Genomic DNA, 458,916 nt, shown 5'->3' on the forward strand with positions numbered 1-458,916 from the left:
AGCCCTTTAGTCATCATTAGGGGTCATTTTCTCAAAAGCCACAGATGACTTATACAACACGTTTTTTTCAGATGTGCAACTACTCAAGACGACCCACACAACAACAACAACACATATACAAACAAAATACACGTATTTAACTGAAAATGTTCCTACCTAAAGCAACAGAGGACAAGGAAGACATCAGCAGCATCATCAGCTGGTGAAGGAGAAGCTAGACTGTCGACAACATCACCTGAAGGTCCCATGTTTGATCTATACAGGAGGAGGTGCAACCTTTAAAAAATGTCCTGGAGAAACAGTCCTGGATCATTCTGTGACTGCCTGAAGGAGGTCAAGGGGGAATACAAGTGCAGTAATTACAAAGAAAAATGAAAACCAGCATTTTTACCAACAATTATGTTTAATAAACCAACTTACCAAACTGTAATTTCAGTCACAGAAAGACAGTTTGTTTCTGGTTCCTTAGATTCTGTGCATCCTCTCCATATTCCCTTTCCTTTCCTGTGTGTGTTTAAGAGGAGAGCATGGCCCTCTAGTGGTGAAGTGAGTCATCACTCCTGATGAAAGGTTCACTCGGATTTATTTCCTTACGTCTGTCCATCACAGAAACTGAAGTAACTATTTAGAAATATGTCTTGTATAAAGGTTTATGAAATGAATGTCACTTTTTTACAGTGTTTCACAACTACTGTTCAAATCAAGAACAAAGACACCACTTCAAATGTGACGTATTTACAGAAGCCTGGGGAGGGCCGATCACAATCTGAACCATAGAATAGAGCAACCTGTCCTCACAAGGGTTGTTTATCCCAGGACAAAAACAAAGGTTTTCTTGTAAAACACTGAGCAAATAAACCCGTCTGCTTCATAGAGTTAGGAAGAAAATCACGGACCCCTCTCCCCTCATTTTCCTCTGACATAAATCCTTCAGTCAATGCAAGCGTCTTTGAAGTACTACAAACAGTTTGCCTTTGGGCCTGATATAAACATTAAACGTCATGTCCTTCCATCTCTGTTGTGTTCTCTGGAGACAGCTTGTGTTTAGAACTTCCCCAAAGAGAGACAGACGACCACGGAAAACACAAATAAATACCATTTCTGCAGCACAACACACCCCAATGTTCCCCAGACGCAAACAATGACTCTCGTATCTTTGTGTTTGTTGCACGGCACGGCAGGTTCATATCACAAACTTTGAAATACTTCAATTGACAGCCCTCAAGAACAATTGTTCTCTATAATACACCTGAAATATTCTAAGGGAAATATAGACCATTTTTAGACAAACTCTGCTTACAGAGGATATAAGAAGATGTTTCATAAGGTCGTAAAGTTATTCATTGCCTCGAGTGACGTCTCTGGAGTCAGCAAATGATGGAGATGAGAACTACAACTTTGTCACAAACAAAAAAAAACTGTTGATGTGGAAGTGCCCTCGACACCTCCGTAGACTGATCCTGATCTTTGCCTCAGGCAGCAGGGAGGTGAGGCTAAGTTAACCCTCACTACAACCACATATTGAACCCTTGACCCCGCTGTCACGTTAGCTTCAAGGTGATTTGTGGGTAATGTAGGTGCCAGGATACAAGGAAGAAGAATGCATACAAATACAATGAAAAGATATCTACAATGCTACATCAGCTCTATCATAATGACTTAGTTTACAGTCACCCCTTTAATATTGGACAGACAGACAGACAGACAGACAGACAGACAGACAGACAGACAGACAGACAGACAGACAGACAGACAGACAGACAGACAGACAGACAGACAGACAGACAGACAGACAGACAGACACTAATAACTAACAAACTCTAAGAACGAGTTCCACTCTCAAAAGCTTGCATAGTGTAGGAGTTAAAACCCATTTGTTGTAAATTAATATCTATAATAAAAAAAAAATGTCTGCAACATTTTTAAAACATTGTTGACAAAAGTATAGACCATATACAGAGGAATTTCTGGTAAAACCAGAGTGATCCGGTGCAGTTTTTACGTGGGAAACGGGAGTAAATCATTCAAGTGTGTGATCGGAGTGAAACCAGCTGTTTGTAGTTGAGATATTTTATTTAGAAACGGAGGTCAGAGAAGTCTGTGTGAATGTTTGTTTCTGTCAGGATTGGAGCGCTGACTGATTATCTCTGATCTCCATGGAGTCAGTTGTGGATTTCTCCATGGTGGCATTTTGTCAAAGAACAAAACATGGATTGTAATCACAGTTACTGCCCACAAGATGTCAGCAGTGGAGAACACTTTGCACAAAGACTGATTTAAGAAAGACACAGAGAGGATCATTAATAACAATCTAATACCAGAGATTAAATGTAAATATATAGAAATAAATCAAAGTAAAGCTGAGGACACTGACACGCAACTTCTCCTCTCTGCTGACCCATTATGATTAGCCCTGCTTCAGATGATTACGTGGTATTTCTTAGAGGTGCCCTTTGGTGTTCTTACACTGAGTATCTGATAGTCCTACTCTTGGCAGAGATTCTGGTCTTAGACTGCTGAGGCAGGCAGACAACAGGATGTAAAAGTCATCCCAAAGACCTCGCATCATGCACTGCACAGGGCACAGACTGTGATGTGGCAGAATTATTCAAGGATCTCAAAGCATGTTGTGTGTGTTGACAAAATGGCACATCTGTCAACAGATTTGTTCACCATAAATGTAAAACATATAGTTTTATTTAAACAGATATCTGTAACTAAAAAGGACATTTAATATAATTAGCTTCATGAATAATTCTTCCAGAGGGAAGAAATAGCACTTAAATATGTATATACTGTATATGAAAAACAGTCTTCAGACTTCTACAGACTTCAAAGACATTGTGTGTGTGCGTGTGTGTGTGTGTGTGCGTGTGTGTGTGTGTGTGTGTGCGTGTGTGTGTGTGTGTGTGTGTGTGTGTGCCCACAGAATGTGAGCAGTGTGTCTCAGAGACTCCTGCTTAAAGATCTGAATAAAGACTACAGACATTGAAACCTCAGTGAGCGACAGGAGGAACGAGGACTCTGCTGCTTGTTCCAGCTTTAGAGATGGAAATAAATATTTTAATAATTAAAAACAAACTTTTGTTTCCATTTCTTGAGTGATATTTTAACGCAATGACATTGATCCCAACAATGCAGACGTTCTGATGTGTTATGTCCGTAGGCCAGCACATCACTCATGCAGCAGGTTGGAGAAAAGCAAGATCACATTTTTTTTGACCAAGTATTTTTATTTTTCAGTGTAGTTTTCTTTTACACAGTAATTTTTTCTCAGTCTTTCCCATCTTTGCTATGCAGTATTCAGTTTGTAGATAATGACAGTTGTGTCTGCTACTGATGCCTCAGTATCAGATAGGGTCCTTGCTTGGACTGAGCTAAATAAAGAAACAGTGTATTTCTTGTACGTTTTACGGTGCATGCTTTAGTTTGTATTAAACACTTGACACTAGGCGACAGGTGTTTGATTGATTCATAATTTTTAAGTCAAGATAGTGATATGACTTTTGAAATACATGAGGTAATTTTATGCAAGCCTTTAAACATGAAGTATCTTGTCCACTGTTGCAAACATTCGACCTGATTTAGCGCACTCTTCATGAACTCCTAATCTTATAGATAATCGGTCAATATTGGTTTTAGCTAACAACTTTATGATCAACTTTTTATGTCTACAACTTGTCTACACTGTGAAAGTACCTTAGTGAAACCTTTATTAGGCCAGGGCAGGAAAGAGAGAGACACACATGCAGGAGACCTTTAAAAGGATTTTATGTTCTCAGCAGCAATGATTTTAAATGATGCACCTACAGTTTCCTTAACTCTTTCTTCTAAATCTGTATTTAAATAATTCAGAGACAAAATGCAGAAAGAGTTATCATGGTATCTTCGTGAGTTGCCTTTGTTTCTTTTTAAGTGCATCAACATGTACGCTAATCATGCCACAGATACCCTGTTAATGAAACTGAAATTTAAAATCCCAACACTCAAGTGGAAGTTCCTCCAGTAACTCAGAGCTATGTGGTGACCCACACACCGCATGGTCTGGAACGTGGTCTGAGTATGGACATGAGCCTGGAGTGCCAGATTGCTAGTCTGACTGAAAGACTAGCAAAACTACCTGCTCCTACAACTCACCTACACAGGTGTTTTAAATCAAGTTGCTTGATTAGCCCTTTACTCAGGACTGATAATTGATTTTATTCATAATGTCCTATTAGTTTTGCTGCACTTTGCTTCAGACATTTCATTTAATCAGCCAGAGTTATTAAAAGTGTCTGTGAAGGAGGGAGGACCTTTTTCATGATAGAAAAAAAAGTGTTAACAAATATAATGTCTGAACAACCGTTAGCTGCTTTGATTTCAAAGAATTAGTAACACCTGCTATTTTCTACTCCTGCAGTGAGAGAGTACTGCGTAGACATGGACGAACAAACATCACAGCCAACGAACAGTGCTACTAAAGCTTAACAGGGTTGAGCTAATAAAGCTTCACTCCTACACACTGTGTGGGGAAGAGAACAACTGCGGTACCCACAGCATACAATAACAGCTACAGTTACTCCATGGAGAGTAAGGGAAGAGTTTATTCATTTGTTCATTTGTTGTTATAATGGCAAACAAACATGTAATGAAGAAGTCCTATAAGAGGATACTTAACCAATCACTGACCGGATGCATTTTAATCTACAACATCCTGCTTTCATAAATTAGAGGATTAACCAGAGGAGATGTCACATGACTTGCTTGTTGAGTCACAGTCCTCACATAAGGCCGAGATGTCTTCATTTAAGATGTGAAATGTTTCCATACATACTAATTTAGTTGTTTTACAAAACCTAATATTCTGAAGTCTTAAACAGACTTAAAAGTCTCTCTGATATAGGAGAAGTTTTTTTTTTTTGTTTGTTTGTTTTAATTCTTTCATATTTTACTAGTTTGCAAGTTTAATGGAAGATATCAAACGTCTTCATCTTGTCAGGAAACCTACTCTAGGATCTGAAAGGGCCACTGGGAAATAAATCTCATAACCCGCCTAATCACGGCCATGATTCATCCATAAGAGACATATGTTAACATCTGATTAGCAGCACACTGGGCTCGTGAAACCACAGAGGCAATAAACTGGCCCTAATTTATGTCCTCCTTTTGTTTACGTGTGTAATTGTTTGGCGTTTTAATAACAGCTGCTATTGACCGGCCAGTGGAAGATCTACGACAGTGACGCAAGTTGTTTGTGACGCACGAAATGGGCGGAGTTTCCTGCTTAAACGCTGAGAAAAATATTCCTCATCTCATTTGGGTTACTTTCAGATAGGCCTACGAAAACATATACTATGATATTAAAGACAAACACAGGCTAAAGGCCTACGATGTTTTAATCTAAGAGTGAAATCGTTTCTCAGGGTCTATCTAGACCAACAAAAGATATATTTAAATACTGTTCTAAACTACTGGGCTTGTCTACTGTTTGGCTTATTTCAAGTAAATCAAAAGCAGAAATACGTGAGCTCGTTTGATCATTTAAGTGTACATTTTACATAAATTAAAGGTGAGGAATTTACATTTAAGTGATGTCTTGATAAGCTTGACACTTTTTACAGTGTTCTGCTCCTCTTCCTCCTCCTCCTCTGTAAAGACAGAGGGGCAGGTCTTGTAGTTGTGGGCTCTATTACTGCCTTGGCAGGTGATGCTGTATCTCACACGGGGCTTGAAGAGCCTCCTTACTTATCTGGTTATAATTATACAGCGCTGATCTGGTTTCAGCACCGCGGCTCGCTAACAGCTCCAGAGCCCGGCGGAGATTTGTTCAGCCCCCTCCCCGCCCGGTGCGTCTCACACAGCGGGTAACCAGGGCGCAGCCTTTCCGCGGACACTTTCAGCACCAGCGGCGGCGCGGAGCGGAGCTGTCCACGCATTCAGCACTTTGCTTCTCCCTGGTGGAGGTTGAGACAGACCACAGAGAAGCAAGAAAAGCCAGGATAAAAGGCCAGCTTCCTCCTGGACAAACTAAGACGCCGTATTTCAGGATGGCGTCAAAACAAGTTGGCCTCTTCGTCCTTTTCCAGCTTCTGGCGCTGAGTGTAGTGAGCCAGATATCTGCCTTCCCCACACCTCCAACAGCCTCCGCGGATGGTGAGTGGACCGTTTCTTCTGTTACCATGCAATTAAAAAAAGTGAAAGTCTTGTTTCTGGGCAATTTTGAAAATGTACAAATTCAAACTGTTCGCACATGAAATCAGAAAACAACAGCCGAGATTTTAAACATGCGTCTCAATTATTGATGCAAAAATACTACAAGGCTATAAACTCGAAATGAATCCTCAAAAATGTAAACTATCCTATAAACCTTGCTGTTGATTTACTGTTAATGTGGCCAACACACGTTGTAGGCTACAGCTTGTGCAATTCTTGTATGGACAGTAAAAAGATATCACCAGGATTTTATAGCGATTTATGTGTCTGTCAATTGTGATGTTTGGTATAGTGTTAAGAGCCCAAGTGTAACCCTCGCTACAAGCCTGTGGATAAAGAAAACAGAAGAAAAGTAGATCCCCTAAAGTTGGGCTCCGGCTCCGTGGTGTCCTGCATGGATTTTAAACGACGCCTCGTCTCATGCCATGTCCGCCTGTGGTCTATTTTCGAAGCGGTTTAATCTTTTGTTTGATAATCCGATTAAGCTCTGCCTCTGCTGTGGTTAGCTGGGAGGGCAGTGACGGTCACAGACGTCTGCAAGCTGTACATGAATTTAAACGACAAGAAAATAAACAAGTCTGTTAATCAACGTTTTTTTTTTTCTAAATTGAAACTTTCTCATTCAAGAAATGTGTATATCTACTGTAGGTGATATTCAGGCACATATCTTTCAAACTACTAAATCTGGGTCTGCCTTTGAGTAATAAAGTCTGCTTTGAGCCAACAATTAAATGCCTTTGTTTCTGCTGCAGATAAACCTGTCTACAATAGACAGTTGACAGAAGAAAGACCTGTTCAAGAGCAGGTAAGTCGCTTTTTTCCTGTCCCATAGCCAATTTCATCATCCAATATCCGGCTAAATGGGCTTTATGGCTGATTGTCAAACAGCCTCAGTAGTAGCCCAGCAAACATTATTAATCAGAGCCTATATCCTGAGGGGAAATTATTTGTTTAATGTTCTTCTTTCTGCACAGATTGCTGAGGCGGATAGCGTAAAGGCTGCAGTACAGTCAGCTGGTAAGAGGAAACCTATCTACCAATCAATTAACTCTATTTCCGCCTGCTGAGTGCATCTATGTTGCAGCACTTACAGTAAAACAAGCTCATTTTGTACCAAGAAAGGAAATACTTTTTAAACCACAATAAATGATAAGAGTTCTTCTTCTCTTTTTGATTTTTTATGTTTTGTTTTCATTCAGAGAGCAAGCGTCCTTCTTCTACCAAGGACTCCGAGTCCCAGCAGGACCTTGATGATTTAACCGTGCTGAAGTCACTAGCTGATGAGCAGAAATCAAAAGAGTCCACTGAGGTGCCAATCAAGAAGGACACCCAGTATGTTCCAGATGAATCTGACTCGACCAAGAGCCGACGTCTGGCTGAGGACTACGACTCCACCAAAAACGGGATGGACTACGGCAAGTACCAGGGTACGCACACCTGTCACCCCCTTGTTCCATCAGGCCCAGTCCAGGTGTTATTTGGGAAGTAAGCTGCTGTAGCCACAGTGTTTGGGCTGAGTCCCTCTGCTTGTGTAGCCTTTAACCCTTTCGACAAGAGCAGGCCTCATGAGGTGTGCTTCTGTTGGCTGCTGGCAGGCCATCGGGCAGACATTTTAAGAAAGAGTAAGGAGAGAGAACACGTGTCTTTGATGGGGATCAGCAGAGACAGAAAGAGTCAAAGACAGGCCACATGCACGCAAGAGAAAAAGATTATCCCCTCCCTGCAAGGATACTGCTCCTGCTTCTTCTTTTCACAGGGGAACTTCTGATATTCATGACTCAGATTTTTCTCATACACTGACCACCACTATGTCATAGCTGTCTCTTACTGTGTACAATGAAAGAGACCAAATATCAGATTCATGTGGCTCCAGGAACATGAAAAAAACATGTCAGTGTCAATAGTAGTCCTCTCACTGTTTCTTTGCTTGGGCCCAAATTACAGTGTTAAAGCAGCAGCATGTTATCAAAGCAGTACAAATGAATACAAAGTAGATCAACACAAGTCTAAAGATAGACTGTCATCCAACAGAGACAAATTATAGTCATCAATGATAAAAAAAAAAACCCTAAACCCTTTCCAATCATTTCCTGAATAATTCATGCAAATGCCGTCCTTCAGTCCATTTTGATTCCATATTTGTAACTTCATTCAAAACCCAATCAATTGTTCATATCTACACAGATTTTTTTCTCAGAGTATAGAGTTCATCAGATCAGCACGTATTTCACTGTATATGCATGTAATTTGATCTCCCATCCTGTCATCAGCATAAAGCACAGCAGTCTCTGAGGTGAGGTGACTCAGACACAAAGCGCTGAGTGCAACACATCGATTCACTCAGTCAGCCTGGCAATGACAAGGAGCTCGTCTGGTTACACTACATCTAAAATTGGCAAGCGCAGTCCCTGTTTCTCTTTACATTCTCCCAGAGTGGGACTAAAATAGGCCCAGTGTTTGAAGGTTTTTTAAAGTACATCAGTGATGATTCAACTAACCAATACCATGGCAAGAGGATTCTGGCTCTATTTATTTTTATTGTGCGTGGACATCGGGAAGCAGCAGGAGCTGTTATGTAAGATAAAAGCTGTAACTATTGCTCATTTCTCACCAAATAATGCTGATAGGACATGCAAGTCTTTTTTTAAAATCATGGATCCTTGTCCCATCTAATGACAAATGTAATGTTTTAGCTTTGTCATGGTACAAAGAAGCTGAAGAGATTAAAAAAGTAAAAAGAATAAAAAGAGGTTTTATGAAAAATTCTGACCTTTTCTGGTGAATAGAAATGAGGGAAAGTAGAAAATATCCAAGTATAGTGTGACCGTGTGCAGGAAGGGCATCATCATTTAGCAATTCCATTCATTCAGGATTTAAGACAGAAACACCTACATAAAGCGCAAAAGCATGACAAGACAGTTACACATGTTAGAAAATAATGTGTCTTCCGCTTTTAGATGACCCAGAAAGCTTTCGTCAGGTGGATGGCACTCCGCTGACAGCAGAGGACATTGTCCAGAAGATAGCAAACAAAATCTACGAGGAGGACGACAGAGGGGTGTTCGACAGAATCGTCTCTAAACTGCTCAAACTGGGACTGGTAGGTTTTCAGTTTGTACTCTCACATGCTGTTCGATTCCACACGGCCTGCTGCTTGACATTTTCTCAACAGGAACTATCCCCCCCCCCTCCCCTCCCCTCATGGTGAGAAGGACATGTGTGAATTGAGCTTTGTTTCGTGATTTAAGTATTGAATTGCTTTTTTTTGCTCTCAATAAGTAATTTGTAGCAAAGAAATTGCTCCTGGAAGAGTTGATTTCTCTATGACCATATTTCATATGGTCAGCAGTCAGCGTGTGTTGTTTCCCTCTGGCACATCTTACAGCACATGTTTTACTCTTGCACAACTGTTCTCAGTCTGTGTCTTTCACTTTGTCTCTGCAGATCACAGACAGTCAGGCAGAAACTCTTGAGTACCAGGTGGCCGAGGCTCTGCAGGATCTTATCACCAAAAACGCCAAGAACAATGAGATTGAGGACGTAGAGAGCAACGACCAAGAAACTAGGGGGGAGCAGGATGACCAGGGTTCAGACACAAACTTGGTAAAACCAACATTGAAGTAGCAATAGTGATAAAATGATGAGAATATAATAATATGCAATAGTATTAAAGTCTTATCCTACTTTTGATTGTATCCTATGATGATTACATGTAACACATCCCTGTATGCATGATCCTCAGAGTATCCAGGTGTCTGATCATCTCTGTGGTGTTCAGTCTTTATTATTATTATTATTAAATTATTTTATAGGCATTTTGGAGATTAATACTTTAAGCCTGAGCAGATTCATTGAACTACATAACTTTTCCTTGAAGCCTATCCAGTTGATGCCTGCTCAAATCACAGTGGATAATGCTACTGCATAACAACAAATCATGTTACATGCCTAAACATCCTGAATTCCTTTTCTAACAATTTCTTATATAGAATTGCTGAAGGTTATTTTTTTATTGTCCCACAAAACAAATCAGACTTGGGACTAACGAATCAAAATTGCACAACACAGACGTTCTTGTGAGAATTAAAACATTTTTTTTTTTCCAGGACACATGGGAGCCACCCAGGCGGCGCTACAACAACGACAATGAGGAGGAAGAGGAAGAGAAGGATGATGTGGTTGAGGACGAGGTGGACAGAGATGCAGAGGAAGAGGAGGCTGACACGGGAGACAACACGTGGGACAAAGATACTGATGAGGGCAACGAGGTGAGACCTGAAGATGGACTCCAGGACCTGCAGTACTTCCCCAATTTCTACCGTCTGCTCAGGAGCCTTGACTCAGGTAAATATACACACACACACACACACACACAACCCTGAACATGTGCAGATCATCACTACACAGCATCCTACAGCTAAAGATAGAAAGTTCTTCAGATCGAGAGCAGCACTCTGTTGTTGTCATGCTGATATTGTTCTCAAGGATGAGTCAATGCTTATTGTGTCATCATTTCTTTCCATTGCAGTTCTTGGAATATTAAATCACACACAAAAACACACAGACATGACTAATTATTTATAATCCAATCATCGACCTCCTACAGTCAAACACCATGGGGTAACATTTACACCATGGTAACCAATTACTGCTCAGGAAGCATTGATGCTAGACGCTGGTTTTGAAAATATCCTCTATTGGTTTGCCCTTGCAGAACAAGACACTCAGGAGAGAGAGACATTGATCACCATCATGAAGACGCTGATTGACTTTGTGAAGATGATGGTGAAGTACGGCACCATAACGCCTGAGGAGGGCGTGTCTTATCTAGGTGAGACGCAACACAATAAGAGCATTGTTTATCATAGTCTGGTACATTTAGTGTAGAGACAGGAGGCAGAGAATCATTTAAAGGTGGCTCAGTACTTGCAAACCTTTGCAAGGGGTTTTACTGATTTAATGCATTTCAGTAGAGCTGATTGCTTTGATTTATTGATTTCACCATGATGAAAAGCACTTTATGTGTGCCCTATATGTGGCTTGGATCTGAATGAAAGGTTTATAAATTAGATTTGGATCCAGGCCTTTGCTTTGCTAGCGCACACTCATTTATCTGTGTCTTTGTTTTGGTTAAATGTTTTTTTTCTTGTGTTCAATGTGTGTCCAGCCAAAGTAATGTCCCACATGAGACTGTGCAGTGAAGTGTTAAGCTTGCATGGACAGATTAGTGTCAGGAACACCCTATATAACCAGGCCGGGCTTTTATGGCCGGCCATCATGTCAGCAGCCAGTGGAAAGGTCATCCACCTGTAAAGGACAGCTGTCATCTCTGTTTGTTTCTCTCACCCTCTCTCTCTGTTAAAATGGTCATGAGTCCAGACAAAATAAAATAGAGATGACCTGCTCTTTATGAAGTTTTGCTTTAAATTGCTTGTTATAGTTAATCAGACGTATGGAAGTAATTTAAACATTCATAAGATAGATAGATAGATAGATAGATACTTTATTGATCCCGAGGGAAATTCAAGGCATCCAGTAGCAGTATACAGACAGGCAGGACACAAGACATTAGTTACAATACACACCCGCTGTCCCCCCTCCCCTCTGTATACAAATCCCCCAAACAGATTTAGCAGCCCCTATGTGACTAAGAATAAACATAATTATATGTTAAACCTGTGCAGTTAGCATTAGCAGTTAGACTTAAAACTAATATAGCATAATGTACATAATGTTCATAAAACAATGAACTGCAGTTACTCATACATATGAAAGATTTTAACAGCAATTTTTTAACGCTTTTGCAATCCAATACTAGTCATAAAACAAATCATGAATGTAATGTGTAGCCAATCAGGTTTGGTTTATAGTGTGCATGTCTCACTTTAAGAGCCATGATCAAGTAATATATTGAGAGCTAGCTTTGTAGATTTAATCATTACTTCTTCAAATTACCCCCTTACAGCAGCCTGGTCATTGTTGTCTCTGAACAGCAGAGTGGAGGCCACTGCTGACGTTAAACACCAGAACAAATCAGGCGTGTAACATTGCATGACCTATGAGTTTCCTAGACAACCAACCCAGCTTCATTCGTGGTATAGGTTGTCAGGAGATAAGTAGATGGAATCCCATATCACCTAGCAACATGTTAAAGGCCCTCTTCTCCACTTCTACCCCCAACTGGCTGCGAGGCTCTGATGAGTCACTCCAGGTATACTACCGTACACACAGCTGTCAATCAACAGCGCTCTGCCTGAGGATGATACAGGCACAGGGAGAAAGAGTGAGAGATAAGAAGGAAGGCAGTGGGGGTGGAAGAAAAGTGATGTGTTTGTGTGGGCAGAGAAAGAAGATGAAATAATGGTCCTCCGTTGGCCTCAAGTGGGAGAAGGCAGAATGAAAACACAGGAAGCAAAAGGACTAGGAGATGTTCTGATAATAAGAAAGTAAAAAGGGAGGGGGCGAGGAAAAGGCTGCTTGGTGCTCAGTTGATGGTTGGCCAAGGTGTTACTCTTTTTCCAGGTGTAATCCAGCTTTCACCCCTCAAAACAGCCTCAAAATCTAGATCCCATTCTGAAAAACAACCAGGTTGTTGGAAAATGGCCAAAATTACACATTCAGAAAGTGTTACAATCTACAATATTGACCCAGCTGGAGAGCTACTTCAGAGGAAGTTAAGTCCCATTATTTATCATTTATTAGCAGTAGCCTGCATTAATTCATCAACAGATTAAACGATATTCACACAGCTGAAATGTTCCTCTCATGTTGTGTTCTTGGTGGAAAGCTAAAACTCTATTATATTATTAAGCTAATGTTGAGAAATAGGAGATAATTTATTCTATATTGTAGATCAGTCAGACAGTCTTGTAGATCTTATAGACATAGAACGAAATATAACAAACACTGTCATTGCACAACATCTTAATTGATCATTGATTGATTGATTGATACCTATAAAAACAGACTATTTACAGGAAGGGTAAAGCTTATTGGTTATATTGTATCCATACTGTTCAGAGGCGATAGTTAGGACAAAGAATTAAAATTTATACTAGGAAAGGTGTACATTTCTAGCTAACGGTGATGTCAATTAGTTGGAACTAAATTAGCTAGCAGTCCTAACTTAGCTTGCAGCAATGTAAGGAATGTTAGAAGTCGGCTAGATACCAGGTTAGCTTTTGATATTTAGCTGTCTGAACGTAATGGGGGATAAAAAAAATGTTTGGATTTATATTGAAATATGGCTCACCATCCTTTTATCAATGATATGTCTAATTTTCAAATGCTGATCAAGTACTGAGTTTAAAGGCATCTGTCTGGAATAAAGAACTAAATGTTCTTCAGGCATTTTTCTTCCCATCCTGAACATAAAGGCAGAGGAAAATAGACCTGCTCTGTGAATACGTGTAAATGTGAATAATTCAATTATAAGTAGCCTAAATGAAAGTGTTACATAATGTGTTTTGTAAACCTCCTCCTTAGTCTCCCATGTCTTTATAAATGGATGATGAAAGATGAAATAATTAAACACAGATTTAACTAAGTGTATCTTCTTTTTAGGTTTTCCTGACACATATGCCTACTATACATTACTATACTATATTACTACTGTACATTAAAAAAACAGTTATACTGAGCTACATTACATTGTTTAATAAACCATGTGCACATGTTTAAACAGGGTTTTAATAGGGGACCCAGATGTTATTATGGTACTGGAACCTGATATAGAGGATGATATTTCATCTGATCTCTGGGGTTTGTGTATCTGCTGAACATCTGTTCCCCCTTCCCTTTAAACCTAATGTTTACCACTTGTTAATCAACAGAGGATCAGTTGTCACTTAACATCACTTTCATGAGCCATATGATCTGTTTGTGTCACTCTCTGGCTGATCGGGGGTGGCTTTTCATTCTCTAATCTTCTGAAGGCAAAAACCGCTCTGTAATTTATGTGGTAACAAGCCCTGATAAGGATACAGGACTGTGTCTACTGAATTATGGAAATATTATTTCCACTCAAAAGGCTGAATCATCTCTCTCAAAATTCGGTCTTCTGCTTTAAAAGTAATTAATTGAAATCATTGAATATATTTTGTTTATCACTTCAGTCATAGCTTTGGACCTCCTTTTTAATGATCAGATAAAAGCCCTTTTTAAATGGTAATCAAGCTGTGAGTCACCCAGAGACAGCGTGGGATTTTGAAAAGGTTAAGAGGTTTTCGTTAATTGTCTTTAGAGTGAACTGATGACTTGATTTTGAATTAACCCAAAGTGAATGTTTGCTCTGTTTCCTCTGTAGAGAACCTAGATGCGATGATAGCCATGCAGACCAAAAACAAGCTCGGCAAGTCCCTCGGGCTTCCTGACGTCCCTGGACCCAACGGTAATCAGTCCCAAAAGTTATCTACCAAACATTTTTTCCAAAAACAAATCATTTATTCAACAGAGTCAGAATTATTGAACAGTAGTATAAAATATTTATGTTTGACTTTGTTGAGATTAATGGGCTTCACTTTAAACATGTTCACAGTTAAATGTTTTTACAAAAAGTGTTTGATCATGTGTCAGCCTTTAGGATTGACTCACTTAACAAAAAAATGCTAGATTTATTTGCTGGACTATATTCTGGGTAGGAGCAGTATACAGGCAACAGCGGGGGTTTTAAGAAACACACTGCTCCTAGCCAAGATGCTATTTTGAACACAGCCCTCTATGAAACAGTATATACAGCCCCTCAGATTTCCTTATGTGCGAAAAGGGTTTATGTAATGTTTTCTAAACTTCGGTTTTTGCAACAATTTGTGATGCTTCATCTGGCGTCTGTTTGCTGTAGGGAAAATCTTGGATGAGGAAGACAATACCAAGGCTGAGGCTGCCAAGATGCAGAAGGAGTATGAGAACCTCAAAGACTCTACCAAGGAGGAGCAGCCATCATCTGAGACCAGTCAGTCCACAACACAATGATGATCTGAGGAAACATGAATAGCTTTTTGTGATATTTGATAAATTACTTACCAATCCCATTTATTCCAAGTTGACTGTTTTGACCCTTCAGAATAACAGTGCCTTGTAGACTTAATAATTCTTTTTTTTTCCTACTTTGTTTTGTTCCTGTTTTGTTTGCCTTTTTACATGGTTTTAATGCTTTGTTTTGTATCCAAATTTCAAATAAACTCCAAATTCTCATATATAGCAAATCCGTACCACATTAATTCAATGAAGAAAAACATCTTCCTGCTCTTTGTCAGCGAACGCTCAGGTTCAAACATTGTGTTTTGACTCAACAGGGCTGACATGAAAGAGACAGTATGTTAAGTCTCTGTCTGAACTAGGCCAGTCCAATAAAACTGACAGGAAGGCACGTCACAGCTGCCATTACTCCCTGTTCCTGTCCATATGCATCAGCCTAATCCACACACACACACACACACACACACACACACACACACACACACACACACACAAACAGATAATGACAGAGGGAAAAAAAAGAAATGTAGAGCTGGATTACCGACAGAACATTAGTTACAGCTAGAAATTTAAAAATAGGATGATCAACACTGACTGAAATATGTATGTCAGTTAACAAATATCCCTCTGTTTCATTTGTGTGAACAACAGGATCTTGCATTCAATCATTAATTCGAAGTCAATCTGCGGTTAGGCACTGAACATACAGCACATTTCTCCACATTAATTTCGTCTCTTTTAACCAGAAATAATCTGTTGAGTTTTCTTATGCTTCTAGTTTAACATGGAAGTAAAATTCAGGCAGTTTCTCATTGCTACTGACATTTACAAGATTAATAAAAAAATGCCTGTTTTAAACGAAATGCACTTGTGTAAATAATTGATAAGTATAAGACACTGCTGTCTGACTCTAATGTGGAAAGTAGTCTTTTCAAAGTTTTAGTGTTACAGAGAAATCGAAGGGGCATTATATTTTTTTATGCTTTCTAACACATCAAAGAGGACAATTTCCACATCCTTTTCTCTTCTCCTTTAGATCAACCTGGCAAGTCGGAAACATATCTGGAGGCCATCAGGAAGAACATTGAGTGGCTGAAGAAGCACGACAAAGAAGAAGGCAAAGATGGTGAGACACACTTCAACCAGTCACTCTAAACTGTTCTCTTTTCTCGACTCTTTGTGCGTTTTAAGCGCCAGAACAAGAAAAACATCCTCATTTGCAAGCCCTCCTCTCCTCATTAAAGTGTCCACGGTCACGGCCGGTTCTGAGAAGATGCACCGAAGAACACAAAACTTGAAGCCTCTTTTGTCCGCTCTGATTTGCATTTAAAATGAGTGTGGGATACTGGGAAAGATGCTTCACTCCAGATCTCATAAATATGGATGATTCTTCATGAGTCTGTCCTAATTACTAATGATGCAGCTTCCTTGTTCCTACCTAGACAAGGATCTGTTTATTCATCCCCTCCTACCTGTCATACCTGTTCTTTAGCATTTATGGTCCTGTAGCATCATTAGCAAGAACAGTGCATCATGTTCATCGCCCATGTGTGCCTTAGTGTGCCTTGCACTTAATGTAACTGTCAGACTTCGTAAAGAAGTAGCATGTGACCCAGAAACTGCAGAGCTGTTCAAACTGTATCAGTTTGACACACAACAGGAGAACCCTGCTGTCGGGCTCTCCACAAAGGCAAATCAATGCCCAGTGGTGCTTCATTAAGCAGCAGAGGATAAAATGTTAATGAGTTCTATTCAGGCCATCCGTCCACTGGCGTTCAATCTCTGCAGGACATCTAGGACAAAAAAGGAACACAAGTAGCAGCTCTGTGATATATATTATATTTACTGTTTATGTTCAGTGGCCTGATCTAATGGGAGTCAATAAATAGGACATTAGGCCTCAAGGGAGTCTAAAAAATGGTAACAAATGATAAGTTGGACCCAGATTTTGAAGTTTAAACACAGAGAAAAAGACGGCAAAAAGAAATGAGGCTGACACTGAGCTTATAGAGCAGCAGAGTTTAGAGCAGCAGGGAAGTTTTGTGCAGTACTCATCTCTGACCTGGCTCTATATAGAACACTTCATTAGCATTCTAGTGTGCGTGGAGTGGTTGTCTGGGGCAACAGAGACCTCTGTGCCTGCCGGTCAGAAGAGACGGACAGATAATGGTGTCAGGATAAAGAAACTCATTCTGAGGGTCATAATTTGCTCCCCAAATCAACCCATTTTCCTGAAGTGGTGCTATCAAAATGATATCCCATTGGGATCCACTTTTCTAGCACTCATAGTACTACAAATATTGCTAATGCTATTATCATTAATGTTCCTCTCTCCGAGGAAAAGTACAGCTGCGAGGGAACAAAGGCCCTTTCAACAACTACAAAAAAAAAAAGCAGTGTCATAGAAACAGAGCAGGAGACGCACCATTTATTGTGTTTGCTCTACTAGAAGCACCCATTAGGACAATCTTTGTGTGTGTGCAATTGTGTGTGTGTATGTGTTTACGCCTACACATCACACAGATTAGCCAGAAGAGCAGATGGGCTTTGAGGCGACATCCTGGTTATGCCTGCTGGCTCCTTACAGCCAAGGCTGAGAAAACTGGTGCCGGCTCTAATCACACTCTGTTAATCCCTCTCACACGTCGTGTGTGTCAGAAACTGTAATTTTTTAACGATACGATACCTTGTTTACGACACAAATGTTGTCCGAGAAGAATAGTGATATTTGCGTGTCCTTCTGTTGACTCTTTCGGCTCGGTCAGTCATAGCAGGGAGAAATGATGCAGCAGATGTTTGCTCTGCTGTTTCCTGAAACTCATTTGTTACTATGACGGATAAATCTGTTCATCTTTAAATATAGCTCCATCCTGCAGTGGCCTTCTGGTGTTTTATTTAATGACAATGACCGGTGTACAGCAAGGTGAACTCAAATGGTGCTCCAAAGAAGTGAATGTGTTTATCAAGCACCTTCAGTAACAACATGAATGCTGGTTTGTTGTTGAACATGACTACTGCAACTAGAAAACATTTGAATGATTTGTGTTGTGTTTGTGTTGTGATCTTTGGCCTTTTTATTCCATTCTGGTATCTTCTTAACCCCCAACATGCTAACTCTGACCTTAATCTGCCTCGATGATGAACTACCGCTGCAGATTAAGGCTTGTTTGGGTGAGCTGTTAGAAGAAGAGCACAGCACTTCCGGAGTTTAATGTCTGATCTATCCAACAGCAAAGAGCACCACAGCTCAATGACTTTCCACTTTACCATTGTTTTCATTTGTGTCTCCCTTTCCAGATTATGATCTGTCCAAGCTGAAGGACTTCATGGACCAGCAGGTTGACTCGTACATCGAGAAAGGCATCATCGCTAAAGACGAAGGCGACACCATTAAGAGGATCTACAGCAGCCTGTAACACCATTGTCTGCCCTGAACACAGGACTGAATCTGATTTTAAGAACTCCAACCAAACCCTGATTACATAACAGTTATTTCCTATGGCATGGTAAAAGTATATACTGTGTATTCAAATCTACCTGCTAAGGGGAACTCATCCACCCACTCAGACTTTCCCAAAATGTATCAAGAGAAGTTATTAAATCAAACTCAAAATAAAACAATAGAATGATTCTACAGCTACCTAACTGATAGTATATGCACGCCAGGTTTGCAGTGTGGTAATACATAACACATCCTTATTAAGAGTAAATCAAACTATTTTGTTAACCAAATTAACACTTAAATGCTACCATTGACTCCTATGGGAAATTAGTGTTATGAGTATGATGCTGTAGCTTCTGTTTCCATTTCATTCTGTGCTACAAAACACATATATCAACATGTACTCATTCTGTGTTACCTCTCTTAGCCTATTATATTTCCTTTTCCCCCAGTATATGTGTAAGATCTTTATGTATTTCTCGCTTTTTATTTTACCAAAAAATATATTTGTCTTGTTCCATGTCGTTGCCCTGCAAACTCCTGTAATCAGTTCTGCTGTAATTCTTCTGAGGGCCCGCTAGGGGGCAGTGTCTGTACCAGCCACACTGCATGTCTCTGTGAGTTCATTTCCATCTCTGTAGAGCCAGAAGATAAGTATTTTTAAATGTAAATATTTGTGATTTTTTCCTAAAGTTAAAAAGCAATTAAAACATTGCCTTTTCTTTATCCGTGTACTTAACTCTGATCATGAAAAAAAAAACACACACACACACACACGAGTTCATTAAAAAAACACCTCTTATTGGTTTAAATACACATTTATTCTCAGAAATAAAACAATAGAATTTTAAAGCACAATATAACAGCTGTTACATACAGTTTCCCGCACACATAAATAATGCATTCACACTTCAAAAAATACAGCACTCCCTTCTGATCGCAAAGGAACAAAAAAAGCTTCAATGAGGCAAACAGGACATGTCCAAAGGCTGGAGTCAAACACCCCCCCCACCCCCCTCCCCTCAGATTGGGGTGAGCTCATACAGGGTAAACACTGATGAAGGCCTGTATGCACTTTCCGATGATATTATTGTAATAGGGGATTTAGAACATCAGAAGCAGTTAGCGAGTCTAACAAGCTAATCCTCCTGGAGTTGCTTAGCGCTTTATGCTCGTGTGTGTGCGTGTGCGTATGTGTGTATATGTGTGTGTAAACGTGCAGCAGGTGGGTTCTGTACAGCAGCTTCAGTAGCAAGAGAGAGGGTCGCGTGCTTGAAAGCTATTTATACGAGATGTTCTCCTCGCACTGCTCAGCCATCCACTACAGCTGTACAAAACAATAACAATCATATACGCAGAAGAGTTTCACATCAATAAATAAAAGGCAAACATGACACTTGCTCAAAGAGGGTTTGGTAAAAGCAAAAAGGTCAAGACAAAATAAAACCAATAAGATTGTGGCTGTGTGTGTGTGTGTGTGTGTGTGTGTGTGTGTGTTTGTGAGCATGTATGAGTGTCAGAGACAGAGCTAAAGGTGAACAGACAGGTCCTTCATATTTCCTGGTATGATGTCGTGGGGGCCGTGTAGTCATCCTCGTTGCTCCTGCGGACGTAAAGAGAGAGAACAGCTTTTATTTATGGGTCGATTTCCCACAGAGGAAAGAGACAAACCCACTCTTTAATGTCTTAGTCTTTCTTCATCTGCTTAACCAGTATTCTGAAAGCACCGTGTGTGTGAATAATGAATGAGTTTAACCAAGCAGCCGTATTGTTCTCGGTCACAGCTGAAGGCTCATCGGAGCCAAAGGGCGAGCGGCACACACCGACGTCTTCAGCTCAATCATGAAGGTAACGACGTGCAGTGAACAAACACTGTCATAAAACTTCTTTGAGGAGAAATCTCTCTCTCTCTTTAGAGTCTTTCTCTACTTTATACGGTGCTTTTACTACTCACAAGGTTGGGCTGCCAAAGAGAACAACAGGGTAAAGAAATGCGTGAGAATCAAAATCAACTGAGGCTGAAAAGGAGAGTTTAAGAGATCAAGGCTCAAAAAAAAGAAAACCTGATGGATGACAGCATCAAACCTTTCACAAATAAGAATTGAGAATCAGATGCTGAGTGCCGTTTCCTTTTCAGGACGAGGAAGCTAACCATCAGTCCAACTGATTCTCATTTCACTTATTTCTTGAAGCAATCTTGTCGAGAATAAGTCTGTATCATCCTCCTCATTTTTGTTCTTCTAACCTCCTTCATACAAACAAAACGTGTTTCCATCAGTCCTTAGAAAACAGAACATTAATATAAAACACAAAGCTGCAGACTTCTGTTTTCGTGTCAAGACACAACTAGACAAGAATGCATTCCTAAATACAGTGAGGGCGCCCCCACAAGACAAACTTCTGCTCAAACAATGTTTCTATGAGTTGTTTTTTATTTGTCTATACAGGGTCACACCTGGCGTCTTTCTATTGACACACTATATATGCACATATTTCCCAGATAAACACAGATTTAACTCTAACTTGATCCACTTTACTTTTTACTCATTAATAGTGTCCTGCATTCACTTTATCAAATCTAAGTTGTTCCACCATATTATCCATATCCTTTCTTTTACTGACTTTCATGCTTTATGCAGGACTCCTATTTCTAAAAGTGCTTTACAGATAAAGTTCTTGAATTCTTGAAAAGTCGGAGTTTGTGTCATGGAGGGATATCATGACGTGTACAGATGCAGGCCCTACAAAGGGACATGTATGGATCTATTAATGATTGTCCACAGAGAAGATGAAGATTACTGTGGTTGGTTTCATTTCCAGCAGGCGTGCGGTCTGTGTTGACTCTGGGACTATGTGGAAACAACGACATGAGGCTGTGTTTGCTTACACGGGCTGTGGCTCCACATGTCCGTCTTTGCCACGGCTGGAGTCAGAGACTGAGCTTTAACACTGAGCTTAGATTGACCTCAGCTGATAGGCAAACATGTAGAGAGAAAGAGCTGATTGGTGGATTTATTTATTTTTCTTCAACTTTTTTGAATCACGTTGTCAGAGCAGCCGTTAGCAATCAGATATGAAAGGAACAACTGATGCTGGCTGTGCAGCTGCCAAACTGTTTAGGTAATAATAACCTGAAGCACACAGGAAGGAAATCAAACTAAACATCTGCTCAATGAGGGCCTGGGTCCATTATGAAAACATGACACTATGAGCGAAACACACAGAGAGAGAGCCTGAAATGGGAAAAAAGAAAGACGCTCGTACTGTGTGTGTGTGTGTGTGTGTGTGTGTGTGTGTGTGTGTGTGTGTGTGTGTGTGTGTGTGTGTGTGTGTGTGTGTGTGTGTGTGTGTGTGTGTGTGTGTGTGTGTGTGTGTGTGTGTGTGTGTGTGTGTGTGTGTGTGTGTGTGTGTGTGTGTGTGTGTGTGTGTGTGTGTGTGTGTGTGTGTGTGTGTGTGTGTGTGTGTGTGTGTGTGTGTGTGTGTGTGTGTGTGTGTGTGTGGAACAAACCGCTACAGTCTGTGACTCAGTCCTACACTGATTCTACGACCAACAAATGGGGTTATTCCAGGCGTCCAGCAGAAGTGAGAGCGTTTCTGTTCGAACACGCCGGGTCTGAAGCCTGATTCAGCTGGCCAAATACCTGACTGTTGCATAACATGGCATCTGACTTGTAGGGCAGAACCCTGATTGCTATCTACGATTCTGTGTGCGAGAAAGTGTTCACTTCAGCCTCTCTTCCTGCTGACAGCCAACGACTGAGCTCAGGCCAAAGACGATCTTTAGTCCCTTTGTAGACACAACATTAAGACCTGACCCTGCAGATGAAGAGATGTTCGATACCTTTTTTTCCTTCCTTTTTACAATAATAACTAGATTTTAGTTTCTGGCCAATAAAGTGTAAAAGAGATTTCAAAAAGTGCACGTCATTGGTGGAACAACAATGATTGATCACATTAAACTATGTTTGGCAAACCTGACACTCTGCCAGCTCCAACCTGTTGTAGTCTGTTATCATTTTGGGGGGTAACTGTTCTATAATTGGGTTTATAGACGCTTGTTTCGGTGCGTCTTCTTCCTAAAACATATAAAGACATATCCTGTTTGATAACCCCTATAAACCTATAAAGATGCTACAAACCAGCATCAAACTCAAGCTCAGTATTTTTGATCCCCTACTGGCCTAAACCAAACCAAGAGTTTGAGGTTACATCCATGGTTTTGATGCAGCAAGAAAAGTAATTACTTGTAATGTTGCGTAAAAGGGAAATCAAACACCTGCACACACAGAGAAAGAGGCAGTTTGATGCGGGTCATTAAACGCCTCACCTTACTTCCTCTTCTTTCAGCCTGCGCGCTGCCTGCTTTGACTGTTTAATTTGCAAGTCCAGTCTGTGTAAGAAGTCTTTGGCTGACAGCTCCTCTGGCTGGGGTGGTTTGGAGTCCTCGGGGGGCGGGGAAGGGGTCGGCGAGGGTCCCTCGATGTCCTGCGTCACAACACAGGGCGACTCGGCCTCCTGGCATGCCGCTTCAGCGTCGCCATCAGGAGACTCCAGAGACAGTCCATTAAATATGTAGCGCTTCTCCGACACCACGGGGATGTTGAGGCTGTTCTTCAGAAAAATGCAGTCATTGCTGAACAGCTTATTGGCTCTCTTGACTTGTTCCATCTGGAGTTTCAAAGGGACAGAGGAAAATAAAGTGAGTCAAACAAGCATCACGTACAACAAACTAACTTCCTCCCATGTTTTTATCTTCACACTGGAGTTGAGAACTGAGGTTCAACTTATCTTTTAAAACCTTCAACAAGACATGCATCAGCCTTTAGATAAATCTATGGGGTTTCTTTTGTTCTCAGTAATCACTGGACAATCATGTTATTGTTCTATATTTAATGCTAAATATACATTCTTACCTGGAGAGAAAAAAAATGAATGAAAGATTAAGTGGAGTGAGAAGTTAAGATAGTTAGCAGCTGTTTGAGAATGTTAAATAACAGTGATGGTCTAAAGGGTTTATTGTTCTTTTAAAATTATCATGTATTGTTTATATTTCAGAAGACAGATCAATGAATTAAAGTTTCATAAGATGCAGTTCTGACTCTGTCTTGCTGCAGCAGGATCAGTGGATGACTCACAACTAGCTCTATGCAACATATAAATCAAAGGACAGAGAGTGAAGCTGTGTTAAAGTGTGAAGCTTCGATCATCTCTATTTATTTACCTCCACAGAGTATCCCACTGTGGATTCACCTGTTGGGGTCACACGTGTCTGCTGCTGCTGCTTATTGATCAGGCAATAATGCAGGATCAGTTCGAGCAGCCTTCTGAGCATGTAAGAGCGCATCGAAACTTACTTCAGTGAAACAATTCAAACTTGGACTATCTGTGTTCAAATTCAGGTTTTTGCAGCCGATCGTCTCAGGGTTAATCTCATGAATATACTGCACTTCCTGTGGGCTATACTAATGGTTTACCACACTTGATTTTGCACAAGTTGTGAACATGAAAGTCAAACCAAGAAGTGAAATCTATTTTCCTCTCCTTTATATGAAGTGAAACTTTTTATATACATCGAAAGTTCTACGTGTTGGATGAAAGCCTCTTTCACAAATAAGCCTTTAAGATTTTCTACGCTGATGAAACAACTATATATATATATAACTCTGGGTGCTCAAAGTTTAAAGACATTTCATGGTTAGAGTTTATTTGAGTAATTGAGTTGACTTTCAGGTGAAAGATGGGGACAGATCAGTGTCCATATGATGGAGAAAAAGAGTTGTGATAATGATATCTGTCAGTGAGGACAGATTAAATGCATTCACTCTGATTAAAATTAAATCTGTTCTAGTGGACATGGTGAACATCTGGGGATAATCTAACATTGCACTTTTGTGTAGCAACCTTACCGTAACACCGTATTTGAGAGCAATCCCTTGCAGGGTATCACTGTCTGTAACCCGATGCTCTATGTATTTCTCCCCCAGAGAGGCCGTGACGCTCGCTGTGCTCCCGTAGGATCGGATCTTTGTCCGGGCCAGGCTCTGGGATAGTTCGCTTTCAGACTCGGAACCGGACCTGGACCGAGGGAAGATAGGCTGGCCCAGTCGTCCTCCTCCATCCCGCATCGGCAGGACGGGCGAAAACTCCGCCATCTTCTCTTGAATAAATAAAGAGCCCGGCCTGCCTCTGTTCGCTCTCCAGCTCCAGGTGAATTACTGTAATGAAGCGAATCGTTCAATTAAGCGGCAGGGAGCTTCCACTCCCCGGTCATTTTCAGCATGACGACCCCGGGGAGAAGAGACATGTTTAAGGGGACCACCACCTCACGGCTCGCTTTGTCATACATACATCCGTTACGTTGACGTAAAATACGTCCAGAACGTGTTACGCCCAGAAGAAGGAACAACTAATAATGGGATTTCCGGTTGCACTTTCAAAATAATTAATGATACCATAAATGAAAACTATATCGTTCAATTTCTGTATTTTAAATTCATTACCATACAATACGGTAAAGTTAAAGTTTCATTTAAATTGTATCACCCCCCCCCCCCCCCCCCCCCCAACACACACACACACACACTTTTCTTATAATTTATCTTACAGCTTACTTTAAGTGGAAAGCTTTGCTTAAAAAGCACTTGGAACACATTTCCCTCAGTTGTATTTCGAAGTTAAAAAGAAGCCATAAAGTTTCTGTATATTCACCTTTGTGAAGTGATCTAATTACCTCCGGTTTGATACGTCATCTTAATTATTTAAATTAAGTCCATGTCTTTTTAAGTGCACCACTTCACAGTATGCTAACCCCCACTTTTACCTAACCTTGTAGAGGAGAGAGAAATAGAGTTAAAAAGGGTTTTATTGTTTCAATAGCCTACATTACCCATGCAGCTAGTATGCATATTTGACTAAAATCAGTTGACTGTACAAAGAAAGCTCCACTCTCTGACCTTTAACTAATACAAAGATGACCTTGGAGTTTCAGGACAGTTATGCTGGTTATTCTGTTGCCCTGAAAACACTTGCCCTTACTGTATTTATGAATGCATTCTAATAGTCACTCATAACCTATCATCAGATCTGAGCTACAGCTTGTACCCTCATTAGTTGACTCACTTTTCTTGTGTAACACAAAAGAAAGAAGGAGTTGATGGATCAAACCTGTCGCCAGACCTTAGTCTTGGGGGGGCATATGAAATGCATGGGAGGGCACAATTATTATCAGCCAGTACGCATATTTTAATAATCCTATACTTTATTCGTGTAGCATGCAATAATCACGTTAAACACAACCAACAGAAATATGACCCGGTACACTAATAAATGATTCTGTAGTCATGTACATTTAACTTAATATATCTGATAAAATGTATTTAATATGAGTGTGTCATTGAATTTTTGGCAATTATTTAAGTAACTTTCAACCAAAAATGTTTAAGATAGTATCTGATTATTTTGGTTGCATTAAATATAATCTTTATGTTTATGCAATTCTAAATTAAGAGATTATTTTAATGAATCCAATTCAATAGAATTAGCCAGTTTTTAGTTGATGAGTGCTTGTTATTTTGCGCCTTTTTTCTGCTTTTGAATTCAGCAGCTATCGTCTGGTCACAAGACATAAAGAAAGTGCAAATAATTTAACTCAACAATTTCATTTGGTTGACAAAGGAGAGTTTTTTTTATACTGTAATGTTGATGACAACTTGCGGGTGTATGCTGCGCGTAATATTTACAGTCTATGATGCTACATTTAAAAACAAAATTAGCAAGCAAAGTAATCCAGAGAGAGACACTGTTGAGGTAAACTATGCATGTTATGTTAATGTAGGCTATAGTATGATGGTATTGCACAACGATATCAGAAAGATATCACGAGTATTTGCACTAAGAAAACAATAAGCTTTATTTGAAAGTTGCATTGAAAGGAATTGCTGTGAATCTACGGCCAATTTTTAACACTAAAATACTGTTTTGATCTAAAACAGTTAAGAACTGTAGTTAGCAATGCATTGTGATGCTCATCCTGAAGCAAACTGTCAAAGGCCATAAACATTATACTGATGTTTTAAATTACAGGACACTACAGTATTTCTTTTTTGTTTTTTTTAAAAAGAGGGTGTTGCCTTGAGAACTTGGAGCACGATCACTAGTGTGGTATGTTAGGTTGGTTTTTTGTTTCTAAAAATATGCTACTGCTTATTTTTCTAAGTTTTCTTTGTTAAAATACCCAAAGCCATCAACTCCTGAATGGAGACTCTTTGGAGGATCATTTGAATTGCAGTTTTCAGAGAAGGAAACACAATATGGAGGACATGTGCTACACACCAACGGGACCAGCTTTATCAACATGCATCGGATTTTAAAACTACAAATTAGACTCTTATTGATATCTTATTTCATTGATATTGCCGAGGATGTTTGTTACAGACAGATTAAGTAATTTATGAGTGAGGCTTAGATTTACATTGTGTAAAAATATTACTTCTGGGCAGTTTTAGTTGTATATAGATTAAAAAGAATACAGCCAAATGGTGAGAGGACTGACTGACTGACTGACTGACTGACTATCTATCTATCTATCTATCTATCTATCTATCTATCTATCTATCTATCTATCTATCTATCTATCTATCTATCTATCTATCTATCTATCTAGGCGTGATGCGGGGTCAGAAGAGTAATAATAATACCTTTTATTTATAATGCCCTTTTCATCAACAGATCTCAAAGTGCTACAGTACAGGTTAAAAACAAAGAACGAAATTAGTGTAAATTCCCATCAAACACAATCACACCATTGTTTCTTTATATTGTTGATGTTTACTGAGAAATAATTCAACATCAATGCAACATAATTTGCATTTATGATAACATAATTAGTTTAAAAAAAGAAAAGAAAAATCTGTGCCTCAAGTGGGGGGGCAAAAGCATTTATGTGGGCGGGCCCGGCCCCCTATGGCCCGCAGATAACGACGGGTGTGTAAGGGATCCTTTAGCATCAGGTGGAAAAATTTAGCAGGTCTGTGCAACTAGTAAGCACTGCATGTGACATCTGGAGCCAGACTCACTTTGGATGGCAACTGTGAGTGGAAACTGGTCGACAGTCTCATGACCAACCATGTGGTAAAAAAAATGTGTTTTTAATCATCACCACATGGCAAAAGCTATTAAAAATACATGGAGGATTTTTTCCAGACTGTGATATCAGTGTCATAAAGTCAAAAGAGGATATGACTGTTTATACGCCAAACAGTTTCCATTACTCTATTGACATAGGCTGCATAAATTAAAATAAGTAAGATAGAAAAGGAGGTGATTAAATTCTATCCAGAGCTTATTAAAAGGAATTCATTTCAATTCCCTATAAAATGTGTGTATCAAGGTTGGTCATTAAATCTTAAAATCTGTTGACCCATAATAAAGGATATTGAATGTGTTAAGAACATTCTGGCTGCCATGTTCAAGAAATGGTTGCTAAAAAATGTTTTTGGTTGTTTTTGTTTTTTTTCAATATTGTCTAATGTGTTGCTGGCTGTTTTATGCCTGTAATTAAGATTTTATATGTTTGGTTATATCAATACTAACATTGTGAAAGTCAGTTTACCAGATCACTTATGATTTCAGCTGACATGAGTGATCCCTCTGACAACAACAAAAATAAATGTCTCTTCATCTCCCAGACAATTAAATCCCTTTTCCATGGGCTTTGTTCTTTTAATGATAAAATATCTACCTGCATGCTTTTAAAGGTCGGTTAATAAAGTAAAGTTAAATGAGAGCCAATATGCTACCTGGGATACTGCTCTCATAATGTTTCGGAAAAGAAACCATGTAACTTATTCACATTTATAAAAAAAAAAGAAGCACAATGGTAAAAATAGTCTTAACATACCAAGTGTTGATATGTAAGTTTACAGGAACAGCAGGTGCTGCTTTGATATGCACAAATTGGACCACGATAGTAAACATAACTCATTGTAGAACAAATGGAGGAAGAACTCAGAATCATCAGTGTCTGTTGATTATAAATAAAGCTGAAGTGTCCTACTGGGCATTTAATAAAGGAGATCAGGTCATATATGAGTACAAACAGGGACCAGGAGGCGGGAGCTCCATTTATTCATCATACAGGATGTTCTCTATGTGAGATGACACTTTTTAGATTGCACTGCATATCCGTTCATTATTCATGTTGTATTCGGTGTCCAATGTTTGTGGGAACATCTGCTTATGTGACACTAAGAGAAACCAGAAAACACCAGCAGGCGAAAATGATCTAATATTCAGCTGAAAATGTTGTTACAATTATGATTAGGATAATTATTATCATCTACAGTGAGCCTTTAAGATCAAACCAAACAGAAGACTGTATTTGCATATTAACCTCCTGCAGGAATCAGTAATGTCCTTTGATTGACCCTGACGTCCTTAATATGTCATTATCCCCCCACCCCCACCCCCCATAAATAAAAAAAAATAAAAAAAAGAAACAAAGAGAGAGGAAGTAGAATCAGCCACCTGCTGATCAAAGTGTCCCATCTCAACGATGCAATTTTGCAATCCATGCAATATCACCATGGTTATCAGCTTAAGTAGGCATATATCTGATTTATCCTTTTGGACTTCAGATTTTATGGCGTTGTGTTGATTGAAGGTCAGGTAAATCAAACCTGTTGGAGGTACTTATAAACAGGTGAAGCATTCTGGTCCAGTTTCAGTTCAAAAGTTTACACTTAAATAGCACTTAAGTGACCTGTTTCAGTCACCTTCTAAATTAAATGTATTTTAAATCATTGATCTAATAGAAGTCGTAAGAAGGGTGTTTGTCATAGAAAACATGATCTGTCTCTTGCTCCCTTACAACAATGCCGAACAGTCAGTAGTTTGTTTCTGACCCCTAGTGGACATTCGTTGGTGTTGCACTGCAGCTGTATGTTGCATGTTCAACCACCAGATGGCGCCACTTAATCACCATTTGCTTGTGCTACTTTCAGAAACAAACGTTTTGAAGCTTTTTGAAGAGCACTGCAGGTCTGGTTTGATTGAGTGAGTTAAAAACAAACTGTTAGATTGTATTTCTAAAAAATCTACCAAAAGCATAATCAAACATGATGAACATGATGACATGATGAACCATTATGGACTCAATAATAGTCTAGTTCCATGAATAAGAAGCAACATTATGCTAGATTCTGTTAATGAAAGTTATAGACATGTTATCAGGTCTTACATTTAAAATAATAATCCAGCACACAGTCAATCCAACCGATCCTTCAGCACTACTAATGATTTTGTTCCACAACAAACAGGCATTGTACTTGTGGTTTTACTTGGCAGAATGTGTCTGATATTATGGGTTTACTATTTTTAACACAATAGAGAGGGAATTATTCCTGCTCTGACTGCTTTGTAACAGAGGACGCTGTTATTCTCGTTAAAGCTTTGGACAGGATGTATAATTCTTTTCTTTCATTTAGGCTTTCATGCCTGAAAATAAATCAGAATTCCTTCAGTCATAATTTAAAGGAAGCCGCACTATCTCCATTTTCATACAGAGAGGGATGTGTCTGCTTTTCCTTAAAACAGGACTAAGGATAAACCAAGCCAAACCATCACAACCTGTTGGTTCAAGCTCAGAGGGATCCGATCAAACATGCACTCACTGATGTTCCTGACTGATTCTCACTTTATTATTTTCAGTAAGGGCCATTGCATCATTAAGTCAGGTATGGAAAAGTGTTTGGAGGATACTGTTATTGCTCATTTGGACTGCCATGGCCTCAGTATTGAGAAACATGTTGAAGAAAACGATCACATTTCAAACGTCTGGAAATTGCTTTTTCTTTTCTTCTTTACAAAATATAAATCTGTGAATTAAGTTTGTAACTTGCATGCATCTGAAACACACACTCCAGAAATAGTCCTCTATTCAGTGAGTGACGACTCACACCTTTAGCTTGGCTGTTTTTGAATACAGTACATTCTTTTCCATTCTTTCCTCTAACCTCATAATCTGTGAGCCTTTGTTTACCAAGCACATGAGGTCATCATGGAGAGGGACTACTGAAGCTTTGTTCAGAGCTGGCAGGACTGCCGTGCTTACACTGATGGAAAATAAACTGAGATTACCAGGTGAACATACCTGTTCCAGAACAAAAGCCCTGTGTTATAGCCTGGAGAAGAAGCGAGGGCAGAGGGGCCACGCTTGACAGGTAAAAAAAATACACTGTGACTAAATGTGATCTCAGATAAACATGTCAGCAGGATGAGTAGTTGAAATGTCACACATCTGCTGTCTTTTTTTGCATCACTGCAGATCAGTCGAGGGCAAATTGAGTCTGGTTCTGGAGTCGGTCCAGTCCAGTGATGTTTAATCCTTGACAGCATCATGGATTTGGCTGCAGCTAATCCAACCCTCTGACCATCAGCTGAATTAATATCACAGCTAATCTGAGGCTGATGCCCCCCCCAGTTGATCAGGGGGTGGGACAAAAAGATAAAAATGTATGGTCACCCTGACTCATGAAATAAAATCATTGAACCAATGATGTGAAATATCTATATGTTACTAAAGATAAATAAACCACTCTGAACAGATTTGGGCTTGTATCAGCTTTAAGAGCTAATAAAAACTAGATTACATCATAGACACACTCCCTAATGTAAAACCCACCGCCCTCCCAAGCCTCCCTCCACACCCACAAAGAGCATACGTACACACACACACACACACAGACACACACACATACACACACACACACACACACACACGCACACACACACAAACACACACACACACACACACACACACACACACGCGCACACACACACACACACACACACAAAATAGTGTTCTATGTAAAGAAAAATATCATGACAATGAGGAATGGATCCCATAAACAAGTATCAATCAAAATGAATGCATTCACAATTGGTTTTCCAGGATCCAATCTTTTCACTTCACAGGAAAATGCTGCTGAATTTGTGCAGATTTTCACATCTGTGGGGAGCCTGTTCCAGTCCTTTATAAGCCCTGTGATGCCTCCTTAAACAATTAACACACATGCTGCTGTTCTTGCTGTTCTTGTTCTCTATACCAGTGGAGTGGAAACACTTGAGTCATTCACACACACACACACACACCCAAACACAGAGAGAGTGAGTGAGAGAGAGAGAGAGAGAGGGAGAGAGAGAGAGAGCAGAGTTCATTGCCAACAGTGCAGAGTTTTCTCTGACAGCAACTCACCACAGCTCTCTGCACACAGGAAACTCTCAGGGAGCTGTGGAGTCATATGCATTACATCATCTCTCAGGCATGAGCAAACAATCTGAAAAACTGGATCTGATTAAAGGGTGAATACGTAGGCCAGGCTGCACCACCTAGAGCACCTATCAAACTATAAGGCCTGTCCCTCAGTTATGACAAACTCGACCACAACTAACTTTATTTCTGGACACACTAGGCAGTTGTTTTGTTAGTCATGGTAACAGCGTAGCTCAGGCTTCTGTCAGTCTGACTGCCAGTTGGTTGGAAACGATCTCAAATCATTGTACATTTCTTAATACCTTCTTTATTTTCTGAAGAACTTCTCAGATGCTGAAGTTGGGGATTTTTTAGTGACAATATTTTTTTGTGTTAGCTTATTTTCAGGAGATTCCCACCAAAAACAAAAGTGGCTAAAATTAAACAGACAATAAAAGTTAAGACAAGTTTAATACAACTGAAAACCCAAATGGATTGTCTAAAATGTTTAAATGAATGAATTTAAAGGCATACCTTTTAACTATAACAAGTGTATTTTTTAAATGTAATGTTACCTTAAAGTTAAGAGTAAAATTAGGACATTTAAAAACTCTGCTTTCAAGAATCTCATTTCTAAAGGTAAGAAAATAAATAAGCACTTTAATCATGAATATGACATTTTCATAACTTTTGTCTTCAGACTGAAATTCAGAAAATAAACAGCACTTTATTTTATTTTCCTTAAGGCTTTGTGAATCCGGCCCGATTCATACAAACGAATGCCTGATTGTAGTTGTGCTGGTGTACTGTTTGAACTTGACCATTAAAAGGTTGCAGTTATGTACAAGTGATTCTTATGTAACTAACCTTGTGCACCATGTCATTAATATGATCACTTTCTTAGATCTGAGGCAATCATGACTATTTAGACAGTCTATTATGTTAGCATGTTTCATATTTATCTTCAAAATGGCTGATGAAGAGGGCTCGACAGCACAATCAGTCATTTAAAAACGAATAGATTTAAATAAAAAATGTTAAACAACAATGGTCAACAAGTCAGGATTTGTAAAAACATTTATTGTTGAGGATGTCTTATATTCAGCAGTGTTTTACCAGTTTGTGGGTTCATAAAATCACATAGTTCTCATTTTGAGTATACACCTGGGGTTTGATTTAAGATAAAAACACATCTCAGCAATGAGTTGTGTAAATTAATGTGAGAGTACAAATAAAAGTGTCTACTTTTAATTTGAGATGGCATTATACAATTAATAAACATACTGTAATATAGATCACAGAATATTTTAACAAGCTCAAGCAAAGAAGCAGTTTTCCACCAACAATGCATGGTAATGTAAAAAAAAAAAAAAAAAAAAAAAAGGTCCTAGAGGAAATACAAACAGACAAGACAAACTCAGATTTCAAACCCAAAGTAGAGAACCGAGCTGGACGATTAAGTCCAGGAATGTGAGGCTGCAGGGCGATTTTAATTAGGACACAAACACGATGTTGTTCACAAGTGCATCTCATTACATATAGTCCACAAGTAACACCTGAAATAGTCCGGTCATACTAAAGTCAAGCAGGTTAGTGTACCAAAGGAGGATGATTTAGAGGCACACGCATCATGTCATGTTTTACATAATGTATGACTTGCAATACCGAGAGCCACGTGAAAGTGTGCAATGTGAGCAAAATTTAGGATCTGTAAAAGACTTTTCATCGATGCGTTGTTGTTCATAGAAACATTTCACAAGTACTCGCAACCTGAGAAGTTCCACACAAAATGTTAGCCAGCTCGCATCTTAATTAACTTCATTTGTTGAAGGAAACAATATTGACCTGATGTGTTGCCTGAAATACCTTGAGTATTGTTTCTAACTCGATGACAGTTTTATGAGTAAGTGACTGTAGATGACAAAGCAAAAACCTGAACCAGTAGCCAATGTCAATACAGATACTCTAAGCACTGCATGTGTTAGTCTTTGGCATGGTTTTAGCATCAGAGACACCCAGTGTGCTGAGCAGACAGTTACAGCATCATTTATGAGAGCAGGCTGAAGCCTCTCTCCAGTCCAGACTGGGGTTAATATCCTGTTCATTTTACAGTCTGAGCTCACTTCTACAACAAACCTTCTCATCATTTCCTGTTCAGGGATACAAGTGATCAGACTAGCCAACATTTGAATTCAAAGCACATGAAAATAAGATTTTTAGCAAGAATAAAACAGTGAAGTGATATAAAATATTACACATTGATACTTACAGTATTTATATAAGGGCGTGAGCCAGCATCTGCTTTCAGGCTGACTGCAGCTTGAGGTCAGCACACATTGAACCATTACACACACCAGCCTGAGACAGTTGAGCTGGTTTTACAAGGCAACTCCAACGAATGACACCTGCAGAGCAGCATGCAGATGGACCAGCCAGGAGTGATCCGAACCATGAGTCAGACGTTACTCCGAGGTGACTTATGTCTTATGATCACTTTAGACGCAGCTATGACCATCTGGAGGTTATTTAACAGACGAGTCTGGCTTTGATTCGTGTCACCTGATTCTGGGTTTCATCAGAAGCTTTAGGCCGTAACAGCAAACTATCATGGTGGAAATACTGGTGTTTTACAAAGCTCTTACTGTTGTCTCTGTTACGTGGTCATGTTTATAGCATAGTACAAAAGGAGAAAAAAAAGGAAGTTAAAAAGTCTGGACAGATCATTTAAGGGAACAGCTGAAATGAAATGACTAAAAGCTAAACAGATTTACACCTTCAATAACAACAACAAAATAATAATAAACATATGTATAAACATGTGAACGGGAGAGGGCAATTCCAGTTATTTCCCTTCTTCTCAGATGTATGTTCTGGTTGAGCACGCCTTGCCCCACAGTTTGGCACAAGACTTAAGTTTCCACACAGTGAGATGAGACCAGGGCACTGGCTGAAATTACTCCACACGACGGTGAGATGAAACGACAGGATTGGCTGAGAGACGGGCCGGGGAACGTCCCTACAGGTCTCCTTCCACTCGCTTCTTGCGGACTAGAGAGAGAGAAAGTGAAAAGACAACAATCAATAACAAATCTTTTTTTAAACACCAAGGAATTGATTGATTGAAAGAAAAAAAAAACTGTGGGACTGTCCATGCCTTCAATCTACACAGGCCCGTTAGTTTATCATGAAACACAATGTCACATCATCATGAGCCAAGCAGTCAGAGTTAACAGGTTTCAACAGCATGTGTCAGCGTGTAAAAAACAACAACACAAGTGAGATTTCAGTACTCTCACACCGTGTCAACCTCCACACTGTTAATGCAGTGAACGCTCCATTCAAACACTGATGCACTGACAAACTCAAAAGCACACCCATGCATCACACCTGTACTACCCCGACTGTGACAGGACGACGAGCTACAAGAGAGGAGACCACGTCACTCTTACAAAGCCAGAGAAACCAGCAGGAGTCATCCACCTGAAATTCTTGTATATATGTGTGTGTGTGTGTGTGTGTGTGTTTTAAGTGTGCGTGTGTGTGTGTTTGTGTGTGTCATACTAAGGTCATTGTTCTTGGTGATGGCTGCAGCTGCTCTGGAGCGAGGTCCTTGCTGGTTGAAGTGGTAGCCAAACTTCACTATGCTATTGTTCTCTTCCAACATTTTAGCTATCTCCATCTCTACGGTGGTACCCAGCTGCTGCCTCTGAAACACAAACACATTTGAAGAGGTCAAAACGCGAACATCAGTCACATCAGGAACACCAACTTAAAAAAATAAGAGACATGTTTGAACCTCTTTTCCTGTGCTGGAACTTCTCAGCTGGTGATTGTCTGTCATTGAAGAAGTGGTTTGTGTGTCACACTTCTTACAACTTTAGGCTGAGTGAATCCATTTTACTTAGAGTGCGAAGACTTTCTCAGTAAGTCCCCTTAAATCATCTACAGTGACCATGAATGATTACAGCAAAAGAGCTGTTTAGCTGCACCCCTGAATATACATGATTTTAAGTCCTGACATAAATCACACAGCTGAGTTCTATCAGAACAAGAATCCCCTTTAGTTATTGATTATAAAATGATTAAAATTAAGATTAAAAACAAATTAAAATAACCTCAATGATTCTTTTTGTGTGCTGCGTTAAACAGGTTTGTCTCTGCTGGGGTTTTAACGTGCATGTATGCTAACCCTAGGTAATACTATGAACATGCAAACTCAGTGCATGAGAGCGATGTGCAGTCACACCAGCACTTAAAGTTACACGCTCGAGGGCAAACATGCAGTTTACATCAGAACCTCATAATCTTCTGCAATACTCCTGCACTTGAACACTTAAGGTCGCTTCATCCTGGTCTGTATTCAACCAAATCACACAACCACATAACACCACAGTAGATGTTTTTGTTTGGTTAGTATTTGTTGTTTTGATATTTCCTTGTTATTCTGGCTGAATGTTTTTTGTATACGTTGTACCACCAACCTGCTTCAGTCTGGTGAATTTACATGTTTATGTTTGTCATTGTGTACTGTCCCTATTTTAAATAAATACACAAGTACTACGAGTGCTTTTTGAACGACCCTCAAGTGGCCGTTCAAGGAACTGCAGAATTTGGCACGTTTGCCTTTTTAGCCCCCGATGTTGCCTCATAGCGTGTGTGCATGCATATAAGTGTGTGCGACAAAGCATCTGTTACCTGGTTGTCTATCTTGATCTCTGTGAGAGTGTCATTGTCTCGCAGCGCATCAACCAAAGCCTGCACACCGGCCCCAGTGATGAAGTTGGACTCAAGGTTCAAACTTTGCAACGTCTTGTTCTCCCTCAGCATGTCGCCGAACGCCTGGAGAGTGCAAAAGGAAGGAGGAGGAAAATAAAACAAGACCTTAAATACGGGGTTGTTCAGTGTGAACAAAGCTGTTAAACATCCCACAAGCCACCATCTTACCACAGCAATCGGGTCATTACTCCGTGTTGCTGCCAGGCTGAACTTCTTGACTTGCGCGTTCTTCTCCATGGCTTTGGCAAAGTCCTTCAGCGTTGGAATTGGAATGTTCTGAAAAACAAATGCACACTGCTACTTGTCCTGAAACACAACAATACACATAGACACACAACACACACACAGCTTGTGCTTCTGTGTACCTTGATATTGTTGAGGTTGACCTCTGTTAAGGAGCTGTCATTGCTTTTTATCCTTTGCAGAGTGTCTTCTACATTAGTGGGATTTGGAGGTTCGTCAAACACTGGGTTCATCTTCTCCCCTTTGATCACATCTAGATCAGAAACACAGTCACAGGTCAACAAGTAGATCCTTTCCGGCGCTCTGACTTAAGGGGTTAATCCTGTGATTGTACTTACTGTTGTAACCCGCTTTGCTCCCAGTCCCGTCATATGTCTGAGTACTGGTGACCAGTGTGTGAACACCCAGGATCGCTGCAAAACAAGAGCAAAACACTCAGTTATGGTTGAGAGAAGAGCTTGTCTACGCTTATGTGCTAAAAAAAAATAAAAATGCTCCAGTATCAGTAATTGAATAAAAGGTAATCAAGTCTAGAGGCTGTAGCAATAAAGTTCTTCTGTTCAGTGAGCCCTGTCCTTCCCTCATCACACAGCAAACGACGGCGCCTCGGACTGAAAGGGGCTTGTGTTTTATGGTCGCACCCCAGACCGAGCTCGGGCAAGCTCAAAGACAACTACAACACTGTGTGGAGCACATACAAAGCAACCTTCACACAGAGCTTTGAAGCCTTTTTTTAGAAATGTTTTAAAAAGGGATTTGTTCATTCTTACCTGCTAAATCGCACAGTTCTGTATCTGTGGCACTGGACAGGGCTTCCTCCAATTCTGGATCCAGCTTTGTGACTTCTTCCTGACGCGTTTCTATCGGCTTCTGCTTGGGAACAAACGCTTTACCTTTAAGGAGACAGAAGAAAAAGTCCATGAGGGAAAAAGAGAGAGACTTTCACAAATGAAGGTTTGACTCTTAAAAAGCGGCAGGCAATAAATTACTTTAACGTGAAAACAGGTACATACAGGCCCGGAGAAGGTTTTATTGGATGTTACGTAACTCCCCCATTTAGATAAAAAAAAAGTCCAACTGTTGATGAATGTGTGTTGTTATTCACATTCAGCCATTCCTCGACTCTTGCCTTGTGCCACAGTCATAAGACAACTGCCTTACACAAGTGCTGCTCTGTAAGCAGACGGACACACTCCCTGATATATACAGATCCCACAGTATAATTAATATGCAAATGAATAAACACAAACACCAATCAGTACTGTAACGACTACACACGCGGACTTTTGTTTCCTGAAAACCAACAGATACTCGACAAGAGGGCCTTGAAACTGTGAACACTGTTCCTTCCTCCTGAGCTTTAAACTCTTTGTTTCTGCATGATGTCACAGTGTGTGTTTCCTGGTTTGTTTACTTAACAAGATTAGATGTTTAAGTCTTTCTTGCAGCACAGATCAAGTCGTGGATTATGAGTTTCATGTTGCCGTTCCCTTCTTTTTGACTGTAATTATATCCACTGTGACTGACTGTTGTTGAAATCTAAAGTTGAATTGATTTTTTTTGACAAGTGACGTCTGAACAGCGGAAATGTTTGAACACGTCTATGCATCCTGCTCTTCTACACGACATTCCTCAGCGAGCAGTGCAGATCAGCTGAACTCAGTCCAGCCATGAGTGTGGTCAACTACAAATTACCATGGCAACCCATCTGACCCAAGGAAGTCACTGAACAATGAGTGGAGTCTAATCGAAAGCGCACTGCTGGAGCATTACAAACACTCCCAGAAGACGGAGAGACCCTGCAGAGGGTGCCCCTCACTGTCTCTCTGTAGGCTTGTCTCTCTCAACAAAGACAAACCAAGAACAGACCCTCCCCCTCTGTCCCTCCTTCTGAGTCCCTAATGCCAATCAAATGATTCAAAGTGGTCTGGGGGCTCTGGCACTTCCTGAAAGCTAGTAAACAGTAAATACAGTCATCAGGCAGCATCCTGTGCCAGTCCCTCTGGAGCGTCGGCCCCACAGTCCGCTCGTCTGTTTGATCCAGAAATCAGGGACTGAATCAAAAACTGCTGACAGAATACAAGAGATTCAGTAGTCCAGTGTGTGCCCGGCACAACAGAGGAAACTTTTTTTTTACACACCAGTTTATTTAGTGAGATGTCTGTTATTGCCCTGTCACCTATTACTGATGTTTAAACTTATCGGTGGGTTTGTTCTGCACTCGCTACTCCGGCCTTCAAAAGACTCAACAGCCAAAATAACAAACACATGTCACGATACACTCACACTACAAGTTCCTCCCTTACAGCACAAATGTCACTTTCTTAGTGTTCTACAACCCTCACCATGAGAACAAAATGGACTCATATCAAACTTACCATAAAGTGACAACATTTGGCTAGATAAAAGGCTGCACTGTGTTCCTCTGACATTATGTTTGCTGTTGAACACACACACACACACACACACATGACCACATTATTTATCAGCGGGGGGCGAGTAGCACAAGGGGAATTGAGTCAACCACATTCCACAGAACTACCACAGCGCTTTGAATTTTCCATTTTGTCACACACACACATAAACACACACAATCATTTCCAACAGGCCAAGTCGGGGTCAGGGGAAAGATGTCAGCTCCATATTTCCTCTCCAGTAAGAGTCGAGCGTGCAGATCTCCAGAGATCCAAACAAAAGAAATTCCACTAAACAAGAATTACTCCGAGATTACTTCCTCTTCTCGTTTTTTGTGCGAGGGTTTTTCCTGTTGAGCTGCATCTTCTTCTTGAAATTTGTTTGAATAGAACCGGTTTCTCTCAATAAGAGCAGGTTGTTGTCATCTGGATCGGCACATGCTCTTTATTTCACAGCGTGTGAGAAACATCATCACAGATATCTGCTGTGCTGTAAGAGAGTCCCCCGACCATTTCAGTCCCCTTAGTGGAAACAACCTCCTGTCATGTCCCTCGCTGTTTTACCCATGATGCATCCCACATGCAATGCCTTTTTACTCTTAAGATGACAGACGCCGCTGTCTGCTTCAAGTCTGATCGTGTACACGTGCATCACTGACAAGACCTATAAAATATGAAGAGTTTTACTTACGATGAAACTCAACGGCTTCACTCTCATTCTGATTCATCCGTGCTTTCGTCACCTTGATATTTCTCAATGACACGTCAGTGAATGAGACGAGGAATCACTTCTATTCCAATAAGCTGATACTCTGATTTACATTGCTTTGACAGTCAAAGCCATAAAAGGATAAGAAATGTCAAAAACAGATGACAGTGGGTCACTTGAAGAGAGCTCAGAGGGGCACAAAAAGAATCACATTTTGGGGGTTTTAAGTAAGTGCTCGTGGAGTCACTCTTAAATGGTTGATGTGCTGTGATCCAAAACGGTTTGAAGAACCAAAATCTACAAACTAACATCTGTCAAGAACACACACCTCAGACATTTATATCCCAGACTCCTCTCCCCTGGTACAAACACACCTCCCCCTCACTGCTCTATGTTGCATAAGAGCTGACATGCATTAATAATACCCTGCAAGACAGAAAGCTGTAACTACTGCTGTGTGTATGTGTGTGCGTGTGTGTGTGTGTGTGTGTGTGTGTGTGTGTGCGCGTGTGTGTGTGTGTGTGTGTGTGTGTGTGTGTGTGTGTGTGTGTGTGCGCGTGTGCACTGGCGATGCAGACACAAACGGGCCTCAGTTCATCAGCCCTTGAGAGATACATGCCTACCATGTTAAAGCACTGCACTGCTGAGATAATGGATGGTGAAACAGCGTACGACTTCACTGCATCTCGAATGGAATCATTTCATTGACAAGTAAGTCTGAACTCAACCGAAGAGAACAGAAGGAACCTCACACCAATCAGAACTCGATGAAACACTTCATAATCTGATCTGTTACTCGATGTTTGTCGAGCTCTCTGCACGTTCACATCCATCATGAATCAGAGCTATACAAAGACGGATGAATTCACTGCGACCCCTCCACTTCTTCTGTTTGATTCTCAGTGGTGAAATGTTTGTAAATATTGATGCCTCCTACTTCAGTGCACAAACCTTTTCTCTCTCCGGTGAAGGGCACGATGTCATCTCGGTCCTTGTACTCCATGGCTTCCTTCTCCAGGTATTTGAGGAGGCCCTCTCTGTTAAACGATCCTGTGGCTTTCTTTTCCGTCTGGTCTTTCTGACGCATGCCGGCTGGGAGAAGAGCGTTCTGAAGAGACAAAACACAGGAGTGGAGTTCAGCACCTTCACTGGAGCCTTACTGGGTAAATGTTATATCGTTCTTTTATCTAAAGCTGTAAACACAGTAATATGTGAAACGTCGATTCACAGAACTGCTTTAACATTTCTGATTGTCATGCTGAATAAAGAACAAGTGGAAAAGTCTGATTGATTGAAAGCTCTGCTGGCCATTCTCGCTCCACGCCCGTTTGTGATGTCAGCACATCACATCAGATTCACTCAGGAAGACGAGTCAGTTGTGAGTACATTTTTCAGTGTGTAAACCAAAGACAGACTGACTGTCTTCTCCTTATGTTGGGGGGCCCGTTAAACTTTTTGTCAGATACAAATTGCGCACACAAAGGAGAGTTTCTTCTTTGTTTCTGAAGCTCTGTGCTGTAACTGCTTTCACTTCAGGTGTCGCACTTTGTGTATAAGACAAAGGACATCAATTCAAAGTTTACTTCACAGGACGTTAACATTTATAACAGAAGTTTGACTTGATGCAAGTCAACTTTCAGCTTCTCGTAAACTGAACTCGACATAAAGATGTGAACTTCAGGGCGGGGATGAGGGTGTGAGTAAACTAGCGAGCAGACAATGAAACTAAAAGCATTTTTAGTGTCAACATGACAAACTGTACTCTTCCACTTTAATGTAATGAAATTGAGAATTTGATATTCTTCCATTGTTGCGGCCCGTCCTGTGGGTCACCATGCGCGGTTATTTGTTTCACTCGGTTTCGCTGGAATTTAAATTCAACGCCGAGGAGACTGTCAAGGGTTTCATTATACTCTAAAGCTTTTTTTCACAAATAAACACAAACACTTGGCAGCCTGCTGACAGTTACTGCAGCTCAGACTCCCTCAGTCCCTCACTTAAATTGTTTACCAAAACTATGCAGGCTGAGGACTGGGAGGTGTTGCGGAAAACTTCTCCCTTGGAATTTAGAAGTTCAAGGAGCAAAAAGTGGCATTAACTGGGAGAGGTTGTTTGAAAAAAGGGAGCCTTCTTACGGCCATAATATGCCTGATGTTTGTTGTGTTTTTTGTTATTGTTTTTCTCCCACTAAATCCCTCTGCTACAGAAACTCCCTCCCTTCCGTTTAAAAAGCCCTGGAGCTCCCCAGTCTTTGACCACTCCCTGACCTCAGGGTCCATCTCTTCAAGGGCCGTCTCCAGCTGTTTAAGCTCCTCCGCCGACAGTTTGTTGAGGATTTCATCTTCGTCAAGATCCTTGTACTTGTCCAGATCCTTCTTGAACGACAACGCCATGGTGCCGGCTGAAGCTTGCGACGCAGAACACTGGACAGCAGACCACAGCCACGGTGTTTCTTCTCAGGCTCACAGCTGCAGGTCAGGAAGAGGCTACCTGAAGACAGACGACGACAAAAAAGAAACAGGAATGGTGATGAAGCTCTCAATTCCCTGGCCTGATCTAAACTGAGCTTGACGTTGTTTATCTGATCTCTGGGAAACAATAGTCCCATCACAGCTGGGCTGGAGGAGAAGGCCTCGCGGTGACGCAACTCAAACGCACAGCTGGAACAGCTGGAACAAAGAGACCTTCTCGGGCCTGATCAAATCGACTGACTGCTCCTTCGAGGATCAATAACTCAAAAGTTTGGTTAACTAGAGAACGTTAAACTGAAACTAAAGACGCCTCTCAAACTCCTGTATTTTCACTTTTCAGAATGATCGCCTAAAAAACAAAGCAAACTGGAACAGGGGCTAGAAGTACTTGAGAAAACACTTGACATATTTGTACAAGCAGATAGCCCCCGCAGTCCAGATCAAATAAAGCTCAGATAAGTGACTGAGTTAAGGAGTGGGTGGATCCTGTCAAACTAAATGAAGAGGCTCTATGCTGCCTTTACTTCCCTCTCCCACGCCACAGTCCCAAACCTAAATGACCTCATGATTTCCAGACTCCCTGCAGGACTCCACAGATGGTTTTGGTCCTAATCACTCTCACACAATCTTAACTCTACACACATTGAAACGTTACAGCTTGGTCAGGCCACAGGCAAAATAAGCAGGAAAGACGAAACTGTGTTTGTTTGTGTAAATACCGAGGAGGCACACAAGTACTTAAGAAAGATCCCATACGTCTCACTTCGTGTCTACATGTGTCCACATTCAGGGACAGCGGGGAAAACTCCTCATCCTTCAGATCTGCATGTTAGGAGAGGACTCTTTAAAACATTTAGTGTCTGACTGATTTCTTCCGCTCAGAGAAATTCCCTTTAGAGTCTGGGTTCTCTTCATGTTCTGCTCATCGTCTTCACTGTGCAGCCACGAGCCTCAGTCCTGAACGGACTCTCCTCCTCATCGCCTCTATCATCACACCACTCCAACTCCACATCATTTATTTGTGAAGTGATTATGGGTGTCATAGAAGGGGCACTCACAGGCCCGGGTGCCAGCAGAAGAAATGTCAGCACTGATGAGTGTGATCAAACCGAGCATATGAAAATAATGACAATAACACAGGGCCACGGTCTCTACTGTAGTTCAATCAGATCCTGGAAAACAGAGACGTTCACGTGAGGTGAAGTACACACTGTCCATTCGATCACAGTGATGCAAGGAAACAATATGAAGAGGCCAGTATGAACATTTCAGAGAAGAATGATGTGAAAAAAGGAGACCGTTTCAGAGAGGTAACATTAAACGATTATCGGTGTGGCGGCCGATCCTTTCTGAAGGTTTTCACGTGGATTGTGCACCAATTTGACTATGCAAAGCTGCTCGGGAGGCTTTTACTGAACACACTGTCTTTAGAAAACAACATTTGACTCAAAGACAGGTGGGTTTATATCAGGAAATATGAGTGCTGCTGACACATGTATTGGTCTGAATGTATTAAAGGGATACTTCACCCATTTGCATGATGCTTTGTATCATTAGAAACATGGTAGTAGTGTTGAATGGTCGTGAGTCCAGCCCTCATTTTGCCCTGAGACGAGAAAAATGTGTTTTTCTTTGCCTGGAAGTTTTCTTCACGTGATGCAATATGACGCTTTTTGCATCACATGAAGAAAACTTCCAGGCAAAGAAAAACACATTTTTCTCGTCTCAGGGCAAAATGAGGGCTGGATTCATGACCATTCAACACTACTACCATGTTTTTAATGATACACAGCTTTATGTAATTGGGTGAAGTATCCCTTTAAGTAAAAACCATCTTTAAATAAGAAACATATTTTATAAAACAAAATACTAAAACTGACCTGCTGGTAAAAGCTTTAGTGAGGCAGCACAAACACCGGACTCGAATAGAAAAATCGATCTTAACTTCGACTTCATGAAATTCCACATTAATCCAAATCATATGAAAACACCTTTCCACTTTCCATCCACAACAACAATCTTTGTGCAGTGATCATGAGACAGCAGCAGGATCTGTTTCTCATGGTGTCGCTGAACAGCTTTTCTTGCTTTTTTATGGAAGACGGAGTTTAGTTTAGGGTCCCACACACACACACACACACACACACTCTAAAGTGTCATTCGGCCTGTATCCCCTGGCTGCAGCGTGCCAGCTCTTCAAAGTCGAGAAACATTTCAGAAAATTAAGACTTTGATGGGTTTTTTTTTTTTGCCCTAATCCCTCGTGTCCAGGCCCAACTCGTTTTTTAATTCCACAGCAGTCTGGAAAGATTAATCTGGCATCAAATGATGTTTGATTTATGTCTCTGTGGTCATCGTTTGGTTTAAGTTACCTGGACTAATCCCAACATGTTCACAAGGCAAAATGCTGGGATTACATTTCCAGTCTAAGATCTGGAAAAAGCAGAAACCCTGGACTGCTATAAGCATTAATCCACATGCCGGCTGTGCGCACGCGCACGCACACGCACACACACACACACACACAAATATAATGCTCTTATGGCAAGACCAGCTCAATCTAACACCCTTTAACATATTATCCTACTCTTTAAAAAACACTTTCCACTTCATTGACATGTAAGTCAACACGTTTAGAGCTACAGTGGCTGTAGACGGCGAGGCCCAGTTATTAAGCATGTGTGCAGACTGAAGAGAACTGAAGCATGCAGACGGGGATAATGGTGGGTTCAAGCCCAGGCAGAGACACCGAGAGGATCCATTAGTCCAATCTGATTGATTCCTTTCTCCCTCTCCCCTCTGCTAATCCTTCAACACAACAACATATGGCTCAGAGCCAATAATACTTCAAACCTGTCTGCACTACACTCACCTTAAGCCCTCCCACACTGACCAGTAACCTCAGGCTTATGCGTGCCACTCCGTCACATAAACATATTTACTGAGGACTGCACCAGGACGCACTAGTTGTTTTTTTTTCAAGGTCCAGATATTACAATCGACTCTTCCACTGCTACTAAAATAGATTTCAGCGAGAGCAGGAGGAATAGTAACTTGCAACTGAGACAAGAACATGAAGCACTGAGTGGTTATTATATTATTTCAGAACAACGCCCACCAACCAGACTATAGTTAGAACGACCCGGCTCTGCTGCCCATGGGAGACGAGTCTGCACTTCCTCCACCCACCCACCTACTCCCCTCCTCGTTTTTATTCTCTCCACCCTGTTCTTACTCAATTCTCCTTCATCCTTGTTGAGCGCAGCCTCCTGTGTCAGAAGTGATAGAAAACAGATGGAAGAAGACAGATATAGCAACAGAGGGTATGATCCTGCTGTTAACAGCATTACATAAGCAAAAAGAGCGGATAAAAAAAAAGAACAATACAATGTGTTTCAGTAGTGATGACAGTACAGATGTTTGACTGAGTATCAGGGCCGGAAAAACCAGGCTCGGCTTTTTCCCTTGTTCAACAGTCAATGAATCGACGTGTCAGGAAAAAGAAAAGCAATCTATATGTTGTTCATTCACTCAAAAATGTCGCTTCTGCCAACTCAACAAACCCGGTGAGGGCCAAGCAGGAAGTGGGGTGTGTTTCTCCAACAACACACATCATGCTTTGCCCCTGTTCAAGCAGCACACATCAGACACACACTCTCCATTAGGCTATAATGAGAGCAGTTTCCAAATGAGGTGCCCTGCATTTCTTGCAAAGGGCTGTGATGTGAATAAAACAGGCTTAGGAGAGGCTGACGCTTTCACACCTGTGTTACAATTACTGACAAAGCACGATTCACTCCTGTGGCCGCATTACAAGGAAGGTGAAACTTGGCACTCAAGGTCAGGTTTCACTCTCTCGGGGAAATGTATTAAGGTTACACAAACAGCACTGTTTGAGGAGCCTGTTTATCTGCATACGGTAGTGCAGTAAGTAGTATCACTGAATGTGTCAAGTCAGCACTCACCACCTGATCATCTCTCAGTGTGTGCTGCAATACCTGCTCCTGAGCTTCATGAGGGTCACCTGCCTTCAGGCTTCAAAACAGGGAGACAAGAAAAACAAACTTCCCTCTATGCAGACCTCCTCCTTAAAGACTGCGACCACACCCATCACTCACCATTGACCAAACTACCTCTTTAAAAACAGCCACATAAGCTCTCCAACAAGGACTGACCTTGCACCTATCTGAAAATGTAGTCCTCTCCCATAACCCTCCACACTGGTGTGAGTGATACTACCAAAAGTATGTCCCTAGCAAAAATAAAACTCTTATCTTTAGTCAAACACAAACGCACAACAATACAGACGGTGTCGATGCCCTGTCTGTGAAATGCATTGCTCTCTCTGAAAGGGATGGGCAGCTGAGATTGCGACACATTAAGAACCGTGAGCCGGACTGATACCACAATCATTAAAAGGATACTTAGCATGTCTATTAAACAACATATATCAATGTGTAAAGCACCGAGCATTTTAATGTTCCTCTATGGGTTACCTGGCTGACATAGTTTCTTCTCTCTCCTGTGGAAACCGCAAAGCTACTCACATCGTTAGCTAACTCGCTCTCGACTTGTTTATAATGACCACGCTAACAGTAAACATGTTCATGGTGATCATCAAGCCATAGATAAAAGGTTACCATGTAAAGTTAAAGAGAAGAGTTAGTTATAGCTGGAACAAGAGCTTTAAGTGCCATTAACTTTAGTAACACAGCTCCACTTGTAGGATGCAGTAACCACCCTGACATGTAGCAGCTAACGCGCTAACCCTGGCACTTCAGACACGTTGCTAGGCGATTTACTTCATAGTACATAACGGCTATAACTTAACGTAATTAATCTAAAACAACAGACTTATTTGTTTCCTTACCTGATACTAACGGGTCCCAACTAAAGGCGTCTCCAGATATCCCCAGTCTTCCAATGAATGCGATGTCTCTTCACTGCTTGATTTCGCTATCAGACCAAGGGCGGTAACACAGGAAGAGAGAGCGAGAGCAATATTTTTGAGTGACGTCTACCCGAACCAATGAGAAGAGTTCCTGTTATGAGTGAACCAATCGGGTTTGTTAACCCGCCCCTCTTCTCCAGAGGAACCAATCAAATGAAAGTCAGTAAAATTAAGTAATAATAAAATGTATTTTTTAAAAAGTGCTATAATAATTATATTCTGGCCACTTGTAAATCATATAAAGACCTACATTAAAATAATTATAAAACAGTGTTGTCACTGTAGAATTGTAGGTGACTTTAAGACTTGCATAAACCTTACTTTGAGTGAAATCAACATGACAACTGAGCAAACTATCAGAAGAAGAGATTGTAGATGGACCTTGAATATATATTTATGATTATAATGTGGCAAGCTATTGGCTGTAATGGAGGCAAACTAAGTCAACCAGATAGGCCTATTTATTTGTATATTTTAATCAAAAGAAATGTTTAGAAAGTAGAGATAATTCATTTTTACAAAAGGAACTCTTCACTTGTTTTCTCTTCTGTTACTATCTGCATCATTATCATGAGATTTTTCCCGATCAAAGCAACGTCAATCTATAACTCTCTGTTCGTCCTTACCTCCCTCTTTCGCACAAATACACCCAGTTAACACACCCGAAACACACACTGTGTACAATAAGAACCTTGTCTTTCTCTGCATTGTGTGGATCAAGGAGAGCTCATCTGCTTTTTACAACAGAACATTACACAATAGCAGAGATATTGAATGTCATGCACCCTCTGGTTCACAGGAAATGTGCAATGTAATAAGATGCTATTAATGTAACACAGAAACTCTTGAGACACATGAGACATAGGTGGTGAAAAACTACATTAACCTATTAATGAAATTAACTTAGAAAAAGACAACTTTATTACGACAAATCTTAATAGATACATAGGTTATATAGATATGGTATGGCTGATGGTAGACAGATCTTAAGGCTGACAGAACACTTAACAGTCACGATGCAGGTTGGATTAATGGATGGCAGCTGATTCATGAGGCTGTGCAATAAAAGATATCCTGGATGGACCATGGTATAAATAATAATAAAGACATTTTAATATAGAAATATTACTCTCTCTCTCTCTCTCTCTCTCTCTCTCTCTCTCTCTATATATATATATATATATATATATATATATATATATATATATATATATATATATATATATGCATATAGATAGATAGATAGATAGATAGATAGATAGATAGATAGATAGATAGATAGATAGATAGATAGATAGATAGATAGATAGATAGATACTTTATTGATCCCGAGGGAAATTCAAGGAGCCAATATATAGCCAAGTCAACCACCAGCCTGTGCTGACCCTCAACCATGTTGAAAAAGTAAAGACCAGCTGTAGACATTGTTCTACAGCAGCTAAAATACTCTTTTATAGACAGTAAATGTATAAGACACTGCAGCTGCTAACACAGATAGGCCTGAATCATCACATAATAGATGAAGAGCAACTGAAAATCATTCAAATGGTTGCAAAACATATCAAGAAATAAAATACACTTTTTATTCAAACCATGACATGAAAAATGATTTTCCAAAACTTGTCTGATTTGAAATCACTTTATTTATTCCACAAATTATTTGATAACCAATTTATTTAAACTAGAATTACCATTAAACAAGTAAATTATTAATATATTATTACTTGATAAAATATATCAAATAACTCTTCTGTATAATATTAAACCCTATTGATTACACATGTATAATATTAAAGCACTTCATATGAAATAGAACATACCGCTGGTTATGGTGCAGAGTTGAGTTAGACTGAGTAATCCGTTGTGTACACCGCCGCCCTGTGGACGTTCACGGTTACTACATCATTACGTCCATTTCTGACTGAACTCGGAAACAAATCTTTTTCTCAAAGGTCATTTCCTGTTGCTGTTTCTTTCCCTCTTTCTGCAGTTTAGAAGAAATGGCGGACATGGATGAATTGTTCGGGAGCGATGGAGACAGTGACAATGATCAGCGAGGTGATGTTTGGTTTTTATCTGAGTTTTTGAAAGGTTTGATTTATAATGAAATGAGCGGACTCATTAAAGTATTTATCTGATGCGCAGCAGGAGTGAGCTCGCTTTGTACAGAAGCCTGCGCGCGCGCGTGTGTGTGTGTGTGTGTATGAGTAGTCAGGATGTTTTGTTTATCCTTGTTGTTAGAAACATGTGCACGTTTGCTATTTTCTTAATGTGATAGTTTTTTTTTTCACTTAAATGAAATTTTAGTCCCTAGGTAGCAGACATCACATGGGCATGATGCTCTTCCTGTGTGTTTGGATCTGGGCTCAGCTGTCGAACTGATTGGTATACGATCATTTTGTAGCCGATCAAAAACAGTCTGTATCATTGTGTTTTCAGAGTCTGGCTCCGGATCTGGTTCAGACTCCGATCGGGAGAGACCTCGATCTGCTAGCAACGCCTCAGGCAGCGGCAGTGACAGTGAGAGGAATGATGATGATGATGAAGAAGAAGGAGGAGGAGGCCAGGAGGGAGGAAAACCCAGCATGAACAAGGTGTGTTTTAGAGAGAATATTCAGTGTAGATGGAGGGATAGGAGTGCTCTGCAGGTTTGCCTCAACAATATCCTATAAGATCCAGTGTTATGAAACGGGTTCTATAAACCCAGACGTCAGGCACCATGAAGACACCGCTGCATGATCGGATGACTTATGTTATGTTCACTTCTCTTTGCTAAGGTGACATAGTAAAGTAGAATCCGCTCTCTCTCTCTATCTAATAGGAACTGTTTGGAGATGACAGTGAGGACGAGCAGCACAGTCAACACAGCGGCAGTGACAACCAGTCTGAACGGTCGGGGAACCAATCGGATGCCAGCATGCACTCAGACCAGGCGGAGAATGACCACTCGGATGTAGAGCAGCACAGCGGCTCAGAGCGCGGCCGTCGAGATGAGGACGAGGAAGAAGGAGGCCACAGGTCTGATGGAGGAAGCCCAGCTGGCAGCGAGATGTCTGGAGCAGGGAGTCCTCGCTCCGACAGAGGGAGTCCACGCTCCGACAGAGGGAGCCCTAGCTCTGAGAGGGGCAGTCCTCGGTCTGAGAGGGGCAGTCCTCGCTCTGAGAGGGGCAGTCCTCGCTCTGAGAGGGGCAGTCCTCGCTCTGAGAGGGGCAGTCCTCGCTCTGAGAGGGACAGTCCTCGCTCTGAGAGGGGCAGTGTTCACTCAGACAGAAGGTGGGCCAAAACGCAACGATGTGATTTGTTGTTTAGGGCAAGACATTGATAGAGCGCCATTCACAGAGTTAAAAACAAAACACAGGAAAACATGTCGGCGAGCAAAAAAATAACATTAAAGCAAAGATATATTAAAGCAGCAATATGTAACTGTATGTTTTTTCAAAAGTAAAAAAAAAAAAGAAGTAATGTTTTCTAAATCTTTAGTGCCCAGCTGTTAAATCACATTTCTTCGACCTTTTTCAAAGATGTCGCTCCTTCACAGAGAATGAATGAGCTCAGGTCAGAGAGAAACAGTCGGACTGGACATGACAGAACACGAGTCTGTTTCAGCGCTTCTTTAAGGACAACAATGAACGAACAAGAGCACGGATGCTACATTAGCGTTTTTGTCAGTGACGTCTTTGTGCTGCGCTGTGGGTTCGAAAAAAAGTGACAATACAAACAAACAAGCTTGAAATCACAGTGTCACAATGCTTCAGAGCATTTGTTTGTTGGAACCAAAAATCCACCGAAGAATGACCAAAACAAAAGCGGAGGGATAATGCGTCACATTTGAGAAGCTTAAGATTGTTTTGTGTTTTTAATAAATTAATTAAACAAATAATCTGTTTTGATTTTCTACATTAGTTCTGCGTATCCTCTAATCCTTTGAGCCCCTGATATTTTTAAGCACCGATCACAAAAATGTACTTTCTGATAAAAAACAGTCATCAGAGTAATACCTAACATGACGCTCTCATTCTTCAGTGTGCACAGTGACCCCCGGACCCCTCAATCCGGGCCCAGCACCCCTCACTCTGACGCAGAGGCTTCTGGCAGGGAGAACCAGTCAGATGATGAGAAGTGGGAACGAGGGGCCAAGAGCGACCAATCTGAGGACGAGGAGGAGAAACGGCGTTACTCCGACGAAGAGAGAGAGAACTCCGACGACGAGGGGCCGAGGAACAGGAAGTCAGTCACGCCGCAGGGTCAGTATATACGGTTCGAGGGGATGAGCTCGTCGGCCCGCCTGCTCTGTTCATCCTCACACGTTAGATGTCATAAGAAGAGGAGTCGAGCCAGATGGGAACATTTGTATCTGAAACTCTGAGACTAATCTTTTCTCTACTTGAACATTCTTTTTTATGCTCTGTAAGTCACGCAGTAATGAGGTCTCTACGTTGTTTTTCATCTCCTTTCTGTTTTTTTTTTTTTTTTTTTTTTAAGGGTCGGCAAAGGGGAGCGACAGCGAAGACGATTTCCTCAGACAGAAAACCAAAGCGAAAGCTGCCTCTGACTCAGATTCCGACAGCGATATCGGATCCAAGAAGAGTAAGAAAGCGATCAGCGCTCATTTATTGTTTGGTTATACCGTGATCATCACATTGTTGGTTCTTTATTGTATCCGCTGTGCACACTGAGTTTGTCAGTTTTAGAAGCTGCTTTATCGGGCCTTCTGTGCTTTCCTGCAGCAAAGACGACGGCAGCAGACGACCTGTTCGGAGAAGCAGACGACATCTCATCTGACAGCGATGCAGAGAAGCCTCCGACCCCGGGACAGCCTCTGGTATCTGCCTGCCCTCTCGCTCTCTGTCTCTTTCCACAAATCACTAATCCTCTTTAATTACGCGGAGTCATTTTTTTTTTTTTTTTTTTTTTTTTTTTAAGGAGGGTCCCAAATCTCTTTTTCCAAGAGCTTCTCACTAAGCTTCTAGAAGCTAATCCCTTTTATCAAAGGTCATTGAATCTCTCTTAAAATTAAATAAATAATCTTGCCTTCTCTCTCTGTGTGTGTGTGTGTGTGTGTGTGTGTGTGTGTGTGTGTGTGTGTGTGTGTGTGTGTGTGTGTGTGTGTGTGTGTGTGTGTGTGTGTGTGTGTGTGTGTGTGTGTGTGTGTGTGTGTGTGTGTGTGTGTGTGTGTGTGTGTGTGTGTGTGTGTGTGTGTGTGTGTGTGTGTCCAGGATACAGAGGATGGGATGGAGGGGGAGCATGCAGAAGAGGAGCCTGCACCTGAAACCCGTATTGAAGTAGAAATCCCTAAAGTCAGCACAGACCTGGGGTCTGACCTTTATTTTGTCAAGTTGCCCAACTTTCTGTCAGTGGAGCCCAGGTATGAACACTCCCACTGTCACTTTATACAACATTTTTAAAAAAGTCTCTTTGTTGATGAGAATTTAAAATGTAGTCAATGTTTAAAGAAAAACTCAATTTCAAACAGTCCTAAAAAAAAAATGTGCTCCTTCAAATCTGAGTCTGTTGAGCGTCGAGTCAGGAGTTTGAAACCAGTGTTCCTGATGGTGCTGACTTCGCATTACAAATACAGTGGAACTGAGTTAAATTCTGCTCTGTAGGCCTTTTGATCCTCAGTACTACGAGGATGAATTTGAGGACGAAGAGATGCTGGATGAGGAGGGCCGAACGAGGCTCAAACTGAAGGTATGCGAGTGTTTTTGTTGTGAAAAGGAAACAAATCTAAACCATGAACGGCTCGAAACAGTCGCAGCTGATAAATCAGGTTTTTACGTTTCACATCGAGACGCCTCTACTGTGCTGTGATGACATGATGCCGTCATTACGCCTTCATGCCCCTTCATTGACCCCAGCACAGCATCAAGGCTCACCTCTGAGGTTTACACTGCTGGGGACATTACAGTACTGTCTTAAACAGGCTATGTAAAAGGGCTGTATGATTCTTCTCACTTCTTTCACAAGTGACTGATGTTTTTTTTCTTCCTTCTCCCCCTGCAGGTGGAGAACACAATTCGGTGGCGAGCCAAAAGAGACGAGGAGGGAAATGAAACCAGAGAGAGCAACGCGCGGATCGTCAAATGGTCTGATGGCAGGTGAGTGCGTCGGAGCACACTGGATGTCTGGTGTTCTGACACTGTGAACAGGCGGTGCTCTGTGCTTTGTGTGCTTCTGAAACGTCTCTCTCCCTCTGTCTCCTGCCTCAGCATGTCCCTCCACCTGGGGAACGAAGTGTTTGATGTTTACAAAGCTCCTCTACAGGGAGACCACAACCACCTGTTCATCCGTCAGGGCACAGGACTTCAGGGACAGGCTGTTTTCAAAACCAAACTCACCTTCAGGTAACACACTGGCATGCCCTTGTTGTGCTGCTGCTGACAGGCTGCTTTTTCAGACCAGAGTCTAGCACTCACTTGAGTTAGAAACCAGAGATTTCAGAGTTGCCAGGGATCCTCCTCCTCCTCCTCCTCCTCCTCCTCCTCCTCCTTCTTCTGGCTCTCTGACAGCCGTACATACACTAAATAAGCCCCAGGATGTCTCTCATTCCAAACAACAATAGCAGCCTTCATTCAATCTCTGTTCAGAAGGGTGCAGTGTTAGTCGCTGGATCACCGCGTGCAAGCTACCCTCGGTTTTCTCCCAGTAAGAACTGGTTAAGCCTCTTACCGCCCCCAGGTCCACCTGGATGTTCTGTCTTCTGGAACCACATGGGTCTAGTAGGAAAGGAGCCAAAGCTGCTTTAAAGCTCCGCAGGCCTCCACACTCCCAGACAGAACATTACTATTTGTCCCGATCAGGTCCAATCATCAGAGCGAAGTTTGATTAGGATTAAGACTGAAGCTGCTCAGTGTGGTTAGGTAACCTTTTTTTAATTTTTATTTATTTTATTTTTTAAAAGATGAGCTTGAGGCACCACAGATAGTAGGTGAACAGAAATATTCAAGTAGAAAGTTTCGTTTTATGACTGAGGCTGAATCTTCCAATCCAAAGAGGATGTTTTCAGGTTGTCTTCAGTACAGGATCATGAATTAAATATGAGCTCATCATTTAGAGAACGGCTCGAGCTCTCTCCTATTAAGTTTTTTTTTTTTTTTTTTTTTTTTTTTTTTTCTAACGACAAAGTGTTCATGCTGAAGCAGCAGAAGAGTTGGTATTCATGCAGGTGGAAACAGAATAAAATGCTGATTCCACTGAAACCATTGTGACACCAAAACACAGTCTCATAAGAACGTCAGACAGGGGAGAAGAACCGAGTGGGTTTGAACAAATCTGGTGCAGTCTGAAGTAAGCTTAAAGCCAAATGATCCGAGGTGTACGATGCCCTGAGGTGCTAAGGTTAGCCTAGCAGTTGTGTTTGAACTCAGCACAAGACATCGTGTGTGTCAAATGAGTTCAGCGCATTAGCATCTTCATGTTACATTTGGACACTATCCACCTTGTGATTATTTCAGTCAAAACCTGTCGCTGCTTTAAGTAAAACTCCACAATGTACTTTTGTGCTTGTGTGGGCTCAGACACTTCTGGCAGGGGGCCGTGTTGTGTTTGCCAGTTTGTGATTGAAATGGGAACGTGTGCATCGTTAATTCGGCTTTTCTTACGTTCGGCCAGAAAATAGGGTCACAAAATAAAGAATTGGATAAAGACTTCCACTTAAAACGTCTTATTGTTTGAAACAAATCAAATGAAACCCCACAGGTCACATTACTGTTATTGTGTTATTTATTTTCAGGCCACACTCCACAGACAGCGCCACCCATAGGAAGATGACCCTGTCCTTGGCTGACCGCTGCTCAAAGACGCAGAAGATTCGAATCCTCCCCATGGCTGGACGAGATCCTGAGTCGCATCGCAACGAAATGATCAAGGTAACACACACACACACACACACACACACACACTCACTCTGTCCATCTGTTCCTGTCATGTTTGTCTTTCCTGTGCCCTGCCCGAGAATGCTTTTGTTACCACGGAGACCAAAAAAGGTCGCAGAGGGCCAGTTGGTGGCAAGCATCGGGCTCAGTTACATAAAGTCCTCTCCTGACATGCTTACATAATGAGGTCACACGGGGGCCGGTCAAATGGAAATAGTGTCAGCAAGTAACGGGTGAGATGAGGGGGGCGGGGCTTGTGTATCTACTGTCAACATAAACATGTAGCGTTGATAGCGAAGTTTGTCCCTTCAATGAGGCCGACTGTATGTGATGAAGATGTGCAGCACTGAGCTTTTCTGTCTGTTTAGCGACAAACAGACTTTTGATGCCAAGTGCAGTCACATGACCGACTTTTTCCTGAAGGCCACATCACAGTCTTTACAGTCACACCTCAACTCAGCTTGATCTCTTACTTTAGGAATGACACGAGTTCATTATTAAAGGATAGGATTGGAAAAGTACACAGGACTTTTCTCCATCCATTTTGGACTGTTCTTTCCAGCAGAACCAAGACTCGTGTGGATGTTTGTTTGATTCTTAGAGAAGATGAGACAAAATAAATTCAGGTGCCAGATTGTTCCAACGTTACAGTACAAGATGATTGTCAGACAAAGGATTGAGTGGATGAGGGTTGAATTGTAGAGACTTTCGATTGGTTTCTTGACGACAGTTGATGGAGCAAAGTAGAGCTCATGCATGTGGGGCTTTCTTGAAAGGAGTTTGTCTTACGAGCCAACACACACTGACAAATAGAGAGCAGTTTAAAAAAAAAAAACATTTTTTATTGAACAAAACAGTGACCTCCGTTTGGTAGTGGAGTGGTCTCTGAAGTGGTTACAGACTCACCTGTGTGGGAGGTGTTGAGGTGGAAAGAAAAACAACAACAGTGCACCCTGTATTACCCGACACTCAGTGGGCACGCCAGCTTCCATTCATATTTGTATTGAGCTTTAGTGCAGAGCATTACAATTACTGACAGCAAAACAGCAAGAGAGACTGGAAATATTAAAAAAAAAAAAATCTGCAGATCTGCAGAGTCTTTGGACGTTTTCAAGAAGACCTGTAGAGAAAAGCCTTCATGTAATCTAACATCCTTTCTTATACCTACTTTTTTGTTTTTTGTGTGTATGGTTTCCTGTTTTTATTTGTGTACTTTTCTCTTCATTAATGTGAAGCACCTTGTACCAAAGTGTTTTAAACGTGCTATCTAAATAAAGACTGACTTACTTCCTTGTATGTTGGTGTACTTTGAGATCCACATCTGTGAGCCAGCAGGACAATCGAGGCCCACGTCCATGTTTTAACACGGAGCTCTTTGCAGCTCGTGTGAACTGATGAACCACATGGCAGCGGTTCAATTCCACTTGCAGCTCCTTTCTGTCACATCTGAAGACTTGGACACATCTTCAGTCTAACTGTAGCCTCAGAGCTGTTTAGTTCCATTAAATACAACCAGTGAGCAGCATTTAACGAAGGAAGACATGAAAGTACACACAGGCTCAAGGCTGAGAGAACAAACTGACTGTTACATATAATATTAAAAGGAATGAATAACCCATCACCCCTTACCAATACCAAACATGTAACGGGTGTGCAGTGAAAGTGTATTCAAGTATTAGCCTGAAACGCCGTGTCAAACATGTCCGCTTTATTCCTTTCGGTTTGTCCCGACAGAAAGAGGAGGAGCGTCTGCGAGCTTCTATACGCAGAGAGTCCCAGCAGAGGAGGATGAGGGAGAAGCAGCACCAGCGAGGCCTGAGCAGCAGTTACCTGGAGCCAGACCGCTACGATGACGAGGAGGATGGCGAGGAAGCGGTCAGCCTGGCAGCCATCAAGAGCAAATACAAGGGAGGAGGAGGCCTGAGAGGTGAGCATGTTAACTTATTCACCACACTCACCTTCTCTCTTTTTTTTTCTTTTCTTTCACCAGCTTTTTACTTCCTTCCAAGTCTCTGAAGCTCGAATCAACATCCTTTGTTTTGTTTTGTTTTTGTTCCTGATCCAGAGGAGCGAGCGAGGATCTACTCATCAGACAGTGATGAAGGCTCTGATGACGACAAGGCCCAGAGGCTGATGAAGGCCAAGAAGCTTGACAGTGATGAGGTGGGTGGAGTGTTAGATCTTTTTACAATCTTCATCCCCTCAAAAACAGAACTTTCTCAGATCGTCTCCAGCCTATTGTCATGACCAACAGTACATTTCATCAGGTTTCTATGTTTACTTCTTTTTATTGATGAGAAGCTTATCTGGAAAAAGCTAAGATCTTATTCGTCCAAACAGGTCAGAAGTATTTTAGGAACTAAGACCGATCCAAAAAAAAAAAGTAGTAGTCACTAACCTAGGCAGGACGGTTTGTTGTTTTTACCATTAGCTTCTCAGATCCATTTATCACGTCAGATCTGTTGATGTTTTGTATTGTTAACTGTGCAGAACCTTTCTTGGCCAGTTTCTCATAAGGACGAGTGGTGTGGCATTTTGGAACATATTTTCAGCTCTGCTTTGGGGGTATGATGGAGGAGGAGTATGAATAGTTTTTAAATGTTTTCTCTTCCCTCTTGTGGATTTGGTAAAAACGTGCCGAATTCTGTTCGAAGTTTATGGCAACACTTTGCAGAGGCGTTCATTGTCAATGTTTGCTGGCTCCTTCTTGAAGTCAGTAGTGTCATCTTTTATCCCGTCTTTTCTGTCTGCACCTTTGAAATGATTCTATTGTGCAGAAATAAGGAGCTAAAGACAATGGTTTCCAGACAGACAGGGGGCAGTGTGAGGCAGGACACAACATGGGTTAAAAAGCAAATTGCCTGTTTACCGTCATGTGAAGCAGAACAGAACAGGACAGGAAGTATGAGTCCTAAAGAACACGCACTTAGTTCTGCACAGACTGTTTCTGCAAAAATGTGTTGAAGAGCCAGAAAAAGGCTAGCAGCTGTAAAAGGGACAAACAGAAAGTACTGAAGGTACAGAATGTCTGCTGCTGTCAGCAAGGCTGCTCACATCAGAGAGTCATGTGTTGTGTTTTGTACAGGAGGGCGAGGGATCGGGCAAGAGAAAAGCAGAGGACGATGAAGAAACGACCACCAAGAAGGCAAAAAAATATGTCATCAGCGACGAAGAAGAGGAGGAGGAGGAGGTGGAGGATGAAGAAGAGGATGACGAATAATTATTATTATTATTTTTTTATCATTCCACTGTTTTATCAGTGCCCACATGGCATATAACCAGCCATATCTTGTTTTGTAGATTTTTCTTAAGACGTGTGTGTGTGTGTGTGTGTGTGTGTGTGTGTGTGTGTGTGTGTGGGGGGGGGTGAGCGTGTGTGTTATGTTTATGTTCTGTACAGCCGAGGAGAAAATAAAGAAATGTCTCCTTATGTAACTTACGCTTCCAAAGGCCATTTTTGGAAACCTCTTTTGTAACATTATGATTCATGTGCGTGAGTCAGTCTGTGTGAGATTAGCAAAAATAAAGATCAGTTCAGGTACTGAACAATATGGAGGTTGAAGGGTTAATGTTGTCACTTTGTCAGAGATTAAATTGGGTAAATAACCTAACAGAGACACCCACTGCATAACACTGAGTCTCATTACAAAACCAAGCAAAGACAATCATCTACCCACGTGCCAGTTTAGTCCATGATGCAGAAAAAAAGGTGCCCTTGAGGAAAAGGGTGGAGAGGCTAGTTTGGGGATAAATAACCAGCTGAACCCACTTGACAAGAGATGCAAAGTATTAGGAGATTTTGGAATTGAGACAAAAGAGCTGCTGGGCAGGGAGAGAAGATCCTCCTCAGCCTGCCTGCCAGCACATAGAAAAGTGAAGGTTCGGGGGCATAGCTCGTTATAAAGATATGTTAATGTCAGAATCTCCCTCAACTCTGCAAGCGTCCACCATTTGAAGTCATCGCTACAAGGATCAGATACATATGTGGAACCACAACGAGCTAACCGAATTAAAGCTGTTCATAATTTAAAAAATATAATTTTTAATCAGCTTATTTAACAAATGTGTCATCCGAAGCGTTCACGTTTCTTGCTAAACTAGTTCCAACATCCACAAAGAATTTTTTGACATCCTCACCAATATTTTTAAGCTTTCCGCTTTACAGGATTTATATATTTTTTCCTACCAAGTGGTTATATCTTCAAATAACATCATGACCTTTGTCTGATTGTCAACCTAGTTTCAGTTCCAGCATTCCTTTATCAGATAATAATGGAAAACACCATGATGTGCTTATTGAATATCTAAAAATAGAATTTGGAGGACTCTCAAAAAGCATTTCAATGCGCTTCGGTGTGTCAGTTCTCTGGCTGTTGAAAAGCAAGCAAGGTTGGGTGAGGTATTGTGATGTGATCCCAAATGAGCCACAGAGTCACAGAGGTATGTGGAGAACAACAGTCGTGGTTACTGATTCAAGTTCATCAGTCACAATGACGCACACTGTCACACTCATGCAGACACACACACGGGCGCATTAAACCAGGTTCCCAGAGATAAATCGCCTTCAAATGTGAGCTAGCGCCCAGTCTGCTCCAGACTGAACTGGCTGCAGCCACCCAGGGTACAAATCTGGTAAAACAGCAGCAAAGTGATAAAGTAAGAGTTACATAAATTGGCTGCATTCTGCCTCTTGGCAACGGCCTCTCTAAGCCACTCAAACACACACACACACACACACTTCATAACCAGATTCTACCTCTCCTTCACACACACTCCTCTGATGTGACTAATGTCAGTACAGGGAGAAATATCAAAGACGTCTTGAACATATTTCACAGGACACATCACTCTGTATCAGTTTTTAATGTTGAAGTGACATGATGTGTTTCGGAGTGTTTGGAATCAGTTCTCTTATAATTCATAATAAAAAAGCTCAGTTTAAATTAGATGGTAAAAAAAAAACCCTCTCCATAGCTGAAAGGGAGTAGTACCAAGCAGCATAAGCTTGTCTATCATTGATTCATCATTGAACAGGCCAGTGTGAGTGACACTTGTGAATGCAGTGTGACACATGCAGCAGTGAGTGGAAACTACCTTCTTCAGTATAGCGCATGCTAAGCTATGTATAGTCCACACAATATGAATATTTAATACTGCTTAATGCAAACGTTGTGTCTTGGTTGCCTTGGGTGGAAAGGTACTGTCGGTAGTGGTGTGCTGCGTTATCTCAGACTGCAGTGGGTTATGTAAACCCCATTCCAGCCAGTGAGGAGGGGGTGAGAGAGAGCAGGAGAGGGGAAGGCACTGCTACACACTCAGCACTGACTTAAATGGGATGAGACAGAGGGGAGGGCTGCAGCATTTCAACCTCTTTTCTCTCCTTCTCCCCCTCCTCCCTCTTCATCTTGTCTTTCTCTTTGTATCACATCAGTTGTTTCTCACAGATTTACCCCGTCTCCTCTCCGTCCAGCCTCAGCCTGGACTCTGTTACATCACATTCTCTCTACAGAAATCACAGACAGCAGCAAAGCACAGCAGAGACTGTTTTTTATTCCTATAGAGAGAGCCTGCAGGCGCACACAATGAAACAGTTGAGGGTAACTTGGTCACCGTGATGCCAGTTGGGTCCGACGGGAGCCGTGGGTTAGGTCAGCGTTAAGCCAGGTGCTTTATGGAGGTGTGTTTACATGATTTTCTCACAGTCCTCTTTGTTTGCCTGCACTGATTCCCTAGGTGTCTCGACAGTGTGTTCTTGTATCTAGTTGCAGCACATTGTATCGGTTACATGTTTTGGTTTTATACTCACTTTATTTCTGTATTTTTACGACCCATGGCTAAAACACTGGTTTGATTTAAGGATACACTGATAACATTGATTTATTGTCAAAGATTAATGCCGGAGTGGTTCGGAACAAAACCTTGTGAATTTTTTTTTTGTCCTTTACTGTTTTTATGGAAGATATTTGCCTCATTTTGTACCTTTTTTTTTTGTCTTTTTTGTCTTTCTAAATTCTGTAATATGTATACAATGTGAATGTAAGCATTTGATTCACATAGATTCCCTCCAAAGAAAAAAAGGAACTTAAAATTAAAGGTTTAGACTGCAGACCATCAGTCCAGAGCAATGTGATTAAAACATTACATCATTAGTATGTAAGTATGTATTTGTAAGTAAGTGTTATTGCCAAGTAATTGTTGGTAATTAGATTTTTTGCAATAAAAAAATAAAATAAAATTACGCCAAATTCAGATATGTCAAATAGCTGTGATTGTTTTTTTTTTACATTTTTTTGTGTTATACCAACTTATTTAGAGATGTAGTAAAAATATTTTTGTACAATTTTTTTTTTTCACTGCTGTGAATCTTTATTGATACGTTTCAAAGGCTTTACTCTCTGCCTCATTTGTCCCTTTCTCTCACTTAATTGAATTCTGTTCCTTTTCTAAACTGCCTCAACTAGTCTGTGTACTGTATTTCATCGCCCGGTGCCCTTTACCCCGTCTCAGTGTGTCCCACCCCCCTGCTGCTGCTTACATAAGAGGCTAATAAATAAAATAGAAACACAATACTCCAGTCTCACCGCAGGATCCTCAAACACTCACACATGACACTGGCCCAGAAACTTGCAGCGAGATCACAGAGCGAAGGGTCTTAGCACCAACATTTTCCCTTACGCACAAGCAGGTGTGCATTATTCACACACACACACACACACACACACACACACACACACACACACACACACACACACACACACACACACACACACACACATATTCAAACACTGTAACAATGGAGAATGATGTGTTCTCTTTTTTTCTTTCTTCTGACCTCCAACGATTTGGGTCAGCTTGTCCAGCTGAAACACGGGGACTTAATCTGTAAACAACGAGTTACCTTCAGCTGTGAGCGGCTCTGTGCACAGATTACACTTGAGCTTTTCCAAAAACAGACAAAAAAAGTAAGTAAGGCGACCCTCTGTGGCAAAGCTTCTCAGGAGTCAGGGCTGTTCCTCTACCTCATTAAACACTATGAAGATTTAACCCTGCAAAAGCACCATCAAAACTCTTTGAAGTAACTCTGCAATCTGTGAACTCGGATGATTTGTCACATATTCTGCATGAATAAAACATTATTTCTGTTTGCTAGTTTTTACTTTCTGTATTCAGGTTGTTTTTTTAAATCACAAGCTGGGTGTAGTAAATAGTAGGTGTAATAAAACAAAAGTCTTGTCCTCTGAGCTCCGGTGAGTACCTTTAAGCGTGTATTGATTTTGGCAAGGACAAAGTCGTACCTCTTGTCTCTGCTGAACTTGTCCTGCACATGCGTATGGAGCACTTTCTGGAAATAAAAATCTTCACTGCTTTCTTTCACGACTTCAACATGTCAGTCACTGTGAATCTTTGAAGTTTGAAATGTGAAGAAAAAAACTCACTGGTATGGCAGTGTGCTGTAATTTAGTTTGTCTGGCACCTACCTGTTGACAGTGATTACAGGCTTTAAAACCTATCATTAAGAAGTTATCACTCTGTGCCAATGTTTTTTTTTTTATTGTAGGTCACATAAAGGCATCAGTGTTGACTTTTCTTTGTCTCATAATCAACTTAAGTCACATTGTGTTACTTTACAGTCATCTTAATGTTTAGCTGCAAACATTCTACTTTTTACCACACTATGTTTTGTGACATTTTCCCTGAATGTTAAGATTATGTTTTAACTTAAAGAATATAATCAGCTTGTCATGATCAGCTTTACCTCATTAAACGTCTCCTCTCAGAGTTTTCCTCTGACCTACTGGAGCGGGGCTGACACAGATGTTTGGACCCACTAGACTTAACTTTATGTAAGGTAAGTAGAGTTATACAATAAACAACTAATAAAGGAATGCTTCTGACAGGATCACTATTTAAAAACATCATATAAAGTTATTTGTTGTAAGTAATTTTTCTGCAGACCGTTCTTTTATTTCTGACATTTGATGTAATGGCTAATGTGTTCTTCAAATTAAGAACGAGTTTAATTCAGGAATTTCCCTTTTATCGAGTCTCTTCAAGTTGTGAAATTGGTATTTCTACTTGTGTTAAGAATTTCCTCCAGCAGTTATGGGGCAGCTAAGGGTCACAGAGGAATGATGGGAAGGTTGGAGGTTTGATCTCCAGCTACTGCAGTCCACATGTCAAAATGTCACTGTACCCCAAACTGCTCCTGACAGTCATTTAAAGCAAAAGTCAGAAGGGGATAATAGCACAACATAAGTAGGCCATATGCCATTTACTTATTGCTCTGTGAGAAGATGTGCAACAACAAACGTGTCATGCCTGCATCTTATACAGCTCTGCTTGGCAGCTATCAGGTCAGGACATAAAAGACTAACTGGGTCAGCTTCATATCAGCATCCAGAACACGGGTGTTTGGCTGTGAGATGTTTACTTTCACTTTACAGTGAACAACACAGTTATGTTGGTAAATTGTTATTGACCTAGAAGATCTTCAGCGTGAGGCCTAATTAACTCTTTAACATAAACTTCTGCTCTTTTTAGCTGAGATAAAATATCTATTTCACACTCTCTCTGAGTATGTTATATATATTCTTTATCAGCTTCTTACACCTAATGATTGTGATGAATTTGACACCTGTTAACCCCTGAATCTTCTGTCACTTGTATTAAATTTCTTTTCAAACATTTGTAATTTGTTATTTTACACATGAATACAGCAGAAATCAAATATATCCTCTTTAAATCTCCCTCTGTGTCATGACTGTCTGCAATGAGTGAGAAGTGTGGTCTCTCCTGCTGTACCGTTGTCTCGACTGGTTCCGGTTCTAAGCAGTGTAGAAACCATCTTAAAAGTCGTCGTTATCAAACAAAACCAACGTCATTACCATCATGATCATGAAGGTCGTAGGTATTCTCAAAAGAGCTGCGTCTTTAGCTTTTTCTTAAAATGGCAAGTTCATAACTGTGCACTTCGAATAGATATGAACTGTGCTCCGTATAAAACAGTCATCTTAATGATAGTGTCATTATCTTGAAGCAGTTCGACTGGTCTATAAGGGCACAAAGCCATTTGACGATCACAGAATTTTAAACATGGGTACAGATGACTAACAGACTTGTCCTTTGTTAGTCATGCATTTTTTAATTGAAAAAAAAAAAGAAAAGAAAAAAAACCATTATGTAATATGACTGTGTTCACTATCCAGGTATGGTGAACAGAATGAAAACGGGTTGCATATTTCCTTACTTTCTTCTATGCTCAGTTTCACACCAGATGGATGGATGGATGTATGTCGACAGATGAAAACGGCAGCAAGAGAGAGGAGAAATTGCAGCGAACGAGAGTGGAGGATTCGGGGAGAAGGTGCTGAGGTCGGGTGTGAGCCGAGAATTCTCCCAGTCTCCCTGTGCCTGTGGTATTTCAGAGATTTGTGTGACTCAGTTATCTAACTGACCTGCCAGCACCCAGCTAGGCAAACGATCTACTCTTTTCCATCTTATTCCCCCCTGTCCTTCTTACCCTCAGTTATAGATTATCCAGAGCATAAAGAGCAGCATGATATGAGACTCAAGTGCCTCTGCATTTGCATAGACTCTGGTTGAGTGATCTTTTAGTCCAGTAGATTTTTCATTGCCTGGAAACCAGTCTCACCTGACTGCAATAAGAAACAGAATATATTTTCATGCATGTGCAGCTGAACCATACCCAACAGTGTATAGGGCTTTCATGATAGCACAGATTTTCTGATATCAAAGCAACATTGAAAAAACTTGAATAGACAGTAAACAGTTTCTCTTGATGAAGTTGCAAACAAGACGTACAAGAGTTTAATAACTTTGATTGTATCTTCATTTGGGATCTAACTGAATGCTTTGAAACTATGAAGCATAAAAAGAAAGTGGCAACTGCTTTCGTCATCACAGTCAGGATGTAAAAATGATACCTCCCACGAGGCTCTTTCATTAAAATGTCTGTTTTGATCCGTCGATGATTGATGATCTGGTCTTTGTTGTCTTTATCTTCTCCAGAGACTGCGGTTATGAAATCAGGCTGCAGTGGGCTGCAGAGCGAGAGACAGAGCTGCTTTCTGCTGAAACAGGGAAACTGCTGGAGAACAGGCCCCCGGCAGGGAAGGAGATATAGAATCTGGTTATGAATTTAAGTGTGTGTGTGTGTGTGTGTGTGTGTGTGTGTGTGTGTGTGTGTGTGTGTGTATGTGTGTTGTCTGTTAATTATTCACCCAGTCCTATCTGTTGTCTCTAGGTAACTGTGAATAAGGCAGCTTTCAGGTTATTACCTGTTTTCCCAAAATGTCCTCCGTCCTTCTCTCGCTTACAGGAGTCTCTCTTTTTCCAGCACCAATTATGCACAATCAAAGTTATTTGATTTTGATTTTTTTTTACACAAAAACACATAGAGACACACTGTACAGAGAACAAAATGTGACATTTTCCAAGTTGATTTCTGCAGAGTGTTTCTGGTCTGCGTCGAGTGCTGTCTCTACTGTAAATGTTTCACAAACTGCATTATTAGTGGCCTCAGGCTGTACGTTATGTAATTGTCCATACTGTAAGCAAAGCAGGGAAAGCAGAACACAGCAGATTCAGTCCTGTCGGGAATGTACAGCGACGTGTCTCATTTCAAATCCAAATTACCCTTCAGACCTGAGGCTCTGTGTCAGCCCTTTGGTCTTGTAATTAATCCTTAAACTCTCTTCTTTTCTTCCCTGCCCTTTCCTGTCATTTTAGTTTTTTTTAAACTTTTCTCATCAATGTTTAGCTGTTGGTCCCTTACTCCTGTCTGAGAAGGAAAATATCCTGGCAGCGAGAGCAGAGATCTCACACGTGTGGCAAATAGATGCATCCCCTTGTCCATCCGCCCCTTTTCCATGACTTCAAATCATTGTCACCATGGATACTTCCACAAATAGAGCATCAATTGAATGAGAACACCCAGTGCTTTAGGGACACACACACACACACACACACACACACACACACACACACACACAACCGAAAACCACACACACTCATATCATACCTGGAGTGAGGGGACAATGGTGTAGCCTGCTGCGTAGCCTCTTTTCGGGGGCCCCTAACATGTTTGTTCTGACCCACTTTGAAGTACTCTCACTCTGAAGTATCCAAACTGGGTCAACACTGAATTTAGAGTAAATATAAACATTGCAAACCAATGATTGGATAAGTGACATCACATTGCTCTGTCTCAGAGTATGTCGACAATTCTAAATGCAAAGAGTTCTCTTGTGTTATCACCGAAAATGCACTCAAAAGAAGCTAACAGTACATAAAATGCTTACTATTAAGTTTTGTAGCTTCCATAACAGCGGTCAGCTGACCTGCAGATGGCTGCAGGGAGTGAAACCTCTGGTAAAGTTTTAATCAGTTAAGAGGATTGATCTGTGAGGTTACATACCTCTGTGGACGGATTTGCTCTTTCAACATCATATCAGCAATCACAGCTCAGCACCTTAAGATACACACACACACACACACACACACACACACACACACACACACACACACACACACACACACACACACACACACACACACACTCACTCTGACACACACATGTTAAACACATGTTAAAGACATTTCCCTTGGGACATTATGTATACTATAAGTCTATAAGACAGGATGGAGGGAGAAACCAACTTACACTGAATGTCTGCAACCGCAATAAGAATTTGCTGTAAACAGTAACATCACATGGACATTAAGAGACATGCTTCCCTATATTTGGAAAGCCCAATTACAGGAAATATAGGAACAATCCAAACAGTATAAAACTTACAGATTTTAGTCATTGAAGGAAACCTTTCATTATTAAAAGGACCTTTACCTGCTCACAATGTAGGACATTTTTGTTGTTTATGTGGAATGATCTATACATGAAAATCCAGCTGAACCTTGTTGGGCTTTTTTATGACTTTATTGTAGAGACAGAACAGTGGACAGAGTCGGAAATCAGGGACAGAGGGAGCGAGGAACGACTAGAAGGAAAGGAGCCACAGGTCGGACTCGAATCGTTCCGTCCTATGTGAGTTCCACAGCCTCGACACATGTGACGGGTGTCCTAACCACTTAGCTTACGGCGCTCCAACATTTCATTTTATAGGTTAAATGTTTTCTTAATCTTCTGACAGCTGCAACTTTACTTTCTTAGTAAGTTGATAATTTATATACTTCAGTACAATGTTTTAGACAAGCTTCATGAAGCTTGATTAAGAGTTTTCACATCGTTCAAAGTTGACATTTCCAACAATCTTTTTGGAAAGATAGAGGTCACTACCACTTACTATATGATCCACTATAGTGAGTCTACCGTTTTGTGATGCTGTCTGAATGTATAGCGAGTGTTTTACCCTGAGTAGTGGACTCAAAGTAAAAGAAGTGTATAACCAAACGATAAATAAATGCATGCATTGCGCTGAAAGAAGAAAAAATATAATGGGTCGTGTTCAATATAAAGTCTTCTATGTTGATCACCAGATAGCAAGTTGGGTTTAGCTTATGACTAAATGATTACAGACTTAACCTGAGTCCTACAAATATTCTCAAACTGTAGATTAGTCTGTTATCCAAGTGGTCATGTAAGCATGTAAGAAGATTTCACACTAAGTATTGATATGGACTCTTTAAACACCATGTTTCTGCTCCAGCTGTCCCATTTAAAGGCTGCTCATCTTTTCATTTATTAATACAACTATTCTGAAGCTCTATATGAACTATCTTTTACGTTTACCTTTTTCAAGCAGTATTTCATGCAGCACTTTTGCCGAGCTGTTTCTGGAGTAGGCTACATATCCCTCCACAGGAAAGAGGAGCGACTGACTGACTGACAGGATTAACAAATGTCAGCAGGCTCTGTTGCATGCCGGGAGGTCTAGTCTCTCTTTTAGCGAGGAATCCCTATGGCAAGCCTAAAGGGAAAGAGAAGCACATACTGATGAGGATTCGGATTCCCCCCCCAGAGCCAGAGACTTACCTAAACTATCTAACCTAAACCCAGTGACCTCAACCCAATGGTTACCTCATTTACTACACGACCACACATGTGCTCACACCCATGTTTGTCTCTAAAACGTTCCTTTTTAATCCATCTTCTGATCGCTCTTATGTTTACTGCTTTGATTTTTTTTAAGTACTTTTTACTTATTTATCCTTCTTAAAGATGCTGATGAAGATGTGACCGTACATGTCTGCTGACTGCATGTTGTTTATAGAAGGCTGTTTAAAATAGGCAGCTCCATATAGGTGCTTGAAGTTCCTAAAATATTTCTTGTAAAATCGACTGGCCCTCCACTCATTTCATGCTTTTTTTTCTTTTCCCATCCATCTGACAATGAATCCGTTCTTCACTCAAAACGGTGTGTTAAATTACACAAATTAAATTTTACCAACGAAAACGTGTCACTGGACTTTTCTTTTTCATCGTTAGTTAATCAAATAGACCACATTCCTGTCTTCTACAAAAAAAACCTCCCAGTCCCCCACAGTCCTTCTTTCTTTCTTTCCTGTTGGACTACTTTACTGTCTGCATTTCTTTAGAGTCAACCTGTTAGTTTTCTTTATTTCTCAGAATAATAACCTTTTTTAAAGGTCTTATGGTATGTAGGCAAAAGGTTCCCAAGTACTGAATCTGCCAAGAGTGTAAAGCAGCGCTGTAGTTGACTATAGGTGCTGTTGGGGTAGGGGTAGGCAGGGGCACACACTGTAACTATGGGAGGGAGGCTCTGCTGTATCAGCACATACGCATGTACTCAGAGGAGAGAAAGAACAGTTTCACAGACTAACTCTACATTTCATGGATACCATCATGTTTGTTCTAGTTGTGTTATTGCTGATCTGGATGAAGTGAGGGGGGTTCAAAGTTAAAAGTGTGTGTGTGTGTGTGTGTGTGTGTGTGTGTTTGTGTGTTTGTGTGTTGGGGGGGCAGAAATATGTAAGGTGTTTGCAGAAGGATCTCTTTGAAAACATTTGACATTTTTTATTTTTCACTGGGCTTTGGAGATAATATTGTGCAGTTGATTGAAATGTTTGGATTTGTATGAGAACAACCTCTTCTTTCAAAAAATGAACATCCAAACCACAAGACATGCAGCCAAATCTCTAAATCCACCTACCTAAGCCTAAAAAGTTGTCTCTGGTCTCCGTGGCTTTATGTTCTGTTTATCCCGCTGCATAGTTTGGAGTGTTTCGTTAAAGAAGTCTTTCATGCACGTACACTTTCAAAGCTGTTGTTCGCTCCCTCAGATAAACAAATGTACAGTGGGGATGAAGTGCCTTGCTCAAAGGCTGCATGTTTGTAGCTGTTAACACTGTTGGTGTTTAACTCGATTTAGAGGACATTACGTAAGAAATGGACCACAGTCTTTAAAAAACAAACAAGAATGGTTCCATTGTAGATGGTTAAACTCAGAAACAGAGACAGAAAAATCTGTTAAAGAACTGCTTAGTGAAGTGAATACAGCTGAACATTCCTTAAGAATTACTTTAACTATTGTTCAATGTACTGTTGAATGACCCCAAGATGTGTCACCACGCAGGACTGCATGATCATTTTCACAAGTAGCTCTTGAAACGCTGACGCCAGTCTGCAACTTTGTATGATTTCACATTTTTTTTAAAGTTTATTCAGTCGTAAGTAAACCACTTGTCATCTTGTCAGGATACAAGATGTTCCGTCGTTGAGGCGAGATCAGAGTCATGCAACAGCTTGAAGGCAAAACCACTTGACAAATGTCAAAACAAAAAAAACAAAAAAAAAGTTTAAATATACATGAAATATTACATTTCATGCCTTGGTGCCTATTTTTCAGTCAAACACACGCTCCAGAAGTACAACGTCTTCAACAGCTGATGCTAAACGACACTGTAGAACATAGACAGTCACATGACAGTGAGACAAAAGGGTCTGACCTTTGGAAGAAGGCTTATGGAGATGAAACAACACATACTTTAAAGGGTTTACATGGCAGATCTCCAGACAACATTGTGTCTTTTTTTTCTTCTCATTTCTGAATATAAAAATAAAATAAAACATTTGTGCATGTTCACTTGTATTTTGCACCAAGAAATGAGATTATGGTCCATCTGTCCTGAACCTGTTACATAATAGAAGTGACCTCTGAAGATGAACATCTGTGGGACATAATTATAGGTTTGTCAGCATTGCTTTAAGGCCAGAGTTTGCACTTGAATTTGCCTGTATTCTGTAAGATTGTGTTTTGTGAATCTCCAAGATGATTCAGCGTAGGTCATTGTGCAGGCATGAGCAGGCAGAACAAACTGTTCAGTCTGTCATGTGTGCAGCACGTTTCACTACATGTTAGTGACATGTGGGAGTGGGAGACCTTCTGCTTGGTCAGGCACATCAACCTGAGAGGCAAAACCGATGGAGAGGGCTCAGCAGCAGATGTGGGTCCAATGCTGCACTGTTTTCCTCTGCAACCGTGTCATTAAGTTAATCTAATACACTAATTCATTCCAAAGGTTTCCACCTGGAAAGCCCTGAGCTGAGGGTCCCACAGGGGAAAGAAAACCAGCATACAGGCCGGTCTTGTTTGTCTACATTAACATAGAAGAAGAAGTAAACAGCAGCCCTCACACTTGCTTTTCTTGTTTTCTGAAAGTGCTTTCTCTGTTGGCCCTTAGGCGCTCATTTGGAAGAATTCCCATAACGCAAAGGACCCCTGTGTATCTACACGTTTATACATGTTGACACGTTGCATCGTTTCTGGTCGTATTTAAACTGAATGAAGTTGATTCAATCATAAATGTAGTCACTTTTAAATCTGAATTTATTCAATTTATTCAAGAGTATTGTTTTTTGAATTATCCTCCAGGTAAAACACTTAGCGACACAGTGTAAGCAGAGGTGCAAGCAGCAGGATATACTTGTCTCTGGTGGTTACTCACTTATTTACTTACTGTTTACTTACTTTACTCTTCTGTAGACTGTTTGCACATGTGCTATAATTATACCTGAAGTAACCTTTTTTGGACAATTTATCAGTTCTGTTCTAACTTCTCACAGCAGCAAACACTGAGCAACATCAGCATTAACTTATAGCTGCGTTTCTGCCATAGTTTGTGCCTTCTCTATCAATCATCATCAATATGCATCGATGTAAACGTGCCAGAATATGCACAAAGGCTACCGTTCATCTTCATTCTCAAGGCTGGTGACTTACACAAACACAGCGACAACTTCAGGACACTTCACAGGACGTGCTTTAGGACAGCACACACAAGAACTCACAAACAGGTTCACATAATTATTTTCTTGTCTTTGCTTCTTCCTCATTTACGTCAGTGCTTTCCAATTTCACAAGTCTGTATGCCTCAGATGCTCACTGCTCTGAAAGGTATATTTGTTCCTGCACAGTCTGTGAGAACAGTACACAAACAGAGAACTAGCTAACAAAGCCTCTGGCCCCCACTGAGAAAAAAATAGAGTCTGTCTGTGCCGGTTCACCTCCCAAATCTGAAAGCATAACAATTCAAGAAAGCATATCAAAGTCATTGCCTTTACAATTTCAGGATGCCATGAGAGTGTGCCTATTATCCTGACATGTCAACAATCTCAGAAACAAAGGGGGAAATACAGTGGAACGTTATAAGGAATACAGATCGTCCTTATGATGATACTGTGAAACTTAAAGTGTCATGTTAGGCAGCTTGCATGTGTATCTGCCTGTTTACAAAATATAATTGTGATTCTAGATGTGGAATTTCCCAGTTTTCTGTTTATGCTTCCTACACTGAACTCAGCTGCCTCTCCACATCAGACACTTGTGTTGTTCTGCAGCTCTCCTCTGCAGTTTGAAAAGGAACACAGCCTACAGAGTTCTGCTGCCCATGCATGACTAAGACCAGTTATGCAATTAAACAGAAAAAGCCATTGGTTTCTCTCTGGCCTGATGCACAAGCTCATACATCTGATTTTTACGTAATAATAAGATCTTTTTTTATCATGACAATCAATGTCAGGCCATGATTATTAACTCATTGAAATTGTATTTATGTAATGATGACTAGTAATAGCACACTAATTTTGAAGGTGGCGTAATGCCACACAGATAATTATTTTGCTTAATCAACTTTAGAACAAAATGATGAGCCAATGATTCAGGCAGGGATCCAGAATGTCATGGTAACTGTCCAAAACATACACAAAACAGTAAACGACACAAAACAAACACCTGATTTCAAGGCATTTTTCTAATCCACTAATCTCTGTAAAAATGTGTAATCGGGTCTGAATTTTGAGTATAAAATCTTTGGCTTCCTTTCGTAGTCACTTTGTTGTTCAAGTACATGAAACAATAAATTATCATTAGGTTCAGTATACAGGAACATCTGTCAGTTTAGAGAGAAAAGTGATATCAGGGGCTATCAAGGCTTCAAACATCTGTAATTATACAACAATCAATTTGTCTCTATAAACAGATATCTGCATGTGATATTAAGTAGAGTAAATTATCCTTTCTACATAAAAAAAAAAAACTTTTAAGCTAAACCAACAATCTGACTGACAAAACACACAAACAAATATTCTGAAAGTTTCTTTTCCTCTTGAGGGACGACATGGAAAAGCTTGTTTGTTTTTTTTTAAATCTGCATCATGATGCTGTTGTTTTGCAACAGCTGTTTATTTCAAGTAAGTCACAAGAAAATTGGCTTCATCCTGCAGTATTCCAGATTATGGTCTCAGCCAAGTTTACTATTTACAGTGAAACTAAGACTCACCAGAAACAGATAACAGAGAAAAGGCCGCTCCTCTGCAGGATGTAATGAACCAAAAAATGTTTACTTTGCAGGAATATGTGGAGGGGCTAATTTCGCTTTCCTTTTGATCTGCACATAGTCGCTCATAAAGTGCCTATTGATTCAGAACACAGAAAATTAAGTGTTGACTGGAAGTCATTTAACACGAACTGCAGCTAAAATATGAATGCAGATTTTAAATGCATCTCTAATCAAAAAAGTTAGACAAAATGTTGATTTAAATGCAAGGAAGAAGGGGCAAAGTATTCCTAAGCTCTCTCTTATTTATAGAAAGATTTGCGGGGTGGAATAAACAGAAGTGTAAAATATCATCCCTGGCTTGTCGCCTTGTCCTGTCTGAGGCCCTGGATTTATCTGAGCACACAAGAACATCCATTCATTGCTTGCTTTAAATAGAACACTCATACACACACACACACACACACACACACACACACACACACACACACATGCAATTTTGTTATTTAGGCATTTACGTTGTGACGTGACTTTAGATGTGTTCATTTAGACAGAAAAACAAAAGGTTTGAGGATTGGAGAGGTGAGGGCTCCTCTATCATCCACCTTTGTGTAACCACTGATGAGTGATGCAATTCCTCCATCTCCAATTCTGATGCAATTTTAAAGGGGATTTTTTTTTTCTTTTTAGAATGGCACCACCCAATTTCCGAATCTAATCCCTCCTGATAAGAGTGATGTGAGCTGCAGAGAGGTGTTAACAGATACAAAAAAAAAAGAACCGTAATCCTGATTCAACGGATTTTTTCTTCTTTCTTCGTTATGCAATTCTTCAGCGGTGCAGAGGAGCAGACACGGACTGAACTGAAGTGACCCATCCACCCAAAAAATCAGCTCCAACTGATCATCCCACACTAGAGTGTACTGTGGAGCATGATGTGCAGCTGGGAAAACACACACTCTGACACACGCTGACACACACACAGTCTCCAGATTACCCATTAAACACACACTTCTTATGGTCTCTGAGCTGTGAGCATTCCTCAGTACTGGATTTCATGTTATTGCAAAACAGACGGGAGTTCAGTGACACCTGATAGAGGAAGGATGCAGTTCAGCTGACCTGTGTGTGTTTTTCCACCTCCACTACTCCACCCTGTAAGTTGTACAGGTTAATGATTGACACTTGACCAATTGACACCAAGATGACGATAAGCTGTCACAGACCTTCTCGTCCAGGTGTTGCGACTGGAAAATCCCATTTTCAACTCAGCTCAACTTCATTTGTGTCATACATACAATATACAATTTTGCAGAACTAAAAAATACCAACAGTGTGATCAATAAAATACTCGAATATAAATTCCTACAAAATACAAATAAACACCAGAGAGTTGACCATGACTTTCTAGGCTTTAGAAATGACGTTGATGAATATGTTTGGGTTCAGTTTTACAACATATAAAAACATTGTTTACAGTGAACTACTTACTTGTTCGTTTTTACAATATCATTATTTAGGGATGAACACATTTGAATATTTCTTGCAGCATCTTGAGAAGTATAAAGGTAATATGATACATCGACCTCTGTGGTTTTTTTGTATATCCAACTTCAGCTACAAGATTCAAGCCTGTGATTGGTTGGTTAAATGATATTCTGTGATTTCTGAGTTCAACTACTTATAATAAAAAAAGTGGGGGAAACCGTTAAAGTACATCTTAAGTAAGTATCTGTCTCAAACATGCTGCTACTTCCTGATCCATCTGAAACACACCAAACACCCATAAACTCCAAATGTTTCATACAATCACGCAAGACTAGTGTTGTCTTGTCTTGGTCAGCTATAATTATGATCTACTGTAGGTCTCGTCTCAGCCTCACCCTGCCTTGGACTTGGTCTTGACTCACTGTTGATCCCTAAATGTCTTGGTCTAGCCTCGGTCTCAGAACACTCTGGTCTCAGGTATGTCTTTGTCTTGGTCAGTGTGGTCTTGATTACAACACTATTCAGGCTTTTTAATTGAATCTTGAAAAGGAAGAGTTTGCCATTTCGACATCAGGCAATGATAATGACAGTTTTGTGTGTGCATGTGTGTGTGTGTGTGTGTGTGTGTGTGTGTGTGTGTGTGTGTGTGTGTGTGTGTGGGTGTGTGTGTGTGTGTGTGTGTGTGTTTGTGGTGGGGAGCTTAAAAACAAGTAAATTACCTGTAAGATAACTCCTGAAAGAAACATGCAGTGTGGAGACATTAAAGGTCACTGAAGATAAAGCAATGTTGACTTTACAACTCGAGGATCCGCCTCAGATAAGGCCTCTGCCTTTTTCTGCAGGTAACCATTGTGATGTCAGCCCAGAACTGCTAAGCCAATCCAAGCAGAGCATTGGGAACCCCTTTTAGTCATTAATTTGTATGCAGTGGGCTGGATAGATCCCAGTGACAGCTTGGCTAGGTCAGACCAAAACTGGCCAGACAGCCTCCCCATTAGACCTTCTACTCTGCTGATAGAAGCAAAGACTGTGTGCCTGCACCCACCCCCACCCAAAGCTCCAGTGCGGCATCGATCCGCAATGACAGCCACACAGAGCCAATGCAGCATGGCCAAGGAAGCAGGGCAGTGGAGGCAGCTGCAGTGCCATTCACACACTGCTGCCAAATCAAAAAGACAGTTCTGATTCCATGCTGGCATCTTAATAGTGTTGATTGGCTGTGTAATAAGAGCCTATTATTTCTACACATCGATGTGCTGTCCACTCTGTGGTCCTCCTGAGTTAAGCTGTTTGGAAACTGAAAAGAGATGGAGGCCAACATGCTGTTCAATCTGAGTGAGGTTCAGGATCAGCTGTGAACAGACTCTGATTCATGGAGAGCAGTGCGGCTTAGTGCCTCTGACACACACTGTGAGAGAACAGGCCAATCAATCTTACATGCACGTACAGCCGATGTAACACGATATGAGATAAGCGTCTCCATGCTGCAAGCAGCTCTGAAAGTCTCTAAAAAACATGATTAGAAAGAGCATAATTGTATAAATGATTTCAAAGATGAATTTTTTTTTATTAAGCATCTAGTTTAAATCTCAAAACTGAAAGAAAAATAAGCTGAATTATCGGGAAACCTTGTTTTGTTGTTTGATTGGTCTGAGACAGAAACAGAGATGAAAGAAGCTCTGCCAACAAACAAAACATTCTCTCGTTTGTTCGGAAAGTTACAGAAGGCTATGCTATCCTTAGCACATTTTGGGTATAGCAGTTAGCCCTTGCCATTTTAGTGGGGATGCTCCTGTATGTTGATAACAATGATGGGTTTGTGATAGCACTGAAGTAAGCTCAGTCTTCATAAATAAAGAAGTTAAAAGTCTACTCACTGAAACTCAACACACGACTATTGAAATACATCATTCAAGACCTGCACTTCACTTCAACAGCCAAAAATAATCAACTATGAGAACCAGTCGGGATGTCAGTAATGATCCTCAGGACTTGGTTCATGGACAATGCTATCACTGAACGTAAACAAAGCTAATAGGGAGTTAGGTGGAGAATGCATTTCCAGTATATGGGCCACCACCAAGAGAGCTCTAAAAAGTCAGCAAGTGGAAGTGTGAGGCAAAGTCTTAGAGGAGAAATAAGACGAACGTTATGTAATTCCCAAAGGTGGGAACAAAATCATGACTTTTACTTGCATAAGAACACGTGACCGCAGGAAGATTTACATACTTTTACAAAAAGGATCAACATTTACATGCAAATGTGCTTACTGACACAGCACACATGCAGATAACTAATGAGGAAAACATCTGATACAGGATTTATAACAAGCACAAAGCAGAATGACCGAGACAAAAGCAGGAGTTATGAAATATGCTTAGACAGCAGATAATAATGACAGGATGTCCTTGATCTTATTTGAAACCCAAATATTATGAGTAATAAGTCCTTGTAGACAGTGTAAAGAAAGTGAGTAGACAGAAGTCATGGGTTATTATTACCACACATTTAGATAGCAAGTATTACACACAGATAACAGCTCACATATTGTGCTGTGAACAATCTGTCCTTGTTGTGTTATATGGTCTCTTTCAAACATTGATCAGTGATTTTCCGTTAGTGTTCAGGAGGAAATCACAGGCCGACACCAACTTTGACCCATTTTTTTTAAAAATCTTTATGGTTTTATTGCCAATTGCACAAAAACGTTCTTAAGTGTGGCATCAGACTTTTGGGATGTGTCTCAGATCAGCAATATTTTTAATGACTTAAATTTCTGTTCATATTTGTCATTTTGTCAGAAATAAATCAGGTCCCCTTATGACATTTGTGTTCAGTTCTTTACAAGAGGGCAAACTGGAGATAATGCCTGTCCTGGAGACAGATTTCATGTTATATGTGTAGGCTGTATCTAATACACTGTTGGTTCTATTTAAAGAATCAAGAGCTATAACCACAACGTAGTGTAAGATTATTGACCTCAATGTGAGCAAACAAACAGATCTAGGGCTACACCTAAATTTACTCCTGGTTACTTCCCTCTGATACGATCCAAAAATACCCCTCAGAGATCAAAGAAATGTTAACCCAGAAGCTACTTTGATAACATGTTTGTTGTCTAAAACTGTTGGTTGGTTACAGTGGAGCACCTATGGGTGAAAGGTTTATTGTGTATTAGTCCTGTTAAGAAACCTCCAGGTCCCAAAGCTTCTGATCCCGTTATATCACCAGTAAACACCCAGTTTTATCTCTGGCACATACAAACAAATTCAATCGCATCACATAAGTAGCACACACAATGTCCTTGCCAGATCTCCTAATCATTTCTCTGCAGAGTATCCTGGGGACAAACAGGTGTTTTGATTGTTTGTTTGAGGGCGAGGGGAACAGACAAAACAGGTTACATCACACATCATACACACACACACACACACACACTTACTGAAGTCACCACTTTTGTCCCTAATGCACAAGTCCTCCACAATCAATCTCGCCGAGAACCAACCTTCCAAATTGTCAGCTCAATCAGATTCAATCAGAAAACCACTGATTATATATTTTATCATGTCGACTTAAGCTGCTGAGCTGGAGTTAGCGTCACAGAGCCTAACCTTAAAAGAGCTCGAGAAGACAATGATTTTGAACTCATAACTGTTTTATTTAGTGCTTTTACAAGTTAAAATTGCCTGTTGCTTTTCGGATAGGTTCGGATCTCCCTTGACTGACATAATGTGGACCAACTCGATTGATGATCCGAACTATTAACTTCAAACGGGCAGAACTAACCTCTCACACAAATTTAAAAAAAGCATATACACACACACACACACACACACACAGTTGTGTAAACAGAGCCCATAGGTTTTAGGATGCTCCACTCACAGATGGTGAGAGGACAGGAAAGCAGAGGCAGATGGCCTCGTCCTGTCCCCGAGTCTTCTCTCCTGTCTGTTTCCTTTCCTTTTAATTTCTTGTTCCCAACGTGCAGGGAAGATTGTAAAACAGGTCAGAGATTCAGGAATTAATGTCAGTCTTTAAAATCTCCCTTTAATGCAAAAACTTTTAATTTGATCTTGAAAAATGCTTTTTTAATGACTCACTGTCAAAAAGGCCGGCTTAATATTATCTATTTAACTGCTTGTCAATGTTGAATTTAAACACAAAACTCAGTTCACGCGACACCATAATGCCTTGAATTGTTTTTCATGCATGGAGGAAGGCATGTCGATGATATTTGCAATAATATCTACTATTTATAAACATTAACACTGCAGAATATCCACAGGCATGATGACCTCAAATTAGGCCAAACACAATGCACTGGTGGTGTCACTATTGTCCATGACATAATAATTCTGCCATGTCCCACTAACTTTCTCCCCTCAGAGAAAATCAATCAAACGGCTGAATGTAATTCCATGTGCCTTGCACACAGACATCATGTCATGTACAGTAGGGGTTCCTTCCTTTGTGTACCAGCATTTGGACATCTTTGTCATAGCTGGAAGAGAAAGCAGTGTGATGGGACCACCAGTTCAATCTGATATAACAGCAGGTATGCAGAAATGTTTTCCCCTAAAATGTCATGGTAGGACCAAAGAGGTTTAGAAAATTACAATCTATACAAGTGATAGTCCAATATTATTTTTTAATTTTCTGATACAGATTTTGATAAATAAAGTATTGGCAGGCACAAAGAACCCCTGCAATTGAAGCAACCAAATAAAACTGGTGGAAATGCAGAACAGTTTTCTGGCTTTGACCAACATTGTGTCCTCTGCTTGCACAACACAGTTGTTGTTATCTATTGTCGGGCGATAATTTACCTGACACCATGAATGTTGTGGTTTATTTGTTTATAGTATCAGATTGATGCATTGACTTGTGTGCCCACAACCCTTACAGCTTTTCAGGCAGAATCAGAGGTGGACTGATGTCTGTATTGGAACCACTGACAAATGTGGAGGGGATTTCAGATAGGAATAGTCATCTGAGTATCCTCTTACTGCAAATCAAGCCACAAAAGGGTGTGTGAATGTAAACACATTTTGCCTGTTCCAAGGAGACACAACCACAGCGGGGAAAGTGTGCCGACACGTCATCCTTATAGGCCTCTATCACAACAATGTGAAATGCCTTCCTTGCTTGGTATTTGTCATGTACAGGCTGTGCGAGCAATAACACCGCTCCTGTGAGGGTCAACTGGTCGCTGATATTAACAGGACAGCAAGAAATTATACCCAGTTTTGATCCATTCTGCACATTGGCTTCAGGTCCAGTGAAACAGACCGTTATATAAGAGCTGACACTATGGAAAAGATCGCTGCCAGTAGTATATTGCTTCTGTAAGTTGTGTTACATAATGGACGCTGTGCTCATTCAGGGTAATCAGTGATTAATTAATTGAAGGGGTTTCTCCACTGGGTGCAGCATTGCCGAAGAACATGCTGTCCTTTGAGTGTTAGTATCAGATCACAAAAAGGCAAGCCCACAAAAACATCAAAGTCATCATCAATGGATTTATGAATTCAAACCTCTTTCCCTCTGGACTCAATTTTTATTTGCTATTTTTATTTGTTTTTAAATTGATACGATGAGGAATATTAGTATGCTAAATTCAGGAGGTGAGTAAACAAGAATTTTTTCAGCTAGTGGGCTAAAGTTAGCGACACATGACTTCAAAATACATATTTCAGTGACACTGATTTCAAATATAATTTCTTCTTCAGTGTTTCAACCAGCTTTTATTACTTTTCTTTTTGTAAGATAGACTCTTTAAGAAGTCTCATCCGCAGTAACATCAAACAAGCTAGCTGTAGCTCATCTTGTTGACCTTCATAACATTGTGTTAACAGATTTGTGGATTGACTTGTGTAGGCTTCTCGAGGATCTAGTAATGAATTAGAGTATTAACAGCTGAATTACAGGTTTTTGTTTTTTTAAACCGCACATTCATTTGGGTCTGCTTGTATTAATCACAAATGAGGAAAACTCTCATGGTTCAAGAAAATAAAGATCTGAATGATGGAATGAAAGTCTTATGGACAGAAAGAAATTGTCATGGAAAGCAAAATATAGGCTAACTACAACATGAAACTCACAACGTTGCCCTCATTTACCCATTCATATGTTTTGTTAATACAAGGCTTGGACAGATCCTGCATCACTCTGCAGTTTTAAATATAACATGAACACACACACACAGATCCTAATAGTCCAAATGTGCCAGTCTGTGGCGATACAAGCCACCTGCCACATGACAAGCAGGCAGACGAAGACGCTTTCCCTGCAGAAGCAGTCTGAAGGGAAATAGTGGCAGTCACCCACCATGTGATGTTGTGACTGCATCAGACAGCAGATAGGGGTTTCATGAAGACAACATGAGAAATGTGGGGCAGCATGAAAACAGGCAAACATTGTACTCCGCAGGGATCAGCTGTGACTGGTCTCTGACATTTGTAGAATCAAAAGTTCATAAACTTCCTGCTGAGTCTTACCATTTCCATGAGCGATAACACTCAGAGACCCCCATACAGAGGATCAGCTGCAAACACACAGAAGTGTTTGTTGCACATTACAATCTGTTCTGAGCAAAACGCTGATCCAAAAGAAATCACCAACAATGTGCAGTATGTGAGAAAATCTGGCTTGATTATAACTGGATGAGCATTATACTGTAAATGGATGAGCATTTTTTCATTCATTTTTTTTTTTGTTCCTTTCAAATGTTTTTGCAAGGTTTTCATCATCCAGAGTGACACGGCACATTCACAACCATATTAGACGGTGTAATCCTTTCATGTAAGCTGACAGATAAATAATCATGAATCACAGAAACTGGATTCTCAAAGGTCTTACAGAGAAATGGGAAAATGTTTTACACTGAAGGTTAATCTTTGTCTGAACCAAAACATCAACAAGAGCAGATTTAAAAATGAGGGGGAAAAAATCAGAGAAGAGTAATAAAGTAGCAGTGAAAGAGAGAGAGAGAGACAGAGAGGTGGTGGTGTTGGTAGGTCTGACACACTAAAAGGCCAAGCCATACACAGAGCAGTCTCCTCCCCTCTCTGGACTGGCCTATATTAACTGTCAATGGAGCTCCACCTCAGAGCCAGAGGCACATGGAGTAGCATAACTCTCTGAGAATACATTCACATATCCACTTATATACTGGAATGCACTGAAACCTCTACACCTGTCGGACATGCAGTGTTTGGATATAAAGTGCAACTTCTACTGAATGGAATATTAACTTTTGAACCATGTTGGGCCTGTCTTCAAAGGAGCAATTCAGTTTCGGTAAGTTGAACAAAGATTTCTTTTTTCATTAAAAAGTGTCCATCCGAGATATTTGGGGCATATTTAGCTATAGGTATACCAAGTCAAAAATAATTAAGAAAAAGTCAAAAGTCTTGGGATACAGTGAGTTAGTTGATGTATGAACCGTGTGCATAATATATCACACGATCGGGACTAATGCTTAACATACAAGACCCTGATGCGACAGTACTGAACTTAACCCCAACATTACAGTTAATACGCCACTTACATTAAGTTTAAGTGGTGCCTCTGTAATCTCAGCTAAATGACACAGCCAGACGTGGTGGACTCAGACTCGATGTCAAATATTTATCTCATGTCATGATGTAACAAGTGAGGCCGACTGTAATGACCCTTTTGGAGACACATTGTTTGCTGTAACTTGTGACTGGAATACAAATAAGAGAAGAAGACATTTCTCCTCTATAACAGCAAGAACTGAATATGACCCTTAGGTAGGGTGAGATAGGTTTCCTTTACCTTCTGACCTCCATTCATGCATGCACCCTTGCACAGCCACGGTCAAAGAGGACTAATGGGGCAAGCAATGCCTTATATACTAACATGAAACTATTAACATTATTAACACATATTAACATACTTTGATCAGAGTAAGCAGTGATTAAAGAGAGAGGACAGAGGATAGAGCTAGGTGAAAAGTTTTAAGCTAGATACAAAGTGTTATGATTTGTCTGAGAGGTGGCAATACACCCTTTGGCGGGAGGCAGGTTAGAAAGAATCTTCAACCTTAGCAGTAAACGCATTGTCTAAACTCCTATCTATCTATCTATCTATCTATCTATCTATCTATCTATCTATCTATCTATCTATCTATCTATCTATCTATCTATCTATCTATCTATCTATCTATCTATCTATCTATCTCATAACAAAAAGGATTCGGGATAGATATTAGATAACCCTAACCCTAATACTTCATTCTCAACTAAAGTAAGATATCTTCATTGCCCTCTCTGAAATACCCTACAACTCGTTCTGAGTCTGTCGCATATAGCTCAGTCCGCATGCAGTCCCTGCTGTTTCTCCATCGCAGAGCCCATCCCGGCCTGTGAGAAGCATCTGCATTCTTGGGCACATGCGTTCCCACATGGTCTGTCTGCGGATGTAGACTCCTTGTTGCGGCTGTGATGCTGCTGCCCGCCCATCCATGCACTCAGCAGCATCCACACAGAGAGAGGACCAATCGCTGCAGCCTCTGGGACACTAACCGTAGTCTGAACAGGGTCTCTGAACATAGAGATGTTCAAGTTGGGTTTTTTTTAAAATAATATCTTTTGACTTTGTTTTGCTCGGGAATTGTGAGCCTCATGGAGATCACATGTGAAGGCGGACTGCTGAAAGAGAAACATCATGCGCATCACAGTGCCAGATGGACTTGCTAAATCCTCAAGCTGCAGAGAATGTAGACTACTGTCACAGCGATTTTCTCACTGGCACGGCTAATGCATGCCATAATCCGAAAACAACGTTAATTCCTATCAAAAACAAATAGGCTGACGAAAAACAAATGGAGGAATCCAACAACTGAAAACCTGGAACTGGAAACAAAAACAACCGATAGGCTATTGTTGATGATCGATGCGAAAACAGTCCCGTGAAGACATTTTAACAATATTTTTTATAAAGCATATAAGAGGTATTTTACTCAGGTAAGAGAACAAAATATCATGTTACGTGGTAGTTTGGTTTTACTTGCCATGTTTTCCTGTTTTCTTAACTTCTTAGGCCTGTGAGCGATACAGAATGTTCTTATCTCTTTTCCCTTATCGCAGGCTGAAAAAAAAACAACACACAAAAGCAAAAAAAAATTGATGCAACCTAATAGTTTCATCCATCTCTCTTTAACCTACATGTAGTTATGATTTTACAATGATTGTAATTATTCGACTGAACTTTGTTTAAATGTGCTGCGTATTCTCATAAAGGTGGTTGTAACATTGCAGTTTACTGGAAAATTGGCAGGTGCACAGTGCTGTTATTATTGCGTCCGTTAAACTATAAGTAAATATGAAGTTGGATTTTGAATCTACCGCTGTCACGTGATCCCATAAACACATGTTTTGAATGAATCTTTGCTGCTTTCAAGTGCTGCTCGGAATAACAATAAATGTAAACAGTTTCGTATTTAAAATTATGCATTTTTTTAATTAATGTATTTTATTATACTTGTGTTCAAAATGAATCCCGACTACAATTGAAATTTGACATCAAATACATAAGCCTCCATTAATTTGCCCGTTTTATTTTAAATTATGTTAAAGACTAAATAGGCTGCGTTGTTTCAAGGATAATTGAGCATACGTTTGTCACTGTCACTGTGATGTATTTTATATATAATCAACTATTAAACCCAGTCTATCTATGATTCTGTGTATAACTTAAGCCTATAACCTGCATTAACGAACTCGATAAACATGACAGTGACTTTGATTTATAATGTCATAGTCATCTCTTTGTCAACTTTTACTTGGAGTATGAATCAAAGAGATCCCGGCTATGTTTGGGTATATCCGATACACCGTGAAGGCAGCATTGTGACGTCACACTGCCTTTCATAGCTCTGCCCAGCCTCAATGGCGATTGCAACAGATCCGCAGAGGTCGGCAGCGGAGCTCAGTCAAACCTGGTCTAGGGTTGATAAAAGCCATATCTAGACTAATGCTACGAACAAGGACTGTAAGTAAACTCTCACATGTCGATTTCTGTCTCAGTTGTTTTTCCGTATGTCTGTTTATTGTATATACTAGATGCGTTTTGCTGTTTAACCCTAGACTGCTTTGTGCTGCTGAGCGCGAGGCAAGCCGTTTCCACGTAGTCAGAAGCCTCCGCCAACAACGAGCCCTTTGTTCCCGCTATCACCGGGTTTCACCTCCACGTTTTGGGGGACATTTATAAACTCGGCACTGGACAGTGGTCAGTGTTTTGTAATATTTAACGCAGACGATATGTATGTCAAATGATGGCCATGGCATTTTAAAAATAAGATCCAAGTCGACGGAAGTCTGTCTGTCGCTATGCTACCATTCTTAGCTTATTCAGCCAGCAGCCAGTCAGACCGGGTGAAGGCCAAAAATAGGCGCTATTAACAAATTAATAGATACATGTTGTTACATCGTTAAGACATATGTTATGCGAGTGCACTCATACTAATGTAAAAGTACCTTTGGTTACACCTCTATTATACCGATACCCAGAAAACCGGACTAGCAGGCGATGAAAACGGGCGGGGGGGAAGGTTTGGTTTCCATTAGACATCACGTTTACGCTAAAGCCGACGAAGAACACGATTGTTGTTTGTTACTTTTATGAAACCTCCCCTCGTGTTTTTATCAGAACGAGGGCAAAGGTGTGACTGAATGTTTCTTGAAGGGTTGGTTATTTAAGTGTAGACCGTGTTAGGGCAGCAGGAGCTAAGCCTGTGGGGACCTGAAGAAGCTCGCTGGTTTACGGACCAAGTCCTGACATTGTCTGGTAACCAGAGAGGTGCCAGTCCAATTCCTGAGTTACCCTTGAGCAAGGCACCGACCCCTGGCAGGATTTATTAAGTATAAATTAAGCATTTATATAGATAGTCAACACGATAGGACATACATACTGCTCAAGATCTATAAACAGTATGCACTACAATTCTAACTTTTCTTGTTCTGTTTTTCTCTTGTCTTTCAGGTTATACCCAAGTAAAATGGAGGATAGTTTTGATTGCGACTGTGGCGAGCTTGAGCCACCCGATCATTGAGGGTGAATAATTACTTTGAAGACTTCAAGGCCAGACTCATTTTTAGTTTTACATAACCGGCTTATTCGACAGGAAAGTATCAGTGTAGATCAATATTTCAAACAAAAACAGTGCATTAAGGCACACTTTACACGAAGCTGCTCAGGACCAGTCATACACTGAATGTATCTGCACTGTAAGGATGCAACTACATGCTTTTATAGTGAAAAATAATCTCAGTGCTTTTTAATTGGCCTCATTCAAGTCCATTCCATTGCAGTCTGAAAACACTAGCGTAGTGTAAAACAATTAGGATTTGTGGAGGAATTAAACTTGAACATTTCCTCTCCTTTTTCAAAATGGAAAGAAAGATGGATTGTACATTTGTGCCCCACATTTGACAGTGACGGTTAGAAAGGGGGGACTGGGTAGTCATCTATACAGGGGTCAGTTAGCTCAGCCTCCGAAGCAGTAGACGAATTGTCCAATAGATTACCCTGTTGGACTAAAAACAGGCCAGAGACTGAACGTTAGCTACAGCAGAAGACTGGTGAATCAAAGGCAAAAGTAGTCGTCATGGCGGAGAAGTTTGAGTCCCTGATGAACATCCATGGCTTTGACCTGGGTTCTCGTTACATGGACTTAAAGCCTCTTGGCTATGGAGGGAACGGCCTGGTGTTCTCAGCTGTGGACACCGACTGTGACAAACGAGTAGCTGTAAAGAAAATCATCTTGACTGACCCGCAGAGTGTGAAACACGCCCTACGGGAAATCAAGATTATCAGGCGCCTCGACCATGACAACATTGTCAAGGTAAGATTCGAGGAAAGATTTTAAATGTAGTTAAGAGAGATGTTTTCATTGTTGAAAGAAATACATTTGTCTAGCGTTGAAAGTTTTTTAACCTGACATTTTTTTTCCTGTAGGTGTTTGAGACACTAGGCCCCAACGGACGCAGGCTGACAGAGGATGTGGTGTCTCTGACAGAGGTCAACTCTGTCTACATTGTGCAGGAGTACATGGAGACTGACCTGTGTCAGTTGTTGGAGAGGGGCCTTCTGTCTGAAGGCCACGCAAGGCTCTTCATGTACCAACTCCTCAGAGGCCTTAAGTATATCCACTCTGCCAATGTGCTGCACCGTGACCTCAAGCCTGCCAACCTCTTTGTAAACACAGAGGACCTGGTGCTGAAGATTGGGGACTTTGGACTGGCACGCATCATGGACCCACACTACTCCCACAAGGTAGGATCACATTTAAAGTAGTGGCTCCAGTTAAATGAGTAGTTCTGGGGAAAAAAAGGTGTATTGATTTTTGTTGAGTTTGAAATGGGTTCAGTTCTGAGAAAAGGACTTGGTGATTATTTTGCACTCTTTGTGCATATAGATAAGCTTTCTGTCGCTGTGATGTTTAGGTGATTTCTCAGTAATGTGCTGCTCCCATGGGTTGGCACAGTTTCACAGCAGGAAGTCAACAAGACGGGATGTGGTTCCTTTAGGTAACGCCTCGGTTTCCCCTGTCAGGAGAATTGAAGCTGCAGAAAGCAAGACCCTGGGAACTGTTTGTTTTCCACTTTGAGGTGTACACCGCGAGAGGTGAAATCACGTATAAAAAGATGAATTAAATCCATGCTTCCAGGTGGGGAAACATGGCAAGCATGTTGATGTAGGACGTAGTTGATCCGTGAGCTTTTTTCAGCCTTTACGATGATGTTGGATCTCGAAGCTGCAGCAGCTCAATTATACACATGCTGCATTAAAACTTGTACGGAGCTGTTTGATTTTTGTGCATGGAATTAAACTGCTGCATTGTGGTTTCTGTTCACCACTATGCTGTTCTCCGCTCTACACGTAGCATTGATACAAAGGTAAATGTTCTCTAAACAGTGGCGTTTTTCAGACTCTGTAGCTTCGGCCGCCACTTCAACATTGTTGTTTTTATGACCACTCTTGTCTCAGGAGAACCTCCTCCATTCCGCCCGTGATAAACTCCCACAGTGAGATGAACATGCAGATCAGAGGCTGTCCTCCTGATAAGAGTGCAAATGTGAGCTCGGCTCATGTGTTACTGTTTTTGCCAGCAACATGTAAACTTGGCCATTAAAAGCCAGATGTCAACACAGCAAATGTTCAATGTACACACTTTAATGCTCCCTATAAACCTGTGTTTTGTTGTTGAAGCTGTGTTACAGCAGCTGTAAAGGCTTTCATCATCTTTAGTACAGGAACAGTCTATGGTTTAGCTTGGGGAATTGTAGCCAGGTGGATGGCCTGTTCTGCCCTTGTCTTTCTGTCACCTTATAAATGGATGAGGAAATTCCAGTCCAAGGCCATATGGTGATGTGAGGCAATCTTGTTTGGGAGCTTTCCCTCCCTCCCTCACTGTAGCTGCTGCATCTTCTTAGCGCACCGAGGCAGTCAGATGCTTACACGTGTCTCAGATTAGTCATCGGACAGTCTGAGGAGGGCTCACGTGATCGGACTCCTCTGGCTAACACGGCCTCATTCATGTCCCTCGCACATCCAGGTGGACCAGGCACATCATGCGTGACTCTGAGACAGACCTGCACACACTTGTTTCTGCTTGCAACCACTCCTTTTACTACTACTACCAGTCTGTAGTGTAGTCATATTTTTTGCTAAGACTTCTACGCTCTCATATGAGTCACATCTGCGGTTGAGACAATAGTTGTTTTTCAGGAAGCAGAAGACGAGGCGTCATGTTTGCTGGGAATAAGTGAGCGTTTTACAGACAGTTCAGTCACTTGCCCTACAGCAGGGTTTTCCATGTGGATTTTTTTCCCCCCTGGTTTTATAGAAGCAGTTTTTTTCCCTCATGGGAAACATGCAGGCTTGGGGGTATTAAAAGCTGCTTGTTTGGGGTCAGCTCTTGTGTTTGACTTTTGTCTGCTGTAGTCCTGAGTTTTTGTTATAAGCACAAACGCTGTCGGCGCACTGACTTTAAAAGGCTTTTGACCCTGCTCTCCTTTTCAAACTGCTGCTGTTTCTGTCTCTGCTTTGATAACAACGGGGGGTTTAGTTGGGTCAGGGAGGACTCTGATACCTCGCCTAGCCACTTTAACATGACGCCAGCCATAGTTCCCTGATATTGTGCGCAGTGGGGTGTCATGTATCAAATGAGGCCTGTGTGAGAATGAACCAGTCTCCCTCACAGGACACGGAGGTGCCCAGTGGAGTGTGGAGGTGTAGAAAAACAGTTGGTTTCATTGGTGGTTAGACATCGGGGGCAGAATCACTGGGGCAAATCTGCTTTCACAACCACCCTCTACTTGAAGCAGACTGGGTGAGCTGGAGCAGCTGGGTGGCTGAGTGCATGTTATTTGAATAGCATCGTTTCTAAATAAAGAAGCCCCTTCTGCCAGTGGATCTCGGTCTCTGGCGTCGATTCAGGAGTGATGTTTTTAGATTTATGCATCAGTGGTGAAGTGAAAGGTTTTGACCCATCTTTTATCCTCCTGCATTCCTACTGTTTTGTGTCACTCTGGTTCTTAAAAACCTCATGATATGATTTCAGGTTTTAATGAATCCCACACAGCTTTTCCTTTAAGTCTGCTGGAGCATCCGTGTTTCTGTGCCGTCTTTCTATTGTTGTGAGAAAACCAGTCGTTTCTTTCCGTGTGAACTGCAAAGCCAACCCTCATGGCGGCGCAGAATCAAGAATGACAAGAATTCACGTGCACTCTACTAACTTCTCCCACCCAACCCTCCTCCTTTTCCCAGGCAGCTCTTTGTCTTACAGTAGGAGCCACTTTGAATCTGATCTGAACTCCGTGTTCATTTCAAGTCTGGCCTACAGCACATTTTTTTCATCTAATACTCACCCATTAGTTTTTTTATCATGTGTTGTGTTCTGTTTTTCAACTCAAAATGGGATTATGCACTATGTCAGCATTCTGTAACACTTTAAATGTTTGCCATCTGCTCACTGTGCCAACACATGTTTTTATTTTTTGACGAGAGGTTCAACATAACGGAAAATATTTAAAAAAAAAACATATGGCCTTTTTGCATTGTAATATAAGTCTTAGTTTCCCCATGTCAACACAGGAAGTTGTCAAATGTCTGGTCCTGCTCTCGTCTGTGACTCAACATAGTCTTATTTGGTGTGAAAGGTTTTAAAAAGGGAGGCACATTTCCTTAAGCGATAGTTGAACACCATAACGATTAATTATCGATTTAATCATTAATAAACTACAAAATGAACCCATTTTTCTCTGTTAGTTTTATTGGAACCATTATAGCAGTACTATAGTTACTTAAAACATGAAATACAAACAGTTTGAACTGATAACATTTCAAGACGCTCGCTCTTTTAAACAGGACTGTCCTTATTTCACACTGGTGAGAGCTAAACAATGCCAGCTGGGTGCTGCTGCTGTTTCCAGAATAACAAGGATGACCAAATGAAAATCAACCGAACATTCTGTATAAAAGTGAAAGAAAACCGTTTGAGCCTCTTCACATTTTAATACTTCTGCTTTGAGGCAAATGAACACGTCGAGCCATTTTCACCTCACTTTTCTACTTACAGCTTCTTCCTCTCGTAGGAATGACAAAAAAAAACCCATTTTGGAATGCTTAAACTCTTTACAGCCATTAATCCATTAAACATTCCTGGTTTAAAGGAATGTTTGAAGTAAGGCTCATCGGGTTCATAGAGGTCCTTTCACCCACACAAGCAGCCTGCACAACACATAAAGCACACGCATTTGACCTAATTATTTTTTCCAGCGACAAGCTTGTCTGGCTCCAGACTTCTCATGATCTCATAAAAATAACAGATGGGAGTTGTCTGTAAGTTGAATGAGTATCCAAAAGGCAGTTTCAGTTACTCCCTAAACCTAAGAAGATCCTCTTGTTGCTCCCAACACGTTGTATTTGTATTCATTACTCATCTTCAGATCCTTTCTTTTGTCAAACCAACAGTCGAAAAGTCGTGATCATCGATTTCTGAACGGACCTAAAGCAGATTATCTTTGTTTACTCAAATTTATTTCTATCAATTAATCGTTGCAGCTCGGCCATCATACATGTCATAAATCAAAAGTAACATGACTGATGGTGTTCAGCCACAGACAGTATAGTATACATAGTTCAGCCTTAATGGGGTATGCATGTCCAACGTGTCAGACTGCAGTGAAGCTCCACATAGTCTATTTACAGCTCAATGCTTTGCTTGTGAAAGGATTCACGTGTGGGTGGGTTGAGACTGAAATACTTTCAGTGCCAGCGTAGAAATCTCCCATTTAGTCATCAGTCAACATCTTCTGTGAAGAAGAAAAACCCCACCATCCACCTTTTTAATCACATCTGGTGGTCAGAGCTGCTGAATGAACTAAAGGACGGCTGACGCGCTGAGCGAGTCTTTGTGAGTCATTAAATGTCCCGCTCGTCCGATTTCGATCAGGCGATGAGTTCTTCACCTGCTGTTGCCACAGATACTGAGATGGCTCAGTATCTGTGTTGCTGCACTTGATGATGAACAGTTTGAAGTTACACTCCAGCTGTTGGCTTCAGATGAATCCTGTTCAGCTGGAATGTAAAACTTGAATCTGCTTCTTTTTAATTCAGTCCATCACATGCACTATTGTCCTTTCTCAGTGACCTTACACTCCAGCCAACATAATCTGCATATCAGCTGCAATGTTCTGCTTGGATGGTTGCATAGCATGTCCTCATGGTAACCACCGTCACTTAGCTTAGATCGGATGTGTGTTTGAGTGGGTGCTGGACGGGCTTGCACGTTATAGTCACTAGGCGAGATGACCTGCATGTGAGTTACAACCTTGTTATTCCTCCGACCTCCTTACAAGCCACCACTACAATCAGACAAACCTTGTAGCTAAAGATTGTTGTCATATCTACAGTCAACATGGTGTGCTATTTACAGGCCCATCAAAACAAAGGGCATGCAGGGCGAGGTGACAATGACATACATGGCTTACTAAAGGTGGAAAGAGGAGCCCAGCTTAGTGGATTCACCACCAACCTACTTCCACTAAATGTGAGGGAAAGAAAGGGCAGCAGGGGTGTCATTTTACCATCTCGCCCGCCCCCAGTGAACCACACAGGTCAGTGTCCTCCTGGTCCTGATAGTAGTCTGGCACTGTGTGAGAGCAGAGTGCAGATTGGTGTCACTAGTGTGTCATTGATGTGCGAGTGTGTGGCAGCGGGGGATTATCCTGCTCTCTCTCAGACTGCTGACAGGGCCTGCACGTGTCCCACCTCCCCCCCTTTCATCTCTCTTTTCTCTCTGGGGTCTTTGTCTCCTCGCTGGGCTGCGTGCGTAACCGGCACATTGCAGGGCCGTCAAGGAGAAGGCACGTGGTGGGGGGGGGTCATAGGGTTTAGCATGGACCAGCAGGCAAGGTGTGACCATTAGACTTGTGTTGAACAGCATCAGGGCACATGGAAAAAAAGTATTAACATTTTTCTCCACATCTGAGAGAAAAGCAGATTTTTAGAACCTCTTAACTGGGAACCGACCAAACATGAGGACTCAACGGCTCTTAAATAGTTTCTGTAATATTATGCTTCTTAGTCTCTTTACTGCACTCTCTTTCTTTTGGAGTTTTTCCATCATCCCATTAAATGTTCCTCCTCTCTTCTGCCACAGGGCCACCTCTCCGAAGGTCTCGTCACAAAATGGTACAGGTCTCCACGCCTGCTGCTCTCTCCCAACAACTACACCAAAGCCATCGACATGTGGGCTGCTGGCTGCATCTTCGCCGAAATGCTCACAGGGAAAACCCTCTTTGCTGGTAAATGTTGACCTTTTTCTTTTCTTTTTTGTCTGACTCACTGCTTCAACTGCTATGTAAATGAATTGAGAGTAATCTTTGAAGCAGACTGAGTCACTGTTGTGAAGTGATCCGATGAGGTGTGTGCTCATGTGTTTGTTCAGAACAGACAGGTTCTGGGTCTGTTTGCTCTCATTGCTCTCCTCTCACGTCTGTGTGAGAAGGGGTTTCACTCACTCTACTTGTTTGTTGAAACTTCCTTGAGCTGACAGCAGGGCAAATAACATCCCAGTTCTTATGATCAACTGTGCTCAGCCTCATTTAAAACAAACTAACCCAGTCATGCCGAATGTTGTGTAACTCTTCTAAGAGAAGCGCCTGACATTTGTCCTCTTCCTCCTGCCAGGAGCTCATGAACTGGAGCAGATGCAGCTGATACTGGAGTCCATTCCCGTGCTGCGAGAAGAAGACTGCCAGGAGCTCCACAGTGTCATCCCTGTCTTCATCCGCAACGACATGTCCACGCCTCACACACCACTGGCCAAGTTGCTGCCAGACGTCAGTCCCCAAGGTGAGTACCACTTGTTTATTCATGTAGAAGTTATCGAAGGACTGTGATCAAAGACCCATCCTGAGGGTCATTTTCTTTCAGTCACATGTTTCCTATCTGATAAAGTGATTGGGTATTTGTCTCTGCAGCCTTGGATTTCCTGGAGAAGATCCTGACTTTTAACCCCATGGATCGTCTGACTGCAGAGGAGGCCCTGGCCCACCCCTATATGGCTGACTACTCATTCCCCCTGGATGAGCCAATCTCTCTGCACCCCTTCCACATTGAGGATGAAGTAGATGATATCCTGCTCATGGACCAGAGCCACAGCCACACCTGGGACAGGTATACTGCTTTACTCTTCCCCTCTCAAACACCTCCAGTCTTTTGATGATATATTTATACATCATTATATTTTTCTTGTTTCACTCATTTCCTCTTGTTACTGATGTTTCAGTGACGATTGGTTTGCTTTTCTTTGACAGTAGTCATAAATGGATATGCATATTACACAACAAGACAAGGAACATGTTAATGCTTTGTTTGTTTAGTTTGAACCTGTACTGGACTTTTTGTACGTTTCCTGCTTCTGTGTGTGCACGCGCTTCAGTTTCTCTGTCGTTCTCTCTAGGTATCATGAAAGCCAGCTGTCAGAGGCTGACTGGCATTTGCACAGCACCCACGACCCAGACGAAGTACAGGTTGACCCAAGGGCTCTCTCTGATGTGACTGATGAGGAGGAGGTTCAGGTACGTTTTTGAACATCTCCATTCACCTGTCAATCTGTTTCTTCTTTAAGACTTTCCATTTCCTTTACAGAATGACTATTTTAAGAGGAATGCTTACAAGTTGTTAAAACGTTTGCAGAATGTGAAGAAGCACAGAACAAGTGTTTGTGCACTGCTTCAGCAAAGCTTGCTTTAAAATGAAAAGTTGCTAAAGATGTAGTATTCAAGGCTGAAGACTATTTACTCGTTTTACAAAATAACAGACTAACTGAAGATTTGCTTTTCATGACATAACAAAGACTCAGTGGTTGCCGTGTTCTGTTTCCAGGTGGATCCTCGTAAATATGCTGATGGAGATCGGGAGAAGTTCCTGGATGAGCCGTCCTACGACTACTCCACCATGTTCCCACTGGAGCGCTCGTGGCAGGACGACGACGATGACGACCACCACGAGAACAAATACTGTGACCTGCAGTGCAGCCACACCTGCAACTACAAGGCCGTGTCGCCCTCCTACCTGGACAACCTCATCTGGCGGGACAGCGAAGTCAACCACTACTACGAGCCCAAGCTCATCATCGACCTCTCCAACTGGAAGGAGCAGCAGAGCAAGGAGAAAGCAGACCGCAAAGCCAAGAGCAAGTGTGAGAAGAACGGGCTGGTGAAGGCCCAGATAGCACTGCAGGAGGCCGAGAAGACCCAGAGCCCGGCGGAGAAGGACAGAGAGCAGGAGAAACATCAGACAGAGAAGCCTCAGGGCCAGCAGAACCAGGGCTTTGACTTTGACTCCTTCATCGCCAGCACCATCAAGCTGAGCCTGCAGCCCGAGCCCTGCCAGGAGGCGACCCTGCTCAACGAGGTGGGCCTCCTGAATGAGCTCAACTCCTCCGTTTCTCAGCTCGAAGCCCCCCGCTCCGGCTCCATGTCCAAGTCCATAAGTCAAGAGAAGGAGGAGAAGTGCCTGGTGAACCTTGCCCAGTTAGGCGGAGCAGGACAAGGGGTGGTCGTAGGAGACGCCGTCCGGCCCTCTCAGCCCTGGGAGAACTTCGGCTCCGGGGAGAGAATCAGCGAGAGTGGCTGTTTGATCGACGAAGCATGCTGGGACATTCGTAAAGAGGACCCCTTCCAGAAGGAGAGCACTTACACCAGCTACCTGGACCGCCTGTTCAGCCGGAAGGAGGAGGTGGTTACAGAGACTGTCGCCGCTACGGAGACAGAACCCTCGGAAGACGAGAGCTTCCTCTGCAGGAACACAGAGATTGTGCTTAACATGCAGCTGGACTCTCTCGCCCTGCCCGGCTTTGACAGCGCCGACGACTTGCCTCTAAAATCCATCCAGACGTCACTCGCCGCCTGCGCTGTCAAATGTTCCCCACAAATCGCCCATAAAACATACAGCAGCATCTTCAAACATCTTAATTAAAGAAATATATATCCTCCCGTACAGTGCAAAAACTAGCTAGTTTTGTTTTTATGTTTTTCTTAAATGACATGGTATATTATTGTACTTGAATCATTTCATACCTTTTTTATAAAGTTACTTTTAATTTTTTTTCTTTCTTTTTTTTTTTTTTTAAAGAGTTGAGAGGGGTGGTTTATTATATTTAAAGAGTTTTGGTCATCACTCTGAGCCTTGATCACCAGGCCTTCATGGGTTAATGTCTACGACCTCATTGCTAACCTGGCATGTCACTCGCTCGCTTCAAGTACTGTAGACCAACAGAGAAGGAGAGATTTACCTGGAGGTAAAGAGAAGGGTTCTGATAGAAGAGATGGGGTTTGGCTGTGATATATAAGGAAGGATGGTAGAAGCAGACGTTGCTGTAGGCATTTTAAAGTGCTTTCAATCAACCTTTCCTGGTGGGATGGGATCCAAGGAAAAAAAAGGGGGGGTTGGGATTTTTATTTTTTATTTTATTTTTAAGAAAAGACAATTGTTCATGTTTTTTTTTTTCCCTGAAGAAAGCTTCCTTAACAACCCTTACATACTGTAAATCTGACACATGATGCCAGCAGCAACCATTATCGTAGGCGTTTATGTAAATGTGTTATCTACCTCAAGGTAACAGCCGCGAGAGACACTCGAAGCCGCACTAGTGCTTTACACACATGACCATCCTCATACCATGAAATGAAGTGGTCACATAGATGAAATCTGTCTCACTTTAGCATTTAACATAGTGAGGTGTTTCAGTAATCATTATTTATTTCTAGCAGATGTGCGATATTTATTTTATCAGAAATGTGTTATTTCAATGTGATTATTGAGGAGTTGGACAGACTTCAAGTTTCATTTCGGCACTATGTGGACGTGCAAGTGTTCCTTTGTTCAGCGGTAGGATGCAAATTCATCTGTTTTGTTCTGTCAGGAGTTGAGGCTTTCTGTTTTCCACCAATATTGTCCAGAAGGATATCATTTTTCTTTTCTTTTTTTATTTATAGGTGCATTCTGTCTGTAGTGGAACAACTGCTCTATTGTTTAAAGAAGCACCTACAAGTCTTAATTTTTTTTTATCTAAATGTAATGTAAAAAATGCGTGCATGGAGACAGGAGAAAGGTACATTTAAAGTCAAGTTAATGGTGAGTATAATGTACGTCAGTTTTAATTGTACGTTTTTTGTTAAATTTCTATGTACTTTTTCCAGGCAAGCATGATGAATTAGGTTACAGTGTAGCATGTAGAACACTTATGGACTTCTTTTTGTAATCATTGGTTCCCCTGTTCTACAAAATATCTCCAAATAAAATTACTGGCAAAGAATTTGGCTTTCATCTGTCCTTCTTCTTTTTACGCTTCATCTTAGTGTTGACTTAGTAATGAACGTTGTGTGTAACTGCACAGCTCACATAGTTGTTGGCGGCGGAGGAGAAGTGCTGACTACAGCTCTGCCACTTTTAATTTTTTAAGAGGCAGACTAAATTACACTGGGAGAGCTGGGACACAAGCTTTGAATCATCAGCTAAATGTAGCTCGGACTCGCACCACCACCATAAATCAGAGCAGATAACTGGGTACATAAAGTCCCTCCTGCTTATAGGAACACAAACACTGCAGAAAACGGCAGGTTTCAGTCAAGACGTTGCACATCTTCATATTTAATGCTATAACATTCAGCCTGTTCTGTAATAGTAAAGCACAGTTGGAGAGATTACGCCACCACGTTTCCCATCATGGGCAGCCTTACTCTTACCGAACACATTTCCAAACTTCTCTAACACTTTCATAATGGAGTGAAAGCAAGATGAGATGACATCAGCTCGTGTGGAAATAATGGGTTCCTGCAGGTTGTGGTGAAAGTCACCCTGACAGTCAGTCACACAAAATAATACAGTGTCATACTTGAACCACAAGAAAGAGGGAGTTGTTTTTTAGGGGGAGGATCTGGTCTTATTGATCTTAAAGTATATAGTCTCTGAGGTTCCTGTGATGTTAAACATTTGTTAAAACCCATGAGTGTGATATTTTGTTGTGAAGTTGACCTATTCCTTGACCTAAACATGTCGCCCATTGTCAGCAGATAAAGGTTTAGCTACACAGGTCATAAAAGACAAGAGCAGTAATTCAAAGCTGTAAAAATACTACACTAAAACGGTAAAAGTACGGTGTATTTAAAACGTGACAAGTGTAAAAAGCTAGATGTAGTTGAGTATAAAATAAAATGTAGGTCAACCACAACCAATAAATTCTCAATCTTTTATTGAGTTTAAAGTAAAGTAGCACAAAAGTTGCACGTGATGACCCATTTTAGCGAAACTGGTGGACAGCTTATTCTGTCACATTCTTAAAATTGCTTCATAAGATTGCCTAATGAATTGCATGTAGTACATTTATCAAAGCATTAAGTAATATGAAATGGAAATAATTGAAACAAGATTTAAGAAAATCTTAAGTTGGGTTACCAGTGGCACAGAGGCTGTGGTTCTCCAAATGGGTAGCTCCAGCTTTGAATGTGACCTGTGGCTCGTTTCCTCTCTCTCTCTCTCTCTCTCTCTCTCTCTCTCTCTCTCGCCCTCGCCCTCGCCCTCGCCCTGATTTCTGACTACATCCACTATCTTCTCTACAATAAAAGCCCAGAAATCAATCTTATTTATCTGACTCACATTAGTGTTTTTGATCGTCTATGAAACCAGCTCTTGTGTTCTGGATTTTCTTCAGTGCAAACCACTGGATGTAAAGATAACATTTATTTAAATGCTACAGATAAATGTTTGCCTGCATGCGCCAGTAATTTTCTTTTGTCTGCATTTGAAAACTAGTTCATTGCGTGCAGACAAAGAGGTATAACCTTTTGCAAGAAGGGAAAGGTTTTCGGTCCAAAGGTCGGACCTGTTTGTCTCAATAATCAGCAGCAGCTGGGCCTTTCCTTTTTTGCCTGCCACTACTTCCTGCTGGAAAAAATTAGGCCAACTACGCGTGTTTATCTGCTCTCTTGGTAACAGTGCAATCCTCATGCCACGATAATTGAACCCTGCTGGAACACTCACATAAAAGCGAAGGTGCCTGATCTGTGCCAAGTGATTGAACAGCAGGGGTGAATAGAGGCCAAAAGTAGGTCAAATTCAGGATGCCATGTTTGTCACTTCAGCAATGTGCACCTTCTCTTCTATGACTCAAATTGTTTCGGCAGCTTCTCTTTCTCTCAGCTTCACAATAAATGGTCTCAGCTCTGCTCACTTTGGCTCCCGCATCAACAGGCTCCCTCATTATCATCACCATGACTAAAACGGCTTCATCCTCCCCTTCTGCTGCTACTTCATCTGCACATTACGCTCCAATTTCACCTAATGATTGAGCATTTCTCCTCACTTTCTCCCCAGAGCTATTTCCTCCTCCTGGCTGCCACTCAACCATCACCCTCTGAGTTCTTCCCCTGGGCCTGTCAGGTGCTGTCAAGTTAAAAATAAAGTCCAGGAACTAGGGGATAAGCAGCTAAACTCAACACCCATCAGCTGATAGTAGCTTAACACAGCATCGACTAATACAAGGTCCTGAATGCTATTCTCTTTCCTGGAAGGCAGATTCAAACTCAGTGTAGGGGATTTCAACACAGAAATCCTCTCCAAAGCCTCTGCAGAGTTTCCACCCATGGAAAGTAGTGAAGTAACATGTTTATGTGTAAATGCATACCTGCCAACATGACGACGTGAGGAAAAACAGGCAGATATGGGATGAATCGGCCTGCAGCCAGAGACCCTGTCCCCATATAACCCAAAACCCTAAACAGATGTGAAAGCAGAGATTGTCCCTCCCCAGCATCTCTTCATCATAATTACCTTGGAGAAAAATAAAGAAAGTATATACGTTTTGTTAGACTAGCAACAAATCATATTTTATGCATCTATTGCATGGTGAAATGCAAAACAGGAATTCACTAGGGACCCCTACAAGTTGTTTTAAACTAAACATCATTGGGCCTATTAGGGTGCAGTTGAGACGCCAGTCTGGACATGTTTGAATTGGAACTTTCTGTGCATTACTGTTATCATTAGTTTGATGACGTGTGTATTGTATTGTAACTTTGAGCACATTTGAGGCACACCAGTTTTTATTTAACATACAGTGACAAGAGTTGGACAAACTCTAAACTCACCTCTCTTCCTTTATTGTCTGTCTTCTCTTTTAATCCTCTGCAGCTATCTGTCTGTATGTCTGAATAATAGACTGTAAGAGATTTTGTGTGATCAAATAGGTTTTCTTGTTAAAATTAATGCTGGTGATCATACAAGGAAATGTAGGCTACGATGTAATTAATTTACATTTTTCATCGTACTTCAGAGTCTAACGTTTTACCCTCACTAATATTTTAAAATAATCAGAAAAAAATGAGTCAATTTTTTCCTGACAGGATCTGAGTGCTCTGAACCTGTCGTGAAGTGTGTTGTGGGTGAGGCTAACCAGGAAGAGCAAAGAGAGAGCGAGAGAGAGAAAGAGAGAGACTGAATCTAGGGGAGTTTAGAGAAAGGCAACAGACAGATAAATTAGCTATCGGGAGTAGAGTGGGAGAAAGGGTTAAAAATAGGAAAACTGGCAGGTCTGTACATGTGATGACCTATTTGGCTGAGGTTTTGCTCTTTAGCTTAATAAATATGGAGACAAAGCAAAAGCCTCCTACTGTTATCTGCTTCGACTCGAGGCGGCTCATTATAGCCACTCAGTTTCAGAATGCGTGTCCATATTCAGACCAGAGTCGTGCACAGAGCTGCTGGTACTAAAGTTAGAACACAAGAGTGTCTTTATAAATAGAGAGTAGCTCTCTGGGAGAACTACCTCCTGACAGAGTTATACAGCATCCTGACCCCTGACCTCTGATCAATCACCTCTCATCTTCTACACAACCTGCAGGTTTAATGTGCCACTGACAAATTCTGCCTTCTTTGGAGATTCCTTGCCGTAGACCCATTTCTGAAAAGAAATGACTTTGTGGTTACATTGAGTTAAATTTCTCAGCATGCATTCAACTTAGAGTAATCTGAAGTTGTGGAAAACTTAATGAGACTATAAAAATGTAAGTAGAAACATATTACATAAAAATACATCTTAACAGGGCTTTATAACAAGTTTCGGCTCATTTTTAAAATATCAACCAAGCATTGTTTTAAATTCTCCCTCAGCCCTAGTGGAACGTTAAATAATGTAATGATTTGGAAATGATTGAAACCCCATCTTAAGTTGAAAACAGCGCAAAGACAAAAAAAACTAAATGTCTAAACTAGGAAATTTCAGTTAAGTCAAGTTAAGTTAAGCATTAAAAGAGAAAGATGCACTGTCATGATTTGGCTGATTAGGATTCAGATTGCCTTAAAAAAGGAAGTTGTGTTCTAAAAGGATGCGGCCTGTGGATTTCTCTCATTTGAACGGAAAGCAAGATCTCTAATAAATAGGTGTCATTGTTAATGTGGCCCTGTGAGTATTGTGTTGGATATATCTATATATTCTTATAGCCAGAGAAGTTCAAAGTCCATTGTGAACAGGGTTGGAAATGAACGTCTTCCCCTACCTGCCACTGTGACTGCTGGATTCAAAAATTCCACCAGTCACTCATTTTTTAACCTGACTCTTCATTTAGAGATGCTTATCCCAAAGAGAGTAAAGCGATGTGAGCTGTGCACTGTGGTTCTCAGTCTCATAGCCTATCATTGTACACGCTGACATGAGGATGGGAGGAGCCCTGTGGGCCTCATTTAGGGCTGGCTGACTGCTGATAAAGTCAGAACAGCCTAGAGACTCCCTAACCACTCTGTTACCGTACTTTTATATAACCTCCACTGTGACTGATACGTTGAGCAATTTAACCCGTTACTCAAAAAACACAAACCATATATATTTGGCAGGTGCTGATTTCCACCTCTGCTGTAGAACATGGTTTTAAAAAAGGCTATAGGCATAGGTAATTAGAAAGAGTATTTATAGGAAAGTACATTGTTTAGTGATGTTGGTGCTGAGAGCTCAAGAGCTGATGTGACAAATAAATAAGATGACTAAAATGTTTATCTGTGCCTCAAGGAAAATTAATGAAAGGCTAATTTTAACAACATCTTCATCACACGGTGTTCCTGGTGATGTAGCGGAGCTTGCTGCTTGCAGCTTTTTCTCCCTTTTATGACGCAGATATCCTCTTTAACCAGAGTCTCCATCATTACATTTGATCATTTGTACAAACTAATAGCAGCTTAACAAATCAGTGTTATTTTTAACTTCTGCAATCAAAATATCATATTGTGCAAATATATTCAAGCCCATTATGCAGCTTGCACACACACTATACATGAAGTCCTCTTAAGAATGAAGAGATTGAAAGTCAGTCATGCAATGAAATTCTTGTAGCTCCAGTTCAAAGAAAACACGAGATTTGTCTCAGCAGGAATCATCTGATGTGTGACCTTCGCACCAGATTTAAACCATGACAATTGGCCTCAAACACTACTGATTACACAACCTTGGAGAAAAATATTTTATAATACAAAACTTTTAAAAGGCTAAAATTGTGGTACTTTTAGTCATGAGTCAACTAGTGTTGAGTCAGGTTAAAGTCTTCTTCAGCTGCTGACATTTATGGATAAGAAAATGCAAAAATATTTCTTTTAGTTTTTTAGTTTTGGTCAATTTTTGAGTCGATTTTAGGATGCAGTTTGTACTGCTGCCTCAAATTTTGCCAGGACTTTCTCCATAACACACACACAAAAGAAAATCCTGCTGAAATAAAATTAATTAATTTGAATCGGTTTGTGTCAATATTGGCAAGCTGCAGACAAAGCAGTACCTCTTCTTTCATAATGTTCACTCCTGTGCATGAAATATGACTGACTTGTTCCTGTTCACACATGCACCTCGCAGTAGGGAGACTTTCACTGTTGGACAGAAGGGGGGCGGGACAGTTTGTGCCTTTTTATAAATCCTCCGTGGGATTGGATATTTTCACAGCATCAACAAACAAATGGCAAACAAGACAAGTTTAAAATAAGTAGCTTCATTAAGCACAGGAGCTTTAATAATAATAATAATAATAATGCAGCTGAATGAACATACCAAGGATCACTTTTATCACAGAGTTTGAAGAAATTGGCCCCAGGTCTGCAGATGTTTACCTGAGCTGAAAAGAAGGAGGGAAAGGAGGAGTTATCAGTCCTCCTCATTTTCCACTTAGGAGCACAGTCAAGCCTGCATACATTCCTTTCTTTTACAATAACAATGACGTGTTTTCCAAAATAAAGATGACCTTTTTCAGCAGTGTATATTTCCACTGGACACTTCCAAAAATACAGACTCTCAGTTTGAGATAAAGCTTGAGAAATACGGTTGACGCGTCTTCAACAATAAAAAAAATGCGCTGTGTATTTTCCATCCCACACATAATGTATTTTTCCACAGAGTGCCCAGGAGACACCACAGCAGCTATTATTAGAAACTCTCTTTCAGACTCTTCTTTCAGTCTGTTACTCACACTGGTGTATTTTGGATTTTTATTCATATAAAGTTGCACTAAATAACAGAACATCCTTTTACCAGAGCACAGCAGAAGAGGGGTGAATATGATTTGTTCCTAATGAAGGATGTGTGTGTGTGTGTGTGTGTGTGTGTGTGTGTGTGTGTGTGTGTGTGTGTGTTTGTTTGTATTACTAAAACCTAAGAATGCAGAGAAAGAAACAGAATCAGCACTTTTGGTTGTATTGAAATAAAATTCGATGACTCAGTGTTCTTGCTGATTCTTTGTGATAAAATTGTAGGACACCAAGGCTGCAAATAACTACTTTTGTACTTCATGCATGTAATGAATGGTAAGAGAGAGAACTCACACAGTTGATGTGCAGGAAAGATGAGCGGGAGAGAGTCAAGGAGTCACTCAGGGCATGTTTGTTATGAGTAAGAACTCAGGTGACCTTTCACAGGTTATTATCGGAGGAAATGAGGAGCGTCAGCACTGATCTTTCTCCTCAAATGGCGTCCCTAATCTTCATGAAGATGTGTCAGAAATCATCAAGTTAAAAAGTAGTGAAGTTAAGAGCAAAATGTCTCTAATCCAAAAAGTAGTGCAGTGGAAGTTTATATAACGAAGCATCAAAAAGAGAATAAACTTGTAAAGAGAAGCTGAAAGAGTTAGAGAGTACGTAAAACAAAGACACCCTCAGCCGTCATGCATCCATACATCTCCATAAGATAGCTAGTCATTTCTGGTTGGGTTTTTTTCTTGAGATTTCAACTCATTTATCTTGTACCCTCAAAGTGGCAAAAGAACAAAAATTGTAGAAATAAGTCTAACTTTGTTAATATGGTGATGGGTTTTTATTATGATGAGTTCTTCATGTGTTCTCATGATGTTTTTTTGTTTTTGTCTGTATGGTCTGTATCTGTTTAATGTGAATAGATAAAGCGTTTATTTTTTCTAATAATAAGAATTAGTTACACACAGTATATGAAAAGACAAATACATTCTCAGAAGATGACTGAAGTGGTTATTCGCAGCAAAATAACACCTACTTATATCTCACTTCAGACTCCGATCAACACTTTTGTGTTTTCTGATTCATTGTGTGGGTGACACGATCTGGCCTCTTCACAGTAAAACACATCCTGTAAAAGTGGACACTGGATTCTGTTTTCTGTGGGTACTTGAATAGGTCTTATTAGAAATTGCAGAAAGCTCAAAGAGCTAAGGAGATAAGATGTTCTTTTTATGTTGATGGATTAACATATTTTGAGCCTAAAACTGGATTTGATTTATACAACAAAGCCTCAAGAGCCCTGGAGCTAATTGTGTGCTTCCTCCGCCCCTGGCAGGATGCTGTCACGACTCACAACATCCCGGTGCTGCAGGATATAAAAAAGATCCAACGTGGGAAACACTCTAGGTAAAGACAGATTGTTAGTGTTGGTGCATCTCTAATGAATTCAGACAGCATTACAGAAACGTACAGAAAACATGACATGTCACTGTGCAAAGTGGCTTAAAAACTTTTTATTCTTATGTATAAAAAAGACACCTTCTAGCCAACATTAGATGGCACATTCTATCAAGTAATTTGTATTCAAGCTATCTTTTATATTATTTAAGACACCTGCTTTCAACCTTGTTTGCCAATATTGTCTTTGAAGTCACAGTAATTAACTTCATTTTTTGTCCTTAATATAAAATGTCTGCAAACAAACAAACACATTTGAATATCACTATTTTCTGAAGCCAAAAAAAAAACCGTCAACTGATATTTCTGTTCTCATATGGTGAACATTTAATCATATTTGTACCAGAAACACCGTATTTCAAGCACACACTTATTTACCAAGCCAGGCAGAATCTCCTGCAGTCAGCCCAGAGATGGGAAATGGTGGTTGACCTAGGGAGGAAACTCCACTTCCCAGAAGCAGTCCTGTCCACCACCCAAAGACCTGACACTATCATTTGGTCTCCAGAGGGGAAGAAGATCATCATGGTGGAGTTGACAGTGCCGTGGGAGGAGGGCTGTGAGGAAGCTGCAGAGAGGAAGAAAGCCAAATACCAGCAACTTGCCCAAGACTGCCGGGATAAGGGGTGGACAACATGGCTGTTGACAGTGGAAATTGGATGTCGAGGATTCCCAGCTCAATCTGCGTGGGATCTAATGACAAAGATTGGGCTGAGAGGCCACTTGAGGAAAGCAGCTGTTCGTAGACTGGGGGAAGCAGCAGAGAGAGCCTCCTGTTGGCTCTGGCACAAAAGAGAGGACACAAGCTGGAAGCCTGGAGGAGAGGGGCAGTGACCTGGCCAGTCACTGCTGACCCGCCAACTGGAGGGTGTTGTGGTTAAGGGTCGAAACACCCAGTGAAGGTTGGGGACCACCTGAAGACCTCTCTTCTAGGCCAAGGCTTCACCCATTGGGAATGGGTGTATGTTTGCATAGTAGATGTGTTATACAAATGAACTCCCTGGACAACCAGTGACTTCCAGGAAAGTCTGGATGGCAACCGAGGAAGGTCGGTGACGCTGGAGAGACAGCTGACCTCCAGGAAAGACTGGCGGGGTAACAGGGGCCAGCAACCCCTGTTGCAGCACTCGCAAGAGGGCACCAAGAAAGCTACAGAATCAACAAAAGAGCAATACCCCCAGAGTCTCCCGAGAGGGGGGGAGGAAGAGAGACTCACCAGGACAGATTCAACGGCAACAAATTGGACAGTGACACAGACACAGAGAAGGCTCAGGCAAACCACCTTGACTGGGGAGGCGGCAGAAGTGAAATGCAGGTGTGGAAGGATCTGCAAAGGCATAAGAGGGCTAAAAATACATCAGAGCAAGTCAGTGTGCGGACAAGGATGGAGGCAGGCACATCGCTCAGGCGAACCGTCTGGTGAGACGCAGGAGAACCCTAGGCAGGAAGCACACCATAGTCCTAGTGATCTCTCAGTGCCGGCAATACCCCAAGACCGCACAAGGACATCCTCGAAGGTCATTCCAGATAGCTCACCCCAGCCGACGAGGGAAAGAATCAAGTGGCCCAAGATGAGTGATGGAAAGGAGTGGTCCATGTTAGATGAGGACCTAGACAAGGTGCTAGGAGCAGTCCAAGCAGGATCAGTAGAAAAGAAGGTGGATTCATTGTCAGCCATCACCTATAATGTGGCAAAAGAGCGGTTTGGAACAATGCCAAGGAAAGAGAACAGCGACAGAGCAGAAAAGCAGGACAACAGAAGAGAAAGAAAGATCAAACAACTTAGGAAGGAAATCAAGACCCTGAGGAAGCAGTTCAAACTGGCAAGTGTAGGAGAAAAGGAAGGAATAAAAGAGCTGACAGCCAGCCTCCGCGAGCAGCTCATCAGAATAAGAAGAGCTGAGAGGTTCAGGCAGAGGCGGAAAAAGCAGGAAGCGGCACGAGCTCAGTTTATAAAGGACCCCTACCGCTTCACCAAATTACATCTTGGGGAGGCAAGGTCGGGAACTCTAATGAGTTCCAAAGAGGAAGTGGAGCAGTCTGTTGAGGAATCATTTGGAGACCAGTCAAGAGACGAGGCCCTAGGAGGAAATCACGGGCTTGCTAACATCGACCCACCTACTACATCCCTCAGCACAGCGTGTCCATCATGGGGAGAGGTTCAACAGGTAGTAAGGCATGCAAGATCATCTTCTGCTCCAGGTCCTAGCGGTATACCATACAAAGTATACAAGAAATGCCCTAAGCTCCTCCGAAGGCTGTGGAAGCTTATGCGGGTAATTTGGTCTAAGGGATCCATTCCAACAAGCTGGAGAAGGGCAGAAGGGTGCTTTGTGCCCAAAGAACGGGGATCCACACAGATCAGCCAGTTCCGAACTATCTCCCTACTTAGTGTGGAAGGGAAGATGTTCTTTTCAGTGCTGGCCAGGAGAATGAGCGCTTACATGACCCAGAATGGATATATTAATACCTCTATCCAGAAGGGCGGTGTCGAAGGGTTCTCAGGGTGCTTGGAGCATACAGGGGTCCTCAGCCAACTTATCCAAGAAGCAAAGGAGAAGAAAGGCAGCCTAACAGTTGTCTGGCTTGACTTTGCAAATGCATATGGGTCTATTCCACATAACTTGATCCAAGCTGCTCTGGACTACTACCACATCCCACCTGACATCCAGGGCATGATCACCAGTTACCTGAGTGACATCAAGCTGCGATTCCAGTCCGCTAAGTTCACAACAAAGTGGCAGTCAGTGGAGAAGGGGATAGTGACAGGGTGCACAATCTCTCCCATCTTGTTCATCATGGGGATGAACCTGATCATATCCGCAGCGAGCACAAGATCAAGAGGGGTGAAGACAGCTGCAGGATGTCAACAGCCAGCAATCAGGGCATTCATGGATGACCTCACTGTGATTACACCAACTCACGTGCAGGCAAGATGGGTCTTGGAAGAACTGGACCGCATGGCCACCTGGGCAAAAATGGCTTTCAAGCCCATGAAATCAAGGAGCATGGTGATCCAGAAGGGCAAAGTAACTGGAAGGTGTGAGCTACGAGTTCAAGGGGAAGTGATCCCAAACATCCAGGGGAACCCAATTAAATGCCTTGGGAAGTGGTATGATGATTCCCTGTCAGACAAAAACAGTATCTCCAACACAGGGAAACAAGTCGAAGAATGGCTTATGAAGATTGACAAGTCTGGCCTGCCTGGGAAATACAAGTGCTGGATTTACCAACATGGCCTGCTCCCAAGACTCATGTGGCATCTCACCATATATGAGGTACCCCTATCAACTGTTGAAGAAATGGAGAGGAAGTTCAACAAGCACCTTCGAAGATGGTTGGGAGTACCCCCAAGTTTTACATCGTTGGGGCTCTACATAAGATCAGGCCAGCTCCAGCTTCCAATGTCATCAGTGGTTGAGGAGTTCAAAGTCGCCAAGTGCAGACTGTCATTGACATATAGAGACTCTCAGGATCAACTCACCAGGGAAGCAGGAGTCAGGACAAGATCTGGCCGTAAGTGGGCCGCCAGCACGGCGATCAACCAGGCAGAAAGTTCGCTCAGGACCAAAGACATCATTGGTAACCCTTGCACTGGAAGACAGGGTCTAGGAACCACACACTTCCAGCAGTGGTCAAAATCAACCCCTAGGGAAAGGAGAACCTTGATCCAGGATGAAGTCCGAAACCTTGAAGAAGAAGGGAGAAGAGCAAAATCCATCGAGCTCGCAACTCAGGGAGCCTGGACAAGGTGGAACCTCCCCAAGAGAACCATCACATGGAGTGAAATGTGGCGGCTGGAGCCCTTCCGGATATCCTTTCTACTCCGAGCAGTGTACGATACCCTACCGACCCCAGTCAATTTGCACAGGTGGGGGATGAGGGAGGACCAGTTGTGTAGGTTGTGTGGTGGAAAAGGAACAATGGCACACATCCTGTCAGGGTGCAAGACAGCACTGACACAGGGGAGATACAGGTGGCGTCACGATAGGGTGCTATCAGTGCTCGCAGACATCCTGGAGCAAGAGAGGAGGAAGAAGCAACCAGCCAAAACAAGACCGCTGGTCAGGACCATCGCTTTTGTGAAAGAGGGCCACAGAACGGCTTCCCACAACCAAGCCAGGCAGAATCTCCTGCAGTCAGCCCAGAGATGGGAAATGGTGGTTGACCTAGGGAGGAAACTCCACTTCCCAGAAGCAGTCCTGTCCACCACCCAAAGACCTGACACTATCATTTGGTCTCCAGAGGGGAAGAAGATCATCATGGTGGAGTTGACAGTGCCGTGGGAGGAGGGCTGTGAGGAAGCTGCAGAGAGGAAGAAAGCCAAATACCAGCAACTTGCCCAAGACTGCCGGGATAAGGGGTGGACAACATGGCTGTTGACAGTGGAAATTGGATGTCGAGGATTCCCAGCTCAATCTGCGTGGGATCTAATGACAAAGATTGGGCTGAGAGGCCACTTGAGGAAAGCAGCTGTTCGTAGACTGGGGGAAGCAGCAGAGAGAGCCTCCTGTTGGCTCTGGCACAAAAGAGAGGACACAAGCTGGAAGCCTGGAGGAGAGGGGCAGTGACCTGGCCAGTCACTGCTGACCCGCCAACTGGAGGGTGTTGTGGTTAAGGGTCGAAACACCCAGTGAAGGTTGGGGACCACCTGAAGACCTCTCTTCTAGGCCAAGGCTTCACCCATTGGGAATGGGTGTATGTTTGCATAGTAGATGTGTTATACAAATGAATATGGTAATGCATCTTATTCCCACAGATTAAACATCATTGCAAATGCACAAGCAGGAAAATATTCTATGTTACACAAGTGTCTTAATGGAGTTGTCATACATTTTAAACCTGCAAATTATTGACTGCAGGGACTTCCTCCATTGTCATCCTGCTGTCCTTGTCACTTCGGGGAACAGAGTAGGCGGAGCTCTGACAAGAAATCTATTCAGCATTTAACTTTGTGTTAAACAATCATTGAAAAATACATGACACTTAATGAATGATCTACTTATATTCTTGCCTGCAGACTGTACGGTTTGTCATTCATGTAAAGTGAGACACATTTTGACTTAACAGCATCCAGAAGTAGCAGCATCCTGTAGTGGTCTACATTCCAGAGCAACCAAATTAGCGAGTTACTGACATTGAATTACTAATTTTGGTCCTAAAACCAGTCATTTGGTCGAGTTTAGGCTGCAAATGCTTCTTGTTTATACTTGTGGCGGACAAACAAACAAGCTAAATGTCTTTAAATCTTTATGTTTGTATTAAATACTTTGAAAGCAATGGTCACACTGCTACAAAACAATTAAGATGAGACTCAAGTGAGGTCGCACAAAAAATGCATATATGTATACGGTACAGATAAATATTTGTTTTCTTTTTTAAAACAAGCACAAAACCCTAGACACTTCTATTTTAATAACTGTGTCTCAATAGTGGCATAGGAGAATGTATACAAATGTACTTTATTTAGATTTTAACTGTTTTGCTAGATTGCTGTTGGAGTTTTACAAACACTCAACAAGTGTCATCCTTGTCCTCTCAAGGTGTAGTTAGACCACTGTGGCTGTTGTATCTGAACTAACATGTCTTGTTGATTTGGTTCAAAGGTTTTCCAAGAAGACAGATACTATTGTCCAGAAGAAGTCTCCTGCAGCCATGCTACTGAAGAAACCCTCTGACTCTGAATGGGACTTCATACAGGTCAGTCGGTTCTCTTTTATTGTTTTTGTTATCTTAATAAGCATTGCTTTTGAGTATATATTGTTTATTTCTGATTGATTATGAATATAGTTTAACAGAGAAACAGTGGAATAATGCTGCAGAGAGTAACAGTGACAAGGCCTCCGACAGTCATCTCTCCTCTCCACTCACCCAGACTGTCGCAGTTCACACAGGAGCTGAGAACTAAAACAGAGTCCTTCCTTTTTCCTGAAGTCAAACACATGACAATCTGGTTCCACGACTTTTTTAAAAGGTCTAATGAAGCTTAGCTCGCAGTGACAATGCACCTACGACACATTTTCTTACCAAAATGTTTTGATCCATATTTCTGAAGAAAATGTGTTTGTTTTGTTTGCTCAGTCAATCAATCAATTTATGAAGAAGAAGATCCTGTTCACCATACTACATAGTGCACTTCTAGGACATAAAATGTAATATTACAATAAAAAATAGCTTTCTTTATTAAGTCTGTGTGTTTAATAACTACATTTTCAGTATTGTTGCAAAAACTGTTGATATTCGCCCATATGTTCCGATATTGACAGCAACAAAGCGAGTCCATCTCTATCATCTCAGATGTTTTAATGTTTGGTAAGGGTCAGTTATTTAAACGAAATTTAAGAAATTGTATTTATTGCATACTGTACATAGTTTAAAGCAGACTCTAAGCTATGTCTGTTTACTACTCAAAACCTTTTGAGCTGGAATCTTTGGGTCACCTTACAGTTTGTTTATTTGTTGTTGTTTCAATTTGACAGTAGCAGCATTCATGTTGACATTGCTCTTACAAATAACACTAACTTTATTTCAATCATTTATAAGTTTGTATTGCCTATTTTGTATATCACATTAAAGCATATTTTAGGCAGTTGTGTGTAGTCTACAGAATCATGAAGTTGTATTCTTAGTTGCACTGATATCATAAATCTTTAAAATGCAGAATTTAGGTTTTTTTATTATCTATAGTGTATCTATTGTAAACTGTGATAAGTTGAAGTAACATAAAAGTTCTTTACAGTCACCGCGACCTCCGACCTCCCTTCCAGCCCTCCATCGTGGGTTTTTAATTGTGTAAGCAATACAAATTTAACCTGCAGGATGCTGTACTCTTCGGTGTAAATCCACTGTTCTGAATGACGTTTTTCCTTTAGCTAAACAGCTCCCTCTTCTGGAGAATGTTAAGCCTGTTTATAAATTAAACAACGTTACAGATGTTAATCCTTTATAATCTTCTGACCTCTGACCTCTAGGAATGAAAAAATCAGGATGGCAAATGAAATGAATTAAATGTGCATTTTGAGGAAATGCATGTTTGATGAAGGAACTTTTATTTATTCACTTTTCAGACCCCCCCAGGCTGTGTTCACTTCTGATGAAAAATATGTAATGTAGCCTACATTTTAAGAGTACATTTCATGCACTGCATGATTTCTAACAATGCAGACAAACAATAGCAGGGAGATTGTTGCAGTGTAAAAAAAGCTAAATGATATTCAAGTGTATTAGGAGATATAATTAGTAAAAGAGTTTGTGTCAGTTTGTGAAGAACTTTGATGTTACTATTTTCTCTAATGACAAAGCACCAGCCCAAGAAGTTTCTTACTTACTTTTTTTTTTTTTAAAGAAGCTTAATATCAAATAATTTATCTACAGAGATCTTTTTGAATCTGGCACATTTTAGAGCTCATTAACTGATAGTAAATGCAAAAATGGTTAAAAAAAAATAGTGTTCCTCCTTTCTTCTGAAAAGTCAAATCGACCCAGACCAGCTCAGACACCATGTCACCAGAGCTGTACCAAAGTACACAATGATGTGTTTATGGGTTGCCTGGTCACAGTTGTCTGGCTACAGTTGGCGTCTGATGTTTTACCTCAGCAACAGATTCTCGTGAGAGTGTGATTCACCTGAGAGCAGATCCTATAGGATGAAACATGTTTAGTCTCTGGTTATCTCCTCCTTATTTCTCCAAACCAACCAGGCCACAGGGAGGAACTTCAGGCTCACAGCAGCTTTTTTAAGCGTCTCTCTTGTGATGTTAAAGGAGTTTCAGATCAGAGGAGATGAGAGAAGCACTCGTTTCTTTGAGATGAAGGCCAAAGCTTTGTCAGTGAGAGAATGCGCCTGGTTGTCAGAGGAGTGCCACCAAGAAGAGGATCTTGAAGACTCCCAGAGGGACGGCCTGTGCTTACCAAACCTCTTCAGGTCCAAAAAAGTCAAGCCGTTCACTAGAATTCAAACTGGACCCACTTACCAGGTTTACTATACAGCTCAAGAGCTTCTTCTGGAGGTTCTGGACAAAGGAGCTGTCCAAGAGCTGATCAGGAGAGCAGCTCGGGTGAAATCAGGAGTTAAGTGCCAGAGCCGAGAGCAGAGCGTAGATCTGTCTGAGAGGGAGTATGCTGAGGCGTTAACATGGTTCTCCATAGTCCTGCAGAGTGGTCTGTCTGTAGGAGAGAACTGCAGCTTTGGATCCGAGCTCACCTTGAAACTGGACGGCTGGCAGGGTGTCCTCAAGAGGAACAGCTTCCAGATAAACCTCCTGTCCCTGACCAGACTGGAGGATGGAGACAAGTTGGAAACACTCTCTGCTTTCTGCAGCCACAAAACCAGGCGATACCAGGCCTTGTACACACCTGGTCCCAACTTGGCTGTAAAGAAATACAGGCTGTCCTACCAGGAGAGTCCTTGCACTCTCCATTTGGCACTCCTTTGTGATATAAGCTCTGGATTCATTTGTAATGTGTATCTGTACTGTCCAGAGCAGCTTCAGAAGCAGAGCAGGAAACCTGTGGTGGAGCAGGTGGTGGGCCACCTGCTGAGACCTTTCTGCAGCCACAAACACCTGATCCAGCTGGACGAATCTGCCTGGATGGAGTGCAAACTCACAGACATCTTCTCTGGCTTAGGAGTTGATCTTACATTTGTTTCAAGTGTCCAACAAACATCTGAGGACTCACTGTCTCCCCTCTTAACTCACTTGCAGGGCTGGACCGGGCCTGCTCTGTTTCCTCTGTCAGACCTGAAAGGATCAGCAGTAGATGTGTTTCTCCCAGGCCTTTGGGCAACGCTGCACATCATCTGCATTAATACATTTGTGCTCCACACACTGCAGAGGTCGGGGTCGAGCAGACCGGTCCACCTCACAGAGTTCACCAGGAATCTGGCCTCTGAGCTGGCCGCAGATAGCTGTGTCACTGTGCCTGTTCTGCTGCAGTTAAACAGCACTTCCTGTCATGAGACGAGTTCAACAAAGCACAGGTCAGTCTGATTGTTCGTAACAGCGCTTGGATTGAAAATAAAAACAGCCTTCAAGTTGTCTGAACACAAACAAAAAGAAGGCAAGAATAGAGCTTACTTTCTACCATTGAAATGATTTCATCTCTAAGATTTTTGAATCAAGGTCAACAGTGGAACAGTTGATTATAGAAGAAGAAAGAACATCTGCAGAAATGATTTTATTACAAATGCTCAGGTTTATCTCCAACAAACATTAAATGCAAGTACATTCTCTAAGCACACATGATGTAATGGAATTAAAAGACAGTGAATGTATCAGCTATAAATCTTATATCTGTAAAGATTCTAAGCAATATTAAATATTATGTACTTATAATATTATTTCTCCTAATGATGATTTAGCATTTTCTAGTTCAAATTCCATTCATCTTTTAGTTGTTCAGTTTAAAAAGTCAAAGTCAAAAACCCATCACATTTTCTCAGATCATAATGTGGCATCTTTAAAAGCATATGGTTTTCATTTACAATGATAATTACATGTTTGTGTCTACATTCAGTGATGGCAGAGTTTTAACTAAATGGTTCTGATAATGTAGTGACTGTTTCTGCTCTTTTAGGACAACCAGCAGCTGTGGTCGGGTGATGGAAAGAGAAAAACGAAGCTGCAGCTCTGCAGGGAGGCTGAGGAGGCTGAACAGACCTGGAGTGTGTGGTTTAGACAACTCGGGTAACTCCTGCTACCTGAATGCTGTGTTTCAGTGTCTGTGCTCTACCGTGCCCCTGGTAGAGCACCTTCTGAATCCAGACACCCGTAAAGAGCTGGCACGGTACAAACATCCATCTCTCTGTCTTTCAGGCTTAACTTAACTGTTTACATCGGTTCCTTTCAGCAGCTCAATCTCTGTTCGTGCAGGTCTAAGTGTCGGGTGGCTGAAGTGTTTGTCCGCCTGCTGAAGGAGATGTGGTTAGGAGGGAGCTCCAGCTGCGCCCCACTGGAGGCCAGATCTGTGCTAACCTCCATCCTCCCCCAGTTCAACAACTATTCCCAGCAGGACGCACAGGAGCTGCTGCTTTTTCTGCTCAATGCGCTCAATGAAGACTTCAAAAAGGTCTGTGCAGGAAGATCTTTCACATGTCCTGTATTTATAGCTGTACCCAAAGAAAGACCACATATCTCTCTGTGTGTGTGTGTGTGTGTGTGTGTGTGTGTGTGTGTGTGTGTGTGTGTTTTTACAAGGTTTCAAAGCAGCAGATACGTTTGACAAAACGACAGCCGAGACCAGAACAGAAGAGAAACAACGCCACAGCAGCTGGGGAGTCCACCATTGTCTCTCATCTGTTTGAGGGCCAGCTGAGTTACATGACTCTCTGTATGCACTGTGACCACCAAGCTTACAGCTCACAGACCTTCACTGTGCTCTCACTACCCATCCCTACAGGCATCAAGTGCTCCATTCAGGTACATCAGGTTACAATCTTTAGCATTAAGAGCGTCATATCGACTGTATGATTGTCACTGTATCTGTGTCATATTTTTGGTTTTGGGGGGTCTAGAATGATTTTATTCTCTCTGCATGTGGTGCAGGACTGCATGTCACTGTTCTTCGAGCAGACCGTCCTGACAGGGGGAGAGCAGATGATGTGTTCAGTGTGTGGCCTCAGGAGAGAGACAGCAGTGCTTACATGTTTGGATAAACCTCCTGAGATCCTCATGTTGCACCTGAAAAGGTAGATCCAACCTTTTTTTTTTTTTTTGGTCTGTTAAAGTAACACTTGCAATAAGAATAACTGTGCTATGGAGACTATGGCCTGCTCTTACCATCAATTTACTTCAACTTCAAATGTCATCAGATGGTGCACAGGGGTTTCCAAATTGAAACATCTTAGAAGCTTTCACACAAGATGTTATCAGTGGAAATATTTTTATTATTTGGAAGTTAAAAGAATGACTATAAATGTCGAACAAAGCCAATTTTATATTTTAATTATGGCTAATTGACACGATCAAGTACTGAGCTTAAAGCAAACATTCATTCTGACAGATCTTCATAGTTTTAAGCAGTCATGCATTCTTATACAGCGACATGAGTGTATCTATTGTGGAATATTATGTCAGCTTTGCCTGAATATACAGGAGCTGACTGAGCTGTGGATCAATAATCACTTAGCTTAGTGTGGTTTTATTTGTCCTCTGCAGGTTTGGTTGTAAAGGCAAGAATCAGGTAAAACTGAAGACTAATGTTTCGTTCTCCATGAAACTCGACCTCAACCCGTTTCTATCCAGCTCAGTGCAGAACACCTCGTTTTCTTCATATTGCCTTTATGCTGTCGTGGTGAGTGAACATGCTCTAACATTTTGTAAATGACCCGACATGAAAATTAAATATTAATTTGACTGTATTCACAGCTTCCTTCATTCTTCTAAAACGTTCTTTTCGTAGAACCACTCAGGTCACCTGAACATGGGTCACTACACGGCCGTGTGTCGCAGCTCCCTGACTCACACCTGGCACTGCTTCGACGACTCAGCAGTCCGAGAGGTTGAAGACAGCCACGTTCAAACGCCAAACGCCTACATGTTGCTCTACAGCCGCAAGCCCTTTCAAAAACCAAATATAAGCGGACTTTGAGCTCTCCACAAGGCAAGCCAAATCCAAGAGGGGACTGCGTCTCTGTTTTAAAAAAAAAATATTTGTCATTTGTTCTTATCTTCTTTATCATAAAGATACTGTAAATACTCGAGTACACTGGTTTCTAGATCGCTGTAATAAAACTTTAAGACCTGTAAGTAATATGTATGCATCACATGGTCTTTGAATATCAGAAATGAGTAACTAGGCTTTCAGTCAGCCTGTCAGTCCTTGCTGAGGGTTTATTAAGCAGTTGGTTATTATTTCCTTAATTATGATGTCCTAATACAGTTGATTTTTTTTTTATCAATGAGTCAAAAGTACATTTGATGACACATTTTTATGGTAACAAACTGTGATATGTTTCCAGCTACAACCTTGAATCCTGAAGCTGTCATGAAGAAACACACAGTAATTTGAAACAGTTTTAATAAATAGTCTTATGAGCTGTTTGAGGTTAATAGAATCGTTATATCAGAGACAAATTATTTTGAGAGCATTAAGAAAGAAAATCAACATGTACAAGTCAAAAGAAAGTGGATTATGATCTCATGCTAGGCAATCAAACTGAAGAAGAGAATCAAATCCTTCAAGCTCACATTTCAGGTCCATTCAGAAATATCAGAATGTGTTGTGCTTGCTCGTCAGTCAGCCGGTCCGTCAGTCAGGCAGTAAATGCTGACGCTAACACACTAGCGTGAGTAAATAAAGTCAATTTGTCATGTATTCAAATTCTCCCAGGTCAGTGTTAAACACAAATGCACCGAGTCATGTACGTCTGAATTTCAGCCTCCTGGAAACCCTCGCCTTCAAAACCAGCATCACCTGTACGAGCCATGAAGGATGCCACGCTTTCCCAGTTTCCTCTAAATACTTTTTCTGTTAGAGTATAGTTATGTAAAGAGTTAAGTATATTAAACAGAGAACAAATTGGATGACAGAGTTTTTAGAAGCAGGTTTTTTCTGTCACTCCTCTGGACCAAGTGAGACAGACAAGATCACAGCATCAGTATCATTTTAAAGCATTCAGAGTCGAGCATGAATGTCTCGTGACATTAAACGTCTGGTGGTCTACATAACATCACTTCATTGCATATTGTATGAGTGAACACGTGTGGCTAATATGAACAAGAAACTATCTCAATCCCTCGTCTCTTGAGAAAGAAAGCACAGAGTCAACAATCACAGTCTCTACCATCGTTAAGATCGAGTTAAACATCAGAGGGTTAAACCCAGAAATTATGTGTAGTCTTTATGAGTATGAGGATGCTATGATGGCTGCTACTTTGGAAAAAAAAAGAAAAAAAATAGTTTTGGTCACTTTATAGATAAACAGCTTGCCCTCGAGTATTTACATGTCAAATGTGCAACATCAGCATTAGTAAGTATGTACATGCCATCTTAATCTCACAGCTGGAAATCAGTCCTGTGACTGCGGATCCAGCTGTCTGCCCTCCAACACAACCATCACGGTAAAGAAGTAAAAGGAGCATCTGATTAGTCTCTAGATTATCAGTTATATGAACAGACGGCATGTTTTAACAGGTAAAGAGTCCTCTAGTAGCTGAAGCGTTGCAACTGTCTCCTGTCTGCGACACACACGGGATCTCACAGATCTCTGCAGACTCGCTCCACGCGCGCATGTTCACGCCTGGATTAAACCGCATCTGCGTCCCCCAGGTCCTGGGAGCTGTGATTTTAAAGGAAAGAAAAACAACCAGTAGGCGTGAGCCTCGCTGCTCCTGGCGTCGTCTCGTCTCTTCGTTTTCCACAGCATCATCACAGGCTCGAGTAGAACAGGATGTAGGCAGCGGACGACTTGACGGAGGAGGTGGAGATGTCAGACACCTCGTGGTCATCAAACTTGTACCAGCGCTGTTTGGGGGTGTTCTTACAGTAGGCTGTGTAATGGCCACCATCTAGACCGCCATAGTGGTTCTGGAAGGGGAAGATAAGAGCGTTTCTTATTCAGCTTTGTTAACCGACCGTCATTAGCTTTGACTGATACATGTATTACCGTTGTCATCAAAGACTTTTTTTTTTTTGCAAAAACCCAGAAAACTAAAACTAAATCAAAGGTTTTCTTGTCTTGTTGCCAAGAAGTCAAAAAACAGCTTCATGGAAGAAGTTCAGAACAGTAATTACACTTCATGTATTCTTGAGTTTATATCTTTAGTTCTTAAACTGTTTTGACACTTTGCTTGATGGAGGATGTTTTTCTTTAGAAGCTAAAGTCCTTTCACCTCGAGCAAGAACAAAACATCTCTTCACAGCACATAATCTACTTCTACTCACAGAAACTCCATAAAGTCCATATCTCTTCAGATTCGCTTTGGGTCCAATGACGTACTGGGTCAGGTCCAGACAGTCGAGAGGGAAATCTACAGTCGTCTGCAGTTTCTGTTTCCATCTCCCCTCGTATGAGAATCTGCAGAAATAATCCCATAACAGAAATGATGCAAAAATGAAAAACATTGACAATGTCAGTCCAGGTTAGACATTTCTTATTCTGCTGAGCCTTTTTATTATAGGTGTGAAAATGAGTAAATACATAAAAAAAAAAAAAAAACAACTCTTAGTCTGCATCGCATTAAAAGCTAATGTCAGGACAGACCGTTTTAAGTGCACCAGGAGAATAGGTGGGACTTTCCAGATCTCCAGCTTCTTCGTAGAATCTCTGTGGGTTTTGCAATGTCTGCAGAACACCTTGTTGTTGTCAGTCAGTTTCTCCTCCTTGGAAAACAGTCTCAGACAATCCTGATAAGAAGCAGCAAATAATATAGTTGTTTTATATTAAAAAAAAAAATATATATATATATTTTTATACAAATATATGTAGTGAGAAAAGCTCTCTTTACATTCCCTCATAACTCTTCATTAGTTGGGAGTACTGTAAGGAAAGCAGTGGACTGGTGCTGACCTGCAGGGAGCACTTGCTGGTGGAGGCCAGAGGCAGCGACAGGTACATGAAGGTCTCAAACGTCCGGGACTTGCGATGGCAGGTCAGACACTGCACAGTGGACTTGAACTGACCCTGGAACAGTGCTACAATGATGGACTCGTTCAGCAGCTTGTGTTTGCACCAGGCCAGGTCTGCTGCCGACTGATCGTCCAGATGGTCGTTTTCCTCCTCCTTGTATCGTTTCCTGTTGTCCGCCTGACATCACACATGGAAAACCAACATGACTGACTACACAGGAACAACTGGAGGTTTAGGTTGATTAAAAAAAAACCATCAACAAAAAAACCCTGCCTTCAAGGTTAAGCTAACGCTCAATAATCGATAACAGGGAATATAATGGTTGAAATGATCCTACCACTAAATGACTGAATATCTCAGTGATCCACTCTTTGAGCTTCATTAGCATGCAGTTTAGCTGATTCACTTTCATTACCATAGGCAGGAAGGTATGCAAGGCAGATTTACACTTGCTAATTAATATCTCATCAATTAGACTGACTGATTTATCAATTAGCCTGGAAGTGACAGAGAGGGCTGAGACTGTGCCAGCCCGAGGGTGACAGGTCTGAACATCACACAAAAGGGAAATAATGAGATGGAAAATGTGTCAAGAGAGTCAATAGCTTAAAAAAATGGTCTGGGTGCACTACTTCTTGTCAACCCTAGGGGGCGACAGTGTCAAAGAATCAGTTTCAGTCTGTTACAAAAGGAATCTGAGGTTTTTGTATTTTAAACTGGCTGATGAATCAAAATCAAAGAACATATATTTTTCTGTTAAATCAAACTCGTCCTTTCCTCCATTTAAGTGCACACGAGGCGAGTATAAATCAGTTGGATACAGGCAATGAGGCATGTCTTGGGTCTTCATGCACAGAGGTTCTGACAGAGCATCAGACCAGACAGATGCAGACACTCCACACTCACACTGCTGCAGGAGGACCAAGGACACACAGCTATTTACTTACTCTCTAATTTGCCATCAAAATGAAACCCGGTGACAAAAAAAAACAAAAAAACAGAAAGAAGTAAAATGACAAAAAAAAACCAACAAGTTTCTCATTGTAAACAATCAAATGTGCAACAACATATGAGTGTAGTAGATGCCTTAGTAGCCATGGGGGAAAGGAATAACTTCACTATATATACACTCAATACTTTATTCAGGATAAGGATAATTAAAAGTGTATGTTTCTTTGTTGATACCAAATCCTTTATTTAAATCCCAGGGATGATTCTGTCATGAACAGACGGAGAGAGAGAAGGTGTGCTCTCACCTTGTTAAGGTCTTCATGAAGTCCATCCATGAGGAACAGCAGCAGCTCCTGGGAGTCCTGCTGGTCATAGCCAGCAAACTGCTCATTGATCTTTCCTATCGTGATCTTGAAGTCCCGCGGGCTGATGTATTTGTACAAACCAGCCCACAGAGCCTTCATGATCACGCCAAACTCCTCCGCCACCTCCCCTTTATGGCCGAGTATGTTGTGCCTGTCACGGAAAGAGAAACAGAGGCAGATAGGAAACACCTTTCCCTCATAACAGACTCTTCACGGGAGTTCAATTCGTTTACTTCAGCCTTACCTGTTGATGTCATCCATGTAGAGATTGTTGTTGAAGTACTCAGACATGGCAGGCGAGTTGCACAGACACTGCAAGATGGAGTTCATGTAGCAGGTGTTTCCCATGTTACGAAGGCCAGTAAGTGATGGACCCATGCCTCCGAAGGTCGGATTCAGGTTGCGAATTTTGGCAGCAGAAGGCCTCACGATCTCCACTTTAGAGTAGACTTTGGCAGGAGCCGGTCTGGGAGGCAAAGGGAAAAGATAAGACCTTTTTAACATACTGATAAATTACTGTGGAGTTAGGTATAGTATAGACCAATAATTCAACATGAAACCATTTTATCTTTGGAGATTTTTATAGAAAATGTTACTCCTTGTGTACTATATGCGTTGTACGAAGGTGTCATAGAATCGGTCATATAAAATGTATCTGAAATGTCTTAGAATACTACATGCACAGCCTATTGGGTGTTTTGTTTTCCATCATTTCGTTCCCTTTATTCTGTTTCTCACACTCTGTACATGTGGGAAGAGTCATCCAGGCTCTTTCTCACTCGGAGATCTCCTTCTCAGCCTTGGGAGATGGTAAATAGTCATGTAGTCTCTTTTCTCACACTGGGGGATAGATTGTGCCCTGCCAGGTGGGCGGTGGCTCTATGTGGCGTGATGGGGAAGTGCTCTGTGTAGTGTGATGGAAATGTATACGTTGTCATGTTTGCCTTTTCTCTGGGCCTCTTCCTCTCCTCACCGTGTGAGAGAGGGGTCTTCGAACACTTATCTTGCCTTCGAATAAATGTTCATTGAGACCAGATCGATCTTGGGGTTCTTTTTTGAATAGATCTTCTCACTCTTTATTTTCACTATTTGGTAATGGGGAAAAATTCCACAACAAGATGTACAGAGAAGTCTCCTCTAGATTCAACGGTGTAGACTTAAAGGGGCCTAAAAATCCCTGGACTGATTTGGGCGGTTTGACAGGAGGGACGCAGGCGTGATGAATGTTAAAGCGTAACATAAAAACCTCTGTGGTCCTTACTTGGTCTCTCTGTTGATGGTGGGTATGACAGGAGCAACCGTCTGGGCGGCGGCCTTCTTCTGGACCTCATCTGTCAGTTCCTGGCTGATGTCAGGAGAGGAGTAAGAACGTTTCAGTTTAGACTGATCCCGGTCTTGTTCGCAGTTGGCGTCGGGCTCGGCTGGTTGCTGTTGTTTTTGTTTGACTGTCGGTGGTGTGGAGGGTGGGGTCTGGGGAACAGTAACCTCAGGGGGGTACAGGTGGACTCGGTTGGTTGGGGAATGGTAGTACCGGTACGTCCCTGTCACTATGTCGAGGAACTAGACACAGACCGGAGTGTGGAGGGAAAGAGGTGAAATAGAACATTAGGCTGGAAGTGATCATCAGGTGTAAAGACACAAGTATGAGTTTCTTCTGTTTTTTTTGATTCAAATCATCTTCACCTATTCCAAATGATGAAGCATGTCATATACAGTTACACTTACCTTCATCCAACCATCTGGAAGGCCTGGCACACTCCTACCCATCTCCTCGCTCCTCGCTCGGGTCAGAGGCTCCCTCTGAGAACGCACAACAAAAAGAACAGACAGAAAGTGAATTGAAAGGATTTTTTTGTCTGCCACGGTTCAACCACAAAGCTGTAAGACTCAAAGTATTCATCTTTATTTCTCAGCACGCAGACGAAATTGAGTTTTCACTCCAAATAGTGAAGCCTGCTACCACATGGAGGAGAAACGGAGTGTCATCAAGAGTACGATTTCAGGAGAACTAGCTGACTTTTGGAAGCAAAAGGAAACACTTTATTTGAAATAAGAACCAATTCAATGTTGGGCTCAGCGCTACAAACGGCTGCCCTCGGTTTATGTTAGTGTCAGAACAAAATACTCAGCTTTGTAGTGGCTTTGAAAACAGACCCTCACCTTGATTTCACTAACAATATGGTTGGGAGCAGGAGAGTCCAGAGACATGCTCTTTGAAGGTGTTTCAGAGTTCTGCTCTTTCCCTTTCCTCTCTTTCTCATCCCACACTCTGCTCTGTTTGTCCTCCTCTTCTTCTGCCTTCTGTCTTTCCAGTCTCTTTTTGTCCTGAGGTCCCTTCTCCTCCGCCTCTTCTTTCTTCCCCTTGTCACGTTCCTCCCTCTCCGTCCTTTCTTTCAACTCCTTCTCCCGCCTCTCTTCCTCTGACCGGCGCTCCTGGTTGCGTTTCTCCTGCTCTAGTTTCGCTTTCTCCATCCCTGCCACGGCCTCAGAGTGAATCTGACTCTGTTCTTCTTTGGACAGAGAAGAGCCGGAGCTGAAGGGGGGTTTGACAGAGCGGTCAGGGACGACTGGGCCGTTATGGGTGAGATCCTTCGTGGACCCATTCTGGCTGGGTTTTGGTTCGTCAGACACTCGGACTGAGGGTTTCTTGGTTCGGTCAAACTTAAAGAGAACAGGAAGGTTAGGGAACAATCTCTTTTTTTCTGTGTTCTGAAATTGTTAAAGCTACCGATAGGTCTACAATACCTGTGGGAAGGCCTTGGCTGTTGCAGGTGATTGGCTGGATGTGCCTGTCACAGGTCCCTTACTCAGGTCCAACCCAGAGTTTGTTTGGCCTGTTACCTTGGAATCAACAGTGTCGGGCAACCTGTCAGCAACAATGGAAGTTTTAGATGTGGGGGGTTCTGCTGGTGCGACCCCATTCACCAGCACAGGAGCAGAGGGTTCCTGAGGCTCTGGCTCTGGAACGGGCGGCGGCGTCGGAGGCTTTGGTTCCTCTAGGGATGGGTAGCTAAAGTTCACTAAATCAGAACATGAGAGAATCAATCAATCAATCAAAAAAACTCTTAGAAAAATGACAACATTTTAACTGTCAAAGAAAAACTCCAACATGCTTTTTGTCTCACTCAGAAACAGAAAAAAGTTTTACTTCAGTTTTTATTACTTGAGGCCGTTTAGAGGCTCCTACGTTCTTAAAGACTGATTTAACTACAACTAAATCTTGACTGAGAGGCCACATAATCTATTTATTGTTTTATAAGTACATGAGCTGATATGAGAGAAGTCGTCACAATAAGGTTTTATTGTCATTTATTGCTTTTTTTCCATAACTGCTTAAAGCTGAAAAAGGGTGCAAGTCAGACTCATAATACTTTATGCTTTTGTTTTTCTGATTCTGAGGATAAAAATCGGACTTCATTAAAGCCACAGTTATTGAATAGATTTCTGCACTGACACAGAGCAGTCACATGCTCGCAGTGCTTGTGATACTCACACTGAGGGAGTGTGTTGATGATCTTCTGTCTCGGGGGTTGTACTTTGGCGTTAGTTGTGTACATGGGGTAAAACAAAAGCCAGTTCTCGTAGCCTCCCTCCAGCACCAGCGGCTCACTACGCAGGATGGTGAGGCTGTCCCACTGTGGAACGAGTCAACATGGTGAGGTAAGAGACACACGGGGGCAATGACGCAAAGTCCCACCTGAGCACAGTGTTACCTTGAAGAGGGCGTCTTTGAGGCTCTGTAAGGTGGTGCCAAGTTTAAGGTCTGTCACAGAGTTGAACCAGTCCAACAGCACTATGTAATCCACGACTCCCCGCCGCCTCCAATGCTCTTTGGACACCTCTGGCAGCTTCGCCTCAATCTGATTCACAGTGATTCTGACAAGTCAAGACAAGAGGTCACTTTGAAGAGTAAACACGGTTTCTCTTTCATTATAAAAAAACACAAACAAACTACACACGAGGCGTTGGATCAACCTATCAGATAAAAAGCCTTCCATCCCCTCTCACCCTGGGCTAATGGCCTCCTCAGGCACAGAGATGCAGGTCTGAGCTGGGACCTGGATGTGAGAATCCTCAAAGTCCTTGTGGCTGCGGGCATCCATGACAATGGTTGTGATCGTCTGGTCCTTCATCATGTGGAAAAGTTTCTCAGCTGTGATCCCACCAGGTAGCCCTGCAGCTATCAGAAAAGAAAAAAACAAGTCAAACAAGAGGGGAACATTCAGGAATCAAAGTAATGCAAGGCAAAGGCAGCACATTTCTAAATTAAACAGAAGATGATTCAGAATGAACTACACAGCTCGAATAGACTTCTCCTTTCATTCATTTTATTCTACTTACCTTTTGATGTTGTTACCTTCTGTTCATTCTGCTCTCCTTTCACCTGGAGAACACAAAAACATGCCGATTATTAAACTGGTTCATATGTTAACCATATTGATTCGACATGCCGAATAACGCTTGAAAATACTTAAAACCAATGCTATTCATGTATTTGCTTTTCGGTGCTTATGTTTTTACTAGAGCGCCTCACTTTCAGCTTATGTGGGCCTGTCATTCATATCTATCAGTGTGAACGGTTTTTATGACAGATGCTGGTGTGAATCTTTTTTTTAAATGAGAACATTGAATTGAGAAAAAAGCTCTGGCTGCAGCAAATTGGCGGAGGTGGAATACTAGAGCTGATTGACAAAGACAATCATGTATAATATTCTTAAATAACATCTGGACTGATGTATCTAACCTCCTGAGATCCTATCCTAAATTAATAAACTTTGGTTTGAAACCTTTAAAATCAGCATTGTTGTAGTGGTAACAATCTCATGTCAGTCAGGCTCTAGTTTGAATCTGGCCATTTGTTGCTCGTCATCTCCCACTCTCTCACCTTCCAACATCTCCTGAATCTCTTCAGCTGTTTTCACCAATAAACCCAAATATAACTAAAATAAACTATCCAAAGTAGGGAAAATTAAAAAAAAAAAAACGGTCAATGTTTTACATTGGCTCAAACAAAAGCTGCAATCTGAGCATTGAAAGAGGACATTGTTCTCATTTCAATGAGGTGACTTCTTAATGAAGCATTAAATATTAACAGCCTTTATAGCATCAGCTCTTGGCCATTTAGTGCTGCTCAAGTATTTTATGTAAATATTTGATTTAATATTCACTTCTACTGACTGATCTAATGCAAGCCAAACCCCGCCTTACTTAACAGTCTGTGTATTATTAGACAGCTCTACCTTTTTGCTGTCTTTCTTGATGGCAGCAGATGATTTTGGAGAGCCTTGACCGCCGCCTTTCTCTGTTATTTCCTCCCTCCTTTTCTTCTCCTCTTGTCTTTCCTTCTCCTCAAGTTGTTTACGAACCTCAACTTCCTCATACCTGTTTAGGACGTAAAAAATAGAAGAGTCAAATACGATACAATAGTGTTCACATAATCATGTGCTGAAGCTTAGTTTGAATGCAAATCACATGCAAAGCTTCTAACCTGAGTTTAAGGCTTTCCGAGAGCTTCTCTGCTTCTTCAATGGCTTTCTTAAAACTGTTTGGCCCCAGCATGGTCATATAATACTCCTATGGACAATGGAAACAAAAAGATTCACCCACAAATAATAAATAAAAATTACAAATTCAAAAAGATACATTTATATATTGACTGTACCGGCTGCTGCTTGAAGTCTGGCCTCTTCTTGATGATGTCATACACCGTTAAATACTTCATGTAGAGCACATACGATCTCTCCTCATCCCGTTCCAGGCGAAACTCCTCTGCCGCCTTGAAGATTTTGCAGGCACTCTGAACATAGCTAGAGAACATGAAGTAAGAAAAACAGAGTCAGCTTTGTCAGGTAGGAATTGTCTTTTTCCAGGGATTTTAATGAATTAAGTAAGTTAAGTTTGAACCATCTCTTAAGGTTGATATCAGCAGTGGTATAACACAATTTAAGGATGGAAATAGTTATTTCTTCTTTAACTTAAAGGTGTATGTACAGCTTATTTCAATCATATGGAATTTGTCACATCTCCAGACAGCAGTAAACATGTCTCTGACCTCCTGGTACTTGTCTTGTCGGCCTTTATCTCAGCCTTTTTATTGAGCTCTCCCAGAGATGTGGACAGGTACAGGTCTTTGACCCCGGTGGACACAGCAGGCATCTTCACAGGTGTGTTCAGTCAGAGCTCACAGACACACACAGGAGGCTCCAGACATCTCTGGAAACAAGTTTGTGACAGATACAATGAGGAATAAGTAAGATAAAACACATGTTTGTCACTTTTTCGTTTCTAATAAGTAAAGGAAACAAAAGTTATCCATACTCAAAGTTAGCTGTCATGTGTAGCTTTTAAAGATGGCCAACAGGCTAAGTCTCCATTAGACATGTTATTATATAACTAGGCTGTATGTTTCATATAGCTGGTTGTTTTTTATTATTATTATTATTATTATTTTTTAGTTGGCTTCATCTGGCGCAGGAAATGTCAACACTGACGACAACAACATGCAATAGTTTTCAGGCTAACGCTGTCTGTCATTGTCGCTGACTGGATATCTAATGCTTAGCCAATGTATAATCTATTAACATCATTTAACGTAGAACAAACATTACCCAGTGGTTTGATCTGAAAACCATTTAGATTATTCTAAACGTCAACATGGCTTTGTTGCTTCCCCAGTTAGCCAGCTAAGTTAGCTCCACTAGTTAGCTTAGCTGCGCAGGTCAGGTGACAGAAACACAGGTTGACACGGCTGCAATCAGGTGAAGAATTACACCGAGAGACATCATACAGCAAGGATGTAGAAATATATAGAGCTGACAAGTGTTAGAGAAAATAAAACGAATTACCTCAATCTGATCGGAAGCTTTCACTTTACACTTCTGACAGCTGATTCCTTGTTCCGCCTTCTTCTTCTTCTTCTTCTTCGCTTTTGTTTTGTTTTCAGCTGGTGTATTTTAATGTTGCTTTACTGCCATCTTCTGGAGGTCGTTTCCTGATCGCTTTTGCTACTCACCTCAGATTAAACACCTCTAAAAACCTTCCATTTTTTATATCTTACGTTGTTATAGCTCCTTTGTATTTCCTGCATACATAAAGACAAGTTGTGTGAGATGTTTCAGATTCTTTGTATTCTTTAAACCAGTCCGGCCGCAGTATTGTTCACCATGCTGTCTTGTTGTTAACCCTGTAATGACCTTTCACTACCATGTAGTCCTGCTATTCAATAAAAATAAAAATAAAAAACTGTGTCCCCGATGGGTAAAAACATCTAAAGAAAATGTTTGGTGGATAAATAAGAGTTTGAGTCTACATTTCAAAACATAGAAAATACAATTCTGCTGGGATTAAAATAATGACAGGCTGCATGTCGTCTGCCTAACACTTACAAACACATTCATATACCACATACATACATTCACTCAAGTACAACCTGTCTGACCTGTTGGTCTTAGTGGCTCCGTTACCACGTTTTTATCTAGGTTAAAGGCCTTGCTCAAGGGCTCCTCAGCGGAGGCAGTGTGACATTTGCTCTGTTCAGTTTTGTTTAGGTTATACAAAAATTAAATGTCATAAAAGATCATGATATTAATGATTCAGTTAACATGAAATATATTAATCTATATATTTCTGAATCATAAGTTCCTTCCTGTTCCATCTTTCTTGTTCCATTCACAAACCGACTCTTCTGAGTCTGCCCTCAAATACGTGTCCAAATGGTGTCTGACTGTTGTTTTGTTTGATCAGGTCAGTGTTTTCTTTCCGATAGGCTGATGTCAGGTTGTTAAATCGTTCTATTTTAATGAAAGTAACAGAACATGATCCATCAGAAAGCACTTTGACTTTGATGTCACCAGCTTCAATTGAAAAATTATGCTTAAACATGCTTTCATCAGACCACCCAACGTAAAGGCGCACCGGGAGTACAATAGTCACAGTGTGCTCTGCTTATTTCTGTGTATAATGCCACACACACTTGTCATTACTCTAGTCACTGCCTGCTACAATGGCTTCCTGCTTACAGCGGGATCAAAAGTCTGTGCAGCAGCTTTTTCTCCGATTCAAAGAACATGTGGATCTAATCTGTAAATCAAAGGGAGATTGTGGCCGGATTTTAAGAAGACTATGGTTAAAATAAACTAAGGAAGGCACTCACACCCCATATCCTATACAAGAGTGGGAAATAGGGGAAAACGTTATTGAAGAGTATTTCTGATAAATCCTCTGCATGCAGTGTTAATACATCATACAGACTCTTTATGTAAAAATAACTGTCTACTATGAAAGTTTTTTAAAGCCCTTTTTAACAATAATGAATACACATTTCAAATGGCTTAAACATCCTCTGGTTCTTTGTATGTTTTAATGAATGAATCCACTGCCTTTTATCATAGCCCAATAACATTGGTGTGTACTTTTGCCATGTTTGGATTGTGGTTACATTTGCGTCCCACCATTAGTTTCAGACGAGAGCGAGCACTTGTCAAGTATAATGCATTGTAAACAGCACAGAGTGTGTGCAGGCAGGTGCTTCTCTAGCGTCTGTCAGTTTAAAAGCAGAGAGGACCTGTGGATACAATAGGTATACTTTCATCAGTTTAGGACTTATATCTGTTTGCTCCTACATAGTTTTTTTTATATTGTCCCCTGAACTGAAATTTGTTTCTGAGTAATCATAAACAATACAATCCTTTATATAACTCTGATTCAGATGAAAACAGGAAGGAGCTGTAATGGAAGAAGCAGCACAAAAAGAGGGCTCCATTGTTTCAGTGCATACATACAGTATAGGTTATACAATTTGATTTGTATGTTCTTGGGAAACCTGGACCTTGTTAAGAAAATTTAAATGATATGGTAAAGGTTTTTGCTTTTTTTCATATTTAGAGACAGATTAGAGGCAGCTTGTTATCTTAATTTAGACCATGTAGGGGGAAAAAGGGGGAAACGATAAGCTCCTCCAGTAAAAAGGCAACACCATTTACCTAGCACAAAGCTTACTGAGTGGCTTGTAACATTTCTGTGAAAAATTAATCCATAAATAGAACTAAGTGTACGAAGTTGCAGACTGGAGCGCTCCATGCTGAAGTTTTCTTTTTCTTTTTTTTTTATAAAAATCAGAAGTGAGCTTTGAGGTGCTATAGTTACTTGACTTTGTTATCTAGGGGATGCTGAGAAATGAATCTGTTGTTAACCAACATTGTTATCTCGGGAAATTAACCACAATCAAGGGAAACGGAGAAAATAGAATGTTTGGAAGGATGCAGGTCCTCTTCTATACCTTCTGTAAATCTGAAACATGTTTCTAATGTGATGCAAAATGTATAGAAAGTCATATATATGAGCATTTTCTCTTAAATTCAACATTAAAATTATTACGCAAACAGTTTATCTTTAAAGTAAATATGTTCAAGGTGCAAAAGGGTTGATGGCTTCATGCACAGTATTTAGTATTTCTTAATTGCATACAGTATTACAGTTGTACTTCTATTGTACCATGATATCAAAATGTCAAAAGATAAAGTTTTACCAGCTGGGTAAATATGTGGAGTCAAAAGGTAATGCACCTTAAATGTGTCATGATGAAAAGAAAAAAACCACAAAGGTCATTATAGTTTAAATGCGTCACCAGTTCAGGGCGTGCTTTCACAGAAGGGTCTATATAGTGCTGTGATCTCTACAATTGAACACACAGAGCTTCACTGCAGCCGACGTATCACACAACTAACACACTCAAAAAGGTCTCATCTCAAAACAATGCAGGCTGAGGAATACAACCGCAGAGGTAATACAGGTTCACTTTTACCATGTCGTCTCGTTGTGTTGTTATATTTCACTGCAAATAATGAGAAGTAAACAACGGACATGATATTGATTTTAAAGACCTGAGCTGTTTTCTGTCTGCTTCTGGTCAGGTAAGGAGCTGGTGGACTACATCACACAGTACCTGAGCTCCATCAGGGAGAGGAAAGTGATTCCAGATGTGAAGCCAGGATACATGAAGGACCTTCTTCCTGACGCCGCCCCAATGGAGCCGGAGGACTGGGAGAGCATCTTCAACGACATCGAGAGAGTCATAATGCCAGGGGTGAGTCTCTGCTGTCATCCATGAGCCTATCTGTCAATTGAAACTAGTGCAAATTAAATATTTTTCTCCTCTTTTATCTTCAGATGGTTCACTGGCAGAGCCCTCACATGCACGCCTACTTCCCAGGTCTGACTTCATGGCCCTCCATGCTCGGGGACATGCTGGCTGATGCCATCAACTGTATTGGATTCACCTGGGTAAGGGGACAAGCCGCACTGTTTCCTCACTACACAGGGGGTGTCCGGGATTATTTGATTGGGGCGGCTTAGCTGGGGCTCTGACTTATTCAAGCCAGTCCCTGAAAAACAATGTATGTTGATAACATTTGGCAGGGTTATACTGCTAACACGAAGAGTGTGTAGAGTCTTTATTGGGACCAGTAGAGGTCAGAAGATTACAACAATGAATTTGGCATCGTTATCACATTTCCAGATGCTAAAGGATTGCATCACCTTGCATTCACATTCTTGTACATAGTTCGTGTGTGAAGTGTGTGAAAAATGTCTTATTAGATAAAACAGACTAAAGTGACTAAATATTCTTTAGGATCACAATCTGCAGTTTTTAAATGAATCATGATACATGTTTGACACAATGCTGAAAAAAATATTGTCTGGACTAAAGCATGGTCATTCCTACCCCCATACAGAATCAATCATATTGTTTTATTCAACAGGCTTCCAGCCCAGCTTGTACAGAACTGGAGATGAATATGATGGACTGGTTATGTAAAGCTCTGGGCCTCCCCTCCTTCTTCCTGCATCACCATCCTGGCAGCAGAGGAGGAGGAATACTTCAGGTTTGACATACCTTTACCTATTTCTTTTAACCCTTTAGTTAATGTGATAACTTCTGTCTCTTCTATCAGAGCACCGTCAGTGAGAGCACACTGGTTGCTCTGCTGGCTGCAAGAAAGGACAAAATCTTGCAGATGCGTGTGGAGATCGATCAGGACGTAGACGACTCAGTCGTGAATTCAAGACTGGTGGCCTACGCCTCGGATCAGGTCAGTTTTACCAGCTTGTGCTATGATGTCTTGTAAGTCCAATTAAATAAATGAAAAAATGACGTGATTCATGACTTCTTTTGCAGGCACATTCCTCTGTTGAGAAGGCAGGTCTGATCTCTCTGGTGAAGATCAGGTTTCTTCCCACTGATGCGCAGTTGTCTCTGAGAGGAGACATTTTAAAACAAGCCATTCAGGAGGACAGGAGGAGGGGGCTGGTTCCTTTCCTGGTGGGTCATTAATACATTGTAGGGAGGGGAGTTGGTTTAAAGTTAGAAAATGGGAATAAGATTTTATCTGCTTTTATTAGCTCTTTATCATATTGTGTGCTGATTATTGTGTGTTGTTGTTTGTATTGTTTTTGTGTTAACCTGCCCATGGGTCTGTAATGTATAATTTTTACATGGTCCCAGACAAACTAAACATTAAACTGAACTAAACCAAAGGATGGGTGTGAATTAGGGAGGTAATTGGGGGATCATTTTAAAAAATCGTACCAGTGTTTTGTTTTGTTTTTATTATTATCTTTCTGCTGATTTCACACACTGTAGAGTGCTTTAAGCAGAACTTAACTCAACATGTCTCTGTAGCTTCAGACATCCAGTAACATTATTTCAATCAGGAGAGACTTAATTAAGAATGAACAATTATTTATTACAATGAAATGTGCAACAATTGTAGAATGAAATGTGCAAAGTCTTTTGGGGGCTAGACTCCGTCATGACGACTTCATGAGCTCCGAGGGGTAGTGAGGCCGACGCGGGATAGGATGCCCCCCTGTGGAGTCTAGACACTGGTGGTGGTGAAAAGGATGGAGGTTGAGAAGAGGAGTGGGTTTCAGCCGGGGCCTGGACTCTGCTGAGCTGGAAGGAGGTGACTGGGGTGGAGGAGGGTTGCGGCGTATGCCTGCAGCTACAGGATGACTGGAAGAGAGAGAGTTTTTTAAACTATTGACAGCAAGCCATTGATTGGTAGAGAAAGTTCGTGGCAGAGTCTGGTTGGTTAATTCCAGGATGATACACGCCCATGATCACCTGCTTGCCAGAGAGAGAGATACAGGTGGTAGTAGGGGGTGTGGTTTAAGAATGAATGAAGAGGTGAATGAATGAAAGAATAACACCAGTCTTCCTGTCAGAACTTACGCTGAGCTCCATTATCATTTTCAAGGTCATGTTACCACCTAGTGGTGTCAAGCAGGAAGTGTTTTACAATCTCTTATCATGGATGCATTCAAGAGAAAATAAACATTTGAGATTTGAAGGTCAGCTCTCAAATGGCAAAATCTACAAGAGAAGAAGCTACAATCTCTTTTTGTCTATCTCTTCAAGCCTATTCTTGTTTACAGTCACATTGTACCTGCAAGGATTTCAGATCATTTGTTTGTTGATAAACCTTAGATATAGTTATGTAATTGAATTTAAGTGCAGGGCTTTCACTTAAAGAATTTAATATTTAATCAATGGTATCTGAGCACTTCTATGAGTGCAAAGACCAAAATTTCACTTTTAAATTATATATTTATTTGATAGAAACAAATAGAGTTTAAAAATATCTATAATCTGGCCATTTTTAAAATGTGATCCTTTGATTTGTGATTGTGTCTCTCCTATTCAGCTCTGTGCGACCTTAGGAACCACAGGAGTGTGTGCCTTCGACAACCTATCTGAACTGGGACCAGTCTGTACGTTTTCAAATGTGCTCCCTAAACCTTCTCCTCTCACACTCCCACTGAAGTGAAACCAGTGTTGATTTACAGTAGTGGTGTTTAAATCTTTTTTGCAGGTGCTGAAGAGGGACTGTGGCTCCATGTGGACGCTGCATACGCCGGCTCAGCGTATTTGTGTCCCGAGCTACGCTGGTCTCTGGAGGGTATTGAATTCTCTCACTCGTTTGTTTTCAACCCATCCAAGTGGATGTTGGTCCATTTTGACTGCACAGCTTTCTGGTGAGTAAATACACAGTAAACAAATCTTAGTTGTATTTTGTACTATCCATACGTCAATAAATACAAAAACTGATACGAGGTTGGTTATAAGGCTATACCCTGTTTTTTTTCTCAGGGTAAAGGATAAATACAAGCTGCAACAGACGTTCAGTGTTGATCCAGTTTACCTCAGACATGATAACTCGCAGGCAGCCATCGACTTCATGGTAATAAACTGTCAGTTCTTTCACAGCTTAAAGATTGAAACATCACAGTAAATCATTAAGTGCAATCACCCTTTTTTTCCCTTCATTTTCAGCACTGGCAAATTCCCCTCAGCCGACGTTTCCGTTCCCTCAAACTCTGGTTTGTTATGCGCTCCTTTGGCCTGAAAAACCTCCAGGCTCATATCAGACATGTAAGCTGCTTTCTCACAAACACTTTATGGAATGAAACTGAACATTATTAAATGAGTTTTTAAATGTATTTTATGTGTACACGTTTCTTCTTTTATCAGGGAATTGAGATGGCCAAGCTTTTGGAGACACACGTACGGAGTGACCAAAACTTTGAGATTCCTGCAGAGAGGCACCTGGGCCTGGTGGTCTTCTGTCTGAAAGTATGAAGCACATACTTGGACTGTCTATGCATTTAAAACGTTGAGGGTAAACTAGATTTCAGTCTTTGTGGAGCAATACGCTCTGCTTATCATTGTTAAGATGTTCAAGGTTTTCAGTCACTCCTTGTCCAAAGGTGAGCATCTGAATGAGGCTAATGAGTTTATGAAGCAAACTTGAAGGTCAAAGTAATATCACGGATCATCAAAAGAGAAAAAACTTCAATGTGTGTCAATGACAAACTCTAGTCTTCTATGGAAGAAAAGAATGACAGTGTCTTATCATGTTTCTTATTGTAGGGAGGAAATGCTTTGACTCAGGAGCTTTTGAGGAGACTGACGCGAACAGGCAGCATGTACCTCATTCCTGCAGACATTCACACCAAACGCATTATAAGATTTACGGTGACATCACAGTTCACCACAGCGGATGACATCCTGAAGGACTGGAACCTGATCTCTAAGACAGCTTCAGTCCTTTTGGCTGACACTAAGTCTCTGAATAAGAGAGACCAAAGAAAACCAGGCACAGACGAGGTGACAGGAGCAGGAAAAAAACAAAACATAGACTCAGACACACTTGGTGAGGAGGCTGCTTCCCGGAAGGACGGAGCTGAGGTTGAGCTGTGGATCGACAAGGCATGGGATCGGTCGAGGAGGCCGATGCGCTCTCTTAGCTGCAACAGCGAGCCTCTGCCGTGCACTTACATCGGGCCGATGTCTAGCTACGACTTTAAATCAAGACCTAACAGCAAGGATGCAGCAGGGGCTCTCCAAACACCATTATCTGGCCCTGTGTTAAAGAACGCAGAGATGCCTTCAAATGTTCTGGGAAACAAGGTCCTGAAAAAGCTGACAAAGTTCTACAGCGTGCCCAGCTTCTGCAACCAGTGGGTGCAGAGTGGCCGGCACCCGCTGTGCTGCCCTGTGAAGGTGTCACAGACGACTCAGAAACATTTGTCCTCCTCCTGCAGGAGAATGAACTGCATGTCTTCTTCTCCTGGGCCTAAAACAGGTCCAGCTCAGACTCAAATGGAAACTGCCAACGCATCTACACTCCTTAAAGGGCCCTGAAAGCAGTACACGTTTATCATTCACAGAAAGTAATTCATCTATAAGTAACAAATAAATATTGTCTGTACCGGCACTCAGACGGTATCGTCGGTTCTTGACAAACTGAAGATAACAATCTCACTGTGGTTTGAAATGACTTTGTTCATGTACAATCATTTATTTATAAATTTAAATATTTTTTATTAAAAAGTATATCAAACAAAAATTAAATCTGTTGAAATGTTTTGTGTACAAAAATCTCTAGAGAAGGCAAAGTGTTTTGTGGAAGCTGTTGTGCTGAACGCTCAATGAGCAGGTCAAGAATAATCATCTGACATGCTGTTTCATCTAGCAAATTAAATGTATTTGAAACTGACAATCCAATAATAAACACTGAACTCATTCACAGCCTGATTTTTCCCTCTTCGATGGCGTTGAATATCTCCTGAGTCATGGGTACGTAGCCCTTATTGTCCTCCAGGAAGAACAAAGGGTCCCTTATGACAGCCGGGTCGAAGCCCTCCTCTGCCAGCTTCCTCTTCAACTGCTTAAATGTCCCAGTTAACATTATGGCGTTCTGCCGGGGAGAAGTACGATAGATATGTAATGATTGCATGACAAGTGTCATTCTTCACGGTTTTGTTAATTCAGAGGTGTATGTTGGTTCAGGGTTTTTCATTACCTGTATGCGAATGAAGCGTGGTCTGGCATAGCTGGGGAGGTAGTGGGGGAGGTAGTGTTTGATGTGCTGATATGCAGCTTGGCCCTCAAAGTCCATGTTCTCTTTCAACACCAGGGCTGCCATTCCAATTCTTCCTTCGTGTCCTTCTCAGCCACGATCAAAGGGAAAAGGAGTTTTAGTTCCTGATGATCATAGGATCATAGTTCATAGGCTTCATACATGAGCATGTGCCTCAAATAAATGTTTTAAGTTTCATGTTCTTTTCATTCTTTGTATGTGTTTCCCTTCATTTGCAGTTTTATCATGAAGCTCTAGTTAATGATTCATGGTAAGAGCTATAAAGGAGGACTTTAAAAACTCAAACATAGATTGCAGTCAGATGTAAGGCTTTTACAAAAATGTCACATTTCAGAGATTCAAATAAGATATACTCTAATAACCATTATCCTTATGCTTATGTCCTTTAAAAATAATTGTTAATCATACAACTATTACCTGGAACCTTCACACCATAGACATTAGCCTCCTCCACACAGTCAACCATGAGCAAATGATCAGCCACCTCTGTGGTCGCCACGTTTTCTCCTTTCCACCTGTAGGAAAACACAATAGAACGATGTGTGCATGTGTGTATGGGGGGGAGGGGGGGGGTTCAGCATCTTGAAAACATGTTATAAACTAAAAGAAAATTCTGTTAATAATTGACTTTGTCTTTGAGGTTTTCTTTTACCCCCGAGTACAAGGCTTATATTACTGTTGGGTAACGAGAACAGAACAGCCCCTCTCTTTGGATGGTATATACTCACTTAAAATCAACATGTTAATACAGCAAAACCTCAGAAAACCTCACTGACAGAGAGTAATTAATCCAGTTTAATCTCTTAGCTCTATTCCCCCCTTAGCTCTATTGTTTTTATTATTTTGTAAAGTGAAAAGTATAACACATTTTGCAAATGAAACAATATAATAATAAAAGTCTGAGTTTATCCATCTTGGGATCAGGGATACTATATAACCTTCCTCTAAAAAGGTAAATCATTGACACCGTTCAGGCTTTGACATTCTTATCCTGGTTTCTTAGCTCCAGTTCGTTTCATCCACAAACCTGAAAGTGTCTCCAATTCGGTCTTGAAAGAAGACAAATCCCTCGTCGTCTATCTTCAGAAGGTCTCCACTGTTAAAGTAAAGGTCTCCTTTAACAAACACGTCTCTCAGCTTCTTCTTCTCTGTCTGTTGCTGGTTCTTGGCGTAGCCACTGAAGGGTGCTCTTTCACCAATTTTTGCCACCAATAAACCGGTTTCCCCTGAGGGTGAATGCAGTGAAAACGGAATATAAGTAAGAAACAGATGAAAAGTCCTCAGAGAGCCTTAACTTTTTGTAACGGAGGTTGGACTATCTCACCTCTGGGGACTTCAATACAAAATCCTCTGGAGTCTTTGACCGGCTCTTCCTTCTCTGTGTCGTACCTAATGAGTGCGTATTTACAGCCCATCTGAGGAACAGAGTGAATATAAGACATAGCAAAAAATCTTAAAAAATAATAAGGTAATAATTAAGATAAATACTCCATCCTTATATCCATCAATATTCACATCACATCTGTTTGTATACTATTTATAGATTAACATAGTAGTGGTTCAATCCACAGGGACTTGCGTTGGGAACCGGAGGGTCACGATGTGGACCAAAATGCGGAAGTTGTTCTGGTACTCACTTTAACACAATAAGTTTCTCCCATGTCCACAGCACGGCTCACGATCGCTCATTTACTGCTCTATGTAACTTTGGCAGCAGGCTGAGGTCAGTGCCTAAAACTTTATGGCTATAGTTTACACACAAGCGTTCAGTTTTAAAAAGAAGCCAGTTAGACTGTCTGTATGTTTAGATACAAAGGCTGAGGCTAAGAGGAAGAGGACAGTGAAGGATTGGGCAAAGAAGAAAAGAATAGAGAGTGACTGAATTGAAATCAAGTTGTCTTGTTCATGTCAATCTTAAAATTAGCTTTATACCTTTGGAACCTTACAAACCTATCTCAACGGCCGTGATAAATAAGCCATTATTTTGTCTTTTGTGAAAAATGTTTAACGCCTCTTTTTTTTTCTTTTTTTGGGGGGGAGTGGAGGGGTAGATGGGAGGTACAACATTTGTTTAAGTATTTTGACCTTGACAGCCACCATAGTTAGCCTATAATTATATACCGAGACCTGATGACATTATGCACAACCAGCATTCATTCCCAGCCTCTTACCTTGTGGAGAAAATGCTCTTTGCCAATTGCTCCAATTTTGCCAACATAGTTGACAAAACCAACGTTTCCCTCCGTGGCTCCGTAGACTTCACAGATACGGATGTCCCCAAACCGCTGCAAGAATTCAGCCCAGGTGTCGCACCTTATCCCGTTCCCCATGGCCAGTCGGACTTTATGATCTCTGTCATTGTCTCTCTAGAGGAGAATAAAGAAGGTGAGGAAAAACGGAACAATTACATGTAATAGTGTGTCTTCTCGTCAGTTATATAAAACAATGTAACTGGAGGAGATATTGTCTTCAAGCCTACCTTTGGTGTGTTGCACAGGTAGCGCATAATTTCGCCGATGTACTGAACAATTGTCACGTTGTACTTCCTGCAGTCATTCCAGAAGTTGGAGGCTGAGAATTTACGTTTTAAGACAACAGTGATGCCTAGAAATAAAAAGCATAGATCTGAGCAACACATCATTGCACACTGAGCTTAATCACTGTTTTCACTTAATGCCCTTCAGGATATACAATCAGTAAAAATCAGAGTGGACAGCTGGCTGCTATTTGAGGTCATTCAAGTTTAACCTTGAGTAAACTCATCAGGTTGAAGTCTGGGTGTTAATGTTTTGTAGTTTTTTTATGACGCCACGAATCACCTTTCTCTATGGCTCCACAAAGTCCCATCAGAAAGCCAGCGCTGTGGTAAAGAGGAAGGTAAACGTAGACTATATCGTCGGAGCGAATGCCAGCCAAGGACTGAAAAAAAGATGACAGCCACAGCCTCTCGTGGTTAATCACAGCTGCCTTGGGAAGCCCTGAAAGATAGAATCAACATTAATCTCATTGTCCTCTTTCTTGCTTTCCAAAATGAAAGTTCAGAGGAGCCATGAGATTACCTGTGGTCCCTGAGGTGTAGATGTACAGCGCACGACTCCACATGTTCACGTTGGCCCTCAGCTGAGGTGACAGTGGCTGATCTGAGGCATGCTGGATTTTGTCTGAGAAGCTTTCTATGCCCTCTACATCACAGTGCTCACTGAGGATAAACACGCTAACTCCCTGCTCCTTTAAGGTGGGCAACACCTCTTCAACAGCCCCCTGCAAGTCTGAGACGGAGAGCAGAGAGACAACAAGCACCAGTGTAGGCTTTATAGAGGTCAATGCAGCTGCTATAGCTGCTAGAGACGGTTCCAAATGAATGCATTTCGAAGTAAACCTGGTCTGCAATAACACTTAGAAAACTGTCCCTCCTGCACAAATGTTCATATTTGAAATTCATCTGCAGGATCTTATTACTGTCTCACATACGAGGCTTTGGTTAGTCCACTGTCATATTGTATATTTCTCAATGCAATGCCAGACAACAACAAAAAAAGCACTTAATGTCAAATCTCATAGAAGATTTTTTTTTTTCCAGCTTACCTGCACCGGCCACCAGGACCTTGGCTTCGCAGCAGGAGAAGCAGTGCAGCAGAGATTTGGATCTGATGTTGGAGTTCAGCAGAGAAGCTGTGCATCCCAGTTTGGCCAGCGCGAGCCAGATCCACACAAACTGCGGCTCGTTCCCCAGGAACACAGCCACGGTGTCCCCCTCCTTCAGGTGCGCGTGCGTGGACAGAGCTCTGGCCACCTTGTTGCTCTCTTTGTCCGCCTGGCTGTAGGTGTAGGAGCTCTCCTCGAAAAGTATGAACTGCTTATTCGGCTGCTTCGCCACTTTGTCCAGAAAACAATCCAATAAACTGTAAAAAGGCTTCCGTGTTTTGAATTTGCTAATTTGCATGCCAATTTTGAGTAAAGTGGTGGCGTAACTCAGGTCAGTAAAAACGTAAGGGTTTCTCAAGTAAAGCAATAATGGCAAAATGGCCAAAACGGAAAATAGAATGTATGCAAACATTATGAGCAGCAGAAAGTAGGTAGTTCTGCCGATGTAAATGCCTCGAAAGGTTCAATTTTCCCAGCTAACAATATGCTGAATATAGTCCAATGCTGTTTCCGCCTCCTGAACTTTGAACGACTTTCTCCTCTGGGCGTGTAACAAAATAGCCAATAAGTGTTTCTCCATCTGCAGTATTATGCCATTAGTGGGCTACAATGTCTCAGTGTAACAAAAAAAACAACAAACGTTTTATATCCTACCCTGTCATTTGTTATCTTTCTTTTACCGTCATGTTATCAGTTTTCCTGATCTGCATTACATGCTGCCAAAACGATGATGTGTGCTTTTGTTGAACCACTCGACCAGCTGCCGTCCTTGGATCCGAAACGTGTAGAGTTTCAGTTGTACATTAACTGAAGGTAAACACAAACACAAACTTAATAACTACCAACAATCACTGAATGTAAGCCGAGGCCATACCAATTCTTGCAAAACGTGCACTTTAGTAGCCTTATTGAGTACACGTTGCAACACATGATCATCATGTACTGCAAAGGGCGTCATGTCAATAAAAACCTGCGGTCAAGCAAGCTGCAAGACAGCCAGCTGTGACTTCAGCAGGCCTCACATTGGAAGTGCTCATGTATTATGATCTTTATGATGATCCGGACTCCTGGGCGAGCAGGGGTAAAAAAAAAAGACAGAGATTTTATCTCCTTTTCTAAACAAAAGTGAGAAATGTCTAGGTCTTACCATAAAACTGACAATGAGATAGCCTACACTTGTAAAAAAAAAAAAAAAAAAAAAAAAAAAACGTGGAAAAAGAGGAGCGGCTCGATTAAAAGCAGTAACAATAAAGATATCAGACCAGTAAGTTAGTGATACAAATGAAACTCGACATATAACCTCATTCATGCCTTGAAATAAGGTTCCGAAATCTCGTCAAAGTGATAAACAGTTATTCTTTCCTCTGTTTACCTAACCGAACCCCTCGATGTCTTTTGCAGCCCACCAAGCACCCAATCATTTCGTCTGCAAGAGAAAAAAAACCTGGAGGGGAAGGGGGTCGATTATACTTTGACCACAAGGTGGCGTTGTCAGGTTGGTTCTACCTGTGAGCCACTTTCAGTCGGTATGTTTAGTAGTTAAATAAACGGAGACAATAGTTGACAAGCACTTCTACTGTATTAACTTTTTTAATTACTCACTTACTTGTCCTGGATACTGGTTTACTTTATAAATATTGATCCGTTTTCAATAGACTACACAGTAACAGTAGAAACATAATAGAAAGTCAGGGTAACTTATTCTACAGCCTCCACAGAGTATGCCCACTTCTAAATTTCCTCTAATTCACACCATTGATTGACTGACAATATTCAGTAGGATGCTCCATTTCTTTACTAGAACGTTGAAGAGATGACCCCTCTACTCTGTCTCTGATTGGCTTTTACATACTGACTATGCAAGCGTAGCTGCATGTCACAGTTTAGCAGGCCATTTATAGTCTGCTGGACAAGACGCTTAAAAACATTTGGGGGTAAATTAATAGTATACCCACTTCTTCAGGCACCACTACACATCTGGTCTTAATATCAAGAGTCCATGCTTTTCTCTAGCTTTTCATGTTTTGCCACCTGCTTGGCTAAATCTCTCCTTTTTTATGGATAATCTGTTGTGACCCTTGCATGTAAAAAGAAGACAAAACTTTTATCTTCTAGGATGTGTTGTGCTCTTGTCATGTTGGCCAGTTTTTTTTTATTCCAAGACAGGATCATTCTCAGTCAAACCACTTACTTTAATCCATGCTTTAGTAACATGATGTCGTAACTTTCAGATGTCCACATTAGTCTATTCAGTGTGTATCACATTTAGCACTCCATATCTAGACTGTATTCTGAACAGACTCTGATTGGATGGTTGTTTGTCCCCACCTTGTGGTTTTCACTCAAATGGGAAATGTAAAATATCTTGAAAAACTTTGTTAACAATGTGTATGCTCTATTCATGTAACCATGTCATTGTATACACAAAAAATAGTACTAGTTTTACAGTTAGAATCGCTTTAATTTCAAAGTAAGTCATTTATTTACATAGCCCACTGAATATTTGCACAAAAATATAAAATTTATATCTGGCCTTGTTCTACATTATTTTCAAAACTCTAAAAAACATGAAATTCCTCCAGTACTTATCATTCCTAAAGTATTTTTACTTAATGTGTCAGACATTACACACATTAAACACTGTTCATAGTTTGTTCTCAATCACAACGTATTTATATACATTTATATATCCTCGCTTTCCAGAAAATAAATGTATTTACATTGCCATTATTAAGCTCCCCTCCCCCGCGTGCTGTCTCCTACCCCAGACCTCAATTCTAATACATGCCTCTTACCCACTGACTCCTATCTACTGTTTTTAGTACAATGTGTTTGTCAACATATCAAAGCTCCTGGGAGGAACTTTCACTTTGTAGAGATTTTGGTGACCTAGATCCTCTGATGATAGTAAGAAGAAAAAAAAAGATTTGGCATTGATCTTTGAATTGCCTCATGTGAAATCTATCCTGCAGCAGCTTGTTCAGTCATTCCAAATTACTTTTTATAAATTGAGCAGTGTTCTTGCTGATGCTCTCTTTTGCTTATGTAGGTCATATCGAGGCATCTGTAATAACAACCAGCTAAAAACTGCTTAAAGTAGCTTTAATGTTTATAACTACGCACTAATTATGTGTAAGTCAATTTAAATTGCAAATGAAGCCACCCTGCACAGTTGGAGAACATAACATCCTCCTTATAGTTTGAGATTTCCTGATGTGATGGAGCTGTACACCTGAGCTGTCAGTGGTACGTAACTCTTCTCAGAGTCATTGAGGATGTAAAGAGGGTCCTGGATACGTCCTGGATCAAACCCCTCGTCCACTAGCTTCACCTTCATCTGTTTGAAGGTCCCCGTCAGCTCCACAGAATTCTGGTTTAATGAAAGTACAACTTGTTTCAGGTACAGGTACGAAACCTGATGTTTCAAAGCATGTAAATATAAAGTTGCCGTACCTGTATTCTTATGAAGCGAGGTCTTGCATATGAGGGCAGGTAGCTGATCACATGGTTATAGACTGTACTTCCATCAAACTGGACTCCCTCCTTCACAGTGACAGCTGCCATCCCGATCCGCCCCTCATGTCCTACAATGCAAAACAAAGTAATGACAAACAAACAGACAAAACACTGACGTCTCTCAGTGTTCTGAAGCCAGGATATTCTAATTATACAAACTGTGAGATAAAATATACAGAGGAAATGACATCACCGTGCACTTGGACTCCATAAACGTTGGCCTCTTTGAGACTGTCGATGATCGTCAGGATGTCGGACACCTCGGTTGTAGCTACATTCTCACCTTTCCACCTGGGCGATCAAACAAGTTAAAGCTTTATTCCAATTTAGTGCTTCTCTACCCTGAGGCTCGAGTATAATTTACAGACATGTCTGAGCAACAAACACAAGTCTGCCCAGAACTTTAAAGCTTTTTTTAAAGAAGATTACATGGATAACATTTTCTGTTGGCTATGAAAGAAAAACATTACTTGTATTTTGTAAGTATCTTTTTTTGTATTCTCTCTCTTTGTTTCGTCCTGCCACTGTAAATTTGCTAAGTGCTGTGCTCATGGTGCATTAGTGTCGGGTCTTTGTAAATAGTACAAACAAAGAGTACAGCCTAGACCCATAACATTTCTTATGAATTGGCGCTATATAAAGAAAGACTGATTGATTCCCATCCCCCTTGCTTGACATCCTCATCATGTTGTGTTGACATTCTGTACCTGAATGTGTCGCCTACACGATCCTGGAAGTAAATGAAGTTCTCGTGATCAATCCTCATCAGGTCTCCACTGTTGAAGTAAAGATCTCCTTTCTTGAGAACATTTCGAAGTCTTTTCCTCTCTGTTTGTTCTTCATTCTGGGCGTAGCCGACAAAAGGAGCGATGTCTGTGATCTTGGACACCAGCAGTCCTGTCTCGCCTTAGAAGAAGCAAAATAGACATGAATCTAACTGCCTTTGTCAATCAATCCACACACCCATCATTTGATCTTAATTGAGTTGGAAAATAACCCACAGGACAAAAAAAAACAGTGTTGTAACTTATAGTCAACAATGCAAAGTTTCTTCACCTTTGGGTGCCTCCACACAGAGGCCATTAGCATCTCGGATGGGCTCATCCAGCACTGTGTCATACTTGATTAATGTGAAAGGAAACAGCTTCTTCAGGAGAACACAAACACATTGGTGTCAGATTATATGACCAATTCATCCTTTACTATATGACTCCAACATTACTTCAATTTTTACTTCACAACATGTTTAGGGCCAAAATGATGTTTTCAGCATTTAAAGCACCGGTTGAACCCCAAGAAGTTTAAAGCCATTGGATGGGCTTTAAGTAACTTAAAAAGAAACACAGAAAATGGCAATAAATCACATTTTATGTCAACCTTACCTTGTGGAAAAAGTTGACCCTTCCAATGGCTCCAATTTTCCCAGCATAATTGACAAATCCCACATTTCCCTCAGTGGAGGCGTAAAACTCTCGCACTTCAATATTCCCAAAGCGATTGAGAAAGTCTCTCCAGATTTCCGCTCTGACACCGTTTCCAATGGCCAGTCTTACTTTATGGTCCCTGTCATTGTCTCTCTGTTTTTTCATTTAAAAAAAAACAACAAAAAACATGAAGGAAGTCAAGCATTATGTAAGTGACACAGAAATAAATCATGTCTGACCTTATTATTTGAAAATGTTAAAGGACCAGGATCTACAGCAAATGTACTTCTTTTATAGATACAGACGTGAACTTACATGTTTTATTATAATAATAATCCAGCATTTTTAATTTACTGACTCATCAGCTTTGATTCATGGTCAAGTATGGCTGATCTCTGTTTACATACTAGAATTTATAATCCAGTTAAACCCACAAAAAAAAACTAAATTGACCTAAATTGCTATTTTCGTCCGAAACACCTACAAGAAATAGCATTCTTTGTCATAAAATGTGACCCTTAAATCATACACTACTCAAAGGAGACTTGGTTACCCAGTGACTTGATATGGGCTTCCTCAGTAAAGGCCAGCATCTATTCCTAGAGGTGACCAGATACAGACAAACTGCCTCCTCTTGCTGTTGCAGGGTCACGCAGTAACACGATACTGCACTTCATGTGATGCAATACGATACTCTGAATGGCCATACATGTACGCAGGAGTGCAGTACTCCAAAATACAGCACACAAATGTTCTAGAGTTGAAATTTATTGTTGTATGTATTACGTTGATGCTCTAAAAATGTGTATTTATTGTATCAGGAATTGTAATTGAACATATTCGTAACGTTTCCTGCTGGTCAGAGTGATAGTGACGCAGAAAGCAGGAACCCGATAGTTGAAATTTAATGATTTCTATTTTGGTAAGCCAGCTGTGCTGTCCTGTAGGAATGTACAGATTTGGAAAGTAAATGTCGGCGTTTATCTGTCTCAAAGGCAGTTGGTTGCAGCCGGTTCACAGCATTCTGCAGACGGATGAAGACTTTTTTCCCCCAAAGGGAATGGATGTCAAAAAAAAAAACCCTGTGCGAGATGAGACTTTAACCTAACCCATGTGAATGAGACTTTTCCTTCATAACAATAATAATAATAAATTGTATTTGTAAGCGCTTTTACAAATTCTCAAAGACACTTTATATATGAAAATCCTAAAATATACAGTTAAAAACAGCAAAAGACAGTAGAAAACAGAAAAACAGTAGAAAAAAAAGGTTCAGGTGTCATGGAGTTAATATGTACAATACTCTTTATAGAAGAGTGCAATAATAAGACACTTTATGGGCGGCCCAATGGACAGTGGAATCTAGTGCATATGAATAGTGACTATTTTATTTGTCATTTGTCTTAACTTGTATTTCTATTTGCGGAATGTTGCTGCTGTTACATCACATCATGTAATCAATGAAGGAGATTTTAAACAGTAAATGCATTCTAATGCTGTAAAACTAGTAAATAAACATTGGGTTAAGTCACAAAACTGGAGCTAGGCTAGCCTCATCTTTGAATGATGAGGAAAGACCATAATGTGATCCCTAACAGAAAGAGAAATGGCTTTTGTAACACATCGATTGAACAACAGACTGATGTGATGAGCAGCAAACACTACTTTCTGATCAGCTAAAATCAGCTGAATAGGAATCACACTTTTATTTTATGGTGATATCCGCTTGACTTTGCCATTATCTTGAAGAAATGAAGCTTTTTTTCTCTGAAGATACTAAAATAATTAACCCACAATCTTGAGACAACAGAACAAAGGCAAACAACTGTACTAGGCCTCTGTAGAAATATTGTCATAACAGACTTGAGCTTGTATAATGCTTTTCTATTCTTCTGACAACTCATTCTGCTTTTACATTGCAGGTAGCACCTACCCATTCACATATTGATGGCAGAGGCTGCTACGTAAAGTGTTCATTAGTATTAACTAATCCCATTCACACACTTTTACACGCCGCCTACAAAGCAGCAGTTGGGATTAGATGTGTTGCCCACAACTACATATGACATAAGATATGACTTACTCGACCACCAGAGGGGAAATTCAGGCGTTACAGCAACAATACAGAAGTCAAAAACAGAATAGAATAGGTGACATAAATATATTGCACATATAAATACACATATGGCTACAGGAACAGGGGCTCTAAAACCAGACCTTTCAGTTAAGAGATAACCAATTCTACTACTGAGCCACAGCCGCCCACACTGCCTGTTGTAAAGTTATTTTAAACACTGCGTGAAAGGCTCTTAACAGTGAAACAGCTTTACCTTGGGTGTGTTGCAGAGGTAACGCATCACCTCACCGATGTACTGGACAACAGTCACACTGTGTTTCCTGCAGTCGTCCCAAAACTGAGAGGCAGAAAACTTCCTCTTCAGAATGATAGTTGACCCTTCAAAATCAGACAGAAAACAAAGAATTTATTTATATACAGTATATATATATACATATTTTTTTTAATCAGACCTATGTTTGTTTTTCAACCTGTAAACATGTTAGTTTCTACGTTCAAAATGGGCATTTTTGGCTGTGGTGTGTATGTGACTACAAGAGCTCCTGAAGCCAGCCTTAAGTGGACACTGGAACTTAGTCCACTCGTTGGCTCGTACCTTAAATCCACTGTGCGCATTCAGATTTGGAAAGACTGCGTTTTCATTTGATGCTCCTGATTCCTGGAGTGCCATCCAAGAAATTTAAAAAATGACAATTCTGCCCTCACATGCAGAATTGAAGGACCATAGTAACGGACCACTGTTCATCAATTTGTAACTGTTTTTAAATGTGTAAGTGTCGTCTTTGTTTGTTTTTATTGTTGTTGTTGTTTTTATTAGCTGGTTTCCTTTATCTCCTTTTCTATGCCGTTAACTCAACGTCACTGCAAATGAGAGAGACCTCTGTGTCTTTCGAGTTAAAATAAAGGTTCTGAATTGAATTGAAGGGACTAAATGCAGGATTTTGTACTTGCGTGGGGAATGAGGCTATATCCTCTATACATGGGCCGCGCTCACTAACCACTAGGCTGCACATGCCATCAGGTACATGTCAGTCAGTTAAACATTGTTTAACAACCAGTGCACATCAGAACTCGGATTTAGGTGGAGCACTGATTGATAATGGCACTCAGACCACTTAACCAGACATAAAATAGCGACATGAACTTTACCCTGAATAGAGAAAAGTAGCGAGAAAACAAGAGGTAATCTGGTTGTGGTTGACCCGGCTCTGTTCAGATTACTGCTTCCCAGGGACAAAAGACTCTTTCATTTAGTTTCTCAGGGGCAGGAGAATCAGAGGGAGAAGGAGGGTTGAGGGCATCACTTTTCAGTTCACAATGTTCAAGTACCAGCCTTGTATTTGGGTCATGTGTGAGAACCTCAACAGCTTATGACAATTGAACCTGAATTTGCCGCAAATTCTTGTGCAATAGCCTATTGACAATTCGCCTTTTTAACTCTTTATGACAGTGTTGTACTGATTTTGTTAAATTCAAAGGTGCAGCCAGTATAAATGTTTGTTGCAGCTTGTAAAGACAACAAAAACGGAGTCCATAGCCACAGAAGCACAAGTCCACTGTAGGACTTAGTGTACAAATGCACTGCTTTTACCAATTATTCATCAAGCTTTCACAAGCTGACTGCCAGTGTTTTGCACCTGTTTCACCAACCAAAAGCAGCTCTTTATCACAAGCCGCTCCTTAGCGGCTCGAAAGCGGGTAAAAGTCAACCCAAGGTTTACGCTTGTTTCAAAAATAGCTTTATCCACATAGCAGTTCGCTTCACTTTGATAAAATTTTGTCTTCTATTGTCATCGCCACTCATAACAGTCACCAGCTTGAATTACATCACTCACGGGGGGAAACATACATGCTCTCCACCCAGAAATCCTGAGCAAACAAATCAAAAGAAAACGTGGAAATACAGGCAGAGGACAGGGTGTCTGCAGACACGTCAAGTGTCTTGAGATCACATTTGCGAGTATGGATTACCAAAATACAAATAAAAATTGAATGACTGATTAAGCTGCAACCTGTTGCCTGACAGACTACGTTGTGAGTGACCTTGTTTGCAGTCAAAGCTCATTTGGTTACGTCATAGATGACAAGTGAACCACAGCACTTACAGTACTTTGGTGCAGGTTCAATGTTTTGTTGCAGTTTAGTGTGGAGAGGCTCAACTCTAGACTGTGTTTTTGGCTGTTAACGTATTTAGCTGTTGTTTAAGAAACTTAGCACTCTTGCACAAAGGAAAAGAGTCTGCAAGGAATCTCACACAGCTCTCACTTCTACAGTAAATCTCAATAACCTCACCTGTCTCAATTGCACCAATAAAGCCTATCATAAATCCGGCCGTGTGGTACAGAGGCAGGTTGACGTAGATGACATCATTGGCTGAAACACCATTAGAAGATAAAACAGCTAGAGCAGTCAGGAGGCGGTTCTGATTGACCACAGCTGCTTTAGGGAGACCTAAAACAAAATGAGACACCATCAGTTCACACATCTAAAATTGTGATGATGTTGTTGTTGCTTGTGGAGATGATCACATCAAAAAGTGAAAAGCAAGCAGACCAATGAAGCCACTCCCATATACCTGTGGTGCCAGAGGTGTAGATATAGACTGCAGGGCTTTTAAATGTGAGGTGAGATCTCAGGGAATGGGGGAGCAGGCCAGCTGATGCTTTGTCCACTTTATCAGAAAAGCTTTCTATCCCAGGTGTGTCGCAGTGCTCGGTCATCAGGAGGACGGTGACGTCCTGCTCCGTCAGTAAAGGAAGCACATCCTCCACTGCTTCCTTCAGCTCTGGAAAGAGGAACACAGTAACATAATAACCGCAACATATTAGTTTTACATTAACATACAGCCTTGCCAAGATATCAGCATAATCATGTCATGAAATATGTAGCTTCACTTTATAGAAGCTGCAGTTATGGAAGACAAATAACACCTCATTTCCTCAGCCTTCTTTTTGAGGTTTATTGCAAGTGTGCAGGACTGCACCCACTTCTTTATTTGGGACCGCAAACACTGTTTTCATCTCTGACTTATTGGTTAAAAGTTGTTGCAGTCACCTTATATACAGACCCCTTAACCGTAACTTGCCGTCTAAGAACTTAATCTGTGAGAAAGGGTTTCATAAAGTTAATTCAAATACAATGTAAACTCAAATTAATCACTTTTTAAAGTGTTGTTATCCTTAAATGATAACCTTAAGACTCTTGCCTTCCAAATGTAAGTGTTGAAATAAGCTAACAGGGGCCTGATTCAGGATAACATCCCCAAGACCCTTTAGTCTTCTAAATTGGCTACTGTAGGCTACTAGAATTACATGGGGGTTTCAAATTTATAAATTCCGAAGGGATCTTCTCCAATGTAGCTATTCAGCTTGAAAAAAACACTTGAAATTAAACATTTAGAAAGCAGAAACAGTGTCCATAATTGAGTTGTTTGTTTACATTAGTAAAGTCGATTTAAATAGAGACGCGCTGAAGTAAACGTCACCTGAAGGCGCAGGCCTGCCTTTACTTTAAATTGTGATCGTAAAAGTAAGCACTCAGATCATGTATACCTGCAGCTGCTATCATCACTTTTGCCTTGCAGCAGTTGAAGCAGTGCAGCAGAGACTTGGTGCGGATGTTGTGGTTGAGGAGAGCAACAGGGGAGCCTAGTTTGGCCAAAGCCAGCCAGGTAAAGATGAAGGCGGGTTCATTCCCCATAAAAAGTGCCACGGTGTCCCCAGCCTTATACCCAGACTGACACTGCAACGCGTGCGCTATCTGGTTGCTCCTTTTATCCGTAAACGCGTAAGTGAAGCGTTCCTCTCCAAACACAATAAACGGTTTGTCTGGATGCGCAGCGGTCTGCTCCAAAAAACGATCCAAAACAAGAAACAGAGGTCTCCTCCTGCGCCTCGAAACAAACCTCACCAAAATCCACATTAAATCTCTGAAATATAGAACATCTTTCCAAACATAAGGGCAAAAAGTTTTGAGTACAAACGGTATCATCACAATACTTGCTAAAATGATTGAAATGAGATACATCATGTTTCTAACTTTCAAAGCTCCACGTCTTGTGGAGGGAAAAGGAGAACAAAAAGTGCAGCCCACTCTACAAAATGGGGAATGTTGCAAACAGGGATTTTGTTCAGAGGGGCGGGGCATTTTCTCCAAAAGTCGGCTGTGTTAAGTTCATAAAACAGGCCGAATAAGTGAAGAGACCATCGACCATCGCCCATAAGCAGTGTCTCGCTCTTGCCCATTTTGTTAGAAAAGAGAAAATCAATTCAAACTATAGGTGGCACATAACTGATGAACACTAAAGAACATAAAAACTAATGGATATTTTTAAAATGCACCCACTCCTTTCTCTCACCCTGTGGGTCAGGTGAGGTCAGCTGAAACGTGTTGTTGGTGTTAATGGATATGTCCAAGACTGTCAGGGTTCAGTTTGTGCAGTGGGCGGAGCCATGAACATCTCATCCACACAGCGGAAGTTGGAAAGACAAATTGCAATAAAAAAGAAAGACAAGATAATGGCCTTTTCAGGTTAAATGATCAGTGTATACTGAATTGAAATCAGTGCATGATTGGCTTACGTGCAGATCCACCAATATAGACTTCTTCTCTTACAGCAAGAAGACGCAAAACATGTTGTTTCTTGTTAACAAAATTCTCATATAGTAAATATGTTTGCTGAAACTCCTTTCACTGTGAAATTCTCTGATAATGAATTTATGATAGTGTACTTGCTTTCATTCATGTGGACATTAGGTAGCTTACATTTTTTGTGAAATATTGTATTGTTGTATTGTATTGTATTGTATTGTATTCACGGAAGGTGTGATTTCTGTTGTTTGTCAAGTTTGTATTGCTATAGTAAAAACTTGAGTAATGTCTCCAATGTAGTGGAGTAAAAACACTACAATGAAAAAAGTGATGTAGAGGTTTAGTTTAGTTCAGCCTCCAGTTTCTGAGTGAATTTCTCCACATGTAGGACCCACAATTACTAGACCTTTCTAACCCGAGTGTGTTTGTTTTATTGTTTTTGGTGACAACAGTTTGAATTTTTTTTATTATTATTACAACTACAATTACAAAGAATTTATTACAACTGTCTCAGTCTCCTTGAAGCAGCCAATTATTCCTGCAGGTGGCACTCTTTCTTTGTCATTTCCTGACAACAAACAATTGTTTATATAAGCAAAGCCTATTACTGTGTGCTGAGAAGAGCATGTTCCACTTACAGAGGCAAAATCAGCTTCAATTTGGAGAGCTGTGGGTCCAATTCCTCCAAATGTTGTTGTCTCCAACCAAAATGAACTCTCTATTGTTTTCAAGAACCTTTCTCTTGTGTCACACATTTTATAATATTGTTTTTAGGTTATTTAAACAAGTTCAAGAACATAATAATAATAATAATAATAATAATAATAATAATTATAATAATAATAATAATAATAATAACAATAATAATAATAATAATAATAACATCATTATAAGGTACACATTTAAAACATTAACACTCATACATGTTCAATAAACTTGAGAACAAGCTAAGGATTGTCTTGTTATTTTCACTCCTGACAGAATGTGACAAAAACACAGAGCATTTCAGAAAAAGAAAAAGAAATAAAGATGGCTCTCTTTAAGTTTAATAAGTCAGAATAGTCCTTCAACTAGTTCCCTTACACACAAGGTGTGTGGAGCTGTAGGAATTAAGTGCAACACAGGCTAAGCAGGATATGACAGGAAGAACATGTTGTGCTACATATGAACATGTTTGTGTGTCAAAAACAAATTTCTCCTGAGGGAGACAATAAAAGCAACCAACTAAATGACCATACATACTGGCCCAGGTTCCTTTGTAATATAGTTGCCTTTATAAGGCTTTGATTATGTTCTGGCAATTTTTTCTAATCTGTATGGATATTAGGCTACAGGCGCAAACATTTTTATCCATGGCAAGGTATCAACCTAAATTGTACAAACTTTAAGTTCTTTTAAAGGGGTCTTAAAACGTAGCTTTTCTCTCGTGCCATCCATCCATCCATTTTCTACCGCTTATCCAGGGCAGGGTCACGGGGGCAGCAGTCTAAGCAGAATGAATGAAATTTACATTAAAAAGGGCTGCACTTAATGATCACGTCAGTTGTGACCAAAGAAAAGCATAGCATAGAAAAAAAGTAGTGTAACATGAAGAAGCTGAAAGTCTCCACCAAGATCAAGATTCTCGCCCTATTAAAACAAAGAGCCACAAGCCGTTACATTTAGATTCTGCCAAAGTGCCATGAAGACGCTCCAATGTTACTCCACTTTTATAATAGTATATTGAATCCTTTTCAGCTTTGTACATTTTGTATGTACTCAACGCTTCACTTTAGGTACAAATGCAATGGACGCTATCCATCTATCCCACTGCTTATGATGATATCCAATGGCAGAGGTCAACAGGACTTTGTTGAAAAAAATGATAACTCATCTGGCCCTCTGGTGCAATACTGGCTGCCTGAGGCCTTCTAACTGGAGGGTTAAAACTAATAACAGGGAAATTAGGGTTGGAAGGAAAAGAACCATGAATATCTTCTCCCCATGTTCTTGTATAAAAGGTTTCCTAAATTATATCGCATAATGTTCGTATTTCTTTAGATAACAAGCAATTCTCATATTCTTAGAAGGAATTTCTATCACAGGGTTCACTCACACTAGGCCTAGTTGCCCCGACCTGTACCATGCTGAAGCACAATGGTCCCTCCTCCCCAGACCCAGGCGGCTCGAGTACATACGGCATCCCCGTATGTGTAGTGTCTTTTTTTCTGCAAGTGAGGAAGTAGAGTATTTGTACTTTGTATAATAAGTTTTATATTCATATTCACTTCTTTGTAAAAACAAAGACAATGCTCAGTATTCTTTTTGACATTCAAGGTTGTTCGATTGATAAGCGACTTCAATGTGACAAGATCAGGATTGATTATACATCATGTCTAGTTGTGTTTCTGTACTGGTACGTGATCAATCATAATGTGCTGAAGCACACCTCTCCCAACTGTGGTAGGGCCAAGGAAGTGTACAGAGCACTCACACTAATCAATAAACTGGACACTAGGGGTCAAACGTGCTTGGGAAAGGTACAAATTGTGTCGTGTGAGTGCGCCCTTAGTTGTCTTATAAAATCTGTAGTGTATTTTCATACATCCATACAAACCTGCTTCCTAAGCTCTTATCGTCAGCACTTTATCTGTTGGTTTGAATCTTTATCTACAATCAAGAACCAGTAGATTATTAAAGCAGCTTCAATGGCAGGATCCATTAAATTCCTTGTCTGAACAATTTTATCAGAAGCTGAACAGCATCCTCTGTGAATATCCTTTGAACCTTATATCAGCCAGGTTTTTTTTTCCCTCAGAGGTCAATTAATGTTAAGGGTCACTGAGGTCTCTGGGTTGTGAAACTCTTGTGAGCACACTGCAGAGAAGCATGTGGTGGCACAGCTGGGACCAGGCTATCTATCTTTTTGATTACAGTATGAGCTCCATGTTCACCCTTTGCTTATCTCTCTCTCTCTCTCTCTCTCTCTCTCTCTCTAGTGTATTGGTCACTTGACAAATGCATATTGTAAATGTACACTGAAATCAGAGCAGACAAATGAGCAAATATGACAGACTGAATCATGACACCCATCAACACCCATCATGTCTTACTATACAGTATGTAAAAAACAATCTACTCATATTTTTACAATCAACGAGGTGGTGGGAAAATTAACATATTGGTCGAAAAAAAAGTTGTTTTAAGCTGTTCCTTTTTTTTCTTCACAAAAGTTCAGACAGTTCCAGAGTCACAGCTTTGCAGGAAGATGAAACATTTTCTGCACAATGGAGATAAATATTGATACATTTTCAGACGCTCTCCTTGGGAACTCAGTGGGCCACTTGATAAGAATTTGCTGGCGTAAGGGATTGTGTTTCAAAAATGCTGTGTCTCAGGTCACGTTGCCCCACAACGTTGAAGCGACCAATGGTCTTCGAGACACGTAGACCCACTGCTATAAAGGCGAGGAGTCTTCATTCATGACCAAACTGCGAGGTGGATTCTGAGCTGGCGTGTGATTTTCACTATTACTTTGGAAAATGCTGCGAGTAAGATGTCTGAGAGGAGGTAGCAGAGGGGCCGAGGCTGCCCATCTGATCGGAGCCATGGTTGGTATAATGGTGGTTTCATTTTCTTCCATTTATTTAGGAAAAGTTGTGGTTTGTATAAAAGTTTAAAAAAAAAAGAAAAAAAAGAATCACATTAGAGTCAACGTGAATAAGGGAGGGGGGGAGAAAAAAAAATCGAAATTTTATTCATCAGGCTACATCTGGGCTTTTTCCACTCTGGATCATTTTGACCAGTTTGGCTATTATTTAGGTTTGATTACATTTGATAAAAATCCAAAACTCATTAAAGAAAAAAAAAGAGTAAAATCTAATCGCCTATTCGGTCTGAAATTAAATTTGATTTTGTCAAATATTACTTGGTGAAAGAATTGATTTGCCTCTTATCGTTGAGAGAGATTTTTCTCTGTGCTACCTGAGTGACTTTGAACAGCTGTTTGGCACAGATGCGCTCCCAAACTCAGTGACACTTGAGCTGATCCTGAGCCAACAGAGTCCACATATGGACCTATCTGTGCATCTGTGCACTCTCCTTAAGAACACGTGTACTTTGGCACCAAGCTATCTGAGGTCATGTCTCTTTTATCACCTATACACAGTTTTTTGGTAATTTGATCAGCTTTTTCTATTTTTGAGCAGCCAGGCAAATCAAACATTTAAATATATCATTTGTTTTCTTATCGTACTCTTAATAAAAGAAGAATAAAGAAAAGTTAACAGAACCACATCCATTTTGGGTAAACGCTCATATTCAGTTTTGCATGTAATAAATACAGTTTTTTTTAATTTAATCTTGTTTCCTTTAAAGAATTTGCATGTTCTAGAAAGTTTCGTCCGTGTATGTTTCCCTCATAAATCACATGTAACTTTGTTGATATGTGGAGTAACTGGTTTAAAAAGTCTCATTCTTTCTTCTCAGCTTGGCCGGGGGGTGACTGGATGGGTGCAGAGGACCTTCCAGAGCACTTCCAGTGCAGCTGCTGCACATTCACAGCGTGCAATTGAAGATGAACATGTTACTGACCCTGTGCCTCAGGATTGTCCTGTTTGTGCCTACAATGAATGGGACCCTCTGGAGGAGGTGATTGTGGGTCGTGCTGAGAACGCCCATGTACCTCCCTTCACTGTGGAAGTCAAAGTAAGCTTGATGTCCTCTGAGAAAAATGAGAATCACATATTGTTTATCCAAGAAAACAGTATCTAAATTACATCATGGGACACTGGCATGAACTCCATGTTTCATATTGTAAACCTCTCCACAGGCCAACACATATGAGAGTAATTGGCCCTTCTACCAGAAGTATGGGGGCCAGTCTTTTCCTGTGGACCACTTGAAAAAAGCTGTTGCCGAGATTGAAGAAATGAGCAATATTCTGAAGCATGAGGGCATCACTGTGGTGAGGCCAGATCCCATCGACTGGTCCGTAGAGTATACAACTCCGGACTTCAAATCAACAGGTAAAAAGAAAAGCACACAAACCACAGACCAGTATTTCAATGTATTTTCATTCCTCAACTATATTCATTCTTCACTTAACCTTGTGTGTGGAATAGTTCACAACTGAAAAAACATTTTACACCTTGTTTGACGTATTTAAGTATTTCCTGTATTTTAGTTTGTTTTGTAGTGTACTAGAAGTAGAGGCTTCATTACAGATTGATATTCTGCATGCTAAATCATGATACATGTATAATATAACGTGCATTTTATTTCAACTGCAAAATGTAAAACTAGCTACAGTACATATTGCTGTTGAAATGTGCTTCCTGCACCAAAAACACCATTACAGCACCTTTTCATATTCAATGATACAATGACATAATAAAGTACCTTGAATAGGGCCTTTAGTGCACAATTCATCCGCAACTTCAGTTGAAGTAGTGACACTACTTTCGCTTGAGTAAATCAGATGAAAACACTTTCATTGCACCAAGTTGTAGTTTTGGGAAATGTTTTATGTCAGTTAATCATTATGTTATGAATGTGTTGCAGGAATGTATGCTGCCATGCCCAGAGACATTCTTATGGTAGTGGGAAATGAGATTATCGAGGCTCCTATGGCCTGGAGGTCTCGCTTCTTTGAGTACCGAGCCTACAGACCTCTGATCAAGGAATACTTCAGAAAAGGTGCTAAATGGACCACAGCTCCTAAACCCACCATGTCTGATGAACTCTATGATCAGGTAAGGCCTCATTTCAGGGTTTTCAACTTCAGCACAAAGTTTAAGCTGCTGTTTTTTGCAATAAATGAGGTAAAACACTGTTGATTACTGACACACGTTAACATACTTGTTTTATGAAGGACTACCCCATCCGTACCGTGGAAGACAGACACAAGCTGGCCGCCGAGGGGAAGTTTGTGACCACAGAACATGAGCCCTGCTTTGATGCTGCAGATTTCATCCGAGCTGGGAGGGATCTTTTTGTCCAAAGAAGTCAGGTATGAAGGCTGCTAAAGCTTTTATTCGTTATCTGAAATGAAAGGCTCCCGTTCTGCAGGCAACACAAGGTCGAATTCTTCATCCTTATCCAAAAGTATTTCAAACATCAGTCATATGCAACCAGTTTGTTCAGTAAAGCAGACACAAAAGAAAACAACTCTGTAAACATTGAGAATTTTCTGTTCTGTTTTTTACAGGTTACAAATTATATGGGAATTGAGTGGATGCGTCGTCATCTGGCACCACACTACAATATTCATGTACTCACATTCAAGGACCCCAACCCAATGCACATCGATGCCACTTTTAACATCATCGGGCCAGGACTTGTGCTGTCAAACCCTGATCGCCCATGTCACCAGGTACTGTGAGACAGCGAGGACTAGTTTTGGTTTCTCAGTGTCTTGTTGTGCCCTTAAATGTAATATATTGATTTGCCATAAAAAGTTTCTTGTTCACCCCTGATCTTTGTCCTCTGACCGCAGATCGACATGTTCAAGAAGGCCGGCTGGACTATTGTGAAACCTCCAGCACCTCTGATTCCCTCTGGTTGGTACTCAAAAAGTAACCTATCTTCTCTTGCATAATCAAATATCTTTAACTGTTACACTGTTTTTCTTTTGGTTTAGACCATCCTCTGTGGATGTCATCTAAGTGGCTGTCCATGAACGTCCTGATGCTGGATGAGAAGCGTGTCATGGTTGACGCCAATGAAAGCTCCATTCACAAAATGTTTGAGAGTCTTGGTAAATTCCTTTATATAACATTATTTAACACTATGTTCATCTGTGTATTCAATGATATTTTAGAAGCATGTGGTTTTTTTATACTGTGCCATGATTTTAAATATGTTTTTCTTTTGCAGGTATTAAGACCATTAAGGTGAACATCCGCCATGCCAACTCCCTGGGTGGTGGCTTCCATTGCTGGACAACCGATATCCGCCGCCGTGGTACCCTGCAGTCCTACTTCAACTAGCCATGCCAGAAATAGGCAGTTTTTATTGAGCTTTGAAGATTAAAGCCTCAGTCCCAAATCTTAACATAACAGTAGTTGTTGAATCGTTGTTGTCAGTTGATCGTGTACGTAGATACAGGTTAATTAAGGCTGGAGCTTTGTGATACAAAAATTAAATGTAGGAAAATTAGAAAACCCATCTTAAAAAAGCAAACACATTAAACCTTCGTGTTTTTGGAGTTTCAAGCCTAAAGTAATTGCAGAAAAGGTGGCACCAGAGTCCTTTTTCTAGATTTCTAGATCCTAAATGTTTGAATAGTTTTGACTTAACATTGCTGTGCATCAGAGTGCGTTTGCAAACAGCTTTATTCAGATATTTACGCTCATAATGAACATCACATCAATCAGTAATCTCAATATTAACTGCTTTTCTGGCCTGGCTATTGTGAAGCTGAATTGTTTATGGCTTGTTCATCTTGAAGCCAGAACATTTGAGGACAAGGTACAATATGGTATGTGAGAATCACCTAATAAAGGGCACCGGGGAGATAAACTACCTCCTCATGAAAAGTTAGAAAACACAATTCTCTCTTTTTCCAAAGTATTTTTTTACTTAAAGAAATGTATAAAAGTTGTTGCGTAGGACACTGAACAAGATTAATTTCTTATTTCTACTAGTATTTTTTTAAAGATTTTCATTGATTGAACAGACAAAGTTCTATTTACATTTTTATACTCTATATTGGATTTCCCGAAAATTTGTGTTTTTATGTATTTACTTAAAAAGTGGGTGGGCCATGTCACATTTTGTATACCTTTTTGCCTCTGCTGTTTTCTTCTATTGCAAACTGGGCCAGTTTTTATGCTACTACTTGTTCTCTCTGAACTGCTTGGCTGCTTTTTGAGTGCAAAGCAAAGACGCTGAAAGATTTGTCTTGTTGTGATGTTTTGTACTATATAACTTTATTAAATCTAATTAAAAACTTTTTTGTGTCATTTTTGTAATTGACTCTTTTTGATTATATAATTTAGATAAACTTCCTGATATCTGAGTTACATAATGGATCGCTATGCAAATTCTCACCTTCAGATCTGTGCAAGAAATATAGCATCTGTGCAAGCAGCACGTAATTTACAGAAACATTTAAGACACAAAGCAATTGAAAGTGCTTCACACAATATCAAAACCATCATGACAGAGAAAAAAAGAAATACTGAAAAAAGAAAAGATAAAAAGTAATAAAACAGACAATTAACAATCAGAGAAGATTCAATCTGAAAATATTTCTAAAAATATCTTTAGAATTAAAATAAGAAAAAAAAACAGTTGAACAGAAGCTAATATTAAAAAGGGTTGAATAAAATGTAAAGGTAACTGGGCAGAGTTAAAGTTAAATAAAAGACATCTTTTCCAGATATAAAGACCATAGAAGCTGAATGACTCTGGGGACAGAAGGCAGACCTGACCCAGAAGACCTGAACAGCCTGAATGGTTTATAGTTACTAGGAGGGTCACAGATGTTTTTTGGCCCTAGACTATTCAGTGTTTTAAATCCAGCTGCAGTATTTCTGAATCTATTCTTTAGTGCTAGTGTAAGACCTCACAAGGATCATTGATTAATGTTAAAGTGTGTTTTTTGTTTTCTAACTTTCAATTGAGTATATTTTACTCTTTTAAATTCTATAACTTAAATCAAAGAACAGGACAAGAGGATCCTTAGAAAAGTAACCTTGCAACACAGTAAGAAGCTGAGTAAGCAGCATTCTATCCTCGAGTTGGACTTTCTTGTCAGTGGAAACTTTTAATTAGGAAGAAATCATCAAGAAAATGTTGCTGATAAAATGCAATATTGCCCATTTAATATATAGTAGAAATAATATAGGTATAAGGTTGCACTGTGTAAACCTGAGCACAATTCTGATGAACAATATATAGTACAATATAGCTGAGTACAGTGGTGCAGTTTATGAACTTAATTGAACTTGATATCACACTCTTACACTCTTTGACCCTGGTACCTGTTCAGCTGTCCCCACATTTACTGCAACACCTTCATGTCTGTAAACATTAACCAAGCGATGACGTGTCAGAGAGGGTGGTATTATATCATGTATTATGTAAACTTGATGCACATTATGCAGATTATGCTGAGTCGGTTTAAAATCAGAAGGACAGGTTTCAGTTATTGAAGTGTAACATTTATTCTTCAAAGTGATTATTGATTCACTGTTTTCTTCCCGTTGGTGAGGTTGTGAACAGAAACAGGTAACAGAACAGAAAGGTTAAAGGTTCCTTTAGGTGAAATGTGTAATAAACAAAGGGGTGCAGTAAAGTGACCTAATATGCATCATAAATGACAAACGGACCAGGGAAATGAGAAAAAGGTAAAAAAAATAAATTAATAATAATAATAATAATAATAATAATAATAATAATAATAATAAATTATTATTTATTATTATTGTAAAAGTCAACTTGTAAAAAAAACAAAAAAGTTGGGTTTTCATCAGGCTAGGGCCAACAATTACAAGCAAATGGACGTGAACCTGCACCGGCTCGGGTTCGGTTGGACTTTTTGGTCCCATTCTAAGCTCTAATTGGACAATCTGGAGCAGTATTGTTTTCTAACTTGATTAGGATATTAAAAGCAATATGTGTTCAGTGGCAGACTGCTGTCACAATCGTGCTCTGGAGACAGACTTGTATCAGACATATATCTTTATAACACTCACTGTTATGGCAGGGTAAAAAAATCATACATGTATTTTTAAGCACAGGTTATGTACATTTCTTTGTATAGGTCTATTTTTGATTGCACAGGTTTAATTTTAGCCTGAATTCATGTAGATGCAAAATTGGCTGTGGGAATTTTCTGACAAAGACTGGATTTTGTGCAAAACAAATGCTCGAAATGGATTTAGAATCCTGGCCATGTTAGTGTGAAGGAACGTCTCTGTAGCCCGGACATTGAACTGTTAGCTGTTGGAATGCGCCCCTATTATCTGCCCAGGGAATTCACGTGCTCTATTGTTATTGTTGTTTACATCCCACCGTCAGTTGATGCCGAGTCTGCGAGTGATGCTATTCACGCTACAGTTTCACAGCTTCAAACTAAGCATCCAAAGGCCTTTGTAGCCATTAATGGGGACTTTAATCATGTAAAAATGGACAAACCATTACCTACCTTTGATCAATATGTTAACTGCCCAACTAGAGATAATAAAACACTGGAGCTTCTGTATGCTAACATTAAGGAAACTTACAGTATCCCCCCCAACCTGTGACTACAAGGACTGTTAGGAGGTGGTCACAGGAGGGTAAGGAGGCACTGCAGGACTGCTTCGAGTCTACAGACTGGGGTGTACTCAGTGACATCAACAGCATAATGACGACATCACAGAGTACATTCAATTCTGTGAAAACACTGCTGTACAGACCCGGACTGTACATTGATTCCCTTACAACAAAAACTGGATAAACAGTGACCCGAAAGCCCTTCTCAACAAAAAGAAACAGACCTGAGATAGAAGGTGAAGGAGGGCAAGGACTCTTACAGGAGAAAGCTGGAGGCCAAACTGCACCAGAACAACGCGAGGAATGTCTAGACAGGCATGATAAATCACCAGTTTTTAGGTGAGAGAAAGGCTACAATCAGGCTGGCCAAGTTCTTCAACCAGTTAGTTGACTGCCTTCCGCTGCCTCCCCCACCTCAAACAACACCCCGGTCCTTAACACCCCCCAGTTTCACCCTGTGCTTTCCCTCTCCACAACCCCCCCTGGTGAACTCTCTGGCCCCGCATCACTGGGGTGCACTTCCTCCCCGGAGGTGAACTGCTCCAGCTCCCATCTGACTCTAACAACTGGCCAGGTAAAGAGACAGCTGGAGAAACTGAACACTAGCAAGGCCCCAGGCCCGGACGGCATCAGCCCAAGCGTTCTGAAGACCTGCGCCAGCCAACTATCGCAGATTCTGCAACACCTCTTCAACCTGAGCCTGAGTCAGGAGAGGATACCGGTGCTGTGGAAGACATCTTGCTTGGTCCCGAAAAAGACAAGGCCACCCGACCTCAAAGACTATCGACCAGTTGCTCTTACATCTCATGTGATGAAGGTGCCGGAGAGGCTTGTCTTGACCCCCTCAGGCCACAGGTGAAACCGTGTCTTGACCCTCTACAGTTTGCCTACCAGCCACACTTGGGAGTGGACGATGCCATCACCTACCTGCTGCAGCGTGTTCACTCACATCTGGAGGGAAACGGCTGCACTGTGAGAATCACCTTCTTTGATTTCTAGAGTGCATTCAACACCATCCAGCCACAGCTGCTGGAGGAGAAGCTGCAGACTGATGTTTTCTGATGATTCTGAAGTACAGGGCGCTGGTGGATAACTTTGTGGAGTGGACAGCCACAAATCAACTGATTCTGAACGTGGACAAGACCAGAGAGATGGTGATCGACTTCAGAAGGAAGGAAAAGGACAGAGCCATCACCGCTGTGTATCCTGGGAGAGGATGTGACTGTGGTGGAGGAGTACAAGTACCTGGGTGTCAGCACTCAGGCCGTGTACAAGAAAGGGGGTTGAGCATACTCTACTTTCTGAGAAAGCTGAGATCCTTTAACGTGTGCAGCAAGATGTTGGGGTTCTTCTAGCAGTCTGTTGTAGCCAGTGCACTTTTCTCTGCTGTGGTCTGTTGGGGGTGCAGTGCTGGAGCTAGTGACATTAAGAGACTGGACAAGCTCATTAAGAAGGCCTGCTCTGTGACAGGCTGCAAGCTGAACTCTTTTGTAGTGGTGACAGAGAGGAGGACTCTGAACAAACTGATATCCATTATGGATAATCCTGATCACTCTCTGCACCACCTACTGGACAGTCAATGGAGCAGCTTCTCGAACAGACAGAAAATGTCACAGCTAATTTCTCCCATTTTTGATTCAGTGAGATGTTGAAGTCAAATCCTGGTGTATATATTATTCTTATTCTTGCTCTTATACTCTGTATATTTTTAGTGCTTTTCTACTTTGTATTCCATGTATATTGTTGTTACTACACAATTTCCCAGCTTGGGATCAATAAAGTACATCTATCTATCTAGTACCCTGAAAAACCTGAAGTTTGACCCCTCACAAGTTAATTAAGGCAGAGGTTCACATCGGGGGTTTTTTACCAACAAGATTCAGGGTACCCCGACTTTGAGCAGCTCTCAGGGATTTTCCTTGAGGAGTTTCATCTCAATCTTTTATACACGTTATATTCCTCGATTTTTGCAATATGTCCTCACTGGGTTGCTGTGAGACAGGATATTTGTATTCTGCTTCCATCTAGTGGTTAAAATGAGCAATTGTGCTGTAGTGTGTATTCAGAAATAAAAATTGAGATTTCAACAGCAAATTCAGCTGTAATCAAACAACAGATAATTCTTGAAATATACAAATTCAAAATTCAATGCAAACAAGCCCAAAAAATAGCTTGACCGTCATAGTCCTCTGCAGATGGATTGCTTGTTTGTACAGCTGCCTTATTGAGCAACACTGCAGCTGCGTTTAACAACTGTCCTCAAACAGGAAAATTGATCAGGATCATGATCAGGCCTAAATGTCTGCAGGAAAAGTGCAGTCATCACCTCAGGTTCTCTTTGCTGAAGACTGCGTTATAGTCTGAATGAAGTCCAGAGCAGTTAGGATGGATGAACAATGAGTATAAAAACCTACCCATAGATCAAAGCTTCATCTGAAGGCTGCTTGAAGATCTTGAACCAAGGTCTTGGACTTTGGATCAAGCTTTGAATTTACCATGACCTAGAGCAGGGTTGTGTTCAGAGTTTTTGGACAGGTGTTGGTGGAGTTATGCAGGGGTGTGACACAAACAGACACAACTATTAATGGCCTTCCAACTACACCAACAATATCTATATTAAAATGCCAAGATAAGCTTATATTTTGACACGAAAAGAAAATATTTGTTCAAAACAATTTAAATTTCTCAAAAACATGCATGCAATGTTTTGGTGCCGACATACTGAAAAGCAAGACGGAGTGCATTACTTTCCTATGCACCTGTCTGACACCTAGATGCGCAACGTTTTTACTTACATTTTAATTTATACAACCAAAAGAACACATTACATTGATTTGTGCAGAAAAGCACCCTTTTACAAAAAAAATAATGAACAGATGGCTTCAAAATACAGGGCAAATAGCCAATCACGGTTTAGTATTATTAGGGTGGCACCTGGGAGGCCAATCAGATTGATGGTGCGAATACACCCCTGACCTGGAGCACTGAGAACCCACTCAGACATTTACCTCTGCAGTGTCTGCAAGTAGTTTTCTTCCATAAATGTGGGGTCTTGCATGAAAGAAAAGTTCAAGTCAAAGCGGCAGAGAGCGAGCTATTAGTGTGGACAACGCTTCAGATACACAGCACATCTCCCAAAAAAAAATGGAAAGCTTTTTCTTGTGTCTTTCTGACCGGTAAACGCCCACTTCTTTCCTTTTTCTATCTCAAGCCCTCAATTTAAATAAAGGCTTTCTGTTGTGAAGATTTAACTCAGAGTCATAAAAATGTATTTGACAAAAGTATTTACAGGCCGGACAGAAATAACTATAAGACCTTTATCCCTAAATGTGTTGGAGTTCGTCTTTAATGTTATAATTAATATCCAGTTATATGAACAATAAAAATATCAAAAACTTAGCAAGGGAATCAATAAGATTTTCCAAAAACAAATTAAAGGAGGAAACAGTTGTTGTCAGTTGACTATTATTTATTTGATTTGGATTACTGGAAGATTGAATTAATGTTTGGTATGCTGGACTTTATTAGAACTATTAAGAGCAGCATTCATTCATAATGTGTCACAGCACAGAGGTTCCTTAGTGAATTGACGTCAGCGAGGTTTCATGCTCAGCCTTTAATTTAATGCTTCGAACAAGTTGTTCTTTAACTCGTCTACTGTAACAGGAATGACTGTTTTGCATTGGATCAAAGCCAAGAAGTGAGCGTTAAAAAAAAAAGAAGACGTGAGCACAACATGTGCAGACAATACATAACACAACAGCATGTTAGTGTAGTTAGAAAAAGTGTTTAGGTTTTTGTTGTGTCGGGCAGCAGTGTGAGACTCAGACTCTAAACTGATTAGAAAGCTGGATTGTGTTAAATAGTGATATGGAACAGACAAACGTACATTTACATCATTATGAGTGAATCTGAGCTCTTCAGAGGCTTGTTAAAATGTCCAGTTCAACTTATCAATCCTACAAACTGAAAAAAAAACTTCTTTAATGCTAAAAATTTAATTTTTGTCTTTAAAATATTTGCACAAATTCTGATCAACTATCTACATTCCCTTTTTTTCAATCAACAATAATTCTTATGTTGTAGTCATAGAAATGAAAACACCACTTGTTCCACCACCACCCCAGAAAAAAAGACCAACTTCATTAATGGTATGCAGATATTGGTAAAACATTTTTTTATTAAACTGTTAAAAATGTTTAAAGAGGACTGAAACAATGATAGATGACAGAAGAACAAACATGTCAACAGTGAAGACAGTAAATACATGGCCCTTATCGAATAATGCAGCCACAGTGTCAGTGACACATTATAAAGAGTTGAGCATGACCTGTCAGCAGATTCACATGTGCTGTCCCTTCTCTGTCTTTATTTATCACTTTCAGTATGTGTTGAATTAGTTTGTTTTTGTTCCATAGTGATAACACATTTGAGGCTGTGATTTATAGTGAAGTGTCATGTCCTGCCTAAAGAAACACACCCAACACACCCTCTTATGATTTGTTACCTAAAGCTGTAAAAAAAAAAGAGGAATCATTATTAATACTAACACTGACTCAATAATGATGTGGATCGGTGGATGGTTGCTAGTATATCAAAAAGCCAGTTATCACAAAGCCAATGTCTCCCTAAGGCAAGACTAGACTGGTACTGTTGGACATGTGTTAAAGGGGATTTCCACCAAGAAAAAAAACAAGTTGATGTGTCACAGAGAGTAGCCTACAGTGTTGACATTTGTTGGTGTTGAACGAAACAACAACCTCCATAATATTATTGTAAGTCTATCTCATGGGCCACAAATAATGAAGTCCAAAGAGTCCAGTTTCTAGACATTGAGTTCAAAAAACAGAGGAGGTTGAATGAAAGAGGCACTTCCCATATCACTGAAATGATACCAAAACCGTTTTACTGCGAGTTCAGTAAAGTAGTTATTTTACAGCAGCCCGAGGTATAAAAAACTCGCCACATTCATTTCTAGCCTTTTTTTCCCGTGTACTTTGTGCGAAAATCCTCAGACAGTGAGGCAGCAGCCAGCTCTCTGCGCCTCCGTCAGAGCTTTCAAAGTTCCCACGTTTGGCGGAGGACCACCCAGCGGCGCAGAGCGCGACGCCGATTAGCTGCGCCCAGCTCATTTGCATTAACGTCAGCAAAGGCTGTAGGTCAATCCTTGCGGGTGCTTTTATTGGATGTGCCGCTGTCAAGCAGTGCTGAAGAATTGGAAGGGCAAACGCCAGAAAAGGCAGAGAAAAGACAAACATAAAATAAGCATTATGTAGCTCGAGTCTCCCTTTACCTCCGCTCGCGTCAACCGTGGACGATCCTGCCGCCCCTGATATCACATCTGAAACTTGTGGACACGGAGCGGTCTTGTTTCTTTTCTTTTTTTTCTCTTCTTCTTCTTCTTCTTTTTTTTAAAGATTTTTTTTTCTCTCAGTGTGTCTCTCTCTGAAGCGATTACATTCTCCAGAGGTGGTACCTCCACAGATCACAATCTGACAGCCTCTACATCCTTTCTTTTTTGTGCCACAGAATGAGAGAAAAATCGCGGATCCTGGTAAGGCTGTAACCAATTGCACCCGGGTTTGGACCTCTGTAGCAGGCAGATCATCCTCAGCCGGGCAGCGGATGCCCCGATGGAGAATAGGCTACAAGGCATCCACCGAGATTCCCCCGCTTCCTAAATCAGTGATAAATGGAGTATTCTGTCGGACTGCATGGCATTATGTTTGACGGAGGGTGTTTGACATCGAAGCGAGTGTCCAGAATAACAGTCTGCAGTGTGAAGATTTCAGCCTGTTGATGATGAACTGCTCAGGACTGGAGCAAAGTGTCGTGAGAACCGGTTTATGGCCCGTGTCTTGAGCTGGAGTGGCCAACCGGATTGTTCAACAGGGAGAGAAAAAAAAGGCATCATTTTTGATGGCTCCGGGGTGGGGGAGGAAGAATATACATGAAACCCTGGACACAACAAATGGATAAAACTATTGCATGAAGCAGGCAGTGTGGGGGGGAAAGACTGCGTGGATCTGTGTGTGTGTGTGTGTGTGTGTGTGGGTGTGTGTGTGTGTGTGTGTGTGTTTGTGTATATGTGTGTGTGTGTGTGTGTGTGTGTGCGCGCGCACCTGTGCGTGTGTGTGCGTGTGTTTCTTTCAGGCCTACTTGATAACATTGAAGTTGTGAGGAGAAATGAGAAAATGGTGATGTGGTACGAAGAAGGCATGAAGTGGAGCCGGAGTGTGGGATAAAGCCGTCTGCAGAAGACCAACGGGATCCAAGTTTTCGAGGATAAGACAGCTGCTTTGATTAAAACATCTCCAATTAGGTTCATGTGAAAAAGCAGAGGGAGGAAATCAGCTTCCTGGTCAGGGGGGTGGGGGATAGAAAGATATATTATTCATGCCTTGTGTCAGAGAAACTGGAGGACTGGCTTTGCTGTGGCCTAGATGATACATACATACGTATTTATATATATATATGTGTGTATATATATATATATACATATTTAAAAACATGAAACCCTGAGGAGGAAGAGTGAACCTTTGAAACACTACAGAAGAGGGCGAATGACACTCTTGTAGCCTTAAAGTAAAGGACTTGCGCAAAAAAAAAAGGAAGAAGGCTGAAGTGGGCTGAAGCATGGGCTGTGCTTCAAGTATTCATATCTCTGATAGGGTGGTCTACCACAGTGGAAAAGAGTCCGAGGATTCCCACTCACCCCAGCAGACTAATACCACTCAGCATCAAGGAAATCCTGCCTCGGGACTACCCCTAAAACCCCCGAGCTGCAAGGTGAGGGAACACACACTCACACTTACATTTACAGAAACACACGAGAGAGAGAGAGTGTTTAAGTGTGTGTTACATAAAGTTTTTTTTTTTTCATAACTGGCACCACTGTACATTTCCTCAAATAAGTATTTTTAGTACAACCATCTGCACAAGACTTGATGTTTCATATCAGCATTAGAGAAAACATAAAGCAGATTCCGATGAATGCAAAACAAAAAGTAAAAAAAGTAAAACCACTTTGTCTTAAAGCACAGGCCCATCCTCTTCTCTGTAATGTTCTCTGATTACTTTCAGTTGAACTCTTCTAAAAAAAAAAACATATTAATGCTTGGCAGTGCAACTTTTGCTTTTTTAGAAATCAGAGAAACTTGGCTATGTTTCACACACTCAGTGAAAAGTCACAGGCCTTCGCACTAACCTGCAGTATTTTTCTCTTTATAGTTTTTAAGTAACAGAAATAGAAAAAACATTTGATTCACTCTTCAGTTGCTCTAAGTGTATTTTGTACTTTACAGAACAGAGATGTAAGCGTGAAGCTCTGACGTCTGTTGCCAAACACGTTTCCTATTCAGTTGACAGGCTTTGGCCTCTGCTTCACCTTTCTGCCAAGTTCTAACTGTGATTTGTCCTCTGTTATGGAGGACCTAAACTTTGTGCGTTTCTTTCGTAAAGTTAGAAAGTCATTCACAGAAACATTTAAATCTGAGTGTGACAGGCATATCTGAATGGGGAATGAATCGTCACTGAGAAAGATTGAATGACAAACTAGAAAATAGCTTGCCATCAGTGGTTACATCAGAGCAAAAAATAACAGTCCCATTTGTGTATTGGCCCACAAATAATTACACTCTCAGAGGATAAAATATGTGGCGCGCTTGCTTGAACTAAATGGGTGTTTATAATCAAGATGATGAGGATGATTCTTGGTATTATTGGCATTGGTGCGTTGTGTAATTGTTTAAATCAGCTGTTTAAAAGTGAGAAAAAAGGACCTGGCTTTTTGTGTGCATCCAAAATATTTTATTGCTTTGCAGAAATAAAGTAGTAGAGTTTTGAGCAGTGATGTATTTGTAATATATACAAGGGAAGCTCGTACTGTAGTGTTTACATGTGCATCTGCAGGCGTGTGCAAACACAAAGCCTCAGTGCAAAAAAGGAAGCATGATCCTGCATGTGAAGTTAATAATGTATCTGTGTTTTTCTTTTTTCCTGAGTATGTGTGCGTTTGTGTGACAGACTGCAGGCTATCTGAGGGGCCTCTGTCAAGCTGAATTTTGTGGCCAAATGTCAGTGCGGGATGCAGTGAGAAGTCAGTGTGACAGATGCCCCCATGTCAAGACGCCCACTGTGCCTTTGATTGAATTAGTCCCCTGATTGAGTTAGACTAATGGTATACAAATCTCCTTCAGCTGGAAATGGTTAATCCCTGCTCTGGAAGGTGTCATCTTTAATGTCCTTTGCGGTTGGCACCAGAGGTTTGATTTTTAATGTATAAAAATGAAGTTAAAAGTAAGTTATTGTGGCACTCAGAAAAATGTGCATGAGCTCTCCTCCGTGTTGCATTCAGGGGTCAGGGACGTATACTCTACCTTTGCTGCATGTTGAAGCTCTTTTAATTTAAAGATCAATAAGGACCATTTGTGTTTGTGCACAAACTGGATTCAATAAGGCTAAGGTATTTGTGGAAACTTTAATGAGATGTAAATATTTTTATTTGAAAAAGTAGAGCCTCACCAGAGTCTTCAATGGATCAAACCTGGGAGAAAAAAAGTCTTTCTTTGTTCATGGACAGAAACTTAATCTGCTACTAGTATTTTCTGAAGAACGTTTTAAAGGTATTTTTCAAACAGTAATGCCAAAACAGTCTCTGCTTCCAGCTTCTCAAACACGAGGATGTGTTGCTTTTCTTATCTTGTGTTGTTGTTAACTTTGGGTTTGTACTGTTAGTCAGACAAAATATACTATTCAAAGGCTTCATATATGACTTTGGGAAATTGTGTGATTGAAAAATTGAGTTTGCGCTATGTTTAGACCAAATGATGAGGGAAGTATTGGGAGCCCTACACATCTTGCACTCGAGTCGGTGTATCTAAGTTTTACATTTTTAATCATTAGGATTGGTGTGCATGTTTGCACCCTGGATTGTGTCATTGTGATCCTCCATGGTGCACACACACATTCACTCACATCCACTGCTGCTATTTAGCCACAGTGAAGTTCACACGTTTAGTGTATTGCCAAAGTGCCTTAAACATAATTTAGCAAACAGCTTTCTTATGTTTCCTTTACACTAAGTGAGACGGAGGCAGAGAGGGGAGGACTGTGTATGTGCAGTTGTCTGCAGTGTGAGAAACTTTTAATAGAAGTTTGGGAGTGTGATGTGGGTCTTTGTCAAGGCTGTGTTACCATCTGGGCTGCTCCGTCAATGATAAGGCTCAAGTACAAGGTCCTGTGATAGTGGACATTTAGTGTGCGTTTGTGTGAGTGTGTGTGGCCAAACAGACAGAGAGAGACCTTAGCCAAACACAACACCCTTTATCTGGCCTTGACTCTTCTAGTCTGCTTTACCCTCTACTCCAGAAAATCAAGTGGCAGTCCCCTCCTTCAATATGAACATAGAATCAGTTTTAGCATTACCCCTTGATATAAATGGAAAGTACCTACAGAGTAAAAAAAAACCTTCGAATCCATCCTCTGCATGCATTAAAATAAGTGGTGGAATCATTCAGGCGTATCTCCGACTTCCCCCATTAAAACCCTCCCATCCTTAGCAGTGACTCGGCACACGAAGTTGCTTTTCTGAACTAACGCTTCATTGTTGCTGACTCGCAGAACTTTAAAAGTCCCCCCCCGCTAAACGCCTCACGTGACGTTAAATATGATACACCAGTGACCTAAGCAGCTTCTCTCCATTTGTCCGATTTCTCTCGCTGTTTTTGTGTGTTCTCACTGGACAGCGGTGTGTGTGTGTGTGTGTGTATATATATGTGTGTATGTGTTTAGTCTAAGTCTCAAGTCATTGGGTAATTTATTCCAGAGGAGGGCAAAGGCTCGGCATGGTGATGAATTAATCCACTGTGCTTTTTCTGCTGGCTGAGAGGAGGCAGACTGATATTGGTTCTTTTTCTGTCTCTTTCTCTCTTTCACTTTCTTTCATGTGGATATCAAACTTTCTCTGCTCTTCCTCTTTGTGTTGCTCTTAAACTTCTGTTTAATCTTACTCGCATCACCATCAGTTTTAAAACATTTGACACCATCCTTCTGACTGCTTTTTTTTTTTTTAATGGTCTCAGTGACATTTATGATTTAACGTACAGTAGGAGCGGTCTCCAATAGAAATGCTAACGTTCCTCTGACTTCAATGGCCCTGCTGTTGTCTTTGTCTTGACAGCTGCTGATTGGATCGAGTGCCGGACTCTGCTTATCTGCGTCTATCAAGGATGTTGTGTATATGTACAATAGGCTTTTATAGCTCAGAGCATGGCACTAACTCCTGGCACGCTGCCTCCGTGAGTGTTTCACTCCCACAGAGCAAAGTTGTGATGCTCTACAAATCCCACATATACTGTATGCCACATAAATAGTTTTCTTTTGGTTTTATCCGTATCTCAGAGAGCTAGATGAGAAGTAATATTCTACTTTTATGCATACACTAAATGTGTAACCAGAACTAGCAGACAGTTAGCTTAGCATAAGGATGGAAGGTTTTGCTTTCAGTGCTACTTTTTTTTGTTTACCATTGTAAAACTAACCGTTCTTATATCATTCGTTTTCTCTAATACCATGACAACATGATCCATAGGTTACTTGATCTTGACAGACTAATTATTTTGCTGTGTTGCCAAGTTTAACTATTTATCACTTTATTTTTTAACACTAATTTCAGTGTGTTGATAAATAGTGTAGTCTCATTTGAAAATCTTGGAGAGAGCTGTCTCCCCGTGCCCCCCTCCTCCCCAGAGTCGATGTGCACGGGGGTTGCGATGTCACAGACACTGAAGCTTCAGTGATTAACCAGCTCTGCGTTGGTCTTGATAACTTTTGTGCTCTAACCTCTCTCGATTTTTCAAAAGCATGGTCTTGGAGCTTTTTTAAAACAGATGCAGAGGCTTTTTAGGTCAGGTAGAATCGTTTATATCTGAACCAGTTCACTTACCCGCTTCCATCACTGCATCCCCTGTTGGTTAGCTGTACTAAATGGTCTCATGTCAAAACAGCCTTGTTTGGTTGCATTAAAACAGCCTACTGTACCTTCTGTGGCCCAAACAAAAATATGAACCATTCCTGACTGTAATCCACACTAAGAAGAAGACCATGTTTTCTAAATGTCTGATGATATAGAAAGGTCCTTTTGCGCATTAATTCCATAAACCTTATATATTCCTCCCTAAATATGCTGATGCCTATGCATGTGCCGTTCCTTGAGTGCCCACTTGAGACTGCTCCAAATGACTGGAAGCTCCTTTAATACTCATGTTTGTGCCTATTTTACAGCCAAATTTTACGTTTACGGCCCAATATTAAAGCAAAAATATATGTTCATACATTTGCACGATTGGGGGAGTGGCTGATTTGACTGACTAGTGGGTGCATTGTAACTGTTGCCTTGAGACTTAGGGCCCGTCTTAACTCCATCCCTTTGCCTTTTGACAACATTTATCGAAAGTTAGGTTGTGATAGCATTTTAATAAGGCTACAATCATCATTTGGCTTCACAACGCCTTATCAGAAACAAAGGGTGACATCACTGCGTCTATGTCCCTGTTTTACACAGTCTATAGGTCTTTGTATGAACAAGTGGAACTTTTCGAATTATTAAGGTTAGTTATCTGCAGGCTAGGAAGTGGCTGAAATTGTAATAGAAGTTTCCATTTTCAAGTGTTTTGTATGGGTTACATCAACAAGAGGACACATGTTAATAAGTAAGCTTTAGGAACTGGTACACACATTTTGTTACCTTTACATAGAGCCAGGCCAGCTATATCCCCTTGTTTTAAGGCTGTGTACAAAACTAAGCGGACCAACTGCAGCTCTAACTTTAAATTAAACAAACAGACATTACAGTGCCATCAATCCTCTGAAGAAGCTCGAGACATTGATACAGAACATAGCTAAAAAAAGCCAAAGGGGTAACTATTCCTTTAAGACTGAAACATTTTGTCTGTCATAGCTTTAACATTCACTGACATCAAAAGAAACTTCATAGACTACTTGACAAGCTTTAAGGTATGACTTTGGCTGTTCATTATGTTTTATTTAAACAAAACGTCATCTGCAATGTGACAGTGTTTTCCTTCCTGTCTGGAGTGTCTGCAGGGGCAGAAGGGTGGGGTAATTATTTGTGTTGCTTTGTCATTTGTCTCCACTAGAACTTGAGCAGAAGGAGTGTAAAGGAAGTAAGATGGGGCCCATGGAGCGCCCACGGTCCAGTGATTGATGTCATGTGTTTCAACTTTATTTATATGTTTTATTTCCTGGAACTGATCTATTCAGAGCGTCAAGCAGCTCGGAAACTTGATATAATGACACCAAAGTCTCCTCCTGCTGAAACTGTGTGCGTTGATCCCGTGTAGAAATCAAATTAGGATAACATAATAAATGCCTTTGTCACCGTGAGTGTAGATACACTGAGTCTCTTAGTGTCTGAGAGCTTGCGCGCTGATGATGAGGTGTCAATAGGGTGCATGTACTTGCCCGACACAGAACCTCCTTTTGTTTTCAAAATAGTCTTTACAAATGAGGCCATATTCCATGCTTGCTCAGCTCCCCCTTCAGGTTAAGAATTTAGTATCGTCAGGTCAGCATGTGATAGTTTCATGAGATTATGGAAACGGTATTCTTCAAAAACAAGGCGCTGCAAGTGTTTACTTTGTAGCCTCCTTCTCTGTTCTCTCTCAGAAGCTCGCAGGAATGTAGATGTGAGTGGGCTCAGGTACACTGGTGGCCTTTTAAGCTCCTCCTCGGCTGTGTCTCTCCATATTTACAGGACTTTGTAAGCATTGAACAGCTGCAGGTATCCCAGTGTCATGCTACCATATTTCAAATGTGGATTATTGCTCAGTCCATTTAGACTTTTAGGGATAACTTTCCTGGAGACTGAAGTGTAATGCAATTGTAATGCAAAATTCTCGAGCATTGCAAGTAAAGTCACCTGTTAACAAAGAAATCAGTCAGTTCGTAATTTTCCAAAGGGTAGTCGGTTGTGCAGAAACGTGACTGAAACTCAAGATTCAAAACGACGACACACACAAACACAAATTGTAAATAAAATATAGAATTACAAAAAGAAGATGTGTAAAGAGAGATGGGACAGTCTCAAAACAAACAACACTTTTTTGAAGCAGTGGATCCCATTTTATTGAACATTTGTTTGTATTTGATCACAATGTATTCTTGCTTAGACTTTTGCGAGAAAAACTATCATGTGATTTAACTTGGATTTTGTACTTCGTAAGTGTTTGGCACCATGTTTTCCACTTGTCTGTAAATTTTCAGTAATTTATTTGTCTTTATTCGCTGTCTCTAACATCAAGATGTATTTATTCGGTTGATAGCATCTAACTAATGTTTTCTTTTGCATGTGAAATGCACCCTCGGATCATACAGGGATGTCATGTGCATACCCTCTTTAGGCTCATGAAAGGTCTGTGTCCCACACTTGAGGGTGTTTTTGAAAAGTACGGCATGTACAGAACACACCATCATTGTTCCTCCAGAGGAAGAGTTCACATGAGAGTCATCTCTTTGGCATAGTGTCACAGCGTGTGCTTAATCTCCCCTAGAAAGGAGCCGTATGTGGTGATTTTGGCCTGTATGACACAGCATGCTAACAATGCTAACAGTCGAGTGCTTTGGCAATTTCGATGCTACCTCACACCACTCTTCTTGTAGCCAGAATAAACCGAAGAAAGATTTGTGTTATATCCAGTTTGCTTTTAAATAGTCATCCTGGGGCATGATTTATAAAAGTAGATTTAGTAATGAATGGTCTCGTTATAAACCTGATGGGTCTTTGCTGCAAAATTTGGCAGTTTATCTGAAAATATGCTAAAATAAAAGGAGGCTCAGGAGGCTTTAACTTAACTTAGCTTCCTTCACTAAAGAAGCACAGAGAGGACCAGATACTCACAAGAGCTAAGTGAACAGGCCTGCAGCTTATTGGCTGATGTAAATGCGCAACTTACTCATTCACATGCTGAACAGCACATTAAGCCAGCCACGCTTGTCTCCTACCTCATTTTAATGGACCAACTATGACGCAAAACTCTCTGGAGTGTGTCCTGCCTTTCGCTCTTAAGATATACTGTACTCTCTCCCTTGATATATCCCTCACAGTTTATACTGGGCAATGCACAGATGGTGCTCATTGTTTCTGCGGTGTATGTGGTTGCAAGGCCGCATTTTGGTTTCAGTACAACAGTTTAGTCCAGAATTGAACTTACAAGTTGGGCTTAGTCTGATTAGTTTCCCCTCTTGAACAAAAAAAATCTGAGTTTTTGTAACCTTGATGTTATCTTCTGCAAAAAATCCAGCCACAATACATGCAAAAGAATGGTTGGGCACCCCTGGTATAAAAGCTAGTCTTACCTGCTCGTACAGCACGCTCCACTCCTTAATTGATACGGTAAATGTATTCAGTTAAAGGTTGCATTTATATAAAGGCATATTACTGTCATTACAGTGTCAGACAATTTGTCTGCCATCTTGGTTTTCTGTCTTTTTTTTTACATCAAGACTTCTGCTTTTCAGGAGTTGCAAGCTTAAAATCAGCTTATTACTCCAAATTTATTGATTTACCTTTTATTATATTTACTAAACTTAGAGGATGCTACTTGAGTCAAAGTCCTGTCTTTATTTTTTTGAGGTCGAAAGTTCCAGCACTTCAGATTTAGAATAGAAACCTCTTTGTTGGCCAAGTACAGTATGTATACACATAAATGATAAGAATAACATTTAAGAATGGCTTGTTCCCCTTCTACCATGTTCCACTGGCCTGATAAATGTATTCTGCTGTTACCATTCACATCATAGCATTCAGCCTTTACAAGTGGCGTGACAAGGGCAGTAACAAACTCAGACGTCACTTTGGAAAGCAATAACTGACTTACTGTGATGGAAACTATGAGATCACTTACCACATTAAAAATGTGAACGTCATACAAACAATTGAAACAATAAAAGACAATGAAAGACATCATTATGTTCGAGCAATGAATCAATAGTTTTGCATTCCTGTGCCTCTGTCTAAAAGCAACTATCATTTATTGTCCCTGTCACACCTGCCGAGTACATTCCTCCCACGTCATCTGTTTGAAGCATGTGTCACCGTGTTAGCCGTGGAACCAGAAGAGTCGGCAGTGGCTTTATGAAGTCTTACTGAATACTTGAGGTGACATTTTAAATACTCCCGAATTGACCTCTGAGCAAAACATGTTCAGAATGTATTTTGAAAACAGTTTTATCTTATTGCGTGTTTAAGTTTTGAATATTGCTCTGCAATTTCAGAAATGGTTTTTTAAAGAAAAAAAAATTGAAATATATATTTTAAATAACTTTTTGGGAGCTTCCTTTGCGTCTATTGTACAGTAGAAACAGGACAAGTGGATAGAGTCAAAACACAGCCTCTGTACATGTCGCACCAAGGGTTAGGGTTAGGGCCAAACACCAGGCTACCGGCTCCCCCAATCCCTTTAAATCTTGGTTTATATGTTAGGACCCTCATTAGAGCTCAGCTTTTCTTCCTGGGGTCCAAATGAACTTCTCGTCTTCAACTAGTTAAATTCTAATCATATTAGAACAAGCCAGTGCGGTAAGTTCAGGAGTAGGCTATTTCACTTGTTTTCATTATGAAACGTGGATTACACAGTGGGGTGTTTAGTTGCCCTACAATTCTGACTGAATGTTAGTGTCGGACTGGTGTAACTTATATTCTGCTGTGACTGCTTTAATTTTCCTTTTAAAATATAACACATTTTTTTCGCCTTAACGATATATATATTTAAAGACTGCAACAACATATCTGGTCTGTTTAGCAGCTTTCACGAATATGTGTGTGTTGGCATTTAGTCAACAAATCCCCATTCCTCATTCAGTGCTTGTGTGTGTGTTGTGAAATCAAGGACAGTTTATGTGCCAAGCCTGTTGCTCCAGCTTGTGTCACTCACTGATCCCTCATGTAACGGTGACATCAGTGCTCCTGTTTTAGCAGGTGAAGAGGAGGGGGAGTCCACTGGTGATTATCTAATGCCCTTACAGATCTGAAGAGCCTTGAGGAAACGCTTCTGATATTTTCAAAAACATCTTAGCTGCGGCATGGAGGTGGAGCCACGCAGGGCTGCAGATAGAGCAGGGATGGTGTGGCCGACATTGGCGTATTGCTAATTCTAATCCTCTCTTTAGGCCAAAGGGCCACAGAGGTAATTAAGATTGTACAGTTTGGTATGGCTCTGGCAGCAAATTCTCTGTCGAGTAATGATCTCTTATTGAGGCTAGACGGTTTTCTTGTGTAGCTTGTGTCCCTGTTTCCCCCTCTGCTTGTCTTGTTGTCATGTATTTGGCTGCACCGTGAGGGAGGAGTGGCTGACTGCAATGGAAAGGTTCCCGGTAAGATTACAGTACACTGTAGAGTCACTGGACTGGGCAGCGTCCCACTTAGATTTGCCAATCTCATTTAGCTTGTCCTATTGCTTTATTGGCCTCTGACCTTGCCTTGTATCAGCAAATGACAATAGACAAACAGTTAGAAAGTAGCATGACAATGTACAGCTAATGATGGCAGCAGGGAAATTAAAAATCTACGCACAGGCTTCTACGTATTCAATCATGTGTTTATGTTGAAGAAAATCTTCTGTTTTATTAAGATATCGTACGGCAAAGTGAAACAGTCCAGTGGTGGTGAAGGAGGCTGCTGGAAGCAAAGGAGGAGAAGGGGGAGGTTAAAGTACAGGGCTGCCCCAGAGCCCTGGATGGCTTAGGATTGTCCAGGTCTTACGAGGATTTCAGGGTAATCTGGATAAGGACAGAAATACCTTGAAGGTGAGCACTGGAGAAAGTGCTCGCCTTCCTCGAGGATCTTTCTACTGTCTTTAATTCATTTACACACCAGTGGTGAATATAGAGGATTTATTGTACACACTATTTTCTTTAAGCCTCAGCATCTAATTTACACACTATGTTTTACATCATGAACGACAAAGCCTGTCAAAATCGATTTATTTCTGCCGCTGTGACAAGGTTGGATGATAGTCATTTGAAGTCAGCAGCAGGGTTCATTTATTTACAGTTATATAAAGTCATACCCATTGCCAACAATTAGGTAACAAAACAGGGATTGTGGTCTTGCCCTTTCATTCTCAGTGTTTTGAATTAGGAGGTCATTGTGATATCACAAAATCATTTTCTGTCTCAGAGCAGAGGTTTGTCTTCCTTCGAAGCTGACCAGCGATAACCCAACACACCCTCTTGATCCCCATTTCGTCTATAGGAGGAACTTTTTTCCGGTCTCGGCTATCATTGCAGTAAACCTTTAATATGGCCGAGGTCCAAAAACACACAAACACACAAATTACCGCTTACCGCTAAAGGTGCCACAGAGGAGAATTAAATTAGAATCTTCTAGATTGTTACTTTAATGCTGTAAAAGAAATCCTGCTTTACAAAGTGGAGCTGTGGTAGTGACAAGAAAGTCTCCGGGAGAAGGCTATTGCATCATGGGAGATGTAGGATCCATTGTTTTCTTTTTTCTTGACAAACGAGAGGATAACTTCATGCTGTTAAGTAATTGGGAATGTATTGATTGTAGAAATGGCAACATCAGCATTTCAGCATGATTGGTGATGTATGGCTGCTGTTGTTGCTTCTTTTATTCTGGATTATGTGTTGGCCTTTTTGCATGTTATTGGACAGCTGACAAGAGGCAGAATACAGTATGTGGGGAGGAGAGTATCGAGTAGACATGACTGACTTTGGACACACTCTGGACAGTCTTCATACAGGTTAGAGTTAGAGGGGAAATAAGACACATTTGGATGAATACAGCCAAGGCAGATGAATAAAAGGACAAGGCTAATATTCAGTCATATAGCCAACAGCAGTATGTAGGCTTTTTCCCTCCATGGTTAATGAATGCATCTCCTGCTCGTCTGCTTATATCCCTGAAGGTCGGTGTGTGTGAGCGCTCTGAGCAGTCTCTTACCCTCGTCACTCGGCCTGGCTGTAGGTACAGCTCCACTGCCAGGCCTCCTGTATGCGTGTAGCATCACAAGCTGAGGAAATGTCTGTCTGTCTGTCTGTCTGTCTGTCTGTCTGTCTGTCTGTCTGTCTGTCTGTCTGTCTGTCTGTCTGTCTGTCTGTCTGTCTGTCTGTCATTTCATTCTGAGGGATATTCATGGTATATTTGTTTTTCTTAACTGAACCTTAGAAAACAGACATTGAACTAGGGGCAGAAATTAACATTGTATGTTTTTTTCTTGTGACATCTGAGGCCATGCTTACAACCACTGAGAAACAGGGACATGTCACCAAGGATGAAGTAACCTATCCTTTTTCTGCAAACTCTGTATTTTTAAACCACGTACGTCATTTGAGGGCATATGGGACTGAATTCCAGGGCAACTTCGGTCTCCTGTGAGTTCCACGGTGTCTTCCCTCTTTGTGTGTGCGCGAGCGCGCGTGCATTCCTGTATGCTTGAATTTCCGTACTATCTGGTGAGGTAGGAGAGATGTCACTGCGGACAGAATAAAGGTCAGGGCGTACTCTGGAAGCGTTGCTTGCAAAACAACGAATGTGTATATCTGCACTCTTGCGTGCGAGTTCACCATTTTTTGGAGCAGAATGTCGAGGAAGTCTGCATCACAAGCTTATGTTCAACATATTCAGAACAAGGAAAGGACTTTAAAGCTTACTGTGTCTGTCCCGTTGAATTGTGTATGATTGTGTTGTTTTCTCAGACCTGTGATTTCAGTCTCTGCTCTGTGATATGAATATAGCAAGATATAAATAATCCTGGTTTCTTGATTCTCTGAAATGGGACGAAGGCCCAATCATAATCTCCACCCTAAAGCCTACCCTCGCGGACTGAAAAGACGTCATGCGTGCAGTGCGAGGGAGTGTGAGTCAGTGAGGGCTTGAGATGGTAGAACAATGAGGACACACATTTATGACATCACACATAACTTTGTCCAAGTGGTCATCTGTTGGTCTTTGCATTAAAAGTGATGTCATGACCTTGTCCGTGTTGTCAGCGGTTGATACAATATGAAGTTGACATTTGACAAAAGAACTGCAGATTGTTGTTGTGTGTCTGTTTAGTGTGGGTGGAGCCCTCCTTTCCAACTTTACACAGCTAAAAAAGAATAAAGCAATCATTAAATATGTAGTCTTCATTTGGCTATTATTGATTTTTAAATAGTGGACTACCTACAGCTAGGGACACTCACAGAGCACATGGTACCTCAGTGGATTCATGTACTTTGTCATCAGGGATTTCAGGTCCAGTCTGATCTTTCCCTGATTTGATTTAACTGTCAAGATTTTGTTCATTTGCTTTAATATACGGCTGTATTTGCTGTTTGTGATCTGGCTACTCTTGAATGGCATGAGAATTTATATGTTGGCTTTTAACCCAGCATGAGACTCTGTTCTTGTTTTAGTGTTTTATTGTTTTTATTGTTTTAACCCTGTTAGTGTTTTACTTATGTTTTATGTTTGTGCTCATGTATGTACAGCACTTTGTCACAGCCATGGCTGTTTAAAAGCGCTTTATAAATAAAGTTGAGTTGAGTTGAGTTGAGATGTTCATTGATGAGATCATTTACTTACAAGTAAACAAGTGTAACTATTCAAACATTGATGCAGGACAGGTAAAGAAGATCAATGAAGATTATTCAAGTAATATAACAGATAACGTAGTGGTGTTCTGTCCTGCCACGTGTTTGTAGTTGAACAATCATCATAGAAGATATGAGCAGAAAATGTTGTTATGTGTAAATCTTGTGACATTGCATGTGATGCACATGAAATCAAGAAACTGCTGGGGGGGGGGGGGGGGGTTGTAAATGATTAAAGATAAATCTTGTTTTACATTTTTTTTTTTTTTTTAAATTGACATGGATATTTACAGGATTTTGTAGTTTTTGTTCCAAGGGATGTTCTTTCCTTTTGTGGTGTGTCCCACCAGACAGAAACAGCAGTGAGGCAGAGGGAGGCAGGAGATAGAAATTCAGAGAAAGTGAGGATGTTCTGGAACAAACGGTTCCACGGTGGCCTAGTTTCCTGCAGCCATGCCAGTGACTCAACTGAAGTCTTTTGCTTGGCTGACTGAGAGCTCGGTCAACATGGATAAAACATGTGGACGGTTGTGGTGATTTATTTATTTTACGAATGAACTGAAGTTACATTCACCCATCAGATCACAATTTCATTTTCATTTAGGCGGTTTTGATTTTACCCAGGAGTCATACTTCTATCTACAGTGTAAAAGCAATGCAGCGTAATTAAAGCAAATTATTACATTTTTTGATATACAGTATTGACCCATTGTCTTCATATGTTGATGTAATTCTAATGCTCAGTTAAATATTGAAATGTTTTAAAGAGAGACATGGGTGGATCATTTGCTTTGCATTGGGAAAGACGGGGATATTAATGTGAGAAAAACATTTTCACAGCAAACTTAACACGTAACCAGGTCTGGAGTGTTTCTCCACATAAGCCTCTGCTCCTACAAACACTACATCCAGCCATTTGTGCATGCAATCAAAAAATAGTTTGAGGAAGAAAAAGGGATGACATTGAAGGAAAAGGAGTGTGAGTAACTTTGGAAGTCGTATTAGTATTCTAACTTCTGAGTCTGGGTGGTAACTACCGGCAATGTGTGTGTCTGCAGTAATAGGCAGGGACGTGTCCAAAGGGGTGCCTCCCCAGAACTAAAAAAGTATTGTTCAAAACTAAGCTGGTTCTTGAATATATGTTAACCTACAGTTGGTGGCATTTTACATTTGCATTGAAAATTCAGACTCTAAATATCAGATGTGATTTATCTGTCTAATGTTTAAGGTATATTTTGTATTTAAGTTTTTTATGGTTTACTTATTCTATGAAGTATGAGGGATTATATTTAATCTAACATTTAGACTATCTCAAGTAAGTAGTTTTTTTTTAATTTTTTTTTTTTACATGAAACATAAACAGACCTTTGCTTTCAAGTAACAAGAATTAGTTGATTTGTTTAGTTGGTTGATGAGACGGTGATCTGGGCGAAGGTTTGAAAGCTTATTACCGATGGCTTCAGTGCAGATATACTGGGCAGTCAATGTGAGTGGCCACATGAAAGTGAATATTTCTCTTTGAGCTAACGCACGCACACAGCGTGAGAAGCTAGCACTACTATCTGTGTGTCTCAGCATGCTGTGAGGCTGATGTGTCACTCACTGCCCTTTAGACCAACACTTAGCTCAGGGTGTGTGTGAGAGTTGATGTCTGTCTGTGTTCCTGTCTGTCTGTCTTGTCTGTCTGTCTGTTCGTCCGTCTGTCTGGTACAAAGTGTACGTCCACACCTGTAGCTGGAGCTGCTCCTTAATCAGACCTAATGAAGAACATTGATTCCTCTCATTTTGGTTCACACTTTTAGACAACAACACATAAACAAATACAGGTAGACAAATGCACACAAGACACCCCACCACTATTTTTAAACCTTTCAATGAAGATATATGTGATAAGTTATTAGCTGTGCATACAACAGCCCACCTATAACCACATGTGGAGAAATTTTAAGAGTTATCCAGAGAGTGGGAGGGAGAGAGAACATGTAAGCCAGGGGGGATCTGGAGATTGTTAGCAAACTGGGCAGCCATGCACGTTTTCTTCAGAAGCACGAGCATGGCAGGCATCCCAAGATCCCTGCATCCTGGTCCCAGCTCTGGGGTGGAGGAAGTTGTTTACTCTTTCTATCTCTCACTGCTGACGTCGGCGCACCGAACAATGTCATCTAATTTCCTGTTTTTCACTTTAGTGGAAAGCCACTCTTCCAGTGCGTTTAGTGTAGTGTGTGTGTGTGTGTGTGTGTGTGTGTGTGTGTGTGTGTGTGTGTGTGTGTGTGTGTGTGTGTGTGTGTGTGTGTGTGTGTGTGTGTGTGTGTGTGTGTGTGTGTGTGTGTGTGTGTGTGTGTGTGTGTGTGTGTGTGTGTGTGTGTGTGTGTGTGTGTGTGTGTGTGTGTGTGTGTGTGTGTGTGTGTGTGTGTGTGTGTGTGTGTGTGTGTGTGTGTGTGTGTGTCTGAAAAGTTGGTGGGTTGGAGGAGAGCAGGAGGAGGAGGACATCTATAGGGCCGGATACATTGGGAGCAGGATATAGGGTCAGAGGCAAACTCCGCTATGTAAATACATTAGGTGTATTGCAGTAGCAGGACACTGTCCTGAATGCAGCTCAAGGGGACTGGAGACACCCAGCAGTTCTGATGTTGTCAGATCATCCTGAACAAGGAGAGAAAAGTGTGATATCCCATGACATGACACGTTTGGAAGATGTTAGTCTGAAAAGTTTAGTGGGGGATGCCATGATGACACCTTTTTATAGTCTCCACACAGATTTCTACTTGATACCAGAGTTTAATTGATAAACTGTGTGTGTCCTTGTAACGCGACGAGTATCATGCTCTTATTTCTAAGGTCACATAATGCTTGACTTCCCAACTTGTAAAAATACTCAGAACAAATGCAAACGCAAACTCAATGTCAATGTATCATTAAAATGCAAGTAATGGTTACCAGTTGATCTTTAAAAAACAACTTCAAAATTGTATTGCGAGTACAGTAATTCTACTCTATGAAAAATTAGCCTTTGAAATATTGTGCAATGTTTTAGAACATGTTGTCGAAGAAGGTGTGGCTTGAACCAAATAGCTGACATTTACACTCCCTCCTCGCTGGCTGGGTAGTTTCCACTGTCTTACTTTAAACAATATGGAAGCAAAACGCCCTGCTGAAGCATGACGTCTGAGATCATCTCAATTGTTTCCCAGACCTGTTCAAGCTTTTCAATCAAGTATCTGACTCCAGATTATCTGGTCAATGCAATCCTTTGCATTCATTTGATAATTATTTTGAATTTGAATTCAGTATTTTGTCTCAATTTTTTCCCCTTACTGTCTTTTAATTCTTTTGAAATTTCCTCTGTACAAAGTGCACGTTTCCTAATTTCGTTTTTCTGAGTCAAATTACCAAAAAAGTAATAAGGAACTGTTGAACATAATGTTTGCTAGCCTATTTGGCACAGCTGATGCTAATGTGGACAAAAAACATCCTTCATATATTCTGTTTTCCAGTTTGGGTTATCATGTCAAGAGTCCAAACACAGCCAGGGACCAGGGAGTCTTTGAGGAGTAATTCGCCAGAAAATGTATAAATGTGTTTGATGACAGGAATGATGAGTCAAGAAAAATTATGTATTGCGTTGAACTCAAACCTGTTTTAAAAATGTTGGCACCTGGTACCACTACATCTCCACTTTTTCCGGCTGCTCAACAAAGTTGTCTGAATAACAAGTTGACGGTGCAGAGAAAGACGAGAGAGGAACTAAGACCCAGAGAGATCTCAGAGTGACTGGTGCAAAAATGGCAGCATATATCAGGAGGGCGGGACTTTGGATTACGTAGACGTACGCACTCGTCGCCTCTCTGGCCTACATGCTCACTCACTTCCCCTGCTTTGTTTGCCTCTGGTTCAGTGCCAGCATGGTGATTGTGGGATGCAAATGCATGGCCGAGTGATTCATTGCAGTGTGTACACAGTTGTGTGTGCGTGTACTGTACTGGAGGAGTGTGTTGCCCAAAGATGCTGGCAGACAGGTTCAACTATGTATGTGTATGTCTGCGTGTGTGGCTGGCTGTTTGAGTTACACAACCTCAGCTACAGTTGCATTGGTTGTATCAGTGTTGGGTTGTGAGGGAAGTCTACTTGGATGAAGGCGCTACATGCTACTCTCACCTTGCCTCAGCTAGTTGCAGATTGTGGTCCAGCTCCCTATAAGTAACAACTCTTCCACAGGCCGATTCGTCATTCACCGAATACTTGGGAGATTATTTTTCCGAGGATCATGTTGAGGGTGAAAAGCTTAAATTTGGTTATACTCAATACACAATAATAGCTTTAAAAAATGTGTTATTCTAGGATGTAAGGTGTGTAATTTCGGGGGATAACAAACAAACATTCAGCTCTTACACCTCTGCTTAATGAAAACCCAACTGAAAGACAATCAAAAGTGAATATCTGAGCGGAAGCTTTATTTCAAAGTAAAACATAACTCATTAGCTGTTGTTACATAGCAGCTACTGCTTTTTTTTTTTACATAACATTACAGGTAGATATCATTCTGAGTCTGAGAATTGTTTGTTACAATTCATATGCAGTAACTACCTCTGAGTTATAGCCAAGCGGTAACCTTTGTTCTTGAAAAATGAAGCCAATGCAGAAGTGCAAAATCCTGCAGTTCATCGAGTGTCCACTTAAGGACCGGAAGTCACATACTGTCCTCACAACAGGCAAAGAAGTATGTTGTCTAAATGTAGCTTTTATATGTTTACGTTGAACTGAAATATGATCATGGATCCCTCCATTTATACAGTAGAGCTGCTTTGCTGAATTAAATGACTGAACACTCTTTAGATTATTTTTGCGCACCCAAAGTCATCCCAAGGTTGTTTATTTGAGCAGAATTAGAGTCAATTGATTCAAATCGGACAAGAGGAAAAACTAGACCTTGTTTACTCATACCCTTTCAGAAAATCATGGGTTTGTGGTATTTCTATATGTTAGACCCTATTCTATCAGAAACCCACACTAACACATGCATACTGTCTCTCCAGTGCACATGAGCGTGTCATGCGACCAGGTCCTCGTGTCTGTAAAAGATCAGATGATCACAGAGTGTGAGCTAGCTCCTATCCCAATGCCATACTCCCTGTTTTTGGAGCAGCTACAACAAACGGCCCAGTGTCATGATGACGTCAATTTGGCTACAACCGAGGGCTAATCAGCTTTTTTCCCCCCTTTGTTGTTTCATGGAGCTTTCAAAAGGCTTACAATTTAGCAAGAAGTGATTTACTGCCGCCCGGCATGCTCTGAAATTCCTCTCTGTATTCTCCCTCACATGTGTGGATTGTTTACGGAGAAGAGGAATTCTAGAGGGATGGCGGTCCGCAAGGGGCTTGGTTGCTATGGATACTAACCCCTGAGCTGGGTTCCATTTAGTAGGAAGGAAGCGAAATTATTTGCAGACAGAAAAGAGTAAGCTCATGAAGGGAAAGTGTAATGAGTTGAAATTCTGTCTCTGTGGAATTTAACTTGATTTTTTTATGATTTTCATTTTTTTTCTACTTCTTCGATGCCTGGCTGCACCTCTCCTCTCAAATCTTAATTATGTGTTTCTTTTTGTTCCTCGGCAGTCTCTCTGAGGTCGAACTGACACCAAATTATTTAATTTAATCACAGATGTAGTTTCATGAATAACTCCGACAACAAACTATGATTAAGATAGTTCCTTTTATGGCAACATAATGATGCCTACTCTTACATCGGATGCTGTCATTTCTGTATCAGGTCACCTTCATTAAATATGGAAGCTCAATTTTGGGGAAATTAATAGTTAAAAAAATAATGCTCAAATGTTTATTAACTTAGATGTTTCACTGGTTCATAGTTAAATTAAGTATTTTGTGACTAAAAGTGATTCAGTTATAATGGTATGTTATATTCTTTATATTGATTTTTTTCTGTTTACCTGTACATGGCAAGTTTAAAAGCTTAAAAGATAAAAATGTCATTGTTATAAACATTAATGATCATCATGTTAAATCATTGATCATCTCTCAAAGAAATTGCATTTTTGTCAGTTTCAATATCGGGAATCATTTCTTTAAATATTCAAGTTGAGATAAAGACGTCAAACCAGTAATCAGACTTACTTTCCTCCTTTCCGTATAAATAATTGAAAAAAAGAGGAGAATAATATACAATAAACCTTCTGGTACAGAGAAGAGACCCACATGCGAATATTGACATGGAGAATTGGAAGATGGTGGTACCAAAACAGAATCAGATATTTTTGAAATACAGCTGTTATTGTTCACATGAGTTATTTCTCTGGCTTTGAAATATTGTCATGAAGTTAAGTGTGGGTAAATGGGCTGCGGCTGTCTAATCAAAGTTGATTCTGTTTAACAATCATATTTGTCTCACTGATGCCTTTTTTTGAGGGGCATGTGGATTTTGATGTGTTTTTGATGCAGGATGTTATTTTAATTTTATTTTAACTGATTTTCTTTGCCATCATGTATCCATGTATGCATTTGCTTATCATATAAACTTGTGTAATGTTCTTTCCAGCTTTGAATGTATCTTATTGGGGAAAAGAAGACTTGACTGAAGGGATTTCACATGTAAGTAAGACACATGTCAGATGTATTTTTCTAACTCTCGTCTTCTTCTTGTCTTTCAGAACACATTAACCGAGGTGCAATTTGGACCAATGAAGTTATTTAAAGACCCACTTCAGGTATTGTAAGATAATGCTGAGCATCCAAATCATTGATGGCGATGTGCTTGAATCTGTTTCCATCATCGACTGTATACAAATGGACAGTGCTTCTCTGTCTCCTTCCATTGGATAGAATTGAAGGCAGAATAGCCTGCTGACTAATTGAGATGGGGACATTGATGCTGATTAGAAATCATCGTGAAACTGACAATTTTGTTGATTAAAACATTTTACGATTTAGATTTTTTTTAAATTTGCTTTTGATATTGTTTAAAGCTGCATATAGGAGCTTAAAACTGATGATAGATTAAGTCATTTTTTTAGTAGAGCCAGACTGATTAATAGGATGGTGAAATTAGCGTATCTAGTGACTGATATTATGTGCAGATATTGCTAGATTCACTCACCAGTCCAACAGCATTTCATTTGAGCATAATTTTATTACACTAGCAGAGTCTCCAGCAGAGTGTGCTTTGTGGATTACAACAAGCATTATCAAGCAGTGACGTACGTACATGCACCGTTACTTCCATTTGAGTGACCAGCTTGTCTTCGTTGTAATGTTTATCCTTTTCACAAGGATAATTACATTTGAGGGACAAACACAATAAATATATGTCTATATCGATCTAGCTCGAGAGATCGAACATAAATCAATGAAAGCTATTGGCCGATATATCGGTAAGATTGTTATCAGCATTGGCCCAAAAAATCCCATACCAGTCGAGCTCTGTTTTTGAGACAGATATGCTACATTTTTGACAGCTTCAGCTGCTTCCAATGAGACGATTTTTCACAGCTCCTTTCATTAGAAAGCGAGTTTTGTTGAGAATTATTAACAGTCAAATCTAATATGCGTCAGGCTGTATAAAAACTCCTGATAAATGTTTAAAATCATGCATGACTTAAAAAAGTTTACTAAGCGTTTTAATAAATATGAACGTAATCATTTGGCATAGCTGAGTGTTATTAATGTTTACACCGAGGGGCCAAATCGACAAAGTGTTTGAAAAAAGAACATCTTACTAGGTTACACAGGACAAATGTTTATTCTGCCAAACATAGCCTCACATGATGAACAAGTCAGTGAGACTAAAAGAAAAGCAAATCATCAGACGTCCTGTAATTCAGCTTTTTATTATCCGACGAGCTCCAGTGTGAGCACAGGAGGAAAATGAGGTAGAGAGATATCCCCTTCCTGTTTTTGTCACTCACAGCTGATCCTGTCATGCCCTCCTCCATTCTACTCCTCCCTCTTTTCTCGCCGTTCACAGGATCGGGCCGGGCCTTCTCTGTTTTCAACAATGATGTTTTCTAGACAGAGCAATCAGACACTGCCAAAAAATGCTGCTGCCCCTCCTGAGAAATCCCCCATCCCCTCTTGCTGTCTTTCTGCCACATTCTCTGCCTTTCCATGTGTTCCCTTGGAGCAAAAAAAAAAGTGTGTGCTCACTTGCTCACTGTTTTGACTGGGTGCTCACTGAGCCTAGCTTCACTGCTCTTTGCCGAGGCTTCTGAAAAAAAAACCCTTATCTCAGCCTATATTTCCCTGTTCCTCCACCTCGACGGGAATGTTGACTTTTCTAACAACATCCCAATGTGGAATTCTGATCTAATTCCCTGTGCGTACCAAACATAGCTGCAGGATTCAGCATTGATGTATTTATGACTTGGACACTTATTGCCGCTTGTAGGGAAAATGTTCATGAGTGGACTATGGCTTGCATTAGTAACGCCTCTCTCAGGCGTAAGTTTCTCTCTCTTTAGGCCTTTGGTACTTAAATAAAGCCACACCGAACGTCAGAATGAATCAAAAGGACAAGTGTCAACACAGCCAGCCCTCTGTCCTTTCATTGTGCAGAGAACAGAAGTTCCAGTTTTCTCTACAAAGTCAGGTCTTTGTGCCTTAACTCATTTTACAGGTGTGATGCAAAGTGAAAACTGCAGAACAAACTTTCCCTTCTTTACGTTCATTCTGCTCCATGCCAACAGTGGGAGATGACGTCTGTTTGAGAGGGTGACTCATGAATCTACTCTTAGTGCAGCGCTGCTCTTGGAGGCAGGCCTAAATCTCAGGTCCGGTATTTACGCAAGTAAGGGGTTATATGAAAGTATGCTGGCAGAGAGAGAGAGCAGGCTCTCAATGGCCGGTTTGACGATAGCAGCAGCACTTTCTGCCACAGCCTTGGCAGACGGGTGGGAGGGGCCGCAGCCACTCAAGGCCACCTCGACTAATTGTGTCATAGATCACGGCAGTGGACAATAAAATTTGTGACGCAGCCGAGTGCGAGCTGAGCCTGATCAATCAGGGCCTGTCTGTCCCCTGGAGGCCTGAGGTCACAGACAAGCCCCCACTGCAGGCTGATCAGAAGGACAGGCGCGAATGATACACTGATGCAGCAGAAACACATTTTACTGAAGCTCTCTCGTCTAATTTTTATTGTACTAATCATATCGTACAGGATGGAGACAGATAGCTTTTTTAAACTTGTGTTGAGATCAATAAGCACCATTTTATGAAAAGTTTGGTCTATTTTCTCTGATGTTAGGATCTAGTTTATTCCTTTGTTTTTCTCTCAGAAAAATTAAAGTAATATCTTACTCTGGGTAAATGAATCAATTCAAGGCTGCCAATATGTGCTCTAAAACTGGTGGTTGTTGTTTTGTTTTATTTATTTTCTGATCTTTTAATTAAACTCTTACACTTTAGCCCCAATATGTGCTCACTTTAAAGTTAAGCTTGTAAGGTCTGTACTTAGGACAACCTCTCTGATCAACCACTTTGACCTTTTTCAGCCATATTCACAACATTTTTACATAGCGCTTTTATCTGATCTGTTTATGTGTCAAAATGATCACACTTGTTATCCTACCTGTTTCCAGTGTTTACATCCAATCTTTGTATCACCTTTTAGACATCATTCCCTTTTGAAGAGTAAAGTCTATGTGTTAGCTCTGTCTGCAAAAACAACTTTTTTTGTAATATAGTAGCCTATGACCTTGCAACTAGTCACATGAAAAGAAAAATGTACCTGTTGGACATATGTACTCAGTCATCTCTCTCATTTTGCAGGTACTTTTAGTTTTTGCCAAAGAGGACAGTCAGAGTAATGGCTTCTGCTGGGCATGTGAGAAGGCCAACTTCAGGTGCAGCTTGGCACGAACACCCGAGTCGGCTCTTGAATGCTTCTTGGAGAAGCATCATGACCTCGTCATCATTGACCACAGACATTCCAGACACTTTGACGCTGAAGCACTATGCCGGTAGGACATTTCTACCATCATCATTTTTGTAGTCTTACCTTATTTTGTGTTTGACATCTTTAATGATCCAAGTGTATAGACTGGATGCTTTTTAAGACTGTAATTTGTTCAGATGGGTATTGTTTTGTTTGAGTTCATTTTCAGTTTTCAGTTAGTAGGTCAGTTTGGTTCTGTTTGCAAACTGCTTCTCAAACATAAATCAAGTTATTCTAACTCTTTGTCCAATGTGAACTGCTCCAACATTAATACATATATTTGAGCAATGTCCTCCGTATATGTTATGTTTTAAAGCTGTTCCTACTGTTCCATTAATTTGCTATCTTAAATATTTATTCTGTCATTTTAATACTATTTCAACCATTTAGCCATCACTCACTATTTTTAATGGCTTGAGTTTCATATTTTAACCTTTTATAAAGCACTTTTAAAAACTATTTTGAACCTACCCAATTATTTTTATCTCGCCATCTCAATGCTCTTTAACAATCTCAACACTTTAACCGCCAATGTTAACTTGTTCTATCCATTTAATTAATAATTTTATCCTTTTAATTTACCATTATTTAAAAAAAAAAAAAAAAAGAGTTCACTGAAGATTTTTAACAATTCCAATCTTTGGCCTTTTCCATTTGTCCACTACTAACAAAATATTTTCGTCATTTTTTCCTCTCTGTAAGGTAACTAAAAGACAACCTTGAACTAGTAGGACCGCTGTGCTAGCTTTGGAACTAGATCACACTCGCTCTCCACAGCTGATTTATTATTTAGACTGTTTATATTTAAATCAGATATAATACATTAGTTGACATATTAGTTTAGGTATCCAGAATCTCCATGTGCGGCCTTTGGGTTAAAGTGCTATGCGTTGGGTTTTACTGTTGTAGTTGTTACAAGTGAATGAAATTTGAACCGTGTTGGTAACTGTTGACTCAGGCGTATGACATAATCCAGACCAGATGATCTTGTCAGGAACAATACAATCCCTCTTTTTTTTTTCTGGCTTACTGTGCATTTGATTACAAGTTGACGATGACTTTGTGTGGAAAGTAAATGGCCAGCTAACGTTGGGCTCACTAACTTGCCTCCCCTGCTGCCCTGTGACGTGGAGTCATGTCAGTGAGAAATGAGCGGTGCCTGCCCATACCACCCTCTATCTTTAGCCTCTGCCCAAACCAAAAACACATTTACAAACATTCATTTGCCCGGCCCAGCGTGTATGTTAACCCTATTCATTTTGACCAATCCATATGTTCAGTGTACACGCACAGGCTCCAGAGGGGAACTAAAGGGCCTTTTATGACCACTGGCTGGGGAAAACCACAGGCGGATGAGTGGCCCTGTACACTGCATTCTTTCAGAGGCCTAGTCCTGCTCGCAGAGCTCCACGACTGGGCTCTGCCTGCCGGGGAGAATCGGAGCGTGAAAAACTGAAAAATAAATTGATTTGATGCCATGGGCTTTTCCACCAGCCTGCTCACTGGCTAAAAAGACTCTCTCTGTTAACATTTAGGTCAATTAGAGCGGTCAACTCTTCAGAAAACACTGTGATAGTCGCCGTTGTGAAGAGGTATGTACAACTCTCTGACCCCCCCCCCCCCCCCCCCCTCCCTGCCTTTCCACCCTTAGCCTCGCTGTATTTCCAAGAAGCTTATGATCAAGGGTGTTGTCATAATTAAAAAAGTGTGATTCAATGGAGGTCTTTGGCCTACAGCCTTTCAGATAAAGCAAACCTCTGTTGTTCTCTAAACAAGCATTTGTCATAGTGATGTTTTGGTGCTAACATGTGCTCTCTTCTTAAGGCCAGACAGAGAGGAGGCCTCTGTGATGCCCCTCATCAATGCCGGCTTTAATAGGGTGAGAGACGTGTATGAATATTTGTTGGTGTGTTCTGCTGCCTATGTTTTTGTAAATTGTTGTATTGTAAATCCGTCTTGTTTGCTCTGGTGACATGTGCACGAGTTTCCTGCGTCGCTGTTGCTTATAGCATTACCTCTGATGCAATCTTTGACATGACAATTGGATTTTGTTGTTTGTGATTGATCCATGTGGCCTTCTTTTGACCTCTGACCCTCAGAGATATGTGGAGAATGCCAATATGATGGCCTGCTATAATGAGCTGCTACAGTTGGAGCATGGAGAGGTGCGGGCGCAGTTCAAACTGAGGTAAGTTTTCAATGTTGAAGGCACATTTTAGATTAGTTACGCTTTAAAAATTATGAATGTATTATCTAAATGAATGTACTCTGATTGTTTTTTATGTAACATTTGTCCTGTTTCTGTTGTTTCCCTTCAAGGGCAGGGAATGCTATCTTCACAGCTCTAGAACAAAGCCAAGAGGCCATTGAGATCACTTCTGAAGATCAAGTCATTCAGGTGGGGTTTAAATCAACTTAAATCCACATATTTATGCTTTATTTTGAGTAGTAGTTCATGGTTCTCTACTTCTCCTTGTCCTCACTCTGCTTCTCTTTTTTCCATTTTCTCCTCTCCTATTCACTGTCTGTTTATGTCTTATGATCTAAGATCTCAGAAGTGATAGTTGCGGTTTCTATCTGAATGGCTCCTTTTGTCAGCGTTGAAGAACTTTGAAGCCTGTGAAGCAAACGTTTCTTTTTTATAAATAGGACTTATTTTGCTTGACAAGGTTTATATGTTGTGAGAGCTTTTTGTCTTATTTGTGAATGTACTGATAGTGGATTTTATAATCAGTAGAGCACCAGATTAGACCAAGCCTAAACTCTCTTTTTGCTTCTCTTTCACAGTACGTGAACCCCGCATACGAGTCTATTATGGGCTACCAACAAGGCGAGCTAATAGGGAAGGAAATAATAGAAGTGCCTAAAAGTGAGAAGAATAAGCCTGATCTCCTTGAAACAATAAACTCCTGCATTCGGAAAGGAAAGGTAATATACATTTATTCAAACACTATACAACAGTTTCAGTAGTGTTTGTTAATGATCTTACATAAATAGTTTTGACATGTAACAGTATTGCATTGCAATCCCAACACACTTGCAGTTACTGTAGATTTCCACTCCTACCTTTGTGTCTGTGCATGCATGCGTGCACATGCATCCATGTGTGCTGTAAGTATGCACCACTGGCCATCCAGCAGCTCTGTTTCATGTGCACAAGAACAGCAGTTGATGGCTGTGCTGTAATCTCACTACACAGAGAGAGAAGGTCAGTCTCAGACAGGCGAACAGCAGGAAGGCTCTTTTTAAGCTGCCACAGCAGACTGTAGGTGGGGGGACATGAAACAAGCACAGCAGACTCCAGGAGCTCTCCCTCGGCCCATTAAAGCAAGCTCACCTCCGCTGAAATACTCTGACCCCATGCATCACACCACCTTCCATCCATCAACTTTCTGGACATTTCAAATTTGTTAATGTCGCCAGTTATTAAGAATAAATACATCCTAAATATGTTGTGTATATTTGTGCATCTTTAATTTCTGGCTTTGTTTTGGTTTGTAATGTTCCAGGAGTGGCAGGGGATTTATTATGCCAAAAAAAAGAATGGAGACAGCATTCAGCAAAATGTGAAGATCACACCTGTAATTGGACAGGGAGGGTAAGTTCATTTGGGTCCTGCAGATTTACTCAATGTGAATAACATTTCTTGAAGCGTAATACATATACAGGGTAGTACATTAATTCATAATGATTATATTTCTTTAATTTGTCCTGCTTCACTTGGATTCTTTCATTCACAGAAAAACCAGACACTATGTGTCTATCAACTGGCCTTTAAATGATAATAATAAGGTAAGCTATGTGTCCAGTTTGGTGGATTAGTAATAAATGAGAGGAGCTTACCGATGTGCATGTATCAATATTCTTCTGTCATCTGTCCTTGCAGAGTGATAAATCCAGTGAGCGTGTGCAGGCAGAGTCTCAGACAGGTAAGATCCACCCTGAAATTCTCCCCACTCTATAAAACTGCCAACTGTAGGTGCAAGACATCTCTGAAGTTGAAGTTAACTTTGTGTTTGAGTAACACTACAGGTGATTTATTTTGCTTCACCCCTCAAAATACTGTGGAGTCACGCAGAGGTGACGGGTTTAGGTTCCCTCTTCTGGAAGTGTCAGTAATAGTGATGCGAGTTTTCTGTTGGGCAGTGTCACTTGTGATACGACACGTTGTTTGAGGATCTGAGGTACATTATTGTGTGTGCATTAAGAAACTAATTATTCGGTCACAATGTAAGTGCAGGTTTCAGCAGTAAAGACATTTTATAGCTGCAAGTGATTACAAACATGCAGCAACCACACAGCTGTCAGATGAACAAGGCAGGGAGCATATCTCTCCTGTTTCACTGAATAGAAGTAACATTTGAATCTTAATTTGTTGAAGCTTTGCATGTTCTTACAGCACAGTATATTTCACACTAACTTGTTCACCTGTGTCTCATCAGTGTTCTGATAAGAGGCTCTACTTTAATTGTTATGGTAAAACTGAAGGGTTGATACAAATATTTTCTATCTCTTCTCTCTGGCCTTCCAGAGTGTCTGGTGTTGTCAAAACTGGGATTTTCAAGTCCTATAATTTGTAATCAACAGCCTTTTCACTTATCTTGATCTACGCATTTGTCTGTGCATGTTCAAGTAAGGTGTTTTCTTCTCTCCAGACATCCAATCCAGTAAGCACAAAGACCGGAGGAAAGGCTCTCTGGACGTCAGGTCTACAACATCTCGGGGGAGCGATGGTGAGAGTGAAGGGAGATAGAGGATGGAAACTCTGGGCGTATCTTGTCTACTTATGAACCCTTCCCAGTTTTCTGTTGCATTAAGTGTCAACTGGCACACCCAAACACATTTATCAGAACGGACGTGAAAAAATACATGATTGAATTTGTTTTTGACTTATATTGAGATGTGTTGGGCTATTTCTTTTCTGACAGGGAGCTCACAGCGAAGGCACTCCTCAATGGCTCGCATCCACTCCATGACTATAGAAGCTCCCATCACCAAGGTGGGTTCATCTCCCTCCCTATCACTGCTCCGAGCACCCATCATATGATTAGCATTTGTACTGAAGTGTGGTATCTCATGACCAAAGACATTGGCTTTGAAACTGCTGCGAGGCTAGAGGCTAGAGGCCAGGCAAATTTCATGCCCAACACAGGAAAGCATGTTGAAGCAGAATGACCTGCTGTTTCTGTGGTTTGTGTAGTTTGCAGCCCGGATCGTCAGGAACACAGAAAGTCCCCAGGGATGGGTCATATGACACACAGCAGTTCCACTGCTGTATCATTTGACTGTGTAGTCAGTCCCTGAAGGCATCATCCTCTGCAAAATAAAACCCTGTGTGTGTGTGTGTGTGTGTGTGTGTGTGTGTGTGTGTGTGTGTGTGTGTGTGTGTGTGTGTGTGTGTGTGTGTGTGTGTGTGTGTGTGTGTGTGTGTGTGTGTGTGTGTGTGTGTGTGTGTGTGTGTGTGTGTGTGTGTGTGTGTGTGTGTGTGTGTGTGTGTTACTTGTTTTATGCTAAGCCAAATTAACTGGGTCTAATATAAGTGCTAAGATGACTTTATTTTGGCCTTTATTTTAAAATGACAGCTAAAGAGAGACAGAAGATATAGTCAGCCAAGGGACAGCAGTCAACAAAATGTCAAAAGTCAGAATTAAAGCCAGGACTTCTGTGGTTTTGACAACAGCTTCTACAGATAGTGTGATGCTGTGTCTCCCTACTAAGCAAAACCAGCATCCAAATTCAACCTCTTTTATCTGGAATTGAGTGTTTCTCAGGATGAATCCTTACATACCGTATAACAGACCAAACAAAGGTCACTTCATTTTGCAGCCTTGAAGTCCCTGAAAAATGTTCACACCTCATACAGGCAGGGCTTTAGGAGAAACAAAAAATTCATGAAGATTAACATGATCTTACTTGACTTTTCTTTACTTGGCCTTAATTTGTGTTGTCAGAACCGGCTTTGCCTTTTTTCATCCCCGAGATATGTATCTTTTGAAATAAGAAATGTCAAATTGTTGTTTGTTTTTTAAAATAAATAATAAAAAAATAAACATTGATGTTTTTTATCATTCCAAATATTCAAACAATATTGATTGCAATTGTTGTTGTTAATGATATTATTATTAGTAGCCATAATCATAACATGACTTTACGTTTTATGTCATCCAGGTAATAAACATCATCAATGCAGCGCAGGAAAGCAGTCCTATGCCTGTGGCAGAGGCCTTGGATCGGGTACTGGAGATCCTAAGGACCACTGAGCTCTACTCCCCGCAGTTAGGCACCAAGGATGAAGACCCCCATACTAATGACCTTGTGGGGGGGCTGATGACGGTAAGCAGCAGTTCCTTTAAGGAACCTGGTCCACCAAAAATTCAAAACACCCAAACAGCTTCCTTCCCCTGTAAACGAATCAACTCCCATATGATAACACACACGCAGTGTTCATGGGATTCCACAGTGATAACACTTTTGTCTATGTGAACGTCCTTGAAGTGCTCACTATGATTATGCTTTGAATAACATAAACAGAGAGAGAGAGAGGAGTACTTGTGTCGACTTCTGTGAGGATTTCTATTCATATTTGGGGGAGGGACAGAGACAGAGATTAACAGACAGAAATGGTGAAGTACAGAAGTAGAAAGAGTGCCAAGTTGGCAGTCTTGGCAACAACCCCAGAGGAAGTGTTAGATTGTCCTTTGTGCTCCTGTAGGCTGAAGAGGAAAGCCCACCCCACCCTCTCTCTCTGTCGCTCTCTCTCTCTCTCTCTGCCCCCCCCCCCCCCCCCCCCCGCGCTGCCTCCCTCTCCCTCTCTCTCTGTACAGACTCTGCACATAGTCACACTCACATGAACCTCTTCCTCTTGACTACACAGGCCTGGAAACATCCTGTTCTTTGGATCAGATGAATAAGCATGGCTTTACTTATAAATGTACTACAGATACACAGAGGCAGAGGACTGTGACACAGAGTTCTTCTGCAGAAAAATGTGCTCTGCTTGAGTGATGAAAGCTGTTGAGTCTATACAAATCAGAGGTGTAAGATCAGGTATGAATGAATATTTAAAAAAGAGGTGAGGTGTCTGATTGCATATTTTAATTCCACTACTTTGTTGTCAAAGGTGCAGCAAATTCTGACCTCAGGGAGACCCAGTGAACATTAGAATACGAATTTGATTCTTTCTAGGGAAAGACTTTAAATAACCAGTGTGTACAGAGGCAGCAGCACCATTAGACAATGCTCGGGTCAAAGATGAGCCAGTCTCCTCTTCCCTTTTATCTTGTGAAGTAAACATTTTACTCTGCGATACACACCCATCAATTATCTTACGCCCAACATGTGTGTGTGTGTATATATGTATGTATGTGTGTGTCTGTATATACAGTATATATATATATATATATGCAAAAGAAAACTGTGTGACAATATTCTTGTTTGCCAAAAATGGAGGGCTAAATGCTGTTTTTCTTTCTTTTCTTTTTTTTTTACTTTCTATAATTTCATGACAGTATGGTAGAATGGTCGAAGTACATCTGTTTATTTCACTTGTTCAAATTGATATCATTGTAGCTTCTTTCCACTTCTCAAAATACAAATTGTATTTATTATTATTTATTTTAAGATTGACTAATGGGTTCAAACTTTGCTTTTGGCTTTAAGGACATTAAACACAAGATGAAGTCCATAGTCCTGCTAACAGCTCTGTGCTGCCTAGGCTTGGAGCTAAATGCTAACATCAACATACTAGCATGCCACTTCTTAATTCTGCAATGTTAGCATGCAAACTTTAGCTTATTGGCATTAAATTAGAAATACTAATGTCACCACTATTATATGCTAACTAGAACCATTTGAACAATCTCGACATAAACAGAACATCAAAGATGAAATAAGTTGCAGTCCAGGAGGAGCCTGATCATTGTTCTCTCTCTCGTGTTTATTATTTCACCGTCAGGTCCCATTTACTATCTCAGCATGCAGAACTGACAAGTGAAAGAACTGATTGTTAATTATCTGACGTATGTACATAAATTAAGGTGGTGTCATTGTGACATAACTATTACAGTTCATGATGATATGTAAATCATTTTCTAAGCTAAATATTGGTGACATTAAATGCTCATTCTTCAGTCATATGATCTCTTGATATCATTGCAGGATTTAAGGCCACTATGAGCTCTTTATGAATGGTTTAAAGACTAAAATAAGTTGTAGTTTTAAAAATCCTTAATCTGTTTAGATGTGTCAAATCTTGTTTCTTTCCATTCTGGTTTTCTAAAATGTCCAGCTAATGGTGACTAAACCTGTATTATTTGAATTTTTTGGTTTGTTAATTGTTTTTGAAAATGTTTAAGTCTCAGCACCATGACAAGTCTTATCCAGTTTCTTTACCATAGTACAATAAAACAATCTTTGTGTGTTACCGCTCCTACAATATTAATTGGTATTGGAAAGAAATGTAATATTGGTTCTGATTCAAAAGTAAATATCTCTGTTAGACAAATACATTCCAAGTATCTTAACTATTTATATGGCAAAATCATTTTGAACCCCTTCGCAGTGTTTAAAGTGTTGTGGGTTTACCCTGAGCTGAGCTGCTTATAACCCTGTTTAAAAGGAAGAATTGGGAATTTATCAATTGTATTCATACTGCCCATTTTTTACACGTGCTGTCTGAGTCCCTGACACTTTCTGTTTTTCCATTTTTCGCAGGATGGGTTACGCAGATTGTCAGGAAATGAATACATCTTAGCAACAAAACGTAAGTTATATAAAGCAAAGAGGAGAAGAAATCATAGAGGGAAAAAAAGGTAGTACACAACATTTTAGAGGTTTTTTTACAGCTCTGTCATTGAAGGATACAGTCATTTCTGCTCTCCCTTACTTCAGCGTACAAGATGTCCATACTAAGATTTGTGTTTCCGTATCTAAATGCTTCCTTTCTCATCCCCTGCTTGGCTTACAGAGCCTCACCACATCTCCAGTCACCTGACAACTCCTCTGTCCATAAATGACATCCCCCCTCGTATCGCCCAGACCATGGAGAACGAGGACTCATGGGACTTTGACATCGTCACCTTGGAAGCTGCAACCATGAAACGGTGAGACTGCTATAGAGGGACTGTGACCAATGTTTTTGTTCATTTTTTGTTTGTATGTTGAAATGTCATGTTAAATGACCACGATGAATCCTCCCACAGGCCTCTGACCTACCTGGGCATGAAGATCTTCTCCCGCTTTGGGGTTTGTGAGTTCCTGAACTGCCCTGAGGCCACATTGCGCTCCTGGCTACAAGTGATTGAAGCTAACTACCACTCCAGTAACTCCTACCATAACTCTTCCCACGCAGCTGACGTGCTGCATGCAACAGCATATTTTCTCTGCAAGGAGAGGGTCAAGGTAAATTTATTGATGATATAATCTTATAGTTCATGACTTAGGGTGGTGGGGATGTTTGTATATTTCCTGTTAGACAGACCATTAATCAGCTGCTATTTTGATATTTTATGACGTCATTTTACAAACAAACATGCCAATAATGAAAAGGCTCTTGCTTTTGAAACATGTACCATATCCTGAATTTCTGATTGTAATCTTTGGGATTTGGGGCTTTATGTTGAATTAAGCAAGAAATGTAAAATCTTTGCATTTGCTTTGTCAGTGTGCTGGACACATGATCATCACTTTATGAGCAATGTTAAACAGCTGGACGATCACAGTCATTGCAAACTAAGAAAAGAATTTCAGATTTGAAGTAAAATGTAGCAAATGTAGTCTAAAAGAAAGAGTGAACCAACTCGGCTGTATTCATTTTTTCTCGTTGATTCTGTTTCAAACGTTCCCCACTTATTTGTTTATGGGTCCAAAATCTTATACAACATTAAAATTCTGGAGTTTCTTCCTATAAAAAGCAGTTCTGTGCTGGGGTTGAAGGTCAGATGTCTGATCCAGCGTTATCCAAGAGAGCCGTGGTTTCACCCAAGTGTGTCAGTGGCTCACTGGTTTAGGCGCTGGTTAAGCTGATTATAAAATAGTCTATTTCTGATCTCACTCCAGTGATCTTTCATTGGCTTAGCCACTGAACTGTGAAGTTACATCACCCAAGGTTAATGAATCCCTGGAACTCCACAGGTTAGCAGCTCTGTTATGTTGCAAATTAATTTAGAAATGAGCACTTATTCTGATGATCTGTGTAATGTTACATGTTGTTCTATACTCTTGCTTTTTGTACGGTTTTCTGTCCTGTGAGAGGTGATGGAAAATCTATCCAGTAAATGCTGAATGACCTCATCAACTTGATACCTAAATGTAAAAAAAAAAAAAAAAAAAAAAAAAAGAGTCTGCCTACGCTAGGACGTAGTTTTGTTGATATCCAAGTTGTAATTTTAAATGTATGCCCCTCCACGTAACTTATAAATGTGTTTCAAACATGTAAATAATAAGTCCTCTATTGTTCCTTGATCTATTTTCTTTATGTGTAGTGTTGTAAATACGGTACGCTTTATTGTGTGGTATTATAAATATTCTCAGTCTGTCTTTGTTCAATATTAGAGAAAATTGTTGGTAACAAACATCTCGGCACAAAATTGGTCTGCACAACCATCATGTACATAACATTCAGATATGAAAACAAAACAACAGCACAATCTATGAGTTTCTTTTTGTGATTGGTATGTTTTGTGTGATGTGAAATAGGCTGGAGAATGTACCACAAGGTGACATTACATAAGTTTTACACTACATTCTCTCCAGTTTCATATTTTTCATTTTATTTTCACGTTGTGTCCCCTAAACAGCAAAGTTTGGATCCCATCGACGAGGTGGCTGCCCTCATTGCAGCTACAGTGCACGATGTGGACCACCCAGGTCGCACCAACAGCTTCCTGTGCAATGCAGGAAGTGAGCTGGCCATCCTCTACAATGACACAGCTGTGTTAGAGAGCCATCATGCAGCACTCGCCTTCCAGATCTCCACGAGAGATGATAAGAGCAACATCTTCAAAAACATTGAAAGGTAGGAGAATCAGTACACAAGAAATAGACCACACCCTTAAAACAGCTACTATCTGTCCATGCCCTGTCCGCTAGCAGATCAACTAGATATCACAGGGCCATCAAATACATATCATTTTTTAACTTGCCTCTGAAGGCTAGGTGAATGTAGAAGTATGCATATAAAAAAGGCCTATCATCTTTTCATAGCTCTATAGAGACCTTGTGAAAGTGGTGTCAGCAGTTAACATTTAGCTCAATATCTTCAAAAAAGCTTAGAAGTCTGGGGAAGAAAATGTTCATTCAACATACAAAGTTACTGGCCCAAAACAGATTTGTTTGTGTAAAGTGTCGTTTTGGGCAGAAGTATTCCTTTAATTTATATTTAAAGGGGCGACTTTTCAGCCCAAGTAGAATTTGAGCAATTCCGCCAGTAACCCAGTGGTGTGATTTGTTTTTATTTTGTCTAAAAAATATGCTTTTTAGGATAAATCTATTTCATCTATCTCAATCAATTAGCATTTATATAGCACCAAATTGTATCAAATGTCATCTCAAGACATTGTGAAATGGGGCAGGTCTTGACTGTGCTCTTTATGTTATGTTATTTACTTAGAGACCCAGCATTAACACACAACACTTTACTATGCTGCTAGCAGTAAACAACTCCTACCATACATAGCTCATCTTACCTTAATTAGAGTTACTTTTTTATATTCTTTATCTGTTGTTTTCTTTTTAGCTTTGTGCACTTTAAGGTGAAGCCAATAGATGTAGTTGTACAATTGAATAATGACAATAAAAGCATTACTTTCTATTTTATTCTATTCTATCGTTTAGCAAACTAAGGGTGGCAAGGAAAGGTTGCTTCAAACAGGCAGAAACCTCAAGCAGAACCAGATTCATGGTGAACAGCCATCCACTGAGACGGTGCTGGGCTGGGAAAGTAGATTAGACTAAGCAGAAAGAAGAAGCTGGACAGAGACAAATAAACAGAGGCACAACAACAGCTGATAATATAATAATGGTGAGAGGATGTGTTATGTCAGCAGGGACAGCTAATACATTCATCTTATGTTCCTTAATCACAGAAAGTTTATGTTTTCTGTATAAAAATAATTTAAAAAAAAACGTTTGTGATACAGCCGTCACCTGAAGCATCACAGGGGATAAGATAAGCCAGCATGTGTGCCAATGAAAGCATTACTGTGTGTTGACAGCAACGGGGTAGTAATGTGATTTGAATCCTGGAGCAAAATAGCTCACATGTGCTGGTCCCCTCAGAGGGGGTCAGTGAACAAAGCATCCATTCATCTCCACTGTCACTACAGTCTGAAGGGGAAAACTGTTCACACTGGTTTTTATGCTATTTAAAACACTGCCATCCCAGTCTCTCTGTTTTCTCCTCCTCTGCTCACCCTGCATTCCCCTCTTTCACCCGTCTGATTCCTGGCATCTCTGTTATCTCTCTTTCTAGGAATGAATATCGAACTCTACGACAGGCCATCATTGACATGGTGCTCGCAACGGAGATGACCAAACACTTTGAACATGTCAACAAATTCGTCAACAGCATCAACAAGCCACTGGCGGCTCTGGAGGAGAATGGGGTGAGATTTAAAAAGATGAAGCTTTTCAAAGAAAAAGTGTACTTCCTACCTGTTTAGAAATAGTAGCTCTAATTTTAGCCCCCCTTTTTTTCTAAATAGATTAGTGTTGTGCGTCAGAGCAGGAAGGACACACAGCAGCATTCAGACACTTGATAAACATAGTGATCTCATTCTGTCACACGCTATCACAGAATCACTCCAGCAGTTTAGAGCAACAATAGTGTAAGAGCTGGAGAGAGGATGATCCCGGTTCAGAGGACTTGTGGCCTGTTGTTGCCCGGGTGCAGGTAGCTTTGTGGGGGGAGTATTTTACAACTTAGTACCATCTTTCTCATCTGAGCGTGGAATGCTCGACACATACATTTAAAAGCTGTCCTGCTTTTTAAAGGCAAGAATAATGTGAATATGTGATCTGAAACTGGTTTCCCCACAGTTATTGTCATTGTGAGTGTACAAAGATTAAACTTTGTAGTGTGTGGTGTTAATGTGATGGAGTTGAAATGGATAAAAGAACGAACTCTTAGACCTTTTTTTTAGCCACATGTATTTTCATTTAACTAACAATTGAGTAGGAGGTCCAAATCAAACAGAAGCTCATCTCATATTAACCAAAAAGAGCTTCTGTACTTCTGCTTTACATAATTATCAGTGAATGTAATCTCGGTCTGTAGTTTACTGAGCTGTCTCTTCATTTATCTTTAGCTGTCCTTATGCTTACGCTCTGCCTCCTTTTTTTCCCCTTGAAGGGAAACAGTGATGAGGAATCTGTCAAAGGCATCCTGACATCCCCAGAGAACCGCATCCTTGTCAAGAGGATGCTGATTAAGTGTGCAGACATCTCTAATCCATGCAGGCCTCTGGAGCTTTGCATAGAATGGGCAGGACGCATCTCAGAGGAGTATTTCGCACAGGTAATTAGAAAAATTACGTGGTGGTTTGTTTTGGCAGCAGCTGTACCGTGTGTTTAATGTAACTGATCTAGTGATGCGTGATGATCACTTTTGTTGCTGTCTTTGGTACAGACGGACGAGGAGAAGAGACAAGGCCTACCAGTGGTTATGCCTGTGTTTGACAGAAACACATGTAGCATCCCAAAGTCCCAGATTTCCTTCATAGACTACTTCATTACAGACATGTTTGATGCATGGGATGGTAAGCCTGCACAGCACTACACACATATACAATACTATAAATCTGAATGCTGTTAGTGTATACTAGAGTGGCATGCAGAATGTCTGATTGTAACATTTGTGAGTATTTTGTTCAAGACAGCAACTGAGTTAAAGTATCATCTTCTTTAAATTTTGGGAAACTTGGGAACCTTGGAAGTCCTTGAGGAAAAAAAGGGAAAGGTCTGCACACTGTTCAGCTCCCAATGAGAAACTTCTTTAGGCCAGCATTTCCATCCAAAGGATCTTCTTCAGACACGTGTGGCAGGAGACAAGCAGTCTTTTCTAAACCTTGGTAGTGTTTGCCAAACGTAGCTGTGCAATGACATATCAATCAATCAATAGATTTTTACTTATAAAGCGCCAATTCTCATGTTGAACATCCATCTACTGCAGCTGAATGACCCAACAGTTAACTTTAAACAGATAAGTACGCCGAGAAAAAGGAGCCTGATCACACTTATTTTCAGATTGCAGCATTGTTGGTTTTATGCCAGAGCTCTCTGTTAAATTCTGACTGTTGTCATTATTTATGCCAGCACAATACATGGAAAAAAAATTAACTTAAATATTCCTTAAGAACATGAAATGGCTGCTTGGATTTATAGATAGTCACTGTAACTTGTCCGTGTCAAAATTAAATGTGATGGTTCCACTGTCAGTGCATTCATTAGGTGTGGAGCTAAATAATGCCAATAGAAGTCATATGCAGTTATATAGATGTAATCTTCTGAAAAAGAAAATGAGCATTGGGCTGGCATTTGGAAAAGGGTCAAAGTTAAAGCGCATATCCAGAGATGAGATGTATGAGAGATGATCTGGAAATAAATGAACTGCATTCCTTTTTAAGTTGTTCAATAAAATGTGTCAATGTTCCTTTAAAAAAAACACATTACAGGACATTCACAACTGACCAAATTTGATATTAGGGTATCAGTAAATATATTTTTTGTTGTCTCTCCAGCTTTTGCAGACCTCCCGAATCTTATGCAGCACTTGGACAACAACTTCAAGTACTGGAAAGGCCTCGATGAGAGGAAGCTGCACAGCCTGCGACCACCTCCAGAGTAGGCTGCTGCAGCCCTGGTGACTCTGCAGTCAGTGATAGCCCTCTTCCTCTCTCGTGCCGGGGCATCTTTCTCCCTGCCAGCCGAAGGGCCTCCACGCCTTCACTCTCCTGCTTCTGTAGCACGCCAAGCGTCCACATGTCCGTCCATGCAGAAACCACAGAAGGACTTCCTGACAGACAGCTGCAGCTTTGACACTGCTGGCTTTACAGTCTTGTCAGATGACTGTGACTAACAGACACAGAGCATCCTTATAAACTTCACGTGCCTCTCAGGCATTCGCAGTGTAGCTGGACAAGTGACGTGACTGAGAAAGGTTCCTCACGGGCCTCCCTGCAAACTGCCGTCCCCAAAAATACCACATGGGCTCTCCTGTCTGCCTGTGAAGCTGCTGTTTGAGTAAAAAACTGCTTGTTTATGAAGGAGTGTACAAGACTGGAGGAGAGGATGAAGTGAGGTCTGGATCTTTAAGTGTCCAATCACTGTTGATCTCCATACCTGAGCTTGCAGCATGACAGGACTGCTCCCTCTTCCCCCAGAAGCCACAACATGAAAGAACACTCCACTGCTTTTTTTTGCAATATATTCATGTGTCCATCAGAAATACATCCATGCTGGCACTACAGAGTGCAAGAGAATACTTATTCTCGTGGTCAGGTAGTTGATCTTTAGTTAAGGCCACTGCTGAGATACAAAAACCTCCACTGTTTTTTGTTATTTTTTTGAGATATACCCATGTGTCCTTCAGAAACACACCCGTAGTGACACCCAGCCAACATCGGACATTTTGAAGGGGATGCTTTGTATTTGGGACAGGGAGTGGATCTTTAACTTAGGCCCCTGCCAACAGACAAAAACGTCAACACTACAGATGATTTGGTATGTTGATTTCTCCTAGATGTTCCATATTTTCGATTTAAAAAATTCAATATGTGAACTAGTTCAAGAATGAGAACACAACATTTGAGTTTCAAAAGGAGAGATAAAAGCCAAAGCTAATGAAGACAGATACTACTATAACTCTAGAAAATTCACAATTATCATTATTATTATTATTATTATTATTATTATTAATATGAAGCATTACCATATTAAACATTTTATTTTATTTTAAAGTACAGTACCAGTTTGAATGAACACTTTTGTATTGCACTGTAAACAATATTAGAAACGTCTACGTCTCAGTGATTTGTCCAGGGATGGGATGTTGCATTGTAGAATAAGCTGTTATTGTTGTTCATCAGGTGTGTGTGTGTGTGTGTGTGTGTGTGTGTGTGTGTGTGTGTGTGTGTGTGTGTGTGTGTGTGTGTGTGTGTGTGTGTGTGTGTGTGTGTGTGTGTGTGTGTGTGTGTGTGTGTGTGTGTGTGTGTGTGTGTGTGTGTGTGTGTGTGTGTGTGTGTGTGTGTGTGTGTGTGTGTGTGTGTGTGTGTGTGTGTGTGTGTGCGCAGAAGTGTGTGGGTGTGTGTATTGGGTTTGTAGGTGTGGGTGCGTGGGTGTATTCATTGTTGCAACAATCCCTTACTCTTTGGTTTAATGCTGTAAACCGCTTGACATTTGACAACAGCAGAAATATGTGAAAAACATTTTGGACTTGAAAATTTTTTCTCCCAGAAATTTTTGTATCTGGTTTATCCTACTGAAAAGACTGCCTTATTTTATACAATATTTATACAGTACATCCCACTGTGCAACTACAACGGACATCTGGAGTTTTTATTATGACATAGTCAGAAGGTTATGTTCAAGTAAATCTCAATATTTTTATAGACAATGAATTTTACACTGGATTTGCAGCAAATGAGATCAACCATTCTAGCTATCTGAATACCTGTGAATTGGATGGTCCTGCAGAACATGTATACAGAGAACTAAATGGTTAGGAAGGATGTGGATCGCAGAGTTGTCTATCACTGTCTTTAAGCAGTCTCCTAGAGGCCGGCTTGCATTGATTTTTGATCAAACATCATTCTATTTTGGCCACTTGTCCAACATCTTTATGCACAGACCCAGGGATCAGCTTTGTGTTCAAGGCTGGTTTCAGATTAGGATACTAATATATGTTAAAGATTGCTTATTAAGAATATTTTCTCATTAAACAGTATATAAATGCCTTAACATCTAGGCATATGATGGTTAATGAGGTGCATTGACCATGTTTATCTTTGTTTCTCTCTTATGACAGAATTGTACACTCAATCAGGGGATTTGTTTGTTCCTTCTGATTCACATCTTGGTCTGAAGGCACGGAAGAAAATTAGAAACTATTCAATGAAAAATAAATAATGTCAATTAAACGTTTGGAGTCTGTTTTCTGCAGTTATACAATTTCAGTCTTCTTACTTTTGTCATCTTTCTATCTTTTTTTCCCTTATATGTCCCTCTATTAGCCTACAATATACCTTATAAATGAATGGCATATTTGTCTGTCTAGCTACTAACCCCTCTTTTATCTGCATGTGTCAATTTTCTGGTCGTTTGTTTTGTCAGCAGGGTCACAGAAAAAAAGAGATGATACCAGCTGTATTTTTTCATAAAACTTGATGATTGCAATCTTTTTTTACCAAATTCAAATCCTCCTGAAGTTCCTCCTGAAAGTTTGCACATCTGAGACTTCTTGTAGCCTTGCTGTGATGCTGGCTTAAACCTCAATACCCTCGTGAAAAACATGTTGCAACTCATGTATAACACCTTGAAAATACATTGCATATATGCTATCCAATTTTAGTATTTACTGGAATAATGCCAGATCTCAAATCCTTCCCCTGTTCAAACTTTTTCTTTAGAAAGAACACAGTAAAGCATAATAGACTGTTACAGATTAGTTTCTCCATCTAAAATGATTGTATGTGACGTACCACTGTGTTTACATTATTTTCTATTATTTGGCTAAAATGTTAAACTAATAAACAGTAGCACAAGTGGAATAGAGTTGTGGAGTCAGCAAAGTGACTCACTGATGTTTGTTGAAGAGATACTTCTACATGAAGTTTGGCAGTTGTTTGTATTAAGGATTAGACTTTATCAGAGTTGTGTTTTATTTATTTTTTAGAATTTCACCTTTTATATTGTATGCAGAGAAATGTTTTTCCAAAGTTCTACAGCAAGTAATTTGTGGTTATGGAAATTGGTTAAACATTGCTATGTGAATGATGTGTCTATAGTAGGGATATAATAGGATATTTGCATAGTTTTCTCAATCTGTGTCAGTTTGTTGTTTTTCTTTTACTTCAACTTTTTCATTTCAAGGTGCAAAGCTGCTACAGGCAAGGTCCTTTAACTTCCTCCTTCTCTTCTGGCAAAGAGTCAATAATTCACACTGGTGCAAGAGGTTTTGTCAGCTAAATATAGATAGGCTGTTAAAAGTTTTTGCAAGACACTTTGAATGCCACTGGTGTTCATATGAGGACTTTGATTTGATTTATTTATTCCGAACATTTACAATAAATAAATGAAAATAAATAAGAGAAAATAAACAGTAATTACAAACAGTGGAAAGTATAATTAAGAAAAATTGGATAGTAAACTATTATAAGTTACATGTCCGCAAAGGAGTGGGAAGAAGTCTAACTTATTAATACCCACCTCCTCTCCATCTACTCGGCTATCATGTAATACAATGTGAAAATGTAGTATATAGTTTATATAAGGACAGTATCTTTCCTCTTTATTAGACCTTTTTGAGTTATGTTTGCACATTAAAAAATAGTTCAACTAGTCTTTTTTTTAAATTATTATTATTATTATTATTAACATTATCATTGGTTGGTCAGTTATGCAATTATCTCCTGCCCCCTATCTGTGCAAATACACTATATATATATATATATATATATATATATATATATATATATATATAAGCCGTTCTCTGCCTCTCTTAAGGTCGTTGTTCTGGGGATAAAACAGGTAACAGGTTATTTAACATGAACACACTTCCGCTTCCGCTCAGTCACACTTTGCGACAAATCGTCAGCAAAAGTCGACGCCAGACAGCAAGCTGATGGCTCGCGTCGTTGACTGTCTAAGATAAGAGATTGTTTGTATTTCACTGCAAATTCAAGGACTGGTGCTATGTCTTCGGGAATGACAGGACAAACACCGTAAGTTAGTTTTCTGTTCATACTTTTGAGTAGATTCTGTGTTAGCAGGTTAGCTCAACCAGCAGCTAGCACTCAAGGTTTAGGCCTACACATAATAAATGTTGTCTTTAAGGGTCTTATTTCACGCTTCAAAGTTAACTCAAGTTGACTGACTTAAGTGTGTGATACAGTATGTTTAAGTAAGTGAATAAAAACATTAAGTAGTCACACTTTCTTATAAAAGACAACGGACTTGTGTTTGCTAACTTAGCGAGCTAACAAGCCTCGCCGTGGCTATCTGAACTACAAGCTTCGAGCTAAATGTGGTAGCTTGGCACACAAGAAACAGAGGCTTTAAAACTGCAGCCACTGATCATTTCTTCTAAAACAAACGTTTATTTTTTTAGCGTTATTAAAACGATAAAAAAAAGTTTCATCTGCTGTACTAAAGGTCTCACCTGGTATTAAAAGGACTGAGCTCAGCTTTGTTCATTAAGTCCCGGCTTCATTTAACACGCCTCAGTTAACATGCTTTAACTTGTTTTTCTGATGGAATTGTCTCAGGTCTCTACTGTTAGGCCACTGCATTTTCACTAGCGTCATTTCGCTCTATCTCACTTTACAATCCCAGCACACTTTTAGCTGATGGTAGTACAATATGAGTCTGGTCAAAGATAATTTTTTTGACACTGTAACTTTGCTAAAAATGGTTTAGTTCTCTGCTTTTCTCTTTTAGATGATGGTTCAGTTCAGGGTTTTTGTAGATATTACATATAGTATGTGGTCTTTTACCTGCCATTTTGCAACATAATGGAACAAAGATGAATATATTCAAACTGCTCCTTTGTGAAAAAATAAGTAATAATAAGTTTTGTCTTTATTCCTCAGGTGCCTGTCAAGTCGATGGGATCAGCGTGCACAACCTAAACAGAGCGTAGATTTAAGTCAGCAGCAAAGTGGTGCAGATGCAGCCCACACTGTCACCTTACCGGGGGTTGCTACTAACAGCAGTGTTTCCCAGCCAGGAGAAAACCCAGCTCCTCCAGGTGGAGTTGAAATGGCTGCAGCCATGGCTGCTAAAATAAATGCCATGTTGATGGCAAAAGGGAAGCTATTGACGCCTCCACCCTTACTTGCGAAGGTAAAAATGTTAACATCTGTAAAAAATAATGTTGTACTTTTCTTGTCTGAATTGTCATGGGTGGGTTTTAAATATGTACCTTCTTATTTTACATGTCTTTTAGATTCTTCCAAGTGTGTCTTCTGCAACCATAATAGAGGAGATGGTGGTCACAGAGGTCGATATTAATGATGTACCCATCAATTGCAGGGACCTTCTTACAAAAGGAAAGACACAGGAGGAGGTAAGCAGAAAGTAGGCATGAAAGTTTTGCGCTTGAACTTGTGGAACGTGACAAAAGTCTTTAACAGCATTAAGCACACATTCTCTAAATATCCATCTAATTTCCTTATCAAATTTATTCCCAAATCCTTTTCAGATTCGACAGTTTAGTGGAGCCGTCGTCTCAACAAAAGGTCATTACATGTCTGAAAATGACAAGGGGAAAGTAGGAGGGTATGTACTAAGATTATGTCATGATGAACTTTTGTTTGGAACTTTTTGCTGACAGTTTTTTTGAAGAGTGCAGAAATTCTTTATTGTCCATGACATTTCTGATTTGCTTTCTTTTAGGCACAGACCTTTGTATTTGCATGTTCAGGGAAAATCCCAAGATCAAGTCAATAGTAAGTGTATCTTTTTTTATCCTCTTAATGTGCAGTCTTTTTTTCATCTATTCTAATTGGTAATTGTTTGACTTCTGAACATCAGGAGCTGTGCTAAGGATAAAGGAGATCATCTCAGAGGACGTGTTGAGGGCATCAGCAGCATCAGGAGGACAGCAGGTGCCTATAATACCTCCGCTCACACTCTACCCTCAGCCTCCTCGCCCCGTCATTGCACCCGTCCCACGGATGCCCAACAGTAACTCAACGCCGGGCCAGGGGCATCGGCCTGCAGCTCCTCATTCAGGGGTAGGCTGATGAGATATCTATGCAGAAACGTATCCCACCACAAATGTCTGTAGTTTACTGGGGATGTATCTCTAATATTTCTGTGACTTCAAGCAGCAACCACCTGACATTATTTTAATGCCTTTGCAATGTTAGCTGAGATCAGCTCAGATTTTTTTGTTTTGAGTATTGATCTTTTTTCTTTTTATTGTTATCGTTATAATTTAATGGGATTTAAAAACTGGAGGTAAAGAAAGTGAAGCAAATGAAGACCATGTTGCCTTCACTGATACTCGCCTCCCAAATTAAGTAGCAGAGAGAACATCCTGGCCTCCAGGGAGAAGCCTTGGATTGCTGCATCTGCTTACAAAGCTGTTCTGCCTCCAACCATAATAATCCATCTAAAAGTGCAGGGTAAACAATAAGTCACTTTTTCTCTTTACCTTTAGAGTTTTGTGCATACAAAGATTTTTGTGGGTCTGGACCAGGCACTTGCTTCATTCAATGTGAACGAAAAGGTTGAGGGTCCAGGAGGGACGTACCTGAGTCACATCCAGACAGAGACGGGCGCTCGAGTCTTCCTCAGGGGAAAAGGTTCCGGCTACATTGAACAAGCATCAAAGCGCGAGTCCTTTGAGCCTCTTTATGTTTACATCAGGTACGTTTGTTACAAATGCTTACCTTTCAGCAAACTTTTTTATGATTACATTTTTCTGTTACAGATTAACCGGTAGCTCTACAAGCCAAATGTTCTATCAAACAGACAAAAAATAAACAATAGAAGTAACCATCTCTCAAAACTTATTAAAACATTTTTTTGTTGTTTTTGAGAAAATATGAACAAATGTGTTGTACTTGATTATACTAGTGACATGGCATGTCTCATGTACTGAAGTTATCATTCTGAATACAGACAGGATCAACCTTTATGGATCTATTATCGGGACATTTTCCATTCAAGAAATCCAACCAAATTTGTTTTGATGAAGGTTCTTGTTCCTTTTTGATTAAAATGGCTAAGTTAGAGCCTGACTTCTGTCGTATAGTTATGCCTGCAGCCGCTCTCTTATTTAACTACTTTGTGTCTTACAGCCACCCAAATGCATCTGGACTGGAGGCAGCGAAGAAACTAACCGAGAGTCTGCTGGAAACTGTAAGTTCATGAACTAGTAGCAGAAAGTTTTCAAGTTTAGTTGAATGAAACGAGTGTCACTGGAGGTAAAAGAAGGTGAAACTATGAAAGCATATAGTTCTCACTGATACCCACCTCCTAGAGTGAAAGTGGTAGTGTGAACCACCTGACTTCCAGAGATAGGTTTTGAGTGCTCTGCACCTACCCACAATAAAACATGTATATATACATCATAAATGTAGGGAACCACTTAGTTTTTTTGTTATCAAGCTCCTCTAATAGTTCTGTCTTGTTCGGCAGGTGAGATCTGAGCATGCCCGCATGGTGTCGGTGTACACGGCCACAGGTTCAACACAAAGTGAGTATTCTTTTTCAGCTTGTAACCATTTTCAGGCTGACTAACTTTGTCATTATTGCCTACGCTTAATTAAAAAACTACAACAGGTGATTAATCTTCAATAATCAAAAGAACATTCCCCTTACATTCCTGTTTTCATGCAGTGATGAATACTCTAATTAACACAGACCTACCAAGTCATTGGTCAACCAAACACCGAGCTGACGCTGTATGGACATCGTCTTTGGGTTGTAGTTGGGCTGTACACTTCCAAAAGAATGCTCCCAAACTGTGTAAAACATCTGCACATATCGCGACACATTTCTAAAGATGTCACTCAATAATAGAGCCAGATTAGAGATTCTTTAGGGAGTGTGCTGTTTCATTTGTGCTCTCGTCTGCTTATCAACACTGAGAAGCTTTACCTCGTGGGTTTTGTTGAAATGTTTGCATTTATAATTCCTTGTAAACTTTCCTTCTGGGTAATGATGCAGCACTGAAAAGAATGTTAATGTGCCGTAATGCTTATTGAATCATGATTATTGGACTCAAAATAATAGAGGAATGTAAGTAAGTGTGTTATTTTTATTTACTAATATATTCATCAGTGGTTCATAAAAATTAACAGTTTGTTTAAAATCAAAAGCCTAATGGAATTATGGGATTGGCGATATGAGACATCCCCAGTGACCAAAAGTATCAGGTATCAATTTATTGCTATTGATATTGTAAATGTTCCCTCGATGAGTCTAGTCTCACAACTTGTGGTTGAAATCACAGGTTACAGTTGTCAAAACATCGTTCTCAGTTCATCTGATATCTTGTATTAACTCCACCTTCTATACTTTCATTTCAGCATACCCAGCACATGGATTTCCTCCTAATAGCAATTACTCTACCCAGGGGTCCTGGTATAACTACCCAGCAAATGGGTATGCTGGCGGCTATTCAGCGTACCCAGGAGCCGGTGGTTATTGGAGTAATGCAAATGGTCCCCCAAGTCATTCTAACATGTCGACAAACCCTCCATCTTCTCAGGCAATGGTTCAGTATCCGGTGTGTCCTAGAAAACCACATCCCTATCTGGTCCAGGTAACTACAGAAGACCAAGGTTGGATTTCATGGCTGCACGCAACGAACGTGTTGATTTAGCTTTAATAGCATTTTTGTATTATATTGTACCAAAGCCTCATCTTTTATCATGTTACCCCCAAAAAAACCTCAAATATGACGCCGCCACTTATGTTCTGTCAGTCATCTAAAACATTTACCAACGACAGCACAAATCTTCACTACTTGAAGTCCACACACACACACACACACACACACTAATCTTTATAAGACTTAACTGTTAACGTTCATCATTTATGTGAAGATCTACATATAAATGTGATCCGGAGACAGTAAGCTCGAGAAGCCCTGTGACGTGTTGTTTTATAAATCCAGTTGAGGCATTAGTGTATCTGTGTTGGTCTTACTCTACTGAAGGATCCTGGCAGCAGTGAGACAGTGGAGCCTGAAGCCTCGCTAAACGCCACGCCTGACACAGGAAGTCCCAAACGTCATTTCCAGGAGGGGTCCAAAGAAGATGAGGTCAGCTGAACTTCCACATGACTCTTTTCACTGAAGGCTCGTTCTGACCATTTTACAAGAAAGTGTTTTTGTTTTGGTCAACGTTTTACACGTTAACCCAGTGATTCATCAACAGACCGTAATTCATCTCAATGTATCATAGAACTCTTTTTTTTTTTTTTTATATCACGGGTCACATCGGATCAAGTCATTCAAAGCATGTGGAGACATAGTTATTGCTTTATAATGTGGGAATCTGACTGACAAATTTGGACATCAGAAGATATTGACCATCCGTGCCAGAGGTTCCTTGCACTAGCACATGCACTTTGTGTTTAAGTTGGGATGTGCAGCAACATTTGGCTAAAGTTGTGCAAATGGGCTCAGGTAAATTTGTCTGGGCTCCAGATGCAGATCCAGGGGTGGCCTGGGTCCCACTTGAATCTGATATGCCACCTCAAAATCCCAAATCAACTTTTGTTTGCTGTCAACCTAAAATTATGCCTTTGTAGAATAGATGAGCAAGGTTCGATGTTTGACGTTCTTGAGAGCTAGGGTCACACGAGTTCAGATATGTGAGAGAAAATATGCCACTTTGTGGTACGCTGCTGAAGAAGAAAAAATCTCATACGACTTCCTCTAATTTATGTGTGTGTTGTCTAAATTGATATTTGTTGGAGACTTAAACATTTAGAACAGTCCTAACATGTTTTGGAATGATCTGAAATCGATGGATCATATTTTGACCCTCCCCAAAAAGAATTCAATGTTAAAAATGTCTGAACGGTTGTAAATGTTTTGAACTGTTTCTTACAGCCTGCCAGCCGTCCTCCAGAGGGCCCTGCTCATCAGGAGTCTGCAGCGCCTGTCTCCAGTGCTGGAGAGACTAAAGTAGTAGAAAGGTTTGTTTGTAGAGCCCATTCAAGAGCTTTCGTTGACTGTTATCCTTCAGGATTCTTTGCAGCTTAAGATGTATGATATATTTATTTTATTCCAGGATCCTGATGCCTCCACCGCCTCCCCTCTTTGCTGTCCCTGTTCCCCGAAAAAGGACGAGAGACGCTGTGACAGACGATTCTGGCAGTCCGCCCATCAGCGCTGCGTCTACGGGTATGCACTTTCAGATAACTAAATCTTGTAAGAGGTTGAGAACTCGGACATTTGTTCTGTAGAGTTGTCAGTTATATGAAATGACAAACCCCCATGGAGCTATGGGGGAGGAGTGGAGACCTGTGTGAACCTCTCAGCTGGTAGAACCCACTAACACACTCTTCTTGTATATGTTCTTTGTCTTTCCCTTGTTTTCTCTCTCAACATGTGTCCCCGGACCTTCCTGTTATGGATGTGTGCTCTGCTGCCGTTTCATTTGATATCTTCCCTCCCCTGGCCGTGGATCAACTCAAAACCACCGCTAACATGGGGCTCCTCAATGGGTTTTTCTTCTTTCTTTTTTTCCTGTCTCTCTCTCTCTCTCTCTCACCCCCTCCCTCTCTCCTTTCTTCTACTGTTCTCTTTCTCTTGTATTTTTTTTTTTTTTTATTGTGCCCTTACAGGTGTTCGAGAAATCGTGTGCGAGAAGAAGTCTAAAGTGGAAGAAGACACATCAGGGCTAGTGCCCTACGGAGGAGATTCCTCTGATGAAGAGGAGGAAAGGACACACAGCAGTAAGACAGATAACTCATAACCCCTACCCATCCTCATCCCCACTGTCCAGGACACCCAGCCAGAGTTTCTCAAACAAGTTCTCAAACCCATTAAAAGGAAAAAATCCACCCCAAGGTTATCAGACACTGTTATAGACCTGTAAGTGTGTTACAATGTTTTACCCCCTTCACTTCTATAAATATATACTGCTGACAACTTTTCAGGAAACTGTCAGTGTACCATCAGTTTTATTATTTGAGAACACACAAACAGGAAACAATTAACCTTCGTTTGGCATTTCATTGAAACTCTCTGTAAGTACATATGTTATATCAGATGACAATCTCCAGAAGGCCGTCTTTAAGAAGAGATTTATATGGATCAGGCTAAAGTTGCAAAAAGCCTTATTTCCACATAAGCATATTGAAATTCATGCCCACATAAAACACACCCGTGTGTGTGTATATAGACAGAAAGGTAGCCTGCCAGTGAGTCATGGAGCATTTTTGTAACCATGTGACGATGTGGCTACATGTCTGTAACACTGTTAATGACAGTACTAGTGTTTCCTCCTTTTGTTGTTTTCTACACGGAAGCATTTGTTTTGTCGACACTAAAATGTGCTCATAAAAAGCCTTGAAAAGCAGATTTTTTTTTCAGTTCTAAATAACAAATAAGTAGCCAGTTTAAACAGTGTGGAATCATTCAGGGTGGATTTTTGTCTTTTAAGATGTGAACGCAGTTGTATAATAAATAGAAATGGGGTTTTTTTCTTCCTTGAAACATTTTAAATTTCCAACGCACCTTTTGCTTATCAAAAAACAAGCTCCATATTTCTTTTATAAAAATGTAAACACTTGGTCTGCTGCAGGTGCTGATGATATGAATACATATTGTAAAAGTCTGTGAAACCTTTTCTTATCTTGGAAAAATGGTGTATGCCTGTTCCCATGGAATATTGAAATAAAAAAACTGAAAACACATTGTCTTTACATCCTGAACATTGAATAAAGCTATGGAAGGTCGGCAACAGATTTTATTTTGATAAATGTTGGTGTTTACAGCATTTACTTTGTTGATTGTTGGTAAATATTTAAAGGCAGTTGCATCCCCTACAAGCCTTTAGAAGGGTTAAATGTCTGGTTTCAGATGAATACATACTCTGGAGCTTCTATGCCGTTGTGAACTGTCAGAGCTCCTGGGTTGTCCAGGCTAAAGCAGGGGTGGACATAATTTCTGAAGTGACACTGGAAGGTGTGCAGATGTTGTTCCAGAACAACATTAAAGATGGACAGAGTCCCCCTCTCGTAGTCCAGAGCCACTCCTATCCTCAGTGGGTTCACTGTAATCCTCAAGTCTGGACTCCAACCGTTGTGCAGGAATTCATATTTATGCCTAAAGATGAAAACAAAAAAAATGGTTTACTGCAAAGAAATGCCCAACATACAGCTTTCTTTTCTTATTGAGGATCATTTTTGTCAATCAGTAAAATAAATCATGCTAAACCATGAACCAGCAGCTGGATTTTCAACGCCTGAAGATGTAAAAAGATTACTGCAGGTGTATCACTGTAGATGCTCACAATGAGAGCCACACTAAAGCCTATGTGATTTGTTGCTCTGATTTGCTATGTGACAGTTCGACTCTCTTCCTTTCTTCTAAGAAGCGTTACCATAGCAACATTATAAAGTAACAGATGTACAGGCATGGGCTCTGCTGCCTTCAATGGCTTCAGCTTTGCTGAGCAGATGAAAAAAAAAAAAGATTGCTTAGGATAGGACAATTTCTGGTGGCTAAAATTAGTCTTGGCCTAGTTTCTGAGAACTGCTATAGTAGTCTGGAGAGGATCAGCATGTGTTTTTAATTTATCAAATGAAAAAACAGCTATAACTTTCTCCATGCAGTTATGTAAAAATGTGGAATTCTCCTCCAGCTTGCCCCCCCCCCCCCCCCCCAGAAAAGTAGAAAAGTTTCTTTCAAAAAAGTTGCAGTGCAGAAAACTAAGATGAATAATTCTGTCCATCGATGAGTTCCAACGTCACAAAGTAGTGAAGTATACCATTTACTAGTTTCCACAGCTCAAAATGACCCTACAATGTATTGTTTGTCAAAAACCCTCTTCATGTTATTTTTAGTCTTCCTGGACTCAAGGAATAATGGTTGTTAGTGCGGCAACAACTAATGGGGACCAAATGTAAAACCACATCGAAAAGAAATCCCTGAGACAAACATGAACTAAAATGTGATGAGAAGATTTCAACGTTTTTAAGTCACTTAGACTGATAAAGCAATCATCAAAAAAATGGCAACAAATCTAATAATTAACAAAATCTAATACTTTGAGTTCTGAATGAGACTATTTGTTAGGTTGAAACTTTGATTACATCCTCATTGTTAAGGGTCCTATTGATGCAGTCATGAGGAAAATAATCGTTAAATCAATTTTTTCTTCTGCGACACACTATGGCCAAACTCTTTTATGAAGATGTGAAAATAATAAAAGGACTTGAACGTATTGATATTACAACAAATTATTCGTCATGTTTCCGAAGTTACATTATTTACTGAGTTTGAACAGATGTGTTTTATTTAGTTTGAAATCAACAGGATGAACAACTTAGAGGAGGGAGAAAAGGTTGTTTGAATGAGGCTATCATACCCCGTTAAAACAAAGGTTCATATTAGCAGCAGTGCCACTGAGAAATACACATGCAGTTTATTACCTGGATGGCGTCAGAATGTGTCTCATACACCAGGATGTGTTTTTGGCTCCGAGGTAGGAATTCCTCTCTGTGTCCTCGTACGCAACACCGATCCTATATTCAGTCTCGTCCTCCACCTCGACTTCCCAGTAATGTCGGCCTCGTACTGGAATCAGATCCCCCAGGACCGCCACACACCTGGACACACACACACACAACATACTCTTAATTAAAATATGTACTCTCATGAAGCTCCCATCCTCTTACACAAATGAAACTGTATACATTACCTGGCAAAGGTGTTATCATCTAAAGCCATTGCACTAATTGGCAGCTCCTCATCTCCATAAAACATGGTGAAGCCATCCTCAGAGATGGACAGACAAGGATGTGCAGTGTCCTCCAGGAGATAGAAGAATGTGCCTGCATGTGAGAATACTGTATGAATGTACACAATTTTAAGACCTTTACTTCAATATATTTTTATTTTGAACTTGAACCACACCACACCGACTATTGCTTTCATGGTGTCGACCTAAACACTAGGCCATCAGCACCCCGAAAGGACAGGACTTAAATTGCAAGATTTAGTGAAGCTTCTTTGGAGAATGTTCTCACCTGTTGTGGAGACTGTAATAACTTCACTCCTGACGCTGGGCCCGCCAATGTTAACGGCTCTTACAGATATAATATAGCGCCGTCCTGACTGCAGCTGGATCAAACACTGACAGGTGGGCACAGCTACTATAGACCTGTGGGATTGAACAGATAGACTAGATAATATCACAACCTTGTAAAAAAAACAAAAAAATTAAAAAAAAGATGAATGCATCATGACAACATTTAATCTGACTCCCTTTTATTTCCAAACTGCTAACAGAGTTTAGTCTGGAATGAACTTATCGTCTCAATAACCATTAAAGTTAATGCATTTTGGGTCAAATATGTAAAAACAAATAAACAGCATGGATAAATGGTTTGACTGTTCTGTGAAGCGACCATGTAACAACAATTAAAATTGCCCCCAATGTGAGGACAGTATTCTAGCTGAGGCTCATATTGCTGCAATAGCTGAAGCTAAGAATAGATTTTGTAGGGCAGAGTGAGTCTTGATACAGCAGCTCTATCACCATAGGATTTAGAAATGCAAGGTAAGCACTAAAACAGGCTTGTGTATTTGTGTATTGAAGCAGAGGCTTTAATAAAGGGCAGGCCTGTGAGGACAAACATCATGGGGCTCTGCATCTATGAGGCCATGTAAAGCCCGTAGAGTGTTTGAGCTTTAACTGGGCGATACCAACTTCCTCTTTGTCTGAACTCTTTAAAGATATGAGAAATTCCAAGGAGAGGACAATTAGACCCCCCCCCCCCCCCCCCCCCCCCCCCCCCTACTCTGTGACACTGCTTTCTGTGTCATCAGTTCCCAGCTCGCTGAGCTCCACAGTGTAAGAGTCCACAGGGTTGGTGTTTCCCGACTCCCAGCGGACCAGAGCTGCCTCTGTACAGCTTGTGCACTCCCTCTGCTTGATCACCGGAGGCGATGGCACTAGAAAGCCACAAATAAAGGATTTAGAAGATATTGTCCACGACATCTATCTATTAAGTGCTAACAACATAAAATAAATATGACTAAAAGGGTTCACGGAACAACTTTATCCACTGTTGGAAGTTAATCATGTAGTTGGTGTGACATTTACTACCTGTCATGTACAAAGCCTTCTCGCTCGCTGGGCTGATTCCTGTGGTGTTGGTAGCCGTCACCCACAGTTCATACTGAGCATTGGGCAGCAGATCAGTCACAGTGCAGTGGGTCTCCTTCACTTTTACCTTGCTCTCTGAAAAAGAACGCACAGATTTCATTGTGGCTGTACTGATCAAAACGCAGCACTTTTTCTCTTCAATAAGTACTACTTTCAACAGTAGATGGTGTTATCATGCAGTGGAATTCTGCGCTCAGCGTTTCTGTGTAGTACCTTGTGCTGTGTAGGTGCCGTCTGCTGGTTTGTCCTCCAAAACGGGCCTGTAGTAAAGCTCGTAATACTCCACGGTATCATCGGAGAAAAGGCTCCAGCAGACACGCAGTGACGTCTGGGTGGCAGAGTTTGGCATCTGGGGGTTGATGACTGGGGCAGATGGAGCTGTTTTAAAGTGGAGAAGCTTTAGTTATTTTTTACGTGTGTTATCATGTCACAACACAAAATTTGATAGGTTTTATTTAATGAAAAGTCAGGGAAGTTTTTCTAACTGGTGCTTAATATTGACCCCTTTGTGTTTTTATTTATTATACATTTAATTTATACAAGAATCATTGACCTTTGGATCTATGTATCCATCAACAGTCAAAGTTGTAAGAACCACAGATAACCTTATTGTTGTTTGCTGGTAGATTGTGAATCCACTTGATGCATATTTGATTTAGAATGAATGAATTTGGACTGGATTTTGTTTGGCTCTCTTATTTTGCTTCCTTTATGGGTTGACATGTAATAACAATACTAGACAATGTTTCAGTTACAGACGAAAAAGATTTCGACACATGGATGCTTCAAAATATCTTCAGTTTTGCAGCATGGAAGATTTACACAGTCAGGGGGGACGACTAGATTATTATTCAGTCATTAACTCAGTATCGTACTAAATATGGAATATGGTCACTATCAGCATTGTTAGCTATAATGACTAGAAAACATGGTGACATGGTCGTGTCATAGAAAGATCCTCCTTTTTGACACCATTTGTATAATTTGAACAACAACAATAAAGAGAATAATAATTATAATGACAATAATGAAAACCTCAGAAGGAAACTCAGTCACTTTGAATGTTCCATTAATACTAACAAAATATATCCTCACACGCACATACATACACAAGAAAGCTGACAAGAAAGAATCAAATATAAATATGTAAGGAACACTTATCATTGCTCTGGTGACATATAAATAAGATGATTTTTATAAGGCAAACCTTATCTGTATACCACTCATTGGCACCATGGACAGTTTTCCATTACGACCCATGTTTCATGATTCTATTTGTCTATTTTTTGTTGGAGGAGGGTTGCACAAAATTGATAACCCTCACACTGTTTCTGTGTTTTGTACAAAAATGATCGTTGACCAATAGTTAGTGGATAAAAAGAGAGATTTGTAAATCTGACCTGGAACAACATTGATGGAATCCATCATGGTTTTGACATCTGACAGGTCAGCCAGTGGTGTGTCAAACTCCAGACGTGTGTTCAATGTGAGGTCAGTCTCTTCCTTAGCAAACTCCTCGATGCTGGAGAAACCACAAAAGTAGAATAGGTGCTGTACTAAACATACACATTTAAAATGCTTGTATTTGCATTTTTATACACCTTCTGCACAACAAGAAAAAAAAAATAGTTTTCCCTCCACAGCATTTTTCTGAAGCTTGGTTCATTTTCAAAAAGTAATTTTCTATCTTCTCATGTCCATTTTTTTAGACTATAATACGAATCAGCAGACAATAATACACAACATTATATTAAGAAATTAAATTCCTCATAACATAAAACATGGATGCAGAGAAATGCAACTTCCAAATAAATCCAGTATTAACTATTGTATATCAATAGACAAACACAATATTTTATCATTAAACAATAACGTATTTACTTGTAATGGATTGTAGTAGCATACTTTTAGATTTTGAAAACAAAACACATTGTGTGTTCTTTTAGTGCTTCAATAATTTAAACAAACAAAAGCTTCTAAATACTTCACCACTGCCTACCATGCCTACCATGTCAATATAAGTACTGGCAGCTCCTGAAAATATACAACAAACACTTGGTCACACGATTTAAACCATGTGCTGTTAATAGTTAGTCTTTCAAAATCACTAGTACAGTTTCACACCATGCCACAAACCCACTGAATGACATCAGAATTACCTTTTGATGGTGGGCAGAACTGTCTGTCAATAAATGTCAAATAAACATACACAACTATGTTAACATATTTAAAATTAATATTTTATATCCACATTCAATCTTTCTGCATCAGGACAATGACAGCAACATCATCTATTAAAATCTCCAGGTTTAAATGACTGTCTAAAGAAAACCCAAACAAGAGTGCAAGCCTCCACACCTTCAGGAAAAGCCTTTTGTCTTGAGTACGGTAGATCTCCTGGGCTGTCTCAATAAGCTCTTTGGAAGCATCCATCGCCCGGCCACAAAACAGCAGCTGTTTGTACAGGGCCTCCAGCTTCCCTTTCTTCTCCTCCTCCAAACCAGCTGCCCTCTCATCGTATCTCTGAGACAATGTCTGCAGCACATCGTTGTAGTGCTGCTCCAAGTGCTGCTCCTGACGGCCAAAATTCTCCTGTGCACACATTTGTACAATCATACAAGAAAAAACAATTGCAATGCACTAAAAAATAGTTGAGGATGACAGATGAAAGGGAGACAATGAGTATATGTGTTACTCTTGAGTTCAAGCTCTGCAGTAACAAAGAAATAAATCTTGAACTTTCTCTATCGTTTTAGTTCCATCAAAGAAAATAACAAAAGTATTCCCTCTTGCTCACAAAGATCTGCAATAATAAACCAGTGGAAACAACCTGATTTTCTTCAGTGTGTGACATTTACCTCCACAGTAAGAAAGATTTCCTCTAGGTGACCTGCAAAACTCTCCATCTCAGCAACTTTTCCCTGCAAACGATTCCTGATATTGACGATTTCACTCTGAAACATCAAAATTCATAAAAAAAAACAAAAGAAAATGAACAATGTTTTTGCCTTCAAATCAGTGGACCAATATGAAAATGTGAATATCTGGTTGTCATGAAAAGCATCTTATAAGGCCTGTTTACTATCTGTAATTATGCTTGAATTTTGACCAAAATCTGATTTAAAAAGTGATTTGAATCTAATGTAGGTTGGACAGAGACATTAAGTATAAGTAGTCGATGTAATAGTATATAAACAAAAGCTGCATTAATGTCCCCACCTCTGTTCCTTCCTCCTTAAAGACATCATCCTCATCATTTCCATCTTCTGCCCCAGTGGGAGATGGAGGGATCTCCTCACAGGCCTGAAAATGAAGGGACTCATTGGTGTCGACAGAAAACCTCTGGAAGGTGGAAACGTCTCGGGTTGTCCTCCCTCCTCTATCTGAAGTCACATTAAAGGACTCCATAGTGGTTGACTCTCTGCTCAAATCCTGGTGCTCAGCCTCTTCTGCAATCACATCCAGTGTGCCTCCTCTGATCTCAAACAGGTCCATGAGAGTGACTGCAGATGAACTAACCAGCCATAAATCTTCATACATCCAAAAAGAACACAACCAATTTACAATTCATTTCAGCCATTTACTGTGTAATATTGCCTACCAAACCATGGATAAACAACAATTTAGCTCAACATAAATGTGCATAACAATCAATGAAATTACTTATTTATGTTAAAAAGTCAACAGATGGCACATTTACCTGTATAATTCCGCAGATCTGCCTGTTCTAAACAACCATTTCAGGCCAACAGTATGGTCCGACAAGCCAACAGTGTCAGCAGTCCAACCCTAACCCAGAAAGTGTGACAAAAATAGATGGGACACAGACTGCTCAAATGTCATAGGCATGTCAAACATTCATGCAGGAAGACAGTTTTTAGTTTAATAAAACATGCAATTAAGACTAACTAGACGCTGAAAATACAAACTTGAGATGCTTGGCACAGTTCTTGCCTTGATATTAAGATGTGGAAATCCCCGAAAACATGTGATTTAAAGGTCGAAGTTGAAGACATTACGAGGCCTTCAGGGCTCCTCGTAAACGCCAAACTTATACACGCTTTTGTTAAGAAATAACAGGGATACGGAATCGAATGCGTGTTCATTGTCCTCATGATAAATATTAGAGGCTATTTCATTTTTTACAAGTGTTACTTTCGAAACATAATAAGAAACACTGACCTGTTTTTCAATAAGAGGAAGAATTTCGAGAACTTGCGTGCCCTCTCAAATAGAATTGGCGTTTTTGTATTTCTAATCGGAAAAAAAGTGCTGTAAACAAATGTTTTTTCCCCTGTTGTTTCTCCTATGTAGTTCTGTCGAGATGATTTTATCCTTACAGAAACACTTACTTAAGTTTGTGTTTAACCTCTATGTTGCATGAAGGATTGTTCCGGATCTGTGTGATGTGCCTGAAGGAAGCATACGTCATACAAATGGCGGACGTTGTAAACAGAGCAGGTATCTTTTCGTAAGGCCAAAGTGAAATATCACTTTTAAGATGAATAACGTCGAGTGTGAGCGGCTAGACAGTCTGGAGGGCTGGGTGGCAGTAAAAAGCAACATATTTGAAGAACCGGAGACATTTAAGCTCGGCTTTATCGTCCAGTGGAGTGTCATCGAGTGTAAGTTTGCTGTCACTTGTCACAACCGGACATTACAACGTCAGAAACGAAAAACCGAGGTAACAAAGGTAAGCGAGGGAACCGAGTCAGACACGCAGGTCAGCTGGGCCGGACTCTTCTCCGTGAGCGACCTCAAACATATCCATCAACATTTTACATGCGTGGCAGACACCTTAGTGGCCTGCTTCCCAGATCTGTCTGAGTTCGAAGAGGGCAACATTTGGGACTTGCTCTTCCTGACTCGGAGGTCTGGTGGTCCCGAGGACGAGGACGAGAGGGACTTTGACACGACGTGTCGAAAGCTCGAGAAATACTTCAGCACGGCCATAGACATCTGCGGGCGAACAATTGTCCTCGATACTTTGTTCACGCAGGACGAGCGGGATGTGGAGGAGTACTTTGAAAATCTCCAGGAGTTCAAGAGGAAGAGCATGCAGGAGGAGATGGCACGAGCCAAGGGTCACCTGAGACAGGTGAGGGCTCTGACAGATGTAGCCACGTGCTCACATCTGGATCATACAAAATGTATACACAATGTGTTGCCATTTTATTAGATAGCCTACATCTCCTCATCAATACTGCCTGAAGATAATACAGTTCAGTTTATTATTCAGCTGTTTCAGAGTATTGATACCTGATAACACGAGGCTTCTTTTAGCTGTGATAGTCATCCTGCAGAGGTGTCACAGAAAGATGCTTATCTGTTATATAAGGTGCAGACATGTTATTACATTGTAATGTTGATATGAGACATATCTATAATACAACATTAACATTTTGTCTTTTCTCCATATCAGTAAGGACAGACTTAAACACCTAAAACAAACAAACATAATATGAGCGTCATCACAGGGTTTCAGAGAGTATTTTTAACTTTGATGTTGCACTTAAATGACCTGCTGTACATTGAAACCAAAAGTAAGCTTTGACATCATAAATAGACTGGTCATGTTTTCCTGCAGCTGCTCCTCATGCACCCAAATCAAAAAGTGGAAGCAGTCTTAATCCGACAGAAGAAGAACATGGGTGAGGCTTTAGTACATGTTTGGAAACCTCCGTAACCTAAAACACAACCCTCCTTGAATGTTACCCTGAAGGATTAGCACCACACAGTGTTACAAGTCTGAATGTGACTCAGCAAACTTTAACACCCCCAGTGATTCAATCAAAGCTTTGATGTTGCAACACCTCTGTGATTGGCTGAAGTGTGTACAGAAATGTAACTTGACATTTGCTTGTTGTTACACAATAAATAAAGTGCCTTTAGAATATAATAAAGCTGAAAACTTCATGTTGGGAGATCAGGGAGATGAGACTCAGTAACATCTCGTCAACATCATGAGATACACTTATCTCCATTTCAAATGAGCATGGCATGAAAGAAAATACACAGAAGAGTTATTCATTATAGTATTCGTTGATAATGTTTCCCCTTTTATTCATTCAATCAGGATACATTTAAAAAGATGGACTGGGGACGACTGCAGGGTTTTTTTTATTTAACAAGAGAAAATAAATTATAGTTACAATCACAGTCGACTTCTTGCTCTTAACTGTATTGATTCGTTCTTGTATGTATCCACTGACCCAGGTGAAAACAGGTCAGTGAAGTGGTTTATCAGTTTTATAACTTCAACCCTTGTTCAGAAATAGTTGCCAACCTGCTGACTGATGATTTTTAAATCTCTCGTCTCTTTCAGAAGCTCTCTCGCTTCTGAGAGTTATATTGTTAAAGACAACTAACACAGTCTGTCATGGATTTTTTTTACAGTTTGAGGAAAAACATTTCTATAAGGTGAGATGTTGTGTAGAGTAAAGCCTGTGAGCTCATGGTGTGGTGTTTATGTCCTCCGTATTTCCAGCTGCTGCAGGGTCATGGGAACGCTGATGGGATGGTTGCGCTCCTCAGCATCTATGACGAAGAGGACGAGGTCTACCAGGACCTGGTCACTGTGGCCACCACCTTCTTCCAGTATCTGTTACAGCCTTTCAGAGACATGAGAGAGCTGGCCTGTCTCTACAAGATGGAGATCATTGTAAGTTAATCACTACAGACTTCTAACTAGCTCCATTTGATGAAGAGTACAGACTAGACCTGCTCTTGTCTTCTTCTTTTTTTAAATACCCTCATTCAACGTTGATGATGATTGGCCCCCATATGACCAAAAACAGAATTCCAATTAGTATAATGTTGTCCACTTTTTTCTTTCTGGGTTCTCTTTGCAGAAGTCTTTGGAGTTTGAGGACTTGGGCCCGAAGAGAATTTCCGCTCTGGAGAAGGAGGCGGAGGAGTGGAAAAACAAAGCCAAGGATGCAGTCGCCTCAATCCAGGACATCACTGTCACCTACTTTGCACAGACTTCAAAGGCCCTGGCTGGTATACGTTTGTGTTTTTAATTTCTCTGTTTGTGTGTGGATGCATTCATTAGTGACTATAATGTGTTATTCATCAGCACTCCCATATTAATGAAGAGATAACGAGTTCACACCAAACACACACTTTCACATGTATCTAAATGGACATTGAAGTGTCAAGAACCTCTTCATATACGTACATTAACAAACAATAATGTTCCAGATTCTGTGGGAAGAATAAATTATCAAAGCAAGCATTTAAAATAGTGCCGTGAGCAGAACAAATGAGGGAATGAAGGAGGATACTACTGCTTTCTTCCTCAACTTGATTTGATTAATATATTATTACTTGGCAGCTTTATGCATCTGATTAGCATCCCAACAATTTTTTAGAAATACACCAGCTCCACAGCCACAGTGTATATGACATGTATGTGCTCAAAGTTACAACACATGCCTTTTCTCTGACAGTTTGATCAAAGGAGCTGGTTAGGAAATGTAAAAATAAACGTGGGAAAAAATGACACCCCCAACAGTATTTTTAGTGTCTGTTGTTCTTAAAATTCTCCCTCTGATCAAAACTTTGAATTAAACCAGTATGTTCCTCTTTTTAATTTTTTTATTTATTTTTTTTACTGATTAGTTCGATGTAGAGACCTAACACACTCTTATGTGTACGCTCAGGTATGTCAAAGCAGATGGAGGAGGATAAATGTCGCTTCGGAGCTGCTGCCTGGAAGTCTGCAGCTCCCCGACTGGAGAAACTACGCTTCCTATTGGCCAAAGAAACTCTGCAGCACATGAGAACCACCGAGATGTGCCTGAACCGCAAGAAGGACGGCATCAGAGAAAGGGTGTGTGCCTTTGGTGAAAAAAGAAAACACAGCTTTTCCAGTGGTTCTGTCATTAGTCAGCACTCTTCCTAACAGTCTTTTGGACTCCCTTGTAAGCCTTGAGCTGCCATTCAGATCTCTGTTTCTTAGTGCTTAGGCCAACACTGCTTTTGTAGAGATGTGACATGGTGCCCACTTGCTCTATTTTATCTTTCACTTGATATTCCAGTCTGATCTCAATCTCTGGCTGCTATAGTCCTTTGATCTATTTATGAAGCGTCTCTAAAAACACAGAGAATTCCCTCGATACACCCCCCCAAAAAACCTGCATTCATGAATAAACGAGTGAGTCTGTGTGTGTGAACATACAAGACACATCTCAGCTGTATGCATATCTGTGAATACCGATGTCAGGATCACAGTATTTTGGAGAAAGCTGCAGCGGAGAACTTGCTTCTTTAAGGAGTCCTGCTGTGAGTCTGAGCTGTTTGGAGGACAGCAGAGAACACTTTCACCTGCATGTGGTTACATTATTCATACTATTAAGCTCTTTAAAAACCAGGTATCAGGATGCTGTGAGTATTTACATCTGTGAAATCTACAGGAGTCCCTACGCAGAAAGCTGTGTGTGTGTGTGTGTGTGTGTGTGTGTGTGTGTGTATGTATATAATGGATCAGTAAGCTCCGCAGGATCATGTGGCGGAGACTCTGTTGAGTGGAACACCGTGCCTGAAGAGAACACAGCTTGAGTCCTCTTCATTTAATGCGTCTGCATATATTTAAAGTTTTTATGGTGTGTATATTATCAAAAAAGAAAACAACAATTCACTCTGTGTCATATCCAGGCAGTGTGAGCAGTGTTTCGCTTTGACACAACTGACGGCGTTTAAGGACGTTCATAAGCTTTGAATGCGTCCGCTCCTTCTCTACTTATTATTCACTCCTGACGTTAACGTTGTGACCTTGCAGGTACCTTTTGGTTTCAGCTGATTTCATCACAACATGAAAAAACAAAAACAACAAGCAGACATAAAATCTGGAGAAATGTTCTCCATCACAGACTCTTAAATTGGTTCTAGTGTTCAGTTTGTTTGTTTTTTTCCACCAGGATAATCTGGTTTAGTTCAGATTAAGAAAAAAAAAAAAAAATCCTCGTTTTCAAGGTGTCTCCCAAAACTTGAATTCACATCAGCTGTCAAAAAGTGCCAAAAATCCAACCCAAGAGGCAAAAGACATGTAATGAAAAGAGAAAAATCATGTGGATGAGGTTTCAGTTTGACGTCTGACCTTTAAAGGGGGCAACAGCCTCACCATATGTCTGTGTGGGAAGAATAATGCACCACGCTTTGAGTCTCTGCAGGTTCAGGTAGTATATTGTGTCACAAAAATATTCACTGTTATTTAATTGTTAAAGGTTTAAATGCATGGTACATTCTTATTAGACTGTCATCTGCAAAGCCTTACAAAGGCTCTGTTTGGTTCTCTTGTGTTGCAGATGGGCATCCTGTATGGCAAAGTCAGCAGCCACAAAAACCCTGGCTCTGTGTCTGAGGGCGGCCAGCAGCAGGACACAGTGGACCAGCTGGAGCTGCAGTTCTATGAAACCCAACTAGAACTGTACGACACCAAGTTGGTGATCCTGAAGCACGAGGAGCAGCTGCTGGTGGCTCAGATAGACACTGTGCGGCGGCAGATCAAAGGTAGACGAAACAGGTGTTGAACAGTAGATGTGTACCGCACTGATTGATTAGAAATGCACAGCTTTACATGTTTGAGAAAAGACGCTCATGTCTTCTATACCTACCTACCTACCTACTATACTCCACTATGAAACACTCAAACACTATTCATTACTACATGTATAAAGCACTCTGGATTCATTTCCTTTAAAAATGGGAGAATCTTGATGTATAAAAAAAGCAAAGCTGAGAGAAAAGGTTGTCGAGTCAAGGTTGCCTCACACTGTGAAACTGTAATTGGCATCTAAAGCTATTCACACTGCCATCTGCCTGAACCACGTTTGACTCAGTGCAGTAATATAGTGAATGGCCAAACAAAAAGAGTTAGACTTGAGGTTTAAAAGAGCTTTATTAATATCGCCTTACATAGAGGGTAAAGTTGCCTTATTAGATTAAAATCTATTTCATTGATGCTCATTAATTTGACCCCATTAAAAACATGCAGTATTAGTCATTAGCTTCTTTCACTGTTTGACATACGTTCTTGTTGAAGAAAATGTGAAAACAGAGCTCCTCATGTTGTGGAAGTAAAAGAAGTGAGTGATGTCTTTTACTGTTTATTATAATTGCTTTTATTCCGATAGGACAGTTAAGAGAAACAGGTCATGTTGGGTGTGTGGACTGACGTGAACTCTGCACCATCCCCTCTTTAACAGAAACCTAAGGTGATGTGCAGATGAATTTATGCAACGATTCGTTACTCTTATAGTAGAATCAACACTTTCAGGCTGAAGAAAACCTTCCAGGTCGCACAATGTCTGTGCATTTCTTACAGGCCTTTGTTACTGGATTATGAAGAGCTGTGGTTTCTGTTTGTGTGGTCACTCAGTGTTTTGTGCGCTGGGTTTACTTTAGGGAAACATTTTGCTCATGTACATTTTCCTGTAATTGCTCCTCCTGGGACTTGAGAGATGTTTGCTTCCAAGTGGTGTGTATGTACACACTGTGTGTCTGAGCGTGTGTGTGTGTGTCTCCTCACCTTGGCTGGTTTTAAGTGTATTTTCCCAACTAAAAGACAGAGAGGAGTCTGAAAAGCAAAGGCCTCTGAGTTTTCTTCGGGCCTTTCGAGCTTGAGACAAGGTTCATGATTGTAATGAAATACCCATCATAAGAAAAACACTTTTCCAGGGCCTTTGCTCAGTTTATATGAAGCTGGTCGGCTACAACATTTCTCCTTTAAAACGTTCTGCAAAAAGTACTTCGGGTCTCTTCTGGCAAAAACTGCACTCATGGTAAAAGTACAGAGATGGATTCTAAATCAATATCCCATTCATTTTGCCTTCCCTGCTGAAATACAGAATACAACGTTGTTTTAAGAGTTGAACTAATTGTATGAGCACATTTCAAAGAGACACTGGAGGACTGCTGGTGAACGAGGGGTTTCTGTGTTTCAGAGCTGAAGGAGGAGGTGGTGTACTATGATGTGTGCGAGGATCCCGAGGAGCTGCAGAGCATTCTCCACACAAGTATTCACCCAGCAAACTCTCCTGCTGCCAGTCAGCTCAAAAAGCGGCTGCAGAACCTGGAGACCAAGAGAGGCAGCATCTGTGCCCGGCGAGCTTATCTCCGCAACAAGAAGGTGTGTGACAGTAACACGGACATGAGGAAGGGAGAGTCCTCTTTGTTTTCCTCCTGTGAAACATCAACAGCAACAATTTAATACATCAGTCATTATCCATTTTCCAAGAACAATCTTGATTTGATCGCTCTATATTTGAGGCTTCCAGCTTCATCATGTTAATATAACTAACTCATTATTTTAAATGATTTATAGATGTGAATATGATGAAGCTACTTTTTTTGCTGTAACAAATAAAAAAACAAAACAGGTAAAAGGTGGATTGATAAACAGTTCTGTTCCCTGCAGGTCTCTAATTGTTGGGTTGTTGAAGTAGATTTTACGTTTGTGTTTTATTTTTAGCTGACAGTCTTAGCACAGTTGGTGCAGTTGGCGTGTTTTCCCATTGCTGGCTGCATGCTTATTAGTCTGATTAAAAAGGATTTTATGGCGCTGAACAAAGTGTGAGAAGTCTCCTGAGAATTAGCGAATCAGCCCCAGTAATCTAAAGAGATAAAGTATCACATGCGTGAGTTTTTAACAATGCAGTAAAAACAAAACTGGAGTCTGAAAGTTTCAGTTCCCATAAACTGAGGTATTATATTTTACTGGTCTTTTGTTATCTGTGAATGCCTCAGCCTTTAATCATCCACTTATTTCTCATTATGATGTCACTTGAATGTGTTCTCTCAGTCAAATCATTTTCAAGTTTGCGTGTTTGTAGGATCAGTGCATGGAGGCCCATGAGCAGAAGCAGCTGCCCGCCAAGCAGAGCTCCATCCTCTACAGCCAACATCATCAAGTCACACTGGTATGTCAACCCCGCAACCAGACCACCCTTAAAGATCACCCCCCCCACACACACACACATACACACACCTTATTCTGGATTCTTGTCCTCTGAACGTTTCTCCCTTTGTCTGCAGAAGAGGCAGAAGAGGAAAGAGGAGGAGGAGAGGAGGAAACACTGGGTGGACCAGGAGCGAGAGAAGACTCTGAGCAGATTACGATCCTTCAGAGAGGTCAGCTCCTCGCACTCTCTCTGCTCTACGTCCTTCTGCAGCCTGTGTTTCTATACCACACACACACACATGCATCGAGTGATGTGCATCACAGTTTTGCGCTGGCTGGACGGGTGGCAGCGAGAGTAACTAGCACCGTAATGACCGACCAGCCACTGCACCATGTGAAACAATCATTAAAATGTTCTCCTGTTCCTCCTCCTTATCATCATCATCATCATCATCATCATCTGCTCATTAATTGGTCAGCTTTCACTGTTTATCAAACTGAACAAAAAACCCGGATTACTTCAGTGGCCTCCATTTTTGCAGCCGTTAACACCGCTCTGAGATTTAGTTGTCGTTCTTTAGTGCATGCAGATTAGTTCAGGAACATGATCACATACAGTATCAGATACAAGTCACATTTAAAAGGTATCAAGAAACAGCCCAACAAAAGTTCATGTATCACTATCTGAGGAAAAAAAAAGAGGTGTGTAAAATGATGTGAAAGTGAACCTCACCATTAACTGTATGATATCTATGTAGATTTAAAGGTGCAACCGGATTCAATTGACCAATAGTTTGCAGCCAGCTAATGGACACTAAGAAGTAAGGAAGTAATGTATGACCTAAACTCTGTAACTGACTGACAAACAGCAGGTTTGTTCATCGTCACAGTGGATGCTCTTTAGTAACTGTTTTATAAAGCGATCCATTTTATGGTTTGTCTCTGTTTTCTATATATATAATATGTTTTCCATTTATATTAAAATATCTCCTACACCAATAGAAGAGGAGGATTTATGTGTGTGTGTGTGTGTGTGTGTTTATTTTTTACCCATGCTCTCTGTCACATCAGTTTAATCTCAGCTCGCTGTGGGACCTTTCTGAAACAAAGGAATTAGATTAGACTGGCGTGTGGGCGTCCTCTCTCACAACATCAGACCAGATAAAGTCTTTGTTTCTAAAAGCATCCTTCTTTTTTTTTCAGAAGCGTCAGGGCCAGTTCATCCTGAAGACTCCGCAGTCCCGGATGTCTCCTACAGAAGTCTCCTGTCCCTCACAGCCGCTGTCAATCATCAGCATCGGCCCCTCTGAGGGACCCTCCTCTGTCTGCCCAGCACCCAAGAAACGCAATAAAATACCCAAAAATCAGCAGCCCAAAGACATCCCTGTCCAAATCTTCTCTGCACCGCCACCTTCCACGACAACCTGTCCTACTGCACATCCTCCTCCGCCTCCTCCTCCCCCTCCCCCACCACCACCTCCCCCTCCCCTTCCTCCACTACTGCCACCTGCAGTTTCTCCTCCTGTCCGGGCCTCACCTTCCTCTGAGGACACTCCGATGCCTCTAAGTGAAAGAGAGGACCCCCCTTTCCCAGCCAAGAACACGCTCAAACAAAACATAGGTGAGTATTAAAATACACTTGGAATAATTCAGTGTGTGATGTGTCTGTAATAACCCGACATCAAACTGTTGGAGAACATTTTGATATTTATTTATTGAAGAAAAACACTTTGGATGGAGCTGTTTGAGAGAATTTGTCTCTACTGCAGGCAAGGTCGTGTTTGTTTGTTTCAGAGAAGTGTGTGTGTGTGTGTGTGTGTGTGTGTGTGTGTGTGTGTGTGTGTGTGTGTGTGTGTGTGTGTGTGTGTGTGTGTGTGTGTGTGTGTGTGTGTGTGTGTGTGTGTGTGTGTGTGTGTGTGTGTGTGTGTGTGTGTGTGTGTGTGTGTGTGTGTGTGTGTGTGTGTGTGTGTGTGTGTGTGTGTGTGTGTGTGTGTGTGTGTGTGTGTGTGTGTGTGTGTGTGTGTGTGTGTGTGTGTGTGTGTGTGTGTGTGTGTGTGTGTGTGTGTGTGTGTGTGTGTGTGTGTGTGTGTGTGTGTGTGTGTGTGTGTGTGTGTGTGTGTGTGTGTGTGTGTGTGTGTGTGTGTGTGTGTGTGTGTGTGTGTGTGTGTGTGTGTGTGTGTGTGTGTGTGTGTGTGTGTGTGTGTGTGTGTGTGTGTGTGTGTGTGTGTGTGTGTGTGTGTGTGTGTGTGTGTGTGTGTGTGTGTGTGTGTGTGTGTGTGTGTGTGTGTGTGTGTGTGTGTGTGTGTGTGTGTGTGTGTGTGTGTGTGTGTGTGTGTGTGTGCGCGTGTGCGTACACAGTGTTCTGTCCCGAATTCCCAACTTCCCCGTGAGGCCACAGGATGCATCTTGCATCAGTTACAGGCCTGCTGATGCTCCTACTCAGCTCCAGGGAGTCAGAAACATCCAACAGAGGTTCAAAAAAAAGAAAGAAAAAAAAAAAAAGCATTTATTTTGTGAAACAGAAGTCATTGAAGAGAAAGACATTTTTAAAATGTTCTGAAATTGTGCACCAACGGAAACCTGGTAGAGAGAACTTTCTTTTGAAACATTTCAGATTTGTTATCGGCAGTGGAAATCGAAACAGTGCTGTCCTAACTGCATCATTCTGTCTCTCTTCCTTTATTGTCATGTCACCGTAGGAACGATGGATGAAGTGTTGGCGTCGTTGCAGCGCGGACAGATCCAGCTTCGAAAGGTCCCGACTCCCAGCATGGCGCCCCTTGTTGAGGATGCCAGGAGTTCTCTGATGTCTGCCATTAGACTGGGTGTCCCGCTGAAGAAGGTGAGATGTTCAACAGCGTGCTGAGGCACAAAGTTTGACTGATCAGTCAAATAAAAAAAACATGGAGCATCACTGTTTAGGTCAAGCTGATGAAGTAAGAGAGAATTTACAGACTGAATGACTCATGTTATGTTTTAGTATTGTCCTTGGATTTTTAATCATGAACAAAAGTAGAACGCATGAATCCGCCTTTTTCCTAATGCAGGAGGAGAGTTTGATTCTAAAGTCATCAGGATCAAATGTGGTCTCTCAAGAATGCAGATGGTTTTTGGAGGTGAAGAGGATTTTGTGACGATACATTCAGACCTTTTCACTGAGTTCATTATGATTTTAAAAAAGCAGAATTGATGAATATAAGACAAAAAAAAGTAGTTTTCCAGTAAAATTAGCTGAAGTCCATGCTTACACTGTGAATTACAATTACTACAAAAAACAGCCAAGTCGGAGGCTTTGACAACACCTTCCCATTATTCAAAAACAAACTAAAGCTAGTGGTAGCTTTCTATGACGATTAGTCAGCCTGCAGAATACCAGGAAAATGTCATTCATCAATCAGTCCCTTTTATAATTGTGCTTGTCATTTCTTGTTTAAAGGCAGCTTTAAAGAAACACAGAGATCCACCCAAAGATCCAAAGCTTTTGATTTTATCATTATGAGTTTGTGCTCATTCATACCTGAAACAGCACCCAGGTTTCATCAGGCCATGAAGGTCACAGGAGTGTAGTATATTAATACATGCATAGAAAAGAACCTGGACTTGTTTATCACCCGGCTCAATGTCATCACTAACGGTAACCCTGTCATAGATCAGAGCTTTTGTTATGTTGTCAGTTACATTTGTGGTGCGAGGATGAGTCAATGTGTCAACGTACCGTGAAAAAAACAAAACACTGAGCACATCTCCAGTACATGCAGCCTTTGTAAAACCTGCAGGAAAATGTGTGATGATGAGTCTTGTCGTGTTGCAGGTGGTTCCTTCACGTGCAGAAGTCCCTAACAGTGGAGGCACTGAGCTGGAACGCAGCATCAGAGCTGCCATGATGAGGATGAAGAAGGTGGCAGCCGACTCTGATGAGGAGGAGGAGGAGGACAGAAGAGACGACGACACACAGAGTGCAGACTGGGACAGCTGAGAGTGCACAAACACACACACACACACACACTTACACCAATGAAGCTGTTCTCTTAGATTACCCCTGCTGTGTTTTTTTCCCTTAGTTCTAAGCTCCAGTTTATGTCACTGCCAAATTTCATCAAAAACTTTCTCCTTTAAGAGGATGGGATTTCACCTCTTCTTGCAAAATTGCAGTTTGTTGAGGTAGTTTGATCATAATTATTTTCGCCTTTTCTTCAGAACAGCACTCACAATTTGTAATCCATCTAAAAGTGCTCAAATTAGTTTCTCTTGTGCAGTTGGTTTTGCAGAAATCCCAAACTGAGTAAATGGAGCTTTGTGCTTCAGCTTTCATTTAGAGGAAAAGCCGAGCACTCGTGCTGTAGCACAAAGTGTGTAAATGACTGTGTTTCTCCCAACTCTTCATCTGAAAGCCTTTAGTGAGCCTGTCACACAGCAGGGGAAGCCTGAGCTGCAGGCAGAGACGACTGCAGTACAACACTACACTGTCGCTAACGCTCATTGTCCTGCAATGCCGAGTCTCAACCTCAGCTGACGTCTTTTATTTCGAATGTAGTCAACTCTGAGCAAATGTATTTGTAACCTGATTTTTCTCCCCCCACAAGGGCTATAGTAGTTTCTGTAGCGTATTGCATAACAAAGGAACATTGATGTCCAGAGGTGCAGCAGTGTTAATTATTCACAGCCTACATGTCTGAAGTCTGCGTCATTGTTTGTTACAGGCTGTTTGATGCACCACTCTATCTCTGTGTTCAGTTTATATGGGAGATGTGGGAATGTGTTAGGCTTAATGTAGCAGGATTGTATAAATAGTTCCTCCCTTATGATGCCATATCAAATCAAGTCAAAATACAGAAAGCTAGTTTTGCTTCTCTTATAACCAGTACCTTCTTTTAAACCCAGAATGACTTGTTACTGTAAGCCGCTTGCTTTCTAAGCATGGTTGAAACTTCAGCACAGCTGGCTGACGTGTAGGGAACATTTGTGCACTTATTTCCTTTAAACCTGTGACACAGAGCACTGAACTTACCTGAAGCCTGACAACGAAATACTAGGATGTAATATGTACAGATGAACTATACTGTAAGGTGAACAGCATTAAAGGTTTGCAGTAAAGCATATGAATTGCTACAATGCGTCATACAGCAAAGGAAGGTAACCCGGTGTGTTGCAGATGAGCTGATGAGTATGGAGGTTCGACACACAAAGTTGTACTGCTGTGTTTTAAAACAAAATAAAATACATTTGATTGTAATCTTGGATTGTTGGTGAGTTGTCTTCAATTCTTTCGTGCTGTTCTCTGATTCTTGCAGGTTAGCTGGGCGTTAATGAAATGAGGATGTGACCCTCATGAAGGTGTCTTATCATCAACCTGTGCCGCTGGACCCCGGTGTTTGTGTATTTGTAGCCCACATGACGATGAGTCATATTGTAACGGGCGTCGCTCCCGCACATCTCTCTCCTGCAGTGAAAGATCACGCGTCCCCAGCCAGCAGTGATCCAGTTTATTCAGCTCTGTGTACTCAGCGATCAGCCGCAATCAGAGGTAGCTGTGGCAGCTCTTCAACATCACAGTGTGTGCACCACGGCCATCGCTGTGCGGCGTGCTCGTCGTTTATCAGTATCATTCAGGTGGAAGAAGGGTCATGCACATTGAAAGAGACACGCTGGGTATTTAGACAAACCCGCAGTTGAGCGTCAACATGAAATTCCGCAGCCCGTTACTATGGCAACAGGAAGTCTCGATGTTAGTGGCCTGCAGTACCATGTCTCTCTCTCTCTCTCTCTCTCTCTCTCTCTCAGACACATGTAGAGAGAGCAGCATAGTCTCTTAATGATGTTTCACCCACTCATCACCAGCCACACAATGAGCCTTACCTAGAGAAATGCTTCCATTCAAACAGATGTGAAATACTTCAAATTTTCTTAATATTAATACATTTTACACTTTCTTCATCTAGTAAGTTTATTATTTGTTCTATAAAAATACTGAAAAAAACTAAGCAGATTGGAGGCCTACAGCAAGAAACTTTTAAAGACAAAAGGCCAAAATACTTAAACAACGCGACATTTGACCAGAAGTAATGTGTGATATTCAAGGCAGCTTGTCGATAGAGAGGACAGTGTTTAAACATTAAAGTCAGCATGCTAACACTGACAGACCGTCACTTTGCTTTTGAGAGAGACTGGCTTCAACTCAGTTTATCACAAGAACATTGAATGTTTTCTGATAAATGAAGACCACTGACAATAAGTAAAATCTGTTGAAAAGGTGTCAACATAAAAAAATCTACCAACACTGCCGTCCTCAGTGTGACTTTAAAAAAAGGGACAAAATAGAGATGTAATATTTAGTTTGAAACATGTTCATACATGTAAAGAAAAGTTATTAAACTGTCTGTTCAAATTATTAATTAAAAACTGTTTAAAAATCCTGATCAATATAACACTGACAGAGAATGTCTTTACATTATCCTGTTCAAGCTGAAACAAAAAAAATATTACATTTACTATTATTCAGTTTCTAAAATAACTCAAAATGATTCAGATTATTGTCAGTTTATGTACTTAATATAAAACAGCTACTTTCCAAACGCAGTAAAGTCAATCAATTAGGCTTGACATACTGCTGCTTTTCTTATGTTTTACATTTGTTCGAATCTAATTTCTAGTAGGACTTTTCCTCATGTGTTAAAGTTAGGGGTATCTTTATCTACTGTATATATGTGTGTGTGTGTGTGTGTGTGTGTGGTCATTGATGTCATAAAGAACAGATTAACAGAATTAATTAGTAATGAAAATTATAATTAGCTGCAGCCTGTTTCCATTTACTGAGTAATTGGTCAATCCTCAGATCATTCCAGTTCTATATTGCAGCTCATTCTGGGTGTTGATTGGTTTTCAGATGTACCTCCAAACAGCTGATCTCTCTGAAGGCGATAAAGAAGGTCCAAGACTCTGTGCAGATCGAAAAGTCTCTATGGCTGAGGCAGCTGACTATTTAAAAATATTTATTAGAAGTTTGGACTGAACCGGTCATCCTGATAGTCAATCATACATACACGTTTAGAAAAAAAAATCTAAGAATTGAGTGGGATTAAGTTGCCTGGCAACATGTCTGATCCACCCCTGCAGTTATTTCTTTGGCACCGTGAGGATGTCGAACTTGTTTTTCATTCCACAAACAAGCTCATATTTGTCTTCATTTGTTCTGACCCCAGAGAAACTGATGTGTCACTGACTGTGATTAAATCCCACCTCTTTTCTTTACTGTATGTGTCTCTGTTCCGATTACAGTTATATTTAGTGCTATGTAAATCAACATCGAAAAAAAAAGACGTGCGGTGGCGGAGCTTGTGTGCTGGAGCTTCGACAGGATGCAGCTCTGGCATTCTAGGTTCATTGCAAATCCTTCATCGAGCTTCTCATCCAGGAAAAAAAAAAAAAGGCCACAAGACTTCCTCAGTGTCAGCAGATTTTTTTTGAGCTCCAACATTTAAGTTTTCTACACAAAAACCCACACTGCTGATTTGTGACGATAGGTGGGGATTAGCAAAACCTCCCCTCTCCTCTCTGAGGACCTTCTGCCAACATGTGGCCACCCACTCCATGCTTGAATGAAGACACTTACTCAGCAGTATAATTAAACTAAATTTTAACAATTGTCAGTTCTATTGTACAATATTGAACAGGAGTCACAAAAGTGCACAAGAGGCATTGGTTCAAAAGGAAGGATCATACGTTGTGTTATCAGGTTCAGGTGACTTATGAACAGAAGGGCTAAACAGAGAGAGAAGAAACGAGTCAGTTCGTAGATATCTCCATGTTAACAAGATTAAAACAGTGATGAAAAAATATACTTATAACATCATATAACCAAGAAAATATTGCCACTACCAAATGAGCCTGTGATCTTAAATGTACCATGATTAAAGATGGATTTCCCAAAAGCAGCATCACATCATTCTGCAAACACAACCCCTGAATTCTGACAGTTTGGTATTTTTTTTATATATGTATATATATTATTGTACATTTATAGAGACATAAGGGTTAAGGTCGATTAACTTGGTTTGTTCTAGAAACACTAACGGCAGAGAGGCACCAAAATAAATAAATATGTAAAACAAAAAATAAGAATCTGACAGGTCAGCAGTGAAAAAGGCCCATGCCGTCTTTTCAGTGAAGTACACTTTCACATTGTTCACCTGTTGAGCAGCACCAAGTCCCCTCAACCCAAAAATAACCACCACCATAACAAGAACCGCTGTGTAAGGAAGCGCAGAAACAACCTTGGACTCGCATCTTTCTTCTACAAATGGACAACAATACTATTGCACACAAAGTCTCTTGAACACTACACAAGGCAAAGTCAATTCCTGTCATTAGTTTTGGATGTTTTCTGATGGAAAGCTCCTGTGATGAGGGTTTTCCTTTTTAATGCAATTATAATCAAAAAAAAAGGTTTTTGCAGTTAATTACTCCTTCGGGTGTTTCCAGTGAACACCTGCATCACATGCATGAACCACATCTGTATCCTCAGGGTGGCCTCTGCTGCACCTCGATGCATGAGTGGTGTTCTCACAAAAATCAAGTTATTCTTATGGTGATGGTCATCACTTGGCCAGTTCTCCTTGCCAGGTGGGTTTAGACTCACCTGGAGGCACTTTGTGTCACGGCCGGTTGTCATGTATGTGCATATAATCTAATGAATACAAACTGTCTCCTAACACACCTGAGATAGACGGGAGGCAACAGAGAGGACAGTCAGTAGAAAGATTTTAAATTCTCTTTGGGGGCCACAAGGATTAACACCGATTATTACTCGAGCATTGTCTTTGTGTGTTATTCATTTGAGCCCTTTAAGTCCCCTCCACTACTCTAAAATCAGACTGCCCATAGAGATGGACAGAAGCTAAGAACCCACCACCAGCTTTTGAAAGCTATTCCCCGCCCGCCCCAAAGAAACAGATCAGTAAGCTCAAAGCGTGACTCTTGATAAAGTTTCAGAATGCCAGTGCACAACAAAATAGAGCCATTTATTTGGTGGAGCAGTCTGGCCTTCCTTCTGCAAGTATCTCCCTCTCCCTCTCACACGGTAGTGTTTATTAGAAGCCAAAGCTGATAGTTTCTGAGTGGGCATCACCTGGGGGGAGTGGGTGCCACATAGTTTCTGCCCTGAAGACAAACTGCAGTGAATCATTTCATACCCGACCTCTCGACCCTTTCAACTCAGTGCCACTTTTCTCAGTTATCAACGCCTAGCTTGGAGAGCCCCTGCCTAAACTCATGCAGCTCGTCAATCTTTCCATCCAGGATATCCATGAACTTCTTCAGCTCGCCCTTCATTTGGCCCTGCTTCTGTTGGCTGTCGTTGATGTCAACCTGCAGACCGCCTACCCGCCCTTCCAGCTCGCCGTTCTTCACCTCTGCAGCCTGTAGACAAACACCAGAAGGAACAACATCACACTACAGTGAATGAAGGACACACAGAGAATACTGGAATTTCTTTAGAAGAATTTCAAGCATTTGATGATGTAGTACAGGTTTACTTTTTACTCTTTTTCTTAGCAGAGATGCCCAAAAAAAGAGACAGGGCTGCTTACAGCTTCTGTCAAAAAATTGGATGAAAGCAGTTCAGCTGGCTTTTCAGCATTTCAACCAAAAATGAATCCGAAGCTTAATGTCAAGGAAAATTATGTATGAGGACGGAGCGTAAAGCGAGAGTTTCAGACTAGTAGGCAACATGAGTGCCACGTTAATGCTGATACCGTTGAAGGGAGGAGTTTAAAATAGGAGTGCTAAATGAGTGTTGCGTCTACATGGCTGTATCCTGCAGCTGACTCCTAAAACCTGATATCTGATCGCCACATGGGCTGTCGTCTTTAAATAGAGGCAAGCAATGACCCAAAACACAGAGGAAGAGTATGTGGATTCAGCTTCAGAAAGCACAGGATACATTTATATCTGAATGAATGGGGGTTGCTTTTTTTTTTTTTTTTTTCATTTATGGCCTGGTAGATAGACAGAGGTATTCAAACCTCTTTGTCTATGCCCCTCCTCAGTTTGAATAGCTGGTTAGATAAACTCCTGGGTCAGTCGGTTCAGTTCACTCCGTCATTCATCCAGCAGGCTGTTGCAGAAACAAACCAGGCAGTTCAACTTTGTGAAGCACGAGAACTTCAGGCATGCCACTGTTGGTTTTACTCTCCTCCCTGCCCCGCTTGAAAGGCAGCACATGCATGACAGCTGGGATGATAGAATCCTGCTCTGAGTCAGTCTCAACAGGCCGACATGAGCGTCACTATCAATGCAGCTCATGTCAGACTTGGCACTTTGGGGCAAAGAGTCGGTTACAGAGCCTGGCACTTCTGGTTTTACAGAGTCTGATATTTCTCAATAATGCCTGGAAGAACAGGTGCTCCTTGTTCGCGGACAGACGGCTGTGAATCTCTTTTGTGCTAGGGTTTCTGGAAACACGCCCAACCTCCTCTCACAGACGTGACCCACACAACGACAGAAATGTTATAAAACAGTCATTAAAGCTCTCAGCAGGGGTTTTCTCACTTATCAAATCTGTGCTGCTCCTAAGCTAATGACAGAGCAGCTCTTTTATTCCTCAGATGAGCAGAAGGAAACCTTTTCAAAAAGGTGATAATCCACTCCGCATTGTACCAGGGATGGACTTACAGTATATTAATAGATCCCGCAACCACAATGTGCGTGATAGGAATGTTGTGTCACCAGCCTTCAGGCACAACGCTGAAAAGGAACTCTTATTTTCTATACGTCTGTCTGAAAGTGTTGCTCCTGCCTCGCAGCATGAAGCGTTACCTCGCTGTGACAGCCATCTCATCCTCACGCGTGCTTCAAGGCTTTACAGCTCTCTGCCCTGCTTTTATACTCAACTGTGATTCACATCTGAGACAAAGGAGGGAGTTTGTGGGATTTCTGGGTACTTTGAACATACCTGCAGTTTTGCGGTGATGCACTCGCACTCTGCCATGAGCTGAGGGATTATCTCTGCCTGCTTCCTCAGATTCTCCAGCTCCTGAGAGGTATGAAAGCAAAAACAACAAAAAATAAAACAAACAGATAATCAAACACCAACAAACTATGTCAGGCTGAAAGAGATGTTCCGGTTGTTGTTTTTCTTTCCCATTACAGATTCAGATACCTGAACTTTTGTACAAAAAAAAAAAAAGTTTAATACTGAGTCACAACTCAAATCGAGAGCAAAAAAGAATATACATAACAGCTCTCTATACTGTTCAAAACTGGAGCCTCGTTTATTCTACACATCATCTGGTTGATTTTTGGACTTACAGTGTGAAACTCTGCCAAAACCCACTGCAGCTTTTCACACCTGAAAAACTTTGACTTAGATGACACTCTCTGCTAAAACCACATCGCTGTTTTATTGTTACCATGAAATTAACGTTCATAAGCTTTAATTTGCAGGTCTAAAGGGTTAGTTGGTCAATGGCAGCCGTAATAAATTCATGATTGCAGAAAAGTGCAATTTGCTACTGAGGCAACCACTGCCTTTATACAAAGAACTACGTGTAAAACAGATATCTTAGGTTTAAAACGCTGACATTCAGGATCTTTTGACAAAGAAAAAAACAAGCTTCAGAGGTGTTGGAAGGCAGGTTGTCGTGATCCTTGGACAGAGACGCTGGCTGTAGCTAAATGTCTTCTGACTTCAGTTCGGAGACATTTCCAAAATGTTAAAACCTTCTCTCATCTGTTGCAATCTCTCAGTAGTTAATATTTTTGTTATGCGTTGCTACAGACGCATTGCAAGCTCCATCAAAAAAACTAAAAAAATGACACTTAATTTGCACTGTTGCCAAGATCATAAGCAGCAGTACAAAGCAGGCAAGACAGAAAAAACAACAAGGTAAGACACCAACTACAATGAATTCTGAAGATGCAACCTTGGTTCTGTTTTTGTACATTTATTTTATCTTAACTAAAGTTTTATTTTCTCTTTGAAGCCACAAAGCTTCTGTTTTGAGCCAAACCAGGATATAGTTTCATTGCATCTAATATAGCTCGATGCGTCTCACAATAATTAGAGGAGTCTTTATAGTCACCTGCTGCTGCTTTGTTGTGCAGCTCACAGGTGGTCAGCGTTGGGGTCAACACCACAGTGAATGCTTAATAATTCATAGCAAGGTAGGTTTTAATTGGGGGATTTGAGTGTGTGTTCCTAGAAAGAGGTGAGTCACTAGGCAAAGCAGCCTATGTGGGCTTTCTGCTGCTGCATCACACTCCGCAAACAGTGACACCTCCTCCTGCAGACTCCCTGATCGGTGTCAGGATGCTTAATGTTGATGCACAGGGTGGTGGAGACGTTGACACTTCCAAAGGACCCGACTCTCTCTGACTATAATCTTTTTTAAAAAACAGCTCCAGCTCAGCTTCCTCTCTGCTGTTGTGTATGATTTACTGCTCCCAAAAGAAATATGCCCTATTAATACTCCGGCTGCCAGGTGCTAAACTAGAATATCTCACATACACAGCTTACCTCAGGGAAAAGGGTCTTTACCCATCGCAGCCAAAGACACTGCTATCAGCAACATTCACTTCAAACTGTTTATTTTACAGGGACAGTGCAGATGAATAAATATCTCTGTAAATATGCCAGAGCTAGCCAAAAGGTTAATTTTGAGTCACTGGCCCGATGTTATAAAAAGCTCCCTAAAAGAAAAAAGCAGTGGAGCAGCATTGAGCAGACGTAACAATATTTAAACAGGTATTATTAATTAAACATGTATCCAATAACAAACTTTAGACAATGTTACGTGCACACAAAAGGAAAACATGTAACACTATTATACAATAAACACATACAAATGACATGAGGCCACATAGAAAGAATTGAGTGATACCAGGAAGCTCACCACTAAAGACAACTAAAGCATGAAGGCCACATTTTAGGTCACTGCCTTTAAAAAAACCCCCAAAAAACAAGAAGGTCACAGATGTCTCCTCAGGTCTTAATGGAAAGGATCAAGAACATTTATGAAATTTATCAAAGTTGCTTGTGCATGTGTCCTGAAACTTTTTTTTCTGGATATTTTATTTTTTCCAAATGTGACAAAACGGAAAGACGTATACGACATGCACTAAAAAAACAAACCAAATAAATAATATCAAGTCTTTCGTTAAAACATATGCTATGTGTCCTGAAACATTTAAAACTTAATTTGCTTCAGTATCCAGATACATACAAAACACACAGCGATCATACAATGACTTTGATGAAGAAGAGCCTGTTTAATTTAAATGAATCCCAAATTATAATCTGTACATTGTTGTGTTACAGGAGGTCGTGTGTTCTTTTATTTTCTTGTCTTTGTTCAGTTGTTTGGTGAGCTTCAGGTCTGGTCTGTAGATTGTGTTTCCTTTGGAAAGAGTCAAGCTGATCAGCTGTGCTTTGAGTCTTAATGCTAAACTAATTTGTAGTTTCAGCCTTACATGACTGGGCAGATTTGAAAGTGCTTTCTATCTTAGCAGGGATGCTAATTATCCCATTTCACCAAAAGTCAAACGTTTACCTTCAGCAAATGTGCTTTAAATACTCTAAATATCCAGAAGGAAAACATGTCATAAATACTGACATCCAGCCTTTTGCTGTGGAAACTGAAGTATATATGAAGTACATATATTTATGCATCAGCTCTTTTTAACCTGTGGTAACTGAATCTGTGGAGTTAATCTCTTCCTCTGATTGACACACAGTTGTTTCTCCCTTTCATGTCTTTAACTGGAGGATACCGTCACTTCATTGTAGTAAAAAGGCAGAAAGACTGTCGCTGAAGTCAATCCTAATTATTTGTCTGCAGACAAAAACATCATTTAACCAGCGAGGAACAAAGGTCACAGACTGTGTGGCTGAGCGGGGCTTCTCCTCATTAGAAATAAAAGCAGCATTAGGCTGCGCTGTGCTGACAGTCAGCTAGTTTTGATTATGGACGATGGATGCAGTGGACATAAGGCGCTGCTGCTAATGGCATTTGTGCCAAAATTCCCTGCTGCTCAACCGAGTCCGTGGATGAACATTCCCTCAGTCAGACTATTTTCACAGCTGAGTTAAAATGTACCAAAACAGGACAAATACAGTCAATACCAGTACAAATAAGCCACACTTGAAAGCATCAAAAATAGGCCATTTAGACAAAAAAAAAAAAAAAAAAAAAATCACTGGTGGACAGCGTAAAGGTCTAACTTCAGCTGGGTTGGTGAAAATAGCACCTCATTTATACAAAGATCACACATAAGAGACCAGTCATCTCCTGCTGAGGTATAATCACCTCCTGAGGGAGAGGAGTGGAGTAAGGACAGGAGGTGAATAGCTGCACTCCTATATTAAGAGGTGAGAATAGAGCTGCAACTTCAGGAGATAACAGGCTCGAGTGATTCTCTTATAATGACGAAAGAATAAAAGGACACCAAGTAAACGCTCAAGGAGGTACAATATTAAACAAAGGAGTATTTTGCACAGCCCTCTTTAGACAGCTCTGCTCTCAACACTGGCTCTGTTTTATTTGTTCTGTAGACGTCTCACCTGCTCTTTGTCGTTCAGCTCAGCCTCCAGCTCCTGCACTCGCACACTCAGCTGGGCGTTTTTCTGCTTCTCCTGATCGGCCTCTGCACACTGGGCTTCCAGCTCTGCAATCTGCATGAAGACAGAAAAGAGGAGGGGGAGTGTGTTTTATGAAATAGACAATATGGAGAACAGATCTTTTGAGCACATTTACAATATTGTTATCCCGACATTCATCTGTTCACTTGCATGAGTGGGATCTTAAATATGCTGCGTCAGAAATGGGGTGTCTTCATAAAAACTCACACTAACTATTAGGAGAAAAAAAAGGAAGCTTGCAGCATGTTACAAAATGGTAAGTGTCATTGCAACACCAGGCCAGCTGTAAGAACAGCCCACATTATGAAACTAAAATGATTTGATTCATAGCAGACTGAGAGGAGCTCAGACTGTGGTGCAGGGAACATAAGCTAATAAAGTGTGCAGCTCTCTGCTCACTCAGGGAGGAGGAACTTGCATAACAACATTTAGTGAGGGATTTAATCACCCTGCCTAACAAATGTAAACCAAAAAATAAAACAAAACCAGGACAGATAATACATTCGTTTAGTTTCGTCTCTGTTGTAGGAAAGGAAACAGTGCTTTTAACGTCCACCTTTCTTAGCAGGAGAATCGATAGGTGTGTGAACATCATGCAGCCTCCCTGTGCCGGACTGTGTTACCTTTTCCCTGAGCGTGTCACTCTCTTCCTTGCAGACACTAAGTTGTTTCTTCCAGCTCTCTACATTAGCAGAGGACTCCTGCAGCGCGTCCACCAGCCGGGCGTTATTGTCTCTTAGGGTCTGCAGCTCCGTTTCCCACTTCTTGGAGTTGGCGTTGCTGTCAGACAGGAAAGACAGAGAGAATGGAAATACAGGAGGGACAATATTAATGGAAGAAAAATGTAGACAGGTTACAGTTGAAATGCCTTGGGCTTGTGCACATTGACAAGACACATAATGCTACAAAAGCCTTCCACTCATAACTATTTAATTAGCTTGGATGATCATCACGCAGCCACATAACCTTAAGACCATTAAAAAAGGGAACAAGTGGAGAAAGTCTGAGAGGTCTAATGAGCTGCAGAACTGAGCGGACCCTACGTACAGTTTTTTTAATCTTTCATACCACAGAGAGTATGTGCTTCTGTCTTATCAATAAGGTTGGAGAGGTTGTGATGTATATTTAGTATGCATCACTGTTCCCTTCCTTATGCATGGCTGGGTGAAAGTGTGCTGCGCTCCATCAAATGTGGACAGACTCGCACCGCAGCATTCTGCAGTCTTCTGCCGTTTCAGTGCTGTGACATACTTCCACAAAACTAAATCCCAAAGCCCAGTGAAGGCACGGAACAGGGTCGACAGAGATGGAAAACAATGGTGGACCCCCACTGTGTGTTACATCCAAGAACACATAGACGCACCCATGTAAGCTCGTTCCACTGCTTTAAAAGAAACATCTGTTAAAAAATAATGATAATGTTTTGAATACGAGGGGCAGAGTTCAATTCTCCACGCATTACATGTTTTTGTCATTTTTAGACATTTGCTGCACAGAAATGTCCAATTTGAATCTTCAAATAATGTAAAGGTAAACTCCCGCACATTGTCTAACTTGCAAACAAACAAATTTATTGGCAACGTTTCGGTTCTGGACCTTCATCGGGCACCTGAAGAGTTTGATGGACACATTGCTCTCCTTCGCACGCTTCTTATAAAAGGGAGGTGTGACTTTTTTTTCTATTTTGAATCTTATAATAAGGCTGAAATAATTACCTGAGTTTAGTCACCGTGAGTGGATTATCCTTGATGTAGCTGGTCAGTGAAAACCAGAGTTACTAATTAAAAGTTTTCAAATGCTATTATCACAACTCCAAAATCAGGTTAGAGCACTTTAAAAATAACTTTCATGCAGCACGTGTCACCCAACAACAGACATTTCTGCAACGCCTTTTTCTTACCCAAGTGGGTTATTGAAATCACCCAGATGTTTCATGAGGTCAATGAATGAAAAGGATCCAAAGAATAAAGATGAAATCCTTCGTTTGTATATTTATTGATTTTTAACATAAACACTTTACCGCTAACACTCGATGTGAGATAAAAGGTCAAACAAACAGAAACATGGACATGTTTTAGACAGTCCACATGATAATAAATGAATAATTAAATGAGGTTATAGAAAACTAGAAAGAACAAAAGATGTATCAAAGTTCATCAAACTGAGTATATAACTGTCTTCATTAGTCACCTATAAGTGGAAACTTCAGTTTTAATGTGTCCAGAAGTCTCCCTGTCTTGCGTGTATGAAAATCTAAATGTTGCCAGGGAAGGTCTGGGGATTCTTTGTATTTCTCATCTATCATCTGATCTTTTATCTCGCCTTGATCAGATACATTACTACTTGTTTTTGTTGCTGCCATGTTCTATTTCTGGTTCAATTAGCTGGCTGTATTCTCTTTTCATAACGCCGAAGCCCAGAGGCTATTTTATTCACATCTGGACCTACATCTGGATGCTCTTGCAATTACCCATTTATACACACAGCATCTGGATGATAAATAGCAGAGATAACTAAAGGTGGAAAAGAAAGGCATCAGTGTATTAAATGAGATTAGAGGATTTCTGCGCTCTCGGGGACATATCATGCCAGCAGCAATAAAATTAGAGTGGGGGAACAATGGAGCTGTTAGCTGCAGAGACAGTTAGAGGAGAACAGTTTTGTGAAAGCGATCATAAGGTGATGTGCCGGGAGTTAAATGATATGTGTTTTGAAGAGTGAGAGGTTATTGCTATAGGCGAGATAAAACGCACGTTTCGGATTACCACACTCCATATGAATCAGTAAAATCAACTATTCTCATGGATACTGTCACATTGCCCCATGTCTTTAGTGAAGACTAAGTCCTAGGGAGACACATTTAGAAACCGCCTGTTTAACGATAGGACAATACTGATTGCCGCAGGATAAAGAGGTCGTTAAGATTCTGTGTAGGAAATTTACTTCTGCTTTAGCATCGTGTACGCAGTGAGTGTTTATGAGAGCAGAGCAGGATCATAAAATGACCACTTACATAGAAATGTTTCTGTTTTTACATCCAAATAAACAGATCATCACGTGTGTATTTTTCCCGTTACTGTTCAATGTCACACATCATCAAAAGCTGCAGACTCATTTTGGTGTGAACTCAAACTTTGGAGATGCAGATCACATTTAAGAGGTTGTTGTTGTTTTTTTACATGTGAAATCTTACCTCAGCTCCACTGCACTCTGAAGGCGATCGTTCTCGCTCTTTAGAACAGCAGCCTCCGGAGCGACGTGAAAGATTTTCTCATCATCTGTCCCATTAATGCTCGACGCCTGGTTGGTCGAGGGCGTCTCACGTCCAGACTCCTGGTGGGGGACATAAGGACACTTGTAACTATTTCGGGGTCAGATTTTTATTCAGCTAAAGATTACCTGCAACTTTTTTTTTTTCAAGGTCTGAGGGGTAAAATCTCTAAAAGTGACTCATAAATTCTGACTGTGAAGAAAAGGCCCAGGGCCTTCTTTCAGTGCAGCACTGTAAACACCCTGGACACGTCAGCTGTGACAGCGGAGGGGGAGTGAGGGAAAACTGTTGCCAGTATTTATCATGTCATATGCCTGAGCAGCTCTGTGTGTCTCAGAGTGAGTCTGATTCCTGCCATCTGGAGTGAGAGAAGCCCAGAGCAGAGCTGGCAGCCACTGACGGCTGGATCTACCTTGAAACAACGTTGTTTACTTACTGACAGTAGAACCACCTTGAGAGCAGCTGAGTGGAGCCGAGAGACTTTTACTTTTATTGTTTTATTACTCCCTCAGACTTCCTTATCCTCTTAGTTTCTTCTGGGCCAGCCAGGCTGTAGGAGCTTGGGGTACCCTTTGACCTGTCATTCATGGTGATTAACACAGCTGCATGAAGGATTTGTTCACAGAAGAAAGTTGAAAACTAAATCACCAGAAGCTTTTTTCTAAAGTCAGAATATGACTTATTTCTCTGCGGTGTTGCTGTTGTGTGAGGAGGCCGACACTAAATGTAAAGGAAAAGAAAAGGTGTCTAATGAGTCACACATTGAGACAGCAGAGAGATAAATGTTACCTGTGAATGATTGCTCAACGTCTCCGCCTTCTCTTGAGATTTGTCCCGTGCTAGCTTTGCCGATTCTTTTACCTCTTGAAACTTCTCAGCAAACTGGAAACATGAGACAGACGAGAAAGAGCTGTGATGATAAGTGGAAACACAACGATGAAGTGCAAAAGCAAACACACTGTGGCTTATTTTTGAAAAGTTTTCTGGACACGAACGAAGAGGATTTAAGAATCAGATGGACCCTTACAGCTTTTACTGATTGCATAATTTCCCCAGCTCACATTCAGTTAATCACACGCTTTGAATTGTTACTCTTTATTTATCTCTGAAGACCGTTTTAGTCTGCTGAAATGTTTGCGCTCACCTTCGCCAGTTGCTGCTCTGAAGAGAAGCCCAGTCCAAACACAGTGTTGGCCCTGCTGTCTGCCCACTGGCCAAACTTCTGAGACGTCTTGGTGAACGTCATGTTGGGTGTGATGGTGCTGTTGATGATAACCTGTTAGCACAAGATCACTTATTATTTTCACACCCTGCAGTGGATCATACTGAGAATCTCTATCGATGTTGACACTCATCATTCGGAGTTATACTAGACTGGGAGATTTCCTTTTCTGGATTTTTGGAAGTTATTTCTGCATTTCAGGCCAGACATGCTAGAGAAAGAAGCTTTTAGCATCTGCACTCCCCTGTTGAATAGCCCTTTTGATTTAGCAAAGAACAATTGTCTATTGTAGCTCCATTCATTCCAGAGTAAATCTGTAATAGCCGGCGTCTGTCTTTCACATTGCCCACACTGAAAAGTTTGATTACAATTGGCATATTTATGACTCATTTCTTCGGATGTCAGATTCAGAATTCAGATTTATTCATGTTCAAGAGCCTTTCTACAACACAAAGGCAATATTTGACGAGTACTCAAAAAGAAACTACCTTCTGTTTCATCTCCAGAGAAACACATATGATTTATTTACAGACAAAATATTGTTGTTGGTTTTTTTTTAACTTCAGAACATGATATCTGTAGTTTATTAAGCTCTGACTTTAAAGGTGCCACATCAGAAACACTGACTGTACTTTCAATTTCATAAAGGGGCAGCAGTTCATACAAAAAGAAATAAACAGTATAACACATCAAACTACACAGGGCTGAGTGCTGACCCATTAACCTCGAAGTGGTCAAGTTACAATATACATATTTGCTACAGTACACTTTCACCTGTTGCAGCTATGCAGTAAATCAGCTGCCAGAAAAACATCTGCTGCAGCCAAAAATAACCAGTGAGCGCGGCAGTAACCACTGAAAACACATTCTAGCCTGACTGGACGACACTATCCTCTGTGTGTACTCCCTTAAGCTATGTAAGACCTACATGGTCATGGCAACGCTAACATTTTAAATTCCTATTTTCTGTGCATGTACACAAACTCATTCTTACTGGTAAGAAATAAATAAAACCGAGAAACTGCATGCAAATGAGCTCAACAATTAGGAAACAATAGAAGACAGTTTAATCACAGTGCAGCCGTCGTTTCATAGCAACATGGCTCTGAACACAGGATTCAACGACTCAAATTGGTGACAGACTCGTGTCCTTTTCTACGCCCCCACTGTCTCCTTTTCCATCTTTTCAGGGACTGAGGTGTTATAACACTTTGAACTGCATCATTACTGGGCAAAGGGACCCAAAAAGCAGAGGCTGATCTAACAGAACGAGCACATAAGCTTGCAACAAATATCTCTCTTGGACATTTGTGTCTCATTTAGAACAGTACTAATGGCTTCTAAAGAGAGTGACCACTGTGCTAAAACAGAGAAGACCTTTACGTGTGTGATTTACTGGAAGGATTATAGGAGCGCCCTCTTATTAAGGCTGCATTTTGCATCAAGTGGATCATAGGGTGAGTGGCAAATGACCAAGTTACCAAGATCTGGTTACAGCTCTTCAAGGGGCTTCTTTAAAACAAACATTTACTTATTTCCTCATCAGAGGAACCCAAGGAAAACCTGAAAAAACACTCAAGTAACTGAGTGAATATTTAACAGAGGCCGCCCTGTTAACTCTTACAGAAATATAATATAAGGTCAAACTTGAATCATCTTGGTCAGAAGCTATGCTGTTGTGACGGGGCTGTTATCTAAAGCAAAAAAGTAAAGAATTAGGAAAACCTTTATTGCTTAGAAAATTCAGAATAAAATAGTTGTTATTGAATGTTTATCATCAAATCAGGCTATCACATTTTTTCAGATTATAACTTGGTTAGTGGAAACCCAGTCAGAGCTGTCTCTAAGTAACATGCTTGGAGTTTTACCTTTTCACAGCGACCACTGACTGAACTGAGATAATTCATCTCCGTTTTGTTACAGAATTGCTTTGAAAATAACACATTTTGCTGGCTCTTGGGGACAAGGGCCTCTAAAAATGACTTTAAGTTTTATACGTTAAGTGTTCATTAGGTAATTGAAGCTACTGATTCTGTCTGTAGTGTGTAACATGATAATGAAACCACACACAGTGTCCTGCTCTAAGCACCTGAAGCTGAACTCCACTGCTGCTGAACGAGCATTTGAATGATTAATGACTGCCTTTCAAGAGGAAGGTGTACTGTTTGAATGTCTTTAATTTCAGGTTCATTGTGGACAGATATGAAGAGTTTAGATTGATGTAGAGCTGAAGTAAATTAAGTCGATAAATCAGTAAATGATTCCCTGAAAACTGTTCGGATTGATCTCATAGCCTTTATTGACAATTTGTCTTATTTTTAAATGATCGATCAACAAAGACAACATGATTAGTTGCATTTCTTTAAAAAGTCATTTCACGATACAACTGTGATATAATCTGACTACATTTAACAGTACAGTCCAATCTCGTGCATACATTTTGAACAGATCATTGCTACTAAAACATACAGACTTTCACATAAGGATCGTCTGATAACATGAATAAGTCGTGTAAGGTCCCAGCTGATGATTTGGATTAACATACAGGAGTATCAGTCGTTGTGGGCTCCAGCAGTAACTGTAAGCAAGCATGTAAGAGTGTGCATCATCTCAGTGGGTGAGTTGGTGAGAGGGGGAGCATGACTGCATGGGGGGGGCGGCGGAGTGACGCTGGCAGCTGTGTCGGTGGTGAGTCGGGCTGCGGATCAAGTGGCACAGGTGACGCAGATTGAAAGCAGGCTGGCCAATGGCTTGAGGGTCAATTTAAAACTCCGAGACGACTGGGAGGTGAAAAGATTCTTGGCTGATTATGTGTCTGCAGAGCGCACAAAATCTGCATAGTCAGCAAGTGAGATAAGAGATGTAGAACATGAGAGAGGAGTACGGGGTGAAAGAGCTGTGATCACTTATCAAGCACCAAATGCCAGGAAAATCTGTCATAGCTGGAAGAAAAAAAGACACCAACCACCAAATGGCTGAGAGCTGGCACAGTGGGGACATGTCCCTACAAGTCCCCAGCTACTATTACAATGTGCATGGTAGCACTAATTCTGCCTGAAAAGTACAGTTAGAACCAGGGACTTTGATATGAGCCACTAGTCATTCTGTCTGTTACTGTTAATGGAGAGTCCATTATGCAGTGTTGTTCAAACATTATACAGATAAAACTGACAGAGAGCTGCATCAGGCTTCATGACAAAATCACCAGCTTGAGTTTCATATACACTTCTGTCCTTGTGCATTCACTCTCTCTATTATTCACTTCTCTTTAGTCTCTGTCCTGATGTGAAAAACAGTCGCTTCATGGAAAGGGTGTAGACACACATATTGATATAAGTATTGATGAAAAAAAAAAAAAAAATCCCTTCCCAGGCACAAACAGTCACTAAAGCATGAAGGCAGAAGTAGAATAACTGGTCGGAGTTCATTATATACAATCCGTCAGACTCCTGAGGTCTTGGAAAACATTCAACCTTCACACATTATTTCCCAGGGCTCCATGAAGTTATATATGGACAAAGTGGATCATCTCAGAATAAAACGGTAATATTCCATTACAATTAGTTTTCAGAAAATATACAAAATAATCCCCCGTATTATGGTGAAATCTAGAATTAACAAAAGTTAAAGTCTGTTGAGGAAGGTTTGAGGTTCAAGTACAGTCTACAACAATAGAACTCCTTTATGAAGTTAAATCTAGTACAAGCAGTGACCACTGATCTTATGGCAGGAATTTAATTGGTATTTCAAAATTCATTCAGCTCGGAGGCAAAGTAAAGTTCAATTGAACTCCATCTGGAGGAAATAAAACAGGTGAACAATGGAAGAGTAGAGGTATCATGCAGTACGTTTTGTTAATCATAACAAGAAGTGATTCATTTGTACATTTCCTTTAAATTAATGAAGAGTGTTCCATCAGATATCAGTTCCTTTAAAGCACACCAGAGACCAAAAAAACACCCAGCACGTCCTTGTTTTTGAAGGATGTGCTATCTAAAAAATAAAGGGATAAATTGGCAGCGAATATGATAATGAACATCTTAAACTGGCAGCAGTGTTAGAACTGGAAAAGTTGCCAAAAAAAACCCTAATGGTGGTCACTTTTCCCTCTCATGAGAAAAAAAGAAAAGAAAAATCGTGATTGCTCATCAGGCAGAGGCGTGATGTGGAAGGAGAAATGTTTGAAATGTTTTGTACATCTGCCAACTGCTTTAATAACCTGATGCATTTTATCTCACTAATATAAATCCATTCACAGGTGGCACTGACGCAAGTTTGGTTTTCAAATGGAGGCGAGGGGTGAACCCAATCAGAGTTGGGTGTGAGTCACCACATCGAAAACTTAAAGTAAATGATGTTTCCTGAATTCCTGCTTAAATGTATGAAGCTCCGTGTCATGTTCGGGGGTTTATTATGCTTTTCCACGTGTGTGTTTGTTTTCCCCGTCTGTCTGCTCCTCCTGTGTTTCCCTTCCCCCCCGTAATCAGTATTGGAGTCAGGTGTGTCCACAGGTGTGCTCAATCCAATCAGCGCTGCATATAAGCCTGGTCTTCCCCTTCAGTCGGCGCCAGATTATTGTTCATGCTCCTTGGGTTTGTACTCCTTGTGTCAGCTCTCAGATCTCTAGTAGTATTTTTGGATGTTCATGTTTGTCTCCTGTGTTTTTGACCCTCTCGTGTTTTTCCTCTCGTCAGCTCCCAACTCCAGCCCTACCTGCAGCTCCCTCTCCCCGTCGTTTGTTTGTCCTAATCTGCACACGTGTTGGAATCGGGAAATTGGAACCACATTCAGAGTCACGTTACATTTATTGTTGCACTTTATTTCACCATTTGTCACTAGCTTGAATGTAATAAATTTATTGTTGATTGTTAACCAATTTTTCTCCGAGTCGTGCGCCTGGGTCCAAACCATTCTGAATCTACTTCAATACTCAAAGAGTGAACTGTTCCTCCATTATGACAATAGGTTTTAAATACAGGTTAGAAATAATGGTCTTTACTTTTACAGGTTCTGATTAGCAGCATATGTACATACGTAAATAGAATTTCAGTGTATTCAAATGTTATTCAGAAAGGCAGACCAGTCAGTCAGCATGTGTGATGCACAGAGACAACATAAACACTACATCACAGCATAAAGGAAACTCATCTTCTCAGTCAGGATTTTGGATTCAGCCTGAAGTCTCGACAATCTGCTGATGCAGCCTTTACACTGACAGGTGTCCAGAAATACACATACTTCAACCATGTCTTCTAAATATTTGTTGTCCTGCTTTATTTATGATGCGATGTAAAACGCTGTTTTCAGTAATTGATTTTTGGATGTTGGGGATTTTGCATTAGCTAGTAGCAACTTTGATGTGAAAGCCCCGACAGCTGATGTGCAGCAGTGCAAGTTTTAAGGATCCATCTAAGCTCGATCATGTTCGGGGGGAAATAATTGGTTCACCCAAACTGTCTTGGTGGAAATAGAACTTTACAGGTGTGTAGCCTCGGGGCATCCAATCATTTTAGGGAAGCAAAGTGGTGATGGTCATTCATACATTTCACTAGTTTAAGACATCTGGCACACCAGCCGGTCAATAACAAGCGTATGCAGGAATTTGAATTTCCATTTACTGAGAGACATGTCTTATGGCTCACTTGATCTGGCTGTGAAAGAAGTGGTAAGAAAAAAGAAATATATAAACATATTTCAATTTACAGGTTATTTTGGCCTATATTGAGAGTCAGGACAGTGGATAAAGACAAAAAATTGGGGCAAGAGTGAACGGGGAGTGGCATGTGGCAAAGGAGCCACAAATCGGATTTGAACCCTGCAGCTATTTTTTTCACTGGTCACTTTAGCCTGCCATTCACTGCACATTATTTTTTTCATGGTCCTGTTGAATTCACCCCATTAGTCCTCTGTATATACCCCCCCCCCCCCCCCAACTACTCTGGAATTGTATTAATATTTATGTTTATGTTACTATTTTTATTATATCTTATCTAAGACTACAGCTTCAGTGCAAAGGGCGCATGAGCTAACGACTCGGCCACCGCTGCCCCTAAAGAATACATTTTAAAAGAGACATTTCAATTATTCATAAAGAGAATCCTTCGAAGTTTGTTTAGCTTGGAAAGTGAACAAGTTACATTTGGAACAATTTGTGAAATAGAGAGAGAGCTCGTCACCGTGTTGCAGTGCCTGCTACATGGCTGTACGAGAGACAAAAGCGCTGATACGCTTCTCTACTTGGCATATCATCTTCATCGAGTTTCCCAGCCATCACAGCTCGATGAATATAAGCTGACGGTCTGTCACAGTTAGTGTGTAGAGCAGCACAGACGATTGTTCTAGACAGACCTGTCTCCCTCACAGTGACTGTGCAAACCAGGAACTATATTTAACATTTACTTGATATGACTCAACATTTTCTTGCTAAGAGTAACTTTGCTCATACCCACATAATTTGCCTTCCATGAATTAAAAAAAAGGGGGGGGGGGGATTCAAACAGATTTCCTCATAACTCACATATAGCTGCTCCCTGCAGACACTTTGTGACACATGCTTCATTGTAACTCAAGGTTACAGGAGAGAGGACAGGAGTGGAGGAGACCAGAGAGGAGGAGAGTCTCAGGGATAAAGAGGGCATACAGAAAAATATTGATGAATCCAGCCTGAAGTAATGTTGAGTTTCAGTCCCTTTTCACAAAGAAATCAGTTTGAAAAATAAAAAGATAAAATATATGAGTTGTGTTATTGCTCAATTGTGTGGCTCAATAAGTGCTGCTTGATGACATAACACATTAGAGCCTCGCCTCTCTGCTTTCTAGATGTGGGAAGAGAACTATTTTGATGCTAACGGAGCTTGACTCAACAAAGCCTTGCAGAAACAGTGAATTTTAAATTATGCTAAAGAGAGCTTATTTTGCTGAGAATGGTACTGAAATGGTTTAAATTGCACATGAAAATGTTTCCCTGATCAAAAAAACATGTCATGTTTCTTTTTTCCTTTGACACTCAGATATAAATCAACCTTCCAGATAAATCACGTCCACACACAGCTACAGTCTCAAAGTGTGGCTGGTATCTATTTGCCACTATAAAGAAGAGCTTTTTTTTTTTTTTTAGCATTATTAGAAAACGCTTGAAGTGCAAATACAGCACATTCGGAAGAAACTGTCTTGTGTTCCTGTGAGAGACACCCTTCAGCTGTTTGGTTGGTGTAACTGAGCCCAGCAGGCCATTTACCCAAACAGTGTAGTGCATGTTCAAAGAGCAGAGGCTGCAGACTTAGAAAGATCCAAACTGTCATCCTGCTCAGTGTCTGAAGTGGCTCTGCAGATAAACTGTACAATTTAAGATCCTGCAAAAGGTGATTGCCTGACAAAGTTAGCAGAGGGATACCGCTGTCATAACCCTCCTCTAGTGTTCGCACAGAGAGAAGACTCTGATCGCCATGGAAACACACAATCTATCCTTTGAATGAGCGGAGGAAGGTGGTGTGAATATGAGACACCGGCATGCTCATGTGGGGTCTGTTGTCACATGCATGATCAAATCTCAGCACCACGCGCTCATGGTGACGAATCAAATCTATTAAAAATGGTTTTTGATAACATTTTAATCTTCCAAACACATTTTTTCTCTCTGATACCCATGGTCCCTGCTGAAAAAGAAAAAAAAGCTTCAAATCTCGTCAAAAATCTGTGCCGAGGGATTTGACAATTTGAAAAGAAGAAAAGCTGATCCAGTGTGACAGCGATTTAAAAGCCCCTTAGTTCTTGAAGTATGACAACTGTCGGCTGCTTTCTGATTACAGTAAATTATAGATAATTGAGTTTAATTACAGCTTAACAAGCATGTATTTTCTGGCTGCTGTTTAAATTTGTTACAGGGGATGTGCACTGATACCCAGACTTTTATCTAAACCTGCAGATTACCTTTCTGTCCTTTGCTGAACTGTTAATGCATATTTTGTCAGCCTTTATTCAATAGCTTAAAGAGGCAGTGAGTAAAGGTCACATATAAAAGGTAATGCTTGTGATACTAAGAATAATTATGTGCATCAATTCTGACATCAAGCAGTATCTCTATACTTTTACTTTGCAGAACATATGTTCAGTGCACATAGCAGTGTAAGGGATATTTTAAATTATTCTTTTTCTTTTTTTTTCCCCGCAGTGTTTACATTTGACCTCCGTTTGTTCTGTGTTGTCTTCCCTGAAGACAAAATGTGTCCAAACGATGGACATTGCTTCCATGTTCCAGATTGAACATGTCATCACGTGGCCGTAAAAAAATTACAATTTAAAAAAAAAAAAAAATCAACATATTGTAGGTAAGAGTACGTCCGTTTGAGGTTTTAAATGTTGGTTTCGATTAATTACTACTACTGTTCGGTTCTGTGTAATGTATGATGCGGGAACACTGTTGAGGCTTTAAACAAGCGTTTGATGGGTAAACATTGTACAAGCTTGCTCTACATGTTTTTCCTATTTTCTTTTACAATACTTTAACAAGTAATGTCAGAATGAAAAATAGGCATTAAAATGACCTGTTGAATGAAAAAGCACTCACCTCAGATGTAGTAGAACACTAAACAATCTAACGGTTCAACGTTAGGTTGAAGTTGCACATGTCACATTAGAGCGCTTCATAATTCCTTTTGGTCAATTGCAGCTTCAAGTGCTCTCTCTCAGAGTCAAATGCCTCTCTTGAGAGCAGTTTAATGTTCCCCCATTATCTGGTTTTTATATGGTTACACACAGACGCACAGTGTGCACACACACATACCTTGGTTCCATCCACGCTGATGATGCGGTAGCTGTTACGTGTGCTGTCGTAAAAATAGGAGACAGTGACGGCCTGCTTGCTAGCAGGGACCCAGTTCTTCTTGGTGGTCGGGTCGATTTGGAAGACATGGGCCCTTGTGGTGTAGATCGGCTGCTCCCTGAAGAGGACAGGACAAAGGAAAGGACAGAATGAGACAAACACACTGCAGCTAGGACACACATTATGTAAACACAAATAAAACATCCACTTAGTGGAGAGCCACATTTCACACCTACAACCAAGTTGGAGCATTTTTCTGCCACATTAGATCTGGAGAGACGTGTGCTGTCCCTCCACAGATGCAGTCGTGAGAGTCACAGCACAGGCGGGCAGGTGATAATGTAACACACACCCTCAATCCTTATAGCAACCCAAGGCCATTAGCACATCAGCACTCGCTCCCCTCTCATAGGTGACAGTAATGCACATCCAGTGTATGTGAGAGACTGTGCACTTGTTTTGAGTCTATTGGAAGAGCTCCCCTGTGCATTAAATACATTTAGGACATTTATCTACTTGTGTTTTCACAGTCAAATAAGAGAGGACATGCTGCCATCTTGTAAAAAATAAAGTGTCTTTCCTCATAAAAGGTTTTAAGTCAAACTGCTTTCTTGTTTAATTTTAAGAAGACCATTTTTGTCTAAGAGACCAAATGTTTCATATTCAACCCAAACTGAACTCGTCATTATCTATATGGTTATTTTATCCAATTATACCTAAACGTAACAAACTCAGATAAGAGACAAAATTCTGTTTACTGCTCCACTCACCTAACGTGCACCGTCCCTGCAGAATGAACAAATCATGAATTACCCAAATATCAACAATGATTATGCGCCTGTTGTTTGCTTATTGCTTGAGTTCAGATTAAACCGTATAAATGAATTCCACTGTTTTTGACTGAACTTATAAACCTACTATACAGCCTGAAAGGAATTTCTAATCTCAGATTTCACAACAATAGGGTTTGTGTTATATTTGCCAAAAACAATACCGAATACTACTCTCTAAGTCTGAACCTAGCTGAGTTATATGAGCTCTTACAAGACTGTTTTTGGCACTATAGGATAAAAGACAATTGAGTTAAGAAGAAGCATGAAACTCAATGAAACCAGGACAATTACAGCCAGAAGTCAAAGTTTCCCCAACAGCCACATAATAATGACTGGTACAAGCACTGGGAGGTCAATAAAGTCGTCTTAAAGCTGTTGATGTCAACAGGAAAATATTGTTTTCAATTAAATAATACTGCAACAAAAGCAGTGCACAACCAACTATATTGAGAAAATCACAACTTTACAGGGAACCATTACTACTCCTAAGATGGGAAATAACATAATAAGTAAAAGAGAACAGTTAAATACCTTTGTCAAAAGATGACAAATATATGTTGTTTTTCTCAAAGAGCGCAAAGCATTCCACCGCTCAATAATCAATTCAATACTGCTCGTGTGATTCTGCAGAGCGTCAACGTGACGAAACGAAGTAAAACATTTAAATGACTTCAGTTGTGAAGATTCTCTTTAAGACACACATAAACACGTAACACCCTCCATGCTGTGATTATCTTCTCTCCTTGTCAATTGTACGCTCGCAAACAAACACAGAAAGCTGCAGCCTTGACCCTGAAGTCAAGAGTTGAAAGCTGTTTAAAAAATATTTTCAGAAAATACTGTTCCTTCTGTGCGTTTCTTTTTTTTTGTTTTTGTTTGAAGCCCTCTGTACATGCACACAAATACTCTTACTTTGATTCAGTGTGGATTATGCAGGTGAAAATAATTCATGTAAATAACTGGGAAAGACAATCTATTTTCTAATCATCATAGATTTATTTTTTTTTAAATCATGCTTAAAGATTGCCAAATTTCATTCACTTTTTTCACTTTACCAGATTCAACACCAAGAGCCATGTCACCTGGCCCAAGAATGTTTAACACATTTATTTAAATAGTGCGCATAGTCAATTTCAAGCATGACATGCATGAGACTTTGCAAATACACCACTCTTGATTGTGGGGAAAAACTTCCCTTAGCAGTGCTTCACAGGAAATGATTCCAGTAGGTTCAAATTATGCACCATAATGTCTCACTTCAAACGGCGAGTGCAAGTGGTTGAGATGCTCTTCTACAAAGTTCCAAGAGTGAGACATCAAATTATGTGTAGAGGCTGGATGAGAGAGGTCAGAGGGCACCTCAAGAACCTCATAATGGAGGCAGAAGGAGAATGTGGGGGAGATAAATGGAAAGCAGCTTGATGGAAGTGAAGTGAGTGTGGCTTTCAGAAACGCCAAAGTCAACAAGGAGCACACTGCTCATTGAAGCCTGCTTGGTAAAGTTGGTAAATCGCCTATCTGGTTTTGATTCTGTCTCAGTGAAACATTTATAGCATTGTTGGCCCGTTTCTACGATTTTTGGTACTTTATAACAACCACCTGATAGTCACTGGCTTCTTGAAACTTGAATTTCCCTCTGCATCAATAAAGTATCTATCTATCTATATGCCGCTAGTCAGATTAAGCTTTCTCGAGTTTGACCTCTCTCACTCTGAAAACGCTTGGGAGTTTAGAAGGCAATACTTTTTTATTAATGTATTTTATTTTTTTGTTTGTATCCATGAATAAGATTCTGGTAGTCTCAAGTCAGATTAGGAAATAATTTTATATGAACACGCAATACAATAACTAATCTGCAATGCTCATGGTCTCCCCATGGTTGAGATCATGCCACCAGGAGGGATGCTGCGCATGGCCAGGCTTTGCTGAAAATAATACGACAGCCTTGATGGTTTTATTGTACATGTGTATCAAACATGTTTAGCCATAACAAGCAAACGAATGTGTTGGGGAAAATAAACCTAAATCCAAAAAGAATGAGAGTTTGTTCTTAATGATTCCATGTTATCCAGCTAATGACTGTAGAAGCTAGTGGGGATATAAATACTAGTCTACACCAAATGCAAAAATGTATTCAACAGCTACAGGGTACAAATTGTGCAACAGTCTTTGTAATGCTTTGCTGCAACTGGCCACAGCCAGTTGTCAAGAGAACATTTAGATTTCTATGAGATCTTGATGAAATAATGTCACAGACAGAAAGGCCAGCAGGCAGCAAAAAAAAAAAAATCATGAGCTAATAAAGCTTTTACTTCCATTGGGATTATGGTTCTCACCGAAATGAAAGCCTAATAAATTCACAACCCCCATTAAGCCTAATCTCAGTCTTCATCTGCTTTGCGAACAACAAAACCCATTATACAGATCACTGTTGTTGCTTTACACTCTCACACAAACACACACGGCAACACACAAACACACACACGCTGACCTTTGCAGTGGCAGTGTCTGGAGCCAGCTCGCACTGGCAGGAAAAGAGAAGCGAAAGGCCAACGCTGAACACATGGATGCACTCACACAAACTGTCGGTGGAATCCAGTGATCTGCTTTTCCCAGATAAAAAGCATTAGGCTGATTGATTTACGGGATAAAAAAAAGAAGACAACAACATTTGGGACTTTTGGAGTGCTGAAATCTTTGTCTCACTGACTGTAGAGTGCTCTGTCCCCATCTGGTATGTTTAAATAATTTACAGGCGTGTGAGCTTCCCTGTGTGTGTCTGTGTTGGTGGGGCAGGTATGAGTTAGTCCGCTGTGTTTGTGCCTACGTACACCTACACATCCACTATAGGCCCATCCACGCACTCATGATGAAGCAAACAAGCCATGAACCAAGAATAATGAAAAACAGAGGACTGTGTCAAACTGTTCGCAAAGCTCTGTGTTATAGCTAATAAATTGATTTCCCAAACAGTTATGGCTGCACACAAAATCAGATATCCAACGTCGATTGCGGCAAGAGAGGATGCCAAATAAGCGCAATACATTTCATGTACGGTATACGGAGCTGTGATATTCTAAGTGATGCATGACTAAACCAGTCTGCCTCTTATTCTCTTAAATCCTTTTGAAAGGTTAGCCTACACATTGCCCAAGTTGGCTGAGGATGGGATAATCCTCTTTGAAAAATATAAAATACAAAAAAGGGTGAGCAACAACAGCGGAGTCGAGGAGCTGTAATCAAATTGCGTTGGAGTTTTGCAACACCTGTGGAATTCAGATTTGCTGGTTTTGTTTTTTCAGTGAGAGGGAAAACAGCCTCGGCTAGATTCCTGAGCACTGGAATCCAGTCTGGTCTCATTCCCCAAACAAAATGTCCTCATCCGTCACAGTCGCCTACTTCGTTGTCCAACTGAACCAGACACCTGTCAGTGAGATATCAATAAGTCATTTGGGATCTGAGCTCAAACTCACTTTACAGAACTAAAACAAGGTTTGTAACCTGTTGAAGAAATATCTGCAGCATGCACGTCATTTTGCTTGAACAGGAAACCACCCAACACAATTTAAGCATCACTCCACAAAGACGGATAAGTGTGTAAAAGGGTTCCAACCATGTTGCAATGCTGGAAATTAAAATATCAAGTATGAAATGGCCTGAGAACAAATTTCCTGATCATCGGTACATCCAGGTACTTCTGGGTACAGACCCACAGGCCCAGTCAAATGAACGAGCCTTTAACACCATAACAGGATCTCTTCATTACCGAGACAACATCTCCCTGAGAGGGGAATTTCATTGGGTCCTTGGCCTGTTTAGAAATATGTTCTGCCCCCTTGAACTCTCCAGAGCCAAAACAATAAACCTGAACCAACATCATAATTGAATGATGCATCATGTTATTTTCAGTGACCTGCTGAAACACAGTCTGTGCAACAGACTGTCTTTTCAACAAAGCAAACGGCTTTGGGAGCCTTTAAAGCGTGATGTTCATACTGAACAGAAGTACATTATGTAACCTGTAGGCATCAAACATAACTGTACCTCTCCAGGCTCCGTTGTGTCCAATTTAAAAAGATCAGGTTCTCTGAAATCAAACGGGCACTAAAGCAGGACATTCACAGGGCTACATCAATTATTCAGATCCAGTTCGCTCTATGTGTTGTTTTATGTTCATTTTTCCAAAATGTCTGGCCTTTAGAGTCTCAAGCTAGCCATCCTGATGCACACCACTCTTTGTCCTCGGCATAAAGGGGTTTTGGGTGTAGATCAATATGGAAATCTTCAATGAGGGGGAGCTAGATCGATCCTCTTTTCAGAATTCATTTTACTTTTGATTTTACATGCTTCACTTAATAATCAGTGAGTATTTTTACACAGTTTCTAATATCTTTATATGACTAACAGAGTATGTTGGACTTGCTGTCCTTGAACCTAAGTGCTGCGTTGTTTCACAGGATTTTAGTGACAAAAGCTGCATTAGTCACTTGTCAAATATCTACAGTGCAGAGGGGAATACAGACATTTGTCCCTCCTCACTTTCTGTGGAGACACTGACAACAATACGCTTCAATTTGCTTTTCTGCAGCACAGAGCAGCAAAAGAACATCTTCTCCCCAATCTGTCAGAGATGGAAAAAAAGAAACTCATATCTAGGTCGCAAGGTGCACGGATCCAATGACCCGGGTAGTTTAAGAATAGTAAATTAGGAGAAAACGTGTTGTAATGACCGACACAGGATTCATTCATGAATACAAGAAACTGAATTCAATTACTTGAATTCTCATTAGCCGCTTTAATCCTACAGAATGGCTCTCTGTCATTTAACCTGCGAGGAAAGCCGGAGAGCAGAGTCGCCTTATTAGTGAGAGCTATGCTTTGTCAGAGTAAAGTAGGTAGGAGTGGAAAGCTCTGCAGGATTATACCTGCAACTTCTCCTGTATGCTCACAGACACTGTACCATGTAATGAGGGAAACAAACTGAAAGATTTGTAGAAGAAAATAAGTGAATTTATCATGTTATTACCGCTACTAAGATCCTATTTCATGAAGATTTTTTTCCCTATTTGGCCATTTCAAAAAACGTCTTACACACCAGGAAGTCTTGTTTGAAAGGTGTATTTCATCCTTAACACAATATCTAAAATCCCACACAAGCAACATGGGTCACCCCCCTATCCACTTTCATTATTTGCTGCAATAAGATCATCATGTCAAAGTAAGGACTGAAAAGTTAAAAAAAAAAAAAAAGTTGTTTGAAGTGAAGTAGTCGACAGTGAACCTTTTGTTGTTTATTTAGGCTCAAATTGATTCTGTAGTTCCATTCATCACTTGAGCTATTTGATGCACTTTTTGAGGCTTACAATGAAGTGACTAAATCAATTAAATGACCGACAATTCATCATTTGGGGGGAAAAAAACACACTCATTTCATTACTTGAAATGCGAGTTGTGAATGCCTAGCCTGAAGTCAGAAATGACTTCTACCACATTATGTCGAGTTCATAGAACTTTGATTGGATCTTTCACCGACCAAAGCAACTTTGTCTTTAGTAGCCTGTGGACCCCTGAAATGTGCACTGTGTTCATAAGGGGTTATTATGAAATGTTTTCATTTTAAATCCATTCATTTGTAAAATATTTCAAAGCCCCAAAAGACAAAATAAACTCCATACCACAAGAAAGAGATGATGGATTGAACGACATTTTTCACATTTTCAGAAATATTAAAACATACACAATCTTTTAGTGCACTAGAACTTTTTTTTGTGTAAACACTGTGGGCCAAGCAATGACTACTACATAATTTCACTGTGAAATCTAAATTTCAAATTAATTGGTTCCGCTGTATATTTACCTTTGTTCAGCGTTTACATTGTTCACCATTTCTAATTTGTCTTCATCAAAGGTCACCTTCATTGATACTTTTCATGTTTTGGCATCAAATGTACACTGAACAGACCTCATGCCAGTAAAGCTCATTAAACAGGGATAGTGGAGGAACAGAATCTGATGCAACAGAGGCAACCAGCCAGATTCAAACCAGCAACCACAGCAGGTCCTCCTCCTTCACACCGAGGCAATATGACACAGGGTCCAACTTAATCTCAGCACTGGGAGAAAAGGGAAGTAAGGAAGCCTCCACAGAAGCACAGCATGGTAGCAGATGGCCTCCTAGGCCTCAACCATCTGGTGAGGAGATGTCCAATCCGCCGTCAGTCTGTCCCCTTTCATTTACCCATGATTCTTAAACAGTAAGACCTGCTTCTACTCCCCAAATCATCTCAGCAACCATTACCTCCAGCCTGCAGTCACAGACAGAGAACATAGAATCAGATTAGGCCAACAGCCTCTCTCCTGCCTGGGCCGCAAAGTCACGTCACGTCGGAGAGCCTAATCAATGAGTGTTAAGCCTTCAGCAGTCAGTCTCTGGCCAGCCAGATTATAATCCATCCCTGTGTTAGAACTGCTCCGAGCGTGGAGTATTTTAAACAGCAATATGCTGATTGTGTTACTTATGTTTGACTGATTCTTCAGAGAGGAGAGTTGTTTTTAGCAGTGTCTTTATTAAGTAATACTACTTTACTTAAAAATATAATTACATTACTATCTCCACTGTTATCCACATTTTTTAAAATTATCTAAATTCAACATCCTTCATGTCCCAGTTGGGAACATGCCCATCATGCATGCTGCACACACACAATATGCATATAAACCATGTGGAAATGATGTGATCAATGACAAGTGTCAAGGTCAGAAAGGCATTCATAGATCACATGATCAGAGATCTGTAGTAGAAAAGATCCAAGGTTGTTATTGAAGTGTGTGCATACTGCATGACTTGCACTGAATTTATAACTCCACGGAGGAATGAAGTGGGGCAAAAGGACACCCGAGGAAAAAAAAAAAGATAGATAGTCCCTGCAGTTGAAAACACTCAATCACGCAAAATCCATTTCTAACGATTTTTCATTTAGGGCAGGACATCCTGCGTCATTACAAAGTGTAATCAGGCAGCATTGTCTCACACATTTATGCACGCATGTGGATTCAACTGTGGTTAAACTTTTATTTGAGATAAACTTAAAAATAGAAATACTGAAAGGATTTCAAATGAAACTGTGGTGTTGATTGACAAAAAATATAGTCAACCACTATTTTAAAAAAAATCATTTTAAAACACTTATCCAATAAGAAGGTGAGTGTTTTTATAATGTGAAATGGTAAATGGACTTGAGCTTATATAGCCCTGAAGGGTTGGTTGTTTCACCTTGTGATGTTAACACTTTTTTTAGAATTCAAAACCTTCAGAGACAAAAACATGCATAATGTAAAGAGAGACTTTATAAAGTTTGCAGAAAAAAAGTTCTTGGTTGTCGTCCACAAACCAAAAAGTTAGGTTACAAAGGCTTTTAAATCTATCTGTGGTTGCAACCCATAATAAAATGTTGATTATTGAATCAGTCAATTAAAAAAACTGATCACAAATATACAAATCATTATGAACCCGTTTAATGTCAATATTTGCTTGTTTAATATTGCTGTTGCTTGTTTTGTCTTTTTTTCTTCTGATCATAAATAAATTCAACGTTTCAGAATTTTCAGGTTTTTGCCTTTTGGCCATGAACACGAGTCATTTGATACTTGCAATGAGAATTTTTTCCTATGTTCTGACATTTCACAGATTAAGTGACTAACCAAATCATGATTCAGTTCAAGAGCTGGAACAAATAGTCAATCTGATGAGAATTAGTCATTTGCAATTTTAGAAATAGATTATGATCATTATCTTAGAGAGACATTTACAGTATGTGTCTGTTTCAGAATTGGGCCCTAAGAACTTGTGGTGGGCATTTTTCACTATCTGATATTTTCATCAAGATCATTTAACATTTTATTTCATAAGGAAAAAAATCCTTTCCAGCCCTAATCACATCCTATAGTGTGTGTCCAGTGGGTTTGAACCTTAGAAAAAGCAGTCATTTGATACTATTAGTTGGCATTCACTGAATCCAGGCAACTGGAAAAAGAAAACATGTTGCCATGTCTCTGTCAGTAGGTGTGGCCACCTGTATTCGACTAGCTGCCTTGATACTGGTTTGATGAGCCAAGATCATGAGAAAACTATTACCTCCCCTGTGAGTTTCAAACCTGCTGAATGAGTGAGCGAAACTCTTAAGGAGTCATGACTGCTGAACTGGTTTCTTACTCATTAAAAATGAATCTCTGCTGAGGAAAATAAAGCACTATGACGTGTTAGGTATACCTACCTCATTACTAAGCATTCAATTTGTGTGATTATGCAAACCTTGACTTTTTTTTTTTTTTTTTTTTTACAAATGTCAAGGTCTCTTAAAGTTTTAAAAAAAAATCAATCAGGGATAGGTTTTGTTGTAAAAGAAAGTGAACTTCTTTCTTCGATTGAAATGTATTTTTTTTAATGATCCTAATTAAAGTCAAAAGTAATTTTAACAGGAATATAGAGAATAAAGAAACTGCAACGTATGTAGATTTCAGGAGAGGTGGTGTGATTGCATAACTATGGCATTGAGCCACAGACTCAACATTCACATCACACTATGGAGGCAAAATAAGGTTCTGTGCCCTGTAAACAACTGTGGGAGTACACACACTGTACCTCCAGTCCTGTGGATAACAAACACCCGAACAGACACAAACATACACACTCCCAAAAGTGCCATCTCTTATTAGTGGGCTGTGTTGACTCTGACACCTCCATATCATGACTCCCTCACACCATCATCCTACACACTGATAAAGGCCTATTCACATAATAACATTATACTAACAAAATAAAAAAATACTTCTCTCATCAGAAATGTAGCATTTGTTTTTATTTTTTTAATAGTCTATGAAATATCTCCAAAACATGGGCATTCCCATGCTGCCTAATAATGTGGCAATAAAAGAGTACATTGAGGGTCTTCCTGAGCTCCCAGCACCTTCAGGCAGGCATTGGGAAACAATTGCATCACTAAAGACATTAAAATCGGAATATTGTCTTGTTTGAGAGAGGACTGTTTGGAGAGATATTGCCATATTTTCACCAAACACTCGCCCACAATTTCAGACAGTGCAGGTGTCATTAGAGCCGCACTGAAGGGCAGCGCTCTCTGGATTACTTACCCCATTGCCGCGGACTTGAGGAACAACTCGTATGAATGTGAAGGCGCTATCGGCAGTCGCTTGAGTGGGAAATTATGTCTTAACGCGCAGGCAAAGTCCACAGTTTATTAGCGGTCCACGGAGTTAATTTCCTGTCCACCAGCCTCGAATAAGTCCTCTTGCTGGCTGCTGAGAGACAACTGGTATGACAGCACTTCTTCTCAAACTCGATTCACCGGGTTGTCAAGCTCAGGCTCACCAAACCCCGTTGGTTTCAGGAAGTTTTTTCTCAATGCTTGTTTGTTTTTCCTCTTTAGACACACAGGAGAATTAATCCCACGTCGGGTTAACGCCTTCCACGCTGCCTTCAAACACACGGCGCTGATAATTTAAGTTAATGTTTGCGTTTCACTGCTTGCTTGCTCAGTGGCTGCGCATAGTTTCGTCCTCCCCAGCGGGATTGTGTTTCACTGAAGGGCAGCAGCAGCGACACGGAGCGGCTCTCACCTGCTCACGCGCCTGCCAGAGCCACCCACATTATTTTCAACCTGTGGTGTACTGTCTGCGGTTTTACCTCCAAACTGTTGTCTGAAACTACACATTTAAAACGAAATCAATCATCATAACCCGCTTTATAAAAGTGAGAAAAGAAGCAGTTTGGCCCAGAAACACATTTTTACGTACTTACATGTCTCAATTGATGATGGTTTCAGTCGCTGGCACTTTCTCATTAATTAGACAAAATAACATTAAACCTAGGCCGACTTGATAAAAGTAAAGACCATTCCCACTAATTAGTTTTGTGTTTTTTTCTTTTTTCCTAACTAGTTTTTTTCCCACTTTAAATATGTTTCCAATTCTTGGGTCTGATTGTATCACGTATAATGAAATTACAAAATGAACACGTTTTGTATGTAAATGGTCGGTCGGCTGTTTCAAGCTTGCAGGTGAGCCGTCAATCACTTTCAGGTGCGCGTGCTTGCGGAACTATTAAAACTTCTAGATGTGTTCCGGGGGGGAATGTTTTCCGTGATGCACTGCGTCGTTCTGCATTTTGTTTCGTCAAGTCGCTTAGTTGCATATATTGTCGGTGTAGCTAAAGCTAAATAATTTAAGTTTGACAGAGGTATGTATGCACATAAAGTCATTCATTTTTAATTAGAATCGCAGCGTCGTATCTGCTCACGATAACAACGTCTGAATCTGTCCCGATTGATCGTTTGGACTGAATGTGTCTGATAGCTTAGCTAGCACAAGGACTAGAAACGCATCCTGTGCTGCTGTATTTACTCATTGGACCCGGGTCATGTGTTATTTTGCAGGATGGCCGAGACTATGGAGAACCAGCAGACCCTGGAGGAGATGTTTGGCCACAGATTTTCATCAGAGGACCCTGAATACCAGCAGTACGTCAGCCGGCCCGCAGACCCCCCACCCGTGGTGGAGGACTGGAGGAGTCGTGGAGGAGGCAACAGAGGCCGGGATAACAGGTGATTCATCGCACGCTCTTCCAATCTTAAATCAGGGTTCATTGATAGTCCTTACTAAAACCTCAGTCAGGAGAACATGCTAATATTTACAGGTTAAAGAGTTATTAAAGTATAGTGATGACCATGATGCATATAGTTTATTTATTTGTTAGGGACAGTGCACATTAATGGTCAGCTGCAATTACAGTTGTAAAAGATGCCAGTTTCCATGTGTTGCTCTTAACCGGTAACAGAGAAAGACATTGCAAATGAAATGCAAAGACACAAGTAACACAAGACACTAATAATAGAGGGGAAAGGTTAAAAGTGTTCACAGTCTTGGTTGTTCTTTTATTCACTGTTTGTACTTGAATGTTTAACACTGCAGAACTTCAGATGGAGGGAAAAAGGTCAGGATCTTAGCTACACAACCTTTTCTCCACCCAGGAGATGAGACGAAGCCAAATCATGACTTAAAGGACAGCACAGCATTCACTAAAAGCCACAGTGTAAAGTCTAAAGTTTATTGAAATTATTACAGAGATGGATAAGAGCTGTGAATTATTATGGTATAAATCACACAGACGTATAGCCATCATATTTAAATGTACTGGTGTGGTAGTAGAAGTGTTTTAAAATAAGGGCTAATGAGGTGCTTTTTCTGTTGTACCATGAAATTGGTTGACCTGTTAGAAATATGACTTTCTGTTTGGCTCCATAGTTTGTTGAAATTTATTGTCCAGTGTTTTACTTAATAATAATAATAGTTTTTCAATATATCCAATAAAAATGACTAAATTGGCAGTTTGATCTTAAGCATCGTGTTATAAGTTGTTATAAGTATTTGTGCTTCCAAAGAGCAATTTTTGAGTTTTATAGTTTTTACAAAAACATTAGTAGAATCACAGAGGAAAAACTATAAGATCACTTAAACATGAGTCTGAATAGATTTCACACATTTCTCTTCTCATTTAAGCTTATATTTATTAATTTAACAGATTAATCTCACAAGTATATTCAACTCAAATACAACATTAGAGTCAATAAATAAGAACAATATGACTGAAAGCAAGTCGAAACATACTAATCTCTGAAGATGCATGTTTAGGTCCTTAAATGCTTTTTAATGCTCCGAGGCTGCGTTCCATTCCCCTCTGAGCTGGGAATGAGGCCACACCTGAGTTGAGCGTGTTGGAAGTCGGAAAAGCAACGTGGACACCTCCAGGAGTACCTTTGTTTTATTAGCTTATACCAGACAATAACAAAACACTACGTGATGGTTTGTGCAGAAAAACAACGTGACAACATGTTTACTGAGAGAACTGTCACAGTACTATCGATGTGATTGATTTAATCACACAAAAAGAGGAGCGAGTGGCTGATGAACACTTGCAGCTTTAACGTACGGTTGATGCACGTAGCAGCCATGTTGGATTCTAACTCGGGCTACACTGAGTAGCTCCGACTTTTTGACTAGTAAATACGACTTCAGGAGACGCTCCAATTGACACTTGTGACTGGGAACTCTGAATTTCCCAGTTCAACTGGAACGCAGCATTAAGACATAACCAGATTGTCAGCTAAACTGAATTTGCTCAAAAGGTGCGATGGTGGAGCCGTATAATTGTGAAGAAAGGTGTAAGATGATGATGACGAGTTCAAGAGAAATCAATTTGGGGTTTTTTTTTTAGATCTGAGCTACATTTACTTATTTAAATGACATCAGTTTGATTTGAGTTTATAAAAAAACAATATTAGGCAAAAATGAATCAGCAGAGTGTCTGTTTGAGCCAAAGAACCCTTTAACAACTAACTGTATTTAGTCTATGCTAGTTTTACATGTTTCATCTCATGCATGTATTTGTTTTGTGTGTTGAAAATTGCAAACTTGATATCGATTTTCATCCAGGTATCAAGATCGACGTGGAGGCCGAGGTTGGGGAGGAGGCCGAGGTTGGCGAGGGGACCATCGTGGACAGCAACAGTGGCAAGATAGAGACCGAAGTAGAGACAGAGACCGAGACAGGCACTGGGGCCATGGAAGTGGGCACCAATCAGGCCATCCCAGCTCCAACCAGGGATACAACTCCCATTATCAGAGACCACATAATGACCGCTATTGAACTGTGCTTCTTCAGGTGTTTTTGGTATTTTTCTTATTGGCAGGATTTTAATTTGCAATAATAAATTGCAATACCATCAGTGATAATGTGCAACTGTTGATGTTTTTTCTGTTACTTTGCTGCATTGAAAGGTTTTATTGTGGGACAATATACTATACATCTTAACATAAAAACACAAAATATATGAAACTAGCCAGATATTTTCCAGAATCTGAAATGTGATGGCTTAAACTGTTGACCTACATCTACAATTTCATTTAGAAACAAGAAATAGTATTTTTTTTACTGCTCAGACCTTTGGTGATGGCAAATTACCTCATTGCATTTCTAAGAGCACATTGCATTTTCAATACTGGAACCCTCAGTTCATGTGGTGATAAAATGACGAGTCCTCACATTACATTGAGGAGATAAAAATGAGAGGTTGTTTTGAGTTCAGATAGTTCTGCTGTTTTTTCTTTAAACATTTTTTGATATCAGATTGTTTCAAATAGTGAATCTGAATTCCTGGAGAAAATCTATTTGTAATGTAATTGTATTTTTCTGTGTCACAACAAACTACAGATACTAATGAGCTGGGCAGTTCTCAATAAACATCTATTTTCTTAATACTTGTGTCTGTTCTATTGGATGATGACGCTCAAAATTCATGTTTAAATGTTTCGGCTCGCGTCATTCACGTTTTTGTTGTTTTGCAAAGATGCATCAATTTAAAATGATGAATCCTGTAACACTTACTTGGAAAACCAGGATTTAGAAAATGGCAATATAATACCCTTATTGATTGACTTATAGGACTTAAGATAGATAGAAAATCACTTTATTGTCATTGTATAAAAGAACACGCAAAAACCGTACAGGATTACTAATCTGGTCCGTTGTCCTAGATTGAAAGAGTGGAAAAGTGAATTGTCAGACAAAGTTTTTCTTCATAACAGCTCCATTTCTCCAGAGTCTCTGGAGTGGTTGGCCTACAGTGTTTGAATACATGTTTAATTGTTGGAGCAGTTTAATGGAGTAATGTATATTTTTATAACCAAACAACACCAACAGTCCTTCACTTGATACTAAAAGACATATCACCATTGGACCAACTTTTCCCCAAAAAAGTAGCAAGAAGAGAAATTATGTTTGCAAGCCAAACAAAGATACAAACTCTGTTAAATGTATAACAATTGTGGGTCCAGTTTTCTTTCCAAGAAAATGTAATTGTACTTGTTTTCCCCACGACAGGCTTTGAAATCAGGGTTTTAGGCCAAGTTTGTTTTTGGCCTTTAATGTCAGTCCAACTGATGGCACATTTAAGCACATGATCTAAACCACTGTAGTGAGTGGCAGGGAAGGCCCTTAAAAAACCAATACTTCACAATGTGAAAAGCAACTGAAGTGTAAATGGGCATCATTAATACATTATTACAACATGCATCATTGGCTATGGTATATGTAGCTCATTGCCTGAAGATGACCGGGCTTGTGTATCTCAGTTCATTCACAGCAGACCTCTAAAGTGACTTTGGACACACTGGCCGTTTCCACTGATCCAAAACAATGGTGGAAACATTCAGCATTGTTTTGTTCATTGCCTGAATGCTGCTTCTATTTATGGCCATGGAAAAGACGGGGTTAATCGCTCAATTGTACTTCAGCAGTGCAATCAGCTGTGATGGTGAAAGGGGGGAAGAGGAGAGTGTGGGGGATGTGCTGGAACTGGCACACAGTGCTGAAGGCTGTCATCACCACTGTAATCAGTTTAGATTAGAGAAACTTCACCAGAGATTGCTTCACAGAGCGGGGATGTGCTAAAGCTAAAACAGCAAATCTAAAACGGGGATTATTGGCAAAAAAAATAATGTAAATTATGTACTTGACATGGAAAAGGAATGACATTGGTTCCTAAGAATAAGCTAAACAATAAATATTATATGGTCAAATGAGAATTTTATGAAATACACATTTTGGTTTGCCAGGAGTAAGATAATAACTTGTCCTTTACCCTCCAGTCAGTGTTAATCGACAGCGAGGAGATAATAGCCCAGCTTAGCAAATACGCTGTAAACAAGGATAACCAGTTAGTCCAAAGGTAACAAAATATGCCAAACAATCACTCCAAAGCCCAATAAACTTTTTAACAGTAATTTTATTGTAAAGGGACCATGTACAATATTAAACATAAATGTTGCCATTTGATGTATTGTACCAGAGTTCGCTCAGAGCTAATTTACATCTGCAGTCTCTCACCAACATAATCTTGTCTATTTTTGGTCAGGCAACATTATCACTTTAAGTCTGTACTCTGTGAACGGCATTCTTTTATCATGTTTGTTGAAGTGCTATAAATCTTGTACAGAAATTCATGTTCCCCAGAGGATGAAAAACTATGAGGTTCACATTCCTGATTTTGTTTGCAAGTGGTTAGAAAAAAAATCTGATAGGTTTTAATGTGAGTATAGACATTCATTTGCTCTGTTATACTTAAATAAACTCAGCATTTTTTTTAGCATTGTCATTGTGAACATGTTAGCATACTGACACAGAAATGCACCAACTAAACAACTGCAGCTGCAATCTTGTAAAACACTGTATTTCTATGCCTCTCTTATTACTTTCCCCACATACAATGTGCATTTTTTGACAAGCTGAGAAGAGATTTTTGAGAAACCAATGGCGACTTACAATGTACATGTTACCAGATTTTGAGCACTTGCGTCTACAGCCCTGAGACAATTTTGGGCATAAAATTGTTTTTTTTTAAATTTATCTTAGCCTGACACATAACTTGGGTTGGATGACTTTCTGCACCTGGTCAAGCTGCTGAAAATGAGAAAAAGATGAAACTGATACAGCCTAATGTCGCAATCATTTATGAATAATATATGCAGGTATACAGTATGTACTCCTGCTTCTTGCGCCATCAAGCTCTCTTTTTCTCTTCTTAACTTCATCAGTCACCACCCTCTTCGATTTCTCCTCCTCAGTTTTGCTCTTTTTAGTCCCAGCCATTATATCAAACACCACAGAGACATTCTAACTGGCTCGTGCCGTAGAGCCATATGCAATTCTCGTGAGAGAGAAATGTGGCCCACTGACAAACTTACAGTGCTTTAAACAGGGAACAATGGCGTTCTGTGGGAGAGATGCTTTTTTATTGAAAGTTGCTGTACAATCAACTTTGAACCTATTATTTTAAGATGGAAAAGTTACATTTGTTGCTTTAATGTGACATCCCTCATGAAAACGTGTTTGTAGAATGAATTAAATTGGTACACATTTTAGATATATGATAAATACAAGAATGAGATACATGGACACCCTCAATAAATCCTCAAGAGATTGACCCAGTGTAAAGTTCACTGTTCTACTAAGACTAATCCAGCGGTCAACATGTTAATCTTCTTCTTTGGGTGACATGGAGCATAAATAATCTCTTGCTCATACACTGAAGTCATCCTGTTAACTCAGCATTAACATTTGAGATTCAAGGATAGGATCCCCCTTTATTACAGCTATATTAAAAAAAAACAAAAGTCTTCATTATTAATTTAGTTAATTATTTATTCATCTACTTGTCATTAGTGTTGTGAGTCTGGCATGAGAGGTCATGAACTTCCAGTGCTTGTTAAATTGAAACCACTATGTATTCATTTGAAATTAATATGCTGTTAATGCATAGTGAATTAAAGAGAGATGAAGAGAAGGAAAACAATGCAGAGAGCCCAAATGAGGACCAGTGAGAGTCCCCTCCGTCTGGTCTGTTGGGCTGTCAGGCTTCATGTGACCTGTTTGTAACAATGCAATGTGACAGCAACGGAGACAGTGCGCTGGGGGCCATGTCCTTGATGATGAACTCATCCGCTACAATCATCACTCTATCTCCCCCCTCAGTCTAAGTGAAAACACGCATACACACAATGTGCACCAAACAACACAAACTCCCAACAAACACAGACCCAAACTCCACATCCCCCAGCCCCTGCAGCACTCGCCGACCTACATCTGGTGTGAGAGAGTGCAGGGGCTAAGGTTGGCCCAGGCCAGCCTGCCCGCCCCTAGCAGACAGTGGGGAGTGCTTATGTAGCGTGTGACGTGTTTGAATGGAGGAGTACACTTGCTCTGCTCTTTCTGTTGAAAAAAAAAATGCCCCCAGCCTTTTAAGGTACAAATCTGTACACAAGAATACCCAGTCACATGAACACACACGTGAAGAATGTGAGCAAGCACTCATCTCTGTACTAAGCTTCAGAATAGACCATTTTAATTGGTCCTGCAGATCACTTTTGATAACATCTTTTCCCCTGTTCATCCAGCTGTGTGCTCTTTAAGTTAATGATGCAGTTGCATAGGTCATCCATGTTAAGACTGGACTCCGCTGCTGCAGAGGGAAGCTTGTTAGTCTGATTATATCTGGTGGTACCTCTGCAGGAAGACGCATTCAGGCTTTAGGTCTACTCAGTCGTGGAGGAAATACTCAGATTCTTAAAATCCTTTATTTGTCCCCGGGGACAAATTGAATCCTTAATTGAAACTGCTAATGATCACAGATACAATAACAGAACCACTTACAGTTACATATATATGTATATATAAATGTATATGTATATATAATGTCATAAATAAGCAGTCTCACTTGTGTAATAACGGCTCGCGGCTTGTGACGCTCACTTCACAGTCCTTCAAGTGTATTTGGTAACTCATTACCCGACACGCTTGCATCTTCTGAATACAGATTGCATAACTCCCACCAGCTGGACGAGTAGGGACACACATTAAGAGTTGCATTCACACACACAACCTCATCGCTGCAGGTTGATGTTGTCAAAGTGGTCTGAACAAACACAGAGAGCCTGATCTCACGTCAGAACATTTTACAACCATGATTTAAAATTGAATATGGCCAATGAGGATGTGTCATAGTAACTATATATACATTGATTTTTATTAGGTAAATGAAACAGCTATGGTTAATACCCTGGCAAATTGCAGGATCAGCTGCTCATGAATGTAGAATCAAAAGTAGGCTGACTGACTGTGCACATCCTTGGAACACTACCATTTAATTTTGGGGACGTCTACCAAAAAACGATTTTACAGATGACCCTAATGTGGTTTAAATGAATCAGACTGGAAAACAGAATTTATTATTAGAGACAGAACAGGACTGGTTGAAGCAATGAATTAGTTGGAATGTGTTTTACAAGAATAACTCAACAGATTACACATTAAAGTCTTTACCACTGCTTTTGTTGTGCCTACAGAAGGAGCATGACCAGTCTTACAGCCTACCTTGAGTCATGTCACATGAGGCATCATGACCCAAAAGTAAGTCATTGTGGGCCTTTGGCATTAAACAAAGTGTATTAAAAAATAGCGGTTTGGGGTGTTATAAAGTACTAATCTTACCAGGCCTCTGTAACATGTTCCTGATTTCTGCTCGCTCAAAAGCAACTGCTTCCAGCAAAGCACACCAAAACTCTGAGAAATACAACTTTGGTGGTCCTGTTGCATTATGGGTAATGTGAAGGGCATGTTTTGATATAGAAATAGACTTTATTAAAACAATCCTGCATGAGGGTTTTTTTTTTTCAAACACTAATTGTCCAACATAATCTAAGAGCGCTATATGTGCTGCAATTGTAAAGTGTTTTTAAAGTCATAAAGAAATTATGACTTGTAAACATTCCTAAAGAACTGACTTCAGCTAATACATTTTTAATGACTGTTTTAAGTGTGAATCTTCACATCTGAGTGATTCTTGTACTCTGAGTTGATATTTTCATAGGAACACATTCTGCTGCTCCGTCTCACCCATTAAGCCAGTCTGCCTCATTTCAAAGAAACTTTCCACATCTTTGATTCACCTCCTGTTACTCTCAAACTTTCTCACCTTTATATCACCTGGTCCTCCTTTCCCCTCTTTTCTCATTCTCTCCTTACAGTCTTCTGCTGGATTGTTTTGTAGTCATCGTCATTATGCTACTGTCTTCCTGTCATGTTGGACTTTTGACCTGCTGACCTACCACCTGCCTCGCCCTGATAGACACCTCTGTCCACTGTAATACATACATACATGCCTACAAACATATTGTACACACATCCAAATCGGCATTCACATTATCCGTCTTCTTGATTTTCCCATCAGTGGAAATTCACCAAATAAACATATCCAGTGTTTTGTATTGAGTCTTAGAGATTTTTTTTTTTTCCGAATATGTATCATTTGCATGCACGTGTATGCTGCTGATATGCTCTATATAAAAGGTATGTATTCAGATTCCTTACTATTTCTGTTCTCTGTCTGCACTGTGTAGGTTGTTCATTAATGTGCTAATTTTTATACTGTGACAGAGGTAGGCGTAATGAGCTCTGGCTGCAGCCTACATCCTTCAAGTCAATGCTCTAATCTGTTTTTGTCATTTTATGATTACATTGTGTGTTCAAGCGCTCAAGATTTCACTGCTTTCATTTGATATCGTTGTCCTAAATTCATCATTCCACTTTCTCAACCTACAACATAAAACATTTGACCATAACAGGTGGAGTTTTAACAGCCGGCAAAGGTGTTTTCATAATGCTGTTCAATCCTGATCGTTATCTGTCAAGGTGACTTTGAAGATGATGTTTGGTTAGGAAAACAGAGCAGAGTAAGCCTGACTCTTATGTCATGGGCTGTCAGAAAACAGCAGAGGCATAAAAACCTCTCCCCTGCTGTCAGTTTAAAAAGTAGAACATTCAAAAAACAAGAAAGAGCGTTATCTATCCACCCACACGCACTCAAACTGAATGTAATACAACTACAATCATCAAAAAATCACATCTCTTTTATGGGTTTGTAATCTAGTAGCTGCAAGAAATCATCCACGCTCAAGTTATAACCCATGTGCTTCATATTTGCCTCATTTGTATCAGCATCACTGGAATCTTTTCTCAATCATCCTCTGAACACAGCATAAGGACCTTTTATGAAAACGCTTTTTATGCTCTCTTTAGACCTTTAAAATTGTATTTATGTATTTTTGTGTGTGCAGAGAGCAGGGAAAGCAGAGAGCTGTAGCCTATTTGTCCTCCTGGTTTTTGAGTCTTTCAGGACTTGTGGGTGGTGAAAACCTGTCCTAAACTGATTTTCTTGGTTCTTACTTTATTTCTGTAATAAATGCTGTCTAAGTGGGCAGTCAGTCAGCGGGAGAGGCTCTCAGGTCCTGCTGACTCACCTGACAGCCTTCGCGGTTCACTGTACTCGTCAAAGCCCACTCACAGCCGTCCAAAGTGGACATTGATTGTGTGGATTATGCAATTTAAGAGCACTTCATCTCTTTTACAGTAGACAGCTTTCAGGATGATAGATTTGTAAAGACATGAAAGCTTAATTTTCTGGCAGAATAAGAACAACAAGAACTTATTTTGCATAACTGATACTTGTAAAAGGGTTAAAGAAACACTAAGCTGATTCTTTCCCCCTTCTTGTTCTTGTAGCTGCAGGCTGATTTAAGAGACTCAATACTGAGAAGCATTTCGTTCAATAAACAAATAAACTGCTTTTCAACTGAATGATTCATTAACTACTACCAAGTATTCATTCAGTACTTGTTAGTAATCTCTCAAAGTTATCTATAGTAGTGGAAAGAACATTTACTCAGGAATTGTAGTTGTAAACACACTGTGTTTGTGTAAACCTGTGTACCAAGTGTGCAAAGCTGTTACGAATAATCCCCCCCCCCCCCCCCAGAGGACAATTAAGTATTGTAATTTGCATTCGTAAATGTTTGAGATATCTGAACCAAAGCACTTCCTATTATGTCTAAACTTCTACTTCAAAGGGCAAATAATGTTTTAGTCCTCTTCTCCATGCAGCTCCTACTTAATCGCTTCCTCATTGGATTGATAAAGTTACCTCCGATTTATTTTCTGGTCAATTTTCAGATACTTTAGTGCAGAGGCAAACTAAGGACGAAAGAGTAAGTCTGACTCTAACTGACCCACTAACTTCTCTTAAGTTCTGGTATATGTTTTTTTTGAGGTAAGTCAATATTATTACCATCATTTCTCTGTTCTTTCCCAACAGCTCATGACCCCAGGTAAGATCGTTTAGTGCAAACTAAACAGTTCAAACTCCCCATCAGGGCTACATCAGTGGAAAGCCTTCTCCCACGTGGATCCATTACAACATTAAGCTTTATAATTACACGTTACAATTTTCTCCTTCACTACTGTGTAACTGTTGAGGACTGGCGCTGTTGAATTTAAGTTTACTTTACAATTTATGGTACATTTATACTTTTGTATTCCTCGAAACCGCTTATAATTATCATCTTCAGTCCAGTTACTCAGAACCCTGAAAGCTGGCAGTATGTTGTATTTGGCACCACTTAGTGGTGGTCAATGATCATTACTTCAATAATGACCCGTGCGTCAGAGGAATAAACCTTAGTTTGGTACAACAACTAACTTCCATTAAGGTAACATTATTCTTGATCTGACTTTGAAAATCTTAAAACATTCTCTTTTGTCTTTTTTTATTTACAATTGGATTAAGTGCTAAGCAAACATGAAGTCATAAATTACAACATGTACCACTGGCAGTTACATAACATATGGAGCCTTGATACAATGCAAAAAACACATTGTATTGACGATGGTCACTGAATAAAAGATAACTGTGCTCAACAAAAGACACAAATATTATACTTTTGGTAAATGCATCAGCAAAAACTGACAAAACAAATTGAAATGGCGCTGCCGACCGCAGTCACTGTTCTTTTCACTGGTGCAGAAGAAACTCCTGCACTGGTGGTCTACTGATTACACCACACAGACACACGTCAGTATTTTGATCACTTACAGCTGTGTTACAGTTTATGCCCAAACATTCTTTTCCCACCCAAGCTGCGATTTAGCACAACTCCATCTGTTTTCACATTCCTCAATATGTCTGTGCACAACTGCAAATGCGCGCGCACACACACACACAGTCAAACACACAGTCTATAATCCAAGGGTTCACGAGGCACTACGTATTACTCCAGCAGTCCAGTCTTCCCAGCAGTCTGAGGTCTCCCTGGTCCAGTGTACCTTCACGACATATATGAAGTCTAGCTGTAGTAGATGATCTCTGGTATCTGCCCATCCTCCACTGAAGTACCGTTGTTATTTCCAGGTGAGCTAAAAAAGAAGAAGGTTGTCTTGGTCCCTGTTGTTGATTCCTGGGTGACTTTCTTCAGACCTTTTGTGCCATAATGAGAGTCTGGGCCCTGAGGTGTAAATTAAAGTTCAGTGGAAAGGTCAATCTTACCGTGGTTTCAAATAGATTGGTGTTCATTCATGCACGTTCTTAAAAGCAGATAGTTCAGACCAACCTTTAAAGTGGCACATGCAGTGTAGCTGACACTGGGTAGGATCTCCACAGGCTCCTTGAACATCACTCTGAAAGTGCTGGCTGTGCCGTCGCAGCTGAAGCCTGTGTCGTTCTGACCCAGGGTGATGCGTTTGTCACTCTCTAAGATCTACAGAACAGGATAACTTATTTAATAGTTGAATAACAAGGTGCAGAGGAAAGCCTACTATATATATATCATTTAACAGAAGTCTTTGGGATTCTCTGTTCTTCTGTTTTGTGTTCTGTTTTTGTGGAATGTAACTGGAAAGATTGGCTCATCCAAAAATAATCCTCTATGTTGTCTTCAAGGTGGATATGTGACTACACAGGCTATGCTTTACATCCCCCAAACATCTTAATATTTCAGTTATACAAATAACATAATCCTTTATTCAGCTTGCAAAAGAAGCAAAGCAGGATAGCAGAAAAAAAAAAATCACACAGTGCAAAATTAAATTAGGTCAAAATATAAAAAGATATGCAACAACAACAACAAAAAAATAGTTAAAAGAGCCAATAACTTGAAGATGTAAGTCTGTATGAACACTATCATGCACACAGTCCATATAAGGATGGACATGTTATTGCACAATTGGTCCCATGAATTAATTATTGTCAATCATTTTAAGTTTCTCCATCACCATTGTTGACAGAACGTACCTGTATGTTGACCTGATAGTCAGTGGGTCCATGTATTGAACCGTACAAGCCAAAACCCACAATGGATATTCTTCTGTTAACATTGAATCTACAGAAGAAGAAACAAGATCACAAAGAGAGAAATACAAGGTTAAGACACACGTTTGAATACAATTCCAATCTTTTTTTCCCCTGATCAACAATGAACCAGTGATGTCAGTGGTCATACCTGATTCTGTCGCTGGTACCACTGTACCCCCATCGACTCTCAACCTGCTGGAATCTATTAATGCTGCACTCCTCCCCCCTGAGGCAGCAGCGGGGCCTGTCAATGTAGTCGACCCGTGGTTTGGGGTTTACTGTAAAGTGTAAAAACAGATTTACCACCTCCCGATCGAACAATATTCCAGACTGGGCAGGCCCTGTGGCACAAGAAAGAATATCAAGCTGGTTTCTGTGGTTTGAGTTGTATGGAAACATCAGGATCATGACGAATATGTTCAGTAATGGCTGAAATGGTCAGAAAAAAAAAAGGCGTAGCATTACAGCTTTAAGCCTTTTTTATGCTATGCTCACCTGCTGCAAACTCTTCAACAGTCATGAGCGGGAAGCGGATGAGCGGGAGGGCTTTGCCCAGAACCTTCTGTTTGTTCTCCGAGGTCGGGGGAAGTTGTTGTCTGTAACACTCGGCCTCTGCCCATCGTACCACCGCCCCAAACAGACGGTTCTCCCTGATGCTTAGTGTATCTCTTTGTAGCACTGCACATAAGGTGTCTACACATAAAAACAGTGGTTACATCTCGATTCATCCAAAATAAACTTCAAAATAAAATAAAAATCAGGTTAAGGACTCACATACCGAGGTCAATATCTGTAAAGCCCTCTGCATTTATTGCATCTGCAGTGCTTTTGTCTATGGTGTCCAGGCAGAGACTGGCGAGTTGAGGCTCATCGAATAACCTTGCCTTTATGAAAGTATAGAAAAAAAACATCATTAGCATGTTATAAATGTCATTTATATTATATGGAACAAAAGAAAACAGCTTCATGTTAGAATACTGCCTTTTTTATGCAACACTCAAAATACATCTGTCCATATCTTCTTATCTAACTGATTTGAGAAATCCTACATTTAACTCAATACGAATAATAAAATAAGATAGTAATGACAAAAAACTGTGGCAAAATTGTCCTTTACAAGTCAACAACTGTAAACAAATGAGTCGACGTACTGGTAGAACAATCACTGACACCGTTTATTAAAAGTAAACAGAGACCAGTGTTTCTTTTTTTGTGTTTGCTCTGTGCTGCTTTAAGCTTTTCTTTCCTTTGGAGTGATGGACTAAAAAAATAGTGTTTTGATCAGCAGGCTGCTGTACAAGCAGCAGTCTGATGATTCAGCCAGGAGAGGAACAAAAAGAAGCCGATATCAAACAAACAGCAGCATTATCCAAAAATAGAACAGAGGATGTCAGGAAAACTCAACCATCGATGCCTGGATGATAGTTTGGTGTCAACACAGTTAAAAAAAGAAAAAAAAATCCTTCCTCTTCCACTTTCTAAGCAGTCTGATAGTTTCGAGCAGATAAATAAGCACTGCAGATTTTGTATTAGATTATTTTAAATACTGCCCCAGAGAAGACGCTTACAAATCACATCAAGCAGTTATTGAAGCCGTATATTGCTGCCCTGCTTCGCAGTCTTCTTATGTAGCTGCTTTATGTCTTAAATATTGTGAATAGATTTCTCACTTTATCCTGGTTTCTAGCCAAGCAACCACTTTTACTGGTCTGAGCTGAGACTTTGAAATTCCCAAGGCGGTTAAATAGCACATCATTTTTGTTGCTAAACGCATGAAATCGAACACTTCGAAACCTCAATAAAGGAATGAATGTTTACCAAAAAAGAAAAGACAGATCTGACTCTAAATAATCAGCAAAAAAAAACCTTTCCATTTTTTGGTGAATGCGGTGCGTTAAACCAATACACCAAAATGTTGAGACACGACGTTGGTAAAAACCACAGGTGCAGTGACAGTGTGAAGTGAGTACAAACAGAAGAGGTGAGGGGTGATAACCTGAGTGAGGAGCATGAATGCGTTGTCGGCTCTGAGATGCTTGGTGAGGAACTCCACACAGTGACTCTCCAGAGCGGGGACGGCGTACTTCTTCGCCGTATACAGAGTCGTCATCACAGTCTCTGGACCGATGTGGACCTCGTCAGAATAAAGGAACCTGCACAGAGGAAAGATCAGTTTGTCATGCCAAGTGTTTTCTTTCCTCTTTGGGAGTCTTGTATATCTGCCCACTTTTATATGATGTACCCAACTGTTAAGCTCTGCGTCATATACCCAAGAGACCAGCTGCTAAAATGTTTTTATAAATAAGATTAATCAGTCATACATTACACTATAAAGATCCGGCCTCACTAACCAAGGTGTTACTATAACATTGCAAATTCCAAGATCATTCTAATCAAGCGGAGCCCTTGATCACAAAAACATCAGACCTTTTATTGTAATATATTTGAATTTATTTGACAATCTGTTCTTTTTAGACTCATTATACTGTGGTCTGATTGTGGGAATAATCCGAGGGTCTTGGGGAAAATTCTGTAAGAGCACTTTTAGATGGATGTTTCAATAGGCTTGTTTCATAAAAACAAAAAAAAACAAAAAACAAATCCTCTCAATAATTTTGAAACTGAATTCAGAGAATATTTGTCACATTAGCTCGACTTTGAAAATAAACTGATTATAAATTGCAGTTGCAGATTTTTTGTTGTTTTTAAGAATTACTAATCCATAAATCAAGTCTTTGTTTCGGGTCCATTATGCAAATGTGTAGCTGCTGCTTTTGGGCCTGGAACTGTAATGTACTAAATCTGAGTGTAGTGTGGTTAAAAATACACATTGGCCATTTCTAGTATGAAGTGCAATGCATGATTAACAGCCACATTAAATATGGACCTGGTGTTGTGGGATGTATCAATGCATTTTGATCACTTCTAGTTTCCTAGTTTCAGTCCTCCTACCTGAGCAGGGCGAGGAAGGCTGCAGGCTCCACATCAGGCAGCTCGATTTCAGTGGACGTTGTGGCCATGCCTCCGTTGAACATGGCATCAAACACAGCACTGCCCGCGGCCAGCACGAATTTATGGGCCGGTATCCTCTGGGCCTGTCTGCCCTTCCCAACGACGAACCGGACGTCGCTGAGGAGCTCGTTGTTGAAGAGGAAGGCGAAGCGCTCCTTCAGAGAGCTTTTCGTCGCCTGCCAGTTGTACATGGGCTCCCGCTGAAGGCCGAGGACGGGTGGGGAGGCGGACCGGGCAGGGCCGGAGGCTGGCACGTTGGAGAGCCCGGCTGCGGCTCCAGACTGAGCAGAGTTGGACGCTGCCTCCTGACCATTATGGTTTGACGCCAAGCCGCCGCCACCGACACTCCCGCCGCTCCCGGTCGCCATAACAACACCCCTCTCTTTTCTGTTCCGTGTACTTCAGGACCGTCACCGGCACATCAATAAGCACCGACCGCACCTTGCGTGGTTGTATTTATTTACGTGGTATCCATCGCAGTGGACGCCATCACTCTTTGATGTGTGGCTAGCTTCTTGCTAGCGCTCTAAAATGACGCATGCGCACAAACCATCCAAAACACCTTTTTTCGCCTTTAAACTTTATTGATGATTGAAAGGCTCACGGCAAAGCAATAAAAAGAACAATAAAGAGGAAATTAAGGCTAGGAATAACGACCAATCAAGAACAGTGATCATTTATTTCAAATAGGAAAAAAACGTACTAAGCGTATTTCCCTGTTGCCAATTCTATTTATATCATGATTTATTAAAAAGCAGCATAATACTATTTAGACAACTAGTGAATTGGATTGAGTTGTTCGTATTGACAGAATTGCCCTTTGTACTGGGCATTATTATGCTTATTAAAGTAAAAACAAGTCTGAAGCCTGCTGTATCTCTAGCCTGAGTGGATTGCAAGTTGTGCAATCCACCGCTAGATAGCGGCGTCGGGCCCTTCATCTGAGGAACATTACAAAATCCAAAGTCTTTTTATAGATTATATAAATTAATTTACAAACTGGGATTATTCTGATGAACAAAATAGAATATATTTGTGATATGCATATATACCTATAAATAGTCTATGAAGATTATTTCCTATGTGTGTGCGCGTGTGTGTCTGTGTGAGAGAGTGACTGACCAAAGGTATCAGATAGAGGTGAGTAGAGGAGGAGCGATCGAGGAAGACCATATAACTGAGGCAGTATGCAAGAAGCGACAGTGGTACAAGTTTTTTCCCGTTTTTACACGAGGATAGAGATACGTTGACTTTTGTCCACGTCCATTATAATATCACTTATCATTAAACATGGGAATGACCTGTGTAGGATTTCTTTACGTCCTCGCATGAACCACTCCAACCTCGTCCAGGATGAACGTGTCTGCAGGGACAGGGGTGTTTGTGCTCTCCTTGATGTCCATCCCCATCTGCTTCTTATTCAACACCCTCATTTACAACAACAGGTAACTACCACAAGTTTGTTTTTTCAGAAGTTCAGATCTATTTTCTCCGCTATGCTGAGAAGAAGTGTAGAGAAGAAAGTGGCTGTTTATTTAAGTGGAACCCACAGCATCAATACATTTTTGGTCTAACTTCTTTAAAATTCACTTGTGCTTTTTTCTTTTAATTCAAGTGCTGAGGCTCTTTTCTTCGCTGGTTGCATAACAATCCTCATCCTGGCCATTTCTGCACGTCTTATACTCAAAATGAAGGCTCCGGTAGATCCTCTTTTCTATGGTAGGCTATGATGATCATTTTTCCCTTTTCTCTTTAATTCCATTGATTCTACTGAACACTACTTGCAACATGTTTTTAGATTCTATCTGACTTTAAAATGAGAGTATCTGCATATTAAGCTTAGTATTGGTTGGTTAAATGTAAAAAAAAATGAAACATGTTTTCATTATAGGCTATATGTCTTGGTTTAACGTTTAGTAGCCTACATCACACGTTTTTGCAGTCATTTTTTTCTATAGTCTAATAAAACATTAAATGCATGAATCTATCTGTTTAGTGTATGCAGTGCATGCTTTCCTCAGTGTTGTGAATCTGATCATCGGGTTGGAGCAGGACAACATCATTGATGGATTTGTGACATTTTACCTAAAAGAGGCAAGTGCAGCTACGCTCAGATCACTGTCTCTAAGAAGTCCACAAGTTTCCTCACAATTTTGTACGGATACTTTTTCCTTATGTTTCAGGCAGATCCACACATTAATACAGCACATGGGCACATGATCTCGTTCTGGGACGGCTGTGTGCACTATTTCATGTATCTGCTCATGATTGCTGCAATAACATGGGGGTAAGAGCTGCATTATGCACCGTGCTATCTATCTATCTATCTATCTATCTATCTATCTATCTATCTATCTATCTATCTATCTATCTATCTATCTATCTATCTATCTATCTATCTATCTATCTATCTATCTATCTATCTATCTATCTATCTATCTATCTGTGTTACATGTTGTTTTTTTCTCTCACAGGGACAGTTACAGAGCCATCGGACTTTACTGGGTGGGATCTTTTCTCATGCGTGCCATCGTCTACATTCTTGGAAATGCTGTGGGTTAGTACACTAAAAATAATGGGATGCTTTTAGAAGCATTTTGTAGGATAACCAATGAAACCCCTCTACCCACAATTTTCCCATACACACACACATGTCAAACCATAAATAGAATTACACCATAATATTACAAAATGACTACTTGTGATTTTTGTGTGGAGGTTTTCTGAAAGTGAAATGTTGTCTGGCTGTGTTATATTCACAGGGAAATATGGGACTCATGTTGGTCCTCTGTTCTTCCTCCACATGCTGTATATCTCAGTGTCTGTCTGGGCTTGCTTTTCCATCTTTAGCCAGCCATCCACAAGGGATGTTCAGCTGATGGTAAGTCTGGAACAAAAATGGCAGTAGTTATAGTAAAGAATATTAAACAATATTCCCACAGTGTCTGTTGACTCTTACATATGAGGACATTTAAAAAGTGGAGAGCAGTTTATGAGGTATAAGAAAGATGAAGCAATTCACCTGATGAAATTATACTATGCAACAGGCACACACATCCTCAAAAAAGGGGAACTGCCAAGGAAGGAAAAGGGCGCCAAATGTCTAAACATAACCAAGTTCAGTCCTTGTTTTTGAAAGAAGCAGGGAATGGATTGCAAGTTCTTGACATATTGTGCTGGGTATTGGTTATTTTATCCTTTGTGTGTGTATATGGTTTAAAATATTTTAGTCCTAAACCTTGAAGACATGGTTTCTTTTCCTCTCCTTTATAGAACTATGAATATTGTCCCGTCTCTGCTTCATCTGAGTTTTGTGGATTATTGTTTTAGATAGAAGAAGAAGCAGAGATTCTTTTAAAGCTAAACCACACATGTCAGCTTATGTAATATAGAGTCGTGTTTGAACATCCTATTGTTGCTTTCTCTCAGAACGCTGAAAGAAAAAGTTTACTCCACAGACCTCTGGACTTACTGTTCATCATCTACCTTATCCCTGCTTTTGCTTTCTGTGTTTTCAGGGGCCTGGTAAGAAATACATGACATGATCAAATCCATGATGCCCACAATTTGGTAGTATAATTTCTTCATGTGCCTCTGTATTTCCCCATGTTGGTGTTTCAGATTGTTCTTGACTGTTCCAGTAATTGGTGCCAAGAGTACACACAACAATATGAACCCTACCTGAAAGATCCTTCAGCCTATCCTAAAGTGCAGGTAACTCAGCAGTATTTTAAACACCAAACTTTCAACCTTACAATGTCATAAAACATATTTCTGAAGTAGTAAAATGTAGCCACCACATTTAGATGCTGGTGAACATGCTGTACTCTGGACCATATTACATCCTGACTCTGTATGGGCTGATGGTTCCTGGTTGTGAATGGGTACCAGACCTGAATCTGGTACATTCAGGAGCATTGGCACAGGTATGTAATACAGGTTCTGCATTGCTCTTTGCTGGTTACCAAGAAGAAAAAAAAACTCAGTCTTGACAGTTAAATATTCTGTTTTAACCCACAATGCAATCACTTATCAATGAGGTTAAAGGTGAAAACACTCAGGCGTGACATGCAGTGCAAAAGCACTTTGGGAAGACTAGAAAAGTACAATACAAGCTCAAGTCCATTTACCAAACCATACCAAAACATACCATACGATACAGCAAGACAAGACACAGTCCAACACACTGAGATGAGATAACATCAACAAGTCAGCAACAAATGCCTCTCTGGTAAAATAAGCTTGTTAAAGAAGTATAAGGGCACCATAAAGCTATTGAATAACCCCTCAAGCCTCAAGATTTTTATTTCAATTGAGTTAGCCAGCTACTGTTTTTTTAAACTGTGAAATCAAGTAGCTCTCTGTATCTTCTGCCAGAAATGTAAATACCCTGCATTAGGAACATGAATGGCAATCCAAAACAAACAAGCTTTGATTTGAACAGTGCGGGCAAACTATCTAATTACATTTAATTGATGACTACTTGCTGTCAAATAAACCTGGTAACCTGGTATTTAAAAAAACATAACAATCTGATAGGCAAACCCCCAAGTTTGTTCATAAATAATGCAGATTTGTCTGTGTTGATTATGTTGTGCTGTCACCATTGGGTGTTAATGGCTAGATACAGTCTGAATCAGTGCCACATTCAATACCGATTTTCATCTTTCAAAAAAAGTAACTCAATTAACGGGTTGAAGCAGATAAATCAAAGCCGTTTGTGCTCAAACTGCATGCCAGCGCGTAACTCATCATCGGGACAGAGGCAGGAGCTGACTTCAGACTGAGAGGAATGGTGGTATTGGTGGTATTCACTTATATGTCAGCTGTTCTGCCAGGTTATAAATAGGCGAGCTGATGCTTTGACTGCCCTGATTGTTATGAGACATGTGTCTTTTTTTTCTTTGACTTCTATGTAACAGCAAGTAAAAATAGAACAATCTGTAAATTGGAAAGTGCACAAGAATAAGTTGGAACAAACATGTTCCCTTATTTTATTCTGTATTTTTACACTTACCCTGAATGAACTGTTAGATGATCATTTAATCTATTGTTATTGTGAGGACTTTGATCAACTAGTATCTCTGCCTTTCATCACAGGCCCAGTTCTCTCATATTGGTGCATCTCTTCACACTCGGACGCCGTTCTCCTACAGAGTGCCTGCTGATAGCCAGCTGGTCTTCTTGCTGGTCAATGTCCTGTATGTTCTGGTGCCTCAGGCTTTGTGCTACCGCTGCTGCACCAGGCCTGCCTTCTTCAGGCGAACACCAGACAACAAGAGTGAATAACAGAGAGTGCCATGGATGTTGAGGATGCATGACTTAAACGTTTGCAACTATGCAGTTTTGCATTTGGAGGGGATTTGCCCTAAATAAATAAAAAAATCTAGTGTCAGAGTTTGTGTAGCCTTGCATTAATTGTATATATATTTTTTTGCTTACTCTGAAAATCTTAGCATAAAAAGTAAAAAAGGAAGTTAGTACCGAAAGGCATCAATTTTACCGCAGCACACAGACATGCAGTTTTACTTTAGGACTTTATGCCACTCAACCTACTAGACCATTCTTATTTTGTTGTAAAGTTTCTTTTTAGGTTTAAAAATGTGCTTTGTTGTTGGCACATAAGCGTGGTCTGCTAGTAAAGGAAACCATTCAAATGGGTCTGTGTTCTTTGTACTTTTTGTAATTTAGAAATCAAAACAGTTTTTTAATTCATTGTACATGTTTTTATCATCATTAAATTTCACAAACTCCAATTAGTTGCAAAAAAGTTTGCAGTTTTATGAGGGCCAGGGGATATATTAGAATATTCTGCAAACTGGATCTGGATACACACACACACACACACACACACACACGCACACACACACACACACACACGTTTTTCATATATATTTGCTACGGAAAAGAAAAGACGAAGAGGAGGTAAATCAGGAAGTAGAATTCAGAACATTTTCCACCGCTCTTTGGTTGTCATTGCTTTAGTCAAGGCCAGTGCTGGTCGACACTGCAGACCAGCAGATGGCGGTAAGTCACCTTCAAGCGAGATTGTCAACCGACATTAAACCAGAAGAAGAAGTCATTTCCATCAACTTCTTCCGCTGCATGGCCCAAGCCAGCATTTACTAAAAGTATAACATTTTCTTTTCTTTTTTTTACCATTACCCTGATACAGCAAACACAGCCGACGTACAACTAAGCAGTCCGAGAACATTAGGTCTCATGTGTGAGCTGAAAGCGGATCAGAATAATGAATTACAGCTCATAAATATTCAGATGCTAACTGAAGCTATGGTCTGTTAGCTGGGATGGCAGCATCAACTCCACAGATTTCAGCTCTTGTTTTAAGGTCTGTTTCTTTTTTTAGATAACTTCCTACTCTGATTTTGACTTTGACGTGTGATTAAATGTTTCCAGGTCACTATGTTGGTCATACTTTTGAAGTTTCCTTCCATATTCAGATTTTATTGTTATAGTGTATTTGTTTTTCATTATCACGATAAGTCCATTTGGCCTGTTTTAGTGACTGGACTCCATGTTTGTTGTTTCATACATTAATAGTTTTTTGTCATTCTCTGTGCGTGATTTCCTTTGTATCAGGCAGTAATTCTGTTTAAAACATCCAACCTTTGAGCTTTTAAACACATGATCTGTAATAACATGAACAGCACATATCATTTCTTATTTAGAAGTTCAAAATGTTATTATCCTGTTACTTGAGTTTGACCAAATTGCAGCTCATGTTTCATCGAACACCCCTTTCTGTAGTCTGGATCCTTAAAAGCACATTCTCCGTAAAAGTTATTTTTTACAACTTTGATCAGTTTGTTTGAATAGTTTAATTTTCCATTTCAGCCAGAAGCAACGTAAGGCTGCTCTGAGAAAAGAAAGAAGAAGACGGAAACGCCAAGCTCTCGCTCAAGCCAGAGAGTGTGGTATGAGGACCGCTGACCTGTTTTATATAAAACTTATTTGAAACATTTATCTGCACGTTGATCAAACGCAACATTTCTCTGTTTTAGGTTTAAACAATATAGCGAGTGACGGGCCTGTGGAGGAGGAGGAGGAGGATGAAATAAAGGAGGTGGAGGATGATAATACTGCTGAGCAGGAAAGGTATTAGCTCTCCTCTCATTGGTGCTTTTAGTGATGGCAGTGATTCAACAGCACCGTAATGAAGCATTTCCATCATTCTGTGATTATGATGATTCTGTAACAGCGTCCCTGTGTCCCAGGGTGTGATTAAAAAAAAAAGTGTACGTCCAAGAGGCATGATGTGCAATCAAGCAGTAGGAGCTTTACAGTTCACTGTTTAACCCTTCTCCTTCTGGATCCGCTGGTTTACTGCGATTCCTTTTTGTGTCGTTCTTGTTGTTGTTTTTTTAAGAGTGTGTCAACATGAAGAGTGGTTGGAAAGAGAAAGAATTGCCCAGGAGGAGTTCAGGCTGAGGTGGGAGAAGGAGGAAGCTGCACGGAAAAGAAAAGAAGAAGAGGAGGTAAATCAGGAAGTAGAATTCAGAACATTTTCCACCGCTCTTTGGTTGTCATTGCTTTAGTCATAGAGGCCCATTTTCAGGTTATAAATAACTAAATCACAATAAATGTCCATATTCCTGAAGCAACATTTCATCACTATGACGGGTTTAACAAGGTGTTCCATGATCCTTCTTGCATAAATAAAACTCTTATTGACCACTTTGTCAGCTGCAAAAGACAATTTAAATTTACTCCCCGAGCATCAACCATGGAGCTGGACACACGGGTCACCTGCCATCGGTCGAGGCAGGCTGTTGCATCATCATTAGATACTTAACATGCACTCAGGAGCTGACGTGTGAGGCAAACGGAACTGTGAATATTCTCTGTTTATGTGTTTTCATTGAAACAGCGGATGATCAAAGAAGAATGGGAGGCCCAGCAGAAGAGAGAAGAAGAAGAAAAAGAGCAGAAACGGCAGGAGAGGCGAGGCAGAGAGGTGAAACGGGCCCTGGGAGGATAGAAACAAAAAGATATCCTCTTCCATTTAATCTTCAGTGTTTGAACTTTAAAGGAAAGATTCAGATAATTGTTTCTCTTACGCAGAGTGTATCTTCTGTGAAAATGTGTTTTTGCCTTGTGCGTGGTTCTTTGTACATTTCCTTGACTGAGTGGCACAAACAAACATCGAACTCCTTAACTAAGATGCAAACAAAGAAAAAAAACCCCTCAGCTGTCACAGCAAGAATGTATCTTTTACTTTGTGTCAACATAAAGTCCCTGCATTTGCTTCCTAAACATACAGACATTTTGAGATTGCCCATCCTTGTTAATGTGGTCTTAACACACGGTAACAGAGATGCTGCAGTATGTTGGCCTCTACTCATTTTCACCAGCCGTTTCTTTACACCATTTGTAGGAAGCTGTTCAGAAAATGTTGGATGAAGCGGAAAATCAGGTAAAACCTGACATGAAAATGTCAGTGTGTTCACATCTATTATTGTCTTCTCAGCCCTCTGCTGACTAAGCTGCTGGGTTTATTAAATGATGTATTCTAATGCCAAAAGCATGTAACTCAGTGAAGTGTTTATTTAAAGAACAGAGGAAAAAGAACAGTGTCTCCCTGCTATATGACTAGTAATTTTAGAGCCTAACAAAAAAGCAGCCAAGCTCATATCAGACAATATGAGCTTATTTTAAATCTTTTTTCTTGTTGTACGTTTCCTACTAGGCCAAATGAAATGTTTTTTTTTTTTTAGAAGTACAAAGATAGTTTTAGCTTCTTAAAGCACTGAACATTGGACTCTCTTTGACTTATCCGTGCACTTATGGAACTGATAGAAATTCAAACTATGCAGGACAAAAATAATGTCTTCCCTTCTGACTTCCAGTTAGAAAATAGAGGACCGTGGATGAATCCAGAGGCTCCTGTGACAGGAAACTCTGAGAACTTTGGGACAGAGAGAGACGTCGCCAACTGTCCTTTTTTCCTTAAAACTGGAGCCTGTCGATTTGGAGACAGGTACTATTAGTTTTTATGAATTCGACTTTTCACTCCAAATGTGTTAACTTGCTTATTTAAGTGGCTCTTTCTTTTTGCTTCTTTGCGTCTCTTAACGAGACCAGGTGTTCTCGGAAGCACGTTTATCCCACATCCAGCCCGACTCTGATGATCCGCAGCATGTTCATAACGTTCGGTATGGAGGAGTCCCGCCGCGATGACTACGACATCGACGCGTGGTTGGAACACAGCGAGGAGGAGCTGCAGGAGTCTTTCCTCGAGTTCTACCATGATGTCCTACCAGAGTTAAAGAGTGTCGGCAAAGTGATCCAATTCAAGGTAGGACGAGATCAGGACAGTCAGGGTGTAAAAGTGCACAACCGTTCACAACCATTACCGCCTATCAACAGTCCCAAAATGTCTCCTTTTACTGGTCAAATTATTGACGCGAAGAATATGAGACAAATCATCTTACCTTTGTTTTTAAGGTCAGCTGCAACTACGAACCACACCTGAGGGGAAACGTTTACATTCAGTTTGACACGTAAGCATCGTGCAACCACTCCATGCCTACTCCCGCATGAATCAACCGCCATGTTTACATTGGAGGTTAAAACTCTTCCTCTCGTCTCTCCGTTGTCTGTCCAGAGACGAGCAGTGTAAAGAAGCCTTCATGAAGTTCAACGGGAGGTGGTATGCAGGCCGGCAGCTTCAGTGTGAGATCTGTCCTGTTACAAGGTGGAAGAATGCCATTTGTGGTGAGTCATGTAATGATAATGATATGAAAGAAGGAAATGAAATGACTTATTATTAGATACATGAATCCAGATTGACAATTTTACTTGTTTTTATTTTTCCTCTTTAAGGATTGTTTGATCGACAGAAGTGCCCAAAAGGGAAGCACTGTAACTTCCTGCATGTATTTCGAAACCCTGGCAATGAATTCTGGGAGGCTGACCGGGACCTGCACCTGTCTCCAGACCGCACCGTCAGCGGGAGCCGCAGAGACGGGTGGCATTCAGAGCGATATGGGGAACGGTCTTGGAGGCAACGTCACAGCAGCAGAAGCCCGCCGAGGTCCGAGAGATCTCGCAGCAGGCGAGACGGCGACAGGCGGAGGAGCAGGAGCCGAGAGAGGAGTCGAGAAAGCTGGACCTCCAATCAACACAGAGAGGACCAGTGGTCGTCCAGGTCCAGGCAAAGTGAGCGGAGACATGAGAGGCATCGCAGCAGAAGCAGAGACCGATCGAGGAGTAGAGACAGGCAGAGGAACAGGAGTAGAGATAAAGACAGGGAGCACAAGAAAAGGAAAAGCATTGACGAGAGAGACATTAAAGACAGAGATACAGACACTCAGAGAAGAACTAAAGAAAGATCCAGAAGCTCGAGCACAGACGGAGTGAGAAACAAGAAAAGTAAAGAAAGAAGCCCGAAGAAACCGGATAAAAATCAGGCAACCCCTAAAGGCGATACGAACACAGGCCGGGCCCGCCACAAAAAGTCCAAAAAGAGCAAGAAGAAGAGTAAGAAGAAAAGCAAGAAGAAGAAGAATCACACGGCTGAGGAGACGAGCTCATCTGAAGAGTCCGAAAAGGAGAAAGAGTCAAAGGACGATATAACAGAGAATCTGGATGCAGCAAGACCCAGTCTGGAGATAAACTCCTCGGAGCAGATTCAGATCACAGATAACCTGGATGGAAGTCCACATGTTGACAGGGAGAATAGGTTTAGTCCTGTTAACAGTCAGGAGTCAAACACAGAAACGTAAGAGACAGCTGGAAAAGATGATTTGAACACGTCTGATAGATTTATTCTGCTTTTTTTCCCTTCTGAATATGTGAATGTCTAGAGAAACATCAAGGCATGGATAAAGTTAGTCGGCAGCCATATGTACATAGAGTATGTCATTATTTTATAAGGTGGTTGTTGCTCAGTAAAAAACGGAACAAAGACTCACTGGGTTTTGTTTTTGAATACATTTATTGTTCATACTTCTCAAATATAAGAAAAAAAAGGTTGGCATAATGTGTTGGCAGTGTTGAATACAAAAAGTGATTTCCTCTTGTTCAAAAATCAAAGATAAAGTTGTTGAAACGTGATGTCCAACCAAAACACTCTGTGGCTTCCATAATGCAGATAAAAAATAGGACTGCCATGCCATCGGGGATGAGGAATATTTACTCGTTGCCTCGTTTTCACAGCAAGTGAAAAAGTCAACAGAGATGAAAACTAACAATGGAAACCCTGATATGAGCAGTTACTCTTCTTCTGTTCCTGCTTCATAAAGAAACTCATTACAGACCTGTTTTTAAAGAGAAAGGAACGACTGCAGTGGTTATAATACTGGTATAATGTGGTCAAATAACCCCACATACATTTGTTCAGACATCGTGCAGTTCTAAATCCCTTTTTCTGCCATGTTCTCCTTCCATAGACACCATCGAGAAGGTAAAACACAGTGTTCTTTGGTCATGTTAGTCTTCAAGATTTGAGCCAAAAGTATTATAATACCTAATCTAGTCTCTTGAGACTAAGAGCTAACCTTAGATATAGCCATTACAATTTCTGTGTAAACAAAATCAGTCAACAGAATTCGGACAACACTGACAGTTTTACCAAACGAAACACTAACTACACCAACACAGCTCAACTAGTCTAAAAAAAAAAAAAAGGAAATATAAGGTCCGAGGATGAAATCACTCAACAGAAACGTCGACAAAGATGCACGACGTTCTCACTGATATGGATTATAAACTATGGTTTAACGTCAGTTGATTGGTGGGTTCGTTCTACTCGGGTGCCTGTGATTCCCACGACAGCATTCGCCCCGGGCAATGACTCGAGTGTTGGAGTGACGGAGCTGAACATCTAAACACCTGGAAAAAAAACAATCTTTTTTTTTTTTGAATGTCAATCAAAGATTATTTTTTTTTTTGACTGTTTCACAACTTGAGCCTCTTTCAAACGTAAAGATCACAGCTGAAAATGATAAGGCTACTTGATTGCTACTTTGATGGTTTTGCACTACGGTACTGCATTTGTCTTTTCCACCTACCATGGTTACAATAAAAGGTAACCCTGGGAAACAAATTGAAAACCTGTTATATTTTTGTGTTGATCTTTTAGATGAACAGAAAAGAACACTTTGCTAATCCTTTTAGAAAAGCTGTAACTATTGTGAACATTGCTTTTGGGTTGAATCTGCTGACTAGTGCTTGATTAAATCAACGCTCTACTGGGACTTTAAGGTGATGGAAATCCACCTGAGGCGCCAACGCAGCTGAAACGAAACCTCACAAGGTCCTTTCCACCAAACACGACTCTGCTCTCTGTGACACAGGATGATCTTGAAATGATATTAAGAGTTTTCATGTCTTTGCTACATTTCTCTCTGTAGGATTGAAAGTGAAGGGAGTCATGTCTGCTAATAGTACTGAATACGACAGAGAGGGAGCTTGTACGTGGGGAACACATCAAACCACAGTTGGCACCACATTCAAAGCACGTAACGGGATAGAACAGTACAGAGAAACACAGCACAAGGGAGGTGATTTTATACACAGAACACTGACACAATCAGGAGGAGACAGGATAGAGACAGGGGACATTTTCAGATGTGAATCTGGGGGAAAGAACTGCAGAGCAGCAGCAGCAGCAAGATGGTTTATGTGAGTCCAATTTCTTCCAAGACGCTCCGCGGTGCTTCAGCCTCCTGCAGATGAAGAATCACAAATCAAAACACTTTCAGTTTGTAACAGAAAGAACCCTCTCCAAACGCTCATTAAAGTGTGATTTATAAGTGCAACGTCCTTAAGGCCTTTCCAGTGACTTTAACTTTTGACAGGCCTGCTTAGTCAGCCAGGCTGCTGTAACAATACTCCTGCTTACTCTGCTAAATAACGCACTGAGCCCCCATTCTGTTTACTGCAAATGGATACAGATTCAAAGCAAATGAAAACAGCACTTGCTTTAGCACACTGAGGTATTAAACACTGCAAGTGTAACCTAACTTGTTGAAGCGCCCCATGTATGGCGAGTTCTCAAAGCGGACGTCCCGGGTTTGAATCCGACCTGAGGCTCCTTCCCCTACATTTCTATTTCTCTATCCCCTGTCCTATCTCTAATAGGATGCAAAATTAATCAGCTACAACTCTTAGAATGGTTTACATCAAAATCATTAAGATTATATATATTAGAATGTGTTTGAGGATTCCAGCTCCTGAAATAAAGAGGCTTGCTTTGTTTCTTTGTCTTGAATGAAAATAAAATCATTTGGATCTGTACTGTTGGTCGGTTGGTTTTTATCAACACCCTGTGCACCCTATGTATCTCCCCTTATGTGTGCTGATAAAGAACACATACCTCCTGCAGCAGGTCAGCTTGCTCAATAGCTTTCAGCACATTCTTCTTTGACGTCTCCTGGGCCTCTCCGCCCAGCAGAAACTCGTCCAGGATGAAGTAGGCCTTCTCAAAGTTGAAGATGATGTCCAGTTCACACACCTGTGAGACCACAACACATCGACAGCAGCAGATCAGAGCTGATCCTGACATGAGCTTCATTCTGAAAACTTTCACCCCCCCCCCCACAACACACACACGACATGATGATGACATTACAGAGACTCACACTGCCAAAATATTTGTCCAGCAGCTCCACATATCTGTGGATGATCTCCAGGGTGATCAGCTCATTGTCCTGATCCTCTACCGCACAGCAGAAATACAGACTCGCATATCTGTAACAAAGTGAGAAAAGAAAAGAGAGCTGAACAAAGTGCAGGGCATGTCAGGGCCTGTGCTCTATTAGGAGCAATTCTATGAAAGAAATAGGGGCAAGTGCTTTCATGTATCACATAGTTCAAACAGTCCTAACACAAACTCTTCCATCAAATTAAAAACGACTAAATTATTAAACAACTCCGGCAACCAAAAAGAACATTGATCATGCATAGGATTGGTTGCATGGATGTTCATTTGATTGCATTAGATTTTGAAACGTGTACCAAATGAAGTGTGTGTATTCTGTTAGTGGTACACAGAGCTTCAAGTACAGCAGCACTGTGTTGCAGCCCCAGCTGCTTTTGTTGTTTGTCTTTATTTATTAGTTTTTTGTCTGTTACACTGAACTCATCATGATGCATCTATCCTTCCCTGTCTGACTCAGCAGTCCCAATATCAAGACATAAATCAATCTGTGTTCATTTACAGTCCCTCCATTGTTTGTGGGTTGTTTTTTCTGGCTTTCATCAAAAACACACCAGAAGATGATTTTGATTGTCAGAAATATGAGTGTGAAAAAATAATCACTTTACCATTAGTGTTCTTTAACAACCCAAACAAGTTGATGTGAAGTGACAAGCCAAATAAACTATTAACTCATTTTTTGAAAATTTAACAGAGAGAATTAAAGTGCCGCTTTTTTAGACCACTGTGAACCATTTTATAGGTCTAAAAGACAACGAGGTCCACAGGCCATTATTTTCTAGATTTTAGTAATCCACAGTCTTCTTTAAAAGAGAAATGCCACATGTAACCTTATAACAACTAAACCCTCTACAGGACAACTAAAAGAGGATTTCTATTGATTAGGACCTTATAGTGAATCTGGATGTTGTATTATCATGTCAAACTTTATCGCTCAGCATGATACACTCATCATTAGATTTTGCAGAACCTTAAATTATGATTTTATTGGGAAGTGAGTTTCAACACAAGTCACAAAAAAGAGTAAGAACACAGAAGACCTCATCCAAAAAAATAGGAAAGTTTCTGACATTGTTTGAAAAAAGCAAAACGCGTCTTCAAACAGTAAGACTTGAGGCTTACTCTCTCACCTTTTGTACACGATCTTGAGGTCCCTCCACTCCAAGAAGCTGCACATCTTGGGCTTCCTGGCCAGGATTGTCTGAACCAAGTCTCTGGAGATCTTCTTCCTCTCCTTGTCAGACAGAGGCACATACCACTTCTGTAAGCGCAGCTTTCCCTGCCGGCTGAACAGCAGCATGAACTGCATCTGATGGAGCAAGTTTAGTTACAGACTGTTAAGTTAAACGCTTTAAGGGACTGATGTATGAAAATAAGGTGAAGTAAAGTACTATGAGATTACGGGACATGTAACATTTATATGATTATTGTTGTGTTTATGTGATAATAAAGTTAAAGCAAGAGCTAGGACGAGTGAGAAACGCCCTGTCAGAGAGAAACACATTCATGTCTCCAGATGACGACTCTACCTGATCAATTATCTTTACAAATAGATAATTGTTCACTTTTACTTGCAAGGGGAAACGTAATATTACTACTGTATGTTAGCTACACTTACTACATATCCTCATATTAACATCAACAACACGTTTAGTGTCATTTGCGATACTTAAGACGAGAAGTAAACATCACACGTTACCTTCGACCGGGCCGTCGATATGGCTCCTTGAACGGCTGATAACTTCAGGTAAATTGGGCAAAACACTCAAACAAAGACTGTAAATGGTCACTTTCTATTTCAGTAGGCTAGCTTCCTAGCCAGCCAGATGCTAACCTACGAGCTGCCTGGATGGTGTTTGCCTAGGAGACAACGTTACAGAAAGCGACGTTATGATTGGTCTAAAAAAAGCAGCATCAGCCACGACATTTGATTGGCTGAGAGATTCCGTTATTCGTGACGTCACCCCTGGCAGCTACTTCAACACCTTTCACAAAACTTCAGTGACCAAAAACACTGTTCGCTTTTGTTTTCATTTCGTAGCAAAGCAAATAAAAAGAAAAAAAAACAGCGAATCAAAACAACTTAAATTTTAAAACACCAATAAACAGCTTATATAGGCCTACAACCGACAGGTGAAAGTGTTGACTTCTTCTTTTGCACTGCAGGTTTGCACTGGGGTTGGGGGGGATTGCAATTTCATCTGTGCTGTATGTTTAACATGGAGCATATTTGACAATAAACAACCTTGAACCTTGAACCTTGACAGGAAATAAAAAAGCGCTACCTGAGCGTCAATCAGTCCATCTGTCTACCAAACAAGCACCAAAACGTTTAGAAAATACACTATGTGAAGTTCGTTGCATCTTAGCTAGCAACTGATTTAAGCCACCTGCATCTTCATTTGTGAAATAAATAAAGTAGAATTTAAAAGTACAATAATTGTCTCCTTGATGCAGTCTGGAAAAAAAATATAGGGGCATAAAATATTCATTAGAAGTCACTCGGACCTTGAATCCTTGCAGAGGAAAGATATAAAGGTCTTTTGGCGCACCCTGCCGTCCCATAATCAAACAACAGGACTGTAATATAAATATATTTTTCCAGATTGGACAGACACTTGCGGAAATAGATACCCATCAAGCGCATCCTGCCGCTGATAACTCATGTACTGACACCTGTAAGGCTTGCCTTTAAACATGTAGTTTGACCGGATCATCTGTCTGTGTGTTTGTTTAAAATGACGCTGTGACTGTAACGTAACATGTTTCTGTCGTCAACAGCAGCCGGATGTTTTTCGGTTAGCTCAGCTTTAGCAGGGCTGCAGCCTCTACAGGAGGTCTCAGATCTGTGCTGCAGGACTCACAGGATGGATCCCTGCATAGTAAGCTTCCTCTGCGATTTACTCGATGTATGTATTGGTAGTCATATTTAAAGAAATTAGAACACCCAAGTGTTCCGTGCTGTGTACTTGATGAGAAATAAGTTGTTGTCTTGTGTGTAAAACAGTAAGCGGTGAGGATGAGGAGCCGCAGTAACTCCGGAGTGAGGCTGGATGGATATGCCAGGCTGGTTCAAGAGACAATCCTGAGCCACCAGGTGAGTCTACAGTCCACACACAGCTGGATACAGGAGGAAATATCACATGTTATCATAAGTAATACTTTAATGTGCATGTATCTGAAATAACATGTACTTATAATGTCAGCATGGCCCATTTCAGAATCAGTGTACTATATGATTTAACTTTATTCTAAATATTGATCAGTCAGTCAGTCTTATATAGTACAATGTTGTGTGTGGTAAAGGTATGGCTAATGTTTAACAGTTTAATAATGACCAGTTTATTATATAATGAAACATCATTTTACCAAGAGTAATTTGTTTTTCCCTCACAGTCATCAATGTTTATTAACTTTGAGATTTAACTGGACAGAAGAATAATTACATTCTTCTTGTGTAAATAACATTTTTATGAATGTGGACTAATGAACTAATGAACCTGCAAAAGTGAATAACCTGAATCTGCAACTGATCACTAAACTGTTCATAACATTTTAATGTTTGTCGTAACATAAAGAAACAAGTCGAAATTTAATATCTCAAACAGCACTTGTACTAAGTATTTTTCTAGCATGTAACAAACGCAGATGTTTACTGGCCTATAGAGCTTCATGTTCAACCAGACTGAACTGAATAGAAATAAACAAGTCGTGAGCAAAGTTCATCCTCTGAAATAGGAGCATGGCAGGCAAACTGTGCCCCTTTATCTATTAGCACTTGAGTTCACATTTAGGCAAAGTCAACGGCTGTCAGAGTTTAAAGCTGTGACCCAGAGAGCTGACAGATGATAGAAAGTGTTCCAACATTCTTACAAAGCCTTTACGTGCAGTGTGCTTGGGGGGAGGGGGGAATTATGATGAATGATATTATAAATACTTTCTTAAAATAAAACCAACCTTCACTGACAGAGACCATAGATCATAATTCCCCCTCCCCCCAAGCATACTGCACGTAAAGGCTTTGTAAGAACTGCAAGAAGTTTGTAACTCATTATGACAGATTAATTTAATTATAATTGATGTCTGAAGCTGCTGCCATGGGGAGGGGGGATTTACTACACATTTGCAAAATAGCCTTTAATGACAATATTTATAGTCCCATGTATGTTTATTATTAATAATAATAATGTTGATTCTTAATATATGAATTAAATAGAATTCCTAGAAAGGGGTTAGGATAACAAGAAGACATCCAATAGGATACTTAAACAGTTAGTTTCATGTCAGATCTTCTTTTATCTGAATAACAGAAGCTAAAAAGTGAAAATCTGTTCAAGAGGTTTAACTGTTCATCAAACAACAATTGAGCCCTTACTTTACATCAAGCTGAATGTGTCTGTATTTGTTCCAGAACCCAGTGACAGGACTTCTGCCTGCCAGCACACAGAAGAAGGACGCCTGGGTGAGGGATAATGTGTACAGTATCCTGGCCGTGTGGGGGCTGGGCATGGCCTATCGCAAGAACGCAGACCGCGATGAAGACAAGGCCAAGGCCTACGAACTGGAGCAGGTGTGTTTTTCACTCAGAGAGGGTTAATGTGTACACCAGCGACTATTTGCTCTACGTGTTATTGTTGGTTCGAAATGTAGGAGCAGTTAGCTTTTGATTTTGGTCACATCACATTTTCATGAGACAACATAAGACATAAGCAGGCTGGAGTACTGTGGTCGTAACAACTTCATAAAGTTTCAATTTTGCATTTGATCAATATTTATTATATTTTAAGCCGCACAGTGTTTCATTATGTATTATCAACAATGAATTAGCAGATTATAAACATCTCCCTCAGCTGTTTTTGTTGATTGACGAATGACGATGTTGTTTTCTGGCAGAGTGTGGTGAAACTGATGCAAGGACTTCTGCAGTGTATGATGAGACAGGTGAGACACAACTGTCCTCTCATGAAGTGTTGACACGTCTGTTTTTTTTATGACATATCAACTACATAATGAGCCAGTTTTTAAAAAAAAAAACACATAGTGGTAAGTAGCGTAATTTAACAGCCTGTGTGATGCAAACTGCTTCACACGTCTCTGTTGATAGTCTGCATAGGAAAGTTAAGCTCAGGGAACGTAGTCGGTAGGTTGTAAAAACAAACATGTGATGTACATGTTGAAGTCAAAGTGATGGTTAAAGCCTGGCTGCTGTAACAGAATGTGATGTTAATTATCTTACCTTCCATCTGTGAGTAAGATTAAGACGCTACAATCCCAGCAGAGTGTTAAAATCGTGCAGTGCTCAGGGAGGATTCATCCTGTGCAGCTGTGATACATACTATCATCAGAAGCCTTAAAGAAGCGACTTATGAGACCGTGATGATGTGTTCTTATCATCTGTGCAGAAATATGACCAACAAGATCAATGTTACCATGTACACATTTCACCCTGAGAACAAGCAGAGAAGTGTTCATGTAAACAGTGTTTGAGAAGGAGGGACACTGTGTTTTGCTCAAATTATTCAAGTTAGTTAGTTTCATTTATTGTCCACGGTGTGGAAATTTGTCTTTGGTCTTATAAAAAACTATAAAGGTGAAGACGGTGCATGGTACTAAACCATCCTAGATTAACATCTGTGTTGGGACGCTTCGTGCATCATTGCCCTTCTCCTGAATATTTTTGGATTTTGTATATGCTTATATATCTTCAGGTGGACAAAGTGGAGAAGTTCAAACACACCCAGAGTACAAAGGATTGCTTGCATGCAAAATATGATACTCCCACCTGTGCCACTGTAGTTGGTGATGACCAGTGGGGTCATCTCCAGGTGGACGCCACATCCATCTACCTGCTGATGCTGGCACAGATGACAGCCTCAGGTACACGAGTGAAACAGAGTGGTGTATGCGTTCGATGAACTATAAGCTGCTTTGATCATCATTTTTATGATTTTGTGTTTTCCTAAAGTTACCCACTCCAGAGTTTGTTTTCATGTTGTTTTCCATAAGAAGATCTGTAAGGCCTGCCTTTAAACTTTTATGGTTTCAAGACAACCGTTGTAGTTAAGGATCTGACCATTTCTGGAAACCTGTATCAAAAAGAGAAGCAGTGCAACTCGCTTTGCAACATTCCCTTCTGTCAAGCGGATCCTTGAGTGTGTTATGTTATCACACAGGTCTTCGTATCATCTCTAACCTGGATGAGGTGGCTTTTATCCAGAACTTGGTCTTCTACATTGAGGCGGCCTACAAAGTAGCAGTGAGTGACACTTTATTTCATGAGTGTTTTGACTAAAGTAGAAAAAAAAAACAATCTTTAAGTTCACTGAAAAGTGGTTTCTGGACCAAATCTTCCAGCAACCACCCGAGAAAAGTACCTCTATTCTTTCATAAATAGAGAAGTAGTGAAAAAGGAAAACCCCTTTTTCCACTAAATCTCTTTTAGGAAAACAATAGAGATACAATTTTTTGGTAATGATGATTTTTTTTCACTCTTTAGGATTACGGGATGTGGGAGCGAGGTGACAAAACCAACCAAGGTATCCCTGAGCTCAATGGCAGCTCGATAGGAATTGCTAAGGTACAGAAGCCAGAGATTTTTCTTTTTATTTATGATGCACTGAGCCCTAAGTAAGTGGGGTTTAAAGCGTGTATTAGTGCATGATTGTGAGATTGTTTTGGTTACAGGCAGCGCTGGAAGCAATCGATGAGCTGGATCTTTTTGGAGCCCATGGCGGCCCGAAGTCCGTCATCCATGTTCAACCTGATGAAGTGGAACATTGTCAGGTACTGCTGGCTTTATCTCTGTCCACTTCAGCATCGTCTCCACTCTCCATTTGTCCTTTTACTGTACATGTCTGTGTGTTTCCCCCGCAGTCCATCCTGTGCTCCATGCTGCCGAGAGCTTCAACTTCAAAGGAGATTGACGCTGGTCTTCTGTCTGTTATTTCCTTTCCTGCTTTCGCTGTTGAGGATGCTGAACTGGTGGCTATTACTAAGTCAGAAATCATAAGTAAACTGCAGGTAAAGTCTAAGCATACAAATCAATCGTTGTTGATGAATCTGCAGGGAAAACCCAGACAATAAAATTGATCTTTATGCTTTTCCCTTTACAGACATGTAGCTAATCACTTTGCATAATAAAGTGTCCGCTTTTTGGTGTCATTTCAGGGTCGCTATGGCTGCTGCCGCTTCATCAGGGATGGATACCGATGTCCCAAAGAGGTGGGATTTTAATTATTCTCATTGTGGGGATTTTCACTGTGTTAAATTGCTTTTATGGATAAGATCATTTTTGTGTTCTATAATTTGAGCTTGAGAGTTCTGCTGTCATTTCTTGCCTCATTAGGACCCGTCTCGGCTTCACTACGATCCCGCTGAGCTGAAGCTGTTTGAAAACATTGAGTGTGAGTGGCCTGTGTTCTGGACCTATCTCATCCTGGATGGTGTCTTCTCTGAAGATCAAGTGCAGGTGATAAAAAACATGTTAAATATGTGGTTACTAGTGTATTCTGAGCACAGTATAATAATAATAATTTACACTTTATTAATCCCACGAGGGGAAATTCAGTTTTTACACTCTGTCTAACACACACATAGGCCGAGATACACACTCATGCACAAACAGGGTTCTAGTGACATGCATTAATGGAGGGGTCTCAGAGTGAGGGGGCTGCCCACAGCGAGCGCTCCAGAGCAGTTTTGGGGTTCAGTGCCTTGCTCAGGGGCACCTCGGCAGTGCTCAGGAAATGGACTGGCACCTCTCCAGTTACCAGACCAGTTTCCGGACTTGGTCCGTGCCGGGACTTGAACCGGCAACCCTCCGGTTCCCAACCCAAGTCCCTACAGACTGAGCTACTGCCGCCCCAGTATAGGAGTTTTGAAGAATTGTAACATGGCTGTAAAGTTGAACGTCTGTGTGCTCTTTACAGGTGCAAGAGTACCGGGAGGCTCTGGAGGGCGTTTTGATCAGAGGGAAAAACGGCATTAAACTTCTGCCTGAACTCTACTCTGTACCGCATGACAAGGTATCCCACGTCCATCTGAAAATAATGAATGCACTTTTTCTCTCCTGTCTTATTCTGGTTGTGTCTTACAATAATAATTCATGAAAGATATGAGATTAAGTGTTTCATGAAAATGAACAGGACTGGGTTATCTACTCTGCAGCTCTGATTGGAACTATAAGAAAACTATGAAAACATTTACAGGATCTTAATTGTTAGTATTATTTGTCTTCAACCATGCTAATAGCAAGTCAACCGGTTAGAATGAGTCCCAAACCTTTTTGTACAAATAATAGAAAAATTCATTGCATTCCCATCAGCCTTTGCTTCATTTACTATTTGTGCTAATGAGTGAATGTTAGAATGAGAATACACTAAGCTAAGCTCAACATTGAACTGAACTTGCCTTATCACTGTGAGCATGTTAGCATCCTGACGTTAGCTTTCAACTCCAAGCACTGCTAACAGATGTACAGCCTTATAGAGCTGTGAGCATTTTTACAGACTTTAATGCTTCTGTTTCCATTTTCCCATTTGATCTCATCTTGTTGTTTCTGAATATAAATGTCATCTTTTTGTTTTAGGCCTGTATTATTTAATTATTTTCTACATACTACTAGCAGTATAAAACCATCTGCAAGACATACAGCTCTTTAGTTTCCTGTTTGACTGACAGCAGTATTTGGGACCTCCAGACAACAAGTCTAATAACGAATGCTGATTAAATTGTGATCACGATACTTTTGTATCATGTAAAACAATAGACTGAGAACATGTTTTGCCCCTTCCAGGTGGAGGAGGAGTACAGCAATCCTCACTCAGTGGACAGAGTGGCTATGGGGCAGCTGCCACACATGTGGGGACAGTCGCTCTACATCTTGGGTTGCCTTTTAGCAGAGGTAGTCTTTGTGGGCATCATTGATGACCACCTCGTATAGGAAATGTGTAACAAAGGACAGCTATTTTCAACCTCCTAATATGTCACAAATCAGAAACAAGTAACGTTGATTTGCAAAGTGGATGCTCAGTAAATTATAGAATGGATTTTAGTTTGTGAAGGAGGGAAAAGAAACACTGCTTCCTTTGATATGTGTGCAGAAGACAATAACTAACAGACATGATCACAGATATAATATTGTTTGTATAATACCATAATATAACCTCATCTTATTCCTTGTTATTATTAACCCTCCCTGTGGCACTTTTTTCCCTTAAAGGGTTTTTTAGCCCCGGGGGAGATTGATCCTCTCAACAGGAGATTCTCTACAAACTTCAAGCCAGACGTTGTGGTACAAGGTTGGTGATCAGTTTACTTGTTTGTACGAAATTTAACCCCCACATTGAATTCCAGAAAAAATGATTTATCATTACTGCCAGGAACCCTGTTTGTTGCTCCTGGATAAGACTCCTGAGAGTCTTATAGTCCTGTAAGAGCTATTATTCTATGGATTCAACACTTCGGTGTTTGGCTGAAAAGTGTTCCCTGTACATTTTTACCACTTGTGGGGCAAACCCATCAAATCTTGCTTGAGTGTGTGACCCTTTTTTTGTCAGACTTTCATCAGCCTCAGCTTTACTTTAACTCAGATTGGACTTTTTGTTTTCGATTTAGACATCAAGAATGTAAAAGACTTCATTTCTAACATGTCTGATGGGTTATTTATCGTACAGAATTTCTTATACAAGCCTTTGTCCTTTCTCTTTGTGTGTTAGTTTGTGTTCTTGCAGAGTCAAAAGAGATCAAGGAGTTATTAAGTGATCATGGGATCAATGTTCAGACCATGTCGGAGGTTCTGCCCATCAGGGTCATGCCTGCTCGCATCCTGAGTCATGTCTACGTCAGACTGGGTAAACTGAGTCTACACACTAGTTCCTAATGTCAACAAATTGGGTTTAACCATAAGAATAACTCCTGACGTGATTGTCCAGGTAACTGCAAGAAACTGAATTTGAGTGGGAGGCCATACAGACACATCAGAGTTCTGGGAACGTCCAAATTTTACGAGATCCGAAATCGCTTCTATATGTTCATCCCACAGGTAAGACTTACTGCAAGGACCATAATCATGATGCAGCCGGCCGAAAGACTTCAATAATAATGACTCTGATTGATTATTTCTTCTTCTCTGTGCTCACTGTCCAGTTTCTGGATCAGCATCATTTCTACCTGGCTCTGGACAATCAGATGATTGTGGAAATGTTACGAACAGAGCTGGCCTATCTCTCTTCCTGCTGGAGGATGACAGGACGGCCCACACTCACTTTCCCCATCACCCGCAGCATGCTGGGTAAGGCTCTGGAGTTTCGATGGTGTAACCCTTCTGATATTCGACCTAATTTTTCATCCGAACAGTTTACACAAATCTTATTCATAATCCATGTGGACATTTTGTCTAAAGATGTTTCAGACCGTCACAGCTGTTAATGACTCTTTTTGTCTAGATGAAGACGGAGATGCCATTGATCCGTGTATTTTAGCAACCCTCAGAAAACTACAAGATGGATATTTTGCAGGAGCGAGGTCTGTTTTCTCCTCTTACATGATTCAAATACAGTGTGGAGACGCTTTCAAAACGTGATGTGATTATATGTTGTGTGAATATAACTACAGGGTGCAGATGTCAGACCTCTCCAGTTTCAAGACGACTTCTTTCCACACTCGCCTCAGCTTCCTGGATGAAGGGACTGATGACAGCCTGCTGGAGGATGAGGAGGATGATGATGATGAATATGGAGAGGAATATAGCAAATATGGGCCCTCAGGTCTTCACCAATTAATGATGTTTTTGTCCTATCCATCATATGTGATCAAGGGAATGAAACTGTGAGTAATGGAGCGTATTTTTTTCAACTGCAGAGGGCTCAAAAGATATGTTCGACCAGTACCTCACCCAGCTTCTACACAGCACCACGAGTAAGAGCCATCTACCTCCCATCCAGAGGGGGCAGCACCACGTTTTCAGTGCTGAACACACAACCAGAGACATCCTGTCTTTTATGGCCCAAGTCAAGGGCATAAACATACCCAGTGAGTTATTTTTAAACAACATGATTTAGTGTGTTTACTCTTGAGCCAGTGCTTCTTTTCATAGTTTGGGTTTGTATTAGGTTCATGTAAAGATAACGATTTGGCTGAAATGGGGTTATAACGTATATAGTCTGACACAACTCAGTTGAGAACTCAGATTTCTCAGCGTATCTGAGTTTTAAATCTGATGTTTGCAGCATCCCTACACATCCACCTGTAGCAAGGTGTTACATTAAAACTGCCAGATGTAAAATCACTCTTCTTGTTCTCTCACTCTTAACTCTGAATATTATCTGGTGCTGAGAACAACAAGTTAAAAGCCCTTTGTGTTGCTTTAACTACAAAGTATAGAAAATACGTCAGTAGGGTACAAAAAGGACAATTCAAATCATGTTGAAATATTTCAACCCATACCAAAAAGGATTTAAAGATTGTGAAAGATATTGTTATGTGATTTTGTAATACATTGTTTTAGTTTTTGTGCGTGTCGTTCAGAGTCTTCCATGTATCTACCTGTGACGCCTGTTAAGAGCAAACACCGCAGGTCTCTTAATCTACTGGAGGTTCCTCATTATCAGCACAGCTCGAATGTAAAGCAGCACAAGGTAGGTACATCAGATCCTTCCAAGCAGCAGCTTTTCTTCTGACTCCAGTATTATTCCGAAGCCCTGTTGTCTTACACAGACTTCCCTCACAAGCCCCACAGTGCTGCTGATCTTCACCTGCCTCGAGACTCCCAGGGCAACACAGACTTCTTAGCGTTGGCGAGGCAGCTGAAGGAGTGCCCGACTCTGCAGGACCAGGCTGACATACTCTACATCCTTTACATCATGAAGTACGGACACAAAGGAAACCAGAATGAGTCAACTACTCACACACAGCTGATTGTTCATTTTATGATAACCTGTCCTGTGTTTTGTTCTGTTCACCAGAGGAGCTGATTGGCTGGTGGAGTTGTCAGGTCCCGGGCAGGGCGGGGTCAGCGTACGTTCCCTGCTGGAGGAGCTGTACGTTCAAGCTGGAGCCTCCAAAGAATGGGGTCTTATTAGATACATCTCTGGAATACTACGAAAGAGAGTGGAGGTCCTCGCTGAGGTCAGTTAGAACACGGCTATTAGCTATCATAGCAGGAAAGACCGTGGCTGTATTTTAAGTTATTCATTGGTTTGGTAAGGGTGCTTCTACGTTTTCTTAGAGAGAAGAATGAAGAAAGAATCTAAAAGCATTGTTTGGCCATTAGAAGAACTTCATTATGACACAGCTATGTTAACATCCATAGACATATACAGATGTTAGACAAAAAACCTCTACTAAGCTTTGTACGTAGCTAATAGAAAAAAATACTCCACCATTATTGTTAACATGCTGATGTGCAGATTAGCTCTCTCCTTCATTAATTCATCACCCGCTTAAAAAAAAAATCAGCCTTGCAAATTTGTACGTTTCCAATTCCATGATGGCATTCCGTTTTTTTAAAAGGGTTCAGAAGAAGTGAAGTTGCAAAATGTTGAATAATATCCAACCATCCGCTGGTTAAACATAACTTATTTTCAAACACAACATGTGGATAAGGTCTTGATTCATCATTGAAAATGTATTTTACCAACACAGCAGATCGTGATATCTGCTTAGTCACTGACCTGGTCGTGACTTCTCAGAAGGTGAAGACAGAAGACATACTGAATCGATAAATTATGAGATTTCAATCATTTGAATTGTATCCTAATCGATGCTTTCCTTAGGCCTGCACAGATCTGATCTCCCATCACAAGCAGCTGACTGTAGGTCTTCCTCCTGAGCCCAGAGAAAGAGTCATCACAGTGTAAGTCATCGTCAACGAAAGATTTGGTGAAGGATTAATTGAATAATAAAATATGTCCTCCTCACTGTTTCTCCTCAGTCCTCTTCCTCCTGAAGAGTTGAACAGTCTCATCTATGAAGCCAGTGGTCAGGACATCAGTATAGCTGTACTCACTCAGGTAAATATTCTGTTTGTGGACAGCTTAAGGACATTTTTTAGACACTTATCTTACCAGCTGTGTGTGTGTTTGTAATTCAGGAAATCATGGTCTATCTCGCCATGTATGTGCGCTCCCAGCCGGCTCTGTTTGGGGACATGCTGCGGCTTAGGATCGGACTCATCATGCAAGTGATGGCCACTGAGCTGGCTCGCAGCCTGCACTGCTCAGGTAGGGAAAGCAAACAAGCTTATATACACACACAACTGTAGATAAACAAAGTATCCTGAGAATCACAAGTTAAAGATTCTGTGACTTTTGTAGGGGAGGAGGCCTCTGAGAGTTTGATGAGCCTGAGTCCTTTTGGCATGAAAAACCTACTGCATCACATCCTGAGCGGCAAAGAGTTTGGAGTGGAGAGGAGCAGTGAGTTTATTTTTTTTAAATTGTTTGTGCAGATATTCAGGCTTACAGGACAGTGTTTTTGACTCTGGTGATCATTTCACTTTTCCACCAGCAAAAGACATATTATTGGTTGTATTTTTGATGTATGAGAGAATATCGGCACAAATATACAAACATTCCCTGCAGCCTTTGTTTCTACATTGTGTATAGGTTAGCATACCTATGTTTGTATATTTTGTGTTCAGTACAAATCATTAGATGTGAGCAAACTTATGGCACTGCAACCATACGTAGGATACAAGATGTAGGGCCTTTTTATTTGAGTTATTGAGTCTGTGTTCATCAGTGCGTCCAATCCAGTCTACGGCCACCAGTCCTGCCATCTCCATCCATGAACTGGGCCACACGGGAGCAACCAAGAATGAACGCTCAGGAATACACAAGCTGAAGAGCGAAATAAAACAGGTTTGTGCTGTCTGTCTGTCTGTCTGTCTGTCTGTCTGTCTGTCTGTCTGTCTGTCTGTCTGTCTGTCTGTCTGTCTGTCTGTCTGTCTGTCTGTCTGTCTGTCTATCTGTCTGTCTGTCTGTCATAATGTATCTTTAATCAATAATAACTGTTTTCTTGCTTTGGTTGCAGATGGATGGCTCTCAGCCTCTCAGTGTGGGTTGAGTTTAATAATGTCGAGCATGTTACTATTTCTAACGTCAATCAAACCACTGACTTTTCATTAACCGGTCGCCGCCTTTTAATGTTTCATGGGCCACACTGCCCTCTACTGATGGTAGACGCTCATTGCTCATTGTTATAACTCGTCTCATGATAGGATTGAAATCATTTGTTTTGGCCGGCGATCATTCTTCTGTAAAGACTAAAACCACACTGAATCCTACAGATGAAACGTCTCCGGTAACATTATGCTCTGTGCTGCTGTAGAATCACTCTGTCGTATTGAAGAACCATTTGAACCATCAAACTGTTCTCTGTCATCCATCATTCATTCTCATTTGTAGATCTTCAGTGGCGGCCTTTCCCTGAATAGCACAGTCACCTCTCCACGCTCCACGGTAAACCATTTCACCATTCACCATTATCCTAGGTTTGTCCTCCTGGGGTTGCTGTAGCTAGAAAGGTTGGATGTGCTCAGCAGACTCACCATAACTCATTCAGATGTCATTCCTGTAATAGCTAAATAACTGCATGTGTTCAGCACAAAGCTGGTGTTTGTTTATATAATTAATGTTATAAAATCGTGTAAGATAAATCACACCGATCCATCTCATTAACACTTGTAACGTATGTAACGAAAAAAAACAGATATGGACTGTGCCAGTGCCATAGAAATCCACCGTCAGAGAAGCAGACAGACAAAGACAGGACTACAGTGAGATTTTCTTTGATTGCCGTTTGTTTGAGTGGTAATTCTTTAAAAAAAACTCAATTTTTCAAGTTTGCTCTTCAAGAGATGCATGTCTCTGCTCCTGTTTGCTGTTTGACTTATTTTTTGTGTATTTTGTAGAACTGAACTTGAGCAGAATATGTAGCCATTTTAGGCAAAAAATACAAATATGTGCTATTTAAATGAAATTGACCTGTTGATTAATTATCTGAGCAGGTTCAGTGTTATAGCTTATTTAGAAGAACAAGTGATCAAGGCATAAACTGTAACAGGCTGAAGTTAGAGTTAGCAAGTGAAATAGTTGTTTCCTTCATCTTTTGAATCATTTTTTAAAACACTAAATCACACAGAAGCACTGGCTCGGTCCTGTACGACATTTGTCTTGTTTACCAAGTGTGGCGTAGCATGCTGTTATGGTGCATGAATAATTGCATGTACTGGTTACTGAGTCTTGTTAACAATGCTCTGTTTATGTTTGCTGCCTTAAAGCAAAGTCTTAAGGGGACTTGCTTTTTTTGGGGTGGCTGTGGCTCAGTTGATACAGGTGGTCGTCTTTCTTCTGGAAACTCGGGAGTTTGATCCCCAGCTCCTGGAGTCTTTAAAAAAGAACAAGAATTAAATTAAAGGAAGATATCTGGAGTTGCTCTGAATTTACTTAGTGTCTGTTTCTTTACCACTTAGAGTATTGGAGAAGCCTTTTTAGCTCTAAAACTTTAATAATAATGTTACCTTTTTTACATTAGATTATTTTTCTGTGCATCCAATTTCCTGAGTTAGAGCTAAGTGTCATCAATTTTGGTGCTAAAGGCTTTTGAAATAAACTATTAAAGGGGCTTTTCAATAATACACATTTAATGAACAGCAAGATAAAGTTAAAAAAAGGAAAGGGGCCACTAAATTTCACTTAATTAGTTTAAACTGTATCTTTTGGATTTCCCCACCACAGCGTTGCAGCAGCCCCTCCACCCCGAGTGGGATCCTGTCCCCCGTGGGCACTGGTCCAGGTGACGGACAGCTTCACTGGGAGGACAGGCAGGGCCAGTGGCTGAGGAGACGCAGGCTGGACGGGGCCATCAACAGAGTACCAGTGGGCTTCTACCAGAAGGTCTGGACGATCCTGCAGAAGTGTCACGGCCTATCCCTTGACGGATATGTTCTTCCGTCTTCTACCACAAGAGAGGTAGCATTGTGAAGATTTGAAACTGCAGCTTGACTTCCAATTATAGTGGTGTTTTTTTTTTGTTGTTGTTTTTTTTTCTAAATTGTGTGTCTTCTCTGAAGATGACAGCAGGAGAGATCAAGTTTGCAGTGCAGGTGGAGTCAGTCCTGAACCATGTCCCTCAACCAGAGTACCGGCAGTTGCTAGTGGAGACTATTATGGTCCTCGGTCTAGTGGCTGACGTGGATGTTGAAAGCATCGGAGGGATTATTCACGTGGACCGAATCCTGCATTTGGCCAATGACTTGTTCCTCAATGACCAGGTACTACTCTGGTTACATACACACTTTAAAGGGCACTTGTTAAGCTCAGTCAGTCAGTAGGACAGGTGCTCCATGTACAGAGGCTGGAGTGTACTGACCACACGTTAAACTCCCAGCCTCTGCCCTTTAATGCATGTCTACCTCTTCACACTCCCCGTCTCTCTCAGCTGTCAAAAACAAAAAAGGGATTCACGTATGTTTGAAATGATGTCCGTGTCACCAGAGCTCACATTGTTCTACCCGTTTCTCTCTAGAAATCCCACAGTGCCAGTGATTATTTCCTTGAGAAGGATCCTGCGACGGGAATCTGCAACTTTTTCTACGATAGCGCCCCCAGTGGCAGCTATGGTACTATGACCTATCTCTCCAAGGCTGCGATCACTTATGTCCAGGACTTCCTGCCGTCTTCCAGCTGCTTGATGCAGTAAATAAATGTGTTTTCTCATGAAGGGCAAAGAGAGCGCAGCTCCTCAAAAAGATTCCTTATGGTTCATACCTCTCCAAAAAAACTCTGTAGCTTAAATATACTAATTTACAATCACAGCCAGGCAGCTGTTTAGAAACCACTACATGAGCATTTATTTTTCTTTAAAAGTCTGGTTATATTTTTACTTGAACATGCTGCTTATTGTATGTTTTCAGGTGACTCACTGACATGCATTTCATGCAACTTATTATAGCTATAAAAAGATCTCTGTGCTGTGATGTTGTGTGTGAGAATATTTGTTTAATGTCATGTGTTGGGATTCTACTAAGCCTGGATGATGTCAGAGTTAACATTTTTACCATTTACTTACTGCATGTTCATAGTACTTTTATTTTTAATATAATAACTTATTGTTCTATGAGGCTGACAGAAATATGTGGGGAAAATAATACATTTTAAAATCAATTTGTGATCTTAATTAACTTTTATTTATACACATAAATATTTATCTACAAATGTTTAATTTGTACATATGAATTAACAAACTGTTTCATCTTATAGCTCCCAGGTTGTTTGTCATTCAGAACACATACTTGTTGCCTTGTATTAACATGATCCTGGTTTTCCTTTTAATGCTAACAGCTTTTTTGGTGTATATTTTTTATGTATTTAAAAAATGAATGCAAATGAATCCATCTGTCTGTGCTTGAATGCTATCCCAAGGGTTTCCTACTGATAAGCATGCCCCTCAATATATTGAAGGTTATATTATTAATGTCAAACGAAGATAACTTATTTATGTTTTCTTTCCCTTGAGATTGAATTCAGCATCAATACTGTGACATTGGTGGTAAACATAAATGCAGTGATTATATAAACATATACCGGTAAATGCAGTGATTATATGGGCAGTGTTTGCATAATGTATGTGTTCAGAATGAAGTGATGGTATAACCAGACGTTAGTAAAGTACCACAGAGGGTTGCAGTATGTTGCAGAGGGTCTTTGCGAGTGTGTCATATGGTTAACTTGAATGTACGTGTTTATAAGAAAGAAAAGGAAGTTTAAACCAATTGTATCTTTGTGCTTTTGTTTTGAAAGCAAGACAGCGTGTAATGTTAATATATGTGAATTCAATCCTCAATGTCTGTTTCATTGAACTAACAAAATAATAGAAAACAAATAATATCTATTTTAACAGTAAATCATGCTGGTCCATGTTCTATTTTCTAAAACCTGTTATATTTTGACATGTTTGACAGTCATATTCGTTATAGAAAATATGATTTTAATACATTTTTCTCATACAATAAAATGTTTGGATGATGATCTGTTATCTCTTTGATTACTAATTTAGGCTCCTGCTCTGATTGGCCAGATCCTTACCAACAAGATCCACTTGTTCCTCTATAGGTGGGATTAAATATTGTTGGTAATTTGAGGTGGTTTCCAGCTCAGCCAGCAGTGTTCGCTGTTGTCCTGAGCAGACATTTCTTCCAGCTGTAGGGGGAGAGGCGATGGGAGTCTGGACAGGCACATTTATATCCACCTTTTTGGTTCACACACAGGTGGGAACACCCTCCGTTCTTCCGATTGCACTCATTAATGTCTAAATGAGAGAAATGAAAAGGCAGGTTTTAAAATAGTGGCCTACAATACAACATTACATAAACCATTTTACTTAGGAAAAAGGATGTGTAAAAGACGAACCTTTACTAAATTTCAGTTTGAAAATTATCACCACTAATATGTAAGGGCTAAAGACCTCAGCAACAGAATGCAAAGCCTACATTAAATTAACGCCTCCATCCCCAGAATCCACTGAGTTTAATAGTTAACTTCTACAATGGACAAGTTAAATGCTTCTTAGAGCTGCAACGTTTATGGCTTGAAGCAATTCAAATTAATGACATGTAAAAATACAGTTAGTTTCAAGTAAAAGTTACTGCCATTGTTTATTTACTAAAATACTGCATAGTGTACACCATGCATGTATAAACATGGATTGTTTATGTATGTACATGTGTGTATCTGTGTGTTTATAACCCCACTGACCCTTACAGTGTCGCCCATCTCCCTGCAGTAAATATCCTCTGGGGCAGATGCATTTGTACGAGCCTGGCATGTTGACACACTGCCAGCCACACCTGTCCTCCTCCTGGCACTCATTGATATGTGTGTGGACACAACAAGGAAGCTAAGACTTTTGACAGAACTGAAGGATTTTTCTTTATTATCACTCTTACCTTCACACTCCTCCCTAAGAACCAGTTTTGTTGTTGTTGTATTGTCAGGTGTTGCAGTTGGTTGACTCTTGTAGCCCGGTGGACAATCTGGGATGCAACTGTGTCCGTTTCTGGCTAAGATGTGTCCATATGCACAGGAGCATTGGTATGATCCAGGTGTGTTGTGGCACTGCTCCATACATGGCCCCAGCCCCTGGTTAACAGCACACTCATCTACATCTGTATAAAATCAAGCAATGAGGAAAGAAAATGATAACAGGCTTGAGTTTCAGAGTTTTCAGCTTTTGTGTTTTATTCACCCATTGTGTGTTTTATTGTAGATAGATAGATAGATAGATAGATAGATAGATAGATAGATAGATAGATAGATAGATAGATAGACAGATAGATACTTTATTGATCCCGAGGGAAATTCAAGTGTTGTATTATCACATAAAAAGTGTAATGTTTCTCAAGTGTTAGAAATACTAGACCCTGTGTATTAAGTTACAGAAGTGAAATACAATCATATTTGTTTAACTAGAACATCACAAAAATAAAATAAAATTGCCATTGAAAGACTTTTCATCCCAACCCTAATGGAGACCTCATGGTGGCATTTCATGAAAAGACAGAGGATCAGCAATCTTATGATGTTTTATTGGCTTGGAACCATGAAGGACGTGTTTACTAACTTTAAAACATCAGTCCATCAAGCAGATGTTAAGATATTTTAGTCAGATAAAAATGTAGAATGATATTACCATCCTTGCTTCTAGCAAAAGGAGCATCACATGGCTCACAGTGTTGTTAAGTGAGTATTCTCGTACCTTGGCAGAGTCTGTCTGCAGCCTGGAGGATGTATCCTACAGGACACTGACAGTAGAAACTCCCGGGAGTGTTTACACAGCCGAACACACAGCCAGTGACAGCTGCAGGAAGCAGGCACTCATCCACATCTGGAAAGACAGAGAGTGAGGTAGTAAAATACTTTGTTGATTGATGTTAATGACATAAACAGACAAAGTATGAACACACACAACACACACCTGTGCAGGAGATTTGGTCAGGAGAGGCAACATAACCGTCATCACAGCTGCACCTGAAGGAAAAAAATGTGTTGTTGCATCTCTGCTGACACTGGTGTCGCTGCTCCAAGCACTCATCAACATCTACACATGTAAACACACACACACACACACACACACACACACACACACACACACACACACACACACACACACACACACACACACACACCAAAACAATGTCATCAACCTGACAGAAACACTCAATCCATGCTGCAAAGAGATGAAAGAAAAGAGCAGCAGATGAAAGGTGGGTTGGCTCCCCTGTCGCTCTGAATCAAGCAGGAATCTGAAACCTCATTGATGTGTCTCTATGTTTGCTCTCTGTTTGGGCCTTTTAATGAGCAAACCAGAAAGCACAGGTTCTCTTCTGACGTCCGGTCCTTCAGAGACAGGAAAGAAGGATGTGCAGGGAGGACTCAGCAAGCTTGTATATCAGCTTTACCCTCTTTTAACAGAAAAAAACAAACTATTCACCTAATCTTTTCTCCATATAATGGACATTTTCTGACACATCTCTACATTTAGAAAACCAGAATCTGGGTCCAGTAAAAATGACATCGTTTTAAATAAACCAAAATAGACGCAAAACGTCTCAACAACATATCCTTCAAGTCTTCTTTATTGCAATGTAATTTTATAAACAACCTGTAATAAGTCAAACCATTACGGTACACAGATTATAATAACACAGTTAAAAATAATTTGTGTCTACACTCTGCCTCTCAAAAATGATAGGTTGTGTGTGAGCAGCCACGTGTAACCTGTGAAAATATACCTAAAGTCTTGCCATAGATTTCACAGCTCACTTCTGCTCGTCAGTGAGTCGTGAAACATCAAACACATGAAGCAGATTCCCTGTTGTGCTGTAACATGCCTCAGTGCTGCTGTGTTGCTATTAGGAAGAAAGCACGGGGTCCACAGAGGATTCAGGGGGAATGTAACACGTCTCTCGGGAAAGAAAAAAAAAAATCAGTGTGCTCACCTCGACATGTTCGCCCGTCATCCAGCAGAATGAATCCAGGTCTGCAGTGACACTCAGTTCTCGTTTGCATCTGTTTGGAGCTCTGGTTGTATAGCTGGGAGTGAGAGCACAACTGGGAACAGCCTCCATTATTAACTGAACATGGTGTCAACTCTGGAGACAAACAGCAGCAATGGATCAGTGAACATGCACAGATGTATGGAGAGTTTGCTCGAGAACTATACAGCTGAACATTTGAACTTTCCTGGTGTTTTAGCTGATTGGACAGAGGTTTGAGATTTCAGATGCTGCTTTATTAGTCAGCACAACAGCAGGTACAGAATCTCATCGAGAGGTGAGATCTTTTTTCCTATACAAAATTCTGTTTTGAACATTAAGATGATCCGCATTGCAGACAACTGAGCTGATAAGACACTCCTTGATTAAAACCAACTTACCTCTAGCATATTGTCAAAGAAGCCTAAAAAAGCTTCTGGAAGTAAAAGAAGAATGTAAGGCACAATAAAAAAAGACTCCAAGTAAGTGAGCTGTTATCTCTAACTGCCAATAACACAAGAAAATTCATCAAAATATTATCCCATTAACGTTTATGAAGCAGTAACATCACCAACCAAGACAAACAGGTGTGACTCCGCTCCACCTGCCCTGATGACAGTAGCTGTGTACGCCTCCATGAGCGAGGGTAAAACCAGGATAGCAGGCATACTGGATGTAGTGTCTGTACTCTCTGGGACCTGGATTCTCCACATTACGAAAGTAGAAGGTGCCATGAGCAGGTACAGGTGGGTAGGGGCAGACAGGTCGTCTGATCTGGTTTAGTATCAGCAGAAATGGTTTGGGAGTAGTAGTCGGCATTCGGTTGATGTTTTCAGTCCAGTTAGATCTTTGCTCAGTGGTTGTGGAGGTGTTTGATGGGAATGTCTTTATTCTGGACTGGGGTGAACTGGGGGTTGTGGAAGATTGGGTAAAAAGTGAGGGCACTGTGTCAAAATTGGAGAGTGCTGTGGAAGCAGAGGATAACATGGAGGCAGAACTATTGGAAACTAAAATAGTAGAAATAGTTGAAGTCTCTGTGAGCACTCTGTCATCTGAAGATACAGGATGGGATAAAAGAAGATACTTAAAGCTGGTTTCGGGCTGTTGGTCTTTGGTTTGTAAAGTTCCTGTTACTACTTCAAAGGGAGAAACATCATCCAGGGCGATGCTATGGTCACCAAATGTGAGGGGTTTTTCTCGGCCAGGCCCAGGAAGTGCAGATTTTGTGTGGTGATGTGCAGTTGGGGAGAACGTTACAATTGGGAGCATATTTTTTAAACGAGTATTTCTGAAAGCAGTTGTGGCTGGTGTCTGACCTGTTGAAAATGATGGTAAAGTAGATACTGACTGTTCTGTTATGGCTACTAATGATAGCTCAGATGAGACAGTCGTAGAGAGATGTGACTTGGAGGCAAACAACTGAGTTATTTTGTGTAACTTTTCTGTTTTTTCCTGGACTTTTGTTTCCTCTGAGAAATCCCACTTCACTTCAGTTCCTGGTCCTTCGACTTCATTCGTCACGGGAAGTTTAACCTCATGATGAGTCGTCTGAAATCCATCTTTGAAGTTTAAGTTCGGAAGCAGATTTTGCTCATGCACTTGGACTTCTGAATGAGCTAGTTTAACCCCCTGATTGTTGGACATGCTTGGACCAAGCTTGAGCTTTGCTTCTTTAGAGGCAGTATTAGCTCTTGTGTTGTGTTGGGATTGTTGCTGCGTCTTCAGAACAATAGCAGCCTGAAGGGTCTGGTGTTGGATGTTTGGTTTCTGAGCATGGACACCTAAAATTGAGCTCATCATGTCGTACTCTAACAAGGAGAAACAATAAAAAGATTAGGGCAAAGCAAGGCGAGTCTTTTGAAACCTGAAAAAAACCTTTAAACATGTTAAAAGATAATTCTTATTTGAGTATGCTCGAATGGCTCATCTGCTGCTGTTTGATAATAAGACATAGACATAAGGCGGCGAGAACATTGTCTAATTTAAAAAAAATACTTTGATATTTTACTCTCATTCACTTTCTTTGTAAGCGTTAAATAAGGAGATCCATGCCTTTCACATCAGTACAGAAAATATGTTGCTGCAACAAGTGGCCAGTTAGCTTAGCTCAGCACAAAGGGCTAGAAAGCAGGGGCAAGCTATAGGAAAGCAGCTTTAGGGTTGCAAATTAAATATTAATTTAGGGTTGCCTTAAATATTATTTCTAAAGCTAGCAACAGCAATAAGATCAAAAACGACAACACATATTTCTTTTTTTTTTTTTTTGGCTAAATGACAAATCACTGTTCCACCTATCCAGAACTAGCCTAGCCAGCACTAGTCAAACATGTTCCCCTTGAACTTGAGTTGTTTTAATTGTATTCTGTGACTTTTGTAACAAAGACAATTAATGCTTAAATTTCTTTTTCTTTTGCTAAGGTAAGCAGCAGCCAGCTCCACATTTAAGAGTATTGCAAAGAAAACAATGACTGTATTTTCCTAAATGTCAAACTTATGCTTGAATAGGTGAGATTTTTTCTTTTGCACCTCTGCAGACAGGCTTTGTACTATTCCAGATGTGGCCCTTGCAGTACAACATTGAAGGCCCATGTAGTCGAAAGCCTCTATCGCAGATGAACACAGCCCATGAGCGGTCCTCATTCATGCTGCTTGTTCCATGGCTGAATGGCCCCGGGTCGGAACAACCAGATCCTGAAGAAAAAGGCACAAGTTTAGGTTTGACCAGGGACTTCTGTGTTCTATCATAATTTCTTATGATGAAATCTTTCATAAAAAGTCAAATAAAAATAACATTTACAGTCACAAAAAAATTAATATAATCCTCCTAGTGCATCTATGAACAAAATGTAGTAATCCTAATAAACGTTTAACAGAACATGCTCCGTATGGAATCTCCTCACCAACACATACTGGGGTTTCCCTCGACCATTGCCCAGACACACAGCTGTTGGTTTTGTATCCATGGAGCTTGTATCCAGGGCGACAGCGGAAAATCACCAACAGTCCCCCGTATCGGAAAAACGTCTGTCCGTTCTCCAGGTGTTTAAAACCACTGCATCCTTCACCTCCACACACTGCAGGAAGTTTCTCAATGAATGTCTTCACTTAATAAGAAACTGGTAGGGACATAAACACATTGTAGTACCTGGAGTGTAGAAACAGAGAAGAGCCAACAATGGGACCAGGAGCCTCTTCTGATCCTCCATCTTAATGTGTGTCCAGAATAAGACTATGGTCTACCTAGTTGAAATCCTTTCAAGGGTTTAAAGAGAAGGAATGGGAGGGCTTAAGAGAAGTACTTGTGAAAGTGGGAAGCATACAAGAGGTTGAGGATTGAGGGGAGGAGAAACCTCATCTGGGATTTCTGTAGGGGAGACTGCTGAAAGAAAGGAAGGGGGAAGGAAAGACGGAAAGGGCGTCTAAGATGGAGTTAATGAAAAACACTTTGACAGATGGATGTGTCAGTGTCAGGAGAGAATAGTTTTGACCTGCTTAAAACAAGCTTTTAATAAAAATGAAAGCAGCATCCAAGGAGTTTTGCATTAAAACAATGAGTGAGAAGTGTTCTCGCCACCGCTCCTACTGTCTCTAACGCTCCACTTTGGCAGCCTTTTGAAGCTGTATTGTGCATTCACGTTTAAAGTTTGTTTGTGAGTGTGTGTGCGCTGCAAATTAACACCAAATCTGAACCCATCCTTTACTTGTGCAGACAGGATGCCTTGGCCTGTTTAACTGCTCTCACACTTTGGTAATTATGCGACAGGATGATGTAGTATCAGCTCACACCGTGAAACACGAGAGAAAAATACACAAAATACAACAATAAGAAATGAAGTTCTTTTATACATCCATAACTGTGAAACTACAGTTTTAAGATACAGGTAATAGAAGTGCATCACATTGGTTCTCTTGCTGTATTTGTTGAGCACTATGGTTCTCACTAGTCAACAGCTGCTGTCATATACGTCTGCACCTAAAACAGGTAGCCCCACATCCTACTTCAGGGTTTTGTTTTGTTCTTAGTGATTTCAAGATATAAACAGTGTCATTGGACTCATCTACTCTCCCTCTCTGATTGTATGCATTCACATCATATTACTGCTGTAACTATCTGTAAATCTTCAGTTACCAACCATATATCTTCCTGGGAGCTCCTGAGCTCCCTTGTCTTGAAGCTTGCTCAGGATCGTGGATGTCAATGGCTTGCTGCTCAGCCTGATGTCTATTTCATCATCGTAATATTAATGTGAATCTATAAGCTGCTCAACTTTATCTGCTATATTTAACAAAATCCGCCCAATCCATTTCATTATCATCATAGTTGCTAATGTTAATATTAGACTGATCTGTCTATTATCATACTTAGCTGTTACTGTTAATACTACTGTACTGTTGTTATAGATAATTTGTCTCTTTCTTTCTTTCTGCATCTTTCTCTATCCCACTTTCCAAGCCCAACACAGTTGTTGCAGATTCAGACCATGTTCTTTTCCCTTCATAAATACTTCTCTCTCTTCATCTTCCATTCACAGGCTGATCCTTGTCAAGTTTATGAACCACCCTGAAGGCCTCCAGGAACTCAGTAAAGTCTATACTGCCGTCCTTGTTAAAGTCAATACTCCGGGCCAGGTCATCGATGGCTCTGTCGTCGATGTCAACACCGAGGTGTGCAGTGAAGAGACGCCAGGTGTGACGAAACTCCTCAATGGAGATTAGACCTGCACGTGACAACACATACTCACTGGACTTGAAGAAATACTCTTCAAATTTCTGACTCCAAAAAATACTGATGTCAAATCTTACCTGAATGGTCTTTGTCTATAATGTTGAATATTATCTCGATGTCTGTCCTGTATCTGAAGAGAGTTTCAGCCAAGTTTGGAGTGACCTTAGAGGAGACAAGGGGAAAAGAAAGTTCAAAACATCGAACGATTGGGTGTAACAGTGAGAAGCACTTTAATCCCTAAAGTATCTCTTATTGGAGTGAAAGTGGTATTTTGATGCTGAAAACAAACAGGATGTAGCTGAGTGTGCACTCAACACTATACAAATAAAAAAGAGAAAAGAGGATGTACTTGAGTCATTAATAAAACTAGGTTGCTTTCTCTGACCTGTGGCAGAGAATTCCCTGGACCCATGTCCTCAAAGCAGGACTGGTACTCCACGCTGCCATCTGGTGTCAGACGGGCTAAGTGCGGACGCAGAGTCCTCCAGGGCAGGTCGAGTCTCAGGACAGCCTCCAACACCAGTGCCCATTCACTGATAGACACACAACCTGAGAAGAGATATGCTAACTTAGCACAGCATATATGCCACACTGGGTAAATCTAGACTTGTGGAGTGATGAGAAGAGTGTACCTTTGTTATTCTGGTCATATTGCTGGAAGCCCGACATGAGCTCAGAGCGATGGCTGAACAGTTTCTCCTTCAGAGCCCTGAGAGCAGAGCCTTCTGCAGCTCGGACCCTGGACAAACACAGGTCATTAGATTGGGCTTTCCGACTCATTCAACTGAAATGTAATCATGAATAAACAAAGTGTTGTGACAACTTAACAGTCCTAAAACTTAACATAATATTGAATTCTATAACATTTAAAATTGAGGCACAGAAACCTTATATGGCGGGTTGAGAGAGCAAAAAAAAATATCTAAACTATTGATGATCAAAAGTCATATTTGTTGGTCAATCCAAGTTTTCTAGGAGTATATATGGTCAGACAACCCAACCCTTAAACATTCAAACACACACACAAAAACACACTCACATGTACACTCCAGAGACATGCCGTACCTCTGTGTCAGGGTGAGTTTGCGCGTAGTGCGGCTGACTTGATACTGGTAAAAGCGGGGAACCAGGTCTCGACCCACTTTGATGTAAGCGCCTCGGTTACTTCCCTCCTCATAATAGTTTGATGCTGAGAATATTGTGATCACCTAGAATAGATAAACGATTACAGCCCATCTCCATTCGTTTGGACAGTGTGTAATTGATCTGTTGCCTCTCTACTACCTGTCCACCATGACAGAGCTCGTATCCCTCCTGTTTGCACTCGTGCGACCTGATGAGCAGCTGCAGTCCGTGTTGGAGCAGAAATCTCTGTGTGATGTCAGGGCCGAAGTAGCAGCCTCCTCCTCTGAATGTGTTAAGACTGCAGCCTTCTTGTGTTTTAGGGTCGCTCCACAATATATCCACTATCTGCAGGACAGTTGAAATAATATTAACATGCTCCATTTGACGCAGAAAACAGTGGCTGATTTAATTTCTTCACCACCGAATCCCCTTCTCTGACCTGTTTCCATTCTCGCTCATGCTGTGGAGGTGAAGGAGGGCCAACAGAGGACAGGGAGTCCAGGAAAGGCACCTGGAGGACACTGATGGTGTAAGGTGAGCTGGGGGAGGACGGACACTGACGAGGCGTAAGGCAGGACGGGGTCCGAGGAGAGCACAGTGATGAGGAGGAGGATGAAGAGGAGGAAGAAGAAGTGGAGGTGGTGCTGTCTTGTCGGCTGGGACCAGATCTCCTCTTCCTTAAGAAAATGCAGAGCAAAGAAAATTTCACACTGACCTTAATTTATTTTTTATTTTTTTCAAGTCTGTAAGCAGCAGTGAAATGATGTCAGACCTCTGATTTCTTGTTCTTTGGTTCTTGATGTGGCTGCAGGTGCTGCTGGGACGAGACCGGTCAGTTGGTCTTATTCCCTTCGTCTGTCTGCAGCACTGACCGATGTCCAGCTGTCCCAAACTGCGTCTGGGAAACCTCAGGGCAGATTTCACCTATAAGGAAACAAACATAAGACATTAATGTAAATCTCAAATTGACAGTTTCTTGGGCAGGTCATTGAAAGAAAATATAGTTGTGGATGTCTGTGCACTGTTTCTCTAGTCGAGTACAAAACTCTGATAGCAAAGCTCACTAGAATGTTTTTATACATCAAGTAAAACTTAACTTAAATACCCAATTGTGTAAGATCATAACGTCCTTTTGTGGTTCACATTTTAAATCTATGGGGAGTAATGGTCGAGCATCTTCCACCTGCTCAGCCTCGATGGAAATCAAGACTTTCAAAAAATCAAGATTTTTATTTGCTATGTTTTTAACCATGACAACTAAACTTGAAGATTCTTTTAAAGCCATTTCTGACCCCTAGTGTCCAAGTTCAATCACTTTAGTTCACAGAAACCAAGGCTGGAGGAGATTCGGGACGCTGGTTAGCTGTATGTTTTCACAGACCTTGTGCCTCTCTATGGTGCCGAGGAAGTCTAGATCAGTGTGGTCTGAGATCCCTCCATGAACAATCAGGATCTTTCCATCAATGACTGTCGCGATGGGGAGGAGGCTGAAAACATCCTGAAACAGCTGGAGGATTTCACGACCATGAGCCTGGAAAAAAAGAAGACAATTTTTGTAAATGAAAAGAAAGATATGTCCAATAATCCTGAGCGTGAATCTGATCTTTACAGGACACTCCTACAGCACGACTTTTATCTCAACTTTACTCTACCTTATACTTCTGCATGACTTCTTTTGTGAATCCATATCTGAAACAACAGTTTAATAATAATCAAATGGAGATAATTATATATTTACATTACCCTCATAAGTGTGGTTAACCTAAAAATACTACTGTTTCCTTTCACTTCTAAACCTCCTCCTCCCCACCTGAGGTTCATGATGTGATCTTCATGGTTCCCTCTGTTCAGGTGCATGTAATCCGGGTAAAGCAGAAGGTAAGCAAAGAGAAGCATGACCACTTCAACCGACTTTTTCCCACGGTCCACAAAGTCCCCATTAAACACGTACGGCGTCTCCACAGAGGGAAGGCCATTCTGAAACATACCATGACATCAAAGCATGATCACAAACATAAATGAGGTAGCAGTGACTGACTGTTTGGGCATGTGTGAATGCTGAGGAAAATTACTAGTGTAAAAGAAATTACCTTATAAAATATGAGGAGTAAGTCATCAAGCCGCCCATGCAGATCTCCTGAACCAACACAGAAAGCACAGAGGAAGTTTACTGGCTAAATTCCCTCTCTTTTTAACGAGCTCTAAATTTAAAATTTACAGGACAGCAAAGGGTTTAACTTCAAGCTTAAAAAAAGTGTTTTTGTTTAAGGCACAAGTATAGTCACGTCTAACGAGATGCAGATCTACTGGAGGAGGCAGCCATGAAACCAGAGTCAAGTACCTGATCATTGTGAATAAACATGACCTCCTTTGGGTAAGCTGCCATTAAGATACAGTTAACAGCAATCAGTTAACCAGTTAGGAGGACGTTCAATCTATACCGTGTCCTGATTGTGAAATGCTGCATGTACGTATATAACAAGCAAGAAATCTTGATCTCACTTTTGCTTTAAAAAAACCCAAAAAACTTTATGTCTTAGGTCACTCACCACATATAGTGATCTCATTGGTGTAGGATGTCGATAGGTGGACGATGTTTGGCATTTGTTTGAGGAGCTTTTTGGTCTCATACAGCAGCTGCAGAACATATCTGGCATGAAGAGGCTGTGTGAAAGGAAAGTGATGGAAATGAGTCCCTAAAACTAACAGTTCACGTGATACAGGAAAATAAAAATACTCATACCTGCTGCTCTTTAAAACCACTGAGGAGAGCGTTTGTGTCTGAGACGGAGAGAGGAAACGTCAGCCTGGGCCCATTGTATGACTCAGGAACAGGGATCATGTTGAAGCAGGTCTCTTTGTCCAACCAGGGGTCGACCACCGGGTCCAGCAACTGGGAGATCAAGTCTGTAGGATACAGTGAGAGGATGTGTGAACAAACTGCCCTTCTGAAGAAGACTGAAAGAAATGTAGAGGTCTTAAAACATATAACACTGTCTTCTCATGTCAAAAAGTACCCTGGTCTGATCTTGCAAATTCAGGTATTCATATTAACCAATACTTGTTTGTCTTCTTTCTGATAGATCATGTTTAGCCTGCACAAAGGCAAAACTAGGATTCAGTGTTGGATTGATTATGGATGTGGTATATCACAGTGTAGTCCAGCATATTTCAGGAATATTGCATGAAGGAACAATAGGTGAGCTGAAATTTAATATGGGGGGGTTGTTGTTTACCAAATTAAAAGGCACGTCTTTTTGTGGTTCCTTGTCCATAAACAGGTGAACACAAAAACCCATTCCCCCCTGCTCTCTGTGTGTGTCGTATTAAAAGACCACTCCAAAATGCTAATGAGACACTGATGCTGTCTAATTTATGCAAACAAACAAGGCAGGACCAGATATCTACCTTCAGGCTTATTTCTCTTTTAGTGTGTTTCCTGGTTAAACAAATACACACATGATAAGGAGAGAAAACAGGGTGCCCTGTTTGTATCACTTACTATATCAGCATATTGTAAAACTGATGAAGATGATGTTCATTAAGGACTGACCTGAGGATCAGCTCGTCAGTGGAGCATTTGGATTTTTAGATAGATGAGTGGGTCAATACAGACTTAAGCCAAAGCTGTCTGACACACGCACGCACGCACGCACGCACGCACTCACACACACACACACACACACACGCACACGCACACAAAAGCCTCCACATCTACACTAGTTGCTAAGCAACATTGTAAATGCAATGATTTTCTTTTTTTTAAATATAGACCAAATTAACTGGTTAAGACAGCTACAATAGAGTTTATTTGATGGAGGTGAAAATATACATATATAATACATAATATACTGTATTTTAATCATTTCAACCTAATGGGACACCAGCATCAAATAAGCCTTAAAATGCATTCTGAAGCTGTAAAAATACATGAAAAGATCATTTTAATCTCACAGATAAAAATTTTACACAGAGACAGCTTTTAATGACCTGTAAAGACAGAAACAAATATACCAACTTCACCTCCAAAAATTCCAAATAACAAAGTATCAGGTTTTTGAACATATAAAATACTATTTGATAACAATATTCAGTGACAAAGAAGGCTTTTGGCACATAACCTGGACCGTTTCCGTTCAGCTGAGTGAAGTTATCAAGCATGAAGCTGAAGAAGCTGGAGAGCTAAAGAAAGAGAACATTATAAAACATTATTTAGATCTGTGTTGCCTCTAAAAATGAGCACGTTTTAGGCATGCTGGTGCAGAGTCACCTGAAGCTGGTCCTGTTCTCCGGCGTATTCGATTGATTGAAAAATGTTCCAGGTGTAACGGCGTCTCATCTCCAGGCGGGCCATGTAGCGTCGGTACCATCGCTGGATCAAAACAGCAGCCTTCATCGCTGAGACAAAAATAATCAGTTGTTAGATTTTATTACATTGACAGATGTCCCATGTCTTGACACCACATACATGCAGTGCATACACTCTTTTTTTTATTTCTAGCACAGTAGGGCAGAAATTATATTATGATTAAAAAGGGATGGAACGCAGACCTTCATTAGATTGAAATTTTAGTTAATACTGCTGCATCTTTCATACATGCACACTGTAAATAAACATCAACGGGGCATGTTTAAAATGCAAAGACACACACACACACCAATGCACAGACACATCTCATACAGTATGTTACAGGCTGATGTTGAGTGATGAGCAGGGTCTTACTCAGAGTGGGATTGGGAGCCTTAACTGTATCATCTGTGAGGAGGAAAAAAAGAGGGAAAACTACATCTGAATGTGAGATACTGGTAATTCATTCAAATCAAACACACACATACATACTGTACGGAAATGATAAGACACAGGGGAGGTCATGTACAAGAGGTGGACTGAAAAAAAAAAAGTTTGTCCAAATCAAAATAAATGTAGTTTGCATTCATGTCATATGTACAAACCTCTATTTTGCATAAAGAAGTATTTGGGCTTATTGTTAAATTGACTAAAATTCAAGTATCACCAAAAACAAGTGCAAATCGTTTTTGGTTAATGTCTGATTAAACCAGCTTTCAGCTTTGTATTATATGGCCTGTAGAGCAAAACACACATTGGACACTTTGATTTGAAAGTTTAGATAGCTCTCGATGTGATTAAAAGTCTGTTTTAAGACATAACTTTGAAAGTTTACATTATGTCCTTCATCCCAAAGGCCTCAATTAAATTAATTGATGTGTTGCTCCAATTAGGCAAGGCAAGTTTATTTATAAAGCTCAACAACAAAGCAATTCAAAGTGCTTCACACAAGGCATCAAAAGCATCCTTCGTACCATTTAGTATCAAACAATTAAGGCCTATTTTCGTTCATCTTGTCTTGACCTGTCAGCTCTTTTTTTCCATAGCAGTTGCTTTTCAAACCTTTCCTCAGGGGCAACACATTCAAGTTTTCTTGCTGACAGCACGAGGAAAAGGTGTGTCAGACCCGGACAGTCTGAAGGAACAAAGATAACAGCACCTGCCATTGAAAGTGCACACGCATCTTTACCTTTTTCCACTACTTTGTCTTGTGTTTCTGTGGAAACAGAGGTGCCGCATCCCATGATGAACAGTAATGAGGCCTGAGGGTCACATCAAATCGATCCCAAGCATACAGCAGGTGGTCACATCTGGCAAGTGGCATGAGACTGCCCCAATGAGACCTGAGGAATAAAACATCACTGCATCACATGAGACATCGGCTTTCTGCGTCTGGTTTGTCAGATGTTAAAACTTCTAGATAACATTTAATCCAGTCTCACATCACAGCAGCAGCATTTACTTGAAAGAGAACTGTCATTTAATGGTCAACCTGTTTCTGGAAGTAGGTGTCAAACTGTTTTAAAACTGAACATGCATGTAATCTAAACATAAGCCTACATAAAGTCAGAATTTAGTAGTTTAGCAAAATTTGGAAAAGACTGATTGGAGATTGAGACAAACATTTTCCAAACCTTGAAATAGGCCACGGTTGGAAGGGCACAAGAATGCAACATAAAGAAGCCCTTTAAGAATAAAATTAAGCGCATAAATGGCTGCTAACGAAACTCCAACGCATTCAGGTAGCCTACCTATCAAAACTACAGGTGTGAATAATGAACAAATTAATATAGGAATATGATGATCGTCGTGCAACACCTTATTTTACCGCATCATAAAAATCCCTGCCTTTGATATCGTCTGGTGCATTAACAGAAGGCTATCAGTAAATCATCCCGATGTGTGTGTGTGTGTGTGTGTGTGTGTGTGTGTGTGTGTGTGTGTGTGTGTGTGTGTGTGTGTGTGTGTGTGTGTGTGTGTGTGTGTGTGTTTGTGTTTTGGATGGTCCCTACCTGCAGCCTGTATCCGCGCGATCCGGAAATCATGAAAGGAAAGCACAATCCCTGTGATGCACAGACACACTTGAGGCTTTAGATAAAGCGTTTAACTGCATATCCTCCAGGACGGCTGTTTAAAAAAGGTGTGAGGGTCAAACTTCACAGCAGTGCAGTGTTTCCAAAGCAGCTGAGGAAGCGGCGGGAGGAGGCAGTGGAGAGGCGGATGAACCAATAGAACAGGTGGAGAGAAACCAGTGACACCACAGAGAGGAGGAGGAGGAGGAGGAGGAGGAGGGAGAGACTGATCTGTGCATACTCAAAATACCGCCCAGATGCTTAGTTGAACAGCTTTGTAATAGCATTCAGCATGGAAGACGTCAGTTAACTTTAAGTTATTATGTACTTTAAAAGTTAACTTAATTTTATACAGGCTACATTAATTCCCTTTGGCCTAGACAAGCCCATATTGGAGAGATGGAAGTTAAGGGGCTGCAAACAGAAGATCCCAATTTTTAGATATTGGTCTATAAGAGGACTTGAGCCAGTGACTACACTGCTTCTCAACCTATCCCTCAGAATAAGCCACTGTCACCCAAAACACATCTATGGGTATGTTGAAAAGTGCTTTTTAAAATGAATGTATAATTATTAAACGTGGATTAATTGGTGCATCAACAGATATGATCTTTAGCCTATTAGGCCAACCTTTCTGGCACTTCTCAATTTTTTTTTTCTCGGGTGGTTGAAGTAACATTTAATATAGACTTAAAAGATTAAGCTTCCCGTCTACTCAGGTTTAATACACAAACATCTTTGGTTACCCTCCACGTCTAAATCCACTGGCCTGACAGCCAGTGCTAAAAAGTGACTGACCTCCCCTTCAAAGTCTTTCCAACTTTTGCTGTTCAGATAAAATACCTCATCCCCAACAGCTCTAAAAAAAACATTTTTACTGCTAAACAGTGTGTCCAACTTAAGATGTGAGGTAAAACTTGCAGAAAGAAAATAACACTGCTAAAGATATCGGTTGTTTATCACGCTCTTCAAAAAAAAGAAAGTTTGTAAGAAAGCTGAAACACTTTAAAATCTTCCATAACTGTCTGCATGTGTTGAACTTCATCCCACTGACATGGTCACTATTCACAATTAATTGATCGTACAAACAAATTGAACAGTTACAATTTAAAAGGCTCTTTAATTAAAGTTAAAATAATACAATTCTTTGCCAGTTCTTCATGCAGCAGCTCTGGTATTAATCCTCCGCTGGACAAGTGTCATAGCAGCACTGATCTCCTGCACAGTGATGACTTTCAGTCTGTTGGTTTTGGATAGTCTGGAAGCCTCCGAGCTCACCAGTCTCAGCAGGACCGGTTTGGGAAAACTGAGTCGACTAAACAGGAAATCTGGACTCCTCATACCAGCTGGATCAACCTGCAAGAGAAATGAGAAAGTGAGGAATGGAGCTTTACAGGAGCGATACTCTAAATGAGATGACATATTTAAGAACAAGACTTTATTGTTAAAAGATTAAGATTAAAACCTATATTACACAGCTTTGGTCAAACCTCTTTATGAGCTCTATAAATGATGGTGGAGTGAGCCCGAGTCCTCTTCTTTGTGTGTGATTGAGTCCTGCATGCTGCTCGGACAGGAGCCTTCATTTCAAAACTGGCTCCGTTTTGGTGTTGAATCTTGCGCTTGAACAAAAAAAATCAGTCAATTAATTTTCACTATAGCTTCTTCAGTGGCTTCCAGGAGTAGGAGCAGAACAGAAAAGATTGTGAGAGGAGTGGTTTGATGTTTAAATGAGGACAAATTAAAACAGCTTTGTTTAATTAGGCCTAATTACTGTCACCTGTTAGCAGGCTTTGAAACCCTCAGCATGTGATTTTAGACATCTTTGGTGTGTAGAGTTTGTACTTCAGACAAATGTCAAATAGAAGCAGGGACTTGACATGTGTGTGTTAAACATCACAGTGGATGGGACCCATTTTTAATCTCATGTTTAGTTTAGTTTATTAGTTTATTTGTCAGGGACAATGTACAAAATACATTAATCTTTCGAAAATATGCTTTGTACCAGATTTAGCGAATGCTAGTTTCCATCTGCTGTCCCCGGGCAGGTGCACACAGGATTAAAACATGACATTACAAATAACTGTCAGTAGCACAAAACAAATACATGCAGTAGTCATTTAAAAGCAGTAGTCATTTAAAACTAATCAGATGGTTTCTTTTCCAGAAAACCATCACAGCCTAAAAACTGTTAATTAATTAATATTTTAAGTTTTACGTTTTTTACTATGTTAATTAATATTAACACAGTAAAAAACTTTAGCAACAAAATTACATGCGTAAAATTTAAGTGCGCTGATGCTGACACAGCTGATTATTGAGAAGGTGTTTCTTTAGGTTTCTAGAGAAGTTATTAAGATCCACAGACAGCTTCAGACTATCAGGAAGTTGATTCCATTGTTGAATAGATTTAAATGAAAAGGCTGTCTGTGCAAATACAGAGGACCTCTTTGGGACGGCACAGTTTCTGCGAGTGGTGGAGCGGGATGTTCGTGTCGTTTGTTCAGAATAAAGTTTTATGAATTCTTTCATTGAGGGTGGAGCAGTATTGTTAACAATTTTGAAAACGGTTCTTAGATTTGTATATTGAATTACATTGTCAAAACTTAATACGTTATATTTATTGAGAATATTGCAGTGATGATGGCGAAGGGCTTTTCTATCAAGCACCTTTAATGCCTGATTGTAGACAGATCTGAGTTGTTTGATTGTGGTCTCATTGGCCTGAGACCAACAGGACAAACAGTAGGTGATGTGTGAAGAGATCATGGCATTGAGATACATGAAAGATGCTTCAGTAGTCAAGCTATTCCTAATGTGTCTAAAGGTGGAGATATTATATTTAATGGAGTTGCACATTCTTTTAATGTGTTTTTTAAAGCTCAGAGTTTGGTCCAAATGGACACCTAGATATTTTATCTCTGTCACAATGTTAATTTTTTGTCCATTAATATAGATGTTAGGCATATCTTTGGCTTTATTGGACTTAGTGAAATACATTCCAACTGTTTTTTTAATATTTAAGGTCAAGCAAGAAGATTTAAGCCAGTTACTTATTTTGTCCATGGCTGAGGACAATTTAGTGGCTACTTGCTCCATGTCCTTCCCATGTACAAAGATGACAGCATCATCTGCATACATAATGATGTCTATGTCTTTGCACACAGCCGGAAGATCGTTGATGTAAATGCTGAACAACAAGGGTCCCAGGATTGATCCTTGTGGGACCCCAGTTGTGCAGGGCTTCAGTGAGGACAATGCGTTATTTACCCTCACACACTGCATCCGATTTGAGAGATATGATTGTATCCATTGCAATGTCTCCATGGACAGATTATACTTAGAAAGTTTGGACAGGAGGACACAGTGGTTTACCGTGTCAAAGGCTTTTCGCAAGTCCAAAAACACAGCACCCACCGTGCCCCCTCTGTCCAAGCTGGCCTTTATGTTTTCTATCAGGTAGCAGCAGGCTGCATCAGTGGAATGGTTACGTCTAAAACCAAACTGCATTGAATGCAAAAAGTTATTGCAATTTAGGTGATCGGTTAGCTGCTCTACGATTGCTTTTTCAAGAATTTTGGATGCCACAGGCAATATACTAATAGGCCTGTAGTTGCTTGTTTCATTTTTGCTTCCAGATTTGTAAATTGGGGTTATGACTGCTGTTTTTAAGACACTGGGGAATACACTCTCATCAATAGATTTATTTACAATATGAGTTATAGCTGGTGTTAAAATCTCCCTGTGTTTTTTAATGATAGAGCTGTCAAGTCCCCAGAAATCTTTAGCTTTTGAGTTAGATAAGGACTGTATTATTTTATCTGTTTTAGAATATTCAATGTGTTTGAAACACAAAACCTCAAGAGTGTTAGCTGTTATGTATTTTATCTATTCTTCTGTACAGCACTTTGGTCAATGTTGTGGTTTTGAAGTACTTAACAAATAAAGGTGGACTGGATTGGATATATTTTAATTCAAATTTTATATTAATTGCACCATGTCAAGCTTGTAAATCTTTTTTTTTTTAGACCTGAGGAAAGTGCATGTTTTTAATCCAACTTTGTCCTCTTTTATCATATGTAGATGTTTTTAAAAACAGCTTCCGCTGTACGGATTACAACTCCTTCACACGAATTTGAGCAACTTGAGCCTTTAGGACTCTTCTGCTTAGTTGTTGATAGTTTGGAGTAAAAGGCCAACACTTGTGTTCACCTGCAGATTTATGTGTGTTCATCTTGTTCAGAAATTGTTCACGTGTCAAAATGATGCCTGGAATAAAGTTGCTGTGGGTAGCACTCTGCATTCTTTCACTGGACACCTGCAGTGGTCTTAAATTACAGGATCTCTGAGCGGCTGCTGGCCTCACTGAGGAGGGAGGTTGACCTGATGCTGGGTCATCGAGGCTTTAAAGAGCGAGTGGTGTAACCCAGTGGTCCTCATACCAAAGGATGGAGGCATAAGGTTCTGCTTTGATTTCAGGTACCCTAATTCATTTCATCATCTTGATTTAAAGTTATATTAAATGTACATCTTTTATATGCCTTGTTCTTCTAATTTGGTTTTTCTATATCTAAGTAAAATAAAATCCCACCTTTTCTTTAAACTTACTCCTGTGTCTCGACGCTTACTGCTTGGGCCCCTGCAAGAGAATCCTTCTCATCACTGTGTTACGAGAATTAAGGGCATCTAATTCTCTAACACAAAGTGGACACATAGACTATGGAAACAAAGGCTGGCTGGCAGTGTAGAGTGTGGGCTTAGCTCCAGTCCACAGTCAGCGGCAAGCACTGACCATCAGGCTCCTCACAAGTGGCTTGCACAAGCATACAGTCTCTTTCTAAAGTTTTGTTGTTTGTGTTTTGGTTGGGACATCCAAAGTGTGTGTGTGTGTGTGGAAAAAGAAAAGTCAACTCTTGTATTGTATTTTCAGACTGTTTTTCCTCTCCCTAATTGTGTCAAAACCTAGTATTAGAAACAAATATTAGTTAACCTGTTAATGTTTACTTTCCGTGTGTTAATATTATTTTCACTTTTTTTTTTATTATTGAAGTTTTTCACAAATTTCACTTCAAAATCGATGTGCAATCTTCTTTCTAAAATGTATGACACTGATCAGATTGATTTCAGAGTTAATAATTTATGAGATGGAACGTACAGTTAACCAATCAGTATCATAACATTTTTGTTGATAATTCAATACATTTATATATATATTTACACCCAGTGTAAGAATAGGGGACCTCACCCTCCCCCGCCCCCCAGGGGCGTGGCACGGGGTCAGGAGTCTACTGCAGTCAACATGTCTCCATGCTACTGAAGATACCCTCCGACTCTGAATGGGACTTCATACAGGTCAGTCTGTTCTCTTTCATTTCTTTTTCAATGAATTAATAACTAGACGACAAGCTTGCACATCTTTTTATTATTATTATAATATCATGCTCATATGCCTCTGGGATTTAACAATATCACAATCTTGAATAAGTGCAGTATAAACATTAAGACTCAAGAGTTAAAGATAGTCTGATACCTGGCCTTTTAATAGCCTATAATAGTTCAGACAATCAGCTTCCCCCCCATAAACTAGTACTATGGGCATACCCTTTTCAGTTTGTCAAACATATTTGTAGAAGGTGAAATATTTAAACTGTTGACCTTCAGGCCCACCATTCTACTACACATTCAAAAGATAGAAAGCGCTGCTGGTAGCGTAGTGGTTAGTGCGTGCGCCCCATGTATGGAGGCCGTTGTATTCCAAGTGGGCAAACCAGGTTTAAATCTGACCTGTCGTTCCCTCCTCTCCTTCCCTTACCTCCAACATTGTCCTATAAATGGCATAAAAAGCCTGAAAATAAGACCATATTTTACTAATTACTTCAACAGAGAACAGCAATGTTCTTTCTTCCAGAAAAAATGTTTAATTGTTTAGAACCCAATCTAATATCATATCTTAATACCTTCCCTACTTCCTTCCTTTTTTCATTCTTTCCTTCATTCCTCTCTTCCTTTCTTCCTTACAGCAGTGCCCTTCCTTCCAGAAATGTTTTTCTTTGTTTAGAACCCAAAATAATACCACATTGTTCATACGTTTAATTATGATGCAGAAATAATATGTATTGTTTTCCTTTACTTATATAGAAAGTGAAACACGGTGGAAATTAAGCAGATATACAAGACAAACAAAGAAATCCTCTAAAAGAAGACCTTCTGGTGGATTATATGGATCAGAAGGCCCAGCAGAGGCCATCACCACCCTCCAGCACCCTCCCTCTCTTACACATACACACATGCACACTTGCACAAGCCAAATATTTGTCACATCGCAGATTGTCCATACTGCCTTCTGTGTCTCCTGCCAGATTTGAATTCTGACCCTGTGACTGTGTAGAGATGTTGAGCAGTAAATTCAGTATGTGTTTATGTGGTCGTTGATGCTGGGGGGTGAACAGCTGTAGGAGGGGCTTTGTCAGATGAGGACGGCATTAGGTAAGGCCATTAGTGTCCTGTGGATTATTGTAATCCAGCCTCTCCATCACTGCTGCCTTGGTTGCTCATTCTGCAGTCGTTCTTGTGTGGTTTGAAGCAGGTTCGAAGATGGCTCTTATAGTGAAGCGTTTCCTGTTGGCTCTGCTTCTTCTGGGAGTGAACGGTACAGTGTCAGTCTTTATTCTCTTCTATTTATGAAAACATAAACTGTGTGATTAAATATTTAAAATTGATATCTCAAAGGATAAACTGATCAGTGACTGAAAATTGAACAAAAACAGCAGATTTCTTCAGTTATCCTTGAGATTATGATACGGGTTTTCCCTTGGTGACATGTTTGATTTGCCTTCTTACTAATGTGTCTAAATAAAGACAGACTGATGCACAGATTTTGTTTGCCACAGTGGATGAGTGTCCTTACAGTGTTTTTATCTCCTCTGTGCTTCCTCGTACGGCTGCCTGACTTGCATTTGTCTTTGTCCATCTGCCTGAACAGTTATCAGCATCCATGCCCAAGAGGTAAGAAGAGACTTAACAAATATAAGACATGATTTCACCCAAATACTGTTCAAGTGATGTAGATCCAACAGAAACATCTCATCTTGAGCTTCAATTGTCTCTATCCAGTTGAAAATGGTCAAACTGATTGATTTCCTTTGGCAAACACAATACATTTTTTTAGTGAGTCATTAAGTAGTACAGTGTCTTTGCTGGCACATTGTCTTGAGAGTGATCCAATAGATAATTCTGTTTAAATTTGCAAACAAGCTTTTTTTCAATTGACATAATTATTGGTTTGAGTGTGTCTGATTATACTATTTTGAATACATTTAATTAATGCAAATTGACTTTATATGTTTATTTAAGGCGGGAGTATCTGAGGCGTGGACCAGCAGGTCCTGCAAATGTGACTGTGAAGGAGGTGAAACCCCGACTGAGTTTTCCACCATTGGCTCCAGCTCTATGGTACGAGGAGTGGACTGCATGCCCGGTAAGATCCATTACATGCAGCCAAAACACAAACACTGTTTGTTTTCTGTGCCAGTAACCCTCCCTCTTAATAAACCCATTAATTTATGCAAAAAAGGGCTTTCACGGATTACATGAACCTATTAAATCATTCAGCTATTATAGGCGTGAACTATGATGGTCAAAATAGTTGGCTATTAAAATCTTGTCCATAGTTTAATCAACAAAGCCTTTAAGCTCTACAGTGCTGATTAAACAGATAGGAGGTGAATCTCTATATGCACATGCATGAGTGCATTATACTCCAGATTTGACGCCACAGGGTGGACATGCTCCACTGGACATCGTCGGAGAAGATGATGCAGATGGAGCTTTGAAAAGAAGCACAAACATCTCGACTGAAGCTGCACAGTCCTCTTCATGAACTGTTTCTGTTTGGTTAAAAATGAGATCTGCAGCTGGATTTCATTTGAGAGAATGAGGGAACACCGTGTTAATTTAAATGTTCTCAAAGGATCTGTCAGTTAATGTTAACTCTGGGCCTGTAGTAGGATCAAAATGGAAGGAGAAAATGCCATTATCACTAAGTCCTGAACTTGTTAGCATCAGCTAACAGATTTTTTTTAATCATATCATATCTTGTTTTCCTGTAAACAAAACTCTGGCTAAGAAACAAATAAAGATAAAACATGGAAAGCTTTTAAGACAAGACTTGGAAAAGTGTCGGCTTTAGAGATCAAAGAAGGGGCGCCTGAAGAGTTAATCATCATTGAAGATTCATTTTCAGTAAATCTACGTGTGTCAAATGAGCTGCAATCACTAGGCAACCGTTGATTGACAGGAGATGATGTTTGGCAGATGATCATTATCTCAGAACATTTTGCTCAGATTATGGAGCTCATAATAGACCGTCACAGAAACCAGTAATTACCACAACATGGACCTAGTGACGAAAACTGATGAGGGGAAACAGAAATTCTTCTCTCTTCTCAGTGTGTAACACAGATGTTTCTCCACTGACTCAATAATCTGAAGTCCTCAATTTCAGTCCTCAAACACATCAGGGAGGAACAAGTGTCTTTCACGTTGCTGTTATGTAAACACTTATCTCCTGACTCACACGCTGCTGCTGCTGCTGCTGCTGCTGCTGCTGTAGTACACATTGTAATTCAGGGATTAGATAGGATGTGACCCTCACAGGTTAGGCTTAATCCAGTAGTAAACAAAAGTACAGCAGGTTTCAGCTCTGAGCATCCACAGCTGATGTTTAATGAACTTTAAGCAGAAAAAACACACTTATGTAAAGCTATCCTATCTCCCCTATTTATACATTTATAAAATGCAAATTACATTGTCCACTCTGGTCTTGCTTTAATGTGATTTTAGTGGTATTAAAAGGGTTGTATGACAGATGAAAAAGTGTGCAACAGAGCTAAAGCTGTGGATAGGAGAACATGGCCATCTGTCTGCCTGCTGCCCTAATGGACATCACTGATCTCTCTCAGTGTGGAGAATTAAACTGCAGGCTTTTAGGAGGGGATGTGGGTCACACAGAAGGGGGCTTTAGGGAGCCAGAGGGTGTGAGCATGGAGAGAGTAGAAAGGATAGCGAGATGGAGAATTAAAAGGCTTAGCACTGATCATTTCAGTGTTTTTCTGCTAATCTGACATCTCGGTGTTTAAGCCTCCATCCGAGTGAGGACCTTGAAATCCCTGTGGCCTGGAGGTCTTTAGGTGATGAACAATAACTAATAATCACACGAGAGATTTCCATTGCAGACTCCATATCTATGATCTTTCTGCAGAGTGTCCATACCACAGGCCTCTGGGCTTTGAGGCTGGATCAGTGAGTCCGGAACAGATCACCTGCTCTAACCAGGACCAGTACACCGGCTGGTTCTCCTCCTGGCTCCCCAGCAGGGCCCGCCTCAACACTCAGGGTTTCGGGTAAGAAAAAGTCCAAAATGTTTCTATCAAGTTAGAGTCAAGGAAAAACAGAAAACCTGGATGCAGACTGAAAGAAGAATCCATTGCAAAAGGGGAAAAAAAGGCTTACAATTGTAAGTTTAGGGAATATAACAAATGACATGACTAGAAACGAAGAGACAAAGACAAATGAGTCTGTTAAGATTTGGGTAATCAGAAACAGGTGAATTGAAATCTGACTTATCACACATTTTTAATTCCAACTCTGTGGATACATGTGGCAACCTCCAGTATTGAAAAATTGTTCCTTGTCCACTTGAGGTTTTATGACTCTCAAAGCAGGGGAACTCTGTTAGATCTCATATTAAAAGCCCTTTTTCACTGCAGAAATAAACATGTTTTTGAAAAATTAATTAAACAGCAATCTACAAATGTTCATCACCTACATGACGACTACTTGTTGGCTGGCCTGCAAGCGCTGTCATTGGAAAGTCTGAAGAGTTGCAATGCATTGTGGGGCCGTTCAGTATGACAAGTGAGCTCCCATATCATACTCAAAAAAGATTGGCTATATACAGTCAACTGTTCTGCCTCAGTGAGAGAGACCCTGGTAAACAAATGTCTGGGCACGCTCCATCTGTGAAAAACAGACGAGCAGAAATGCACTCAAACAAAATGTGATCCGTCACTCATTCTGTATATTAAGGTGCTTTTGGAGAGCTTGGCATGCAAATATGCTTAAAGACATAAATATAAATACTCATCATGCATCGAGAGCTGCATGACTACATGTGCTATGAGAAATTGTTAGGAGCTGCTACACTGAGCAGAGCTTACCTCCAGAAGTTAAACTTGCCACCTGTCTACAGGTGTGCTTCAAGGTCCAAATACTTCATAAAAGAGTGTGGTTAAAGGTACAAGAGGGCAAACCTACAATCAACAACAACACAGCAAACATGGACCCTTTAATCAGAGAGAGAGAGGCAAAAATCAGCTTTTTAGGCTGGCATTAAATTCATCTTTAAGGAGGTATTATGGCAAACTTTTTTTAGATAAAATGATAGAAAAGCTGCAGAGCCTGACATGCTGCATTAAATTCACGGTGGATTCTGTGCTTGTGTTCCTCGTGCAGGTGTGCCTGGCTGTCGAAGTTCCAGGACAGCAGTCAGTGGCTGCAGATCGACCTGATGGAGGTGAAGGTGGTCTCAGGGATCCTCACTCAGGGCCGCTGTGACGCCGACGAGTGGGTCACAAAATACAGCGTTCAATACCGATCTGATGAAAAACTCAACTGGATCTATTACAAAGACCAGACTGGAAACAACCGGGTCAGTTAAACCCAGCCATAATTGTTCCGCCTTTAAAACTTTTACTGATCTTTCATTTGGGTAGTTCTAGCTTCAACACATTTTACAATTTAACCCTTGCATACATTCATTTAATTTCTTTTGTTGGGATTTGCAACATGTTTTAAGACATTGCCATTACTTAGATAAATGATCTTTAAAATATATTTTTTATGCAGAAGTGTCAGATATTTACTGGTTCCAGATAAAACAAGTGAGAACTGTTCTTCTGCCAAATCAAATCATTTAAAGATTTTCCGTTCACTATATACTTCTGATCATTGTTATGGTGTGATACAAATTGTAAAACCAAGTAGTAACTGAGGAGATAAGCATGATCTAACCACTAAAGGCACTTTGTGTATTTCTGCTGTTACTAATCAGCTCCTCCGTCTGGACTTTGACTCTTCTTTCCTCAGGTGTTCTATGGAAACTCTGACCGCTCCTCGTCTGTGCAGAACCTCCTGAGGCCGCCCATCGTGGCACGCTACATTCGCATCCTCCCACTGGGATGGCATACACGCATTGCTCTGCGTCTGGAGCTGCTGCTCTGCATGAACAAATGCATGTGAACGTCTCTTCCCAGCGTCCCAGAGGCCTCGTCCTAAAACTTAACCTCAAGCCCCAATTTTAAAGTGTGTTACCCATCTCATGTTGTTCATAGATTGTCCTGCAGAAAAACCACAACTTTAGACAAAAACGTCCTGTAAAAACATTTATAATACAAACAAAAAAAGACTTAAGATATTTGTTTGATATGCAGAAAGAGCTTTCATTCAGCCTGCTCTCTATTGTCTGTGTCGGACCAGTCTCACACTGCAGGCTTTAATTTGCTGAATTCTCAATAGATTAGTCCATTTGAAATGAAATGGCATAAATTCAAAGCAATAATTAGCTGTGAAAAGAGAGAGAGAGGGGCAGCGTTGCCATGGAGGTTATATCCTCTGGTCTGAGACAAAAACGTGTCCTCCTGTGACAGATCTGATCAATTCTGTGCGCTACACCTGAGATTTTACAGTTAAACTGTGGATTTATGCTTCTGCACCTCCCCAGATGGTTTATTCCCTTCATTTAGAAAAAAAAGGAAATGCTGGTTAATATTATTTTCAAAACTGCTGACAAAGCCCAAGAAAAGACCAAAACCATCGACGTATTTCTCCTACTAACTGCTTTGGATTGTGATCTGTATTATTGTAAAATCAATTTTTTTGTCAAATTTCTGTAAACAATTCAAAACATATCAGTGAGCCGTACCGATACACCACAAGTAAAATTGATCACCGTACCTCAAACATGGTCACTTGAGTTTATATCAAATCAGTAACACAAACATTATACTGCTGCTCCAAACATTCATACGCTCAGGGAAATAGCCCCTCACATGATTTCAGAGTAACGTTTGCTTTAAGTTGCAGCCCCCAGCTGTTCTTAACTTTTCCTTCTAAACAATGTAAGATTATATGTTTCTGTGGTTTTATTTTAGCGTGTTCAATAAAGTGTGAGACAGAATCATGTCTCCTAAAAACAGTTTGGAGATTTTTGGTCTTTTCATGAGAATTGTTGGTACCAAGAAAATCTAAAACAAAATCAAGCTTTTCTTTTTAGATCTACCCGTGGTTTCACTTGCTGTTTTGCCTTTGGTGTTTGTAAAAACTCACTATTATCTCAGGCACTAAATATCACTCTGTTTGGCTTTATAAACATTGAGTGATGCTAAACTTACGAACATGCAAATCTGGTTTTGTACTGTGGTTCCCTCTTGGCTTTTTATTTCTGTATTATTTCAATTCAGTTTCCCATGATGCTTTGAGAATACATTCCAGGGACTTTTTTTCTCTGCATGTGTGATCCTTATTGTATCCTTTTCCTTGATTAAATCGATAAATAAACCATCTCATGTTGTGTGTATGTCTGTGATATAAAACAAACGTGAGCCGTTTCAAAAATGTACAGTTGGCTTTTATTATGAGACCCAATCATTTTTAAAGTAGAATGGTCAGTATAGATACGCTCTGTAATTTCTATTTACACCCTGTAAGAAGTGGGAAACCGTTGAATGAAAAAGGAACTCATGTTTTAGGAAACACATTCATATTTGTAAAAGAAAAATTCTCTTTAGTTCTGAGTAGATGTGACTTACTGAGTGGGGTGGGGGATGAAGCCTCCGATTCCGTCTGAAGCGTTTCGGCTGAGCTAACGTAAGGCTTCAGGTCACTGGCAAGGCAAGCCTCACTGTCCCATAAATGAACCCACATCAGCAGTCGTTTACAATCATCCACAATCAGGATTTCCATAATACACAACAGGAGGGGGAGGGGGGGGGATATTGCAGGGCATGTCTTGATCTTATATGTGGATACTTAACAATAATTACTTCCTTCATCTCTTTGCTATATTTGGCTCCAATTTAACCAGCCACTAATTTGACGAGAGCACTCTGCTTTAGTCTGACTCTCTCTGAATGTTATTGCTTTCAATCAGCCAGGTAGTCAATTAGTTTTCTCTTTTCTTGTTTGTGAATGTTCATCTCACTGACAGATGAGAAACAAAACAAGATTCTTCTTTTTTTTTGTTTGTAATCCACAGTCATCTTGGATTTGCACATATTTCTTCCATTCCCTGTTTCTGCGATATACCAGCTTCTCTCCCACTTTAAAACCACAGAAGAAGAGGAAAGAATGAAGTAAAGACTGAGAGGAAAACTGCTGTGTATTCTGACCATGCCACAAATTGTGTTTTCTTCTAACTTTGCCTCGTCCACATGTCTGAAACGAATAAATGCTTTCATGAGTTACCCACTCCACTAAAGTCATCCCTGATCATGGCTCGAAATATTCTAATGAAAAAGTTGTAATTCAATTCTATTAATAAAACAAAATTCAGAATTACGAAAGGCATTTACGAATGTAAACGTTAATGACAGCTTTTTAAATGAACACAGAAAAATGTAAACATGTTATGAAAGGAGAAGTCTGGTGTTGTTTTAGAACTTTCTTGAAGATATTAAAAATCTTTCTTCGACGTTTGTCAATAAATGTAATAAAACAGGCAAGGGGCTGCGTTGATGTGAGCATATTCCAGTAAATAATGACAATATTAAGTGGTATACAACACTGAAGCACAGAGTTTTACAATACTGGAAATGTATCGAGTCAGCATTTATTTGATCTATTATCTAATCTCACGACAGTTTTTTGAGAAAAACAGAAGAACTATAGCATTTAGATCAAAAGCATTAAGTCATCTACCAGCAATATGCACTCATACACATTCATGTTGCTTTGCAGCATCTGGAGCTAAGTTGAGTGAATCTTTCTGCAGATCTATCATGAGCTGTTTTAACAAACCCACTGCCTTTGTGTCCTGGCAACGTTATCAAAATGACCTCATTCAAATGAGGAACAGGACAGAGGAGTCTTCATGATGCTTCTCTCAGACTCCTTTCTGAAGAAAATGCACATGATTTTGAGCAGCAGGATGTTGCCTTTTTAAGCAGACACTACACTAAAGGGGTCAAGTAATGCACTTGTATGGGGCTCTTTTTTAGCAGCGGTTAAACACACACGAGGTTACCTGGAAAAGTCGAAGCATCGGGTCAGTGCCGATGGTCTTTGAGATAAATGAACATTTCCTCCACTGTAACTATGTTGCTCACTTCTGACTTTTTGTTGTTTATAGAATTCAAACTTATATATGGATTTGAATATACAGACATCGCATATAAGTTTGTTCATTTCAGAGTTGCTTTTGATCTTTTCATTTGATTTATGAACATTTATAAAATGTACAAACACCAGACTTCACCTTTAAGAGCTTCACCTCAGACTGTCCTCGATGTTGAAGGAGTCAGTAAAGTCAGTCCAACCTCACCTAAAGAGGCTAAACTTGTCACCACTGATGGGCCCCGAAGTGTTGATGCACATTTCTTGCTGTTAAGGCTGTAGACAAAAGTAACATGGCAGCATGGAGCTGGAAAGCTGTTGTATCTGATAAATGATCGAAGGAACACAACATGGGGCTCCTTAAAGAGTGGGACATTAATGTTTGTAAAGCAGTGTCACTCAGTGTGTTCTGCTACCAAACCCTGGTGACAAAAATCCTGACTCGACACTGAACTTCAGAGCTGATGTCATGAAGGCGATGGGCAGATTATTTTTTTTTCTACATGTCTTGGATTTGTTTTTCTAAGTGGGCAACAGGCATCTGTAAATATTTCTTTACATTCTGATAAAATAACAAAAACAGGAAAAGGGTCAAAATAATATGACATGAAAATCTGTTCAATCGGATCAAAAAGGACATTCACCATTATTAAATATTTCTCGTGACATATTGTATTATCAACACATAAATATCTATGCATTTCTCTGTGTCGAAACTAAAGCTCTTGCAATTACACTTTTATCTCTATGTTATCTTATAATATTCCCATATAGCCTACATAATGTGTCATTTATAGCTTATATCCTTGAATTTATAACAAATAAACATTTAATAAATAATGTTGATAGAAATCTTTTTTTTTTTTTTCTGTTGTTGTTCTTATCAAATATTAGAGCATGAAAAAACATTTGAGTTTTTCGGCCACTGGTTTGACAGCAGCTGTCCAATGTTGTAGCTGTAGCGTCCTTTGACCAGAAGATGGCAGCAGAGAGGCCGTACAGGCAGTGTGTTCTTGACCGGAAAGATCAGAGTAACATTTGACTAACACAACAGTCGCACCCTCTTTCCCATCTTCGATTTCCTACACAGCACTGTTACTGCTGAGTGTGTTTGACCTGTAAAGGTTTAGTTTTTGTAGATTTCAGACACTTAAGCATCAACAGAAGAACTACGTTTCTAAACGAGGATCCAGTGAAACAGGTTTTCATGTAAACTTGCACTACAGTACCATGATGTTGGTGTTGTCTGACAGAGGCGGTTCAGGGTGGAGACACAACAGAAGTGACTGGGGGGGGTTACAGCGCAGTCTCCTTCAGGTCGTTGAGGTTTGGCATCCGAGTGCGGGAGGCTCGGGTAAAGGTGGGTCCGTTCTGCCCCGGTTTGATGCCAAGCTGTTCGGGGGTGAACTGAGCGCCCTCTGCCCGCTGCAGAGCTGACACGTGCCAGCTGGACTCGATCTGCCCAGGAAGCGGGTAGCTGGTCTTGCGGCTCTTGGCCTGCTGGGTGGAGCTACTCACCCCGGGGTGCCCCCTACTCTCAGTGTGCCCTCGACCCTCGGGGTAGACTGGTTTCGTGGAGGGCTGAGGGGGGTTGGGGAGGGGGGCTTGGAAGCGCAGGTCAGGGGGAGGAGGAGGAGGTTGTCCTTGATTCGAGGAAGAAGGGGAGAGATGGAGGAGCCGGCGGAGTGACTTCAGGGGTTGACTCTGTCAGGAAAGAAACAAATAACTCAAAATGAAAAATATCATGTTTTCATCCTTCTGTCTCATCTATCTATCTATCTATCTATCTATCTATCTATCTATCTATCTATCTATCTATCTATCTATCTATCTATCTATCTATCTATCTATCTATCTATCTATCTATCTATCTATCTATCTATCTATCTATCTATCTATCTATCTATCTATCTATCTATCTATCTATCTGTCCTTATCAAGTGAGTGATAAGAACAAAAAGAAGTGGAGACAACTGGGGCTCATTCCTATCGGACACCTATATTTTTTATTTATGAACACAACTGGTTTTGATGTTTATAATGATATTTTAGTGAGAGCAAAATAATTGGGATAGAACTTCCAGGAGGGAGAATGTCAACAGCATAATAAAGCCGACACTAATGGAAAAAAGATGATTCTCAGCATCTGGCAACAAATTCAAACCCTTCTTTGTTCTTTGTTGGAAAATTGGGGCTTTTTTTTGGTTTGTCTAGAAGAACATATTTGTTTTGCCCAAACCTAAAAGTGGATACTACTTTCCTAAATAACAAGAACTCCATATAAGTAACATCCTCCTGTCCAACTGACACCTTAATGGCTGTTTGGGAAAATGACACCATCATTTTTGTGAGAGAACGTTCTGTGATCTTTTATCACATACAACATTACGTCTCCAGTATGTCCGTACCTGAGAGTGCGAGTCCACTGGTTTGTCTGGTGGCCAGTCATTGACTCTCTCTCTCTCCCTCCCTCTGTCCCTGTCTCTCTCTCGCTCCCTTTCTCTCTCTCTCTCTCTGTCTCGTTCCCTGCTCTGTTCCCGTTCTCGGTCTCTGTCTCTGGATCTCTCGCGATTTTTCCGTCGGCTGCCGTGGTGAGAGGATGACTTTGAGCTCCTCGGCAGGGACATGTGCTCTTGTCCGTTACCAGGAACCTAACACATGAGAAAGAACATACACACATTTTATTATGAGCTGTCCAGAACCACTAGGAATATTCTGATGAGGTTCTTCATGCATACCTCTCACAGCAGCTGACAAGTCACAAAGAGATGGGGATGGTGATCAATGACTGAAAGTTTGTGTGTGACTTCAGTCTATCTGCTGATTATCTTTCTGATAATAGATGAAATGATAACATACTCTGGCCTGTCAGCATTTAGAATCAGTCGAGAAAACATGTTCAAAAAGATATATAAACAACAAAATATCACCTTTAAAGAGGCTGACACTGGGAAACTAATGATATTATAAAAGTCTACAACACAATTGGAGAACAGGCTGTTAAGTCGAAGTGCTAAGCTAGTCTAACTAGCTGTTATCTGCAGCTTCATTTTACGGAACAGAGTGGTGTCGACCTTCTCTTTAAGCCTAATGAGCTTTATCTATGTTTTTGGACTATCAAAGAGCACAATACAGAGTCATTGAGTGTCTACAGAATGAGTTTGGATACATGTGTGGGTTCATGAGCGTACAAATGCATTGAATGCATTCATGGTCCTCATGTGATACTTTCTTTGAAAAGGATGAGTCTCGACGTGTGGGCCTCACAAACAGCACACACTGCAGCATGAAATCAATGTCTTACAATGTGATGTGAATGCAGGAGGACTGCTTTTGACATTCATTATAGCGAGACAAAATGGATGCACATACAGCGTGCAGTATTAGCCGCAAAACTTATTTGAAATCCTTTCAATTTGGAATATTCTACAGTCAATCAGTCATCGAGCTCTTGAGAGGATTTCAAAAAGGAGGTCATGTGTGAGTCAACATGCAGCCGTAGTGTTCGAGGTTAGATTACTGGTGAGGCAGGGTAGGGCACGGGAGGCTGGTGTTGTACCATAGGCGAGGCCACTACAGGTAGGACTTTGACAGCTGAGTTGTGCTTTAAGCTATTCTTAGAGCTAAAGAGGGGGAAAAGGCTTTTCTTGATGCTGGGGTTCCTCCCGTCCTCCATGTCCGTCTGTGGAGCAAAAGACGCACAGCCACAACTCTCAACACAAATCTCTGACAGCAAAGTGAAAAAACAACTGCAGCCACACAAAAGTCAACAGATCAAAGAAATCAAACTGAACAAAAGACACAGAGAATATTTTGGATTATAGCATGAAGATTTTGATAATTAAATTAAAAAAGTTAGAACTCTATGTGGGCTGTAATGTTATTATTTCAGTCATCTTTGCTTTAAAGAAGTAACACAGTCCAAAGTGAAACATCACGGTGAAGGCTAAAAGGGCTACACAGAAGTGGTAAGACGATCAGATGTGTTCAAAGCAAGCTAGCTTAGCTAGCCACAAAGAAAGTGTCTCCTCACTGTTGGCGATATTCCCAAACTGCACTGGAAAATTGTAGAGTGAAAAACATGGGTGAAAATGCAGAACAGTTCAAAAGTTGAGTACAAGTTTTTGTACTCATCTTATAAATAGTGCAACAAAAGAAACGATTCAAACCGGTTCACTTAAAGGCTGTGATTTTTACCAGTGAGAAGATGTTACTTTCTTTGATTTCTGAATGGAATTCACCGTCATTCGTCTCCGGTCTAACTGATCACCATTTACTTTACAATAACTAATTTTAAAAAACAAAACAATGTAAAAAAAAAGACACAAGTGGAAAAATGAATGAGCTTACGATTTGTGTCTTCTTCTTCTTCTTTTTAATGGATCTAAAGAAGCCTTGTTTTTCCTTCTCTTTGATTGGCTCCGGAGGATTCATGACCATCGCTTCAGCAGCAGTCCTACAAGGCAAATGTGGACATGATTCATGTCTCATAATAACTTTGCTTCGCACTGAATCTGTCATATTCCAGGTTACTTCTGGGCTTAAGTGAGTGGAAGACAATAACTGATCTTGGAATAATAGATACTCAGGAAGATGATCGATATTCAAATGATTCACTCCTAATAAACTGAATACATGTATAAAAAAATTCCACAATCACAGAGAAAAAGATCTCATTTCAAATGTTTGAGACAAAGTTGAAAAGGTTTTCATTCTTTTGAACTTAAACATTATGTTATAAGCAGCACCACATCTTGGAAGCACTAAAATATCTGATGGATCGAAGTTAGTGTAACAAACCTTAAATAAGAATCCAAAAAAGCTTGGGGCACTAACTATAGTGGTTAGTGTATGCTCATCATGAACAGAGGCTTTTAGTCCCCAATTGTACGTGGTGCAGCCCAGGTTTCAAATGAGACCTGTGGCTCCTCTACCACACGTCATTCCCAACTCTCTCTCTCTTCCTGACTTCTGACTCTTTCCACCAGACACCAAAAAAAAAAAAAAACACAAATAAAATCTGAAAATGCTGTTATAGGTTACAGGTCACACTGATCTGGTTGTTAAACCATAAAGAGACAGTTATCAGATTACATAATTTACATAAGCAAAACTACATTTCTGTTGGGCAGTGGGCCCATCAGAGAATAAACCTTCATTGTAAACAGTGCAGAGGTGTAGTGCTGTTTGTATGACTGTGGGATTAGTTGTATGATACCTACTAGTTGCCCGTTTTAATTTAATGAAATGACTTGCAAGTTGGGAGGCCCTTCTACCTTTTTTAATAGTGGATGCTCCAGTTTTTAGTTCAGGTGTTTTGAGAGAAGAAAATAACTCCTCACCAGTCAAAAGCAGTCTGACGTTTGGAGTGGTTGGGCATGGCAACTGGGTCTCCAGGTACAACAGGTACGACCGGCCCTCGACCCTGCCCGACGCCATCGTGGAAAGAGGAGGAGTTATCTGGTCGGGGGGAAGGGACTGAAGACAAAACAGAGAAAATAATACATACATACAAACAAAATACATTCTTTCTATCAGCAGATCTCCTTTAGGTTCTTTGTTTGCAATTCTTCCGTTTTGTTTTTTGTTTTTTCAATTCCTCAAATCCCATACTTTGTATAAAGTAGTAGCCTAATTAAGCAGTTCTACATGCTTAAACTCAATAATCACTTCAGTAACATGGAAAAACTAGCTGTTTAAAAATGTTTACTTCCGATGTAACTCACTTCTCAAAAATCTGCATCATGTGGCACATAGAAATAAACATGCTGTCATGAAGCTATTCCTGTCCCCTACCACGGTAAAAGCTGCCAACTCTCCGTGGCATGGACTCAGTGAAGATCATCCGGTTCTCCTTGGAGGAACCGCCGTCTTCAACATGCGGGTCGTGATACATACCGACCTAAGACACACACACATACACAAAACCAAACAGAGTTCATCAGAATCTTGAGCTTTGCGATTGAGAATCTCCATTTACGTCTCTTCTTATCTTATCATTAGCTGTCACATTCTCTGCTGGCTCACGTCACAAGACATAGGGGACGATCTTAGAGCTTTTCAGTGATGTTACATTTATACCAGCGACAGCGTGCAGTGAAGCTGTTTGCCTGATAGAAACAGAGAAAGCTATGGAAACCAGCGTTCAGAAGAGCTACTGTCTGTGTTCAGTGAAGTGGTCTGGAGGGTCGGACCTCGTTTTTAGAGCGCTGCGTATGATAAGCAGCAGCGTTGTCCCTCGTAGAGTCTTTGATGGGGGCACAGGGGTGGCTCAAGTCTTTAGGGGACTGCTCACTCTGTTGGGAAGACGGACAGGTGCAGGTCAAAGCAGACTAAAAAGCAGCATGAAGCAGAGGCAATGGTAATGTAAGACAGTGACAGACCCTGCAAACTCACACCAATTCAAGATCACATACACGCACTACTAAAGTAATAGATTCCCCTTTTGACCCCCTTAGACAAAATGTAAGGCTCTAGTTAACAGACGATTGTTCCCTCCTGCTGATCACCGCTGGATAACACAGGCCTCTTGCCTCTTCCTAACTTCATGGGACTCCAGGTCAACTGTAAGAGCTAATACAGTAAAGCAGGCAGGCTGAGGAGCAATAACAGCGAGGCCACAAAGTGGTGGCAAACACTGCCTTCCAGATTAATCAGAAAGAATAAGAAAACATTTACAACATGTTGTTTTGCTATGCTGATTATTGTATTCCCATTTAAGTTATTCTGGGCTTTTTTTTTTTTACAAGTTTTAAAGACCCTGTTGTCTTTAGTTAAAAAGGCTCATCACTATATCATAATTCTTACTTCAATGTCATATGTGCATCCAGCTGCAGATTAAGAATTACCTAATAATTTACATTTCCTTATTTCGTTTAATTCAGCCCTAAAACTGAATCTTTTTTCAATAACTGTTATTAGTCTCTTTTTCCTGTTGCCTCAATGTTCTTCAAGGGTGGATGTTCGTGTGAGATAAAGGATCTACAGTTCTATTGTGTGTGTTGTAGTTATTGGAAACATTCACCCTTACATTTCCTCTTCCACTAACCCTGGTCATGTCATCTGTGCAGTCCTCTCTGGACGAGCTAACCGAGTGTCCCGTCAGGGTGGTCCGGTGCTGCAGCTGAGGAGAGAGGAGCTGCAGACTGCTGGCACGTGTTGGTATCGCCTGCCCCGGTGCAGGAAGGCCCGCCATCCCACCCTCCACCCCGTGTGGTCGGTGACGCTCCCTCCTCACGTACATAGAGTGGCGTTGAGGCCTTTGCTGGGAGGAGAAGGGTGAGGTGTAGCCCAGGCCGTAATGATAAGACTCGTGTGGAGAAGGTAGAGTGTGTGTGGAAGACATCCCGGCTCCTCCAGGGTCTAAAAGCTCCGGAGCACCGGCCTCCTCTGGAGAAGAGGAAGACAAGAAGAAAGAAAAGATCAAAGTCATCACATCTTCAAGTAATGACAACTTTCATTATGGAGAATTCAAGTATATTGAAGGATTAACTGGGTGGAAAATGTCCCAGACCAGTTTGTAAAGTCTACATCATCATCTTCTATTTTAGCCTAAAGTCTGAGTCATAGATTTTGTAAAACTATATAAGACGGCAAAACCATGAACACTTGCATTTAGAAAGAAACATGAAACAAGTACCATCTTTTTGTTTCATTGTGTATCTCTGCAGAGCGTGTGATGGTGAATAAAACTTTCCTGGGACGACGAGGGAATGGTCCACTTATTAATCTTTTGCGTGTTTTTTCTCTCTCAGACAATAAAAATAAACATAATATCTTTGTACTTTCTTCCAGGCATTGCAAAGATATCGTGTTTTTTTTCTGGAATAGGAAAGTCATAAATTCCCTGAACTTTGACAATAAACCTAAAACCAGTCAAATCTGATCGCATCACTATGTAATTCAAGTTGAATTTGGTCCAAATGTTTTGATGTATAGCATTGAAAATAATGTATTATCAAAATGTCAGACCAAGTGAAACTAAAAACATTTAGCTGGAAAAAGATGTTAGTTTGCTTTGCTGTTTCCATAAATAATGAGTGATAATTAAGTTGACATAGCAGTACAAACCTGACTCTTGACCCTACCTGGTGTTAAAGGTTTATGTCTGGATTTGTGTCTGGACGAGGAGTCCAGTGTGCTGCTCTCCATGCGGACGTTGCCGCTGCTACGTGAAGCGGGGCTGTGTCCAGATCGATCACTGTGTCGAGCAGATGGGCTGCCGGGCGGTCCGGGTGGACCTGAAGGAGCGTTGAGGTCTAAACAGCTGGCTGGAAAGAAGCGAGCACTGGGCTGCATCCCAACGTTGGTGTTGGAGTTTGGGTCATCGAGGTGGAGTCGACCATCACTGAGGTTCCCGACAGATTTAGAATCGCTCAGTGCACTGTGGCTCTTTGACAGGCTGAGATAAGACGCTGAACTCTTAGAGGACGAGGACATGGACCCGTGAGTAGAGTCGGCCATACTGTGGGTGTGTCGGCCATGTTGTTTTTCTGCTGCAGACTGCAGGGTATTGTTCTTTCCTTCCAAGAAGGTGTGGCGGCTGGCCTGCTGCTGCTGCTGCTGCTGCTGCTGCTGCTGCTGCTGAGAGCGGGAGGAGCTGGATTTGCTGTGGCTGTACTTCCCTCCGTGTCCCTGTTCTGAAAGCTTCGGGGAAGGTCCCATGCTGAAATCAAACTCTGTCTTGCCTTTGGTGTCTTTGGGACTGAGGAGGTGCGGCAGGTTGTTGTTGGCAAGGTCTTTGCTGGATGAGGCCGAACGATTGAGGGTTTGGGACAAGTACTGGCCCTTTGGGAGGAGTTGAGGGCTCAGACTGGAGGGGGTTGGCTTGTTCCCGTTGAGGAAACCCTTGTTGCTGAGGTGATGTAGGTCGCCATGGCGAGGGAGGCTGGAACATTCTTTGCTGTTGGAGCGACGGCTCGTGCTCTTGGTGTGACTCCTTGATGAGAGAGACAGATAAGTGTTGTATAAGACAACTAAGTAACCGTTGCCAAAACTTTTGGAACGAAGATCCAACTCACTCAGTTCTGATTCCGATAATTCTAAGACTGCTTGTTCCAAGAAATGTTTAAACAACGTTTTTATTATTGCAAGATGAAATGCTAATGGTTATATACATTTGCTCCAAATAACTGATGATGATAATTCCACGTTAATTGCATGTCACCAAAAATATTAATTAGAGGGTTGTTTTAAAATGTGAATGTCAAACTGCTTAAGTTGGAATCAAACAACTCAGGGTTAACTATTCCATACCAAAGAGGGTCACGAAGTCTGATATGTTCCTTTCAGAGGTACAGCATGCTCTCCACGGATGAATGATATGTTGATGTAATAAGACAGAGATCAGTCAGAGAAGATTTCCACAACTCTTTAAACAAAGGTGTCTATGACGGTTTTCACTCTATAAACCAAAATAAGTCAAAGTGTTTAAAGACATGGATTCAAATTGCGACTGGTCGTCAACCTACCCAAAGGAGCACATGTCACTTTGCTGTTCTCTCCCTACAAAACAGCAATGAAATCGACTCTACCCTACCTAAAGTGTATCATCTGGGTGTACACACCCTCCCTCACTTTGAAATCAACCTTCACAACAGCGCCCTAAGTCACTAACTAGACTCTTTTCCTCTGTTGCCCCCCGATGGTAGAACAAACTACTAAACACCATTCAATCCGCAGAGTGTCTATATACCTTTAAGAAAAAGCAAAAGACTCAGCTCTTTTATGAATACCTATGCACTTAATGATATTGATGATGATGATTTTTGGGTGGTTTTGACTCTACGGAACAGCTGTCGATGTCGTGCTTTTCCTCTGAGTTTTTTTGCACTTACTGACATCATTTCCTTCTCATTAAGCGTCTGCTTAATGAATTGTAGAAATGGAATTGTGCAGGAAGACGCTGCGACAGAAAGCTTACGTATCGGATCTAACCTTGTCGGAACTGTGTTCTCTCCGTGATGGTGCGTTTTCCTTTTGGAGGAGCGCGGCGGGTTTGGGGACGCAGGAGGAGGTCGTTCTCTCTCTGCCTGTCTCAGAGGCTGGAAGGCTGGATGGTTTAAACTCTGCTCAGTCAGGTAACGCTCTGTGGGGTTCAGCAGCAACAGGCTCTGATGGGAGCGAAAGGGGCAACATACTTACTCAAATGATTTGACAAAATGTGACAGAACTTGAATAGACCTGGATTAAAATTGTCATGTATATTCTAATTTCATGTGTGAGTACTATTTCAATTTTTCTGTGTCTTACCTTCATCAGATCCAACATCAAACCACTCAGGATACACTGGTACCTTCTCTCCAAAGTCTGAGGATGAGTAACAGAGGGAAACTAGCACACACACACACACACAGACACACACACACACACACACACACACACATACAATTACATTTGTTACTATTACAATTTAAAAACTCCAATAGATGTTCTTGTCAGTAAAAAAAATAAAATATATGCTCTTGGTTTAAATCATACAAAAGCTCACCAGCTCACACTAAACATGCACACATACACACACATATCGACACACACACACACACACACACGCACGCGCACACACACACACACACACACACACACACACACACACACACACACGTCTTCTGGGACATTTTTGTTAGCTGCTAAACTGAACACCAACCACCTATCTCATGAGTCATAGCAATCTACTCAGTCATAGTGCTGGGAACATTGCCACGAGAGAGAGCGAGAGATAGAGAGAGAGAGAGAGAGAGAGAGAGAGAGAGAGAGAGAGAGAGAGAGAGAGAGAGATAGAGGGGGAAAGAAAGAAAAAGAAGGCAGACAGAGCAAGAGGGACAGACAGAGCGAGAGCTGGAGATATAAAGGAAGGAGAGGAAACAATTTCAGGAGGAGGAGTTAGAAGAACAGGAGATGTGTGGAACACAAGCTTCTGTAAAGAAATGAAAGATAAAAGTCTCCTACCCTGATTCCATGAAAGCGAGGGTTGTTGTAGAAAAGTTTCATCTGTTCTGCAGGAAGAGGCCCCAAAACTTTCTGAATGGTGAAGAGCTAGAGAGCAAATAACGCAGAAACAATGTTGGTAGTGTGATAGTAGTCTTTACTCGACAACAGCTCTTGCTTTGTTAACAAGGTGTGTTAGAATGTCCTTGAGCATACTTGAAAAGATTGATGCTCTATATTCATCCTTTTTTTTCCTTAAATTCACTGTTGATTTTGGAGACCAAACAAGTTCACCAGTTAGGAGGTAAGATTGTCTGTTAAGCTCCTGTGTTCATGACTAGGCTTTTTCTAATCCCATATCTGAGCATAAAATCTCACTCTACGTGAGTTGTATGGAGGATTTTTTCCGCTGCGTAGATTATCAAATTCGTGGACATTTTGTGGATTTTCTGATTTGTATGAATACAATTGCTTTGACTTTTTAAGTCCACCATGTTGTCTTCTAGCTGCTGATAGACACAGCTGTGTTGTTTCAAAGCTGAGTCCAAAAGACTGTAACTGTGATTCTTGTATAACAACTTTTCTTAACACTGTTAAATGCTTAGCTATAAAAGTCTATTTTGTCCTTTTCAGAAAAAAAAAAAAAAAAAAAATCACGCTATGATCATGATCTTTATTAGGTACAGATAAATAATTAATTCAGCCATCAGAAGAGTCGAAGAAAACTCAAAGAGATTCATTTTAAAAAGGTATGAGGCATAAACGTTGCAAATCCTCACAGTGGGGAAGCTGAAATCTACAAACATCCATTTGTCACTTTTATGCGGAAAACAGCTTAAAATGGTTCATTTCTCATCGATAGCATAGCTAATTAAGTTTCTGTCAGTACATTACACACCTGATCTATTTCACTCTCTCCAGGGAACAAGGGCTGTCCGTCACTCAGCTCCCCGAGGATACACCCCACTGACCACATGTCCACGGCCTTTCCATACGGAGCCCTACCATGGTGAGAAAAAGAGACGGGGAGGTAAAACTATCATTGTGACAAAGTCAATAAGAGCTTGTGACCACTCCGTCACTTCGACAGCATGGGTGATGATGGTGTTGAAAGGGATGGAAAATGAAGCGACTCAAATGAAGAGGAGATGATTATGAGGATCAAGGTAATGGCTGTGACAGGGTGATGATGTAAGTGGCGTGAAATAAAATAAAATAAAATAAGATCATGGATGCCGTCTTTCTGTTGGAGACGCTCAACAAGATGCACCCGTTTATGGAGGAAGGGAGGAGACTGGTTAGAAATGGTGAGAGATCTGGCAGCAGAGAAGCAGAGGAGCGGTGGTGTTGGAGGGAGCGAGTATTTGAGTGGGCGGCATTCAAACGCTGTCTCAATAAATGTTCCAGGGCATTTACTAAATCAGGCTACAGCAGTGAAGCAAGATGACGTTCTGCTGTCTCCCAGCTAGAATGGACATTCAATGCAGCAAAAGGGAATCAAAAACAACATGAGCTACGACGACAACTGCGAAACAGAAATGTGATCTCAGGGTGGTTTGTGCCATAGTGCTGTAGAAGGTGAATCTGCACATATCAGGAAAGAATTTAAAGCCAAATAATATGAATTAAAACAATGGAGATGAAGAAGATGAATCATTTTTAGAAAAAATGGTTTTGTGACTCAACCATAGATTGTATTGACAGCTGAATACCATGTCTCAAGTGAAGCCAAAAGATTTAGGTCATAACCCTCCCTCCTCTAAGTTAAACGTACAGCATGCTGCCCGGGGGCTCTCAATGCAAACAAAAACAAAAGATGACGTAGAGGCTGGTGGAGAATCATGGGAGTGATTCTCGCTGCTTGTTGCAGAAGTGGCTTGATGTCATTACAGCGGCTCTTCCTGCCGATCCTTACTGCGCTGACCCTGCTTCCAAATTTGCATTATGTCAGCACCTACCAGAGAGGTATTTGGGCTTCAACTTTGTCAAATAGGAGAATGCTGTTGTCCGTTTACAGTCTACTGACATAAATAGAAAGAAAGTGTTGTCATGCTGTATGACCTTTTTATGTATATATGCATGTTCCTGTAATTTCACCAAACGCAGACAGAATAAAAATCTTGAATCTTGTATTCATATAGTCTTTGTCTGCAATGCAATACAGTTCCACAATCTGTTTAATTAATCTTAATCTCTAGGTGTTTTACTGCTGGTCTTTACACTGTGCAACTGAAAAGATAGGTCAATCAAACAATTAAGTTTTCTAGTACAATTTGAAAAGGTTTTCACAATTTGAAAAGAATCGCCAATGTACATCCAAAACTTAAAAAAAAAAAAAAACACATCACCAAAAAAGGTTTTTGTCATTAAATCAAGAACTGGACTTTTCTTCAACCATACTGTTGAAGGAGTCAAATATTTTTACAAGCCGTGGCAGTATTATAATCATGACTGGACACTTGAGTCTGTGCTGAATGTGAATGGATGAAATATGAACCAATAGAAGAACAGTTATTATCTAGCATGTTTAAGTTGGATGCTTCTGCTGCTTGTTTTTAAAGGCTAACTTGAAACCATGAGCCTAATATTGTCCTGAATAATTGTCCTGACATGTTTGTGTTTCTAATTTTAAGGGAGTGCAAACAATTAACACTATCTCAGGATAAAGATGCACTAATCTGCTGGTCAGTATTAACACCAGTTCTTCATGAGCAGCTTATGTAATGAATCTGGTATTAGCCAAGACTCCATGTTTTTTACAGCTGCATCGTTCATCCATCCTTTAGCTACGCTGGCTTATCCTTAAGGGTGTCGAAAAGGGGGTGATGGATCCAATCCCAGCTGACAGTGGGCGAGGGGAGGGTCAATGACAGGGCTGACACATAGAGGCTGCATACATGCTCACTTTCACACAGCAGAGTCATCAGAGTCACCAATTAACCCACCTGCCTCATGTCTCTAGGATGTGGGAGGAAAGCCGATGCAATCCAACATTGTAACTTTATCCTGCATACACACCTGAACCACTCTACCAGTCTGCAGGATCATTTTAGGCAAAAAAAAACACAGCATGACACTTTTCTTTCAACTACTCATATTTTGAATTTTCTTTCCAGGGGATCCAGGTGGTGCTTTAATTTTGTGTTGTTTTTTGTTGGTTCTGGGGGTTGTTTTCTGTTGTCTTCATATAACCGCATATTTTGTTTTTAGTATTTCTATGTATAGTGTGAAATCCCAAACTGTGGTATTGGACACTTTATTGAGGGTATCTGAACCAATCTTGTAATCTTCTCAGAACTGAGAAAATAAAATATGACAAAATGCTGAGGATGATTTGCAAAAGCCAACAGAATAAGTTGTGTTTCTCTCTTTTCTTGTGCCTCACTCAACAGACTCCTACACACAGACACACTTAAACACAGACTCACCCCAGCAGCAGCTCCGGCGAGCGGTACCAGCGTGTAGCCACATACTCAGTGTAGTTGGCATCTGTTCCTTCAGACAGGTTACGAGCAAAACCTGAGCCAGAGTAACATGAAAATAAATAAATCATCCAGAGCTCTGAGTGTATTTAGACATCCAGCAGTCTGTCAAAATATGCAGACAAGTCAGAGTCTTTCACATGAAGATATAAATATCCCACAAGTCAGAATAAAGTATCATCAGCCCTCAAATCGTTTGGACAGCTTCAGTAACAACATGCTCATCGTCTTATGTGACCAGGCTCTAATTGGTTCTGTCACCGCAGGCAGGCTGAGACCCCGCATTAGATAACTGGAAAACAGAGTCAATCTGAAGCATGAAAATTCACAATACACAGAACGCCTGCTACAACAGTGAATAACAAACAAATCTCACCCCAGCCAACTCAGTATGGCTGCATGAGCCATTTATGCAAAGCTAAGTTACCGTGTGATTTTGCATTTCGAAATGGAGAACACACGCCTGGGAAACTTCAAATGATTAACCTTACATTCTTACCTCGGACAGATTCAATGTGATAACAACTAACGGAGGACATTTGATTAGATTGGTCGGCTGCTTCCCAAAACCTCACTTGTTTTCTCTGATACACAAATAACAAGGAGACACATTAATGCTGGTGATTCTAATAGTTGACCAGGCCCAACAAACAAAAAAATATATAATCCAGAAATATCTGTGGAAATCAAATACGTTTTTTCCTTCTCATGATCAATCTGGATTTATAGCACTATGTCTAATAAATCACTCCGAGCTGATACGGATTATTTAACAGACTGATTTTACAAGCAACTACCTTTATTTGACAAGGCAAATGTGCAGGGACTTAAATGTAATGTAATGTAAATCTCTGATGCCAATACTGCTGCTGTGAAGAACGGGAGAAGGCTAAAGACTCACCAAAGTCACAGAGTTTGAGGACGTCCTCCGAGCTGATGAGGAGGTTCTCCGGCTTGATATCTGTAAGAGACGAAAAAGCTGTTATAGCTTTACATGTTTACATTCATCAAACAAATATGTGCATAAACAAATCACTACAAAGACCTCTATCTCTATTTGAAAAATATCCAAGTGTAGTATTGAATGTTGTTGAAGATTTAATCCCCTTCAACAACACAAACATCTTCTAAAATGGAAATGTAAGCTGCCACATTGTGTTTTGTAAGCTGCCAATGGATGCTTTGAATTTTCCTCAGGATCGATAAAGTATTGATTCTTTTGATATCGAGCAGACACAAGAACCTAGTTATAAAATATCCTTACCTCTGTGTACGATCTCATTCGTGTGACACCAGTTGATAGCTTTGATGAGCTGGTAGATGTAGCTGCGGACTTTATCAGGTGGTGCACCGTTGGGCAGTTCCTCTAAGAGCTCCAGCATGTTCTACAAACAACATCAACAATACAAGAACAGATGAATTAGGGCTGCTGAAGTTTTTTTTCCGAACACTTCTGAGATAATTATTACCCCGGGGATTCCTTTCCCGGGTCTTTTCCTTTTCTAAACCCTGACTGTGAGTGAAAGGGGACGCCGTGCTATGATGACTAGAGTACAGTATGAAAATCAGTCATGAAATAAACAGTTGGCTGGAAACCCTGGCAACACAGTGGGGAATACCATTATTCGCCAGCAGCATAGTTCATATGTTGCCATGGTGATGATTTTTTTTTATAGTTAACTGAGCAGTCTCAGCATCCTGAGTCCAGATCTATGAGACTAGAGAGGTAATGATAGAGTGAATGTGACCAAAAGCAGTGAAATAATAATGACAGTGTACCCTCTCAACATATTCAAAGACAAGGTATAGTTTTCCCCTGCGGCGAAAAGCTTCCTTAAGCTCGACGATGTTGTCCTGCTTCAGCGTCCGAAGCATCTTCAGCTCCCGAAGAGTTGTTTCTTTGACCTCCTCATTTTCTATACAGAAATGAGCAAAAATAGACATAAAGCAGCGGTTCAGCTCGTTCCTTTTTCACCCCATCCTTTCCTCCCTCCATCAGCAATTCACTCACCTTCGCTGTCTTTGAACTTCTTAATGGCCACCAGCTCATTGGTTTCCTGTGAAGACACAAGGATGAGAGGTGTGGTAAGACAAGAGATAGCTTACCGAGACAAACTAAGACCTCTGCCACTTTCTGAAATAGATTTATTGATGTAAAAATACATCCAACATAAAACAACGAAAGATCAGAAATGAAAGTATTTCTAGAAAAAAGCTTGGGGGAGATGCTTTAAATGGTATGGATATTCTTTACATAAACAAGCGCCTAAGTTACTGACAGTGCATCACAAAAGCCATGCCAGTTCTTTTATTTAAATTATTTCAAAACAAGGCACTCGCAAAGACACACAAAAAAACATCCTGAGCATAGTTAATATGCATCCTCCTTAGGTTCTTGCAGCTTGCTTGGCTGACCTTGCTGAATTTTACAAGCGGGTGTTTGCTGCCATTTCTGGGATTAATTGTAGCTTCAAACGTGCTGTGGCGGAAAGCTCTGGTTTAGGCATTACGTTTTTACCAAACTCTTAAAAAGGGATGAATTATTTATGTTTAAAAAGTTAAACATGAGTCGGTATAGGCGCCTGAATCGAAGCTTGATCGAAAGGCAACGTCTTCCTTGGACTTTGTCAAGGAAGACATTTTCAGGTCTTTAACTAAGTCCAGTTGCCTTTGGATCAAGCTATGATCTACCATGACAAGGAAGACTGAGAAACCTACACAGACGCCACCTGAATCTTTACCCCCACAGCCCGGTGTTGAAGCTGTCAAGGAGTGTCTTTGCAGAGACCCTGGTGAAGTGGAAATATCTGGTTTAAGATAACTTAAGTGTGTTTTGAACCAGTGGTTTCCAGCTGGTACAGCCTCAGGACCCACCAACAACTTCTCCATGAAAGAATTGTGACCCACATTTCTATTAACTTTTAAACCAACAGACTTATTTAATGGAAAATGTTGCATTTTTTTCTCCAGGTACACATTAGAGATACAACTGAAAGCAGCTTTGCGACCCACTCATGGCTCCTGACCCACCAGTTGAGAACCACTGGCCTGGAGGTTACTGAGGTTATATTTGGTTTTTGACAAAGGTGAGGGGAGAATGAGGGCTAAAACAAAATCACCTGTAGACACAACAGTGGTGGTAATTCACAGATTTGCACACTTTTTATGACTACAACATCTATTATGATCATTCACAAAACATGACCTCACACCTGAATTTTTCATCAATGGTGCAGTTTTATAACCACTGTTTTCATAAATGTTTTATTGGCATAAAAAAGCATACGCTGCAATGAAACATTTGTTACAAATCCAGTTTATTTGATTCGCAACAAGTTCACGGTTCTAGTTCTTAAGAAATGTAGTTAGTCTTTGAATTACACTTTTTTTTGTTGGAAATATCCCATTATCTGTTTCCCAGTACATCCAAGGGGTTCCTCATAGGCCAGTTTTAGGTCCATTACTTTATTTATCGGAAGTGCTTCCCCTGGTTCTGGTTCAGTAAACACATCCTACAGTACCACTATTATGCTGGCGAACCCTAGTTACAGGGGAACAGCCTCTCCAATATCAATTGCTGGACTTCTAGAATCTTCTTGAAACAGAAAGTACCTCTTTTGTGAGAAATGGACTGCAGATGTAAATTAGCCTAAGGCTAACTCTGGTGCAATGCATCAAATGGTTACATTTATGTTTTAATGGCAAATGGTCCCTTGAATTGAAAGTCTGTTATGTTTCATAGGAGAGAAATACATTGACACTGATTTAATGGAGGAACTCCATCGGTACATTGTGTCCATACATGCTCCAGTCAATGGAAACATGTTAATTCCATCTTAATGTTGAACCCTAGGGCTGAAGTGATGGAAGAGGATTCATGAGAGTCACAACATCCAGGCTGCTGCACTCGTGTTCCTCTGAAGGTCTTTTTGTTTAAGGAGGGTCAGACAACAGAGTCAGTTTCAGTGTCAAGAAGAGCCACGCAGTGAGCACTGGCACTTCTCTGGCTCACACAAGACAATTGTTCAACTGTTTTTATACAAAGCTGTCTGTTTGGAGATTTTCAGTTGGGAGAATAAAATCAAACAACAGAGATTTGAATCTCAAACAAACCCGTAATCTTAAAAGTAAAGTTACATTTTCCAGTGAGGGGAAGTCTATCTGAACATCAAACTGGGAGATTTGCTATGTTTACCAGGCAAAGTTAAAACACACACATACCAACACAAATACAGCACATTCAACATCTCCAGCATCAGATCTGATGCAGCATCCTGCAACATGCTGCTGATGGTCGTGCTAAGATGTGATGTCTCTGACCTCCACTGAGTTACATCTGTTTAGTCAGCACACCTAAAAATAGCCTCAAGCCTGCTAATTCTCTGCTTAGGACTTATTGTGACATTACAGAGAAGTGAACTCCAATGTTTTTTCTTTATCTACTCGACCGCCAGTCATTAATGTTTCAATATGATGTGACGTGGATGCAAAGAACAGACAACCAACACCAACACACTCATAATATGAAACATGTCTGTTCAATAAATACACTCATTATTCGTGTGCTAAATAGGACCTCAAAAGACATTTCCATTTAAAGGGCTCCATTAACTCAGTGATTTGGACAAACTCTTTTTTGATTCATTTTTCTAAGGGCTGGTTTTTAATTGAAATGTCACTCCTGTATTATGATACGACACAGTGATACAGTATATGCTCCAGAACTGGCTAGCTTGTAGGTTGAGCTATTGTCTCTCCAAAAACACAAATTCAAGATAACACATAAGCCTCCGTACACACACCCACATACGCTAACACAACACTTCCATAAAGTGGCAGAACATTGCAGAAACCCAGGCGCACAGTCGCTCGGCTAATTAAATGTTCCATCAAACACGTACTGTATTGTACAGAATACTTTATTACTAGAAAACGCACCATTTAAATACACTGCATTCCTTTGTACTACAGTCAAAGTCTCTTCTGGGTCACCTAGTTGTTTCTGAGACCAGTGCTCTGTGTCAGTGCTCTCTTCCACCATAAACAGGTCTGCTGTAGACTCCTAACAGGGTGACCCATTTACTGTCAGCATGGTCTCTATATCCAATACCTCCCTCTGCATCTCCTGCTTTCCTGCACGCACGCACGCACGCACGCACGCACGCACGCACGCACGCACGCACGCACGCACGCACGCACGCACGCACGCACGCACGCACGCACGCACGCACGCACACACACACACACACACACACACACACACACACACACACACACACACACACACACACACACACACACTTTAACACACTGCTTCTCTGTCTCTCTCTCCCTTTGCCACCCCTCTCTCTTCTGCCCTGTTTCCAGCTGAGAAAAGTAAAAATAACTGCTCTCTTGCTGCAAAGCTTAAAAGTCTTTATCGCCATGGTCTCGGTCTCTGGCTCTACATGTGAACATGACTCCCCTGCGCTTGGAAACATAGAGCATTTCATTTTATAATAACATAACTGTAAGAATGTACTAAACCTTACCACTCTTCTTTAAGTTCTCTGAATTAGACCAAAACCGATATAAGCTGAAATCCGCTCAAATTAAAAGAGATAGCCTATAGACTCAAATGTTAACAGCATAGTTTTATTCATGCTAGAATGTGTATGAATATGTATCAGTACAATTTCAGTAGCATGAGCACAAACCTAATTAGATTTATTTTTATTCCCAAGCAGCCCAATATCTCTGCTTTCATATGTCACACTGTGATTTAACAATTGTACGACTCTCCTGGCGCTTTCTTGACACAACATCAAAGTCATAATGAGAAACCAAAGGCTTCTGTGTCTTAAAAATCTCACCTCTGTAGCATGAGCATACAAATAGGCAAGTTAAGTGATCCATATTTAGAAAAAGCAAATGTGTTTTTTAAACTGATATCAACAGAAATGCTGCAGGACACCTACAATGTTGATGTGAGAATTGGCAGTCACACACCAATCAAATAACATTTTTCTATCCCCCTTTAAAAAAAAACTCAGCTTGTTTCTTTTCTCCAAAACAAAAGCCTGCACAGCAATGAAGTTCATTATGGAAACACCTGAAAACAGCACGTTACTTTTGTCAAGGTGTTTAGCAGCACTTTAAATGAGCCAATACTAAAGTCTGGGTGTCAGAATTGGAATAGAAAAAGGAGGGAATTACAAGAAAAATACCTCTAAATTAAATATATTAACTAATTCATTATTCCTTGAACTGGTGTTGAACAACTGCATTAAACTTTAACAGCTAAACACTATTAGGAGAGAAACACTTCAGCATAGCAGATAGACTTTGGAAGAGTTAACAAGTTAAATGAATGTTAAATGACAATAATTTCATATTATCGAGTTGCTGCTTTCAACACGTTGTATGTTGCAGACCGATCCCGTGTGGCTGCAGCTTTTTGTCTGTACTTCATGTTCTGTCTACCATGTTATATAGTTCGGAGCGCTCCATAATGTAAGCGTTTGCACATTTTAAATCTCACTCAATGTACATAATTCATGGCTTGTTTGAATTCTTCATGAAGCTATAGCGCCGACAAAAATTCTTGGTTATGGGACAAATGTGGAGCCTAGAAGTAAACCTCAGGATTTCTCAACTTACACACACACAAAAACAATGAGCAGGATTGTTTTTAATCTTGACCAAAGGTGAAAATATTTGTCCTCCTCTTGCTTCATGTTAATGTCAGCCACTTAAAACATTTAAATAAAATCTTTCCCTCGCTTACGCTTTCCTCTTCTTGATGACTCTGCTGTGACTGTCACTCACCCACAGCGGTCCCCCCTCTCTCACTCGACATGTGAAGTTTGGTGTTTTTTTACTACTAAATCATGACCATAGATGTGCTGACAGAAGGACTGATTCAAACTCGCCTAAAAATAAAAACAGCGTGTTGCTGTACAAGTCTGTGTTCTTCAATTTGGTCCATTTGGATACACAATCGATTTTCTGATCGTCTTCCAGCTGATCATCATCAGAACATAAATTTGTGATAAAAATAAGTGAAGAGAGTCAGTGGTGATTGTGAAAATGTGACACAGAATGTCACCTTTAATTATTACTGTGAGCTTGAGTAGCAGCGAGTGTTTCTGTGAGTAGTTTGACTCACATATATTTAACTCCTATTCAGAGCCTGTCTGAGTAAAAAGAAACTTTGTGCATCTCGACACAAAGGCCAAATATGTATTTAACCTGTCTGTGTCATCATCTAATTACAGTCATATGTTGAAAGCATGATGTTTAATGTGGCCTCAAGTTCTCTGTTGTTGGTGGAGCAGGTAGTGAAGTCCCTAAACAAAATTGACTTTGGTCTAAGAACTCAAAAACAAGAACATATAGTAAATAAAAACGATGATTTCCCCTCTCTGGTTTGGTTTAAAAAAAAACCCATCTTCAATCTAAAGTGGGGTTTATTAAATTCTCATGTAAAGTACGTCATACTAAATCCTTAAAACAATTAAACTGGAGGTGTTATTGTTGATGGGTCACTGCTTCATTCATTAAGATTAAACGTCATTTTACTAATGAGGCCTTCAACCATTTACTAATAATAGTTTCAGCAATCTGCCATTAACCCCTTTAGTCAGTTTGTTGTTCCATCCATAACAATGTGGATGGATTTAAAGATCTTTTTAGTACCGTGTGTTGTTTCTAAGCGAATCCATCCATTCGGTCAAAAATAGCTTTACTTTTTTAAATGTTTCTTTTGGAAAATGTCTTTTAAAAGCCACTCTCATTGCAAAAATATGATTTTTTTTTTGCATTTAAAGTGACCCCTCACATGTCGATTCTCTCTATAATGGTCATTTATTGGCACAAGTGACAGTCAGAAAGCTGTGAATTTTTTAATCGTGAAACAAACACAAAACCTAAAAGGGTAAAGTAATAATAATTATTTTCTTTTATTCACAATGCAGATCGGCAGGTTGAAAACATTTTTTGCTTGGTGAACACAGAGTAGAGGAAAACACATCAGCCAAACATGAGCTGGGAACCATGCAGTCACGTATGGTAGGAGCTGCTGGATGAGTCACAGCAGCAGGCCTCGCACCCATGCATACCAACAACATTAATGGCATACATTTAAATACATTTTTTTTTGTTCCCCAAGAGCAACCGTTGGAAACCAAATTATTCATCAGTCTTTCTCAGGAAACATTTTGATTAATGCATTGAATGAGATATAAATAAACCATGTGTGTCCGTACCACAAGACTTAAGTTAATGGGTTTGTAAAAAACAGGCGCTCGTAACATCAGGGACTGCAGACAATGTATCACAGATTGTGAAAGGCTCAATGTTGATGACATGTCCTCTCATTTAAAATATGCAACGATGAAGAAAGATTTAAAACTGTTGGAGGGATAACATTTCAGACAGACACTGTTTTTACGCTTCTATTGAATGTTCAGAAATATTCTGAACTTTCAATTTTAAGCTAAGAGAAATATCTGACCATCATCAGTCAGTATGTAGTTAGTTTGTCACCATGTAATCATCTCCACGACAATCTTATAAAGCACAACTAAATAACCGTAGATGTATTTTTGATTCTTCCAACTGTCAAAAAACAAAAAAAAAATTCCAGTATAATGTGTTTTTTCTTAAAAAATTAAAAAGTGATTCATTAACAATACCACAGATTAATTGACTGATCGATTTTTTGCAACTCCAGTTACATTTTCTTTATATTTAAATTGTCTACTTGTCTATTTTGAAATATTAAAAACACTGACGTAAAAAGACATGGTTCAATTGAATGGCATATAAAAACTCCTCCAATTTCAAGGACATTGCACATGATCTTATCTTCATCTCATCCTTACAAGCATGTAAGGTCATACATACGGTAATATACAAGACTTTTCATGTCTACTTATACATTCCTCCTGTCTGTCAAACAAAAAAATGAACATTTCAACGTTTGGTTATCTTTATAATTTGAGTTCAACACGACCTTAAAACTTGCCAGGGACTGCAGATGAAAATTGATAAAATGTGTCGAGAGAAATGTCAGCGTCATGGTTACAATAACAAGCAGCCTGTAAGTGTTGTCAAACAGTCGTAAGTTTAGGTTGGTGGTGATTTAAGCTCTCCCTGTGGACACAACAGAACCTTCGATGTCTCTGCTGATTTTGTCCTGTAGATGTGTGAGCTGAGAATAACTCTCACACAGCTTGATTATAACAGTCCGATGAATCACTTATTAAGATTCCTTGCCATGTAAAAAGCAAAACTACAGTTTTGGCAGTATGCAGTTAATCATGTTGTCTGACATCTTGCAGTTGTTTGTGATGTTTAAAATGACATATTGAAAAGGCCAATTGTCATGCTGGTGGTCTTGTTTGATTTTGTAGTTCAAAAAGCTGCATCTATTATATTTTCAGCCTGTTTCATAACTGTCTAAAACTCCTCACAGGAACTTTAAATAAATCACATACATTGACTTATAAAGGCAATGTGTGTATGTTTGACCTAAAGTTTTGTTTGGAAAGGTTCTCCTCCTTGAAAGTATCACATTTGTTTCAATCAATCCACCACATCCTCCTACACAATATATTTCTCCTTTCTACAGTCACACTTAAAATAACAAATCAGTTAAAGACCAAATCAAATGAAAAAGAAATTCTAATAGGACACACAACGACTTGAGACATTACTTACTTACTCACATACCATTAGGTGAGACCAATCTAAGACTTTACATCACATAATGCAAACCAGGATTCTAATACAAACAACAGAAATAAGAGGCGTCGTCTTACCTTATGCCTGCACTTAAGCACCACTCCATAAGCTCCTGCCCAGAGAAACAGAGGGAAAGACACACAAAGATCAATAATAGCGATGCTGAGACGTGTGTTAAGTTTCGACATCTTAATTATGTTTTGACCTCCTAAACCTCGAACAAACATGTTCATAGGAAACAAGAGCAGGAGGTGAGAAGAAGCAGAGGAACAGCTAATAGGTGAGGCAGAGACGTGTGTACTCTCCCACACACTCGACAAACACGTACAGTATGTCTAAACCTTTGACAACTAACACCACAAACACACATTAGCATACGCGCACAGTCCCTTTGCTCAGCACATCATGTTCTTGGTTCATCTATATCTGAGAAGTCATGACTTTAATTGACTGAAGATAAGAACTGCTCTGTAATAAAAAGGAAACACCTTGAAGACACTGTACAACATTGGCTGTACACAGTGTCGTCAAAGTGTTTCCTCTTTATTTCCTCAAAATTTCTGTTGAAGAAATAAAGCTTTAATTAGAAACACAGCCATCAGCCCTTCTGTTTAGAGCTCTTAGATCTTCTTGCACGGCTCCAAAGAATGTTGGTTTGGATTTTTTTTTTTACAATTGCTTTGACAATATCCTGAGCAGGAAATTTGATAAACAGACTTCAGAGGTGAAAAAAAAGCTGTAAACCAATCACTATGTTATCTGTGTTAATGACAGCCTGAATGTTTTTATACTGTTTGACGTATCTGGAGAGCCTGAAGCCAATTTCCAACTCTAGTGGACAAAAGATTTTTTTCTAACAACCAAGTCAAATGTTGTTGGTGGTGCTTTGAATCATCCATCATTTAAATCACCCTTCTTTTCATCTTTGACTTTCTGACATCAAGAGCTGATGAGCGCTGATGTAGATTACAGTTAGGGAGAATTATCAACAGTGCAATACACTCTGTCTTCTCACATTAGAAAAAAATCTACGATTGCATGTCAGCCCAACGCATGGAAATCAGCCACAAATGATGCAGCGGGCAGAAAGAAGTAAATGTCACGTGGTTTGATGTGTGAAAGAGCTATGTGTGTGTCCGGGCTTATCTGAAGCTTAAAAAGTTGTCCTCATTTATCTAATTTTCTAGCCAGCCATCACTGTCCCTAGTGCAAGAGTAGACCAATGTTTTATTCTTTATAATGTGAAACATACTTACAGTAAGAGGAACGAATTGTGATTAGGTCATACATACGGTAATATGCAAGACTTTTCATGTCTCCATATCTATTTAAGATATTCTAAATACACAAATAGAATCCAAAAACCCTATAAAATATTAGACATAATTATACATTCCTCCTGTCTGTCTGTCAAACAAAAAAATGAACATTTCAACGTTTGGTTATCTTTATAATTTGAGTTCAACACGACCTTAAAACTTGCCAGGGACTGCAGATGAAAATTAGCCTACATGGCTATCTGGCACATCTACATGTGTGACTTTGTTGCTCTTGCTAAATTAATGTGTGTTGTACCTTTGTCTCTGCCTACCAACGATTTATACAAATACAAAATAGGCGAGTGACTGAGACGTTAAATGAACAGTGGACTTTTGTATCACAGTAGATTATCATGACCCATCCATCCACCTCGCCCTCCCCACATTGATATTTCCAGGTTGAACTAGCTAGCTATAGAGATAGTGTGTGTGGGAGCTGTATCGTCCTAGCTGGTCCATCATTGTTTAAATGGAAAAATCACTAAGCCTCTACTTAGTTGCAAGTCAAACACAAACATAGTTTCTTTATTATATATTTAAAACAATTCAGACTCTTGAATTATGTCAGGGCTGTATATAGTAGAAATGATAATGTTTTGAAGGAAGTAGAAGGACGTGCTCATATGGGAAATCGAACATTTTACACATTTTCTCAACACATTTAAGAAGTATTAGAAAATCAAACAACCCACATTGTCTCGGGTTTCTCTTTTTAACACATCATCTTGCTTGATTTAACTTATCTTTTCCGGTTGCTGACGTTGAGCTGGTTTTTGAAAGCCTGGTTTAGTTTTAGCTCAACAACAAAGATTACAGTTCTACCAGTCTGAAAGGGTGTGGGTTTTTTGAGCTGCAGAAAAGCTGGTAATATTAGAAAAGCAAACACTCTCCTCTTCTTTTATTCGTTAATGGTTACTTAAACAGGCTTGAAAAAATAATAATAACAATAAGGAAGGTCAGCACAGTGGTGAGTATGACATGACTCTGACATGTCACTAATGAACTCAGTGCTGCGTGACAACAGGATGTTTTAAGTTAGCATATATGGGAGTGCATAGTTGAATATGAAGGCTTCTTGCTACGGTTAGAAAGGATATAGTTATGAAGCAGGCAAACGAAGGAATGAAGACCTGTTATATTATAACCAACCAGTTACGGATAAAGGCTGCTTCTCTCTGCAGCTGAGGTAAATAAAGGACACGGTCACTCCTTGAGAAAACATTGTAAACTAAAGCTGGAGTTTTTCTCTACAGACTTTACATGCTTCTTGTTCGAACGTCTCCAACCTGTAAAGCTCACTAACACTGTGTCAAAAAAGTTACAGGATATTTACCAGTTAGTGATACAATCTAACCAATGTTTAGGTTTGAGCTTTACCATGTAAATTGTAACCTCTGGCTCCATATTCCACATAAAACAACATAGTGGATATGAACACCTGATAACCAGGATCAGAAGGTTACCAATTGTATGTACACAAGTTTTCCCAAACATGATGTAACATCTGCTGTGTTAAAGCACCCACCTTCTCCCACAATGCCAAGGACTTCAAACTTATTCATCACATCACCGAGGGCGAGGGCTCCTCCTGCAGGTGAAATGAGCTGCTCTGGATTTTTAGCGAGGAGACTCCTGCTTGGACCAGCGTCTGAGGGAGTGAACTGTTGAGTCCAGGAGAAATGTGGTATTCATGTGAACACACCCCATTTTCACTTTGGCTTCTCTCTCCGTCACTCTGCAGATCTCCACCAACCTTTAAATGTCAGTCTTTTATTTGTGGATCGAGTTGTTCCAGTCGTGTCTGAATCCTCGTTATTATTACATGTCTTGAGGTTGTTTGTCTTGTACTTCTATCCAAACAAAGTCGCACCTGCAAAGACCAGAGACGAGGAAGAGAAAATGAGATGTTAGAGCATGCAGTCAAAGGGTCACTCCAAGATCCAAGTCCCCATCATTCCTTGCTTGCTGGAGGTACTCCTGGTACAGATGGTGGCTAACTAGGACATGTAGATGTAAAGGAAAGGCAGCACTTGCTTGAGGATACGTTTAAATTATGGATGACTTACGCATGACTTCCACACTCTCGTCCTTTCCTGTCTATTCCTGTCAGCCACACACTCAACCTGGAGCAAGATGCACAGGTGACAGTCCAGGGAAATGTGTATTAGCTGGCAGCACTTCAGTATTACACCATGCCTGCTTTGCAATGGTTTCACTAAGTGGTGTGACCAGCTCTTTGGTTCAGACTGAAATGTCTCATTTATAGATTAATGTTTTGTCATGACACTGTGTGCACAAATGGTGGTGGTCCCTACAGGGGGAAACCCACTCATGATACTCGAGACAAATCCTCCAATTTTTTTTCTTGGCAACTTGTATGGATGGCTGAATATGTGGTGCAGATATTTATGGTGCAAAAAGCACCTTTGACTTGTCCGATTGAATTATTCCTTATAACATATTGGACAGACTGGCATCATCTTTGGCATCAACATTCATGGTTCTGAGAATAACTCATCTCTTTCTTTGACTCTTAGTCTTGTGCAGCCACCAAATTGACTTTTATTACTCAAATACACATGACATTAACTTCATGTTTATCGAAATTATGAATTTAAAATGTTAATTTATTATTGTTATTATTGCTGATTGCATCAGCGTATTGGCAAAATGTCTGAAAACCACTGACTTCTTCATAGTTGTACTTTTAAAATTTGGTTGTCAGATCTGTCTACATCAGGATGAATTGTAATTACTCTGGTGAACTGGACTTTAATAGTGTTGGCAGCAGTGAAAAAAAAGGTTTCAAACTGAATAACTACAAATCTACAGAGTAGCCTTAGCTTAAATTCTTATTCTTCCCCTACTTTAAAATTACCCATAGACATCTTCTGCAACGACTTCAAAATGATGAAATCAATTCAATTGTGTGCTGATTTAATACATTCCCACAGCCCAGAGTCTTTAACTGGATTTAAGGAGCCCATTCTTTGCTTTTCTCACATTTTCTAAAAGCATATTTTACATGTATACACTCAAACATATTTTTGTTCTAGAAAAGAGAACAAATCATATCTCAAGGCTCTGATCTCCTCCTGTCACTCGTCCAAAAATTGACCATGAATATTAAAAGCCTCTTTTGTAATGCAAAAGCAATATGACTGAAACAATCAAAGCTTCTCACAGTATCAGTCCAACTTCATTTGTATAACACTTGATTTATTCAGCAGTGCAAAAACACTTTAATGTTGATTTGGCTCATGTGCCTGTGTGGGCGTTTTCCTATGCAGTGTACGCACAGCATAGTCCTTCCAGAGGAAGTGATAAGGTGGATATTGAGGCCATCCATGGCTAGTCATTTAAGAATATGGTGCTGCTCTGGGGAGTGATAACCTCTGTGCCATATTTTTTGTTTTGTTTTATGAGACACTTTAAGCCTGCAACTAGAATGCATTATTTTGTGCACTTAATGAAAAATGCTCTTTAAAAATGGGCACAGCACAGGGTGGGTTAATTGATAAGCTGCTGCTTGTCCTTGCAGCCATCAGGCAGACAGCTGGTAAATGGAAACAAGGTGGACACATCACCAAGAAAGTGCTGAAAATATTGACAGAGCAGAAAGAAGCATCAGTCCGCCTGTTGGTGTCTGCATGTAAAAAAACAACTCAGTGATGAGTGAGTTTAGGAGTGTGAATTTAATGGGGAGCTGCTTGCGTCCGCGTGCACGAGACTAGTATGTGTGCGTGTGTTTATGAGGTGTGTGCGTGAGAGAGAGAGAGAGAGAGAGAGAGAGAGAGAGAGAGAGAGAGAGAGAGAGAGAGAGAGAGAGAGAAGGAATAGTAATGCTGCTCTCTCTGCATCGAAACTGCGTCTCTCTCATCGCTGCGTTGCGGAGCTCAACACCATTCCTTCGCTGTCCACGCGTTTCTCAGCCTACACAGCGACCAGTGCATACATTACAACGTAGTTCACGTACTATGTTCACGACAGTGTTGCACAACAAGATCCACAAATAGCGCTAACCCGTAACATCATAATTAGGCGTATAGGCTAATTAACACATTTACATGCAGAAGATGCGCGAATAATTAATTGCAGCCGCTCTGCAATTAAAACAATGAAGAGCCTTTTACCTGCAGATGTGATGTGTCTCCTCAAGCTCAATATGTGAAGCGCAGAGCATCATGTCCATGAAGATGGTGATGTGGGAAGACGAAGAAACATCATGTGGAGCGGCAGGACGGGGGGGAGAAGCTTAGAGGCCCGTGTGTCGTGACTCGATCAGATTTCTTCCTTATTCATTCGGCCGATGGGGATACGACCGAATCCGCAGGCATAACGCCGATGACGGGGTATCAATGAACCGTCAACAGTTCTTCTGAGGCTCCGTGTTCATAGCCTCAGCATCAGCTGGTTATAGCAGCAAAATCGTCATCCCTCTGAGCGACGCTGCGCTCAGCCAATAGGAACACGGACGTCTCTGCGCGTTCCAACAGTGATTTTACATCCAGTAGGATCTGTGATTGAACTAAACTTTTTTTCATTTCAATGAAAAAGAGATAATTATTTCTTGGGAATTAAATCTGCCCGATATTAATCACCTTCCAATAATAGAACTGGCCTAAGGAGTGTCAGATGACACGTCCTGCTGTTCCTTCCCTCCTTTGGTCAATGTTGTGTCACTGATTAAAAACCTTCCTGCAGCTTGTCTCCACCTACACCTCCCTTTCATGACGGCACTAATTGAACAAATCAGGGTAAATTCAGCTACACTGGGTCTGTTTTTTTAACTGAGCAAGTGTTGTAAAATAAGTTGTACAGTATAGGCTTCAGCCACAGGTGTTACCACATGTTCTTAATTTAAACCAGATTTTCATTACAATAATCATGTTTTTGGCATGACTATCATTTTTTTATTATCATGATTATCATTTTTTTCAAGAATGTATGGAAAATATGCCTGTTTTTGGTCTGTCTGACCTACAACCAGTGAGGGTGAGGGTCATTTCTAATACCACAAATCAATACTCCATTACAAGTACTCAAGGTCTTGTAGTGGTGCAACAGGACTGGGCAAAGCAAGTTTATTTAATGCTGTTTAGACACAAGGCAATTCACAGTGATCTACAGACATAAAACAGAAATACATTCAAACAAAGCCTAAGGAAAGAATGCAACCTATTATACTTGGACTGAGGGAGCTTTGGATGGTGGATTATTTGTAGCTGGGGCTGCATTAAAAGAAAAAGCACACAAACATTATTGTCATCACTTTACCCATAACTATGGTTTCCTATGGATGATATGAGCACAAATAATTCAGTAGCCTCCAGGCTATTCGAATTGATCAGAGCAAAGATGTGCAAATAAGTATTTCATAACAACTCCAAACATTCACCATAGAATGACCAAGCAACAAAATGCACATATGAGCCGAAAGACATGGTGCTGGAGTAGCCTAGGACAGTGAATGAGAAGCAGATCTATGAATGCTGCTCTGGAAGGAGCACTTGCCAGCCCATGACAGTATAAATGCAGCTCCTGCAGACAGTGCTCTTTTTCTCCACTTTGTCAGCATCCTCAGGACCAGAATCGGCCGTCTTTGATTGACAACAACGAACTCTAGCTCAGTAATAACATAACAAAAGTAACATGACCCTTAAAGAAATAAGGGTAGACAAGTATTGTGTTTTTTTGATATCCAACACATTTGTTGAGCTCCTCAGTGACATCTGACCCACCAATCAAATCACTCAAGCAGCAGGTCAAAGGTCAGCATCACCTATACATCCCTTTATGGTAGGCTCTGCGTAGGTTATAGCTATGATTAGGCTAAGTCCCATTACAAGTAATGATTACAAGCACAGTAAAGCCTTAGTAATTACTCATGTGAAGTTTGACTGTCAGGTGTGGAGTGACTTTTTATTTTTTTTAGATTTATTTAACTCGACTTTCACTTATTAGATAGGAAACATAGTCAAACTTATTACCAAAGGCTGGAAATGCTCACCAGACATGTCATACCTGATTTTGTTATTTGAGAGATTAATTTTATAGGAGATTGATAGTGACAGTTTCAATAGTGTTTGTTCGGATTTCTTAATTTTAGGCTTCATCTCATCTCATCTCATCTCATGGGATCTTTGACTGTTTGAGACTTAACTGGTTTGTTTCGGTCATTCTGCTTAATACATGTATTCCCCTACGTTAAAAACAAACACTGCCCTACTACTCCTCTACATTACACTCTAGTGAAAGATTATTTAGCCTATTTATTTATTCATTTTGTAAGTGTTTAAAACTAATACAAAAAACTTCCAACCAAATTTGAAAAGATTAAAAAAAAACGTTGTGACTAACCCTAAATAAGTCATGAATATAGGCAACACAAAGAACACATTTACCACTACAATGTCCAAAGTATGACACAGAGTATAAATTAGCCACTAAATACTGAGATTTAAGACACATAGTTATCACACTGCATCACATCATTTAGTAGTTAAAATAGTTAAAAGAAGTATGATCAAATATTGTATACTCGTATAGTGGTATTATCAATATTCATTCTAAGAGGGACCATTCTGCATCAATTCTCTGATTATTTTTCTTTATGCCTACTTTTATTCAGTAAAACAGTTTGAATGCAGAACATAGATCACAGAGGCCAACTGGTTAAAATAGGTCTATTATTATTTTTTTGATACTTCTTTCAATGTTAATCTTTAATCGATTTTATCTCCCAAATTGTATTTTCTCGTAAATTGGCTGTTTATAGTTTCATTAAAACAATCAATTAAGCTCGTGAGTTTTATAAATGTGTTCTCTATATTATCAGCCACACAGCCTATATGTCCCTGCATTGGTCTTCACCTGCACTTATTTCTCCTGTCATTTCATCACCTCCTGCTGCAGGGACATCGTAAACTAAAACACTTTGAAATTTCGTTCCCTCTTTACATGCAGTTTATTATTCAAGCCTAATAAGTAACGTTATCTTTCTTAATGACACGACTTATTCATTATTTCCATCCTCTGTCTGTCTGTTTTTTTAACTACCAGTGGAAACATGTGAATTACAGCACTGCGTGGTGGACATGCGCGAAGCTGCAGCGAATATGGCGGCTTGCATCTGTTAGAAAGTGGACTCTCCCCTCTAAATACGCTGTTCAGAAGGTGGGTACGGCTCATGTCTCATTGTTTCTCTCATGAATGGCTTCTCTCTGTGTTTGTTTCCCGGTTTGTGGTGAAAGCCTTGCAGTTTCTTCCCCTACTGCTGGTCCCCGCAGTGGCAGACAGCGGTGTGTTTACTGTGTGCAGTGCTGTGCAGGCGGACAGCTCGTCGGTTACAGTGCAGCGACATTGAACTGTGCAGAATTCCCTTCGCTTTCTGTTTACTGGTTTCCTGCTGGAAAAAAAATGCTACTAAGAAAAGGTTGGGCGTGAGACGGCAGCCTTGTACTATCGCACGAGACTGAGAACACGTTATAAGGTTAGCAATGTTTTAGCCTGTGTAATGATCACTGTCCCGCCCACCAAATGTGACCATAAAGCAAATGAAAATGCGTCACACACTTTTCTGCAGAGTATATTGTGACCCTCGCTCATTCAGACATTAAAACTTATAATATTAATCCTATGAAAGAAGCTATGTTTACCTTATAAACTACACATGCATATAACCTTGTTTTACAGATGCAATAGTGCAACAACTTCATTTAAGCGTTGTTATCAAGAAAACTAAATAGGTCTCGATGACAAAGGTTCTCAATAAAAGTTGTGTTTGGATATGAAACCTGTAAGTGACCACCCTGGAGAGGACGCCCTGCATGCAGCGGCTCACACCCTGCAGGCTCCAGCAGTAATGTGTTCCAAACCTGTCCTCAATCCAAACTCAGATAACAACAGAGGAGGCTGTAAGGAGGGTCTTCAGTTTGGATTTGAGGGTTAAAGTCTGTAACTAAGTAAGAAAAGAAGAATATTTCCCTTCTCGTCCAATAGAAAGGTGCAACATGAAGGGGCAATGCAGTACTCTGCTTTTCTTTCAGATTTAAATGTACTGAAAGTATGGAAGATTGAGCAGACCTGTGTGACAAATCTGTAGAATAATCTGGATTCTTTTTTCTATAAATGTAGTTATTCTTTGGTTATTCACCACAAAATGGCAAGTGTCCAACTTTTAAAATGTTTTTTTCCCCTTCAGTTATTATGATTTTCATCAGTGGGAGGCTTTTGTAATTTTGAGCAAGCTTTGGAGTTGTTAGATCTCAGGGTGAGGGCTGGTGCATTATCTGATTTGTAATTTCACTTTTCTTTTACTTGAATTGATTCATATTTTTCCTTAAACATCTTTTACACTTTTCCTGAGCTGGTCCAATGATATACATCAGGGACCAGCCATGAGAAGTAACAAACCCAATGGTTTCTCGATCACTTGTTGGTTGAATAATGGCTAAATGTCAATCTGTGCCGTGATTTGGCTCTTTCTTATCCAATGTGATATTAAACTGAATATATTCAGGTTTTGATCCGACACATTTTAAGATAAGCATTCTGAACTTTTATTCATTTGTTTTTATTTTATTTCATGGATTCTTTCAAATCCTGATGATGAATGAAACAAATCTGAAGTATTTCAGGACAGAAAAAAATCTTAAAATTCCACGATGGTTATTGCCGCATTCAAAGCCCTCCTTTATTGTCCTCTGGCAAACAAACTCAGACTCTTCAACGTAACGTAATGGTGAATTATAACTGTAATGTTATTTTTGCATTTCACTTTTTATACAGGAAATTCCGTTTCAAGTGTTGAGCAATGAGCAAGCTTCACACAAAATGAGAAGAATGAACCAAAGCAAGTCCACACAAAAAGTCAGTCTTTGATTCAGTATTAACCTGGTTATGCAAATGAAGAATTGTTTAGTGTACTAATTTTTATTTCACATTGATAGATAGATAGATAGATAGATAGATAGATACTTTATTGATCCCGAGGGAAATTCAAGTGGTTAAAAAAAAAGAGCCTATATTTCATTTAATCTTTATGTAACTTTTTGTTATAACTATAATTACACTCTGTTGACTAATTTAATAAAATAATTATAATAGTACAAGTAGCAAAAAAGGGAAACAGTCCAACTGTATCAGTTAAATCATTGTTTTTAAGTCTTGCATCACTATAATAAACGTCCTTGATTAAAATATAAAAACTGTGTTTAAAAAACGCTGGGGAAACTCCTGTCAGGTAGAAAGTTACAGCCTAAGAGCAGGTCTCAGGTCATTTTTCTGATCTCTGGTCTGTTCAGGTTTGTGAACGGGTTGTAAAAGTAAGTGTTTCCTGGTCTAACAGGGTTTTTGTCTGACCATCTTGAGTGGGCCAGACAGTGCAGAGCAAACACTGAGGCAGTCTGGTTCTGAGCAAGGAGCAGAGCTGGAATCCTTTTCATGTCAGCCAGCAGACGTCCTACATCCACACGTCTTAATGGCTTTTTATGGCAGCTTGGAATCTTTATGGCTTCTTCTGACTCAATGGGATTCGCTGCAGATACAGAGGGCTGGGTGGGGGGAGTGGTGGGGGGGCAGCCACAATACAGTGCAGATGGTCAAATCTTTCAACACAAGGGAACAAGACGATGTCTGGCTTCCAGAGACATGTTAACCTTTACATTTTTGGATAAAAGGAAAAATCTTGGATCCATTCACCTCTTCATTTCGAGACGGCCCTCTGATCAGGCGGCGGGATAATGCAGAGAGTCTTAGAAACCCTGGATGCATGGGCCAGATTTTCAGCATGAACCGTGTGGTAACAGTTTTATTGTATTTATATATTAGAGTGACTCAGAGTAAATGTTTATAATGTGGCAAAACTGATAACTTTTCTATTATTTATTCTCACTCGTATTCTCACGCGACATTTTACAGAACAAGCCTCATGAATAAAACAAAGTAATTACATTTGAGTTCCTTTTACAACATCAGACTTTCCTACCCACTTTGCAGCACTGTGTGAGTCCCATATGCTCATAATGCAAGCAGACACTCTTAACTTTACATTGATAGCAAGCGTGGCAGTTTATTAAAGCTGTAAATCCCTTTAGTTTGTAACAAATTTACAAAAAAAGACTAAAAAGTGAAGTTATTTAGGATTATTTTCAGACTTTATCTTTAAAATAAAACTATTTCACTAAATAACAGGTACCAATAACTAAATAACTAATTTAGCAGGACAAGTCTATGAAATGGCAGCTGTTGAAAGCAAATATATTCTCCTCTATAAGAGTCCTCTTCATAAGACAGAAACTAAGAAAAAATACAGAACACATACAAGGCAAGATATACAACAATTTATGAATGATTCAAGGGTTACCTAAAGGTTTGAAATGTATCAATACAAACTAAAAAAAGAAAAGAAAGATTTCCAAGGAGTGCACAGTGGAGAACAACGTGACAAAAAGAAGTCCCAGTTTTTGCTCTAAGAAGATGCAGTGTGAAATGTTTGAAGCCTTCATTTAAATGAATGGAGATTTGGAGCACACCTCAGTTTGCTTCACACATGTGGAACATCAAATAAAAGTGCTTCTTCTTTGTCTTTAGCTCTGACTTTGGCATCTTTCAGTGGATATATCCTGCACTATCTAAGAGGTCTGCATCATTAATAATGACCTGAAACCACTTAGTGCTTTACAAACAGGAAAGTGTTTAAAAATCAATCCTCTTACTCATTGGACGTCAGGTTAGCGTTAGGGCACAAATGATGTTATCCCTCTTCTTAGTCTTAGTGGTTATGTGTGTCAGTTTGTCATCTTAGATTTGTTGTAATTATTCTGATCAAACAGTGATTTAAAAAGAATCCCAACTTATCATTTTTTGTTTTTGTCTTTGTTTTTTTGGTAAGTGCATTATGGATTTTTCTTTGATGGTTTTTGTCTCCTCTCCAGTGCCTGTGCAGATAAAATCCTTCCTGACTTCACCTCTTCTTCAGCAGCACGTTGAACTCTGCTTATCATGGGTCGTACGCCACACAGAGGTACATATTCATGACACTTTGTCCCTGGGTGCTGCTCTTGTACGGCTCTCTGTGCTCAGTTTGATGACATACAAGCTATCTCAGAACGGTTGTAATAGCTTGTTTTTATACGGCCATTCTCACAGTAATTACAGTGTGTGTTTCAGTAGCCACCAGATCCTGATGAGCTGTTCAATCATCTTTTGATTTCAGATCAAAAAGAGGAGAAGGAGAGACGGAGCAGCATCACAGCAGGCTCTGGACTCGACAAAGCCAACGGTTGGCAGCTCTGATCTCTGTCTTCATTGTTGATCCTTTTATTATTTGCTGGATCTAAATCTTTCAGTCAGTCGTTTTGTTTTTTGCATTAACTTTTGTAAGGGGGCTGGGACATTAATCGAAAGCAACATATTTCCTTAGTCATCAGAAGATTTTAGCAAGCCATGCAAATTGTCCCACAAATACTGATCTGATCTTTCATTCAGATTGATCATCTTATTTTTCTTAACTTCCTTAATTGTGCAGATTTAGCTACATAGAGGTGTGAACAATAATTATATTGGCATTCTCTTTTGTCTTTTTTGCATCCAAATAAATGAATTGTGTTATTTACTTACAATAAATAAGTAATACACAGTCCAATGAAATATCGAATATTAAATGAAGACACCCACACATCATGAGCAGGGCTGATCACAGCACGGTTTTACGAGAACACAATCCCTTGAATCTGCAGGGAAGTTATTGCCTGTGGTGGATAAACTTACACTCACTTCAGCAGTGAAAGTAAATTCAAGGTTTCTTATTTTTTTGCGTTATATTTTCCTCACCGTCCTATGACAATGATTGAGTAGTCAGTAGTATGTTTCTGTTTTTCTTTTTTGTTGCTAGAGCCGTTCAGTTGGGAGGACTATTTGAGAGAAACGTCCTCGACTGCAGCATCGCCTACATGCTTCAGACAGGTAACTGATCAGCATGACTCACTTTTAGACTCTTTCATTTCCCTTAAAGGTCACATGTACTTCTTTTCAACAAGTTAAATACTGCATGTCTCAGAGCTCCACTAAATTGTATGTGAAGTTTCTTGCAAAAGATCCGTTGCCTGTGCAGGCGGACAGCTGTTTTTTTAGCATGCTTATCAAGCCCTCTATTTCAGCCCTGCTCAGAACAGGCTGTTTATGATGTGCCTGTAGCTTTAATGTCAGAGGTGAGCTTAGATTGAGGATGTCCAGGGAGTGGATGTACTGTAGCGTGGTCTTTCTCGCTGCATGCTTTATTGTTTACGTTGAGAAGGTGGACTCTGAGGGCAGAACAAAGACTTAGCTGTGGGAGTGTCACCCACCTTGGGGGAGGGTTACTGCCCTTTGTGATGTCATGAAGGGAAAGTCTCCAAACAGCTTGTTTGAGCACACGTTGTCTGAAAAGCGGAGCAGGCAAAAGACAGAGATGATGGACTTTTATCATAATTGAGAGGTTTGTAGACAAACTAGGGACACACATTAGTGTTAGAATATCATGGTAAAGTGTATTTTGCACAATATGTGACCTAAGTTGTTCCCTTTAATGCCACTTGTAAATGTAAAGATGCTGAACACAGTGTCCAGCTGCTCAGAACACTTGTGCTCTTTCTGAAGTATTTCATGTAGGTGTTTCTTATTAAAAGATAAATCATATTTTATTGTACACTGTTTGTAAACATAGCTAAGACTAATCATACATGTGTCAGTCTAAGAATTATGTGGCGACAAAGTCAGATATGTTCCTTTGTGGCATTGAGCCCCATTGTTTTGTTTTGTCTCTAGGATGAAAATGAGTATTTAAAAATGTTCCGAAAAAATCCTGACTGAAAATAGTCTCAAAGAAAATTCTGTATAAATAACTCTAAGGGCATTTTAAACTTTTTTTAAACACAATAACTTTTATTACTGGTATGAATGCTTTGGGTGTTAATTTCATGAGCATTTTGTGTTTACTCCATCAATAGTTACAAATAGGCCCAGACAGACTTGAAAGGAACCAAATCATTTATCTGATCTGAGTCTGTTCAAACTGTCACAAACTGAACCTCTCATGACAATTAAACAAAACCATTTTTAATTTGGAACCATGCTGGTTGGTTAGAAGTTTATGGGCATATGGTGTATCAAGCTTTTAGAAAGTCATGGTGCTACGTGACAGTGAGTGAACGTCCCTCTCTGTCCCTCTGCAGTCCAGAGTCCCACCCTCCAACGACTTCAAAGCTGGCATGAAACTTGAGGCTCGGGACCCTCGAAACTCCAATTCTGTGTGCATTGCAACCGTGATGGGCATGATGGGTACGCGTCTACGCCTGCGTTTAGACGGCAGCGACAACACCAACGACTTCTGGAGGCTGATTGACTCGTCAGAAATCCAACCAATAGGAACCTGTGAGAGGAACGGGGACATGCTGCAGCCACCGCTTGGTGAGTGTGAGGAGGACCAAAGTTTTATGGTCAGTCTTTGCAAAGCATCACACGGCAAGAGAAGAACCTTCCTTCAACTGTAGCTGTAAGAGGAAGTCTGTTTTCTTGCCTTCCATGGACATGTCCAGCAGGAAGCAACACAGTCAAGTTGATTTAAGTGCAATAAATCCACTTAACATCCTGTTGAGACACAAAACATTTCTGTCTTACTGGGGAACCCATTAATGCCTCATAAAGCATTTATTGTATAATCAAAGTAACACTTTAGGAAAACAATAAAATGTAAATGACCCTTAATGACACTTTTACTCTTTGAAATAAAAGACTCTCTAAAGCCAAAAATCATTTTACAGGTTGTTTCCAATGAGCCAAAATAGGCCTGCTCAACTTAATAGTGCCTATTATACCCATTATAAAGTTATCATGTCGTGTATTGTAGTTTGACCTTCATTTGTGTTGTGTTCAGGTTTCAGGATGAACGCCTCCTCGTGGCCCATGTTCCTTCTGCGGACTCTGAGTGGAGCAGAGATGGCCCCCGCCTCTGCTTTTAAAAAGGTAAGGACGACTGGAAGAAGAGAAGAGCAACACTTTTTATGTTTTTGCTCACTTCATAAAATCAATGAACAAAGTTTGTAGAAGAAAATAATAATCATCTCTGTGTCTTTGAATATTATAAATACAAGCTCACGTTCAATTGAATATAACTGCAGTAATTCATTTAGACACAAGGGGGAGACATTTATCATTTTCACTAACAGACAATCTCGTACTAGTAAAAAGTTACAGGATTTATCAAAGAGACTCTTCATATAAAACATACTTTGTTACAATCAAAAAAATTATCGAAATTGTGTTTAGTCATTAGTTCTACTAGATTTCTTCTTTTCTTGTCAAGTGCCCTTAATTTTTTTTTATAACGGGGCACTTTAAGTTCTTAGGAGTGTACTTGGACATTACTCTCCTGCAGGCTGATAGGAGGGATCCCCAAGAAACTCAACAAACTGATCTGCAAATTCACTGATGTTGGGTGTGGTGGGGTTGAGCCAGACAATCTGACGGCAGTGTCAGTGAAGGAAGTTTTACTCCAAGATACATATCATCTTGGAAAACGTCACCATCGCACTCAACGACGTGCTGCTTAAACACAGGAGCACATTCAGTGCAAGACTCATTCCCCCATGATGCCCCACAAAACGCCACAGAAAGTTATTTCTGCATGGAGCCACAGACCCTACAACTTCTCCCTCTGAGGGTTGGAAACGCTGCCTGGCCTTGGACACTCTTTATTTATTATTTATCTCATATATTCATCTAAGTGTGTCTGATTCTGACCATTTGTAGGATATGCTGGTACCTGTTTAACTCTGTTTATTGTTTATTGTTTGTTGAACTCTGGTAATCCATAATATTAATGACCTGCGTGTGCATCTGTTTGTCTGTGTGTGTGTTTGTGTGTGTGCGTGTGTGTGTTCAGGAACCAGTCAGCCCACCTAAAAACTACTTCCAGCCTGGAATGAAGCTGGAGGCAGTGGACAGGAAGAACCCCTATCTGATTTGTCCAGCCACAGTGGGAGAGGTCAGAGGTCAGGAGATTTTCGTGATGTTTGACGGCTGGCGAGGCGCCTTCGACTATTGGTGCCCCTTCGACTCAAGAGACGTCTTCCCCGTGGGTTGGTGTGCTCTGACAAAACACAGCATACAGCCACCTGGAAACTTCTGTAAGTGATGCTTTTAGTATTTGTTTTTTTCCCTGCATGGTTCGAATTTCAGCTGAAGAATTTTCACTGACACCATATCTTATTATTACATTATTATTTCAGATCAACATTATGCATACACATTTACTACACTATATATTAGCGTGTTGTAACGTCACTGTTCAACATTAAAGACCTGTTTTGAGAGTGGACAGCTGTTCTCTCAGCGCCCTGAATAACATTATCATTATTTACCACTAGAGGGCAGCAGATTACAAACTCTGATGTATCAGCTTGCTTAGCTGTGATGTGGCATCTCCTGCATTGATGATTGATTTTTGATTCTTCTAATCCTCGCTGAAGACTCACAGAGGCTTGTTAAGAATTTGTGAGTTCATTTAGATCCCACTGGTATAGTTTGCATTTGAAACTTAATATTGAAATGTGCCTTTTAACTCATCTTTGCTCCAATATTCGGCTTGACAACCTGTGAAGAGTGGTCGATGAAAAACCACTCCTTTTACCTGAAGTAAAAAAAAAAGTCTAGCAATGTTACAAAATCCTTCATTCAATTTCGCCCAGAAGTCAAAGTACAAATGTTTTACAAACCAACAGTACCAGAAGACAAAGATCTTATTATGTAGCATGGCCCATTTCACACTGCTGGGCAGATTCATATGTAGGGATAGATCACCATTTACAATGGATCATTTGAACCCTTACCTTTAAAAACAATAGTTCATGTCAGATGAAATTGGAAATCAAGCCTGTACAATGGACGTAAAGCAGTGAAATGGAAGCACTGAAATAAAGTACAAGTTGCATCAAATGTAGCATAGTGCAGTTCTGAATGGCTGTTCTGTCCAAGCTCGACCAGTTCAGTACGTCTGTGGGACACTAGAGGACATGTACAGTATACTGAATAAATGAAGGAAGCCCATTCTGAGACGCTACACCTGGTCTCGCTAAAGAGCTGCATTTGGTGAAGTTATGTGAAGATTCCGTGTTTTTGTGATGGACTGATGTCACCTACTGTATCATCAACTGAAGAAGAAAAGTAGATTATCTGAGCTGCACCGTTTTAGTAAAAGGTTTTTAAATCAGTCACTTGAATAACTTTTCATTAAATGTGAGATTTAAAAATCTTACATTGATATCAAACCAGAACCATTTCAAACTTCTAAATATGTTGACCTAAAACTTAAACATGTGAATAAATAATAGTGACCCTTTTTGAGCGGACATCAGTGGCATGATAAAAAGAACAGGGGTCTAAAAAAAATCTGCAATACAAGAATTAGGAAATACATGGAAAGCAGTGTGAACTTACAAAGTTAAAGTCTTACATTGGGAAAACCAGACAAAGATTTAAAAGATGATGTTTTTAGAAACATGAATTACTGGTATTCATTATTGAAGATTAGTAAAGTGGTATGAAGACAAAGTCAGAGAGGCTGGTACATTGTTAAGAGACATTTAAGCCTCTTCTTTTTTTGCTGTAAAGGGATGAATTCATAATAAATAATTTATGTATTGTCTGTGATACAAATTCTCTTTATAATTAATTGTGAGATTTGGCAATAAACAAGATCCTCAATTCAAATGTAAAAAAACAGGATGACTATTTTAAAAAGCCTTTTTAATGCCAAACAAAAGTGCAGATTAATTTGAGCGCTCTTCATATAATATAAAAAACACAATGCCACACGCCATGTCACGTCTGACTGTTTCTTTTAACATCCCCCATCTGTGTCTGTCTGTATGCACAAATTACAGCTTAGCCTGATATTCTTTAAGTGTGCAGCAATACAGAGCTATTAATTATCCATCAGGATGTGATTATACAGTACGTACACTCAGCACTTACAGGAGAGTGTCACCATGTGATTTGCACTAATGCTGAAGCTTAATGTTCACGGTGAAGTTTCTTTGGCGGATATTCAGACATTTGCAATCCATCAAAATCGCTTTGACTAATGGCTCTGGAGTTCAGCTGTTTATTCTGAGATTTTTTGGTTTCTCAGGTTTATAAATATCAATCATTGTGCTGGTGTTACTTTACATTGGCTGTAATCCAGCAGTTTTCTCCCCTCTGCCATGTGGTTTTTTGTCCTTACCATGTATCATGTGTATTTGAATAACCAGGATCAACAGCCTTCTTGATGAATGTGAAGTGTGTGTATTTGTTTGGGTTTCCTTTCACTTTGTTGATGGATGACAGCAGTTTCATGTCGGATCATGTTTTCTGTCCTCTCCCAGTGAGGCAGTCAAGTTTACAGACTTTAACCAGTCTTTATGTTTGGATGCAAAGAAAGATGTTCAGATCTGCTTCTTCCAGGGTTTTCCATACAAGACTGAGAGGTTAAAATATATACTCTGTTATGTCTTAGAAGAATAACTGTGGATGCAGGGAGCAGTTACAAGTAATATCTCAGTATCTGTGATTCAGTTCACCAGAGGCCAGTTCCATAAGCCCCTCATTCATTGCCAGTTTAAGGCGCTCTTGTTACGCATTGCCTGCAGTGTGTAATACAGTGAGGCGGACTTACGGGGGAAAGTTGTTTCAACCCTGATCCAACATCGAGGGTATGTGGGTGAAACAGTGTCAGTGTACAACACAGATGTGTGTGTGTGTGTGTGTGTGTGTGTGTGTGTGTGCATGCCCGAGTGTGTGTGTGTGTGTGTGTGTGTGTGTGTATGTGAAGCTCCTACTTCCACAATGCCTATTGCGTCCACAATGCTGTAACACAATGTAAAATCACACAATGGGACAGCAACATTATGTGTTTAAGTATAAAAAAGTTATGTTGGATATTTGATCACGTCTGGAAAGAGAGGTGACCCCAAGCAGACGGGTAGTGGCACAAAATGAACAAAAAAAGTATATAACTATATACTAATAAAACGTCTTAAGCCTGACTCAAGACGTTGTGATTGTTGGTATTTATCACCCCTAACAGTATTTTATTCTCGTGAAATAAGTTGTAACTGTTAATTATTTCCCAGTCAGTGGGGTTTCATAAATGGCACACAGTCCGTAGGGACTTGGGTTGTGAGCAGGTTCACTGATTCAAGTCCTGATGCGGTCTAAATCTGGAAATGTGTCTAGTAGCTGGAGAGAGCACTTCCTGAGCACTGCAGGGGTGCCCTTGAGCAAGGCACTGAATTCCCCTTACCAGTTCCGGAGCGCCTCCTGGGGTCACTCTGACGTCTCTCCATCAGTGCGTGTCCATAGGATCCTGTTTGTATATGAGTATGTTTCAGCCTAAGGTTTGATCCAAAAATCTTAAATCGACATCCGTCTGAAATCTGAGCATCAGTTAGCTCTTAGCTTAGGTCTGTTTTTGCTTCTGTCCGGGTCTGTACCTGTGTGACTTTTGTTAATTGTTAGTGAGCTTAATTTGAAATTGAAAAGAAGCTGAGAGAAAAGAAATATAAACAACCAGACAGCTACTGTATGTTTGTGTGTGAGTAAGTGAATAAAAATGGGCTGGGTAGAGGTGTTAATGAGCTGAGAATTAGCTGTACATGTAAGAGTAAGAGTGAGACACACTCTAATTACAACTGTGTTAAACATGTCTAATGAGTTTCATAAAAATAGTCATTTTGCTCTTCCTTGCTTCACATAATAAGAAGCTACTGAAGATGCCAAGATATGGTGTCTAATTGTTTGTTTTTCTGTACAGTATGCTGTGATCATCACTCAAAATAGCTTTTCATATCATTTGTAGGAAATGTCTTTGTCTTTCTTTGTTGGCATTAAATTGGGTCAGAATGCAGAAAATAGTGGGCTGAATAATGCATGAAGAAAGGCGTGTGTATTTTAGCAGATACAGACAGATGCCTGTTTTTGTCTATTTCACGAAAATTACGTTTTATTTTCCCAGCATATAATTCAGAAGGTGGCACAAAAAAATGTTCGATGAGCTGGTGTTTTGGCAAAACTTATACTTGTTCAACTTTTAATAGATATTAAAATCATTAAGAAATTCAAAAAGATTTTACCCTCAGAGTCATCCAATAGAAATGCTATGTGAAAAGACCTAAAAAAAAGCTTCAGAATATCAAGATTAGTGTCTTATAATTATGTTTATATATGTTATTTGGCATTAAGAAACAAAGCTGCGTATATACTGTATGTTGGTCCTTTCAGAAGCAGATTAAGACGTCTGGGACTAAAGGGACTTTTCCATGTAGACTGACTTCTCTGCTGCACATTGTTCTTGAGTCAGGGTGAAACGACCGTGTGACTGTTTCCCGGCTGTGCTGGACCCAGCCGTCTCTCATCAGTATAATGTCTGCCTGGGTTTGGGTTACGCTGGGGGGGCAGGACCCACCTCTCGGCCCTGACAGCGTTTGGAAAGCTTACTTATGTGTTCAGGAGTTTGGCTTTTTTCAATCAGGACTCTTCAGATCCAGTTTAACCTTTTACCCTCCAAATCATCGTTCTCCCCATCCCCCCATCAGCCCCTGCATTAACCCCTCTCCCCTCCCCCCAAGGGGCTCGCTGAGAAGCAGGTGACTGATGTAGACTGTCGATATGGCCTACAGATAACATGAATAAAGGGCTCAAATCCCCCCCCCCCCCCACCTCTACGCCACACCCACCCACTCTTCCTTCCCTCAGTCTACCCCTCCCGTGCCCCTATGCAAATCTACCCCCCTCACCCCCCACCCCCTGCTGCTCATTCATTGGGAGGGAAGCTTTGCCGAGGCTTAAACCAGCGGCAGAATCAGCTACAGCAGCAGCGTGGGCTTTGTTGTGGACTACAGCCGGGAGAAAAGAGGCACGCAGAGAGCAGCTGATAGAGAGACTGAAAAAAGAGAATGACATGCACATGAGGAGGGTTTTTTACAAGAAAGTTAGGAAGAGGAAAAGCCTAGACAGAGACAGGAAACAAATCATCACCAGCTCAAAGAGCAAGAGTTCAAAGAAAGAACCAGGAAGCAACTGTACTTGTATTGTTTGAGACATCAGCACTGCTACTACTTGTACCTTTGACTCTACAACTGGGACTACTGCTACCGCTACTTCTGAGAAAGACAAAACTGCAGCAGTGAAGTTCTGCTTTATTGATTGGGATTTCCTGGTGAGTTTGAGCTCTTTACCCAGCTGTATCCTTTCACTCTTTATCCAACGCAACAGAAAACACGCCTGGCATAGATTTGTGAGATCATGTTTCAGATTTGTTATGGGGGATTGTGTGTTTTTTTTTCCTTTTAGGACAACCAGTTGCAGTGTAGCTGTAAGTTGCAAGCACTGTACAATTTGTTGTTGAAGTATTTTCCCCCTTTTTTATGAGGTGAGAGTTTACTGAAAATCTTGAAAATGTAACAAATTGCACACATACACATTTTTCTATCATTGACCCACATTTCAGGAAGGACTCATTTCTTGTAAAATGTTTTTTCTTTCCATTTATAATAAATCAGTTCCTTTATACAGCTTAGATTACCAACTTAAAACTCCTGTTTTCTTTAGTTTATCTTCTAAATTAGAAAATTGGGGAAGTCAAAGCTAAATCTGCTCTTCTGGTGAAAGTTGCATGTGGACTCATGTGTTGCAGCCTCCTCCTCCTCCTGTGTAAATGATTACAGGCTGCTGTCTACACTCTTTCTTTGTTTAGCATGAAGACTTTTTAAAAGACTAGCATCCATTCAGTTTAACTGTTAGAGAAAAGAAGCTGTTCAAAATCAGAGAGCCCAAAAGTCTAAGTCGGAAGATCGGTTTGCTGTAATTAAATTTGAGGCTCCATGTGTTTTGCATCATGTGTAAAGCACAGGGAATGGGTTTGCAAAGGATTTAGGCAAGGATTGATGGGAATCAAACATGAAGAACACTGATTTTATGCATCAGATTTTCTTTTTTTTTTTTTTACCACCCCATCTTATTTGTCTCGTAGAAAGGTGAATATTTACATTAGTCCAAGTCTGAAAAAAGTGTTTTTCTGTGTTTTAAAAAGCTGACTTATCATTCTGGAGACCTATGCAGCGACACATTGTTGTGTTTATACTTACCTTGAGGCCATTTTATTGCTACTTCCCCCTTTTGCTTGTTGCACACACACACACCTGAAACTATGCTGTTCAAGAGTTTCAAACTACTTCAGATTCACTCAACAGGGCAGCCCATGTGTTTGTGAATGTGTGTATGGCTGATTGGTCTGTTGGCAAGGCGTGTGTGTGTGTGTGTGTGTGTGGGGGGGGGGGGGGGGGGGGGGTGTTGTAATTAGATGAGAACTACTTTGTGGAGCCCTTCCCCCCTCCCCTCAGACAGCAGACACACTTCGTAGCGACCCCGTTCTCATGCGTGCACATTCACCCACACATTGTAATATGCTCACACATGCACACGTTTCCTCAGGCTGAGCTTCACACAGGTCAGCGGGTCGACTTGGAATTATACAGCCATGATCAGAAACATATGTCTCTGTTAAGTTGCTGCGTATGCATGCAGGGACACCACGCTCAGATTGGACGTGTTCACATTCAGATTTACTCAACATGTTTCTTTTGTGAACCTGAGTAATTTAAGATCTTTCAGAACATTTGCTAGTTATTTTCAAAACCACTCTGCAGGCCTAAGGGCTTAATAATGCATCCTTTTCTACATTTTATGGCAGTCATTGGAAGATAAAACGAGAGCATACGGAGCAGACAGTTTTTTATGTCTTAACTGATTAAAATTCACTGCAACACTTCTGAGTGTGCATTTTTTTTGTGTAATTCAAAAACAACATGCGGGAATGAAGCCACAGGTCGGATTCCAACCCGGGCCGTCCACTCTGGAGGACTAAGCTTCTACACATGGGGTACTTCTAGGCGACTGGTGCCCCATTTGTATCATATTTTAAGGTAAACAGATCAGTTTTCTGTTGGTAGTTAAAGCACATGCACAAGCAAATTGTATAAGGTATCAATAACTAGCTTTCTTTGTCCATGTTTACATCGTGGATATAAACATTTGCTGATTTATCTGTTAACCAGAAACAACAGGCTTGTTAAAAATGTTACACTGGGCTCCATGATACTGCCATTTACATTTTCAAACAATGAATGAATGAGTATTATTTTTTGCAAAGTCAAAGCTCATGTGAGGAGTTTTAAGCCGGTCATGAAACAGACTGAAATAAAAACGGATGGGCTGTGACCTGTAAATGAAAACCAGACCTCCAGGAATAGATTGATCACTTATATGAAGTTATTTGTTGATTGTCTTTTTCATTCACTTTCCTTAGAAAAAAAACACTCCGATGAGCGATAAGATTTAATGACTTTTGAAGGGTAGATTTTTTTACCTTACATAATACTACTGGCTCATGTACAGGACATGCTCTGTAAATAGATACACATACTGTTGGGTCCACATGGATGTACACAAGTTTTCCCCCTTTAACCATTCTAAAGCTGCAAACTTAACCAACAAGTAATGAGAGAGTGATACACTAGACGTTTCAACTCTATACAGAATATTTGCTAATAGCCTAGCGGTTGTAATGTGCGCCTCACGTATGGAGGCTGTGGTCCTCATCACAGCAGCCAACGGTTCATCCCCCACTGTCTCCTCCTAATGTTCCCTCTCTCTTCAGTTCTTCTGTCAATAAAAACAAAAACTGCCTCAAAAAAAACTTCAAATAATGATACGAACAAGTGGACACAGCCCTTTGAAATAACATGCAAATATAACAGATTTCTGAAGTTGTAAACATGCTGAGGTGGTGAGTTTTTTTTATACTTGTGTGAGGATAAGCTGATATTTGATAGTAGGTGACACTAATCACTAGTCTGGAAAAGGTAGCCAATGATGTTGTTGCAGCGACTGTCACCCAACGTGAATGGATTAGACTTTCGTTTCTACAGCAGGCAAAGATCAGAGAAGCCCCCCAACTCGACTCCCTTATGCCAAATTTAAAACCTGCTGATTCTGATTAAGTAAAGATGATCTGCCTTTGTAGGGCTTATAGCTTCTTGCTCTGTGTGAATGAGCATGCCACTGTGTGTGCAGGTTGGTATCATTCCTCTGAGAGCACGCTTTGTGTGACCGCTCGCCCTCTGAAACAAAACACGGCTCGATCCTACGCCCACTCTCGCTCATTTCCCAATTAACAGCTTTCAGGGTGCCCAGGCCGACCCCCGGAGGATACTGTAAACCTTGCATAGTGTCTCCATATTCCCTCAATCAAGGAGGCTCTAATGAAAGCCTCAACCCCCTGAGAGCCTCCACATGCACTCTCAAACCCCCCCACCCCTAACAGACACACACACACACACACACACACACACACACACACACACACACACACACACACAGTGGCCCTATGGTTTCGAAATAGGAGATGCTTTGCGTTCCCCTTTCCTCCTTTTCTTTGTTTCTTTGTGACTAATTTTTGCGCTCTTTCTTTTACAATCCTAAAGGGATGATTATGTGATCATAACACATATTCACAATCAAGGCTTATTAAGGGTTGTTTAATTGGATTTTTGATTATAATAGGATTTAAATGAAGCAAACTACAGTAAAGTGTGTTGAGTCTGACTTATTTAACAGGCAGACAATTTACAGAATTACATACAATTACATACTCATCTACCGAAAATTTAACAATTTTCATGAAAAACAAAACACTTTGCCAATGACAAGCAACATAAACAAATACAAATCAAAACTCAACTAAATGTTCGACTGTCCCTCTCGTTTCCTGTTTTTAAATTTTACCTCCAAACGTTCCTTTTTTGACTTTTGTCTTATCTTGAGTTTTTTTAATTATTATTTTAAAGTCCTGTTAATTGAAATAATTTCAGGTGTTTGGTTTTTCTATTCTGTTGTTCCTGTATGATACTAAGTTTATGAATAGACCCATCTGTTGTTTCCTTACCTGACACACCGCCAATAATTCAATTGAAGCCCAGAAAGGCATCTGCCAATAAACCCTTGTACATAGCAGCGTCTGTGTACGTGTGTGTGTGTGTGTGTGTGTGTGTGTGCATTTTTTAAACAAGCCAATCTGATGAAAAAAATGGATAAGTAGAAGCTCATTCCAGTTGAAGTTGCTGTCATAGATGTGCAGTCTTACAAAGCAAGATAAAATAAGTGATTTCTCAGAATATTTTTGAAACAATATCTCGTTGTGTACACAGTTAAATATTCTGTCTGGTGTTAATTGATTATTTTATACATTTTCCCATCTTCGCTGTGCATACGTTTTGTTTAGAAGAATTCAAGGCCTGTCTCGTATCAACACCTACTCTCAAATATGCCGAGGTTATTTCATAAATAAAAAAAAGCCTGGGCTATTAATTTACATTTTTATGGTATCTTGAATGACTTGGACACTTACACTCTCATTTTTTCCCCATCGTATCTCAGTACAGTTCACACAGTTCACATCTGAATATAAATCTTTTAAATGAGCCTTATTTAACATTTTTGTTTAGGTTTCTGTATTTAAGTCTATTATTATTTTTATTTAACTTAACTAAATAAGATGAACAAATATTCTAGTTCTCAAAACACCTCATTTTACCGTACATTTGGATGTCCAAAACAGGAATCGTTAAAATGTTATTATACTTTTTAGGTCCCACTTCACAATTGTCTCAGAAATCCAATATTTACTTTTCTACATTGAAAAGAATTTCAATCTTATCACCATAATCATGATTTTTCGCCCTGTTGGAAGAAGCAGGTCTAAAGGTAAGGTCTAGCAGGCAGGTCTCGAGGGACTCATGACTTTTGACTCTGATTTCAGTAGAGGGAGGGGCTGAATACAAAGGACCTGTCAATCTCAGAGGACCCTGGAAAATCTAAACAAATCTCCTCTGCAGGACACCACACTTATTCATTCCCCCCTCTACTTCTTGTTTTTCCTCCCTAATTTCTCCTTTATCAGAAAATTATTTTCTTATTATACAGTTTTGTATTATTAACCTTTCTAATTGTCTTAAGTGCATTGCATTCTTACATTTGGATTACAAGAAAGATAAACGTATCTATGCTTTTTCTTTCCTTTCTTTCTCTTCCACATCTCATTATTTCCAGTTACCCTCCCTGGTGCACTCCTCGCCCCTGTATCCTCCATCTCACCCTCCCTCTCCACTCGTCGCTCCTTGTCCAACTCTTCCTCCTCCATGCAGACCTCGTACAGACTACCCAACCCCTTACCGCCCCTCCCTGTGCGCAAGGGTGTCCGAGGTCGACGTCCCAAATCCCAGACCATCGCTTTGTTGAAGGCAGCGGCCGAAGCTGCGGCGGCAGCGGCAGTTAATGGAGCGTCACAGAGCCCTGCCAGGACCGGCTCTGAGGCTCAACTGGCCCTCAGACCACACAAGAAGAGGGGGCCTAAACCGAAGAGCAAGGTGAGATGTCACAAGAGCTCTCATCTGTTATGGTTCAGTCCATTGACCCTGCCATTTTACTTTTTATGCATCCTTGCAGAAAATATTTGGATAAAGAGGATTAAAGGTCAGAGGGGCCTTTATAGATAAGCAGGAAGTTCTGTGAATGTTTTTTTTAAAGGAGAAGACCAGCTTTGATTTAGAAGCTGTATCAGTTAAAAAAAAAAGACTTTAAAAAATGATCATCTAACAGCCTTTGTAGATTACAGAGTTACTGAGAGAGGGTTTGTTTGTTTGTTTGTTTGTTTTTACTCCAGAAGAAGCCTCAGGTGAGGCACTCCCTGGGGATGCCATCAGTTACAGCTCCGCCTCCTGAGACCAGACTGAGCTCCATCCTTGTGTCCTCAGACAACAACCAAAGCAACGGCTCTAATGTAGTTTGCACAGGTGAACTGGATTAGTCTGTCTCCTGAATGTGTAGACCTTCTGTTTATGTTACATTTCTGAATGTTTGTGGTGTCGAACTCGAGCTTCACTCATCATCAACAGCAAGAATACAAATATGTGATAATTGGATTTTTTTGTGTGTTTCTCTCTTTCTCTTCGGGTCATCCCAGTGTGTGTTTATGTAAACAAACACGGTGACTATGGACGGCATCTTGACAGAAAACTAGTACAACAGCTCCCAGATCACTTTGGTCCAGCACCAGTCAACGCTGTGCTGCAGCAAGCTGTTCAGGCCTGTGTTGACTGTACGTACCAGCCCTCGGTGCTGCTGTCCTTCCTACAGAGCCAGTCTCACACCGGAGGCGAAGTCATCAGAGGTAAATGTTTACAGGACAACCAATCCCTCTGAAAGGAGAAAACGCCTTGTGGGTTACAAGGTGATCTCAGTACGATACTGACTTTGTTTAATGTGAAGTGCAAAACCCATGTTTTGGCAATTTAATCGGTAAAACCAATAATCCATTCCCCCCTGGGGAGAAATTTTATTTTCCTTGAAAAGAGAAACATAGCTGTTATCCACCTGTTTAAGGTGTTTTTATTATGCTAAGCTAACAAAGGCCTTCAGTAACTTCCTGTATGCCGTAAACACAGAAATATCCACAATGTATTGTCTCGTCAAGCAATTGAATAAGGTTTCACAAAAAGAGCTATTCTCTTGCAAGTAACATCAAAATAAAGCTCTAGATACATTCTAATGGATTTTATAATAAAAATCAGTTAGCTGAAATTGGTTTGAGCACACACTTTTGTGTGTGTGAGTGTGTGTGTGTGTGTGTGTGTGTGTGTGTAGCAGCAGCTGACATGAGCACTGTGTCTGTAATCAGAAATGACATGTGCGTCTAACCTGTTATGGGGTGCTGGGATTGGATCTCCCTCGGGCTGCTGGATTGGGAAGACTACGGTTGAGGTTGGATGGGGGGGGGGGGGGGGGTCTAATTTGTGGATTTGTGAGGGCTTGGCTTGGGTGGGAGGGTGCAGAGCAGTGTTGGTGAAAAATGCGGGTTTGTGTTTATAAAGGGAGGGAGCTAACCCTAAACCATCTGCTGCTTTTCTTTATCTGTGAATGTCACAGCCTGTGTGTGTGTGCGTGTGTGTGTGTCTGTGTGTACGTGTGTGTCTGTATATGTGTGTACGTGTGTCTATATACGGCACATAGACTAATAGTTGTTTGTGCTGAGTGCCCCTCTCTCCCTTATCAGTACGGTCTGAGCATGGTATCCGCTATGTGAAGCTGCCCTCGGCCTCCAGCACGTCTTCTGTGCTGCGGTTTCTGGAGAACATGTGCCAACATCTAGAGAGCGACAGTTTGTTCAGCTCGCAGCCGTTCAGCCCCTTCACCAACAACACACGCTTCTACAACAGGACGAAGTCAGGTGGGCAAGTTGGTCAATGGAGTAACAATTACAAGAGCACAAAGCAAAGCAATATGAGGGGAGAAAGTCAAATAGAAAAGACTTTGGGAAATAACGCCATTAAATTAATAACACACATTTTATAAGTCTCATTGTCTGTGTGCACAACTGAAAGCAAACTTTGTCAGTTCTATTTTAAGTTGTCTCAGTAGTTCTCTGAACCTGTCTTATAACAGAACCAGTGTCCCACACCGAGAATGGTCTGTCCAAAGATGCCAACACAAAGGATCCAGCTCCCAGCACCCGCTCCCTTCACAGCCCACCAGACTACAGAGCAACAAAGAAGGAGCGGCCATATTTCCCTGGACAAACACACACACCGCCACCCCTAAAACGTGTCAGCTCCAACCCTACTGAGCACGCCAATATGAGTGCACAGAGACGAGTAGAGGGTAAGCTTAACTACACACGGACAGTTACCAGGGCAAAATGATCCTAAAAACTAAAACTGAAGTTTTAGTCCTCGGTCCTGAGGCTCAGAGAGAGAAACTTTTACCCAAATTACAGGCACTATCTTTTAATCCATCCACACAGGTGAAAAACCTGGGGGTGATTTTAGACTCTGAGCTGACCTTTATCCCACACATCAAGAACATCACCAAAATAGGTTTTTATCATTTAAAGAACATAGCCAGAGTCCGCCCCATTCTCTCTCGGGCCAACACGGAGACGCTAATGCATGCTTTTATCACCAGTCGTATCGACTACTGTAACGCCCTGCTCTCTGGTCTTCCTAAAAAGAATATTTCATGCCTACAACTCCTACAAAATTCAGCAGCTCGTGTCCTGACGAAGACCAGAGGGCGGGCTCACATTACTCCGGTTTTAGAATCACTGCATTGGCTCCCCGTGTCTTTCAGGATCGATTTTAAGGTTCTTTTAATGGTTTTTAAGTGTATTAATGGTCTTGGGCCTTCTTATCTGTCAGAATTGCTTTTACCATATGAGCCTTCGCGGTCCCTGCGCTCCTCCGGCAGAGGTCTTTTAGTCATCCCAAAAGTCAGGACACACACCCACGGCGAGGCATCCTTCAGTTTTTACGGCCCTCGCCTCTGGAACAGCCTGCCGGAGGACCTCAGGGCCGCAGAGAACGCTCATATTTTTAAGAGCAGGCTCAAGACCCACCTTTTTAGTCTAGCTTTTAAATAATATTTATTCATTTTATCTGTTATGATTTTAGCATTTTATGTTTACTTATCTCTTACCATCATTCTATTGGTTTTAGCTTTATTCAGTTTATTGTTTGGCCTCATTTGAAAAGTTTTATGTATTTTACGTCTCTTGCCAGTGTTTCCTCCGAGGGAGCCCTCTGTGTCGGGAGCGGTGGAGGGCTGTGGCTGCCTGGGCGCCGTCCTGCGGTGTCTGGGTGGAGGTCAGGGGTCCCGGCCCCGCCTCCCCTGGGCACCCTGTGATGGTGCCCCTGATGGCCGCGGCCGATCTGCCGCTCTCGATGCAGACGGCTCCTCTTTGGCGTTTACTTACCTGGTTCATCCGTACTCAGCCTTCTGTCCATATCATTGATGCTGGTGTGTGTGCATGTGTGTGTATGGGTTTAGGTCTGCGCATGTGTGTTGGAGCGTGGGGTGACTGTGAGTATGACTGTGAGTGTGATACTGTCTGTATGCGTGGGGGATGGGGGGAGGGTGGGAATGATTTTAATGTGATTTTAATGTGATGTTAACATGTAAAGCACTTTGTGCTACTTTTAAAAGTATGAAAAGCGCTTTATAAATAAAGTTTGATTTGATTTGATTTGATTATTGTCAAATCACAAATCACTCCATTCTGTGTAGTTTAAAGACTTCTTGTTTTCATGAGTTGACCTACGCAATTGAACTGCTCTTCCGATGCAGAGTAGGTACCTACTAAAGTCAAAAGGGATTCTGATTGTTTGTCTGTATTTTACAATCTTTTAATGAGAAGGGAGTTACGCTTCTGCTGTGAAGTTTTCCCATTTGAGAAGTGACAAAAGTAATTTGGGGTTATTAGTCCATTCTTGAAATTAGTTGATACAGTTTTCTTCACGTGAACTAAACTGTTCTATTTATAGATAATCTGGGCAGGTTTATTGTTTGAATTTCGGACTCATTTTCAAACATTGTTTTCTATGTTCAGTCAAAGTAGAATACAATCTACTGCTTTAGCCAGCTGACTCAAATGAAAACTGTGGATTTCTTGGTAATTATGCTTCTGGCATGATGAGTTGTTGTGCCATGTTAACGTACAACTTTAACTCTGATCAATAATATAATTTGCAGATGGTCTGATTTTTGATTATGGCGTCATTATGATTGTCCTGTCTTTTGCCTGGACACCTTTACAGCAGCGAGCTCAACAACAGGCCCAGACCAGGCGAAACAGGACAAGGAGGGTTCAGTTAACGACGCTTCTTCCTGGTCAGTAGATGATGTCATACGGTTCGTCCAGGAGGCTGATCCTCACACTCTTGGCCCGCACGTTGACCTGTTCAGGAAACATGTGAGTACTTAATTAGTTTTTATATGAAATGTTTCCTATGTCCTGTATGAAGCTACACTAACACTTTTTTTTTTACGCAGTCTCGTATATCATTTTGTCATCTGGTCAAATAAACTCAGAGTTTTTGTGTCTGTGTTTAGGATTAAGCAGGCATGAATCTCCACCAGATTACTCTTTAATCAAGTCATTGTCATTCTGTTTAAATAGTTCTGAGACAAATTGTTTGAAACATGTCCCCTATGACATCATTCTACTTCCTTTACAGGAGATTGATGGCAAAGCCCTGATGCTGCTGCGTAGTGATGTCATCATGAAGTACATGGGACTAAAGCTGGGACCGGCACTCAAACTCTGTCATCACATCGAGAGGCTAAAACAGACCAAGCAATAGAGGATGAAGGCTCTCTTTTCTTTGCGGACATATAGACACAAAAACACAAGCATGTGATATATTACAGTGATGGAGTGCAGTGCAGATCCACCTGAATGAAGGGTGACGTTATCGCCTAGGACATTGAGGTCTTCCTTTCTTTGTGAATTTGGGGGTTTTAATGACCTACAAGGATTTTACAAAAAGAAACGTACACATGATGTGTGTTTTAAAAACTGATTTCAGAATTTTTTTTTAAAATAAGCTGTTGAAATATGACTACTTTATCCACAAATTACCATATGCCTCATTTCCACTCAATGGAACTTAGGGCCGGACTCGTCTTGCTTTGAATTGTTCATTTATGCTTTTCAATGGGCAACCCATATGGACAGTTCCTGGGACCACATATTTTTTAATAACTTTGGCTGAAGTTTCAGGCTACCAGAGTCAATGCTAAAATGCAGCATCAAAATGCTGCTCCCATGTGATTGGTCGGAGAACAGCCCTCAGATTTGCGTCAGTCATGGGACACTGTACACAACCCCCAACACCCGTTTTGTTCTGTTTCATCTTTCTGATATTTTTCCTATAACTTAGCACTTACTACTACTGAACACAAATGAAGAGACTTTCAGGAGGAGAAGAGGTATGGCATGATATATATACATATAAAAAAGCTCATCGCTGGTAGCATACTAAAAATGCTCTGGCTATTTAGTGTGGGCTGTAATCAGTCAGCAGCAAAGGCCTGATAACTGACATATTTTAACATTATACTATTAAAACATTTTTATGGCTAGTCAACTGTTTGCATTTCTTTCCCCTATTTATGTCATCAACGCAACAGTACAAAGCAAGTACAGAAGGTCCCTGTACCTAGAAGGCAAAAATAGGTTTATTTTTACATTGAATTTAGGTCATTCCTCGGAGCAGGTAGTGTAGGTATGACTTCTCTAAATGTAAGTTTATTTTTTTTGCCTTATAATGAATCACTGTAGGACATAGTCTATCAAACCTGTATGTAGTTTAGCCTTTTAGACACCAACATCAACCGAAGGGTTTCTGTCTCTTCAGATTATGAAGTGGTTATTTAGTCATATTAATAGTTCAAAGGCTGGAAATCTCTGCAAACCGGAAAGTTTGTTCCGGTTCTCAGTGAACGTCTCACTGTGTCGTTTCTAACAATGCAACATTATGACATTATACACGCATACATGTTTTTGAATGATTTTGTCTGTTGGAGAAGGTCAGACTTGGTTAATGCAAGCCACTCATTGTATAATCATAGCATTAAGTTGATTATGGCGCAAACATGTACTTCTCTACAAGAATGCCCCTGGTACATGCATTAGTGCATTAGTGAAGGAAGGGTTGCATTAAAAAATCAGGAGTCTTATTATTTCCTGAACTGAATCTTACACATATTAATCCTGTTTTTCATGGGTAAGGTTTGGTTGAATTAAAATACATTTTATTTACGTGTTGGATACTTTGTTTTGAAAGAAAACATTTCATGAGTTTCTGCAGGGCAGGCTGTACTTATTTGTATCTTTTTTTGAGTGCTGGAAGACATTCAAGCTTATGGTTTCAGCTTGAATCATGACATGACTACAAGATTGTAATTTTCTTTGGGACACACACATGATACACAAACGAGTAGGCCATCAACTGTCTAGTTTAAGTGCTGTACAGAACACTGAGGAAACTATTTTGTAAAAAGTTACTAGGTTGTTTTTTAAACAGTGTATCAACTTGTATGAGGCGTAAGTGTAATCAAAGTTGTTTTCTACATTAAACAGTTTTTGCGTGCACCATCATATAACTATACATACAGGACGACGTTGTGTCTTAGTGAATATTCACGTCTAAAAGTATTTATCAGTTTTTGATGGCAGAAATCCAAAATGTTCTGAATATTTCAGAACCATTGTCAAACCAAATCATGTGTGTTGTAGCTGTTTATCACTCTGTTGCTCTTCTGTAGTGTTAACAAGTTCATACTTGAAATGATCTTGCTTTAATGTGAAACTCAGGTTTTAGTAGGGGTTGTTTTCTAGAGGATGTTTTACATCATTAGCATTGTGTGTTAATTAATACAACATAAAGGGACTGCACAATAACCAACTGTATATTTTTAATGCCTTTTGATCTATTGCTTGCAGCAGCTCATGTATATATGCGATTTTTTACTGTAAGTTCAACAAAAGATGTTTGTTTATTATGTTTGATATGCATTCACACTATTAAACATTTCTGTAAATCACCTCGAGGCTTAAGGCCACCATAGCTGTATGAGATTTTTTTTACAAGCCTTCCTGACCTGCGTTGTTGTAATGAGTTATGACTAATGAGACCATCAGGGAGTTTAAAATGTCCAGCAAAGGAAAAATCATCTTGTTATTTAAAAGAAGACAGCAAAGGTAATAAAGGATGTATTAAATTACAGGACCTTATATGGAAGTAAACCATTTCCCTATTTCTGTTTCCTTTTGATGATGGTGGGACGAGACAGGATTTAGCCCCCCAGTTTGTGAACACTTATGCCCAGTCAGTTGAACGGGTTCCTAAAGTAAAAGAATATTTTAATGAGAAAACTAAAGGCAAACCCAAGTTTTATATACATGAACAAAATGCTTAAAAAAGTATAACTTTCAGGGATGAACTCACTTCAGTTTTAAAGGTTTTTTTTTTTTTAAAGAGTTTTATGTCTTTGTGTGTTTCTGTCCAGAGGGGATGGGGGATGGGGGTATAGGGTGAAAGGATCATGGATGTCTTACTTAAGTAAAAGTGACAGTCCCAAAGGAATCATTGTTCAAGAGATCAGCAAGCTCAAATAGCTCACCAGAAGCATCCAGGATGAACAGGCTAATTACAACTGGAATTGCAGATCCTTTAGGAATTATATATACTGCTATCTGAAGGGGTTTTAATCACATCCCGGTTAAAAGCTCTCCTACCTCAGCGCTGTCCTATTATTTTGAACTAATAAACATGTAAAACAGAAAAGAGTGACTAGCTCCCTCCGTGTTGGAAAATGTCGAAAGTAGATCCAGAAGTTTGAATAAAATGGCATCTTTGAAAGAACATGTTTCTCCTACAAAAAGGGCAAAGTGTAATAAGGATTTTGTAGACTAAATTCTTGTAAAAACTTCACTGGTATCGAGAAGATGATGAAATAATCCTCTTTTTGGAAACTTAAATAAAGTTGCAAAATAAGTGTTAAAACTTTAAGTCATAAAATTCTCAAAGTAACAAAAATAAGAACAAAAAGGTTTTCCAAATATTGAAAATGTTAATTACTATATAACTATCGATTTTTTTTTTTTTTTTTAAATACCTGCAGCTATTAGATTTTCTACATGTATGACACTTTATAACCTACTATTGGGGAAGTTTTTAATTCTCAATCAAGGAAGACAAGGAACATTTCCTCATTCACATACTGAATGATACGAGATGTGCCTCTGTCTGTACAGTGAACAAATGCATAAACTAAAAGTCCCTTAAAATCTATCTGCTTAAACTTTACATTATCCCATAGGTCATGTCAGTACTGTAGTCGGAACGCTCACGTTTCTCTTCGTTGACGTCACAGTCGACGTAATTGCGATGTGCTAAGCAGCGCCATATTGAGATAACACGAACGACAAAGAGGAGGAAGTGTCTGGGGCGAGGGAAGTCTGGGCGTCTCTGCTTAGACTCCTGCCCCCACGACCTGGCCCTGGTTAAGTGGCAGAAAATGGATTGAAAGAGTTAGTTTAGGGAGACAACGAGGAGCATGACATGCACTTGTTCTGGGACATTCAACATTAAGTCTAGGTCTTATGATATTCTTCTTGAAAATACACATTTGGAGGTCTAATGTGTTTGTTTAAAGTGTTATGGTACAAGTAACCGTAGTACCAAGTCACTTTACTGATTCTGTAACATAAAGGCGGCCTGTGGGAATATGACACGTAATCTAAATATCAAATCCTATTTCAGGAATCTGCATGCAGCTGCATCCAACAAGTGGCTACAACTCAACTCTCGATTCTCAAGTCACAGGTCAGGCTGTAAATAATGGCAACCCATACCTGCTAGAAAAAATGCCCATCTGCCAGAGGTTTTATTGTTGACGGACGGCCACTGATGGGCACCTGGATTTCAAGTCACCTAAGTACAAGGTAGGTCACAAATCACAGGGATAAAAGGTATTTGAATTACATGTCTGTTCTCTGATATAAGTTATAAATAAATTTGCAATGGACAAGTTCTCTATAGAGCTGCGCTAATAGAGTTATAAAGAATATAAGACAGTACCATCTTGTGGAGAAATTCCGTCATTGCACTCGGTTGTAGTAGGAAAAAAATGAAGCGTCACACAAAAGGCTGTCTGTTTGAACGCAATCACATTTATTGTCTTTTTTTCTATGCACAGTTACTAAGCAGCTGGATGAGCTGTTCAAATGAATTGGATATAGAATAATGGATTTTTCACAATGTAACCACTCCCCAAAAATAAATACACGACTGAAAGTGTTGCACAGCTCCAAAATATACAAAGGCTTGGAAATAATCATGTAAACTTTGAAAAAAAGTATTGTTTGTTTTTAAGATTTTATTTGTTTATTTTACAAAAGAAAGAATTTGAAACATGTTTTCTTTAAAAACTTATTTACAGGTTTATACAAAAATACAAAAGTGATTCAAATCTGTTAAGTCTTAGCTAGTTTTTTTTTATTATCATGGAGCCTCTTTTAAATAGATTACACTGTATCTTTAACATGTGTATATTTTTCTGTTCTCTGTGGCAATTTTGAAGTCTGTTTTGTGTTCTTCCATACTGTACACCTTTAAAAAAAAAAAACGATTTAGTGATTTTGTCAAACTCCCCTATATGTCAAAATTGTGATCAGACATTTCAAAACAGTTTTGGAAAAAAAGAATCTTTAAAGGTTATATAACTTCTGGCTTTGTTTGATTTCCAAGCTAAAGACGACTGAGGTTTGAGACAAGACATGAGTGGTCAACTACAGCCTGCATTGCAACCTCACTGTTTGTCTTTAATCAAATTGTGACAATCAATAAATCAATCAATCAATCTTTTCTTTTACAGGTAAAGGAAACGGTCTTAAAGTAAGGGTATAGAATAAATGCTTAGTACAGTACGGAAAAATCACAGTAAACTAAATATTTAAGCAATCAACTTGTATGTCCCAATCTCAGTGTGTTTTATGTGTAACTCTATCAGATTTAGGAAATGTGTGTTTCAGTTCGAATGTTAAGTGGAATTCAATAAACTGTGATGAGTCAAAAGTAAAGACAATGACTTCATGGTCAGATCAAACTATTTTAAGGGTCTGTAAATGGATATTTAACCCATTTCGGTTATTTTTTTTATTTGTACATTTGATCCAAAACAGTTTGTCCAGGTTTGCACTTTAAACTGAATCAGCAGTTTCTCCTGGAAAATATTTCTCTCACTTCCATAGCTCCATCAAGACAAGTACTCAGCACCAAGAGTGTTCAGATTCTCAATCCCAACAGATCGGTTTTTTTTTTACAGTCTCTTATACCTATGATTGTCCAGTGAGTAGATATACAGTACAAGATAAACCCCTGTTTGTGATCACGACTATACAGAACAGAATTAGCCAGACAGTTTGTACATCTATAGAACACTATTGAACTTGACATTGGAACAGAAAATACAAAAATGCTTCTCGTGGTATGGAGACATCCCTCAGATAAAAAGAATGATATGGTGGTGTTCTTTTCTTTCTTAATTTTTTCTTATTGCATGCGATAAAAAACACAACAAATAAAACAATGAACAGGAACAAATGGGGTTTAGCAATATGGGTATGACGAATGATAAATTCAGATAATTTCACAGCTTTTTACTCTCCCCATCGTACACAGTGTCAGTTCTGCAATTCTGATTCGCTGAGTATTTAACAGTTGTGGCTTTGTTATCTATCTATCTATCTATCTGTCTATCTGTCTATCTATCTATCTATCTATCTATCTATCTATCTATCTATCTATCTATCTATCTATCTATCTATCTATCTATCTATCTATCTATCTATCGAGCCATCTATTTCGCCATCGCATTTACAATAAAACAGTAATATGCTTGTTGAGGTATTCACAGAATACAGTGAATGGTTTCGACTGAAGTACGGTCTCCGTATGCAAAAGTATATGTCTTGTGTTTGCTGTGGTAGGCAGGTGAGAGTTCAAACTGTTCACTGATGGTACTTTTTTTCGTTAACACACTTAACAGTCCATGTGTGACATATTTCGGAAGGTAGAGAAGGTTTACGCCATAGTTCAACGCAGTTGACAGAAGCTGCCACAATGCATTGGATGCACAATAGATTTTTTATTTTTTTAGCGTTGGTGGTATGTAGTCCTTCCCTGTCTTTATCTTTTCTCTTTGTAATTTTAAGTTTGAAGGGTTGGACAAAATGGTGTACACCAGCCACTGGGTTGAGCTTTCACCTGTCTAATGCTACTGGGTCAGTGCAAATGAAGGAGAGGCAACAAGGAGAGGAGAACAGTGTACATGGTTAAGAGTCATGTGTAATGTTGCCAGTGAGACCTGTTCTTCTATGCTACACTCAGGTTTATTCCCTATAAAATTTCTGCTTGTTGTATTATATAGATATGACTTTATATTTAGTACAAATATACATATGCAATTTCACTATAAGATAGACTTTTGTTTCAAGACAAATTCTTGAAAAAACATCATCAAGTGCAAAATCGAGGTTGTTTCTCAGAAATCTTTTCAAACTAACCTCTAGCCAAACCGATTTAGGACCCTCTAAAGCATTTTTACCGTCTGCACTCAATGGTATCTTTAAAACTGCTTTGAAATGCACCTTTTCAACATCAAGTCAGCACAGCAAGACTGGCCAGCAGCTGGAAAACCTTGAATCAGTCTTAACATACTACATTTTGAGGTTGGGTTTAAATAAGTATGTGATTGAATTCTGATGAAACATGGTGCAGGTCCATGTCTTTGCAGGGACTTGTAAATGCCCTGTTTACAACCACCTCTTGTAGAGAAAGGCCACTGTGCGATTGTCCATAACTAGCCTGTATCTTTGACAAATGGGCCCCATCTAGACGCAAGCCCTTACTCCTTGAAAGACTAATCATTCTTAATATACAAAAGAACCACAAAAATGTTGACAGAAACCAGTATCCAGGGGATGTTTCCATATAGGGTCATGCAACATGGTGAATATCATCATCATGTTCTGAGGCATAGTTTTACAAAAATACATGCATCATGTTATCCTCTTGGACATATTTAATGTTAAGAAATGTGTCATTGGCTCCATCTGTTGTAGAGTCTGAGTCAGGTCTGCAGATGGAAAGAAATTGATAAGTTGGTGCTTTGTCCAAAGTAAAGAAATATTCCTTGCTTATGGCAGATGTATTGAGTATGTACTCTGTGAAGTTTGGCCAATGCTTTGGGCACCAAAAGTTAAAAGAATATGTATTACATATGAGTTTTTTGTAATTTATTAAGAAAACATATCCTCTGGGACACAGACATACCCACACCATTCAAAACACAAGAAGTAAAAATATCAGTGGATAATGCTTGTTCATGCACAAGCACATAGTCCATAATTCGTAATTTACCAAATATGTGGGACTGTTTTTTAAACATTTTTTGTTTTATGTTAGAAAACATGGTTCAATCAAAATAGGTCTTAATTATTTCTCTTTTAACTATGAGGAAGCAATTTCTTTTCGATGATGAAGTCTTTAGATATCCTTTAAGTTTTCTTAAACATCTCCTTATGGTTCATCTCACAACACTCTCTCTGACAGTTGGATATAGATAATTGGCCAACTGGGTGCTGTTTTAGTAACAGTCAGACTTTGTTAGAACTGGCCTCAATTACACACCTTTTAAATGTGAAAAAAAGTAGAAGGGATCATTTCAAATGTAGGACACAACAAGGAAAAGAGAACATCCCTCTTCAGGTGGTTTTAAGATGATCTGTCGTCATGGGGGCTTCCATCTGAGTTCTCTGTCTCCCCTTCAGAAATGGCTTGCATGGGGGCTGTGTAGAGGCGGCTGCGTGTACTGTAACGACTGCTGTTGGCTACAGGGGGTATCCGAGAACGTCCCTGTCGAGATGCAGCTGACATTTGAAGAGTTTTGGGTGTGAAACTCTCTGAATTTGCCCTGGGAAAAAGGCCTGGTATTTGGATTTGATCAAGGCCAGAAATTGCGGGCTCTTGAAAAGCAGAAGGTAATTCCTCGGACTGCCGAATGGACCCTTCCTGAACAGACTCCCCAGGGATTTTAGGGGTGATGGGGCTCTTTAGAATTTCTGTGGCAGACATTCGGTAACTGGAATCGGACCGGCTACCTTTCTTGAGCAAAAGGAGTTTAAACTCCTCGTTGGACGTGCTGGATTTTTTGGCGCTGCGGTAGATTGGCACTGGGGCTCGTTGTGATCCAGCTGCAGTGGCTGATGTGGCTGGGATGTTGAGTGGAGGGGCTGGTGGGATGATAACAGTAGAGACAGGGACCACTGGAGCAGTAGGGCAGAGACGAGACTTTACATTTAGGTCTCCTGAATCTTTCCGGCCAAGCACCTTTCTTTTAGATCTGGGAAAAGAAATTTAGTATTAATGAAGATAGTATATGAAAATAATGATAAATAAATTTACTTTGAATAAGCTGTCAAAAAGATAAACAACTATTGAAAAATGTGATTCACCTGTGTATCATAGCAAACAGATCCTCAGTTGTACGGGTCTTGTTGGGTGATGTGATAATAATGTCTTCATCCACTTTGGTGTCATCCGTCAGAGGGGAGAGTGAATTATCACTGGGCGTGGAATCTGTAGCATACAACATCCCTATCACATGTCATCTGGTTGTCTGATCACTAAGTGAAGTAAACGTAATTTCAAATGCTCCTTGATTATAGTTAAGGGGTTAAACATTGTTTTTCTTTCTTTGTAGCAGTACATAAAAATAACAGCAAGCAGTAATTTAGTTTATGGTCTTCTTTTTTAAAAAGGGAATCTTCCTACTTCAGCCCATTTAAAATGGTTGAAAAGCCTACCTTTACTGAAGTAATCCTCAGTGTCAGGAGTAGTTGAGTCATCTTTGCTCTCCTGTGGTAGATGCTGATGGGCACTTCTGGTAGCACCTGATGTCACTTCCTCCTCTTCTTCCTGCTCTTCTTGTCCTCTCTTCCTTGCATCGCTGATTAGGTAAGGATGCGATGTCTCAATTGTGTTACCAGGCACTTTGACTGGACTAGCCCAGGGCCCTGAGTCTAAGTGTGATCCCCCAGCAAATTCATATGCTGGGGGAGGATGGTGGTCGGAACGAATGCTTCCTCTAGAACATGCAGGTCTTGGTGGTTCTTTAATCTGCTCTTCCTCTTCTTCCTCCTCGTCTTCATCATCATCATCATCCTGGGAAAACGAGCGCTCCCCTAAAACCCTAAACTCAGGGTGTGCATGAGATGAGTGTGTGAGCCCTCTGAACTCTGTGTGTGAATGAATATGTGTGTGTAGATCCACAGGAGAAGGGTGGGGTGCACGGGGCACAGGCCGGTGCAAGGGTGAGCTGTCCTCTGAGAGATCAGATGTTGGATCCATCCGGGCTCTGAAGGCTGTCATAGCCCAGAATGTTCCTGGTCCATAGCGGTCCTGTCTAAGTAGCAGGCTTTCATAGGACGGAGGCCCATCAGGATGGCGGCCGGGTGGAGGTGGTTGCAAGTGTTCAGGGGAAGAGGTGTGGTCATGAACTGGGGGTCTGGGGGGTGGTCTGCGAGGAGGGAGAGGCCTAGTGTTAACAGGTGGTGGAGCAAGAGTACAGCCACTTGGAGGACATTTTGGTCTTGTAACAGTCTCCACTCCAATTACTGTGTCCTGGTCTTTAGTGGCAGCTCTATCTGCAGGTTGACTAACAGAATGGAGCTGCACTGAACGAAGAGCAGATGGAGTAATTGCTAAGAGATTGGAACTGGGAATTGTTAGAGCAGAGTTTGAACTTAGCAATGGGTTGGTATTTGATGCCTCAGGGACTAATGACTTTGTTCCAGAGACTAAAACATTTGCAACTCTGTGTTTACTGTGGTGGAGCGTGTGCATGTGGTGTGTCCGGTGGGATAGCGTATGTCTGACATAACTGCCTTGAAGAACATTGAGATCAAGTTGAGATGGTGGAGGTGGGAAGTCTGGGTCTCTCTTATATCCAGAGGAAATAGCAGTCCCATCTCTGGGGAAGTGCTGCAGGGAAGAAAGAGAAGACTTCCTCTCGGGCACTTTGGGCTTCCTCTTGCCGGTTGAGGGAGACAGAGGTCCTGGGAAGAAAGCGGCAGAAGATGAGGGCAAGGTTGATGTTGGAGTCTCTGATTGGCTGGAATAGCCACTTGATGGGGAGGCCAGGCCAGCTAACTTCTCAGGTGACCCAAGTTTGAAGTCTCCAGGTGGTAGTGGTGGACTTGTTGCCCTGGTTTCTGCCTGTGCAATGGCCTGGGTTTCTGTGGAGGAGGAAGAGCTGTCTGGTGATTTTATACACTCCATGACAGTAGTGCCAGTAGCTGTGCTTGAGTTGGACATGGACGTGTACTCACCATTGTTGGACTTCAGCTCAGTGTTGTGAAGCCACAGGTCTGCATAGTCAGATTGCACTGCACCTTCATCCTTAAATGAATGTGTATCTGCAGAGCTGAAGGACATGGGTTCTATAATGTCGACAGCCCCTCCAAGTCCCATTCCCCAGGTTCCCAAAGGCTCTGCCACTAAACAAGATGTCTGTAATGGTTCTGGAGCACCCCCCAGCTCCAGCTCCAGCTTCATATCTGTGGAAGACGATGTAAATTCTTGTTCACTAATTCTCTTTGGTTGATCCTGATCTGTCTGTGTGTCTGTTCCAACATCAACACTACTACTTGTTTCCTTCAGTGATGTTGTCCGTTTAGGTGGGGGAGGTTTTACTTTTGGTTTCCTTAGTGGACGACATGTCCTTCCCAGGGTCATAGTGCCTGCTCTGAAGTCAGCTGAAAGTGTGGGGTAGTTTCCATGGGACAGTGGTGCTGCCACAGTGTTGGATTTGCCACAGTCAGGCCCTGGGTCTGCATAGTTATACATGTATCCACTGTAACTCTGATTATACTCCCCAAAATGCACAGAGGAAGAATAGAAGCTGTCTGTATCAGATGGGTAATGAGAGCCACACTCTTTTCCAGCGTTGCTTGTCTTGTTATCACTGTAACATATGTGGTCTTCAAGACCTTGTTTGGAGCTATAATCCTGGGCTAACCCATGGCTCTGGCTAAGGGTTTGGTTATGGTCAAGGTCATGATCGGGATCAGTCTGGTCTTGGTCTGGGGGGTATGTCCACTCCCCCTCACTAGCAGTACTGACCCCTGCATCATCCAGCTGATCTGTGGCTGAGGATGTAAATGAGCTTGACCTGTGACCCTGGCCCTGGGGCCTGAGGTCAGAGTGGTATGATGGATCCAAGGAGAATCCTTCATCAATGGCATTGGGCACAGTGTTTAGTGACAGCTCTGAGTCACAGTGAGATGAACCTGTCAGAGGTGGAGAAGAGGGCGGGGGAATGGTTTCAGATGTCTGAGAAGGGCAGGTAGAGCTGGAACCGCTCCAGTTCCCACTTGATGACTGGTGGTCCTCCTTGTGGTCCACATGGCTGCCTAGAACTCCTGTTGTAGAAACAGAGTGGATAGGGCTACTGAAAGTATCTGAACTTGATGAAATCTCACAGCTGCCCATGTCAGCCTTGCGGGGCAGGCGGGAACGACCCCTCTCCATCCAGCTATGCTCTGGACTTCCTCCAACTCCTCCCCCTCTGTCTCTGTCTCCAGATCGTTGCAACCTTTTTAGGCTTCCAAGTTGCAGTGGCTCAGGAGCTGCCTGATCATCTGTGCTCTCTTCCTCATCCTTCATCATCATCATCATCATTCTTGGACTTGGACCGGGTGGAATAAAGTCCTCTGCTTCATATGGTGAAAGCTCCTCATCTTCGTCATCATCATCATCATAATTGTCGTCATCATCCTCATCACTGTCCATTAGACGTCCACCCTCGCGTGGTAAGCTGCGAGAGCGCAATCGTACATGAGCTGCAGCACTGGTATATGAGGTGTCTGACTGGTCACCCAGGGAAGAAATGTTCCCTGTTGAATGGGACAGAGAAGCAGGGATTCCCTGATGGCCACGTTGCGCTCTAATGCGCCTTCGGGAAGGAGCAGCTGTACCTGAAGAGGGGAAAAAGAAAGAAGAGGGAAGGGAACAGAGGGATATATGGATTTACATGGATGTCTACCATTTTGTGTTACCCTCAATACACAGTTAAACTCAAGTTTGATGGATCTAGTTTGTAGATGAAAGCATACTGGTTTGGTAGTTTAATGGCTGCCTTCAGATGGTTGTCCTGTGGAGAGTTCCTAAAAACACAGTTTTTTCACCATCCCAATATTATTGGGAAGTAACGGTGGTTGCACACCTACCAGCAATAATACTGAATGGGGAAAATCAGAAAGTATCTAATGAAACAAACAAAGTAATGTAGTTATTTTTAAATGACAATTAGGTATGCGACTCCTGTAGGGTTAAAAAAAAAGAGGCTGCGTCTAATCACACTACTCTCTCTATACACTATAAAGGGCTTCTTTAAAAGTTCTACATTTGGTGTGCTGTCAGAACTATGAGAGAAACATAATATAGCATAATATATATAGTGGACTTGTATCTTACAGAACATTCAGAAAATGAATGTATAACAGAAGGTCACAAACCAAGCAATATATGCCTAGTGTCCTTGTCAGGCAAAACTGCAAACTCTGTGTGACACAGGATGTAAGGTATACTTTCTCCTGGGTGATATACTGTGTTTTTAGGGAGTCCCCTCTCCTCTTCAAACTTAGCAATGGCAGCTTTCTGAGGAGGAACTAAACATTATCCTAGAAATAGTGACAGTAATAAGTGCAAAGTAAAATATTTCATCTTATTTAATAGAACTTTTTGTCCTAGTCAGTATCACAACTATGTGAGCCTGATAGACTAAAAAGAACTACAATAGAGAACAATATATATTTGTGCATTCTGAGAAACGTACATGCTATAAGGAAATCATCTGTCTGGCAGCCAGAGTCACGAGTGTGATGGAGGCGACCACTGATAGAGAGGTCTTCCTGACAGAGAGAGAGTTGGTGCGGGTTGGCATGGACGATCACTGTGCGCTCCCTTGCTACAGGTGATTCATCTGAGTCTGAATGCGAAGAGACAAAGCATGTTGAGTGTCCAAAATATCAAGGACAAACCTTTTTTTTTTTTTGAGGATATAAGGAAAAGAACCAAACATGGCCTCCACATTGGAAGGCGATCCACAATACATTGAGGCTAATTTTGAAGTTCTTGCTATTAGTCCTAAGATACTGCTGAGAATTGGGCTCCCCGTGAATATTGATTAGACTAATAAAAAATCTAAACTGTAGGTCATTTATTTAAACCATATGAATTGGCTACAAAACTAAGGTGAATGAAAAACTGCATGCACAACAGGTACAGCTATTAGATCAGGTTGCTCAAAGGTAGCTGGCATTGGCTGGTTAAAAAGAGTGTAATGACTGGAAAGTACTTTTGAGTACATGTGATTGTTGTTGCTGATTTAGCTTTCTCTCATGGATTCATGGCTGCATTTGCAAGAACACATGCCAGAGCTCAGCAAATGAATGGGTAAATTATCGAATCGATGAAACCAATAGCAATATGTACGACCTACAAAATCAAGACCCGCACTCTATAATCTCCAAATTTTTCCCCAATAAGCAGGTGTGCCCTATAACATACCCATATCCTGTTGTACTCTTTTGGGTATTCCTGTGATAGTCTTCCTCCTCCTCAACTTCCTTCTCCTCTGAAGAACTGACTGGGAATGAACTAGAGAGCAACGAGCACTTGCTTCTCTGTCAAACCCAACTCCTGCAATAACAATACAAAAGCAATGAGCCATAAGATAATCTTATAAATTTAGTTGAGTTCAACACATAGATAAGCAGGTAGTCTGATTTTGATTAATGATTTGGGAACAGGGGAAATTTGTTAGCAGTGTTGTATTAAAAGAGGGCCTAATGAGTACCAGCCCTGCTCTTGCTTATGTTTTTATTTTTTATTTTTCTTCATTTCATCTCACCTGTAACGTTTATGGGAATAATGCACGAGGAGACAGCATGAGAATCAGAGGTGTTATGATCTGATGGCGGGTGGTTTTCCTTGGACCAGTTTGTCTGTTTATCCTGGGTTGAGGGTGCATTTGGGACTGAGGCTTTTGCCCTGTGTCCTACCAGGACCTCACCGCCTTCGCCTTCCTCTGTAGCGGTAGCCTGGGAAAAAACAGGCAATACAGCAGCAACATTACATACCTGTTCATACAATTCTACTGTTGTAATCATTGTTGGCTAGACTACAATACAATATTTGCAGTGGAAATGTATAGCATAGATTTCAAGGCATAAATGTACAAAAATTAAAAACCAATGTGATCTAAAGATAATCATACACGCAACAAAAAATGCTTGATACCTTTCTATTCCATGGAATGAAGATGCAACCTTCAATAGGGTGAAGTGAGTAAAAGCACTCAAACTAAAAGCACAAAATATGAAAAAAAAGAAAAGCAAAAAGAACTGATGACATGACATTCCAAAATATTAAATCATTGTAAATAAATAAATAAATAAATAAAAAATCGGTAAAGAAAGGTCCAAATATGAAAAGAGAATGAGACAGACACATTTTCTGGTTTTCTAATAAAAACAGTCATGCCCACTGTGATAAAATCATGAAATCTTACTTTTAAATCATTGATACTTTTAAAATCTTGCCATCATTTCCTCAATTTTCAATAACTTATTGAAGGAAAGTCTGAGCTACAATCTATGGCAGATTAAGAGTTTAGTGAAAGTAGTTGTTTCCCATTCAGAAATCTTTACCTTTCTTTGGATCGTCTGATTATCTGCATCTCTCCCTTGCCTCTCCTATGGAAAAAAAGAAAGCACATAGAAAAACACATGGGTGTATGTGCAAACAGATTTAAATAGATGTTTTAAAAATAATGGAATAATACTGCAATCTTTTTTCAGTCTGACCATTTGACCTTTGATCAGTCTGTATTTCAGGATTTCTTACTTTTCTCTGTATTGTCTGCATCTCTGTTTCTCTCACGCTCCTCTCCTTCAAGAGCCAAAGAAATAACGAAGTTAATGATAGGTTAAAAAAGACAAGTCCTCAATAATAAAAACATACGTATCATGCATACTGATGAATAATGAACAAACAACCACATGATTGTTTACACTGAAGACCCAAGACACACAACAGTAACTGTACAGGTAGACGAAGCTTAAAACAGGGACCAACATGTTAGGCACATACAGACAGGAACACACAGATCTGTTTACCTTCCTGGGTTGATATTCTAACTCTCGCTCCCTCTCTGCTCTCTCTTGCTGCATGGAAACATTGGAATGACAAATCGTATCGTATAGATTCAAGATATAAAAATCACACAGAAGTATGTTATATTGGCTAAAGCTAAAGTTTTACCTAAAACTCTGCCAACTCAAGTACTTTTAATTTCTGTCAGTGAAAGTAGATAATTGGTGGATAAATATGCCCTGATTGGTTGGTTGTTTACATTGTATTTTTAATAAGCACAGTGAGTTGTCCTTACCGCCCGAGCCAAGCGACTCCTCTGTTGCCTGCGAATGGAGTGTGGTGAGGGAAACGTGGGCATAGGCGGCGCCACTGAGATAGAGATGGTCACCCTGTTTCTCTCCCGACTTGTGGAGCGCTGGTGCTGTTGTTCGTCTATGAAAAACAGGCCACTCATGAAAAATCACAGCCAATGCTATACTTGTAGATAATAAAATGCGTGTGCAGACTGGATCTGCTTCCCTCACCTCGATGCAGGGCTCTGAGGCTGAGCTGAGCGCTTCTGTGCAGCTCCTCCAAACATGGTGGTCGGGTACAGGGATGAAACACGTTGTGTTGCTGGTGCCATGGAGCCTGATAGTGAACAGATAGCTTGCTCTCTATATCCAGGTTTGACACGGCTAAGAGGAGAGAGAGACAGAACATATTGATTAATTATGACATGTCTGTGTACAAAGTAGTTGATAACTTTGGTTATGTAATAACTAGGGGTGGGATTTGATTAAAACATTTTTAACTAATTTACTCAGGTTTTTTTTGTAATTAATTCATTGGAATTAATCGCATTTTAGGTGATATTATTATAGACATAATATTTGCCCTTAAAAGCAACACTTCTCAATCTAAATGGATTTTGGTGGATGAATGAATGCAATGCATGCAATTTTACTTGCTTCTCAGTTTTATAAAGCTGTTAGAGCTTGTTTGAAATAGTTTTTCTGCACAGCAGCTTGAAAGTTGGATCACATGTTGCCATCTGTAGCACATTTTCGAACCCCTTTTCTTCTACCACTAAAAGTGGCTACAGTCCAGAGCAATCAATTTAGTGAGTGAATTTGTAAGTTTATGAGACGTTGAATTATTAATTTTGGTCCTGAAGCCAGTCATTTGGTCGAGTTTAGGCTGCAAACGCTTCTTGTTTGTACTTGTGGCGAAGCTAAGGAAAAGCTAGCACGAAGCTAGTGATAAGCTAGTGCATAGCAATGACAAATAGTTCCGTGCTGTTTATGAGGCAAACTGTGATGCGTTAAAAAATTTAACGGGTTATTTTCTTGTAATTAATTAATCGTAATAACGTGTTAAAGTCCCACTCCTAGTAATAAGTACTTCTTATTTAATGTTCGAGTGTTTTAGAGGTCTAGTGAGATTTTCCTGTTTATCAAACATTTTTTGTCATTCAATCAAAGAACTCAATGAAATGAACTTCCTTTATTTAACAGATACATGCCTATTCACTAACACGCCGACTTACAGTCGATGAACCCCCCTTCTTTCTGCTCACTATACATCCTACTAACTCAACTGCGTTGCACAGCAGACTACATTTTAAACAAATGTTCCCCCCAGCCTCATAGACCATCCAGTACCGTGGCTAAAGAGTACCTGTTGATCGGAACAACAAACATTTTTAATAAATGAAGTAATAATTGAAAAAGGTTATTTAAAATCTTTCTACTAGAGATTTGAGGGAGTGATGCATGAACTCACGTGTGCTTTAGAGCACTTGCAAAAAAAGTATTCAGTCCCATAACCACTTTGAGCGTCACAAACTACATGTATATCTTTCAACTTTTCTCAGCTCCCAGATGTCTATGGTTGCTATGCAGCCTGTGTTGCCAATTTAACAATTAAGACTTAATGCTTAAAACTGATTATCTTTCTATATTAAAAAAAAGAAATACACTCTCTTGTTGTTCTAAAAAAAGATTGGATGTGTAGGCCAACACTACATGTTTAGTTCTTATAGTCTTTCCTACAGCATCACAGAGAAAACAGGAGTAAGACACAACAATGATCCAAGCTAGGCGGCGTTACAATTTACCAACCCATACGAGGCCTCACACCTAAACCAGTCAACACATGACAACAAACCATACCAACAATTAGAACGTAAATAAAGTTAATACACAGAAAACCTACACCAGTTACATTGAAATGAGACGTTGTATTATGTTCATTAAAGCGTGAGACAAAACTGTGACACCCCAGCAGGTGGCATCTAAACACACCAACCCAATGCAGCTCTGCATACACCAACAGAGCAATCCTCACAGAACTCCATATTTATCCCATACAAACTTATTGTTTTAGAACACACAAAGCTTTAATGAAAAATGTTACAAATCTGACAGATGAGAGAGAGAAAGGACTATGATCGTGCATCTCTCAGAGCCCCTTTAGATTTCATTATGGATCCCATTTCCCCTCTTTCAACTCAGAATTCAAAGTGCAATTTTGTCCTTGAAAGCAACACTACATCAGTCGCCAGGCAACCTTTCATTGCTCATCAAGACTTTTATTCACCTGAAATTAAATCAGCACACTCTCATCAGATAGAAGCATGCAGCCAGCTTATTAGACCGGAACATGCTGCACAGCTCCTGTCCATAGTAGTGTCACAAATATAATCATTGTCTAATCAATTACCAATAAATAATTACAAGATATCAAAAGATGCCAGCTCATATGTCTTCGCAAACTATTTGTAAAAGAAAAGACCAAAAACATGAAATATATTTAAGATGCATTTTACTGTTTTAACAGTAAAATTACTGGGAATTATTTTCACTTTCTCACAAAGCCAGAGTGATCAGAATCAGAATGTCCACATGTCAAGCTGCATTGAGTTGGTTGGCCCATTTAAATGACAGAGCTTCAAAATTTACATAAAAATACCATTTTATTTTTGGTTGTTGTATAACTTGATGATGTATCACAGTTAAATTAGTGGAGTTATAACTATGACTTTTCCGCCTCTCAGCCCACATTTTCTCCTGATCGTTCTCGTCATCATCTTGTCCTTTTTTATTCTTTTCTCTTTCATTTATACTACTACCTATAAAGCTGACCTCTCATCCTTACATCAGATTGTTCTTTACTCAGCTTGATATTCTCTGCTGCTTTATGCTCTATTTCTTTATAGAAAAGGAATATTTTAAACTTAAAGCAGCTATAAGATATTGTCTTTTATTTCTTAGCTGATCAGAAGGATCATAGCTTAAATGCAGGGTAGGTAATTTTCGAAAACTAGCATGATTTTGAAAGTAGCATCCTCTCTGTTCTCCGTATTCACTCACTCCCTCCCCTCTGTGCTCCCTCAAAAACCACGCCCCTCCCTTACATGCACTAGCACCACTGGTCCAAAAGCGGATTTTAGCTTACGCTTTGAGTGTGGGCTCTTGCATGCATGGAGTAGAGAGGCTTGATTGGTTTATGAAACATGGCCGAATGCCGATATTGATCGAAGTTTTTATGTTTACAACTGCTACTGATGACAGATTTTTTTTGTTGCTTTTTCAGAGCACATGAGTTATTAATTACTGTCAGTGATGTAATTTTTCATAATTGCATTAAAAGTCTAGATTTGTCTACATAGATAGGCTCTGAGTCATGATTTATTGGAGAGCAAGAAAAACCAGAAAAATCTATGTCAAATTACAAGTTTAATACCCTCACATAGCAGGAATGGAATGATCCACTTTTATAATCAGGTGTTTTTCATGTGAGATTGGCAGGTGATGAAAAACATTGGAATGTCGAAACACTTTCTACATTCAACACATGAATTAGAAATCTTCTGAAATCTTCTCCAGCAAAGAAATATCTAGAATGTATGACTTAACAAATGTTCCTTTCAGAAGTATATCATTTTTGACATTCTCAGTTAGGGTGAGGGTTTATGTTTAGCTAGAGGCATCATGTTTTCACATCAAACTTTGCTCTAAAATCACTCTGATCACATTACGAGTTAGACCCCTTAAGTTAACTTTAAAGTGGGCTGTGAAGGAATTTTCTTTTTTCACAGATAAATGTGAAAACAGCCTTTTATAGACGGGTTTCGCATAAAAATCATTTGTCACGTTGAAGCTTGAATTTCAACTAAAATAGCAAAAGGACATCAACATATTGAGATCTCATCTTTGCTGAGCAAGCAAAACAGATCATAGACTTAAACTTAAAGTAATATACACAAGATCTAGCACTGTAGACTACTCAGCTCAACACCTCGCTAACCTTCCCTCGAGCCACAAGTCAAGTCTGAAAAGACTGAGCAAGACATGAATAATGCAACACCAGATTCAAAGTTCATAATATTATCTTTGAGAATGCAACAGAAAAAAAAAATTCTCCAAATGACATGCAAACAACAAATTCTATGCCGCATCTTCCACTTTCCCTACCTGCCATGTTCTGCTCCTGCCTCGCTCTTGCTGGCCTGCACCGTTTGTTTTTGATGTGCATCTTTCGTTGGGTGTTGCCCATCGCTACCATTTAAGACCATCTAAAACCTGGCTTACATACACTTATACACAGCACTTATATAAACTCATCTAAAGCACACTCTGCCTCTCTTGCTCTCTTTCTGTCTTTTACCCATCATCTCTCAGCTTCTTATTGTGTTCCTGCATCTCTGCTTCCCCTCCTCCTGAAATCTGCAGGTGCAGTGTCAGCAGCTTGCAGTGTCATCATCAGGACTTGCATGCCAAAAGCACCAAGAGAGGATAAGAGAGGAGGTAGTGTAAAAAAGAGGGCAGAAGACACTGTGTGGTAAATGATCGTAGAGCTATACAGAGAAGATAGAAATTAAGCCATTCACAGGGTCTAATTTCTCTAAAGCTGGTCCAGATAAGACATTTATTCAATCACAATCTTTACACGCTAAACTTGTGAATAAACGTTGATGAAGTTTGGAATTGCTCTTTAAAAAAACCTTAGATGAAGGGCCTCATCTCATAAGATTTACTGGTCTGAGTAAAGCATTTGATTGGCTGAGTAGTATCTGGTGTGACAGTCGCTTCTGTAAAGGCAAGAAAAGCAGAAGCATTCGTGATAGATACAGTTAGAATGCATTAAAAGCTGCACTGTTTAAACTGAAAATGTGTGAAAACTAGCATGTTCAAGTGAACCCTGCTTGTAATGAGAGGCTCTGCACCTTATTGACTACTGGTCATTATTTGATTTACGTATAAAATGTATTATAATCCAACTCTGTTGCTTAAGAGCATGTGAGTGTGTGTGCCTCTCCATGTGCTTCTGCATGTGTTTCTGCATGTATTAGAGAGAATGCACACTGAAGGAAAGACACTTGTATTGCGCGACATGTTGATTTACAAAACAGGTTTGAATGAGACACATCAACTGAACTACAGAAGAATATTAACTACAATTGTAATTCTTGTCAAAGTTTACAGACAGATACTTTGGTTGGGGTAGCAAATGGTGCAAGAAAACTCGGACAGGCAGAAGGAGAATCATCAGACAATTTCTGCAACTTTCCAATCAATATAATCCAAAACTAATTTATACTTCAAGGTAAAAAAGCGGGTGTTTGTAATTGTCTTTCACGCTGCTTTTTTTTTTTATACCACACCGACCTCAGTCATTTTTTATTGGGACCTACTCAGTACACCTCTGGATGTCTTTTGGGGTTGCAATAGAAATGTACACTTTATTTCAAGTGTATAAACTAGTGGTGTCCTTGGCTAACGATTTGCATCGAACCCTAACCCCTATCGAACCTGGTTGGTCAGATTTAGCCTTTTGTCGGCTGATTCTCTAAAGTCCTTTTTTGACACTTGAAACATATTCTCATTTGCAACTCAAGAGGTAAAACCACATTATATATCTATTTATGTTGTATACTTAAAAAAATACACATTTTCTCATTCGTTAGGCGTGCATGACTTTGTATCATACATGTCCATTTACAACACAGAAGGACACACACTGATGGACTGCAGGTGGGCCGTCAGTATGTGAGGATTCAACAACCACAACAGCCACAATTTCCCCATCTATCAGGAATATTACTGTCTTTTGACCTACCATTTGTGAGTTGTCATATAAAGGCTGTGTTGATAGGGTGCATGGTTTCTGTGATCCTCAAACATTTGGTGAAGAACAATATTAAGAAGGAAACGGAGAAGTTAAATGACAAAGAGAAGACATTGTCAACGATATTTAGAATAGAACATAAAACAATGAAGTCTGTGTCATGACACTGTTTGCAAGTGAACAGCCCTGCTCTTTTTTAAGCACATAATTCACTACAGAATAAAAGAAAAAGCTATGCTTATAAAAAAGGGTGGGGGATTATAGCTATATGCACAATCATCTGTTTCATTTTGATTTAAAAAAAAGACACTGAAACTACACATCACTTCTTTCACATGACTCTTTCTGATATATCATGCCCCCCCCCCCCCCCCCCCCCCCTTCTCTGGTCCAGATGTGAGTGAATGTAAGTCATTAGTAGAGAATGTATTAGAGTGTATCTGGGTCAGGCAACACACTCCCTATGGCAGTAGCTGCAGAATCTTGTAGTAGACAGCTGTTATATAAGATACTCTAGCTGGCCAGTTCTGCAGAGGAAAACTGAGCACTGAAAACTGAGCACTGGTAGTGGATCTACATCAACTCAATAACCACATCAAGCACCAACTCCTTCCATCAACAGTTGTAATATTAATTTTAAAAATGGATTAGTGTTTTTTCTTGTTTTTTTTTTTCTTTACCACAGACTACAATGTATTTATACTATTGCAGCACTTCAGCTGTTTTTCATATAGTCACCTGCCTCTATGAGCTTATTTCTTCAAGGTCTTTCCCTCTTGCAGAAATCTCCTGAACAACTCCTGATATTTTCTTGAGGAGCTGTGTATGTGAACTCTCTGACTTTAGCTCTGACTTTACCCAGAGTTCCTCCCGCTAGACCCCTAGTATTTTTCTGCACCAAGTCCAAGTAGGCTGATGTGAGGACGCAGAAGGATATTTTCCAAAGAATTCATCTCGAGCCAATCGGAGGGGTAGTGACGTTTCTATACTGTGACTGCTGCATGGTGCATAGAGTGTCTGCATGCGACCACTATGATCTCCATGCACGTAATAAAACAGCTGCATTATGTTTTCTGTTGATCAGTATGTTGTTCTCTGCTCATTGGTTGATGTTGTCAGTCCATTGGACTACACATAGCATTGATATAAAGGCAAATATAGCGTTGTGTAGCTGATACTACTTCCACATTGTTTTGTTTTTTTATTACGTCTTAGTTAAGGAGACTCCCCACCGCCCCCTCCCGTCTGACAGGAATAGTCTCCAGCTGTAAGGAGCATATGAACAGCAAGGCAGTGAGAATCTCCAGGGCAGTCCTCCCAAAACTATCTAGATATTTTCCAGAGTGAATGTGAAAATGGCTTCAATGTTCCTTTATGGAAGATGTAAGATGGGTACAGGTCTGTAAGTAACGTTTACTTTCTTCACTGATTAATCTCCCAATTTATTTCTTCATGTTTTGCATATTCAACCAATGATTTGGTCAAGAAGGCATCAAATAAAGGAAAGCCATCTGTGTTTCTTTGGCCACCAACCCCAATTAAATGTTGTTTACTATCAGGAGACAAACCACAAGAACAGATACTATGACATGACTCAGTGGTGCCAAGAGTTTTTGCATTAAAGAAATACTAACAGCTACTTTTATGTTTGCGCTGTTCAATTAAATGTAAACATTGCAGAGGACGTTATTATCTTACACTAAATATATATTATTTTAAATCAGCCTTTTATGTTGCTTAAGTTTAAAAACAATTGGAAAATCTTGATGCACATTTTTAGTTTCAACAGCCTAAACAGTGCTATTTACATAAACAATGCCCAGATAGACAGGTGTGATTGCACAGTGTCAGAACGGAAACGTTTGTATGGCAGATTAAAGAGCTGATGATTTAACGATACTACAGTGTAACAGTGTCACTACAGTAACATTGTTGGCTTAAAAAACTAGCAGTTACCCATAATAAACAATGATAACAAGAACAATGTGTTGTTAGTGACATACCTTTGGTTCGCACCGGGGTGCAGCCTAGACCAAGACAGGCCAAAGCCATGGTGAGCAGCTCTCTACTCTCTCTTCTTTTTGGCCTATCTGTGTTGCTCCTTCTTTCCTCCTGTAGACTCCTGATCATGTATCCCTTGATAACCCTGACTTAATGAGTCCTGCAAACCTTTCTAAAAAAAAAAAATCAAGTCCTGCATTCAGACAGGCAACATCTGCAGACACAGACCCTCCCCCTTTTACTCCTCACCCACCCACCTGCTGTCCCTGCTCGCTGCTCTCTTTCGATGACCCAACGTGACACTGCAAAGAGTTTTTTTTGTCTGTATGGTATTCAGACATTTCAATTTGGTCAAATTGAGGGCTTCTTTTCAGTCACAAGGATTTGGCCACTTACGCATCATCACAAACTCAAACATATTTCCTCCCGTCTCTGAGAGTTCCCCCCCGTCTGCCAGTGTCAGATGGTAGGGTCCTGCCTGGGCATGGCCTGTCCCTGACTGTAATCTCTTTATGATGCAGTAATATGTTGAGGGAGGGTGGGGGGCTGCAGCCACAAAGTATTAATGTATTAATCCACCTCATGCTGGGAATATGTATCACGTGTTCGATCCTTCAATTGCATCCCCCAAAGAGTGATGATCTAAGGGTGAGTGTGATAAAGACAGAACATCTGACTGTAGTTGGGATTTAAAGCCTTATTTTTTATCACAGAAATAAAATATCGATGCTTTTTAAAACATTACAGTAGAAGCTGTAGATTTCAGGCAATAATTTGAAAATCTTAAAAGTTATTATTATTTTTTTAATCTGCCAGTGTCCTCTTCTAAAAAAGGGTTTTTCTACACTGATCATGAGGAGACAACATTCCCGTGTGGTTGTGAAATAAACAGCATGACTCACACACAAACAGAGATGGAGACAGGGTGAGTGTATGAGCACCCTGCCCGGTAATCTGCTGTAATCTGGAGCTCTGGCCGTTCACTGACTTTGGAGAAGAGCTGGTGGAGTTGGCAGAATGCTCGAGGAGCTTTCAGCCTCCCGCCGCTGCCGGTGACGACTCGGACACACACAACACATTTTCAGACACACATGTCCACCACGTGTCTGCCCACGCCTCACCGCGGTGAACATCAGCACCAACAGGAAAAAGTTTCAAATATATCGTACTTATCTGACCCGCCATTTGCCTCAATAAATTACAGCTCTTTCTCTAAACAGGTCTACTGGGAGGTCTTTAATAGCTTATCGTCCCTGGGGTTGTTTATCAGTTACTGAGTGATCCATGAAGAGTCAGGACAGATCACAGACCTTTCAACCCCATGTGAGCCTCATAACCTGAGACCCTTGGATAGAACACTAATGGCTTGCCCCGCTAGAGGAGCTTAGGCCAAATCACTTCCAGTTTCATCTCTTAAGACACTTAAAACACACTTTTCTTGTAGATTTCATGGTTATCTAACATAATATTGGGTTTATAAACCATGGCAGAAGTTGCCTGAACAGTACTATGTGTCAGTAAATATAATCCTGTCTCTCTCTGTGCCTTCTGTTGTGCTCTCTATATTTTGTCTCTGTCGTCCGTCCTCACACTATTAATAAATCATTGTACCCCCATTTCCTTCCCAGACTGCACACCTGCACTATTGTTCTCAATCCTTCTGTTGAACCCCTCTGACCTGCACCACATTCATGCCACAATAAGTGTCTTTGTGTCTTTAAAAGGATTTCATCTCTTCTGTTACATTTGAATCCCAGGTCTGACAATACAAGCTAAAAGTCTTATTTATAGCCCTCAGCACGTCACAGTGAGCCGGACAAGCCAGAGAAAATATCAACAACAACACAGCAGGTTAAATGTTCCAGGGATTATTTTTTTGTGGCTCTGCACACATTGTTTACTTCATATTAACAGACTCCAGTGAAAGTGCTGTCATGCTGCCCCTTAGTGGCAAATCACCAACACCACACTCAGTCGGGAGAAAATCCTGAATGTATGTTAAAGTCACATTTAATTGCACAGCAGATTTTTAGGTGCTGCCATATATTTACCACTTAACTTGCATATGGTAAAACCTCCCTCCCAGTTAGATATCATAGTAATCATCTTCATTGTTGATTGCTTTCGTTGCTCTCTTCTCTTTAAGAGTGAAATGAGACAGTCAGTATAACATGAACACATTTTTGTTCAATCTTTGGAGAGTAGCAAAAGACTAAAATAATCATTTCACTTTTCCAAACATAACCTGCCACAACACTTCAGCATATTGGGCAGGTTAATCTTTTCACTTTGGACCAAACCCCCCGAATCCTAACAATTGTTTTATGTTTGCCACCCTGCAATTCCCAGCCCTCTTCCAGATGTTATGCTACGCTAAGCTAATCAGATATTGGCTTTAGCAGTATAATTACCATACAGTCACAAGAGCTGTGCCATTCTTTCATAAAGCTTTCTGAAAGATACCCAATAAGCGTATTTCCTAAATCCCAAACAGTTCCTCAACACACAGACAAAAGGGCGATTTTTTTTTCCATTGCTAGGCATAAAAACAGTACGAAAGGGACTTGAAATCCCACCAAACACTTTTCTGTTGAGAAAAGCATCAGCAGCAGTAGATAAATGTTTTAACATCTCATGTTGTTGTAGGCCCTCTCCTCCTTGCTCAGACTTTTTCAGGCTACTGTGTTTCCCCAAACCTCATCAATATTGCAGCATAGTTCCTAAAGAGGCAGTAATCAGGGAAGGAAATATGGAGAGAATAATGGAGCAGCATTCACTTGTGTGTGTGTGTGTGTGTGTGTGTTTTACCTGAATAGTGTATTGTCTTGGAAACATGGAAAATGGCATGAATTTATGCACAGCATTGCATTAATCCAGCTAACAAAATAAGCCTCTGTGGCCAAACCTGATGTGTTATTCTTCTGTACCAAAGCGCTCCATGCTGTCTAAAGAGACACTGTTGAGTCAACATGTTCCTGATGAACGACAAACAAAAGCATAGAATTCATCCCACATACATGTCAGAACTCACCATGTATTTATTTGTAGAAATACACCCCCAAAAAATATACATCTTCCGTTAATTTAGTTAACACCACATATTGTCATATATTATTCTGCAGCCGTTTCACACTCCAGAATAATCACTGATATTAGATTGTCTCTGTGTACTGTAGACCAACGGCAGGAGGGTGGGAAACACACCATTATCATGCCAACGATGAAGGTGGCAGTCTGTGTGTGTGTGTGTTTCTGTCGTAATATTGTCCTGTACGCTTGTCAAACACTCTCTGCCAGCATTTTTCTGTGCCAGTGTGTGTGTGTGTGTGTGTGTGTGTGTTTTTATGTGTTGGTGAATACTTCAGCCATGTTGGTGGAATGGCACGAGACAAGCCATCGCCCATGTTATTTTTAACTACGTGTCTCCATGGAAACCGGCACATATGCAGGGAGGGGGGATCTCCTGCTGTGCCTGTGTGTTGAGGACGACTCTTACCCCTGGTCAGAGTGTGAATACGTGTTTGTGTATCTGTGTGTAAACGGGTACATACAAATTATTGCATGTGCTTGACTCTATTAATTGTTTGTTCTTTTTTAATCCAGCCTTTCAAATCTATGTTTTAATTAGTAGTAAGTAACAGTGTCTGAGGTATGTGTGTGTGTGTGTGTGTGTGTGTGTGTGTGTGTGTGTGTGTGTGTGTGTGTGTGTGCAGTATGTCACATCGGAGATATTCAGAGAGACAGTAATATATAAAGAGAGAGAGAGGGAGGGAAGAGGACTTCTAAGGCAACTGAGGAAATCCTCACACGATGTACCTGATGGGGGGGGGTGGGCGGTGCTGCTACCTCAACCTGAAATAACCCAAGCTGGACTGCACCTCATTAAACACATCACCTGCATAATGGTACCTGCCTTTTTACAGGTGAAATCATTTTATAATCTGTGAACCCAATTTAAGGATGTATAGCGCCAGAATCATGATGATGTAATTTGTAGTTATATGTTGAAATCCTCACTCCAGAAATACAATAAAAATTTGGAAGACTCAGTTAGTTTGGTCCTGCACGCCTGGCATCATCAATATTTATAATGAATGGATCAATGAGCCCGCAGTGACTAAGATGTTCCTCAGTTGTTGTTTTGTGGGGGAGGTTTGAGCTGGGTGAGGACATTCTTCTATAGCTTTAGAAATCATCCAACAGTTATCAACTGAGTGAACGTAGTCGTTTCTATGGAAACAACTTAAAGATTAAAGCTGTGAAGAGCGAGAGCCATGCCAGAGTGATTCCCATAATGCCTTGTGCCTGGGGATCGCAGGGAAAGAGAGAGAGAAAGGGAGTCAGACGAAGGAGTTTGTGTGTGTGTGTGTGTGTGTGTTTGTTTCTCAACTCAAGAGGTGTCATGCTATAAATCCCCGCTCTATTGTGACAGATCACATGACCAAAGACACCATTCTAAGAACCTTCACACAAACACACAAGCATGTGCACACAATTTGTTGTCACTTAGGGTGATATTATATTGACTCACTTGACGTTCTTTCCCTGTAAACTTTAAGACCATTAACACTAAAACGACCTTAACCAAGTGAAACTGTAAAAGAACCCTGCACGCTTTGCATCATCAATATTTATAACGAATGGATAACATGAACTCATTTCTATCCAGATATACTGCAGATAATGCTGCAGTGCTGCAGGTGGGCTGAAATGATTTCCTGCTTATTATTTACCCATTTATAAATAAATTGCAGGTTCATGGAAGTTAGCTTGAAAAAACTCAAGGTACGTATTTTGTATCCAAGCTCAGCCTGTTGACGTACCGAGCAGCTCAAGACATCCATCCATCATGAAGAAAAACACAACGATGTGCATCTCATGCAGTTAGGAGTGAAAGTATACAGTCATGCTATCAGTTCTTTTTACATATGTACAAGGATAGCTTAAAGTTTAATGCTAATGTCAGTCTGCTAGCTTGATCATAATGACAAAGCTATGATTGTAAAGTCAGGCAAGTATATAAAGTGCTAGACCGTTTACCATCTTAATTAAGCTTGTTAGCATGCTAACATTTTCATTAGCATCTAACAGATAGTACATCTAAGAGTAATTGAAATATGGATGTAAGAATAGTCTTACAAGGATTAAGTCTATAATCGGACAAGTTAAAAATGTTAAAACTGTTGGCAAAAGATGAAAAATGAGTCTCATGGTGGTTAAAAAAGCATTTTTATCTTTAAATGTATACTCTAGGAATTATAAGTGTTTGTGACAAATGTATGGCAGTCTTCAACTACAGTTGAGACAATTCGGTCTTGGGCACAAGTGTGTGGGGTTTATGAGCACTCAAGTGTGTGTGTGCACTTGTTATTCAAGGGCAAACACATCCAGACACACACACCTTAATGAGCATCACTGTCTCTAACTGGAGTGTGTACCTCCCTCTCTCACTCTCCGTCTCTTTCCTCAGTCTATCCACTCATTCACTCGCCACTTTTATTCTTTTGGATTTAACGTATGTGCCTCCTTCCTATGTCCCCCTCTTTCTCCAGCTCACTCCCTCTTTCTCTCTCTCCCTCTCCCCTCCCCCTCCCCCTGGGTGATGCCAGTGCTGTTGTCAGGCTGGAGCTAAAAGCAACCAATCACGTGGCTCCGTGCTGAGGAGCTCTGGGGTGATGTTAGGCAGTTTCATGCTCATACGATGAGCTTTGCCAAATGTAGGTCATACTTCTCTCTCTCTCTCTCTCTCTCTCTCTCTCTCTCTCTCTCTTTCACACACACACACACACACGTCACAGACATGTATACAGAAAACAGATAAGGGTGTGTGTTTTTTTCATTTCAAAGGTACACACAATGTGTCCCTCCACACACTCGGCCTTACACAGGGTGGGGTGGCAGTGGAAGAGCGTGGCGGTGACGCTTTCAGCTGTTTGGTAACAACTGGTGGATCTGTTCTCGACAGGGCGAACGACTTAAAGACCTTAGGAGTGGTCCTCTTTTTTCAATAATTTTACTGATAATAAAAGCTGGATCTAAGGGTGAAATCACAGGATGAAATAACATTTTAAAAAAAGGACTTCTACTGAGTTTTTCTTGAACTCTTGCTGAACTCGTCTGTCTCTGCTGCAGTATAAGAGTAGGGTTTTGAACATCAGCTATAGGAGCTGCAGATTATATATAGAGACCTGTACTGAGCAGCCTGACAGGATTAAACAAAATAATGAAATGTTTGCTTTGTATATGAGAGATATTTTTAAATAATGTACCTGTATAATGATAAGTGGGCTGTCGCTGGGATTTCATGAGTGCAAATGTGCTCACTTCTACAACAGCAGCTGAGAAATTGTTGACAGTTTCCTATAAAGTGTAATTTGTTTTTACATATAATCTATTCATTTTTCAGTTACATTTAACTAAGTATTTTGATGCATTAAAAAAAAATAAAATAGGTGAAAAAAAATGAAATAAACTCCTGATCATGTTAGCTACATGACTGTCATATAGTGAGTCATTTTACCTACATTTTACACACATCATTTTACCTACATCATTGTTGTGAGTCATTTTACCTACATGAGGATTGACTAAGTGCCATTTTTGATCCATAAATGTGTGCTTTTTACGTTTGATGTTGAAGAATTTGACTGGGTATAAAAATGAATTTGATGGCTGAAGTTTGAAAACTGTTTTTACTACTTGTAAAGCTTGTTACATGAGTGCAGGCGATCCCAACACACCTGTCATCCCTTTTCAAGGGTCACACCTTAATTCTGACCAAGTGATCTTCATACATCTATTCATTGTTTTTTTTTTACAACTGTTATCTTGTGAAATAAAAGCTAACTCATTCTCTTACGGGACTGAACATTATAAACACTGTCTGGGAAATTTAGGGCAGAAATCTCTCTCTGAGGACAAGTGCTGACCACTTGTAACTGTCGCAGTCTAATCCAGATTACTCTTTTTTCTCTCAAAGTGAAAAAGGTTGGGACTACCTAGATTTCAGTCCCTCCAGGATTCACAGACTTTTGGGGGGATTGTTATGCCTTTGCGGCAGCTTTTCCCAAAAAATTGCAATGCATGTTGCGATGTTTGATCCGTAGTCACTGAACTTTGGTGACGTATAGCTCACTGTTTTCGCAGGGGACTACTCGGATTGGTGAAAGTTGTGGGGAAAACTATTTTTTTTATTTGTGGTGATTGGACACAATTGCAAGGTCGCCCAGAAATCGCAGGGATTGGTTGAATTTGCGTGAATTGCTGCAACATCGTGACTTCCTGGAGGGACTGCCTAATTTATCATTGAACTATGTGAGTTCTTATTTTAATGGGCATCATTCAAATGTAGCATGTTAAACAGCAGTCAGACAAGTAATGAAAGAATAAGGAGTACAAAATGGGGAGAAAAGTAAAAGTACTGCAAATGTGTGTTTGTGTGTGTGTGTATATGGTGTGTGTGTAAAGTTCTTGTAAGAGTGACTTTCTACAGCTGGGGTTGGTAAGACATTTGAAAACTGAAAATGATTACTTTGTTGATTCTCATTTTTTTCGTTAGTTTTTCTGAGTAGGTTTTTTTTTCTCACCGCACATACCTGGCTGTTTGTATGCTGACGTTTAAAGCTTTTTAATGCTGTATGGTGGGAACCTTTCCTCTTAAATTGCTTTGTTGTAGGATACAAATTAGCATTCTCCATGAGCTGCTGACAAATACACAGTCTTCAGTACACACACACACACACACACACACACACACACACACACACACACACACACACACACACACTAAAGCTCCTCCTCAGAGAGTGAATCATTTCTACTTCCCTGGGTTGCCACTGCTAGGTTGACCTATTTTTGTCCAGACCTCTCTCTCTCTCCTCTCTCTCATTCTGTCTCCCTCTCTTTTTCGCTTGCTCGCTTCAGCCCCATAATTCACCCTGCTTAATAATTCACTACAGCTTTATAAGCCTCTACTCTACTAAATGACAGGCTCAGGAAAACAACAACAGTTTTTACAGATGCATTTTGTACCGCTACAGAAAAAGAATATTGTTGGAGAATAATTCAGGATTGGTGGAAAGACTATGAATTAACAGTATAACAAAAGAAAGGACACAAATAAAGTCAGCAATAGGTGTAGCAGGTACATTAAATTCATCCCTGTTTGGAGGACAACAGAAGGAGAACTGGAACGGGAACAGGGATGATGTTGGTGGTGGTTGTTGGGTGTTATCTTAAAAGCACAGATTATTTGCAAGTCTATGCACAAACTCGCCCCGCCTGATGTGATTGGATGGCCGGATTGGGCAGGGAACCAATGAGGGCACCAGGACCAAGAGAGCAGGCACATAGAGTACTCTCACTGAGGCACGCACTTTAGCTGTGTGTGTGTGTGTGTGTGTGTGTGTGTGTGTGTGTGTGTGAGAGAGAGAGAGAGAGAGAGAGAGAGAGAGTATATATATGCCAGGGCCCATAAAATGAATGTGTGCTTTTTCTTGTAATTTATAGATTTTCTGCGCGTGTTTGAAAGAAAAGATAAATCCCTCCAACTAAAATTCCTGCCTCTTTTATCTTATATCTTCCCTTCCCCCTTTTTGAATTCTTCTCCCAGGAGCTGATGCAAAACAAAGACAACAACCTCAATACATTCTTCCATCACACTGGCATTGTATTAAATATAACATGTTCACCTCTGCTCACAAGCCTGTGAACCTGCGTGTGTGTTTGACGCGGTTCTTTCTGAATGAACTTAGTTACTTGATCATTGTGAGCTGCAGCCGTACAGAGTCAAGTGTAGGGGAAATGTTTTAAAATATATGAAGTTTTCTCTGCAGATCCAACCCATTTAATTTCATACAACACATCTCTGTGGCAATGACAGCAGTCACTTCTAATATAAATACAAAAGTAAATATAAGTCTATGCAAAATCAGAAACTGATGTGTAACTTTTGTTATCTCATAAAACAGACGCAGAATTTGTTGCAAACAAACACTGTGATGGTTTTATATTAGGCTCAAGTCAGCTGGTTAACAGAGCTTAGCATCAAATCTATAGACAGTTCTAACCAGTGTTCAACGACTTACTGAAAATGAGTAACTTGTTACAGTAACCAAAATATGGATTAACTGAATTATATTTTAGTTATCTACTCAGGAAAGTCACTTGTGCTTCAGTACTGTGAATGTACAGTATTTAGTGTTGCTGTGGCAGTGTGGGGTGAAACAACTCTCAAATGAACATGGTGGTCATTCATTCTCTGAAGGCAACATACTCAAAAGTCAATATAGGCAGCATGTCATCAGTAACAAAGCCCTAACATCAGAATCAGAACATTAGAATGACTGTTCTACACATGGGGCGGCTGTGGCACAGGGGGAAGAGTCTTTTGAATGATTATCAACGATAGTTATCGGCCGCCAATTTTAACTTTAATAAACCCTCATCCACGTATTTTCAGCTCCTTGTACATTTCTCTAATTGTTCTGGAGTTCTTGAATTTGAAAAGTAATGGGATGCACGACTAGTAAACAAAAACAACTCCTATCCTAAACGTGTTACACCCAACACTGCTCAAGACACTCAAATATTTTGATATAATCATCATCATTATATTTGAATAATTTGATGTTTGATGATTTGATTTATCACACAGAGTGTGTCTGTTTCTTATTTAACAAAGAAGTGTAAAGTTATGATGACTTCATTCCCTAAAACTGACTCTACTTCAGAAAAAGGCTGATTCACATTTAGATTCTGTGTTAAGTCTTTGTTACTATTGAACACTCTTAGTTTACAATTCTATGATAAAGAGTTACTGAACAGAGTTAGCTGTTTCCTCTGTTTCTAATGCTAAGCTTCTGCTATTAGCTGTAGAGTCACATTTAATGTATTAATTAAACAAAATACAGAATCCAAAAAAAAAACAGAGAGCACAGAAGACTAATGTGTGTGTGTGTGTGTGTGTGTGTGTGTTTTCATGTGATGCTGTAGTCTGCCCAATGTGACAGTGAGAGTGAGTTTCTTTGAATCAGCTCATCCTTATTGCTCTTCTCTTACACACTGGGCCCTCACACACATAACATACTCTGTCCTTCACTGTCTAACACACACACACCCACACACACACACACACACACACACACACTTAATAGTCACAGATTCCTTCCCTTCTATTTCCTTTCTTTATCTTTATCTCTATCTTTCTTTATCTTCCCACAAACACCCTCATTTCATTGTTGGGCCACAGGATATACTGTGTGAACGTTTACTGGAGTCGTTTCTTCCATAGAACATTTTTTGTAAATCTAATACACGGCTTTCTGTAGCTCTTCCCCAAGCTAGCAGTTGTGATTATATAACACACTCCATTAGTACCTCAGGCAAAAAGTCATTCGGGGCCCCTCCAACCAGCGACATCGCCATCATGTCTGCCAGTATTCAGAAGCCTTTTCCTCTGTTTTCAGTCCCAGATACATAAATCCTCTTCACTTTCCTTTCATTGAAAAAACTTTTTTTTTCTTTTTTTTTTTTTTTTTACATAAATAAAGCATGCAACACTTAAACCAGAGTGGGTGCTGTCAGGTGGGGAGGTTTCCTATTGTCAATGCAAAATGTGCTCATTTTGAGTGCCTGCTTTGCTGTAAACCCTCTGGGGGCCCCCTTTTGGCCTGGGGCCCCAAGCGGTTGCCTGCCTTACCTGTTGACAAGCAGCGCCTCTGATAGTGTAATACACATGTGTCGAGTAAGATTAAAGTTGCAAAGGAAAGGCTGCAGAGCTAACTAACTTGAGAAGAAAAAAGATGTCTTTCTGTGTCTCAGAAGTCCAGAGAGAGAGACGATGTTAAGAAAGCTCTTTGAACAGTGGAGAATCTCTGACAGAGAAAAAAGCAGTCCAAGAATCTTTAACACCTTTTTAATGTCTTACATTTTTAATGAATTACTCATCCTGGCTTGATCTGAGTGAAGTTTTGAAAGTTTTTCTGTTTTGTGAAATGAACAGGTCCTCTACAGATGATGACAAAGGTAACAGTTTGGGGGGGGGGGGGGGGGGGGGGGGCAGAGAGAGAGCGAGAGAGGGGCAGAGGATGGCTGCACAGATAATCACCTCCCGAATCGACTCTGACAGCTTTGAAGGAATTGGGGATCCAAACACAGATTTTTAAACCCCACCGGGGGATTTAACTTGCATTTAATCTCCTTGGAGTTCAGCTGGATGTCAGGAGAGTAAAATGTGTGTCCATGTGAGAGTATTCATAATGTTGAGGAATTAAGCTGGCTGCTACAAGGGGTCATAACACAGCTTTGAAAGTCTTTAAGAGTTTAACAAAACAAAGTGCACGGTCGGTTAAGCGAGCACATCTGAGGTTCTTCTATAGTTGTCTCTCAATTGAATTTACTACTCTAAGGATCTACAAAGATTTCACACTGTTTTATTGGAAATAAGTCTGCTTTTTTTTTTTTTTTTTTACATTTGGATCACTGCTTTTGTGAGTCTTGAGCAAGCTGTTCAATTAAAAACTACAAGTTTACAAATGATGAAAATGAGATTAGGGTGTGCAGACAGAGTGAGATAACCCGACCCCTGTAACCCCCTCCTCATCTCAGCGTGAGGCCAAATGTTTACATTCTTACTATGGTGCTAACAGCATAGCACACCAAAAGCTCCAACTGGACTGCTCTGGGTTTAGTTGCATTGTGGGATATGTACCGGTAGGCCTCTGGTTTTAAAAGGAGAATTCTAGCACTAAGGAATATTATCTGTCTGATTGTGCTGCCAACATTTTGGTCCTTTTCTACCTGAGTTTAGATTGAAACATAGCTTGATATTGAACGCTTCAGAACAAGAGCACACGGGACAGAGGGGTAGGAGTTGGAGCGTCCTTCTTTCTTTCTTTCTTTCCTTCTACCCTCACTGTGCAATAACACATGGACACTTTTTACTCGTATGTGCAATAATAATCTCAACCAAGTGCAATAATCGCAACAATAATCATTGCCTTTTTTGCTATATTTTGCTTCCTCCATGCATATTTCTGGTATATTCCTTCCAATGGAAGAGTGTTCTATTATTGGTGCTATATTATTCTGTATATTGTTACTTACAATACATTTTTGTATTTTGTGTTACATTTTTATCTTTATTTTTTACTCTTATTGTATATGCTGCTGGAACCTTAAATTTCCTGAGGGAGTCATCCCAAAGGATCAATAAAGTTTAGTCTAAGTCTAAGTCTAAGTCTAAGTCAACGATGGTCAAGAGGACTGACATGAGTAGACACAAAGTCCTGCAGATCTTTGTTTTAGGCTACAGCCATAACATTCACAGAAGAAAATGTCCAGTTGCAGTGGTGACCTGATATTCTACTTGTGCAATGTCAATATTGGTAAAAGTAATAAAGTTTCAGCTCTGGGTTGTTGGGATGAATAAGTGAATCTTCAGCCCCTTCTGGCCTGTATTGAAAGTATTAAATCAAAGACAAAGGCTGCTCAGGTCAGCGTGGCCTTCACTTCCCTCTCGATGTATCGTCTTTATCTGTTTCTTAACACGTAGAGTTAAAGTCTTGAATAACTTTGGCCGTAAGGAGGGAAGACAGACCGTGGATGCATTGTGATGAATTAGACATTGAGTGGCTTTTTACACAGACTTCTTACAGTCTTGATGTAGTTACACCATGAGAGCATGAAGATGAACGTGCATCCTGGAGAGACAGATGTAATTACACCCCCAAACATCTGGCTAGAATGGCATTAGATTTCTATTTGTCTCGGCTGCTTCTTGGAATCATCTTTTATTGAGTTTTACCGAGATCTGATCTGATCCACTCAAGAGACATAAAGAGGCTATGAGTACATGGTGCCACTAATGGGATACAAAACAATCATAATCATCTGTTCTGGAGATTTCATGCAGTGCTCACTTTTTTAAAAGTGGATCTTCTTTTTTTACACTTCAGTCAGATTTGAGAGAATGAATTCTGTTTAATAAAAGACGATGAGGAAGATGCTAAAAGCGTCTTTGCAATACATATAAACCCCCCCCACACACACACACTTACAGACTCATGAACATGTCTGTCTATGAATCTATGAGGAAATTTGCTACAGGAAAAAAAAAGGTCCTATTTAAATGAATTTAAGCTTTTCTCATTGAAGGCAGCTGGTAACTTGTGAATATTAAAACTAATCAACCTCAAACACCTAAATAACAACAACCATCTGAGTTCAAACATGTGCAGTATAAAATACTTAATGCCACGTCTCACAAGTCGATGTGACACAGCCAGCTTTCATGGAGCTCCATTAACGAGCTCCAAAGTCAATCCTGCTCTCAATCCTGCTTCTCCTACAAAAGGACACAACATAACGAGATCAGTGTCGGCCCGATCCAATCTATCTGTTTACTGTGGAGCTAAGCAAGGTATTTACTGTCTAAATCTGTTCAAAGGCTTTAAAACCTCAGCCCTGCTGGAATATCTTCATGGCTTTAAGAACCTAACCTCACTTCACTCCAAGTATATGGAGTCAAGCCATAATAACGAATGGAGAAAGAAACATAGACACTTTATATCGTCCTTTAGTATTGCTAGATAAACAACATGTGTGCCCTTGAATTGTCCCCCCGGGGACAAATAAAGTTTTTGGAATTTGAATGATATTTGTTATGAGTCACATTAGAAAAGAAGACGAATCAGGCCATTTTAGGAGACTATGACAGTTGTGGACACTTTCAGTTCTGGCATGTTGTAGCTTGTTGTTGTTCTTTAAGATGTCAGTCTTTGTCTTTCTTTACAGTAACAGGACAGTAAAGTAACACAGAACATAAGGGCGGAGAGAGAGGGTGTCTGACGAAGGCTGGACTCCTCCTCATGTACTGTAATGTAGTGCACTGCAGCAATGTACATGCACTAATAGGTCTATTCAAACACTGATAACACCAAAGAACAAAAGCCTAAATACAACAACATTTATACATAGTTATTTATTGTATACAACAACAAAAAACAGACGAGGAGCAGAATACAAGTCATTTGCATCTATAGAGTTTAGCAATGAGTTGATACACAACATTTTGTCATGGTTTGGGTTTGTGTTATATTTCAGGGTTTTGAGTTCCTTATATTTCTTAGTTTCAGTCTTTAGTGTTTCCTGAGTTTTAAATTGTATTCTCGTCTTCAGTGTTTCCTGTGTTTTCCTGTGATTCTGTTTTCTTACATCCTTTAGTTCCTTGTGTTCCATGTTTTACCTTGTAGTTTTCAGTGTTGTCTGGTTTCCTGCCTCTCTGTGTTTCCCTCCTGTCTTGATTACCCTGATTGTCCTCACCTGTCTGATTAGTCTCACCTGTGTCTGATTTCCCTGTCTATATAGTCTCTGTGTTTGCTATCCCTCTTGTCGGATCATTGTCTTGTCTTATGTTGGTTGTCGTGGCCTGTTGTTCTTGTCCCTGCTCCCTGTGTTTTTTCCTTGTAGTTTTTGGATTTTGTTATTGAAGTAAGTTTTGGTTTTTGGCTTTTGTTTAATAAATTTTAGGGTTTTTTTCTGCACTTGGGTCCTCCCTCTCCTGTTTCCTACCCGCAAACCGTCACACATTTAATAAATAGACACAGAGGTGTGTGCGTCCTATCATTTAAAATATGTATACACATTAAGTTTTGTTTTATTTCACTTAATGATATGGTTTAATAAATCAAATTACTTTTTTATGTTTTTTAACAACAATGGCTAAAGTATACCATTTTAAATTAGTTTAGATTAAAATATAAAAAATTCTATTTGTTCTTTTGGAAGGCATGTTTTGACCCCCCTCATGGTGGGGGTTGGGTTGGGAACCACTGCTCTAAGCTAAACAGAGCGCCACATACTTTTTTTTTTTTTTTTTACTTATCTTTGAGATGTAAGCATCTGTATAATACACTGAATAATATTTCAGATATCTTTGAAACTTTTAAAAACCATTAATTTGACATTTATATACAAAAGTGAAATCTGGGCGAGCCGGTGGCCTAGTGGTTATTTTGTTCGCACCATGCACAAAGACTGTGGTCCATCAAGCGGTTTGAATGTGACCTTCTTTCCCGCATGTTATTCCCCACACTCCATAACAAACTCCAACATAATATTGAGTACTTTGAAAACTGTACACCTTGAGATAGCTGAACTCAATAATACATCATTGATACTGAGCTGCAGCTCTTTTGCAAAAAGTTAATTTAAATAATCTTAAAGTTCAAAATCCGTCCCGTATTCCTCAGATTCTTTATCAGAGTCGGTGCTGATAGGTGAGGACTTACTCTAATAAATCTTTGAGGATTAATGGCTGAATTCACCTCATCATCGGCGTACCTCATGGAAGGAGACTAAAATACAAAGCGGTATAAATAATTGCTGCACCTTTCACTGCAGTGATAAATACTAATCACACATTTCAGAAGCGAAACGAGCGAGAAAAAAAAGCACTAAAAATAACTGCAAATCAGCATTTGGTCATTGTGACAAAAAAAAAAAAAACGGATTTCCGTTACAACTGAATGAAAGCGACGGGGTTATGTAGCGAGCTGCGTCTCATTAGAAACAACCTGTTTTCAGGCAGAGGCTCTGACTGTACTATAATGAACTGCTGAAGAGAGGCTGGAATGTATAATGCATTATCTCCCCTTTCATCCCAGGGATGAGAGGAGGGCCAGTTTCTGTGGGACATCCAAGTGTTGGTCATGGATTTGTGCATCTGTGTGTTTGTCTGAGTGCCATAGCAGCGTTTATGTGTGTACAGATGATTGAGCATACTTGTATGATATCTTTATACATTTGTGTACAGAGCAGACAAGCCTATAGCCTTCTCTTAAGACTCAAGATGTAGCACAAAGGAAAAGAGACTGATTGACCAATGGCAGCTGGTTTATAAGTAAGCAGAACATCACTCATGTTGACATAATTTTTAATTTCCTGATGCTCAAAATCTTAAATTTGTATGTATGATAAAGCACCAAAAAGCCAGAGCTACATTAACATGCATAAGCTGTTTACCATATGTGATAATGAGCGCTGTGATTGTGTGAGATCAGTGCTATCGGGGCTGTGACCACACTGCAACGATAAACATCAGATGGTGTAAATGCGGTGCACAAAGGTTCAGCTGGGGCCGTATCATCCTCAGGATCACTGCTTCTGATCCACTGCAAACCATATGGCTCCGCTTCACTTTAACACGCAGGGCTTAAAGGTCTGCTTTGCCCAGCCGTGGACACTTAGATTGAATCTGTCAGTATCACTGTTAGCACATAATGTTTATGTTTCTGTATAATGGCCTGGCATGTTTGTTCCCACATGCTACAGAATGTCCACTAAAGAGTGTAGAAGAAGAACATACTGGGGAACAGTAAACGGAGAGTGAAGCAGCGCACAGAGATCATTAAAAATGTTCACACATGCAACTCACCCCAAACTATTTGGGAGTTTTTCAGGAGTTTTTATGCATGTGTGAAAGCATTTATTCCTGTTTTTTTTCCAGGTGCAAAATCCTCTCATCTTTAAAGTTAGACTTATTTGTGTTTGAATTTTTTTGTTGTGGACTAAAAAACGCACCCTAACTTCATTAAATATATTTTTAAAAAACATTTACAGATGATTCATGCGTATCTGATTTTTTTTTTCTTAAAGTTGATATTTAGCCCGTTTGTGCTGTTAATACAACAACAGGCAAGTGTTGTGCACTGCACTCTGTATTGCCTTTGTGTATAAAATGTGCTCTACAGAGAGACTTTCTATACTTTGCCAGATACTAAAGTTTTACTGCACATTTATTTACATATTGCTCCTAAGCAGAAAATAATTTTAAATAGCAAACAAACCATACGCCAATCTACTAAATCATTTTAGATTACACTAAAGGCGACGCATGAGAAGTGGTGAAGGAGTCATCAGCTGTAAGATATTAACTGATTCAGCACTGATACAAGGCGACATAATAGGGATAGTGACTTTAATATGTTAGGCTATTAATCTGCTATCACTTGTCATCTGTAGGGAGCTGGCCTCAGTGGAGTAATCTACTGAGTAAAACACACACGTGCAAACACACACACACAATAGAGCTGGGAAGTCCCCAGTAAGTCACACAATTGGTTAATTGTAATTTCAATCTAGTGTAATTATTCAACTGTGCAGTGATAATTACTAGATCACAGAATGGGAGCAGAATCTGTCAGCATACTGTAATTATTTTATACTACTGTCTTCAGTATTCTGTATCATTAAAGATAAATAACTATTTGCCCTCCAGTTCCAACCTCAGATATCCATCCATTACATCCATCCACCATCAGACAGCTATCGGACTTATCCTGAAGGGTTGCAGGGGGCTGCAGCTAACAAGTTCATGTCTACAGTGTGAAGCTATTGCAGCAGTCGTTCTAAGGGTTTATTTTTTTTTGCATGTAGATTTGTATTGATATTTATGATGCCTTTATGTTGAAGCCTAATTCACCTTCTAGATGGAGCTGTGGAAAAACTGGAGGAAACCTAGCCACCATTTCTGCGAGGGCGTCTCCCTACAACACCTGTGGGTTTAAATGTGAGCTTTGACAGTGTATGGTATTTAGTTGTTCATCATCAGAGAATTAATTAAATGATCACGTACATCACATTCCTCTATTCATTCATCATACTCAGGTACTATACAGTAAGAGCTGCATGTGATCATGCAGACCTGCTGCATTACAAAATTAATATAAAAAAAAAACATGCTTCATGAATATCTGTATTTACAAGTCTTTGATGATATAGAAGGCATGTTAGCTGAAGCATTTAGCTCAACATGCAACTTGATTATGAGAGTACAGTTCTGCTTATGTCTGACTCTACGTTGTAACTGTTCAGCTCAAAGATGTCTTTCAGTCAATCATCCCTTAAATCCTCTCCCCACCTTACCTCTCCTCTCTTCTTCTCTGTAACAGCTGTGCTAGCCTGCAGCGTTTAGCTTACGCATCTCTGGCCTGTCATCCAGAGGTACATTCGTGTAGTCATCAAGCAGGACACAGCACACGCATGTGTAGCTTGCACAAAGAGCACACTCACTCAACCTTTCCCAGGTCGAGGCTATCACAGGATCATGGAAAAAAAAGGGTGTGTCTGCCTGAGAAGGAAAATGGGATGTAAATGTATGGAGTGTGTTTGTGTGTGTACATATGTGTACAGCAAAGGCATTCGTTTGTTTGTAATGCAGAAGAAAGTGTTTGGCTTTGGTTGGACCACTGATACAATTGATAGTGACAGATATACAGCTAATTAGTGCAGCCTTGGCTCGGCTGTCCTCACCTTTCACCAGCTCACTGTGAAATTGGATTAATTTACCCCGTCTTAACACTCTGTATCAGCCTTGGAATTCAACCAATTTGCAAGTTTCTTTAATGAGCACAGATTTGTTTCTTATTTGTAGAGAACATGATTAGAATTTTGTTTTATCTTCAATGCATGTTCCTTGTGTTGTTAAAAAAAATAATCAACGTTGCTATCTGCAGCATTCGCTCTCTCTCTCTCTCTCTCTCTCTCTCTCTCTCTGTCTCACACTATGACTGCATCATATCGTGTGCATGTTGACTTCAAGGCAGGGGTTGCTTGTAGTCCAATTAGCTTGGCTCTTCTTTACGGCATGCTAAGGTTCTTACAAAGACAATCTGTTTGGAGAGGACTCCTTAAGAGCAGCTCAGTCCTTAAAACAAGCAGCAGACAACCTCTTGTGAGCTTTTTTTGCCTCCATCTGTTTCCATCTTACGTTGATAGTTTACTAAGTCCGTTGTGAAGCTTTTCTGCTGGACATTATCTTTACTGTCCGTGCTTTGGCCCTAAATCCTGCTTGATACTCATAATCTCTGCTGTCCATATTCTGAACCTAGCTGGTCCCAACATTATTGATATAAATTAGCTTAGCATCCTTTTTTTGTCGGCTGATAATACCAGACTGAGCTATAGGGTCACTGTGGCTCGAGGGAAGTGTTAACAGACCGGCTGATCCAATGTAGAAATAATAAAGTTTCCACAAACCTGAGGGTTCAAGTCCCATAAGATTTTATTTGAACTAATATTGATCTAATATGGCACACACAGATAATCAGGCTTAAGTTCAAGGAGTCCTTAAAAGGACTTGGTTTAAAAAGTCTTGTCATAACATCTCAGTGAAGTCTGTGCATCGTATGTGATGATGCACAGATCCTACTTGTGCACTCACTCATTAGGGACTCCCTGTTTCCACATATTCATATTTTCTTCAGCTCCTTTATTTTATCTCTGTCTGTTTTAACATTACTGCTCTCTGCCAGCAGCACCCCTGCAAAGTACAAACACGGCCGTCTGTGAGAGCCTCTGCGTGGGACTTTGTTGTGATGCTGAGAGGAAATCTCTGAACGAGACACACAGAGAGAGAGAGAGAGAGAGAGAGAGAGAGTAATGGGGAGTGAGTTTGAGTTTCTGTCTACCTTATGTTACAGTTGTAACTGCTAGGATCTCCAACACATGTAAAAAAAAAAAAAAAGGACTTCAGAACATATATAGTGTTTATGGACAACTGAAATAAATACAATGAAATTTGAAGCTTAAAAATAAAAATGAATCAAGAAAAACCAAAGTAACAGCCTTCTGCTGTACAGAGTGTAAGGGTCCCTTAAATCTTACTCGTACACTATTTACACAGTCCACGCCTAAAGACGTTTGTGAAACGACATCTTACAGCCCTGATCACACAGAGAGCTTTTTCTCCTCCTCTTTCTATTTTTCTTCCAGAATTATCTTTTTTGTGTGCACGTTGAATTTTACACACCTGGAAGACTTGAAACACTTTCACCTGACCCCTCTCAGTTAACAAAAATCATTAAGTAACTAACATCATTATTTTTTATCCAATTGGATGAAATGAGAGGTGGCCCTTCTGCGTTTGTTAACAATTATTTATAAGTTTTGTAGGATTTCTGAATAGAGGCTGTTGCTGGATATCCAAAGTGTTAGGATTTTACAAACTGCAGTCACCATGATCTGAACACAAAGCATTAAGCCAGAAGGGAAAATCTGAAATGCATCGCGAACACTCCTGAGCCCGCACAGCATAATACATGACAGTCTCCTCACAATAACTGAAATGAGGACGCATACATTTTTTTAAAAACCTAACTCAGCAAAAGCCTGTTGAAGGAAGGTATTTAAATGTCCTCGTTTGTTTGTACAAAAAACTCCCCAAGGAGTTTCTGTTAATTACAAATACAAAAGACCAAAGTAGTTGCAGTTTTATTTTCTGTTGTCATTTGCAAATATTTTAACTATTGAATCAAAGTATTTGAATGTGGCAAATGATTTGATCAATGAATATTAGCTCATTTAATAACAAGAAATAAAGCCAATGTGAGACCTTATTGACCAACTATATAATGTTCATATATGGATTGTGTACGTTGTAAAGCAATAAGTGACTATTTTTCTGTAAGATTTCATAAAGAACATAATGTGTCCTTCTCACAGCTTCTCGACTTGACTGGGTACACTTCAGAGTAATTTCTATTGTTACGTAATATTACAAGGGGATCACAGTTACTCATTGATGCCTGTGGAAATACAGCACTGAATACTGTGCTATGTTCTGGAGTCACTACAGTACAGAGATGTCCACTCAGTCGACACACACACACTGACCCAGTGATATGCTGAGTACGAGCATTTTTGGTCCCCAGCCATCTGTCAAAGGTTTTTGGGGAAATGGGGATGATGATGGGGTCTCCAGACGGACATGACAGCCGTTCAGGACATTTCAGTTTAGCATGTCACAGGAGGCTGACACACAAATCAGCGGGGCATTTATCCATGGACAGACTTATTGGATACACACACACACACACACACAAGGAGCCGCATACTTTGCTGTAGTGTCAAGTTTTACTACGGAATACAATGTAATGCAACAAAGCTGCCAGTGTCTGTTTTTTTCTCAAGTGTCCATACTAGTTGTTTTTTTTATAGTAGACCTAAGTTCAACATGGTACGTTTAGTGATTTTATGAAAAAATCATTTCATTGATATGATTAGTTTTACATGGAAGTGTTAAATTTACTACACACACGTACGCTATGAAAAATATGTACTTTAGTTAGTCCTTTGTAGAGCCAATATATTCTTCATGAAGAGATGAGCAAATCTTTGGTTAATACTTTTCTTTTTGGTATTATTGCTCTGCAGTAGCAGAACTATAACAACAACATGAAGAAAGTCAGAGGCCAGAGGGGAGCCAGCCGGCCGAGTGCTGTGATGTACACACCAACAAGTTGGGCATGCATGTTTTATTGAAGGCTGCAACACGAACCCGAGACAGGGGCACTTAAAGCAGAATGTCAAATGAAAACATGAGAGACAGAAAGAAGAGGCTCGATGGGGTTCAGCGGGTTGTGTCTGTGTCAGATGCCCTCGACTGTGCATCTTTGACTGTGTGTGTGTGTGTGTGTGTGTGTGTGTGTATGTAGAGTACAAGTATGACTGTGTTTGTGAGTTTTGTGAGATGTGTTTGCATTCTGCTATGGGAAGTGTTCTGTATAAATTGTCAACAGTGTGCGTGTGCATGTGTATGTGTATGTGTGTGTGTGTGTTACTATATATAAAGCCATGGAATGACCTTAGCCAAAATTAGCATGAATGTAACTGGGCCATGAGAAAAGTAAATGTAGTGATGATTTTTAAAGAAGAGACTCCAGGGAGTGTGTGTGTGCGTGTTGGTGTGCGTGTTGGTGTGTGTGTGTGTGTGTGTGTCATGCAGGGTGCTTGTTGTCTTGCACTCATAATAATAACAAAGTGTGTGACAGTGTAAGTTTACATTATCACTTACACATGTCATAACATCTGTCCATCGTGACCTCACTTCATGTCATGCCCATGTGTTTCCATGGTAACATAAATGAACATAATACTGACCATATGCTCTGATTTCGTTGTTGCAGTTTTTGTACTGTTACTCACTTGATTTCTTTCTTTTTGCTCGGCCTCTGTCATACATAAACACAACAACAATTGCCCCAATAGTTTGAAGATGTTTCTTTTTTTTTAATCTTAATCTGCTATCTCCACTCTCTTTGCATATTTAAATCAGGACATTCATTCCCACTCAAGGATTAGCCTGTTCTCTTAAATACTTCTGTGCATGTATTAAACATTAAAATAACGTGGCCTGTTCATTAAGGTTTAAAGCGGCTCACCCTGAGCACACACAGACCAGTGTCTTTGGTGGCACTGATTGGCCGCCCGCCCACGTGAATGAATGGTCCCTTTGATGTTTTCTGACTAACCGTCTACGAAAAGTCATTTTTAAATGTGTAAAGCCTGTTACACAAAAAGCTGATCATGAACAATTTTATAAAGGTGCGAGACTCCACACATGACAACAAAATATGACATATTAAGCCACAAATTAACTCATTTGTGGTGCTTCCTGCTTCAGAGAGCTTGCTTCCCTATTGGCTATGGTTCAATTCCATATGATAATGTCTGTGTGGCCCCAATCGTCTTCCGAGCAGATCAGGGAGGTTATAATCACTCTAAACACACCTCTCACCACAGGAGAAACTGGCAAGATAATCTTCTAGATCCATCAGGTAGTCAGGGCTTTGCTGACGTTGGTCAGAAGGGTGGAAGACATATCAAAACGACTCCATACACTAATGCTTCCTAAGAGGCTCAGACTCTCTATAAGTGATTTTTTTTAAACCAAAAACAAATTACGATATTTAGGGGTGGGACTTGATTAAAATGTTTTAACTAATTAACTCAGGGCTTTCTAATTAATTAATCGAAATTAATCACATTTTAAGTGCATCACAATATTTGCCCTAAAAAGCAACACACTGGATTTTGGTGGATGAATGAATGCAATGCATGCAATTCTACTTGTTTCTCAGTTTCATAAAGCTGTTAGAGCTTGTTTGAAATAGTTTTTCTGCACAGCAGCTTGGAAGTTTGATCACACGTTGCTATCTTTACCACATTTTCTAATACCTTTTCTTCCACAACTAATAGTGATTTACAGTCCAGAACAATCAGTTTAGGGAGTGAATTTGTAAGTTTATCAGACATTGAATTACTAATTTTGGTCCTTAAGACAATCATTTGGTCGAGTTTAAGCTGCAAACGCTTCTTGTTTGTACTTGTGGCGAAACGAGCACGAAGTTAGCGAAAAGCTAGCACGAAGCTAGCGATAAGCTAGTGAGTAGCAATGATAAACAGTTCCGCGCTGTTTATAAGGCAAACTGTGATTAGATGTGTCAAAAAAAAATTTAAGAGTCACTGTGCCGTCTGATGGTGAATTATCTGTGACCCACAGTTAAGCTTGTATCATATGAGTTAATGTTGAACAAAGAAAACGTTTTGCTCGAGTCTGCAGAAGCTGTACAGTGAGATAACAAATGAAATGCAGTTCATCCATCATCGCTGTTTTGAAAATGTTGCCGTTGCCATCGCCTATTGAATGCAACCCGCTTGATGATTATGTGACATTGTTACACGTCCAGGCCGCTGCCTCCCATGTGACTCCATGAAAAAACAGAACCAACACATACTGTAGGGACATCAATATTCTGCGATTGTAGATTTAAAATGAAAGTACAAAAGCTAAATATAGATTGAGCTTTGTAACCGCTCCTGTGGAATTTAAAATTAAAAAGGGTTATTTCCTGTTGCTGCTATCTTGTTCAAGTGGCCACTCTATGTATTGCAACAAAAATGTACTTTAAAGCGCACAAAGCATTTCTCCCTGACACTATAACTATAAAACGAGTGTATCAAACTTTACCCATACTCCTTTCTACAAGCATATGGAAGAACATACAATGGCATAGACACAGGCTTAAAAAATGTTGAAGTATCTCTGAGGCCATATTAGATAAATGTTATCCAGACTACTTTAAAGCATGTTGGTTCATTAATGGACTGTGCAAATGAGACTTTCTCCAATAAAGGGCTTATTCATTGGTCACAAAAACACAACACTTAACAGTGACCTGCATGTTAGCGCGCTATAATCAGATTCTTCTTGCTTAATGCTAAGTGCAGCTGCTGGCATTGATGTACACAAAGTTTGATAATGTGAGTTTGAAATTTGTATACTCTGAATGGGGCTTGCACCTTACAATACTTGTCTTTTCTTCCGAAATAAACATCCCCGATTTATAGTTATTTTACAATCTAAGTCCCCCCCCCTTTCACATCATCACAATCTCGACACTAGCTTGGCCTCTCCTTATCTCCCGCTGTCTCTCTCCCTTTCACTCTGTTGTCAAACTTTCTTCCTCCTCTTCTCTCCTTTCAGGCTTGTAAGTGTCTGGGTGGAAATCAAAGTGCATTAAACATTAAATATGCTGTCGAGAGGCAGAAGTCTCTCCATGCTGATAATGATGGGGAAAGTAGGGCAGTGAGGGAAGAGGTATGGATGGAGAGGAGGAGGAGGAGGGGGAGGGGGGGATGGACACAGAAATGCAAAGACGGATGAAGGGAGAGACATTAAGGAAGAGACAGGAGAGAACAGGCTTCCTCATATATTAGATTCTGGAATTGATGCTCCTGGTCTAAGGCGTGTGTGTGTGTGTGTGTGTGTGTGTGTGTGTGTGTGTGGTTAGGTGTTAGACGGACAAGATGTGCATGGACAGAATGTATGCTAACCTGCCTCATGAGGTTGAAGTCAGACCTCTAAAACACATACAGAACATATTAGCCTGTTGGCCAGTGTTCAGCTGGTAAATATGTTTTTATTTCTGCTTTTACTGCAGAACTTTTTGTTTGTTTGCAAGAAAATAATCACACTTACTTCCACACCACTGAGGATCTCACTGTTATGCTCCCTCACAGTCTCTCACTCTCCCTCGCTCGTCTCATTTTGTCCACAACAAACTGTTTCAACAATATGATGTGTGCAGCAGAACGGGAGCTAGTTGTACTACAAAAACAGTGAGTAAAAATGTATGACCAGCAAAGAGACAGCGAGAGAGAGGGGGGGGTTAGAGAAAGAGAGGGAGAAATGGATTGACTCAGCTGAAAGGTTAAAGCAGGCCTTTCTCATCCTCTCTCTCTCTCCTGTTACTATGCAGACTACTGAGATAGAGCCGTCCCCCGCTGCCACAGGCCATACTCTCTCAAATTCAAAGTCAAATTTGCTTTAATGGCACACCAGAAAGAAACCAGTATTACTAGAGCACTACAATGTATTTGCTGTAGACCAATATTTTCAGATTAAAAATGTTTTTAAAAAAAAGTGTGTGTCTGGCTCCAGGAGAGGTTGTGTGTGCTGTGAGTGGCTACTGATTCTGCTCCTAAACCTCAAACTGTCCCCCCAATGAGAAATGTCAACCTTATACATAATGAAGTTTGTATAATTACATGTATCAAAGCCAACACAGGAAAATGTTATGAATATTATCGTAATCCTGATTTTAAAACATTTACACCATTTTCTTTCTCATTGAGAGCCTAAGTTACATCCCACCAGATATAAGGGGAATCAAGCCGACAATTTGGGGGGATATTTTGAGTGTGTAACATATTTTTAGAGTTTCATTTTTAAGTCTATCCTCATACAATTTGTGTCTACTAAAGAAGACATTTCTTTGTCCATGCTAACCATGTCAATGTTCACATGCTGCTGATCTGCATGTATGATGTTTATCAGAACCTACTATCTTTTTTTAGCATGCTAGGAGTTACTCCTAGAACCATTAAACACTGCAAAGGTTAATGCCAAAGATCATTTTTGGCTATGTGCAAAAGTGTAAGACAAACTGAAATTGTGACCAGGTGATGGCGCTATTTTAAAAAAAAGCTCAGCAGAACAAAGTTTGTCAAATTCATTAAGGATGGGACATGAATTTCTTTCCCCAATTTCATAGAAGTTGGTGAAATATGTGTTGAGATATTTTTATAAAACCTGATGAGACTGTCTTTGTATGTGCCTTTTATGTCAGATTAAATGAACAGCGTCAATATCCCTGGGATGGATGTATAAACTGAAACAAGTGGATGAAAAATCACAAAGTAAAACAACAGCAAAGCACAGGAACTGCCATCTATAGTTTTTAGTTAACATCCTAACAGCAAAAATATGAAGCGCATTCAACGAGCAGTCAAGATGTCAATAGATCACATAGAACCTTTTTTGGTATAGAGGGTCCTGATGTTTACTATCCCAAATTTGAGATCCAAAACTGAGCTCAGATCAGCAAAGTGTTGTTACAAGGTGTTTGTGTAGATATAGTGTATCAGATATTGAAGAGAGCAAGTCAATCCACTCATCCTATATTATACCCAGAAGCTCCAAAATGTGGTTTCAGGTTGATGTATATTCTGCCCATCTACATTTTGCATGTTCGTATCAGAGGCGTGTCTGGGATCATCCAATGGTCAAGTCTGTATAAGAATAACTACTGAGTAAGACACTGACATCTGAACATCTCTTACTGCACTATACAGTTTGTGACTGACCATTCGGCTTTTTTATTATTCAAGAGAGAGCTATAGTTTCACTATAAGTAAACTTTGATATCCCCAACGAATATTTACAACTGCTAATAAAACTGAAACCAACGGAACAAGTTTTATAAAGTTCCTCGAAACATTTCTTTCTGTAAACCAAACACAGAAACGTTCTCACTAGCATCTGAACTTCCCTAACCCTTGCTGCTATGTTTAGGATCAATTTGTGTCGGCTCCATATTGACTGCTTTGAATCTTGATACACTCTTCAATGAAGTGAGGAAACCCTGTCTTCATTGACGTGTGTGCACACACAGATTTTCACCTCCTCCGGGTTATTGCTGCCATTTGAGTCAGAAAGGAAATAATAGCCCTTTTGAAAGCTGAGTAAAAATAGCAAAACTTTGGTGGGCATCCAAGTATGAGTGTTGGTCTTCAGAGGACTCAAACTCTCCCTGCGTCCAAGTTCAAGTCTAGACAGCCAAACATTTTCTCTGTCATTCTGCAGCAATATTTTCCCACCGAAATCTGAATGAAGACTAAAACAAACAACATAAAGCTGAAGGACCTCAGAAGATCCCAAGTGTGTTTTATGTTGTGACATATTTACAGTTTTGTAGCGTGTCAGTTCATCACACAGGGAGACGGGTTGAAGACATTTTGTTCCATGTTGGTCAGAGTAAATGATTCATCTTTAAAATGTCAGAATTTGTGATTGGATATTGGTCAAATCCTTCTGCTATGATAAAAATAGAGAAAAGCTTGTGCAAGCACAAACATGTCATTTCATTATCCATCATGCTTTGCTAAGCTTTTGCCGAATCATGTTCGCGCTTCAATGTATCAAAAAAAGATATGAGAGAGAGGAGACTGAAGCCAGTTGCATTAAGGACATCAAATTGCTATTTTTGAAAGGAGAGTTTGCGCTATTTATTTATCACTAGTGTACGCTAGCTTTCCAGTTTATTGTCATCCTTCTCAGCTGCGGGGTAGTTTGAATTTGGGACTACAATTCTCAGGTTATATTAGTTGTGATGCAGATGAACAAAGCTCTAATGATGTGTAACAAAATGATCTTTTTGATTTGAAGGATTCCACCATATTTCTCTCAGGAACATCCACTTTTGTCTGTGACAGCAAAAAACAAATCAGAGGTTAACGTGTGAATTCCAAACATCTGGGAATGTCTCTTTAAGATGGTATGTAAGTGTCTGAAGGGTTACTGCATTTCAGAGTCTGAATGTCCTGAAACAGTATTTGAAAATAAATACCGAATCTGAAGCTTCAGAATTAGTCTTTTTTTCCCCATTGTCCTCGTAGAGACACTAAAGGCTAAATTTATCCCACAAACTCTTATAATCCTGACTCCCAGGTTGTGAACTTCTGGCCCGCAGTAAACCGCTCACTCAAAATAATTCCTAATTGATTGCATCCGCTCACCACTCTTAGATTCCAGAGTTACGAAACTCTTGGAAAAGCATGTGCCAAGTTGTTTGTCTAACTTGACTGGCTGCAGGGAAGCCCATTCCACTCAGATGACCAATATTTAAGGGATTTGTGAACCCACCAGGTGTAACAGACAGACAGGTTTCGGGGTGTTACTTATACTTGTTCAGGGCATTTAGAGCAGTGAGCTGCTAAGGACTTTAATTCAAATCTGTCCCTGTATGCTGGACAAAATGCAAACAATATGTCTCTCTCTGTTTAATTTCAAAAGAACACAGTGTAGCCTTCAACATCAGAGCTTCATTCAAGCAGCAAACAACAGTAAACAGAGCAGCACACAGTTGTATGTAATAGAGACATCCTCCCTGCCACATATGCTCTGATATGTGTGTGTGTGTGTGTGTGTGTGTGTGTGTGTAGGTGTGTGTGTGTGTGTTGTTGGGGTAATCTAAAGAGGGAGTTCGCTCGTCTACAGTTGCTTTAGGCCCCAAAATGCTCTTTGATTGTCCCAGATTATGAAAAACCTAAAGCGGGATTTAACCGAAGCACAGAAATTGACAAAAATCACTGAACAGATCGTCTGAAATCTACAGCCTCATACTGAAAGGGACTGCAGAGGACATAAATAATATGAAGCTGCCCAACAGAACGCGCTGTTACGTTCATTTGCAGACTCTCATTGATGCCAATCAGGTTTCTCTCTCTCTCCCCCCCCCCCCTCATTTTTTTTTCATCCTTCCACAGTCGTGTGCTTTTCAGTTTCAGCTTCACCTGAATGTCTAGGCATGAACAGTTCATATTTACCCTGCAACGGACATCTGGATTCATTATTGATGCTGTGTTGGTGCCGCTGCATGTGGAAAGGGTGGGTTTGGCGCACGGGGAGTCGCCTGTGAAAACCTTATGACACGCACTCACACACACACTCAATCACACACATCCCGAAAATCTTTTAAACAGACACTCGAGCCTGAATTCAAATATTTGTGTGAACGATTCGGCTTCATTGAATGGCCCTGAACGCACCGCCTGAACATGCTTCAGGTGTGCGCTACCCGCAGTAACGAGACTGCGATGCTGAGCCAATGCAGCGGCAACACACGCCCCTCCGCTCCACACACACACACACACACACACACACACAGACTCCCCTCCAACCCCCACTCCCCCCTCGTCGACGGACACACACGCGCACACACATCCGAGTCTGGACCGCCAAATGAATGAGCAGTCAACACATCCTGCGCTGTGGAAAAAAAGCGTCTCGACGTTGTTGAATGCTCAAATGTGCGAAAGCAAACCGTGTGACACATTTCAATGGAGGGGGGGGGGGGGGGGGGGGGGGGGGGGTAAGAGCGCGGTCGCGTGCGGGTTTACGTGCGTGCGTGCAGCTGGGTAAAAATAATGTTGAGGTGGGCGCCCTTCGAAGCATGAAGGCGCACATGTATGTAGAGCATGAATGAATACAATCTCACACCGCTCAGGTGTAAATCGTGGTTGTATTTTTTAAAAGGTTATGGGTACACTTGTGGTGGTCTACTTACGCACTGCCTCCTTTTTCGGGTCTAGGGCACTGGCAGTCTGCTGGATCTGGCCTATTTTGTTCTGGAGGACCCAGACCCGCTGGTTGGTGCTGATGATGTCGTTTTCCAGCTCCTGAAATAAGGAGCAGGCGTGCCGGGCCAGGTCGGACAGCTGTCGCAAGGTCCGGGACAGAACCACGTTACTGATGGCACACAGGTCCTCGAAAAGCAGACCTTCATCGTTGGGGATCTGGTGTCTGCACAGAAGCGGCGGCTCCACAATCCTTTTTGCGAACGGCATTTTGCTCGCCGCGAATAATCGAAGTTGTAAGCCAAGTGTAAATTCCCACTGCTTTGAAGAAAAAGGGGGAAAGGGGGTACAGACAACATCCAAATATATAAATCCCACGAGAAACCCCGGTGAGGTTCAGGCCGAGCGCGCGCTATCCCCGGGCATCAATCCAAAGTTCCCAGATTCTCCTTGAGATCCTCCATCCTGCTGCTGGTTTGTGGGGATCACTCACACTCCCGCTCACACACGCACACACATGCACACACATGCAGGACACAGCTAAGCTCAGGTCAGTGGTGTGAGGATGCGTGTTGCGTCTGCGATCATGGGTTGTCTCCGAGCTGCGTCAAGTCAGCCGCGATGTAAAGGAAACACCGGTCAAAGTCTTCAAAATAAGAACCTGGGCTGACGTACAATTTTAAATAAGGATGGGCAGGAGATAGATTTGGATTTTTTTTAAATAATACACTCATTAGGCATTCATTGATATTGAAACAACCATACACAAACAATTTCTTTGTAAGGCCTGTTTTTTTTTATTTTTAAATATATATATATATTTAAACCCATTCTGTACTATTTAAGCTTTTATATTGAAGGCCAGCTCTTGTATTTCCAGCCTTGTTTTTTTATTGCGGGTAGTTGATGCAAACTGACTCTGGCCTGAACAGTGAGCAGGATGAGAGGAGACTGAGGAAAAACCCGGAGATGTGGATGTGTGTGGACAGTGAACATTCAGAAAAATAGACCTAAAGCTACAAGTTTCTTTCCCTGTTAGGACATCCTCAGAGAGCAACAGCGTTTATGTCAACATGTTTAATTTTATATTTCACCCTTATTTAGCTGCTCTGGTAACACTGAGGGTAATAGATCAATAAGAAAATATGTTATATGTCATATTTACATCTACACAATAGACGAAGGAACAAAGCTGTCAAGCAGAGTTCAACTGATTTTCTATTTATTTAGACCTATTCAACATCTCTTACATTTGCATTCAGTTGTGGATGCCTACTCCAACTGTGTGCAGAAGTCCTTATGAAAGGTGTTTAATGACGATATGGAGAAACTATACACAGAGCATGTGTTCATGCATTTTGTACTTTTCAGTAATTATATTTGATCATAGAAACCAATGATAAGAGTTTAAATCTGTTGCAGGTGCTGTAAATAACCAGTCATGGTGGAAATGTAATCAGGTGTAATATAATGCAGTGCACAGCACACCTCCTTATAAAGCTTATGTCAGGCTGGTCAAACACTCAAATCAAAGTTTCTGAACTGCAAACTTGTCCGAAATGTTCACCTGCAGCAGAGCCTGTATACTGTAGCTGAACAATGGCCGGTGACAGATTATATTTTTTGCTGAATGTGTGTTTTCCTAAGCCTGTCTGTTGTGTTTCATTCCCAGTGATTAGCTTGTAGCCTCCAGGCTCAGTCTGTATATAGACATGTTCAGTGTAAACCTGCTGCAGCAGCAAATATGAGGCAGCACAGACTGACAGTAACCCGTCATGGGCCTCACTCTGAGTTG

At 40.4% G+C, this 458,916-nt stretch overlaps 27 protein-coding genes and 1 long non-coding RNA gene across 50 annotated transcripts; 14 read left to right on the forward strand and 14 right to left on the reverse strand.

Annotated features, from left to right (window-relative positions):
• Nucleotides 1–5,826: 5,826 nt before the first annotated feature.
• On the forward strand, nt 5,827–19,339 carry scg3 (secretogranin III). Of its 2 annotated transcripts, none has more exons than XM_079340274.1 (12): nt 5,827–6,135; nt 6,948–7,000; nt 7,170–7,212; nt 7,395–7,622; nt 9,153–9,295; nt 9,640–9,798; nt 10,302–10,539; nt 10,910–11,026; nt 14,501–14,584; nt 15,035–15,145; nt 16,208–16,297; nt 18,469–19,339. In XM_079340274.1, the coding sequence occupies exons 1-12, from the start codon at nt 6,030–6,032 to the stop codon at nt 18,585–18,587; spliced, it is 1,491 nt and encodes a 496-aa protein (XP_079196400.1). In that variant the 5' UTR covers nt 5,827–6,029; the 3' UTR covers nt 18,588–19,339. The 2 variants fall into 2 exon arrangements, with proteins under 2 accessions (XP_079196400.1, XP_079196401.1); XM_079340275.1 differs by having other exon boundaries at nt 7,395–7,610.
• A 58-nt stretch (nt 19,340–19,397) lies between these two features.
• On the reverse strand, nt 19,398–25,024 carry lysmd2 (LysM, putative peptidoglycan-binding, domain containing 2). The gene is made up of 3 exons (XM_079340276.1): nt 24,520–25,024; nt 22,941–23,281; nt 19,398–20,216 (listed from the first exon to the last, which is right to left on the reverse strand). The coding sequence occupies exons 1-3, from the start codon at nt 24,763–24,765 to the stop codon at nt 20,165–20,167; spliced, it is 639 nt and encodes a 212-aa protein (XP_079196402.1). The 5' UTR covers nt 24,766–25,024; the 3' UTR covers nt 19,398–20,164.
• A 7,897-nt stretch (nt 25,025–32,921) lies between these two features.
• tmod2 (tropomodulin 2) lies at nt 32,922–47,495 on the reverse strand. Of its 2 annotated transcripts, none has more exons than XM_079339906.1 (10): nt 47,346–47,495; nt 42,272–42,494; nt 40,956–41,112; nt 37,652–37,774; nt 37,220–37,294; nt 37,004–37,134; nt 36,807–36,914; nt 36,558–36,701; nt 35,424–35,568; nt 32,922–34,910 (listed from the first exon to the last, which is right to left on the reverse strand). In XM_079339906.1, exons 2-10 carry the CDS (start codon nt 42,395–42,397, stop codon nt 34,879–34,881), a joined length of 1,041 nt encoding a protein of 346 aa, XP_079196032.1. In that variant the 5' UTR covers nt 42,398–42,494; nt 47,346–47,495; the 3' UTR covers nt 32,922–34,878. The 2 variants fall into 2 exon arrangements, with proteins under 2 accessions (XP_079196032.1, XP_079196033.1); XM_079339907.1 differs by lacking the exon at nt 47,346–47,495 and adding an exon at nt 46,972–47,228.
• A 1,877-nt stretch (nt 47,496–49,372) lies between these two features.
• leo1 (LEO1 homolog, Paf1/RNA polymerase II complex component) lies at nt 49,373–58,856 on the forward strand. The gene is made up of 14 exons (XM_079340286.1): nt 49,373–49,484; nt 49,866–50,020; nt 50,248–50,699; nt 51,450–51,670; nt 51,909–52,013; nt 52,154–52,248; nt 52,643–52,791; nt 53,033–53,117; nt 53,430–53,524; nt 53,636–53,770; nt 55,159–55,294; nt 57,035–57,227; nt 57,366–57,463; nt 58,386–58,856. Exons 1-14 carry the CDS (start codon nt 49,427–49,429, stop codon nt 58,518–58,520), a joined length of 2,112 nt encoding a protein of 703 aa, XP_079196412.1. The 5' UTR covers nt 49,373–49,426; the 3' UTR covers nt 58,521–58,856.
• Nucleotides 58,857–81,685: 22,829 nt separating this feature from the next.
• Nucleotides 81,686–96,419, forward strand: mapk6 (mitogen-activated protein kinase 6). 3 transcript variants are annotated; one of them, XM_079339342.1, is made up of 8 exons: nt 81,686–81,862; nt 85,571–86,432; nt 86,546–86,863; nt 92,256–92,400; nt 92,786–92,950; nt 93,079–93,274; nt 93,561–93,678; nt 93,986–96,419. In XM_079339342.1, exons 2-8 carry the CDS (start codon nt 86,196–86,198, stop codon nt 95,078–95,080), a joined length of 2,274 nt encoding a protein of 757 aa, XP_079195468.1. In that variant the 5' UTR covers nt 81,686–81,862; nt 85,571–86,195; the 3' UTR covers nt 95,081–96,419. The 3 variants fall into 3 exon arrangements, with proteins under 3 accessions (XP_079195468.1, XP_079195469.1, XP_079195467.1); XM_079339343.1 differs by lacking the exon at nt 81,686–81,862 and adding an exon at nt 83,093–83,553; XM_079339341.1 differs by lacking the exon at nt 81,686–81,862 and adding an exon at nt 84,446–84,580.
• A 19,637-nt stretch (nt 96,420–116,056) lies between these two features.
• usp8 (ubiquitin specific peptidase 8) lies at nt 116,057–126,862 on the reverse strand. Of its 2 annotated transcripts, none has more exons than XM_079339017.1 (19): nt 126,787–126,862; nt 125,994–126,154; nt 125,604–125,748; nt 125,430–125,515; nt 125,182–125,323; nt 124,283–124,325; nt 123,950–124,115; nt 123,655–123,817; nt 123,435–123,576; nt 122,687–122,961; nt 122,102–122,602; nt 121,667–121,741; nt 121,203–121,501; nt 120,186–120,407; nt 119,882–120,092; nt 118,566–118,802; nt 118,260–118,402; nt 117,941–118,073; nt 116,057–117,583 (listed from the first exon to the last, which is right to left on the reverse strand). In XM_079339017.1, exons 2-19 carry the CDS (start codon nt 126,095–126,097, stop codon nt 117,425–117,427), a joined length of 3,246 nt encoding a protein of 1,081 aa, XP_079195143.1. In that variant the 5' UTR covers nt 126,098–126,154; nt 126,787–126,862; the 3' UTR covers nt 116,057–117,424. The 2 variants fall into 2 exon arrangements, with proteins under 2 accessions (XP_079195143.1, XP_079195142.1); XM_079339016.1 differs by having other exon boundaries at nt 123,950–124,121.
• A 2,617-nt stretch (nt 126,863–129,479) lies between these two features.
• hdc (histidine decarboxylase) lies at nt 129,480–134,699 on the forward strand. 3 transcript variants are annotated; one of them, XM_079339018.1, is made up of 12 exons: nt 129,480–129,722; nt 129,853–130,025; nt 130,109–130,222; nt 130,702–130,824; nt 130,894–131,031; nt 131,118–131,261; nt 132,646–132,712; nt 132,814–132,976; nt 133,092–133,182; nt 133,275–133,373; nt 133,473–133,574; nt 133,872–134,699. In XM_079339018.1, the coding sequence occupies exons 1-12, from the start codon at nt 129,695–129,697 to the stop codon at nt 134,643–134,645; spliced, it is 2,016 nt and encodes a 671-aa protein (XP_079195144.1). In that variant the 5' UTR covers nt 129,480–129,694; the 3' UTR covers nt 134,646–134,699. The 3 variants fall into 3 exon arrangements, with proteins under 3 accessions (XP_079195144.1, XP_079195145.1, XP_079195146.1); XM_079339019.1 differs by lacking the exons at nt 129,480–129,722; nt 129,853–130,025; nt 130,109–130,222 and adding an exon at nt 130,328–130,410; XM_079339020.1 differs by lacking the exons at nt 129,480–129,722; nt 129,853–130,025; nt 130,109–130,222 and adding an exon at nt 130,332–130,335.
• Nucleotides 134,700–134,800: 101 nt separating this feature from the next.
• On the reverse strand, nt 134,801–139,872 carry LOC306820933 (long-chain fatty acid transport protein 2-like). Its single transcript, XM_079339021.1, has 10 exons — nt 138,970–139,872; nt 138,444–138,653; nt 138,204–138,362; nt 137,864–137,988; nt 137,556–137,750; nt 136,709–136,799; nt 136,412–136,610; nt 135,802–135,899; nt 135,307–135,449; nt 134,801–135,201 (listed from the first exon to the last, which is right to left on the reverse strand). Exons 1-10 carry the CDS (start codon nt 139,439–139,441, stop codon nt 135,028–135,030), a joined length of 1,866 nt encoding a protein of 621 aa, XP_079195147.1. The 5' UTR covers nt 139,442–139,872; the 3' UTR covers nt 134,801–135,027.
• Nucleotides 139,873–141,469: 1,597 nt separating this feature from the next.
• Nucleotides 141,470–150,243, reverse strand: LOC306821821 (long-chain fatty acid transport protein 2-like). Its single transcript, XM_079340403.1, has 10 exons — nt 149,598–150,243; nt 148,622–148,831; nt 148,339–148,497; nt 146,300–146,424; nt 143,928–144,122; nt 143,602–143,692; nt 143,253–143,451; nt 142,739–142,836; nt 142,483–142,613; nt 141,470–142,399 (listed from the first exon to the last, which is right to left on the reverse strand). Exons 1-10 carry the CDS (start codon nt 150,190–150,192, stop codon nt 142,223–142,225), a joined length of 1,980 nt encoding a protein of 659 aa, XP_079196529.1. The 5' UTR covers nt 150,193–150,243; the 3' UTR covers nt 141,470–142,222.
• A 3,832-nt stretch (nt 150,244–154,075) lies between these two features.
• gatm (glycine amidinotransferase (L-arginine:glycine amidinotransferase)) lies at nt 154,076–158,569 on the forward strand. The gene is made up of 9 exons (XM_079339585.1): nt 154,076–154,226; nt 155,104–155,322; nt 155,447–155,642; nt 156,178–156,368; nt 156,488–156,625; nt 156,824–156,988; nt 157,112–157,175; nt 157,256–157,372; nt 157,492–158,569. Exons 1-9 carry the CDS (start codon nt 154,158–154,160, stop codon nt 157,602–157,604), a joined length of 1,272 nt encoding a protein of 423 aa, XP_079195711.1. The 5' UTR covers nt 154,076–154,157; the 3' UTR covers nt 157,605–158,569.
• Nucleotides 158,570–165,930: 7,361 nt separating this feature from the next.
• Nucleotides 165,931–206,608, forward strand: pde8a (phosphodiesterase 8A). The gene is made up of 22 exons (XM_079340402.1): nt 165,931–167,667; nt 187,160–187,216; nt 190,272–190,462; nt 191,973–192,029; nt 192,262–192,316; nt 192,537–192,625; nt 192,757–192,835; nt 193,225–193,365; nt 193,947–194,035; nt 194,178–194,229; nt 194,324–194,366; nt 195,093–195,170; nt 195,366–195,436; nt 196,606–196,770; nt 199,150–199,198; nt 199,403–199,538; nt 199,638–199,836; nt 201,234–201,451; nt 202,907–203,039; nt 203,786–203,950; nt 204,062–204,191; nt 205,173–206,608. The coding sequence occupies exons 1-22, from the start codon at nt 167,515–167,517 to the stop codon at nt 205,277–205,279; spliced, it is 2,457 nt and encodes an 818-aa protein (XP_079196528.1). The 5' UTR covers nt 165,931–167,514; the 3' UTR covers nt 205,280–206,608.
• Nucleotides 206,609–209,207: 2,599 nt separating this feature from the next.
• Nucleotides 209,208–217,028, forward strand: LOC306821253 (KH homology domain-containing protein 4-like). Its single transcript, XM_079339565.1, has 14 exons — nt 209,208–209,372; nt 210,240–210,492; nt 210,596–210,715; nt 210,851–210,927; nt 211,045–211,097; nt 211,183–211,385; nt 211,814–212,022; nt 212,457–212,517; nt 212,797–212,854; nt 213,690–213,925; nt 214,322–214,426; nt 215,222–215,307; nt 215,403–215,515; nt 215,959–217,028. The coding sequence occupies exons 1-14, from the start codon at nt 209,344–209,346 to the stop codon at nt 216,087–216,089; spliced, it is 1,734 nt and encodes a 577-aa protein (XP_079195691.1). The 5' UTR covers nt 209,208–209,343; the 3' UTR covers nt 216,090–217,028.
• A 39-nt stretch (nt 217,029–217,067) lies between these two features.
• On the reverse strand, nt 217,068–224,516 carry fsd2 (fibronectin type III and SPRY domain containing 2). 2 transcript variants are annotated; one of them, XM_079339563.1, is made up of 14 exons: nt 224,466–224,516; nt 224,212–224,300; nt 223,731–224,041; nt 223,370–223,465; nt 222,870–223,103; nt 222,671–222,693; nt 221,912–222,033; nt 220,725–220,889; nt 220,452–220,586; nt 220,144–220,297; nt 219,370–219,503; nt 219,042–219,174; nt 218,773–218,949; nt 217,068–217,444 (listed from the first exon to the last, which is right to left on the reverse strand). In XM_079339563.1, the coding sequence occupies exons 3-14, from the start codon at nt 224,004–224,006 to the stop codon at nt 217,195–217,197; spliced, it is 1,899 nt and encodes a 632-aa protein (XP_079195689.1). In that variant the 5' UTR covers nt 224,007–224,041; nt 224,212–224,300; nt 224,466–224,516; the 3' UTR covers nt 217,068–217,194. The 2 variants fall into 2 exon arrangements, with proteins under 2 accessions (XP_079195689.1, XP_079195690.1); XM_079339564.1 differs by lacking the exon at nt 224,466–224,516 and adding an exon at nt 224,441–224,459.
• Nucleotides 224,517–224,906: 390 nt separating this feature from the next.
• On the forward strand, nt 224,907–237,651 carry whamm (WASP homolog associated with actin, golgi membranes and microtubules). 2 transcript variants are annotated; one of them, XR_013778746.1, is made up of 11 exons: nt 224,907–225,609; nt 226,999–227,172; nt 227,363–227,513; nt 228,176–228,345; nt 229,820–230,024; nt 231,458–231,642; nt 232,346–232,432; nt 232,548–232,643; nt 233,617–234,034; nt 234,772–234,996; nt 235,113–235,190. XR_013778746.1 is itself a non-coding variant. In XM_079339320.1 (11 exons), exons 1-11 carry the CDS (start codon nt 225,013–225,015, stop codon nt 236,387–236,389), a joined length of 2,391 nt encoding a protein of 796 aa, XP_079195446.1. In that variant the 5' UTR covers nt 224,907–225,012; the 3' UTR covers nt 236,390–237,651. The 2 variants fall into 2 exon arrangements, 1 of the variants encoding a protein (XP_079195446.1); XM_079339320.1 differs by lacking the exon at nt 234,772–234,996 and adding an exon at nt 236,225–237,651 and having other exon boundaries at nt 235,113–235,255.
• Nucleotides 237,652–240,029: 2,378 nt separating this feature from the next.
• On the reverse strand, nt 240,030–271,234 carry homer2 (homer scaffold protein 2). 2 transcript variants are annotated; one of them, XM_079339324.1, is made up of 10 exons: nt 271,010–271,234; nt 270,343–270,915; nt 260,321–260,477; nt 251,461–251,592; nt 251,106–251,198; nt 250,239–250,378; nt 247,669–247,825; nt 246,968–247,078; nt 243,362–243,442; nt 240,030–241,827 (listed from the first exon to the last, which is right to left on the reverse strand). In XM_079339324.1, the coding sequence occupies exons 2-10, from the start codon at nt 270,345–270,347 to the stop codon at nt 241,639–241,641; spliced, it is 1,065 nt and encodes a 354-aa protein (XP_079195450.1). In that variant the 5' UTR covers nt 270,348–270,915; nt 271,010–271,234; the 3' UTR covers nt 240,030–241,638. The 2 variants fall into 2 exon arrangements, with proteins under 2 accessions (XP_079195450.1, XP_079195451.1); XM_079339325.1 differs by lacking the exon at nt 270,343–270,915.
• A 108-nt stretch (nt 271,235–271,342) lies between these two features.
• Nucleotides 271,343–274,522, forward strand: LOC306821117 (RNA guanine-N7 methyltransferase activating subunit-like). Its single transcript, XM_079339326.1, has 3 exons — nt 271,343–271,447; nt 271,644–271,811; nt 273,700–274,522. The coding sequence occupies exons 2-3, from the start codon at nt 271,645–271,647 to the stop codon at nt 273,911–273,913; spliced, it is 381 nt and encodes a 126-aa protein (XP_079195452.1). The 5' UTR covers nt 271,343–271,447; nt 271,644; the 3' UTR covers nt 273,914–274,522.
• A 7,818-nt stretch (nt 274,523–282,340) lies between these two features.
• Nucleotides 282,341–287,574, reverse strand: LOC306821114 (BTB/POZ domain-containing protein 1-like). 2 transcript variants are annotated; one of them, XM_079339321.1, is made up of 8 exons: nt 286,953–287,574; nt 285,997–286,153; nt 284,779–284,884; nt 284,496–284,693; nt 284,149–284,341; nt 283,941–284,028; nt 283,261–283,407; nt 282,341–283,155 (listed from the first exon to the last, which is right to left on the reverse strand). In XM_079339321.1, the coding sequence occupies exons 1-8, from the start codon at nt 287,378–287,380 to the stop codon at nt 282,997–282,999; spliced, it is 1,476 nt and encodes a 491-aa protein (XP_079195447.1). In that variant the 5' UTR covers nt 287,381–287,574; the 3' UTR covers nt 282,341–282,996. The 2 variants fall into 2 exon arrangements, with proteins under 2 accessions (XP_079195447.1, XP_079195448.1); XM_079339322.1 differs by having other exon boundaries at nt 284,149–284,278; nt 286,953–287,573.
• A 523-nt stretch (nt 287,575–288,097) lies between these two features.
• LOC306821115 (transmembrane 6 superfamily member 1-like) lies at nt 288,098–292,655 on the forward strand. The gene is made up of 10 exons (XM_079339323.1): nt 288,098–288,457; nt 288,628–288,731; nt 289,009–289,110; nt 289,200–289,299; nt 289,487–289,569; nt 289,775–289,893; nt 290,442–290,537; nt 290,634–290,726; nt 290,819–290,938; nt 292,113–292,655. The coding sequence occupies exons 1-10, from the start codon at nt 288,366–288,368 to the stop codon at nt 292,299–292,301; spliced, it is 1,098 nt and encodes a 365-aa protein (XP_079195449.1). The 5' UTR covers nt 288,098–288,365; the 3' UTR covers nt 292,302–292,655.
• A 398-nt stretch (nt 292,656–293,053) lies between these two features.
• Nucleotides 293,054–298,088, forward strand: zrsr2 (zinc finger (CCCH type), RNA-binding motif and serine/arginine rich 2). The gene is made up of 11 exons (XM_079339436.1): nt 293,054–293,361; nt 293,868–293,947; nt 294,035–294,128; nt 294,400–294,508; nt 294,901–294,987; nt 295,408–295,446; nt 295,880–296,010; nt 296,115–296,328; nt 296,478–296,533; nt 296,638–296,747; nt 296,856–298,088. Exons 1-11 carry the CDS (start codon nt 293,321–293,323, stop codon nt 297,755–297,757), a joined length of 1,863 nt encoding a protein of 620 aa, XP_079195562.1. The 5' UTR covers nt 293,054–293,320; the 3' UTR covers nt 297,758–298,088.
• Nucleotides 298,089–299,521: 1,433 nt separating this feature from the next.
• On the reverse strand, nt 299,522–302,585 carry LOC306821179 (AP-1 complex subunit sigma-2-like). The gene is made up of 5 exons (XM_079339440.1): nt 302,393–302,585; nt 301,824–302,002; nt 300,617–300,725; nt 300,352–300,489; nt 299,522–299,701 (listed from the first exon to the last, which is right to left on the reverse strand). The coding sequence occupies exons 2-5, from the start codon at nt 302,000–302,002 to the stop codon at nt 299,654–299,656; spliced, it is 474 nt and encodes a 157-aa protein (XP_079195566.1). The 5' UTR covers nt 302,393–302,585; the 3' UTR covers nt 299,522–299,653.
• Nucleotides 302,586–303,474: 889 nt separating this feature from the next.
• LOC306821453 (phosphorylase b kinase regulatory subunit alpha, liver isoform) lies at nt 303,475–317,617 on the forward strand. Its single transcript, XM_079339888.1, has 32 exons — nt 303,475–303,602; nt 303,701–303,790; nt 305,105–305,263; nt 305,587–305,634; nt 306,402–306,570; nt 306,867–306,949; nt 307,190–307,270; nt 307,378–307,476; nt 307,567–307,713; nt 307,861–307,914; nt 308,039–308,161; nt 308,622–308,717; nt 309,488–309,595; nt 309,914–309,992; nt 310,410–310,544; nt 310,626–310,735; nt 310,840–310,984; nt 311,139–311,217; nt 311,308–311,459; nt 311,554–311,724; nt 312,220–312,329; nt 312,423–312,559; nt 312,657–312,819; nt 313,467–313,546; nt 313,625–313,703; nt 313,784–313,913; nt 314,007–314,108; nt 314,434–314,552; nt 315,099–315,152; nt 316,431–316,664; nt 316,766–316,966; nt 317,221–317,617. Exons 2-32 carry the CDS (start codon nt 303,713–303,715, stop codon nt 317,392–317,394), a joined length of 3,699 nt encoding a protein of 1,232 aa, XP_079196014.1. The 5' UTR covers nt 303,475–303,602; nt 303,701–303,712; the 3' UTR covers nt 317,395–317,617.
• A 324-nt stretch (nt 317,618–317,941) lies between these two features.
• Nucleotides 317,942–325,087, reverse strand: LOC306821455 (uncharacterized protein). The gene is made up of 9 exons (XM_079339890.1): nt 324,873–325,087; nt 324,628–324,801; nt 324,254–324,418; nt 322,303–323,535; nt 321,692–321,844; nt 320,668–320,790; nt 320,449–320,577; nt 319,640–319,858; nt 317,942–319,002 (listed from the first exon to the last, which is right to left on the reverse strand). Exons 1-9 carry the CDS (start codon nt 324,931–324,933, stop codon nt 318,848–318,850), a joined length of 2,412 nt encoding a protein of 803 aa, XP_079196016.1. The 5' UTR covers nt 324,934–325,087; the 3' UTR covers nt 317,942–318,847.
• Nucleotides 325,088–325,520: 433 nt separating this feature from the next.
• ppef1 (protein phosphatase, EF-hand calcium binding domain 1) lies at nt 325,521–334,304 on the reverse strand. Of its 2 annotated transcripts, XM_079339433.1 has the most exons (19): nt 333,939–334,304; nt 333,116–333,269; nt 332,302–332,334; nt 331,849–331,976; nt 331,700–331,760; nt 330,322–330,485; nt 330,128–330,242; nt 329,669–329,715; nt 329,389–329,555; nt 329,231–329,267; nt 328,960–329,109; nt 328,351–328,502; nt 328,018–328,255; nt 327,738–327,923; nt 327,519–327,661; nt 327,086–327,192; nt 326,839–327,002; nt 326,531–326,615; nt 325,521–326,445 (listed from the first exon to the last, which is right to left on the reverse strand). In XM_079339433.1, the coding sequence occupies exons 2-19, from the start codon at nt 333,168–333,170 to the stop codon at nt 326,243–326,245; spliced, it is 2,235 nt and encodes a 744-aa protein (XP_079195559.1). In that variant the 5' UTR covers nt 333,171–333,269; nt 333,939–334,304; the 3' UTR covers nt 325,521–326,242. The 2 variants fall into 2 exon arrangements, with proteins under 2 accessions (XP_079195559.1, XP_079195560.1); XM_079339434.1 differs by lacking the exons at nt 331,700–331,760; nt 333,939–334,304 and having other exon boundaries at nt 333,116–333,172.
• A 57-nt stretch (nt 334,305–334,361) lies between these two features.
• rs1a (retinoschisin 1a) lies at nt 334,362–346,621 on the forward strand. 3 transcript variants are annotated; one of them, XM_079339439.1, is made up of 7 exons: nt 334,362–334,532; nt 340,582–340,647; nt 340,981–341,003; nt 341,352–341,475; nt 343,258–343,399; nt 344,511–344,706; nt 345,144–346,621. In XM_079339439.1, exons 1-7 carry the CDS (start codon nt 334,529–334,531, stop codon nt 345,294–345,296), a joined length of 708 nt encoding a protein of 235 aa, XP_079195565.1. In that variant the 5' UTR covers nt 334,362–334,528; the 3' UTR covers nt 345,297–346,621. The 3 variants fall into 3 exon arrangements, with proteins under 3 accessions (XP_079195565.1, XP_079195563.1, XP_079195564.1); XM_079339437.1 differs by lacking the exon at nt 334,362–334,532 and adding an exon at nt 340,335–340,484; XM_079339438.1 differs by lacking the exon at nt 334,362–334,532 and adding an exon at nt 340,335–340,484 and having other exon boundaries at nt 340,585–340,647.
• Nucleotides 335,091–335,784, reverse strand: LOC306821180. The gene is made up of 2 exons (XR_013778751.1): nt 335,489–335,784; nt 335,091–335,354 (listed from the first exon to the last, which is right to left on the reverse strand). It is a non-coding gene; the product is annotated as an uncharacterized lncRNA (long non-coding RNA).
• A 1,848-nt stretch (nt 346,622–348,469) lies between the features above and the next one.
• On the reverse strand, nt 348,470–378,489 carry cdkl5 (cyclin dependent kinase like 5). 2 transcript variants are annotated; one of them, XM_079339429.1, is made up of 21 exons: nt 377,973–378,489; nt 375,365–375,709; nt 372,598–372,632; nt 364,806–364,851; nt 364,574–364,710; nt 364,059–364,179; nt 363,696–363,755; nt 362,741–362,831; nt 360,211–360,313; nt 359,334–359,420; nt 358,638–358,718; nt 358,323–358,498; nt 356,474–357,324; nt 355,435–355,775; nt 354,581–354,682; nt 354,183–354,288; nt 353,729–353,864; nt 352,737–352,842; nt 351,907–352,068; nt 350,795–351,037; nt 348,470–350,090 (listed from the first exon to the last, which is right to left on the reverse strand). In XM_079339429.1, the coding sequence occupies exons 2-21, from the start codon at nt 375,399–375,401 to the stop codon at nt 349,683–349,685; spliced, it is 3,429 nt and encodes a 1,142-aa protein (XP_079195555.1). In that variant the 5' UTR covers nt 375,402–375,709; nt 377,973–378,489; the 3' UTR covers nt 348,470–349,682. The 2 variants fall into 2 exon arrangements, with proteins under 2 accessions (XP_079195555.1, XP_079195556.1); XM_079339430.1 differs by lacking the exon at nt 354,581–354,682.
• A 2,260-nt stretch (nt 378,490–380,749) lies between these two features.
• scml2 (Scm polycomb group protein like 2) lies at nt 380,750–406,354 on the forward strand. 5 transcript variants are annotated; one of them, XM_079339028.1, is made up of 15 exons: nt 380,750–380,826; nt 380,922–381,015; nt 384,777–384,865; nt 385,058–385,123; nt 385,736–385,806; nt 387,054–387,288; nt 387,755–387,843; nt 388,763–389,006; nt 399,025–399,341; nt 399,638–399,767; nt 399,938–400,144; nt 401,027–401,200; nt 401,416–401,631; nt 403,563–403,717; nt 403,983–406,354. In XM_079339028.1, the coding sequence occupies exons 3-15, from the start codon at nt 384,844–384,846 to the stop codon at nt 404,106–404,108; spliced, it is 2,052 nt and encodes a 683-aa protein (XP_079195154.1). In that variant the 5' UTR covers nt 380,750–380,826; nt 380,922–381,015; nt 384,777–384,843; the 3' UTR covers nt 404,109–406,354. The 5 variants fall into 5 exon arrangements, with proteins under 5 accessions (XP_079195154.1, XP_079195157.1, XP_079195158.1 ...); XM_079339031.1 differs by lacking the exon at nt 380,750–380,826 and having other exon boundaries at nt 380,885–381,015; nt 403,566–403,717; XM_079339032.1 differs by lacking the exon at nt 380,750–380,826 and having other exon boundaries at nt 380,885–381,015; nt 399,641–399,767.
• Nucleotides 406,355–408,462: 2,108 nt separating this feature from the next.
• Nucleotides 408,463–457,715, reverse strand: nhsb (Nance-Horan syndrome b (congenital cataracts and dental anomalies)). 4 transcript variants are annotated; one of them, XM_079339427.1, is made up of 14 exons: nt 457,112–457,715; nt 420,056–420,208; nt 419,827–419,963; nt 419,555–419,602; nt 419,283–419,327; nt 419,087–419,131; nt 418,677–418,739; nt 418,288–418,477; nt 417,945–418,076; nt 417,211–417,363; nt 414,704–416,350; nt 413,180–414,610; nt 412,829–412,952; nt 408,463–412,716 (listed from the first exon to the last, which is right to left on the reverse strand). In XM_079339427.1, the coding sequence occupies exons 1-14, from the start codon at nt 457,389–457,391 to the stop codon at nt 412,089–412,091; spliced, it is 5,076 nt and encodes a 1,691-aa protein (XP_079195553.1). In that variant the 5' UTR covers nt 457,392–457,715; the 3' UTR covers nt 408,463–412,088. The 4 variants fall into 4 exon arrangements, with proteins under 4 accessions (XP_079195553.1, XP_079195551.1, XP_079195552.1 ...); XM_079339425.1 differs by having other exon boundaries at nt 413,180–416,350; XM_079339426.1 differs by lacking the exon at nt 418,677–418,739 and having other exon boundaries at nt 413,180–416,350.
• Between the last annotated feature and the right edge of the window lie 1,201 nt (nt 457,716–458,916).

Source organism: Symphodus melops (assembly GCF_947650265.1).
Source record: "Symphodus melops genome assembly, chromosome: 3".
In the NCBI taxonomy this organism is placed as follows: domain Eukaryota; kingdom Metazoa; phylum Chordata; class Actinopteri; order Labriformes; family Labridae; genus Symphodus; species Symphodus melops.

Excerpts from the sequence above, each read along its gene's own strand:
- scg3 (XM_079340274.1), top strand. The coding sequence starts at position 6,030 with ATGGCGTCAAAACAAGTTGGCCTCTTCGTCCTTTTCCAGCTTCTGGCG. Across the intron at positions 7,001-7,169 it reads AAAGACCTGTTCAAGAGCAG|ATTGCTGAGGCGGATAGCGT; the intron begins GTAAGTCGCTTT and ends CTTTCTGCACAG. Across the intron at positions 9,799-10,301 it reads AGGGTTCAGACACAAACTTG|GACACATGGGAGCCACCCAG; the intron begins GTAAAACCAACA and ends TTTTTTTTCCAG.
- lysmd2 (XM_079340276.1), bottom strand. The coding sequence starts at position 24,765 with ATGGCGGAGTTTTCGCCCGTCCTGCCGATGCGGGATGGAGGAGGACGA. Across the intron at positions 23,282-24,519 it reads CTCTCAAATACGGTGTTACG|ATGGAACAAGTCAAGAGAGC; the intron begins GTAAGGTTGCTA and ends TTGAAACTCCAG. Across the intron at positions 20,217-22,940 it reads CTGAAAGAAGAGGAAGTAAG|GAGCAACGAGGATGACTACA; the intron begins GTGAGGCGTTTA and ends TTACGTCCGCAG.
- tmod2 (XM_079339906.1), bottom strand. The coding sequence starts at position 42,397 with ATGGCGTTGTCGTTCAAGAAGGATCTGGACAAGTACAAGGATCTTGAC. Across the intron at positions 36,702-36,806 it reads GTAATGACCCGATTGCTGTG|GCGTTCGGCGACATGCTGAG; the intron begins GTAAGATGGTGG and ends TGCACTCTCCAG. Across the intron at positions 35,569-36,557 it reads AGATCAAGATAGACAACCAG|AGGCAGCAGCTGGGTACCAC; the intron begins GTAACAGATGCT and ends TTTGTGTTTCAG.
- leo1 (XM_079340286.1), top strand. The coding sequence starts at position 49,427 with ATGGCGGACATGGATGAATTGTTCGGGAGCGATGGAGACAGTGACAAT. Across the intron at positions 53,118-53,429 it reads GAACGAGGCTCAAACTGAAG|GTGGAGAACACAATTCGGTG; the intron begins GTATGCGAGTGT and ends CTCCCCCTGCAG. Across the intron at positions 53,771-55,158 it reads AAAACCAAACTCACCTTCAG|GCCACACTCCACAGACAGCG; the intron begins GTAACACACTGG and ends ATTTATTTTCAG.
- mapk6 (XM_079339342.1), top strand. The coding sequence starts at position 86,196 with ATGGCGGAGAAGTTTGAGTCCCTGATGAACATCCATGGCTTTGACCTG. Across the intron at positions 86,864-92,255 it reads ACCCACACTACTCCCACAAG|GGCCACCTCTCCGAAGGTCT; the intron begins GTAGGATCACAT and ends CTTCTGCCACAG. Across the intron at positions 93,275-93,560 it reads CACAGCCACACCTGGGACAG|GTATCATGAAAGCCAGCTGT; the intron begins GTATACTGCTTT and ends CGTTCTCTCTAG.
- usp8 (XM_079339016.1), bottom strand. The coding sequence starts at position 126,097 with ATGCCTGCTGTGTCCACCGGGGTCAAAGACCTGTACCTGTCCACATCT. Across the intron at positions 124,122-124,282 it reads GAAGGTAACAACATCAAAAG|CTGCAGGGCTACCTGGTGGG; the intron begins GTAAGTAGAATA and ends CTTTTCTGATAG. Across the intron at positions 123,818-123,949 it reads GAGGAGGCCATTAGCCCAGG|AATCACTGTGAATCAGATTG; the intron begins GTGAGAGGGGAT and ends TTGACTTGTCAG.
- hdc (XM_079339018.1), top strand. The coding sequence starts at position 129,695 with ATGCAGGCTGAGGAATACAACCGCAGAG. Across the intron at positions 130,223-130,701 it reads ACTGTATTGGATTCACCTGG|GCTTCCAGCCCAGCTTGTAC; the intron begins GTAAGGGGACAA and ends TTTATTCAACAG. Across the intron at positions 133,183-133,274 it reads AGGCAGCCATCGACTTCATG|CACTGGCAAATTCCCCTCAG; the intron begins GTAATAAACTGT and ends CTTCATTTTCAG.
- LOC306820933 (XM_079339021.1), bottom strand. The coding sequence starts at position 139,441 with ATGTTTGCATACATTCTATTTTCCGTTTTGGCCATTTTGCCATTATTG. Across the intron at positions 137,751-137,863 it reads ACCTGTGCAACACACCAAAG|AGAGACAATGACAGAGATCA; the intron begins GTAGGCTTGAAG and ends ATTCTCCTCTAG. Across the intron at positions 136,611-136,708 it reads TTGTATTGAAGTCCCCAGAG|GGGAAACCGGTTTATTGGTG; the intron begins GTGAGATAGTCC and ends ATTCACCCTCAG.
- LOC306821821 (XM_079340403.1), bottom strand. The coding sequence starts at position 150,192 with ATGCCCCGCCCCTCTGAACAAAATCCCTGTTTGCAACATTCCCCATTT. Across the intron at positions 148,498-148,621 it reads CTACACCTCTGGCACCACAG|GTCTCCCTAAAGCAGCTGTG; the intron begins GTATATGGGAGT and ends ATTTTGTTTTAG. Across the intron at positions 143,452-143,601 it reads CTGTGTGGAGGCACCCAAAG|GCGAGACAGGACTGCTGGTG; the intron begins GTGAAGAAACTT and ends GCTTCTTCTAAG.
- gatm (XM_079339585.1), top strand. The coding sequence starts at position 154,158 with ATGCTGCGAGTAAGATGTCTGAGAGGAGGTAGCAGAGGGGCCGAGGCT. Across the intron at positions 156,626-156,823 it reads TTTTTGTCCAAAGAAGTCAG|GTTACAAATTATATGGGAAT; the intron begins GTATGAAGGCTG and ends TGTTTTTTACAG. Across the intron at positions 157,373-157,491 it reads CAAAATGTTTGAGAGTCTTG|GTATTAAGACCATTAAGGTG; the intron begins GTAAATTCCTTT and ends TTTCTTTTGCAG.
- pde8a (XM_079340402.1), top strand. The coding sequence starts at position 167,515 with ATGGGCTGTGCTTCAAGTATTCATATCTCTGATAGGGTGGTCTACCAC. Across the intron at positions 190,463-191,972 it reads GACGCTGAAGCACTATGCCG|GTCAATTAGAGCGGTCAACT; the intron begins GTAGGACATTTC and ends GTTAACATTTAG. Across the intron at positions 194,367-195,092 it reads GCAGGCAGAGTCTCAGACAG|ACATCCAATCCAGTAAGCAC; the intron begins GTAAGATCCACC and ends TCTTCTCTCCAG.
- LOC306821253 (XM_079339565.1), top strand. The coding sequence starts at position 209,344 with ATGTCTTCGGGAATGACAGGACAAACACC. Across the intron at positions 210,716-210,850 it reads AAGGAAAGACACAGGAGGAG|ATTCGACAGTTTAGTGGAGC; the intron begins GTAAGCAGAAAG and ends AATCCTTTTCAG. Across the intron at positions 211,098-211,182 it reads ATCCCAAGATCAAGTCAATA|GAGCTGTGCTAAGGATAAAG; the intron begins GTAAGTGTATCT and ends TCTGAACATCAG.
- fsd2 (XM_079339563.1), bottom strand. The coding sequence starts at position 224,006 with ATGGACCTGTTTGAGATCAGAGGAGGCACACTGGATGTGATTGCAGAA. Across the intron at positions 222,034-222,670 it reads GTTCTGCCCACCATCAAAAG|CATCGAGGAGTTTGCTAAGG; the intron begins GTAATTCTGATG and ends TGGTTTCTCCAG. Across the intron at positions 220,298-220,451 it reads GAAGGCTTTGTACATGACAG|TGCCATCGCCTCCGGTGATC; the intron begins GTAGTAAATGTC and ends GTGGCTTTCTAG.
- whamm (XM_079339320.1), top strand. The coding sequence starts at position 225,013 with ATGAATAACGTCGAGTGTGAGCGGCTAGACAGTCTGGAGGGCTGGGTG. Across the intron at positions 232,644-233,616 it reads GATTACGATCCTTCAGAGAG|AAGCGTCAGGGCCAGTTCAT; the intron begins GTCAGCTCCTCG and ends TTTTTTTTTCAG. Across the intron at positions 235,256-236,224 it reads TGGGTGTCCCGCTGAAGAAG|GTGGTTCCTTCACGTGCAGA; the intron begins GTGAGATGTTCA and ends GTCGTGTTGCAG.
- homer2 (XM_079339324.1), bottom strand. Across the intron at positions 251,593-260,320 it reads TCAGCGTGGATGGAACCAAG|GTTATCATCAACAGCACCAT; the intron begins GTATGTGTGTGT and ends TTGTGCTAACAG. Across the intron at positions 251,199-251,460 it reads CAGAGCAGCAACTGGCGAAG|TTTGCTGAGAAGTTTCAAGA; the intron begins GTGAGCGCAAAC and ends TCATGTTTCCAG.
- LOC306821117 (XM_079339326.1), top strand. The coding sequence starts at position 271,645 with ATGGCCGAGACTATGGAGAACCAGCAGACCCTGGAGGAGATGTTTGGC. Across the intron at positions 271,812-273,699 it reads AACAGAGGCCGGGATAACAG|GTATCAAGATCGACGTGGAG; the intron begins GTGATTCATCGC and ends ATTTTCATCCAG.
- LOC306821114 (XM_079339321.1), bottom strand. The coding sequence starts at position 287,380 with ATGGCGACCGGGAGCGGCGGGAGTGTCGGTGGCGGCGGCTTGGCGTCA. Across the intron at positions 284,885-285,996 it reads CATTCATGCTCCTCACTCAG|GCAAGGTTATTCGATGAGCC; the intron begins GTTATCACCCCT and ends ACTTTCATAAAG. Across the intron at positions 284,029-284,148 it reads GGTACCAGCGACAGAATCAG|ATTCAATGTTAACAGAAGAA; the intron begins GTATGACCACTG and ends CTTCTTCTGTAG.
- LOC306821115 (XM_079339323.1), top strand. The coding sequence starts at position 288,366 with ATGAACGTGTCTGCAGGGACAGGGGTGTTTGTGCTCTCCTTGATGTCC. Across the intron at positions 289,894-290,441 it reads CAAGGGATGTTCAGCTGATG|AACGCTGAAAGAAAAAGTTT; the intron begins GTAAGTCTGGAA and ends GCTTTCTCTCAG. Across the intron at positions 290,727-290,818 it reads CAGCCTATCCTAAAGTGCAG|ATGCTGGTGAACATGCTGTA; the intron begins GTAACTCAGCAG and ends CACCACATTTAG.
- zrsr2 (XM_079339436.1), top strand. The coding sequence starts at position 293,321 with ATGGCAGCATCAACTCCACAGATTTCAGCTCTTGTTTTAAG. Across the intron at positions 294,988-295,407 it reads AGGAGAGGCGAGGCAGAGAG|GAAGCTGTTCAGAAAATGTT; the intron begins GTGAAACGGGCC and ends CACCATTTGTAG. Across the intron at positions 296,329-296,477 it reads GCAAAGTGATCCAATTCAAG|GTCAGCTGCAACTACGAACC; the intron begins GTAGGACGAGAT and ends TTTGTTTTTAAG.
- LOC306821179 (XM_079339440.1), bottom strand. The coding sequence starts at position 302,002 with ATGCAGTTCATGCTGCTGTTCAGCCGGCAGGGAAAGCTGCGCTTACAG. Across the intron at positions 300,490-300,616 it reads TGGACAAATATTTTGGCAGT|GTGTGTGAACTGGACATCAT; the intron begins GTGAGTCTCTGT and ends GTGGTCTCACAG. Across the intron at positions 299,702-300,351 it reads AAGCTGACCTGCTGCAGGAG|GAGGCTGAAGCACCGCGGAG; the intron begins GTATGTGTTCTT and ends CTTCATCTGCAG.
- LOC306821453 (XM_079339888.1), top strand. The coding sequence starts at position 303,713 with ATGAGGAGCCGCAGTAACTCCGGAGTGAGGCTGGATGGATATGCCAGG. Across the intron at positions 307,477-307,566 it reads ATGAAGTGGAACATTGTCAG|TCCATCCTGTGCTCCATGCT; the intron begins GTACTGCTGGCT and ends TTTCCCCCGCAG. Across the intron at positions 307,714-307,860 it reads AAATCATAAGTAAACTGCAG|GGTCGCTATGGCTGCTGCCG; the intron begins GTAAAGTCTAAG and ends GTGTCATTTCAG.
- LOC306821455 (XM_079339890.1), bottom strand. The coding sequence starts at position 324,933 with ATGGAGGATCAGAAGAGGCTCCTGGTCCCATTGTTGGCTCTTCTCTGT. Across the intron at positions 324,802-324,872 it reads TCTCTGTTTCTACACTCCAG|TGTGTGGAGGTGAAGGATGC; the intron begins GTACTACAATGT and ends AACTTCCTGCAG. Across the intron at positions 319,003-319,639 it reads TCTTAGGGAGGAGTGTGAAG|ACATTAATGAGTGCAATCGG; the intron begins GTAAGAGTGATA and ends TCTCTCATTTAG.
- ppef1 (XM_079339433.1), bottom strand. The coding sequence starts at position 333,170 with ATGGGATGCGGCACCTCTGTTTCCACAGAAACACAAGACAAAGTAGTG. Across the intron at positions 331,977-332,301 it reads GGCTCCCAATCCCACTCTGA|CGATGAAGGCTGCTGTTTTG; the intron begins GTAAGACCCTGC and ends TTTTTGTCTCAG. Across the intron at positions 327,003-327,085 it reads ATATGACCAGAATAACAAAG|GTTGTGTGTCTATCAGTGAA; the intron begins GTACACTCTTCT and ends ATCTCTTCTCAG.
- rs1a (XM_079339437.1), top strand. Across the intron at positions 341,476-343,257 it reads AGGAGTGGACTGCATGCCCG|AGTGTCCATACCACAGGCCT; the intron begins GTAAGATCCATT and ends ATCTTTCTGCAG. Across the intron at positions 344,707-345,143 it reads ACCAGACTGGAAACAACCGG|GTGTTCTATGGAAACTCTGA; the intron begins GTCAGTTAAACC and ends TTCTTTCCTCAG.
- cdkl5 (XM_079339429.1), bottom strand. The coding sequence starts at position 375,401 with ATGAATAAGTTTGAAGTCCTTGGCATTGTGGGAGAAG. Across the intron at positions 354,289-354,580 it reads CGCAGCGCTCTAAAAACGAG|GTCGGTATGTATCACGACCC; the intron begins GTCCGACCCTCC and ends TGTGTGTCTTAG. Across the intron at positions 352,843-353,728 it reads CGTCAGACTGCTTTTGACTG|GACTGCTGCTGAAGCGATGG; the intron begins GTGAGGAGTTAT and ends TTTGCCTTGTAG.
- scml2 (XM_079339028.1), top strand. The coding sequence starts at position 384,844 with ATGGGTCGTACGCCACACAGAG. Across the intron at positions 401,201-401,415 it reads CTACAACAGGACGAAGTCAG|AACCAGTGTCCCACACCGAG; the intron begins GTGGGCAAGTTG and ends GTCTTATAACAG. Across the intron at positions 403,718-403,982 it reads TTGACCTGTTCAGGAAACAT|GAGATTGATGGCAAAGCCCT; the intron begins GTGAGTACTTAA and ends CTTCCTTTACAG.
- nhsb (XM_079339425.1), bottom strand. The coding sequence starts at position 457,391 with ATGCCGTTCGCAAAAAGGATTGTGGAGCCGCCGCTTCTGTGCAGACAC. Across the intron at positions 419,132-419,282 it reads TGCAGACAATACAGAGAAAA|GAGAGGCAAGGGAGAGATGC; the intron begins GTAAGAAATCCT and ends TTTTTTCCATAG. Across the intron at positions 412,717-412,828 it reads CTGTTTGCTATGATACACAG|ATCTAAAAGAAAGGTGCTTG; the intron begins GTGAATCACATT and ends TTCTTTTCCCAG.